The sequence below is a fragment of the Mustela nivalis genome (assembly GCF_964662115.1).
Source record: "Mustela nivalis genome assembly, chromosome: 12".
In the NCBI taxonomy this organism is placed as follows: Eukaryota; Metazoa; Chordata; class Mammalia; order Carnivora; family Mustelidae; genus Mustela; species Mustela nivalis.
The window spans coordinates 94031788-94603666 of NC_139031.1; the positions used below are offsets into that span (position 1 = coordinate 94031788).

General features: G+C 49.7%; 4 protein-coding genes and 4 long non-coding RNA genes across 60 annotated transcripts; 2 read left to right on the top strand and 6 right to left on the bottom strand.

Annotated features, from left to right (window-relative positions):
• The first annotated feature begins 3210 nt into the window (after positions 1-3210).
• On the top strand, positions 3211-98284 carry IKZF1 (IKAROS family zinc finger 1). Of its 35 annotated transcripts, none has more exons than XM_082692812.1 (8): positions 3213-3848; positions 17630-17683; positions 24517-24636; positions 69989-70249; positions 75662-75829; positions 79848-79973; positions 84246-84380; positions 93869-98284. In XM_082692812.1, exons 2-8 carry the CDS (start codon positions 17644-17646, stop codon positions 94573-94575), a joined length of 1557 nt encoding a protein of 518 aa, XP_082548938.1. In that variant the 5' UTR covers positions 3213-3848; positions 17630-17643; the 3' UTR covers positions 94576-98284. The 35 variants fall into 35 exon arrangements, with proteins under 35 accessions (XP_082548936.1, XP_082548930.1, XP_082548938.1 ...); XM_082692831.1 differs by having other exon boundaries at positions 3390-3848; positions 84246-84350; XM_082692823.1 differs by lacking the exon at positions 3213-3848 and adding an exon at positions 7209-7886.
• LOC309845182 lies at positions 36640-57513 on the bottom strand. The gene is made up of 3 exons (XR_014301093.1): positions 48112-57513; positions 47085-47895; positions 36640-46929 (listed from the first exon to the last, which is right to left on the bottom strand). It is a non-coding gene; the product is annotated as an uncharacterized lncRNA (long non-coding RNA).
• On the bottom strand, positions 88505-96101 carry LOC309845181. Its single transcript, XR_014301092.1, has 2 exons — positions 93071-96101; positions 88505-92113 (listed from the first exon to the last, which is right to left on the bottom strand). It is a non-coding gene; the product is annotated as an uncharacterized lncRNA (long non-coding RNA).
• A 29538-nt stretch (positions 98285-127822) lies between the features above and the next one.
• FIGNL1 (fidgetin like 1) lies at positions 127823-133737 on the bottom strand. Of its 4 annotated transcripts, none has more exons than XM_082692784.1 (2): positions 133645-133737; positions 127823-130001 (listed from the first exon to the last, which is right to left on the bottom strand). In XM_082692784.1, the coding sequence occupies exon 2, from the start codon at positions 129989-129991 to the stop codon at positions 127964-127966; it is 2028 nt and encodes a 675-aa protein (XP_082548910.1). In that variant the 5' UTR covers positions 129992-130001; positions 133645-133737; the 3' UTR covers positions 127823-127963. The 4 variants fall into 4 exon arrangements, with proteins under 4 accessions (XP_082548910.1, XP_082548908.1, XP_082548907.1 ...); XM_082692782.1 differs by having other exon boundaries at positions 133594-133715; XM_082692781.1 differs by lacking the exon at positions 133645-133737 and adding an exon at positions 133534-133624.
• A 7600-nt stretch (positions 133738-141337) lies between these two features.
• Positions 141338-218431, bottom strand: DDC (dopa decarboxylase). 4 transcript variants are annotated; one of them, XM_082692547.1, is made up of 17 exons: positions 218266-218430; positions 210630-210678; positions 207036-207320; positions 197187-197415; positions 194471-194584; positions 192125-192244; positions 186967-187101; positions 186094-186237; positions 176369-176435; positions 171918-172012; positions 167492-167559; positions 156409-156485; positions 152274-152293; positions 149630-149728; positions 147530-147631; positions 144049-144278; positions 141338-141738 (listed from the first exon to the last, which is right to left on the bottom strand). In XM_082692547.1, the coding sequence occupies exons 4-16, from the start codon at positions 197385-197387 to the stop codon at positions 144078-144080; spliced, it is 1443 nt and encodes a 480-aa protein (XP_082548673.1). In that variant the 5' UTR covers positions 197388-197415; positions 207036-207320; positions 210630-210678; positions 218266-218430; the 3' UTR covers positions 141338-141738; positions 144049-144077. The 4 variants fall into 4 exon arrangements, with proteins under 4 accessions (XP_082548673.1, XP_082548671.1, XP_082548674.1 ...); XM_082692545.1 differs by lacking the exon at positions 207036-207320; XM_082692548.1 differs by lacking the exons at positions 194471-194584; positions 207036-207320 and having other exon boundaries at positions 218266-218431.
• Positions 207337-218249, top strand: LOC309845089. Of its 3 annotated transcripts, none has more exons than XR_014301027.1 (3): positions 207337-207596; positions 210947-211196; positions 217351-218249. It is a non-coding gene; the product is annotated as an uncharacterized lncRNA (long non-coding RNA). The 3 variants fall into 3 exon arrangements; XR_014301028.1 differs by lacking the exon at positions 217351-218249 and adding an exon at positions 211423-213117; XR_014301029.1 differs by lacking the exons at positions 207337-207596; positions 217351-218249 and adding exons at positions 210380-210527; positions 211423-213117.
• Positions 218432-227738: 9307 nt separating the features above from the next.
• GRB10 (growth factor receptor bound protein 10) lies at positions 227739-399783 on the bottom strand. 11 transcript variants are annotated; one of them, XM_082692792.1, is made up of 20 exons: positions 398904-399103; positions 392768-392887; positions 388797-388991; positions 367485-367659; positions 345462-345551; positions 321959-322055; positions 297711-297906; positions 291982-292123; positions 261633-261789; positions 254662-254777; positions 254249-254317; positions 252764-252901; positions 251241-251351; positions 249394-249492; positions 241955-242032; positions 241170-241286; positions 240340-240406; positions 240062-240149; positions 231723-231816; positions 227739-230545 (listed from the first exon to the last, which is right to left on the bottom strand). In XM_082692792.1, the coding sequence occupies exons 5-20, from the start codon at positions 345510-345512 to the stop codon at positions 230399-230401; spliced, it is 1767 nt and encodes a 588-aa protein (XP_082548918.1). In that variant the 5' UTR covers positions 345513-345551; positions 367485-367659; positions 388797-388991; positions 392768-392887; positions 398904-399103; the 3' UTR covers positions 227739-230398. The 11 variants fall into 11 exon arrangements, with proteins under 11 accessions (XP_082548918.1, XP_082548911.1, XP_082548915.1 ...); XM_082692785.1 differs by lacking the exons at positions 388797-388991; positions 392768-392887; positions 398904-399103 and adding exons at positions 304586-304654; positions 399644-399783; XM_082692789.1 differs by lacking the exons at positions 388797-388991; positions 392768-392887; positions 398904-399103 and adding exons at positions 304586-304654; positions 399644-399783 and having other exon boundaries at positions 367404-367659.
• Positions 399784-512547: 112764 nt separating this feature from the next.
• LOC309845787 lies at positions 512548-514708 on the bottom strand. Its single transcript, XR_014301513.1, has 2 exons — positions 514614-514708; positions 512548-512976 (listed from the first exon to the last, which is right to left on the bottom strand). It is a non-coding gene; the product is annotated as an uncharacterized lncRNA (long non-coding RNA).
• Positions 514709-571879: the final 57171 nt, after the last annotated feature.

A 571879-nucleotide genomic window follows, 5' to 3' on the forward strand; every position in this document is an offset into this window, starting at 1 on the left:
GGGTGGTCAAGATGGTCAAGAACCTTGCCCCTGCCAGCAACCCTTAGTTTTCAAAACCAGAAGAAACAAAAGCTAGAGATTTTGAAAACTGGGGAAAAGAAACCAAAGAAGCAGAGTCCTTGTTGCAAAAGTTTCATCCATGTCCTAGTCTTTTCCCCCCTGTTCCTGTTCCTTTTCAGACGAAACTGCATGAGTTCTCTGTATTCCTTTAACACTGTAGAAGGACAATACAATTTTTTTTTCTTTTACACAAATCTTTTCCTGTTACTTAAAAATGATTCCTGCTGTTCCCCAACTGCTGGGGGGGGGGGGGGAGCTCATTTGTTGCCATTTAGCAGACATTTTTAAACTGAAGAAAGATACAGTTATAATCATAGGAAATTGCTTCCATTAGCTCATTTAATTTCCCCTAATCCTATCAACACCCTTGTAAAAGAAGGTGTGCTCTGCAGATGACAAGGGAGGGAAGCCCAGAGAGGTTAAGTAACATTCCAAGAGTCACACAAGGAGTAAGAAAGGAAACAATGGATCATATTCGATCACCTCAAGCATCCTTTCACTCTGTAAAACTGATTCGCCCTTAAAATCTTCTCCAGTCTTTCCCAGCATAAAAGTGCCAATAGCTGCATACCTTATTACAGTAAGCTTTGAATAAGTAGTTTGTGATTCATTATATAGGGGCTCTTTGTGATTTTGATAACATCTCAAAAGAAGAAAAACTGATAATTTAGCAGTTATTGTCTGAATAAATGAGGCCATCCTTCATTAAACAGCGCAATATTATTATGTATATATTCTAAAGAAACAAAATTACTTTACACCTATAATTTTTTTTTAAATTATCACATGTTTCAGTTTATCCTGATAGATTTTCCCCTCCAATGTGCTTTAGTTGTTGATTTAAGTATCCTCTCTAGGGCCATGGTGTTCACCCACAGACCCCAGGTAACAGTCTTGTGCTCTGCCTGTTTGGGTGTGGGAAGGGGAGAGGCCCATGCAGCCTGGTTTTCTCTGCTTGCTCCCCATCCCAAGAGGACACAGGTAGATAGCAAGTTTCATAGCAAACATTAGTTGCCACTCACAGAGTCCTCTTCTTGGTGGGCAGAGGGCAAGAGCTTTCATATGTAAAATACACAATCTGCAAACAACCTCAGGAGGTAGCTTACCTTATTACCACCAATCTCTAGATGTGAAAGTTGCCCTCTCAGAGAGGTTTAGGAACTTGGTCAGGACCACACAGCCTAAACCCTCAGGGTCCTTTACCTCCTATTCCTCCGCCTCAGGAGGAAATGCCTTGGCCTGGAGACTACATCTGGGTCCTTGAGTCCCACTCCTAGGGACCATGGCATACATTTAAATAGACACATTGGGGAGCAAAGGGTGCTGTGTGCGCCCAAGAACGAGAGATGTCCCATAACCCCTCCACTACCATATTTTTGGCCCCAAGGCCTTGAACCTTGTGTTTGTTGCTTCGTTTAGTCCTGACAAGAACTTTTAGGATGAACGAAGTAGCACTGGCTTCTTTTGCAGGTAAGGACAGTGAGGCTCAAAGAGGTTCAGTATCTTGCCTAAGGACATACAGGCAAGGGGTGGACTAAGGATTAAAGCAATGAACGTTTCACTAGTTCCTCTTCCTCTGGACTCCAAACAGGGGGAGTCAATGGGCTCAGGGCTCAGAACATCAAAATGTCTGTCAGCAGGAATTGAGTAGTAGGTGTTGCATAAGTGGTCCAGGAAGAATTCGTCCAGATGCTGTCTGTGGTTCTCAGAAGGTTGGAGAGACTTCTCCAGGATGGCACCAGGCAAAGCCAGTTCCCAAGAGTGCCTGGGTGCAGCCACCAGCAGCCTCCTGGGCCAGGCCACAGCCTTCCCCGGTGGCTGCCATTCCCTGCCACGCTCAAGGGCCTGAAATGACATTTTCCACATGTTACCTGTCTCCACCTGGAAGGCCTGTGCGAGTGTTGAAGCGGCTCACTCACCCCTGTCCCTCCCTTAACGCCCAAGGGGGATCAGGGCATATCTACGGAATTCACAGTTCTCCCACTTCTGCTCACAATGAATACTGTCGCCGGGCTCCTACTGGGGTGGGGCCTGGCTCATGAGAATGATAATGGGCTCCTCACAGAGTGTGGAGAGGTTCTCCATCTGAGCCGCAGTCTTCTTCAGCAGAGACCCACAAGGGCGCCTCAACACTCGCGCTTCAGGGTTCAGGGAGGGAGGGGTCTGCGGTGCCAAGAGCCGCGGTACCAGGCTGCAGGATTGCCTTTGGTGTCACCTCCTCCCGCAGCTGTCCCTTCACACTTGCGTGTGCACACAGGCCAGATGGAAGGCGCGATCCTAACTGCTGCCTGAGCAGGTGGGAGGGAAGAGAGACGAGAGGTATTCCATTGGTTGTCTGGGAAAATGAATTGCACCTTCCCCTCACTTGCGGAGGATCAACTTTTCCCACCCCCTCGGGTGGGCACTCATCACCCGGGGTCGCAGCCAGAACCTGGGAGCCCAGTGGCCCCAGTTCGAGGGAAGTAGAGCTGGGCGGGCAGTGGACGCCCCCAGTCACCGGGGGAAAGTGCTTCACGATGTCCCGCGTCCTGAGGGTCCCCGCGCCAGGGCGAGCGGCCCCGGCAGCTCGGCTCCCGCCTCCAGCTGCCCCGCACGCGCTGGCCGCGCCGGGCCCCCAAGGGTTAAGCGCGGGCTCCGCGGCGCCGCGGCCGATCCCGCCACCCGGTCCCGGGCGCAGAGAGCCGGCCGCCACCTGCCGCGCGGAGCCGCGGAGCGATGCGGCGTTGGAATGAGGAAGCGCGGCGGCAAGGGGAGGGCCCGGGCGCGCTGCGCGCGGGGGTGGCGGCGGCGCGCCGAGCGGGCCTGACGCGGGCGAACGGGCTGCAGCCCGCGGCGGTGCCAGCAGGTACGGCCCGCGCCGGCCGCCGTCCCGGCGGCCCTGGGGGCCGGGACCCAGCCTCGCGCCCTGGCAAAGTTTGTGCGCGCGGTCCCGGAGTTGCGGTCGGACGGCACCGCGGGAAGCCGCCATCCCGCGGCGGGGCGGGGACGGAGGCGGCGCGTCCCGTTCCGCGCCCAGCTCCGCGCCCTGGTCCCTGTCCCGTCCCGCGCCCATCTCTACGCCCCGCTCCGAGTCCCCCTCCGCGCCCGGCTGAACGCGGCCGCCCCGCGCCGCCCTCTCCGAGTTCCGCGCCGCCCTCTCCGAGTCCCGCGCCGCCCTGCGCCGCGCTCGGGTCCCGCTCCGTGTTCCCGAGCGGTGAGCCGGGCAAGGGCAGGGCCGTGCGCGCGGGGCGGGGCGGCTGCGGGCCGGTAGCGCCGCGGCAGGAGGAGTGCACCTCCCCAAAGTTTGCGGAGCGCCGGCGGCGGGCGCGCGCTCCGGCCGCCGCCAATCTGGGCGGCCGCAAGTGGCAAAGCGCCGGCCCGCGGGGCGCGGCGCGGAGGGGCCCAGGTGCGCGGCCCGTGGGCGGCGCTGTGCGCTCGGGGCGAGCCGGCCGGCAGCTAGCGCGAAAGCCGGGTCGGAGCCGGCGGGGGGTGGGGAGGGTGGCGGAGAAATGGGGAACAATGCGAGTGAGCAACTTCAGGAAGTCATTGTGAAAGAAAGCTGGGAAGAGCTCGGCGGCCAAGTTAGCAGGGCATTCTAACAAGTGCATGCGCGGCCCGCGCCCGGGGCGGCGACTGCGGCGACAGCCTCAGGGTCCCCGCGGAGCGCCGCCGAGCCCGGGCGGGACTTTGGAGGTGGCGAGGCGGCCGGCCCGGGCGAGCCCGGAAGGGCAGAGGGAGCCCCGGCCCCGAGGTTGCTCTCCGCGCCTGAAGATCAGTCTTGGCCCCCAAAGTGCGACGCACACATCCATGTGAGTGTTTTCGAATTGAATTTCAATAGGAAAACTCCGGGTAGCTGGTGGATTAGGGAGAGAGGAGGGAGAGAGAGAGAAGGAAAGAATGAGAAGACAGGGTAATCAGATTCGGAAGCCCTGGTTTCGCTCAGGTCGGCCTCTTGGTTCTGCGGACGGTGAGAGCGCCCAGGTTGTCAGAGCCTCCGCCAACTTGTGCTGCGACCGCAGGCGCAGGGCCGGGCCGGCAGTGGGGCGCTTGTGCGGCGCCCTGCTGTCACTGTGAGGGGGACGTTCTAGCCCCACTTACATTACACTGTATAGACCTGCCTCTAGCTCATGGAAGTCGGGCTTTATAAAGTCGTTCGTACAGAGCTTTCCTTTCTTATTTCTGGGGTGAGAGCGTTTTGCTTATACTGTAAAATACTTAGATCGTGCCTGAAGTCGCTTTCTGCAAGATGAAGAATTACCCCGGTTTGAAAAGTTAGTAGGACTTCGCTGACTGCGATTTTGGCTATCGGGTTTCTAAACTCCCTGGTAATGAGGCATCAGGTTACTAGCGACTGGATTTGCAATGTATGTTAAAAAAAAAAAAATCGCCAAGGGTCCTCCGTGGTTCTTAAGGAATTGTAGGGAAAAGAAGATGGTTTTTTTCCCTTCTAATTCGGAGGCACAGAGTATGGCGTGTAGAAAGCCGACAGGCACAGCTTTCCAAAGCAGTGCCCCCATCGTTGCTCTGGGCTGCAGCCGGCCCAGAGCGAGTTCAAGGCAAGCTTGCCTGCCGCTCACCCTGCTTCCGACTGTGCATCTCAGCTCCCAGGTACCTTGTTTTAAACTTGGAGACAAACTGCTGTTGAACGAATACTTGCTTGAGAGCCAAATCAACTTCTGTTAAGGGAGAAAAACGTATGGAGGTTGAAAATATTTAATCTGGACAATATTTAAAGTTTCATAGAAATTGAAATGGTTGCAAGGATTTGTTCACTTGGTTCTGAGTTGAGAGACAGGAAACTGCAGGAGATGGTGGGAGCCTTGTGAATTTGTTTCTTTGTTTGAAGATGTTTGGTGAGGCTCCTTGGACCCATCTTTTATGTGGAATTTTAAAAGTACCAGTTTTTTTTTTTATATTAAATGTCAGAATTATTTTAGTGGCAAATGAGGTTATTTGATATGTGGCAAAAAATTTAAACAGTGCCAAATATCCGTGACAGGATTACCTGCTTCCATCATAGAATATGCAGAACATGTTAAAAAAATAACTTGTATGAACAGATGTGGATAATGATGGCATATTTTAAAATCCTGTACACTCCTGGTTTCATGGAATGCATCCGATTTCAAAACTTTCCAGGAACATACGTGTTTATACCTTTTTTTACGTGGCAAAAAAAAAAAAAAAAATGTGCTTCCCGGTCTTGGAGTCCCCCAGAGCGGAGGCCAGAGCAGATGCTTGAGTTAAAGGGTCATGCTTCTTCCCCTTTTGTTTCATGGTGATAGTTGAAGGCAGGAGCTCTAAAAACTCCAGCATGCTTGCTTGTTGGTGTAATTCACCAGCGTTTTAATTGAAAGGATACATCCTTACACATCCTCCTGGGAAATCAGAAACATGGTAGCAAGAGGAGCTCATCCGCTGGGTCTCACCGGGTGAGCTTGTGGGTCCCTAAATAAAAGTGGGTTTTATCCTATTCTTGTGGGTCCCTAAAATAAAAAGCATGCTTGCGTATTCTTTTGAGAACTTGGTCCATGGTCTCTTGAGAGAGGATACACTGAGGCTGTCCTTGGCACCATTTTCTTTGTTGAAAAATTAAGATCCTAGTGAATTTCCTGGCCAGGACGTCTGAAGCCCCATGGTGCTGGGGTCCACCGAGCCTTCATCACTTGGCTAGGGACTTAAGAGTTTGAGGATGGATGATGGTTCTTTTTTTGTTGTTGTTTTTGTTTTTTTGTTTTTTCCTCCCTTCATTTGGATTGGTGTATTTCATGTTTGGGTCCAATGGCAGCATATTGTCAACATAAATGTCAAACTTTGCAAATTTGCCACAACACTGTCCTACAGAGTGCCCTGTGACGAAACGCCCCCGCCTCCCACGTGTACAGGTGTTCTGTGTATACCTCAAGAGTATGTGTGCATTGACAGATATAAGAAATAAAGGAATTCATTGAGTCTGTGCACACACACACACACACAATCACATAGCATGCACAGGGCACAGAGAGAGAGGTGTGGGGGGCAGGGCGAGAAAGAGTCTTCACATCTCACAAACCTAACCTGAGTAATAAAGTATCGCCATTTAGGTTCTGTGTGTTTGGTTGGTTTTTACCTTTCACTAAAGCAGGATGGGTTTTCCTTTTTATACTGTTGAGTGTAGATGTAAATGATATGAGTACTTTGGGTGTTTGTCTAACACTGTTAACCCAGAATCTGTCAAGGATAGCACCATTTCGTGGCATGTGTGTGTTTGTGTGTGTGTGTGTGTGTATGTGTGTGTGTGTTTTCCTGCTCCTCTAATCTTTGTAATTCTGAAACAATTTCACTATGAGATAAGTATTGGTTTTTGTTGACTTATCCTGATGGAGACCCATTCAAGGAGCCAGCTCACAGAGAGCACACAGAGCCCCTTTTATGTTCTATGGCAAGCTTTGGAACTTGTCAGCCTGACTGGCCTTTTTGGGGACTGTGACTCCTGCTTTCGGCCACGAGATGCTGTACCTCACGGCCTGGCTGTCAAGGTTTCTCCCTGCCCTGTGTCGGTAGGTTATTCTTTTGAGAACCCTCAGGTGTGGGTGCGTGCGCAATCATTCTGGGTCCTCGAAACACAATATGTAAAAGCAACAAGTGACCCATCCTCTCAGGCTTTCAGAAGAACCTTGATCTTGTTTACACCTTGAGATGGGTCATTGTTTGGCTTACACCAGGCACAGGTGCATGTGTGATCTAGACGTTAGAGAGTTTGTGTTGCAGAGTATGGGTATGGAACACATACACATGTGTGCATTTAAAGTTCAGATGGGGAGGGAGATAGGAATGGGGCCGGCGTGCGCCAGACCAGACTCCAGCAGCTTCTTCTTGGAGACCCAAGGTGTTACTGCGTTCTTGGCAGTTTAAGAATCGACTTCACAGCCGGGGGGTCTCTCTCTGCCGTTCCTGGGATACGCACTCCCATCCTTCCCCCTTCTGCGCCATTCCGAGGATGGCTTTTGTTTGATGTCGTTTTTAAACGCGCGATGCTCCTCTGACAACTCTCTCTCAGACGTGACAAAACGTGCAGCGTGAAACACAGCCAGACAAAAGACACAGTGCACACGCTCCTGAGTGGGGGTGGGGCAGGGCCCCACTCCCCGCTTCTGTGTGTGTGTGTGTGTGTGTGTGCGTCGCTGGGGGTCACTCCTGAGAGGGGCCCACAGGGCGCCCGTGGTGGCCGCGCCCCTAAAGGCCACGTCCTCCTCACTTCCATTGGCTTTGTGTCCTTCTCAGAGTAGACTGTGAGCCACAGGCGGGACCCACAGGTGTCTTCAGGGACCCGCCTGGTGACAAACTGTTAAAAGTGGTGAAAACCCAGAGTCGCAGGTGGGAGGTCCGCTGTCTTTCCCCGGTTCAGGCCTGGCCCTGTTTCCCTTCTCCCGTGGCCACGGCCACGGCCATGGCCACGTCGGTTGGCCTTTGGGGAACTCACAATTCCTGCTGACTAAAAGAGCTCCGGCCCCACCACAGGCCTGTCGAATGAGACATCCTAATAATCTCGGAACCAGTTTCGGTCGGCACAGGAAGCCCAGGCTCCCTTCCTGCCCCTGTTTTCCTGAGAGAAAACTATCTTCCCTCCTTTTTTGCATATTTGGCGAATGGTTCCACCTTTCTCTCCGCCCCAGGGGAGTGTGAAGGCGGTGGCAGAGGACAGGGCCTACCGGCCTGCCACCCAGGGCAGCAGGGTCCTTCCCAAGTGGCTGAGTGGAGGGGACTCCACGTGCGTGACCCGGGGTCCGAAGACCCCCGTCCTCCAAAAGCGGCATTGGTGTGGGAAGGCAGCACCCCCGCGGTCGCTGGGAGGCACGGGTTGACGGGTGAGTGCCACTCACACTTTCTCTGCCGCGCTTACGAGACCGGGACAGCCAGCATGGCCTCTCTTCCTGGTGGCCTGCGCCCGCCCAGCCCGGCCTGGCTCCCCTCCGCAGCCTGTCTGGGTGATGGAGAGCATCATTAGACACCATTGGCATGCGCTGCTTTCGGGTTGTCCCGTGCCCCACCTCCTGATGGCTGGTGGCACGGGGCCACGGCTTAACGGATTGCCTAAAATGGGGCCTAATTAGTGGAAAAGTGCCTTCTTCATATTTTCTCACTCAAGTGTGCAATGATTCATTTTTCTCCAGCAATCAGCTCACTGCTGAAGGCAATCTGACTCTCTTCCTGCCATTTTCGCGCCAAAAGTTAGCAGTCACAGACACGGTGCAGGGCTTCCCGGCTGGGGGGGGGGGGGTTGAGGGGGGTGCAGCGGGGTGAGGAGGGGGCACCCAGCATTGGTCCTCTGTCCCCCTTCGCAGCTCTTCCTTCTCCCTCCTGGTCTCTCTCCCTCTTCCTCCTTTCTCTGGGTGGGGTGGTGGGGGAGGGGAGGTTGCCTTGGGAGTCCATGGAAACAACTAAGAACAGCATCAAGTACATTTAAGTGCTCGTACGCATCCCGACAGAGTTTCAGGCTCCATTTTGGAGATCATCCCGATAGCAGCCCTCTAAAGCGTTTTCTGTTAGTTTGAAACTATTTAAAATGGAACACTATGGCTCAGAGTCCTTTTCTGAAGCGCAGAGTTCTGCTAGGAATATTGATTCGCCTGTTTGGGGTGAATTTCTCTTGTGGAATCCGATTTTCACTGGTCAGGCTGGAGCCCATGAAGCAGCACAAAAGACCCCTCCTTGGCCCCCGGGGTGGGGGGGATGTTTGCTTTAGAATCTTTAGGAGAAATGAAAATGAGGAATTGATCTTTTATGAGCTTGCTTCGGAGACACTCTGAAACATCCTCCCCTCCCTGTGCTTTTAAGGCAAAGAGAGAGAGCAAGCCGGTGACCCCCTGGTGCGAGCCCCACTTTCCAGCCTGAAAAAGTGACCTTTTCCTTCTCTTTTGTGGCGAGTTTTGTGGAGGGCAGAAAATTAAAATGATATTCAAAGAGATCCACAGTGAAAACATATTGATAAATTGTGTATCCCACTTCATTCAACCAAAATCACTCTGCTAATTATCTGAGGTTGTTAGAGATAAGGCCATTAATTACCATTTAAAAATGGTTTGGAAATTTCTAGTGCTTTTCTGCACGTGTGTTCCTGCTTCTGCCGAGAGTTGTCTGTATTTCCCTGCATTTAAAGAATTTCCAGCTCTGTTTAGAGCAGCCTGGGCTCTTGTGAAAGAAATGAAACTTGCTGAACAGCAACGGTGAAATACTTAAAGTGAAGCATTGAAAATAAATAATTTAGGCTCCTTTAAGGGCTGCCAGGGAATCGGATCTACCCGGTAGTGTTTAAAATGAGTTTTCCTCTCTTTTGCCCTCTGACGGACAAGAGCATTTCTCTGCCAGGTTACAAATAAACACACGCCGATTTCTGTGGCCCCTCAAATGAGGAAGTTGTAAGCTTTCTCCCCCCGCACCCCCCTCCCACCAGGTCTGCATTAGGACCTTGTAGGCTAAATGTTGGGTGGGGTGGGGCCCCCAAACCCACCAGGATGTTGCATTCATGTGGACCATGTCCTTCGTTCTGTGGTTTTGGGTGTTTTCTCTTCGGGAGCCCTCCAGGTTGGGGCTGTAGCACAGGGAGACTGAGCTCTCTCTCACATAATAAAATGGAAATCTAGAACTTGTCTTGCTAATTCGCTCCAACTTAAACAGCCAGTTGAGACTATCAAGTAGTGTTCTCTTCTATGATTATTTGGTATATTGCCAGAGGAATCATTCTTACCAGATAACTTACCGAATGCATGTCTTCTCCCTTTTACTCTTCTCAAAACAGCTTGGTTTGACTTCAGTGCGACCGTTTGAGGTGAACAAGGTGAATTCCGGAGTTCTACTAAGAGCTCGGGCTGGGATTCAGAGAACCTGATTTGCGAATCCACATTTCTGTGTTCTGGGAACCAAGTTTAAAACTGTGACCATAGGATTTTTCGTCATTTTCATGAGGTTACCTTATTTCAAGTGATTTTAGTTGATGATCTGTGAGTGTTGCTGGTAGAACTGGGGAGCTCAGAGAGCACATATTGCAGGGAGAATTTCCTGTTTGCCCCGGAAGCCGTCCGTGTGCTCATCGTTGAGGGGTTGGGGAGGGGGGCGGGCATCAGGGTGTCCGTCTGCAGCCCCCTCTCCAGAGCCGAGATGAAACCTCCCTTCTTACTGGTGCCCCCCACCCCCGCCCTTAGACTTTTCCATTGCAGGGAATAAGAAGAGGTAGATAAACAGGGTAATGATGAATCCTGGGGCATGTTTGCTCCGAAACACATTTTCTCTGTGTGTGTATCTAGATTTTGTAAATCTTGTCTCATTACCAACCAGACAACAGAAACTTATCCAAAATGGAAAAAAATAAAGGTTAATAGTAACTAGCAGATTGTTCTTGGTGGTTGGTCGAATCAGCAATGACTTTTCAGTTATTGGAAATAAACATATTTGTATGGATTTGTCGACAACTGGACGTTCCTATCAAGACTTGGAGAATTGTACTTCTCGGGTCTAAATAAATTAGATCTTTCACCAAAGAAACTCACACAAGCCCTGAAATTAAAAAAAAAAAGAAAAGAAAGAAAGAAAATATCCCAATGACCTTATAGAAGGCCCAGAATTACAAGTGTGTGTGTGTGTGTGTGTGTGTGTGTGTGTGTGTGTGTGTTTGGAATATATGTATGTATTTGGAATGTTATAAGTGGGTTTGCATGTTCGGCTTTAATTTTGAGCTTTCACATGTCCCCACTAAAAGATCTGCTAATATGTTAAGTGAAATCACTGCTGAAAAGGCAGGATAATATACTGTCTTCTTTGTGAGAAAAGCCCATTGTCTTGCTGAGTAAGACACTTTGTGAATATTGTAACTTTGTATTTATGCATTTTTTTAAAAAGTGGAAACGACACTTCACACAAATTGGAATACAAAATTATGCCTGGGCTCTGCAGTCTCCTCGCTTTATCATAATAAATGACAAAACCATCAGCACTTTTGGGACCATCATTATTTGGGGACAGTTTATATATATATACATTTTTTTTTTCAAGATGTTTAAGTCTCATGTTTGCTGCATGGCTGCTGACCATGCATGAAGGTCTCTAAAACTGGGAAGAGGGTAGAAGGAAATGATTCTAAACTTAGATTTTTACTTAAGTGATGAAACGAAGTGTAAAAAGCCATTTATATTTGAGGAAGCTGCTTAGGAAGTGGCCCATGATGACAGTCAAAATCGGGAAAAGTCCTATAAGCGTGTATGTAAATCTTTGACTCTGTATGTCTCTTCTATGGTGGCTGCATACACAGAACTTACAGGTATGTTGAGAGCCTGCAGTCTAGGAGCAAGGTGGTCTTTCCTGAGCGGTCTCTTCTCTTCATAAGAGAAATGCATGGTGCCAGGACCTTCCCAGGCCCCTGCCTTTTCTGTTAAAGAAAGAAAGAGAGAAAGAAAGAAAGAAAGAAAGAAAGAAAGAAAGAAAGAAAGAAAGAAAGGTTGGTTGAATTCAGTATCTCCCATCTTTCTTATACCTCACTCTGAGACGGGGGCTCCGTGGTACCATTTAGTGATATCCGTGTGTTCTTTCCTTTCTGTACTAAATATCTCTTGGCTCAGACCATTTTCACACAGCTTGGTTTTTAGCTGTATTTTGAAAAGTCTTCCTCAGTTCCCCGGACCCTTCCTCTTTTGCATATCAGTTTCTGCCCCTAGGGAGGAAAAAAAATTGTGAGGACAGAATTGCACATCTGAGCTAATTTGCCCTCAGAAAGCAGGTTCGCTGTAGAACAAACCACTGGAGGCGTCTTCTGTGGCTCAGTTAAATATGGGGGAGGGGAGCCATTTGAAAGCCAAATTGGATTCCCTGCTGTCCTGTTGAAATCTTGTTTTTCATTGTTATTTGCGCCAGCAATGCTCTGTGGAATAATCATGAAAATGTGTAGATTGGCAGCTAATTTTTGAAAAATGAAAAGAATCAGAAATGAAATAAGAGTGCCCAGAAGTTTCTATGTTCTCCTGACCTGTTTTGTCAAGTTGTTAGGAAAATCTATAAGGTTCCCCTCACCAGACACAAAGACCTGGCCAATTGCTTCAGCTTTCTCTTGGAACATTTTTTTTAAGATACCATGTAATTCATAGCAATATGATAGATTTGCAAAAATAAAATCTACCAATCTGCAAAATGAAAGAGCTCTCTCTGGGCAGGAATAATGGGTTTCATTAAAGAGGTCTGTGACCTAAGGCATTTTAAATAGTTTATAGGCTTGGCCTGTGTTTTCCCCCTGTGCCCAGCCCCTTCAAAACAAGCATCCTTGAGTGTATAAGGGAAAAACCCCAAAATGGAACTCTAGTGCAACCTCACTTGTTGGGGAGGGAAAAAAAAATCAATAGCATGCACCTTGTCAAATAAGGAGACTTTAAGTTTATTGGAGAAGGTTTGTGATGAAAGTTGCCTTGCTTGTGTAGGATTACGAAGGAGACACTCCTTTTCTGTTAGGACACAGGTAACTTGTTCACACTCCTTGTCCATTGCCCATCTGAAATCTGGGAGCATGGCACTGGGCTGAGGGGTTTGCACAGGCTGGAGTGGTGGAGTGAAGAGTGCGTCTCCGTGGAGCACTTGTGGGTTCAAGTTCACTCCATTGTTGTCTAGTTCGCGCCCTTGGCGGGGCTGATGTGTGGTTAGCCTACATCATTCTCATCCGTCGAATGGAAATAAAGTACAGATTATGTACAATAATCGTACTCCTATGGCTTCATCATGAAGATTAAAGGTACACACTTAGCAAATGAGTCTTGAATACTAGATCCATGCCGGGCACTGTACCAGGCCCTCACACAGAGCAGTGGGCGAGGGGGACAGCGTGGACAGTCTTGTGGTTCTCTGCAGTTTGCTTGTTAAATGCCGTGGTCGGTCATTTAAACAAAGCTAGCCAAGACCAGTATCCATTCCTTCACCATCTTTTACTGGCACATACAAAGTTCTTAAGAAATGAGATAGTGCTGGACAGAGGTGACCATGTGTCTCAGGGAAGAGGAGAGGCATTGTTTTTCGGTATTTATGTATTTGTTTTGATGGAAGCATAATTATATTAGCGTCAGGCATACGGCACGATGACGTGGTGTTTGTGTACGTTGCACGTTGATGCCCATGACAAGCCTCACCAACAGCTGTCACCAGTCAGAGTCACAAAAACCTGTGTGTGACTCGTACTTTTAAGATTGACTCTGGTAGCAGCTTTCGAACAGGCGGGACAGCATCTTACCAGCATCCCGCTGTACAAACATGGCTTTTTTTTTTTTTTTTTTTTTTTTAAATTTCGTGTGTGTTGTTTAAACCACAGAGAGCTGAGATCTGTAAATCTTATGGAGGGGCTGGGTGCTCCCAGGGAATGGCTCATGGCCAGTTAGCCTGCCGTGCACTTGGCAGTGCTGGGATAGCCATGACGTTGGGCTGCTTGGAAAGTGTGTGGTTCTTAACAGGCGCCTGGGTTTTCATTTCGACTTCATTAATTCCAACACCTTTTCAGAAGTATGGGAGAGCGCTGCTGTCTCATAGCAAGTGCTGCGAAGAGCCGTGTTCATCTCAGGGGAAAGCAGGGTCTCGTGAGGAGGGCCGAGGACCGCCGCCAGCCCCGTGCACCTGGCAGTGGCCGTCGGGGCTTCCTTTGGCTCTCGGGGCTGTTCTTGGGGCTACCTGCTTGCTTGCAGGTACAAGTGAAGACACTCCTGGAGACTTGCCCAGCCCCTGACTCGGGAACCCTGACTGCCCAGGGCGGTTCTTCCCAGGAGAGAGCCAGGTCCTAGGCCCTCATGGGTGTGGAAGAAGGAAAGAAGGACAGGGTCAGGGAGGTGGCGTTTTTCCAGAGTCTTCCCCTCCCTGAGGGAAACTCACTGGGGACGTCCCTGGCAGTAAGACCCCTTTTCTCTGGCGGGGCGGCTGGAGAAGCACAGAGGTTCTGGGCTAGCTTTGCTCCTGTCTCTCACTTCTTTTGCTCAATCTTCTGCAACCCCCACTTTCTGGAGTCACTGAGGTACCAACCCCGCTGAGGGCACACTAGGAAAGTCCTGTTGGAGCAGAAGGACCAGACAGACAACAGAGGCAGAAACAGAGAGGGAGGGAGGAGGGTTGAAGGAGACAGAAGGAAAGATGGGAAAAGATGTTCCATTCCGTGCCCGCTCCGGAGTGGGATATGAGCTGGCAGCGGCTTGTGACGGTGTGCTCCTGTCGAGGGGCGGCCAGCGACGGCTGCTGTCACGTTGGCCTTCACTTATCTCCGCATCTGTTTCCCGTGTGTGAGATGCAGAACTGCTTGCTCCAGAGAAACAATAAGAGCTTTCAGGGCTGTGGGAACTGCCCAGGTGACAGGTGTTTGCTGATGTTGTGTTTTCTGCCCTGTCGATCAGTGGAACTCTGGCCTTCAGTTGTTTGTGTCTTTCCCGTGCAGGGGAGAAAATCACAGTTCACCTCTGTGAAATATTCCTCGCCTCTGGCATCTCTGTGGTCCTGGTTTTTGTTTAAGGGCCGGTTTTCATAATGGTTATGAATCCACTTGTGGGATGAACTCATCTTTCTGATCATGGAGATTATATCCAGCCCGCACCATGTTTTCCACTCGGCCCTGGACACAACTCCATGTGGGAGACGAGAGCTCGGTAAACACTGCCTGAAAATAAGCACTGAGCCTGGTCGTGCACGCAGTGGCCAGGACGGTGTGGCGTCCTGCTGTCCCTTCCCAGATGCCCACAAATGTCTCTCTATGACCTCGGTTTCTCGGAGGAGGTGGAATTTCCTCTCCCTCAATTAGTTTCCTGTTGCCAAATTATTCCTTTGGTCTTTGCCTAAAAGCCGTCACTTTTTTCCACAAAATCATGACTGTTCCATCCCAAGAGATGAAAATTTGGGAGGTTGTCACGTCCCACACCTCCCGTGTGATGGCAGGCCAGACAGGCCGCAGCATTCTCAGGGCCCGGCGCAGCCTGGGAAGGTGGGCACTACACCCAGATTGTCAAGAGGATTAGCACAGTGGTGACAAGCAACTGTTACCCCAAGCAAGGGGACCCTCTCGGCACGGCCACACACCATAGGCAGTAGGTCGTTTGGGGGTGTGACTGGAGATCTCAGCAGTGCTGGTCACCCAGTGGAGTTCCGCATGGTGGGGGGACAGGGGGTGGACCTTCAGTGAGAATGGGAACAAGCACGTTGACACCAATTCATGGTCCTCTGCTCGGTGTGGCTGATCCCTAGCACAGTACTGTCCTGAGTGTCCAGGAGGCTGCTGGCGTGGGGGGATCTGGGGGGCCTGCCTCCAGGAAAGAACACATCGGACGCACAAGCCAGGGGACTGCCCAGGACAAGGGCTCTCCCACCCAAAAGAGCTTGGTCTGGGACTCGGACCATCTGTGTTCTGCTTTGTGGCACTTGTCACATCTCCCACGTGAACCAGCAGATGCATGATGGGGAACCTGGTGGGAATGGATTGTGCCCTGGCCTCAAACGCAGAGGGTCCCCACTGTGCCTCGACGGGGGACACCTTCTCCCTTAGAGCCAAGATGGGGGCCTGAGGAAACAGTAATTCTCTAGTTGCACTTAGCTTGGATTGACACTGGGGTACCGGATAAATCAGTCCTTCAGCTGAAAAGTGTGTAGCCACTGAACTGAGGACATTGATGTAGATTTGCAAAATAAAAGACACGTGACAGATTCAATGAAAAAACACTTTACAAGAGGACATTTGGAATATGTTTAGTGTCCTGTTTTTGTAAAAAGCACTGTGTGTGTGGAACTTATGGGCATTTTCTTGTCTTTGTTAAAAAAAAAAAAAAGTTGTAAAAAATGTGTCACTTGCATGGCGAGAAGGGTCCAAGTCAACATTCTACAGATTCTGTGTTAGTCCAGGATTTGTCACAACAAGATTTGAGTAATGCCGTCTGTCTCGCCACTCAACTCAGGGCGCTTGAAGACAGGTCAGTGACGCCGCACTGTGCCCACCTTCACTGAGTAGAACCCCACATTCATGCCACCCAAAGATGACAAAGATTTTTCTCATGGGAGCCCATCCTGTCTCTCTGTAATTGTTTGGATGGTTTCAGAAGAATCATAGATTTTCACGTAGGGGGCCATGAGACATTGGGCGCACAGGCAGTTTTGAGCTGGTTCCCAGGGCTGGTTTGTCTGGCTTCACCTGGCTTGTGGACCCTCAGTCTTGCGGCAGAACCCACGTGAGGTCAAGGGCCTTCTTCCCCCTCTGTGGCCAGCGGCCATACCCCTGTGCCCCACAGCAGCCTGGAAAAATCAGGTCACGCTTCAGACCGGTTCAGTGACTTTCAGAAATAGATGAAAACCCCTCCCCATCCAGAAAAAGTGACAGTCATTCGTGTCTTCTTCGTGACTTGTACTGATACTACAGAAATTGAAAATATGGACTCCAGGGGGACCATAAAGGCTGTTCTATACACGCACGTATCCGCCCCTGCCTGCATAGTTCAGTCCCCTGAACCCCCGACCCGTGGCCAGGTCTGCTGCAAACTGGCCTCACACTCAGATCCACACACCTGAACCAAAGAGGCAGAGGCACCCCCCCCCCAAGAAACAGAGGTGACCTGAGTTAGAGCCAACAGATGGACTCAGTGTGTTGCTTCGAGAAGGGTCTGTCCTGTCAACTGTCCAACAGAGCATAAACGAGCAGATTTGGTTGAGGTCATCCGCCGCTGGCCACAGATCTCCCTTTCCCCTGGGCTCCCAGGGGTCATCCCCTAGGGCACCTATGATCTCCGAGGGCAGTCAAGGGCCCGACTGCCCCCACCAGCATGTGCGGCAGCTCACCCCTCAAGGCAGTTACATTGGCTGTCACCACCAAGGGCGGCTCTTCCCAGTTGGTTTTCTGTTTTTTAAAACCGATGTGAGGAGCCGAGCCATGTGTCAGCAAACAGGAAGGTGTGGGTGCTCTCCCCGCTTGGCTTTGCTGCTGCGTGAGCTTCCCTTCTCCCTGCGTGAGCGCATGGGCGACGTCGGAGGCAGGGTCCCTGAGCCAGTGGCGGACAAAGACGGACGCGCCCGCGTTGCCCATCTGCCAGGCTGGAGGTGTATTCATTATTGATGGAGGGAGTGCGAGAGCTGCTCACAGATGCAGCCCTGCCTGGGTAAATGAGACATTCTTCAGCAAATTGCTTCGTTTTTTGATTGCTGATTGTACGCGTGTCACCAAGCTGACTCAAGGTTCATCGATGCATGCTCAGTAAATTAGAAAGAACATAACTATGGATCAGCCAAGAGAATGAATTCTGTGCCTACAATGACCCAGGGCCATTTAATTTTCTGCTTAATTTTGTTGCAGTCAGTTTGCATTTTGGGTTATTATGCAGTAGGAAATTAACAATAAATAACAAATTTGGTCCTCCTGTGCTTGTAATGATATTTTTATAAATCTTTGTAATGCTGTTTTTAAAAGGATCAAGGTCTGTGCCAGTCTGATACTCCAGCAAGTATGTGAGGAGGAAAATGCATTATTCTTGGTAGATAACCTTGTTGTTAAATACATAGAACGTGTCTCTCTCTCTCTCTCTATCTTATTAGTAATTTGCTTTAAGCTAAAATCCCTTCCTCTCTTTCTCAGATAACCCGAGGACAATGGACGCTGATGAGGGTCAAGACATGTCCCGAGTTTCAGGTGAGACCCTGTGGGGCATGGGGGGCCCATGAGGACCCCTCTCCAGGGTGCCGGGGCCAAGGCGCTCGCTGTCTTCCTGAGGGAGGAAGACAGGCTGTCCTGCAGAAGGGAAGACCAAGATGGAAGTTGTGTCAATGTTTTATGTCAAGTCTTAGAGTTCATCCCTATTGGAGAACCTGAATAGAAAAATCTCCAAGCATAAAATGAGTTCTGCTGGAAAATCTGAGAGCACCCTGGAAAAGGTCCAATATATGTTGATTCTCTTGTGGAGGGAGGAGTGACTGATGAGTCTGCTCTGGACCCCAAGCAGGTGCCAATTGAGGTGTTTAAGTGGGAGATGGAGGAGGGGGCGGGGGGGAGGAGGAGCTGGAGAAAGAAATTGAAAAGCATAGTTTTGAGGCACAACTTAGAATATCTGGTAAGCTTGGAAGCAGCTACATCTTCTTTCAAGCCATATTTGATGCAGCTCTTGTCATCTTGGGAGACCAGGAAGTGGAGCAGTCGGGAATGGGACATAAAGCCTAAGGGGCGGGTCACAGACTGTCCCGCTAGTCGGTGCTGAGCGGGGTGACCCACCAGCCCGTCCAGCAAAGCCCCCATGGCTCCCATGTTCCTAGGCATAAGAAGCCCCCCTGGTGTCTGGTCCTGAACCCCGAGGTGTCCACTGCAAGAGCAGCCCCTGTGGGCTGTGGGTTTTTATTATTTTACCTTTTAGGGCCGCCCAGGCTCATGGCCAGTCCTGGGTGGGCGTCTGGGGCAGGATGGCCTGGCCTTGTCATCTGGGCCCGGCTGACCTGCCCCCCCACCCGTTTGCAAGTTTGTATTGAATTCTGCCCCTCAGTCTGAGTGGCTGCTGCCCAACCTGGTGGCTGCCCGCTCACTGACGCATGTGCAGGGGAGACAGTCGAGTTCTTGCCACGGTCCCAGACATCCCCTGCCTCCTTTGGGCCAGCGATTCCGGTCATTCGACAAGTGTGGGCTTGAGCTCTTGGGGCTACGAAGGAGTTCTCCCTGGAGATGCACCCGTAAGCACAAAGAGTATTGGAGCAGCATTGGCTCTGATGTCCAAAAAACTGGGGCATCTCTTCACACTTGTTTGTCCCACTCTTCCAAACGGGGTCGGTGTGAACACCTTCATAGCGGAACACGTCTGAGACCTAGGCTGACAGGCAGGCCGCGTTCGGGATGGCACGCAAAGTGTGATCCATTCTGTAAAATAAACACGCATCTCACATGCACGCACACACTCACCATTCCTACACACTTGCATGCATGCTGGAGAAGGTTCTGGAAAGAGATTTATTAACCTAGACTTCCCCTAGGCAGCTTGGTGACGGGAGGGAGGGACGGGCTGTGGAAGAGGGGTTGCCATTTGCTTTACAGGTAGTATCTACTAGCTTTAAGTTCTACTTGCATATTTGTTTTCCTTGAACAAATTCTTTGATTTTTTTTTGTTGGTGTTGTTTGTTTGGTTTCTTTTTCTTTTTTTTTTTTTTTTTTTTTTCCCCTTTGGGTATAGGTTTTGCTTTTGGCTTAAGAGGTTTCTTTTTAAAAAAACGTTTTATTCTTTTTTAATTTTTATTATTATTTTACATTCCTCACCATTTGGTACATCATTAGTTTATGATGGAGTATTCCATGATCCATTGTTTGCCTGTAACACCCATGGCCCGAGACTGCCTGAAAAATGAAACTCTTTTGTGGTCAAGAAGGTTCAAGACGGGATCTGAAATTTAGTTTGTATGCAAGGGAGGTGGTACTTCCAAAACACTAATAGCATTCTTGGTCGATGAAATTTGAAGTGTCCTGCACAGCCCATGGGGCATCTGAAGGGTCCTGCCATTTTTCCTAAAGATCTGAAGGATTCTTCTAATTCTTGCTGCTTCTCCAACTCAAACCTAGTCACATCACTTTGTCTTTTCCATTTCTGAAAATTGAGGGTACTGTCAGTTATAGAATAAGGATGTACAGGGGTGGCTCAGTTGGTTGAGTGTTTGCCTTCAGCTTAGGGTCCTGGGATCTGGGATCGAGTCCCGCATCGGGCTTCCTGGTCAGTGGGGAGTATCTTCTCCCTCTCCCTCTGCCCCTGCCCCCTGCTTGTGCTCCCATGCTCTCCCTCTCTCTCAAATAAATAAATAAAATCTTAGAAAAAAAAAAAAAAAGAAGGAGGACATGCATTTAGTCAAACAGGAGTTGACATTCTTGATCTGTGGAGGCATATGTTACTCAGTCTCCGTCTTTCCCCCAGAAAATTCTTCATGGTCAGGTTTTGCCCCCAAGAAAGAAAACAACAAACTTTCTAAGGTGAACCAGGAAGTTGCCAGGTTCCTGGGTTCAGATGCTCCAGGATCAACAGTTCCATCAGTATCTGAGAAATATTCACCTGAAAAAGAAAGAAATACTTAATATCTGACTTCCCCCCCACCAAATCACCTGATCCTTTCTTTCTGATGGTTTTTCCTTTAGGGCATATCTTATTCATTCTTTGGGTAAAGTTTGTGTGTGTGTATGGTTGTTTTGTTTTTGTTTTGTCTCTTTCTTCTTTGTCAGTCTTTCCAAAATATTTTTATGCCTACACATTATTTTTTGTTTTGATTTCTAAGGGAAGAGACATAGTGAGGCCAGTATCTATGTCCATCTCTGTCCCCAACTATAGAACCTGAGAGAGGTCCCATTCTGCCTCCTGGACAGAGCACTGTCATGTCACTGCAAAATGAGAGATGTGAGCCAGTGGATTTTTAAGGATCCTCTGACTCCTGAAAGCAGTACAGGAAGTGTTCTCAACGGTATTTGTGATGTTTGTTGGGACACAGAAGCAAGAAGTATGCTCTGTAGGCAGCATAGTTTGCTCAGAGAAACGAAGCTCATTTCTACTAAAATAGAAGTGGAAAAGGTCATCCTAGGAAATCGCTTGATCGAATGCTTACGTTTACCAAACACTGCCCTGGGTGTTGTCTCTCCTCAACTTTACAAGCCCCCAGTGAAGAAGATACAGGTACCATTTTCCATTTTCAGGGAGCTGAGATTGGGGAAATTTCAGGAACGGACCAGAAGTCCCACAGGGAGCCAGACAGGACGCTGGGATGCAAGCGTTTCCACTGTTCTAGAGTTGGGAGTCTGTGTTCTGACTTGTTCTTTACCCCCAGGAATGATGTTCCCCTGGGTAATTGCATATAAAAGCCACTCCTGCACTTGGGAGATGGGGACTCACAGAACTTTGTTGGATGAATTATAATCTACTTGAGAAATTAACTTGCTTGCTTTTGATAAGCTCATTATACAATTTTCTCATCTAATTTGCCCCAAACACTTCTCACAGGTAATGCTTTATTTGAAGCAAAAGCAAGTAGTAAGATTAAATAATTGCTAAGAAGTTTCTTTCGTTTTTCTAAGTGAGATTACATTGCACTTCCTAAATTATTCCAGGAGGAGCACTCAATCTCTCGCTGTCTACGGCCCCACATGTTGCCTGTCTTTCTACGTGAACTTGGGAGAAGTGAGAGCACTTGGTGCACACAGACCTCATGCTTCCGTGGTGGGCTGCCATTTAGAAATGGACCCATAGGCTTCTTCAGCATATACACACTCACACACATTATTATTTTATCTTCACAGGAGCCCTGTGAGTTAGACCAAAATCATGGTTTTTAGCTTTATTTATCTGTTGAGGAAACTCTCTTAAAGAGGTGACTTCCTCCATGTTTCTGTCCGAACTGTATCCCAGGTCGACTGTGTGTTGGGATGCGTTGACTTGATCTAACAACCTTACTTTTGTATCTCTTATGATCTTTGCATGGCTTTGCCTTTTCAGTGGTTCATGAGGCGAATTTGTTTAAAATCAACACATGAACAATCTTCGCTTGACCGGAAGGTTTTCCCAAAGTGGTCCGTATTCACCGTAGAAATCTCCAAGCGTGAGCGAATCCAGGGCCATAGGGCACCAGGGCTCATGGGAGTAAGTCAGCCTCAGCACCACCCAGACTTTAGGGGTTTTAGGCAAATCAGGCCTCCTCCTAAAATCTCTCACTGAGCGAAGGTGAGCGGAGACTGTGTGACAGCAGGGCCCTTCGAGGTGGTGGACGGGTGACTGTTCCCTCACTCCCCTCTCCTCTAGGTCTATGCCGGGGACGACAGTTTACAGTCCCTTCTGCCCCTGTGTTTCTCCCACATAGGGAGCTCCCGTTGCTCTGTCTGACCCATGCATCTTGGACTCACCCTCCCTGCTGCTTTCTTCTTCCTCTTTCTCCCCGTGCAGGAAGCAGTGGGAGGACTGAGGCATGGGCTGTTGGGTGCTGGAGATCTGGCATTTCATTCAGTGCAGGAGCCCGTCCAGACCCACAGAACCCTTAGCAGGCACTTCTAAGATATAACCATCCTCAGTAAGGTGTGATTAGCCTTATCCCCTAACCCACAGAGCAGTTAAATTACGAGAAGAATAATTAGAGTTACTTGGACATGCTTTAGCTAAGTAGAGCAGAGACCCATGTACCTCCATTGGATAAGTCCTAATTCTTCAACCAGGGAGGTCATGGAGTACTCCAAAAGGAAGTGTCACAGGGCAGATAAAACATGCCCATAAAGTTTTGTTGCTCAGCGTCCCACGCCCACCCCATAATAATGATACCCGATTAGTCACCAAGACGCACGTGCACACCACCTTGCTCTATACACCTCTAATCTTGAGTCAGTTGGCTCATCCGGAGGTCTCCACTGTCTGTTTTGGGGGAGGGGGAGTCCTCAGGAGGTCTTTGAGAAGGCAGGTGGCCTGGGTCTCCAGTCTCCTCCCCTCCCCCCCCCCCGCATTAGCCCCCACTTGGCACTGAAGTCTGGTTTTATGTACTGAAGTTCTGTACAATCTGACCACCTCCCTGAAGTCCTCTAAGTCTGAAAACCATTGCTCGAGGCACAGGTAAGGAAAACCCAGTTATCAGATGGTCCATTTGCCTCCTACTTTCTCCCGTTCAGTGGTTCCACATTTGTGGAATTGAGCACGAGACTTTTAGTTACTGTTACTTCTCACCGTTTAGAGCCCTGGAAATATCACTGACCTAATGCATATCAACGAGGCTTTCCATCAGTTCCTCTCCAGCTTTTGTTTTTTTCTTGTGAAATCCTTATAATCCCGCCCTGCCTTTAATGACACGTCTCACGTTCGCTGTCCAGATAGACCCAATAATGCTCTTTCTGAAAACCTGCCACTTGTGGCAGCTGCAGCTAAGCTGAAATATTCTGCTACAGTGTCTTGTTCCCAGAGAATGCACGGCTGTCCCCCAAAACATTCCCTCCGTGCCTGCCCATGAGGTCACGTCCTCTCCCGGGGACACTTGAGCGCGTCTTGTCCGTCCCCCGGAGTGTGGGTGTTGCTCTTCCAGACAGTTATAAAAACGTGCAAGCACACTTCGATCTTCCTGGCCAGGTTTTCTAGTTTTCAGCACTATCCTCGCCAAAGTCTGGGCTCGTCTGTGTGGGGATGTCCTCTGCCTGGAAGCCGGGTCAGCAGCCCAGCCGGCAGGCGTGTGACCCCCGCCTTCCTCTTCTCTGTTGGCATCATTTAGGGCTGGCATCTCCCCTGGTCTTCTGGAGCGGCTCTGATGGGTTATTTCACATCAGCTTTGGGCCTTACCATCTGTTCCTTGCATGTGGTTTGTGTCTCCTAACCTAATTTTAAGTAATGCCTGGGTTGGGAGATACAGGTGTTTCAGTTTCAAAGGAAAAAAAGCACGTTTTCTGCCAGTTGTGGCTTCCCAGTGCTGGATTTCTGGGAGTAGGGTGGGAGTGGGGGAGAGGCGGGTTCCCCGTTGCTGGAGCCTCTGATACAGTCACAGTTGCTATGGCCGTCTGTCAGGGAAACACTTTCCTTCAGTCAATCTCATTTTGTGCAGGATAAGCCGCTTGATAGTTGTGTGGATCCTGTTTTCGTGTTTCAAAGACAAGAATTCCACAGAAGGAATGGTGGCCCCAAGAGGCCTCAGATTCCGCATTCCTGCTCTTTGCAAGCTTGCTTTTCCCACCTGGTTGGATTAAAGTGGGTCACTAGCAGAATATTCTCTGGGTCTTTAAAGGGCAGTGAGCAGACCCAGAATGTAGAGCTCTGAGCAAGATAACCGGTCAGATGACCTTGAATGACAATTAGTCTGAAGGTGGAACAAAGCCCACTTACAAGGGGGTAGATTGGACCATCTTGGAGGAAAAAATGTGGGATAACGGGTGGTAAGACTTACAAGGGCAGATGCTTGGGGCTCCTGGGTGGCTCAGTGGGTTAAAACCTCTGCCTTCAGCTCAGGTCATGGTCTCAGGGTCCTGGGATCAAGTCCCGCATCAGGCTCCTTGATCAGCAGGCAGACTGCTTGTCCCTCTGCCTGCTTCTCCCCCCGTCTTGTGTTCTCTTTCTGACAAATAAATAAATAAATAAATAAAATCTTTAAAAAAAAAATAACATAGTTGCCTTTTGACCCACTCTTGAGACTTCTGGAACACCTGACTGAGAACACGGGCAGAAGCTGGCCACTAGGATGTTTGCCACAGTATTGCTTAACAGGGAAAGAGATTGGAAACCACATAAATTCAAAAATTAAAAAAGGATTTAAATAAATCCTGGAGTAGCCATGCAACAGGTTATGACACAGACGTCATAAACAAAATTATGGGAGTTTGGTCACTTGGCATGGAAAAGTGACCATGATAATGTCCGACGACCACTGTTCATTCTGATTAAATAATCACTGTGTATTACACGTAACATACAACTAAATGCATCTGTGTGCAGGGTCCCTGCTGCCCGTGCTGTAGGCGACCACAGCCTTAGAAATTCAAGCTGTTGCTTGTTTCCTCAGGGAAGGAAAGCCCTCCAGTGAGTGACACCCCTGATGATGGGGACGAGCCCATGCCGGTCCCTGAAGACCTCTCCACCACGTCCGGCGGACAGCAGAGCTCCAAGAGTGAGAGAGGAGTGGGTGAGTCGGCCGTCCAGGTGTCCCGTTGGCGGGCTGTCACACGCTCTGTGCCCATTAACACCTCGGTCCCTTCATATCCTTCCACAGTCAGTGGTTGGGGGGTGAGATCATCGGACCTGCTGTTTCTCCTCAACCGCCATGGGAAGGAGATGCGGGATAAAGAGCAGCCGCGTGGGGTCCCGGTGTGCCAGAGGTTAGAGAGGCATCACGGAGGAGTGACACCCCCACGTGGGGACCACGTGGCGGGGGGGAAGAGCTCCCCGCTGTGGGGGCACATCCCTAGAACGTCTCCCATCCCCTCGGTGCTGCAGGAACATGTGATATTATGGATTGTAGGTAGTGAAAATGATCCATTTTATGTGCTTTGGAAAAACAAGTTTGTTTTAGAGCTTCGGTTTAGAGCAAGCCAGACCTGTCCATTTTATGTTATCCCACTCGGCCATGTTTCTCCAATGCCAAATGCAACTCCAAGTATGAAATTCAAGGCATAGAAATGGTTAAATGTCAAAATGCCTTTGTGTGCATCCCTTTTCCATCCAGAGGTAGGTACGTACATTCCTGCAGCCTCTCCCTGGGGTTAATGTGCACAGCACAGGTCATGTCTGCAAAACCTGGTCTGCTGTCTTTATCACGGAGTCCCCCAGAAGTTCAGCGAAATGTCCAAGGTCACAGAGTCAATGTGAGACTTGATTTCTAACTCCAAGACTAGTTTTCACACATTTAAACCATGTTCTCATGAGATAATGAGTCAGCAATTCCTTAGAATACCTATTTTCTCTTTCATTTTTTAAAGTAAAAAAAAAAAGAAGGTGACACTAAGAGCCACCTATGTGCACAAAAGAGTATCATGAAGGGTGAGCAGAGGTCACGAGGTGGGATGGATCCTGTGTGGGGCAGGTGTGAGCCCCCACAGCCAAGGAGGGCGATGCGTGTGACGTTCTTAAGGTTCATTATGAAGACCATCACAGCTCTGTCTCTATAGGACATCCTGATGTAGTAACTAAGAAATGCATTTTCTATGTCTTCATGTCTTAGAAACCAGTGAAACTTTGGGTATATATATATATATATATATATATATATATACACACACACACATATAAAATACACACACACACACTTCTGGATTTTTCACTCTGCTCTCCACACATCATTTCAGGGGTTCCCAGAGTTGGGACACACAAGAGCATGCTTCTTTTTCATCGATGCATTTATTTTTAAGACTGTCTTGCGTTTGTTGCAAGTGTTTCTGGTATATCATATACCATGCTACTGTTACACTGCCTCTCAAGACACATTTACATAAGGTAGAAAGTCAGATTCCAGTAAAACTATTTAGGCAGTGAGGGTGCACATATATGATAAAAGCTTGCAAAGGTGGCGCATGAATGGCTAATGTCAGGCGGCCCTGCTTTGTCTCCTTCATCCGACCTTGAAACCACCAGTGACGTGGGAACTATTCTCTGCACTTTGAGTGGCAACAAGCACAGGCTCATGACCCACCTGGGACATGGGGGGGCGCTCAGAAGAAATTAGGTGCTCACTTAAGCTCTCAAGTGATCCGAGAGCCTAGCCATCAGCATTAGGACTCTGGGTTCATTGTTGGGGAAACCAGGGAGCGCTCCCCGACATCCCCAGAGCTGCCCTGCAGCCCGTGAGCCCTGGTGTTGATGGGTGTCCTTTAGAGAACTGAAAGTCGCCTGATTCCTGGAGAGCAGAGGACAGCACGCAGGGCGCTTGGTGGCGGTCAGTACATGCTCCCTGTAGCTGCCTTCAGAATATTCTAGGTACACTGTCCCTTGTCAGCCGCCAGGGCCTGGAAGGTTCGGCTGGGGCGAGGTCACCAGGCCCCTGGTGGGCACTGCTGACTGCGTCCCGGGCTGGGTTTCTTGGCTGAGGCGTGAGCTCTAGGTGCCAGCGAGCCGGGGGCAGGTGTGGTATGGAGCTGGGGGCAGGGGTGTGCTTCTCCGTGACTCCCTGCGGCTTCCTGCCGGTGCTCCCTTGAGGCTGCCTGCGATGGGATAGGATTTGCTTCCGCTTCTTCTTGTAGGATGAAGGTTGTAACAAATTCCAGAATTACAAAATTTAAAACACCTGACAAACCTCTTTGCTGAGTTTGTAAAGCCATGGCCACGCCGTAGGGCGGGTGAGGAAAGCCATCTGCAGCGGGTGGCAAGACACTGTTTCGGGGAGGGGCCAGGGCCAGGGCCAAAGAGGCGACGGGTCTCTGCCAGGAGGTCCAGAAATGCAAAAGCACAGAAGACAGTCAAGCAGGCAAGAGGAGAAGGGTTTGAAGGAATGGGGCAGTGAGACGGAGAATCCCAGAAGCCCGTGTCCCAAGAGCCATCAAGACGTCACCTGTGCTTCCAGGAGATGAATTTTTAGAAACCATCCTTGGGATTTTCGAGGGAAACCAGCTAGCATTCGTGTGCGGTGGTTGGTGTCGATGGAAGTGGCCCATCATAGGGAACATTAAACAAATTAGGTATGCAGAGCAATGGGAGACAGTGGGGAAAGGCAGGGGAGTCGTCCCCCAGGAGGACGGGGAGGCACATTTGAAGCTATGTGTCCTCGGCTCTGTGGGAAGAAGGCAGAAGAGTAGAGGAGCGTCAGAGGACAGACAACAGGAAACCATAAGCAGCCCCTCCCTGCCCAGAAGTAGTCAAGCACGTAGACAAGTGCCTTTGTTGAGCACAGGTTCTAGAAAAGGGATGGAGAGGGCGGGTGGCGCAGGGGAGAAGGCAACGCTGAGAAGATGCAGCTCAGACTCAAAAGGGCCACGTCCCAGCCCCTCTCCCAGCCGGGTGCCTCTGGCCAGACTGTTGCTACTGAGCCCGTTTCCTCATTTTCGCAACAGCAGCGAAACTCATCTTGCAGAAGGGCTTCCAGGGTCACGTGAAAACAGAGAAACACACTTTGCTGAAGACAGAGCAGCAAAGGCAGGTGGAAAAAGGACAGTAAAAGGCAGAAAAAGAAAGCAATTTGTGCAAAATAGGGCTTTCAAAGATGCAGGAGATAAGGGGTGAGGGCACCTGTTGGGGCTTTGTTGGAGGGAAGGGAGAGAGAAAAAAAGTAATGTGCGGAGCACATTTCTTAATGTGGAAGAGCAATTTATTAATAATAATAATAAAGAAATTGATCCCAGGGATAGGCAAACCACAAGAGAGGGATCAGAATAGAGAGCTTGGGGGGCACCTGGGGTCTCAGTCATTAAGCATCTGCCTTTGGCTCAAGTCATGATCTCAGGGTCCTGGGATCGAGCCCTGCATCGGGCTCCTTGCTTAGCGGGGAGCCTGCTTCTCCCTCTTTCTCTGTCCCTGCTTGTGTCCTCTCTCACATACACTTGCTCACTCTGTCAAATAAATAAATAAAATCTTAAAAAAAAAAAAATTGAACGGAGAGCTCAGGAGTGCTGGCCATTGCCAGACCCAAGCAGAAGGACAAACAGCCAGATGCCAGACGGTGGGAAATCTTTAGCCACGCAGACCCCTTGCCTGTCTGCTTTAAGAGACAAGGGATGCTTCAGAAAAGCCATGAGCCCTTAAGACCAGGTGTAGACACGTGGAACCTCAACCCTAGTCTCCAGCATACTGGCGGGAGTGGTAGAAATGAGCCACCTGGGATGGGTGGTGGTGTTTCTAGGGACAGTGGGCTATTCCCAGGTGGCCTTCACCCCACGTTGAGGGGATACTGGAGGACTGTGTGGAAATACGGCCCCCTGGATTAAAAGAGAGAGGGAAGGAGGGATAGGGAGCAGATGCCAGAGCAACCTTGGGAGGCCTCTGGTCGATTCTGGGCCCGATTCTGGGCCCGAGCTCGGAAGTGCAGCTTGAAGCACTGAAGTTAGACTCAGAGGAGAACTTGCAGGCAGGGAGGGATTCAGTCTACTTAAGAGGATGGAAGCTTGTACTTCTGAAGTGGTCGCTGTAAAAATGAGAGAGCTCTCACCTCTCTGAAGTGGTTGTGTGTGAAACTGCTGTGCGCAGACCGTGTACTCGGTGACCTCTAAAGGCAGCCGCACACGGACGTGCCCTACCACGGCAGCCGGGCCAGGGAAGCAGAGGACGACTTAGGGTTCCTTCCGCGGGCCAGCAGCTTTGGAGGAACAACGATGCCAGGCTGGCATCCGGGGGCGCAGAGGAGCAAAACTAAAAGCTTTTTTTATTTTCTTCCTTTCTTCAGTGCCCTCCCCATCTTCCTTCTGGGCTCCCTGCGGGTGCAGGTGTCCGTGTCCTGACCTTGAGCAGAGACGTAATAGTGCTGTGGGACTGATGGGGACGCGGCTCCCCCAAGCACAGCCCAGCTGGCCCAGCAGGAGGCCGAGACTGGAGTTCCCCCCGGGGCTGTGCAGGGCATGCCACAGCGGATAATTGGATAATTGGGATGAGTTTGCATACTCATCCCTGGGTCTTCACTACTCTTCATTCACCCTGGGCTTGTGCGTGGATGAGAGCAGACTCGTCTACAGGCCCCACTCGGTTCTGGAACCACCTCCTCTTTGCCGCTGCTCTCTCGTGGGACCCGCCCCCCAAGCTGGGAGGTGATCACCGTGGTCTCGCCTGTGGGGTGTTTTAGGACTTCACTCTCAGAGGTCGCGTGTCACGGCGTGGTGTTTGCAGCAAGACGCTGTCGCCTTCTCAAAGCTAAACTGGTTTGATCTCGGGGTCTCTCTCTTCAATCCTTTGTCCAGGGTGAGGTTCACCTTGGCAGAAAAGGAAAGAAAAATAAATCTAGATTTTGTTTCTCCTTTTTTTTTTCTTTCCCTGGAATCCAGGAAAGTAATTAAGTATGTGAAAACATAAATTTTATTATTATTATTTTTTTTTTAATGTATTCCACCAAAGTAAAAATCACTTCACCGAGTCCTGCATTCGAGGACAGATGGCTCAGAAAACTAACATAGGGTCGCTCGGCTACTCCTGCACCACATGTCACCTTCATGATCAAGTTTAGGCAGAATCCCAAGACAGCGCAGTGAGGCGACTCGTGGCTGGAGCGCTTCTGGGCAGCCCGCGGTGGTGGGGGTGGGGGAGGTGCAGAGAGCTCTTCCCGATGGAAAGAGAAAGTGAGCTTGGTCTAATTGGAGATTGGGCAGCTGGCTGTGAGGACGGATGCTAAGCCTGCTTATCTAATCAGCAGTTAGAGGAAGTTGTTTTTATCTGTGAAACGCATCTCTTCTGAACTGATAAACCCCATTTTAGCTAAGGAGACATATTATCTAGCAGCATCTGAGCGTTTGCTGCCACCAGCGCAAGCGTGCCCGGATGGTAGGCGTCCTTGCGGGCACAAAGCCAAAAACTGTTTGCTGGACTTCAGCGGGCTGGCTGTCTTGGGTTTGGGGTTTTTGTATTTTCCTTGGAGCAAAAACTAAAAGCCAAGTATCTCTCAGATCCTGGCTCCCCTCGCTGCGTTGGTTTCCTTGCGCCTCTCGGTAGCTGACGTGTTGTGCAAGAGTGGAGAAATTTGTAAAATTCTGCATCACTCATCTTGTGGTTCCCCTATCTTGGAACGCCTCATGGACAGGGGACGTGTTGTCACCAGGACATTTCCAAACCAAGACGATTCCTGTTGGAAAGACTCTCATTTTCCCGCATCTCACCAAACAGGAGATGTAGCCTTAAAACAAGGATTTTCCCTGAGACTGTCAGGTTTTGGGAAGAAAGGCTGTGACATAGCAGGTGCATTGCTTCCCATCTAAAAGTTACTATTTTTTTAGCACCTCCACTCTGTTGGCCAGCCACGGCATGTGGGAGGCGTGCGCCCTGCTGCGGAGCAGTACAGTGTGTGGGTTCCCCCAGGGAAAGCAAGAGACCGTGGGCTGCTCCGGGACCATCTTGCACCAGGCATTGGTGTGGTCGGGTGGGATCGGACAGCACACCATGCAGAACATTCCTTGAAGGAAACTGAAACTGCTCTGTGTGTGTGTTGTGTGTGTGTGTGTGTGTGTGTGTGTGGTGTGTGTGTTTCTGCACGTGCTGTGTATATCTTGTCCATAGTGTGTGTCTGTGGCTGTGTGATGCGTGGTATATATGTGTGTGTTTGTGTATAGTATATGTGGCGTGTATGTGGTATGTGTTTAAGTGTGTTTATGTGGTATGTGAGTGTGTGGTGCATATGTGTGTGTTGTGTGTCTGTGTGCGTGTGTATAGTATGTGTGATGTGTGCATCTGTACAGTATATGTAGTATGTGTTTATGCATGTGGTGTGTGTATTATATGTAGTGTATGTGTAATGTGTGTCGGTATGGTGTGTGTGCCTGTTGTGTGTGCAAGTAGTGTGTGTATATTGTATGTAGTATACGTATGGTGTATATATGTGTACTGTGTGTGGTTTGTGTTTCTGCATGTGGTGTGTTTGTGTTGTGTATGGTGTGTGTTTGCATGTGGTGCATGTATATTATATGTAATATGTGCGTGCTGCATACGTGTGTATTGTGTGTGGTGTGTGTGCATGTGTGTGGTTTGTGGTATGTGGTGTGTGTGTGTGTGTCCTGGGTGGCATTGGACAAGAGATCACAGTTGTTCCCTTGGAGGCGCGTCTCTGGCCCTGGGGTTCTGTCCCTGGCTTCAGTCATATCTGGCTCATTGTCCCTGGCAGGAGGCTTCCCATCATTTCTGTCCCTGTGTGCGGACAGGGGTCACCCGCCCACCTAGAAGCACTGGGCAGAGGGGTTCCCCGAGAACAGTCCTCCATGGGGACTACTGCAGTGTAATCGCTGGGAGATGTCCTGGGGGACCCGGCAGATGTGTGCCTGGGACATGTGTTGGCAGCAGACTTCAGGGATAGGCCCTGATACGGTGACCACATGGAAAGACGGCATCCGTTAGAAATGAGGCACAGAGGAGAGCAGGACACAGTCAGTGTAGCAAAACCCTCCGAGTCTGAGGAGAGAGCAGGGGATGTGGAGGAGGCCAGCCAGACTGGACGGTGTTCTTGCGACCACCCCCCCACCCAGCATGAAGACACACCCATCAGGAGGGCGTGCATGGGGACGATGGACTCCTGCAAAGCCCGGTTCCATTCTGTCCCACGAGGGCCAGCCTGTCCTTGCCTGCTTGTGTCTGGATGCCAGTGACCATGACACCATAGAGGTTCTCAAGGTCAGACCCGGAGCAGGGCCACCATGGAGGACTTCCCAGGCTAAGCTCACGTGGGGATTCGTGCAGATACCATTTCTGATGGCGTAGTGTTTGTTTCCACCTCAGCTGCTCCGACTCTTAGGAAAGTCTATTTGAGCACATTCGTGCAGATAGAGCCCTTCTTGGTGGCAGGGTGACGCCCTCACGCCAAGGCCTGGGAGTGGGGCTCAGAAGCCCTGCAGTCATGTCCAGCAGAGCTCACTGACAGGGACGTAGCAAAGGAAGAGGTGCTCCTGGCTGAGCTGGGCAGAGGGGAGAGGAGGGCCAGGGAGGACTCCAGTGTTGACATTGGAGCAGCTGGCTGAGGGGAGCCACGTTGGACTTTAGGAACAGCGGTGGCTGGGTGAGAGGGAGGAGGGCGGGCAACGAGAGGTACAAAGCTGCTTGCTCTGGGACATGACCCTGCCAGATCTGTGTGCTCGAAGATCACAGGTGGCAGTTGGCATGGAGGCATGATTTGTGCCTGTGTGCAGGGGCTGCGGCGGGAGGAGCCAGGGCGATGGGAATGTCTGTCCTCTGTGGCCACCGTCTTTGTCCACTTACTCGCTCTGGGAACATGTGTGAGGTGGCTCAGCCTCCACTTTGGTGACGGCGGTGATTCCCCCGAATGGAATGGGAACACATGGGGAGTTGGGGCCAATTCGACATCTGTTGGCCAGCCATAGCCAAGGAGCCTTCCGGAAGGCAGGATGGGTGAGAGGTGGAGAGAGAGCTAGTTCTAGCTCTAGGATCTGCGGGAGGGACAGCGGAACACCAAGGGTCTTGGGAGATAAATGTGTGTAATGTTTTAGGAGAGAAGGCAAGGAAGGTGGCAGAGAATAAGTTCTTTGATTCAGGTAGAATTTCCGGAAAGAAATATGGCGGAGAGGCCGCTATAAGGAGAGAAGATAACCGAGAGTGGGAGTGATAAGCTGTGCTGGAGAAGGGGGCCTTTGGGAGATGAGTGGTGCAGAATCAGCTCAGCAGGGTCAGAGGCCCACATGAAAATGTCGGGGAGCACCAGGGAGTGGGTGGAGGGTAGGAGGCAGCCCCGCCCGTGGGTTGACTTGTAAGAGGAAAGTATGAAAGTGTATTTGAAGGCCAACAGGAAGGAGCAGGTGGAGAGGAAGGATTACATGATAACAGCCCGAGTGGAGGCCTGGGGAGGCAGACAGGGGCCATCCAGGAGCTGGGCTCAGGCTCCTCCTTAGCCTTGTCCAGATCTGTGGCATGTCCCCAGACATCCTCATGGCCTCTCTCCCACTGCCCTCTGGGCCATACGTGAGCCCACCCTCCATGTTCGCAGCAGGGTCTGCCACCACTCAGGGAGAAAGCGCTCCTCTGGGATTTGCTCAGTCAGCAGCCCCAGCGCCTGGGCCTTCTGTGCACTAAGTAGGCGTGCAGGGCATGTACGGAATAAGAGCCCAGAATGGGGGTGGTGTTGCTCTCTCAAGTCAGACCCCAGAGAGAGGAAGTGAAGGGGAAGGAATCGAAGGCTGGGTCTGAAATTAAGGTTCACCATGTGGATTATCTGAGGTCACTGTTTCTCTGTGGGCGTAGTTGGTATTTGGGGCAGAGAAGCCTTCCTTGGTTGACTCTGTCCCTCCCACTGGAGGATGTTAGCCGTGGGTGTCACACCTCGCCCCAAACGTCCCCACCTGTTACCCAGGCGAGCGCCTGGATTCACGCCTTGCCGTCGAGCCCAAGCACCTCATCCCCACACGGTCAGCTTTGGGCCCATTCACAGAGTCACGGTGTCCTGGAAACTGACCATGGATTTCTTTTAAAAAAAGGAGTACGTGCAGAAAAACTGGGATGCAGAAAGTTGAGAAACACTGATCCTGACCCTTCCCTCCATGTTCGTGACTCCAAAGCTGCACATTCACTTTGAAAAGTTGTTTACTTGTACACGTAGACACCAGTATTTTGTATTTTTACTGACAACTTAAACACCAGGCTCACACCGTACCTCACGGATTTAGTAAAGGAAATAAAGATGGGTTCTTCTCTACCAGAATAAATAGTTAAACAGCATTTTTGGTGCTAGGTCGCCGGTCCCGATTTCCCATTCTGCTCTGTTCCGGCTCTGCTGAAAGCATACTTAGCTCTGACTATAAAACAGCCAACCGACATTTCGTTAACTTTCCTTCTACATGGGGTTTCAGAAAAGAAATGGAAAAAAAAAAAAAAAAAAAAAGGCTTTGAGCTGTGGTTGCCAGTTGCCACCTGTCCTATCTGGTTAGGACATTTTCTGATTTGGGAAGTGTAAATATAACCCAGAAAAAAAAAAAAAAAAAACAAGCTTCCCCTCCTTTTATGCAAAAGTAGCAAGCTTTAGGCGCAGAGCAGAGCCCAAATCATTGCCCTGCAAAGTTTCCACGACCTCGATCAGTGAGATGAAAAGGCTCTCGCCTTGAGGCCGGCGGGCCCAGGAAGCCAGCTCACTGCCTGCTTCCACGGCTCGGCGGTGGTTGGGGCCGGGCCACAGGACCTGCCAGATAAGCCCGGAGTTCTTCACAGTCCAAGCGGGAACTACGTTAGCACATTACCGCAGATCTGCTCACACCCTTTGCTTGTTAGGATTTGGGCGTGCGGGGTGGGGGCCAGTGCCAGATACCTGTAGGGAACTCAGAAAGCACATTTCCATCTATGGCTGGAGCCAGCGGGAATATGCCAATGGGTCCAGACTCCGAAAAGCTCCCAGGCTCGCTGGGGACCAGCGGGGGGAACTTGAAGCCCTCCGGGCTGGAAGGACTGACGCCACAAAAATTGGCAAATGCTACAAATTAGAGCTTTTTTTTCCCTTTTTTTTTTTTTTTTCAGAGCTGGGTTACCTGCACTCCATGTCTACCATACTATTTTCCCGATGTTCACGGGGGCAGGGAACACTTGGGTGGATGGCTGTGTGGACAGGAGTGGGGGTTTGTGGAGCAGGGTAAGGAGGAGGGGGCTATGAGGGGAAACGCAGGGCATCCAACCAGAGGCTTGATTCCAGATGACTCTGCCCTTGGAGTCCCAAGCTGGAAACGTCACGCTATCTGGACTGGCTTTCTTGGTGGAGGTGTCACGCTGGTTTTGTCACTGGGGGGTGCATGACTAGAAAAGCACGCTGGGTCGGGACGCCCAGGTGGCTCAGTGGGTTAAAGCCTCTGCCTTCGGCTCAGGTCATGATCCCAGGGTCCTGGGATCAAGCCTCGAGTTGGGCTCTCTGCTCAGCGGGGAGTCTGCTTCCTCTCCTCTCTGTTTGCCTCTCTGCCTACTTGTGATCTCTCTCTCCCTGTCAAATAAATAAAGTCAAAAAAAATAAAGAAAGAAAGTAAAGCACGCTGGGTCTTCCTTTCTGGCTCAGCTGGTATTTGGGCTTGAAGAACCTGGGCACACGAAGCAACCCCCGTGTGTGTTACGTGAAAGAATCAGAGACAATGGTCTCTCTGGAAATCAGAGAGTCATGACGATGCCCTTCCCAGGATCCTCCGAAGTGTGGGAATGGACGTGGTCTTCTGGGAAGTTTCAGTGACCAAGTGTTGTCTCAGATTAAAGACAACCGTGGGGTGTGTGTACCAATCTAGGGGGTGACCCTGCCGCCTGTCCCTGCAGGCCCGGTGGCCTCCGTGGGCCTGTTTCTTAGAAAGGCAGCTGGGGACACTATCAGAAGCCACCCCAACGGGCCACAGGGGTCCTTTCCAATGTTCCTGCCTCAAAGCCTCTGACACTTGCTTTGACCCATTAACCACGGCGGCATCATGTGCCCTACTTTGGGGAGCGAGGGAGCTACAGGGACCTTTGAGCCACACGTCTTGGGTGTGTCTCTGCAAGGCTGCCTGCCAGGACTGTACTTCCCCCACAAGGGATGTGGCTGCAGGCTGTCGATTTCCACTGAAATCACCCGGGCAGGATTCCAGGGAAGTCCTGAACATCGGGTATCTTTCCCCACCGCGCGGGGGTGATGGATGGAAGGCCTCCAGCCGGCTCCTCGTGGCCCTTCGGAGCATGTGGCTGAAGCGGCCTCTCCGTCTCGCAGAACGTGGGACTGTCACAGCAGAGGTGAAACCGGGCTGAAACGGGAGAAGGTGAAGAGCTTTTAGGACAGCCCCGCAGGCAGCTGGACGATGATTTTTAGTATACTTCTTGGGACCTGGCAGCATTTTCCTGCTGTCACAGCATCCTCGCTCTCAGTGGAAGGCGGTGGTAGCAAGGTGGAGAGGACCCCACTCCAGGGCCCCCAGATCTCTCGACGGCCTCCTGTTCCTGCCATCAGGGCAAGAGAGACCATGAACAACCGGTTACCTGGGGCGGCCACCAACCCGCTCATCCTGCTGTGACATAGTTTAACCTGTCTTCGGTGCAATTCGCATTCGGAAGAGAAGGCTGTGGTTTTGAGTGAAGTGGTTTTATTCGTGAGAAGAGAACAGGGTTATTTTGTCATTATACACACTGCATTTACTCCCAGTTTCAGAGCTGTGCTATTATTACTAATAGACGGAACTTTGTTGTTGACTCTGGAGCTACGGGTGTTAAAAATTCTGTAGATGGTTTGTATGTGTCCATTTGCTATTCTTTGTTGTTGTTGTTGTTGTTGTTTTTTAAAGATTTATTTATTTATTTGACAGAGCGAGATCACAGTAGGCAGAGAGGCAGGCAGAGAGAGAGAGAGGGAAGCAGGCTCCCTGCAGAGCAGAGAGCCTGATGCGGGGACTCGATCCCAGGATCCTGAGATCATGACCTGAGCCGAAGGCAGCAGCTCAACCCACTGAGCCACCCAGGCGCCCCTTGTTTTTTTTTTTTTAGTAAGTGTTTTAAGTAGGCTTCACGCCCAGCGTGGGGCTCGAACTCACAACCCCGAGAGCCCTACCTACTGAACCAGCCAGGCGCCCCTCAGTCGCTGTTCTTTTATTATTGATGGAGTGTGTACTAGAAGCTTATCCTTGAGGTCAGGCTGCCCTGGGCACGCACACCGCACCCTCGGGCGGTCTGTAGATGTGTGTGGGGCTTTCCAGAAGGGTCCTGGACAGGCAGGCAGTGGGGGCTCTGTGCTTCACGACACATGGGGCGGGTCTTCCGTCCTTGTCTGGGGACAGAGAATTCAGAGATGAGTAATCACGGGCATCCCTGGACCCTATCCGTGAAATACAGGAAATCAAGAGCACCAGGGGGGCTCAGTCAGGTTAGCGTCTGCCTTCAGCTCAGCCCATGATCCTAGGGTCCTGGGATCCAGCCCTGGATCGGGCCCCCTGCTAAGCGGGAAGCCTGCTGCTCCCTCTCCTTCTGTTCCTCTCCCTGCTGGTGTGCACGTTTTCTCTCTCTCTGACAAGTAAATACATAAAATCTTAAAAAAAAAAAAAAAGATAAAAAGAAAGAAACGCAGGAATCCGCCTGAGACCCACAACCGTAATTCCCAGGTCTCTAGTAGACACATTCAAAAAGAGAAATGGCACAGGGGAGATTAATTTTAAGAGACTTTATTTAAGAGGGAATGCCCTAAGTACTATTTTTTGAACATGCACTCAATTTAAGCAAGCATTAGTGAGTGCGGCTTAACTCTTTACACGTAGTCCTCAAAGCCAGAACAGGTTACGTGCATGGCGCGTCTCAGTTCTGTGCGTGGCTTCACGTGTTCAAAACAGTCTTCAGCCGAGGGCCGCACGCTACATGGGGCGGACACGGAGTGCTGGAGAGGAAATGTTCCTCCTCAGTTTTCCCTTTGCTGCTTCCCCTTTCAGTTCGACCCTTGCTGAAATTTAGCCAAAAGCTGGTCACTTACCACCTCTCCAAAGCAGTGTTTAAATCAGTTTTCTCTTCAAAACCTTTTCTCGGTTGTGCTCACCAACGAAGGTGAAAATTGGTTTGTTTGTTTTATTGGTTCTTCTATTTTTAGCCACATTTGATTTAGGGAAAACATCTAGGTCCAGTCCAATTTTTACACCAGTTGGATTTATCTTATGTAGCTCTGTTTTAACTGTACGTCTTGTAAGCGTTAGGTGAAGTGCCCAAGAACGAGAAGGCAGTTACTCACAGTAAAAACTATTAATAAGGCAAAATGTAAAGCAGTTTTCCAAAGCAGAGTGACTGAGTTTGGTGCAGAAATACAGTACTTTTAGTTTTGGTTTTCAGCCACTCATTCTCTTCCCATGCACACTTTATGGTCATTTTGGGGGGTTGGTAAATCCTCTTTTTTTTTTTGAAATGAGGCAGTTTATAGACGTGAAGCCCATTTCACGAGCATGCCACCAAGGACAGGTGCTAAGTGAAGCAAGCTTCGAAGACGGATAGCATCACATCTGTGAAATGGTTTGCAAAAATTGTGTCGAATGAAGCTTCTTGGTAACTTTGTAAAGCACTCTGCCACAACCGAGGAAGCACTGTAGCAGAGATGGTCAAGGAGAGGGTTTTTGTTATTTTTTTTTTTTAAACTAAGGAAAAAAGAAAGCAGCAGCTTGCCTGCCTAGGGCAGTCCAAGAGCACAAGCCTGGCATCCCATCTGGGTCCACGTGTCCCGGGAGCCCGGGCATAGGGTGCTCTGGCTCTCAACCCCACCCAGCTGCATGCAGCCCAGACCCCAGGCTTCCTGTGCGAGGGCGCCGTCCGCTAACTGCTGCCCTTCCTGCATTTCAGGAGACAGCATGTACTCGTGTGGCTTCTGTGTTTCCTGAACACACCCCAATTCACAGACTCAGGTTTAGCTGCGTGGCTCTGATTGTGACATTCCATCTTTGGAGCACTTATCTTTCTCCTCTGCCTCCCTCTCCTTTCTTTTAACCCTGTTCTGGATACAGGTTCCTCAAAATTCTAGTACTTAGGTCCAGGGACCAGTGACGGAACCCTTTTGCCCAGGATTAAACCATCGCAAGAGGCTGGAGGCAAGACCACGCCCACACCCTCGGGTCCCGCGCATCTGTGTGGCAGGTCACCTAGAGTCTGAGCCCCACGAGGCTCAAGGTCACCAGCTCTCACTTTCTGCTGCTTGTTCCATGAGTTAGACAGGGATGACCTGGCTTGAGTTATGGACCGCGAGATCTGCTGCTTTGTCTGAAAGGGCTGAACCAGAAAAAGACCACGGTGCTGGGCGGGTTGCGGTCTGTAGGCTTGAAGGGCCCACCTCCCGTAGTGGAGCGGACGTGTGGTGTGACGCTGGGCCTCCGTGTGGAGACGGGGATCGTCCCCAGCATCCACACTGCTCCCACACCCAGGCCCCTGCTACAGCTCCGGCAGACAGAGCCCCGGGCCCACACTGTTGGATATTTGAGGCTGGGTTTCCTTTTTCTTTCAGAAATCCTCAAAAGTCTGTTTGGAATGTAGAATTTTGACTACATTGTTGAATTAACCTGGGCCATCCTGTGGTTTTGTTCAACACAAGGTTGAGCTGTAAACTCACGAAAATTGTTTTTTGGGGCTGCTGTAAATGCTCGCCCTGAAAGAATGCCTCTAGCAGATGAGTCGCGCTGGTTGTAGAAGGTTCTGAAGCCGGAGGTCTGGGTTAAGTCTTGGCTCTCAGCCTCGCTGCAAGTGTGATGTGAGGCCGACCACGGCCTTCCTGTACAGAACACACTGGATACATCGCACCTTCCTCTGAAATGCACAGTGAATAAAGTGCTACCTGAAAAGTCTGTTAACCTGCCTGACTGGGTTAGAAAGGATGGAAATTTGCCCTGTGTCTACTGTGTGCATCTCTTGGAGACAGATAGTTGGACAGGCCACACCCTTTGCCAACCTCTGTGTTCCCATCTCCGCCCTTTCCTTGATGAAGTCATGGGGCCACATGCAGAAGCTCCCTCTCTTTGCACATGACCAACCTGTAAGGACCCATCGTCCCGTTCGCCTTTACATTATTTGCCCTCTAGGAGACGTACTTCATAACTGCCCAACTGTTTACCATGTATCTGTGAGCACACCTAGAATTCTCCCACTGTGTTGACCCAAGAAGTGCAAAAAATGTAGAGACACCCATGGTGCCTAGCCTAATGTTTCGGTGTGAGCTGCCCCCTGGGGCAGGGGTGGGGGTGGGGGGTCGGGGGCACCCAGGATGCACCTGTGCCCTGTGACCCCTCGGACTGCAGGGCCCTCCCAGGCCAGTCACATTTCTCCTCTCTTTCGTTTCTCCATCACGGAACACACCGTGGGGGAAAGCAGAAACAGAAGGAACATCCCACCTTACAGAAACAGTCAATTCAGCATACGGTGAAAAGCCTCTTTACCATGTCTTTTCATGAGACTGGTTGTAGAAATCGAAAATCATCTCAGGAGGGAGCTGGAGTCAGAACCGACTTTTGAGCCCAACAAGTGAACACAGTTAATGCAGAAGGGAGAGGAGCAGGGCTTCACGGCTGAGAGAAACAGAAGATGTGTCATCTAAATATTTAAGTCACATAGAGATGGGAAAAGATAAGGGAAATGAGTATTTTCAGTTTTGCTGTGTGATGAGAATTTCCTTTGCAGTCTACAGACTGCGAGGGTCACCCCCTCTGGCCTTCTCCCGACCCTTAAGGGGACACATCATCCAAATTAGCAGCATCTCGGGATATTAGAAGTTATTACTCTGTCCTATATTGAATTATCATCATATCAAAATGTTTGTAGCTATGTACTATGAATGTAATTCATCTTACGCAGCCTTGGCAACTGAAAAGAAATCTGGACGGTGATTGACATGGTCATCAACACCATAGTGTCGTCCAAGTGTGATCCCTGAATGCATTCACAACTGCCAGGCTTGATGCCATGGGGTGCCAGGCCATAGGCGCACTGGCTCCCTCCAAGAGTGAAACACACCGTCTATCCCTACAGGGAGCCCCAGGCACTGAACACTCCGGTAGGACTGAAGCTAGGATGAGCACAGGTGTGGGTTGAGTGGTATCAGCATCCCAGAAATGCAGGGGAGCAAGCTGGAGGTGGGGTGGGGTGACTGAGTATCAGTTCACGAGACAGATGCTTCCTAAGTCCCCACTGTGTCCCAGGCACCCTGCGAGGCACAGGGGCAACCAGACAGAGAAGACTCCAGGGGGCTCAGAAAGCTTACATTCTGTTCCAAAAAGGACGCAGTTGAGCAGAGAGAAAAACAGTGAAGAAGGAGGAGGAGGAGGAGGAAGATAGAGAAGTACAAACAGAATGAACTGCCTTCATGTCTTGCAGACCGTTCTGCCTGGTTTTGAATATCTGTGAGTTTAAATGAAAATATTCAGCATGGTGGCCCCAAGTCCTTGGCCACTCTAAGCAAATGCACTTGCTGCTGTATCAGCAACCCCCCCTGGCCGAGAGAGGGCTCAGGGTTTTTGTCTGCATGTGAATGAAACCAGGAAAATGGAGGGGCGCCTGGGTGGCTCCTTCCGTTCAGCATCTGACTGTAGATCTCAGCTTGGCTGAGTTAGAGGTCAAGCCCCACGTGGGGCTACACGCTGAGTGTGGAGCCCTCTTAAAACAACAACAACAACAACAAGGAAGGCGTAGGAAAGCTGACACTAAGCCTTCCTCTGCGCACCCATGCGCTGAGCCAGCGGCAGGAGTTTGGCCACCGCCGTCCTGCGGCTGTGCAGTGAGTCTCCCTCCCACAGAGCCTCCTCCGGGAAGAGCACTGAGCTAACAGGGCCCCGCGCACAGGTCCTTCAGCACTGCAGATGGATTAGGGCCTGCTATCGGGACGTCCTCTGGGACAGCTGGGTCTAGGCTAGGCAGGCAGTGATGACCCGCAGTCTTGAACCAGATCTGCTTGTACTGAGGGCCGCGCGGGCAGCCAGCTGCGCTGTGAGTACTTTCCCTGAGCTGTGAGAATGCTTCAGGCCGCCAGGACAGCCTCGCTAAGCCGTCCGCACATCCTCTTCCGCCGGCTGACGTTTCCTGTGGCGCTCAGAGGGTGATGAAATCAACGTGAGTCTCCACCGCCTTGCTTCCTCTCACTGTCCCCACCCACCCCTGGCCATTGGCGGCGTGCCCGAGTCCCTACCCGACGCAGCGTCTGGAGGGCCCTGGGGGCCCTGGCAGGGAGCACAAATGAAAGAGAAAACCCAGTCCGTGCGCCTGGCAAGCGCTCCTTTGTCCAGATCCATGCTCGCCCCTGGGGTGCAATGGAAGCCAGCAAGCCAGGGCTGGGGTGTAACTGGGGGACCCGCCGCTGTTCGCCTCGAGAAACGTGGGTGTTAAACCCATTTTCCATGTTTGTGAGCTTGATTCTTCTTTTTCTGGAGGGCAGAGCCTTGCCCAGGATGCCAGCCCCCAGTGCACCTTGAGCACACATAGGTGGTCATGGTCGGTCCGTGACACCTTGGCCCACAGCATCTGTCCGCATGCCTCGGTTTCCCAGGAACAGCGTCTCTCACTCTGCTGTCCCAGTGCGTCGGACACTTGGGCCTCAGACGGTGGTCTGGCGTGCATCGGTGAGATCTTTCTGGAATGCCTGTGTGTCCCAGACAGAGACATTGAGTCATAGGTGACGGAGAGGACTTCTGCCCTTTGCGATGCTCATTTCCACAGCAACTCTGTGAGAAGCCCAGAGGAAACCATCACCTTTTTTCTTTTCTTTTTAATGTTTAGATAATCTTTAAAAAAAAAAAAAAGATGAAACTGGCACAGGTGGGCTGCTGATCTCTGACTCTTTTGGGACCCCGGGCCTCGCAGTCCCTGAAACACGTAAAAGGAAGCAGTTTGTGATACGTTATCAGTGATCCGGGTCAAAGGTCAAAGCTCTTTAAAACATTGACAACTAAGTTTTTGCAAGTTCCTCAAAAGGAGCAGAACTCACATCAGGCATCAAAGCAGAAAAATATGCCACAGTTCCCAATAGGGGACGCTCTTTAATCCTTTGCTCCAGGCGAGGCCAGATTGCACGTGGCTGTGTCCATCAGATTGTGAGTGGAGTTTGATTTTTATTCCTGGAAATGGAAATGTTATCTTTAAACAAATCAGTCTTTCAAGATTTTATTTATCTGTTGGTCAGAGAGAAGGAACACAAACAGGAGGAAAGGCAGGCAGTGGGAGAAGCAGACTCCCCACTGAGCAGGGAGCCTGACGTAGGGCTTGATCCCAGGACCCAGGGACCATGACCTGAGCTGAAAGCTGATGCTTAACTGACGAGGCCCCCAGGTATCCCTAAACAAACCAGTCTTTAAACAACATAAATCCTCAATCCAGAGGTTCCGTAGCTCATGTAAATGTCTGCTGCTGTGTCAGAATTTCGTGAATCTTTCAGGTGGCAGGTGGCCTCTTGTAGATATGGAAAGATTTCTTAGAAAGTTTAAGTGAAAGGGAAATTGGTAGAAAGCGGGCTTTACAATGACAGCGATGTGGATGGTTCTCCAGTGTTGCGTCCAACGACGTCATCCTGCTGCTGCAAAGCCTCTTCCTTCCCACTTTGCAAACTCTTGGGATCAGGAAGGCTCTCATTCCAAGATCCACAGAGAGACAGGAGATCCAAGAGCAAAGGGAGTGACATTTAATTGTGATCAAAGTACACAGTATGTTCCTTATTTAGGAAGGACAGAGAAAATCCCAAGATTTTCCCATGATATGCCAGGGGCATTTCAAGAGAATTCCCATTTCAGAGAGACAGTACCTGTTGATTTCCCATCGGCGGGTCACAGATCTTGAATCAGACAGTAGGGAAAGAAATTCATTATCTTAGTTTGTCAAGAAAATGAAATCTCTGAAGTTTTCAATGGCTGTTACTGGAGACGGCATGGCCGACCAGAATCCATGAGAACGGGCCTGTGATCCCAACCACCAAAGAGAAAAAAGTGCTGAAGAGGGATTTCATGAGATTCTCTGCAGATGGCTGTTAGCAAAATTCTCACCTCAAAAGGAAAAATGAGAGTGGGCTATCTACATTGAGAAACAGTTATTTTTGGCACATTCTTTGAGGTAAAACACCTCTGTAAGGTGCTGCTTCCTCATGATCATGGCGCCAAGATCAGAACAAGAATCTGGTGGGGTCGAAACCGTGGGCGTCCAATGTACCAACTACAGAGGCTCACCCCACTCGAAAACCGAGCCTGGCCACCATTTTGTTTCGGGAATGAGCAAATGGAATGAACCACAGATGTGGTGTAAAGCCCGCAACTCTTCCAAACACAGACACGGGAAGAAGTATACAAAACAATCCCAACAAGGGAATGGCTCTTTTGTGGTGGTACGCCCCATAGACCCAGGTACCCCCGTAGACCCAAGTACACCAGACACACGTGCTACAGATGCTGACAGCCTCTGCTCTTAGAACTGATCGGTGGGAGATCGAATACGCTGGTTTGGGGACGTGGTTTAACTTAGTCCTCACACTGCCCTCCCTCTCTCTCTCTCGGCTTTACAGATGAGAAGGGTCCCTGGGCCCAGACCGCCCAGGGTGGCAGTCAGTACTGGGAGTTGTTGGGCCTCCATCCACGGTCCGTGGTTGTTTATAAACATAATGAGGTCAGTTAACCAACTCCAGATCACACAACTCATATGAATCCAAGTTTTCCGATTCTAAATCTTGTGTTCTTCCAGCTCTCTCTTGCTGCCATTTTTACTTTTCATAGTAAGCCTGTGTGTTCAGGATCTTTGTTACCATCCCAAAAGTAAATATTAGTGGAATGACATATTGAAAAATACTGGTATTCTAAATGGCATTGGGAAACTGGTAGGAAAATTCGGTTGTGGTATCCACAGGCCAGTCTAGCTCATTCATGCCATACTTTGTTGGGCAAATAGTGAGGAGCACAGAGCTTGAGTGACCCACCCACTGGGCTTTCCTCGGGGAGCAGGATACACGAAATGCTACAGTAGAGGTATCAACACCCACAAACAGGCAAGGAGCAAAATCAGTTTGGTGGAATGTGTACAGGATTTCAGAAGACATGACATGTATTCTGTCCTTTCAAGAATGGGTAGAGTTTTTAGAGATGAGTAGGAGAAAGGAGCAGGTTGGGTGGGATTCAACCGAGGGCCCAGAAAACACAGTGGGATCTTTTGTTTCTGTGTGGGCCTCAGGGGATTCTGGGAGGCGAGCTGACCTCAGAGAAGGCCTTCAATAGATCTGTTCCCGGGGCAGTCATGGTCGTGGTGCTGATGGGGAGTAGGGGAGTCACTGGCATAACTTTCCCCCCAAACGAATGCATCTTGGACCATCACTTGCCTTTCATCAAGAAGTCTTACAGCACCTATCACCCAAACTGAAACCTTGTCACATTTAGGGCATTCATGCTTCTATTTTAAGTCACATTACAGGATCAGTAAGAGAAAAATTGGGGGAAGATAGGGACCCTCCATACAAAGGTTGAGTCAAGGCTTTGGAACCAAGGCAGTGTATCTTAGTTATTTTACACATTCATTTAGAAATCTGCAGACTTGAAAACACCAAAGTTAGGTACAAGAAACCATGTGAGAAACAAATGAAGTGACCCCCAGTTCAGCTGAGGTGTCTGAGCAGAGGTATGCAAAGCAGTGGCAGTGCATGGGGTGCCCTGGGGGGACAAGCAGGCCTGGGTTTAAATCACCGTCGGAGACCATGAGGTCACACACCAATGCCGTCTACTCAGAGGAGGGAAATCCCAGGGTGCTGGGGGGTCAGACCTTCCTGATGCGGGGTGTGGTCACAAAGGCCAGTCTGTGTGTCTCAAGAAGCAGCGAAACCCGTCCCTCCGCACCCCTGTTGGCTTGCACGCTGCAGGTGCCGTGTTTGGGAATGAGTGGCTCCAGCAGCAATCCACTCCATGGTCCTTACCCCCACCGCCGATCCCCAGACAGAGTTGGCCTGAGGTGGATCGGCAGCTGGATAGAGAACCCTCCAGCAGGACTTGGAGGTGGGCAGATGGGAGGATACGTTGGGCTGTGCAAGCAGGCTACACCAGCAGACTCTGACGAGGGCCTTACATCACACACGGAGAACTGCCTTGCTCCTAACCGTTAGAAATGTGTCACTGAAGTGTGAAAATATTTATGCTGTTAGATTTCCCATCATTTTCTGGTCTTTCATTCCCTCTCATTTGCATTGGTTACTCATACATGTAGATCTTCAGTGTGATGGGTACAACTGCTGTGTGTGTTGTTCTGTGAAAAGAGATCTGGGGGCACGCTGAGCCGGGGGTAGCGCTTCCTCCCTGCGTGCTGGGTTGTGACAGTTAGTGCCAATGGGGCATCACCGTGGGTCCTGCCTGTGCCACCAGGGATCAGTGAGCAGACAACAGACTGGATTTCTGGTTGACCTGCTCACAGCTGAAGACATGCTCTTAAAAGTGCTAGTTGTGCTTCTCGGCACGAGGGGTTGGCATTTTGACACAAGGACCCTTGTTTAATTCACGTCACGTAGCCCATCTCCGAACAGAAACAACCAGTGACCAACCTGATCACAAGCTCTGATTTGAGATCGTGAAAATAGTCACATCACAATTGTTCATGAGGTGTTTCCTCTCTTATGGTCTATTGATAGAAAATACTCAAACATCTGACACTTTGTAGTTTTATGGTATGGGAAGGGGGCTGGATTGAACCCTTACATTCGCTGGGTTTTTAAAATTTAAAAACTCATTATCTTGATGAGAAATCGTAGGTCTTAACAACCTTGATAAACTAAGTTTTGCATGATTACACCTTAAGGGTGAAACACATTTCATTTCATCATTTCCCAGAAGGGGCAATGAATTCACCCATTTCCTGTTTTTAATCTCAGAATGTTCTGTATTTCCTCCATATCTACTTTCCCGGCAGTGAAACCCTGGAAGCGATGGACGCCGAACTCTTTTACCCCTACCTAAGATTTATGCACCTGGCACTTGGTTGCAATTAAAATCTGCAGTTTCCCTGCTCAGAAATGGCCATGGGAGGCAGAGTTCACCGTCCCAGTCCACGGGACATCATTCAGCAGGCGGGTCGGTGAACGCCCGATCTCCACGGATCTGGGCTCGATACTGGGTCTGCCACACATGCTCCCTGTTCGCGTTCAGAGGCCTCTCCACCAACTTCTCATTCATCTGACATTTGCAAGAAGGGAACATTGCTTCTCGGCTAAAATTTCCAAAGTACTCAAACCTACCCTGTTTTATTTTCGGTGTATTTTAACTTTTCTGGATGAGGGACTTTTCTAGAACCCCCTTGACCCTCCTGTGATTCCTTCAAGTACATCTTGAAATTACTTGAACCTCTTCGTCTGTGCTCAGGTTTCCTAGTGTAAATGCGAGCCCTAGCACGGCGGAGAGGTCTTTTGTGGGCACATGTTTGGCTGGGTGTAAGCGCCGCGCGAAGGCAGGACCGCACCGTCAGCGGGTGTAAGCGCCGCGCGAAGGCAGGACCGCACCGTCAGCGGGTGTAAGCGCCGCGCGAAGGCAGGACCGCACCGTCAGCGGGTGTAAGCGCCGCGCGAAGGCAGGACCGCACCGTCAGCGGGTGTAAGCGCCGCGCGAAGGCAGGACCGCACCGTCAGCGCCTTCCCTGGCCCGCGCATGCGTCCCATTCTTCAGCAGCAGCGTCTCATGCCTCGGCTAGAGCGGGTCCTGACTTCTAGATTGTCCAAAGCAGTCCTGATCGCAAAGAGGGAGTCCTCTTGAGGACCGAAAGAACAGCGGCATTTGTCGGCCTTTAGAGGTCCTGAACTTCATATCCCAAAAAGTCATGTGCATGTGCATCACGGTTCCCTAAACGACCCTGGCTTTGAACACTCTTATCTGTTTGGACGTTTTGAGTGTCTTCCTCGGCTTTCTAAACTGCAACTTCTAATCTTCTCGGTGTTAAGAAAGAACTATTTAATCATCTTCGATGCATGTTTCAATCATTTAACTATTTAATCATCTTCAACACGGTGCCTAAGGTGAGGGCACCAATGCTTTACTGAGCACCGGAGGGACTCGCCCGTGGGTAAACTGCGGGAATTCGGTTGAGAGACTTCTTACTTCTCTTTTTGATGGTGGGCTCAGAGACAGGTTTTACTTTCTCATTGTGGGCCTGTTGTCACCAGTTGGTGCAGACAGAGATGTCCAGATTCTGAGTAAGTGTAATGTCAACGGGATGAGGTCAGCTCGTGATGCTTTTGACTTCCCCCAGTCCATATTTTTCAGTGTAGCAGCTCAGAACGAAGCAAAAGCATTGCACGTGTAATGTCTTTGATCCTGGTTCAGCTCCTTCCGATTTAAGTTTTTGTGGTACTTCCTTCTGTCCCTGAAACCCAAAGCCTCAAATCAGGATGGAAACTCTGATGACAATTCTTTTTTTTTTTTAAAGATTTTATTTATTTATTTGTAAGAGACAGAGGGAGAGAGAGCAAGCGAGCACAGGCAGACAGAATGACAGGCAGAGGCAGAGGGAGAAGCAGGCTCCCCGCCGAGCAAGGAGCCCGATGTGGGACTCGATCCCAGGACCCTGGGATCATGACCTGAGCCGAAGGCAGCTGCTCAACCAACTGAGCCACCCAGGTGTCCTTGATGACAATTCTTGATCTATGGTGCAAATAATGTCTTCTTGTCACTTTATTAGACATTTTTAAAAAGATTTTGTTTGTTTGTGATAGGGCATGTTTGTTAAAGGTAGGGCATGAACAGGGGAAGGGCAGAGGGAGAGGGAGAAAGAGAGACCCCCAGACGCAATGCTAAGTGTGGAGCCCTGAGCGGGGCTTGATCCCAGGACCCTGAGATCATGACCTGAGCTGAAACCAGCAGTTAGGACACGTAACAGACTGAGCAGCCCAGGCACTCCGACTAGACATTTCGTTTCACTTGTCCCACTGCTGCAATAGGCCTTGGAATAATTGCTGAAATATGAATATTTTGTCATGGCAGAGGGTAAAAATTCTGGGAGTTCCTCATGCTGTATGTTTTTCCCTCATGTAATTTTAGAATTTTTTAATACTCAGTGTTCTGAAAATAATCATTGCTCTTAAATAAGCAAGATTACAGTTTCCCAAATCTCTCTCCCTTGACTGGATCCCGAGCCCTGGCGCATTACCGTGCCTCCCCAGAGTGGGCCTGGTGTCCGCTTCCCTCCCGGCACACGTCTCCTGCTCTTTTCCTGTTCCTTGGTGGTGAACTTGAAGTTTCATTTCTCCAGTGTTTGCGCTAAGGCTTATAAGGGACAAGAGGAGAGAAGTTTTCCCCCTGCCAACACGTGTCGACCCAGACATGGCATTAGGGGCTCTCCAGAGTCGCCACACGGAGGGACTGGCCGTGAGACAGTCGTGGGGAGGCTGAGGCTGGGGTTGGGAGAGCTGAGAATGCGAAGGGCCCAGTAGGTGCAGCCTTGGCTCCACGGTGGGTCTTCCACGGCGACATCTTTATCAAAGGGCATCTCTTGTTGGTGAATCTTGAAGTCTACTAGCAAGTCACTAAAGTTTTCCTCTATTAACTGCTGCCAACCATCCTTTCCGCTTCTCCCAGCATCTCTGTTACGGGGTAGGAGACCCATTTGCATGGGGACCAGACTGTCCCAGGGCCAGAATGCAGGAATCACATTAAAGCACGATGACAGGGTCCAGAGAAGGCAGCATCCCCGGCACCTGCCTTGGGTGGCACTGGTTCATGGGTTCTGCCCATCTTGACCCATAACTCGAGGTTAAAAACCCCAGGTTCGCCTTCTGTGCTTGTGAGATGCCTCTTGGCCAGTTCTCCATCACTTGGAAGAGCTGGGTGGTTCTCCCAGCCTGATGGGAGGCCGGGCCGAGGGATAGGGGAGAGAGAAAAGAGGAAAAGCAATGCAGACATGTCCCTTCCCCAACGCTGTGGGAGACCAGGCTTCCATCCCAACCCAGCCCCAGGCACGATGCAGGAGGAGGCAAGCATGGCAGCCCCCCCCACCGGCCAATGGCTGCCCCATGGAGAGTCAGGTCCTGCTTTGGGGCTTTTTCGGAGCAACACAGATGTCCCTGAACCCTCTGATACCCTGGGCAGAAAGAACAGTCGACACGAGGTGTGGGGGTGTAGCTGCCCATGGTGGCGTGAAGGAGAAGCTGACAGGCTGCAGGTAAGACCACGAGGCAGGATGGAGCTCGCTGAGGTCTCTGCCACCATGACTTTTTTTTTTTTTTTTAAAGATAGAAACAGTATAAAACAAAACAAAACATCAATTAAAAAAACCAGGATCAGAGATGGGAAACCAAGTTGCCAAAGCCGAAGGGAAAAAAGAACTCGGGCATTTGGGGATCACAGGCTGTGTGGCCCTGCGAGCAGCAGTGGTCTTCATTTTTGTAATATTGGGAAGGGTCTCACAATTCAACAGTTAGTGCCCCTGGTTGCAGGCTTGTGGTCACAGGGCAGATGTCACAGCCTTGGTGACACCAGTGTCAGTTAAGGGCTTGTGGAGTTGACCCAGGCTTACCTGTGAAGGAAGACGTCAGGCGTCTTGGTTTTATGTGGCATGCCTGGGTGTCACACTACAGGGTCCAGGACGTCATGCGGGGTTAGGAACAATGTGTGACGCATGGAAGGTCCTCTAGAACATTCCCCCGGAAGCCTGGGGGTGGGCACGGGGCAGTCCTGAGAGCCATCCCGCACATCCGAACTCTGCCCACAGGCTGAAGGTTTGCCTCAAGTCTTCCTGGGAGGCAGGTTGTCCTGTCTTAAATTCATGGCAACTTTCTCACGCTCGCAAAGAGTGAATCAGAAGGACCACTCCTGGGAGGGTCCCACACACATGCAAAGTTCCAAGAGGTCTGTCAGGAGTTCTCTCCTGAAACAGTAACAGCACCTGGGGTAACCGTGGTTCTCTTGGAAAATAAGAGGAGAGGAAAGGTGCATTCATTCGGAAGCCCCCACCGGGAGGGAGGTTCCCCTGTGAGTTCATTAGTCTCACGAGGCAGGACAGGCAGCGAGGCCCCCTTGGCTAGGCCCTCCGCCCTCCGCCACACGCCTGTGAAAATGGTAGATAAGGATTTTTCTAGGCAACCTCCTCACCCCTCCAGTGGGAATGCCTTTGACTAAGAGCTCTGCTGCCGGTTATCTCCACGTACAGAAAATGCCACAAACGGGTTAATTCACAACTTCTTTCTCATTTTTCCCTAAATTTCAGGCTTTTTCCTCTTGGCCTGTTCTCATTTCTTAAAACGGTATTTTTTTGTCCCAAAGGGGATCTGCCTGAATGTACTTATGCTTTCTGTTCATTATTCCATTTTTTTTTTTGTCTCTGCTCCAAAATTAAATTTTTGATGATGAGGTAAGGACATTTTACCCTGTTTTACTCTGACTGTTTAAATGGAAGAGGAAAATGACAGAACAGCCTCCTACAATTGTTAGGAATTTCTGCATCTCGTACCATTTAGGACAGTCGCACAGAGGAAGCTTGGACTGGGCGTCCTCAGACAGCAGGACCGCAGGCCTGACTGGTCCCTGCCTCTGGGGCTAAGAACTGGGAGAGCCTTGTCTCGTAGAAGTCCAGTTTAGATGCAAGAAAGGCTTGTGAGTGTGTGTGAGTGTGCATGCGTGTATGAGAGTGCGACTGTGTATATGTGAACCAGTGTGTGTCTGTGTGGGTGCGTAAGTGTATATGTGCATGTGAGTGTGTATATCTGAGTGTGTGCATAAGTATGTGTTGTGTGTGTCTGTGTATGTGAGACTATGAGTGTGGGTATCTGTGTGTATGTGTGATGTGTTTGTGTCTGTATAGTGAGTGGCTGTGTGTGTGAGAGCTTATATCTGTGCATAGGTGTGTATGTATATGTCTGTGTGTATGTGCGTATGTGTATGAGTGTCTATCTCTGTGGGTGTATATGAGTATGTATGTACATGTGACTGTGTCTGTGTGAGAGTCTGTGTGTGTGTGTGTCTGTGCTTGTGTATAAGTGTGTGTGGTGGGGGTCTGTGTGTGTGAGTGTGTGCATGTGTGAGTGTGTGCATGTGACCATCTATGTGTGAGGGTCTGTCTCCATGTAAAGGTGTGTGTGTGAGGATGTGTCTTTGTGTGAATCTGCGAGTGTGTGTGTATGTGTATGTGTGTGTGTGAGAGCATGTGTTTGTATGTGTGAGAGTGTGAGTGTGTGTGTATGTCTGTGTATAATATGTGTCTGTGAGCATGTGTCTGTGCGTATAAAAGTGTGTCTTTGTGTGTCAGTGTTTAAGTAAGTGTACGTGTCCGTGTGTCTGAAGGCATGGATCTGTGCGTCTGAGACTGTGTGTGAGTGTGCGTGTGAGTGTATGTGTGAGCATGTATCAGAGTGTGGGGGAGTATGTGTGAGTGTGTGAGTCTGTGTCTGTGTGTGTCTGGGCCTGCGTGTGCATGTATCAGAGTGTGGGGGAGTATGTGTGAGTGTGTGTCTGTGCCTGCGTGTGCACTGAGCCAAGCCACCGAATGCAATTCCCTACTCTTGCTTCCCTTTCTATCACTTCTCCATAATTCTCCGCATTTCGGTTGGGCTGGCGTCTGGCGGCAGCTTCCTCTTTCCCTGCATTCCTGTATTTCACTCCAGGCCCTGGTTCCTCTTCTAGGCTGTTACAATTCGGGCAGGAGGATGTGGACACCCAGTTACAATATGACACATGCCACCGTGTCACAATCGTGCTCTGGGCCCTGCCTGCTGGCGGCATCTGGATGGGGCCACGGGAGGAGGAGGTTAGGTGGTGTGGCGCGGGGCTGGAATGCAGAAGTTGGGGTCTCTGGAAACCCAAGGGCTGGCAAGAGCTGGGATGCTTTTTCTTAGAACCTGGAGTTTCCCATCTGTGGCCTAATTCCAGAAGGGCCCGAGCCTCACAGGGCGGCAGGGGCCACAAGAGGCTGTGGGGAGGGGCGTGGGGGGTGCAGGGGCACGGGAGCCGGCGGTCTGTCCCAGCCCAAGTCCAGGCCCATGAGACTGCTCTCCCCCAGACCACCCTGCTGGCCCCCAGCTTTCCCGTTTCTGTCTGTTGGGTGTGGGGTATGGGGATAGCGTCCTCCGCGTCTTCTCGACCACCCCCATTTCGACACATGACCCCTCTTCCCACCACGGACCCTCTGAGCAGGGGCCTCGGACGTCATTCCGGCTTCCAGAGACCTCGGCCCCCGCGGCAGCCCCAGGGTCCGAGCGGTGGGGATGGTCACCCACCACCCATACCGCCTCGTCTGCAGTGATCGTCCCAGAGATCTCCCCCGGCCCCGCTGCTCACTGCGAATGCTGCCCTTTGAGGAAGCCGGGCCCTGTGGCACCGGCCCACCACGCTGCCCCCGGGAATGAGGACTTCCTCTCCCCCCGCGCTTCCCGGAGGCAGGGCTGGGTTTCGTGTGCGGTGCCTGGAACGTAAACCACTCCTGGGTAAACCACTCCTGGGAGGCTGTGCGGTGTGACTCAATCAAGGGGCCTCATCTCACTAACTCACAAGCGACTAGAATGGGGGTGCTGGCAGAGGTCGGCTTTGCCCGACCGAGACATCCAGAGGAATTCCGGGCCGCCCACCTGCGGCAAAATTCTCTTCCCGTCACCTCTGTGTTGTTTGTCTTTCCAACTGGATGGGCGTATGGGGCAGGCCTGAACGGACAAAGATGAGCTAAGGGGTGAAGAGCACGGGTTCAAGTCCCTGTTTCACTCCGTCCCAGCAGGTGGCCTGGGGCAGCCGCTGACCTCTCCAGCCGTCTTTGCCTCCTTTGTAAGCTGGGGTCAGAGTGGCCTCACGGGGCTCCTTCAAGAATGGGGCGCTGGTGTATGGAAAGCATTTCCCGTGGTGGCCGGCGCCCAGTAGCCCCTCACAGGCCACGTGTGGCGGCTGCTGCTGGGGCCGGGCGACCTTGACGCTGACCTTGCTGGTTTGGCGTCACCTGGATTCTGGATGGAAGGAGGCGCGGCCTGCCCTGGTCCTTCTCCTGTGCTTCCCAGTAAACAGAGTTGAATCATACAGCGACAGAGACTGGGAAAAAGGAAGAAAAGAACCTCCCTCATTTCAAAGAAACGGTGCTGAAGAGAAGGACAGGACTTTCTGAGCTTCTCGAGTCCTGAGAAGCTGCTGACATCTACCAGGAAAAAAAAGCGTGATATTTGAAGGTTCTTCCTGAAAGATGTGCAGTCTTGACAGAGGTGCTGGGAAGCGGAGGATGTTGAGTCATGAGTGAGTCCCAGTCGGAAGCTGTGGGGCCCGCAGCAGAGGCTCTGGTCCAGCGGGCGGGCCGCTCTGCTTGGGGGGCTTCCTACCCATCCCACATGTGTGGGGACAGGACAGCCATTGGATCCCAGTGTCACCTGGGAGAGGAGGGAGATTTGCTGAGGTTCTGAGGGGCTCTCAAGCCCCAGAGCCTCCAGGAGGGGGAAGGAGGCGGGGGGCAGGTCCTTCCCGAAGCCCCTTCCTTCCATCACCCCGTTCGGTGGTCCGAACCCCAGCCCTGGAGCCAGCACTCGTAATGAGATCCCGGAGCTTCCTCATGAGTGTTGACAAAGCACTATATGCTTAGCAGTTGGGAGGCCTAGAGCTAAGTTTACAAATCACGAGAGAGAACAAGAAGGGGAAGGAGGGAGGGGCGGTTAAGGAATCCCTTAGGAGCATTTCGAGGTGAGCAGTTCGTTAACGCTAGTTCCGAAGAGTTTGATGTAGCCAGGTGTCCCCGCAGCCTCCGTGTCAGCTGGGGACAGGGCGGTCCTGCCATCAGGTCCTTGCCAGTTGAGAAGGGGAGGGAGCAGGAGATGTGTGACTTCCCAGCAGTGGGGGCCGGAGTCTGGCGCCTGGGCTCCTGTCCGGGCTGGCTCCCTGGGCTGGGGAGGGAAGGTGCCCCCAGGAATGCGGGGCTCATCTGGTGCTCAGAGCGAGGGGCTCCCGCCTCCCTGTCCCGGTCATCACGTTGCTGTCTCCAACCGTGAAAGGCACTGAGAGCGGCAGGTTCTCTAGCTTCGAGCCTCTTTTCCTGAGCTGCCCTCGGGAGACACCTGCACGGGAAGAGTGATCTCTGTGCCGTTTACACGTGGGTGCGCGTGCACCCACACTCACATGCTCCCTGGGACGCGGGCCAGATGCATCCACCGCACCCGCAGGCCTCAGCCCCGTCTTCCTCCGGGCAAGAGGAAGGGGTCTTGCGCTTCCTGCTCTTTCCTGCCCACACCCCGAACCCCAGCTCCCAGCTGAGCTCCTGCCTGCCGCATGTGCTTGTGGGGCAGAAGCAGGAAGAATTGGGAAAGGCAGGAGTGAGGGCCTTGTGGCCCCTGCAGCCTGGGAAGGCAGCTGCGGCCTCAGAGGACGGACGAATTCAGTGAACACTTCCCTCAAGGATCAGTGCCCACCCAAAGCCAGAGCCCCTGCTCCGGCCCCTCTGGGCTCAAGGACCCAGGTGGGCACCCGGCTGTTCTTCCTGACCCTGCTCGGCCTTTGCTGAGTCATGTTTTGCTTGGAATTCTGGCAGGGACTCCTCAGAGCTTCTGGAAGGGAGGGACAGCCGGGGAGCCACCCTCTGCCTGTCCTGGGGGAGATTACTTTATCTGTGGACTCCCTGAAGCAGGGCCTGGGCTCCTGGAATCTTTGGGGCTTGACACGGTGCCAGCCGTGGGGAAGGGAGCGAATGGCCCAGAGCGTTTGCCCAGCCTGGACAGGAGCCGTGTCTGCTCCGCCCCTGTCCCCAGAGGCTGGTGACAGAGCTGGTTTTGTCATTCTCAGCCCTTCCCCATTTTCCAGGAGCACCGTCTCCCGGGCCTCCCCATGCGTCGCAGGCCGGCGCACCCCCACTCTGGAGAACCGGCAGGTGTAACAACAGGTTGCAATACTTCCTTTCCTCTTCCGTGCCGCATTTTGCCACACTCCCTTGCCCCTGGCAGCAAGGGCTTGGCCGGTTGTTTCAGCACGAATGTGCCTGTGGGAAAACCACATCTGAGGCAGGAGTGCAGCACCAACGGCCGCCAGTGCCTGGCTTCGCGGCTGCCCAAGTTGCCGACGCCCGGGATGCTGGCGAGCAGTGGGTCCCACATCCCTCCTCTGGGTGTTGGAAGTGAGCCCTGCCCTGTGCACAGGCAGAGCACGGCACTGCCCTTGCAGGGTCTGATGGCAAGGTGGCCCTGCACTCACAGCCACGGGCCACGGACACACCTGGGCAGCCACCCCTGCCCGTAGCCACCGTCACTTTGTAGAATGTCCCTCCTTGGCTGTTGGCGCCTGTGTGCCCCGGTACGAGTGCCCCTCCCTGGGATGAGATGTGGAAAGGAAGAGGACACGCACGCTGTCCCTTCTGCCCAGGGCTTCACCCCGCTCGTCCGCCCCCTACCCCCTGCCCCCCGCCGCCCGGGACCTCACCCTGTCTTGTGCGTTTCTCCCGCCAACTTCATTTCCTCCAGGCCTGATTCTGTGTCTGCAAACGTCTCTTCTCTCTTTTTAAAGCTTGAATTACTCTCTGTTCCTCTGTTTTTATTATTGATTTTAGTATCATTCCCCGTGTTCTCCCTCGCATGACTTCTTTAGATTTACAGGGGTTGGGAGGTGCATTTCCAAAAATCTCGACTTGCTACTTCCGTATGCTTGTCATCTGTAGTGCAGGCAAATCTTACTTTTACGCCCCGCCAAAAAAGGGTAACTTTTCATTAATTAAAAAAAAAAAAAAAAGAAGAAGAAGAAGAGTAGGACTAAGAGTCAGAAACTGTTCCTCACCCTGTTCTTTAATCTGCAGGGTGTCTCAGCCCAAGTTGTGATGAACTGCGGGGGGGGGGGGGGTACAAGTGGCCACAAATGACACCAAAGTGTTGTCTTCCAAGGATAATTCCGTAAATGGAATCCTCATTTTTCAGCCTGCTGTTTTCTTACTTGTACCCTTCAGAAGGAAACCCTTCACTTGCTGCCCTTCCCTTTCTAAATCCCCTCTCTAAATTTCCCTTTCTAAATAAAGTTCTGTACCTCAGAACTTTTGCTCTGCCCCTTAGTTCACTGTAAGACGTGACAAGGGGACTAATAAAACAGACAAAAATAGAGTAGGTGCCCAGCTGCTGCCTCAAGAGACAGAAGGTCGGAACCAGGTTTTCGTCTGTTCCCGGGGCTCTCGCTGAGCCCTGTGCCCTGTCTGCTCTGGAAGGCAGATCTGACAGCTGGAGTTTGAAGTAAAGCCAAGTTGACTTTAGCCATCTTTGTCAAAGCCCAGTTCAAGCAACCAAAATTGTCGCACATCCTTGGCGGGTTGCCTGAAACCCCATCAGCGTAATTCCCAAATGGAGGGGAGAGCCAAGCAGGAATATTCGGGGCCAAAGGGAAGCCTGCGTGGACGCAGGGGTCACGGTGCCAACAGCAGTTTCCCCGAGGACGTGTTTTGGCTTGTCACAGCCCGTGATCCCACAAAGCATTCTCCTTAGGTTTTTTCCCCCCATTTAGAAAATTCAGTTACTGTTAGTGGGCTGCAGCTGAGCCCATAGGCCCGGAGGTCTTTGCTGACAGGGCGGGTGTTTATCTGTCTGTGCTTTTCCATTAAGGAAAAAAAAGTTTCAGCACACCAAGGGCCTGAGTCTTCTGTAAACCTGACGACTGTTCTCACGTGGCGGAGCAGGAAACAGGCTCAGAGTGGGTGGCCCCGGGCCGCTCAGTCCACACAGCTGAGGGGGTGTGGAGCCGATGCCAACCACGCCTCGACCCAAAATCCGCCGCACCCCACTCTTCAGAAGCTGCCCTGTCTTCCCGTAAGGGGACGAGACACAGGCCAGGGGACCCATTCAGACGGAAAGGCAGTCCCTGTGTGCTCAGTGTAGACGGACTACAGTCAGGTCTTGCCCCGAGTGGAAACCGGCAAGAGCGATTCTCCCCGTTCCTAACTGGTTCCACAAGCCCCCCGTTTCTCGGGAGCCTCAGTCTCTGCCAACAGAGGAAATTCAAGTTCTTTCTGCTGCGTATTTGGCAACTCTGTGTTGGATGTGAATGAGCTTCTGAAAATGTTCAGACCCGACAGCTGTCTTCAGAAAGTAGTAGGAAAGGCTGAGGACCCAGCCGTTCCCTCCTGAGCACCTCACATGTTCTGGGCAATGCGCAGGAGGAGGGGAAGGGGGAAGAGGGAAGCCAGCACATGCAGCCTCTTCTGCGGAGCGTGGCATTGGGCTCTGGTCCACATCCAGTCCAGAACAGGGCACGTGCCACAACCATTCTGGGCTGGAGATGGCCCGAGAGAGAGCCGGCTTTGGGGTGTGCATCACAAGGATGGGAGAGGGGAGGAGGGATATCCAGCCCTGCAGAACGTGGGGATGGCCAGGGCTCCAAGAGGCGACCATGTTCCTATGGGGGCGGAGGCTTCGTTAGGAAATAATGATCTGCACAGCTGAATGAAAGCTGGAGGGTATAAGGTGCACTTGGTGAGTTTGCTTTTTCTTACATTCTTCTGTAAAGCTCATGCACTTTATTATCTGAGCCAGATGACCTGTTGAGAAGGTCACTGTCCTCGCAGACCAGTCCTGGAAGGACTCAAACCCAGGCCTTGTGGTCTGGGGCTCCCAGTAACAGTGCCGGCCAGTGGGAACTTTGGGAGTGGACATGAACTGAGGAAGGCAGCCTTTGGCATGACCATCTTAGAGCAGGGGGCAAGACCAATGAAAGGTAGCCCGAAGGCAAGGTCCACAGGATGTGTCCTCACCAGTGTGCCAGGGGGCGGGGGCGGCCAGGAAGCCCTGGCAGGATGTGGCGCGGGCCAAGGCAGCTTCGGCTGGGTGGCGGTGTTGGAGAGCGATGTGACTGGAAAGCAGGAAGCTTGAGAAGGTCTGTCGGATCAGAAGTCGGCTGTGGGAAAGTCCAGGGTGGAGGGGGGGCCTGTACGGGTTCGAGCTCCGGGGCTCCAGACACAAGTGCCATTGGTGCCGGTGGGATGGAGGAAGGACGGGTGGCTCTGCAGAAAGTCCTGGAGCTCAGATCTGGGGGATTCGGGTGGTGACAGTGCCCAGGTGAGCTCCCACAGCCAGAGGCCCTGGCACACATCTGCTGCCTGTTTCTACAAACATTTTGTGTGCCCCTCCGTGCGTGGCATTCGGCTGGGGCCATGCAGAGTACTGGGCTGAGGGAGACACCGTAACCTGCACACTAGGGCCCCCGGAGCCTGGAAAGGAGCTGGGGTGAGAAGCTCAGTGTGTCCTGGAAGGAGCAGCTTAGCACTGACTCAGTCCAGGTACAAGAGCTGACCCCAGCGCTCCCCGGCTCTGTGTTTGGGGGTCAGTCTCTAAATTTGCCTCTCCGAGGAGCCTGGAGCAACAACGCCTTCCAGGAAGGAGCCATCAGGAGACATTTGCTGGCACTGTCTTTCCTGGGCAATGTCGAGGATGGGTTAAGAGCAAATAGCCACCCCAGGAATGTGTAGGTTTGGGAGAATTCCATGAGAAGCTGGATTTGCAGATGAACCATGCAGCTTAATGCATTCCCTAGCAGGAGTGCATGCGTGGGGTTTGTGCTCTGGTGACGGTCACTCGTCCTGTCCTTGGCCTTTCTTTACTGTCCCAATCAGGGGACCTTGTCGCTGGCCTCTGGACAGGGTTCGGGTGCCAGTCATGAAATGCCAAATCTGTAAGCCTTGAATGCTCCCTGCAGACCATCCTTACAGGAGTTAACCGGACACTAATGATCTGACCAGGCCCAACAGGCTAATGTGATCTGAAGACTGTGTATAAAAATCAGACCCCAGCATATTTCTAACTTCTCCTAACCACGAATCTATACACGTTGACTCTCCCCAGAAAACCGTCAGTATCCTTCTTTGACTTGAAAGTGGAGCAGACTTCCTCCTCCTGTTTGGAGAGTCTCCGGTCTGTTTTCATGTCTCCCTAAGGGGACGACAGCGTGAGAGACTCACGTGCACGACTGAATGCAAACGGACAAGTGCGGTTCGTGGGCATGTCATCCTTTTTCCAGAATGTTCTTCAAGGGGGCGGTCTGAATAGAACTCAGAATCTGAGCCACTGACAGCATTTTCTTTGATGATGTTTGTGGCCATTTGGCCCACAAAAATTCCTACCCAATGAGCTCAATTTGTCCTTGAGAAGAAGAACGCATTTCATGGTGTTCGGGAAACGTAAGAGACATCTAATCCTTTTCTATCTGTGCCCTTTCGTAAAACCATGGCCTAAAGTTTGGGGTAGGGTGGACTAAAGGACGGAACACAAGCCTGAAAGCCCCTCAGGGAAGCATCACTTCTCTGTTCCCATGGGGTGGCGTCTAGCCCCAGCAAGAGGGGATGTTTCGCCTCGAGTCTCGGGCTTCCAGGCAGGATTGTGCTAAGGGATGGGGCGGGTCTGCACCTGCAAACCTCTCCTCACACGAGCACGAGGAAGGGTTCTGTGGCCCACCGGAGGGTTCACCAGAAGCACGTGAGCTGCGTCAGATGGCGCGAGCCCTGGAGCAGCGGGCTCACTGCGAGACGGGGACTCGTGAGACACTGTGGGGGGGGGTCACCCAGTGTCCCAGGGGACCCACATAAGCTGGGGCAGGGATAGCCACACGGAGGGCAGAGCCAGCAGCCACGCTTTCTAACTCGCTGGCAGCTAAGTCCTCCCCTCTTGCGGGGCATCGCATCTCATCGAATCTGTTGGGAAACACGTTGTGGGCCCCATGCGGGAGGGAGCGTGCGCGCAGTGCCACTAACACCCTCCCGATGCCTCTGAAGCACCATGCCAGGGAACACCCGCTCCTCAGAGGTCCTTCCTGCACGGGGAGAGTGTGTGTTTGGAACACTGACCGTCAGGTTGAACCTGCCCATGCTAACCACCAGGAGGACAAATTCCAGAACTTTCTGGGAGCCCCAGTCTCCTCCTTGGTAAACTGGTGGTCGTTCCTGCCTCTGGGACCATGGAGAAGACTGAAGGCAGCTTATGGAAAGTTCTTTGCAGAGACCTGGCTTATGGAAAGTTCTTTGCAGATACCTGGCATTTACAGACTCCCCGTGAATGCCTTCCATGAGACGAAAGTAGACAAAAGGAGGACCAGACAGGAAGGACTGTACAGGGCCAGACAGAACTGGATTGGACAGGACCTGACCAGAGAGAACCAGTCAGGACAGGACCAGATAGAATAGGATAAAATAGAACCAGACCGGATAGGATAAGACAGAACCGGACGGAGCTGGACAGGACAGGACCACAGAACTGGACAGGACAGAAGCAGACTGAACTGGACAGGATAGGACCAGACAGGACCAGACGAGATAGGACAGGACCAGACCAGATAAGACAGGACAGAAATAGACAGAACTGGACAGGACAGGACCAGATAGGTTGGGATGGCACAGGACTGGACAGAACTGGACAGCACCTGACAGGATAGGGCAGGACCAGAAGGAACCAGACAGGACAGAAGTAGATGAAACTGGACAGAACAGAATAGGGTGAGTTTCACGTTTTTCTGTTGGCTGTAATTACCATCCGTAAGAATGCCCTGTTGTTCTTCCAGTCTGAGAATCTGGTTGTGCATGAACGTGTGTGGGGCAGGACCAAGACTGAATTCCCAGCAGCGCTGCTTTCTTAAGGGAAAGTAGAACAGCTCTGTAACTACAGCCGAGTTTGGTTTTTTAAGCTTTTTGTCCATTCTAGGGAATCAAAGATGAAGGACAAAACTCAAAAAGTTTGAATTATATTAGGCATGGAGCGGGTCCTCTTGAGAACGATGAACACTGAATGTCTAATGAGGTACTGTGAGGGAGTTCTGTATTTCAGGGCTTGGAGGACCCAAAGCCCTATATAAGTCTCTTTTCCACCATCAGACAGTCTGTACATAGTGTATCTTTTAAGTCCCTTTGCTCCTATACCCGTAAGTTACTGGTGACTGCGAACACCTCTGACCACCACCACGGGACGCACAAGCTGTGGCCTGTGGAGCTGAGGGGACAGCCAGGAAAACTGACCTTCCTATTCCATCTGAGCAGCATCTCGGGGCATGTGGTGGTATCTGATTAAAAATTTAATCAGAGTCTTAGATTGCCTATTGGAATGCCCCCATTTTTAAAAGGCGAGACTTTGCCTTTTCTCCCATCATCTGAGATGGACCCATCCCTGTGCACAGAGAGACTGGGGTTGGAAAAATTGACCTGAAGGGTCAGAGCTCAGTGCCAAGGTCACCTGTAAAACTGGCATCATTTCACGGGGCGGCTGCAGACACTGAGCACAGGTGCCCCTGGGCAAGCCGCTGTGGACCTGCCTGTTGGATGGGGCACAGGATAGTGACGGTCTCTGTTAGATTCGGACTGTCAAGGGACAGCATCAGTAAGGAAGACTGAGGGTTTGCCAGGAAATAATTAAGGTGGTCACTTCAAGGAAAAGCTTGGCCCAGTATCCCATTATTTTAATAAATGTTTCCTGGGACAATAGGGAGGGTCCGTAGTCAGGTAAGTCTGTCCCCTGCATGACACCATGCAGTCTTTCCTCTGTAAACCAGCGGGTGACCCAGCAAGTTTAATCTAGCAGCCTCGCTGGTCTCACAACTCCCGATAGACGTTGGGATGCCGCCATTGGAGAGCAAACTGCGTGTATGTGTCCACACGTGTCTGCACGTGGGTGGCCTCGGCTAACCCTTCAGACACAGACACACGGTGGGAAGTTCTGACCTAGAAAAACAGAACAAGAACTTGAAGATTTGAGGCACTGATAACATTTATGAAAGCAGCTGATAAGGAATACCCACAGAAATTGATAGCTCTTTTTGAGGTAGGGGAAAACACTAATTTTCCCCCACCTGATGTGTCGTGTGACGTTTCTCATTTTCTATGAACACTTTCTAAGAAACGTTGAAAAGATGAATGAAGGGCCTTTGCTATGCATTCAGCCCAGCAAGAAACACACAGCGTTTGTGAAGATATGTGCTCTCCCGGATGTGATGCTCAGGTCTGGGGTCCGTGTGTACTGATTCTGCTGAAAAGTTCCTCATGGTTCTAGGATGTGTTCTTGGTTGCAGCCCCCAAGATGTGTAGCCTAGCGGGTGTTGTAGATAATGTGCATAAGCTCAGAAATCTGGAGTCACAGCCCTGTTTCTGAGCATCTCCTGGTTACCTTTCAGGCGCCTGTACAAAGGCTGACCATAGCAGATTAGTAGTTAACTAATGGTTTTGAGCAATAACACCTCCTTTATTAAAAAAGAATAACCTTTCTTTTAAATGCTTACTGTGTCTCATGAACATTATCAAAAGCCAGCTTTCTTTTCTCCTTCTTTATTGCAGTTGTATATGGGGCCGATGGCTTTAGGGATTTTCATGCACTAATTCCCAAATCTTTCTCTCGTAAGTATATGCCTTGCTTCCAGAAACAGAAACATGTATTCATTTCATACTCAGTTTCCATCGTGAAAATATCATATAAATGCATGATTCTTCATCACCCACCTTCATACTTGAAAAAAATGAGGTAAATAACCCCCATCCCGTTCATTACACATCTGTCATCTGGGGCATCACTGATACGAGAAGGTGCACATGTAACATTTCAGACCATTGGAAGATTAGACCATGGACCACGCCTTCTGGAGGAGTAATAGGGGCAGAAGGAATACTAGAATTGTTACTCCGCAAATGCTAGTCAACTGTTCTGCCATTAACGTGAGGAGTATCTCCTTTCGAGTGAGTATGATGATAAAATGGCCAGACTTCCTGTCGCCACGAAACAGCCCAACGTGTGTGCACAATGACTTCTACAAGTCTGTGGGAGGAAGAGACAGCCTCTCCCTCCGTTGCTCTAAACTGTTAATTTCAGAACCGAGAAGAGAAACATCCCAGGGCTTCGGGGCCGTTAGCCTGCGGTGCGGCGCCTCGCTGCCCAAGCAGACACACTTAGTATTCTGTGTCCTCAGGACAGTCCTGCTCTGAGCTGTTAAACCAAAAGCAGATGTTAATTTCATTTTTAGGTATTGAGAGATGATAAACCATAGATAGAACAGAGCAGCAACTTTGAGAGAGTATTTTAAGGAATGGAGTGTGCTTTTTAAAAAATGCTTTAAAAATATTTAAAGTAGTCCAGGTTGGACCCCTGACCCCTTAGGAGCAAAGCCTTTGAAGCCTGCATTAGTAAATTCTCTCCTATGGCAAAGCAACTTCAACAAACAGGGTGGGCTTGTTAATCCTGGAACTGTTACAGATCTAGGTGCAATCCGAAAGGTGTCAGTAATGCTAAAGGTAAGTTCCTGACATCCTGGTCATCAAAACTCTTTGCTATCTAAAGGATTTGGGAACAGCCCAGACTGGAAATGGACTGCTTTCCCAGAATATTAAAGTTATCGAGATTTTTCTCTTACTAATCCTCCTGCAATTCAACTTGAAAACAATAGCTTGGGGTTTATTTTCGGGAGATACGGATGTATGTATATGTGTTTCTGCGTGCGTATAGAGAGGTGGGTGCACTCCTATGATGATAGCGGACACGGAGGCATTAGGACAGAGAAGTCACGTTAATGTTGAGACGAACAGTCACATAGCTCAAATGTCGAGACGTCAAATGCACTTAAGAATAAGAAAATACTTCCTGAGAGGGTATCACTAAATCTGAGGGAGGTTCGGGGGCAAGCATGCTGGGAAGTACTCGTGGAAAGATCCATGCCGCTTGGAGATTTCATAAGGTAGATGATGCACGTTTTGATATATGCTTGTCTATATACTATGCAAATGAATCACAAGGTACTCGTAGCTCTCTCTTTCCTCGCCGCCCCATATCATGTCCTCAGACTGTAAACTTCCTCCCCCTCCCCCGCACAGGAGGTGGAGGACCTTAGGACTTCCCCCACCGGGATGCAACCCAGCTGTCCTGGGCCAACATCGCCACCTGGTGGGCAAGGTGGAGAATGCCTCTGCTTGCTCTGCCTCTCCTCTTTGTTTTCCTTCTCGAAAAATAAAACTATAACCCGTTGGACCCCCCACTACCTTCTCTATCCCAGTTTGTGTTCCCAGTTACCTGAGGAAGATGTAGATGTGCTTGTAAATCATTTCACTGTCAGACTCCTCTTTTCTGTCCCTGACTTCATTTCATTTAAAGGCCTAAAGTATCAAATAAGGATAAATTGTGCATCTTGACAAGAAAAACACTACATTTTAATGGGGTTTGGGGGGAGGTGGTGTTGTTGTTGGCTGTGGAGCCCAACATGGGTCTTGAACTCGTGACCTTGAGACCATGGTATGAAGTGAAACCAAGAGTCGGACACCTAATGGACTGAGTCGCCCAAGCGCTCCAAAACCCCTATATTTTAAATGATAAAAGTTATAAGTGGTTTTCTTAGCTTAAAAAATCCTTAAACTTTCTCCTAAATCTGTTTTAGAGGCCACACACACACACACAGACACAAAATACGTATGTCCTCTTCGTCTCAAATTTTAATTACACTCATTCAAGATCTCTGGTAAATATTTTTACTCCCTTTGCATTTGGCTTGCTAGTCGCAGGTGGCAGGAATATTTCTGTCTCTCATTTGGTTGTTATTGTTGTTGTTAGTTTAAAATATGGAGTGCTTGAGGCTCACATGGCCAAAATTTGGACCACGGGACAATTTTGGAATCTCTTCTCCATGGAAAAGCCCAGTCTGCGGACCACACGTTTACCTGACCAGTAAATAGAAAGACACATTCCAGAAGGGCAAGGAAAACAGGGAAGAATCACAACCCATTTGTCAGGTGGGGGCTGGCAGGGCACATTTTATCTGTGCATTTAAATGTTTTAATCATTCATGAGTCTGTGCAAGCTTGGCAGGAGCGGAGCCCTCCTGGCCCCGTTGATTCAGGTCCCTGGATTCTGCAGACTGTCGAGTGCTCAACTGTGTACGAGCTGACGTCCACCCAGCCTTCAGGGTCTGGGGTCTGCCTTCCGTCTGCTGCATGACTAATAACATAGAAGGTCTCTAAGTTACGGAACGATATTTCAATTTTTCCTAATGTAAGACAGCATCTGAGAAGGAAAGTAGCTTTGGACTCAAGATTTGAAGATATCTGCTCTTAATAGAGGCCACATTTATTGAATACTAAAATCGGGCCCCTGTCCACACGCTCTCGGGGACCAGCTGAGGAGCCACAGGGGTAGGCCTGAGCCGGCGCGCTCTGGGGTAGAGATGTGCGTGAGTCTCACCTCGCGTTCTGCATTTAATTCGTTCAATCCAGGGCGGCGCTGAGTTGGACATTTTACTAAGTGGTGGGGGTACAGAGTTGCAAAATACTGATGAGTGTAATCCCCACGTGGAGGGAGAGCCTAGCATTGCACAGACAGCATCGTGCGCCTGAGCCGTTCTGGCTCAGAGGGGCGGGTGAGGGGTTCGGGAGTCCAGGGAAAGGAGAGCACGTCAGCACGAACCCGGTTAGCTCAGAGACAGTGTCCAAGGGGCGGACCAAACAACCATAAACACAAACACGGGGAGACCGTCTGTCTCATGGAAGGGACTGGAAGGAGACCAAATTTGAAGGACAGCGGGACTCGTCCTGTTCCATTTGACTCTTCTCAAGGGACCAGGGTAGGAGTCTTGCCTCCTCCTTGGCTGGGCTCCTGGCCAGCAGGCAGACGGCTTAAGTCAACGCCGGTCATCTGTCCTGAACTCTTCATTTATTGAAGCAACTGCCGGTGCCTTTGACTTCCACGGGATGTGGAATTCAAACATAACCCAGTGGTCGGACGGGTCTCCCAAGTCCTCCGTCACACTTGTACACGGACATGCGGGGGGTGAACCTCCCAGGTGCCCACTCTGCTCCACGAGTGAGAGGCCGCCTGCCCGGCCACCGAAGGAGCCCCCCACCCAGGCACCCCCAGACCCCCCTCTGCTGGGCCCACACCACCCAGACCGCCCGCTTTCCTGTTCAGCCTTGGTCTCCCTGCCTGCGAGTTGTTTGTCCGAGCTGGTCCTGCCCCATGGAAGCCCCCAGTGTGCTCAGCCCCCACTGACTTCCTTCCTTCTGAACCTTTCAGGCTGGGCTCGTCCTTTTAAAGGAGGCGTACACAGGGCCGGGCCCCAGGGCCAGCAGCTCAGATCCCCTCCCCGTGCCGGATCCTAAGATTGCATCATCTTCTGCATCTTCTGCCTCTCTTTTTTGCAGGCACATCACTAATTGAGCCGTGACACCCCAAACCTTGTTCACACATAGATAAGCGGGGCCGACACCTCCCCTGTCCTGAGTTTGTGGTTTTTTTTTTTTTTTTTTAAAGGTGTGTTTTAATTTAAGGGGACTGGACATTTGTGTCCACTAGATCACAATTTGGAGACCAGCGTTCGTGACTTATGACGATAGGTTTGTGCCCTGAAACCTTGTTGCCTGTGTTCTCCTCTCAGCCGGGGGGATGCCCCGTTTTCAGGGACACCCTCCTCGGATGGCGTCTTCCGTGTGGCCAGCACCCCTCTGCATTCATCCGCAGAGACAGGAATGCTGGGGACTCTCCCTCTCCCTCTGCCCCTCACCCCACTCTCTCTCAAATAAATAAATCTTTAAAAAAAAAAAAAAAAAAGCTAAGCTGAGAATGCTTTCTGCCCATATTGAGAGAGCTGTCGCCGGTGCTTGACTCTGGCGTGCCCATGGGGACGGTGTTGCCCACTGGGATCCCGGGCCCTTCCCTGTCATCCTTTTCCCCTCGGTCCCTACAGACCTTCCCTGCCCTAATGCGGCCTGGAATCTGTCCCCAAAGTGCAAGCAAGCTCCCAGCCCTCAGTCTCTAGGGGTCTGGTCCTGGCTCCGACCTGGAGCCGTGAGTGGAGGCTGCTTCCAGGGGCCCCGTCACGCTCCTGCCAGTCGTGGTCCCCCAACCCCCCCGCCGTGACCTGGGGTGTTCTCTGCGCTCTCTCCTTCAGAGACCCGCCGCGTCACAGCTCCCTGAAATCCAGCCTGTGAGCCTTGCCTCCTTCGGCACTGAGCAGATTGACCTCAGCCTGCACCTGGGCCCTGCAGAGTCTCGGGTCCCTTCTCCTAGGCTCTCGTGCCTTTGGAACCTCCTGTTTTTGTTCTGTGAACAGTTCTCGACTATCCCCTGGCATCATCGCAATGAGAAAGTCGGACTATATGGGAATCAGGTCTGGTTTGAGGGCTTCTGTCGTACATAAGGGGACACTGTGCTGTGCCCCCACAGGCCACCCTCGCTTCTTTTCTTCCTGATGCAGCGTGTCGCCCTGCAGGTGGCCTGCTGTGGCTCCCATCACCCTTAAAGTCGTCCCACTGCTTTCCCACCCTCCTGCCCGTCACCAGGCAGGGCCCACACTGTCACCAGCAGCGCACAGCCACACAGCACACGGCAGGATCACAGCCCTACCCACCTGCCTTACCGCTGTGGTGGTTTCAGGCAAGGTTGTTTCTCTCCATGTCCCCACACCTCTCCAGCCGCAGGTGTGCGGACCTACACCCGTGTCTCGGCGCCACTAGCTGAAGAACCTCCCACACCCACGATCACGGGCCCCCCCCCGCCCTCCTATCCCCCAGTCTCATTTGATAAAAGAAACAAGCCACCAACCAGATGATTACAAATAATCCCAGCTGAAGGCATTCAGAAGCCTTTGCAACTGGACGGTCCTATTTCCAGAGCATTCTAGTGCAGAGCCCGGTGCTAAATAAGGAGACCCTGGAGAATGAGCTTGCCCCTGGAGAGGAACAGGGAGCGTGCCTAGGAATACGGACTCCAGAGAGCTCCGAGGTCAGAAAGCCTGATGTCACGCCCACCGCCTGGCCTGCCTCGTGTCCTGTACTCCCCGTGTCAGTGGGACCTGCTCCCTCTCTCTGGCGGCCGGGAGAGATTGGGCCCCTCTGGGGTGCTCCGGGGGGTCCGATCTTCAGGACCTACCAGGAAAGTACAGGTGGGGACTCCCTTTTTCTGGATGTAACCCTGGGATCTGATGAGGGGAGACAGTCCGTCCTGGGCTCTGGCCCGTGGGCCAGCTCACTGTCCCATTTACTGATTTATTTGTTTCCCTGGAGAGCAAAAGGAAAATCTTGGCCATCCAGCAGCTAGGAATGTGGGCATCAGGGCCAGGCTGCCCGCGCGGCCTCCCCTGTCTGCCCTTGCTGCGTGACCTTCTCGTGTGGCTCAACCTCTCTGTGCCCGAGCTTCCACCCCGACGCAAGATGACAGCGTGACCCCCCTCAGGGGGGCCCCATGAGAGCTAAGTGCCCCAGGGCAAGTAAAGGGCCGTGTGTCTGGCACAGACTTCGTGTTTCAGATGTCACTGGAGTGGCGGCCCCCTCCCCACATGGCCCACCTAGTGCCTGTCCTAAGCTGACTCCTCATCGACCTTTCACTGTGTCCCCACAGCGCCCCTGGTCGGCCACAGCTGCTCCCTCCGGCCTTGACAAGTGTGAAAACCAAAACCAGGGAAGGTGTGTGACTTGCCCCCGAGATCTCAGTCCGAGCGGAGCGGACATTCCCAGGCACAAATGTCACCTTCAGAGTCTGGACTCTTGACTTATGATCGAAGCGTTGCGTAAAGGAGGGTTACTAACTAGGTTGATTATTTAAAACCCTGGTCTCAGACATGCCCCCACGTCAGAATCCCCGGGAGGGGGGCTTGTGACAACACAGGGCGCTGGGCCCACCCCTAGAGCTTCTGCTCCGCGCATCTGGGGCTGCCCGGAGAATTTGCTCCTCTGTCAAGTTCTCGGTTGATGCTGACGCTGCTGGTCCACGGACCAAGCCTGGAGACTCACAGATTCCGAATGTCGATCAGAGATCTCGTAGTCCCAATTTCTGTCTAGGTCACTGTGTCTTGTACTCGACAAAATCTATCTCCCTGTTCTCCTTCATCTAGAGAGGCCATGTGAGAAGAGCTAGCGTTCAGGGTCATCGTCTTCTCTCCTGTGGCTATGGGGTGGGACTCATCAGTTCATCACCAGGCTGTGCGTCAGAAGGATGCGCGTGAAATGTCTCTGATTTTCCTTACCAACAAAGCTCTGCAAACAGCACCTGTCCCTGCCCTCGATGTGACTTTAACGGAATCAGGAATGCAGACCCAGCAGGATAATTTAAGGATAATGCCAGCCCTTGGCCCTCACGCATGGGGCTGGCCACTTGAGATGCTAACGAGATCTGTCACCTCCACAGACGCTGCTATCCACCCTTCAGCAGCTCGAAATCCCGTAGGAAATCGTGGCTTCACCCCGGGGCACGCTCCGTTATCATGGGTGCTAAAAAAAGGTGATAGGAGGTTCGTGTACCAAAGAAACAAACCATCAGAATTCCTGCGGAAACCCTTCGGGAGTCCGTGGCCAGAAACGGGACCGTGAGCTCTTGCTGAGTTTGTCCCAGAGTGTATTAACCCATGAAACAAGGAAAGGTCGCCTGACGAGGAGGAGAAGCTTTTCAGTTAGGAGGGAGGTGGCCCCAGGCAGGGGCACCTTGCGCGGTCGATACCCACCTGCCCGAGAGCCCAGCTCGGGGCCGCCATCCCGGTCGACAAGCCGCTGAGAACCTTCTCCGCTTCGATGTGCTGTCTTTTTGCTGCTGTGTTCTGTTTTCTTGCGATGACACTGAGTGGCCTCTGTGTTGTGTCTTTCAGCCGGTAATGTTAAAGTAGAGGCTCAGAGTGATGAAGAGAATGGGCGTGCCTGTGAGCTGAATGGGGAAGAATGTGCGGAGGACTTACGCGTGCTTGATGCCGCGGGAGAGAAAATGAATGGCTCCCACGGTGGCCAAGGCAGCAGAGCTTTGTCGGGAGCTGGAGGCATTCGACTTCCTAACGGCAAACTAAAGTGTGATGTCTGTGGGATAATTTGCATCGGCCCCAATGTGCTCATGGTCCACAAGCGAAGCCACACTGGTAAGGCCTGGCGCAGTTCCTCCTTTGGTGGCCTGGAAAGGTCCTCGGGGGTAGCAGAAAGAGAGCGATGCTCTGTCTCTCATCACCGGTTCTAAGTCATATCATGGGTAGCCTTGTTCTTAAGGAGCAGCAGCGAGAGGGACTTTAAACACGCACCTCTTCAAACCTAGACTTAAAGCTATTGGATGGGAAACGTTCCCAGCCTCCCCAGGGCTGTCAAGGGTCCAGGATCTCGCCTCCCACTAACGAGCGGCAGCTGTGCGGTTAGTGCCCCTGTAACCCTGTAACCTCCCCCTCCCCCCAAAAAACAACAAGACGAAACCAAACAAAAAAGAGGGGGAGCCGCTCACATGAGCTCCTCCAGGTTTCCCCCAAGAAACTGGGAGTGAAATGTGCCTTTTTGAAATCCAGGCTCCCAGAGCTCGGTTTTTAGAAACGTGAGTGAGCCGTGGAAAAGTCCCACATGTCCTCAAATCCAGCTCATTTTCCCGGCGGTGTCCCTGACAACAGGTGAGCCTGAGGACAAGACTGCTGATTGCTGCTGAGTGTCCACCTCCCGCAGGGACAGAATCTCCCATCCGAGCCTCTGTCTGTTGGAGGGTCTGGAAGCCTCAGAGAAGGAGTTTTCCTGTGTCCAAACAGGAAGGGACAAGGACAGTGTAGCGTCCCACGGCTGTGCCCAAGCTCATGGGGGGTGGGGGGTGAGATAGTTCTGCCCCTTCTTGTGCTTAGCCGTGGCAGACGATTGGTCCCATACCTTCCCACCAGGACTGTGGAGTCACCTCGAATGGCCTCAGACAGTCTTCAGGACATGAATGGGGCCACGTGCTACCTTTAGCTGTGTGCAGGAGGTGTCCCCCGCATTGAAGAGAACTTCACTCTTTTCCCCTGAAGGTGTGCAAAACGCAATTAAGTCACCACCTCTAGTGGTCACTGAAAGTGTAAACATAAAACGGACGAACCCGGAGTCTTGGCTGCCTAGGGGCTGCCTTTGGTGGGTCACCACGACATCTGCTGCTGTCACCACTGTCTGCAAGGGGATTAAAAAAAAAAAAAAAAGGCTGAAATCCTTACTCTGGGGGCACAGCAGATTTTAAAGATAACTTAAGGAAGTAGGAAGAAGACTTGAAAATCACAGCCTTGTGAGTGTCTTCCCCAGGGCTAGATAAATCCATGACTATCAGAAATTAAGCAGGAATGCAGGAAAATCTTTGAGCAGAACAGCTGTCTTGTCAGGACACACAGGCCTCGGTGGAGCTGTGACTTTCCCATCTGAATCGCGACAGTCTCCAAAATGATGTCTTCCACTTGTAAGACATCTGGAGAATCCTAAAACCCGTTGACTTTCGGAAAACGTGCATTTTCAGTAAAAACGTAACTTCTAAAATTAAGCAAACTTTGCTTTTCCTAATGCGTCCCTTCATCTTCCAATTATCCCGTGAAACAGACCCTTCATAGGGAGGCCTGAGTCAAGCTTGTGTGAGAGTAGTCAGGCCCTCCCCTTTTGTAATGACTTGGAAATTAAAGCGAAGGTAAGTTACTTCGTGATAGACACCTAACAGAATACGGCGGGACCCGTGTTAATACATTCCTGATGGAGGAAGAGACCTCACAAATGAATGACTTTCCTTGCTAATTCATGTAAAGCCCGACTGTACTGTGAAAATTCGCTTAAATAAATATTTGATAAATGAATCAAATCCTGGCATACTAAATCGCCAAAACATAATGACTGCCTGCCCCGATAAAAAGAATAATTGCATTTAATGAATAAACCTGCCAAGTGCAGATATGCAGAGTAGCCCCGGCGGCGTGCTGCCCACTTGTCCCCACAAACAGCAGCTTAGTGCCAAGCACGGAACGGATTCCTTCCCTTGTAGGACAGGTACATTCCAGAAATAGGAACAGGCAGACGGTCAATGTTACCGTTCCTGGTCTGGCTTTTATGAAAACAAACCAACAAACCCTGAAACAATGAACTCATGGATGGTCTTCATGACATGTCCCCACTGGCATAAATGCGGACGGCGGCAGGCGGATCCAAGCGAGGTTGCATAAGTAGATGACACCAGGGAGTTTCTGTTCCATCTCTCTGAGATCTGAAGCGGAGCATGTTAGAAAAGGCATGCTTTGCTACCCACCCCGAATGCTCCGAGTTTCCAGTGTTTCTAGAGCAGTTTCCTCTCACGCTCGAAGGCCATATAAATCATGCCAGGCTTCCCTCCCTGGTACCCGACGGCTTCCAGGGGCAGGCTCCCCTCTTCCCTCTGCCCAGAGCCCGCCTGGGGAAGGTGCGCTGGGCTCCACCCGCTAACCTGTGTTCGGATCCCACTACTTCCATCCCAAGTTTTGCCGCTCAGTTTCATTTTTTTTTTTTTTTAAACTCAAGTGTAATAGCACTGCCTTCCCCACCAACACCTCAGGGCTGATGTGAAAATCACAGGGGAGAGTGGTATGAAAGAGCCACACAGTGCAGGGGAAACCCCGCCACGCAAATATGCAGCAGTGTCGTCCTTAATGATGGTACTGTAAATGATCAAGATCAAGAAACGTGTCTGAATTATGGTGACTCTGGACAGTCTCAGGCTTTCCCCTGTTCCCACCATCACCAGCATCAGAGAGCAATCAGCTCCGAGGTGTGGCTGGCATGGGCTCCAGTTCATTCTGCCAGCTCAGGTATATATTCTGTAATCTACCTTCTTCTGATATCCCCCCTTCAGTTTTATGATGGAGACATCCAAGGGGCTCAGACCTTCTTACAGAGGGTCCCTGGCATGGGCACCTGTAGACCCTGAGAGAAAAACCTAATGTTGAGTTAATGAGGATGATAAAGCCTTTATCCCACCAAGGAAAAGAAATCCAGCCTTGGGGAGCTCGCTGTCACTTAGCTGCAAGAAGCAAGCTAGGGACCTGAGGAGGGAAGCAGTTGATGCTGGAGTCTCAGCTCCAGGGGAGCAAAGGTAACAGGGGCTGTGTTCTGTCCCCCACAGCGGGGCCATGCCCCCTGTCCTGCTAACAACACCTCCAGACAGAAACTACCTCGAGCTGAGCCCTGGGTTGTCACTTCGGAGAACGCCGTCTTCGGGAGTCTCCATGTTACATATTCATGCCAGCACAGGCAATCAGAAACAAATAGATTTCCAGGAAAGCTTGCCAGCAGGATTAAGACACGAGGTGCAGAAAGATACACGAGAACTGTTGACTCAAATTAGAAGACAGATTTCACTCTCAAAGCCACGGCCGCCTGGCTTTCCTCCTCGCCCTCTCTCGCGGGCGGGGGGCATGGCTTGACTGTGCCGTCCCTCCTGGGTCCACGGCTGCAGCTCCTACACAGACAAGCACTCCCCGGCAGGGTCCGACTTGGGTTCCCCCCTCTGCCTCCAGCCCTTCAGATCTCCAGCGCCTCGTCAGCCTGGAAGGGCTCCATCACACAGCTAGCTAGCTTTGGGTCTCGCCACACACACCTGTTTCCCACGTATGGCCTCTGCCCTCCCTGTATGCATTTTGGGTGGTGTGAGCTCTCCCGACTGATGGCCTTTCCGGAACATTCAGCCAGAGGTCCACACTGCCAGGATCCATTGCACCCTGCTGGTCTCACCTGGCCCCTGACGACCAGTGATTTCTCTTCTCCTGTGCATCTACTTGGAGTTAAAATATGCACCTTCACGCCCGTGTGTGTGTGTGTGTGATGGAGGCTCAGAAGTGTTTCTAATAGGTAATGATCTCTCCCTAGTGGAGGCTCCTGGGGACCACTCAGCCACCAACTCTGAGATTTCAGCCCAAGCTAATCAGGATCACTATCACCTCCCACCTGCCTGACTTTTTGCCCAACCAAGTCCACCTCAGATGCTGACTGGGGAAAATGCCCAATACGTCCCAGTGGGTATAGGGATCCCTCCAACAGGCCTATAATTCAATATCATTGCTAGTTTCCATCATTACCATAGCAGCTTTGTCCGGCCCACTGAAAAATACAAGCAACCATAGTCATGACATCCCAGGACCAATCTGAACTTTTCCACTGAGGCCGGTGTAGGTTTGAATAGACCCAGACGGGCTTCTGCTAGTTGCTTTTGGTAAGTGCCTCCTTGTGCACCAAAACCACATTAAGCAATTGAGAACACTGTTAAGTATATATTTCCACACATTCTTTTTTCCTAAGAAAAACCCGTTACCAGGAAGTGTGTGTGTTTTGGGTTGTTTTTTGTTTTTGTTTTTATTTTTGTTTTCATGCTATCTCAACACCAGATATTGTGGGCACAGAGAGCTCTTCTTAAAAAAAAAAAAAAAAAAAAAGGAAGGGGAAAAAAAGCAGTTGTTTTCAAAAGGGCTTTAGTGTTCACGTAAACCTGACCAGCGTGTCATCCTTTCTACACAAGAGCTAAGGAAAATGGTCACCGATTTGGAGTCCAAGACCCAGGACTGCCCAGTGGCGTGTTTCTTTCTCACAGATGCCTGTACATCCCTTTGTCGGATCCCGAACCCATGGGGACAGGCGCTGCCACACACAGTCGGGGCTCCCCTAAAAGAATTCCCAATCACAGCGGAACTGCATCTCTTAGACAACTCGTACTGAAATTACCCCCTGATTTTCTGCAGAGATAGGCCAGTGATAGTTTAGTGGTTTTAGGATTTGGGAGAAGGAAAAAGCCAGAAGTCTCCGAGCGTGTCTGGCTCGGACAGCCTGCCACGGGGGGCCCTGGGACTTCTCTTTGGACCATGTGGAGTATCCTTCACAGTTCCTTAACTTCTCATTTTATTCAATCTTTCTCCTTCTCTCTCTCTCTCTCTCTGAGCCTCACACTCTGTCTGTCTCCTTCCTGATTTGCCTGCGTAGGGACAGACAGGTAATGGAGAAGAAATTGAAAGGCAAAATACAGGAAAAATGTAAATGAAAAGAAGTTATTATAACTGTTATAATGAAGTGCCTTTCATTTAAATATAAGAATGTAACGCTGAAATGAACTTGTGATCCTGAAATGCATTTTTAATGAGTTTCCTTTTTATTTTGCTGCTTCAGTGGCATATTTTAAAGACCCTTTGAAAAAAGCCACATTAAAAACCCCACCAAATGCCACAACACGCAAAATTGGATATTGGTTTATTCCAAAACTGCTGATCAGGAAGAGTGGCTCTTCATCACAAAATGTTGCAGTCACTTTATTTAAATGAGTTTGAATTTGCATTGTGATGTGCCATTCTGATTTAGGGAAAAAAAATTAGATTTTCAGATCAAATTGACCCAACCAGTGAAGCGTTAAGGAGCTGGCAGGTTTAGTCTGAAAGCCTCGTGTTCTATCAAACCTGCAGCCGGTGGAAGTCACCGGCCCCGTGGGAACCAAGTTCCTCGCCGGGTGCTCCTCGCGTCCCCGCGCCGAGCTCTGCTCTCACCCGTCCCTCTCGCCCTCCCAGGGGAACGGCCTTTCCAGTGCAACCAGTGCGGGGCCTCGTTCACGCAGAAGGGCAACCTGCTTCGACACATCAAGCTGCACTCCGGGGAGAAGCCCTTCAAGTGCCACCTCTGCAACTACGCGTGCCGCCGGCGGGACGCCCTCACGGGCCACCTGAGGACGCACTCCGGTAGGTCCTCCGGGCGCAGGCGCCAGGCGTCCAGGCCGGGCTTGCGTGTGTGTGCGCGCGCGCGCGCGCGTGTGCGCATGCGCGGGGCTCCCTCACCCCGCCCCCCAACTGTGGGCTGGGCCTGGGCCCAGGCACTGTGCCCCCACTGGGCCCCCATACCCCCTAGGGACTGTGGCAGCATTGCCCCCGTGCCCTAAGTTTGGACTCCCCCATGGGGTAGAGGGCGCGGGTGGGATCTCTCTCTCTCTCTCTCTCACACACACACACACACACACACACACACACACAGTCCTGCTTTGCAGACACTCTCCAGAAAGACCTCCTCTTCCCGGGGTGCTCAGTCAGTGGGGCTCTTCTGGAACTCCGCCAGCTCTCCTTTTACCCAGTGTTCGGCTAAGGCCCAGGAAGTTCCCAGGGACACTTCTTGATGATACTGGCCAGGCCACACCTGTTTCTGCTTTATGCAGAGGACTCCGCTAGTGGTCACTGTCACTGGCGTAGATTCTTTTCAAAGCTAAGAGAGAAGGTGAGTAGGGTCTGCGGCCACGCGTCCTGACTGGGGACCAGGCTGTCCCCACCCCCAGGCAGGCCTCCCTGTCTGGGCCTGACCCTAACTCATGCCAGAAGCCAGGCAGGCCTCAGCAGACAGGCCACTCTGGGGGTCTTACCAGAATTTTAGCAAACGCATGTCGAGTAATCCAGAGTCTGGATCGTGATTACCACAAACGTTGGATGGTTCCCCAATTCTCCCAGCCTGCGAAGCGCACATCCACCTTTGGGATCCGTCTTCTGCCTCCTGAGGAATCCTCTATTCTATCAAGGGGCCCTGTGGTCTAGCAGGACAGAGGAACAGAGAGGAGCCCTCCGTCCAGCCGGGACACTTAACCCCTGCACGCCCAGAGCTCATCATCTGGACCACCGGCTGGTCCGCGACTTCTCTGGAGCGTGGCGCTGCTGGGGAGGAAGCTCCCTGCCAACACCCCCAGAGCCTTGCTGTCCCCCGGGGGCAGGGATGCTGCGTCCCTGGGAAAGCCTGCCTAGAATCAGGCTGTCTCCTGTAGTTCGTGACGAGGTTCTAGTGGCCTCTTCCTGTGCCTCTTCCTTTGTTACTGAGCAATTACGGAGCACCCCAGAGCCTCTCTCTCTGTGGAGGGGCCTGGTGGGAAGTAGTGAAGTGCGTGTTGCCCGTGTGTCAACACAAGTGTTTGAGGGGCTAGTGGGAGCGCAGGGAGGGGACCGTCAGTCTCCGGAGGGGGCAATGAGGTGGGAGGCTTCAAGAGAGACTTCCAACAGACGAGGGGCTTGAGTCCCCGCTGGAAGGTGAGTCTCTGAGGTTTACCTTCAGAGAAGTTCCATGGGAATGTGTAATTCTCTGAGCGACCCCAGAAGGGGGCATGGTACGCATTTTAGCCAGTGTTGCAGGCACACATCTTTCTCCTGGAGCCCTGCCAGCACGAGCTCACAGGGAGGCTAGGGGGGTGGTCGCAGGCGCCCTGGGAGTGCTGGCTCCCCGTCGCGGCCCAGCCACGCCATCTCCTCCCCATGCCGATCTCCTTAGTAGTCACCATGGAGGAGGTTCCCAAATGCCAGCCCTTCGCCCCCAGGGGTCCGTGCCGAGGACTGGGGCAGGCTTTGCTGCAGGGGAGAGTTCACACCGCTGGCTCCCCCAAAGTGGGAGGACAACAGTGAGCATCTCTCAGGGTTTACAGTGTGTCAGTAATGAGGAGCATGCATGTTGCCCCCTAGAAGTGAACTAAATGCAAGTCTTCAGATGCGACCATTATACTAGCAGTGGGCAGAGCCTGACAGGTGATCTAGGACAAAGGAACTTCACGCATATCATTCATGCAGGTCAAGTGGACATCAGCACAGTTGACAACAGGACTGTGTCAGGGTTGGTAGGAAGCACAGCACCATGGAGGTGGAAAACACAAAGACCATCCCTAGGTGACACCAACCACGTCATTGTCATCCCCAGTGACTCTGATTTGCCACAGAAATCTCTCCTGCATATCAGCCCTCAAAACTCGAAGGGATGTCTCTCTCTGCTCTCCTACCCACTGTGAAGTCTGGAACATCTAATAACAGTATTTTCAGTTACTCTGGCTCCATGCCTGCTTATTTCCTTCAAGGCATGTTGGTGGTGTCCTGCTCTAAGCATGGCCAGTGACTTGAGTAATTTCATACAAGAGTGGTGGACTTGGGCAGCTTATCTCTGCTATGGATGCAGTGCTGAGCGAGCAGCTAACACTGTACCACTGACCCAGGGCTGCTGGTGATAATGACATCTAAGAGAGCCGTTGACACACAACTCTTAGAGAAGAGCCAAATAGGCCAATTCTCCATTCCACTAAAGCCATGATCAACCTCATAACTTTCTCTGGCCACTGGTGGTAGCCTGAGGTACCAAAGACCAACACATTAGTGGTGATGATGTAGGTATAAAATGTGTCCCATACTGATAAGAGGAGGACTCAAGTATCTGGCAAGGTAGGGAAGACATTCCCCACTGCTTTCTTTGGGAGTTGAGAGCTGAGCTAGAGACATTCTTTGCTTCAGAATATTGGGTTCTGCTGCAAGGTGTACTTCAGTTTAGTTTCTTACCATGAACATATTTCTTATGTTCCAGAGTTAAAAGTAATCCTATATTTAGAAAAAATGGATGTTCAGACACTGGGTCGTATATACATGAATTTGCTTAAGTGGTAGCTTTTCTAGGAAAGGACATTGAGGGGTTGTCTATATTCTACTAATTTCTAAAGCTAGTATTCCATAAAGTGTGCCATTTTAGGCAACATATATTTCAGTGTTACTTCCCTGATCTTAGTGATACAATGTTTCCCACAGATAAAGACCCACCCCCTTCCTCCTCTGTTCAATGTTCCTCTTCTTAAACCATTGCTTCTATTCATCTGGGGAAGAGACTGAAGTAGTATAAGCTTTGGTTAAACTATTTTATCAAACATTCCTATTTGGATGGTATGGATTTTTATACAATACATTCAAATTTGTGAAATCTAACAACTTAAGAAAGTCAGAGGAGATTCTGGTCTGAGGATGGAAATTTATATTCCTCATATAAATAAGGATCCTTTACCTTTTTTTCATCTCTGAAGGTACTGTGTATTAAAGTCTTTAAGCTTAAGCATGATATGAATTTGCATTAGTGTTCTTTCCCTAAAATACCCCTTAATAATAAAGTTCGGGAAGAACCAAACCCATTGTGTAGAATTGCAATGCTTAATATGGTAGCCACTAGGTGCATATGGTACTTAAATTGTTAAGTTTAATCGACTGAACTTAAACAAAATCAAAACTTCATTCTGTGGTGACTCTAGCCATATTTTGAATGCTCAGTAGTCTTGTGGGGCTGATGGCCACCATATTGAACAGCACAGTGGCTGTCGCCCTGGACAGTGCAGAGGGTGAACACTTCCATCTTCATAGGAAGTTCTGTTGGACAGGGCTGATCTCGAAACTATACCATCCGCAAGTTTTGGGGGAGATGCAGAGCTTTCTCTAAACTAGAACAAGGAAATACATTTTGGAAATGAATGCTCTTTCATTAGTGTATACTTATCCACTGTGGTTTCTTAGAGACCTCAAGTTACCCAGCTGAGCAACCTGGAATTTAATCCACTTTGGCTGCGTTTGGATCTGGCCCACAGTAAAGATGCTGTCCTTACGTCTCCATCTCCCCGACCCCACTGCCGTGGCCCATTTCCTCCAGTTAAAGAAGTGATTGAAGAAGAGAATTGGGTCGCTAGGACAATGGGCAAATCAAGATGAAGCAAGACTCACAGGAGCTCTTGGTTCAATCAAAGAAACTCTGGGGCATTAACATTGTTAAGTTTAGCAAGATTGAGCCCATAAGGCTTTTAGCTCTCAAGAGTAGAGGGGTCCTTTTTTTTTATTTTTCTTTTTTTGCCTTTTTGATAATAATTGTATTGCATGCATTCCCCTTACCCGTAAGGCCAGCACTTAATTGGGGTCTCGAACTCAATTGTGTTTTCCGCAGTTGGTAAACCTCACAAATGTGGATATTGTGGCCGAAGCTATAAACAGCGCAGCTCTTTAGAGGAACATAAGGAGCGTTGCCACAACTACTTGCAAAGCATGGGTCTTCCAGGCACCCTGTACCCAGGTAAGCCCGCCCTCCCTCCCAGCTCGCGGTGAAGAGGGGCCCCGGGCACAGAGCTCCCGGTGTGCATGCTGCCACCACCGGGACAGACGGACTCTTTGGGCCACTAACACGGCGTGATCTCACCCAGAGCTCACTGTGCTTCCCAACTTTCGAAGCCCCCATCTCACCAGAGAGAGCCTGACTTTGAGCCCTTCCCTCTTGGAAGCTGGGGAAGCATCTAAGATAATAGTCACCCCTGAAACTTTGGGGTTTTTTCCTTGGATTTGGTGATTTTTTTTTTAAACTTTGGAGTATCGGTTACTTCTTTGTGCTTAATAATCAAAATAAGATATGAAGTCTTGTTCAAAAAACTATTTTTTTCATGAGGTTGATTGAATAAAATCTTTCAGGCTGGGTTTTCAGTCATCGCCTGCCTGGAGCAGGTGAGCTCCTTGGAAAACCCTGACAGTCCAGAGGATTGCGGCTGTCAGAATGTTCGAGGAAAGGCTGCTTTCTTCTTATGAGCCTTGATGCTTTCGGCATCCCGTCAGGAGATAGCATTTGACTCTGATCTTAGATAATGTGAAGTGAAGGGTGGGAACAGACGGCTGAATTTGCAGGAGGCTGCATTCACTCAGAGGGACGGCGGTGCTCTAGAAGGCACCCTTTCTAACTTTTTATGAATAGATCAACTGAAGTTAACCTCTTTCAAAACACCGTTTGCTCGGCTCCGCCAAGGGAAGGATCGTCGCTGGACTCAGGAGTGGAAGTTAAATTAAGAGTTGAAAATTTTGTAAAACCTCCGTAAGCTCCCTGACTTGAATGAATGGCTCATAAAGGAAACTGACCAGGGAACACGCAGATCACTTGTATCATTTTAAATTTTTGTGACTACTCACTGGATTTTTCTTAGGGTGAAATACACGTAGCACATACACATAGGGTCCTAACCATTTTTGAGTGTATGGTTGAGAGGGACCAAGTAGGTACAAGAACACTCAGATTAAGGACCAGCGAGAGCAGGAGAGACGAACAGTTCTAAGAACCAAATCTATTTGGCACCAGGGCTATGTGTTACATGGCCAGAGCTCTGTGGTTCTAAGGCTGCCTTCCCCAGCCATCAGCTGTGGATCTGGGGACTGACCATTGATCTTTCTGGGCCTTACTCTTCTTGCCTGTAAAATGGGGAGATCCCATTAAATTCTCAGTTAGCCTTCTTCAAAGTCTGAGGTCTGTTTCTAGGATGGAAGGGTATCGAGGGTTACTAGAAGAGAAGAAATCAGGTAGTAAAACAGTAATGATAATGTAATAGTCATCCATTTGTGGCCAGACACCAAGGATGAGAGGATGATGATGATCCTTCAGAATAAAATCTGAACATTCAGACATTTTGTTTTCCTGCCACAAGTAGACTAGTGGATCCTGGAAGGATCCTGGAAGTACGTGCCACCGTGCCCCACTTTGCTGAGAAGGAGAGACGTTGAAGGAAGCATGTAGGCTCGACAGGTCAAGCGTACGACCTATAGGATTGGTTTTTTTTTAATGGATTTTGTGTATATCCTTCATATAAATCAGGGGGTGCTTTTATGTCTCCCCATTTAATGAAAAACACACATTTCCAATATTGAAAAATTTCAGAGAAAAGTGGTAATAGCCTATTTGAAATATATGTTTCCAAAATGGACTGACCCATGTTTCAATAAGGCATTTATCTACCCAAGATATTCGCTGCCATTTATTATTTACCATACCAAGCCCTCTAGCACAGTGATCTGAATTTCCCCTAAAACTGTACACATGGAATTTCAAAGACACACATTGGCTTTCTCTGCCATCTTATTACTGAAGGAACACTCTAGGACAGCAGCCCGGGCTCATCCACGGGAGGGCAGGCTTTGTGTCCCTGAGACCTGGGGTCAAGTTGTGTCTCCGAATCCGTGTGTGCACGTGACCTTGGGCTCTCAAGTAGGAGTGGTAATTCCTGCCTGGCCAACCTCGCAGAAAGGCTCTGGGCAAAAGAGGAGACAGCAGGGAAGGTAGACACGTATCATGTCCTCACGTGAACATACACATGTCAGATACCGAAGCCTTGACACCCGGCGGGTGTCCTTGGTTGGCTGTCTGGGTCAGTGAGCGCATATGTCAGCGACACATGTATTACCCCCTCGCCAGCCAGGATTATTTCTGTCTTGAAATGCTCATTTGTTCCCTTGATCTCTGGGAATGCCACAATGGTTTGTCCTTCTGTCCCTGTGCTTGGGAGATGAAGAAGCTTCCTGTGTGCAGTGAAGGCACTGGGGGTGTGGAGGGAGTCCATAAAAGCACTTCAGGGCCGGTCCTACAAGCTGACATCTGGGATTCAGAGAGCAGGCAGTGGGCTGCTGGGGTGTGGACGGCGGGGGGTGGGGGTCCTTGCTCACTTACCTGTGCTGTGCCAGGTCTGGCTGAACCTGTGCCTTCTCACGCCCTGTCCTTCCCACGCTGCCCGGGACCAGCCCCTTGGCACTCAGGACCCCTGGACAACCTCTCCCTGCCTCAGTCCTTAGGGTGGGGCTGTTCTTTGGGATTTGGTAAAAACCAAAGCCTGGCTTAGCTAGGATGTAGGAATGTTTAATTTTTCTGAATATAACTTTACCTAGTTAAAGGCTTGTTGGTCCTCTGTTGTAATTCCCTTTATGGAAAAAAAAATGAGTTTCTTTTGAGCATTTGGAAGGTGATCCGTCAGGGGCACAAATCGTGTTACGGCTCTTAGGGGGAAGAGCATGAAACACGGGGTCAGCACCAACCTGCGATCTTTGGACTGTTTTGTCCCTCACTGTGATGACGCTGAGCATCTCTGCTCCCAGGAGTCCCTGTGGCTGGGTGGGGACGTAAGTGCTACAGGTGCCCCGGGGCAGGGAAGGGGTGCTTAACAGAGAATGAAGAACATGTGAGGATGCCTATGTGCTCAATAGGTCACATGTACTTGTCTGGAATTGGGCCACGTGGGTTTCGTGTGTAGCTTTCATGTACATCGGGTGTAGACGATTATGTTTGCCCATCGAATAGCAAACATGCATTTCCAATGTTAAAAAATGTCCTATGTCAGAAATAATAACCAATTTGAAATGTATGTTTCCAAAATGGCCTTCTAAGGCCGTCTGAAGACCGGAAACACTGAGGAGTCATCTTGGCAGGCAATGCCGGGGACATGATGAGCTACCTCACCGTGCCGGGGCCAGAAGCAAAGGTGGGAGGGATGGGGGCAGGGCCAGACAGGGCAGGCTCCTGGCTTCCTGAATCCAGGCCTGGTTTTCACGTAAAATGTGTCTGTCCGTGGTAGGGGAGTACCGTGAGGGTGCCTAGAAGAACAGAGGAGAGGACTGGCATTTTCAAAAAGGAGGAGTCATGTCTGGTGCCGTGTTGGCATGCAGCTAAGTTCTGCTTAGAATAGGAGCGCATCTGCGCTAAATCAGCATGTTGGAGCTGAGCAAGGAGGGTGCGGATGCGAACGGCCGTGGGATTGAGGTGGAGGCTTCAGACATGGTGCTGGAAAGACCGGGTAGCTTTTTGGACTGGAACTGACACTTTCAGCTCCTTGTCCATTAGGATAAATTGCAGGCAGGAGAGAGATCTACTCCAGACACCCAGCCATAGAGTCTGGGATGCAGACGGACTCCTCAGGACACAGCGTTATCTCTTCAGTCATGGGAAGAAGGATCGCATTGGGAAATAAAGACGGGCTGGACATGCTCCCCATGTCAGCACTTACCGCGGCATCTCGGTGTTCTGCAGTTAGAGAGCACTGATCCCCCGAGTTTGCTGTGTGTTCAGGGGTCGGGGGTTCTGGCTTGTCCCCTGTGCTGCCGGGATTCACTGTAGTCCTCCTGCCTCTCACTTTGCGGTGCCAGCCGACGGCGTCGGACTGCGATCATTTCCAGCTCAGACAGGCCTGGGACTCTCAGCAGGCTGATGTCAGGACTGACGGAGGTAGTGGATTTGGGAGCCCTTGAAAAGTTAAGAGGACTTGTCAGAGGGACACAAGGGCTTCACCACATCCAGCTTCTGGTGACAGGGGTGGTGCTCGTTCGCTTTGGTCGTGGGAGATAATGTGCCGTCCCCAGGCGTCATTAGCAGGTGGCCGTAGGCAGCCCCTGTCTGCTAGGAGAGCTGCCGGGGAGATTAGGAGTAATCCCTGAGAAGGGCCCGGTTCTGGTTGGCACGTAACAAATGTCAGATTTAACGCTGGACGCGACCCAATCCTTTCACTGTAAGCGTTTCTAAACTGGCCTCTCTAACTGTCTTTGACTTTAGTCATTAAAGAAGAAGCTAATCACAGTGAGATGGCAGAAGATCTGTGCAAGATAGGATCAGAGAGATCCCTCGTGCTGGACAGACTAGCAAGTAACGTCGCCAAACGTAAGAGCTCTATGCCTCAGAAATTTGTTGGTAAGAGTCAAACGTTTGCTGTCTCTTAAAAAACAACTGTGTGGGTGTTTTAGACTCAGCTGGTCCTTAGTTGAGAGTAGGAGAGAGAAAAAGAATCTCATTTTGTTTTTGTTTTTGTTTTTTTAAAGCAAAAATTGGTAGGCTTTACGTTTCTTAAATATTTTGGATTTTTTTTCTGATAGACTTCTTACACAGAAGAAGTCTTCTCCGGGCAGTTTTTCCTCCGTATGGTCTTACAGCATCCCAGGCACCCAGGAGATATGCCTGTGGACACCATGCACTTCCGGATCGGTGCGCTGTGTTGGCCTAGCGTGGCTGGGGGCTCCCCGCACAGCCCATTCACCTGCTGCCTGAGCAGCCCCCCTGAGCCATAGAAGCTCAGAAGTTCATAATACCCCCTGCGTGGGCTACCTTGGATGGCAGAGCAACTGGCCAATGAGAAGGCCCAGGGAGGAGGGGGCACAGCCACGATGGCTGTGCTCACCGTGGGATCTCTGCCCATGCCAGTGTTTTGAGGGATGAAGGGAAGAGCAAGGTGGCCCTTTCCTCTAGGAGCTCGCTGTCCAGTGTAGACGGTACACAGAAGCACAGGCAGCCCTCATCAGGCCACACACTGCAAATGCAGGAAGAATGATTAGCTTGGTGTAGAGTTAGCTCGGTGTAAGAGTGGAAATGCCCTCGACTTGGGGCCCAACCTGAGGGTGTCAGCACACAGCCGTGTGTTAATGCTGTCACCTGGGTGACATTACTTGACCTCTCCTAGCCTTGATTCCATGCTTTATGTCCCTCACGTGGCTTTGTGAACATAAATTAACACCAAGGATGTGAAAACATTTAGAAACCCTCAGTGTAAAGGTCAACTATTATCAGTAGGATAATGTGGAAAGAGAATGCCAGGGGAAAGGTCATGTGCATGAAAAAGGACCTTGGGGGAGGGTCATTATCGGGAAAGAGGACCTTGGGGGAGGGTCATGGTCAGGAGAGAGGACCATGGGGGAAGGTCATGGTCAGGAAAGACGATGATTAGTAAAATTTCATGAAGCTGATAGTGACCTTGATGGGGAACTAGAATTTCAGCACATTATTAATAGTGGAAGACAGGGACAGGATTCTGCACAGACATGAAAGTACAGGGACATGGTGACACCAGTTGTATGGGTTGGAGCCGGGGTGGGGGTGGGTCACGTGGGACCGGACTGGGGAGCAGGGTGTGTTCCGAGCTAATTCATGTGCCCTCGGGGAAGCAAGAATATTAAGTCCCAGTAAGCTCTGGCCGCAGAATCAGTGGCCTTTGAATGCTGAGGTGGGAAATGTCTCCTTAACTCAAGAGGCAGGAAAAAGCACTGGCATAATTTTAATGGGAGCCACATCTTAGCAAACAAGACCACGAGTGCCAGAAGGTGACTGGGAAAGGAGAGAGTCAGTGGTGGCAGGGAAGGAGGAGGAAGCAGAGCAGAGGAGTTTGGTGACAGGCGCTGGGGGTCAGGGCAGGGATTGGGGGGTGGAAGCCGTGAGTCACTGCAGTTCTAGTAGAGGAGGGTGCCATTTACAGAAATGATAAAGCCACTTTCTGGAAAAAAAGTTCTGGTTTTGATCTGCTCATCTTCAAGGGCTTTCTGAGGTCAAGGCCACATGGGAGCATGGAAAACGTGTGTTGGGAGAGGATGGGTCTATAATGGGGTTAATGGTTAATGAGGCGTGGGGTTCCAGAGGGCAGATGGGACAGCAGGAAGCAGGGAGGACAAGGAGAGGCCACGTTCTTGGGGCTCCAGCCTCCCTTTTGCACTGAAGCCTCCGTCTGGATCAGATTTTAGAGGCTCGTCACAGGTTGGGGGGTGAGAGAGTTGGGGGAAAGAAGGATCCAGTTTCAAAAACTTTTGCAAGCCACTGGCTGGAGACACCATGTGGGGAGTCACCCACATAAATATGCAGGCTTAGACTGTGGGAATGAGGGAGGCCCTGCGTTTCCTGAACAGAGCAGAAGCAAGGTCCTGAGCACAGAACAGGCTGCTGTGCTGGGATTTCAAGTCGCACTGGTCTAGGTGAGAACTCAGCACTCACAGGTGCTGAGCAGTGGGCAGGGCGCAGTGCACACAGTGGGCGGGGTGCCAAGGTCAGCAGGCGGCAGGTGAGGCAGAAGGCCAGGTAACCAGGGGCGGAGATGGAGCAAAGACCCGGTAACAAATGTGCCCGAGGGTTGTTCGTGGTCACTGACGTTGAGAAGCTGGGCACGCCTTCTCCTTCACGTTGGGAAATTGGACAAGTCCTGCTGAGGATTTATCAATGAATCTTTGCAACTCATATTAGCTTTTGGAGGCTTCCAACCAAATGAGACTACCTGTGAACCTCTCCTGTAGCCACCTGGGAGGAGGTCCCGAGTTGGGTATTATCTTCAGATTCAGATGCTTCTGTGTTCAAAACAAACAACAACAACAACAACAAAACAAAAGTTCTAACCAAGCCAAACCAAGGTTAGAAAGAAGTCTGCGGGGGGAGGGGGACACAGGAGAAGATGTGATGTGAACAGTAGGACAAGGAGAGAAGTATGGAGACTGGAACAAAGGGCTCAGGAATGGCTGTATATTCTGTTAGGTGTTTTCCCAAGAATTTGGTGATTGATAAGTTCTTTATAAAATAATACCTCTTTCTATACCCAAATGCCTAGCTTGTCCTCACTTCATTGTGATGGGATTTCAGTCAACCGCTTCTGACTTGTCACAGCGTCTCCATCGCTAAAATAAAAAATAAATAAATAAATAAGAAAAGAAAAGAAGGGAGGGTAGGAGAGGGAGAGAGAGAGAGAAGGGAAGGAAGGAGGGAGTGAAAGAAAAGGAAAGAAAGATCTCTTAGGGTCCTTCTGAACTTCGACATGCTGATTTTATCCTTTCTATAAATTTAGAAAATGTGTAGGAGTGCACCTGTTTTCATACATGATCATACACATGGGCCAGGGGTGGTGCTCTTGAAAGGCTCCAGGTCTGCATTCAAGAGACCTGAGTTCAAGTCCAGATCCAGCTATGATTGGCTGGTGACCTTGAGCATGTCACTGGACTCTGTCCCCATCTGTGAAATGGGTGTGATGCCTCCTGTTCTGCATCCTTCCCAGTGCTATTCTGAAGATCAAAAGGGACAATGGGTGTGGCACTGCTCTCAACTCGAGAAGGCACTTAAAAAATGTAAGGTGACATTATTTTCCTGTGGTACATTGCTCAGAATGGTCTATAATTTTGTTGAATCGATACGAGATCTATGATTAAAATTTTTACCTAGCATGTTGGCATGACTATAAGTAGGTATTGATTCTGCTGACAACATTCCTCACCAATTGTGTCATCAAAGATCTCATCCTCTGAGATCACTGGATCAACGAAGCCCATCACAAAGGAGATAATAATGTTACATAAGGACGCTACTCATTGTTCTTAGTCTGTTGGGTGATTACAGGGAGAAAGTGTTGTTTCTTGTTGTTGTTAGAAAGGAGAGGTGGGGCAGAGGGAGATGGGGAGAGAGAATCTCAAGCAGATTCCATGATGAACACAGAGCCCAATGTGGGGCTTGACCTCACGACACTAAGATCATGACCTGCACTGAAATTAAGAGTTGGGTGCTTAACTGACTGAGCTACCCAAGCACCCTGAGAAAGATTTTTAAATACAGAAGAGGAGATAATGGAGAATAACAATGATCAATATTCCTGCTATCCATTATAATTATCTTGGTATAGTTCCTTTTTTTTTTGAGATAAAAACACAACCCTGTTGCATTATTAAAATGACCCATGGTGAATATAAGGAATTTTAATAGAAAGATGAATGTTTTAGAATCACCCCAAACCCCAACATCCAGAAATTGCCAATATTAAGAGTAGCTGGACATTATTCTAAATATCTTTCTATCAATATATAGGTATGTGAGGGGCTAGATGATGAACAGGTGGATTGATAGACAGGTGTGAAATAAATGTAAAGATTCTATCGTATTACAAATGCTCTTTCAAATTGAAAGTATTACTTCTGTAGCTGTCTTAAATTTAAGAGGTAAACAACAAAACTGGAGGCATGGCTGATCTTCAAATAAATGTTTTCTCACAAAAGATATTATTTAAAGGATTTTTCCAAGATTAAAAATATATACTACTTTACTTAAAATGTGAAGACCTTCAAATCAGTATTTTAATCCATTTGTTTCATTTAGGCAGTATGTACTGACCTGTAGCTTTGGGGAATAAGGACATGATTTTATTCCCTGGTGTTCAGTTACATTATTTTTACATGGTCTTGCTTCCTAATATTCACATTCTATTCCATAATCCTAATTCTTCCAGAAGTCTAGCTACTTATTGTTAATCCTATATTTAAATAGATTCAAGGCTCAGACTCAGTCCTTTTACTGCCATTTCTATTTATTTTGATTAATCTCATAACTGAATGGATTTAGCATGAAAGGTGTTATAAGGAGCCCCTGGGTGGCTCAGTCAGTTAAGCATCGGCCTTTGGCCCAGGTCATGATCTCAGGGTCCTGGGATGGAGCCCCATGTTGGACTCTGCACTCAGTGGGGAGACTGAGTGGGGAGACTGCTCCCTCTGGCACTCCCCGTGCTTATGCACTCTCATTCACTCTGACAAATAAATTTTTTAAAAATCTTTAAAAAAAAGAAAAAGGAAGGTGCTATAGGTGTTCTGTTTCCATGATTGTTTTGTGTTCAAGGTTGTCTACCTGCTGCCATTCTATCTTGACAGAGTGTGTGGTGACATAATGGCATTGCTTTTTGAATGTTGCTGTGAAGATCTCTAAGACCAATCTGATATTTTTTTTCTGAAAGGTGATTTCCATTTTCTTTCTGAATGCTTGAAGAGTTCTTTCTGTAACCTTAGAGTTAAATAGCCTCACTAGGATGTGTCTTGGTATTTTGTATTCTGAATAAAAATTTCCTGCCATTTTAATCTGGGGAATCCCTTTTTCTCTCTCTATTTCTGAAAAATTATTTTCCTTATAAAGAATTTTTTGTTCCATATGTTGTAATCTCTGTCAGGCATACCAGTTGTCCTGTGTTGGATAATTTGTCTTCCATATCTGTTAGCATTTCCTTAAGTTTTTTTTTTTTTTTTTGGTCTTTTTTCACATTCATTCACACTTATTTTTTCCTCTATGTCAGTCATTCCACTTTTAGTAGCTTATGTTCTGCTACTCACTGCTTTTAAATCTATGGATTCATTCTGTAATAAAACTTTTGGGGACCTCATTATGTTTCCCAAGATCTGACATCTTCTTTTTTCATCTCATTCTATTGTTTTAGCATGCTGTCTTTCAGTACTTGTTTTTCTGGAGTCCATGTCACAAAGTAATTATGAGATAACCTCTCTTCCTTGAGTTAAGCTTTTTTCCTAGGATGGGTTTATTGGTCTGTTTTACTTCCTTTCCTCCCTTGTATTGCTAGAAAATATTTTCACTGTAACCATGGCATTTCTTTTCATCTTGCTATTCTGCTTGGGCTGATATAACCTGATTGACATTTCGACATTCTTCCCACTGTATGTGAGACTTTTTTTTTTCTTTTCCTGTGAGAGCTATCGAATTTTCTAAATCCTGAAAGAATGCCAAGGATGGGTTGAGAGGGGAGTTCAGGTGAGGCAAAGTGCAGTCTTTGTTAAAAAAAACTTTCTCTCTGCTCTCTCTCCCTCGTTCTGAGATTTGGTTAAATGTCCTGAACTGGTTTTCATTGCACTTGGATAGAGAGTGGTTCCCAGCCCCACAAGGGGACACCAGAAGCTTCGGGCCATTTCCCCTCATATAGGACACGACTCCTATCAAAAGAGCTAACTTCACTGCTCAGCTGTCCTGTCCCACCTGGCTCTTGCTAGCAAGAGGTTTTTCACTGGTTGTTTGTTTGGTTTTTTTTTTTTTTTTTTTTTTTTTTGGTCAGAAGTGGAAGAAGATGTTTATTTGAATTGGTTCTCTACAAATATGAGGAGATTAGGGAGAATGCTGAGGATTTTGTTGACTCATACTTAAGGTTTTTAGAGGTCAGACCTGCAGCAATCCTTTACCATATGTCTCAGGACAGAATTGCCTTTCCTTGGTCCTTGATTTTTTTTTTTTTTTTTTTTTTTTAGTTATTTTATTAGAACCCATTCTCTTATTTAGTTGATTGCCAAGGTGAACTGTGTGGGTTTTTATATTTCTCACTTTGTGGAATATTGGGGAGGAGAAATTCTGTGGGTTTCAATATGCCACAGTAATCTGCAATATATGGATTTTTTTCTCCATTTGTTGTTGAGAACAAGTTTTTAAAACAATGGATTTTAATGGTTACTTGGGAAACCAGGGAATCACGACTTTGAGGAGAAGCAGGATGACTAGGTGGGAAACCACCATTTTTGGTGGGGCTATAAACACTTTGATATGTACCTAAATCAACCTCAAAGTCTGTGCCTCATCTTGTCCTTACCTGGGTCCCTACAAACCATCTGTTCTGGGGTTAGAGCAACAAGATATTTACCACCTTAACACCAGCATGAGGAGAACTCTGTGATGTTAGTAATGCTATCGAATTACTACTTTGAACTCTCAATGAGAGAAAGACCACCTCTGTGCTCCCTGCCATCCACCTCCTGGAGAGATTCCATCCATTCTGTTCCATTTCTGCAGCTGTGTGACTGGCCAGCAGCAAGTTTTCCTCTCTGTAATCTGAGGATCACACTGTTCCACTATCAGGGCATGTGCCCCTCCTGACCACCAGCAGATTAGAATGAATGCAGGCTGAGCCGTTTCATGATATATCTCCTCTGCAAGCAAGAAATGAGACCAAAAGATACTTCGTAGCATGATGGGACCAAAGCCTGGACAATTATCAGTAGTCAGAAACATTTTTCTAAAAGGGTTAGTTCATAAGTTTTGAACTACCAGGGAGTTTGTTCTCCTGCTGCTAAGAGCTAGCAAGAGACATTGAAGTCAGGTGTCGGTGTGGGTGGTGTGGGGACCCTCCAGTGCCACACCCTCACCAGAGGTCATTACCTGGAGTCCTGGGAGAGTCTCTAAGTTCACTTACCTCTGCGTCTCTCAACCTGTTTTTCTGCCCGTTACCCAGAAGGGCACTTTCTTCAGATTCTTCAGGAGCTCCCCATTTTCCCCTGGACAGAAGCTTCCTCTTGGTCTAGTCCCATCGTCTGACTAGATGCCATTTCCACCTGGCCCTGCACCCAGGCTCTGGCCTCACCACCTTTACTCTGTCCCTCCGAAGCTCCAGGCTCCTTCTTCCCTTGCTTTTCCCTTGCTCCTCCTAGTGTGGGACACAAGGCCCACTCACCTGGCTGACTCTTCCTAGGTCAGAAGCCCTTGTGACACAAGCCTTCTGTTTTCTTCATCAAACTTCACAGCCTGGGCCACGCTGTTTGTGCAGCCCTGTCTTAATATCAGTCCACTGTTAGCTAGCTTTTTACCAGCTCATCTGTCTGTCCCTCCTCTCTGGTCCAGGAGATACTCAGTGCTCAATGAAGATGTGTTAGAGGAAGAAAAGAAACAGAGTAAGGGGTAAAATGTAAACAATTCGTGAGTGCCTCGGGGGCTTTGTTTTTTCATAAACCAGCCCTGAAAGGAAAGCAAAACAGTAGTCCTGACAGTAAAGTGCAAACAGTTAGGGAATTTGCTAATTAAGCCCTGGTTTCATACTGAACCTATAACCAATATTCTGAGAAGGTGCATCTTTTTTTTTAAGATTTTATTTATTGGGACACCTGGGTGGCTCAGTGGGTTAAAGCCTCTCCCTTCAGCTCAGGTCATGACCCCAGGGTTCTGGGATGGAGCCCCGCATCAGGCTCTCTGCTCAGCAGGGAGCCCTGCTTCCCTCTCTCTCTCTGCCTGCCTCTCTGCCTACTTGTGATCTCTGTCAAATAAATTTTTAAAAAATTAAAAATTAAAATTAAAAAAAGATCTTATTTACTTGACAGAGAGAGAGAGACAAAGAAGGAACATAAGCAGGGGGAGTGGGAGAGGGAGAAGCAGACTCCCCAGTGAGCAGGACGCCCCATGTGGGGATCAGTCCCAGGACCCTGAGATCATGACCTGAGCCAAAGGCAGATCCTTAATGACTGAGCCACCCAGGTGCCACAAGAAGGTACATCTTGGTGAAAATATTTACTCAGCAGCCAGAGCTGGTCTCAGGGCTCACCATTCCCAGGCAGCAAGCTTGCCCACAGCTGCAAACCTTGCTGCTGGACCAGAAATTTCTTGAGGTGAAGCTCGCATGCCGAGAGTCCTCGGCAGTGGTCCCTTGAGCACTGTTTGTGCCTCGTAGTTTTTGGAAGGATCAGATGAACGGCACCTTCTCCCCTGAGCTTCCTTGGTTTGCGACCAGCCTCCCCAAACATACCTCTGTGGCACGTGGCTCCGGGGCTGCCATGATGTAAAGGTCAGTGGAGCAGAAAGTGAGGATGGTGTGGGCAGTGGACCCTGAGCATCTTTTTACTCGCAGAGCCCAAACTCAGCTTTCAGTAAACTTTAATGTCAATCATATCTTTTGACTAAATTTTATTCTGAGTATTAAAGTTATGAATTTAAAATTCTTTTTTTAAAAGATTTTATTTATTTGACAGAGAGAGATCACAAGTAGGCAGAGAGGCAGGCAGAGAGAGAGAGAGAGAAGCAGGCTCCCCGCTGAGCAGGGAGCCCGATGTGGGGCTCGATCCCAGGACCCTGGGATCATGACCTGAGCCGAAGGCAGAGGCTTAACCCAGGCACCCCTGAATTTAAATTTCTATCATGTAATACTATTTTATCTATCTATCTATTTATTTATTTATTTGGGAGGGGGAGATTGTAAGCAGGGGTGGAGGGGGCAGAGGAAAAGGGAGAGAGAGAATCCCAAGCAGGCTGCACATCCACCGTGGAGCCCAACGTGGGACTCCGTCCCACAACCCTGGGCTCGTGACCTGAGTGGAAATAAAGAGCCAGACGCTTAATCTACTGATCACCCAGGTGCCCCCGTCTAGTGCTGTTTTAAATAACTACATTGCATTCTGTCGTGAATAATTACACAATAATGTATTTTGATTAAATTTACGAGAGATTCACTAGTTACAGCAAATCACTTGGAATGCTCTATTGAAAATACATCATTTAAATATTAAGTTAAATATAGTAACATCCGATTATACCCTCCAGAGGAAGAGACGCAGGGGGTGGGTGAGCATTCGGTTGGAAGGTGTGCTGTTTATACTGACCCCAGTTCACTCTGGTTCAGGGATTCATTTGTCGGGTCAGTTCTGTTTAAGTGCAGACCCTGGGCAGGTCCCTCTGCTGCATGACCACAGGCAGGGATGTCGCCACCTTCCCCATCTGGGAGGTGACTGTGTGGCTTGTCCTCTGTGGGAGGACTGGGATGCCCTGAGTTGGGGTGTCCCCCGCCCCTCCCCCGACCCGTGTCGATTTCAGCTGTCGCTATCATGCACAGAGCTAATCTGGCCTCACTGACCGTCACCTGCCTCCCACAGGGGACAAGTGCCTGTCGGACATGCCCTATGACAGCAGCGCCAGCTACGAGAAAGAGAACGAGATGATGCAGACCCACGTGATGGACCAAGCCATCAACAACGCCATCAGCTACCTGGGGGCAGAGTCCCTGCGCCCGCTGGTGCAGACGCCCCCGGGCAGCTCCGAGGTGGTGCCGGTCATCAACCCCATTTACCAGCTCCACAAGCCCCACGCAGAGGGCCCCCCGAGGTCTAACCACTCGGCCCAGGACAGCGCCGTGGAGAACCTGCTGCTGCTCTCCAAGGCCAAGTCGGTGTCCTCCGAGCGGGAGGCGTCCCCGAGCAACAGCTGCCAAGACTCGACGGACACGGAGAGCAATAACGAGGAGCAGCGGGGCCTCATCTACCTGACCAACCACATCAACCCGCACGCCCGCAATGGCCTGTCCATCAAGGAGGAGCACCCAGCCTACGACGTGCTGCGGGCGGCCTCCGAGAGCTCCCAGGACGCCTTCCGCGTGATCGGCACGAGTGGGGAGCCCATGAAGGTGTACAAGTGCGAACCCTGCCGGGTGCTCTTCCTGGACCACGTCATGTACACCATCCACATGGGCTGCCACGGCTTCCGCGACCCTTTTGAGTGCAACATGTGCGGCTACCACAGCCAGGACCGGTACGAGTTCTCGTCCCACATCACGCGGGGCGAGCACCGCTTCCACATGAGCTAAGCCAGGCTGAGAGAGGCACGTGGGGCCCAGGCCCTCCCCTCCTGCCAGCAGCCGGGACTGGACCAGAACCTTGTGCTTTGATTTCTAGGTGGTTTTTCGTTTCGTTTTGTATTTTTTTTTTTTTTTAAGTCGGTTGGTTGGCTGGGGTTTGATTTGCCGAGATTTTTACTGTTAGAGACAAGGTTACATGTGGACACCCCACCCCCACCCCCCAAATTGCTATGTTACTAGATGTGCTCATAGACTGTTAGCCGAAATCCCCTTCCCCGCTTCCTAGAATTCCCCTCCTCCAAAGAGTTGCTCATTTTTAGAGAATGTTTGGTAAAAATAGGTCAGGGCATGGGAAGGAATGAGCTGTGCTGAGCGTCCCTGCACCCCATGTGGCTGCCAAGGCTCCAGATGCAATGAGCACAGCCCTTGGTCCTCAGCCTGGCAGGTGATTCTGCCCCCCACAACACAGCAGGGCCAAGAAACCCAAGCTGGAGCGTCTGATCACGTGCATCTAGGTCTGGAAGCCTGCAATTTGTAAAAGATGTGATTGTAAGTCACAGCCTGAACAAAAAGTACACTGTTGGAGCAACGCTGGACTCCCCGGGCAAAGGGCACAAGGAGGGGTCGGAGGACCTGGTGGTCTCCGTCTCAGTTTCCAAACTGCTGTAGCATTGCTCAGCCTTCTCCGGCTTCCAGCAGGTGGAAGGCGCCCCCAACTCCACACTCCCGGAGGTCCATCTGGAGACCTCGGCCCTCTGCCTCCTCACATCTGTGCCTCTCATACCCAGAGTCTGACACTGCACTTTCAACATCCATCATGAAGTGCTGACCTTAATTCCTTTGAACCTCTCAAATGGTAACATTCCTCAGAAACCAAGGCTTTATCCAAATTCCACACTCTTCACTCCCTGGCTGGTTCCATTGACAGCCAGAAGTCTGTTTCCCCTCCGAGGCCCAACCTAGACCCCATTTCAATGATGTCACTGGTTTGTTTGTTGGTACATTTCTTTCCCTGTCCTCACGCTACATTATTCTTGTCCTAAAATCCATAAAAGGAGCATGCAGTATGATCAGTCATTTTCAGAGCAAGGAACTGTGATGAGCAAAGCCCAGGAGATGTGGCTAACAGGCTGAACCTACTTGTTAGAAACTAAACTTTGCAACAGTCTAAAACTCTCCTGTAAAGACAGAACAGCCTCTATGTGCCCACCCAAAAATAGGAATGCCCTTTCTCACCCGGGGCTTAGAAGGTGCAGAGCAACCATGAAACCCGTCAGCGAGGTCTGACGGGAAAGAGGCAGGTGGTTCTGGAGTTAGAACCTTCCTGAGCCGTGTAGCCTGGAGCCCCGCTGAGGTGTTTGGCCATTCTTGTCCCCACTGGAAGGGGTAGCCCTCAAGGTTAATCCTATCATTAAAGATAATAATCCCAACCACCTAGGCAAGTAAAAACTGTACAGTTTCCAATGTTTACATGTCTTTGCCAAAACGGAACCAAGGTGAACATGAAAAAAAAAAAAAAAGAAGAAGAAAAAAAAAAATTGTCTATAAGCACCCCTGCATGTAATCTAAATCTGAGTTTCTTAGTCACAGTGCCCTTGACATTTGGGGCTGGATCATTGTTTGGGATGGGGGAGCCCCCTGTGCCTTGCACAATATTTAGCATCAATCCAGGTCACTACCCAACAGATACCAGTAGCAACCAAAAATCTCTCCAGATGTTGACAAATGTCTCCTGGGGAAGCAAGTTGAGAACTGAGTTGAGAACCCCTGCTCCACTTAAACCAGTCGAGGGTCTGGGAACCCTTCCCAAGAGCAAGGGTACTGGAAGAATTGTCCCCTCTGGGGGTCTAGCTCCTGACCTGTGTTCCTTCGTACTCACTGAAAATCCTATAAATGAAATAGTCTCTCTCATTCTTCAGAAGCAAATCTTCTTGTGTGCGTTTGAGTTCTGTTGAAAGGACGGAGCCCACACATGTCGTTCTTGAGGTGCGGGTGTCTTTGCTTATGAAACGGTGTGGTGTTTTGAAATGGGAAACAGAGTCACAGGGATTGAGACTCGGGTGCCTGGATGCGCTGAGGCAGGTAGCAACAGGGCTGCTGACGGCTGTGATTCCACACTCTGTCACAGAGAAAGCTATATTTCATCCAAACGAACATGGTCAAGGTGAGAGACTTCAGAGATTTCCGGTTTGCTGGCAGTGAACCTGCCTAGCTCTTTTCCACCCATCCCACACAGCCAGTTGGTGGAAAGGAGTTAAGTTTTCCCCACCACGTGGCTTCAGACAAAGCTGAACCCCAAACTGTAAATAGTGGCCACAGATGTTCTTTCCTAAAATGCTCCCCATCCTCTCCCCCCACCACTGCCTTTTCCAGCTAATGTAACCGTCTATTTACACACTTTTTCTTGTGGTTTTATATTGTAACACCATTTTTCTTTGAGATTATTGTGTTTAAGGTAAGGTCCCATAGAATGGCAACAAGTAATTAAATTATGTTACAAAGATGGTCCTATTCTGTAACGAAAGCTGTTGACGTTTTCTCTTCTAGCTGGTTAAAGTAGGGTTTTGCATGACTTCACCTCTTTATGTGCTGTGGTCTGTTCTGTTGTTGGATAGTGTGAGTGTGTGTCTTGGGAACTGCTGTGTCCTGAAGGGTGCCTAGGCTTTATACGCCGATCTTTAAAATAAACACTGGAGACAGGAGGGTCACTAGTTTGGGGTCAATGTGTCGATTACAGTAAGAAATCACTGCCCTTCGCCTCCGGTCCCCATCACTGAGCTTCCCCCAACAGAAAGCCTGGACGCCTATTCCTCAACAAGGTCCCTTCTGTGACAAGGACCTCAGAGCACAGGCTGTCCTATTGGAAGGATCACTAAAAAGATTTGAGGTGCCATTGTTTTGCCACCAAAGGTCATATCCCCACACCAGTCACTTCAGAGACCGGCATGTTCCACTTCCAATTGAGAAGCATTCACAAAAAGAAATCCTAGAATCTTCATTGACAAAGGAAGCTACTGTTAATGGAGATGTGAGTTTGGGGTTTTTTTTTTGGGGGGGGGGGTTCTTGATTTGTTTTGATTACCATGTAGCTCTCATAGTGTGGTATTTTTGCCAAAGCAGAAGCGGAATCAGATGGACTTGCAGAGACAAATCACGAAGCAGATGTATTTTTTGAGTTTACCTGCACTTTTTGAGTTTCAGCAATAAGGAAGGTTCAACTTACAATCCAGTCAGCTTTCATTCAGCTCAGTGTGTGTGTGTGTGTGTGTGTGTGTGTGTGTGTTTAACTTTAAAATGAACCACAGTCAGATCTATTTAAGATGGACAGGTCTCAGAAGAAAGAAGTACATCCACACATGGGTATGGTCGCCTTCACTGTGAACAGATGTAACCAGGTATTAATATGCAATATTGTTTCAAATACTTTCTAATACACTTTTTTACAATGTTGTCTGTGGGGGATCCTCAAGGTCCAATTTGCTTGCATCCCGGTGCAGCTTTAAGTCTCCGAACGCCATTCTGGAAAATATGTGTACAGGATTGTAAATGAGAAAATGCTCTTTTATTTCCCATCCGCCTTCTCTGGTGATGTTAAATTATTTCTGTTTAGCTGTGAACAAGGGGTAGCATACCCCCTGGAGGAATAGAGGATCCTTTTGTACACATTTTGAAAATGCTTCTTCTGTAGTGATAGAACAAATAAATGCAACAAATACTTTGTTCCTTTCCCGTGAAGTCCGGGGGCCCAGAGGGGAGGCCACCTGCCGCAGACTCCTCCCCACCAGAGGAGGGGGAGGGCCTTGGGGCGGCTGAGCCCGGCGGGGGGAGGGGAGGCACATGACCGTGGGCATGGGTGGTGTTCACAACACAGCAGTGTGGCTCGGCGGCACACTGACCTCTCCGCGGCTGCGCTGGGCTTGGGGGGCGAGGTCTCAGTCTTTGGCTTCAAAATGTGGATTTGAGACAGGTGGCGGTGGCGAACAATAATCGGTGTGCCCCACGCTTTTCACAGTCTGAGGCATAATACCGCGGGAGGCGGGTCCGCAGCTGTGGTGGCGCGGGAGACAGGGGCTGATCACAGTGGCCACGTGTCATGACCCTACAAAGCTGTGCTCTTAGACCAGGGCCAACCAGTGCCAGAAGGCTCGTGTCCCTTTTGGAGAGAGAACCAGACTTCAGGTTCCCACCTAGTGAACAAGATGGGGCAGGCCAGGTCTGCATGGTGCAACCTGGAGCAAGGTGAAACGCTAGTGAAATAGACCGCGCTCTTCCCTGTCAGCCCTGGCCGGTCAATTCCCAAAGGAGACTTTCAAAACCAGCCCCTGACAAGGCAGCATCTTTTGAGGAAATGCTCAGCCTCCTCCAGTAAGCTCACTTCTGGAGTGTGTTGTCGGACTGATGTGATGGGATGCACTAGAAATTGGTTGCACCATGTTATAGCTGTGCCTTGTTATTTCTCCGTGATCACAGATCCGGAGAATCAAGAGTATCTGCACTTACTTACAGATAAACCGAGCTCAGCCAAAGGGAGGAAAGTCACTCAAAAGGATGAGTTTGATGTGAGAGTGACAAACGTGTCTGTGTGCATCCGTGCAGCTCACATCCTTACAAAGCTTAATAAATGAAACCTGGAGGAATTGAGAGGCAAATCATCGCTGGCACTAATTCCTCCCAGATGTCCAGTCTCTCAGTTGCACATTGGACTCTCATCCTGGAGCCCCAAATGTGGCCAGTGGGTGAGAGTGAGGTTTCCAATTTCAGTTCCAAGAGCCATCGGTAGGACAATAAACTCCATTTCTTAGTTTTCACCAAGAATCCTAAGAATGATTATCTCAGCTCATCCTTCTGACCCTGAACCTATAGTGTTCCTGTGCCGTCCCTGGTCCCTACACCCTGCAAGTCCATGGTGCATCTACCTGATGGGCCCGAATGATGAGTCCCACTCTGGGTAAGGCTGCCCCGGAGGGGGTCCACTTTTGTGGACTGACAGTGGAGGTGTGCCTGGCAAGCCCCAGGAGGACAGCGCTAGATTTTAGGTGGGATGCGGTAAGGTGAGAAAAGCTGGCGGCAGGAGCAGAGGACCGGAGGCCGAGTAGACGTGATGTGTTCTTGGTGCCCTGCCACTGTTCCCAGCACCCCCGGAGCAGCTGTGAGCACCTCCACCCTCTCTGTATTCCACGGGGAGCCCCGGGGCTGCTGCTGAGTTTCCCTGCATGATTTTATCATTCCTGCTGGAAACCGCTGCTCTTGTACACTTTGCTTCTGCTCCCAATGAGGGCCATAAATATACAAGTCCATACACATACACACACACACACATGATTCTATTATTCTATTTATTTAAGAAAGAGAGCAAACGAGCATGAATGGCGGGGAGGGGCATAGGAACAAGCAGACTCCCACTGAGCTGAGTGAGGATCCTGATGTGGGGCTCGATCCCAGCACCCTGAGATCATGACCTGAGCCAAAGGCAGGGACTTAACCCACTGAGTCACCCAGACACACCAAAGTCACACTTAAATGTGAGGGTGAAACACTAACATTGGGGGAGCTAAAGACCAGGATTGCGGATCCAGAGGCCAAAGATCCCTGATCCCATTGCTAATTAATTAGCCATATTTTTTTTATCAAAATTAAACATCTTGGAGGTTTTGTGACTCCTTGGTGAAAGCACGCATTTTCATCAAAACACATGGACTCTCAAGGAACAGAATCCCCATGGCAGTTTCTGAAAGTCCTGTGCTTTTTTTTTTTTTTTTTTTTTGGTATGGCTTCTCAACTCCAAACACAGAGCAAGGCACAAGAGGAAATTCAAGGGACCCAGTGATTGGCACAAGACTGGGGGTTGGCGGGGGACAAGTTCCTCTGCAGGCCAGGATCTGCTTGATGCCTCTGGGTTTTCTCTGCACCAGAGTCTTGAGTGGCATCAGGAGGCACAGACCCCGCCTGCTCAGAGATCCTGCCAAAGCATCACTGTTCCTTGCTCTGCCTGCTTCATGGCAGTCTTACCTGCCTATCTCCAAATGCCCTGGCCCTCAAGCCATCTAACAGGAGAAAGTGGAGTCCCTTGGCTCTGAGGATGACAGTGCTGCCTCACAGCCAGGCTCCTGTCCTCTCACAGGCCTTTCCTGCCCTGAACCCAAATTCCCAATCCCCAGCTGCCTCAAGGCTTCTTTGTCCTCCACCCCCTGCCCTGGCACCAGTGTTTCCAGAGATCTCCTCTGACCCTGGTTTTCAAATGCAGCTCAGAATCACCTGGGGGGGTCATTAAAAAAGCAGTTTCCAGAGCTCTGCTCCTGATCTTTCTGGAACTGGAGGTCTGCATGGAGTCCACACACCAGGCATGGGACCAGCTCCCCCAGACCAACGAAGCTGAGTCCCCATCCTGTTTCTCCCCCAGCACAGTTCACAGCTTAGCCCTCTTCCTGTCCAAACTTTTTTTTTTTTTTTAAGAGAGGAAGAACAATTATGATTCTCTCTTCCCCTGGAGTCTGAAGCAACTCAGAGACAAGAGGATCAGAGAGTGGAAAACCAAAATAAATCTCTATGTTACCCATACAACCTAGATTAGAGGACACACTTCAGTGTATGACCACAGCAGTCTTGCTAAACCCTTTGCCCTGAATTAGACCAGTGTATTCCCCTGGACACAGGCAGCATTTAAGTTCACGCACTCCCAGGAAGACTGAACTTTGGCCCTGTGGGAACGGGGGACAGGAGACTCAGCAGGCAGCACAGCCCAGCAGAGCTAAAGTGTGCTCAGTTCTTGCCCCCAGAAGAGGGTGAAGAGGTGACCAAACATTGGACGGCACGGAGGGGAGATGCAGTGTCCCTGGCGGCACGGAGGGGAGATTCAGTGGGAACAAGAGAGGACAGGAGGACCTAGGCATGTCCTGGCAGAGGTCAAGCTACTAACCTTGGAGGGGGTCCAGATAAGAGGGAAGCAAAGAGGAGAGGGATTGGATTCTTGCCACTAGGATGTGATTTCCATGAACAGAGTGGTCTGGGATTTTTTTTTTTTTTTTAAGATTTATTTATTTATTTATTTATTTATTTTAAGAGAGAAGGAGAGAAGATGAGTTAGTTGGGGGAGAGGCAGAGGGAAGGAAAAGAGCGTCTCAAGTCAACTTCCCACTGAATGTGGAGCCCAACGTGGGGCTCGGCCCCACCACCTCAAGATCATGACCTGAGCTGAAATCGAGAGTAGGGCATTAACTGACTGAGCCACCCAGGCGCCCCTGGGATTTTTCTTTTTTTTTTTTTTTAATGTACCAAGTGCCACATCCTTGGTGTCAACAGGAAGGCCCGGAATAGGCTGGGGGCCTGCTCTGGTCTGAACAGTCGTGTCCTCGCGCTGAAATCCCAGCCGAGCCTTCAGAAGTGGGATTAGGGCCCTCATAAAAGGGGCCCAGAAATATTCCTGTGCCCACGTGAGGACACGGCGTGAAGGTACAACCCAAAAGAGGGCCCTCAGTCCGACTCTGATCTCACAGGTGCAGCTTCCAGAACTCTGGGAAGTAGTTTCTGTTGTTTCCAAGCTCCTGGAGTCTGTGCCTTGTTGTTACGGCAGCCCCATGGGTGAAGGTGGAGCTCCATGGACATAGGCTACATTATCCTCTAAGGCGATTTAATCCACTGCTCATTGCAGGAATAACCATCTCCGATCCTAGAGGAGCCATTAAGACCACAGAAGGCTCGAAGGGGGAGTGTGGTTTTGGTCTTATCTAAGCGACCAGATGGTGAGAAGAGGTGAGCTGTAAGGAGAGGTCCAAGACCTGAGCGTCACCAACACATGGATGGCTGATGGTAATAAGGAAAGTGACGGATGTGCCATGTGTCTGAGGAGGGAGAGGGGGAGGCTGGGCAGCGGCTTTGAAGAGCCCACCAGAGGAAAGCCAGCTGTGTGCAGCACCCCACATTTTTTCGGTGCAGAAAGACAGGCCACAACTGGGTCAAAGGAAGCAGTGGAAATGAGAAGGGGCAGAGAACAAGCTTCTGGCTGAGGGTCCAAGACATCCACAGGGACATTCCTGAAGCACCCCCATGGGGGTCTGGCAGAGGAGAAGCCAGGAACCCTGGACACTACAGACCTCGGGCCTTGGCTATGACTTGCTGCTTTAAAAATGCCAAATGCCGGGCAGTATTTCCTAGGGACACAGGTACAGACCTTGTGGTGAAGTCCCCTTGCTTGTCCCTCCCTGCTCGAGACCCTTCCCAAATGTCCCTCCTCCCCGGCAGCAGGGTGCTGGCCCGCGGAGCAGATGGGCTGTGGCTACCCGGTGAATCGGCACGACGGGAAGCAGATGCAACCACCAAGGTCCCTGCGCACAACTGGGAACCAGCCAGTTGGGGAGGAAATTTGCATAACAAGGATAATTTGGTACCAAAACTGTCCCTTGAAGTGAACGACATGGATCTCGGTACAGCTAACAAATTTCACTTCTTCTTTCCCATGTTTTGTCAGACCAACTAGATGTGACATTGAGCGTGTGAATTGTCCCAAAATGTTCTGCCTGTCCCTCCGTGGGTCAGCTCCAGGACTCCCTTCCGCGCTGCTCATCCCTGGGCCTCCCATGCAGCAGCCCCTCCCCACCTGTCCCCCAGCACATGCACCCTCACCTACACATAGCAGGGTGGGCCCAGGCTCTCCAGAGTGCTGCTGGCCGCTACGCTGGGCTGGCCTCACCTCTGGGGCATCTCAGCCCACCCGGCACCTGTGGCAGCTTCCTCATCACATCTCCCTCCTGCTTCCTGTGGGTGAGGGCAGGCCAGGCCCCACAGCAAGGAGGGTCTGTGGTTTTGGGGCCCTCATCTGATTCCCCTTTCAGGGCCTCCTCCCTCTGGGCGCTGCCACTCACAAGACCGGCTGGGGGTCCCCCCCTGCCTACACCCAGATCCTATCCCTGAAAGCAGGAGGATGCCATTTCAAAACTGCGGGTGTGCCGCCCAGCGGGAAATCAGTTGCATGTTTATATCCAGTGTGAGTTTGGGAGTTCTGCCACCACCACGGCAACCCTGAGAGGTCAGGGGGCCTGGTCTAGGCTTCAAGTCCACTTCCTCCAGAATGGCATCCAGGCCGACCACCACGTGACTCCATGGGGTTCCCTCCAGCCTCACTGCTGCTGAACTAGTCATTCAATAAGCCTGAGCTCATTGTACTGAGCTGGTTTGTGGAACTCTCTCAAGACCAGGTCTCTGTGCTCCTGGAGTCCTTGGCTAAGTCCATGCCGGGGGCTCTTGGGATGCTGTATGTCAAGTGTCCACCTCCTCCATCAGATTGTGAGCTTCTGGAGGGCAGACATGCTGCCGCCATCATCCCAAACCTCTAACAGCAAACAAAGTCAGGCACTCACAGTTCTAAGAATGCCATGTGATATGTGGAATGGGCCTTCAGTTCTGCTTCCTGGGCCCGTTGAGGTCTTATCTTGCCCTAGATGGTGACCTGAATCCTCACCCCATGACTCCTCTTTCTGAAGCCCCTTCTCATCTTTCCTCTTGCTTCAGGGCCAGTGTCATTCTCCCTGGAGACAGGCACAAGGCAATGGGACCCAGGGCCCAGGCTCCTAGGGTCCCCGAGTCTTTCCAGGAGGGTCCTGTCTTACATCCTAGCATTTGGGCCCTTGTAAAGGGGTCCTGTCTGGGGGACAGACTGAACGGTCCTGAGCAGAAGCTGCTGAGGAGCAAGAGGGGCTGAGAAGCAGGGAAGGCAGCCTGCCAGGATCCTCTGGAACAGTGCATCTCAGTCAAACCTTGAGAGACAAAGGCAGAGAAGAGAAGCAGAGTCATGCAAAGTATCCAGTCAAAACCAGAGAAGACAGAAAGAGTGGAAGACAAAAAGGAAGTGACGGATGGACAGATGGAAGGAAGGAAGGAGCAAATAAATGGAAAGAGTAAGAATGTAATGGACACTAATCCAATTGTATCAATACTTTAAGTGTCATTTGTCTAAATGCAACAATTAAAGGGGCACCTGGGGTGGTGCTGTCAGCTAAGCATCTGACTCTTGATTTTGGCTCTCGTCACGACCTCAGGGTCCTAGGATCAAGCCCTGCCATGGGCTCTGTGTTCAGCAGGGAGTCTGCTTGAGAGTCTCCCACTCTGCCCCTCTCCCCATGTGCGAGTTCTCTGGCTCTCTCCCAAAATAAATAAATAAAATCTTTTAAAAAAAATAAACACAGGCACCAATTAAAGCACAGGGATTATCAGAGCGGACCTACACACAAGCCCCAACTATATACTGTCCGCAAGAATTCCCATTCAGACATAAAGACATGTACGCTGAAGAAACACCGTGTTAGCACTGATCCAAAGAAAGCAGGAGTAACTATATTAAGCTTTCAGACAGAACTGACTTCAGAACAAGGACAGTTATCAAGGACAAAGGGGGGCCTTACCTAATGATAAAGGGGTCTATTCTTCAAGAAGATATAGCAAGCCTGTATATGTGTGGTCTTAACAGAGCACCACAGTATCAGCCGAACTGATAGATATGCAAGGGAGAAGAGACGAAGCCATCCTTGCAGTCAGAGGCTCTCAGAACCAGACAGATTCAGCAAGCAGAAAATCAACAAGGACACAAGGAGCCTGCAACACAAGGAGCCCAGCCGCTCAAAAAGCCCAGCTTTTTTTTTTTTTTTTTAAGAATTTTACAAGTTTAATGTGAAAATTAAAAAAAGAAAAAAAATACAAATAGAAAGAAGTTCATATTCTTTAATGTTGTACAAAAAAGTATGAGTAGAACCAAAATTAAACATTATCACATTTGTTTACACCACCATCTAGTTCTTCATATTAACTTTACTATTCAAACAACAGATAGTAGGCAGCAATTTAGGGATTGGGAAAGAGAGAAAACCCAAAAAAAACTTTTCTACCATATTTATTCTACACTGTGTATAGTTATTGGAGTGAAGAAAGGCAGCAAAAAAATTCAAGGCAAAAGGACAGCATGCAGACAGGTACAAAAGGCTCGAGTGTGGAAGTGGTGTTTGAGGAAAGCCTGGGTCCAGAGTTTGGCTAGAGTGTCCTGGGGTGGGTTTCTGGGCCTGCGGCCTCCAGGTAGCCCCGCCGTGGGGTGGGGGATAAGCAGGAGGGGGAACCACGTTTAGCTCCAGAAGCATCCTCTCAGCACCAAAGCTGAACAGGGCCCAGAGTGGAGTGGAAAATGAGCCCTGTTGTGATTCCGGAACTGCCAGGCTGCTGGGGAGGAAGGGCAGAGGTGGGTGTGTGCACCAGTTTCAGGTAGTGAAACTAAGGCCAGGGAAGCAAAGTGACTTTTTCAAGGTCACAGAGAGTCACCCTTGAGCATACTTCCTAAAGCCCATTATGCATAATACAAAATGAAGAATGGAACAGAGTGTCCTGGGAAAAGCCATACACCTCTGCCCCCTCTCAGAGAGTTATGCTGTATGGTAGCATTTGAAAGGTTCCAAGAAGGACATCTAGGTGGCATAGTCAGTGAAGGATCTGCCTTCAGCTCAGGTCATGATCCCAGGATCCTGGGATCAAGTCCTGCATCGGGCTCCCTGCTCATATGGAGTCTGCTTCTCCTTTTCACTCTGCCTGCCGCTCTCCGTGCTTGTGCTTTCTCTCTTTCTCTCTCTCAAATTAATAAATAAAATCTTAAAAACAAAAGCTCCAAGAAGAATGGAATACAGTTCTTTAATCCAGATTCCCACAAATGGATTTAATGCCCCCAAATCCCCACCACCCCTTTTTTATTGTCAACATATAACTTGCTATAGGAGGATGTGGTGAACAACTCGTAGCCTGTCCCTGCTCCAGGAACAGCCCTCCAGCCATGCCCCAGTACTGAGGTCTGGACCACTGCTCAACAACACTATTCCTGTGGTGCCAGGCCCTGCTTCTCCTACTCTTCCTGTCACCCTGCTTGGTGGTCTTTAGCATCTGGGGTCATGGGTGAAGACCTAGGTGTGGTTCCATCACTTGGTCAATGTCCTCATCCAAAAGTGAAGCCAGGGTAGGAACAAACACAGGCCCAGGCCCCAGAGGGTGTCCCCCACAAGTCCTCTGTGAAACTGAGGGCGCTTGTATGAGTTGTCTCCTGCCTTCTGGAAGTTGGTCTTTCTGTGAGAGTGGAATTGCTTCAGGGAAATGTCTTCTGCTGCCAGCAGGGGTGTAGCTAGAGCATTTCAGAGGTGAGATTGGGGATGTCTCATTCTCTTTATGGCAGGAAAAAAAGAGGCATGACACTCGCCTTCTCAGCCTATGGTTCCACTCGACACTGAGACGTAGGACCTGATGTTGGGCCTGGACGATTCCAAACACGTTGAGGTCCTGCGTGCCTGTGTTGACATTTGAAAAGGAGCAACATACCATTTCAATATTTATTTCCTGGCTCAGGCCTTGGTGAAAAACACCACTAGACCAACCATAAAACACTTGAGGGAAACAAAAGTAAGAGAGAAATGTGCGGAGCTGGTCCCAGATACCAGACACAGTGCTGTTGCGATCTTTGCAAGCTCTGTCACACCTACCTTACAGCTCAGACAGGATGCGTCATTTCCCCAAGTCACGCAACATTTGCAGACCCCAGATACCCAGGATAACACAGTTTGCAAGAGCGAAATAGAAGCAATACACCAGTGTGGAGGGAACACAACTTCTTAATAATATATCTACTCTGTTATGTTGCATGTAAGAGAAAAGGGAAGATACCAGTTACGCCGATAAATTATTCTTTGTTTTCCAAGCATTTTCCTGTGATGGCTGCCGTTAGGTATCATTCACATTTCTGTTTTTCAGTACCCAGACCTTTCACTTCAGACTCAGTCATATTTTGTATACATCGCCACACACAGAGTTTCTTTTCTTGTGGTGAGAACGTTTAGACCTACCCTCTTGGAAACTCTCGGCTATGTGGTATAGTGTTAACTATGGTCGCTGGGCTGCATATGACCCCCATGCGGCTTATTTACTTTATAACTGGAAGTTTGTACCTTTGGACCCCCTCGCCCATTTTTCCTATGCCAGGCCCTCACCTCTGCCAACCAGCAATTATGAGGAAGAGCCCTCGAAACGGTTTCACTTGGGTGATGTAAATCTTGCTTACAACACTTTATGTTTGGAGCTCGGGGTGGGAGGCAGGCAGACAGAACAGTTTTGGGGAAAAAACACAATAAAGAAACTCAAAAATTCTCATCCATGGGGCGTGCCTGAATTTGAATGATGGGATGAAGACATGTGTTGAGAAAGACGAATGATTCAGAAAGAGAATCAGAAGTAGTAGAAAGCTGAGTGGGAAAAAATTTACCAAGGGAAAAAAAAAAAAAGGTGTTGCCTTCCACTCTGCCCTGCTATCCGAGGGGGAGGAAACCACCATGCCGGAGCCCACAGGCTCCTCCAGCGCCGCCTGTGGGGCTCAATGCCGGGTCTTCCTCACGAAGAAGGACATCCACCATCCCCCTGGGTGGCTAAATGCAGCCCTCCCCCAGCAGGCCCACAGACACCATCACTGAATACTCACTGAATGAATATTCGGTGGGTCGGGCACAGAGCAAGGAATACGGAAGGGGCAACGTGCATAGCAAGCCTGGGATGGAGGTGCCGCCACCTCCTGTCTTAGAGCTCACGTGCAAGAGAGTCCTGGACCTCGCTCACCTGAGGTGCCCCAGCGGGTGAGAGCCACAACTGTCACCACACCATGGTCAGTGGGGCTGGGCCTCGTGTACAGAATCACCTGAAGCAAACAGAAGGAGCATAGTTCCTCACCCTTAGGATGACTTGGTCCCCGGCAGGCACTCCGGGAGCACGCATACCCCCATGTAGGCGGGGTTGAGAATGTGAACATAGAGCAGCTGAAAAGACATCTCCCTCAGAAGCAAAAAGCAGAGCTGATTTCTTGACTGTTTGCGTGGAGGACCAGAGCTTCCCTGCGGAGATGCCGCCGCGTACATCATGGCCTACCTGTGTTGGACCAAAACAGAGGCTCAACGTAGAACATCGCTGTTCCATACAGTAGTAGCTTAGTGGCCCACATGGCTACTTACACTTAAATTCACTGAAATGTAAAAAACTAGAAAATTCAGTGGCGTCAGCCACATTCCATGTGTTCAGGAGGCCACGCAATGCCCACAGCTACCATACTGGACCGCGCAGATACCGGCAGCTCTCCACATCGCGGAAAGCTCTGGGGCATAGCTCTGAGAAGACTCCCAGCGTCCAGCCCGGAAAAGGTGGTACCTGCCAAGCATTGATTCCCTCCCCAAGTAAACCACGCACTCCCAGCTGGCTCCGCATGAAGCCTGCCCTGGGGTACTGGATCCCTAAGGCTCCCTTCAATATTCAAATTATGCAGAAACTTTCATTTCCCTTTTGACGACCAGGGCTTTCACTCTGCCAGGCAGGGACACGACATTTGCCTGAGGACATGTGCTTTGTATAAAGCAGGCTCACTGGGGCCTTCAAGGTGTTGGCTAAGTGGGGACTGCTTTTCCCCCACCAGTGCCTTGGAAATCTGGGACCTGCCTGACTTCCTCCCTGTTCCCGGTGCTGTGTTGGAGCCCTGGCTGGCTGCTTCTGTGACCTCCAGTCCCCTTCCCGAAGCCACAAGCTGCAAAACAGAAACTGAGGAGCCATGACGGGAGGGTGGGATTTCCAGCAAAATAGGGAAGGGCTCGTTACAGGCCGCTGGTACGTTCTTGCAGGATCATTCTCCTCCCAGGAGAAAAAGAGGAAAAGAAGGCAAATCACTTTCCACTTGCTTCTGCTTCTCCTAAATAAACTGCTTGCCTAATTTCCTTTGCACTTAGAGAAATGTTCCTTGTGAAAGTGGCTGTTTCCACACATTCACACAGCAGGGCTCTGGGAGGCACTTGCATTTCGGGACCCTCCCCTTGCCTGGTTACATCCTCGCTCCTTGCACCTGGGCTTGAAGACAGGTGCTCACTCAGATCAGCGGCTCCTTCCTTCAGTAGAGTGTGCGGGTCCCTGCTGGACCTCAGGGCCAGGACACAGCTCTGGAAGGTTCTCGTCGATATCAGGCTGCAAAATACAGGGCTGTGTACACCAGATTGTCACACACTCAAGGCCACGAGAAGGAAGTCAAGACCATTCCTAATCCCAGTCTCTGAGTACTGGGCTGGAGTTGGACCTGCTGGTTAATAACTCAATCTGACCGGCCTCTTCTTCAAATCAGAGCTGAAAAACGCTCACTGGAAGCAGACGGACTCGGTGAGATCATGTCTGGTTGACCCAGAAAAGAACAGCTTACTTAAAGGGATTCAGCCACTTCCAATTTATATAGAAACAAGCACAGGGAAGGTTCTGCCGGAAACCTCCTTGTGAAAAATACAGACCAAAGCATGTTCAAAGTCCAATTAATTAAGCATTCTTTAAAATGTTAAGTACAGTACATTAAACAAGACAAGTGAAGAAACCCAAAATTTGAGGTTTTAGCACATTAACTAGGAGAACATTTTCTGACATCTGATTTGGAATTCCTTTAATGGTATCAGCATTGGAAGGGATGCACACTGCTGCCTCCAGGGCCTTCCTGGAGCCCTGAGGGAAAGGTTGGAGAAGCTCTCCATCTAGTGGCGAACCGATGTGGGCTTGGACAGGATCTGGGCTGCTGACGACCAACTTCCTGGTTTCAGGAGGTGCTGCACCGGCTGGGGGTAGGGGTGAGCCACTCCCACCCAGCCCAGCTCCCCCATTGCAGGAGGGAGAAGCTGAGCCCTGGGACAGTAAAAACATACCCTACTCTCTCAGCCAGGTAAAGGTGAAAACCATCTTGCAGCCAGGTAAATATCAGAATCGTTTGCTTATGGGTTGATCTCAAATGACCCCTTTGCATCTCATTCAGCCATGATGCCTCCTGAAATCAAGCTTTGCATAAACTCTGTTACACCAAAAATAGGGATCTCCCTCACCCTTGCTGTGGTCCAGAACCCTGCTAACCTTGATGGATACTCTTAATCTGTGTCTACCTGGGGAGCCACCCTGGCCTCTGTTGGACTTTGCCCTGAGCCAGGCAAGGAGCTTAAGAAGATCACTGGCAATAAGAATGTAACTCAGACGATGATTGTTCTCGCCGCTGGCCCTCCACTCCTTGGCCCCCAGGTTCCTGGAGCCAAGATCTCCGATGTCTGGCAGGGGAGGAAACATTTCTTCCTGCCCTCTGAGGTTCAATGTCTGAGTCTGAGGAATGAAGAGGCAATAGGCATATCAACAGGAGAGAAGATGTGTGATTGTTATCTGATGTTAAAAGTTTTGCATGATATGGAAGAAATAAAGAAATGCCTAGGCTTGAAGGCTTTTGTGCTCCTCGGACAAAGGAAGACATATCTAGAGAGAAGTGAAAGACAAAGAGAAGAGACTGAACTTGCAAGGGCTGTGATTTATTAAGACGAAAAACATTATGGGAAGCTTGTGGCAGATGAGGATTCTCTTCTTGGGCCCGGGAAAGACGCCTTCACAGGGAGAATTTATGCTCTGCTTAAACTGGTTGGGGGAGGATGGGGGAGGGCAGAGAACTCATCCTATCACTACTTTTTCTCAGTAGCTTTTGGCTCAAAATAATCCTTACCTGAGAGTGGCATATTAGATGGTGTTGCACTCTGGTCTTGGGTATCCTGGTTCTGCCTGCCACTGCTCCAGTGCCCACTGACCCCAGACAGAGAGGACTCTGTTTAGTGTAGGTGAGTGAGTGCCCACTGAGGTTAGCCCCTCTGGGCTCTTGTTCTGGACTTAGGGTAGCTCAGGCGTGTTATCTGCTCTCTGTAGGCCCCCCTGTATTCATCTGTGAGGACAGGATGGGAACAGTCCCTGCCTTAAAAGGTTGTCACAAAGATGGCATGGGAAAGGCACGGTGCCCAGGACACAGGAGATGTTCCAAAAGGGTGGGCTCCTTTCCAACAATTTTTCAAACCCTATTCTGTCTCACACTCTCCAAACTAGGATTAAGGGAGATTACACATTGCCTGAGAAAGGATTAGCAGACTTCAAAGTATAACAATAGAAACTATACAAAATAAAATACAAATTAAGTCCAAACTTCACCATATTCGAGTGAAGTCCTAGAAGAGGGGGATAGGGGAGCCAGCATTTTAGACAGTAGGAAATAATTCATCAGCTGTTATGATTGCTGGTGTTCATGTAGTGGGGTGACTACATGGGTGTAGAGTTTCTACACTGACATGGGTGAGGCAGGAACACACTCCTCAGTCTTCAGCACAGTCTGGCCAGGGGCCTGGCGGGGAGAATTGCCCTGAAGGGAGCTACAGTGCCCTCCGTAGCCACCTCATGCTGGGCAGGAAGAACTCCTACAGCACAGGGAACAGCTCTCAGGGGCCAGGAGCAGCTGGACCAGGGACCAGGAGAAAGCATCCTATGTTTGGAGGTCAGCAGTGTCTGCACCATGGAGACAGGCGGGATGTGAGGAAAGAGGCCATCAAAGAGCCCCGTGGAGCCCATGGTCAGTGAGCTCCAGGAGCAGTCATATTGCATATACAGGAGCAGTCATATTGCATATACCGCTCTACTTCATTACTTCCTCTCTTGGCCCCACATTTTACACAAAGTCCAGTCAAACTCCGCAGCTGGGTCTTCATGTGCCATGAGGTCCTGTGGGAGAGATCTGAGCCCACATAGTAGATGGGGACTGAGGGCACTACCACTTTCTCAAATTGACGACCCCCTGTCTTCAGGGAAAGGGGCTCCAGGGATCCGGCACACCTCCATGCTAACCTGGTCATGTGAGCTGCCTTCCCTCTGGAGAGAGGCCAGCATCATTTTTCACTGTATTTAACAGATGATTCCAAAGACTGATGTGAATGAATGCCTCTAGGCATGCGTTACACTAGGCCAAATCCTAGGGAATTTCCAACATTGGACCATCTTCTCAGGGACATCGTGAGGTGGGAGCAAGCACAGTCTTCTGTTCTTGGAGAACAGGTTGGAAAAGCTAAGATCATCTCATGCTTTGTCTTAATTTTTTTTTTTTTTAGCTTATCTTATCTTTGCTACACAACATGCTTCTTGTGCAGAGGAGCACCCAACCTTGCAGGGCCACGCTTCCCTGGGGCAGCATTTCAGGTCCAACTGGTCTTCAAGAAAGAAAAACACCCCCAGGGTGAGTAGCCAGGAGTTCAGGTGCCAGAAGGTCGGGATTGCCCAAAGTCCCCCAAGACAAATAAAGAAAGAATTAGAAATATCAGTGGCATGGAGTGTTCAAAAAATTTTGCTGAGAGAATTGGTGAGTTATTTGAAAAAATCCATTTAAATACCATTGTCACCTTTAACAACATTGAGAGGAAGGACCCTGCTGCGTTTGCCACACCATGTGATATCTCATTTCACATACGTGTTACGGCCCCTCCTCCTTTGCCCCTCTCTGATTCTGGCATTCTCTAGACCAGCACGGTCCCATAGAACTTTCTGTGATGATGAAAATGTTCTGCTTCTTCCCTGTCCAGAGTAGTGGACCAAACATGGTGCTATTCAGCGCCTGACTAGCACAACCAAAGAAGTGAATGTCTTATTTCGTTGCTTCTTGTAAGCTGATTCATCCCATGTGGATGGCGGCTGTCTACTGGAGAAAGAGCCCGGTATTCTCCCCGTAGGCAGAATTCCTACATGGTACCTACCATTCTTGCTTGACCACGTTAACACGGTCTACGTTTTTGCCGAAAGCTGGTCTGCACTTGTTTGACTGCAAGCTTCATCTTAAATGAAACATCGCTGCGGAATTTTAAACTTGGGAATCACAGACAAGCGCTCTTGCCCATTCTGAGAGGTGTGAATTGAGAGAGCGAATCTGTAATTTAGTGGAAAGAACTTCACCCATACTCCCAGGAAGTCACACGCCTGGGATGTCCTTGGGTACATTGAGATGACACTTGTGCATCTTGACCTGAAGTAGTGTCGCCCTTCTTCCCTCTACTCTCCATTTGCTGCTTCTGCTGCTGTTTTTAGTGTGGTAGCTTCCATTTCCCCAAAGGGCCTTGGTCCTCTGTGAAATGTCATTTTACTCTCCTTCTTGGCTATCTATTGCTGCATACAACGGATCCCCCGACCTAACGGCCTCCCACAGGAAACACGTGTTATCCAACAGTTTCTGAGGGTTAGGAATCCAGCTGCAACTCAGCTGGGTTTTCTGGCTCAAGGTGTCCCACAAGAATACATTCAATTTGTTGAGCCAGGGTCTTATGTGACGTCTCAGCTGGAGGAGCCGGCGCTTCCAAGCACATTCACATGACCGCCAAGATCTTGTTACTCTCAGGAAGTTGGGTGGGAGACGCCAGTTCCATACTGACCAGACACCTCCTTCTGCCCTTCCCCTCTGGCTTCTCCATAGGGCAGCTCACAACACAGCAGCTGGACATCATCCGAGTGAGCAAGTGAGAGAAAAAGGAAAGGAGAGGAAGCTGGAAGCTGTGATCTTTCCCTTGAACAACTGTGGACATGACATCCCATCCCTTCTATATTTGGCTCATTAGAAGAAAGCCACACTCTAGGAAACCAGGACAAAACAAATCAGGATCCTGGTGTCTGTCCACCAGCATCTGCCCTCTGGCCCCAGTGGTTTTATCCTGACACCTGTAAGAAACATTCACCTCCCATGTGCCTCACCCCATTCCTGCCACCACTCAAGTCCCAAATCTTATCTTCTACATCAAGCCCAGGTCCAGAAAAGGCCCTTGGGGATGGTTCATTAAGTGCAGTTCCAGGGGCACATCTTCTCTTGATGTGTGGACCAGCGAGGGATCCGCCCCCATCACCTCCCACAGAAAGGGCAGGATAGACACAGGACGGCAGCTGCGCACATTCTCATTCAAATCAGGGAGACAGGGGAGGCAGGCAAGGTCGCTGGTCCAGAGTGGCTCTGAGATTCTGTCAGACAAATATTGGGAACGTCTGAAATTTCAAAGCCTGAGAATAAGGTCCTCTGACTCTTGGCTTTGCCTTCTGAGTTTGGAGCTCTGCCCTTGAGCTCACGCCCTCATGCCCTCACGCCTTTCTTTTCCATGAATGGTGACGGCGGGTGAGTCATTTGTTCTTCCCAGAAGGACTTTGGGAGTCTGATACCCACCTCTCCATTTTACTCTCTTTGCCCCCTTTAGTTTGAGCTGATAGTTTCTGCTAAAACGGTTTTCTCCAATGTCTATGGGCCTTCTGTGGGTTTCATGACTTCGCTCCTGTTGCATGAAAGGCGTCCCCACAGATCACCTATGGCCACCATAGAATGGCTGAAGATCCACACCCCGAAACCTCCCAGAGGCCCTTGTGCTCAACCAAGAGGGTCTGTTCCGTGAGACACCAAAGGGTCTTCTGCGTGAGTGAATATTCTTAGCTTTCCATCCTCCTGAGGTTTTGCCAAAATGTTGTGTGGTCAACCCTCTTCTTTGTCCCAAGACACGTTCTCCGGACAATAAATCTCTTCCTTGTAACACCTTTGCTGTCTGGAGAGGCTGCAGATTTCCCAAATCATGAAGTCCTGGTTCTCTCAATCCACTTGCCTTGTGTTTATTCCACTGGGAGCAGCAGTAAGAACCCAGAAGGCCCCTTCCACACTTGACTGGGAAATCTCTTGAGCTACACGGGCAGTCAGTCGCTCACAGGCCCTGCCTTCTGTAGAACTTTAGGAGACAATTTCACTATGCTTTCTGAGTGCCACTACATAACACCCCTCTTCTGGTTCATAATAACATACCCTTCACCTCTGTGGGAGTCCCAGTAGCGTTGTCTGGGGCATAAATCCTACAATAGTCTGTTCAAGGTGATTTAGGCATTATTGTAAAATTCCGTCAGCACGTCCACCACGGTCTGCTTCCAAAGCCATTCCCCCCTTTTCAGGTGTCTGTGACAGCAACCATTCACTTCCAGATGCTACACTCTGTATTACTATTTGCTGCTGCTTAGCAAATTACCAGAAACCTAGCAGCTCAAAACAACACAGAGTCTATGGATCCAGAGTGTGGACACAGGTCTACTGGGTCCCCGGACCCAGAACTTAAATGTAAGTACAGGAGACATGGAAGGCATCTCATCTCTGTTTGGAAAGAAGCTTCTAAATAGAAACCAATGGTAGGGGTGCCTGGGTGGTTCAGTGGGTTAAAGCCTCTGCCTATGGCTCAGGTCATGCTCTCAGGGTCCCGGGATTGAGCCCCACATCAGGCTCTCTGCTTGGCAAGGAGCCTGCTTCCCCCTCTCTCTCTGCCTGCCTCTCTGCCTACTTGTGATCTCTGTGTGTCAAATAAATAAATAAAATCTAGTAGAAATCACAAAACACAGAATTTAAAGATTTGATGGATAAAAAGTCCACTTCCAGGCCAGTTGCCGTCCATCACAATCCACCTTTTGTTTAAATGCCGTGGCTCAATTTGGTGTTCTAGAGTGGGACCCAGGTGACCCACATTCTCTAACTCGGGTGACAAAGGGGAGACATTTCAGGGTTCTCTTAAGGCATTTCTCCGAAGTCTGTGTAGTTCTTTGCTGTTCTTTTTTTTAAAGATTGATTTTATTTATGTATGTAACAGAGAGAGAGAGAGAGCACAAGCAGAGGGAGAGGGAGATGCAGCCTCCCCACTGAGCAGGAAGCCCAAAGCAGGACTCGATCCCAGGACCCTGAGATCGTGACCCGAGCCAAAGACATGTACTTAACTGACTGAGCCAGGCATGCCTCTCTGCTGTTCTTTTAAGAGTTTTCTCAGCACTCAACAACCTTGTTGCCCACATCGGGCCAGCATAAGGGGACTGGCACGTCCTCTTAGTGGAATTGTAGGCAACCCTGAAGCATGTGGACGTGTGTGGCATCCACGTATGGTACATTGTTAAATTTTAATGACAGTTGAGTCTGCAGTATAATTTGAGTTATAGAAAACTGTACTCTGTGTGTCATGGAGGGAATAAGCTGAACAGAAGTCTGTCAGCCATTCCAGATTGTACAGTCGAGTGTGTAACCTTCCCCCGACATTCTGTACTTCTTGAATTTTCTTCAGTGAGCATATATTCCAATAAATTCCTTATATGCATTAAAATATTTTATTTTTAATTTAAGATTGCCCTAATGGTTGGAAGTGGGAGAATTGTGATAGGAATTCCAGCTGGGAATTTATCACAGGTGTCCTTAAGGAAAATCAACTCTAGTCTCAAGATGTTTGCAAAGCTAAAATTTCTGAGTTTATAAACTTTATTTCTGGGGCCCCTGGCTAGCTCAGGCCATAGAGCACAGGACTCTTGATCTCAAGGCTGGGAGTTTGAGTCCTTTGAGTCCCACGTTAGGTATAGAGATTACTTAAAAATAAAATCTGTTTAAAACAAAACACTTTATTTCTCCATTTTTCCAAATACTAATCAGGAAGTTTCCTATAATACTTGAAGAAAAATACAGAGAATACAGGGGAAAAGGAAGGGAGTGTGGAAGGAAGAAAAGAAACAATGCTTTGACATGTCCTTGATAGTTCCAAATACATATTTTTCATTTACTCCTTATCATGATCCATAATGTGGAAACCATTATCCTCACGAGATAAAACCCAGAGAACATTAAGAGATGGGGAACACAAAGATTCTTAAATTCTGGCACCTACAATTTTAATTTCTGGAGTTTTATGTCCAAGAGAGTCAGTTTCATTTATTTCACTTTTTGGCCCTGCACTTGTACCTACTTTTATAGTTACGTTAGAAAGTGTGTCAGTGTATTTTCTCATGCAAAATTCAGTTTGTCTGTTTCTTATATAGTTTCTCCTGTTTCAAGTTGATAGCTAATCTTAGAGCTTGTTTATCTTAAGATGATAGCATCATGTATCAAGTTACCAGGAACCTGTTTCCCTGGTATTTTTAAATGTTGTATTTTCTCTAATATATTATAAAGTGTGTACTATGTTTTATCTAAATTAGCAATTGAATCTAATAAAGGAAATTCTATATTGAATTTCCTATTCTTAGAGTATGTGTCTATACTCTGTAGACTTGATTCCTGCACTGGAGTAGAATTTTAGGAGCGTCTCAAGTAGCAAAACTTTTAGTTCCCCTTCTTAATCTATCTGCTGTGTAGATAGCAAGAAAAGTGAGCCTTGCTCATTACTTAATAACACTGCTCAATAAACCAAGAGTAACCAAGTTGGAGGGGACACAGCCTCTGGGGGTTCTTGGGTTGGGTCCACCACCAACCTCCCTTTTGTCTGGCAGTGATGCCAGCAGAGGGCTCTTGCCCAATCTTACTAACCTATTTTTTGCTGAATGGAAATACTGTCCTTTAGAGTCCAAAGATGCCCACTTGATTTACCCCAAAGATACAGATGTAGGGAAAAGAAGAGCCATATGTTCCCCAATGTTCATAGCAGCAATGTCCACAGTCACCAAACTGTGGAAAGAGCCGAGATGTCCTTCAACAGAGAATGGATAAAGAAGATGTGGTTCATATATACAATGGAATATTACTCAGCCACCAGAAAGGATGAATACACAACTTTTGCATCAACATGGATGGGACTGGAGGAGATTATGCTGAGTGAAATAAGTCAAGCAGAGAGAGTCAATTATCATATGGTTTCACTTACTTGTGGAACATAAGGAATAGCACGGAGGACATTAGGAGAATGAAGGGAAAAATGAAGGCAAAGGAATTGGAGGGGGAGGTGAACCATGAGAGACTGTGGACTCCTAGAAACAGACTGAGGGTTTTAGAGTAGAGGGAGTGGAGGGATGGGTGAGCCCAGTGATGGGTATTAAGGAGGGGGCAGGGATTGCATGGAGCACTGGGTGTTATATGTAAACAATGAATTTTGGAACACTACATCAAAAACTAATGACTAACATAACATTAAAAGGAAAAGAGAGAGAGAATTTGTGAACTCCATTCAGTGGTGAGCACCTTGATGGCCTAGGTAATGGGTGACACCCAAGGAGTGCATGGTAGGCCGTGCAGTGGAATTGAAAGAGTCAGAAAGAGTCTTTGAAATTAATTATGCGTGGGAAGAAGTTTCTCCAAACTACTTACGTGGCTTAGGAGAAACAAATTTTTTTTTCATTTTCATATATACAATTGCAGATATATACAATTGGATATCATGTGCATTTTCCACTCTAATTTAAACCAGTTGAAAGGAATAAATAATGAAGTACTGACATATTTATTTTGCATCTACTAAGCTTATCCATTAAAATAGATTTATCTGCACCATTTCCCTTAAATTGCAATCATGCCCTAGTTCCACAGCAATTTTCTGCATTTTGTGAAATGATGTCTCCAGAAGCCTATCACACCTTGGGGGTTGTGGTGGTGCACTGGGTCAGAAGCATGCGTGTGGCCACACCATTTCTTCCAGATGTGAGATCTCAACATTATCTGCGCCCCAAACTCTGATAAATAGAATTTATCCACTTCTGTGGGCACAGGTATAATGTTATTCATACACGTTGCTTTCTCCCAGACTTCTGTATAAAATGGGTTTCTGAACATTCAGTTTCTTAAAATGCAGATGAAATCTCCTTTGGCCTCTTAGCTACTTTGGAAGCAATTTTGACAGCTTTGCTCAATTTGGATTTGAATGAATGGCTATTTTCTATGGATTCTGATCCTGAGAGGTTTACTTCTAAATACCATCTTATCTATGTGCAAAACATCGATGCTCTCAAATTATTTTTAAAGACTTATTTTCCATCCATTCAATATTTTTCAGCCCTGTTTTCCACATGCAATGTGAAACATTTTCTAAGAGTAATTAACAATCAGGGGTCCCAGGACTCTTCCCTTGTCTCTCTAGTACTTACGAACAAACCTGATGGCTGCTGGGAAAAAAATTTTTAAAGCTTTAGTTATTCGACAAAGCTATGTTTGGTACTTTAAAAATAAGATTTCACTGAGTTTTTAAAAATATGGAAAGAGTAAAACAATTAGAACAGCTGTGTTGTGTGTGTCAAGTGAGACCTGGAGACCCCTCACCCCCCAACTCCCACGCCCAGAGGGTGAGCCTTTTTTTTTTTTTAAGATTCCATTTATTTATTTGACAGAGAGAGATAATGAAGTACTGACATATTTATTTTGCATCTACTAAGCTTATCCATTAAAATAGATTTATAATGAAAATAATGAAGATCACAAGCAGGCAGAGAGGCAGGCAGAGAGAAAGAGAGGAAGCAGGCTCCCTGCTGAGCAGAGAGCCCAATGTGGGGTCGATCCCAGGACTCACTCTGAGACCATGACCTGAGCCGAAGGCAGAGGCTTAACCCACTGAGCCACCCAGACACCCTGAGGATGAGCCCTCTTAATTGCTACCAACTCTCCTAGCCTTTTCTCATTCCTGTACTTACACACTGTATGTATGAATTATCGGGCAGTTCACATGTCAGTGACCAGCGGTGCCTGGAGCTGTCCCCCCAATCAGTATATAAACAAACAGCCAACCGGCTCGTTCAGACCCCAGCATACAACCCCACAGGCAGACTGAAAATTCTCCATGGATGAATGTTTAGACTGGCCATCTGTCACGGGATGTCTCAGCCTCCCCGACCAGGAGCCAGTTCCCATAATAATCTCCCCTAGTGCACTCGGACTGTGTATGCTCTTGGCCTGTTTCTCTGGAGAGCCTTAACACACCAGGAGGTTTCTCAGTATTTCCTCCCCATCCTCAATTCCTGCTGGGCGCTCAATGGACTTTTTGTTTTTTTGTGAATTCTCAGCTATTTACTCAGGAAATCATCCGCTCTTATTAATGTGGCTATTGTCTCCTCTCTCCTGTTCCTTTTCTGTAGACTCCCGTCACACCAATAAAGTTCCTGGAATCTATCCTTCCTACCACTGAACGTGCCCCTTCCTTCTTTTCGTCCTTCTGCTTCGTGGTCTAAAATCAACCTGCAAGTCATTCTTCCATATCAACAGTTGGTTTCGACCATTTCCAGTTATATTTTAGTCCCTCCACTGAGATTTTTAATTTGACAGTTAGGACCCTTTCCTGCTCCCTGAGTCTGAATTTCATAGCCGTGGTGCTTGTTACCCAACAGGATACAGGGGGGTTCCTGTGTCACCATGCAGTGGACACTTCTGATACCTGTCTTGCTGGCAGATTCTCCCTTGTTGGCTTTCGGGGAGCAAGAGGCTGCTCAGGAAGGCCTTCCATGACAAGCAGTGGTGGACAGCAGACACTGCGGTCTGAGGTCCTGCCTGCTGCGAGCAGCCCTGTGAGCCTGGAGGTGGCCCCTTCCCCGGTCAAACCTCAGCTGAGACTCGTCTCCAGCCGACACCCCCAGGGCAGGTGTGGAAGCCCCTGACACAGAAGCCTGGTCACGCCTGGCCCACAGACACTGGGAGACCATTCACGTAGACTGTTTTATGCCACTGTGTTTATGCCGAGATTGCTGCCACAGTGTAATAACTCCTACAATCGCTGCTGATTTTTATTTCGTGGCCGCTGTGTCTTCTAGGATCAGGAGTTTTCAGGATTGTGCTCAGAAGCTGGGACTTACAGGTTTCTCTGAGATGAGTTGTTCTTCTCTGGGCAGCTCTCCAGCCATTGAGTTTTCAGCCTGGTGAATCTTGTGTGGTTCCGATGTGAATGAGAGAAAGTGCCTGGCTGTGAGGAACTCGCTCGTGGGCGTGACAGGAAGGCAGGGAGGTGTCAGGGACAAAAGGGCAGTAAGCATAAACACTCCAGTTAGCAATAGTCACCAATTAAAACCAGGGTGGTGGGACAAAGATGGGTGGACGCATCCTACTCAGTGGTCAGGGAGGGCCTTGGACATGAGGCAGCTCATGGGAGGAGATGGGGAACCGATCTCGAGACTCAGGGAACAGAGAGTAGAAAGGCCCTCCGTCCCTGCCCGTGTGTCCAATGGCAGCCATAGCACAGCCCTAGCACCACAAACTCAGAAACACTCACACTTACTGGCTGTTTGGTGGGTGCCTGTCTGGTGGGTCCTGATAGGTTTTCTGCCCGAACCCCTTGAGGCCGAAATCAAGATGTCAGCTTATCTGGGCTCTCCCTGGGGCTCTCTGTGGAGAAACTAGGGTCCAGCCTCAGGCCATTGGCAGAATTCAGCTCCTTGTGGTTCTAAGGCCAGGCTCTCTGCTTCTCTGCTGGCTCTTGGACCCTGCCTCTGAGCACGGTGACCCCTGTCAAGTCCTTGCCATGCCTGGCATTCCCGACGTCCATGTCCACTACAGTGAACTTCTGCTGCTTCTTCTCTAACCATGCAGAGAACCTTCTCCACTCTTACTGTCTGATGCTCATGTCCTAATCCAGGATAACCTCACCATCTCGGTCCACAGCTATCCTGAAGCTATCAAGTCCCTTCCAGAAGCACCTAGATTCATGTTTGATTGAAAACTGGAGGACAGGAAGCTTGTGGGGACGTCATCAGAATTCTGCCCACCACACGTCCTGTACAGGGAAAAAGTTTGCTGCATCTTCAAGAACTAGTGCAATGAAGCAAAGTAAGAGTAAAAATGGAGGCCGTTTAGCTCTAACCAGGAATTTGGATCTTTGATTTCAGTGGGAATCTGCTGTAGGATTTTTTTTACAGGGGAGTGAAGCAGAAACTAACTCATACTTGAAATTTGCCCAGCATGGTGAGTGGGGGACGCTTCTCTAGCAATCCCGGGCCACTGCGCAGGGGGGCCCGTCGGGAAGGGATGTGGCAGCCTGGTGTGTGTGTGGTCTCCTGCGTGAACCTGCAGTGTGTGTGTATGTGTGTGTTACTGTGTGCGCGGGTCAGCGGGGGGGAGGGGCATTGCTTCCGGGTCTGTAGGGAGGAAGCCCGACACCCACAGACTGATCAAGAGGCAACAAGTCTCACAGTGGGATGGGGTGAGTAGGCTGGGAGTTCTCACCCGTGCTTTCGCCTAACATGGCCACTGGAAATGACCTGCCACTCTGCCCCACGACTCAGGCCACAGAGCCCACAGAGGCAAGCCACAGATCACTCTCTGATTCAGGGAACTTGTCTTGCCCACGGCTCCATGTGAACACAGTATAGCTCTGCACTGGTCTCCACATCCTTGCCCTGTCCAGCAACCCCCAGCCCGGCCCACAGCTGGCTTTGCCATCTGAGCTCCGGAACCACCTGCACACGAGGAAACCAGCCTCCGCTGGCCTCCCATGCCCTTGTTGGATTGCTGGTCTCAGCTCAGGGGTCCTGCAACCCAACGCCACTTGTCCTATAACTTCTAGAAACACCAATGTCTTGTTTGAAAATCGTGTTTCCCCTCCCCTGTACCACTGCAATGGAGTCAGTATTTTTATTTCTTCCTTTAAGTGAAGATTCAGCACATGTGGAAAAGGTGAATGCATGGCTTAGCCCACTATTGTAAATGGGAAGTTCCATGTTAGACCTTTCTTTTTTAAGCTCTGGGAGAAAAAGAAGCTGGTATAGTTTTTTGTTTTTCCCCTAGGAGCAAGTGGGTAGCACATCTTAAGATACATAAGCAGCAACTCTCATCCCAAAGGATGGGACCCCAGGAGAATGAGTCCCTCTCTGGGGCTGCACACTTGTCACCTGTCCAAAGCTGTGGGTGGAGGGGAGCTTCTGCTGTATGGGGCGGCTGCTCTGACCATGTCCCAGGAAGAGGAGACTCCCAATTTTTAGCCCGAGTCTCTAACTTTCTGGGAAGAATGAATGAGGAGAGCTCTAGGACCTTCTTGAGCTGTACAGGCCCCCTCAGTCACAGGTTCCCTGTTGTGGCTGAGATTCCCAAGCTCCCAGGGTCCGGGGGAGTTCAAATGCCACCCTACGTGGAATTCCTAATTTTTAAAATTTCCCCCCATTTTTTACATGATTCATATATTCAGTGGTACCTTATGCTGACTTAACTTCTCACCAAAGCTCTCCCTTCATATCTTCCTAGTGTCTGTTTCTTTTCTTTTTTTTTTCTTTCCTTTCCTTTCCCTTTCTTTCTTTTTAAAGATTTATTTTGAGAGGAAGAGCGCAAGCGGGAGGGACAGAGGGAGAGGGAAAGAGCTGACTGTGAGCTGAACGCAGAGCCCAAAACGAGGCTCAACCTCACAGTCCTGAAATCACGTCCTGAGCCAGAACCAAGAGTTGGACACTTGACTGATGGTGCCACCCAGGCGCTCCTTCCCCGTTTCTATCATGTGCCAAATTAGTAACACCGAGACAGGTAACATATACAGAACTACATATTATTTTGTATCTAGCACAGTGCCAGCACCTGGTACCCTGTAAGACCTTGTCAAATCGATGACTACTTGGTAACTGATAACAGAATAGCAAATCAAGGTGTGTCTTCAGGATTATCTAATACAACATCCTGACTTTTAGAGCTAAGAAAGCGGTCACCTGAGGTGGTACTACAAACTGTCCACTCATCAGTGCTGGTTTATAAAGCCCCCTGGTAAGTTTTATTTAAGGACAAGAGTTGTACGTGGTGATTCATCTATTCACGTAAGATACCCTCCTTCGGCCAGGTGGCTGCAGCAAACTTTAAACAGCTGTCCCCCTGGCCTGCTCACCACCAATCCGGATTTGAGATCAAGAGCCAGGAATCCGTGGAGCTAAAAAATGTATCTTCAAGAGAAATAAGTCACAAAACAGACTCTGAACTCTAGAGAACACACTGCTGGTCACCAGATGGGAGGGGGCTGGGGGGTGGGGGAAGGTGATGGGGTTGAAGGAGGGCACCTGCTGTGATGTAGTAAAGTGCTGAATCACTGTACTGTACACCTGAGACTAATACTACCCTGTATGGTAACTGACTAGAAGTTTAAAACTTAAATAAAAACTTCAAAAAAAAAAAAAGTATCCTTATCTGACCTGCCCTTTTACCATGGACCCGAACAGAATCCTTCTTCCAATCAGATCTCTAGAGATGGGTTTTAAAATGTCCCTTAAAAAACACTGAGGACCAACAAATGTCCCTTAAAAATTCTGGAGCAAATATATAAGACTTAAAGAGGAGTAAGTGGAAAATCGTAATCTGGGATCTATCAAAAACTTCTTACGTCTTGAAGGGAAACAAAACTAAAAAATATTTCTTTCTTTTTTTTTATTAATTTTTTATTTTTTATAAACATATATTTTTATCCCCAGGGGTACAGGTCTGTGAATCACCAGGTTTATACACTTCACAGCACTCACCAAAGCACATACCCTCCCCAATGTTATTTCTTTAATTAGATTTACTGCCTAAGTTTAGATGACAAGATCTATAATCAAAGACAAATATCACGACTATTAAGCAGAAAATACAGTTGACAGCCACCTAAAGCAGCTGGAAAAAAACGATCCTTCCAAGCAATGAAAGCAGTCACGGCAGACAGACAGACAGAAGGATGCACCATGTCTGAGCCATCACAAAACAGGCTTTTTACAGCTGCATCTCACCTGCCCTCCCAAGCAAGGTAGGCACATTCTCATGTTGGAAGTGAGGCTGAACCCATCTGCAACCTGCGGAGCCGGGTCCTAGAGTCCAGGCGCTTCACCGGGACGGCCAGCCATCAGGGGTCAGTGTGGAGGACTTTCCAAAGTTTAGAATTGAGAACATGAATTAGAATTTCAAAATGTGGGAACCCCTGCGGGGCTCAGTTGGTTAAGCCACTGCCTTCAGCTCAGGTCATGATCCCAGTGTCTTGGGATCGAGTCCCACATCTGGCTCCTTGCTCAGCAGGAGCCTGCTTCTCCATCTGCCTCTGCCTGCACTCTGTCTGCCTGTGCTCACTCTGACAAATAAATAAATAAAATCTTTAAAAAAAAAAAAAAAAAGAATTTCAAAATGGGAGACCACAGGCTGGAACATCAGATCAAATTATCTGTATGATACAAACATTTTAAAAGGACTGATTAATTAAAGGCTCTACTGTATCCCTACCAATACTTCTAGGCATGGATACACAAGCGAGTCCATGCGTTGGTACAAGCTGCGTGTCCATGAAGTAAAGAGATCCCCTGAAGATACGACCAAGCAGATCAGAGCCCACTTCTCTAGAAACACGATGGTGGGGACAGTGCAGCCCCAAGAACACCCTCAGGAGGAAGGACTTTAATGCCAGATTCTTATCTAATCAGAATGTGGAGACAGAAAGAGATCTCAGATATCTAAGTTTCTGGACGTTTCCCACCCGCACGCCATGGAAACATACTCCGAGTCACAGAAGGCTGAGGGGAAGAATGCTTCCATGTGGCAAAAGGCAGGAACAACCACAAAGTGACTCCCCAGCTCAAGCTTTCTTTCCAGGTTCAAAATACCTGCCACATCCTACCTTTCAAGACCAGATTCCCGCATGAGCCATGCAGACCGTAACTCCAGAGAAGCCAGTCCACAGCCTGAGAGACACAGGCCCTGCCTGATGCATGGGGAGCAGAGCCACCAGGTGTTTCCTCTCGGACATACGAGAAGCTAAATCCCACAAGGGGGATGTGGCCCCGTGGCCCGTGACCAACAGAGCTGAGGGTCAGGAGTGGCAGGAGCGGCTGCCGAGAGAAACACTGATGGCGAATGCCGAGAGCAAGCTACAGAGTGAAGTAAGACACGAACAGTTCCTGGAGAACTGCTGCCTGTCCGTAACTGTAACACCCAAGGTGGGGAGAGGTGACCCGAAAGACAACCAGCAACTATCACGGAAGAGAACCGTAGAATTACTCAAGAATCCAAGGTTACTTGTAGTGCTGTTTATGCAGAAATGAAACAGGACAATGTAATGTATGAAATGCTTCATGATTTTGAAAGATTTAATTAAAAACTAGAAACAAGGGGCACCTGGGTGGCTCAATGGGTTAAGCCTCTGCCTTCAGCTCAGGTCATGATCCCAGGGTCCTGGGATAGAGCCCGGCATAGGGCTCCTGCTCAGCGGGGAGCCTGCTTCCCCTCCTCTCTCTGCCTACTTGTGATCTCTGTCTGTCAGATAAATAAATAAAATCTTTAAAAAAAAAAAAAAAACTAGAAACAAGTTCACATCCAAATTCTAATAAAAAACAATGACATGTTTCCAAGGGAAGAACTAACAGTCTCAAAACATAGAGGTTCAAGGAGCACAAAAGTAGAAGGTGGGCCAAGAATAAAAGTTAAAACGGTCTCAACTCACCTACTAAAAGTGTCACATGCCCTCTCTTCAATAGCGCTGTCAAGAGAAAACCTGAGAACCCGAATGTCGCCTACGTAAGACCCAGGATTTCTGTCTGTTCTGTGCTCAGCACCTGGAACCACCCAGCATCCAAGACTGTCTGAATGAATGAACGGAAGAGGAATGCTAACCAAACTGCGTGACGACCCCAGGGACACGGGAAACAGGGACCGTGGCTCAGCGCAGCTGGGAACTCTATAAACGCACGGCTTTTCCAGCAGACAGTTCAGAACACATGCCAAAGGTGTGTTAAAATTAGGCATCATCTCTAATACGAGAAGCTTAAGAAACGTTAAGATGACGAAGGCAATCAACGTTTTTGTGTATGGCGAACGAAAGGGAAACCACTGAATGTGCTTTCCTAAATGCCCCCAACAGAGGACTAGCTAAATTACAGTCCATCCACACGATGGGACCCTGAGGGAAGATGTTGTGACACTGCATGTTTCCATAGGAAGTGACAGTGACACAGAGAAAAAAGCAGGCTACAAGGGAGAACACAGTACAATCCCTCTGCTGTGTGAAAGGCCTGGAAGAAATGACAGGTTCCCCAAACTGCTGGGGCGACAGCAGTTTTTACTCTCTTCTTGCTGTTCATCTCTCTTCCCCAATACTTCTACAGTGAACACCTGTTACTTTAGAAAACAAAACTGTCCATTATAAAAGTCAGGAAACATTATTTTTGAGAGACCAATACTACAGGCTATAAAGTACTGTCAAATCAAGTATTAATTTTAAACATTATCTACCCCTTGGAAAAACGCAGCATTCTTCATCTTTCAATTCTGTGGATGTGTGTCTGGTATCAGACTACACCGGGCTACTTCTGAACATAGAAGTAATAGAAGAGAGCTGGAGGCAGTTACAAACCAGCACCAACCACTGGACTTGCATTCGGGCATATGGGGAGATCATAAATCCATTCAACAGCAGTAAGTGAAGCTGATTCCAACGCAAACCACAATATGAGCCAATGCAAAGAGTTACACGGTCTTCAGAAGAAGATGCATACCGATCAGATGCCACCTCAGACAAAAATGAGACTTTCTGGTTTCAATTTGAGCTATCACATTATGCCTTCCAAAAATACCACTTTGAGACCAAAGAAGAACATTGATTTGCCTTTTGTGCAAACAGGTTCACAATGAGGTAATACCTGGAAGAAAACTCAAGCTTCTATTAACATAGCCTAAGTCAATCACTTGTAAAATCTCAGCTACTGTTACTCTATTTTATTTGAGGTTCAGAATTCAGAATATACACCAAAGTACAATGAATAAATTCCCAGTTTCTCATGCTAACAAGTGGGAAAGGTTGTGTTACAAAGATGCCAACGTCAAGTGCCCCATTTGTCCCCTTTACTTCCCACAACCAAAAGTTCTGTTCCAGTTCTCATAAAGCTCTAAATCTTTAGGAGACACGCTAGGCCGCACGGTTCTGAGGGCGTTCTCAAAATCAACGTAAGCTATTGGTCGGACCTGATCGGGTGTTATTGTGGCAATGTCAACAGTCTGTAAACTGCGAATAGGCCCGAGGGATGCCTCTCTGCAAAGCTGGGTCATGTCAGCTCCTGAGAACCCATCTGTCTGCCTTACAACCAGGGCGATTTCCTCCTCGCTGAGGCAGCACTGCTCCTTGGACATGAGGTTAATCATGATCTGTTTCCTAGCCGCAGCTTCTGGGAGTGGAATATAAAGCCTTTTCACCAACCTTCTCCGGGCAGCCTCATCAATTTCTTGTGGCCGATTGGTTGCTCCCACCACCAGGATGCGGTCTTCAGAAGAAGTGGTTGCCCCATCTAACTGCACAAGAAATTCCGTTTTTATCCTTCTGGAAGATTCATGCTCACCATCTCCTCGTTGAGATAACAGGGAATCAATCTCATCAATGAATATCACAGCTGGCTGCTGACACCTTGCCACGGCAAACAACGCACGGACCATTTTCTCCCCCTCACCTACCCACTTAGAAGTCAAAGAAGAAGCAGAGATACTGAAGAACGTTGCCCCGGACTGACTAGCAATGCACTTGCCGATTAGAGTTTTACCAGTCCCGGGTGGCCCGAAGAGCAGAATTCCTTTAGGGGGTCCTCGCAAACCCTTAAAAATGTCCGGCCTCATCATGGGCCACACAACGATCTCCTTTATTGTGGCTTTGGCAAATTCTACTCCGGCAATATCTTCCCAGCTTACAGGTGGTCCGTGATCCATGATCTCATTCATGATAAGCTCAATCATCTTTGGCTCCAAGTTCTTCAGACGCTCATCGATTGGATTTGCCGGCTCTGCAGGTCCTGCACCATAAGCCTTATACTGCATCCCCCCATTCTGATCTCCCCCATCTTGCTTAGGTATAGGAGGAACAAACTTCCCAAATATTCCTCGGGACCTGCTAGCTCCCAGAGACTTCTTTATACCACTGTATGAAGACCCAGGTGCACGCTGGGGTTGGTACTTCTTTTGCTGATCTACCCATAATTGTTCTTTTGCAGTTTTAAAAGTAGGCAGGCTACTCTCTTCTCTTCGGGCATTATCTTCTGTTTTACTAACAGCCTTATTCACTATGGGAGTGGAAAGGGCATCAATGGTGCCAGGACCATACAAAGCTTTTCTCTCTCGTGGATTTTCACAGCCAGAAGGCAAACAAGACTGATTAGATGAAAACATATTTAGTCCTACATTGGCTTTTGGAGAGTTCTTATTTTCCTTGTTGACATTTCCAAATAATGGTGTGGCATGGATTTTTGCAGTGGCTAAGTCACCAAACGGTGTTAAGGATGTAGGACAGGCCTTACTGCTGTTCGTTAGCACAGGTGGCTGGGCATTCTGAGGGCACGTCGAAGAACTGCTATCTGGGATGCCTTGGGTCCCACTTGTATCAGGAGCTGCGTTAGTTAACGGGCCACTCTCCCCAGAAGCGCCACAGTCAGTCAGTTGAGGAGGACCGAGGACAATGCCCTCATTACGCATGACTCCGGACGCACCGGCCGTGGCCGACAGAGAGTCTCTGGATTTTCTGCCAGCACGCAGCATCTCCTGTACGTCACTCAACTGGAAAACACTATTTACTGACAGCCCCGACTGCCATTTGTCACTGTCGGTCTGGGGGGATCTTGCTAAAGCTAAAATGTGTTCTGCATAGTTATTCAAGCCAGTCTCAACATTGTCACAATCGATAACTGCAGAATATTTCTCTGCATATTTTCTGAACAGTTTGGTGGCGCAGACCTGGGAGAGCTCGGCGTTTGCCCATGCATACTGAATGCGTAATATCTGCGCTCGGTACGCATCTGCCTTCTGTTCTGGGGTACATGTGCCAGATGTAATTGCAAAGTAATTCTTCTGCCACTCACTCAGGTGCACAGACCTGGAGCTGGAGGCCTGCATGCTGGAGGTTCTTTTAACAAATGACAGAAATAAAAAACAGTCAGTACGAAGAAGAAGGAAACAAAGACATAATATTGTAAGCATATTTCTTAAATCCCTGCTCATCTGAAGGAAGGTATGCTGGACCTCTCACGTGTAAGGATAGAACACTTATAAGAGAAATAGCTAGGTAAACATGTGTTTCAGGCATTCAAGATAGAGACTTAATAACGCTTTGTTATGGGTTAAATGTTATATCACTTTCCCTGCAAATGGGGAAAATATTCCTAAGGCTTAGAGGGAAAGGGCTTCAAATTAATCAACAAAACAAAGGCAACACTTGAGAGTAATGGAACTAGACAATGCAGGACACACCAAGCCTGGGGGTTTAGCTCTGTCTCTAAGATAAACCAGATAAATGATCTCTGTCAAGCCTCTTTCACAGTACCTTCAGTTTGATCTGTAAAGTGAGAGAAATCATCCCAAGAATTGAGTCAAATAATGAGTATGCAAATATTGTGAAAGGTACCATTCTCATGCCTGTTACACAAATGTACAAATTAAGGCTGGGAGCTCACTGGAGATCACAGAGCTGGCAGGCAGCAGGGCTGGGGTGCACACTCGGGCACATTCACCCAGGGAGTGTGCAAGTCACAGCACACGAGCCGCTCCGCGATGCTGCCACCAAAGGGAACAGCAGCCTGGTTCATAACCATCAACCACCACCACCTACCAAATGTTTTTAAGGACTTCATCAATGAACACCAAAAACAGGATGCCCCAGAATCTCTCACAATTTTCCAGTTTCACCTTAAGTATTAAAAAGTGAAACTGGGGCGCCTGGGTGGCTCAGTGGATTAAGACTCTGCCTTCAGATTAGGTCATGATCTCAGGGTCTTGGAATTGAGTCCCACATCAGGCTCCCCACTCAGTGGGGAGTCTCTTTCTCCCTCTCCCCATCCCCCACTCATGCTCTCTTTTGCTATCTCTCTCTCAAACAAATAAATAAAAATTTTTAAAAAAGAATTTAGGGGGCGCCTGGGTGGCTCAGTGGGTTAAGCGTCTGCCTTTGGCTCAGGTCATGATCCCAGGGTCCTGAAATCGAGCCCTGCATCGGGCTCCTTGCTTGAGCAGGAGCTTCTCCCTCTCTCACTCCCCCTGCTTGTGCAGTCTCTCAGTGTCTCTTTCTGTCAAATATATAAATACATCTTAAAATTAAAAAAAAAAAAAAAACCACTGTACTATCAATAAAATAAAAAGCACTATACTCAATAGAAGATACTTGAAAAGCATCTATCTGATAAGGGGTTAATATCCAACATATAGAAAGAACTCATACAACTCCATGGCAAATAAACAATTCAATTCAGGGTGCCCAGCTGGCTCATTTGGAAGAGGATGTGACTCTTGATCTCAGGGCTGTGAGTTCAAGCCCCATGATGGGTGTAAAGACGACTTAAAATCTTTTTTTAAAAATGGGCCCAAAAAAATGGGCGAAGGACTTGAATACACATTTTCCCAAAGATATACACATGGCCTGCAGGTCCAGAAGAAGGATCACTCATCAGAGGGAAACACAGAGCAAAACCTCAAGGAACCATGTCCTGCCTATCAGAAGGGCGAGTGCCAGCATCACAAGAGACAAAGGTGCTGGCATGATGTGGGGAAAGGAACCCTCATGCGGTGTTGCTGGGGGCGCAAACTGCTGCAACCACCCTGAGGGACAGGATGGGGTGGCCTCAGAGAATTAAAAAAGAATTCCCGGGGCGCCTGGGTGGCTCAGTGGGTTAGGCCTCTGCCTTCGGCTCAGGTCATGATCTCAGGGTCCTGGGATGGAGCCCCATATCAGGCTCTCTGCTCGGCGGGGAGCCTGCTTCTCCCTCTCTCTCTGCCTGCCTCTCTGCCTACTTGTGATCTGTCAAATAAATAAATAAAATCTTTAAAAAAAAAAGTGAAACTGACCTTGTAAATGAAATATGAGAAAAAGTCTGCTCAAGTACAAACACTTTAGGTCTCAATGGTGTAACAGTAAAGTGCTTTTACTTTAGGGTTCTTCTCTCAAGTTATTTTTGTAAGCCTCCTTACATTCAGTTGAATTATTTTACCAGAATTATTGGTGACTATAATCATATTGCTAGATGTGTGGAAGTTACCTGTCCAGCCACAAGAAAAATGTGTAAGAAAACTTTTAAGTTTCCTAGGAGTGCTGCCATAAAGGAGTGCTGTAAAATCCAAGAACTCATTCATTTTAAAATCTACCTCCCGAATTGCCTGTAAATATGGCCTAAAAATCCACAGGTTCTTCCAGCACACAAGTAATACAGCTGTGTCTCCCATAAGGCTCTACAAAAATGAAAGGCCCAATGAGATTCTTGGGCTTATTCTTAATTCAAATTAAATTCTTAATTTGCTTCAGGGCATAAAGCTACATTAAACTAGTCAAAAGTAGAACCATTTTAGCTTTTAAGACTCTTTTAGACAGTGCTGGAAGGGAGGAACCGGGAGGTGACTTGGAAAACATTCATCACTTTTCTCATCAGGAGGAACACCCTCTTCCCCTGCCTGGCTTCCTCTCCCTGCCTCACCTGCAATCCCGGGATTCCTCCAGCAGCACACTGCCCTATCCCTGTTCCCAGGACGCCGTCCTCTCCTTTCCACCTTCACCCTTTTCTTGGAAATTCACCTCCTGCCGACTCCATCATTTACCCCCTATGTGGACAGGGACAGCCAAACACCTGTGTGGCCAGCCCTGGCCAAGGACACAGCCACTGTCTCCATCACCATCAGTCACTTTCTCACGGCATTGCTTCCACTTCCACCAAAAACTTGCGGCTCATTAACACACACGAACTGCGCTCCAATCTTTTTTATGATTCTGGTAAATTTCTGCTTATAGTGAGAATGTGGGATTCTCAGCTAGCCAGCGGGCTGCTGCCAGCAGGACCTGTTTTCTATAACATCTGTACTCTCCCGGTATCCAGAACAGGGTATGCCCTGGAATAAAAACTACTCAAATCCTGCCAGACCCCGGGGCCGGCCCTTTGTAGAGGCTGCTAACTCCCAGAAGCAGGACCCGTCCTCTGGCTCCGCCGCCCACCAGCCAGGACCCCGAGCACAACTCAAGTCCTGTCAGGAGCAGTTAGCACAAGCCAGCTCCCGGGGGGCTGCCGGTTCTGCGAGGCCCTCAGCACAGCTCTCGGCACTTAGAAAATACTAGAATAACTGTTCGGCGTCTCCGGTCCTTGCAAGGACCCCCCCCCACCCCCCAAGGAAGCAGGCGCCCCCGCAGCGCCCGCCACGGTGGCAGCGCGCCCACGGTCGAGGCGGGGCGGCCCCGCCTCCTGTCTTCCCAAGCCGCCACCCGGAGATCCCTGACCGGCCCTCTGGACCCCGCGCAGCCTCCGCCCGGGCCCGGGCCCGGCCCCTGCCCGCCCCCGGTCCGCCCCTTACCCCTCGGCCCTCCGCGACCCCCGCTCCCGCCCGGGGCCAGGCTCCTCCACACGCCCCGCCCCCCCTCGCCCCTCATCCCTCGCCCGGCCCCTGGCCCCTGCCCCTATACCGACCCGGACCCCTACTCCGCCACGGCCCCGACCCCGGCGGGACTTCCGAGCCTCCTAGCCCACCTGGAGCCTCCGAAAAGCGCGGGGCCCGGTGTGCGCCTGCGCGCTGCTTACGTGCTCGTGCCCGCGCCGCGCGTGTGTGCGTGGGGCGGTGACTAGGAGCGTCTGGGATGCGGCCGGCCGCGCGGGGATCTGGCTGGGGCTGGCAACGTTGTTGGAGAAGGGGGTCACGGCAAGAGCGCGCGGGAGTGTTGGTGAGGGTGGGGGCGTGCGCGGGAGGATGCGGGGGCGTGGGGTGGGGGACGGGGGCGCGGAGCGGTGGGCGTGGCGGGGGGCGACGAGGGCGCGAGCGGTGGGCGGGGCGGAGGGAACGGGGGCGGGTAGCGGTGGGCGGGGCGGGGGGGCACGGGGGCTGGCGCGGAGGCGGAGGCGGGGCGGGGCGGGGCGGGGCCGGGCGCTCCCGGCGGGCGCTGCCAGGTGAGGTACCTAAGTGGGCTGGCAGCCGCCGGTTCGCAGAAAGGGATGCGCATCGTTTCGTTGCACCTGCGCCTCCTGTTCTCCGGCCTCTGACCTGCAGACTCGGAGGCGCGGTGGGTGGAGCGCAGTGCGCAGGAGCCCCGCAGAAGGCGCCTGGTCCGCGCTCCGCCGGGCAGCTCGGGGACCGCCGTGCAGCCACAGGCCGGGCCCAGGCCGGTGAGGCGCGGTCAGGTCTCGTTGACCCGGGAGGGGGTGGGGGGGCAGTAGCCCTCCTCGGAGCAAGTGGAGGCCGGGTCCCCGCGGGCCCGTGGCCGTTGCCCTCTCCATGTTAGCAGGTCGTTCTGGGCGAAGGTTACCCACTGGCTGAGAGGACCCAGTAGAGGCAGGTGCAAATCGACATGCGTTTTTCAGACGGAATAAGGGAATCAGGCTCTCCCTGAGTCTGGCAACTCTGACCTGTCCCTCAGCCAGCATCCCCCCCCTCCCCGCCCTGCACTCTTTAGGGACACTTTCCTGGAAGGAAGCCTTTGGAAAACGCTTCATCATTGCCTTGGACTTTGTTTTGGAGCGAGACTTCAGAGGGCAGTAGCATGCTCAGATGAGTTTAGCGAATTGCGTTTCAGACCGAGCAACAGAATAGCCACTGGCAGCCACCTGCCCTGTCACTAGTGTCATCGTGTCACCTCATAACTCTGGAGACAGTTCCGGGTTTGATCACAGCCCTAAGGATGTCCCGAGGGTACGTATTTCCATTTTGCCATCTTTCTCCCACTCCACCACCTACAGTGACTTCCCCCTCCAGGCTTGTCACCTCACTGTTCTGAGAAGACCCCCACAGTCAAGGAACCCAGCTTCACACAGCCCCATTTATAGTGGGGAAAAGGGGCCAAACTAGGAAAGACCTTTCACCCCTGAATACTTCTCTTTCCCAAAAAAGGAAGAAACCTTTTCCCAGGAAACCCCAGGAGCCTTCCTCTTCCTCTCCTTGTCTCCCCGATCTTGAGTTATCCCACCCTGAGAATATGGGCACAGGGAAGGGAGAAAATGATGGCACATGACATTTAAATGCAAGAAATGAAGAAAATTGAGACCCCCCCCAAAAAAAAAAAATTCCAAAGACCTTTCTTCTTTAAATGGGCACAAAACAAAAGGGATTGGACAATATATTTTTTAAAATAGACAATCACAAGGGAAAACACTCACAATTCATTTCTTAGCTGAAGTAAGAATAACAGACTTTTTATTCTAAAGGTTCGTAATTTATTAGCTCATTTTCTAATTATCATAATTACTCAAAATATAGAGAATAAAAATAAAAGAAAATGAAAATGAAAACTGTTATCTCCGGGCTGACTTAGTTGCATGTTTACTAGCTGTTTTTCTGCTTGCATATTTAGACTTCAGCGTATGCTCTTAGGGTAATTGGCAGTAAGTTTAAATAAATATTATTAGGGTAACTGGCAATTTTTGGTGACTTTCATCACTAATATTTTAATGATAGCATTTGGAGAACTCACAGAAACCGCTGTCTTACCCACCTAAGAGTTTTTTGTTCAAATAATGAACTACATGTACAGTGTCCGCAGCTGTTTTTCAGTAGGTGACATGGGCATTGCCATTTCACTTTTGTGCCTTTGATACGAAAGCATTTCCCAATCCTGCAGTCTCCATCTTCCTGCATAGCTGGCAGAAGTATAAGTCACTTCCATGCTCTCCCGAAGTGAACTCCTCATCTGTGAAAGGGGAATAAACTTCTCTAACTCAGAAGCTATGCTAAGGATTAAATTAACACGCGACACCATAAATCATCAGAGCAGCAGCTGGCACAATGCAGACGTTCAACAGAATCTGTGATGCTGTCCCGTACTTACTGCTCCGTGAACACAATTATTGGAATTGGAAGAGTTTGTTACCTGAGCTAGGCAGCTAAACTTTCCTTCCAAGACCATAGACCATGTTCTTTCTTCTGGGTAGAATTTTTTTGAACCTGCAAGAGAAGCATTTTTCACCTATAGCAAACAGAGTGCCGGTTCTTCGTGCAAGGGATTCTGGGAGATGGCTGCATATTTCCATATTCATGAATATTATAAACATGGTCTCAAGGAAATGCCGGCGCACACTTCAGTGATCTCATTTATTTTTGAGCACAGAGAGACTATGGCCCCAAATAATGTGCATTCCTGCGTGCCAGGAAAATTACTCTCTTGAAGTTTAAAAGAGATGCGTTTGTCAATGTGTGGGATTGCTGGTAGGGAGGTGGATGGTTTGAGGACATAGACAGGACAGGAGTCAGGTGAAACAGCCATACCTGAGCCCAGTTCCTTCATGGCCGGGTTCCTGTGTGTGGCTGGATTCTCACAGACTTCAATACTCGCGGTTCCATAGCTCGGGGACAAGGCAGTGACCCTTGACAAGGGTGACCCTTCCTTCTATGGGGCAGGAAGACCTGCATAGATCTGGACAGATTGCAGACACAATCCCAGAAAAGGCTTTCACTGGCTGCACTGAAGGAATCACAAGAGCCCTGGGGAGGAGCCTGACGTGGCCTCCCCGCGGTTAACGGAAATGGGGTAGGCAGAGCACTGAGGACAATGAGCTTTGGTCCTTTTCTCTGGAACATCACAGCCAACCTGAGTCAGCACGTCTAGCTGCTTCCTGTCTGATCCCATATAGGCTGTGGGTTGGATTGTGTTCCCAAAAAATACACCGAAGTCCTAACCTCCGGTATCCGGGAATGTGATGGTTTTTGGATGCAGGGTCTTTGCCGACGCACTCGAGTTAAGAGGTCATTCTGGCCCAGGCTGGGCCTTAATCCAGTGCGCCTGATGATTTATAACGAAGAGAGAAGTACAGAGGGGAGGTGGAGATTGGAGTAACATGCACTCCTAAACCAGGGAGCATCTACGGCCTCCAGAGCTGGAGCGGGGAGGAGGGACCCTCCTCGGAGGCTGCGGAAGCAGCGTGGCCCTGCGGACACCCTCATTTCAGGATTCTGGTCTCCATCACTTTGAGAGAATTATTTTCTGTTGTTTTAAGTCTCCTAGTTTATGATGCTTTGTTCCCACAACCCTAGGAAAGCAATAGACTGCCTTCTGATGGTCTAGGGGCGGGCTGGGGGAGTAATCAGGAGCATGGCCCAGGGAGTCAGCTTTACAGGGTTCAAATCTCAGCCCCACGGCACAAGAGCTACATCCGGGGATCTCGAGGGGCCAAACCGAGTCGATCGCTGAAGAGCCTTTGGATGAGAACCGCGCCAGTAAGCTCCGCCCAAGTCCCGCGCGTTATTACGGTCAGGTAAGCCTTGTGCTCAGCACGAGTTGCTTGTCACTGAAGAAGAAACTGTCCTGGGGCGGTGGTTCCAGTTTCTGTGCTCCTTACCCTTGCTATTTGATCCATCAGCCCAACTTCTCTGGTCTTCATAGACCCTTGAATCGCAGATGCAGGAGAGGGCTCAAAGGTGGCAGGTTTTCCATTCCCTCGGGGAGTTTCCTTTACCACTTGAACACCCGCAGGGGTGGAGAACTTACTCCCTCTGAAAAAGCAGATCTTGTGCACTCACAGCCATCCTTTGAGTTCTCTGTGTTGAAACATAACCTGCCTCCATGTCACTTTCTGGAGGCACAAAACCTCTTCATTGCAAAAGGGGTGTACATTTGAACGCACCTCGTCCTCTCTCTGAGTCTTTCCCCCTGGATAGCCTTCCTTTTATAAACCTCCTCACATGACTCAGTTTCCCTCTGATGGCGCGGGGGCGGGGGGTATCACCATAAATGGTGAGGTTTGGGGTCTGCATTTGGACGCCCTTGGACCCCCATGGTCTCCTATAAGTAACCCCACTCTGTTTCCTCCTCTTCTCTCTTCCCTCGACCATCTGTGTCACCTCTCTGCTTAGAGAAGAAACACACAAGTTTCTCTAAAATAGAAGTTCCAGACTGACCCAGCTGAGGCAAGCGACCTGTTCTCACAGTACTTTCTTAGTAATTTGTTTCTATTATTTATGACAAGTAGAGGTAATAGGAGGCAGCACAGAGGTGCTGAGGGAAAAGTTTCTGGTATTGAGTGCAGTAAAAAAGAAAAAGTAAAACAGTTGCTAGTATTTGATCCTTGGGGATTTACACAATTCAGAAAAGCAATAATCATTAGAGCAAAAGGTTGCCAGGCAATTTTCATGCCTACTCTCAAACACAGACTTTCTGGATAAAATATCAGCAGTTTCTAATGTACAGAGCCTAAGGGCCTTGCAAGTTAGGGGCACAGGGACGAAGTCGGTGGACACGTTAAACCTGCCTTCCCTCTGGGTCTTCTCCCCTTATTATGAGCAAGGGATGCTCAGTGACCTCCCACTTCTCTGTTCTGTCTTGGGCATTTCCACATACTCCTTTCAACATGGGCATGAAGCCACCCTATGTGAACGTCTTCAGTCCCAGAAAGTTTTGCTGTTTGTCACATTTTGGAGAAGAGACAGGATTCCAGGAGATTTTCTTAGTGTGATGCAATAAGAACAACACATTCTTGAGTTTTGTCTCTGATACCTGAAACGGAACTCCGAAACCCCTGGAAATGTGTGGGTGACAGGAGGCGCTTTTGCTCAAAATGGGGTGACTCTTGGTTGGCCCCTAGATAGAATCAGATGGGGGCTGGACACTGAGGAGACCCAGGCGTGATTAGAGGTTTGTAATGTCCAGCCCTGCCTCCAGACTTCTGGGAGAGATTGAGTTCATCACCCCTGGTCAGTGAATTAATCAACCATGCCCATGTCATGGATCCACCATAAAAACCCCCAAATGACAGAGCTGGGAGGGTTTCCAAGCTGGGGAACACATGCAGGTTCTAGGAGAGGTAGCAGTGCTCTCAGAGGGTGTGGAAGCTCCATCCACCTTCCCCATACCTTGCCCTGTGCAGGTCTTCTGGTTGGCTTTCCCTGAGCCTTATCCTTTATAATAAAGGGGTAAACATGACTGAAACGGCGTCTTGAGTCTGTGAGCTGTTCTAGCAAGGCACTGAACCTAAGGAGGGGGCCATGGGAACCCCTGCTTTACAGTCAACCCGTCAGAAGTACAGGAGGCCCGGGATTGGGACTGGCATCAGGTGGAGGGTGACTTATGGTTCTGAGCCCTTAACTATGGGCTCAGACTGTAACTTTAGTTAGATGGTGTCAGAGAGTTGGAGAAGTAGCGTTGGCAGAGATACCGCTATTTGGTGCCAGGAGGAAAAAATCTCATTTGGTGTCAGAAGTGTTATGACTAAATACAGTTTGGGTATGAGGATCTGGTTGTGTCGTGCCATCAGGGATTTTTCCAACACTAAGCAAGAGGCGCCATTATCGAAGGCAACAAGCTTTGCATCGACTTCCGGTGCCAGCAGCGGTCTATGACATGTCGTGACCCCAAACCAGATGTATATTTACATCCAGATGCTATGCAGATCAGAGATTAGGCTGAGTAACCCAGACCTTTATCAACTAGGGGCTCTTTGGGGATTGTCAGGTTGGGGTCAGGCAGGAGCCAAGACTCAACCTGGGAGGTGAAAATGGACTCTTCCCAGAAGAAAATAAACGGCTTCGCAGCCACTTCCTCCGAGAAATGGTTCACCCTGAAGACCAGACAGGAGATTTGGCCGCTCAGTTGAGTGGGCAGGAGTGTGGATCCTAGAACCAGGCTGGCTGAGTTCTAGTCCTAGCTTGGCCACCAATTAGCAGCGAGAAACTGGGGCAAGCCACTAAACCTCTTGAAAAACCTTGACAAGCCCCATTTTCTCATCTGTAACATGGAAGTGATAACTGAGAATTTAAAAATAGGAATAAAGTTAATATTTCAAAAATATTGAGAAAGGTGCCTGGCATGGATCACGTGCTCTGAGTGTGTGTGTTTAATACACAGGGAGACAGTGCTTCTTGCTGTATCCACGCTCAGCAGTTTGGCCTGATGGCTCCGTCCCCTAGATATCTGGAGAGGTCAGGAGGTGGGGTGAACTGTGATGATTTGCCGAGAAATGAGCCAGAAGTCAGACAAGCTTTCATCTCTGTTGGGTCTACATTGATGTGGATGTCTGAGAATCTCCACCAGAAAGACCCAGCCGAGCTCTGAGAGAGGAGCCTCGGCCACTCGACTGGCTTCCTGCCTCCTATCTGTGTATGGCTCCCTGCACCGCTCCTGTTGTTGCCTGCCACCCAAGCTCTTGCCTGGGACTCAAGCCTCTGCCATCTTCTCAGTGTAGGTTTCCACAGAAGCCGGGAGCTGCATCGGTGACTTTTGTGGCTCATTCTGGAGACCCTGCAACAATCTTGCTCAAGAGCATACTCAGGTGCAAACCATCTCATTGCAGAAAAGAATCACTTCCACCTCAACTCAGTGATCTAGTGCTCAACACCCTATAGCTCTTAACGTGAGGTCCCAGTGGCCCTAGTGGCCCATCCCATGTCCTCACACCTCGATGGATGGCAGGTCTGGTTCACCAATGGGTACAGAATGAATGACCTTGTGTGTAATTTGGGGAACTACATAGCCTCTGACAGATTTCCAGATTCCTGAAAAGCAGATCATTTCATAAAATTTAGGTATCAGAGACTTTTGAAATGCAAATAGACTTATCAATAGTGACAGGGCCTTTTCTGAGAGTGCTTTGCTTTCAATAGTTAAATCATCTCTAAAGGACAAGAACTCATCATGGGATTAAAATTCAAGTGTTTGTACCAGCAAAAATGGTTTCAAACAAAGATAGGCTATTCAAGTAAATACTGCATCTTATGGGTGTTTACGTTTACAAGGGCATTCTGGTTGTTTATCGTTTATGAGACCATGGGGCAGACGGACTGATCATTTGTCCTTGGACAAAGAAATCAAGGCCCTAGAAAGTAACCTTTCCCCACACGCCAGTAGAATTTGGTCTGCGGTTGTGAGTCCTAGCTCTGAATTTATTTCTTCAAGAGTTGGAATCATCTCTAAGTAAAACCTGTATGTTCCTAATGCATCGAAAACAGCCCCTGACATATAATAGATACTCCATTAACATTTTTTTGGTGCAAAGAATGCCATTTAAAAATACCCAAGAATGGGTGGCTAAGTCGATGAAGCGTCTGCCATGAGCTCAGGTCATGATCTCAGGGTCCCAGATAGAGTCCCACATCGGACTCTGTGCTCTTCTCCCTCTGCTGCTCCCCTGACTTGTTCTCCCTTTCTTGCTCTCTCAAATAAATAAATAAAAATATTTTTTAAAATATCCAAGGATGCCATCCATATCTTCAGCCATTTTGAAAGGTTAAGTGCACATTACCACAATGAATTGGGTACAACGCAGAGTCAAAAAATGCTTACCCGGCACAGTCACCACGTCACTGCAAATAGTTTATTAAGCATTGAGCCACATGCCAGAACAATTTAAAGACCACGGGTATAATCTCAAGTCCCACGATCCTAGATCCCATAATACACTTAGGAAAATATCTCAGTAAAATATCTCCCACCACTGACGACTTCAAGAGTGTGAAAACCTATGATTTCTTAATCAACAAAAGTCACAGTTGAATAATGAATAAAAGCTACATGCACCGGGATTGTAGTGAGTCACGTTTTTTCATTGGTAAGAGAGTGAACAGATAGAATCACGAGCTTCTGGAGAACTTCACAGAAAGAAGGGTGAGGTCACATGCAGGCTTGGGTCCTCGGAGCCTGAATAATGTCTATTGCCTCCTCTTTCCAGTGTTCAGATAGACTTCTTTTCAACTTCTGATCTCTACAGGGAAAACATATATGTCAACATATGGCTACATTCAAAAAAATTAAAGAATCGGTATTTTGTATACTTCTCATTAGAATGCAGAAGAAGAATATGTTATTTCTCCAGTGAGCTGGGGGGAACTGTGCATCATAGATGGATATGAACTGTGAGCCACGAGATTGAGAGGCTGGCCTGGCTTCTCTTGGACACGTGTTCCCAATGCCAGCCAGCATCTGTGCCAGATTCTACCCTCCATGAAATGGGGGTAGTTCCTTCTCTCTCTTGGAGTTATGACCATGTGGATTTGGTAGGATAATCTCAAGCAAGCACAAATAAAGCCCTTGTACTCAGGTTTTCATTGCAAATTAACCTGGCCCCCCAAAGTACATGTGTTATGATTCATTGTTATATTTTTTAAAAATTTAATCCCATTTACAGTTTGTTTTGTTTCTTTTTTAAGAGAGAGAGGGGGCAGGAGCGGTAGGGGTGGGACACAGGGAAAGGGAGAGAGAGAATCTTAAGCAGGCTCCACGTCCAGCACAGAGCCTAAAAACATATATATGAACATATAGCTGTATTAAAAAAAAAAATTAAAGACTCAGTATTTTATATACCTGTCATTAGAACACAGAGAAGGACTATGCACAATGCTGAGATCAGGACCTGCCCCCAAATCCAGAGTCAGACACTTAACCAACTGAGCCACTAAGGCGCCCCCCATTTGTATCTTTTGAATTGATAACATGTATGACTTCACAGTCATTGTGACCTTTAAAAAAAAAAAAAAGATTTTATTTATGTATATGAGAGTGAGAGAACACGAGCAGGGGGAGAGGCAGAGGGAGAGGAAGAAGCAGACTCCCCAGCTAAGCAGGGAGCCAAAAACGGGGTTTTATCCCAGGACAAGATCATGACCTAAGCCTCCCAGGTGCCCTCTGTCAGGAATGAGACTTTGTTTCCACTCACCTTTCAGAACTACAGATACTCTGTTGTTAGGGACACAGGGGAATAAAGATCCTGATATGATACATTGTGGTGAGCTTTGTGGAAACATAGGGCCATAAAAATATTAACCAGGAGTGTTTGCCTGAGATGGTTTTGTTTTGTATAAATCTTTTTTTTTTAAAAAGATTTTGTTTATTTATTTGACAGAGAGATAGATCCCAAGTAGGCAAAGAGGCAGGCAGAGAGAGAGGGAAGCAGGTTCCCTGCTGAGCAGAGAGCCCAATGCGGGGCTTGATCCTAGGACCCAGGATCACGACCTGAGCCGAAGGCAGAGGCTTAACCCACTGAGCCACCCAGGTGCCCCTGTTTTGTATAAATCTTACAGCACTTATGCAAACCCCCTGCCCCACACACAGGTGTAGACATTCTTATCTTAGAGCAAAGGAAATATGTGAAACTATGCTCTCTCTCCAGCACCTTTCAGAGATGCTCAAGCTAGACGTCTGGAGTGGCTCTGGGCAGGCTGGGCCCCTTTAAGAGAGCTCCTTGTCATACCAGGAAAAGGATCTGGTATTTCTGCACAGGCTTTGACAGAGAAGTTGCATCTTGGACCTCACAGCTGGGAGCCATATATGAAATGTGATCTTTAACTCTTGATTTTTTTAGCATTACTTCCTATATTCAGAGTGAAAATTTAGAGCAAACAAGATAAAAATTTATGCAATCAATAAAATAAATTACATAATACACTTAGGTTCCACATCCGCCATGGGTCATAGTAAATGGGTAACAGGGAAGCGAGGGGAGAGAGAAAAAGAGAAGCATAAATCATCAGTCACGTCAAATTCCCTTTGTAATGTTTAATGTTCATTTATCTGCCATTGTCCAGTTTAATATAAAGGTTTGTGATACTAGTAAGCAGTGTCCATCAACATGGAAGAAATCTGACGGGAAATTGGAAAGAGGATTGATAGTCTCATATAAAAGCAAACAAAGTGGGGCGCCTGGGTGGCTCAGTTGGTTGAGCTTCTGCTTTCGGTTCAGGTCATGATGGCATCGGGGGGAGTCCTGGGATCCCGTCCTGAGTCAGGATCAGGACTCTGATTCCATCTGAACCAGACTGAACCAGGACTCTGATTCTCAATCGCCCTCTGCCCCCTGCTCCTGATCTCTCTCTCGCTCTCTCAAATGAGTAAATGAAATCTTGGAAGGAAGGAGGGAAGGAAGGAAGAAAGAAAGAAAGAGAAAGAAAATATTCAGAGCAGAAACACATCTCAGTTCCTAAAGGATCATAGCAGGGTGTGGATCCTTCCTCTGGAAAAGGAGGTAGAGGAAATCCGGGCCAGCAGCGTGGAGTGGCAGAGCTGGGGGACGGCTTACCGGCAGCACCTTCCCTGCGGCTCGGGCTTCTAGTCCCTCTGGGCTCTCAGCAGGTCGGTGGTCAGCTGTCTGATGTGCTCCCAGCTCTGCTGCACGTGGGTGAGCTCCACAAAGCGGGAGCAGATGGCAAATCGCAGCACGAACTTGTCTCTGAGGTGACAGGGGACCAGGTGGATTTTCTTGGCACTGTTGATCCTTTCCAGAAGGTCCTCGTTCAGTTTGTTGGACCCCTGCAGAGATGGACAGAGGGGCCATGCTGAGGTCCCTGAGGACTTGGACTTCAGTGGGTCACCAAGGAAGGCCAGCCTTTGGCAATACCGCTCTGCATCCGTGAGAGAGGCCACTGCACCCTTGGCCCTTCTTTTACCAGGGTAAGGAATTCAGCTCAAGGGGACTGACGTGGCCGTGAAAGACTCTAGCCTCCGCTATAAGACAGGTTCTTCAGGGTTGAATTACTATCCAAAGGGGACTGTTTCACGGACCAGCCTTTTCAAGAAAAATGGAGTTTCCTAGGCATGTGATGAGCTTCAACTACATCCACATGTTGATGAGCTTAAACGGTAGAACTAAGGCTTCAAGCGGCACCAGTGAGGGGTCCCACCGAAACATATAGAAGAAATCTCAGCAACACAGAACCGGAGCACAGTCAACGTAGACTCTGGGAAAACTGCCCAGGAACTAGAGGGCTAAGGGGATATTGGTGGGCTGGGGTGGTCCCCATCTAGGAAGGAGCAGCCGCTGCTTCCTGGGCCAGGCAGCGGACACTGAGGCCATGAGGGGGGGGTCCCTTCCCCTGCTGGGTGCCACTGCCCCCGCAGCCCCTCCCCCATTCCTGCGTCCTCCCCGAGGGCTCCTGTCAACTTTCTTCTCTTCCCAGGCAGCACCTGCGGGGCCCTAAGCCCCATCATCAAATGTAAAAGGGGGGAGGGGAGGGGGCCTCTTATCCCCGGTCTGTGGCCCTCCCAGGGCTCTCTCATTTGCCTTCTCACTCTGTCTTGAGAACTGAGAAGCAGGAAGGACAGTGGGAGGAGGAGTCCAGTCCCGCTCCAACACCCGCCAGACACTGGGGACTGGCCTGTGGACCCGTGCAGACCCTCCCAGCTGCTGGCTGCGGGCCTCGGTGGGGCTCCTGCTGGCGTCCCGTGGAGAGGCACTGGGACAACTGGCAGTTCAGAAGCCCTTGATGTGCCCGGGTCTAGACAAAGCCTGTCCTATTGGAGGATGAGGCTAGAGACGGAAGGACATATGAGACAAAGCAGCAGGATTTTTACCAGGAAGACTCAGCAGAAATTAAAGACTCAGAAGAAATTAAAACAGAAATTAACAGAAGAAATTTAACAGAAATGAAAAACACATTATTTAGGAAAATGTGCTTCCCATTTTCAAATGGATTAGGCAAGGTATGTCTTCTCTTAAATACGGTAAGACGCCAAGCATGGAGAAGACCTAAGAGAAGAAGGAGTGGGGAGGGTCAGGAGGGGCCGGAGGAAGAGAGGAAGGAGGGGCAGGGGAGGGGCTGACCAGCAGAAGGAGGGGGAGGGGAGGAAGAGGAAGTGGGGAGAAGAAGGGGGGAGGGAAAGAAAGAGGAGGAGGGGGAGGGGAAGAAGGGGGAGTGGAGGGGGAGGACAGGAAGGAGAGAAGAGGGAGGTCGGGAGGGGGAGGGGAATCACACTATGTATCTGAATCTTCGGATGCGGTAGAGGACTTGAAATCCACACCGGGGCAGCACAGCACAGGCAGGTAAGGAGGAGCCCGTAGATGTGAGGATGGAAACATGAACCATGTGCCCAAACAACAAGCTTCCTGGAGAAGAAACCGGATCAGTGGAATGGAAGGAACACACAGATGCACAGAGGGACACTTCTGCTGGCTGCGAAGCGTCCGGGGCTTCTGGAATGGGGCGACGCGCTGTGCCGCCCGGGAGAAAAGGGGTGGGACCACACGCAGGTGGGTTTGGGGGTCATAGAGCCCGACAGCAGATTGGGGGCACCCAAGGATGGCATTGGGGGCTCTGCTCTGGGGGAGGTGACGGCTGCCCGACCCCACACTTAGGCTAAACTCACCACGTGTGCCGCTGACCCTTGCAGACACCGGTAGGAACTGCACAGGTCCACTTACACGTGGATTTTTTTCAATAAATCCAGCGCAAATACAAAATAGGGGACCCCCTCCCTGTGCTTCAGGCAAGGCTGCTGGTCAGCCGTAGGCTGTTGGAGGTTCAGTCTGACGGGAGTCGAAATTATACACAGATTTCCGGCTTTGTGGGGGTAGTCAGCGCCTCTCATCTCCTAACTGTTCTTTGAATGGACAAGGTGTGTGGTGTGTGGATTACATCCCAATAAAACTGTGAAAAATAAAAAACAGAAGTCCGTCCAGAACACTGGCAGTCAAAACAAAACAAAACGTCTTCTCCATGGCAAAGGCATCAAAGCATGCCCCCTAAACACTGACGTCAGCTGACCTACAGCCAGTGGCCACTCTGGGGACGCAGCCGCTGGGGCGCCAATGCTCTGAGGCTTCCCCCATGCCCTACCACGACAGAAGGGTCCCGTGTCCCCTGCACATGGGCAGGCCCCACCACTGTGCACTCTGCACAGAGCTCACAACCCCCTCACCGAGCCCTGCACAGGAACATGAGCTTCCCACTCTCTCTGTAGAGCCCAGGCTTTCTCACGACTGGTTCTCATTACCACCTTGAAGCTCCAAAGACCAGCAAGGGGGAGGATATGGTAAGCGATGACAGCACCTTGACCATGCAGCAGGGGTCCCTTCCCTCCTCCTGATGGCCTCCATGCACGTGAACAAGGAAGCCAATGGAACGGAAGGCACGGCCAGCTTGAGAGCCTGGGCAGGTGAGGCTCCCAGCCAGTCTCCCTTGTACAAAATAGAATAATATGGCACCTGTGGGTTCAGCGCCTTTCCGAGACGTCTCAGAAATGTAGTTGTGATTCCCAGCAGAGATGGCCTGTGCCCTCCGCCCTCTGGGCCAGCTTCCCCCAATGCAGTAAGCACCCTCTTCATCAGGCAGCAGGACTGCAGAGTGCCACAGACCAGCATTTCTCAAATCCCTGCGTGCACCTGGCAACCTGGAGGGGCTCCATAAGATACCAGATTGGCAGGTCTGGGCTGGGGCCTGGAGCTGAGCTGGGACAGAGCCCGCACACAGGTTAGTGCTCAGAGCTTTCCAGGGACAGAGATGCGTGCGTGGAGGAAGTGGAGAGCATTCGAGGGCCAAGGGTCTACACGAGCGAGAAGTCTCAGTCTGATTGAGGAGGGGCGGACAGCTCCTGGAGGAAGGTGCCCAGGGCTCTGCAGGCACTCAGGCTGGGTCAGGGCCAGGAGGGTGAACCCCAGATGGGAAAACGCATGCTGACGTCTCTGGTTGCTGGGGACCTAGCATGCCAGTTTGGAGATGGAGGTGATGAGTGATCTCTCCTCCGTCACCATCAAAGAGAATGAAGACTGAAGTAGACACACATACCTTTAGCCGAAAACAGACCAGCCCCAGAGTGACTTCTGCACAGATTTCAAAGCGGGGATCCTGGCGCACCAAACACTCAAACTCGCGAGCCAGCCGGACGTGCTGGAAAGGGAAGAGCATCTGTCTCAGTTTCTGGACAGTACTCGGCTCCGGACTCAGCCACCTGAAAACCTTCCTAGACGACATGCCACTGACTCACGTACACTCACTTAGCCATTTTTCTCAATTGTGAAAGTGACCCAGCAGCCAGCCGTCCCCACGCAGGCTGGGAAGAAGCTCGCTACCCTGACAGAAGGACTAGTGTCTTCAGAGAAACACCTACTGGGCGCCTGGGGGGCTCAGTTGGAGAAGTGTCTGCCTTTGACTCGGGTCATGATCCCAGCGCCCTGGGATGGAGTCCCGAGTCGCGTTCCCTGCTCTGCAGGCAGCCTGCTTCTCTCTCTGTCCCTCCCTTCATCATTCTCTCAATCAAATAAATAAATAATCTTTACCAAAAAAGGGAAGGAAAGAGAAACACCAACTAATACGTTCTTCTGTTTGGGGGACTTTTAATCCCACCAAACAATTGGTTAGAATTTCAGAAGGAACATCGTGATGGGTATTTAAACATGTGAGTTAAGAGACAGTGACCCCAGCACTGTCACCATGCTGTCCCCACACAGCCCACGGCAAGTGACACCACGGTTGTACCCACTCTGCAGATAAGGAAACTAAGGGGGTGATTCTAACACCGAATCTCTGGCTTCTGTGGGGCTCTGGCTGGTTGTCACCAAGGGATGAGAGTGACAGTCCCCGCCACATTCAACTAATGCCTTCCTCTCACTGAATTCACCACCTTATTTGACAACTAGGTGTTCACGGAGCCCCAAAGGGGTTTCGAACAGTCTGTGCACAGAGAACAAGCCTGCCACGGTCTGTGCACCTGTTGCTCATACCCGCCCCCCCCTCCCGGGACCGGCTTGGTGCTCTCATGACAGTGCTCAGGGACTCGAGAGCAGCAGCAAGTGTCCAGTGTCCTTGGGACTGAAGCCTCCCGCACTTGTGCTGCTCCCAGGCACAGTATAAATCTATGACCACTAGAGGGCACCAAAGACTAGCATTGGCAGGTGTCGCCCCACTTCCACACCTGGGACACCTGCCTAGGGACAGGCTTTGACCATCCCTCCCTCTCTGTAAGCCAGATGGGAGTCTGCTCAGAGCAGGCATGGAGTGTTTTTACAGGACGCAGCCGAATCACACCCAGTGGCCCCGGAGCTTAAAGCTGGAGTCATCTGGAGAGAGAAACCGTTTCTCTTCCTTCCCCACAGAAGCGGAATCCTCATCATATTTGAGAACATGTTCTCATAATCTCCATTCACTTTCCCCGAAGATACCACAGGTTCCCTGCCCCCATGAAGCCCAAGGACCTCTGTCCATCAGGACAGCACCATGGCTGAGGAAGGAGGCCAGCACGGAGGAAATCAGCTGAAATCAGTAGCCGTCTGTAGCTGGCTAAATGGGTGGTCCTTGGCAGGGGGGGAGGGTGTCCCCAGATCATCCTCTGGCCTCGGTTTCCTCGATTGCTAAAGAAATAAAAGGCAGGGTGATGGGGCTTGAAGTCGACCAGCGGTTCTCACTTTGTAGTGCTCATCACAGCCGTGTGGTTCATTTATTCAGACAGAGGTTGCTGGGACACCACTCTCCCCAGGAAGGTCCAAGGTCATGCGTGCGCTGCTGCTGGGGGGGGGGGTGCATAGAGCGCCCCCAGGCTAGAGGCCATCCATCCCCAGCAGCTCCAAGACTCCTGTGCTAGCTGTCTGGGAACCAGACATCCTGAGCTCTCGCCACTGCCCAGCCACCATTGCCTGGCCCTGCTGGGGGACCGGCCGTGGGGACCGGCCGTGGGGAGCATTCCCTTTGCAATCCCCTGGACCTGACAGCCATCATCTTCATGAAAGCGTCCAGAAGGTCCGTAATCATGCACTGACTGTCTTCTAAAGATCCTAACCTCAGCAGGCCAAACTAACTATCAGATATTTGCTTCTTCAGACATCTTCCTTTGTTTCTGCAGTCTCCAAAGCTTCCCAATATGACCCAGATACATAAAGAAAGCACCGTCACCTTGCGGATATAGGCCTGCAGTCCCTTGACTCCGTACATCCTAAAAACAAACCACATCTTCAGAGAGCGAAACCTCCGGCCCAGAGGCAACTGCCAGTGCTGAAAGAGAACAGAAAACATTGCATCAGGGAGCAAAGTGCCGAGAGCGTTCCTCGGGCCCAGGAGGCACCTGCTTCTCTCGAGGCAGCTCACTCCCTGGAGGTGCCCTGGCCAGCCGCCACGTGCCACTGTGGATGGGAAAGCTGACGATGGGGTGAGCAGAGTCTGCAGCTAGAGTCTTTGCAAGGCAACAAGACAGATGAGGATGGAAGACTCTGCTACTGGGGAGGCGCCGTGTTCACGGAGCAAATGTTTGTGGGGTGCGCGCTGGATGGAGCTCACTACCTAGCAGGGCCACGAGAGGGTTCCTTGCTGGCCACTCCATCTGCGGGAAGGAGGAAGGTAGGAAGCCAAAACCCACACCTCCTGCCCAGTGTGGTCCCTGTGATGTCCCGGCACCCCTTCCCAGAGCAACAGAGATTCTCTGCCTGCCTGCCAGCTGCCACAGAATGACCTGCAAGACAGTCACTAGAAAGTGCAGCCCCAATGTGCTGGTCCTCAAACGAGGTCTCCTTAGTTTGTCCTCAGTTCGCAGCAGGTCAGCACTCCTCCGGCTGTGGGGCTCTCCGATGGTTATAAATGTACTAAGGCCAGCAAGAAGGGACCCAGAAGGGAGGCAGGGTGATGGGGCCGTCTGGGACCACAGAGCAGGGACACTTCATTGTGACTCTCCAAATAGTCACATTCTGGCATTTACAAGGAAGATGCCAAAGGCAGCTCAGGCTCCCTCTCTGTTCCCCGGACCTTCCCTTGTGGGGTGGAGCTTCCAGATGGGCCTGGGGGATGCGGGGCTCCAGGGGGGAGGGAGGCACAGACTGGACCTTCCCGTAGTGCACGCGTATCTGTGAAATGGGTTTAATGATGCTCACTTTGTCCAAGACCAGGTACGTTGAAGGCAAATGGCATTACCTTTTTATCTTCGGCCTGCATTCGTGAGCAGACAGGATGTAAAACCCCTTGGCAAGGTGTTCCCAGCTCCCTCCTCTTGGTGCTGACTGTCCTCATGTCCCTCTCCTTTGACTGTCCCTTTGACTGTCCACAGCCCTGCCAAGGGGCTGCTTACCCTTTGCATCCTACACTTTCCGAACTATCCTGGTAGACGGCCCAGAATCCCAGGGTCTCCTCCATAGCCTGGAGGCTGTGACCCCCTCAGACTGGGGCTTCCAATGTCTTTGACCAAAATGATGATGTTCTATGATATTCTCTCTCTTCGTCTGCTGAGCCCAACACTCCCTTGTCAAGGAAGCGCCTGGGTTCCATGGCATTTGTCCAGAATTCATTCTAAAGGAAGAAACCTGAAAAGAGCTCCAGAGCATGTCGAAAAGGAAAGACGTCCCTACATTCCAGCTAAGATAGTAGTAAGCCTGGTCAGGGGCCCTGTAGGGCTGTGGCACAGGGAGAGGGTCAGGTGGGAGGGAGGTGACACTTGGGCCTGTGATAAGGGGATGAAAGGAACAACACTCATAGTGTGAGACTGGTGCCCCAGGCCCTTTGCATGGCCAGGGCCCAGACACAGGCTCCCACACTCCGGCTCTGTGTGTTCTTTCCCGGCGGGAATGCCCTGCATTTGTCCCATGGGGACCTCTCCTACTTCGTGGAGATGCTATTCTAAGGACTAACTTAAGTGCATCAGTTTTTAGAAGACTCTAGGCTCCAAAATAATCCCCCCGTCCTTCTAATCTGACCCTCTGTAAATTTCATCTGTTTATTCATTACGCGTGAAACATCTGCTGAGAATGCCCCTGTGCCTTCCCCTGCCTCCTGCTGGGGGTTGCAGTAGCACAGGATGCACATTTATCCAGGAGGACCTCCTGTGCCTGGCAAACGTCAGTGAGGGTCGGCTGCTGCCCGGACGCAGGTCCTTCAGGATCAGCAGGTGGACCCACTGAAAACTGTCCACACATGACATATAATTCGTGAGATGGCAGCTCACGACGCCTGGGACTTTGTTATCACAGGGCATTAGAAATGGCATAAGGAAAAGCTGGACTACCAAGGGCTAGCTGAGGACTTGGGACATTTTCCCTCAGGTCAGAAAGAGCCACTAGAAAGGAAGCAACACAATGGAGATCTGTCCCAGAACAGCAGCTCCCAGTGGTGTGCAGAACGGTTGTCCTGGTGTGTGTGGCCATCTGTGCCCTGTCTCCCCGCTAGCCTTGGGGTCTGGGAGGGAGGCAGGTGGCCTTGCTCATCTGTGAGAAGCTCAGTGCAGCACATAGCTCCTGGCTGAGAAAGGAGGCTGGCCGTCAGGATGGTGCCGTCCTCATGGGGAGACTGAATGCAGAGTTTCCTACCTCTTGCTGGAGGGGCAGGCAAGATCATTTCCTCCTAACCCAAGACCTGGAGCCGGTGGGCTGAGCAGAGCTGTCCACCTCCTGGCTTGTTTTGCTAGTTAGGACCCAGGGAGAGGGTGTCCTCTAGCATGACTCTGATCCTGAGCACAACTGGGGACAGCAGAAGTGACAGCCCATGACAACACCCAACACTGGGTTCACGTTTTCCATTACCTGAGACCTGGACTCAGCAAGAGATATCTTCCACTTACCCTATAGTCGGTGATAAGCCCTGGAAAAGAGAAACAAACAAACAAAAAAAGCCATTAGACACTTTGGTTGATTACATGCCCCATCCTTCTCATTTTCAAGATACATTTCTTGTGTCTCATCCGTCATCTCTTGCACCAGACGTGAGACCACGGAGGGCTGGGCTGGGTGTGCTCTGTGGCACTTTCCATGGTGACAGATCCAAGGGGCTTTCCAGAGGGCAGGGTGCCCAGAACAAATTGGAAATGCTGGGGTACGAGTGGATTCCCATTCCTTCACTCTCTCTGCTTCTGTCAGCACAACACCCAAGCTTTCTTCTCTTGCCCAGTAGTACTTTGGCTCTCAGATCTGTAGAGCCTTCATCGCGCGCTAGTTCATGCACAGGGAGGTGGGTTCGTGGTCTACAGAATGATTAGATCATAAGGCACGAATCAGACCTGTGATGCGTGTTCATGTCCGCATGCCTGGACCTCAGTCCAGAGTTTGGCACAGAGCAGACGCTGGTGAGTCACCACTGGATTCATGCCTTCATCCTGGATTCAAATGGCTTCAGATGTCTGGCTTGTCATCAGTCTCCCCTTGTGCGTAAAGCTCCAGAGCCAAGGACCTAGTCAGGGGCAGGACTCCAGCAAAGAGTCTCGGATGGGCGTTGCTGCTCGGTGGTCTTAGGTCAGCGATCAGCTGGGAATTATGAACCTGAGCGGCGGTCCTGTGTTTTGCACATCCGATCCCCCAGTGCAGGTCCAGACGAGGCATGCTGGGGCTCATCGGTGTCTCCCTTTCCCCAAGGAAGAGCCATGGTGGCTGGCTATCGCAGGGCTGCCGCCGCCCCAGAGGGCAGGTGGGACAGCCATCCTCCGAATGCCGTCACCGTGCCCTCGCACACGCCTCCTCCCCGCTCCGCGGAGCGGTGTACCTTACATTTCCAAGGGATCTAAAGTTGTCAAACAAACATCCACAGCAGGGGCACCCGGCAGGGGCGCGTAGATGCACAGAATAGCAAACACCTATGTGGCATGTATGAGCACTTGGCAACAGCCTGTTAGAAACGCAGATGACCTCGTGGGTGAAGACGTCCTGGGTGAAGGCAAACCTGTGACCCTCCTGTCTAGTTCACGTCCCTGCGCCATCGCCACAGCCACGAGCCATGCGGGGCCGTTTACACCGAATCAAAACGAAATAAACTCAAACGCAGAGTTCTTCGGTCAGCCTAGCCACGTTTTGAGGGCTGACGAACCACGTGAGGCTAGTGGCCGCCACACAGACAGAGCAGGACAGAGGACATTTCCTTCTTCAGGGACGACTCCACCCGACGCAGCACTAGAGCGCGAAGTGGGTTTCCGATGCAGAAGCTTCTGTGGCTAAACACCAAGGTGAGTGAGAGAAGGAGCCTCTTCTCGGTGGCCCTGTGTCCTTAAGGACCCGCTGAAGACCGGGTCCGGCTAGGAGCTGCCCTGACACGGGTCTGCTGTGAACATGAGGAATGCAAGACCCTGTGCCAACAGTGTCCTACGACCGCAGCTGTCCTCACGGAGCGGACTTCTTAATAAGCATCACGTGCCTAGTCAGTCTTTGCAACGACATAGGAGGGATGGGGTGTGAGCAGCTCCTCCCTGTGTCAATGGCGGGCGGTAAACGCAGCAGAAACAAACCACGCGTCCACGGGACTGGCAAGAGACGCCGCCGCGGGATGTCAGCCCCTGCACTTGGGCAGTGGGCTTCTGGGGACTTCTGGGCTCACCCTTCATGCTTCTTGTTTCCAAAGGTACAGCTTTTTTAGTGAAAGAGTTTATCTGGAAAAGTCTATGCAACAGGTGCATGGCCACCTGTGTGACAGAATTTTCTATCGCATAAAAAAACACAAATCCCGCTTATTTGGGTCCCGGTTCCATGTCCCATGCCCGGCTGCCCCAGCTGACAAGTGTCCAAGGAGATGAATGTATAAAGACCAAGGCAGAAGCAGGGACGCATTGGGACGGCGACCGCTCCCACTGCTGCTGCCGACCACCATCCCCAGGGTCCAGTGGAGTTCCAGCCGCAGGACGACTGGGTCTGAGGCTCCAGGGACACAGTGGGACAACAGACATGAAGCCAGTGAGTGAGAGGGCCGCGTGATGAGACTCATGGGCCATGAAGGGACGGGAGGGCTCGGCTCCAGTGGAGAGATCTGGGAAGACCTCACCAAGCGGGAGGCTTTTGTGTAGGGCCCCCTGATGAGCAGGGGGCGTCCTAATGACCTCCAAGCGGGGCAGCAGGCTGCGGCAGCCTAGCGAGCCGAGTGCCACAACCTGAGAGGGTTGAGGAGTCTTCTTTATTACATAGGACGGATCTTTTTTAAATGCCCTGTAGAATATTCTAAACATGGTTCATTTCAGGGAATGGGAGGCCGAGCGGCACTAGGGCTGAATCTGTGTGGATAAAAATGCCTTTACATCCGCTGGCCATAAAACCGTAAAGCTGATCTTGGTGATCTAATTGTGAAACGCAAAATGGGCCACCATCATTGTTGACTTAGAGAGCTTTGTGGGTTTTGGGGTTTTTTTGTTTTTGTTTTTGTTTTTGTTTTAGGGGAAAAACACAAGTAACTAATATTTTTCATCTCTAACAGCCACAGCAAATACTCCAGTAAGAAACAGGCTTCCTAAAATAAAGAAGAAGAAGAAACAGGCTTCCTATAGAAGCAACATAAAATATGTGTCCGTACGCCTTGAGCTGTCCTCGGATGTCCTTCGTTCAACCTCATTCCAAGAGTCACTTCATTGTTTAAGGGCAACATTTTGCATTTTAACTGTTGCGATCGCAAAGATTTTTATTATCTGAACATGAGATACTTTTTTTTTTTTTTTTTTTTTTGTCATATGGGAGCCTGGCAATCACTTCAGAATTTCAGTGTTTCATGCCAGTTCCATTTCTACAATCTAGACTTGTATTTTTTAGGGCAGTTTTAGGTCCTCAGCAAGTCTGAGCAGAGTGTGGGGTCTGCAAGCATCAACGGGGATACATGTCTGCACTCCACCTGAGAACAATTCCTAAACAGTTCTAAGTATGTTCTTAAAACTGTAAAAATATAGAGCAAATTAAGAAAATTCACATGTAATCACAACTGTAAGTACTATTCACATTTGGAAAATTTTCATTGCATGCTTTTCAAAAGGAAAAAAAATTTTTTTCTATTGCTGTCTGGGATCATTCTCCTAAATATTTGGTTCTTATTTCTTTGGTAAGAATCTCAGGGGCACCTGGGTGGCTCCGTGGGTTATGTGTCTGCCTTGGGCTCAGGTCATGATCCCAGGGTCCTGGGATCAAGTCCCAGCTCTGGCTCCCTGCTCAGTGGGGAACCTGCTTCTCCCTCTGCCTCTGCCCCTCCTCCATGCTCGTGCTTTCTCTCTTTCTCAAATAAATAAATAAAACCTTTTAAAATGGAAAAGAACATCTCAGAGGAATCCATATTTCCACTCCCTCACCACCCCTCGTGGCTCGATCTGTACTAACTGACGATGTGACGTTTGGCTGTGACCTAGGACAGCAGCCGGACAGAAGGAGCTATTCTGTGTTTTCTAGGAATTGCTCTGCCTGTGCTGGGGAATGTTCTGCTCCTCACCATGACGCAAGCACCTGGCCATGTCCCTTCTCGGCCCCAGTCTTTGGGAAGCCCAGAGCCAGGATGCAGGCCTGGAGATGGCTTGGGTCCCACCAGGGGTGATGGGCACAAAGGGCAGGTCTACAGACCCAACGGGTGAGAGACACATGGACGCGCTGATCCTGCCCGGGCATCATCAGGGTTTCACTTCACGCCCCGAGCCCCCAGTGCACCCCGTGTCCCCCTGGTGGTGTTGGTGTGAGTGGACACACCCTCAGAGAGACAGGAGGGCAGTCATGCTCTCAAAGGTCCTACACAGGAGGGGTCCACACCCGTAGAGACAGCGATGCGGTGCCCACCCCCAGCCCCATGGGCTCCTCCCCGGCTCCTGCATTGAGGCGGCCAGAGGTCCCTTCAGTAACCCCCAACCCCAGGAAGCAGCGGCTCCCAGAGGTTGGTCCCCAAAGACGCGAGCCTTCCTCTCTGGCTTCCAGGAGAAACGCGGCTCTGTTGAAAACCAACCCAGAAAGTCGCAGAAAACCAGGCTCCTGGCCTACCTGAGTCCTGATGGCTGTGCTTCAGGTAGAGGGGGTCCAGCTTAAAGGCCCCTATCAGGTCTGTCCTCTTCTTCACCCTGGTTCAAGAGGACAAAGGACGGTGCTTAATGAGGAGGACCCTTGAATGGGCCCCCATGGACCTTCCCTCCTGGTCCCTGTTCCAGTGGGCTCAGCGCAGACACACCTGCTTCGAGACCCTTCCTGAGGCCCGGCCCGTCAGCATGTCCCTCACCTGTGTGCTCACCATCCCCAACTCCATTACAATAAAACATTAATCTCCAGGACTCCAAGCACCTGAGGGGGCCAGCTAATAAAAAAACAAATACTTGTTTTTCATCGTGGGTTCCTGACACCCAGCCGCTAAAACCCTTGGAAGCTCTGAGGGGTAAGAAAGGCTCCCCTAGGCCAATGAGAGGCTCGGTGACTAGGGCCCCCTGGGGAGCTGCAGGACGGGGCTGGGTGCCCGGAAAACCAAGTCGATTTGAGGGTGAGACGCTGAGCCCTACCCCCAACCTCTGGGGAACCATGGGGACAGGGAAGGACTGAGACCGAGTTCATGATCAATAGCCAGCAATTCAATCTATCCTAAGTATGCAGTGAGGAACGGCGTTGCTGAAATCATCAATGTGCAGGGACTGAGCCATTCCCTGGGGGAGGACAGGAAAGCTCCGTGTCCTCCACACACACTTGTTTTCTTTATAATAAATCAGTAAATGAGGCGCCTGGGTGGCTCAGTCGGTTAAGTGTCTGACTCTTGGTTTCGGCTCAGGTCATGATCTCAAGGTCGTGAGAGCTGGCTGGTCATCAGGCTTCCTGCTCAGCGACGGTCTGCTTGTCCCCTCACTCTGTTCCTCCCGTTCATGTTCTCTCTTTCTCTCAAATAAATAAATAAATAAATAAATAAAATTTTCTTAAAAAAATAAATCGGTAGACCTAAGAGAGGTGCCTTCCTGAGTCCTATGAGCTATTCTAGCAGATTATCAAGTCTGAAGGAGCAGGGGATTCCTGGGAGGCCCCAGCTTTACAAGAAGTTGGATAGAAATACGGGCCCCCTCGGACCCACGACTTGTGAAATGGAGCCCATCTACCTGTGGGGTCTGCGATAACTCCAGATACTGAGCGTTGGAATGGAATCCCGGTATGGGACACCCAACTGGTGTCTGCAGAGCCGGGGAACGGATGTCAGGAGAGGAAAGCTAGGAGGGGCGCACGCATCCCTGCTCTCGGTCCAGACCTAGCACCGGCCTCACAAGTGTGTGGGGGATACACAGAAGCTAAAGGTGAGAAGGTCGTCCCCCATGAGACGCCCTCAGACTCCGGACACAGTGACGGTCCCAGAGAGCTCGGGTTGGATCTCGTATCTGGGCTGGCGCGGGAGGTCTGAGCTTTACGATAATGGCCTCTCTGCCTGGTCTGGCCGGCGCGGACACCATCTCGCAGCAGTGTGATGGCAAACAGGCTGTCCGAAGGGCAAACTGGAGAAGACATATCAGTCTGATGGTCACGTACGCTTGAAAGCAAATACGACATGATGAGAGTCTACAAGATAAAACCGGGCGACGAAAGACTGAGGCAAGATGTGGCTCACCAGCGAGGAGGGAGGGAAAAGGCCAGATTTATGCAGGAGAGTCATTCAAGTGCTGTTTCTACAAAAGGTCAAAGACAGACTCTGTCAGTAAGCAACAGTGAGCCGTCCGGGGCATGAGTGACTTTGACCCTGGACAAGAAATTGGATCGCACCTGACCTCAGGCACGTGTACGCAGGAATTCGAGGCAACTTCCCCCCCAGCAGCCTATGAGGATGTCCCCTAAGAGCTTTCTCGGGTCTCCCTGAACTGGCGAAAGCTCTGCACTCAGCCTTAGCGAGGGACAGCACGATGCACAGGGTAGAACTCCGACCTCCACACAAGAAGAGCGTATCGCCCTTTCCACCCAGGCCCACCACGACCTTGGAGCGCTGCCTTCGTAATGCAAACGTGTTCGGGGTTCAAGCCCCACAAGAGGGTGGACATCATGATATGATGAACCTCACAGTTCAGTGGGAGGCTCTATCCCCTCCCGGTGCTTGGAGGAGGCCACGTGGCGCACGAGGTTCTACCCCTGCAGAGTTCTACCACACATAATCTTCCATACAAAGTCCCACGTAATCTGTGATATCATTTTGCTTTTCTTTCTTTCTTCCTTCCTTTCTCTTTCTTCCTGTCTTTTCTTTTCTTTTCTTCTCTTTTTTTGAGATTTATTTCTTTATTTTAGAGACACAGAGAGAGTGCCCCTGTGGGTGGGTGGAGGGGCAGAGGGAGACACTAGATCTTCAAGCAGACTCCATGCTGGGCGCAGACCCCCCCCCCCCACAGGACTCCATCTGATGTCCCTGAGGTGGTGATCTGAGCCGAAATCAAGCCTCCGCGGCCTCACCCAGGGAGCCACTCAGGCATCCCCTACACGTTTCTAAACATGAACAGAAGCTGTTTCGAGATGAACGGCGTCATTGTCTGTGTATTTTCCACGGACCTGCTTTTTGTCTCCCAACTGTCCTCCTGCGCTTCTGACCCAGGCTTCCGTGTAGATCTGGTTCACTTGGCCACCTCGCTGGACGGCCCCACCCGCAGACCACAGGCTGTCCACTCTCCTCTTGCTTGTCCCTCGTCGTGAGTCAGACCGCACTGCCCGCCCCCAACCCCCCCGGTGCCCTGGAGGACAGCGCCTGGGACTCATGTCCGGTCACAGAACGGGGATGGGGAGGCCGTGTCCAAGGCAGCGCGGCCTCGAGCTCCTCTGGTTCCGCGTCCGGGACACCAGCCAGTGCAGGGGACATCATCGGACCAGACCGACAATGTCCCCGGCGGGATTTTAATGCGTATTTCTGACTTCTAAGGATGCGCAGTCACCTTGCATTTGTGACGCTCCCCTGCTGTTTCCTTCGGGTGAAAAACCATTTTTGTTCCTTTCCCTACCAGGTCACCTGCGTTAGATCAGAGAAGCTGCAGAAGGAGCAGGGAAGACAATCCCAGTCCCCGCGGGCTGGTTCTGAGCGGTCCCCTCTGGTCTGTGCTCCGCCGTGTCCGGCTTGAGCTATGCTGGCTGCTCCTGGACACAATGCTGGAGGTTGGATGGGGCACGACCCCGCCACGCTGTTCTCAGACTTTTTCCCTTGGCTCTTCTGGGCCCCTGTAAATCTTAGGCTCAGCTTCACTGAGTGCCAAAAACACACCCAGCCAGATGTTTACTCGGGTGTTACTGGGCTCTGACGCTCAGCCTCCCTCTCCAGAGCACAAGCACACCCCTCATTCAGCGAGGACGTCGGATGGGCTTCCAAATCCTGTGTATTTCCTCCCCAAGAATCTGCACAACTTATGGTCTTTTGGTACCTTCCTTTGTCCTAACCTTATGTCTTATCCTGCTATTATAAAGGGTATTTCTTTATTTACAATTTACAGTACTGCAAAATTGTGCAAATATTATAAATTTTACAAAATTACAATACTGTAAAGACACAGTATTTACCATACTACATACAATTTTAAAAAACTACCCGTGCTGACATGCCTGGGTGGCTGTCAGTTACGTGTCCCTCTTGGTTTTGGCTTAGGTCATGATCTGGCATTGGGTTTCACCCCAGCACGGAGTCCGCTAGGGGATTCTCTCTCTCTTTCCTTCTGCCCCTCCCTCCCCATTATACATGCTGTTTATTGTATATGTAAAGCCTTCATGATGTATGTCTAGAAATTTTGATGTGTTTTTCTAATACTTTGATTAATTTTTTTTTTTCTGCAGGCAGTCATCATCTGAGAATAATGGGAGTTTTGTGGCTTCTGTTGTAATCCTTATAATTTTACTTCCTTATGTCTCTTTCTACGCAGGCTGGGAGAGCAGGTATTGAACTGAACATGAATTAGAGGAGCCTTATTCTTCCCTAATCTTAAAGGGCATCCTTCAATATGTCACCATTAAGAATGGGCTTACTATAGTTTTTTTTGGTAGATAGCTTTCATCAGAATAAAAAGTTCGCTTCCGTTCCTATTTTACTAAAATTTTTGTTTGCTGAAATTGAATTGAATCAAGAACTGCACTTGAAGCTTTTTCTGCACCTACTATGATGACTCTCTTCCCCTTGGCTTTTTACACAGCATATGACATTTTAAAACCTTCTAATATTTTTAAACCACCCCACATCCCTGGAATAAATACATTTGGGTCACGATATACAATCTTGTTTCCTTTAAACACCATGGAATTTTATATGCTAATATTTGATGTCAAGATTCTCATATTTAAATCTGTGAGCAAATAAACTTTGTGCTTTTTTCTCGCTTTTCTTTTCTTTCTCCGTAGCTTTTTTTCCCAGCTTCTCATCCAGTTTTGGAATCCAATAAACCTGAACTTCATGGCATGAGAGCGAGCGTGCGTGATCCTTGCTGCCCTCTGTGAAGTCCGCTCATGATTAAATTGACATGCTTAACAGCTTGGTAGCGTTTGATGCTGGGAGAATTTGGAAGCTCTTGTTGAGTGAGAAAATTAACTTTTGATGGATAATAATTTTGTTAATAACTATATCAAATATAGCCATATTAAGAAGAGCTGTATATAATCATCTTTAATAGCTGTAAGATTTCGGGCACCTGGGTGGCTCAGTTGGTTAAGTGGCTGCCTTTTGCTCAGGTCATGATCCCAGGGTCCTGGGCTCAAACCCCGATATTGTGCTCCCAGCTCAATGGGAGTCTGCTTCTCCCTCTACCCCTCCCCACTGCTTGTGTTCCCTCTCTCACTGTGTCTTTTTCTGTCAAATAAATGGATAAAATCCTTAAAAAAAAAAAAAAGATGTATGATTTTTTGGTTTATTTATCCATTCTCTTTCTTCTGGGGTCAGTTTTGTTCACATGTGTTTGTGGTTGTTGCATGTGGACAATGTCGGGCATGATGTTGACAGGGTCGTAGAAGGAAGGCTGTTGAAACAGATGTGTGCAGGCATACACGTGCTCACAGGCAAACAGGGAAGTGGCCTGTGGAGGCCGCAGAGCCCTCTCACTCGGAATGGGCCTCATGGTGAGGACAGTGTCTCCCTGACTTCAGACACATTCCTGAGAGACAGTTCTAAGAGGAGAGGACTCCTGCCTTGTACGAAAATCTGCATTGTCTTTCTCTAACCCTACAACACTGTGTGAGTGTGTGAGTCTCACGGAATGAGGGCTCCTGTTATGTCCTGGTGCCAGCAAAGGAGAAAAGCCTTCAGGATGGGAAAGGGCCCTGGGGCTGAAGTGTAAAGAAACCAAAAAGATCCACAGAAAACTGTGCATTAATGCTTATAAAACAAGGTCAAGGGATGCCTGGGTGGCTCAGTTGTTTAGGCGGCTGCTTTCGGCTTGGGTCATGATCTCAGGGTCCTACGATCAAGTCCTGCATCAGACTCCTTGCTCAGTGGGGAGCCTGCTTCTCCCTCTATTTCTGCCTTCCACTCTACCTGCCTATGTTCTCTCTCTCTCTCTGACAAATAAATAAATAAAATCTTAAAAACAAAGCAAAAAAACAAGTTCTAGCATCCAACCTTGCCTTAACAGAGTGATGGACCATCTTCCCAAGAAACTAAACTTCGGAAGAAATCCAGTGTAACAGAAGAGTGCAAAATCTATAAAACTACTTGTGATATAAAACTCAAATTTTATTTGGAAAAAGACACCAAGCCTCTTTCTAAAGGGAGAGGAATACATGCCCTTGGCATATGTGCACTCTGAGGCTTTCTTTGGAGAAAATCTGATGTTAAGCAGATACTAAGGTCTGGGCAGAATGGCTCATATTTACAAGATTCAAATGAATAATAAAAAACTTATGAACAGAATAATGAAATCATTATGAAATGTATTTACTATGCTTATAATGATTGCAAGTTTTTGAGACTCCAATTATCTTGTCCATTTCAATATTTAGAGAAAATAACCAATATGTTTACTTTAAATTATAGACTAACCATTGGTAAAATTGCATTACACAAAAGAGAGACTCTTCTGATTTTAAAGAATACAAACAGCCAGAGAGAGCACTAAAACACATGCACACACACACACACACACACACACACACACATTTATATCATACTTGTTGTACTAGCAAAAGTTTAGATATATCTATAAAAAATTTGGAATTTAGGATTGTTTGTTCTCAGCTCTTAGGGATCTAATGGGATGCCTATCCTTTCTGAAACCTGGTTCTTAGAAATGTTTTATTACCTGTTTCCTATTGTGACGACACTGCATTTTACCGCAATAAGCTCTTAGAATAGCAAAACCTTCATACTGGAGTCCGTAGATATTTGGGACAATACAAAGGAGCCTCAGGGTAGACTCTCAACTTTCATTCTCTACGCACTGCCTGGCACCATATTGCAAGGTATTGCCTTCTCTTATGTTACCCACAAATATACAGGGCCCCTCCCCTGGTAGCTGGGGCAAGCGTGCTCCGCGGACCCACAGCTCAGGCAGGCAAACGGGAGGGAGGCAGCAGTCCCTCTCTTCCCCTGTGGCCTGCTGCTGTCGGTGCCTGGGCTCAAATCCAGGACTATTTTCAGTAGAGAGAAAGTGGAACCAGTTCACAGCTGGAACAAAAGTGGAAACACAACGGGACCTGATTTTGCCTCATTCCCACCCAAAACCAGCTCTCATTCTCTAATTCCTTCTCCTTCCATGCAGAACAATTCTAATGTGCTTCATGCTCTTTCTTGCGTGTTTATAAAATGCATATAGATCTTCACGTGTGTATTCTTTTTTGTTTTTTTGGGTAAGAGTTTATTTATTTATTTGATAGAGAGCACAAGCAGTGGGGAGTGGCAGGCAGAGGGAGAAGCTGAGGAGGGAGCCCGATGCGGAGCTTGATCCCAGGACCCTGGAATTATGACTTGGGCTGAAGATAGACGCTTAAGCCACTGAGCCACCCAGATGCCCTAGTGCATGGATCCTTAATTTGCATCCTGTGAGATTCATAATTCTCTATCTGATTCTTTTTGCTCAGGACTATGGTTTTGTTTTGTTTTGTTCTGTTTTTTTTGTTTTGTTTTGTTTTTTAGAGAGAGAGACAGAGAACACAATTCGGGGGGAGGGGCAGAGAGAGGAGGAGAAGGAGAATCTTAAGCAGGCTCCGTGTCCAGCACAGAGCCCAATGCAGGGCTTGATCCCCCAACCGTGAGGTCAGGACAGCCAAAATCACCAGTCAGACGCTCAACCGACTGAGCCATCCAGGTGTCCCTACTCAGCATTAGTTTTTATAACTTGACCGCATTGCCATTAAACATTTGTGGCTCTCGCCTGGAGAACTGTGAACCCATAAGCAGAACCGGTTGTCTCATCTGTAAAATAGGGATGACAATTCCCATACCAGCTCAGCTGCCGTACGCTATAATCCTTAAAGTGTGTGTGCTCCAAGAGCCTGGCGTTCATCTGTGCACAAGGCCAGGCTGGTGGCAGGACTGAGTGTGGAGGCCAGCGGGGCTGAGTCTGGCAGGAAGGCATGTGTCCCACCCAGGACTGTTCAGTCCCGCACCTTTGACCTACACAAACGATGCTGTAAGGGCTCACATTAATTAGTGAGTCATGAAAAAGTTGTAATTTTAAATGTGGAGAGCTGATTTAAAACAAATTTAAATCCACATGGACCACGTAAATGGTCTTTGGCGGCTTGCACCTGAGTTCACTGTTGTGCACACAGCTGTCACAGGGCCTTTGCATGGATGGTCCCCTCACGCCACCCCCCAACAATCCCAGCCTGGGTACTTTGACTGCTTGGTCAGTCACCTCACATGGCCTTTTGTCAAAGGCGATGTCACCAAAAAGACTTTCTGTGACCTTTCTCTCTGCAATAACCTGGTGATGAATGAATGGGACCATGGAGGCATCTCCCTCATACATTTCCCCCTACCTTCCAGCTCCCAGGCCCCCCAAACTTCTTACCTGAGCCTCTGCCCTCTCTCTTCCCAAACCCTTCCCCCAGTGGACCTCAATCTACAATGGCCTGTACTTGATTTTGTGTAGTTTCTTGTTTTACTTTGGCTCCACGTCATTTACTGGAAACTCTGTCCCAAGGCTGAGACCCCTAGGACACAGAGACAACACCGCTCTGGTCCCAGCTCCAGGGTGCTCAACACCAAATGCTTTCCAATGAAGTCACGACCTTTCCTCCTCCTCGTTGCTCTTGATTTGGACGGGGCTGACCCCCAACTCGGACACTGTTCTGCCAGCATCTCCACTGTGCAGCCCCCGTGGTGGGGACGGCTGTGGGAAGAGCCATCTGCAAGCAAGGCGATTCTAATTATCATCCCTGCCGAAAGGAGAAAGCAACTTCTCTGTAGGAAACAAAACCACAACAAAACACAACAACAACAACAGAAACCAAAAAAACAAAAAGCACACAATAAACAACAACAACAACAACACACACACACACACACACACAAGGAGTGCTTGGGTATAGTGAGATCAGAATAAAACCCAAGTTTGATAAGAATCAGATAAGCCGACCAGGACGTACCTGGCATAATTAAGGTTCCTATGTAGGGTTTAAAATAACTGGTTGAAATCCCTGAATGTCAGCCTTACGGTTTTATCTCATAATTTCTCGCGAGCACCACTATGCACTGAGCCGTGTCCCCCTCCCCAAAATTCAGAGGCTGGAGCCCTAACTCCCTGAATGTGGCCGCATGTGAACACGGGGTCTTTAAAGAGCCAAAATGAGTCAAAATGAGGTCACATGCCCAGGTCCTAATCCAACGTGACTGATGTGTCACCAGTGTCCTTACAAGAGGACCCAGAAGGGACACTGCCATCGGCACACCACAAAGAGGCATCCGCAGAAACCAGCACTGGCTGCCCCTTGGTCTCTGGCGTCCAGCCTCCAGAGTCATGAGGAAATAAGTCTCTGTGTCACAGAGTTCCTAGCGCGGTGGCTGACATAACGGACAGCAGCCGTCTTTATGCTGAAATGCAAATCCTTCAACATCAGATCCTGTCCCGTGTTTATGAAATTGTGGGATGAACCCTGGGGTCTCCGGAGAGGACAGATTTCCCCACATGCGTGAAATCACCTTGAAATCCTTGACAACTGTTCTGTCCAGGACCCCAGCCGCTCAGGACCCAGAAAGCACATCCTCTCTCACAATTCGAACCGTGAGGCATGCCTTCAGGCTCTCAGATCCGCAGGGGGGAGGCAGAGAGTTTCTCAAGCACTGACTCCTGTCTTCTCCTTGGACCACCTACTGACTGCCCTTCTCTGGGGCAAAATTGCAAATACCAGAGTTCACCCTGACATTTAATGTGTAATTTTATTTGACAGACAATAAGCCTCGCCTCTGTCCTTCTTCTGGTGACATGGCCTCACCCCTGCGCTCCCTGCGGGTCTCTCCCACAGGTCACCTCACAGCAGCTTTGGTCACACCACCCCGTGACGGGCTCAGACCCTTCTCCCCCACGCCATGGACACAACCGTCCTCTCTCGTTCTTAATTGATATACTAGCTTTTTGGACCCAAGGACGGGAGGCCACATTTTTGTATTTATCCTTATCACAGATCAACGTCTGATCACAGATCATGTCCCCAAATGCTTGACCCTGAGATCAAGGCCTGTGATAAGATCAAGAGTCAAGACGCTTAACCGACTGAGCCCCCCAGACCTCCCTTAAACATCTACACCTGAAATGATTATTTTGCCCAGGTAAGGAGTGAAATGTCTGGGTGAACCACAAGCCCCTCTGGCCAGCACCACCCAGCAGCCCTCCTGGTCCCCATCGCTTCACCCCCGACAACCCTCCAGGCTGTTTGTGTGACTTTCTTGGTCTGACACCTTGCTGGCCGCTAAGGACACCACACCGGTCTGCTCATGCTGAGGCCACCACCCCTCCCCAAAACAGAGGCAGCACGGCCCCTTCTGGCTCTGTGCCAGCTCCGTGTCCAGGACCCACAATCTGACCAAATATACCAGCAGATCAGAATTACATTTCAGTCCCAATTAAAGCTCAAAAAAAGGGGCTTCTGACACACTGCACATGCTATTCTTCAACTGTTCCACATTCAATAAAATAGACCAACGCAGCCCTGAGAATACAAAGGAACACGGACGTGCACAGACTGTATAGCTTGTAGAGATCCTTACTCGTGTTTTATACAGAGCTACGTCTGCAATGCTCATACCCACACGGGCTTTAAAAGCACATATCAAAGTTTGGGTCAAAGGCTGACCAAAAAAAAAAAAAAAAAAAGGAATGGATTTGAACTTTTTTTTTTAGTAAAGCACTGAAAATGTGATTTTATCTTTGGGTGAAATAGTCAAAAAAAAAGCCCGATCACTCAGTAAACAGGAAGAACAGACCTTGGGTGGGGTGGGTGAGAACTGCTTTCTTCATCCCGCCAAAGTGAAAACCATTCACTCAATTACACGTGAATGATTTTACACAAAATTCGTGCAAAGCACCCCGTCTGCAATCTAAAGGTTGATGAACCTTCTTCCTCCCATAATGAACGTAGCCGAACCCGCTTCCACTCTCCCCACACCACTCCCAGTGACCTCTGTTTCTTTGAACATCATCTACACGATGGAAATATCATCCACTGAAGTTTCTGAATTCTTTTTCTGGCTCTATATACAACCAACATGGTTACAGATCTGCTATTAACAATTTTCAGGAACTTCATGGGAAACAGGAATACTCTTAATCTGCCTGGGCAAAGGCTATTAAGCCCCGAGGCTTAGAGTCGTTCAGCATCTAAGAATGAAAACACAGAAGCCACCGACTTAGAAATATGCCCTGCGATTTCCTTGCGTTCTTTTTGTTAACGCTAGCTAGAACCAGCTACCGAGCTTCCTTGAGGGGCCTTTGTTACATGGCTGCCGTGTTGCAATCCTGTGATCTGGTCAACAGCTTTCCAACAGGGCAAGATTTAGCAAGAATCACGGCCATGGATCAGAAGGGAGGCAAGCAGGGCACAAGGGAGGTACGCCTTCCTCCAGTGATGTCATCCCCACTCCCGGGCTCCTCCCCCAAAAAGCCACTCTTGTCAAGCGCAGGGGGCACAAGGTCATGGGCATCTAGCCAACGGGGAGACTCACCACATTGCAGAGCAGTCGAAATTCACCAACAGCCATTTGTGAGGATTGAAGTTAAATGAATCTGCAAACTGCCAAGGAATAGTAATGACAAGAAGACGTTTTGGTTATGAATGTCTAGTTACAAAACAAGACTCCACACCCAGTGATTGACCATTTTGTTTCACGAGTGTAAGGCCATGCGGAGGGGAAGTCACTGAGGCCGTGGGGCTTGCGGACGCAAGGGCAGCTGGGAAGGTCTGGGCTCCAGAACTGGCCTGGGTGGCCACCTGGCCTCTCTGCACCGCTCTGTACTCATTTTTAAGAGGAAAAACACATCACAGCTCATGAATGCACGGAGCTGAAAACAGAATGATTCTGGGCTGAAGCACAAAGCAAGGAGGGTTTGATCTCAACTCAACAGCTTACTCCGTGTGGGCCAGAATGGGAATGGCTGCTTTATGGAGAAATCGTGGTATCATCACAGCCACGAACCCCTCGGCCCAGGTCCTGACAAGGAATACACACTCTGGTTCGAAGGCTGTGCCGGGACTGTTGCTGATGTGTGGTTATTAAGATTTATAGGTGGTAAGCCAGTCGGGTGGTGGTCCCGGGACCACAGTGATGGCTCCTGACTCCCAGCAACTCGTGGTGAAGGGGGGATCATCTGCCAGAGAGCAGTCGTCAGGATGCAATGTGAAAACGAGCATGGGGTAGCGGTGACCAGGCTCGCTGCTTTGGGGAGGAGTGGGACCTGCTAACTTGGGCTGGAGGAGCCTACAGAGGGTCACCCCACAGATGTTGAGCACGAAGGCCATCTGGCCCACTGGCCGTCCTTGGGATGCAACGCCAGGCACCCAGGAGACGTCCAGAAAGTTCATCTGAAGAGGAAACTGAAGAATTTCATTCTTTTTACTATGAAAAGAGCACAGGCTGTGGACTTAGAGTCCCAGATTCTGGCCTTAGTGTCCCCACTGTCTGGCTGAGGGCCCTCAGTGGGATGAGTCTATGAGAATTTATAAATGAGGGACTGGAATGCGCTAATCTCGAACCTTCCCGTTATCACTCCCTTTTGATTCTGTGTTAATCCTGACTTGGTATAGGGCTATCACGTTTGAAGCAAGAGGATGTATTTTGAGGACCTTGGATAATTCAAAACAGACAGAGCCCCAACACCCAACCCAAGGGCGACCCCAAGAGAAAACAAGGAGGGCTGCTGTTCTCCCCATGAGGAGACACCCGTTCCCAGCAGCAAGAGTGACACAGCTCATGGGGCTGGGGGTGCTCTGAAGCCACATGAGTCCCTACTCATTTTTAATTGGGAAAATTCCCAGTTCTACCTTGCCTCGTGAAATGAGAGGTCATCCATATTTCAGGTCGTACACTCTCAAGTTTGCAGAGTCTGAGTCATATAACATGTATCTACCTTTCAAACTACTAGACTCTTTGGAATAATCCTAATTTGAATCCATAGGTATCATGTAGGAAATTGATCTGGCCTACAAAATACTTTCTGCCTGCCCCTTCCTCGAAACTCACGAACTGGCAAAGTTCTCAGAACACACGTTTCATCCTAAGCCAAGGGAGGGTGAAAATGTCATACCTAAAACTGGGATCTCCCCAATTTTTATTTAATTGGCTGGTTCTTTTACTAATGCTAATGCTGTCATCAACACATCTTCCCACATACCTAAATATTTCCTTCTTTATTTTTAAAGATAATATCCAAGTTCATTGCACGCCTATCAGTAATGGAAGATAATTCCTGGAAGACAATGTGTAGCAACTGCCAACAACAGGCATTGGCTCATTGATTTTCGGGGCTGCCCTATTTCCAAGCAGAAAATCAGATTTCAACAACAGAGACCATCTGAGGAGGGCACTGGGCATTTTCACGGCGCTATCCTAAATCGTGCTATCTCGCATTCTTCAAAATGCATGCCCAGCTTTATCCTTGGGATGCTGAGCTGGGGCGGAGGCTAGCTGGAGGCCCACGGGTGCAGCCCAGGATGGGAGCCCCCCGCCACCAGGGAGACATCTGCTCGGCTGACCGCGACCTCGCGCGTCAACCCGTTCTCGGGGAGCAGATTCATTTCCTTCCATGTTTCAATAAAAGCGACATTGAGAAGGAGACGGGAAATGACAATGCGTTTCATTTGTCGATAAACGGAGACAAAATGTGAAAGAAGAGCTTTGTTTGCCGAGAATTTTATTAGCTCCCTGGGACGGGGCGGGGGGCTGGTCTGTTTAATCCTCCTTCATGACCCAAGCGCTGTGTGCCCATCCTGCTGGCAGAGAGAGGCGTTCTTATCTCCGGGCTGGGGACGCGGCAGGAAATTGCAGCCGCCTTATCTTCCCCACTGAGCAGCGAGGCCCTCGCCCCACAAGGAACAATGCGGGAGGCACGGAAATGACTCAGCGCCGGGCATGAAAATCCCGTCTGCTGCTGATATCATCGTGCTCCAGTGCCCGGCGCTGCGGTGGGCATGACGGTTCGTCACCCCACCCCTCGTGAAAGCTGATCCCAGGTCCTGGGATCACAGGAAGGAGGAGAGCAGTGGTGGGAAAAGATTGCACAATCCTTAACCTGATGCTTGGACAGACCAGATGCTGGGGGCAGGCTCACAGATCCCTGCTGAAGGCTTTGCCCTCCGTCCCTGAGGTGCTGGGACAAACCTTCCCAGTCAGGAGCATCCCTTCGGTAATAGGACTTATTCAGATGGTATAGAGATTAACGTTTCATAACACCCACAAACCCAGCTCCCGGCAATGAGCTGCAGGGCGCAGGGTGTCCGTGAGTGAGTGAGTGAGTGATGAGTGAGAAGCTCAGCTGAACTTCTCACACGCCACCACAGCCCCCTGCCTCCTGCTGACTGGCGCCTTTGGAAGCCGCACTTAGCAGCCTCTCCCCAGCCTTGAGCTGAGGTCTGGAGCATGTTTGGGGATCCATAAGTAATCAGCGAGTGAGGGAGGATTCAGACATCCAGGGACACGGACAGAATGCTGTTTCATTCATCAGCAACGGGGGAGGGCGGGTGTTCTTCCCCGAGAGGCGAATATTCGTGTTCTGTACACTACACTCACTTGTCTGGTGTTGAGACATGATGAGGATCCACATGAGCAATTAGAAAATTAATTGGCAGCAAGACAGGAGAGCGAAGAGAGGTTCTCAGGGACAGGCTCGGCAGCCGTGGTGAAAGATAATAAAAGGATCCAACTCAGGCAGGGGGCCTGACGTTGTTTTTAAGCACTTTAAGCATGATTAACTCTGGGTACTTACGGCAACCCCTCCAAGGAAAGATCATTACTAAATCCACTTTCCAAAATGTACAGACGCCACTAACCTCCCCACAGGGACACGGCTAGTCCCCGGGTAAAGCTGGCGTCCAAACAGTCGCTTCATGCCAAGGATCGCGCCCTTAGTCCCTGCATGGGGTGTGGCCGGGGTCTCATGAAACCCTTGCCTATGAGCATAAAGCCAGAACCGAGGCTCCTCTCACTGTCTTCTTGCCTTGGTCTCCCCGCAAATCTGTCTCTCTGGACCCTTTATTGTGTCTGCAGTGGAGTTCCTGGCTGGAGGAACAACCTGCTTGAGCCTGAACTGGCACGTCAGGGCCCCCCCATAATGTCATCTCTCTGCATCTACCCTGGCAGCCCCATGGAGAAGCAGAGTATTGGGTCAATAGTTTCGATGACTATTTCTCAAAAGCAGCAGGTGTTTCCGTGGGCATCACAGGCCACGGTTTCCAAATTCTGAAAGCGGTGTAGGGCGTTTAAATGCATCTCTGGCTGCTCATTCAATATCTGTTAAACTAATAAACCATGCTCAGGGGCCTGGTCAGACCACACTGTCATCCTGAACGAGATCGAAGAAAATTGCAGGTTGCTTTTATCCCTGACCTCTTGAGCTGAAAGGCATTAAGATTTTATTTTCTTCCTAAATATTTCCCCACAGTTGCAGAAGCTAAAATGTATCCTACTGTGAGACGCCTGTCCAGAATTTGTGCAGAGGGAGAAAGAGTGCCCAATGTCAGGTATAATTTCCAGAAGGTCAGTCGTCTGGCTCGGCAGATTCTCAACCCCCCTTATAAGGAAATCTGATTTCTGATAATCACAGAATGTGATTGGAAGTAAGTTGCTAAAACGAATGGTGTGTCACAGCCTTGTAAGGAGAAGTCACTGATAACGTGACACTTTCAAAGAGGGACCCTAGTAAAGAGAGGGGTGCCTGGGTGACTCAGGGGGTTATGCGGCTGAATCTTGGTTTTGGGCTCGGATCATGATCCCAGGGCAGTGAGATCCAGCCCCATCAGACCCCACATTCAGCACAGAGTCTGCTTGTGGATTCTCTCTCCCTCTGCCTCTGCCCTTCCCCACTACAATAAATAAATAAATACATCTTAAAAATAATTTTTTAAATGATCTTATTAAAGATAAAGAGCACACCCACCTCTACTCCATTCAGAAGATGCCGGAACTCAGGGCAGATGAAGGAGCTGCCCGCGTAGGCAGCATCGATGTGCAGCCACATGTTCTCCTCATTACCTGAAAGCCAGAGGTGACTGGTGAGCTCCCCAGGGGATGCCCTGCCCACGGGGGCCTGAGGACCACCCCAGCCCAGCCAGGGCTCTTACTGTATACAGTCCATCAATGCATTTGCTGGCCCGGTTCTGGGCCCTAACAGGCTCCCCGGGGTCTAAGACAAGGAAGCTGAGGACAGAGGTCCCCAGACGGCACTAGCAGAGAGCAGGTGCTCAGGGATGGCGTAGAAAATGAGGAAACTGGGATCAGCCTTCCTGCTTGACGTGAAGGTTGATGCTCATGGCGATCCCTCGGGGCCCCTCACACAAACTCACTCCAGTTACACCCCTTTCTCGGCCTTCTCCCATCTCACCCACCTGGAATTTCCTCCAATCTTCCTGGCTAACCCATCCCACAAGCTCCTTGGGGAATGGCGGGGTGCACAGCCCCAGCGACCTCTATCCGCACCCCGCACACTGTGTCCATCTCGACACAAAGCATATTTCTTGGTTCTCTGCTACCTGCAATCATCCCAGGCTCCTTCGTGAACATGATTTGTGTTTTCCAGCCTTGCCAGAATCCTCTAGCAGGAAGGGACCACGTCTTCCTCGCAGGCAAGAGGGTCTGATTAAATGAGCTCCCTCGACTGAGACTCTCTGGGTTCGACCCCTGCCTCCAGCCATCCTGCAGCTGTACGGCCGTATGCCCCTTCAAGCTCATTCTCCCTCGCAGGCAAGCGGACACAAACATAGCACCTGGGACCTCGGGGAGAGACCAGATGACACCTGCAGCCTCCTCTCATGATGCCAGCCCCGAGGCTGGTGACACATACACGCGAGCGCTGTGTTGGGTCCCTGCTGTGTGCTGGGCACTTAAAGCCCGTCATGAAATCCATAACTGTGGAATGTTGGGGGCCTTCTGATGGGGAGCAGGTGTCCTGTCCTGCCCGAACAGGGCCAGGGCAGCGCCTGGAGGGTTCACTCAGCCCTCAGAATGTGCATGTGTGACGGCGGACGGATGCAAGGTTCACCATTCCGTGGGTGACGCTCGCTAACCCTGCACGATGCCGTGAGGAGTGGAGAGTCGTTCTGAGCCCTGCTGATGAAAGCTCTAAGAGGCGTTTTGAAGCTTGGATTCTCTTTGAGCTTCTGATGGGAGAGATCCAGACCAGATGCCTTTCCCACACACTCGATATGGCCTCGGAAGGTCACGATGTGGTTGACGTGTGAGCACCCCGAAGCCTGTTTTGTGGGCAGAGGCGTGTAGGGTGTGTGTGGGCATCTCAGGGCGGAGGTGGCCAAGGGCCAGGCAGAGCACGGAGCCTCCTGATGATGTGGGATTTCTGCTTAGAGACAGCAGCTCACCCACACTGGCCACAGCCCGTGTTCCTCCTGCTGGAGGGCTCTCCTGCTCAGGGCCAAGGGTTCTGTGCATCACAGAAACCTCAGGGGCTCTCCAAGGACAGGCAGCAGCAGCAGATCCAGGCTGTGCTCTCCATGGGGCCATGGGGCCACCCTCGGACCGCCGGTCAGGGCACTTCCTTTTCTGTTCAAGGCACATGCGTGGAGTTTGACACTCTGATGTCTCTGTCCGGTTTAGAACTGTCTAGGGCAGGGGTGAGGCAGTGCAGGACCCTGGGGCCTGAACAGGCAGACGAGTCAGGAAGGACATGGGCCATGAAGGCAGGAGGAAGGGAAACAGGTTCCAGAAGCAGCAGACAGGGCTCTCTTTTCCTCCCTCAGCCATCATCCTTGTGAGAGGAATGCTTGCTAAGAGCAAAAACCACAACCCACCCTGGAACGTGTGGGAAACCCGGAGAGGGGCAACGGGAAGGAAAGACAGGGATGGGGTTGCTCAGGAGGGAAGGGAATGAGATGCACCAGGGGAAGGTGAGCTGTGGGTTCATAACTTCACTCCAGAAGAGCTCTGACCTTTGCCCTTGGCTCCAGGGAGGTGACCTCAAGTCCTTGGAGTGCTCTGTCTCATAGGAATCCTTTTCTGTCTGGATCTTTGGCCCCCAGAAGGTACATTAACAGGATATATGATGGTAGTTTTGGGCCATATTTGCTTGGACTTCTGCAGGAGGTAGGGATGGAAGGTATTAGCTGCACCTCCCCTGAGGAGCTGGAGACTACAGGTCAGCCAGGTGAGGAGCATGTGACAACTCCAGTTGAACTCTGGGCTACAGGCTTGGTGAGCTTCTGTAGCAGGGGACGGGAGGCTCCCACTCTCTGTGTGTTGTCACCATAATTGGGAGGGGACCTAGCTGTGCACAACCTCAAGGGAGAAGACGAGAGTTTGGTGCCTTCCTGCATTCTGCCCCATGACTCTGCTCCCTACAATACACCACACCTAGGTGATTTCAAGGAGCTCTGTAAGTCTTTCTGGAAGATTATTGAACCTGAGGGTGGTTTGGGAAGGTGTTGGAAGTAAGGGCAGTCTTTGAGGGACTGGGGTCCCTCTATTCTTCTGCGTCGTGAGGGACAACCCCCCACCACCCCAGTGCCCCTGGGTGGGGCTTTGGCTGCCCTGTGCACCCTGCTCCCCTTCTGCAATCCCCGGGACCCCGTCCTCCACTCCCCACTGTCGCGCCTCCCTCCTGTTGCCTTCAGCTACCTGCTTTCTGCATTTCATCCTCTCTCCAAGAAAACCGGCTGGAAGCCTCCACTGATTCAGCCAAGTGGACCAAGTGAGACCAAGTCTCTCTCTGGCAAGTCATTTTAAAAAGATCCAAGAAAAAAAGTGTCTTTCCTGAAGCAGCAGTCTGGAGAAAACGGTCTTCTGGCATATACCGTCTTTGTCAAATCATGGTGGATGAAAAACTGACCGTATCGTTTTAACAGTTTATTCCAACCATAACGGAGAACAGAGTCCTCTCGGAATCCCAGAGCAGCCCTGTGTGAATGTTGTGTATTTGGTGACCATCACGGAGCTCACTATTCCCACGGCTCCGGGATCTGGGGAGCAGAGGGAGCTCCAGGACGCGGGACAGCCTGGGCTGGCTCACCCACTCCCTGGAGCTCTGGGAACACCGACTGCCTCCCCTGGCCCATCCGCTGGCTGGACAACCTGGGCTCTGCCCTGCCGATGAGCTGCGCCCTGTAAATCTGAGAGCCCGGGACGTGACATCAGCCAGTCCCCGTCAAGGACTTCCAGTTCCCAGCCTGACATCGGAGTCAAAGGGGCGCCCAGCAGCTTGGCTGGGCACACCAGTGTTTGCGGTGGGCAAACCGCCGGCCTGAGCTGCCCGCTGTGTCCCTCATCCCAGCCTCGGGCTCTGTATCACTGCCCTCAGCCAGCTCCTCTCACCGCCATCAGTCGCCGGCCACACGTGCTGCAGGGAAACCGGTGTGAATAGGCACATCCACACCCACAGCCCCTGGGCATGGCACGGCCGGACCCTGGCACGCCTGCCTCCACCCTGGGACTCCACGATTTCTGTGCCTGAACTCACCTTCTTAAGAGCCCTGCGAGGAAAGGACTGAAATCCAACTATTTTGCCTTAAGGTAGGGACGCGAAGCTTAGAACAGGAGGGCCCGCAGCTTGAAGGGGCCGGGCTGGACCGCTGCGGGGTGTGCTGTGACCAAGCTGAGCCCCACCCTGCTGCCCGAGCATGGGCACAGGTGGATCCCCATTAGGAGAGATGGGGGTGACGCACACGGGGCTGGGGGGCGCCGCTGCCCATGGGTGGTGTGCTGTCTAGCACAAGCCACAGGGATGCGGTCTGGGGCCTGAACAACCTCCATGGGACCCCAGAGCACCCTGATGACCAGCCCTGTGGTCCTGGGGCAGCGGGTGCCCTATGCCCCAAGGACAGGGGCAGGGGGTCATGAAGCCATGTCCCTGCCCAAGAGAAGGTCTCTGTCATAGAAACCCTTCCCGGACCCAGTGGGTATCAGAGCTGTGGGCTGAGGTGGCAACTTCAGAAGCACAGTCCTTACTCACGTTCCCCTTGGGGATTCTCTGACTTTGCATCCCCCCAGAAGGCTACCCTACCCGTGTGCCGTGAGGGAGGGAGGGGAGTGTGGCCACGCTGCATGGCACGCAAGAGCTGCTTCTTACCGATAGCGTGTTGGCTCGGGCAAGCTCAGCGGTGGTGCAATTAGGCCGCATTTCTGGGTTTGTGGATTTCAAGCTAATGAGACTTATGCCATTGCAAATAGAGGACGCATCTAGCAAAGCAGTGGAATGTGAAGTTACTATTATATGAACATCCCATTACATTATGCTTTATCCTATCTAAGTCTATTATGATATTATAATATGACCCTGAATCCTGTTGTTAGTAGTGTGAAGAAGGGGAGCCCAAGGAAGAAGGTCCACTAAAGTCTTCATATATCAAGAACATTTTCCAGAAGAACATCCGATCAGATACTTACAGATAGGACCCACTTCTAGGAGATTGTCAAATGAGCAGCAGGACGTGGTCCCCAACGTAGCCACCAGCTGGGGAGTAAAAAGCAGACCCCTGTTAGGCCACCATGTTTTGGTCACTGTTGTAACGTAAGCAAGCATTACAGCTGCCCCCGGATGGGCCCAGAGCCTTGGAGCTGGTGCTTGATCAGCGTCCACTGGCCGGAGACCTGAACCTGGCCGTCTCTGCATGGCAGCTTTACGACAGGTCGGGAGAACCATCTGCCCACAGGGCACCAGGCTGTGAGGTTGGAAATAGCCCATGTGCAAGACTGACTCCCCATGTGCCGACGGGGCAGGGAGGATGCCCTTGACCCCTGGATGGCATCTCCCAGCTGGGATTTACTGACAGATGCATATATGCTAACTACAGTCACACCATATCCTTGCTTCTGTGCAAAGGAGGTGTGGAGCTCTCCTTTGTGTGTGCATCCATAGTTCACAGCAGAATCCCCCGCCCCCCGCTAGGACATGTCACTCCTGGAAAGCCTTGGGGGCAGCTCCGAGCCCCCAGGACTTTGACCAGGAGTCCTGCTCCCCAGCTCTCATCTACTGCCCTTCCCTGCCCTCAGCACAGCTCCCCAGGGAACTTCAGTCCTCCGGAGATGGAGATCTGCTCCAAGTAGACTCATGAGAAAGTCCTAGGGACACGGGAAACAGTGTTTAAAAGGCACGTTTCCAGACAGCGTTGAGCACACTTGGTCACACAACCAGGCCTGCTGGTGCTCGAAGCGCAGTGATAACACAGGCACCCACACACGAGGCTGCCCCCTCCCTGGACCCGCGAAGCTGCTGAAACCAAGCTGCACGTCGTGTCGCTAGGAATGTGCACTTGGGTGCTGAGACCCATTTGCTGAATTCAGACTCTCTCCAGGTGACCCGAAAGCGTGTTATGTTTATAAACTGAGGAGCCCAACTGAGTTATGACGCCACTGCCCTTGGGTGATGATATTTCTCCCTCAACGTGACAAGAGCGTGACAAGAGCGTGACAAGAACTTTCCTCCTCCACGAGGACCCCAGCAGTGCTCAGAGCCCTGAGAATAAAGATGAAGAGGAAGAGGTCAGGGACCCATGCGGTCTAGAGCCTGGAGGGAGGACCACCTGCGTTTTCCCTGAGACCCCAGGGTGCCTCTCAGACAAAGTCAGAGCTCTCACCAGGGCGACATCGTGCCTGCCCTGTGGAGGGCTCAGCTGACAAGCCTGGCTCTCTGCTCACACGGTCACCCGGGCCGGAAAGCAGCTGCCTAGAGACCAGAGCTGTCCCCTGCCCCGTGTCAGGGAGTCATTCTAAAGCAGATCCTGGCCAGACTCTGGCAGGAACCCTTGCAGCAATGGGGTGTGACCAGGGAAGTTGGGTCCCCAGGGAACAGAAGCAGAGTACTTGAAATTACTTTTTTAGGGGTTTTTTTACTATTTTTTTTTTTACTTTTTAGTTTTTTCTATTTTATTGTTTACTATTTTTATTATCTTTTACTATTTTGTTGACATTTTATTCGGTTACTATTTTTTTACTATATTTTGCCATTATTTTTACCATTTTTAATTTTTTTACATTTTTATTTATTTAGTTAGTTGTGTGTTTTTTTTTTTTTTTCCGGTTATTCAGGTACAGCAAAGTCACCAGATTGGGTACTTGCTGCCATTACAAAGACAGCTTGATTTATGGCCCCTGGGAGAGGAGGGGACCTGCTGTGTCACACGGGGGCCACACGAGGAAGCATCAGGATGAGTCAGGAGGTGGAGGGAGAGGGGGCAGCCAGGCCCAGAGGCTTTCTTGGGGCTTCCAGGGGAAGCAGCAGGTGAGGCAGGGCGAGCAGGATGAAGGTTCGCTGGTTGGAATAATTGCAATGGGCTTTGGGATGCACGGGGACTGTCCCTAGTGCCCCTGGCTCTGGGTGAGGAAGGCAGGAGCCATTTGCTTGGAGTGTAGGAGCCCCATGGTGGAGGAGGTTTGGGGTGTGGACACTGGATTGGCTGGTTTGGGGAAAGACGGTCCTTTATCATCTCTAGGAATTGTCTGGTCCTGGGAGGAGCGGTCCCTCCAGGGTCAGTGAGGCCGCCAAGATGTCACCCATACAGAAAACAGAGATTCAGGAAACAGAAATGGTGATGAATACACACACACTGCCGTCACACAGCGCTTAAACCCCTGGGCTGCAGCCTGTCACGCCAGCAGCTAGCTGGGCTCCCGTTTTCCCACGTACAGCACAAATGCCCAGCCTGCAAGGTCCCACCGGGTCCAGATGCTCCAGACCTCGGCGTCCCCGACGCTCTCCGCCCCGGCCCCCACCGCTGCACGCCTCCCCATCGTCAGCCTCAGCAACCTCCACGTTGCTTCACTCCGACAAGATGACTCACTTAGTAGGACTCCAAGAGAGTATGCGATTTCTCTCTGGTATTTGCAATTTCTTCCTGATGCTTTGCCTATTTCATTAGAAGAATAGCATAAAAAGGATATAAATAAAAAAACCTACAGAATAACTCAACCATCTTAATATTGGCTTTTAATTTATTATGTCCATTTTAAGAACTTCTTGGGAATGACCTTTTATTCAGCAATTTCTTCAAATCCCTCTGATTTTCCTCCAGTTCTCATAGAAATAAAGGCAATAACTTATGTTTTAAAGACGACACATATATTAAATATCCCTTGTTAAAATTATCTTCTACCTATGGATGTGTGCACGGGAGAGTGTCTACAATGATGTTTGCCAAATATTAAAAGGCTTGTCTCTTAGGATGAGCTTTTTGGAGCTCATAACATAAAAATACACTCTCAATGTTTGCCTACCGAGCATGGAGCATTTCTGTAAAAACAAAAGTCCTGCCTGTGTCATCCTGGGCGCAGCTCAGTGGAGATGTGTTCTGAGCACCGGCCGTGCCTAGCCTGGGGCTTCGCAGACTCTGTTCAGCCACCCCAACAGCCCTTGGAGATACGTTTATGATCCAGACTTTGCAGCTGACCTGGGTGAGACCCTGCAGATGGGTCAAGGAGACACGAGAGGCGGGGGCAGGGGGCAGACCATCATGTGAACCCCAGTGTGATGAACTCTTGTCTTGCCAGTTGAAGAAAGAACCCAGGGCCCTGGGCCGGGCTGGCGGCCCTGCTGGTTGACCCAGTGCATGGGCAGGCGGTGGGACCGGACTGGCAGCAAGGACGTGCCCGGCTGGTGGGGCAGCGGGCCCTGTAAGCTGCATTCTAGATGGCTGCAACCAGCTTGTTCTAATTCTCACAAGCCGCTTTCAAGTCCAGCACCTGCTCGCTGCAGGGTCTGATCACCCCGGCTCCGCTTGCCGACACTAACCTGATTTGGGCGGCGCTGCAGGGCCCTAATCACATTTGTGCAGGGAGAGGGAGCGGGGGAAGGTGCCAGTGACCTGTCCCTGAGAGCCTGTGGCGCATCTGCTGTCCAGACTCACGTCCCCTTCCTCCCCTTCTGGAGGCAGAGCTGCCCCTCCTGCCTTCCTTGCCACAGCTCTGATGAGCACCTCTCAGGCACTGCCCTCTGTCTGTGGCCTGAGCTTATTAGGTTGGCTCTCGGGCCAGCAAGCCACCGCAGGGAAGAGAGGGGGACTGTTACAACCCCATGCAAGTCTGGGGAGGGGCCGAGATTCATGTTTCCTGGTTCCAACTTGTGGCAAAGGGGTCCTTTACTTTCTGCAGAGGGTCTGGAGTTTTGAGATGCCTGCAACTCCTTTATGAGGATAATGGAGGCTATGGGTTCACATCTCAGAATTAGGCATGTAGGTGTTATGCAGAACTATAACCACTAGATACATAGTTTCAACTGAGCAGGTAGAAAGTATGTCCAAGTTCAAGCTGCTGCCCTCCTAGGTATGGCCTGGCTTCTCTCTCTGGCTTCAGAGGACTCTGGCTGAGGGACCCATGTAAGGTAAAAAAAAAAAAAAAAAAAACAACCATTGCATGTCCTTGAACCTCCTGTGACCTCTCCTGTCTCTGTACCTCTGTCGTACTCTGTTCTTCAACCAGAAAGTCTCTGAGCCCATGAGCGCTGCCTGTGTCTCCTCTGGGACACAGCTTACGCATTATCCCTTAGCCAAAGCCTTCACGGATCCTGCAGAATGCTAATCACACCCTCTGCCCCATGTGTGTGCACAGTGCTCACCGAATAGTGCAAAGACCGGGAAACCCATGTCTTCCCACCAGGAACCAACCCATGAAGAAAGAGACCACGTCCTCACAGGTTCAAGGGCCAGTGCACACATGTGCATGAACTCTCAGCCTTCCCTGGGCTCTGACACACGGGACTGGCCCATGCCTGTGGGCTTCTGTCAGAACGCTGCACGTGCCCTCAAACATTTGTTGCAATCTTGGCCTCTAGGGCAACATTCCAATAGCGGCATGTCCATTGGGTGCCGTCTTCCCAGACCAAACTGTGGTTTGTTCCCCCTGATGGTGAGGGGGTCTTCTCTGCAGCACTTGCACCTGTGCGTCTTTACTGAGCCCGTGGACACACTTCGGCTCATTTCTTCACAGCCAGCATGACTGCCCTCTCCTCCCCTATCCCACCTACAGATGAATCCATGCCCACCTTCCTCATTGCAACGGGAGCCCAGTGGAATCCGAATTCCACCCACCCCTGGCCACTCCAGAAAATCTTACGGAAGTCTCAAATTGCCTCCCCTTAGCAAAACACACAAGGCATCCAGCCTTCAGGACACGTCCCTACTGGCTGCGTGGCCCCAGCTTTCTGGTGTGGCTCCTATACCACCCCTCCGCTTCCTCTCTCCCCACACACTTCATCTGTTGGTGTTCTCTCCTGGGGTCTCTTCCCCAGACTCCCAACCAGTCCATGGGGGGCTGCCTGTGCCTTCCTAGCGATATCAGGACCACCCAAACTCAGATGGGACCCACACCTGTGTCTGGATCAGACCTCCCCTCCCAGTGAACTCAGCTGTCCTGGGGCATCCCTATTGAGACATGCAAACCTTCATCTCCTGCAAGAATGAGCTCAGCACTGTCTCTCTCCCAGGCCTTGCTGCTCCTGTTTCTGGGCTTTCTGGATCTCCGAGCTCAGGGCGGGGGGGGGCGGGGAACGGGGGACCATCAGAGTTCAGGAAGTGCTCCTGAGCTCCGCCCTCACTGCCTGGTTTGTTGGCCATCAGTTCTGTCGTGAATGCCTCTTAACTCAGTCCCTTCTTTCCATACCCATTGCCATCATCATCCTCCACCAATCGCCAGACTGTTTCACTTCCTGCTTCTTGTCTTGCCTCCCGCGCTCCCGTCGGCCACACTCACCATCTGCCAGTGATTATTAACATTAATCGTGATTTTCTGCCACATGCAACGAATAGCTTTTACCTCCCAAAGACGCTCCTGTGGGTCAAGCCTGATTTCAATGGAACTCCATTTTTTCAGGTAAGGAATGTTCTACGGTAAGTCACGATCCCTGCCAATGTTGGTGGTTAATTGCTAACGACCACTGGTCACGGCTGAAGGATCAACAAGAAAGCGGTGAGAAGGACATCCACAAACCACTCCGCCCCCCCAGTGATGGCACTCAAGTGTGCCCTGTTATTTTCATAGGGTAACGCTGAACTGGTGCACGAAGAAGACTGTCACTCGGTTTTTGGCCTGTGTTATAGTGGACAGACCCCCAGAGTCATGCTTAACCACTGAGCTCTGTGCGCCAGGCTTCACAGCCCCACCCGGGCCCCTTGGTTGCCAGCAGGGTGTTGGAAAATGCAAACCAGATTGTGTCCCTCTTCCATTTAAAACTCCCTTCCTGACCACAAATTACCCTCAGGAAAAAGCCATCTTCCTCGTGCTGGTCCCATTGTGACCTCCTCCTCATGACCTCCACCTCCTACATCCCTCCATTCACCAAAGTGGGGCACCTGGGGGGCTCAGTCAGTTACGTGTCTGACTCTTGATTTCGGCTCAGGTCACGACATGGAGGCCGTCATCAGGCGCCACACTTAGTGGGAGTCTGCTTGAGATTCTCTCTCCCGCTGCCCCTCCCCTTGCTTGCATGTGTGCACACACATGGCCTCTTTCAAATAAATAAATATATCTTTAAAAAAAGGAACGTCCCCAAACTGAGGATTTCCCCAAAGAGATGACAAATCATAGATTCTGGAAGTTCTGTGATGGAATTTCTGTGAAACCCAGTGAGAATCAGCACAAAGAAACAGTCGATTTGCCTCCAAGTAAAACTGCCTAGACAAAAAGACTAAAAGCAAATGGTACAAGCAGCCAGAGGGAAAAAGCTACATTGCCACACTATGTGCCTAAAAGCCACTGTGACGCTGACAACCCATGTTCCATGGGCTTATGTATTTCCTCTGCCAAAAGAAAAAACCCACCCACCCTGAAACTCTAGACCCAGCAAAAATGCCATTCGAAAGCAAAGGCAAAGTAAAGACATTTTCAGAAAAACAAAAACAGAAACAACTTACCAAAGTGTGAACTGCTCACGATAGTTTTTCAGACAGAAAAAGAAATGATCCCAGATGAAAATAAGAAAATGCAGGAAAGAAAGATCAATGGAAAAAGAAATATGAGATTTATGAAAGTAAATATAAGTTGTATAGAATAATGACGTCTCACAGGATTTAAATATATGTAGAATTAAAATGTATGACAATAACCGCATAAATGGTGAGGGGAGGCATAATAATAAGATAAAGCTAGTAAGCTACAATGAAGAAAACAGAATAATATAAAACATATAAACATATAAAACAATAATATAAAACATTTGGTAGTCTAAGAAACCCTAGAAAAACCATCATATGAGAGGCCGGCGAGATGGAAAACAAATAGTAAGATTGCAAATGCTCATTGAAATGTATCAAAATTTCCCTTAGGTAAATGAAGAAAAATCAAGAAAAATGTCATGTTGGATTTAGAAACAAATGAAAAAACAACAGCCACCCAGCAAAAATGACTGGCTGCCCCCAAGAGACATGAGTATGAGAAGTATGAGAAATATGAGTATGAGAAGAGACCTGTAGATAGGAAAGGAAACAATGTATCCCTGCACCACTGACTACTAAAACCTCAAAGTATGTGAAATAAACCCCGCCAGACACAAAAGAAGCCCGTGGGCATGTCGACACCCATAGCTGAGATGATCCTTTGCCTCTCTCAAGAGCTGATCCTCACAGCTTTGGTTATTAGAAGATGGAAATTGATTTTGCGTTCTCGCTTTCTTGGGATGGAATGGGGAACTAACAGTTTTTGTATTTTGTCTGTTTTCCCACTGGGATGTCGCCTTTTTGCTTATTGAAATGTGAGCCTTTTTTTGAGATTTACTTTATATTATATATTCTGTTTCCTGCCAGCATTTTCCTTTTTTATTTTGTTTATGAGTTTTGTGGGGGTTTTTAAGAGATTTTATTTATTTATTTGACACACAGAGAGGGCGAGAGCACAAGCAGGGGAGCAGTAGGCAGAGGGAGTAGCAGACTCCGTGCTGAGCAAGGAGACGGATGTGGGACTCAACCCCAAGACCCTGAGATCACAACCTGAGCCGAAGGCAGGCACATAACCGACACAGCCACCCAGGTGTCCCATGAATTTTGAAGTTTTTATGAAATGAAATCCTTCCATCATTTCATATGATCTTCAAATCTGCAAGAGCGGGTTTTAATATATTTCTTTTTCCCTAGGCGGGGTAGTCTAATGAGTCTTAGAAGATTGACAGTACGGGTTTAAAAATATTTATCTCGTTTAAACAGAACCCTTTCAACCCTCCTGAAATTGTACATGGGAATTTTAAAGGTAGCCTTTCTTTCTAACTAGAACGGTCTTCCTTCCAAATCTTTATTTATTTGACAAATACTTATTGAGCATCTGCTAAGTGTTGGGCAGGTTCCAGGAGCTGGGATAACGAGCTGATTACACATCGCTCCCTTCACATAGCTTGCAGTCTGGTGGGAAGAAGGAGGCAAGAAACAAACGCACCAATAAACATGGCTGTCCTGCAGCACAGGGAAAAGAAGCAGGACAGGGTGACTAAGGTGACTCTGGCCCAGCCTTGATCACAACCGGACACCTGCCTTGGCCATCAGCTTCTCCCATGAGCTACATCTGAATCTTCTTGATCCTTCTACAGGGTGATTATTTGGCGATGCTCCTGCTTCCCCTGGCAACTCCATAAATCAGGATCAAATTTTGTATCAAATTATACCCTCCATGCCCTCCCCAGTCACAAGTTAGATTTTCAATGAGGTCTAGTTCATCTGAACTGAAGGAAACCATTTTTTTTGGAGGGAAAAAAGTTTGTCTCAAAGATTAAACCTTAAATTAAAAAAAAAAAAAAAAAACAGTGGACAGGAGTAATATAAAAGTCTATAAAAGTCTGTAAGTAGACGTAAAAGTCTACCAAACCTAGATTGCTCTAACAGCTGGGAAACACTTGGATACCGAGAAGGGTTCAGGAGGAATATGAGCGTCTTGAAGTTGCCATGTAGAGCTCCCATGTAGAGCTCCCATTTCTTTTTAAGGTTTATTTTTTATTTTAGAAGGGGGCTGGGCAGAGGGAGAGAGAATCTGAAGCAGACCCCTCATCCAGTGCGAAGCCCAACCCAGGCTCGATCCCAGGACCCTGAGATCATGACCTTAGCCAAAATCAAGAGTCAGACGCTCATGGGGCACCTGAGTGGCTCAGATGGTTGAGCGTCTGCCTTCAGCTCAGGTCATGATCTCAGGGTCCTAGGATGGAGCCCCACAGGGAGCCCCACAGCAGGCTCTTTGCTCGGTGGGAAGACTGCTTCTCCCTCTCCCTTTTCCTCTCCTTCTGCTGTTCCCCCTGCTTGTGCTCTCTCTCTCAAATAAATAAATAAAATATTTAAAAAAAAAAAAAAAGAGTCAGGCAGGTAACCAACAGAGCCACCTAGGCACTCTTGCTGTGAAAAGCTTCTAACGCCTGGCTCCCTCCCCAGAAATTCTGGTGAAAGTTGTGAAAGTTGCTGGGGCAGGGCCTGGGCATCGACGTATTTTCAGCACCGCTGGGTACGTCTGGCGTGTGGCTCAGCCAGGCTAAACACCATGAGGCTAGTGCCAAGGTCATTCTTACTTGTCATGAATGTGACACATCAGCCCCAGGCCATGGCCACATCCAGGATGACAACTCCCATGTCCAGCTGCTCTAAGTTGTAATACCAAGTATCTCTTCCCTCCCTGGAAGAGACCTGTCTGTGCACAGATGGGCAGAAACCTGGTGCTGTTTGGCTAATTCGATATTTTACCGATAGCGAGTCGCTGCTTGTTTGCAACACATCCCTTACTGACGACGCGTCTTAGTGTCTGCTCAGAATCCTGATCTAGGCGGCAAGGCCTTCTGGGTTTTATTTTTAATTTGGTGCACGGGTGCATCCTCCACTCCTCAGGACAGAGCATCCTACCATGGCATGGGGAGCGGGGAGGTGGGTGGGCGGGCAGCGTGTCAAGGGGCGATCACAGGATGTCACTTTTGACAGGAGCAGAAACAAGACCTCTTGGCTTATTAGGATGCTCCGGGCTGAGCCCTCCGCTTCCCTCTCTCTGGGATTAGGTGGAGGGAGAAATGAATGGAGTGTTGCTCCAGCCTCCCTCAAGGAGCAGGCAGCTGGCCACACAAGTACCACACAGCCTGGGACAAGCACTCAGTGCCCTGTCCGAGAGGCCCAGGCGGGGCTTGGAGACTCCCAGGGGGCCATACCCGACATGCCTGGTTAACTTACAAAGAAAGGGATCAGGCCCTCGGCCTTGTCTCTCTCCAGGACCTCCCGCAGGGCGGAAGCGCGCATGGCAAACTGGCCATCCGAAGGGATCAGTTTTAGTTTCACGCCTCCAATTAATCCGGCTCTTTCCACCGACGAGTGCGCCTGGAAAGAAGGCAGCGCAGTTAGAGTCTTGCATGCGTGCACGCCATACACGGGGCCGTGAGCCCCCCGCTTTGCAGAGAGCTCCCTGTGCGGCAGGCCCCCGCCACTCCCCTGCACCTCACTCCTGCTGTTGTCTTGGGTCCTGTGGAATCTGGCTTTTCAGTTTAGTGAGCAAACAGTGAGAGCTTGCAAAGCCCACCCTGAAAAAGAGTGCGCAAACCTGGTTCCTATCTGGGGGGCTCCTCTCACCACGAGGCCTGGGTTGCTTCGGGGCCACACTCAGTGCCTGGTGTCTGGAGAAAGGAAGCCAATGACAGGCACCATTGTGGGATGGTGGATCCACTGTGTCTCGAGGACTCCAGGAAGGCCAGTTCTTACCTTCTTACGAGGGCGCCCCTCTCTGCCTTGGGGCTCCCACCACTGCTGTCTCCTACCTGGCTCTGTCCTGGGGCCTGGATCTCACTGTGGCTCCCAATGGCCGACAGGAGGCTCAGGATCCCAAGCCCTCCGGGCGCTCCCCCGTGACCCTGGTGCGTTAACCCCCTTTGGACCTGCATGACCTCCTGTCCACACTGACAGAACACCAAACACCCATGTCAAACACGGCTGCTGTGGAAATGTTGGGAAGGTCGCATGGTTTTGTTTGGATCGGATTGGACACAAAACAAAGATTCTGATCATAGAGGCTCAATGGACTTTGGGACCGACATGCTCAACTGACCCCCTCACCTGATCCGATGAGTAGGCCACTAGCTTCTCCATGATGGCGCCCTGCGTCAGCTCCGGGGAGGCGGCCTGGAGACGGCGCACCACCTTGGTCCGAGCGGCCAGCAAGGCCATCAGCGTGGCCTCACTGGCGCTTCCCTGGATCGAAGAAAAGGTCAAAATGAGCTTCGAGGGACAGCGAAGGAATCAATATCAGAACTGTGGGGAGTCTTTAGCATCCCTCTTTTTCTTTCTTTCCTTTCTTTTTTTTTTTTTAAGATTTTTATTTATTTATTTGAGAGAGAATGAGAGAGAGAAAGAGAGGACCATAGGGGTGGGGAGCGTCAGAAGGAGAAGCAGACACCCCACTGAGTAGGGAGTCCGATGTGGGACTTGATCCCAGGACCCAGGGATCCTGACATGAGTCGAAGACAGACGCTTAACCAACTGAGACATGCAGGCATCCCTAGTGTCCCTCTTTTTCTTAAAAGATGAATGTGAAGCCACAGAGCTGATTCCCCTTCACATAGGAAAAATCGGAACCCCTGGGACTGCCATTTTAGTGTTAGGATTCCTTCTAAGAGAATCGCTCTAAAAAGAGAGAGGGAGCACAGGCAGGGGAGCAGCAGGCAGAGGGAGAGGGAGAAGCAGGCTCCCCGCTGAGCAGGGAGCAGGACATGGGGCTTGATCCCAGGACCCTGGCATCATGACCTGAGCCATAGGCAGAGGCCTTTGGCATTGCTTTGTCTGTTTTGCTTAACCCCTCAGCCAGCACCTCTGGGCACTTAGCTTGGAGCACGTGTTGCCCTTCTAGGCAGGGGGCAGGGTTCACCACATGTACAGCCTTGTCCCCCTTTCCCATGGCTTACGATCACCACATCTTAAGTAAATCCTAGGAGAAACCCAGGAGCTGAACAGTTTAACATTAGAAAGAAAAAAAAAAATAAAAGAATGTAGATTTTTGTCGAGTATGAGAGATTTGTAAGCTTTCGAGGTTTTGCAGAGAAATATACAAAGGCACCAGGCACGCCTTTTCCAGGGGAGTCCTCCCAGTGTAGGCTGGAGGAGGAGAGCAGAACCAGCACCGCTGCCCAGCTCTGTGCTCATCACCACTTGGACAGAAACATCTGCATTTGTTTGTAAAATGAGGTGCATTTGCCGGGAGACTCAGAAGCTTGACGTCAGCAGACTCACACAACTAATGTCAACACCTTAACTCTAGCAAAGCTCTAGGGAGTGCTACAGTCTTCAGGGCACTTGGAGGCTCATGTCTGCCTTTGGCTCAGGTCATGATCCCAGGGTCCTGGGATCGAGCCCCACCTCAGGCTCCTTGCTCGGCAGGAGGTCTGCTTCTCCCTCTCCCACTGCCCCTGCTTGTTCCCTCTCTCGCTGTCTATCTATGTCAAACAAATAAATTTTTTTAATAAATAAAATTTTTATAACTTTTTTTTTTTTATTTGTCAGAGAGAGAGCGAGCAAGAGCGAGCACAGGCAGACAGAGTGGAAGGCAGAGTCAGAGAGAGAAGCAGGCTCCCTGCGGAGCAAGGAGCCCGATGCGGGACTCGATCCCAAGATGCTGGGATCATGACCCGAGCCGAAGGCAGCTGCTTAACCAACTGAGCCACCCAGGCGTCCCAATAAATAAAATTTTTAAAAACAACCACAACAACAACAAAAAAGAACGCTGCAACCTTCGCACATGTGCGGCTGGGAGTGGGTAAAGAGGACTTGGCTTCTGCACCCGCCGTGCTCTCCCATGTCATTTGCACAATAACTGTCTTTAAAGTCTGTCATCATCAGGTGGGAAATGGATGCTCAGCAAGAAGGGAACTAACCTGGTCCAGGTGAGCAGCTAGCAAGTGGCAGGGGTAGAAGTCAGCCCCAGCTGCCCTTCCAGGTGAGGGGAGGGCGTCCCCACATGTATAGCCTTGCCCCTCTTTCCCACTGGTGATGACCACCACATCTTAAGTAAATCCTAGAAGAAACCCAGGAGCTGAACAGTATTAACATTAGAAAGGAAGAAATAAAAGAAGGTAGATTTTTGCCGTGTATGACAGATTTGTACGATTTTACGGTTTTTGCAGAGAAATATACGAGAAAATCATTAGGTCACCCTCCCCCGTTAACGTTTTCTCTTCCTTGCCCTTCACGGATCCTGATTTCCTCTTCCATTTTATCATTTCGGTGCTTTCACTCATTCTTTTAAGTCGACGCATATCCTTCGGGAGACGGGTGAAGTGTGAACATAATTTAGGTTTACTCAGAGTTTTGAAGCTCCAACGCATGGGCTCGAGTCTACAGGATATCCTCCTAGATGGGAGGCTAGATGGGCCTCACAGGGAATCTGAGTTCCCCGAGAGCAGGCACTGGGCCTCCCGCTCCAGGGCTCTGGGCTTCCTCCTGAGCCCGGCAGTGTGTGCGTCCTGGATCCGCTGGCTCATTCCTTCTCATCGGAAGTGAAGCATGAGAAGCTTCCTGAAAGACACAGCTTCTCCATGCTGTGCTGAATTATCTATCTGCCTTGTTCTGCCCCCAACACCCACGTAGGACTGAATCCCCCCCCCACCTTCCACCCTCTGCCTGAGGTCTTGACCCCCAAAGGTCTGCTCTCCCCTGATCCACTTGCTAATGAAAGGCTTTGAATGGCTGTGCTGATTCACTCTGGGGTTTGTCTCTGGGCTCTGTCCAGGTGCTGAAACATAAGTTCCCTCCTTCACGCAGCCAAAAGTGATTGAACACATACAATGGCCCAAGGAAGGAATGAAATTCCTGGGCTCTAGAGACTCCCAAGCAGCCCACAGGCTCAGCCCTAGAACAGGACCCAGGCAGTTTTTCGGCCCTTTGTGGGAAGACCAGCTTTGCCAGGGAGGGGGGAGCAGGCGTCTGTTCCAGGCTGAGCCTGCATAATGACATCTTAGCTTTCACTGCAGCAGACAAAGGTTGCCACGCAAGCAGGAGGAAATGCTGGTGACAAGTGACTCAGGGGCCAGAGCCGCCCTTTCCGCCTCTGACTGTTTTAAGTGTCACCCCACACGCAGCGAGCAATTGGCTTTTCTTCCACAAGAGCTTTCAAACCCAATTAAGAGACCATTTTCTGGGCAGGTTCGTCCAGCTCAGAGGATGATTTGCCATTTGACTCTGTTGCCTGTCACTGTGCTGACGTCTAGAAGCTATGACAACAGCCCGGAGGGGCACGGCGTCCCCCACAGCTCCGGCCCCATGGCTGTCGCCAAGCCGTGCTGTCTGGGGCCTCACGGACTGCAGACGATCAGCCTGGTCAGCTGGGAAGGTGGGCTTCTGGCTGCAAACAGGCATGGTCGCCTGTGTTCTTCAGCAAAACTGGGGGAATTGGGATTTGACGCCAGGGGCTGAAAGATGCCAGGACCCCCAATGATGCTGGGGCTACAGGTCTCTCTGCAAAATGGAATTGTCTTTAAAGTAAAGAAAATTGCAAGATAGAACCTCTGGACACGAACTCAAGCAAGAAGTCAGGACTGAGCTGGTGGAATTTGTGGTCACCTGCCTCTAGTTAGCTCGCGCTCTGGGCATGATATGCCCCTTTCTTGGCTCTAGGTCCTTCAGCTATGAGAAAACTTCTTGATAATGCAGTCAACCCTCATAAGTATTTGCAGGTTGAATAAGGATCACATAAAGCAGCAGGAATAAGCCTAGCCCAGAGAAGACATTCAGTAAAAAGTCACTGTCGGTATAAAGGACACACCTGAGATTACAGGGTATTTGTAAGATTTTTGAGAAGCATCAAATTAAAAGAATCATCCTGGACTTGCAAGTGGAGAACCTTCCTCATCTGTGGTCAGAGGGAGACGTGACTATGAAAGAGGGGCCGGAGATACAGAATGCTGCGGGCTTTGGAGATGGAAGAGGGGCCATGGTCCAGCACTGTGGGAAGCTTCCAGAAACTAAAAAAGATAAGGAACAATTCTCGCCTGGAGCTCCCAGGTGTCAGACACCTGGCCTACAATGTTATAAAATGATAGTTTTGTGTTGTTTCTTTTTTTTTTTTTTAAGACTCTATTCATTTGTTAGAGAGATAGAGGGAGAGCACAAGCAAGGCAGCAGCAGAGGGAGAAGCAGACTCCTCACTGAGCAGGGAGCACAAGGCAGGTCTCAATCCCAAGACCCTAAGATCATGACCTGAACGGAAGGCAGAGGCTTAACCGACTGAGCCACCCAAGTGTCCCAGGTCTGTGCCGTTTTAAGCCACCAAAATCTGTGACAGCAGTAACAGAAAACAGACACATGGAGGTCAGAAGCCCTGGTCTGGACCTGCTCCCTACTTGACCAGGCAGGTGATTGCACACAAAGGCACCCAGGCTTCAGAGTTTTCATTGGCCAGTGGACAGAGGTACAGCTGCCTTAACTGATTCTCCGAGCCTTTAAACTCAACAGTGTTCACCCAATTTCATTATCATATACTTGATCCCAGAAAAATGATGCCAAGCAAGATGGTGGGTTCATCAGAGCCCATCGTCCATGCTGGGAAGTGAAAAGAGCACAAAGCCCACGTCTCCTTGGTGGCATTTGTCCTGAGCCTCCCAGTGGCAAAGACGTGGACCGTCCCTGGTGCCTGACTTATCCCTGACACACCCTGGGACGTCGTCGCTGTCACCAGCACATGACCAGTGAAGAGAATGACACGGGGTGTAGAGAAGGTGGCCACGTCAGATGACCTTGGTTCTCATTGATACAGCACTTTCTAGAAGCCTTGGAATGACTCAGTCACAGCTGCACTCACCGCTCAGAGGAAGGTGATCTGGGTGGTGGCGGTCACAGCCCTGTGGTGAGACAGATGTGGGCTCAGAGCCCAGTTCTAGAACTTACCAGCAGGTGGTGGCTGGTGGGCTGGGCCCTTCACAGCTCTGAGCCTCAGGCCCCTTGCCTGTCAAGTGGGGTTAAAAAGGCCCCTAATTCCTAGCCTTTTATAGAATTAAATGAATTAAAGCTTGGAAATCACTCAGGAGCGACTTTGATCTGCGGAGCCTGGGGGAGGGAGAGGTGGATAGCGCCAGGACCCTACCCAGGTCGAGAGGCTTCCGAACTGCTTGTTTTCCAGAAGGTCCCATGAAAGCTCAAGTGTCTCTTTTTCCCCAATTGCCCCCGTGGCCCTGGTGTGGAGCCCCAGTGTCCCAGGAAGCTGGGCACCCCTCCCCTGTTGTGTTACCTGGATCACTCCACCCCCTTCTCCCACTTGTCCGGCCAAAAATGCCTCTGGCAGCTTCAGCATCTTCCCCAGCCAGTCCATCATCACCGTCTCCAGCTCTGTGCACGCCGGACTTGCGGCCTAGCAGGGCAGGGAGACAGGGATCAGCCGCCTGTCAACTTGTCATAAACAGGTACCCTCTTCACTTAGAATCTCAGCGTCAGTTTCCCAAAAGGCCCTCCCCGGGAGGGTTTAATGTGATGGCATGTTCTCCCATCTGGGGGTCCCAGGGAGAAACTTCAACAGAGACTGCTCCCCCCAACTGGGCACAGCAACAGGACCCCTCCCTCTGGCAGCTCTGAAAGCAATACGGGGGCCCCTTCTGGGCACGTGTTCTGCAGAGAGCTTAGCACATGTGACATCTCTCACCCTCAGAGAACTGAGGGACCCACAGTGCCTAGATCCCAGATCTGCCCCAGAAGGGACAGTGACCTCCCTGTCCCCCACCCACAGACTTGGGTCCCAGGGAGACCCTCCTCTCCCCCCTCTTCTCTGCCACACATCTCTAGACACTGGTGTCAGAACAACGGGCCAGGTCTTGCAGAATTTGGGGAGCAACAGGAGGGTTTACTCTTCCACTGAACCCCAGATTAAAATCTCCCAGCCCCAGATGCTGTTCAAATGTCTGAAATGAGCTGAAAGGACTTTCAGATAGGTGTTCTTCGACTAGGACTCGTGGGGGAATGGCCAGGAAGGAAGGTTCAGGCCAGAATAACCCCTATGGACTGGGCTGTTCTCCACCAGCACCACGTGCAACCCCATCTAGGCATCCATGTATACACAGAAAGATCTAGAAAGACGCACTGGTGGATTCTCCTCTGGTCACAAGGGAGTGCAGTGAGACTGGATGCAGTCCGGGAGGTGGGTTCCAGGTGGCCCGAATCTCCTGGGAGCCCTCCAGGTCAGGCCACTGACCTCACCTTTTATGAGCTGGAGATGGTGTTCTGCCATTTTGGGCACTCCTCTGTCATTGCACAGGGGAGAGGGCAGGTTGGCCTTTGTCCCCAACCCAAGGGTGCACACCAGCTTGTGACACGTGGCTGGGAAGTGGAGCAGAATGTTCTGCCTGCTAGTGTGCCCCAGGGGAGGGTCCTACCCCATCCCAGTCAAGATCAGCTCCAGGCGTGGGAAGTACACCCGCGGTTAGGAACTCATGTCTTGGCCAGGGGAGCCAAGGAGCAGCCCGCCGAGGCTCCAGAGGAATCAGATTGTCCTCAGAAAGCACATGTACCATGGGATAGACACCAAGTCACCCAGGAGGGACAGGATGGCTCTGGACTAGCAGGGCTAATGAAATCTGCTGTAGTAGCTTATGAAAAAAAGTGTCCTTTAGAAGGGGGTGATCATCAGAGACACAGGGAGGTGACCGAGGCCACCCGGTCCACGCTCATGCTGCTTTGGGCACCTGGCAGAGAGCAATTCAGAGACCCACGGTAGGGAACCAAGGATTACCCTCCCCCAACCCTTCCTGGGCAGCTGACTTGGTCCCCTAGGAAGTCTCATCTGAAGAGCCAGCAAGTCAGGTGGGGCGGGGGGGGGGGCGCGGGCAAGGAGATGCTAACATGTCCTTCCCCTGCCCTGGGTCCTGGGTCAGCACGAGTCATCACGCACGAGTACGCTCAGCTCAGAGGCACCAGCCACTCTGGTGGCACTCTGGACGCAAGAGGCCTGGGATCCCTGATGCTGTTGGCCTGCTGCTTGGCTTCTGAGCTCTGCATTTAGGGAGGAGGGAATCCTTCCTGCAGCACTGGACCTGGGAGCAGGGAGCTGGAAGGAGGAGCTGAACCCACCCGCTCCTCTGGCATTTTATCTCCAGATAAGGTGGTGCTGGGACTGCTGGCATGGGGGCGGGAGCTGGCCCCATTTCCAGAGCCACCTGCCCCGCATGGCTCCACACGGCCGATGGGCAGGGGCCTCTCCAGGCTGCCAACAGATGGAATGAGCCCCAGGCAGCTGCAGGGTATGCACAGATCCTCTGGAATGCTTGGCAGGAATGCAGATTCCCAGGCACGGGCTGCAGAAAGTCTAAGGCCTCGGTTGTGATTTCAATTCATACCAAGTACCTCTAAAAAAAAAGTGCTGCATGCAGACTTGGGCTTTCTTTTCCTAGAAAGGAGACTTTATCTCATTCTATGTCCCTGAATTCTAAATTCCCTCATGAGACACTCACTCCGAGGCTGAGACCCTCTCCGTCCGCGCAGGTGCCACAGCTACCTGCTCAGGTCCTGTGGGCCCAGGAGCCCTGTCCCCACAGCAGCATGTTCCACCCTTGCCAGAATCCCCCAGGATCCCCCCTGCCGAGCTCACCCAGGAGAAGCCGATGCAGCCGATGGCCCCACACAGTATGTCGGCAAGCAGGGCTGGGTACGAGTTGGCCGAGGGGAAGTAGGCGAAGAAGTAGGGGCTGTGCCAGTGGGTCACCTGTGTGCAGACATCAAGGTGTGAGGGAGCCCCGCCCTGTGTGAGGAGGACCCAGGGGCCCTCCGTTGGCCCTCATGGCAGGGGAGGTCCCAGAAGCTGCCCTGTATTTTAAATTCTGGTTAGGTGCCCCCATCAGAGAGCGAACAGAAGTGGAAACACCATCTCTCCGGGTAGAAGCATGGCTTTCCTAAAACTGCTCTAAAAAAGTAAAATCTGTATTAGAGAAAAAACCAAGTCTGATTTCACAATTGTTCAGCTGGTCTTCCTGCCGCCGACTCACTCTCCTATGCAAGGCATCCCCTCGAGCAACTGCAACTCCATCATCCCCCATATCCCTCCTCTCCTCTGTCTCCACCTGGCTGGAGGGTCCCAGGCTACGGCAGCAGTGGGGCCACACCGGGGTGTTGGGGGAAGTGGGGGTGTCAGGAGCCCAGCCAGCCCACTGGGGGGGGTGGGAGGATCTAGGACTGGGAACATGGGGCTGCCTGGGAAGATCTCAGAGTCTGGGAGGAAGGTGGAGAAGGGGAGAAGGTAGGGAGAGGAGGGGCAGTGTCTGCTTGTTCTATTTGTTCTTGCTGTTGACCAGCCTGTCAGGTGGGGAACAGAATAAATAAAGCCTTTAAGACATCTTCCGCCCCTAGGGATGGAGGGTTTCTGCCAACGCTCCTCGTTTTCTTAGTCTGGAGAAAAATGCAAATACTTCTTCTGTCATAAACTAGTTACTGATTGTCCATTGGACCCCATGTGGCCCAAAAGACCACTCTGGTTGTGAAGGCAACTCACTGGGAGCTCTCCGAGAACTGGGAGTGGTCCTGGAGACTTAAGACCAGTCCTGCTGCCACCACGGTCATCCGCACCCCAGGCTAAGGTCAGGGACCCTCCTTGGGAGGACCAGGCGCTAGCATGTGCTCCCGGAGCACAGAGTGGGTGGAGGGATGGACACATATTGCAGAAAACCGGGGAGGACCAGGGCATTCAGCCTGGGGGGGGTTCAGGTATGGCCAACAGCTTGTGGGGACTGAGAAGGAGGGAGGAATGGTCTGGAGAGAGCTAGAAGCTCAGCACAGTCCCAGCGTGGGCAGCTCAGGCAAGAGAGGCTGCCAGTGGACCTGAGGGGGCATAGGGAATGCCAGGCCCAGTGACCAGGGCTGGTGAGATGCTTTCGGGGGCCCAGAAAATACTTTAATTTCTTTGAAGAATCAGGAGAAAGAAGTAAACATTCAGGTCCAGCAGACAAAATGAATCTAATGCAAATGTTTTCATGTTCATGACAATGCCTTCGCGAATTACAAATTCCCGTATTTCTATGGAGGAAGTGGTCCCCTCACCCTGTCCTCTCCCTGCTTGCCCTGACACCGGGCAAAGGACAACTGGGGGTCCCTGTGTCTTTGCTTTCACTCTGACCTGAAGCTCACACCACGCTCCAGATGGATAGTGACTCTGCACACCTGCAGACAGGAGCCCCGAGAGGTCACCTACTGTCCCCGCAGCCCACCCAGGGACCCCAGGACTCAGGACAGTGCACGCACCAGTGCAGCTGGGACACTGCTAAATGCCCCCTTCTCACTCCACCAGAAATCTTCAAATTCCGTCGTCTCCCACATTCCCCATCATGGAACATGCTTGTGCTGCCCAAATTCCTGTGTGGAAGCCCTAACACACACTGTAATCACATTAGGAGTGGGACCTCTGGGGGCCTTGGCAAGGAGGAGAGGGATGCCCACAGGTGGCCGTCGGCAAGCCAGGCTAAGAATCCTCACCAGGAACCAAATCCACAGGCACATTGATCTCGCATTCCTAATCTCGGGATTATGAGAAGCAAATAAATGTCAGTGGTCCAAGCCACCCAGCCCGGAGTGTTTTGCCACACCCACTACCTGACATTTAACCACACCTCCCCTGGAGGGGCTTAGGGCCTTAGTGCAGAGCAGCTCAGGGTGTTTGCACAACCTCAAAGGCGAGAACAGGAAACCCTTACTTTGCTCCAAGCACAAATGTCAAGGAAAACCCATGGGAGGTGGAAAGTGAGCAGCTGGTCTGAAAGAGGCACTCTGGTCAGGAGGAACAGCCCTGCCCCGGGTCAGTGGCCCTGTGACTCATGACTTCAGATAAAGAGGTCTGCCTCCAAGGACAGAATTTGCAGAGAAGCAGGGTAACGCCCCGCCCCCTCCCTTTCTCAAGTAAAATAAATAATGTCTTCCGGGCAAGCAATTTGCCTTGCTGAACACAAGAATGTTAGGAAGGTGCTTGCTCTATTTTGAGCACGGAACTTACTTGAAACAAGCCACTAGGGGTGGAAACGAAGTTCCTATGAGGGCTCACGCAAGTACCCCGGGCTCAGAGCGGGACCCGACCTGGGGATCTATGGGGAGAAGCATACTCACTGCCCTGGAAGCCCGCACAATCCGGGGCACAGTCCTGGCTCCGTCACTTACTAGCTGTGTGACCTCAGTCTGATTACCTAGCCTCTCTGGGCTTCAGCTGGCTCACCAGCAAGGTGGCTGTGAGGACAGGTAGCATGACATGTATGACGTGCCTGATACCCAGTAGGTGCCACCGTAACACTAGCCCTTCTGTTTCGCAGCCTGGGGTCCAGACTTACCCCCGGCATGATTATCTTCTCAACATCATTGAGGATGTCCTCAAATGTGTCAGGCTCCTCGGGGGCAGAGGTGGGGATCAGGGGCCGCAAGTAGCCGGGCTCCACGTCGGGGTAGACCTGGCGCCCCTCAATGCCTTCCAAGTAGTCAGCCACGAAATCCACCATCTCCTTCCCTCTCCTTCGGAATTCACCTGAGTTCATGGTGGCCAGTCTTATTCAGAGGCAGAACCTTCACAGCAAGAGAAAATACATCGGTTAGCAACTATGACAACCTTGCAACTGGACCGGGGCAGTTCCCGGCAAGCTGACTGCTCAGACAGCCTGGTCGGTGATGGAAACACCCAGAACCCAGGTGGGAGCACCTCCTTCCGCGTCTGGATGGGTGGAAACACCACTGGTTTTGGACACACAAACCAAATGCTCATCCTACCATTGGCCGGCTATGCTCATCTTATCCTCTGCATCAGTGAACGGGGCCCCAAGCACTCACTTCTCGTCCTGGTCCATCCCAACCGGCATGACAAGCACCAACCAAGTCCCGCCCTGTTCCTCCATAGCCGCCAGACAGAAACAGGTAAGTGTAACCCTCTGAGCCCCTGTGCCCACGTGAGAACTGAAGGTGACAAAGCCGATTCCTCAGGAAGGTGTGGAGGTGAACTCACATGGTGCGTGTCATGCACTCAAGCCAGAGCCCTGGGTATGTAACCTCCTATCAGCTTGTGTCTGCTTCCATTTGATCCAATCCCACCTGGGACCACAGTCCTGCATGCAACCTGCTTCCCAGACCCAGCCTTTCCCTTTCTTAGGACATCAGGAAGAAACAGGTGGTGCCCTGAATACACGGGGCAGTTAGGTTCCATAAAGTCTCCATGGACACCACACTGCCCCCAGGGTAAAGGCAGGGTGAGGATCCTGAATCTCTGGTCACAAATAGGTCAACCAATCAGTACATAATATTGTTGTATTTTTTCAAAGATGCTTTATTTGATATTTATTGATGAAGACTGGACTCATGACCAACTGCACTCTAACTCATGCCAGGGGGCTTCTCTAACACATGTGTTTTCTCCCTAAGGCACAAAATGCCTTGTACATGCAGGACCCCTATAGTGCGCTTCAGATTTTATTTATTTATATAGAGCAGGGGGAGGGACAGAGGGAGAGGAAGAGAGAAGATCTCAAGCAGATTCCCTGCTGTGCGCAGAGCCTGATGTAGGGGTTAGATCCCATGACAATGAGATCACGACTTGAGCCAAAATCAAGAGTCAGATGCTTAAGGGACTGAGTCACCCAGGCACCCCTCTGTGAACCATTTTAAACAGTGAAACTATCAAGACTAACCCGACCATTTGAACACTATGACACTACATAGAGTACTTGTTGACACAGGAAGGTGGGCTATTGCCTTGCTCCACCTCAGATGGAAAGAAGCACAATGAGCCGCTCAAATGTGTTATCGAGTTATACTGTGCACATTGTGAAATGTCAGGAAAGCACCATGAGGATGGATTTTCGGATTACAATTTGAGCACGTAGGTAAATTTGCAGGGAGGAGGTCTGTGAATAATAAGAACTGGCAGTATTTTCAAAACAGGGATCTGAGACAACACAAAGAAACATATTCACCTGGAATCCCACCACTCAGAATTCTGATACAGAATTCTGTCCCTCTAGAATGCTTCCTGGATTTCTAAGGGACCACTGGGTGCTGAGCAAGGGGCACATTTTTTAATTCCTCCCACAGTTCAAAGCATCATAATTCAGGATTGACTTTTCCATGGCACACGTGCTGGGTGGGGGGTGATTCCACACCTTCTGTACATAGCACAGGTGATGAAGTTGGTATCAGAATGCCAGCACATCTTCTATCAATTCCCACTGTCCATGCAGGGTGTCTATGGATTTTCCTTGTCCTTATTTATGAGATATAAGTTGTTAAAGAGAAATAATTCACCAGACACTTATTATGCACAAGAAGATTTTATTCAAGACTACTGCCATGGGGAAGGGACTGAATTTAGCTCCCAGTGCAACAGGGAAAGGTGGTGGATTTATAGCCAACAGGTAGGGTAAGGAGTAGATGAACATGACTCAGAGTAATTTGGTTTGGGGTCCGGGGTGGGGAAAGAAGACCTCGATTGGATATCAAGGGCAGAGCTTTCCTTGAAGAGCTGGCTGGCGGGATTCTTTGCTAAACTTGGGCTCAGCATGCTGAAGTAAGCATGAATGAAGATGGCTCATGAAAGCAGGACTGAAGTTTGCTCAAGGAGGGCTTCTTGGAGGAGGTGAGCCAGTCTGAGGATGCCTTTCCATGCCTCAGTGTTCTCTCCAGTCTCCAGGATGCTTTCCTCAGAGCACTCCCTGGTACATGAGTTAGACTTTCCTAGGTTGCTTCAAGATCAGCTGTTACCAAACCCTTATCTTTGTGTTATTGTTTGGGGATACATTTTGCATCTAGTGAATGAATGAGTCACAGTGACTGGGACATAAAGTATGGTTCTAAGTTGTAGCAACAGTGAACGCTAAAAACCCATGATCACCTGGAGCCCCTGTTCGCGTTTATAAGCTCAGAGCCAAGGAGAGCTCTGTTTCTCCTCTGGGATATCACAGCCAGACTTTCCAAAGGCTCTTAGAGCCACAAAGCTTTATCTGCATAGCTTCTGGTAAATAATTCCCTGGCTCTGCAGGCTTCAAAACTGATTTTTCATTCAGAGTGACTGATTATTTCCAATTTTGCACAGAGAGTAAATACTTGCTTTTTAAAAACCCCAAGGTATTTCAAGTTGACATGATTCCAATTCAACTAAAACTGCATAGATTTGCAGGTCTTTTTGCTACCTTGCTTTTCACGAAGCAATTTTGCATGCGTGTCCCATGTTAATAAATACTTTTCCAGCATGTGGTTTCTCATTCTTGCTTGTATTTCACAGGTTCCGTGTGCTATAGTCACAATACACTTCAATTGTTGAACATTTGGGTCGGTCCCTGCAGCCTTTGGAGAAAGTGCTGGGGGAGCCCAGTGGCCAACATGTCGGGATTGAAAGCCAAAAGCCTCTGACTCAGATGTTTACTGCTTATACCATCTGACGTCAATCGCCACCATGGCAAACCTGATCTGAAAACAAAATTCGTGGTAGTAATAGCATGATCTCAAAGGACTTTTTGGTGACGATTGAATAGTACCTGGCAACAGCTTTGAACAGTGACATTCAATAAATGTCAGTTATTGGCATTTCTGTAAAACACCGGCAGGTACAATGTACATTTCTGCACACTTTGTTTGGAATTACGGTTTTCTGAAAGGAAGAGCGTTGACCTGTAGTTTCTACGGAACAAAGTCTTATAGAAATACACATTTTTGGTGTTTCAAAGGTGTTTTGGCGGGACATCTGGGGGGCTCAGTAGGCTCAATATCTGCCTTCAGCTCAGGTCCTGATCTCAGAGTCCTGGGATCCATTTCCGCATCAGGCTCTCTGCTCAGTGGGGTCTGCTTCTTCCTCTCCCTCTGCTTGCCACCCTCCCTGCTTGTGCATTCTCTCTCCCTTTCTTGTCTGCCAAATAAATAAATAAAATCTTAAAAAAAAAAACTGTCATCATCAAGCAAACAAATAAGTAAAGCCCAAGGCCACATCTCTCCCCAGAATTCTAGCTCCCCAGAATGGTCTCCCAGTAGAAATGTATGGCAGTGCTTGGTCTGCTGTGCTGTGGCCAACACTGGGTTTGGGAAACTTCATTTTAAGCTTTACTGGCCTCATAGGTATCTATGACTCTGTTTTACCTTGGATTAATAGGTTTTAACAGGTTTCTCTATTTCTTTGCCATGTGGATTTCTTTTATGAATTGCTTGTCTCCTGCTTTTATTTAATTGTGAAAACTCTCCTGTAACAGCCGTTATGTCTGTGATGTATTCTGCAGACATTTTCTTCGTTTTTTTTGTTGTTGTTGTTGTTGTTGTTGTTGTTGTTTAACCCGATTTTGTTGACAATTTTCTTCAGATCTGTAAGAATTTCAGCTTTTATGTAGTCGGATATCATGAGCTTTTCCTTTATGAGTCGTACCACGGGAACAACTGTAAAAATGCCCTGTGGAGGGGGCACTGGGGTGGTACAGTCCGTTGAGCATCTGACTCTTGGTTTTGGCTCAGGTCGTGATCTTGGGGTTCTGAGATCAAGCCCTGTGCCGGGCTCCATTTTCAGCCCAGAGTCTGCTGTGTTTCTCTCTCCCTCTGTTCCCTCCCACTGTGCTCTCCTTCTAAAATAAATAAAATAAGTCTTTAAAAAACTGCCCTATGGAGTAAATATTCAGATGAGCTCTATGTGTCCTGCTGTGGGTTAGCCCGGAAACTAGCAGAAGACCCAGCCGGGCAGGAAACAGCTCTGGCCCACAATCTCAGACAGGTCTGAACGCCCCTGCACCCCCTCGTTCCTCCTGCCTGGCCCAGGGCTTGTTTGGTTTTGTGACGTTCTCTGCTAACTGGGCAGAGAAAGAAAGTTGGGCAGAATTAAGAAGGACACTTTGCTTCCCGGAGAATCGGCGGCCCCCTTCTACCAGGAACAACCTAGCATGGATGGCCACACGGGGGGCCCCAGGGAAAATGGACAGACACATCAACTCACCCTCTGAAGAAATATTCCCCAATTGTAAGATGACACCAGCTCGTTATGTTCCCGTCACTCTTCCCTCGTTCTGCCTTTAATTTGCCTATTGTTTCCTATAAAGACCTTTGCAGAAGGCTCTTAGGGCGAAGCCCCAGAGAATCTCGTGCTCATTTTGTAGCTGGTTGATATCTCATGCCCCCAAGCTGGGCAAATATTGGCTGGAATATGCAGACAGTGATAAAGTCTGTGATTGATGTCCCCCCACGCCCCCCCACCCCAAGCTTCTGAAGACATGATCTGATCACTGGGCAGGCCAGTCCCTGTGATCTACTTGCCACGGCTGTCATGACTCGTGGGTGCCGGGACCCCAGCTCGACCCGGACCTCTGCACCCCAAGCAATCCACCTGCTTCTCAGTCAGTGCCGGGCAGGAAACAGCTCTGGCCCACAATCTCAGACAGGTCTGAACGCCCCTGCACCCCCTCGTTCCTCCTGCCTGGCCCAGGGCTTGTTTGGTTTTGTGACGTTCTCTGCTAACTGGGCCTTCTCCACGCTGAGTCCTCAACTGTTGATTTTTGCTTCACAGCGTCAAGCACTGACCCAGGACCACACTGAGCACCTCAAATATTTGCTCACTGAGAGAGATGAATGAGTGGGTGTATGAATGAATGAACAGAACATCAGATCCTGTAAACATTTCGTTTCTGAAATATGCTCTATTATACCTGTTTCTTTACTTTTAAGACAGTTGTAACTACAAGACCATCCCATATCTGCCACAGGAAAAGCCACAAGAGACATGGGTCCTGGGGCAACTGGGTGGCTCAGTCCGTGAAGCATCTGCCTTCAGCTCACGTCATGATCCCAGGGTCCTGGGATCGAGCTCTGCATCCAGCTCCCTGCTCAGTGGGGAACTGCTTCTCCCTCTGCCTGCCACTCCCCCTGCTTGTGCTCTCTCTTCTTCTCAAATAAATAAAGAAAAAAATTTTTTTAAAAAGAGAGAAAATGGTCCCCTCGGAACTCTGACCCACCCCCACCGGGGCCCCACCTGTTTAGTTCATGCTGAGTCTTTGGTCCTCCAGCCTCACTAACGACTCAGGGCCCCCAGCCTAGACCCTCAGTGTTCACCTTGGACTTGAACTTCCCTCTCCTCTGGCTCCAGCGGTACCCCCAGAGCCTGAACCAAACTAGCCACAGTGGTTTGGCCAGAACCCAAGCCAGGCCCTAGATCGTGTCTCATAGATTGTGAATGTCAGGGGGCTGAGCTTCGATGGGACCTCAGTGATGACACAGCTGAACTGGCAGGACCAACAAAGACCACAAATTGGGTGTCAGGGAATGGGGGTGGGAAGTCAGTCCCTCTGGGAAGGTCGGGGACCCACTGCAAGGTTCTTCTCTAAACCTGTCTGTGGTCCTGCTTGCCAGGGCTCAGCAGCCAAGGTCTTGCTCAAACCCTGGGGCCCTGAACACTGCAGCCTTTCCTGGCCTTCCTCTTCTAACTTGATAAAAAGAAAAGTGCTTACATTTTTTATACACTATCCCAGGAAAAACGAAGCATAATTAGAATTCAAAACACGCTTCTCCCCTGAGGATGGAGACCTGTCTCTTTTCCTCCAGCATATCAGTCTCAATCTAGGCATAAAAGTAACTGTACAGATTTCCCCCCGGATCACCTGGTTTCTTGATGAACATTTCCTCTGTGGGTGAAAAGCATAAATAACCCCAACATGAGAAATGCTTCTAATCCAGACCATGAGGAAGCTTCTAGCAATGGGATCCTTCTGACAGCAAGAGTGGCTCGCTCTCAGCTTACCTTGAAGGAAAGCCCTGTGCTGTTCCATAACTCGAAAGACCCCAGTTAACGAGTCATTCAGGAGCTTTACGTCATTTAAATTAATGTTTTCCTCAGTGACTGTGTAGTGTGTAAAGGATCCCAACAAGGCCCCGAGAGGCCATACAGGCAGGGGCATGGCCATCTCTTTAGTGGGGATGGGCCTGAGGCCCATCCTTGCCTTTTCTGACGCTCCCTCTCAGCCCCGTGCCAAGGTGCCTTGTGAAAATGCCCACCTCTAAACACTCTGGGGAGATTAAATGGGATAAGGATGTAAGTGCCCCTCAGAGTTGACATTCAGGTAAAAGTTTTTATTAAAACTAGGGGAAATGGTGTGTGTGGAGGGGTGGGGGGCAGCGGCAGAGAGGGCAGAAGGAATATACGGAAACTCCCTGAACTTCCTCCTCAATTCTCCTGCAACCCTAAAATTGCCCTAAAAACAGTCTATTTTTTCTAAATAAAAATAAATATATTAACTGAGCAAAAGTACTTCATTTTGTGGGGTAGGAGAGCCAGCAGCGACGGCTCCCCCCTCTCTTTTGATGAAACATGATTTCACCTTTTTCTCCAACTACGGTTCTCAAAATCATCTAGAGAACATTCCATTACAAAATGGAAATCCCACTGGATGGCAAACACAGCTTCTTTTCTTTTCATTTTTTTAAAATTTAATTTAACTAACATACAGTGTATTGTTAGTTTCAGAGATAGAGTTTAGTAATTCATCAGTTGCCTATAACATCCAGTGCTCATTCCATCACGTGCCATCCTTCATGCCCACAAGAGGAAATTTGGAAGGACCACAAATACGTGGAGGTTAAAGAGCAATGTACTAAAGAATGAATGGGACAACCAGTAAAGAAGAATTAAAAAAAAAAAATCATGGAGGCAAATGAAAATGAAAACACAACAGATCAGAACCTTTGGGGTACAGCAGAGGCAGCCCTAAGAGGGAAGTACATGGCAATACAAACCTTTCTCAAGAAACAAGAGAGATCTCAAATATGCAACCTAACCGCACACCTAAAGGAGCAGAGAAAGAACAGCAAATAAAGCCCACATCCAGCAGGGGAAGAGAAATAATAAAGATCAGAGCAGAAATCAATGAAACAGAAACCTAAAGAACAGTAGAACAGATCAATGAAACTAGGAGTTGGCTCTTTAAAATAATTAATAAGATCAATAAGCCTTGGGCCAGAGTTATCAAAAAGGATAAAGAGAAGGAGGGAGAGAGAGAGAGAAGGCACCCAAATAAGTAAAAGCACAAATGAAAGAGGAGAGATCACAACCAACGCCAAAGAAACAAAAACAATTACAAGAATATATTATAAGCAAATATAAGCCAACAAATTCAGCAATCTGGAAGAAATGGGTGCATTCCTAGATACATTCCTAAACTACGAAAACTGAATAGGAAGAAATAGAAAGAAGAAATAGAAATAGAAAATCTGAACAGACCCAGAACCAGCAAAGAAATTGAAGCAGTCATCAAAAATCTTGCAGCTTCTTTTTGATCCCTGGCACTCTGGGCTGTGCTCAAGGATGCATCAGATTGTGCAGTGAGAGGTGGGTATAGGACTGGGGCAGGGCTTAGGGCTCAGACCGACTTTCCTACAACTGCTCCTTTTGGAGTCCCCAATTCGGAGCTTTTGCTCTACATGCTTAGCCCCACACTCCTCCAGAAAGCTGTCTTAACAAGTCAGGTCTTGCATGAAGACATCATGTCATCATGGCCCTCCACACGCAAGCTCTACAAGCTACCAAGAAACTCCATAGACTCACTCGGGTAGGAGGAGAAGCCACCAGAGTGGGTGTTCCCAGGAGGCGGTGCACACACAGGAGGGAGTGTAGACTCTAAATTCAGAGTCCTGGATTTGCACCTTATCTTCACTGCTGATTAACTGGGTAATTTATGGTAAGACAGGAAGGCCAGTTAACCCCTCAGAGCCTCCATGCCCATTCCCACCCAGACAAGAGGGACATGGGGAGCAGACTGTGCTCCACGAGACAGGACCCACATCATTTGCGCAAAGCAGAGACCTGGTTAGGCTTGCCCAGACAGAGCTGGCACAGGGAGGAGCCTCAGCCAGTGTCACAACAGAGGTGGATACCTCTGACCTCCAACCTCCCACCAGTGCCTCTCACTGGCCAAACTTACAGGATCCAGGTGCCTGGGAGCGGGGGTCAGGAGGGAAGGGGCAAGACTAGAAATACAAGATGGGCTTTCCAATGCATTTAAAGCTTTGTTATGCCCGAGCAATCACCACCCTAATTTAACAGGTGGGAAATCTAAAATGTTAGGGCCCAGGGATGTCAGGGCCCTTCCCAAATGTGAAGCGAGTGGTGACAAAGCTTCGGGGCACCGTGTCCTTCACGCCAAAGCACCCTCCCCTGTAGCTCCAATAATTACGGCAGGTGCCTCATTTTACCCACATACCACTGTCTTCCACTCAGTTAATTTCACGTATACTGGGGTGTCCTTGTTGAAATAGGGACTCTCTTCGGTCAGCACAGATGTTAGCTCACAGTACCATGTGAACCTCGTGGCATGTACTGTTATTGTTGTTGTTTTAAGATTATATTTATTTATTTATGACAGAGAAGAAGAGAGAGAGAGATTGAACAAGCAGTGGGAGTGGTAGGAAGAAGGAGAGGGAGAAGTAGGCTCCCCGCTGAGCAGGGAGCCTAATGCAGGACTCGATCCCAGGACCCTGGGATCATGGCCTGGGCCGAAGGCAGATGCTCCACCGACTGGGCCCCCCAAGCACCCCTCATGGTATATATTCTTATTAATCTTTGTAATAACCTTGTTAGGACCATTACCATCCCCTCGAACCAAAGGAAAGCCTTGGCACCGAGAGGCTAGGGACACAGCTGGACCCTGCCCCCTGGCCTCGCCCCTCCTGAGTGTAATGGACTCAAGCACAGGTTTGGCACATCCCCGACAACTGTGGCCTGGGTATGGGTTGACAAACCCTGAGAAAGAACTAAATTCAGGAAACCGGTCTCCCCCTGAGTGGCCAGTGAAGAGCTCCCGGATGCCCCCTAGAGGCGGTATAGGTCCAGGCAGCTTCCACAGGGCCTCTGGGGGCTCAGCCAGGGGTCACCACCTAAGGGAACACAAGGGGCTGGCTCCAGCTATTTGCTGCAGGCGTGCCTGTGGCCAAGCCACCTGACCTCTCCATACCCCCACCCCCGGCCTGGAAGATGGACATTATACTGAGGATTCTAAACAAGATGCATAACCATTAACCTGTAAGCATATGAGCTGATGGGCCTGGGGGTTCTACCCGGTCAGTGCTGGACACCCAGGAAGCCTCCTCCCATCTGGCCAGCTTGGCCGGCCTCCGAGGGCTATCTGGCCCTGCTACACTGCACAGAATCAGATCTGAGCCTGTAGTTGCCCAGGACTATGCTCTACCTCTTGGCCGCCACCGGGAGTAGAAAAAACGTGCCTCTGGGATCAGAGTAGGCAGAAGGGCTTGAATCCTGGCTCTGCTCCAGGAGGCTGTCTGCTTCCTCCCCAGTACACCGGGCAGAGAGATGCTGCAGGCAGAAAGCCCCCCAGACTCTAAGGCTGTGTGCAGCTGCCCTTCGTTGCTACTGATGTTGGGAAATCATCACGTTATAACTCAGTCCTGTTCCAGCTGGGTCATCTGGCGACGACAGAACCCCAGGGCAGTGCAAGGCAAACAGGAGGATATCCCTGCCAGGGACAAAGATCGAGCCTCAGTGTTTTCCTGGTTGACCGTTCTCATGGGCAGAACCCACAGAGAAATCTATGTCACAATTTCTCTTTTACTCCCATGGGGACAGACTGCTGCTTCTGCCCGCCTCCCTGCAAAACGTATCCTGACATGTGAAGCTGCCTGGGAAGTTGATACCTGCAGCAATTTCAGAAGAAAAATACGGGGGCAGCAAACTTGTTGATATTATTCCGATTTACACCTGGCCTTGGACAATTTGGACGGTGGTTACCAAGGTATGTGTATTATTTGGTTCCTCTTTTTTTCACTTATGCTTCACATGGCCCAATTACAGCAAGCAACATTGTATTCACAGAGCATACACATGTACCCTTACTAACACCTGCTGGGCAAACTTCCCGGGTCACCTGTCCTTCATCGGCTGCGGCCATCGTGAGCCACGTTGCTTGGTTTTCCTATTGAATTTGTCCCTCAGACATGTCAATTCCCCAATGGGATTAAGAGGTGTAAGGTTTGCTGTTCTTTTGCACGCTGTCTGTTTCTTTCCAGAAGAACAGGGATGATACAAACATGTCACCCACCCCTCGGCACAGCAAGCATGAACACCCCATCTCTGCTGGCTTTTATCATTGGCTCACACTTTACATTTAAACTTCTTTTCAATCAAAATTGAAAATTTAAAAAATTTTATCACTTTCCTTTGTCTTTGCTATTCTGAAAAGTTTGTACGAGAACCATCCAACCATTCTGATTTTTAATGTCGCCCCTCCCATTTCCAATTAATTCTATTCTCTTCCAGAAGACAGTTTCCTGGCATGGAAAGCCTCTCTCCTCGCCCTTAAAATGCTCACCCCCTTTCTCTTGATCTCTCATAGTCACATTAATAGGTCACAAAAGGCCACCACCATCTGCCTTTTCCATAGACTCGAGATATTAAATTATGTTCTAGTTGGTTGCTTTCTTCTTAATAGCAGTCACGCCTGTGGCTAACTCACATATTGATTTATCATCTTTCCCAAATATACAACACCTGCCATCAGGAGTCTGGTTAGTTGGCTTTGGCCCAGTCTTCGGGGAGTCTCCGTTTTTTTTTGTTTTTTGTTTTTTTGTTTTCACAAATCAGGTCAGTGGTAAATATTGACTGCGGACTCCCTCTTGCTCCTTGGAGGGTGTTGCTGGTCTGTCCCCAGTGTCGTTAAAAAAAAAAAAAAATCTGTGTTTGAGGCTTCCCCAAGTCAGACCTCAAGCACACGCTGACCCAGGATTGTCATATTCTATTGTCAGAAAAAGCAGATGAGTCACTGCTGCCTAATTTCTGCGAGGCTTGTTCTGTGCCCTATCTCATTTACTGTCTCAACAACCCAGCCCGTGAGTATGATTATCGTTGTCTGACCAAGCTTCAGAGGCGCTGGTGCCCTGACCCAGGCTATACAACCAGGAACGGGAGCACTGGGGGCTGGTGCTACGTTGTGGAGGCTGAAGTCAGCCTTCTCTCCTGACAGCTGTGGCCAGTGGCCATGGGCTCCTGAGCCACCTGCTGCCAGAGGAGGCTCTGGTCTGGGCTGGAGAGGCAGCGCGTGCCACCCAGAGTGTGGTCTGGGCACTGCCCTTTTACCACACCCTGGAGCAAGTACACCGGGGACAGCTCTGATCTGAGCCCCAACCTGGGCAGAGACGGGCAGAGGCTGGACCAACTTCACGGTCCTCTGTGGCCCAGGAGAAGTGCTTCCACCACCTCCTCCAAACCCAGGCAAATGCTGAAATCGTTACCCTACACAGGGCAGTGGTGCCCTCCCCATCTTCACGCCAGCCTTGCAAAGTAGCAATACTATCCCCACCCTAGAAATGAGGCAATGGGCTCAGGGAAGCAGGTGGCTGGTCTCAGCCCATATGGCTACAGGCAGTTTCTCTGGTGGGTTTGTGCCCTCGGAACACCAGACCCGGTCTGCTGAGGTCCAGTGCCTGTACTCTGCCCCCTGATGCCCTGAGCATCGCCTCCCAGAAATGCTAATGAGCAACTCGAGACACTTCACAACCTCTTTAATGTACAAAGTCTAATTTTCCTGGAGTCTTTCCCCAAACTTGCCACCAGACTCAGTTTCTAAGGTTACAGGGTAAAACCTTCAGAATGATGCACATCCTTGAGAGGAGAAAACAGATGTAAATAAATTCTCCAGCTATTTATCTGATTTGTAAGGGTTTGGAAGGGGTATTTTTTAAAATTATTTTCATCAAATTGGCTGTGCACAGATGCACCCCCAGCTCATGTCCAGAAGAGAGAAAGAGGCTGCGGTAAAGGACACAAACTTGCTCCTTTACAGAACCATCCCGACACTCATCCTGTCAGAACTGTTCCAGGATGTCTGCTGTATCTGCTGGGGAACTGCACCCCCCCCACACCTCAGGCAGAGAGGATCTGTTTGTCTCTCCAGCAGCGTGGAAAACCCAAAGAGGCCAGCTTTGATGCTGTAACTGGCACCTTTGCTATGGGTTCTGTTTCAGAACAAAAAATGCTGCCCATTTGGAGGAGAAACCAAGGGGAAGAACCCAGCTCTCAGAGCTTTTGACAGAGAAATAGGATTAGGGAAGAAAACCTGGATCACTTTCTTGAACTTCCCTTGGAAACTGGAGAAAACAATATTTCCCGGGACAGGGAAGCACTGGGCAGCATTTCACCCCCCTCTGACAATCCCACCTGCTGGTGACTGGCTTGTTAATACCATAGCTCTCATTATTAACCACCTACTGTGTGCCCCGCCCCTTACAAACATCAGAACAGGTGTTTATAACCATCTTGCAGGAGAACTGTTGGCTCTCCTGCACACGGAGGGCAGGAGCCCTGGCAGGGGACATGCAGTGCTCTCCAAGCAGCCTGGGTCCACCTGGTTCCTAGCCACCTCCTTTCCCACCCCATCTCCTGGCCTCCCTGGGCTCCGGATGCACCAGGCACCAGCCTGGAAGCTCCTTTCCACTCGCTTTGTTATGTTGCTATTGTGGCTCAGAGAACACAGGCTAAAAAAAAAAAAAAAACGTCAGAAGTTTCCGCTTCTTTCCCTGACTTGTTGCTTAGAGACACACAAAAAGACAGGTGACTTGGGTTGGCACCTACGTTTGCAAAAAGTTCCTATCGTGTGCCCACCAGCCCGCAGCAGGATGCTGAGCCATCCTAAACCAGCTGGAGGAAAACCGCTGGCTGAAAGCAACAGGTAAACCTCTGGTCCCCAGACCCCAGGGCCACAGCCATCCAGGAGCTGGACTGTCCAGTGGGGCTGGTCCCCCAGGCTACAAGGACAAGGAGCAGTACTCACAGGCAGCCCCGCGGTGCTTGCTCGCTCCTCTCTCTTCTCTCTCCTCTCCCTGTGACAGTTAAAGACACAGAGGATGTGATTGCCATTTATATAGACAGTGTCCGCCTCCCCAAAGCCAATCAGAGCGGTTTGTTCTGCTCATTTCCCCGGCAGCAGCATCTCCCACCTCCCGCCCTCCTGCTCCTCACCCCGGACTCAAGGGCCGGGTGGGGGCAGAGCAGGACCACGGAGACAGTGGAGACTGCAGGTGGGGGGGGGCGGGCAGGGAATGGGGGGCAGAGGGAAAAGGCCACAGAGAAAGGGCTGTGTTTCTCCAGAGCTCTGCGCAGGACCCAGATGCGCGGAGACCTTCAGGGCAAACTCGGAGCAGCAGCAGAGCGTCCTGGCTTGTCAAGGAGGAAGGACCAGCGTGGCGAAGCAAGCAAGGAGGACTCACTCGGCCAGCCCCGGCCATCAGAGCCCGCTGCCTGGGGGTGGTGGGTGGCTCCGGGGCCCCTCTGTGCACGGGCCACCCAGAACGAATCGCTGCCAAGCCCATTAGTCCAGATCAGAGAGCGGCAGACGCAGGTGAGGGTTTCATCCGATTCATGTGATTCAAAATCCTGTTCTTTGGTTAAAAGAAGCCTATAGCGTTCAAAACACAAATGTCTTTTTTTTTTTTAAAGGAGAACATTTTTAAAAACACCTATTTAAGATAGATTTTTCTAATGGTTTGTAACCGGTGTGCAATAATGCACTTGGCTTTCTTTTTTAATTGAGGCATGATTGACATACTATATTGTGTTACGTTTAGGCATACGGCGTAGTGATCGGATGTTTGATCCCCAGCCTGAGTCTAGGCACCTGTGTCACCTCTCCAAGTTGATACCATAGGATCAGATCTCCAAGCTGCCCATTATGTCCCCAGGGATCTTTCTTTAATAGCTCGAAGTGTGCACTTCCTGACCCCTTCATCCATCCCCCACCCCCACACACCCGTCCCTTCAGTTCCCTCTGGCAGCTGCCAATCTGTTCTCTGTATCTAGGACTTTGGGTTTGGTTTTGTTTGATCTGTGTTTGAGATTCCACATATGAGTGAGATCATATGGTATTTGCTTTCTCTGACTTATTTCACTTAGCACAATGCCTCAAGGCCCATTGCAAATGGCAAGATTTCTTGGGCTTCCTTCTCCATCCCCTGCGGCAGACTGATCAGGGCAGTACACTGGGCAGGGTTCATTTCTCTTTGAAGGTGTGCATAGAGCCCTGGGAAAGGGGGACTGGCAGAGCCCACCCAGGTCAGGAGGGGCGTGCATTTCCTCTGCTCCCACCGCACGCGCGCACACACGTGCAGTACACGCCGGCTAACCGGTGGGGGGCAGAAGCCTTGGAGAGGAGGGGCTGGGCCTGCGGCAGGTGTGGGGTGGATGGGGGGCTGGTGAGGAGCCTCGCACCCGGTGCACAGCTTCATCCCTCCTTCCGTGGCTGGGTGAGGGCAGGAGGCTGGGATGCTTCTCATCCCCCAGCCCTGGGAGGGGCTACTACAGACAAGGGGCAGGTAGGACCAGGCACTCTGTGGGAAGAGAGACCACCCTGGCTGGGTCAGCGGCAGCTGAGCCCTGGGAAGGGCTCTGGGGTCTCAGCACACTGCTTGGTAAACCCTGCATGAAGACAGGGAGGCTCTGCAGAGAGGTATGGTGAGGGGCTGAGCCCAGCACAGACCTCTGGACAAGGGGGTTTGAGAATCAAGAGATATCCTCCATTCCATAAAGAGTCACTATTGTAACACCTAGCATTTGGGGTGCATGGGGGGCTCCGTGGGTTAAGCATCTGCCTTCAACTCAGGTCATGAACTCCAGGTCCTGGGATTGAGCCCCGAGTCAAGCTCCCTGCTCAGCAGGGGAGTCTGCTTCTCCCTCCGCCTCTGCCCCTCTTCCCAGCTCGAGCCCTTTCTTGCCTCTCTTTCACATAAATAAATAAAATCCTTTAAAAAATACATTTGTAAAGGTTTCATTACAGGCATTTCTACATAAAATCATTCAGTCCCTCATAACTGCCTCACAAGGTAGATATTCTCATCCCCATTGTACAGACAAGGAAGCTGAGGCCCAAAGAGGTTAGGAAATGTGGCAAGGTCCCACACAAGCATACTCCTTGCCAGCAGGCCAGCCTGTGCTCATGCTGGACACAGCAAATCTGCTTGCTGGGTGGCATGCCAGGCAGGGAGGCAGACCAGGAAAGAAAGAGCAGAAAGAGAAATCCACAGTTGTCCACCAGGACCAGTACTGCAAAGCTGGTGAAGGGGGCACAGCCCAGGCAGGAGCCCTGAAGCTGGAGACCCAGCCTGCGTTTACAGAGAAAGCGAAGTCACTGAAAGGTTTCAGGCAGCATACCACCCTGCCTAATGCAAGTGTTTAAAGAGAAGGCACAGGGGACGCCGGGGTGCAGTGGTCAGTTAGGCATCCGGTTCTCGGTTTCCGCTGGGGTCATCATCTTGGGGTTGTGAGATGGAAACCATGTCAGGCTTAGTGGGGAGTCTGCTTGAGATTGTCTTTCTCTCTCTGCCCCTCCCCCCTCCCCCACCACTTTCTCTCTAAAATAAATACATTCTTGAAAAAAAAAAATAAAAGAAGATTCAGCTCAGGGTTAAGACCTCGGGCTCTGGAGGCTGGGCTTGCTGCACTGCCCACCCACTGCAATCATGGCAAGGCAGGACTTCATGAGAAACAAGAAAATAAAAAAAAAAATAAAAATAAACATTAAAAAAAAGAGAACAAGACAATAGGAGTGAATCTAACAAAACCTTAACAAAAGACTTGTAAGACCTGGATGAAGAAATTTGTAACAACTGATGGGACCCATTCAAGTAGATCTAAAAATGGGAATAAATGCCTGCTCCATGTTGTAAGCATTTCCATTTCTCTCCATGTGATTCGCAGACTCAATACCATTTCAATCTAAATCCCAACACAGATATTTGACTCTAAAATGTAAATGCCAAAGCAGAGGTCTATGAAGAGCCAGCATACTCTGCAGAAAGAAGGATGTTCCTGTCTGTTCTACTTATCAAGACAGACAGATGAAACTGTAAAAAAAAGAAAAGAAAAGTCATGATTTTGATGTAAGGATAGACACCTGACCAATCAAACAGAATAGAAAGCTGGGAAAAATCCCCACCAATACATGGACAATTGACAGATATGGAATTGCAGATCAATAGAGAAAGAACAGAGTCTTAAGCGGTTCTGGGCAACTGGTCACCTACTTGGGAAAAGAATGAAGTTAAACCTGTTTCTCAATCCATATACAAAAACAGATTTCTGATAGATTAAATCCTTCACTGTGAAAGGCAAAATTTTTAGGACAACAGAAATGCATTTTTAGGATGTTGAGTAGGAAGGATTTCTTAAATGATGCACTCAATCAGTTAACCATAAAAGATTGACAATTGTTGCTACAGTACTAGTAAGAATAATTGTTCTAGGGCACTTGGATGGATTAGTTTGTTGAGTGTTCAACCCTTGGTTTTAGCTCAGGTCGCGATCTCAGGGTCGTGAGATGGAGCCCCATGTCTACTCCATGCTTAGCACAGATTCTGCTTGGGATTCTCTTCTTCTTCCTCTGCCCCCCTGCCCCAGCAGCTCTCTCTCTTTCAAACAAATACATCTTTAAAAAAAAAATTTCATTTGCCTGGCCCTGTTCTAGGGCCTCTGTGATATTGTTGAACAGAAGCAGTTGTGAACATTCTCATCTTGTTGATTTTATAAAGAATGCTTCTAGGGGCACCTGGGTGGCTCAGTTGGTTAAGCCACTGCCTTCGGCTCAGGTCATGATCCCAGGGTCCTGGGATCGAGTCCCGCATTGGACTACTTGCTCAGCAGGAAGCCTGCTTCCCTTTCTCCCACTGCTTGTGTTCTCTCTCTCACTGTGTCTCTCTCTGTCAAATAAATAAATAAAATCTTTAAAAAAAAAAAGAATGTTTCTAGCATTTCACTATTAATAACAGGGTTTTGTTGGAAAACCTTTAGAAGGTTTTCCATTAGAAGGTTTCTTCTATTCCTACTTTTATAGTAAATTGAAGTTTAATTTTATCAAAGTATTTTCTGCATCAAATGAGAAGAGAATCATATAGTTTTCTTAATCTAAATTGTTAATATGATGAATGTCATTAATACATTTTTTAATTTTCAAATATCCTTTTACTCCTCAGATAAAACTACGGTGTGTTAGCCACGTGCATAGAATTTTTACTTCCTTCCCATGAATAAAATTGTTATTTTTCTTACTTTTATGGATTTTCTCTAGTTTTAGTGTCAATTCTGTGATCTCATGGATGAAGGATAACCCCTTTTTTAATTCTCTGAAGCAATTTATATAATTTTGAAATTTGGAATTACCCAATCACTGACAGAGTGACAAATCATATATAGAAATCATTGTCTGAGGAAATAGTTTTCATAAATCAATTTATTTATTATTCAGGACCGTTCAATAGGATTTCTGTTTCTCCGTGGTGTTGTTCCAAATGTAAACAAAATGTAATTTTAAATTTTTACATTTAATGACAAGGGTTTGTCTGTTTTAATAATATACTCATTATCATTCTGCTTGATTGAATTTATAATGATGTCTCTTTTCTTTTTTTCTTAAGCTTTATTTTTAAATTTTATTTGAGAGAAAGAGAGATCATGAGCAGGGGGAGGGGCAGAGGAGAGCTAGAGAGAGAATCCCAAGCAGACACCCCACTGAGCATGGACCCTGATGTAGGGTCTAATCTCACAACCCCGAGAGCATGACCTGAGCCGAAACCCAGAGTGTGGACACCTAACCGACTGAGTCACCCAGGTGTCCCGATAATGATACCCCCTTTTCTTATGATATTATTTATTTCCCTATTTTCCTCTCTTCTTGTCTTTACTTAGTCTTGGGATCAAGACCTGAGCTGAGGTCTAGAAAGAGATGCTCAAACAAGCGAGCCACCCAGATGCCCCAGGACTATCTCTGTTTTAGATTTAAAAAAGAAGAATTTGTGGCTTTGTTGGTCTGCCTTCATCTACCTTTATCTCCTTCCACATTCATGTTTCCTCTTAATCTTTATTATTGCCTATGTTTAATTATCTTCATTCTGTTATTTTTCTGGAGCCTTTAGTTGCTTGCTTATCTCAACTTCTATCCTTTTTCAATTTCTAATATTAGCTTTTTTAAAAAAAAGATTTTATTTATTCATTTATTTGTCAGTGAGAGAGAGAGAGAGAGAGGAAGCACACGCAGGCAGAGAGGCAGGCAGAGGCACGGAGAGAGGCAGGCTCCTCGCCAAGCAGAGAGCCCGATGCGGGACTCAATCCCAGGACCCTGGGACCATGACCCGACCTGAAGGCAGCGGCCCAACTGACTGAGCCACCCAGGCATCCCTCTAATATTAGCTTTTAAAACTACCTGCTTTCTTCTATGTTCAGCTTCCAATACATATCTCAATCCTAAAACAAACATTTATTTCTGAGTATTATTTCATTTCCATTCTGTTTTTTTCCTTGATGTGTCAGTTACATGGTATATCTCTTCAAAACAACTCCAGACAAATGGAACAATTTTTGCTTTAAAAAAAATGGAACGGAAGTGAACTGAATGGAGTTGAATTGAATTGAACTGAACTGAACAGAAGTGGATTGACCTGAGGTGAACCGGAGCAAGAGAACTCGCTGGTCTGATAGCGATTCTCTGACAGGTGTTGAGATTTAGGCGATGGCTGGTTACATCCTCAATTTTTGTCACATTTCACGGACACTTGAGAAGAAAGCGTGTTTTCTAGCTCTCTGCCAAAGGCTTCTATCTGTGTCCCCCATACCAAGACGGTTACTTACCGAAGTTTTCCAAATCTAATATTTTTGCTCCCTGGATCAGTCATCCTGTTTACTACCATCGCTAACGATGCATTGAACATTTCCATTATGAGGGTGAGTTTGTCGATTTCTCCCCAGTTGTGCCAAGATTTGCTTAATATACTTAAGATCTCTTTATGTTCATACACTAGGGTTATATTGTCTAGAGCTGTATCTTCTTCTCGGTGGACTGAGCATTTTATCATCGTCGGTGCCATGGGCTCCTTGAATCGATTCCTGTGAACGACCTTGTTCAATGGGAACACACTGATCCTCTTCCTCAGTCCCAGCTGCGGTCGGCCTCCTTGAGCCTCTCTCGTGCCACTGGAGCCAGGGGTGTCGTGAAGTTCAGGGACGACCCCCCGAGCAGATGGCCGTGTTTCTTCCCATGTTATTTAGTGATTTTTGAAAGTCTGGAAATCACGATTTAAATTTTGGGCAGCACTGACACATTCCTGGTTTCAAAATGTCATCTTTCCACTCTGGAGAGTCCTAGGGTGCCCCTCTATCCCACACGCATATGCAGCCACAGGGCAAGGGCTGAACCCTGGGATGACTTACTCCAGCAGTAGGAGCACCGTTTGTCACCTCCTGGACCCAACATACTGGGTCACTAGGCTGACTGAGAGCAGGACAGGCTGCTTCTGGGGGTCAGCGTGCTCTGGTAAGGGACCCTCAGACCCGGGAGCTTCAGGCCCCAAGGCTGTGCACAGGGAAACGTGTCTAGATAATGTCTGCTGTGCCCTCAGGCCACCTTGGGAGATCAGAGCCTTCGACCCTGTGTCCAGTCCTGCGCTTGTCACTTTCCAGCTGTGCCTTGACGTTCCTCACGTCCACCCTTTCTGTCCCCCTCCTGCCCACAGTCCTGCACCTCTGGTCCCGTCCCTCCAGCGTCCACTGCCTGCTCTCCGAGGGACTCCTGTGCCTGGGACATAGTAAGTGTCTTAAATATCCAACGCTTTCCCAGGGGCCACCCTATGCCGCAGCGACATCCAAGCGCCAGTTTCGCGGTCGCAAGAGGGGAGGCCTTGCACGACTATCCTCCTCAGCTCTCCTGACTCAGTGTCTTGTGTATCCGATGAGGATATGTTAAAGAAGAAGGAGGCGAGTCCTAGCACAGGCTGAACACTCAGAAGCATTGTTTTAACTCCGACCTGATGGAGAAGCAATGATAGTCGCAAAAATGGTACCTTCTGAAGAGACTGTAACCAGCAGGGCAAGTTGGCAGGGAAGACCCTTCAGTTCTCCTCAGATCACCCTGGACAGGGAGCCTCTGAGGTTACCTTTGATGCTCCAGATCTCACAGGGAAGGGAAGAGTCACCATTTCTCTATCACCTTCCAAGCGCCGGATATTTTCCGGACAATATGAGATCGACTCCTCACAATCAGCTGACAAGGTGGGTGCTAGAAAAATCCCCATTGTTGAGAGGAAGAAATAGAGACCCAGACGAACAAAGGACCCAAGACCGCGGTGGAAGCAAGTGGTGAGGACAAGATATGCCCATGTCTGTCCTGTCCTTGCTCTCGAGTGACAGGCAGGAAATCCTCCCCAGCCCTCGCCTGGCCACACAGGAGATGCGTGCAGGACTGTGTGCGTGCAAGCACCTAGGGTCAGTCCCCTTGGTCCCGACAGCCTTGCCTAACAGCACTTGACCAATAGTGACGTCCAGTCCTCAGGTGAGTTAACGTTAAGTGAACGTTCAGTACCCTGGGACCGGGAATCAAGGTTGCGGTTTCCGACAATAACCATCGATTAAGTATGAAGCCTGGGACTTACTTGCTGGGAATACTACCTCCTTCTGAGTCTGTTCTCCGTCAGGAGACTCTCTCGTTCTGGGGGCTGAGGAAAGCGTGGCCAGGCAGTCTTCCGACAGGTCACTCTTCGTAGCTTGAGATCCAGATGGCTCCCTGTCCTTGCTTTCCCAGCCTCCGGGGCTGGTTAAACATTAATTTCTCTTGGTGATAAAGGTCAAGAAAATCTGGAGGAACCTACCGGGAAAGCTCATTCTTCAAAGCTCGTTCGTTCCATCTACACTCCCAGACGCGTGGATCCCTCTGACCACGGGCCCATCACCAAATTCCCACGTTTCCCCCCCAACACCCCGGCTTTGATTTTTCAAGCCCATTAGGTCATCCCACAAATTCCCACCTTGGCCCACGGGAAGCCTTCCCCACAGCCCCAGAACTGAGTCTGCGCGCTCTACTCTTCCTCCCCCCACGGCTGAACCGCTGCGTAAGAGAACAATACCGTGGACGAGATTTTGACAGACCTACAGAAAAAAAAAAAAACAAAACAAAACACACAGTCGAGAGAATTTTATTGGGACACAGAGCACCGCTGAGAGGGGTCACCGAGAGCAGGCAGAGGGGTTTGCAGGGAGCATGGGGGCTGGGCGCTTTGGTGCACCTGCAGCTGCCCTGAGCTTGGGGCTTGATGGGTACAAAGGGCGGAGGGGGTGTGAGGCCATGTTCAGGCCATTCATGGAAGGACTGGGAGGACAGAATGGCCATGGCCTGAGGCACTTGTCACAGGCTGCAGGACAGAAGAGCTCTCTGTGTTCTGCCTCCGGGGCCCAGGATATGCCACGGAGGCGGGGGGGGGGGGGGCGGGAAGGGGGGACTCAGGATTCATGGTTAAGACTGGGGTCCTGGACAAGTAGAGTAGCAGTGAGGAGACTATAAACCTCTACAAAAGCCATTGGAGGAAAGAAAGGAGAAGGAAGACAAGTCGGCCCTACAGACACGCATACTAATGCTCCCTGTGCTGCCCGACATCAGCAGAGCCCAGAGAAGTAATTGTCCTCACAGAGGAGGGGCAAGGGAAGGGCACCCTGTGGGGAACAGCATCTGTGAAGGCAGTGAGGCTAGACAGACCAATGCAAACCCTGAAAGAAGTCTACACCCCCCACCCGCAAGGTCTGTACGAAGCAAGGGGGTCCTTTGAGCCATGGTTCCTAATTTGTACTTCCTCCAACTGCAGTGGAAGGCACTGAAATGTTTTTAGGAAGCCTGACCCAAGCTTCTGTATGTCTTCATTACAATCACTGGTGCTTGGAAAATGGGTCAGTGGGTGACAAGACTACACTTGCCTCTGCTCTCCTGATTTGCGGGAAAGAGCAGAAATCCAAGGAACATGGTGGGGGTTTTGGATGCGCTGGGGGAGAGAAGAGAGTTGTGTGTGTGTCAGCGTGCCTGTGTGCATGCTCCTGTGTGGGTGTCAGGAGGTTGCTGGAAGGGGATGAGCAGGGAATCGTGAAGGCTTAGGGGACATGAGGCCACTGGGGGGATGGTGACCATCATGGACCGAGAAGAAAAGCTCAGGGAGGGCTACTGTGGGCCAGGGCATGAAGGAGACTAAGAGTCGGGGAACTAAATGGTAGGTATCGCACACATATTATTCAATGGAGATGTCCAGTGGACTTTTCCACATAGGAGTCTGCGGCTCACAGAAGAGAAGTCTGGATAGGAAATGAAGTTATGAATGTCAAGTTTTAGATGGTGTGTGAACAGTAAGACAAAATCACCCAGAGAGAGTGTGCCAGAGAATGGAGTGCACAAGTGTACAATTTACAGAAAAGAGAGAGACCTGGTGATGTCATTGTGACCAACAATTTCCCTGTCAGTAGACAAAGGCACAGAGGAATTTAAGTGATTTATGGAAAGTTGTTGTTGAGGAGGGGTAAGCTCAGGGTTTTGGTTGGATGACTTCAGGGTACCCCCTTTCCCTGCAGGTGTGTGCCAGCCAACACACACCCCCGGAGTGTGTATTTTGTGCCTCCCTGCTGGCGACTGGGCCAACTGGCCTGATACCAACTTGGACAGAAAAGCCGTGGTGACCCATCTGTTTCCTGAGGTCTCCTTGGCCATAGACTCGACTCTATTCTTCCTTTTTACTTAACCACAGAAGTGATATCACTTAAGAACAGCCTTGAGACATAACATCCGTGATCAGCTCTGGAGATACGACCAGCACTCACACCATCCTCCATCATCTCCTCCTGGGGGTCCCCCAGCAGAAGCCCAGCCTCTAGGGCTATAAAAGTCCATCTTACAGGAAGTGGGCTGTGGAGATCCGTCTTGCAGCCGGCTGCCCAAGAAGTGCTTCTGTCTGGAAGTCTTCTTAGACCATCCCTTGTCAGCCTGGACTGGACAGCTTTTTCCTTTGGTCTCATGGCTCCTTTGGCTTTGGGAGGTCGTCTTGCATACACTTCCCTTTCATGGAGCACTGTTCTTTCCCTTGATGGATACTTTCTTCAGGGTATGTTTCAGTTGAACCAGTCCACAGAACATTCTGTGTTCTAAGGACATTCTACCGATCTCCACGTATGCACGCACACACGTGTCCGTCTCTGGACACAAAAGGCACATGAGCCCATCTAAGAGTACTCCCCAGACCGACAGACGTTCCTTTAGGAGACATGATAAAGCTTCTGAAGAGCCACAGTTAAAGCATTCCTCCATAATTCTCTCTGGGAGAAAGTGCGCTGTCGACATGGACTGTCAATATTGACCTTCCACAGGATTTCCAGTGCCTGAAACCGTGTTAACCATCTGGCAACAAAACCGTCGACCCTATGCCATCTGCTTTCCCCCACTGGACAACACACCATAATCACACTTCGTCACAACCAATGTCCTTCCCTTAGCTTGACTGGGATTTCTGTTTCTGGATGTTTGGAATCTTCATCCAGGGGGTGTTCAAATCTGGTGACCCCGGCTCTGCTCTTCTGGGCTCTTCACTGTCAGGCTTGGCGTCTCGTCCACTCAAAACTGTAGACACACGGACCCCTATTTCTCTGTAGTATTTTTATGCATTCAGAGTTTTTACTCTTAGATCTTCACTCCCCCTGGAATTTACATGGGAGTGACGCAGATAGCAGGGTTCTAACATATCCCCCCAACTGGTAAACCAATTCTCCCAACATTATTTTGGAGCAAAAGTCCTCCTCTCGTCTTGCTGATTCTTGAGCTTGTGGTTCTTCTACTGAGTCATCTGTCCAGTTCTCTGCCCATGGTTCCTTATGTCAACATTATCACATTAAAAGGAACTAGGATACTTGGAAAGGCAAGAATTCCCATACAAGTTTTCTTTAAAAAAAAAAAAAATCCTTGGGGTGTCTGGGTGGCTCAGTGGGTTAAAGCCTCCGCCTTCAGCCCAGGTCATGATCCCAGGGTCCTGGGATGGAGCCCTGCATCGGGCTCTCTGCTCAGCAGGGAGCCTGCTTCCTCCTCTCTCTCTGCCTGCCTCTCTGCCTGCTTGTGATCTCTCTCCCTGTCAAATAAATAAATAAAATCTTTCAAAAAAAATCCTTGCTACTTTCACATATTTCTGTTTCAAGAGGAACATTCAAATCGTTTGTTGGTACCTTGAAAAATTACAGTGAGAGGAACATTAATGCATAATGTTAAATAAAGTCTTCCTGTACAGAATGTTGTTGCCTAACTCCAGTCCCATCTCCGTCTTTGTCTGGGTTCCCTCCAGAGCTAATCCTAAGACAAAGATGAAAGGCAAGTTGTTTATTTTGTTTGTGACTACAGAAAATCCGGGGAGGGTGGGGAAGTAAGAGATGGGAGGAAGCCAGCACAGGGCACAATTTTAATGCCTGGCCACATTGTGGACACCTGGCAGAGCATGGCTTCAGGATGCTGGGAGATGGGACAGGATGTTCCCCTGGGGGGTAGTATTCACTTTCCTAAATGAACATAGGCAGAGCCTGTGCAGATGACCAGGGACAGCCCATGGCCAAGTCACAGGAGCTGGCTGCTCTTTGCTCAAGAAGTGACAAATAATGGACAGCATTAATCTGTGTCAGCAAAGTACTGTGTTTACATGTCAACTTTGGAGGTCTGTTGATAAAAGGATGTAAACATTCGGTACTTTTCACTCTATCATGTGAACTCGTGCTTCCCAAGAGAAGACATTTTCAACCTATTGCAGCTTAGAGTTGAAGAACCTGTTCGGGTGTTGTGATTTGTAGACACCCGGACCTCACTGGGGGAGTGGGGTTCTGGGTGTATCCCATAAGTCCCCCCAGGTGAGTCGCAAGTCCCATCTACACTGCACTGTTCCCTACTGAGTTTCAAAGCCACAGCCTCTGGTCTGGATTCAAGTGTATGGACTTCCGTATCTGCCGGGACTTGACACTTTCCGTAGTCCCAGCTGAGGCCCCAGTAAGAACTCTTGGGGAGGCTACATAGGCCCTGCCTTCTAAACTGTTCTGAGTCCATGAAGGTTCACAGAACCTGAGTGCTTTGAGACTGTGCAGCAGAAACACAGAATGTTTCCCGGACTTGTTAAAAGAAAGCACACACCCCAAGAAAGGTGTCTGTCAAAGGAAGGGCCGCCTGACAAGGGGGCATAAACTAGCCAGCCAAAGCACATGCCCGACTGCAGCTGGAGAGTCCGGTCCGGTGGCTGACATGGCACCGTCGTCACCATCGTCATCAAGAGCTGCATATGGTGGGGACCCTGGCCAACCCTGAGGTTGCCCAGCCAACACCAGGGACCTATTCCACCCCAACAGGAACCTTCTCATACTCAGTTAAATTCATCCACATTTCTTTACAGCAGCCACGATGCTCATGAGGTATTTTTCCAGCTCTGGCTTCCAGATGGCACCAAGCATGGACGTCCATTTGGACAACTCTACGATGTTCCTTCGACGCACGGCCTCTCCCTCATCAGTGGTGGGAGGCGTGACCATAGGGCTCCGAGCCCCGGAGAGCTGGAGCCACCAAGACCACATAGCCCTGGCCGCTTCCTGATGAGACAGAGCAGCAGGCCCACGTAGGTTCCCAGTGGACCATCTCTGGGGCTGATGCCATTTCTCATCCCTAATATTTGGCCTTTTCATTTAGGGTTATAGTTGCCTGGGTCACAGGTGATGCCCTAATAGGAGGAGTCATACCGTCGGGACCAGAGTTGGATTTTTCTGGAAAAGCCACGTAGGTTAGGGCAGGGTGAGAAGATCCCGTGTTTTCGGCAGAGCTGAAGTTTGTGGTTTTTGTTTTTTTTTAATTTTGGTGAAGTCCGGCATATCAGCCTTACTTTCAGGGAACGGACCGTGCCTTTGCTTTTGTGGCTTGGAAGTCACCACCAAATGCTATATTATTCTTCTAGATTTTCTTCTCTGTTAGCTTCCAGGGGTTTTATAATCTTGCATTTCACATTCAGGTCTGTGGCCCACCTGAACTGGTGTTTGTGAAGGGCGTGAATTCTCCGTCCAGGTTCGCTGTTCAGCATGGACCTTCGGTGTTTCCACCATGCACCGCTGAAGAGACCGTCTTTGTTCCACTGTGTTGCTGTTGCTCCTTTGCCAACGAGAAGCTGCTTCTCCTGATGGGGGTCTACTTCTAGCTCTCTGTTGTGTTCCGTGGGTCTGTTCTTTCACCAGTAATGCACAGTCTTTTGTGGGGAAGGGTGGAGAGCGCGAGCGAGAGTGCATGAGCAGGGGGAGAGAGAGAATCTCAAGCAGGTTCCCTGCTGATCGTGGAGCTCAGGACCCTGAGATTATGACCTGAGCTGAAATCAAGAGTCGGACGCTTAACTGAGTCACTCAGGTGACTTCAGTCTTGGGGCACCTGGATGGCTCAGTCGGTGATGCCTCTGCTTTTGGCTCAGGTCATGATCTCAGGGTCCTGGGATAGAGCCCCATGTCAGGCTCACATTCAGCGGGGAGCCTGCTTCTCCTTCTGCCCTTCCCCCCACTCATTCTCTAATAAATAAAATCTTTAAAAAACGCTTGCTGTAGCTTTAAAGTAGGCCGTGGAGTTGCGAGCTGTGTATCTTCCAACATCGGGCTTCTCCTACTCAGTCTCTCAAAGCCCTGTTGGATCGTGAAATCAGTTTTGAAGGTGTTGTGATCAGCATTTTAGAAAACGATGCAGAATCAGAGGAAAAGGGGGGCATTGTACCTGGTAAAGGAAATACTAACGTCCAAGGCTCTGTTTGCATCCTGCGTGTGTATAACGCGCACAGCGTCACAGAAGAAACACGTTTCTTACCGCAGGTTGTCATCCAAGCCTCAAAGCAACTACAGATACTCTCTTCTCAGCAAAATAAAATTGGTAAAGATTCATAAAATCTAAAACTGAGGATGAAACGGTGGGGAAAAACTTGAGAAGGCAACTCCGACAGATCACCAGTCACTCCTATAGTTCTTTTGTACTGAACTAAAAAGCAAGAGTCACAGGTTCCCCAGTTCTTTGTGGTTCTTCTTGTATGAGTTTCTTGCTTTCGTTTCCAATATTATTTCCAGCTCGGGTTCTGAGGGCAGCGCTGGAGCCCTGCCCGGGGACTGGTGGCCCAGTGCTGTTCAATCCTCTCATTGCAAACAGAGGACGGTCAAGCTACAGCATTACAGGCAGCTGTTTCTGTTGGCGCTGTAGCCTCCCCTGGGACGTGGACAGAGTCGGTGTGGGTGGCTCGTCTTCCAGAGGAGAGGGATGGCGGAGGCTAGCAGAGGGCAGGATGGGGGGGTGGGGGTGGGAATCCCCTGGGGGTGTTCAAGTTGGCGTGGTGGGGGCAGATGGCCACCCACCGCCTTGGCGGGAAGCTCTGTCTTTGCCAAGTGAGCCCCCTGCTAGGCTCTGGCAGGGGAATGTGGATGACAACCCGGCAGAGTGGACAGAGCCCCGTCACAGACCCGGGAGATGGGGTCCAGGTCTGACTCCCATGACCCAGCTGTGCACCCTGGAGCCCGCCCCATCCAGTGGGGAGAGTGAGTGGCCTGGTGTGCCCAGGAGGGGTGACATTAGTGTGGGGACCTCATGCCTCTGGCACTGCACCGTAGGGCTGAACGGGGCCCACAGGTGGCAGCACGGGCAGCTGCCTGGGTCTTGCCAGAGCCAGAGCCCACCGGTGGCCTTTCCAGTTATGCTGGTCCTGTGCTCCCAAGGGTGCCCCTGGGGGGTGCTCCCAGGGGCAGCTGCAAGGACTTCTAAGTTAGCCTCAACATTTCCCAACAGCCCACCAATAACTCTCCAGGTAGGAGCTCAACAAGGCTCCGATGGGTCCAGGAAGGATAAAAATAAAGCAGAGGCATGCCCCATACATCCCGGGAGCCACAGTGAGCTGGAGAGGATCTCGCCTACCTGTAGTGGCCTGGGAGCAAGCATTTTATTGCCACGTCCAAGCAAGACCTTAATTCCAGAAACTTCAGAAGGGCCTGGAGACATGGAGCCTCAAAGCTCCGAAGATTGAGTCTGACGAAAGGGTAGGTTGAATTCCCTAGTGTCCCTTTACAGGAGTGTTATATAGTTCCCCCCAAAATGTGGCCTGTTCTCATGACAGCCTGCGAAATCGTCTTGCTGGTGGGAGCCACTCTGAGTCACGTGGGGCCTGGCCCCATGGTGCCCTCTGTCTTCACTGAACCGGACACTCTGGGAGCGAGGCCAGGAACGCCTCTGTACTGGGTCATCCCGAGGCCTGTTTGGGAGAGAAGGTCATGGAGGACTTACAGCAGGACTCAGATGGCACTGAGGAAGGTCATCCACGTCCAAATCACCCCAGGAAAAAACCTTAACCGGCTCGGAGATAGAGCACGGTCAGATCGGATGCAGAATTGAAAGTAGTGCGGTAACAGAATGTTAAGGCCGCTTCACTTTTTACACCAAATAAAAAATAATGTGCGTCTCCTCCCTCTAATTAAAAAAGAGGCCAAGAGGTGCATACCTGTGGAACCGGTGGTCTGGGAAAAGCCCCCAGTACTTTCCTCAGGACGCCTGTCTTTACTCAGGAACAGAACTCCGTCGGGAGTGGGTGGGAATTCTAGAACAGCACCAGGAGTGCTCCCCCGTTTGTCGTGTGATGGCTCGTGCAGAACCATCTCTCAAGAAGCAAGTCATGGTCCATTCTTACTCCCGCAGGGAAAGAGGAGGCTGTGTCCTCAGAGGAGGACCTATGTGGTGTGTCCTTACGTTCAGGGTCCTCATGTGCAAATACGGACACGAAAGCTACCCTCTGTCTGGAGAGAGCATCACCAATAGGTCTAATCTGGGCCATAGAAAATGGACCTTCCCACCTCTGGCTCAGGCCGGGAAATCTGCTCCTGGAGCCGGCAGCTATCAGACTGGGAAACATCCTCCACACAAGGGGGCATTTGGAGGTTGGGCTACGCAGACACGGTTGAGTTTTATACACAATATATATTTCTGATGTGAAACCACTGTCATTCCATTATAACCATTTGGCCAAAGCCAAATGAAGGCAGTGGACAGTCCTTCTCTCATGGCAAAGGGGAAGCTAGTATGTATGTGTGTGGTGGGTGCGCAGGTGTGACTTTGGGGAGCTTAGTTGTGGGTCTGAGGTTGAGCTTTGCTGACTCAAAGCATCAACCAGACACAAGAGACGGATCCTCCTCGATCTCGTCACCCACTTCTGTAATGTAGGCGTGCCCTGTCAGTCCCTGGGACCAGCACTGACCCACAGAAGTTTCCGCCATGACGGCACGTTCTAGATGCGCATCGTCCATCATGGCGGCCACCAGCCAATTGTGGCTGTGCTGGACTTGAAAATGTGGCTCATGGAACTGGAACTGAATGTTTCATTTTCTTTTTAAAAGAAAATTTAAATTTAAGTTTAAGCAGGGGTGTGTGTGCCTGTAGTATGGTATCGGACAGCTATATTCCTAAAATACAACGGGGTTTGTACTTTCTGAGAGAATTTGTCACCCCTCTTAACATCAAAGAACAAAAGTCCGGGAACAGCCCAGAACGACACTGCTGTAACCTGCAAGAGAGGCACCAAAGGAAAAATGTCCTATCGCCAATTCATGTGCCCTTTTGGGAGATCTGTCAGGAAAGCGTGTGTGACCAGAGGCAGGGAGACAAGTCAGTCCCTCGGGGAGGCCCTGGGGAAGCCGTGATGGGGGCATCCATTGTCTCCATCCTCCTGCCTGTTTATTTGGCTAGAAAACCTGGATCCAGCCCACAGTCATGGTCCCACTGCAGCACCAAGCACGCCCCTGGATTTCTCAAATGCAAACTGGTTGTGAGTTCCTTAAAGTGTTTGAAAATCCTGAGTGGGGCTCGGACCACCTCTGCATCACTTTGCAATGGAGATGCGAGGAGAAGAGGTGGCTGAGGTCACCGCAGCAGGGATGCGGAGCCGTGTGACCCGCGTGTCACTTACCAACTCCTCTCTGACTAGCGACTAACCAGCACAAAGATCCATGTTACCTCCAAAGGTTTTCAGGTGCGGGCCCGCTGGAGTGTTCCCAAACACAGACACAGACACAGGGGCAGCGGAAAACCAAGAACACCATAGTCATGTTTATTTCTAATTACAAGAAACAGAACATCAGTCCCTCATTTGTACAAAAATACCTGAAAGTTTACAATTAGGTTCACAAGCCGCAGAGCTATGTCCAGAAAGGGGCAAAGCATGTGGAATAAAGGTTTTGTCTCGTGATACCTTCAGCATTCCCTAATACCGTCCACATGTCCGCTGCGTCACCGGCACCGAGAACTCGCCCGGGGACTTCATGAACCCCCCACCCCGGACAGCTGCCTCAGTTGGTCAGACTGTCAGGCATTAAGTGCACAAAAGAGAAGACAAAGCAGCTAGACTGAGGCACGCATTTCTTCAAGGTTTAGTGAACAAAACAATGTTCCGGAGCTCGAAGACCTAAGCTACCAGAGATCACCCATTTCAACTCCAGTACCCAAAGGGCTGGGTATTTCCAACCAAGTCCAGGCTGCTATGTGGGGTTTTCCTTTGAGAAAAGAAAATCACAGGCGAGAGAGAGAGAAAGAGAGAGAGAGAGAAAGTCAACAGGCTCCAAAATGACCCTGAGCTGTTCCGTTTACATTCATGTCATTTTAAATACAAAAATAAAAGCCAACCATCCTTCCGCCCCTGGTTGGTCAGGCCAGGCGCCCATATCCTCGAGCGACAGGCTGCTTCTGGTGGAATCCCAGCCACCAGGCCCAGGGGCTCCCACCCTGGACCCAGCATCTCACCGCGGCCAGGAAGGTACCGAAGACGTCGTCAACCCAGCGACACAATGGCCGTGAGTCAGGGTCCGGCTTTCCCGCTCCTCTTAAATAAAATGCATGTTTACAAGCACGAGATGCCGTGGAGGCTGGCCATCCAGCGGAGAGGGGCGTGAGAGCCTCATCCTCCAGGTCTACACACAGGGAAAGAGAAATCGCCGCATTGCTCTCTGCTTCTACTTCCTATCAGTGGAGAGAAAAATGTGTAACGGGAACCGAAGACCGGCTCCAAGGGGCAGCGCCCTTGCGGCCGGCAGCCAGGCAGGACCTGGGGGTTGACTGACCTGCAAGGGCCTGAGATAACCGGCAACAAAACCAAGAAAACGCGATGGAACATCTACGGCTAAAAACGTTTTACTAAAACTTCTGCATTTGCATTAAGTAGACATTTCGTGGAGAACGAGCAGAGTGAGGCCTGTAAACTATAATACAGCATTTCTACACCCTGGAGGTCCCGGAGCACAGCAGTGCCACCGGCGAAGGTCAGGGTACACGCTCACTGGGGGCACGGCAGTGGGGCAGAGGCAGGCACCTGGGGGGCCAGTCCCACATGGTGACTCAACTCTCAGGCCCGTCAGGGGAGACCTTTCTGCTTTGCAGAGACCGCAGGTAAAGCCGCAGACCCTGTCACACCTGGTGACTCAGCTACAGGGATGGGGTTGGGGGGGCAGACCAGTCACTGTGTGACTCAGTCCCCCATGGGGGAAGCAGGGCTGTGTTGACCCGACTCTTCTGAGCTCCAGCCCGCCAAGGGGGGCCTCCGCCTGGGCCGGCTCATGGGGCTTTTCAGCAGGACAGAGGTCATCGAGTGAGGACCTGTCCATGCCAGGCAGCAGACGTGCCCTTTTCTATGTTCACGTCTTTGTCACCATGGAAACCCTCGAGCCTCCTCTGGCAGTCAAGCAGGTGCCATTTTTCTTTTTGATCCTTTAACCCGTGGAGGGAAGATGGCCAGGAAAGAGCCTGAGCCGCTGTGGGGGGTGGGGAGTAAGGCAGAGATCATTCTAGAACAAGCTGAGAGGGGGCGGTGGACACTGGGTGTTGGGGCGGGGGGCGTCCCAGGGACGCTCCCCATGTCCACTAGAGGCGAGGCCACTCAGCCAGGCCGTGCGATGGGCCGGCGAGCTTTCCAGAGCACCCAGGCCTCCTGAACTGTGAAGGACACACATGTAACAGGTGTAGGGGGCATCTGTGCACACGGGAGTGACGAACAGATGGGGGTGCCCGACTGCGTCCACACCAGGGGCCCAATACCTACTACGGGTAACACCTGTGTCTTTAAAACAAAACAAAACAAAACAAAAAACTCTTCAAGTATTCTGGGGAGAGCTGGGGTGGTTTGTTACCTGGGAGCGGATCCGCCTCCGGTCACCTGCACAGGGTGGGGACCTGGAAACACCTGGGGGCCTGGATTCGGTCTCTGGAGACTGTTCCTCCCCACGGCCCCCGCGTCCCGCGTGCACGGAGGAGCCATACCCCCTCCTACCGGGGCCGAGGGCAATATCGAAAACAAAGAAGGAGTGCAAAAAGTGATCGATACAAAAAAGTAAACATATCAGTTTTAATTGTCAAGATTATTCCAGGGCAAGAGTTCATTTCCAATTACGTGTCTCTGGTTCTCGCTCCTACGTGGCCCAGCCAAGACGATCCGTCCAGATGTCTGCCTCCCGTTCGCAGTTGCGTTCTCCTGCCTCCCCGACCTGTTCGGCATTTGGGGCGGGGGGAAGGCAGCCCCGTCAGATCCACAGCAGCTAACTGTTGCGGGAGTACAACCCCGAGTCCCTCCTGGCGGGTGGGCCCCGACGGACCCCGCTCCCCGGGGTGCAGAACAGACGGGTGCTCTCGGCGATGCGCGAACCCCCGGCCCTGTTCCAGTGTCAGCTTGCTCCCGTCCTCAGCCAAGAGTGAGTGTGAGGTCATAAGGCCACTCGGATGCAGTGGTGCTTGAGTTTGCAAGGTAGGACGCCTTTGTTGAGCTGGTAAAAGTCCACGAGCTGGATCAGGTCAGAGAATCTGGTGTTCCCGTCGTCGAGGCTGAAGAACATCTGCCCGTCATCCTCGCACTAGAAGGACACAAGGACATGTGCCGAGTTAGGGGTCTCACACTTGGGGACGAAGAGTGCGACTATGGGGTCACTGCAAGGGATCGGTGAGGGCAGGAACCAGCAGTGCTTTCCCAGGTCCTGCCATGGTGGGTGTCAGGTAGCCATTTCCATCAACATGGAGGGACCGCATGGTACCTTCCAGAAGCAGCAACCTTCCTAAGGCTGGTCTGACCAGAGAGAGTTAAGGACTGCACTGTGGTGGGAACGTGTATGTACAGAGAGGCAGTCTGAAACCTCTCCTGATTAATAACTCAGAACTGCTTCTAGACTCCAAAACACAGCTGAAGGCACGAGTGCACCCCGTTTTCAAGATTTTTGGCTTTCAAGTCTGTAGCGACTATCCCTAGGAGGCTTCCAGAATCTGGGGTTATCGGGGAGAATGGCATTACCCACTCCGCCCGCCATATAACAGGTTTTCTTTGATTTGAGGCTAAGACAATGAGTGATAACGTCAGGCGGGGCCAGACAGAGCCAACAGGGAAGGAAGCGCTGCTCCTCGGGCGACGAGTCCCAGGCTGGCTCCGAAGGTTCTGTGCAATGAGGGCAGCCTGGCCCCCGGCACACCACCAAATGCCTTTGCCCTTCCGCTGTCTCATGGCAGAGCGAGAGCATCATCGGGACGCGGCAGGAAGGCTCCCGGAAAGCTAACAGGACTCCCCTGTGATCCTCCCACTCCCATCCCTGAGGGACTCCCGAGACGCTGAAGTCCTGGGCTCAAGCAAGCTTCAGACCCGCCAGGTGTGGGCCTCCCAGAGCTTTCTTTGCTATTGGACAGAGTGGATCTCTGAGCGGAAAAGACCTCACCATCCTCTTTGGGCAGAACATGGCCTGGGCTGGGGCCCCACAGGAAAGAGTTTAGGAACGTTATGACCTGTAGACTTCATCACTTGAGAATGTGAAACATCTGATGTCAATTCCGTATACCGTATACGTTACTCCCCAGCTGATGACTTCTGGGAGGCGTGTTCCCAATTTCAAAACACAAACCTATCGGGGGACTCAGAGAAGCAGCTCTCTGGTCAGCTTGGACCTGATATTTAACGACCTGCAGGTCTGGTTAGTTTGGCGTTTGAAAATTGCCTTTGGAACCAACCCAGGAAACAACAAGGCTCAGTGAGAAGTTTTCCATACTTACAGGTAAGATCTGGAAATTTTTAATTTTCTGATGATGACAGAGCGTGAGCACAAAAGCCTTTGGATTGCTCTGGCTGTCTCGGAGGAGAAAAAGCCTGGGGATGGAAAAAATCAGCTGATTGTACACTTTCAAAAATCCAGACCTGGGATGTGGTCTTGTATCTTTGCACATGGGCACGCGCACACACACACGCACACGTTGCCCCACTCCTGAGGGTAAGAGAGCCTTGCAGACGGTACAGTTCAGGATGCCTGAGGACGGGCTTTTGAATATCATCCTCCACTGAAAGCATGCTAGCACCATGGCTGGGCAGGTGTACCACTGCAGCTAGAACGACATGCGCCGGAAAGTCATGAAGTTCAAAGTTCAAAGGGCCACGAGCCAGGATACAGCATCGTAGTAATATCAGACCCTACAGATTATAACCTAGAGAATAAAACAGGAATCCGAGAGTACCTTTCGATACTGTAATAAATGAGCAAGTAAATTAAGAGAGGAGGAGAAGGAGCTCTTCCTTAAAATGGAAGGGAAGCTAAATAAGCAGGAAGAAATGATGAGCCCGACACTATGTGGCCATAGCCACAGGTTCCCACTGATGAAGGACAAGGTCGTCAACAGGTGCAAACATCAGCAGATGGAATTTGATGAGAAACAGAATTTTCGTTATCCAACCACCAACCCCCAGCACTTGCTGATACAAAGGGAAACACAGCGACCGTCCATTAGAGGAACCCGCTGGTACCATCACCACTGAGTATCCAAGGCAACACCACCAGCAACGAGACACCGACTCTGCCCAGCCAGCGGGGACTCTGTGTCCCCTCCTGCAAAGTGGTGACCCGGCTGAGCCCCAGAGCACCCGGAGGCACCCAAGCCGAGACGCACTCTGTAAGAACCGGCTTCTTCCTGTGACACGTGTCCAGGAAGGACAGAGGCTAACGAGATGCGCCCCCAAAGGAGCATTTAGAATTACGATGTTTTTGTTCCCTGTGAAGGATGTGAGAGGAACCACTGGCAAAACCGGACCAAGTGTGTAGGAGCTACGTGGATGTTTACTTCCCAATATTCAAAACAAGGTTTTATCTTTCTATTTTATCTATTTGATAAAGAGAGAAGGAGACAGAGAACACAAGCAGGGCGAGTGGCAGGCAGAGGGAGAAGCAGCCACCCCACTGAGCAGGGAGGCAGATGCAGGCTTCAATCCTGGGACCCCAGGATCAGGACCAAGCTGAAGGCAGATGCTTACCTAAGTAAGTCAGTACCCAGGTGCCCCTACTTCCCAATTTTTACAAGAGTACTGTGGTTAAATAGAAGATAAGTGCTTGTTCTTACAAATTTTCTACCAAAATAAGCAGGATCCAAGAAACATCATGCTATCTGGAACTTACCTTCCAAAGGGTTCGGACAGAAAGGGCAGGGAGGGAGGCTATGATAAAGCAGACGGGCCACGGGATTGGCAGCTGGTGTATCGGAGAAAACGCACACAGGAGGTCACTGTAAGACGCTGGCAACTTTCCCATGACACCAATTTATTTTAGGATAAAAAATACATAAAAATCCCAGTAGCACAAAGAAGTAGAAATCTTTTGCTTTTCCACAAGCACACCTGGTGTTCGTTCCTGTACCCTAGGAAGGAGGAAAGAAGAGCCCTAATGCCAGAATCCAGGTGACAAAGAGCCTGCACTCTACTATTAGGACGGAAACTAGATAAATGGGACGGCAAAGTCCTGTGTTAAAAAGGCAGAAAGGTATTCTATTTTACTACAGGACTTCTCAGAGCCTTTAAATGGGACTATCCACCATGGGCCCCGTGAGACTGGAGCACTGGGTTTTGCACTCTTGTGTGACCACACACCCCTTATTCCAGTGTTCCCAGGAGACATATTCTTCCAAATTTCTTCTGGGAGACCAGCGTCCCATGACTCATGGGGTGGGCAGTCAGTGCTAAGAATTGCTGGCCCTGCGTGGAGGGTTAGGTGGGGGGGCGTCTGCCATGCAGAACCCTGAGAGGCCGGGGGGTCTTCCCCCTCTCCTGGAGGAACACGCCTCAGTTGTCCACCTCAAAGATCTGCCTTATGGGCTATTTCATTCCAAAGAAGCCACCATCCCAGCAAAAAACCCGGGAACTTCCTGGATGCCGGGCTGTCCGACAGGAAAAGCTGGTCTGTCCCTCGCTCTCCTGTCAGCTTAGTTAGCTCCCAGGCACTTCCTGCTGCAGACAGGTGCACCGTGGCGGAACGTGGCCCTGGAGCGGCCTGGGAAGCAGGCAGGCACTGCCCCACACCTTCCACCTGGGGCAGGACCCTGGAAAGTGCTGAGGCTTCTCCAAATGCTTGGGATTTATAGCTTGTGCCCAGTGGCTGTGTGTCTGCAACCATTATTAACTCAGAGGAACCTGTGGTCTGAAAAGCATGTGGCTCTGGAGTCTGTGGGATTCCCAGGCCTGTCACGGATCAGCTCCATGACTGGCCTGTTCTGCCTCGGGCTGCATGGGCTGCTCGACCTACAGGAGCCCAGGAAGCCAGTGATTGCCAACCACAAACCGCAGAGCCCTGCTGGTAGCCCAAGGGACCTCTGCAGGGACAGGTCCCAGGACTACGTGGCAGGCAACGCAGCCAGGTCAAGAAATCTGGAACAGAGGGATGCCTGGCAGTTCAGTTGGTTAAGCAGCTGCCTTTAGCTCAGGTCATGATCCCAGGATGCTGGGATTGAGCCCCCCGTTGGGCTCCCTGCTCCGTGGGAAGCCTGCTTCTCCCTCTGCCCCTCACCCAGCTCTTCTGCTCTCTCTGACAAATAAATAAATAAAAATCTTTGGGGAAAAAAAATGGAAAAAAAAAAAAAAGAAATCTGGAACCCAGCACAGGACGGAAAGCGGTGAGGACCACATAGCAGGGGGATCTTGCAAATGTGCCCCCTGGCGGGCTCCTGAAGCAGAGCGAGGCCTGTGCTGGGGGCTGGGGTGTGGGGGGTGGGGGGTGGGGGGGTGGGGGTGGCGGTTGCTGACAGCAGTCCTCGGGACAACCCAGCTCAGGGTCATAAGTGAAGCTCTGAGCGCTTGGCAACTCCTTTAGTCTCCACCATGACCTTGTCATGGTTCTCGTTTCAAGATGAGGGCAGTGGGCACGGAGAAGTTAAGCCAGGTCCCCAGAGGCTAGCAGCCAGCCTTAGGCACAGAGGAATCCCGGCTTCTAGGATCAACAGGGCCACGGGTAAGATCGGAGGAGGCATGTATAGACGGTTCCTTCATGGCTGCTGAGCGCTGTTATGGTGCTGATGGGGGCACTGTGTCAGCCCTGGGACAGGACCCCTGCCCCCTAACATGGGGGTCCGTGGGGAGCTGCAAACAACTCAAATCTGGACAGAGAAGTTCCCTCCCCCACAGGGGAGGACTGGCGTGCTCCTCGGGGCTCACCAACAGCACAGAGCTGGAGACTGGGGGCCCAGGAGGGGTGGGCGGGGGCGGGGCCGGGCCCAGTGTGAGCAGGGCCAGGGTAGAGAGGGCGGGGGACAGAGCCGAAGTGCTGCAGGAGAAGAAGGGAGCCACCAGTGGGCACTCAGCAGAGGCCACGGCGCTAGATCTGCCCTTGCAAGAATCCTTCTCCAGGCTGTGGGCTGGCTGTGGGCGGCAGGAGGGAAAGGAGGAGGGCGCCTGGACCCCGGGGGTTTCAAAGACCCCTCCCCACCGTGTGGGTGCCAGGCTCCCTTGTCTCCTTCCAGCCCCTCTTCCTAACTCCCTGTGTCTTCTGAGGTTACGGCTGACTTTCAGTCATTTTCTCCACGTTGCTGGACTCTCTAAATCGTCTTCCTTTCATTACCTCTGCAGGGATCAGTCAAGATTAGGAATTGATTATTGCATTTACCTTGTTTTCCCAACACATTTCCTGCCTAAGCGCCCAGCAATTAATGGAAGTCTAGCCTCACGGTGATGACATCTGAATGGGTCCCATTATCCTGACCTTTGTTTTGACCAGCCTGACACCAGAGCTGAAGATTACACTGGAGAGAAAGCCTGGCTTATTAATGGGGCAGATGCCAGGGGGCCGGCCGGTCTGTGGGAGGAAATTTGACAGGGATGCTCATCCTTGTCTGTGGGCCTGAACGGACAGAGACCTCGCTTACAAGGACTCTAGGAAATGGTGAAAAGACCAACACGTTTTATTTTTTTAAACAGGCATTAACATGGGGCACCTCGGGGCTCCGTCGGAGAAGCACCTGCCTTCGGCTCAGGTCCTGATCTCGGGTCCTGGGATCAAGCCCCACATCGGGCTCCCTGCTCTACTCCATTGGGAGTTGGCTTCTCCTTCTCCCTCTCCCCCTACACCCTGGCTCGTGCTTGCTCTGTCTCTCAAATAAACAAAATCTTAAAAAGCAAAACAGAACAGGTACAGACGCACAATGTCATGGCCCGAGTGTGAAAGGACCATAAGGCTCCCACACACAGGGGCAGCCCCTTAAAGGCAGAGTGGGCCTGGCTGGGAATCACAGGGGAGTGTCCTCAGATCACACATGTCCCCACATGGCCTCTGAGGTTCCATCCACCGTGATCCAGAGGGACACAGGTGCCACGTTGCCTGGGGTCCCGGGAGGGGCACGAGTGGTCATGACGCCAGCCCATCCCCTCTGGAACCTTCACTTTTATGGCATCTGATGCCCCCTGGCAAGTGAACCACTGGGCTTCCTTGGAATGAATCCCACAGCCAGTGTGGTGACCTCATCAGAGGAAAGCCCGGGAACCTACATAACCCTGCACGCAAACGCTGTCACTGTTTGGTTTCCCTCTCCTTAGACGGGCCAGACCCTTCAGAGGTGCATAGGGGAGGAGGACTCACTTCTAATGCTTTAAACAGGGGGCTGTTGCTGGATAAGGGTGACTTTTCAAATCAGTAGTTTTGGAACAATGTGACAGCCGCACAGGGAAAACAAATAGGACTGGTTCTTTACACAGCATCTCAGCATAAATACATTCTGAATGTATCTGGGATCTAGACAAACAAAAAGGAACACTGGGAGCGAAAAGTTGGGAGAAAAAGACTGAAGGGAAGTACAGAAACAACAGGGATCCCTGAGAACAGGAGCAAACTCCTTTACGGAGCAGCCAAAACCAACACGGCAAGGGCCCGAAAATACAGGCGGAAAAGGGACACAAATGATAAAGACAACTACATAAAATTGGCATCAAAAAGCCTGTACGGGGCGCCTGGGTGGCTCAGTGGGTTAAGCCGCTGCCTTTGGCTCAGGTCATGATCTCAGGGTCCTGGGATCGAGCCCCGCATCAGGCTCTCTGCTCAGCAGGGAGCCTGCTTCCTCCTCTCTCTCTGCCTGCCTCTCTGCCTACTTGTGATCTCTGTCTGTCAAATAAATAAATAAAATCTTAAAAAAAAAAAAAAGAAGCCTGCACAACCCAAACCAAATAGAAAACAGACACGAGCCACATGCGAAGTCCAAAGCGGCACAACGATGTGAGAGAGAACATTTGCAGAAAACAGACGGAGAACGCTGAGCAGAAGATACAAACGGTTTCCAGACGGGAAAAGAGAAGAAATGCCCGAGGAGGGTGCAATATCTAGAAAGAGACTCGGCCTGGCAACAGAGGAGACAGGTGGACACCCCCTCGCAGCCTGAGGGGCCGTGGCATGCCATCGCCCACACGAGTCTGGGCACCACCAGCAGAGACATCAGCTGAACTGAACTATGAGGGGACAGCTCCCCAATGTCCTACCATCAGCCTGGAAACACCAAGCCCGAGACAGGGCAGACCCTCGCCATGTGGGTGCACCTGCCACAGCGAGAGGACGCGCAGACCCCATAAAATGGGCCCCCATAGTGGAGGAGGTGCGGGGGGCAGGGGAGAGTCTACAGGGAGCCCGCCCGGTTTCACCCTTCTGATTCTGGAACTGCGGTTGTGTTTTGTAGAACTTAACGAGAAGCATTAAGCCGAAACCCAAGCAGATCCACTGACAAAAATCAAAAGCAAACAGAGACAAATGAACCTCACTGACCACTGAGAGGTTTGCTGCTAGAACCCTGGAGAGGAGCCAGTTTAAACGTGGCTCTTGGACGTGACCTGCCTGGAACACGCCTTCAGGATTACGAGGGCCACAGGACTACTTCCCAGACGTGATGAGACATAGGGAAAGTCAGTTTTTACAAATAATTATGTCCTAGTAAGATTTTTGGAGTAAGAGAAGAGAAATACAGTAAAATCAAGGGGAAAAAACCTGTCCTCTTCCGGCCAAGTTTGCAGTATCAGTGTGAACCCTGAAAGAGAGGGTTTCAAATTTTTATTTTTCACTGTAGGGAAAAAGAGCCTATGTCCTAGCTCTGTCCCTGGAAAGGGCCCACAGGCTGTGACATCCAGAAGCCACTTTCCACTAGAAAGAGCGAGTTTCCAAAGAGCAACATTCAGGGGAGCCGAATGCTCTCGGGTCACTCTGGGATCCAGCACTGTCCGTGGTGCGTCAGAAGAGCTCAGGAACCGACTTGACCAAGTCCCGTCGGCCAAAGTGAGCATCAAAAACCTGGGTGGCTCAGTGGTTAAGCCGCTGCCTTTGGCTTGGGTCATGATCCCAGGATCCTGGGATCGAGCCCTGCATCGGGCGCTCTGCTCAGTGCTCTCTGCCTGCTTCTTCCTCTCTCTCTGCCTGCCTCTCTGCCTACTTGTGATCTCTGTCTGTCAAATAAATAAAATCTTTAAAACAAACAAACAAACAAACAAAAAACAGCAAGTTTTGACTGAAAGAAATCCAGTGTTTAGGAATCTAAACAGCAGCTCCTCTGTCACCGCGGGAAGGTGGCGGGGCCGAACCATCTTCTCCAAACTGACCCCCTCACTTGAGGGAAAAGTCACGAGCTCAGCCACCTTTGCAGCCAGCGACTCACCCACTGCTTCAGCAACAGACAAGCCAACGAGAGGAAGAGAAGGAAGCAGAGGGACACCGTCCTATCTGAGGAGGCGTGAGACCCACCAGCCAAATGCCATTCGTCAGCCCCTATTTGAACCAACTCAGTTTCAAGGATTTTTTTTTTTCTTTTCGCAGCAATTAGGGAAATTTGAACCCAGACTGGATTTTAGAGGACATTAAGGAATCATGTCAAAATACAAGGCTCTTTACGTTTTAGAGACACACTACGTTTACTGGTAAAATATAGAATGTCTGCAATTTATTTTAAAATATCCAAGAGGGCAGGGTACCTGGGGGGCTCTGTCGTTTAAGTGCCTGCCTTCAGCTCAGGTCATGGTCCCAGGGTCCCAGAATCGAGCCCGGCATCGGGCTCCCTGCTCAGCGGGCGGTCTGCTCTCCGTCTCCCTCTGCCTGCCCCTCCCCCTGCTTGAGTGTATGTACTCACTCTCTCCCTTTCTCTCTCTCTCAAATAAATAAATAAAATCTTTAAAAAAATAAAAAAATAAACTCCTCCAGGAGAGGGAAGGTGGAGCGGGGAGGAGCCAATCGTGCAGGAAGGGACACAGACATACTAAAATGAGCAAACCATCCAAACCAGACAAGGACCACATGGGGACTCACTATCTTCTTCTCTCCTGCGTAAGTTTTAAAAATGTCTATAGGAAAACTTCTAACATATGAAGGGAGGCGGGGAGGCAGAGGGTACCTCCTGCTGGGAGTCGGAGGGAGGACACAGGTGCACGTCCAGGGCCCCGGGCAGCTCCTCCACTGGCCAGGAGAGCAAGGCTGTAGGGCTCTGCATCGGCCAGTGGGATAGTAGCCCTGAGAAGGGCCTGTGCTTCGGGCTTTGACCTCTGTCACTCCTGGGACCCATGATGGCCACAGAGCGAGTGTCCCCAGGCTAGCCTGCTGGCACACACACCCAGTCGCCCCAGCTCCACAGCCAACACCAACATCAGCTGTCAGACCCGGAAGGCCGACCCGCCCCCAGGACAGCTGGCCCAGGTGAGGAGGACCCCCGCCCCCACCAGATCTGACTGTGAGAAATGATCCAGCTCTGTGGCGTGAAGCCTTGAAGGCTTTGGGGTTGTTTGTTCTCAGCAAAAGCCACCTGATCAAATGTAAATAAAAACATTGTTCTTTCGTTTGCCCCTGCCCTGCGAATGAAAAACCGAATGAAAAACTGGCTTGTGCTCTTGGTCCGTCCGTCTGATGTGCACCAAAGAGGCAGAAGTTGGGAACAGGCGGGTTACAATCTTCCTATGGCTGCCGGCCAGCAGAGCCCGCCCTGCCCCCCGCTGACCCTGAGCCACATTCTCCCCTCTTCCAACTGAGGCTGGAGCGACTGCCGCCACCCAGGATCTCAGAAACCAGACAGAGGGTGCAGCCGGCACAGCAGGGGTTAGGAGCCCGCTCCCCAGGCCACCACCTCCTTACCCGTCCACCAGCCCCTGCTGCTTGATGATCCGGTGGGACTCCTCCCTGGAGATCCTGCCGTGGAACCAGTGCTGCGTCCTGTGAATCACTGCGGGAGGGAAGAGGGAAGGAGGGGACTGGCTTCCCTGAAGGCACAGCGAACCGGCCATCAGCACCAGCCCTGGCTCCCACGGCTACACCTCTCCTAGCGAACGCTGGGCCTGGGGGCCAGGGGAAGCTCCGGGAGGGATGGGGGCCACCCTTTGGACCCAAGGATCAGGCCGCCAAGAGGCGCTTACCTGTACTTAGGGTGGAAGGGTGGAGGGGGCTCTGGCTGCCTGGGATGTTCATCCGTGTGCTTCGCTTCTGCGGAAGGAACGCCCGCGTCAGCGCCGACAGAGCAGACCGGCGCGGACCGCCACTGCCGGGGACGCACCCGTGCGGGGAGGCCCGGCCCGGATGTGGGGCCCTCGACTGTGGAGATACCGCCTCCCCAGCCCGCCACATCTGGCCACGGGCGTGAAAACAGAAGCATCCTGAGGAATCCCCACAGCCCCAGGACTGAAGCACACAGTGAAACTCCGGGACGTTCTGGGAGAAAAGCACGAGCTTCTGCACGGGAAACACTGGCCTACAGAGACCCCGGGCCGTGGGGACGTTCTTTTCCAACACGCTCTGAGGCGGAGGTTCAGGGAACTCTCTGAGCCAGCGGGCTCACGTTTTGTACATTGTCTGTAAATCTCAGAGAATTTGAAATCGGGGGACACTCTCCCCACGGGGAGGTCAGGAGGAGGAGCCTCCAAGGGAAGAGACTGTCCGAGGCCCCGAAGCTGATCGAGCCATGGTGTGAGCGCCGCCCAGCCGTGTCAGGGTGGGAGGGCTCCGGGCTGTCCACACACGGCCGCTGACCACCCGTAGCAGGGGCAGCTCTGTGCTGGAGCCACGAGGTCAGAGGGCTCTGCTCCTCCCCCTGGGAACATGGAGGAACCCCAGCTGAGACTGTGATGCCACCTCTCCTCCCGGCACCTTGTCCCCGCAACGGCACCCACAGGGCCGTTCTTCCGGGAGGCCAGCAGGGGGCAGGGGCACTATCCATGAGGGGCCTGTCCACGGGACGGCCTGGCCTTACCCTCCAGGCATGGCCTTCCTCCAGGGCCGCGCTCTGGGCTTCAGCCGGGTTCTCGATCACTCTTCCTGTTTGCCCAGAAAAATCCATTGCCACGAGGGAGTTCTCAGAGACGCTGCGCTGGAAGGAAAGGCCACAAGTTCTTAAAACGCAGGGAACCAGGCCAGCGATGGCTGGGGAAGGGTGACGGAACATCCTGACCCACACTCTAAAGCTCAGGTGGAAATTCTGTGGCAGGAGGGCCCTTGACCTAGAGGTGGCTTTGGTTTCTCTGGAGGGGAATAAGAAACGCTCCAGTCCCCTCACTGCACCCAAACCCCACTGAAGGCCATGGGGTGCCGTAGGGCTGGGGTGGTGGGCAGCCACCAAGTCCCTTCCCCAGGGGCTCAGTTCTGGGCAACACATGGACCCTCCCTGTGCACACCCGGCCCCTCCCAGAAATGGGCCTGGGGGAGCCAAAGGGTCAAGGTTTGGAGAGGACGAAGTGTTCCTCCACCTTTGGGAAGTAGAGGACATCCTGAGGACAAGGACACTCCCAGCTCTAATTCCCACGAGGGGAAGCTTCAGGGTCACCCATGGCCATAGTGCCACGGCTGCCCCCGGTAAGAGCAAGACATGGCTGGTGACAGTCCCCAAGTTCCTAAACAGAGCCACCACCCTGACCAGTACAGGACCTGACCCCAGCAGTCACACCGCCGGCCAGACAAACCCATCTCCTCGGAAACAACCTGTGCTCAGCCGCGATGCTGGGAAGGGGCCCGCCTTCTGGACGCCGCAGACGCACTCACCACCGGCGTGCAGAAGGAGGGGAGCAAGGCCTTCCGCGAGGGCGGGATCCTGAAGTTCTGGTACAGCAGCATTCCGTACTGCAGGGGGAAGGCCAGAGTCAGCCACCGGGGCCCCTGGAGCCCCACAAGCCCTAGAAGGTGGCAGACCCGTGCAGGGAAGGACCACACAAAGTACGGAACAGGGAGCGACCCCAGCCACCGCTGTGGGCGCACAGCCAGGCCCCTGCACGCCTGTCCCCTGTGGACAGGAGCGGCTTACTGGCTCTCTCATGCTGGCAGGGGGCAAGGGAGAAGCAGGCAGTGACGATGTAATAATAAGATTGAGGGGCGCCTGGGGGTTCGGTTGGTTAAGCATCTGCCTTCAGCTGGGGCATGATCCCAGGGTCCTGGGATGGTGTTTTCCATCCTCGGGCTCTTTGCTCAGTGGGGAGCCTGCTTCTCCCTCTGCTTCTGCTCCTCCCCCTGCTCATGCTTTCTCTCTCTCTCAAATAAATTTAAAAAATCTTAAAAAAAAATTTAAAAAGTCTAGCTCCACAGTTAACCTTAGTGAATGCTGCTATGGGCCAGGTACACTTCCAAGAGCTTCATTTCATTTTACTCCTCTCCACGTCAGGAAACGCGTCCTTTATCCCCAAGTACAAATAATAGATGCAGCAGGGAAGTGAGGCTGGTCGCTCAGGATCATGGTAAAGTAAGGGCTCTGGGTTCGAACACACACAGCCTGCCCCTCCCCACCCCCTACGGTCCATGCTTCCTGGGGCCAGGCAATAAGCAGAGTCCCGCTGGCCTGTAACCGCCCGCCTGCACCCCGGTCCCCGCTTGCCTACACGGGAAAGGAAGACGGTGGGGCAAGGAGACGCAGTTATCAAGAGGTAGCTCATCTCCAGCTTCAACCCCACAGGATGTCCTCTGGTGTCTGGAACAGTACCAGAAGGTCCACCACGCAGGTGCTGGTGCTCCGAGAACATGGGGGACGGGCCGCGAGAAGTACCCAAGGGCTGCCGGCCAAGCATGTTCCAGAACGGACAGAAAGACGAAAGGCTGTAGGATCTCGGGGCAGGCTACCAGGGAGAAACCCACGTCCCCGCCCATCCCAGCACGACCGCGGAGACAGAGCGACAAACCCAAGCGGCGAAGAGCGTGTGTCACGGTCACCGGAGCCACAAGCGGAAGGCGGCTGAGTTCCACGGACGCGCAGAGAGAAGGCAGTGGAACGGGGTGCGGAGGGCGGCGGCGGGCGGAAGGCACCCCCCGGGCTGTGGACAGTTCCCTCGACAGTGGAGGTGAGACAGCATGACGGCAAACGAACCCATCTCGGGCGACGGCGGCCGCGCCAGCAGACCCACGCTGGAAGAACTGGGCACGCCTCTGGTCCCCGAAAGGGGCGCAAACCCAGGAAAGGGTGGGTGTAGATGAGCAGGAGTCCCAATTAACGACACGGCCTCTTCTAAGTCTTAAGAGGCTTAAGACAGGGGAAGAACTGAAATCTAGGATGAGATACCGAGAAGAGCCTCACCCCTGCGCAGCCACGGTGGGGACAGCCGGGCACGCTGGGGTCCAGCGAGGGGAAGATCGTGCCAAGACAGCCAGGAAAGAGAGAAGGAGAAAAACAATGTGGACAGAGGTTAAAAATAGAAATAAAACTAACGGATGGGTCTCCCCTGCCCCCACCCCCCAAAAACAATTTAAATGGGGAAAGAGATGAACACAGGCTGATGGCGCAAACGGAAAAGAAACAGCAAATGGCAGACGTAAGCACCGACGTTCCTGAGAAGCGGCGGAAGGACACCTTTCCCAACAAACCCGCCAACGAGAACGTCAAGATGACCAGAGGAGAAAGTCTGATCGCACGGTGTTGGTCAGAGACGAGGACCCGCAAAGGCAGAAACGCAGCAGGGAGGAGAAAAATCGTGCAGACGAGGCGCCTGGTTGGCTCAGTGGGTTAAGCCGCTGCCTTGGGCTCAGGTCAAGATCTCAGGGTCCTGGGATCCTGCTCTGCGGGGAGCCTGCTTCCTCCTCTCTGCCTGCCTCTCTGCCTACTTTTGATCTCTGTCAAATAAATAAATAAAATCTTTAAAAAAAAAATCGTGCAGACACAGACATACCCACAGTAACGTCGGGGGAGGGGGGTGAGGCGTCGGGGCGGGTGTCCCTGATGCAGGTAACAGCAGATTTCAGAAGGACCAAAGAATCGATGTCAAACAGACATATGTGTTCTTTTTGATTTTATTTATTTACTTGACAGAGAGAGAGAGCGCACACGCAGGGGCCCAGAGACGTAAGTATTCCAAACTTGTGTGACCTAACAACACACACCCATACATGCGTGTGTGCATGTGTGGTCTTCTAAGCAGAAGTGTGTGCGGCATGCGTGCACACAGGTGTTTGTACCAACGCTCCGAATCGAATACTTATACAAACATGACAAACAGTTGAAAATGTAAGGCTCAAAATCAATGGCCTAAGGATCCCTTTCAAAGCATTAAAGAAAATCATCAAATTCAGGCCAAAGAAAGAATAAGAAGGGAAACACACACACCCTCCCTTCAGGACGGCCCAAGACGGCTCCCGGTTCCAATAACTCACTCGGAGGACTCGTCCTTGACCCACGAGCCATCTAACTAGTTTGTTTTTAGGCAAGTATCGAACTGTGTTTTATTTGCACTGTAGTCTTGAAATATTATGTCTGCCTTAAGTATTAAAGAAGCTGTCTACTTCCTACAGTTATTTTTTGAAGTTCCATGACTAAGAATTCTCGTTTTCCCCACTTACAAATAAATACTCCAGCCTTCGGAGAGGTAGTTTTATTGGCATAAAATGACAGTTTTCAGATTATTAACCCTCTGGACACGACATACAGTACCAATTCCTTAACAGTATTCTCTTTTTATTTTAGATGAGTGGGTTTTAGAGAAACACGGTCCAATCATTCTTCTTCCTTTACACTTCCTTCCATTGCTTGGGGGAAAAACAAAACAAAACAAAACATGTGACCATAGAATTATTCGCCCCCATTTTGGGCAAAACGTTTCTTATTTCCTAGTCACATCTGCTTGAATGCAACACTCCTGGGCACTTTCACAAAGAAGACAGATGAGTGACAGCTGATGTCCTGCTCCGGGGTGTAAAGGAACTGCAGAGACGTCCCCACATAAGGGGCATGGCCACGGCTGCAGGTTCAAGAGTCAACGTGTGCCACGCGAGCGAACAGCCTCCCCACACGCAACAGTGTTTGAGGGGTTAACACCGTCTCGTGAATGACACGCCGTCCCTTTCTCTTGGAATGGAATTAAACATTCAACACTGACGTTCTTAAGCGAGATGGAAGTTTATTTCCCTGTGCAAAGACTGCACAAGGGTTTAGGGTCACCATCCATTACGGGAAGGCTCAGCTCCAGGAATACAAAGCAAGTACAAGATGCGCTTTCAACCTTGAGGTAGCTACGGTCTTGTAGGAGACGTACAAATAAGCAGCCGTGTTCCTCGGTTATTCACGGAGAGGAAATCTGAGCGGGTTCTGGAGGGACAGTGTAGCCCCAGAAGCAGGATGGGACGCTGACCGACATGTCCACGTGCCTCACAGGTATCACGGTCTGTTACCGTTCGCACCACACAGAACTTAAAACGTTCCTGGAAACTTAGAGAAACTAAAAATGTGGTTGATTTTCTCCTTCTGGATTTTGCAGTCAATTTTAGGGCCTCCTTTGTTTTTGCACACATTTCCTTCTTAAAAGACAACAGTAGGTAGAGAAGTCCAGTGGGCGTTTCCTCTCCCCATTTCAAGTTCCCTGTTTTTACACACCTTGGTTTCTACCTTCTGTCCATTTCACTTGCTCTCCTGTTTCGTCCTGCTCCCGTTGTTCAGGCTGCTGCGGCCTGGAAGCCTGGCACACAGCACTGGGAACAGGGGCAGAGGTGGGGAGGGAAGGATAGGGCAGGGCGGGGCATGCAGGCCGCCTCTGAGCAGAGGTGCTTCGGGAATCCTGCAGGGGACGACGGTCTCTGACGGACATCTGAACTGCCCGCATGGGCTGGGGTGTCTCTACAGCAAGCCTTCCTTACTGAAACCTGCGCTTGGGAAGCCACACCTCCCCTCCTGGGGAGGAATTTCTAGGGCAGTTTCAGAAACTTCTAGAAGGATGGGGGAGATAATAGAGCACAGCAACAAAGGTTAATGTTCCCTCCACGCCCCCCGGCCCCCCGCATGGCTACGAAATCATTTAGCTGCGCAATAGGAAAGAAGGAGGAACGGCAGCCGATACTACCTGCCAGCTTTGTCCCGCAAGCGTCTCTGGGGACAGCAGGGCCCATGCTCTCCTACACAGGCTCAAGCTATTCTGTAAAGAGGACCTGTGATGGTATTCAGAGGCACCAAAGGTCCTTGGCTCACTGAAAATAAGGTGTTGCTCTCCAACAAGCCCCAGGATTTTAATACAACGCGGACAGCTGTTGCAGTCTTAGCCATCACTCACGAGTGACTCCTGGATACACCGGGGACAGCAAAAGGGTGACGCTTCCTCCAGGGAGGACATGCACGTCTGACCGCCTTCTGGGAACAGGACAGTCTGAACACTAGCGCTCTGGGGACCTGCCATCACTCACTACCGACAAGAACCCTGGTGAACTGTGGAAAGGCACAGCCCAGTGTCTCCTTAGTCTGCGCCACTGAGACCCCTGGACTCCAGCCCCAGACCCAGACTCTCTGAGGTCCAAGCCCCCGCCTGCTGCCCCTGCCGACCCCGGGTCGATGCCGGCCTTGCCTAGGACACCAGGAGGAAGAGCTTCAAAAAGAAACAGTCACAGGCAGACACAGGAGACTGGGTGGTGCCCGCTGTCATCCAGCTCAGTTTTCCAAGCATCTGTTATGTTCTGAGTGCCGGGCAATCCTGGCTGTCCGAGAGGGCCTGGGGGCGGGGGCTCCAGGGAAGATGACCTCTGGACCGAGACCTGGCTCTGAGCAAGCCCAGGGAGGGTGGATGGATGGGTCGGGTCCCCTGTCAGGGAGACAGACAGTGAGGGCCCTGAGTCCACGCTCACATCCGGGCGGCTGGTACAGGAGCTGGGCAGAGGGAACAGACGCACTTTATAAGGCTTCCTATGGCTTCAAACAGCCTCGACTCCCGGGAGAAAACACACCCCATTCTGAAGGTAACGTCGGGGTACGAGGCGAGGGTCTAGAGTCTTCTGATTTCGCTTCCTGCTCTGAGATAGAGACAGTTCGAGATGGGACGGGGAGGGGGGTGGCGAAGTAAGGCGCTCTCATGTGGGTGGAGGTCCATCAGCCTGCTCGGTGGCGGTAAGACGCCGCGGCGCATAACCAGCTGGAACTGAAGGTGCCCTTCAGCTTCTGTGTCACCGGAGTGGCCCAAGCTTGTCAACCACACTAGTAGCTGTTCAGTCCAGACCCTCACTTCCTTCAGGAACAGCCTTTGGGATGTGGAGTCTGGGGCTGACTGGAGGCAACAAGGCCACGTGCAGACGTGGACGGGGCTCCCCTTCCTGCTGGCTCTCACGGAGGGCAGCGGATTGCTGTGGCGAGCTCTGGAGCCCAATGTGGGGCCCCAGAGCCGATGGTGCGCACACCAGTAGGCCCCTGGCCCCCGCTCCCAGGCAGAACGCGATGGGCTTCAGCACTGTCCTCAGTCCAGGGAGGATCACGACGGGCACGCGTGCCACCGAGCTACGGCGAGGTTAGACGTGAGGCAGAGTCTGGCCCAAAGCAAACACTTGTCAACGTTTCTGATCCTGCGTTAACCTCCGACGGGACGCATTTCTGTTGGCGCTAACGGTAACACTGGATATGACCGTCACCGCTCGTTCTGCGTGTTTCCCTCCCCGTGCCCGGTTCCATTCCGCTGGCCCTGCCATCCCACACACGATGCCTGGCGGAGACCTCGCTCCCTGGATTGGCTGTGCACGACCCCAAAGCACCAATCCCACAGCGTTACTGTGCTCCCGCTTCCTTTCTTGCTTTTTCCAAGACTATATATCGCAGATCCAAAAAAACCACGCGCATACAGAACTACGGAAGGTGTCCCCCCCGCCTGCCCCACCCGCGTCTCACCGAGACCCCCGTGCACACCAGCAGATCCACAGGTGCATTTTAGCTTCTCCTCTCCTTGCTCCTACAACCGAGGGAGCATTTCGCTTTTTAATTCTTAATAATATGTCCCGGGAATTTTCCCACAACACACTCCATTGGGGACCCCATTCTTCATGTCACCGAGGAGTATCCTCCAAATGGAAATCCCATAACCTGTACATTTGGCTTGTCAAGGAGTCACCTCCAATCTCCGGTGTCCCGTACCCACATTAACGTCCCCTCCCTGAAATGTTAATGTTACAAAATAGTAACATTTTGCACTTAACCCCTCTCTGTTTAAAAGGCAGCAAAAATAAAACAATACGCAGTTCTGGGGAAGGGAGGCTTCCAGGACGCCCTTGCTTGGAGCAGGTGGCCCCCGGCATCTCCAAGTGGTCACGAGCTATGCCTCCTTCAGCAGGTCTGTTTCTCTAGGTGGCTCTGCCCTGACTCTCTGCCTGGCTGGAAGCTTTGGTGAAGGTTGGCATTTTCATAAATTTCATAAATTCTAGGAATCTAGACCCCTGGCACGGGTCAGCCACTGCTGACCGCGCCTTCTCCTCCAGACACCCAGACGTTCACCTTGCACAACCACTGCACACAACGCTGCGATGCCCATGCACTTTATGTACATAAGGAACGGCAGCCATGTGGGGCATGGGTTTGCGCAAAGGGGCTTTTCCAAGGATCGCAGAAGTGAGGTGTCCTCTGCCATTACATGCCTAGCCTTCACCGCGGGGTCACACGGAATCACCACGGGGTCACACGCAATCACCGTGGAGGTTACTGGGAGTGGCTGCCGAGGGCACCGTGGTTCTACGCAGCAGACTCCCTTAAGAACGTGTAGGCAGGAGACGCTACGTCCGTCGGGCGCTGTGGGGAGCTGCATGGTGGGCCACGTTTCCCTCGTGGCCCCTGCTTTTTGGGAAGCGAGAGTGTGATGCTCCGTCTCTGAAGTCATTAACCCTCCTGATGAGCGACGTGCTCTCTCTCTCCCTGGTGCCTGCTCTGGTCTTTCTATTCCTATTTCCCTAGACCCCAGGCTCTCAGCTGGTGCAGTCCCCCGCCCCCACGCCCCACCCAGGGACATCCGGTCACATCTGGAGACGTTTCTGGTTGTCTCACTGGTTGAGGTGCTCCTGGCATCTGGTGGGAGAAACCAGGGGCGCCGCTCTGAGTCCCACCACATCCCCGAACGGCAGGGACCGCAGTCGGATGTCAGCTCTGACCTAACGGGAAGCCTCTGGGAGCAGCTTCTGAGACCCTGTTTGGAAGGACGTGCGGGCACACAGGGCTGGCAGGCCACAGGGAGGGCTGTCCACGATGCGACGCAGGGCGCACACGGGACGCTGCGTACCTTGAGGAGCCTGCACGCCGTCATCCAGCACATTCTGCCTTGCTCGTCTTCGGCACACAGCAACCGCAGCTCCTTCGTCTCGTTCCTGACTTTGTTGGGCTGCAGGAGGTGAGAGGGGACCCCGTGAGTGTGACATGGTGAATGCAGAACACGCCCGTGCCGGGCAGGCCTGGGCCCGGCGCGCACCAGCCAGCCCACAGGAGGAGACCAGAGAGGCTGCGTTCTCCGCCTGGCATGGACCAGCCTAGGTTGGGTTTAGTCACGAGGGCTCGGCCAGCTCCAAAGAGAGGGATTTCAGAGGACACAAATTCTCACAAGGGAAAGTGGTGGGTGCCATGGGGCAAGGGGGTGCCCAGCTCTATGAGGGGAAAGTTGGATTCAACTGGAGAACAGGGCCCAGAGCTATGGAAGAAGAGGTGTGTGGTTGCCTCCCAGCAGGACCGAGGTGGCAGCTGAGAAAGGGCTCCTGTGGGGCTTGGCCAGTGAGGGGAGAAGCCCCTGATGGGGTCAGGACCTGTGGCATATCTGAGTGGCCCCAAGGTGGGACCCATGAACGGTCCAGAGACTGTGGACAGCGTCAGCCCGGAGAAGGGAATTTGGGGGGCAAGTAGACTGGGGCGGGTGGAGGGTCACTGTCACACATGCCGCTGTGGAGGGCTGGCAGGGGCCCAAGCACAGGCAGGGTCTACCTGGCGACGGGGGGGACCCGGTGCAAGTGTGCACTGGTGGGAATGGAGGGGATGCTGGTCACCCGGGCTTCAGTGGCCCCAGCCCCTGCAGAGGCCGCCCCTGTGTTGCTTTCCCGGGGACCTCGGGCGCTGGGCTCCTGCTCCTCACAAGCCCAGGAAGCTTTGCCAGGTGAAACACAAGCTGGGATTTGTGGGAACAGTGTGCTCCCGCTCCCTGGCCTCTCCTCAGGTTGGGTAGGGTCCAGGCTCGCAGGTCAGCCGGGCTGGGGAGTCCGCACACACGCTCTCTGGAGTGGGTGTGAGCTATGGGGCCGCTTCAGCTCCCACACGAGCAGCTGGGAAGACGCAGTGAGACGGGGCGGGAGGGCCCTTAGCGGAGCAGCCCACGAACCCTGCGTACACAGGAAGCAGCCTCTACTGTGACCGTCCCTGACATCGGCTCGGCCTCCACAGGGGAGAGTGGGCCCTGCACATGGGTATGTGCACACGGACATACGTGTGCGTCTCCATTCCCGTAGCTCTGCACATGTGTGCAAGTGTGCGTATGGGAGCACATGTCCGCATCTGTGTGTACATGTGTGTGAGCACAGGACGGATCCATGTCTGCGTGTGCACGTGTTTGAGCACAGGATAGATCCACGTCTGCATGTGCATGTGTACGCATGTGTGTGTATGTGAGCATATGTATGTGTCCCCATCTATGTGTGCACGTGTACACACATGTGCATGTACGTGAGCAAATCTGTGTATTCATATGTGTACACATGTGGAAATATGCATGAGCCCATGCTCTCACACACGTGAGCACAGAGGCAGGGCGGGGGCACACCCATTGTCCCGGGGAACATAAGCCCGTATGGGAAGTGTTGGCTCTCAGTACCCCGGAGACCATCCAAGTGACAGGCCGGGGTCGCTGAGCCACGGAGCCACTGATCCACTGCCCACCACGTTCTCTGCCTCTCCCCAAGGTGCTAGCTACTCAGAGAGCGACACAGAGTGGGAAGTGGGAATGAATCAGTGCACCGGGAACTTGTGTTTCTGTAACAAAATAACCTAAACAACCCCAGCGCCAAGACAGGAGTCTCGGGTTCCATCTCGAAGCCCCTGGTGGGATGCCACGGGGAGACACAGACTCCAAACAGGGCAGGAGGGCGGTACCTTTATGCAGAAGCCGTAGTCGGTAGGCGCACCGTACTGCTTCTTGCCGGCGATCAGTGAGAAGACGCTGCTCTCCTCCAAGCCCCCAAGCAGCTGCAGGTGTCGGGGCTCCTGCGGGAGAGGGGGGGTCAGCCACGCGGCAGACGGCAGGCACTCCTGCGTGCTCGTCAAAGGAGCGGTCTGTGCACACTGTGTGTGCATCCCTCTCTCAGAGCCCACCAGTTATTTAGAGTAAGTGCTGAGGAGGACCAAGGGCACCCAGCCCTCGCCAAGAGAACCCATCGCCCAGACTGCAACAGTGGGGCTCCTGGGCGGCTCAGTTGCATGAGCGTCTGCCTCAGGTCATAATCCCATGGTCCTGGGATGGAGCCTCGTGTTGTCAGGCTCCCTGCTCCCGGCTCAGCCCCCTCTGCCGGCTGCTCCCACCCCTGCCTGTGCTCCCTCATGCTCGCCGTCTCTCTCTCAAAGCAATAAACGAAATCTTTAAAAAAGCCAAAAACCCCACGAGACAGCATATTTATTTGAGACTCTGCCATATGCTGTATCAAAGCTCCTGAACCAAACATTCAAAGTGAAGACCAGAGAACCTCTAGAGCCTAAGGTTCAAAGTGGAGAGCATGCTGCCTCGTCTGGCCCGGGCCACCTCTGCAGCCGTGGTGTGTAAGGTCCAGACATCCCACAGTCTTCCCTCGACAGCTTGTCCCATCCTCGTCCCTGCCCTTCCATCATCCTAGTTCTCCTTCCTGCTCTGGGGTCAGCTTTCACGAGGGAGGGCCCTGGGAAGTCAGGAAATCAAGTTGCCTTCCCAGCCCCGTAGGAGATGGAAACGGCTCCACCTGCCCCTGCCCCCGCCCCTCGTCCCCAGCTCACGCGGGGCAGCCACTAACTGCCCAGAGTGGCTTGAAGGTGGCCTGGCCCCCAGCGCCCTCGCCTGGGGTCCCCCCAGACCCTCCCTCCTCTCTCCTGGAATGACGCACACTTGGCCACAGTCTGTGGGGCCCTCTCCCACTGCAGGGTGTGTTCACACACACAAGGACAGTGTGCAAGCGGGAGTGTGCAAGGACACCAGCCAGCAGGGCGAGCCCCCAGCACCCCAGCTGTGGACGCCTGCCGCTGTAGCTTCCATCTCTCACCTGCCCTTCCTGGACATACATGCCCAGCTCCAATCCCTTCCTGGAAATATCTACGGTAATGCGTACTAGCATGGCGACCATCTACCAGCCACCCCATGGCCAGCCCGGGTGCCCAGTTCCATACCCTGGAAACTGAGTCAGCATCCTCCAGGGACTCAGGCCGCCAAGGAGACTCTGCTCCCAAGACCGGGGCTGGCCGGCCCGGGGGCCCGCAGGTCTGGGCAGTCGCCCGGCTTCCGAGGGAGACCAGTGGGCCGGGAACTGGGAGACAGCTTCTCCAGTTATCACAAGCGCGGGGGACCCAGATGTGCTTTTCCAAGGAAGCCGCGTCCCCTCTGACTGCCCCCAGCCTGGGGTGACGGTGGTGGCAGCAGCGGCTTTAAAACCCACCTTGGACGCCCCCTTGGTGGAGCAATAAAGGCCTGATCTCCGCAAACACACGTACAGCTTTCTCCACGACTTCCTCCCCAGCTCCTTCACGTGCAAGAACCCCTGGATTTCAGGGCAGCTACTGGAGTTCAGGAAGTTCTGTTGGAGAGACGCATCAGAGTCAGAAGCTGCTGCCGCTGGCCAGGAGCAGGTGCGTCTCACTGCCGTCGTGGACACTCTGACATCTTCTGAATTACAAAAACACTCATTTTTGGTCAAACCAAGCATTTTCAAACGATGGTTTTCCTTTCAAAAATCTTAAAACCCCACGTAAATCGGTGTGCAGGACATTCATGCCCACGCGAGCCAATGGACCTTCCCATCATTGACGAAAACACAGGACGTCGCAGATTCCCTATTAGACAGGAGAGTTAAGGGCCCTCCCTTTCTCCTGGGTTCCCATAAAACACGCAGCCTCATTAAAAATTAGGGTGACAGGAAGCACTGGGAGCTGTGTGGAAGGAGACCGAGCACGTCACATCCACCGTGTCGCCCTCCACGGAAAGGTGAGCTGATGCATCTCTCCAGGAACACCTGGGTGACACTGACGTCCCAGCTGACCCCTCATGCAGCATGCCTGCCTTGGGAAACCGAGGTCAAGAGACAGGTCCAGGAGCAAGGCCAGAGCAGTGACAGGGTTGGGTCTTCTTTAAGGGACTGCGAGGGACACGGCTCCTCCCGCAGGTGGACAGGCCAGTGGACACAGCACAAATGCTGTGGTCAGGGTCAGGGCGTAGGGATCAAGGGGGCTTTGGGAAACCCCAGAACGGAGCTCTGAAGCCCTCACCGTTCAGGAGGTGAAAACAGGCCTGGTAATCCGGAGAGCAGACAAAGCAGGACAGCAGGCAGAATTCTGCAGGAGCTAAATTTTCGTGGTTTCTCTTAACCTGAGGCCGCCTGGAGAATGCTGGCTGTGTTCGTGAAAGGTCTGTTCTCTCACGCGACATGCCGTACACAGACACGTTTTCTCGGGGCACAGCCTAACTGTCCCCATTCCCGTCTTCCCTGGGAGAGCATGGGCAACTCAGCCAGGGCCACGGGGAGGGGCTGGGGAAAGGCCACGATTTCTCAAACAGACTTCAGAAGGCAGAGGGAGACATGATATGAAACTCATTTTAACGTACACTCTGCTACCTTCTCAAGGGTTTTATGTCAGCCCTCTTCCCGGTAAGGGGGCTCAGGGTCTGTGTGGAGATCCCCAGAGCTCTGTCCTGCCCTTCTGCTCACGCTGCTTCTAGCCGGGAGGAAGCTCATCCTGCTGGTCAGTGTTTCGCCATGAAGGAGCCTGGCTACACCCCCATTTTCCAACCAACCATTACTTCTGGTTACTCTAAACCCCGATAGGAGCCAGGGCTGGTACGAAGGTGGCAACCCCGTCTAGCTTCTGGGGAGCCGCCACGGCCACTGGAGAGGACGTCCACCCAGAAGCGCGTCCCTGCCCAGTACCTGCAGAAGCTGGTTGTGACCGCCGTTGGACTGCTGACACCAAGTGACCATCTGCTCTGGGAAGAAATTCTAAGGAAATGGGAAAACAAATACATTAGGTTGGTTTAAAAGTGGGGAAAAGCAGCCTTACAGGGCCCCTAGCGTTCAAAACGTTCCTACAAACCCCCTTTTTCCCTCTGTGACCACGTAAAACGCCCTCGTCACGTCTGGCCACCACAAGGGCATTTAGTTAAGCATCGGAGACCGAGTTCCGAGTGAGGACATCTCGTGAGACAGCAGACCGGGTTCTCAAACCCTCTGCCACCCCCGTATCCGTCTCACTTCCATTATCCACGGCTGCTACGGATCCCAAACATCAACCCCAAGAGTTTGAGAGTCCGAAACCCTGAACCTAAAGAGGTTAAGACTCTCACCGTAGGATTTTTGAAAAACTCGTATTTTGCATAATTCTTCCTAAATAAAAACTTGCTCTCGCTTGCCATGGTGCTCTCCACCTGGACCACCAGCTCGTGGTCTTCCAGGCACCTCTCTGTGGAGGAAAAACACACATGTGAGAAGACAGAGGCAGAGCCGGCCAGGTGCCATCGCCCCAGCGATGACCTCCAGCTACCGTTCCGCTCCTGTGCACCCGCTGTGAGCGCAGACGTGGACCAGGACAGACGGCACGGACACCTCTCTGCCTTGCGGTCCCGAATGCTCAAGGGGTACTGCGGCAGGTCGGGGGAGGGATTCACGTCAATCCCGGCTTCTGCACCAGGGAACGTGTTCATAAAGACTTAAGTCAATAAAGACTCGCGGCAAATGATGCTGCCCTTGAACCAGGGGAATTCCTGCTCTCATGAAGAACAGGGGCTACAGCAACCGGGAAGACGTCCACAGACAAGGAGCGTCTGGAGGGAGCCCTGGAAGGCGGGTGGGCGAGAGGAGATGAGTGCAAAGCCAGTGAGTCAGGAAGCTCCACGGACAGACAGGCAGTCTGGTCAGAGGACGGGAAGGGACGCGCCGCGGTCTGTCCCAACGCCCGGCCTCGAGGGCTGAGGCCCATGCCACCCACACGCGGGGCTGCTCTCCTAGCCTGGATTACACTGCTGGAGCAGGAGGAAAACACGCCATGCACGGCACGCACAGGTGGGCACACACTCAGGGCACCTGCTCTGATGGTGCCACGCCCCCTCCCGGAAGTCCGCTCAGCAGGAAACCGACCACCAGGGATAACGGAGTGTTCGGTAGGACAAAGGCACGGCAGCCTTGCCACGTGAACTGATGGCAAGATGGCAGAGAAGGAGATGCCACAAACCTGGCTCGGACCAGGGGGCGGGTCCTCCAAAGCCCCCTCCTCCTTTCCCACGGCCAGAGCCTTGGTGCCACATAGAGGATTCTTTGGTAAAAACATCTTTGAAGCCCAAATTTGCCAAGGCCCAGAATATCCTTCCCACAACTGCCGGGAAGTCCGGGGCCACGCCTGGCGCCAGCCATGAGCCACGGAAAGCCCTGCCTGCTCCTGGCTGCGAGGGAATCCACCGGCAACAAGAGACCCTGCCCCGCCCCGCGCGTCCCCACGAGAGAAGGGAGGAGCCGTGCCCGGCTTGAGCGCGCGATCATGACCCCTGCCTTTACTTTCCTGAAAAGGAACTCCTTCAGGTTGGCATTCATTAAAACGGCGTTTCCGGTGCAAAACAAATCAGTGACCTCTGTTCCAAAGTTTAGTCAGGAAAAAACCATTTCTGTAGGAATAGGGACAAAGTCAAGCACCCAGAACCTGCGGATGGTTGGTTTACAAACCTGAAATTTTTCACCCAGCAAAATAAGGAAAAACAGACCTGCGGGGCTATAAGGACCTTAGCAAGGACGGGACGATGCCACGGTCCGAAGCAGAGCGTTCTGTGTGCACAGGGTCATGAGGAAGCCCCACCGCGGCGGGGGGAGGGCAGCAGCTCGGAGGGGCACATGCGTACACGGGCACGGGCCCTAGCACTCCTGGACAGCCGCTTCTTCCCTCCCCAGGTCCCCCCGACCCTGACAATATCCCGGGACGGCTGCGCACACGCTGGGCACAGGGCAGGCAGCATAGCGGAGCAGGGACCCCATGCGCCCTGAAAGATGTGTCCTCCTCTGCTCTGGGTCCCTCAGGGGTCTCCTGCGGGGGCTCAGGTACCCACAGGAGGCTCCCCTTCTCTAGCCCGCAGGGGGCCAGGAGCCTAGGACAAGCCGTGGGCCCAGGAAGTCTGTGTGTGACCCATTTCCCAGAGACCCCTGTCTGCCACGGATGCCAGGCACCAGCTTTCCCAGCCATCGAAAAGCCACTCCAACAAATCAGCTCAAAGCCCTTTTCTCCAGTTCTCACTTTCTCTCTGATTCTAAAAACAGGTTTGCTTTCTTTCTTTCTTTTTTTTTAAAGCTTTTATTTTATTTATTTAACAGAGACAGAGAGCGCACCAGCAGGGGGAGCAGCAGGCAGAGGGAGAGGGAGAAGCAGGCTCTCTGCGGAGCAGGGAGCCCGACACGGGGCGGATGCCAGGACCCTGGGACAGAATCGTGACCTAAGCCAAAGGCAGATGCTTCACCGACTAAGCCCCCCAGGTACCCCTAAAAGCAGGTATTTTCAAACGACCTCAGGTGAGTCTATTAAATAATCCCATCACTGTCCATAAACTTCCTATAATCACAACGGAAAGCTACATTTCATCAGGGTGTTCCGGAGGACTTCTTGTACAGATTGAAGAGTCAGACACTACTCAAAGGGGACTCTCTTTTCTCAAATTTCTGACACTAAAACCAGCATCTACGCCACCACCCTACTAAACACACAAAAAGGTTACAGATCACACAACTCAAGAAGGCAGATCTTTGCCTTAAACTGTGCTGCAGGCACGTGAGTCCTGGCAGAAGCCAGAGCTGCCGGTCAGGCTAGCGTCGGCCTCCCACCCTGCCGCCCCGCCCCCGTGCCCCCCTCCACCCCCCTCCATCGCAGGGAGCAGCTCCGGCTGTCAGCAGGCTCCTAACAGCTGCTCTGGGCTCCGCAGGACTGGGGACTGTGAACACACAGGGAGATGCCACAGAAAACAACCTCGACATCTGGACACACCCAATAAGCAGCGTTCCTTCTAAATACCTCTTTTCAAACGACCCACGCTGTGGGTCAAACGCTGTGGGGAAAGGACAGCGTTCTGGTGCCTGCTGCACAGAGCGACAAGGAGACAGAGATGGGGAAGGTCAGCATTCGGAGGCCCTTCTGAGCACTGAGGGCTGAACATGGACGCCATCTCTCCTTTGACACCTGTCCGCATGTCCAGATGGCAGTGTCCCTGCAGCCAAGCCCTCCAGGGGGTGACGGCCACACCTTTCTCGCCGGTCCAGGTACACATGCAAAGCTGTTAACAGCTAGACTTTTTCCTAGAGGGAGCAACTTAATTCTCACAACTACAGAATTCACCAAATCCCTTGGACTTTCTGGGAGCTGCCTTCCCGTCACTGCTCCATGCACAGTGGACTCCGCTGCTCATGCATCCTGGGGTTCGTGGTCACCCAGGGCCTGGGAGGGGGTGCCCCATGCCCTCCTGGGGATGCAGCTTACCCGCAGTGACACCTGCAATGCCACAGGGGCTCCAGGATGTCGTCTGCATGCCCCTGGTTCCAGTTGCACAAAATCCCATAAAATGATCATTTGTCCGCTCGACACAGCGGCAGGCTGTTAGCTCTCCCGACATGTCCTCCACACGCAGGCCTCCCGGCAGAAGTGGGCCCTCAGGAGTCTTGCCATGCATGGGCTCGGGCCAGATGGCAGAACCAAGCCCTCCTTGTTCTGGTCCCTCTGGCTGTACTTGGTGGCTACTGAGTGGCCTCGGTCGGGGACAGTGTTCTCAAGGCTGTGATGTCTACATTAAAGGCCGAGGCCAAGGACCCCCCACCCCCCACCCCCTACCGATAGGCAGGATGTGAACAGATCACAACCAGGGAGCAGCTCGCCACGGCTGGAAGTTACAAGGCACAGACCAGCCTCCTTAAGACCGTCCATCAGTAAGGACTCTGCCCCAACTTGTCAAACGGCCCTGAAGGGTAAGGGACTTCAGGAGGTGCTGCTGGGGCTGAGGAAAGGCACTGACCCAGCTATGGCTGCAGCACAGTTCAGAGGGAGGAGGAACATTCCCACCAGCCGGAGGCGCTGCCCACCGAGCACCAGTGGGCACCTCTGCATCTGCTCCCTTCCCCCACCCCCACCAACGGGGCCACTGAGGGCTGCGGCCACACACATGCATGCTTGGTCTTCTGCTAGTGCAAACAGAACATTACTCCTGCCTGGGAGAAAGTTTAATATCGCTAAGGATCCAATATTTTACCTGTGAAGATCTGGGTAGTAATTGTGCCTTGAAATCCTCAAATCTGAGGCCATACATAGGCTCAAAGTGTCACTGGAATTAGCTCACTTATGCCCCAATTATAAGGGGTAATGGTCCGCCTCATACCAGCCTTCCAGATCTGAGGCGCTGTGGGCCTGGCACCAGAATCTCAGGCCTCATGGACACACACGTCCCCAGAGCATCCCCAACGCACAACCGAGAAAGCGACTGTCCACATGGTGCTATCAGTAACTGAGGACACGGGGCTGGACGGCTCTGCCCGAGAGCGGGGGTCCCCTGACTGTGTGCCAGGACCCAGGGACACCCTCCAGAACATCCTCCATTAAAGAACTCTGCACCAGACGAGCACACTCACGCCCGATGGTGGGGATTCAGTGCGGACACATCCTGTGGCTCTCTGATGGGCACGGCTACAGGGCCTGCCAGAGCCTGCCTGTGCAGCGGGCTCCTGGATGTCCGCTATCCCCACTGTCCCCACTGCTGACCCTCAGGTGCTACTGAACACGGGTAAGAGCAGGATTTTCGCCTCAACAGCAACGTGGCTGAATTTTTAAAAAGGACAGCTTGCATCACAAACCAAAGGGCACACAGAGGAGATACAGGAGCATGAAGGCCGGAGGCTCTGTGGACCTGCGGACGGCAGGACTGATCAGCTCTAGAAGCTCCCATGTCCTGCACTACCCAGGCCTTAGGAGCTGCTGCTCCCCTGCTGCCAACCCCGCTGGAGCTGCTGGCAGAGAGGCTGCTGAGGCGGAGCCCCGTGAGGGCTCGTCACGCACCTGCAATTAATGTCATGGACTTCCTTTGGTCAAACAGAATCCGTGTTCTTCTGCACCCCCCCCCCCCATCATTTTCCTTTCTCCCTTCCTTTTTTGTCACTTTAACTTGGTTTTATAAGATTAGGGATGCCTGGGTTAAGCCTCTGCCTTCAGCTCAGGTCATGATTTCAGGGTCCTGGGATCCAGCCCCACACAGGGCTCCTTGCTCAGCGGGGAGCCTGCTTCTCCTTCTCCCTCTGCCCCTCCCCCCCTTGCTCAAGTTCTCTTGCTCTCTCTCAAATAAATAAAATCTCAGAAAAAAAAAAATTACCTTCTTTAGAGTATGTTAAGTAAGTATGTTAAGTCCATCCGTGAATAAGACAAGGAAAAAACAGAAAGCGATCGCACCCTGAGAATACTGTGTGTGCACTCGCAGGTCTTTACTGAGTTTTGCAGAATAAATTCCTTTTCACGTGGACGATGACTGCTGAAGTTTTACCATACCTAAATTCTCCATCTCTGGCATGATGGTTGTGAGATCAAGGGCTACCACAAAAAAATACGTGAATCAAAATTTCTCACAGTCTTTGTGTTTGATTTTTTTGTGTGTATCTGTCTCCATTTTATACGTGCGACTTTATATGTGTGGACAAACATATTCATGTATTGCGATACCTGCAGAACGCCTTTCTACAATTCCTTTCAAATTAACTGTTTTCTGAGTTTTGAGTGGGTTTCGGGAATAATCATATTGGGGTCCAAGTCCACAGCTGTGTTTTTAAAGTTCCTTCTGTGTGTGTGTGTGTGTGTGTGTGTGTGTGTGTGCGCGCGTGCATGGACACACGTTGGTATACATGTGTATACACCCAAGCGTGGCCTGTGTACGTGTCCATACCACGCTACAGGGCTCCAACTGTTGTTTAATTTCCAGTTCCCTGGCAGCAGAAGATGCTGCTGGCGGCCCCAACAGACCAATGCAGGGCGCATTCATGGCTGCTCCAAACTGGAGCTGGACAATGGGGCTTGAGCATTGTTCCTGCAGGTGGCACCAGTGAATGCACCTGGTGCAAGAAGGCTGCTAGATGATGGAGGAACTTTCCTCGGGCCTGGAGATGGAGGTGCACTGGAGATGGGCCAAAACAGGAAAGGGAGAAAGTGTTCTTGCTAATCGTGAGCTGCGCGCTGCGTCTGACTGCACAGGGGAGCTAGAAAACAGGGACTTGAAACAACGCCAACGCAGGGGGCCCCTGGGGCTCAGTCAGTGAAGCGTTTGCCTTCAGCTCAGGTCATGATCCCGGGATCCTGGGATCGAGTCCTGACTCGGGCTCCCTGCTCAGCCGGGAGCCTGCTTGTGCACGCTTGCTCGCTCTCTCTCTCTCTGACAAAGAAATAAATAAAATCTTTTAAGAAAAAAAAAACAACAAACAACGTCAACTCAAATTTAGTATCACCGTTCAGGCTTAGACTGTATAACAACATCCTAAAGAACACTATTTCGTTACATGAATATTCCAGCCCTAGAAGTTTAAATTTGATCTATTCACCTTCCCGAAAGGTTCAGGAGGAAAGTTCGGAACCACGGAAAGAACTCTGTGACCTGCGCAGTCTCTCCTGCAGCACACGGGACAGGCACAGTTGCTGATTTGGAGAAAATTCTGGTTTTAGGTGTATGCCTATGATTTCCTAAGCACCAGCCATTATCTGGTAAGAATTTAAACAGAAGTCTGAAAAGCTTCCTAACCTGAAAAAGACCACCTGAGCAAGAAACCCCACCAAACCTCAGTAAGCTCTACAAACAGCACCTATTTCAAAATAATCTCTTGCTCTCTAAACATGAGACACACACATGTGCGCAACCTGTGCGAACACTGTGAACCCTGCAACTTCTGCAGGCCGTCTCCACGGCACTCCACTCCCACTCCCAGGAGAGGGACGAGCTGCCGTGGGTACGGGGACGCGGGGACGGTGCTCCCCCCAGCCCAGACCTGTGCAGCAAGTTCTGAGCACCTACCACAGCCAGTCCTCCAGCCAAGTCACAGAAGGAACCTTCCTGCTGTGTGCGTGACCTCGGGAACGGCCGCTGCCACCCTCCCAGAAGCAAGATTCTGGGAGCAGTAGGTGGGGGAGGGACGCAGGAGAAGTGTCAGGAGAAACTGGTGTGCAGTGAAATGGGGACAGCAAACAGACGTCTCGCTGTCCGGGCAGGGACACCGTGGGGACACAGCTGCCTGCTTGGCCACGTGCCAGGTCCCCCAGCAGGCTCCCTACCTAGTCCCAGGTGCGGGTGGTGCTCCACGAGCGTCCAGCTGTTGTCGTCCACACAGTGACTTCTGTAAACCAGCAGCTGGCACAGGTCCCTGGCCGTCATGTCTGCTGGGATCTCTACCACTCTGCTCGTCCCGTCTTCACTGAAGATCCTCACATCCTGCAACACACAAAGGGCCCGCGGACAGATGAGTACCTGGGGTTTTTGAGGAGTAAACCCCGAATCGAGATCGAACAGGAAAGGTAAGCACCGTGGCGTTCCGACCCAGTCCAACGTCCTTGCAAACAGCAAGGCCACCTGCCACCCGTGCCCCCTGCCGCCCAGCTGCAGTGGGGCACGCAGGGTTACAGCAGGAAGTTCTTGAAATGCCAGGACACCTCGGGGCAGACAGGCACACGGCCAGGCCGGAGCGTACGAGCTGCTTCCCAGCCACCTGTCTCGGGAAGCGCCAGGACGCGTGTCTGATACTGCCGGGGGTCTCCGGGCCAAACGGTTCACAGCGGAACCAACTGCACAGACAAGCGGAGCAGCCCAAATCCTAACTTCTGACGAGTCCACCTGCTGCCCATTCCCAGGTCTGCCTGCATACAGCTGGCGCCCAATCAGCCTGCATGCAGTTTGGCTCCCCAAGGCCCAGGGAGAGTCACACGAAGAAGTAAGAATCTGCTGAACTTTAAAATACTGAGAAGACGGGGCAGAGTAAGAGCACAGTCACAAAATTCTTTGGCTCCATTCCCCCTACAACATGACACAGCTTCAGCTCCCCGCGCTCCCAGGGAAAGGGACGGTCAAGCAGAAATCCCCGGGACCAGCAATGTCCTCTGCCCCAGCAACCAAGTGACAGGAACAGGGTGCAGCCTCTGGGGGGACACAGGGTGCTTTCAACCAAACCAAACCAAACCAAACCAAACCAAACCATCTTACCTCAACAGCATGGAAAAAGCAGTCAGAGGAACAAGATGGCATTTTCAATGGAGACTGTGTCCAGAAAGGGAGTTTGTTGCGGGCTTTTCCACTGTCCCCCGTGGGCGGGGCCCCACCAGCAGTGGATTGTGCAGAGGTGCGGGGAGCCGGGCGGGCAGGGTGGGCAGTCTCTGGGCAGGCGGGGAAGCTGCCGGAGGTGGGGGGCTGCTTCTGCCTCCCCTAGGTCTACTAGGTAGTGAGTCAAGCCACGCTGGTGAGTCAAGACCAATCAGCGCCTTCCCTGGGCCTGATGCAAGCGGCCCCCACGGGGTCCCCACTCCTCCAGTATGGCTGAGGTGGGGGATGGACCCTCAGGCCGACAGGCCAGAAAGAGCCCCGATCCTGTGCTCCCGCGACAGCGAAATGGAAATGCAGGGCGCCCAGAGTCCGAGTATTCTCTGAATCCAGGCCTGTCTGCCAAGTCCCTCAGGAGTCTGTGTCCTCGGCGGAGTGGGAGCTCCGTGGCCTCTAAATGTCACCTGGTCCTGACCAAGTGGCCTCAGCTCTCTTGCTCCCTCTCTGTCCCTTTTCCCAGGTGTAAACTTTGGCTGGCAGGAGAGGGCAAGCCGTGGGGTCAAGTCCCTGTTGCAAAGTAGTGAACGCAGGAGCAGGAATGGGGATCGTCCAGTCCTACAAGGACTGTCCTCGCTGGAGGGGAGGCAGGGTCAGCCTGGAGGCACAGCGCGCCGGGGGCAGGTCACCACGTCTGCCGGGCCACACCGTGACAATCCCCTGGGAGCCAATCAGGACCGACGGACGAGCTTGCAGCTCGCATGGGTTTTTATAGAAACCTACTCATCTCTTTCCGGTAGTGCACATTTCACTGGACGGAAGTTACACTTCCACGAAACAAATCAAATATTCAAATACAGCTGATGCGCGGCAGTCTGTAAAAGTGACCTTTAAACAACGAAGAAAGGTCTTTTGCCTGAAGGTTGAAATTTAAACGAATGCACGCAGTAACACGAACGAGAAACGGATTTAGAAACTACAAATGGGTCCAGATAATTCCTTAGAATGCTGTCTGCCCTGTCCTCTGCCAAGCCCGGCGAGCTCCTGGCATTCTCTACGCTCAGTGTCGGGGAGCCTCTCTGGGACGACGACCACTGTCAGCTTCTCCAGAACAGTTTGATCACGCTGAAGTCTGTTTATCAATTCCCTGCCCCAAATCAGGTCTGGCCCCCGTACTGAACCTCCTGACCGGCCCGAATGCATTTTTCTTTAAACCGGCCCTTCCCCTCCCTGCCGCTCGCAGCCATCACCCCCTCCCCCCGGAGGTCTATATATAGTCTTCAGTATTAAAAGCTAAGATGTACTTTGTCACCAGGCCAAGCCCATGGCTTCTGAATTCCCAGAGCAGGCCGGGCTGCCGGGCCCGGGGCAGGGGCAGACACAGACGGTGCCCCAGGGGCAGGACTTCGCAGCGCACACTGGCTGCTCTGCCCTAGCCCCCTCCCACACACAGCAGAGCTGCTGGCCAGTGATGGGACAAACCCCCCACGACAGAAAGGCAAGAAGCCACTATACGCAGCAGCAGTTGGGGGTGGAAGTGGGACGTGTCCAGTGCTACACAGGAGAGGACGTCAGCGATTACTGAGACACCAAGAGAAATGCTTGGTAACGGGTGGCCACCTTCTACCGTGCCTCCCAAAGCCAGCCGCTGAAGGGACATCCAGCACCATGAGGTGCCTGGTCAGTCACCACCTGGGCAGTGCTGGGGCTCATTCTGCAAACAAATAAGGACGTGAGATCTCAGCCCAGGGCACCTGCCTGGGTCTCTGCCCTGCGCAGCTCACAGCTCAGCCAGGGGAGATTCCTCCCGTGGGCCTGTGGTCTCCCGGGCAGGCTTGGGACTGTCAAGGGTACGTATGGGTGTGAGTCACACCCGGATGGGGGTGAACTAGCAGCGCAGCCCCGCAGTGCCAGCCTCTACTGCCTCAAGCAGGCTCCATACTAGCGGAGACTCACTTCCCCCTCTGGGCTGTGAGCACTGCTCGGGGAGTCGACCACAGGTTCAAAGCAGAGTGTTTGCCCTGAGGATGTTTAAGGACCACTGAGGCCTCCCTCGGCAAAGCGGGGGTGGGGAGGCTCTAGAATCAGACTGGGCCGCAGTCCAGCTTCAATGAGAACCAGCTGCAGGAACCTGGCACCGTGGGCCTGTGCTTCAGTCTCCTCATCTGTGAAATGGGGAGTCTGTGAGTAGCGCTGACCTCACAGGGCAGGCCCAACTCAGGCTAAGAAGAGCCCCCTTTGGAAAGGTCTTGGCCCCCTGTGCCTTCCCCCTTGAGGCGTGTTTTCAAGGAATGAAGCACCCCATGTCTGTGGGCTGCAGACGGCAGGGAAGGGCCCCCACCCGGACCCTGAATCAGGCCTGCAAATTTGGGAACAGAAGCCTCCTGACAGGACAATTCAGTGGGAAAAACAAACCCCTGATTCCTCACTTTCCTCTTTTCTGTTGCAAAAAAAAAAAAAAAAAAAATCTAAGTAAATCATTGCTTTCAAACATAAAATGGTACTATTGCAGGGAACGTAATCCCATCAATAGGGTAAGATGCTTCTCTGCAGAGGTGAGGGGGGCAGGGATGCTCCGTCAGGCCGCTCAGCCCCTGCCAGCAGGGCCCTGTGGCCTATGATAAAACACCTGGAGTGGTAATAAAACCTTGTGGCACTCCTGGAGCCCTGCTGTCACTTTTTATGCACTCCCTGCACAGAGAAAGCAGCAGACCAAATGGGAGGAGTTTGAGAACCATCAGGATAGAAGTGACGTCATCCCAGTGGCCCCGATCTGCACTCTGGGGAGCATGGCTTCTGGTCCTGGGTCCCCAGCAGGTCAACCGTGGGGGTTACCTCTCTGCTGTCCAGCTTGCTCCCATGTCATGCACCAGGCACATGTTGCTGGCTGACTCACAGGCTCAGAACCTCCTACTGGGTTGAGAAGCCCTTTACTCTGGCCCAGACCACCATGCAAAGATAGAAAGTGGGGTACTTCCAGTTCTTTGCACCCAGTGCTGTCCGCAGTGCAACATGACCCTGAAGGTCAGCCCCCCACCCCAGGATGCATGGATTGAGCAGGGCTGGGGGAGGGGCCCAAACACTGGCCTAGAAGCCAAGAGAGTAGGGAGCGGAGGGCTTGAGCCAGGAGCTCCCTGGCCAGCTTGGTCTTCCTTCCTTACCTTCAATCAACCGTTCTGAGCTGGGAGATCTCCCAGGTCCAGCTTTCAGCACATTTTCCAAGGTTAAGGATGTAAACTGAGGTTTTCAGAAACTTTCTTATGAACACTGGCGGGGCGGAGGGGTGTCAACACTTATGGAGAAGTCAGGCTGTAATCCACCAACTGGCAGGGACAGGAAGTGGGATGTGCTGATGGTACCCATCCTGGCTGGGGCCACGAGGAGGAAAGTGGGAAAGTCAGCCGTGTCCAGGCAGGTGGACGGTGCCGGGGCCACACCTCTGCCTGGGCAGGTGGGGAGCTCCACCTCTGAAAACTGCAGCAGCCATGCCAGGGCCCAACGTGAATGCCCTTCAAGGCCTTGTCACTGTCCCCCAACAAGATGAGAGACGTGAGTCTCAATATTGCGGAAGGGCTGGCCCAGCATTCAGCAGATGGAAACTGCTGGAGCCTGGACCTGACCCCAGGGCGTCTGCTCTGGTTTGCTGCTTTGCAGGCATGACGCTTCCCAGCACCAGACGATCCTCTGAGCCACAAGGGATCTGTGGCTTCCTAGGAGCGACCCAAGAAGGTTTCTGATTCCGGTGTGCTCAAAGCCCCTTGATCAGGCATTTGTAATAAGTCTGGGGGAAATTAAATTCAGTTCAGACTGGGGCAGAACCAGGATTAGACTAGATAAATTTTAGTGAAAAATAATGGAAATCTAACATCTTTTTCCAGTTCTGTTCTAAATTAATGGTTCTACTTTGAGAGGATAACTGAAACTGCCCCCATGTTATTACATGGCTGGGTTCAAGGAAATAGGAATGTACGTGACGGTCTTGTTCAAGTCTGCTGAGGCAAACTCACTTTAAAAGAAATCTGCGTTATAAACTGCTGACATCCAAGTTTCAATGAAAACATATTTTCAGTCCTTGCAAATCCTTTCTAAAGGAGTTAAAATCCAAAAAACAGGAACAAAAAAAAAAATAAAAACAAAACAAAAAAACACCACCTCACTGAGGGAGGGGCTCCTAGGGGGCTCGGTTGGTGAAGCGTCTGCCTTCGGCTCAGGTCCTGATCCCAGGATTGCAGGATGAAACCCCACATCGGGTTCCCTGCTCAGCAGTGAGTCTGTTCTCTTTCTCTCAAATAAATGAATAAATAAAATTTAAAAATATATATAATGCATTGAATAGTTCTTGAAAGTCAACCACCACATTTCAGGGTCCCCCAGCAGACTCCCCTCCTTGAACGGCTCTCAGCCCAAGAGGCGGGTGACAAGACTGAAAGCAAGGGTGGCCTACCTTCGTGGCTCCCTTTCAAACCAGACAGACCGTTTGGAAGACTCGATTTTGACTTGCTCCTCTGTACTTAAATTTTTCCTCAAAGGGGTATGTGTAGCTTGTGACTTTGACAAAGGCAGTATCGATAAAGTGGTATCATTTTGTCAAAAACTTAAATAAAAGCTATTTTAGAAAAGATGCAATCCTCCTTCGGTGGACTGTAGACAGCAAAGGGATTCCAAGTGTTTGGAGCCAAACGAAGCTGGGCCTCAGTTTCCCTGCGTGTACGGCGGTGCCACCAACTGGTCTGCCGGCTTCACCCAAGGGCTCCTACCTGGGCCCTCACCAGTCATGAGGGCCCACTGCTGTTGTCATGGACACGTCCGCTTCCTGGAGCTCCTGGGGGAGCAGGGCCACAGCTCCCTCCTCATTCTTGCTCTGCTCTGCAGCTCCCTGAGGGTCCTGGGGAAGTGTCGCTTGTAGCACGCTTGTAGTCGCTTCTCCCACACTTGGTTTTCTTCGTGCTCAGGAAAAAATCCAGCAAGGCCCCCGCTGGAAAGCGCGGCCCCTTCCACTCTGCCACGATGATTTGCTGGCAACTCTTCACACCTTCCCTCCGCCCTACACCAGGCCTCTTTGTCCAGTGGGCTCCCCCTGGGTTTCCAGGACCAGGAATCAGGGGCTCAGGTGAGTGGAAGCACCGGGGGGGGGCACCCAAGTCCTGACAGAGGGCCCCATAGCGGTGGCAGGTGCCGCCTGTGTCCAGCACTGCGAGGACGAGCAAGCACGGGTCCAGGCGCTGTGAGCGGCGGTTCCCTTAGCTCTCAAATGGAGGAGGACTCCGTTCAGGGTGGAGCCGACCTGGGGAAGCGCACTTTCCTGTGCGTAAGGACAACGCCAGCCGCTCCTGGGACATGTGTGTGGGGGGCACATAAAGTAGAAATTCCTGACACGTACACACACACCCAGAGATACTAGTTTTTTTAATTATAAAAATAAGTTTTCATAGTAACATTTGACAACAGTAAGGGACAAAGGGGAAGAAACCGAGATTCACTGACAATTCCCCTCTTGGTTAAAACTCTGAGTGTGCCCTTCTAGTATTCTTCTGCACAGGTATTTATAAATAGACACACTGACATAGTTAGGATCACAGGACAGACGGTTTTGCAATCAGGCTGGTGCAGACTCCGGTTACATTGTAAATATCTCCCAGGCACGATGCTTCTTTCATGTCTCTGCGCCTGCGAGGGGTCTGCCCATGTGGCCATGTGGACCACGGTGCTGTCTATGTGGACGGTTTCCAGTCTTTCCTGCTCACCGACAGAACTGCATAGCTCATTTTCGTACCAGAGTCTCAGTGTGCGTGTGTGTGTCTATTTTCCCAGGATACACCGCTAGATGTCAAGCTTTATTTTTTTTTAAAGATTTATTTATTTTTATTTTAGAGAGAGAGAGAGTGCAAGCATGCGCAGGGGAGGGGCAGAGTGAGAGAGAGTCTCAAGGAGACTTTGTGCTGAGTGCAAAGCCCGACGCGGGGCTCCATCTTGCAACCCTGGGATCCAAGACTCAGATGCTTAATCACCCAGGTGCCTGGACATCAAGGTTTCTTAAAATCCATCTCTAGTAACAGAAACGTGCGCAACAGCAAAGACGACTGACTGTGTTTGGTACAATGCTATTTCCTAAAACCGGATTTGTTAAAGAACAGGATGGAACCATGAGTAAGTCCTCAGCCTTCCACTTAAGAAACAGGTTCTCCCCAGGAATCCCAGCTTCCCCCAGGGCCCACCCCCCACGCAGTCTAGAAGCATCAATCAGGTAGAGAATTTCTGGCTCCACAGTGAGAGCACGGACTTTAGAACCTGCCAGTCCTGGATTCAGACTCCCCCTTCCCACTGCTCCATGAGCCTCCCGACTTCTAACCCACAGCACCCTCAATGCCACAGTGGGGGGACTATCACACAGGCTTACACCAGCTGTCACATGGGGGGCTGCATATAATCCCCTCATGTATGGGGCACAGACTCAATTATTTATTGATCCCGTCTGACCTATCTTCTTCTGGGGGGCACCTCAGGCCTGGCTCACCATACTGGACCAAGCCACAGCACCCCCCCCCCCCACAAAGAGAGAGCATTTGCACAGAAAGAACTCATCTGGAACTTCGGCCCCAAAGACTTCATCTCAAGTTTAAGTGCTTGGGATCCCAGTAATTAGGAATTTGTTTGCATTCAAAGAAGCTGGAGCCCTCGGGGAGGAAGGCAGTGATGGTGTCTAAGAACAGAACCCCCCCCCCCCCCCCCCCGCCCAGGTCTACCTGTCCATCTTGAAGTGGGTGGGGACGCAGGGTGACCTCTAGGAGGCCTGGTGACCAGCTCAGGGTGGGCAGGCACCCGTGCAGTGTGAGCACAGAGCTGGGGCCTGTGGTGTGGCCGGGCCTGGGCGCACCCTTCTGGATCAAAGCCTCCGTGGGAACCAGATCCTTGAGCCGAGCCCTTCCTGGGGCAGCGCCATCTTTCAGGGGCACCGGGACCGTGCACACATGGTGTAGATACAACTCTACATGGTGTAGATTTGAATACTGAACTTTTTTATGATATTAAGGAATTAGGAATGATGACTGTTCCGATTTAAAAAAAATAGTGATCTTTTATAGAACAAGAAATACTGTAAAATAATTACAAATAAGTGATGTTTTGACATGAGATTCTCATCAAAAGAGATCGGGGGGAGGTCAATGGAGTGCGGCTGCAGCAGGCTAAGGGGTACATGGGGGTTCACCTCACTGTTCTGTCTACTTCTGGGGAGGTTCCAAATTCTTCATAGACAAGAGCCTAAACACTCTTTCAGCCTTGAGTTGCTAGAAGAAATAAAGAAAATAAGGCTTTTTCTGCCTAATCTACTGGAAGGTTTGAATTAGCATCTCTCTGACACTAACATTCAACAAAGGAAGCGATATCCTTTTCCTCAGTGCTTCCGGGCTGGGACCCGCAAGGCTGGACTCTGCCACCCGAGGGATGTGTGACAATGTCGGAGACATTCTGGTTGTCACAACAGCTGTGTATGTGCGGGTATCGGGGGCATCCAGTGGGGAGGGGCCAGATAGGCCACTAAACATCCCGCAAGGCCCAGGACAAGCCCTGAGACAGTGAACCAGCCGGTCCCAAACATCCCTGTCCACAGAGCACGGGACATCTTGTCCTCGGAAGCGAGCGAGTACATAGATGGGGACACGTCCAAGCCCCAGTGGGGCAGCGTGAGTCTCTAAATGAACACTGGTAGTAATGGCTGTGAGCCACGGAACAGAATAATGTGTCCTCACGGACAAACACACGTAAGTAAGGGGAAGGGAAAGGAACAAACGTTCCCACAGCAGACTGAGGCCTAGTAAATGCAGAATGATCCAAGAATCGGCTGTGGATATCAATGCACAGTAAAACCAGTGAGGGGAAGCCTGGGGGACAAGAGCAAGTGAACCTCGTCTCGAATTGCCTTCCTTCAAGAAGTACTTCCTCATGACAAAGGGGAAAAGCCTACAGAAGACCCCTCCGCCCTGAGCCCTCAACCCCAGTGCTGATCTCACAAGTCAGGAGCCATGTGAGCTGAACCCGGTGGAGGACGCAGACTCCCTCTCTGTGCCCCCGGGGCCTCCCTACCAGCCAGGCGTCTTTCAGTCACTGTATGGAGCACAGGGAAGACCAGGGATAGGCAAGGCACAGAGGTGTGTTCTGGGGACATGACAGAGACACAGCCCAGTGCCAACAGTGGTCCTGTACCGGTCATGGACCAGGAAGGAGGAAGGCCATTGAGAACATCAGTAGGACATCCGGGAAAGGTGATATGGTCTGCAGAGCAGACACGTGCGCGTGGCTGATGTTAAGGATTCCGTGCTGCGCTCCCTGTTTTCAGGTAACAGACATGGAGGTCTTTCTGGTAAAGGAAGCACTTGATGTCTACAAATCAGACTCGCAAGCAGTGGGATCAGAGAAGTAACTCGCCCAACATCGATCAGCTGGAAAAATCTGGGGGGCACCTGGGGGGCTCATTTCGTTAAGCGTCTGACTCTTGGTTTTGGCTCAGGTCATGATCTCACATGTCATGGGATCGAGCCCCATGCCGGGCTCCATGCTTAGCGGAAAGTCTGCTTGAGATTCTCTCCCTCCCTCTCCCTCTGCCCCTACCTCCCCCTAAAATAAGTAAATAAAGCTTTAAAATGTGTTAAATATTACTAATTAGCAATCAGGGAACACGATCGACCAGAGTTCTTTGTATTATTACTACAACTTCTCTATAGGTTTTAACTTATTCCAAAACAAAATTTAGGGTAACCCTATTCCTTTTCCATTCAGTTTCTGTCCTGAGGGGTATTTCGGCTACAGGGTGTTTAAGTGATTATTGCTGGGTTTGGTTGAGTAAAATGTCCCCTGTGGGGAAGGTGGTGTTGTTAGGTCCGCCTGTGGAGATGGTCCCCTGGTGGGTGCACCTGGCCAGGGAGACCCACAGAGCAGACCATCAGGGGGCCATGCCCATGCTCTCTGCTGGTGGCCACATGGTTCCCGAGCTCAGGGCAGTGACACGACCCCTCCCCAATAATCCCCGTCCCCGTGCTGTATCTGTAGGTCAGGGCTGCCCATCCAAAGCAGCTCCCCAAAACCACCACAACCTCTTCCAGTGGGAGCAGTCTACTTTTAGGCCAACATGTGATCTTTATTAGCATCTGATGTCAACTTGTCTAACTTATTGTGCTCTGGTTTCAGAAAAAGTCTTGCCTGAGCCTAAGGGCAAGCAGGGCTGGCGTTCCTGTAATTTGGGACTGGGGAGCCGCCAACAGCCTCTCTGGGGCAGCAGCACCGTTGTCAGCAAGGGCGCAGCGTCCCCTCCACGACAGCTGGGCGGGCACCTTGGTGGAGTAGGAGGGCAAGGACACGAGGGCAGGGACAGGGCAGGGGAACCTGGGGGAAAGGCTGACTGGGGTCTGGGCAGACTGCGTGGGAGGGAAGATGTGCAGATTGACCGAAGCTCAGAGAACAGGGAGTTCCGGGAAGCAGAGTGTAAGTCCTGAATGGCAGAAAAATCACAAAGGACCACAGTGTCCAGGCAGGCCCCAACAACCCAGAAGGCAAGAGCCTGAAGATTCAGAGGGGGGCTGCCACCAGGGGCTTCATTTTTGGTCAATTACAACCGTCAAGAAAATGTATTCGTAGATACAATGTCCCCCTCAAAATCCCAGCTCATCTGCAAGGCACATCTGCTTTGTGCACAGTTTCTATCACCTGGAATGCCTTATTTGGGGGAAAGGGTGCTTACGTACCATGAGGGTAGGATTACAGGATTACAAAAATACTGATGATTACCAAGAGTTAGCAACGAATTCTCTTTGAAAGCAGAACATTCACTGGCACTGCTTAGCTTCCCAGGTTGATGATTGTTTAGAACTAAAAATCCGACATCCCAAGCAAAAATCCCTAGCAGAGGATGACAGATGACCTCCAGCCTGCTGTACCTCCATGCCCGTCGGACAAAGTGGGGCTTTCTAGTTCTGCTCATGTTCGACCATGGATCCCCAAGAATGACAGGTAAGCCAGAACACCACAGGCAGCCACAGCCCTCCTAAACCCGGAAAAACAAAAGGTTCCACCAAACACCAAAAAGAGTAAGCATCAGAACGTGGCAGGTGCAAACCTTACTCCACCCTCGACTGTCAAGGTCTCAGACAGGGCGGGTAGAAGAGCAAATGACCTCTTTCTTCAGGTCTGTCCCTTTGCCCCCAGATGTCTTCGAGAGTTCCTGGAAGCTAAAGAAACAGCCAGCCAAAATGATGGACTACCTGAGAGTCTGCCTTCATCACTGGGGACAGTGACTTGGCAAGGGGGACCAGTGGTACAGGACGCCTGACCCAGATGACTCTGCACCTGAACCAGGCCCTGGTGCCCTCACATATTATTCTAAGGGACAGTTCGCCCTTTAATGATGGTTATTAAAACAAATTTTATATGCACGCACGTACAGTCATGAACACATAAATCTTTCGATATGGCAATTACATTTCTGGGAATCTACCATCTACCGGCTTCTCTCCCAGCTCTCAATCATTTATCTATCATTGATCCAACGCTGTGTCATTGATTGACCCTTCCAAGTACACAGCCATTCACTGACCAATGATCTATGGACGGGAATGTTCATTTCAGCTCTGTTTACACGAAGAGTGAGTTGCAAACCAATACAAGGGCCCTGGTTACATAAATGATGGTGTCTTCGTGTAACAGAGCCACAAGAGGCTTTGGGGGAGGGTGTGATGATGCCCGTAGGTCCTGAGCCGAGAAGACACATAAATGCCCATCTGTGCAGAACGAGGTCGGGAACCGAGAAAGCGATCCTACCTTTTCTCCTATGTGACCTTGTACCGTGTGAGTTTCACTTTTTGCTTTTATTGTGACCATGAATTATTTGCAATTTAAAGAAGTTAGAGCTTCTTGGCTTGTTTTGTTTTTGTTCCCTGGCTGGGCACAGATCATGTGGTGATAAGTTATAGCTAACGGAATCCCAACCTTTAATTCTGCTTTCTGGGTGGAGTCTGCCCGAGCTCACGCACCCACGGAACGAATCGGTTTCCTAGGAAAGGGAGGACCATGGCGGAGGGGGGCTTCCTCGTGAGCACCTGCTGGGGGGAGGTGAGCCTCAAATGCACTCAGTTCATAGGGAGGCTGGGGACAGGACGGCTCTTGGATCAACAAGGCTAAAGATCCAAAGACCAATACTGGGAACATGGCGGGGGGGGGGGTGCCATGGGCATGGCTCCCACCCGGCCAGGCAGGTTCCATGGCTCCTATGTCCATCTTGGCCATAAGTCAGCAACTCCTGGCACCATAAACACATCTTAATAAAGTGCCATGAATTTAAAGGATGTGGAATGGGGCACCTGGATGGCTCAGTCATTAAGCATCTGCCTTTGGCTTAGATCATGATCCCAGGGTACTGGGACTGAGTCCCACATCAGGCTCCCTGCTCAGTGGGAAGTCTGCTTCTCCCTCTCCCTCTACCCCTGCCTGCTTGTGTTCCCTCTCTGTCTCTCTCTGTCAAATAAATAAATAAAATCTGAAAAATAAATAAATAAATAAGTGATGTGGGATGCAAAGAGCAGAAGAACTACGCCTTTTAATACACGGGAGCTCATTCAGGCTCATTTAGAATAAGGCTCTCTCTCCTGGTGGCAGGATTCATCCCAGGAGCTTCAGGAAAACAACATCAACAAAAACCTGCTGAGGATCCATCAGCCTCGAGATGGAAATCTTTGTTACGGAGGTGGGGCACAATCCAATCACATTTTGTAACAGGCAACACAGATACAAATGATCGATGCTACAGAAAGTGGGATTTCCAGCAGTAACAACAGCGAGAAGGTTTGTTTTCTAGGGGCAATTAAACTTAGTAGGCAGCACAGGTACCCTAACAGGTACCCTGCAGTCTAAAACCTATTTTAAGGTCTGCCTTCGATGGGTAGAAACCTCCAACACTTCAGGTCTGCTGGATAAGGGTGGCTTTCTGTCCTCGCCATCCACGGTGGTGGTCCCTGAGAAACTTCTTTTCGCCAGGCATCTGGGTGCTGGGGACACGTTGCTTAGACTGAGCTCCCGACCTCATGATCCCACACTCAAGTGGGGAGACAGACAACAAACGAGAAGCAAAACCCAGGGTGTCCCCTGTGGGAATGAGAGCGAGACAGCCCAGTGGGGATACTGGAAGGGCGTCCCTGCAGCTAGCGGGGAGGACTGTACCCTTTACCCTGAAATACAAAGTCACTGCACCGAAGGTGTCACATGGGACCATTTTAAAAGGGTCATTCCAGTGCTGCATGGGTAAGGGCGCCGGGTGAGGACAGAAACCGGGAGGCCCGCTGAGCAACAGTGCAGGGCAGGAAGGTACGTCAGACCTGGGTTCCAGCAAAGGAGCCACGAGAGGCCGTCTAGCTGTGGTTGGTGGCAGGTGACAGGGTGGGGGGAAGGAATTCGTGGAATCGCACGGGGCAGCTGGGGCAGGAGCTTGTGGAAAGAGAAGGTTTTGAGTGGGGATCAGAGGCTCTGTTTGGACACACTGAGTATGAAGAGCCTCACAGGCATTCACATAGAGAAACCACTTCGGTGCTGAACACAGAAGTCTGGGGTATTCACGTGCAGATGGCTGGGAAACTCCAACAGGGACCGTGGCCACCAGGGTGCAGTGCGGGGAGAGGGCTTGGATGCAGAGCAGCGGGCAGGCTCCACTCACAGGTGGGTGCTGGGAGCACCCAGATGGCCCCTAGCACTGAAGTGACATCCCTTAGGGCAAGTGTGCTGCTGGAGAGCACGAGGGGCAGAGACAGCTGAGGGTCCTCCAAACAGCGGTATAGAGAGAGGGAATAACGGGGTAGAGAGGGGAGGCGATGAGAAGGCGGGGCTCACAGGAGCTGGAGAATCAAGCAGTTTGGGAAGTGAGCCCATGCCATGTGCCATAGAGACACTCTCACAGATGTTACCCAAACCTGACTGCAGGCTGTGACCAGGGGTAGGTCTCACGTCCTTGATAAGATTCATTTCAGGGAAACCGGCGGAACTGGAAGTCTGATGAGGAGTGCTGAGGGGAGAGAGCAAGGACACTCAGTCCACGGCTTGGCCATGGATGGACAGCAATGCAAGCAGAGGGGGTGTCCCCCTGGGAGGTCTGGGGTTAGGGCTTATCTAGATGCCAATGGAGTGATCCAGGGACAAAGGAGAGTCTCACGATGGAGGACAAGAGAAGGGGTGATAGCAGGAACGAATGCAAGAGAGGGGTGCTGGCCACGAGCAGGGGCTGGTGTGAACGCAGGATTATTAGCCATGAAGTTGGGTCAAGTCCACATGGCCAGGAAGGCAGGCAGGTGGGTCCAGAAGCAGGTGGACAGAAGAGTTCTCTTTGGTAACAGCTCCTCATTCTTAAACCGGAGGCAAGGTTACCAGGTGTGATGTCAGAAGAGGGAAGCAAAGCTGTGAAAAACTGTTTTTTGCTCCAGAGCAGTGAGTGAATTGGAAGTCGGGAAAATCCTTGAAAGAAAAGAGACTGAGAAAGAGAGAAAGATGATGTACCTTTTTCTTTTTGATTCTTAGCAGCTCTTTATTTAGGGTAATGCAAAAGTAAGGATTCCAGATATTCTTCTGCAGCTTGTCCACAGCTTAATATTTAACTTATGACCTTACTTTCCTTGTTGAAAAAAAAAAAAAAAAGATTCACTCATTTTAGAGAGAGCAAGTGTGCACAAGCAGGCGGGGGAGGGGCAGAGGGCAGGCGAGAGAGCCTCCAGCAGATTCCCCACTTGGCGCCGAGCCTGACACGGGGCTTGAGCCTACAACCTTGAGACCACAACCTGAGTCGAAACCGAGAGTCTGAGCTCAGCCAACAGCCACCCAGGCAGCCCCCAATTCTCCCTCTCTATAAGGACACCGGTCATCCTGGATTGACCCCGCTCCCCCAGCGTGACCTCCTCTGAAGTAATGAGGGCTGCAACAACTCTATTTCTGCACATAACACGGAGAGGCAGTGAGCAGGCTTCGGGACTGGACTTCCACCAGTGAGCGGGGGTTGGGGGGGACACACACTTTGGTCCACTGTGGCATGCAATGAAGTGGAGACCCCAACGGCACTCTTCCTCCAAACAGCTGTTAACTGTCCCAGCACAAGGCACTTGCCACGCGCACCCTACGCTAACCCACGCTAGCTTGGGCTCTGCGCCGGGGTATGCGCTCCAGAGTACAGACCATCTCTCCTTTCTGAAACCAGAACCATGTGGCTTTCGTGACAACAAAACATGTTGTTTTCTAACATCCAAACACCCTCCCGAGGGAGGGAAGCAGTCACCACTCTGAGCCCGAATCCGGACGGCCTCTTCTGTGTTTCCACTAAACTCACACCGACGGCAGGGCTGGACCCCTTTGCGGCCTGTGCACCCGCTCCTCTGACCACGTCACCCCGACACCTGCGTGCCGTCTCCTCTTGGAAATCTCCCGTCCTGAGAACACTAGATGGTTTGGATTCCAAGGTCTGAAAAGGCCAAGTGAGCAATATGCGCTCCTAGTGGCCGATCAGGCTTCTGGCTGATTCAGTGGCCAAGATGCTAGAACCCCAACTGCTAAAACACATGTGCCACCCGTAAGAGGAAGCAGAAGGGCATCCAGGACACAGAGGAAAGCAGTGCATACACATGGCGGGTCTTGTGCATACACATGGCGGGTCTTGTGCATACACATGGCAAGCCCTTGTTCGGATGTGGATTTCCCGCTCAACAAGTTCTTCCTTACCCACCCGCTCTGTCTGCACGTCCTGTTCTGGCTTTCCCGCCAGAGGGAGCATCCCACCCACAGGAATCAGCAATGAGATCTCCCCTTGATTCTCCCAGGACCCAAACACGCATTCTGCCTTCAGCAACATCAGTCGGGGGAGTTCCATGACCTCATGCACCCAGAGCTGCTCACCCGTTACTCTCTCGGTACGAACTGCAGTCTGGATGGAATAAGGTTCTTCTCGCTCTCCAGTAACAGGTGACAGAGATCAGCTACTACTGTGTACCTTATCCCAGCGCCTATTTCAAACTCTGCTGCAGCAGCTCCGGGCAGCTCCCCCCAGGGTCCCCTCTTCAGCGGCATCTTCTGGGGCCCTGGCGGCCCCATGGCAGCCCTCCATGGGACACCAGTGTGGAGAGGGAGGGAGAGGCGGCCACGGCAGGAGGACAGCCCCCACACTGCCCGGCGGCCAACAGAGCTCCCCTCACCTGCCCCTGGGATCAGTGTGCAGGGGCCAGAGCAGCGCCAAGAGCTTCCTCCAGCCTCCAGACGCGGACGCACTAGCTCACTGCTGGCTGCAGCCCCCTTCCGGGATGGCCAACAAGCAGCCCCACAAGAGGTCAGACGTGATTGTTTTCATTGAATGGAAAGAAACATCAAGGGGCACAGACCTTGGGCTCCAGGTACGTGTCCAGTCTGAGGGAGGAGGGCAGAACCTCTAGGAGGAGGTCCCCAGGAGGAGGGCAGGGAAAGGCAGGGCCCAGGAGGAGAGGGGTCCTAGGAAGGCAGCACTCCAAGGAGGAGGGCAGGGACCTCAGGCAGAGGGGCAGGAGGAGGGCGCAGTCCCCAAGAGGAGGGAGGCGGCCAGGAGAAGTCAGGGGAGGGGCCCCCAGGAGGAGGGCAGGGAGGGACAGGGCCAGCTCTCGCGTCCATGGCTCCTCCCCTCCCTGGACCACACAGCAGTCCGCCTGCCCCGTGGAACACACGTTTTGTCCCGCACACTTGACAGAGCCCACCTATCAAACCCCCATGTGACCGCCCTCAAAATCTGCCCAAACAAATTTTAAAAGATCACATGGGGGCTTCACCACGTTCAGGCTCACAGGGTGCCGACGTGATTACAGCAAGACTGTGCCCCTGCGGGTCCTGGAGCCCCGAGCAGTGGGGACCGGATACAAACCCAAGCAGCAGCACAGTCAAGGTGCTGGGAGGCCTCCGAGGAAACACGGTCTATCTATGCCTTCACATTCATCTGCCTGGGAACTGTCCACAGCTTGAGGCCCCAGGACTGAAGCTCTGGGAACCACCTTCCCTTGGACAAGCTTATGCAGCTTGAAGCGGTCCGCACAGACACACACACGAGGCACATTATGCCCACACAATTACGGATATTCCCTCTATTTCTTTTGAAAAGAACGGGAAAAGAGAAGCAGTGTGTTGTCGATCAACTTCCCCTCCTGGACGCGTGGCTCCTGGGGGCAGGCGGTCCAGGGCCTCCCACAGACCCTCCGAGACCGCCAGGCAGCAGACGGACCAACCAGGTGCACCTGTATTGTTGCCCAGGCCGTGCACTGAAGCTGAGGCTGTGTAAACTACGGCTGTGTGGCGTGAGCATGTGTCATGTGTTCTAGGCTGCTTGTCCGGTTGGGGGAAGTACACTGAAAAAAAATCTGTCCACACAGAAGGCATATTTTGGGTTTTAAACAGGATTTCTCTTCATCATTTTATCTTGAGAAAACTGTAAGCTTACAGAAAATCCATAAAACCTGGTATCACAATTCCCCAAATATTCTTCATGTAGGATCCCCAATACTAATGTTTGCTCTGTCTGCTCTGCTCTGTCATAGCCCCTTTCCGTATCTGTCCGTCAGGGTGAGCTGCAGACGGCCAGCCTCTCTACTCCCACACAGCTCAGCGTGTGCTCCCTAAAAACAACACTCACTCAGTATAACCACAGCACCACGATCAAAATCAGGAACTTTCATCAATCTGCTACCTGTAGTGGATTAACAGACCTCCGTCCAGTGCAGCCGACGTCCCACCAATGTCCTTTACAGAAAAGACCACAGTATTTTGGGGCTCGAGATGCCATCATCCAGGACCACAAGCTACATTGCGGTTGGCATAGCTCTTCAGTCTGTCGTCTGGACAGTTAGTTTTCTGGGATCTCATGCTTCCTCTTTCTTTAAGTGCTCCCTCGGCATCCTCTCCGTGGGGAATGACATTTAGAAGCGAGATCGGAGCTCTAGGTGGACTTACTTTTAAAGGAGGAAACTCAGAACTGCAAGTTGCCACAAGGACCGGGACAACGAAGGGAGAGCAAGAAAGCCTGAGCACTAAAGCCTGGGGATTTGGCTCAAACCCAGACTGTTCTCCCCAGCCTCAGCACCTTGGCTGTCTCATCCAGAAGGCCGTGAGCTCCCAAGGCTGCGTGAGCAGTCCCCGAGCCCCTGCCACCCCCGCTGTGGCCCAGCCTGAGCACCGCAAACCAGAGGGAACCTCCTCAGAATGCAAACCTGCCCTGCAGCCCCGTCGGGACACCTGGCAGGGTCTCCTCTGCACTTGGGATGGAATTCTTAGCAGAGGTTAGGTACTCATGTCCAGGACCTCTGTGAACGGCCCTCCCTCCTTCCCTCTGGAACATTCACTGCCCTCCAAGCCAAAAACTGGCTCCTCCTCCTTCAATTCTGACGGTACGCTAGCTCGTGGCTTCCCTGCACAGAGCCATTTCCAAGTCTCACATCTGACCCGCTGGCAATCACACGCCCCTGAGGACCAGACAGTGACTATCTCACACGCCAGGCTGCAGGCTCCTGGGGGGCAGGGCTGTGTCAGCTCGGCTGGCCCCAGGCCCAGCACCCACTGCCCAGATGCACAAGCTGCCGAAAACATGCTGGGTGGGCCCATGAAAGGGACAGAGGATGGTAGTGACTTTATTTCCTTGCTGGGACTGGGAAGAAGGCTGGACAGAGGCGGGCAGGGACAGGGGCAGGTGGCACAGAGCATCCCCGTACCTGTAGGTATGAGATTTGGGGAAGCGGTCTGGGGGCCCTGCCAGCCCACTCAAGCAATCCTCCCAGACCAGACACCATGCCAGAGAGGCTGGTGGGGGGTGGGCAGGACTGCACAGCTGTTCAGACGGGGTGAGGAAGGGAAACCTGAGCCCCAAGTCCAAGGCTGCCTGTGGTGGTCCAAGCAGGGCAGCGTGGCCAGGTTAGGAGGCGTCGGACTGGAGCCCACTCTCCAGCTCTCCCTTGTTCACCATTCGTGCAGCAATCCACTCCGGGACCCCCGAGATCTACGTGGAACAGTGCGGGCAACCTCATGGTGCCCCCTGCACTCCGCGGTCACCGCAGGGCATCACCATATATCCTGAGACCGCAGGGAGCAGCCAGAGGGAGGGCTAAGCTGGCTGCAGGATTCTGGAGAGCAAGAGGATGAGTGCTCAAGGCCACTAAGGCAGGAGAAGGCCAAGGGGCGTCCTTTCTTGTGGTCACTACAGATTTCCGGCCAAGGGAAGGTCACCATTTGGGGCCTGGAGGGCCACCCCAACTGGGGGACAGGTTTCCAGGGTCACCATGTGCTGTCCTGGGGTGCCCGAGCCCTTTACTCAGCAGAGAGCACATGGGGCGGCCTGGTGGGGTGATGGCTCTGGTGCAGGTCCGGGCTCAGAACTCTTGAAACCCACTCTTACCTACTCCTGAATACAATAATCAAAATAAACAAGACCTCACAAATTAGTATCACAGCACATATCCAGAGCCAGAAAACACTCATGATCTAGGACTAGGAACCCAGCTTCTGGAAACTTCCCTGAGGGGAAGAATTCAAAATGTGACAAAGACCACGGCACGGTTGCTCAAGAGAGTGTTGTCTAGGGCACAGACCATGGGGAAGTCATGCAGACGTCCCGGCACGGTCAGGACAGCCAGGGAAGTGTGGCCAGAGGAAAACCAGCTTCAAAGGGTACTGCTGACAAGAACTAGAAGGGTACAGAAAACATGTCATATTTAACAAAGAAAATCACATATAAAATTATATCTACCTTGGCCGAAACCACATAAAACAGAGAGAATGGGACTCCTGGGTGGCTCAGTCGGTTAAGCATCTGCCTTCGGCTCAGGTCATGATGTTGGGGTCCTGGGATCGAGCCCCACGTCGGGCTCTCTGCTCAGCGGGTAGCCTGCTTCTCTCTCTGCTCCTCACCCTGCCTCTGCTTGCTCTCTCTCTCTCACTCCCTCTCTCAAATAAATAATTAAAATCTTAAACAAGACACACACATGCAGCAGGGTGGGAACGGAACCACACTGCAGACAGATGGGAACAGATGGCTTTGTGTTCTCGGACGGCAAGGCAGGCGCGGAAGGTCACGGGTCAGAAAGTGTTTACAGCAGCACGGGAATGGGACAGCCTCTCCTGAGACCCACAGGTCTGACACACACTCTCACCTTCATAAGGTCATAACACACTTTATCTCGACTTGGAAGTTAAGGACGCACTTGGAGAGTGCCCAAGGGAACACACGTCCCCGTGACTGGCCACGGGCATTCCTGAGGCACAGATGCCCACAGGTGCCAGGCTTTATCCCGCTGGACGAGCCGAGCCATCTGAAACACGAACAGAAGCGAGGATGAGGAGGGCACTCCCAGGCATTTACGACAGAGCTGCCAGGGAGGGGAAAATCTTGGGGCCAAAAGGCCATTTCCTAATTTCCCCTGCTCCTCATGAAACTTCTGGCCAAAGCAGCAGCAGCAGCAAGAACTGCCCGGTTCGCTGGCGGAGGAATTCCACCTCTCGCTCTCGGGTTCGGAGGAAACACACACGGAGTCTTCCTGGGAAAGGCAGTGGGTTTCAGCACTCACTCTGCAGTGCTTCCCACAGTTGGAGAGATCTCAGGAGGGTCGATGATGTGATCAAGGACCTACGTGAGCCCTCACAAGTTTAGGGAATTTGTATTTTCAGCGATATTTTTAGTCCGAGAAACCCTGGTGATGGGGATTTCAGTTTCCTGACAGGACTGCCCTGCTCGGGTCCCCTGCGTGGTTGCAGACGTGTGAAGACGGGTCCCATCGAACACTGGGGCCGTTCCCAGGCTGCCACCCAGAGGGCTCTGAGACACCTCGATTTTAGCGCTATTCCCAGAGAACTCCGAAAAATGCTTTGGACAATCTGGAACCCTATCCCAATGTGGGTTCCATGGGAAGCGTGTTGTGGAGAAAGCAGACTGCGATGGGAAGGGTCTGGAGAGCTCTGGGCTGGCTTTCTTCCCGGTAGGAATTTTCAGATCCTCAGGACCCAGCATGAAATGCACATTTCCGAGAAGGTGATGGGATGCAAGCCTCCCCACCCTTCACAGACCTGCATGCATTCTTCTCAGGACTCAGGTCACGGGGATTTCAGAAAGCCCAGGTGAGAAGAGCGGGTACGAGGCTTGCCATCGGCTCGGAAATGTGCAAGGGGCGGGGCAGGACACCAGGAAGGCCAGCCGCTGCCCGGGATGAAGGGCTCCATTCCAGAAGGACTGACTGGGGGCCCATCCCCCAAGAAGGCACACTCCGCAGCCTCCGTGTTACGGAGACCCGGGCTCGTGCACGGAGTCACGGTCACAGCAGCCATGGAAACTGGCGAACAAGACGCAGGGCTGCCAGCGTGTCTGTTTCTGACACAGGTTCCCGAGGCTGAGCCAATCTGCGGTGCCGTAACATGCCGCTTATTAACGCAGCTCTGTCCCGCGACCCCGACTCCCCGGGGAGCACCCTGTCTCAGAGCCTGCTGACGCCGCCCCCCACCAGGACCACAGGGACAGGTGCCACACGGAGCATCGTAGCTCCCGGGGCCTTCCGTGGCGGCAGCGCACAAGGGCAGAAGGAACAGGAGGCGATGGGATATACGTCGCCTGCGGGCCCCACTTGGTTGGTTTGGCTGAGTTCACACGTCTGCTCAGAAGGAAGAAAATGTCACATGATTATGGCTCCACGAGGTGCATTCCTGTTTGCACGCGGCGTTGCTGTGGCGTGCCAGGAACACCGCGGACTTGAACTCGGGCCCACTCTGTGGACAGGACCGGTCACTGTCACTCTGCGACAAGATGACGAGGAACGCAAGCCCCCTGTGGCAGTGGAAGACCAGGCTCTCCCAGAGGCACCAGGTGTGGTGCTGGGCCTCTGAGGCCTCTTGGCAAAAGGGGAGAGACGGGGTGACCCTGGGCGGCCCCCAGAGACCACCAAGAAACACCAAAAATCTCTTTGGTGACAGAACCGCTCCAGGGATGGCGAGTGAAGGTTCACGGGCAGACTGAGGTTTTAAGAGACCACCAAAGTCAGTTTATATTCCTTCTCTAGGAAATCTTTCAGGGAAGCCACAGGACTGACTGGAGGTAGACAGGCAAAGGAAGGAGTCAGAGGGGGGGTGATGTCCCCCCATGCAAGGGGGGCAGGGCACAGGTGGAGAGACGGGGCTCCTGCAGGGGGCAGGGGTGGAGCTCGGCTCTTGTAGGAGCCACCTGGGCCTTATTCACGAGAAAACGGGGAGCTAAGGCAGGACAGAAAGGAAAACCAGGTTTTTTCTTTAAAAATTTTATTTGAGAGAGAGAGCAAGCACAAGCGTGGGGAGCGGGAGCAGGAGAGGGAGAAGCAGATGCCCCCACTGAGCAGGGAGCCCCACCCAGGACTGAATCCCAGGATCCTGGGATCAAGGCCTGAGCCAAAGGCAGCTGCTTAACTAACAGCAACCCAGGTGCCCTGGGAAACCAGTTTGAGGGACACTGAGTAAAGACAGCTTCCCATTCGAGAACGGAGTTGAGTGATGTGTACAGACAGACCCTCGCCCTGGTGAAGGGATTGTCATCGAACAATAGCATCTTCTCTGTCCCACTGGGGGCCTGAGCATAGCTCTCCCAGATTCTGGTCCCAGGACAACCCTACAGCTGTCCTGAGTATCCAAAGTACAGTGGGCGGCCACCACTCACCCCACTCAGCACCCCATGGGAACCCCAGCCCTTTGGTGTTGCATCACTGTGACCGTGGTTCCAATGGTTCTGTTCCTGGGCAGCACCAGAAAGGTGACGTGGGCACGTTTTGGAGATGCTAAAAGAGAAGGCTTGCACAGTATGGAGGAGATCTTCGCGGTGGAGGCTGACGAGAAGGCGCCTGGCCCAGGTGGGAGAAGGAGGAGGCATGGCGTGTCCACACAGGCACATTCCTCGAAGTTAACTGCACTTGGCCACAGGGGTGTGTTTTCCCTGCCAAAGACGGTCTAATGCAGCAGCGTGTTCATTAAATGGAAGTTAGAGCCTCGGGAGGCCCACTTTTGATCATTAGTAACGTGCAGAACCCGATGCAGGGCAATTAATTCAGTTCCAGAAAATTAATTCTTAAATGTAAGCAAAGGGAGAAGAGGGGATTGGAGCAGAGACAATATTCATGCCCTGTTAGAAATGGGGTTAAACGTGCAATTAATTGTGTTTGAATAACAAATAGAGAAACCTGCTGGAACAAGTCACCAGGCAGCTCCATGGAAACCTTCACTGGCTGCGAAAAAGGCCATCCTTGACAAGGCCTTCCAGAAGCTTCCATCCAACTACAGGGGCTCGCATTAGATTCGGAAACAGAGAGGTTTCCAGGAGCATCCGTGTTCTGGCCTTCACCAGCACTCCCCTGCGCTGCTCTCCTGCCCTCTTCTCTCGGCCCCCATCCTCCGCCCGTCCCTCTCAACCTCTCCACACCTCTGCTTCCCCAGCCGGCTTTCTCTGTGCACTCCCTGTTCCTGCTTCCTGCCCCACAGTGCCTCGGTTTCCCCCTCCACCTCTTAACAGCAGCAGGACCCTAGCTCAGGGACCAGCGTGTGCGAGGTGCCTTCTGGGTGTGCGCAAGAGCCTAGCCTCGCTGGCCGTGACACACAATGAGGTTGCATGTGGCAGTTGTCTCTCCCTGTCTCTAGACCCGCTATGATGACAGAGGAAATGTCCTCATAACAGAAGCCACTTGGACCCCAGTTTCTTGCAGTCAAAAGCATCTGCATGGGAAGGACAAAGCCCCTGACCTGCAGGGAGGGGCCCTGCAGATGCCAGCCATGGTGGGCGGTTGCTGTGGGATCGGGGCCAAGCCGCAGGGTCCAGCCCGCCTCCTGGGGCATCCCAGGCCCAGGTGGCCTCTCCAGTGGCCTTCTCTGCCCCGGGCACCTGACAGCTCCCACCCCAAAGCTGGCACACCACCTTCCTAGAGATGTTGTCTTCTGCAACGGCTATTACTGGGGAGCAGTGACAGCCCCTCCTGTCTTGCTCCGACTTCGGCGGAATGAGGGCTACTCAGAAACACGCACCAAACGCCAGCACGTCTGACTCAAAAGCATCCTTTCCAGCAGCCAACGCCACTGTGTGCCATTCTGGAGAGGCGCTCCAGCCCACACAGGAGGCCTGACCGCGGGAGAGGGTCTCCCGGAAACCAAGCAGGGCCCGGACACTGGGGCACCAGGAGGGTGGGGAGCACGTGGGCTCCGGACTCACCCAGGCCGAGCTCACTTCCCCCCTCCACCTCCAGCCAAAGTAACTGCAGTAGCTGGGCCTCAGTTCCCCCCATGGAAAGTCTCTTCTGCGGCATGTGGGCCAGTGGCATGAAAATGCATTGTGCGCTAAGCCCCTCAGAAGGACGTCAACCGACACAGCCGGGGCTTCCTGGTAGCGTGTCTTGGGACCCACGTGAGACCGCTGTCCAGTGTCGTCCTTCCACAGCGGGGACGAGTTACTTCTTGTGCCTTCTAGGAAATCTCGTCTGGACAAATGCGTTGGACCCTATGGGAATGTGACCCAGCTGGGACCACTTCACGGGGTCGCCGCGTGATCCGCGTGCACTTCCGACTGCATGGATGTTCCGTGGTGGTTCCCACAGAGCACTCCCGCGAAGGCTCCTTGCTCCCGGCCTCCGGCAGTGAGCGTCAGAAAGAAGGGCTGCGGTCCGTCCTGGGGCTAGAGGGAGGTCATCCAAGCGCAGCTTTCTGGGAGGGGCTACAGCACCACGGGGAGCCCTGCAGGGGTGCCTGGGGCAGCCCACTCTCCTGAGGGGAGAGATACCCTGCTTGACCTCACTTCCGCGCCCAGAGAGACGGCTCGGGAGATGCGGCTTGGGAGATGCGGCAGCATGGCTTGGGCGGGGCAGAAACCAGGCCTCCCCCTTCAGAGACGTCTCCTGCCTGCTTCTGAGACCCCTGAGAGGGGTCATGGCTAAAATGGGAGGGCGAAGCTTAGCGCACTGGGCCTGGGCACCTCTGGGAGGAGCCTGCGTGATCTGCTGTCCCCAGGCACACAGGCTTTCCTGAGAGCCGAAGGCTTGTCACCCGGGACCCCAAGTGGACAGCAGTGCCTGCACTAACCTCCTCTCTCCTCCGGCGTTCTAGGTCAGCAGCAGGGTCCAAGGCTGTGACTCGGAGCCTCAACACGCCTACCAGGGTCCCTTGAAGGGAAGAGCTTCAGGCATTCGCTTCTGATCCCCTGGGCCAGGCCCCAAACTCTCCCAGCCTCTCCTCTTCCCCACTCCCCATGCTGTCCCCCCAGGCTGTCCCCAGGACCACTGAAGGCTCATATCCTCAATTCCATGGCCTGGCCAGAAAGACAAGCCAGCACCCACTGGGCCTCTCTGCAGTTCCTCGGCTCTGGCTTAAGCTCAAGGGGACACCCTGGCCCCTGTGGGTCAGAGGGCAGGTGCCGCCCCCCCTCTGTTGGACCCTCATTATCAGCAATGGGCCAGGTACACAGCAGGCACTCATAGTTGCTGTCAGATAAACGCATGCTGCACCAAACTGTGGCAGACACACAGCAGCCGTGACCTGAAGAGAATATTCCAGAGGGTCTGAAACACTTAGTTCAGCAAGACACAAAGAACAACTAAGGTTCTTTGGGTCCACACGGCACCAAGGGCAAAGGGAACGTCACTGGAAACACGCAAAGACTCGGTCTAGACCACAGGATGGGGCCGCGGCCTGAGCGGGGTCACGGCTCATGATCCAGGCTTAACAATTACTCTGACCATGGGACAGCCTGTCTTTTCCAAATGAGTCACAGAGCAGTTAAACATGCCTTGTTGATTTTCACCACGAAAATTCACTTTCTGATATTAATTGAATTTCATGACCCTCCAGGGGACAGAATGGTATCGCTCGGAGCGGTTCTCGGGCATCTGTGTTTCTGAGACGACGAGATGACGCGTCATTACACGACTTCATCAGTCGTTCGGGTACGTTTCGTGTCATTTGGCAAACAAGGGAACGACATCCTTCACCGGGGCTGTAAGTTCAGATACAAATCACTCGTCAATGTGTGATCCGCCGGGAAGACTCCAGGCACGGGGCAGCCACGGGTTCGAGACTCTCACGGGGCAAAGTGGGTGCTTCTCCCAACACGAACCACGCTTCACGACCGTCTTCTGTCCGTGGATGAAGAGGCCCACATGTGCTCTCATTACAGGCGAAGACATAAAGCTACATGCCCATCAGGAGACTCTGGTTTAAAATATTAACAAGCGGGGTCGCCTGGGGGGCTCAGGCAGGTAAGCGACTGCCTTCGGCTCAGGTCATGCTCCCAGAATCCTGCTGCTCCCTCTCTCTCTGTGATCTTATGCTTTCTCTTTCTCTCTCCTTCCTCTATCTCAAATAAATAAAACCTAAAAAAATATTAACACACCAAAGGCGGCTGCTTTCAAATCCACGTAACACAACAGAACAGGCAGAACGCCTGAGAAACTTGAGTCTAACGCGACCCCGGGAACTGCTCACGAGACTGAAGCCCCACAGGCCCGGGAGGACCCCGCGGGAGGCACAGAGGCCGCCGTGGCTGGGCTTCCGAGGGGCACTGGGTTCAGGGGCTGCAGGTGATTCCCGATTAGAATCCAGCTGCCGGGCTGTGGACTCAGCAGGTCCCCCCATCCCGACCCTGGTTCATGCTGATCCGGTATGGGAGCAGATGCGAGGCAGGTGCTACCCGACCACGCTGTTATGGGACCGGGGTGGGACCGGAGTGTGAGGGAGCAGCGTGGGGGCGGGGTCAGCGGTGCGGGGAGCAGATCCTTTACCAGCAGAGCCAGGGGACTGATGTGGGGACAGCAGAGCCAGGAACCCAGGTCTGGGGGGTGGGGTCGCGGAGCTGGGCAGAAAGGACAGCTGGGCTGTCAGCAGCCCTTGTCCTCGCAGTGATTTCGAATCCAGGCATGGCCGGGCACTCTCTCCCGATTAGGGCTTCCGTTGGGGGGAGCCAAGCACTAGTGTCCGTTCTCCATGAGCTCAGGCCACCATAACACAGCACCACAGGTGGGGAGCTCAAAGAGCAAGTGGCACCCCCAGCTCCAGAGGCTGAGAGCCCACCATCAGGGTGCGGGCAGGTCAGGTTCTGCCAAGAGCCCCTTCCTGGCTCCTGGGAGGCCACCTCCAGCCTGCTGCAGACCATAGCCCTGCTCCTTCCCACCAGGGCAGGGATCTCACATGGGCACCCCACCTCCCACACCATCCCCGTGGGGGTGGAGCTGCCACATGACCTCTCGTGGCGGGGGGTGCACACACACAGTCCACAACATCACTCCCGCTGTGCAGACCCCAGTTGGCTCAGGCAAGAACGGGCCACAGTGAGGTCACCATGGGAGGATTTCCACAGCCTGACCCGGGCATCTACCCCATGGATGCCCCAGGGGAGGTTGTGGGGCGGCCACTGAGGGTTTCCAATCCTTCCCAGCAGCTAGCCTCCAGATCACACGTGCACAGAGGAGCCGCGCCGGACGGATGACAACAACATGTCTGGGAGCCCGCAGCCTCATCAGCGCGCCTGCCACCCTCGGCTGGCTGTCCCGCCAGGTGGGCGTCCCCTGTGTGGGAGGCGGGCGGTGCCCCATGCACAGCAGATGCCCGCGACACGGCAGCGGCTCCCTGGAGCTGGGGTGCCCAGAGATCATGGTGGGCAGCCAGCAAGCTTCCCTGCAGAAGACACCCAGGGAGGGGAAGGAAGGCTGCTGGCCCGTTTGCAAGAGGGTCTGGGAAGAATGTGGTAGGGCAGGCAGTGGCCCAGGCAGGAACGGGTCCATGCACTTGCTCCTGCCTCCCCTTTGGACTCGAGGACAGAAAGAGGCTGCTTCTGATGGCCTCACTGTCTTGAGCCAGCTTCCTACCAAAGAGGTAAGAGGCTTTCTTCTTCGCCCACACTGGCCACATGCTGCCCAGTGAACGAGGAAGCATGAGGGGCCTCCACGAGCATGGTTTACTGCCTCCAGGGAACCTGCCTGGAGGCGCGTCCAGCTGCTCCCTTGGACTTGGTGCAAAGGGAGAGAGAACAGCATGCAGGTGCGGAGAAAGGGCCCTCACTCCTGCGACCATAATGGCCACGCCATCGCAGGCTGGGGCGCAGCCACCGGCTGCTGCGCCAGTGACACACGGCTCCTAAGATCAAAGGTCAGAGCCTGGCGTGGATGAGTGGCATCCGTCCGAGCTAAGACCCAACGAGGACCACGGACTCTCCACCAGCTCGGCCACCTGTCCTGCGCCCGCCGGGTCCAGCGGGCGGGGAAAAAGGGGACACAGGGAAGACAGACACCAGGGCAGACATTCTGATCCCAAGAAAAACAGCAGGCAGAATTCCTGAGTTTCCGGATTCTGCTTACAGACTTGGACAGTCCGTGGGGGTGGAGGCCCGCTTTCCTGCCAACCGTGGCGAGAGCCAGATAAAATTTTCCTGGTCTTATTTTAGGATGGGTAAGGCTGTAAACAAGCTCAGTGAGCAGTCCACAGACGGCCTGTCTAGACCCTTCCTTGAAACAGAAGGTCACCAGGGAGGCAGACATCCCAGATGTCCTGAAGGCATGTGACAAAGAGCTGTAGCCCAGCCAGCACTGGCTTCCGGACAGGGACAGTTACCTCACCTTCCCAGTGTCAATGGCGGAACCGTGCAGCCTGCCCGGGGAGGCACGAGGTCAGAAAGGGAGGCATGCTGCTCAGGAGCCCAGAAGGAGAGAGGACATGCCTCCCTCCACAAGCATTGCCAGGCACGGCACAGGGTGGGGGGGTCTGCAGAGGGCAGGGAACGCTGGCGCATCAGGCTTGGGGATGGCAAAGTGCAGAGGAAATTAAGAGGGGGTTCCAGTAGAAAAGCCAGAGAGTTCTGAAATACACTTACTAAAAATAAAGACCATCCGGATCCCAGGAAACACTAGTTTATTGGCTAAAATCAGAGGCTCTGGATCCTACCATCATCAGGTACGACAGACTTGTTGCTCACTCTGGGGTCCTGCTGCTGGCTCTAGGGTCCTGCTGCTAGTTCTGGGGTCCTGCCCACTCTGCCGCCCACTGCTAGTTCTGGGGTCCCGACAGCCCTGCCACTCGCTCTCTGGTCCCTCCTAGCACCACTGCTCACTCTGGAATCCCACCAGCCCTCCCAGTTACACTGGGGTCCTGCCCCCCACCCCCGCTCGCTCTGGGGTCCCGCCTACCTCCTGCCCATTCTGGGGTCCCACTGCTCCCTCGGGAGTCCCTCCTAGCCCCACCACTCAATCTGGGGGCCCGTCCACACCTCCCCACTCACTTTAGGGTCCTGGCCACCCCTCTGCTTGCTCTTGAGTTGTGTGCATCCCCCCACTCACTCTGGGGTCCTGTCCCCCCTCCCCCCACCCCCCGGCTATGCCGCTTGCTCTGGAGTCCCGCCTACCTCCTGCTCACTCTGGGGTCCCACTGCTCCCTCTGGAGTCCCTCCTAGCCCCACCACTCACTCTGGGGTCCTGCCCATCCCCCGCTTGCTCTGGGGTCCCACCCACCCCCATCACTCACAGATGGGCTTCTGTTTCCCAACTGGGAAATAGAGATAACATTTGTACCTAACTCTTAGGAGTGTTTTGGGTAATAAATGAACAAATAAGTAAATAAAATATGGAAACTTCATTGAACAGTGCCTGGCCTCTAGGGGTCACCCCGTGAATGTCAGACGTTCCCGTCATTATCATATTTATGCCACCACCACCCACACCGCAGTTTAAGACTGGGTTTCCCTCCCCAGCCTGCAACCCACCAAGGCCCAGGCCACGGCAGCCTGGAGGGACAGACCTGCCGGCCGATTTCTCTGGCAAGCTAACTACTGACGATTTGACCCTGGGTAGGTCCCCGCACTCTCTGCGTCCTGGTTTCCTCCGGGAGGAAACGGCTGATACGTGCAATCCCACTTGTAAGGCAGAAACTCTTAGCGTAAGGAGGTGGCTGCTGTCTTCCGAGTCAGGTTTTTCTGCCTTGCTCAGACCCTATTCCAGACCAGGAGTACCACATGGAAACTCTTCCACTTGTGGAAGTCCAGGTGCCTAAGAAACCCCTCATTTATCCAGAGATCCCAGCCAGTGAAGACGATGTGGCGATGTGGTAGGGGGGAATTCTGTCAGAGAACCAACATTCATCTCTAGGTAACAAATTGTTACTTTTTAACCTTCTCATGAGACTCTTTCTGAAACACACAGATACGTCCCTGACTTAACGAATGGAATTCTGGCCAACAGATCAAAAGTTTCCTAAGGCCAAAGGAACAGCAGCAAGAGGAAAAGAAGCAAAATATCCCACACATTCCCTTCCTTCTTCCTGAAGGAAGAGCTGGCACATCGTCCTGACCCCACAGCCAGGCGGCCTGGCGTTGGAAGGGGGGCATGTGCTCACCTGCTTTGCAGCAGCCTGGCTTGGAGGTAGGGAGCCCCGCGTCAGCACCGGCGGGCTCCCGGGGCCACAGAGCTCAGGGAAAGGGTTGGGGATGGCCGGCAGAGATGAGGTTCGGAGCTCCTGGTCTTCTTCCTGCAGGCGTCTAGGAGGAGAGACACACCCGCTCGTTAAAGGTTTGCTGTCGTCCCGACGCAATCCAACAATCCCACATCTGGAGATGTGTCCCCCAAAAAACTAAAAAGGGGCTCAAACAGACACCTGGATCCCAGGGTCACAGCAAGACATGTCACAAAAGTCAAACCTGAGTGTGCATGGAGGCATGAACAGACACACAAACGTGGTCCATCCACACAAGAGAACACAAATCAGCCCGCCCAAGGAAGGAACTCTGAGACACGTTACAGCAGGGATGAGCCTCAAGGACATGGTGCTGGGTGACAGAAGCCAGTCACAGAAGGACAGATCTTAGGACAGTCCACCTCTGTGAGGCACGTGGGGTCGCTAAGCCCCTGGCTAGCACAATGGTCACTGTGAGGGACTGGGGCAGGAGGGGGGCTTCTGGGTCACGGACAGAGTGTCACTGCTGCTGATGAGCAGGTCCTAGAGCTATGTACACAACACCGTCAGTACACACAACACTAGGCACCTGTTCATTTCAACACAGCTGGGATGCTACATGTATGGTACCAGGAGGGGAAGTCTTGTTTTTTTGTTTTTGTTTTGTTTTTAAAGCTGTCCTTCTCAGACTCAAAGGGTCCAGATTCCCTCCCTCATTAAACATCTGGGGGCGGGAAGTACCATGAACACGCTTCTATCCCAAACGATGCCCCCCACAGGGCCTGTACCAGGCGTTCTCTCCAAAAAACTCATGGGTTTTATTCCCTGAAAACCGATGTATGAAGAGGTGTAGGAGCATTTCCAGGAGAACCCCTCTTCCCGATGCCTTTCAAGGGGTCACTTCTCCAAACACACAAAGGCACCAGAAGCGGCTCCGTGTGTCCTCATTGGTGTCCTGGAACAACTGCTTGTTTATACAACAAGGTGGCTGATCGTGACTGGGCTGGGATTCAGTGTTCCGTGTCGCTACCTCCCCAGAGCACGAAGGCCTGGGTTTGCGTCTGCTCAGAAACACCCACAACACCCCACTTCACAGTGCCAGGCACCACCACATAGCATAGCATGTCACGCTGCCAGTGCTCGGGCATTTCCTCCCGAAAACGCAAAACTCACCTCTCCTATAACTATGCCAAACACCTACATGGAGATGAATCAGATACAAGTATGAAAACAGCAGAAGAATCAAGTTCAGAGTCAAAGCAGAGACAATAGCAAAGCGCCAGTCTGCTTCCTGTCCCTCAGGTTCTACCCTGCAGGCGGAGGACACCACTGCCCAGTGTCCAGGCGTCCACCTGCAGAAAGGGAGCACAGCCCAAGATACCACTCAGCATCCCCGGTCCTTGCCAAAACTATGTCTCAGGAAGCCCTGGCGCTGGCCGTGTCTTCCAGGAATTGGTGCAGTCCTTTGACAGTTCAACTAAGTTAATGATGCATTCACTTCCTCGGAGTTTGCCACAGGAGCAATGCACCGTGATCGCTTTACAGGTTCTCTGTTTACCACCTGATCCTGATGCTGGAAGGGCCTGCCAGGCCATTCCCAGGGACCAGGAAGCACCCACTTACAGCATGACCGCGCCCACAGCCGGAAGGTGGTCTGAGCTGCAGGATGGCCCTTCTCTAGGGGCTCGACAAACATACCAGAAAGCGGATGTGCGTGGTTAAGAGAGTCCTTTCTTCCCGTACCAGCCTCTGTCCTGGCAAAGTGTCTGGCTGACACGTGGCCCTTGTTTCCTAGAGCCGGAGCAGGGGACATGAAGTTGGGCCCCTTGTCCATATATTCCAGCCCAAGGATGACCTCTAGCTGGTGACAAACCCAAAGCATGAGAGTTTTCTTATATACAAGATCCAACGTTCTGATCTAACCCCTAGGGGTTAGCAAAAGCTGTGGTGAGAAATGTTAAAAGCCATGTTTAGGGCAGTGAGACTATCCTACACAGTAGTGTAGAGATGGATTCGTGTCATTCCACATCTGTCCACACCCCCAGGACAGATGACACCGACAGTGGCCTTTTGGGGCTGACACTCCTGGGGCTCATCGACTGTACCAAAGTTACCACCCAGGGGGATGTGGATAGTGCAGGAGGCCGTGCGTGTGTGGTTCACATGGGACATACTTCTGGATTTCTCTCCAGTGTGCTACAAACCCAAACCCATCTTTCAAAAATAAGTCCTTATTTGGAAAAACCAGATGTTATGCTAAGTGAACGAGGATGCCCTTCCGCTGAAATGCGAGACCAGGTAAATCCACAGCATTGGAAATGCAGGTGGGTGGCCGCGGGGCCCTGGGAAGGGGCAGTGTGGAGACACTGAGCATTGAGCTGGGGGTTTCTGCTGGAGGGGTGGGGGCCTTCTGGAACTAGGGAGAAGTGGTGGGAATACAACCCTGGGAGAGTATTAAAAATGCCTGAATTGTGTGCTGTATGTAAGTGGCTCGTTTCCTGTTATTTGAGCTTCAGGTCAATAAATTCTTCTTAAAAATTAAAAGGAGAACAAGAGTCCCATGCTGCCTTTATGGCAGTTCACAAGTACTGTGTGAAGCAAAACTAAGAGACATTACACGAAGCTGGAGAGAGTTCTGGAGGCTGAGTCCCCCCACAGTTGAAAACCGAGACGTAGAAAGGGGGCAAAGATGCAGGGATGTCAGGGGTCAGGGACGGGGAGGAGAATGGCAGGCCTGTGCTCCGTCATCTGCCCGGCTGGAACACGTCTGTGCCTGCTGCTGTCCCTGTAGTACACTCCTTCAGGATCGGAGGCCCCAGTGGTAACCTCTTCCAGGAAGCCCTCACTGCCTTCCCCAGGTTCTGCTCTGCACCTGTCCCCGTTGGCTCTGCACACGCGACTCCGTGGGCCTCCCACACAGCATCAGGCCCAGTAGATCTTGAAGCTCCTCAGGGCCCCTCAGGCTGGGTTTGCACCCGGACTCCCCCCTCACTAGGTGGGGGCCAGTCACTACGCCTAGGGCCTCAGTTTTGTCACCTGGGCATGAAGGGCCACCATACCACCCACCTTGACAGATATGCTGGCCATCGTACCTGCTAACAAGTGAGGATTCAACAGGAACTATACAGAGAAAGTGCTCAGCACACACAGGAAGTGCTCCATAAAAAGCCTCACTTACAAAAAAAAAACCAACTTTGGGTATCCCATATTGGTCACCCCATTTTTAAAACAAAATTGAAGGTAAGAAAGAATGCTACTTATTTGAGAGAAGTGAGAAGAGGTAAGGCCTGAGGCCAGGTGTCCACTCCGCTGCAGGGAGAGTGTCTGCTGCCCTGTGCTGCATTCCTGCCCAGACACCTCCCGTGGGACTTCGTACAGGCAGCCCCAGGGCAGAATGTGGCCCAAACTTTAGGCTCAAGGGCTCCAGGCCACTCAGGGGTCTGGGCCTCCTTGTCCATCCTTTGCCCTGACTGCTCCAGGTGCAACCGCTGTGCGGGCTGTGACTGTCCTTCCCAGGGGCTCCCTACTCCAGGCTTCTCTGGACACGTGACTGACAGACCCACACCCAGAGAAGTGCACAGGGGGAAAGTGTGTCTCTTTGCAGACTGACTGCACAGGGGCCAAGAACACGGGGTGATGCCCCAGAAAGCAGAGTGGGATGAAAACACCAGGAGCGAGAGGCAGGGAAAGGCCAAGGGCCGAGGGGCAGGCGACCACCCCTACAGACAGCTCTGTGCTGACTCTGCTGGCCCGAGACAGAGCAGACCGCCTTGGGCGGGAGGGTAGCCTGTCCGCAGAACCCTAGGGATGTCAGACCAGAAAGAGCCTTATATAAGGTGCCTGGATGGTTCAGTGAGCTAAGCCTCTGTCTTTGACTCGGGTCGTGATCCTGGGGTCCTGGGATCGAGCCCCGCATTGGGCTCCCTCAGCAGGGAGCCTGCTTCCTCCCTCTCTCTCTGCCTGCCTCTCTGCCTGCTTGTGATCTCTCTCTCTGTTAAATAAAATCTTAAAAAAAAAAAAAAAAAAGAGCCTTATGCAAGTTTCTCAAAGCAGAGAGGACCCCACTCCTTCACCCCCAAGCACAGGAAGCGAGATCCCTGGAAGATGCAGTGCCGAGGAAGGTAGCAGCCACGAGTGCCCCAGCCTGACCAAGGCCCAAGACAGAGGGCAACACCAGCCTTGCACTAGAAAGCCCAGGGAGGCCTCGCTCTGTCGCCCATTCCCATCCCTCCATCCTCTCCTGAAAACCTCCAGGGCCCACAGGGACCGGGCAGCAGCCCCAGAGAGCTTCTCTGCTCGGTTTCACAATCTCTCCCCCCAGAAGGCCCGTGATGCCTTCGGCACCCCGTTCCCAGCAGCTGTGGCGCTGGCTGCTCGGGCCACACCCTTGAGACAGGGCAGGGGCACGCTCACCGCTCAGGCGGTCCCCCACCGCCCCCCGAAGTTAGGTGCTGACACCTCCTGTCTGTCCCCCTCTGTATCCGCTTTGGGACACCAGCATCTCTAGGCTGGTCCCTGAAACAGTCTCCAAGTCATCTGTGCCCTAAATGGCCAACACCCGCACCCCCATCCCGCCCCCGCGAACCAGGCTGCCAGGACGATCTGCCGAAGCACTAACCCAACCTCCTGACTTGGCCTCTTCAAATCTTTCCCCATCTTGCCCCTCAAACCTCTCATGGAGGCCTTCAGAAGGCGGCCCCACCTGTCAGGGTCATCTTTTGTCTACCCCCCTGCGTGGAGGTGTGATCGGCAGTTGGACTGTGTGTGTGATAGGAGCACTCCAAGCGACCCATCAGCAGGGTTGCCTGCCGGACACACCCACAGCCTGCGGACAGGACGCGCCCTCCCTGCTCTCTGCTGTGATCCTGGAAGCCCCTCCCTTTCAGACAGGTTCTCAGTCTACACCACACCAGGGTACTGGGACGTGTGGGCTCAGTGCTGTAGGAGATCCCCTGGACCCGCTCCCCTTGTAGAAAAGGCACTTGGGACGCTCTGTCCCCTCTCTCCCAACACCCTCCCCTCTGGATCTGGCCTCCACCACTCCCACTCTCTGCTTCTCAAAGTCTGACTACCTTAGATGCGTCCCCTACGTGCAATCCCGTGGCATCTGTCCTCCTGTGGCAGGCTTGGTTACTTAGCATGCTGCCTGCGTCGCCCGTCAGCGCACGAATTGATAAACACGGTACGTACAAGAGAGTATCAGTCTGCCAAGGAAGGGGAGCAAATCAGCCACCTGAGACAACAGGGATCATCCCTTTCACTCACAAAATATCCTCCCCCATACCCACCCCAGCTCCTATTCACCCGCCAATACCCAAATCAGAGATGTGCCACCTGGAAGGAACACCCCTCTGCTTCCCAGAAGCCCTGCCTGCCAGCCCTGAATTTCCAGAGGCTGTGTCTCCTGCAGTGAACCCCCCGCGGGATGCCCCTCCTCCAGGCTCCCAGACCCCACTATGGGCAGTAAGGCCCTCCTTATTTCCAAAGCATTCTCTTGCGAGGATTTCCCTCCCCCAGCACAGAGCAGGTGCTCCATGGATGTTATCCAAACCAAAGCAGGGACCTGGTACCTGGGGCCGAGCTGGATAAAGAAAATGCATGTAGGGACCGTGCAGAGAGTTGTGTCGCATCCCCGTCCCCAGAGACAAGCCCCTCCAAGCCCCGGGTCCCACCTGACGGCGAGGATGTGCATAGGCTGGGAACGTGGCGTCTGCAGGGACCTTGTTCCTGAGGGCGGCGGCTGGCTGCGGGAGTGCTGGCCGTTCTGGAGCAGAGGCGCTGTCTCCGACTGCATGCTACAGGATGGGTACAAACTCTCCAGTGACGCGTTCACATCGTTCACCAGGGCTTCCAGGTCTACGTCATCCTCTGGGCGTACGGGCCAACCGCGAGAAAACAGACAGAGCAGGATGTTAGCGGGTTTTGGTCAAGTATGATTCTAGATGTTTCTGTGAAGGTTTTTTGTTTTTGTTTTTTTGTTTTTTGTTTTTAAAGATTTTATTTATTTATTTGAGAGACAGAAATCACAACGAGGCAGAGAGGCAGGCAGAGAGAGAGAGGACGAAGCAGGCTCCCCGCTGAGCAGAGAGCCTGATGCGGGGCTTGATCCTAGGACCCTGGGATCATGACCTGAGCCAAAGGCAGATGCTTAACCCACTGAGCCACCCAGGTGCCCCTGTTTTTGTTTTTTAAAGATCTATTCATTTTGAGAGAGAGAGCACACAGTGGAGAGGGGCAGAGAAAGTTTTAAGCAGACTCCCTGGGGCGCCTGCGTGGCTCAGTTGGTTAAGCAGCTGCCTTCAGCTCAGGCCATGGTTCCAGGGTCTTGGGATCGAGCCCCGCATTGGGCTTCCTGCTTAGCAGAGAGGCTGCTTCTCTCTCTTCCTCTGCCTGCTGCTCTGTTTACTTGTGCTCTCTATCTCTCTGTCAAATAAATAAATAAAATCTAAAAAAAAAAAAAAAGGCAGACTCCCCACTGAGCAAAGAGCAGAATGTAGGGCTTGATCTCAAGACCTTGAGACCATGAGCTGAGGGGAAAACAAAATTAGATGCTTAACTGACTGTACCACCCCAGTGCCCCTCTATGAAATATTTTTTAGATGAGAGTAACATTTTAATCAGTAAGCTTTGAGTAAGACTGCTCTCTGTAACGTGGGTGGGCCTCATCTGATCAGTTGAAGAGAAGAAAAGTTTAAGAGAAAAAGACTACAGTCCCTGAGGACAGAAGAATTCTACCCCCAGACTTGAACTACAACTCTTCCCTGGGTCCCCAGCCTGCTGGCTGCCCCAACGACCTTGGACATGCATCTCCACAATCACGTGAGCTGGTTCCTTAAATCCCCTGGCCCATACACCCTGGAACATCCCATCGATTCTGTTTTTCTGGAGAGTCCTCACTATATACCATGGAGGGGGAGTGAATAAGCCAGCAAACTCGGAGATGTGGGAGGAGCTGGGGCAGGGGGCAGAGCCAGAGCCTGGGGAGGGGACCCAGGCTCCAAGCAGCCTGGCGTGGCAAGGAGCTCTGGAAAGCACAGTCCCTACAATCGCGAGCTGAAGCTGCTCTGAGGTAGGTTCTCTTTATATGTAACCCACTGCAACCTAACAGCACTGCCCCCTTCAGTGTGTTTTCAGCTCTGCCACTTTGCCCAACATGGCCAACATGAACAAGACCCGCCTTACCCTACCACGGCGCTTTGCAAGCCGGGTCAGCCACAGGCCCACCTGCTCCTGTAAGTGACGCCCACTGAGCACCACGGGCTCAGGGCCCAAGACAGTGTGACCCCCCCCCAAGCCAGGGCCCAAGCCCCCACGGGCAGGAAGGCAGAGCAGAGAGGTCACCCACCGGGAACATGTCCATCCCGGCCCCACTCCTGGAACCCTATGGGCTCCACACCCAGGACACAAGGTTCAGTTTTCTACCTCTCACCCCACAAGCCCGACACGGGGTTCGCAGTGGAGCTGCATGCGGGGGGTGGGGGTGACAGGAAGAAGCTGGTTGTCACCTTGCACCATAACAGAGCCCCACGTGTGGTAAGCACAGGTAGCTGTAACTCGGTAACACCTGTCCGTGTAACACCTGTTTCATGGATGCCTTTCGACACAATATACATGGGGGGCCACGAGCTGGTGTACCAGCCGAGGAACAGACCCATAGGGTCGAGCACTTTGCCTATGATCACACACATGTGCAAAAGAGCAAACCCTGAATCTGAAAACAATCTTTGCAGCCACCAGGTGTGTGCTCTATGCATGAGCTCACAGACCTTTCCGGAACCTGCCCCATGCCTCCCCCCTCCCCGCACCTGCCGCAGGACCCCTTGTGCATTACAGAGATGTCAGTTTCATCCAGTCCTGGAATTCGCCTTTCTTTCTTTAAAAATTTACGCCTTTGCTTCGGCTTTCCCACTCATTAGGGAAAAGGGCCCAAGAAGACAGAGCAGAGCTGAACAGCGAAAAAACTTCCTGAGGGAGGATGTCTGGCACAGATGCCAAAGGGGCACGGGGTCTGGGGGTGCAGGGCGCCCCAAGGCTATAGCCAGGGAGGGCGTGCAGCCGGCTGGAGTTGGGCTGGGGTGGAGAACACAGCTATGGGAAGACCAGGCAGAAGCTGAAAAGCCACAGACCCTCGGCTTCTTACCTTCCAACTGTGCTAGGGCAGGGATCTGAGGAAGGCCTGGACACGGGTGCTACACACAGTAAGCACATCCCGACCTGAAACCTGTGAGCAGGGCCCCGCACGTCTAGGGGTGTGTATTAGAGGGGGAAAGGTGCTGCCTTAGCTTGGGTTATGGAGCGTCAAAGATTAATCCAGTGGCCAGACAGTAAAAGGACAAAGGTGCTAAATTAATAATTCATCGTTACCGTGTGATCAATATTTCATCGATCACAAAGGAGAACTCCAGAGTCAGCAGGCAGCAGTTTTGCTCAGAGTGCGGGGGCAGGGAGGTGAGTGGGACAAGTGGGGCTCACGGAAAATCTGGACCCCTGGAGGGTCCTTGTCCTCCTGTCTCCTGTCCTCATCTGTAAGCCGAGGAGCGGAGGCCAGGAGAAGAGAACGGCCACCACATGGGGGACACCCCTCAGCTGTGTGTTCACTGACAGCTCAGGGTACTCACCTTCGAGAACAAGTACAAGTCACACTGCAGCTCACAAGTCTGGGGCTTCCAGAAAGTTCTAGAATGTGTCCTACACTCTTATTTAGCTGCCACATAATAGCTGCCTGATTTGAGCTCCGTAACACAAACAAGCCTAACTCATCCCGTGAACAACCCAAGCATTTCTCCCTTAATGGACCCTTTAAGATGCTGGTGAGGGGTGAAGCCCGAGTCGGCCTCGGGTCAGGCCCCTGGATGCCATGGGCAGGGTGGCTGAGGGGCAGTTCACACGTCCTCAAAACCCAGAGAAAATCCAGCAGAACACACTGACCACTGCTTCCACTTCCGTGCCCCCAAGATACAGGCTCACTATCTGACATGTTTCTTCTGAGAAAATGCGATGTGCTGACCGCCCCCCACCCAGGTGGGTTTTCACTGGAGTTATTTTTCCCCTATGGAAGCCCCTGGCAGTGCTGTCTTCCGTCCTGCCCTTCTGCTCCTTTTTGGGGCTGGCCAGGGTCACCGCTGGGTCACCGCTCTGGGTCACCGCTCTCTGCAGTCAGGGCCACTATGCTTTCGGGAACATAACGTCATTCTGACACTCCTCAGAGTCAGTGTGATGGCGAAGTATAAAAACCCCAGAGGGTCGAAGCAAGGTGTGTCCCCAACGTGCTTTCCCTCTTCTGAGGTGCGTTACTGACAGACAACCCGGCACATTTAGAAGCGTGGGCGTTAGACAAAGCCAGGTGACTCTGGTCACACACGGGGAGCAGGCTGTAATTTTCCTGAATCAAATCCAACCGTCATACCGCCATGTCACCAACTTTGTGCATTTTTCACAGTTCTCAGAGCAAAATCGAAACCTTTTCAAGAATCTAAAATATCCTACTCAGGAGAAAAAAAAAATCCCATTTTTTGACAAACTTTCAAATTTCTGTGGCTCAATTAGGATTTCATCTGTTTAGATTATAGAATCACCAGGGGAGGGGGCACCTGGGTGACTCAGTGGGTTAAGCCTCTGCCTTCAGCTCAGGTTGTGATCTCAGGGTCCTGGGATAAAGCCCCGCAAGTCCTTGCTCAGTGAGGAGACTGCTTCGCCCCTCTCTCTGCCTGTCTCTCAAAAAAAATAAAATCTTAAAAAAGAAAAAAAAGTGCTATACTACGATTATTACGGAAGTCACCAAGACCTTACTGAGGTGACGGTCAGTTCTTGCAGAAACACTTGGAGTGGCTCGCATTCTGCACAACCCGTGGTGTGGCCAGCCCTAAGCCTTCCCTGTGGGGATCACCACCCGCCCGTGAGGGCCCCTCCGCGGAGAAGCAAACACTGGGAACAAACGAGGCAGATGCTTCTGGAAATGGGTGCTAAGATAAAGTGTCTAATCAGTGCAGTCCTCACGCCAAAATACCTCCCCGCGACGGCAGCCCTGGCAGGCACGCAGAAGGGAAGGGAAAACAACTCCACGTACACAATTTCACGTCACACGGGCTCCTGAGGACGTACGTGCAGCAGATATAGGTCAAACAACACGGTTGTAAATCAAGTTATTAATAGTTATGTTGCCTCCTCAAATAACCAAGTCCCACACTGGATGCTGACTTTTGTCCCAAATATTTGGGGACTCATCTGATCTCCAGCTCCCACGTGCCTCTGGCCTCAGTGCCACAAGCGAACGGAGGCTGCTTCACTTCTAAAATAGATCTAAACTTGGTGAAACAAGCTGGCGTCTGGTTCCCCGAGGATGACTTGGGGCACGCATCTTCCATAAACCAAGCCAGGACCAGGCCAGGGGCTCACCGGCTGACTGCAGGCGCAGAGGCCAACGTGAGTTGGAGACGAGGCTCCCCCTTCTCACCCCCCCCCCCCCCGAACCCCCTCACTGCACCCTGCTGGGCCCAAGTCACCACACAGTGTCCTCTGGAACCTCTGGAATAGCAAAAAGGACGCTGAACTGCGTGGCTCCTCACAGAAACGCTACTTGCCTGACGTGCTCAGGACATGCGTATGGCCTGTCTGTGCTCCGCAGACCCATGTGAGCACCTGCTACTGCGCACCGTCTCCCGGCCTCCTCCCATCTTCATACAGAAGGGACGCTCCTAAGCATAATGGAGCCCAGCACCCTTGCTTAGATGCGAAAACCCCAGATGGCGACAGATTATTAAGAGCAAGAAAAAAAAGAAAAACATCGATGGCCCTGGTGAGGTTGGACAGAACAGAAAACAGAGATCTTGGTCTCCTTCATGATGCGGCACAGGGCTCCTAAGAGCCTATGACTTCCTAAGCCGTAACAGCAATGGGAGCATTTTTTGTTCTAATATTTGGTCTTTCATGGCTCCTGAAATAGCTCCCGAGCCTTCACAAAGGCGAGAGGATCATCTTTTGTGATAGAACATTCTCTTATTCATTACACGCCCCTTTCCTTCTTCTTTTTTTTTTTTTTTAAGATTTTATTTATTTGACAGAGAAAGAGAGAGTGAGCACAAGCAGGGGGAGTGGGGGAGGGAGAGGGAGAAGCAGAATGCCTGCTGAGCCCGGAGCCTGAGGCAGGACTCGATCCCAGGACCCTGGGATCATGACCTGAGCCGAAGGCAGCCGCTAACCGGGCCATCCAGGTGTCCCTTGAAGCCCCTTTCAACCACACCTGAGTTGATTTCAATCAGGTGCTTTAGGGGAAACCATCAGATAACCACAGGATGGGCGCTGTTTGCCGAGGGGACGGGGTGGGGGGGTTTTGGGAGGATCAGCCCCACTCCCTGACCTCAGGGAACAAGAGACAGGGGCTGGACATCAAGTTCATCAGATTTAAGCCATCATGCCTACGGGGTTAAGCACCCACATAGAAAATGCAAACCCACAAGGTTTGCAGAGCCTCTAGGTAGGCAGACACAGAGAGGTGCTGGGAAGGTGGTGTGCCCCCCACAGAAGTCCTGAACACCTTCCCATGCCTTGCTCAATGCCTCTTTGCCACCTGACTGTCTCCAAGCTGCATCATTTATAACAAACTAGTACTGTAACTAGTTCCACAGGCTGCTCTAGTCAATGACTGAACCAAGCAGGTCCCGTCAGGATGGAACCACACGCCATAGGGCACATCTGCGGGATGTCAGAGAATGCCTGATGGGGGAAGAAAGCCCTCGCATCTGGGGTATGGAGGTGTGGAGTCAGCACAGAGAAGACAAGAACTTTCTTTACACACAGCGCTAGGGCTGAGAAGTCCCCAACACCCACCTAAAGGCCAATGTTCTTTTTGGTTTTTTGGTTTTTTTTTTTAAGATTTTATTTATTTATTTGACAGATAGACATCACAAGTATGCAAAGCAGCAGGCAGAGAGAGAGAAGGAAGCAGGCTCCCTGCTGAGCAGAGAGCCTGATGCAGGGCTTGAACCCCAGACCCTGAGATCATGACCTGAGCCGAAGGCAGAGGCCCAACCCACTCAGCCAACCAGGTGGCCCAAGGCCCATGTTCTGATATGTTTCTACCTGTATAGGAATGAGAGGTCCAACCTGCAATGGCGTTTTCAACCTAAACCATGCTCCCTTGACAAGTTATGTCGGATGACCTCTGAACCATTCAAACCTTGTGCAGACAGAACTCAACATTCTACTGACATACCTTTTGCACACCAATTAATCTTCTACTTGCACAGATTCCTGCCACAAGTATTTAATCTTTAATTGGCACCGCTGGGCTTAAGTAAGCAGCAGAAGGAAATCAGGTGTTACCCTGGAGAGAAAGTGGGCCTCTGCTATATTCATGATAGTTAGAAATATTCAGGAAACCTAACAGCAGAGATTGCCTGACCACAGCTCCAAATACAAGGGCAACCTTCAATTCCTGTCATCTAAAAAAATAAAACACATCCCACAAAGCTTTATCTCAGTGGTTACTAAAGGCAGGTAGGATTTGAAACAAGAAATAGACAAGAGAAGAGAAACTTCACTTTCCTACCTTTGTGGGAGATGGGGATCTCCTCTCCACCCACCTCCCCCAGACAATGGCAAGTGACGTGGTCAGTGTCTGTGAATTGAGAATATGCATATCACACAAGCTGGCTGTGTGTGTGTGTGTGTGTGTGTGTGTGTGTGTGTTGCATTACAACCAAACATGCACATCTGAAAAGGAGCCCTGCCTATGCTTTTTGTGGCCTCTGGGCTCTGGTCATCACTGGGCCGATCTACGCAGACTCCCCACACCACGCCCAAAGCACGTTCCCTGAATGCACCCACGTTAGCCACGGATGGAGAAGGATCAGTAACTCAGGATGGAGTGGCTGACATCCTAAGTCCCTCACGGACAAGTCCCACAATCCCAAAACCCTGACACCAGGAAGTAGTCCGTGACTGAAAGTCTCCCACACTTATTAGCCCCCGGCTGTGTGCACACACTGCTGCCCAGGAGGGACTCGAAAGACTGGCTGGTGGCTACCATATTCAAGTTCACGGGCTCCTTTGAACCTTGAAGGCAAACACTGTTAATACGTTATGCCCTCGCAGCCCATGGCAGCTCACCCCGCTCCCTGTCCTTCCCAGTACACCCGCTGCAGCTTCGAGCCCAGGAATCACTGAGCACTGGTCTTCCTGCTCCCATGCTGGGTGCAATGGAGCACGATCCTGGGTCCCCACAAGCACTGTGGGGTCGGGGACGATCCTGAACAATCTACAGATGCGGCAGCCTGCGTCGCAGAGCTCGAGCGCGTACGCACAACTTCTCCTTGCCATCCCACAGAAAGCTGAAGACCTCCAGAGGGCTTCAGGAGTTAAGAGCCGCCCATTTCACACCTCACGGCTAGGCAAAGCGAGGCCCAAAGAAGTGGCAATTCAGTGTGTCACATGGTGACCCAGCGGCCTCGCCGGGGGCCTGACTTCTAAGCTTGTGTCCACGTGCAGATTAGTGGTTGTCACCACTAATGCCCCAATTACCAAGGGCTTATCACGTGCCCCTCCATGTCACATCGCTGACAATGTTAATCTGCAAAGTAATGACAGGTACCACAACCCTTACATTTAACATTTAGCAGTGAGACACTCTGACGGTCGGTGAGGTCAAGGTCCCACAGCTGCTGGCAGAAACGCCCCAGTGGGAACCACTGACACTCTTTCCTTCAGGAGGGTCAAAGTGCTTGCTCTCACGAGGGCGCCCTCGGCCATGCCACCCTGCCATGATGGTCACGTGTCTGGCAGTCCTCCAGCCCGGGCCACCCCCCATGGTGCCAGCGTGCCTGCTCCCATGCAGCTTCCTCCACAACTGGGGCCAAGGAGACAGTGTGGACAGCACTCCTGGTGACCAGCACAGGGGTGGGCCGCTGGGGGCTGAGGTAGAATGGGGCGCAAGGCCACCAGTGGGGATAGGGGTCTAGCTATGGAGAGGAGTCAAGGGTATCTTCCAGAAGAGAAATATTCCATCTGAGAAATGGGTGCCAGGACTGAGTCAGGAGGCAAAACAAGAACTGGGACATCTCCAGGCCATGGAGGCTAGGAGGCGGAGGAGGGGTGACACAGGGACCCCTGGGGCTGACTTCCTAGGGGACTCATCTGGTAACCTCAGGAAGACCGGCTTGGGAAGGTCCAGGACCAGGCTGCTCATTTCCTAAGTTGCACTAAACGTGGACCCCACTTCCTAATAAGCGTTAGGTTTTGGTACAAATATGTACACTTCTCCACCAATCCTATGGATTATGGGACAAGGAGGTGTCCCAACCCACCAGTATTCATGTGTGCATTTTAGGATGGCTTGTGCAAAGCTGAACCATAAGTGGACAGAACCTACAGAAACACAGAGAGCCCAAGATGCCTTCCAACTGTGCCAAGAGCTCTTCCCAAATCTCCCCAGAGCAGCTCCCAACCAGGGCTAGAACGGGCCCAGGATGCTGCCCGCAGGGGCTTTCAGGGAGGGAGGCTGGGCCCTGTGTCTCCGTCCTGACAGATTCCCCCTTCTCACCACTGGGGCCGTGGAATACCCGAAACACTGCAATCCTCAGGGGGAAGGGTGAGCCACAAAGTCTGGGGCAGATCCCCCAACCGAAGGCAGATATCCCCGTGGCCAGGCAACATTCACCTCTACCACCAAAGCAAACAAGCAAAAAAAGTTAAGATAATGATTAATCACTATGAGCGGACTTTGATTTCAGTGAGATTCACGAGTTGAATCCATGCTTTAGAGAAGTGTCAAAGCATTCCATTCCTCTCCCCGCCCCCCAACCCTGGCAACACCACCTGTGAAAAGGGGAAGCCACTCGTTTCGCTCAGTGACTCTGTTCGCTGAAACTCAAGAGCCGGAATCCCATGTTCGGGGAGGACCGCCCAGCCAGAGTGCGAACTTGCCTTCTATCTTGGCCTGTGTCCTGCCTCACGGGTGCACGAAGCACCCCCCTGCGCTGTAGGCCTGTTAGGACTGAGGTGTTCTGAGCGTGGGAACATACAGCACAGGAGAAGAGTTCCCCACTCCGCAGAAGTTACATCCCACCCTGCAAGGACCAAGGACCTCAGCGACACATTATGGAAAAAAGCAGAGACTTAGGAGTGCAATTTGTACTATTAGAAGACAACTGGGTGGGGGGGGGGGGGACAGAACCAGGGCCACAAAATATCACTCAAAAAAGAATTAATTGTGTCTTTCTCTTTCAGTTTACTGTGTTTCTTCTCCAGACCTCTAGTCCGGACCCCTCATTCTTCCATTACATCATGAAGCAGGCAGATACTGGGCACACGTAACTATGTAAACAGCTGGTCATTCTGGAAGGTTCTCACTTGCCACCAATCCTAAAAACATTTGTCCAAAAACACTGGACTTGAAGAGGAAGAATCCAGGTCACAGTCCAAAAGTCCACCCATCACTAGCACTGCCCTCTCAAAAAAGGCAAATTTTTAAAGGTAAATTAGACACTGGGGAGTCCTTATTACCTCGTTCAACATGAATGCTCGATTTCCGTGAATTTAACTCCAAAAGCGTAAAATTCACTCATTTCACAAACATTTACTGGGTACCAACTACATACCTGCCATCATTCCAGGTACTGGAAACGCAGATGTTAACAAAACAGGGTGCTCGTCACCTGAACGTAACCATGTCCCTCCAAGCTGCTTTGAGAAAGGATTCCCCCAGGGAAACAAAAATAGCAAGGGAGGCGAGGACATCTGACTACCTCCACTGGGGACCCTGAACCTGCTCCCAGGCAGTGGCCAGTGAGGGAAAGACCAGCAGAGGAGACATCGTGGAGCAAGTGCCAGACCTCCAGCTAGCGGGAGGGAATCCCGCCCAGGACTGAGCATCTTGCAAGAGAGGACAGGGACAGGCAAGAAGTGACAGCAGCACGGGGCACAGTCTGTGCTGTCAGAAGAGAACAGCTGATGGAGGGGCCACAGCAGAAGAGTGTCCCAGAGGCCAGACACGCTCCTCGAATGGTTATGCTTACTCCTGGCAGAAGAGGAGAGGTTTTTTGTTTTCTTTGGTTTAAGGATTTTATTTACTTATTTGAGAGAGAGACAGAGAGAGAGCATGAGAGAGAAGGTCAGAGGGAGAAACAGACTCCCCGTGGAGCTGGAGCCTGATGTGGGTCTCGATTCTGGGATGACGGGATCGTGACCTGAGCTGAAGGCTGTGGCTTAACCCACTGAGCCACCCAGGCGCCCCAGAAGAGGAGAGTTTTAAACCGAGATCTCTGCTTACAGGCAAGACTGTCAACTACAAGGCATTCAGCTCTAAGAAGAACCTGATTTCCAAGGCCTTAGGATGGGGAAAGTCGTTCCAGGGGAACATACCAGGCGACTCCAAGAAATGGCACAGCTCCCAGAACTGAAATGCCCAGGAGAGAGGAGCTGCCTTTCTAGGATGTTGGGGGAAACAGGGTTTCACAGGAAAGACAGGACACTCTGGATGGGGTCCGTGGGGTCTGGGAATCTGGATCCCATGTCCCTCTTCAACTCGATGAATAAGGAATGGGAGTGACAGGGCAGCTTTGGTTTGTGAAACCAGCTGCTGGAGACCCACCCAGATTCATTCTGCAACTAACTCCTTGGAGCTGGGTCAGGGAAGGAAGGGAGGGCAATCCTAACCAAATGCTTATTATTCCTACGGTAATTATTTTTAATTAAGAGAAATGAAGTGGTCTGTTCTGATGAATGCCGCAGGAGAAGCAGCGATCTCCCAGGCTGGGTGCGCACAGGAGGGGGAGGCCACGGGTCTGATCTCTACTCTCTCCACTGATGATGCTGGTAAGCATAAGCTCACATTTCCTGAGCTCCTAGAAAGCACCAGGTCCTGGGCCAGGTACCTCACAGCCCAGGCTGTTCCTCACCCTCTTACCAAACCAGTCGAGTAGGTATTTTCCAGATTTCAGCTGAAGATACCGAGGCAGAGCCACTCAGCTCCCTAGACATGGGGGTGCAGAGTCCAATCCAGATCTGTCTGCCTCCGGAGTTGGACATGTTGCCTCCTTCTTACATTTAACTTTCTTTCTTTTTTTTCCCCCCCCTCGCTAAACTTGAGTTTCTGGAAGACTAGGACCTTCATGTTCTTTCTCTTTTGCTTCACTGTCTAACGTCACACCTGGCACACAACAGGTGCTCAGTAAGAGTTGAAGACCTAAACAACAGAGTCAGCAACCTCCATCAATCCAGCTGCTGAGTTTTCTAGAAAGCCAGCCAGGCAGCATTCCAAAACCCTCTGGTGCCCGCCGAGCCCCCGATCCTGTAGTTCCTTGGAAAAAGGCCCGCCAGGCAGGTGACACGATAGCCACTAGGTGGATAAGTGCCGGACTAATTCCAACAAGGGAGGACACGTGTCCAGGCATGGGGACGGTGCAGGAAGCGTTACCCAGCTGTGCCCGCATGAGCATCCCTGACCCCGTCGCACCTACCGGGTCATCCCTGAGGTCACAGAGAGGACAGAAGAATGAGATTCTGTCCGCATCCTGGAAGAATGGCCAACAAACCGCTCCCTTTGGGGCATCCCCACCATGAGAAATCTCTCTCCCTCTGAAAGCACCTCTTCCTCCGGGCCACAGTCTCTCTGGCTTCCCCCCCCCCACCCCCACTGTGGATGCAGCTGCACCTCCTAGGAGAAGACACGGCTTCATAGATCCTAAGTCCGCCTCGCTCCGCATGGCATCGCCCAGAGACACTGAACAGAAGACTGGGGCTTGGTGGGAAGCCAGGCTCCGCACCGGGAAGAGCTCCATTTGCAGATGGAAGTTGAGAAGTAGGGTACACTTCTCCAGCCATGGACACCCTGCTCGCATCTCCAAGGAGAGGACACTTAGCCCTCGGCAGAGTCTGATTCCGTATCCCACAGGACACACCTTCGTTGTCTGCTATGTCCACTGCCCTGCCCTGGTGCTGGTCAAGGAGGAATTCAGAGAGACCGCGTGGGTGGGGGTGCGTGGGGGGAGCCCAGGAACATTCGCTGGGATCGCTCTACAATGCTCACACCACGCCTATGAGCTACGTGCTATCACGCACATGTCAGATTAGAAAACTGGGGCTCAGAGAGGTGAAAACACAGGCGTCACAGAGCTCCTGATGGACCCTCAGTTCCTTCCCCGGTGAGCCTTAAAAGCCAACGTTCTTTTTGGTTTGTTTGTTTTTCCCTGAAGATTAAAAATGAAAACGTGATCCCTGGTCTCATCTCAAGGAGCCTAGAAAGAAATGGGACAGACAGACATGCACTCAGCAAACTGTAAGACAGAACAAGGTGTAAGAAGTTTTTAGAAAAAACTTCTGGGTGGCTTAGTCGGTTAAGCGTCTGCCTTTGGCTCAGAACCAAGGATACTCTTTCATCACTGATCTTAATACTGAATTATACCTAAATCACACCCACTGCTTCCAAAAAGGGACTGATACTTCTTCAGATGGATGCAAAGGTCCACGTGTTCTATGGCTAATAAATTAAAACCTTGCTGCTCACTGCTGTGTCCCCGAGCCTGCCGTGGCCCAGACAAGCAACAAATGTGTGTCAAGGGAAGGTAAGAAACAGGAAAGCTGAGGAGCCAGAGGAAGAAAAGCCAACATGCAGAAGAGCACAGGACTTGCGGGGGTAAAGCCCTCTATGAACAGTGAGTACCCCAACAGCAAAGGAAGCACGAAACATTAACGGGCTCCAACGAGCTGCTGGAAGGAAACAGGGAGGTGTGAGTTGTCAGAGCATCAGGGAAGCAAGGAAGAGTGGAGACCCAGGGATCACAGACGGTGACATGCACTGTTTCAGTGCCAAAGGGGAACTGGGAACGGGGAGGTCCTCGGCTCACTTGCTGCTGGGAAACACAGAGTGAGCAGGTGCCTCCGTGGCTTTTTGTTCTGTCTTCCTCACAGAGACAGAAACTCTTCCGAGTACAAAGGATGCTGCTAGCACAAGTCCAGGATAGGGGAGGGGGCTGCAGGGTCCAACCTTTCTGGCTGTTTCTGAGCACAAGGAAAACTCAGCCCCTTCCTCTAAAATCTCATTTTGACGCATTAAAAACCCCGAGGAGTAGGAGGAACCTGAAGGCATGAGCAGACCCTGAAGGACGGAGGGTGAACTCCAGAGGCAGAGTGGCTGGGGGTGGGGGGATTGGGAGCCCACCGGCCAGGGCCAAACTCAGCTCTGCTACTCCACAGGGCATGATCTGGGTGACTCTTCTGACCTCTGGGCCTCAGTCTCCTCCCCTGCAAATAGAGGAAAACGAGTGCCCATTGCACAGCGCAGTTGAACTTACTGGTTAGCAGGGGAAGAACCTGTTTTTTAACAGGGAAGTCACCTGAACAGGTAAGAAACAGAGGACAGAGAAACACAGCCCACCTTTCGGAATGTCTACAATATCGTCACTTAAATGGATACTGCAGAAGCATTAAGCGCCGTTTGTGGGCAAACGCGATCATTAGATGTGGCCTGAATGCGTTTCTTTTTCCAAAAGGCAGAAAGCTGTCACTCTGTGGGTGAAGGATTATATGTGGTTTTCCTCCCAGCTTTGTGCCATCTCAGCCCTCAGGAAAGGTGTGTAGGCACGGCAGGAGGGTGAAGGCATCAAAATCATGATCAACTTTGGCTTCAATATCCAACACGAGGCCAATATTCGTTACTGTTCAGGATTCCGCGGAACACGTCAGACAAAGAACTTTGAGGGGAAAGCATCGTTTCCCTGTGAGGGCAAGAAACTAAGAAAACCAGAGTTACTTTTACATGCGTGCACGTGTGCACATGTGCGTGCGTAAAGTGGGCGAAATGACGACGTCCTCATGAGTAACAGAGTAAAATAGGGACATCCAATGAACCATGACACAAGCCGGGTCCCAAAGCTACAATCGAGCCACAGTCTAGTTAGCTGACCTTCTGACTTCACCCTCCATCACCTCACCTCCAACGCTCCTAACACCACCGTGAGGAGGGAAGGCCTTTGGTCGCCCGGAAGTACCGGAGCCTCCCACTTGGGAGGGTCGGGGTGGGAACTGGGGGCCTTTCCGGAACCCACAAGTACATCTACGCCACATGCTTTCAGCAATTCCTTAAATAACGATCCATAAGATACAAGTAGGAACAAGGCATTAGAGCAGAACCTTCATGGTAAGACATGGTTCCTCTGCTCGAGAAATGCACGATGTCAGAAGAACGGGAAAATATGGTTCCTCAGGGAACACTTACATGGAACAGCCCGTACGATCAGGGGCAGGCCACAAGCTTCCCCTAAATTACCTCCAAAGGTGAAGATGCATGGACGTGGCTTTGATTCCACTTCTACCCTGAGTGACCTCTGGGTCACTCCTGGGCAAGTGACCAAACATCTCTGGCTCAGTTTCCCGATCCACGGCTCTAACAGCTCCGCGGAAACACAGGAGACACACAGGAGGTCTTAGCACTGGACTCCAGGTTACCATTGTCCTCTTAGTCTATTTCATGGCGATTTTGTGAGACCGTTATTTGCTACTAAAGATTCTAAACCACGACGTGATTCCTCAGTCGCCCACAGTCCTGGGGCGCTGCCACTGGAAGAAACAAGAGCCAAGGAATATCAGGCCCCGAGCCTGGCCATCCCCTACATCAGTGACATTGGCCAAGGCTCCCTGCAGGGGAGACACAAAACAAAACCACCTTTCCCAATCCACTTCACCTCTATGGGCATTCTTTTCTAATTCTGGTCTCTTCCACTTGGCAGATAATCTAAGCCAAGTGCTGGACTCTGGTGTCTCCACGGGAGCCCTGGGGTCATTGGGTGTCTGACTCTGGGCACCGTGGACAATGTCTGCAAAACGTGGGGCTCGATCCCAGGACCCTGGGATCACGACCTGAGCAGAAGGCAGCTGCGTCACCGACTGAGCCGCCCAGGCACCCCTGGTCTTTTCTCATTTTAAACAAGCTGCTTCTGGAGCATATCTTCAAAAGACTGTCAAGAGCAATTCTAGCTATTACAAAACCTCCGTCTTTTAAAGGAAAATGCAATCCTTCCTGCAGGGCGGGGCAGGGAGACGTGTGAAGCGTGTGCAGCTACTGACACACAAAAATAAGCTGCTTACGTCGGAACGAGCTAATAAATGCTCGAGCACTAAATCCTCTCCACCAGAGAGAAAGAACAGGTCAAGGAAAGTCACTGGGAGTCTTTTGTTTTAAACCCCGGGTCCCTTGCAAAGAGCCAGCCACATCGCCATCAGACACGTGGTGCAACCTTCAGGCTTCTCGACAGAGCGCCTGAGGGGGCCTTGCAGATCACAGGAGGCAAATGACAGCACTGGGACCTCCTTCACATTTGGGCCTGTGGTCCCAGGGCACCTTGTTAGGAGAAACCCAAGCACTGAACCTGGTGTCAGGTGTAGAAGTGGGTGAGGGGCGCGGCTCAGAGAGGCAGGGAGGAGCCCCCCCCCCCCAAGCCCACTCAGTCCAGACCTGGGGCTGGAGGCACCACAGGCAGAGAAGAGCAGGGGGGATTTGGACACACCTGACAGAGGGAGCTGTGCCTTCCTATCCCAACCCCAGACCTGGAGCCTCGGCCACGGCCTGGTCCGGCTCTAGCGCCACATCTCCCACCTGCCACAAGTGTCCGGGGTCCAAACGCACAGCACGCTTTCCTGTGCGTGCCTTTTGCCAGGTTTCCTATTCGATCGTCTCTCTTATTCAGAGGGTTTTAAAAATAAACTGAGGCTACTAACAGTCCACGTGTTAATTGCACTGCAGTGAATTTTTTTTTCCAGGCTGGAGTGGGCCAGTCCGTGTTTGAAATGCTGTTCCCTGCGCAGATGTCTATCTGTCGTATCCTCAAACAGCGTTGTTCCTTTACAGCGGTGCTGAGTCTTACTAGGAAATGCTTTCTTGGCCTGAGGGTATGAAGATTCTCACGACTCATTCTTACAAGACTATGTTTTTTAAAAAAATGCTCCTTTCTACTTGTAGTGATTGAATTGGCCTGAAATCGGTGATGAAGGACAGGATGGGGGCACGGATCCACCTCCCCCTCCACCCGGGCCCATAGGTTTTTCCTGCTCTGCTGGGACTTCCCCGAGCTGAACCGAGTTTCCAAAAATGCACAGTGCTCTTTATGACACATCTACTCTGGTCCTTAGGTCTATGCGTCCTTGAATCACTAACACGCTTTCCCAAATGCGATGGGTCCTAAAGAAGCTTTGTTATCACTCGTCCACATTTAAGTTACGAGCTATCTGGGGCACCAGGCTGGCTCAGTCCGTGGAGCACGAAACTCTTGATCTCAGGGTTGTGGGTTCCAGCCCCACACTGGGTGAAGAGAGGTCTTAGAAATAAATCAAGTTTTGGGGCGCCTGGGTGGCTCAGTGGATTAAGCCGCTGCCTTCGGCTCGGGTCATGATCTCAGGGTCCTGGGATCGAGTCCCGCATCGGGCTCTCTGCTCAGCGGGGAGCCTGCTTCCCTCTCTCTCTCTCTCTCTGGCTGCCTCTCTGTCTACTTGTGATTTCTCTCTGTCAAATAAATAAATCTTTAAAAAAAAAAAGAAATAAATCAAGTTTGAAGCCATCTGACAAGTCATACCAAAACTGCAAAACATGGCCCCACGTGCGCTAAATTTAAAGACACATTTGATAACATGCAGCATCTTCTCTAGTTAAGGCTTCGGATCCGTGATCACGGGAAAGTGATCACGGATCACGGATGACTGTTTACATCTTGTCTATGTCCTTCAGCAGCAACTTACAAGGTCATCAAGGTTCATGTCCTCCTAGCTCCCTTCTGGTTCTGTGACTGCTGTCAGTGGAATTTCTTTTTACATTCCTCTTCCTGATTATCTCCAATTGTTACATTTTATCTGTCGATATTATATTGTATCTGCCAGCTTAAAGAACTCACTCAGTTTAAAAGTCTGTAAGTCAGTGCTGACTTTCTATCTGGGTGCTTTGCAAACAGGCACAGATTTCATTGCTCTACTTCAGTGTCTGCATTTCTATTTCTCTGTTTAACCATTTTGTTGCACTGGCTAAGACCTCTAGTGACAGCAGGCACTTGGGTGTGATTCCGTGATTTTCACAGACACGACTAATATTACTCCTGTGTGTACGATGGATGCTATAAGCTTGGGACAGGTTGCAGAGGTTCCCTAAAGTACTGGCTTAGTCAGGGTTTTGCTCTCATCACTTGTTCTGTATTATAGAAGTTCAGGATTGTATATATTCTTAGGATCACTGGTAAGATACCACTTTTCCCCCTTAAATCTTTGAATGTGTCAAGGTCTTCTCCATCTAACGTTGGTAAAGCATCCTTCCATGATTATAATAAACGCAACCTGGTAATAACATTTGTTTGATGTTTAAGGCAAACGGGTAAATCTGACTAATGTTTTCAGGGTTGTATGATAATGTAAAATATGCCCAGCCTGTATGTGGACTTCTTGTGCTGTCCGTCTCCAGCAGAGCTACAGAGCACTGTAAGACAATTGGAGGGTCTGCTCCCTATCTCTCCAACAACTCATGGAAAGAGAGCAATGATTTGCTCCTTCAAGGTTTTGTGACATTCAATACAAAACCCAAAACACCCTTGAGGCAACGGTACTGAATACAGACTCCGTTCTGCAGGAGTTAATTCTTTATTAAGATTTTGTATTTTGCCAAGAGTCAAATTATGGTTCATTTTGCTTTCCTCTTTCTTCTTATTTCTTCCAAATTCTGTACCTGAAACTTCTGAGTGCTGTCCACACCACTCACAGAGCTATCCATTCTGTCATGTCACAGAACATTACAGAAGCACTATACAGGCAAAACAGTCTTGGTTTCCCTAGATAATCTCCATGATAGCTTTTATTTCTAATGAGATCAGGGTCTTTTGTTGTTGTTTGTTTTAAGAATTTGTTTGGAGCAATCTTAGGTTTATGACAAAATTCAGAGGAGGGTAAGGGGATGTCCCACAAACCCACTGCCCTCCTACAAGCATGGCCTCACCCATGATCAACTTCACTTACCAGAACGGTTGTTTGTTTGTTTGTTTTTTACCACAGAGGACCCTCTGCTGACACATCATAACCAGCCAAAGTCCACAGCTGACCTCAGGGTTAACACTGTTGGTGTTGAACGTTCCATGGGTTTGGACAAATACATCCATCCTCATGACATCACACACACTACCGCCACTGCTCTAACTCCTCTCAGCTCTGCCTGGCCGTGTTTTCCCACCGCCACCCTGGCAACCACTGGTTTCCCGACTGTCTCCACAGCTTTTCCTTTTCCAGAACGTCACAGACTTGGAATCTTACCGCTTGTTGACTGGCCACACCGGCTCCTTCCACACAGGAATACACACCCCAGCTTCCTCCCTGCCTTTCTGTGACTGATAGCTCCTTTCTTCGTAGCGCTGAGTAATACTGCACTGTCTCGACGGACCAACTTGTTCATCCATTCATCTAATGAAGGACATTATGGTGCCTTCCAAGCTTTCCGGCAATTATGAGTAAATCCATGCACACTCCTGTATAGGCTTTTGTGTGGACATACGTTTTCAACTCTTTCAGGTAAATACCAAGGTGCGCAACTGTTTGGACCGTATGGTAAGAGTAAGCTTAGTTTTCTAAGAAACTGCCAAACCACCCTCCTAAGCCTCTGTGCCATTCTGCATTCCCACGGACGGCGAATGAGTTTCTGTGGCTCCAACATGCTTGTCAGTGTTGGGTGTGCCATTTTGGATTTTTGCTGTTGTTTTTTTGTTTTTAAGATTTTATTTACTTATTGTGTTATGTTTGTCACCATAAAGTACAACATTAGTTTTTGATGCAGTGTTCGCAGATTCATCGTTTACGCACCACACCCAGTGCTCCGTGCAATCCGTGCCCTCCTTAATCCCCACCACCAGGCTCACCCATCCCCCCACCCCCCTCCCCTCCAAAACCCTCAGTTGGTTTCTCAGAGTCCACGGTCTCTCATGGTTTTATTTATTTGACAAAGAGAAAGAGAGGACAAGGATGCAGAGCGGAAGGCAGAGGGAGAGGGAGAAGCTGGTTTCACACCGAGCAGGGAGCCCGACATGAGGCTTGATCCCAGGACCCCGGGATCATGACCTGAGCCGACGGCAGACGTTTAACTGAAGGAGCCACCCAGGCACCCTGGTCATTTTGTTTTTATGCTTTTGCAGTCAGTTATCCATTTCCTTCCTATTTTCACATTCACAAGGATGCTCATGGTTTTCTTGTGTTGTTGTTTGAACTCCCTAACGTGTTCTCCACATGGTTTCCCTGTGTGCCCATCTTCCTCCTGAGTGTCTGTGACAGCGGCTTGCGGTTTTGGTAGATTTTACAAAAGACTGGCTTTTGGTTTTGCTCCCCCTTTTGATGTTTCCTCATCATTCCCATAATTTCAGATCTCCGCTTTTGTAAATACTTCCTCTACATTCCTTAGCACTCTTGATTTGTCATGCTCCTAATTTCCATTTTTCTGCCAAGATGAGAAATGGAGTTCCAAACACCTTAATACCATTTTATACCTGCAGTACACACATATTTCTAATGTACACTCAATTCTAATACACTCAATTCTAGTACTAATTCTAGCACTCAGTTTCTAGTACACTCAATTCTAAATGACTGGTACTTTCATTGACCTCCTCTGTAATCCACGAGTGGGGAAACGGTGTGTTTTTAAAGTTTCCACACACGTTTACATGTTTACCTTTTGAACTTTTTCTCTTGATTTCTGATTTAATCACACTGGGCCAAAGAACGTGGCCTGCATGAAATAGATTGCTTGAAATTTAGTGCAAAAAAAATAAATTAAGATATAAAATAAAATTTAGTGCAGTTTCCCATATGTGGTCACCTTTTTAAAAAGCTACACAGATTTTAGAAAAGAATCAACAGTCTGTTGGGAGCACAGTTCTGTTTATTTCTATGAATCTGGGGCTGTTAATACTGTTATAGAAATGCTTAGAATTACTCCGACAATCATATCCTGTACTTCTGCTTGCCATCCTTTTTATTTTTCACATCTCGCTTTTCTTCCTTTTCTATTGATGTTGGTTGTTTTTGTTAAATATAGATCCCCTCATATCTTTTTTTGCTAGATTAGAAACTATATACACATATAACTACAGTCGATACTTGAGTTGCAACTAAGATTTTAAAATACATAACTGAGGGGTTAACTAAGGGGGCACCTGGGTGGTCCCGATGGTTGAGAACAGGACTCTTGGGTTCGACTCATGTCATGATCTCAGGGTAGGGAGATCGAGACCCATGTCGGGCTCCACACTTCAGATTCTCTCTCCCTCTACACCCCCCCCACTCTCTCTCAAATAAATAGTCTTTATATACTTTTTCTAACACAATCTCAAATCGTTCTATGTTCTACTTCCCCAACGGGAGTCTTATTATATAACTGCTCACGGAGCAAACCCTCAAATGATACTATGATATAACACACAGAGAGCAAACCTCAAAAGACACACATGCACACTTGGGGCGTCTAATTACTGAAGTTCAGCTTAACCTTAGTTGAACAGTTCGTATGGAACTGACCCTGTGACATGGCGTCCCTTTCTCCGCACATTGCTGTGTCCCATACCCTGCTCCTTGCAAGGCGTTCACGATCTTCTTTCTAAAGGATAGCTCTGAATGAATCAGAGAAGACTGCCAGTCACAAATCTTCTCAATCTTCACCTGAAAAAGCTTTCCTTTGCTTTCAGTACGTATTGGTGTGAACTCCCAGACGGATGGTCCCTTTCACCTCACGGCTCTGAAAACACCCAGGCTCTCCTTTGGCACTTGTTGGGTCTGTGCAGGCTGCCAATCCGATGGCCGTCCAGGCGCTGGGAAGTCTGCGTTCTCCCCAAAGACCTTTTCTTTGCCTTCTGCTTTCTGGAACCTTGCCAGATGCTTCCCAATGTGGATCAGTCTTCCCTTTTCCTCTTGGTTCTTTGAGCCTGCTCTGGGGACTGCCTGCCCGTTCTGGCCAATTCCCACCAGCCTTTCTTCAGATCCCCCTCTCCCTGCCACCTGCACACTCCAGGACATGGAAGTGTGTGTGTCCAAGGGCCCGCTCATGTTTTCCCAGGTCCATCTGTGCCGGAGGGAGGTGAACCCTGAAATGAATTCTCCTTGGACTGAATCCAGCACTTTGAAAATGTGAGGAACTCTACCGTTCACTTCTAACACACGGACTCTCCCCTCTAGCTGTTCCCATCACCCCACTGTGCTTCAGGGTGTCCGTTATGACATGACACGTTCGATCACCTCCCCGCGCAGCACACACATGCTTCCTTCAAAGCCATGGTCAGACCCACCTTCACTGCATCTGGAAAGCGGCAGTCTGCTGATTGTGGTGGTTGTGCTTAAGGAATTCAGTCTGCAGACTCGTTGGGGGTGGCTTGTGCTCTGTTTTCCTCCCACCCCACCCTGTGTGGGGACGGAGCGGGGCGCTCGGCACCGCTGCTGCCTCTCGGAACGCTGCCCGGGCCCCGGTCTGAACTGCCCTCCGCTGCTGGAGGCTTCTACAGCCCAGCAGAAATAAGCATGGGCACTACTCACTCTGGCCTGTGGTCCAGCCTGAGTGAGTCCTTCTGATTTCCCTGTTTTACGTGCAGTGGGGGCAGAGTTACTGAGGATTGGAGGGAAGGCATCCAAGGTCAGGGGTGGAGGCACATTCGTTGGTTCCCTTTGGCCCTGCTTCAAGTGCTGGGATGTGTCTGACCCTCGGTTTCAGAGGCCGGAGTGTAACTCTGGAGCAAGGAAGGGAACCCGCCCTGTTCTGCATGAAGCTCACTCCATCTTCTGTGCTCAACCCTCAAGGCCACTAACCAAGCAGCTGTGACATCCATGGTATGCTTAGTTTTAAACCTTAGAAAAGGTTTATGCTTTATTTTATTTTTTTCAAGATTTTATTTATTTACTTGACACACACAGAGAGAGAGCATGAGTGGGGGGAGCCGCAGAAGGAGAGAGAGAAGTTAACTCCCTGCTGAGCAAGGAGGCCGACTCGGGGCTCGATCCCAGGACCCTGAGACTATGACCCAGGCCAAAGGCAGATGCTTAACCCGCTGAGCCACCCAGCCACCCCAAGCTCTAAGCTTTAAAAAACTCTTTCATTATAATTTTTTCCTAACTTTTTGATTAAGGCATCAACACAGATTTTTACACGAATATTACTACCTAGATTTTGATTATTTCAGTCTAAATGAGACCAACAGTAAGCAGTGAAATGCCATCAATTAAAACGTCCCTAAGTATCGAAATCTGTATTAACGAATCAGTGTTCTTTCTTGTTGCCAAGTGTCCTCAAAGATGACTCCAACATTATGCTCAACACAGAAAATCCCGACCGCTTGACATAGCATCTCACACTTGAGAAAACAGCTTTTAGACGTCATGGGAAGCTCCCAGCTCTTATTTTTGCTAAATTTCAACCTCTTTTAGATTAAGCCATTTCAAGAATCTGATTATTCTAATGCCTCCCAGCTCTAAAGCCTACCCCGTATTGTACTTAAACTTTCCCGTAATCCACACCATGGGCTGTGGGCATTTTTCCGGAGCCCTCCCCCAGTCATACCATTTCCTTTCCCGGGGTGCCCCTTTTCCCCCGTATCAAAGCGTGCACCTTTAGACCTCATTTGCTTTTGTTTTTTGTTTTGTTAAGATTTTATTTATTCAAGAGAGAGTACACACAGAGGGAGAAGCAGGCTCCCCCATGAGCAGGGAGCCTCAAACAGGGCTTGATCCCAGGATGCTGGGATCATGACCTGAGCCAAAGGCAGATGCTTAAATGACGGAGTCCCCCAGACACCCCAGACCTAATTTGCTTTTAACCTCCATCCTTGCTTTCCTGTGCTGCTCCCATCAGTAGTGAACAGAATGGGATTAAAAGTTATCACAGCAAGCTGGAGGATCAGCAAGTGTGCAGACACACAACACCAGCCGGAGAGCAACACCCAGAAGTCCAGCGGAGGGACTGCCCCGTGCAGGGGCCCTGAGAGGTGATGTCGGGTTCCCTCCGTGCTGCATCCTGAGACAACGTGTGGAACCGACCTCGGGGTTCTGCTTACTGCATTTGACTGACTCCTCGTCACTATTCAGAGCTCAGTGTTCCTATGAAACTTTTCCTAAGCCGAAATGATGGAAGACGAAGAAGCGATTACCCTTCATGCATAAGACAAATTGGGTGAGCGTGCCAAGAGCTGAAACCACCTGTCTCCACTTCCTCCGATGCCAATAAAGACAGATCTGGCTCGCGGATGAACAAAATACACAGAGATAAAGCGCAGGTGCTCCAAGCTCAAAGCCGTGACAGCTGGATGCTGAGCGCGGCTGCGGGGAAGGCTCTGGGCAGGGCCGTCCTCCTCAGTGCCGGCTGCCTTTAGAATGGCCCCCGTGAGAGCAATGCAGGGTCTTCCTGTCTTTCTTGTTTTTAATATTTTAATTATTTATTTGTCAGAGAGAGAGAGACAGCACAAGGAGGAGGGACAGCAGACAGAGGGAGAAGCAGACTCCCTGCCAAGCAGGGAGTCCGATGCGGGCCTCGATCCCGGGACCCTGGGATCATGACCTGAGCCGAAGGCAGACACTTAACCGACTAAGCCACCCTGGTGTCCCGAAAGCAGTGCCGAATCTTTGTTTCTAAAAGCAGAAATCCTCTTTGGATTTCTCTAAGTGAGCAAACACAGGTACTGAGGTAGGTCTTGCGTGAAACAAACTTTCGAAAAGCCGGGGATACCTGTATATCAGGACATCGCAGCCAAGTTTTGTCTTTTTTTTTTTTTTTCCTGTTCTAGAATTTGTTTCCTTTAAAGCAGAAAAGAGCCAAGATCAGAATTTTTCTCATGTGAGTGCCCAGCACAATTTCACAGAATACGAAGTCCTAGCACAGGGGCAAAGCTGCTGCTGGGGCTGATGGCATCCGTGGCATCCTGTTTTTGTCATTCCTTACCCTGGTGATTTGTGAGCCGATCCCGATCCGATGGTGCTGGGAAGCCCGGTCCCGCCAGATCTTGTGGACTGAGAGGGGGCGTCTGCTCCACCTGGTCCTGGGGAAGACGGGAACACAAAGGCTTTGGTCAAAAGGAGCATTTCACACTTGTCCACACCCGCCCTTCCCTGCAGTCCTTCTTCCTCAGTTTCTTACTTCAACGCATTCACGTTCTTGGTGTTTAAAGGTTGGTTGTTTAAAACACACCGTAAAAGGGAAGCTAATGGTGGAAAGGTGCCACGGTTGAGCAAAGGCGTCAGCAGACAAGTCACCCTAGGTCTCAGGCTTAAATGGCTTTGCCTGAATAGCAATTCAAAAAGAATTATTGTCAGCTGCTGGATTCGAGCACCGAATAGAAATCATTAGCATTCCACGGAGCACAGGCATTTTCTGCAACAATTACTGGTAATCAAGCCCTAGGCGGTCTGTTATCTGGAACGGAAACATCCAGGGACTGCTTATAATTGGCCGGCTCTACAAAGAAGGGCTCCGTGGTTTTTTTTTTTCCCCCAGACGTCAGGATGAGGACAAAAAATTTAGGCAAAAGTTAAAACAGCAATGTTACAATTAACCTCACAACTCTAGGAAAAAGCGTCTTTGTGAGATTATAATCAACCCAATGAAAAACAGGTTAAACGTGGGTAAAGAAAATGGGCCTTTTCATAGGGACACCCGGAACACTAGCAGGGATTAACATGGGGCAGAAAGAGGTTCAAGTCCTCTTTCAGATTTAAGAAATTCTGAGATTTTTACACTGCACCTGGATTACCTCCATAATTAGGTTTTACAACTGTGTCTGCAGGGGAAGATTACCATCGGCACAAAGAGCAGCCAACTCGGCAACTTCACCCCTACCTATGCCAACAGCAGCAAATGTGTGTGCAGAGTTTACTGGGCAGGGCTGGACTCCCACTTCACAGCTGGGGACACTCCGGGACAGGAAAGTTATGTCCACCTGACTGCCCCCTGCCGGCATTAGAACCCAGGTGGTGGGGTTCTTCCCACTCATGTGCCTTCCCACTCATGCTGCCCACGAAACTCAAAAAAGTTCGTTCATTTTGACAAGCCGCTTTAGCACCTGAATGCTCCCCAGTGAACAGTTCTCCGTCCAGAGACTTAACCTGGGGGTACAGAAACAGGAGGATGATACTCTATCCCTCCGCACCCATGTGCACACACACGCAGTGTGGTCTGCTTGCTAGAGCTGGGGAGGCAGAGTGGGGAGCACTGGGGAGATAGACCAGAAGGGTCAGCTCACCAGTATCTATCTACCACTCAGAAGTGGGGAGCTCGGTGCCTGGGAAGGCCCAACCACAGCCATATCTTCCCCCAGAAAATCTGGGGGAAATGATCCAAGCCTGAGAGCATGTCTTCACTGCTGGTCTTTCCAAAAAACAAATAGCTTTCTTTTTGTTTTTTAATCATAAACGCGATACGTGCTAACTAAGAGAATCTAGATACTAAAGAAAAGCTTAAAGAAAAAAAGTTCAAGTGAACCCCTCTACTTTCACCCGCAGATGATACCCTGTTGGTTTTTGGTTTTTCCAGAGACAAGAAAAAAGCACAAACGTGGTTCGTCTACGTGCACTGTTTGAATTACTTATGGAAAATGTATATGTTACATTTGGATCGCACGGGCGTTACAAGCAATCTTTATTTAAAAAAAAGATTCATAATGAAATGGCACACATTACGGAATTTTAGTCCATCTTTCTGAAATTTCCCATGGCAACAAAGCACCTCCATCCGCACTTCCAAGCCCTGGACCACTCCACTGGGTGGCCGGGCAGCACGACTTCCTGAGCCCGCACCCTCCCGATGAGCAGGTGGTTTGTGAAGAAAGGAAGGTTCTGGTTGGGAAAGAGGAGAGGAGCTCTCGGTTTGCAAGACGGAGTCCAGAGGCAAGAGCAAACCCAGCAGGAGCCCTGCCAGGGTGTGGAGGACGGAGCTGGGCAGTCAGGGTCAGGGCACAACGGGGTACCTCCCAGACCCTCAAATGCAGTCCAGCCCCCCCACTGAGGTCATCCCACCTGGTTTCTGCGATTCCACAGCCTACATTTCTCCACCCAACTGGCTCTTTACCATCTGGGATAAGTATCTTTCTTCTTTCTTTTCCAGATTTTCAAACAAGCAGGTCAATTTTTGGAACAGAGCAGAAATATAATTAAAATGCGCCTGAATCCCAACAGCAAGGCAGACCCTGTGGAAATCACAGGGTGTGAAGGATCCTGTGTCCTGCCTCTCTCCCTCCCCCACAAACATGACAAGATACTATGTTAAAATCTTGGTAAATATTCTCTCCAGATTCTAAACTACTCTGGTACACACTTGCAGCCACTTGCAAGTTTCGGACGTTGTACATAACAATCCCATCAACACCTCTGTGCACAAAATCCTGCCCTCATTTCCGATTATTTCCACTGGATCCCTGGAAATTAAGCCACTAGTCAGTCCAAAGGTTTCACCCGTATTTTGGGGTTTTTTTTTTTGAGTCGAGATACATACTGTCAAAATCTTATTCATGCAGTTTACCCTTCCACCCAAAACAGAGGAGAACTGTCCATTTCATAATCTCTGCAACAGACCGAGACTGGTGATCTTTCTGGAATTTCTTCTTGTCAATCCCAGAGGTAAACCATGGCCTCAGCCTGTGGTTTTCAGTACAGGTCTTAAATACTGAAATTGACCATTTTCCAGAGCTTCTCAGCCCTTTGTCCTTCTTCTGGACTCCCCCTCTGACGGGTCCGCTGGACTAGGGCCTGAGGGCAGCCAGCCTTTCCAATCAGCCAAGCCCACCCACTCCTCTGGAGCTGAGCCCCTGGAGGCCAGTTCTCTGGAGTTTGACTCAACCAGCTCATCTGTAAAATGGGTTCAGTGACAACCATCTTCCCCCAACCCCGCCCATCACCCAGAACTGCTGGAGCCTTTATTTACAGCACCAGGTACAAACCCAGGGCCCAGGGCTGGGCAAGGACCCAGCTTAGGGACGTGCACGTCCCCTGTCCACTGGCAACCCTGGTTTGCGCCTCATTATTCCTCCAGGATGAGCTCCCCACGTGTAAGAAACCGCTGCTCCTGTCTGTTGCAAATGCTTTCCCAGCCTGTCTGTCTGCGGTCTTAACTGAATTTTTTATTCTCCGAAGTGTAATTCAACATAGGCAAGTCCACTGAAGTCTTCTTCTCGGTTCGTCGAGGCAAGCTGGTGACTGCCTCCTTACTCTCTCAAGGGAACCAGAGGCTACAGCCTCACCACCCTGAACAAGCGTGACCTTCGTCAAGGACACTGGAGAGCATCTGTATAAGTTTTATTCTGGTCTCTCTTCCGACGTGACGTATTCCTCGCTCATCTCGCTGACATTGCTACCCGTGGACGGGAAGAGCTGACACCAGAGACCGGCCCCCAGTTCACTCCACCCTTTCTGCCTGAGCCAGAAGGTCACCTCCTTCCCACCTCATTATCTCCATGCACACATGTGTCTGAGTCGTGGCCACACTCACGCGTGGGTCCCACGGACCTGCTCATCCTGGAGCCACGGCCATGCTCTCCATCCTCATGGCCTGGGACACGTTTTCGTTGGCACACACTTCCCCTCTCGCTTCGTTTACTTGGATCTTCTTCTCGAATTGTTTCAAGGTTTGCTTTAATGATTAAAGCTTCTCTTCTGGTGTATTTGCTTACATATAAATGAGCAATGACTACCCATTACGAATCTGTACGTTGCTTGTGGACCATCTGACTGAAATCAGACGTCATGGAGCTCAGAAGAATATAAACCAGGGGTCCAGCTCCCTGCGACCCAGGCCTCACCCCTAGTCTGTCCCTCTGGGGACACACAAGACCCCGGGTGTCCCTTGCTTGGACTCAAGTCCAGGCCGGAGTCCCTGTCTTCTCCCCACACGCCACGGCCCCTAAGCACTCCTCTCATCAGTGGCAAGCAGACCTACCCCACGGAGACATCGATTTAGAAGAGAAGGACCTTCCAAACCTGATTTAGGCAACCCTGTCGCCAGATTTAGCCAATGCAAACGCAGGCTGTCAAGCAACACGGGAGTTTCAGGTAGACGAGGTGTCAGTCAGTCCTGGGCCCTGCATGAGGCTTGTCCTAACAAACATTCCTGCGAGTTGTCTGAGTTTAACTGGGGACCCTATACTTTATCTGTCAGCTCTGTACCGAAAAGACCATTCAAATCGGACAGGTTTGCACAACAAATAGCAGCGGCAGGAACAAAATCCCGACGCGGGGCTCATGTGTTTGTATATAAGACTCCCAAGTCAAAGAGAAAACACACACACACACACATAATTCAACAGACAGATGCTTCAGACAAGAATCCTATTATCCTGGTAAGCGAAAAAAGACGCCATAGTAGGAAAGTGCTAGTTTGTAAAATAAAGCCAGCCCAGGAGAAGCGAACCATGGCTGCAGGGGAAGGTCAGGCACCAACTCTTCAAAGGCAAACACTGGCACCTGGCCAGGCTCAGGGTCACGGAAACTGGGACAGGAGCAACAAGCCTGTCCCTGTGCCGGCCTCGTCTCCCGGGGCTCATTTTTGCTTGTCGTGGTGGGTTTCCTGTTGCAGGTTAGTGAGCCTCCCCTTAGGGCCAGGAACCAGCACTTCCAGTGTCCTTCTGCAGGAGGCCCGGGGTGCCATGCGGGGCCTGGGGGAAGACCCTGCAGGGCACCGGGCTGGTCCTAAAGCTCCCATAGGACTTGGCGGTGGGGCACAGGAAGGGGAATGGGATGGAGCCTCTAGCTGGGCAGTGCTGTCCTCTAGAAACTTCTTTCTTGTCATACTTCTGGGGCTTACACGAGTGCCCCCTCCCAACTCGCTCCCTCTGGCCTCTTGCTGGCCCCAGGCTGGGGTACCAACCCAACCGCTTCTCTGGACCCCTCCAGCCCCTCCCTGAAGCACTCGTCCTCCCCTGGCAGGAGCGCGCCCACTGGACATGCTGAGCGAGACCCCTGCCCACCCACGGAGGCAGGTGCCCGGCTAATGAAGACCCCCCGAGGGCTCAAGGATCACCAAGGACAAGGTGTCTCGAGCAGGCTGGGAACCGGCAGGGCAGCGGGTGTGGACGCAGGGTCAGACCCAGCAGGCCTCTCCAGGAGGAACTGCGGAGGAATGCAGATTCCCAGGCCTACGCGGCTTGTCTGTGCACCTCGCCCCAGGGACTCACTTCACAGGCTAATCCAGGAGGCGCCTGCCCAGCCTGGCGACCTTGGGACATGGCAAGCAGGCAGCCCCGTCCCGCTCTGCCCCGGCGATTCTTCGCCATCCAGAATGTTCTCTGCCTTGCCCTCCACACCCACTGTGGCCTCATCCTCAAGGCCTTGCCAGGAAGCCGCCTCCTTTCAGAGGCTTCTCTGATGGCCCAGAGGAATATGGCCTCTTACCCCTCCCCCTGCGGTGCTCTTTTACTCAGTGTGTGCCCCAGACGCGGGGCAGGGATGCCTCTGCCCCCTACAGTGAGGGGAGGAAGGCCAGCTGGAAACAAGGCCATGTGGCCCAGCACAAAGAACAAGGGGGCAGAGAACACCTCACTGCCCAGGCTGCCTGTCAGACAGCACGAGACGCCCACTCTCGTGGGAGTGGGAACCTCGCTCTCGAGACAGAGATGCTCGCGAGGCGGCTTGAGCCATTTCCTGGCTAAAAACCCACGCCATCTGGATGTCTTCTTTGCAGAAAGATCTATTCATATACAATGGAATACTATGCAGCCAGCAAACCCCCCTGAAACCTTGCCATTTGCAGTGACGTGGATGGAACTAGAGGGCATTATGCTGAGTGAAGTAAGTCAGAGAAAGACAATGATCTCTCTGATATGAGGAGTTTGAGAGGCAGGGCAGGGGATCGTGAGGGGTACGGAGCGAAAAAAATGAAACAAGATGGGATCGGGAGGGAGACAAACCATAAGAGACTCTTAATCTCAGGAAACAAACTGAGAGTTACTGGGAGTGGAAGGGTAGGGATGGGGGGGCTAGGGGATGGACACTGGGGAGGGAATTGCTATGGTGAGAGCTGTGAAACGGGTCAGCCTGATGATTCACAGACCTGTACGCTACCCCTGGGGCAAACAATACATTATATGTTAATAAAACAAAACAAAAAAACCCCACAGGCTGACATGAGCCTCAGGGAGCAGGTGGGGAACTTCAAGGAGAGAGAGCGGGACAGTCAGCACTGTGCCTGCCGGGAATAAAGCGGAGCGTAGGGCAGAAGGCCAGGCTCTGGGTCCAGTCCCAGGCTTACACCTGTCCGTGAGTCGTGTGACTGCTGCATCGGCTGTGTCCTGGGGCCGACGGGCAGCTTCATGCGTTGGCCAGGAGGACTAAATTAAAATGGCATAAACAAAGCGCTTGTCCAGCAGGTATAATGTTCCAGGCTGTGAATGGCAGGGACAAGGGGTCTCTAAGAGACATGTCTCTCTGGCGGGTGTCGGGGCTATGTCCTCGCTCCCATTCGGCGCACAAGGTGTTCAGGGGACTAAAAGCACAGCCCTTTGTTACTCTGCTGAGAAAACCAAAGAGGAACACCAGGGAGAACAGAATGAGGGGCTTCCACAAGTCTCCAACAAAATGTTCCATCAAAACCTCCAAGCTGGGGGCGCCTGGGTGGCTCAGTGGGTTAAGCCGCTGCCTTCGGCTCAGGTCGTGATCTCAGGGTCCTGGGATCAAGTCCCGCATCAGGCTCTCTGCTCAGCAGGGAGCCTGCTTCCCTCTCTCTCTCTCTGCCTGCCTCTCCATCTACTTGTGATTTCTCTCTGTCAAATAAATAAATAAAATCTTTAAAAAAAAAAAAAAAAAACCTCCAAGCTGAACTCTTCATGCAGATAAGCCCCCCCACCGCACACACGAACAACAATGCGTGACAATACTGTGGGCGGGGGGGGGGGGGCAGGGACAGTCCAGGGACGCCCACCTCAGGCTGTAAACTAAGCCTGAGTTGTGTGCCCAGCGCCCCCACGCCCTCTCCCGCAGCGGCGCTGGCTAACCCCACTTTCAGGGAGGGAAAGAACAGAAATGACATGGGTCCCACGGTCCAGGGTCCAGCATCTCACTTTCCCTCCAGACCCCTCTCCGGCACCCTGCAGCCAGTCACCCGGTGGGAAAGGGGTCCCGCTCTGACATACAATGAGCTGACGCTTGTAAAGTACGATCAGCATAGCCTTTGTCGGCTGATGCAAAACACAGCTGACGTCATGGAACAAGTCAGAATCAAAATCTACTAAGAGATGAGCCTCCTGCCCTAGTGAAGAAGGCGTGACCCCAGCACCTGTCCCTGGTTCTAACAGGGAAAGCATCGCCTTCCAGTCTCTATCACAAATTCCCTGCCGTCCAAAGCCCAGTGGGTCAACTGTGTGTGTGTGTCTTCGTCCACGACTTCCAAACACACACAGCTGTGTGTGGGAAACATCTCCTGGGCAGCCTCCTCCCAGCTACAGTTACTCATTTTTATTAGAACTTACTAGGTTTGGGGACACTTGGGTAGCTTAGTCATTAAGCGTCCGCCTTTGGCTCAGGTCCTGGGATCAAGCCCCGCATCGGGCTCTCTGTTTGGTGGGACGCCTGCTTCTCTCTCTTCCACTCCCCTTGCATGTGTTCCCTCTCTCACTGTCTTACTCTCTGTCAAATAAATAAATAAAATCTTAAAAAAAAACAAAAAACAAAAAAAACCTCCTAGGATTTTAGTAACTACTCACCACGCCAGCCGCCCTCTCCAGGAGTGAGGGTACTGCCTCCCACTTGGATGGCAATGATCCAAGCTGCTGAATCACACAGAACACCTGGACCGCCACTCCTCAGAGCAACCAAAACTCTTCTCCAAAACGGTAAGACACCAAGCGCGGCAGGGACAATGCCACTGTTTAGAAAACCACCAGACTTTAGCAAAAACCTCACTGCACCCAAGTGCCGTAGCCCTAAACCCACACCGTCCTGTGTATGCCATCTTCAGACACGTCTTTCTTTGCAACGACCTCTGAGTGTCCGGATTCTTGACATTAGGAGCAGAGGTAGTGTACGAACCACCTAGCTTTAAATTCGCTCACCCACTCTACAACACCAGGCACCAACACATCCATTTCAGTAATGCGAGGGGGAAGGAAGGGCAGTCTATCAATCCTTTATTTCTTTTTAAGCAGTTCCATTAAGATCTATCAGCTACCTAACATGAATTTCACCTGCCCTAAATGTACCATCCAACGAATGTTAATATAATTTACAGTATTTGTAGAGCTATCACCACAATCTAAATTTAGAACATTTCCATCGCCCTACAGAGAAACCTCGTGCCCAGAGCTGGCTCAGCTTGACAAATGGTTTTCCCAAAATAAAGTGCCTTAGCCACGTCAATTTTCTCCCCATCTTCTGATCTGGCATTCCCCAGTAGGCAGGGCAGCTCACCTCCCGGGTAAGAGCACTGGCTCTAGGATTTCTAGAAATCAGTAGCTGAGGAGCCTGGGAGAGGCACTAGCCCTCCTTGGGTAAGGGTCACCTCACGGGGGACAATGTGGAAGATTTCGTGTCATTGTGTGTGTGACACATGTGTACGTAATTAACAAGCTGCAATTTTCATGCGCATTCCTACTAATCCGCTGTTACCACCACCTCCCCACACCTGTGTCTCCCCAACTCCTTCCACCTGCTCCCTCCCCCGCCTCCACCTCTACTGAGACTCCACCACCAACTTTTAGCAGGAGGACAAGGACAGGACAAAGCACAGCAGACCGGATGTACGTGAATGACTACAGAACGGAACTGCAGTTAACATCGTGCCTGACTTCCTGTCCGTTTTCTGTTCTTGTTCCCTCCAGAGGAGAAGCTGGCAGAGCCATCTGTGACATCAGCTCCCAGGCGGGCACGGCAGAACACAGGGAGGGTAGACCCCAGGTACACACGAAGGAACCTGGGGACTGTGGACTCACTCCCTAGCTGTTTAGGCAGAGAACAGAAGTAGCTTACGGAAAAAATGAGCTCCATCAAACCCAACGGCACAACCTTCTTGGCCCTGCCCCCACTCAGTGCCCAAGTGGAAATACTCCCACAAAAGCTTTCACCAGTCTGAGAACTGGGAGACGGGTTCACAGCAGGATTTTCCAGTCTGCCCCAGAGGACACACAAACCCCAAAACACGGCTGCGTGTCCTCACCGGCCTGCTGCATGGGGTGGGCGGGCATGGCAATGGAAAGAGAAGACGGTCTGCCCTTCCTTTCCCTGCTTCTCCCCTGCTCTGCCTGTGCCGGCCTGGGGATCCTACGTGACTTCGGCCCCCCAGCCGACCCAAATCCGGCATCTCTTGCAGGCCTTCTGCCCAGACTGGCCTTGATCAGAACCCTGCCCTCCTCCCCTGCAGCCCCTGAAGGGAAAATCCACTCTCGGCACATGCAAGGCCCTCTAGCTTCCTCCAGGACTTTGATTCTGGACCTGCATATGGGGAAACCAGCTATAAATGGCTAGTACCAAAGCCCAGGCTTTGCTCTGGGGAAGGAGACCACAGAGAGTCTGGCCCAGGGACGGAGTGGGCAGCAATCACTCCGGGGGGGGGGGGGAACCCCCGAAGGTCAGGGGTTGGGACATCCACACTTTCACAAGGGATCTGTGTCTCGGAGCTCTAGCAATACAATGACTGTGGCTCAGAAAGGGGAGCCAGAAACTTCACGTCCATGAAATGTTAACCAATAAGGAACATGATAGCCAATGCTCCATAGAGCGGCGACGGCCTCACACGTTGGCACTAATTCTACCGTCCACATTGGCTCTTCATACGAAGCTGACAGTTTCCTAAGTCACTAACTTACAGATTTTAAGTATAAGCTACAGCCTCTGTCAAAACTAAAATGCTGCTATAATTTTTTTTTTTTAAGTAGGCTCTATACTGGGCATGGAGCCCAACGTGGGGCTTGAACTCATGACCCTGAGATTGAGACCTGAGCAGAGATCAAGAGTCAGACATTTTACCAACTGAACCACCCAGATGCCCCGACCCCTACATTTTTTTCACAGCTATTCGGGTCATCCTCTGGGATGTCCGTAACTCTAGAGAACGGTCAAGATGCGGAAGCCAAAGGCCACTGTGGATTTCCCCAGGCTTTCTGGGATGGAGGCCCCCGGGACAGGGGTTGGTGGTTCTCACCTGCACACACTGTTGGCCCAGGTTGGGGAGTCGGGCATCTCATCAATGTCAACGAGACTGGGTCACTCAGCCCTACACTATTACCCCCAAGTTCTCGAATGCAGAAGAGCAGGACAGGTCTGGGTGGGGCACTGAGGGCCCCCCTTCATGAAATCATGTCTCCACCAGGCCCACAGCTTGCCCTTTTGTCCTTCAACAGCCAACCACTCCCTGCAGGGAGGCAGGACCCCTCTGGCCCATTTACACGGTGACTAAGGGAGGCCCGACAGCTGGGCCCCCTTCCAGGGGACAGAAACGGCACAGCGAGAACATCATATCGCTGGGCGCCCAGCCCCAACTTCCGCTGCCCATTCGCTTTGTTCTCTGGGACCACTACCCTCATGGAAAGGGAAATGAACAGAGACCAAGACATCCACAAGTGCGCATCTAACGTGAATTTGTTACAACAGTCAGCGAGTAGCACCCACACCAAGATTAAGGTCTACCCCGGCCAAGGAGACAGGACGGAAATCTCTATGCTGCTCAGTGATGAATAAAGCCGACAATCAGAGCCCTCAACGCGCCTCCCCAGTCAAAATGCAACCGGGACAATGAGAACAATCTAAGAAACCACAAACTTCCAAATGGAATGAAATGCGTCCTGATCCCACCTGGGGCACCTCTGGCCAGCCACAACCCGAAGCTCTGGAAGACGGGCCTGGTGCTCAGCGTTCCTCCTGCTGCCCCCGCATCCCCGGGGTCACAGTACCGAGCTCCCCATAGACTCAAAGATCAGGCCCCCAGCTGAGGCCCTCCCGAAGGCAGAGGGAATGGAGTCCCCTGGCTACACAGAGACCCAAACAGAAAGGACAGAGCAGAGGGCATTCATTAACAAAATGCAAGCACAGCCAAGACGCTGGGGCCATCAGGCTCCACGTTCTGGTGACCTCACCATGGCGACATCCCTCAGCATCTCAGCGCCTGAGCTCCCTTCTCTGAAATGCGGGTCACAATCTTGTGCGCGCCCCAATGGGGACCATAAAGCCTCCGCATACATGCAAACCCGAGTTCCTTGGCTTGAAGCTTCCGGCATTGTCCTGGCAACATGACCCGTGCAACATCCACACTCAAACCCCGGCAGGAAAGCAAGCGGGTGGCGCGCGGTCCTCAGGGTGCACCGAGATGGGGCTGTGTTCCCAGCAGAGCTCCCACACCCGCCCAGCACACGGCACACCCCCACCGCGTGCCCGTGGTTAGCAGAACAACAAGAGGCACCTCTTCTGCGAACTTTTCAAAACTCCCATTTCAAAATCTGGAAAGGGCTCTCATTGGTCCTGGCTGACCAGGAAAAAGCCCCAGGGTTTACTGTGATGTAATTCTTGGAGGTGGCTCTCCCTCATTTCTCAGTCCCTCCGGCAAGTGGAGGCCAGAAGGCCAGGGGTGAACGGCAGCCCATGGCCAAGAATCTGGAGGTGGAATGAGGAAGCTGGGTCTGGCCCCGAGCTCCAGCCCGGGCCCCTCCTGCCTCCCATCCAGGTTCCCACACCACACCTGAGCCGGGTGTGATTATCTTCAGAGGGAAGTTAGGAGAGCAGGGAGGGGCGGGAAGAAGCTTCCAGAAGCATGATGAAGGACCTGGCCGAGGAGTCAGGCTGATGCTCCCTGGAGGTTTATCTTTCACGGAGCTCTGAGCAAAGCAAGTGTCCGAGACCAACCGAAGAAGCAGCAGAGACGCCAGAGCACAAGGAACTGGGTCCTCTGGCCCCAGAGGGGCCGGTCCTGCCGGACTTGGTCAGTGCCTCCCCGCACAGGACCCCTGGGTCCCGACCCCCAAGTGGGTCACCAGAAGGTCATCACATCCTTCATGAATGAAAACCGTTACTGTGATGTGAGCCAAATGTTTACAAATCACCACCGTGTCAACTCCGTGATTCGGAAACAAACTCCCTACCCGTGCCTTCTCCCTGCTCTATAAGGGGAGGTCTCGGGGGACCCGTGGGCTCCGTCCATCACGCATCTGCCTTCGACTCAGGTCATGATCTCCAAGTCCTGGGATTGAGCCCCGTGCTCAGCAGGGAACCTGCTTTTCACTCTGCCTGCGTTCCCCCGCTCTTGCTTGCTCTCTTTCCCTCTAACACATAAAACATACAAAATCTTTAAAAAAAAAAAAATACTATAAAGGGAGGCCTCTGGACCACATGGTCTCTGTATTTCTTTTGGGCTCCAAAGTGAATTCTGGACACCACATGCCACCAAGATGGAGTATGAAGGTTCGAACAGACCTTCTCTCCTTAAACGAGCAGAACACTGAAATGGTTTTTGTGCATGGACAGCAGGCGGCTCAGGACGGTTATCTCTGAGAGAGACAAACCCACTGCCCAGAGTGCCCGCGATCTGCAGCATGAGGAAGGGGGTCCTTTCGGGGAGACCTGTGTGGGGTGCCGGGCAGGCTGTCAGCCGAGTACTGGCTACACATGCATGGAAACCATTGAGGTCAGGGCAAGAGCCACCGGGAAGAAGCAGGCAGAAGGACCCCCAGAATTCACATAGGGCAGAACGAAGGTTGTGTCCCCTAAGCCACAGCGGAAAAGCTCCTACACGGAGCTCTTGCAAAGTCTTGCCTCAGATGTGAGAGCAAACAGGCCCAGAACGCCGGGTAAAGAAGGCAAGCTCCAGAAGGACTCAGGGCCTCAAAGAAGCCCAACTGTTCGCATTAGAAATCCCCTGGGAGTCAAAGCAGCACAGAAAAAGGAGAAACAAAATCACAGCACCCAGCTGCCTCTGACACCCAACCCCAAAGCAGCAGGCGTGAAGAAGCCAGGTCCGTCAGGGGAGGAGACGTCAGCCCTCAAATGTTGAAGATGACCCAGGGAAGGCCAGAACGTTCCAGCAGCCAGGAGAGCCAGGCCGCACCTGTCCAGGAGGGGGAAAGCCAACACAATCCTGACGGGCACCAAGCGCAAGCCCAGGACGGGCCTGGCCGCAGATGAGACGCCACACCCCTCTCTGCTCTCCCTCGCCCGGGACGCACCCCGTCACTGAAGCCTGACCACAGGGGTCTAGGAGGCTGGGGGTAGAACCCACACGAAGACACAGAAACTCTCCAAAATGAAGCACCCCGAGGAAAGCAAGGGGAGAGTGCCCCCAAACCGTACCCCAACGTGGGGAGGAGACTCAGGTTTGGGACCAGGTGGAGCAAAGCTGAACCCAGCATCTCCCATCCCTACCTTCTGGCCTGAACAAGTCCCTGGGCCCCAGCCCTCACAGGAAAACCAGGGAACAGCACCCACTTCAAAGGGTTTGCAGGGGAGACAGTGTAAGGTTGAAGAACACCAGCCGCAGACCCGAGTTGCCTCCCCATCCCCGAGACAGACAGCGCCGGCTCCCTTACAGCTCGGGGGGCTGGAAGGAGGCAGGGGAGCAAGGAGGGTCTCCAGGGCGCCTTCTGAGTTGCACTCACCCTCACACCCCTGGAAAGCAGTTACAAGTGACAATGCCTGACAAGTGACAGGCCACTCCAGCTTCTACCACCAGCAGGGACGCGGGGCCAGCCTCTGGCACAGGTTGGCTGCCTGCGACCAACGGCGTCGCGCTCAAGAGAAGACAGGAGTGTGTGTGTGCATGTGTACGTCCATGCGAGTGTGTGGAAATACAAGGGCCACTAATTTAAACGGTACACGGACACAGATAATCTACAGATACAGGGGCAGCCCCGCCTTTTCCACAAGAACTCCCCGCTAGGTCATGCTCCTTGCTTCTTATCAGCAGATCAGAGAGACTCCCTTCCTGGACCAGCAAACGGGTCTGATGGAGCTTGCACCTCTACCCAAGGCCTCCTTGTCTAAAAAGCAGGTCTTGGCCTAACAGGATCCCTGGATCCACTGAAAACACTGATCCATGAACTCGCTAACCCCGCCCCTGGCACCAGTCCTGGAGCCATGAAGGGCAATAACAAGGTCCCAGACAGAGCCATAATGTGACTCTGTTCCAAACCAGTCCAGAAGGGAGTTGCTGGGAACAAAACAGGCCCCTCCCACTCCAGGGAAGCCCCAGGCCCTAGGAAGCTCAGCAAGACAGGGACCTACGCTCAGGGTGCAGACTGCACAAATGTCATAGCCCAGCAAAGCAAGAACCAGGCTGGCAGATGGGGCAGGTTCGTGCAATGGTGTTGCATGAAACGGCAACTTAAACATCGGGAAAAGGACTCTCCAGGCCTACTCTAAGGCTGGACACCTGGCTGACCCAGAGGGCAATGAATGGACAGAGGAGAGGCTAGTTTTGGGTGATGAAAAGACAGGTTAACTGCATCTGAAATTTCCGTCATCTGAAAAGCTGGCATTACACCGGTCCCCAGAAATACTTCAGCGACCACCAGCCTGCCAGCCGCTGCCCCTCAGGCAGGTGCTCAAGCCAGACTGAAGAGTCAGCCTCAAACTCTTCTGCTCCCCATTCCAGCTCTGTCCCTACATCCTGATGACTCGGCTTTCTAAATATACTTCGACACACTTCTCTCACGGCCGCTGCGGTGTCCTGGGCTCAGGCAGCCAAGTCTCGCCCTGGAGCACGGACTCAGAGCAGCTGAGAAGAGAACGTGGCATCCTTATCACACAGCAAGCAGGGCAGGTAGGGGATGGGGTACAGCCCCGTGCCACACACACAGGAGAGGGTCAAGCCTGGGACTCACAAGACCGCGCCCTCAATCCACACTCTACCCCTGATCTCCCGTCCTTAGAAGACTGCAGACGGGATGGGGCTGCAAACACATCTACTCAGTAAGAAGCAGGTTGCGTGTGCACGTGAACACCCAGTCCACCGGCAGCCTAAGATCTACACACCCCTGCCGGGACTTAGCCGGGGAAGGTAGGGAGGCAGACACCACTTTACACTGATCTCGGGTCCAAGAAAGCTTCTTGGACGAAGATGTCTGTGGTCACGGAGCGGTGTCCTCAAACTCATCGAGGACGGACCTCTTTACCAGCCTAGTCATAGGGCAACTGACCAGCCTCAGAGACTAGCGTGTGACGGCTCGGTCACTAAGAACGGAGAAAGCCTTCCAAGAGACTCACTTGCTCCGCAATCGTCCGCCGAGCACCCACGGCACGTTAGCCCTTAAAGTCCAGATCCTGCCCTCTTGGCTTATCTGGACCAAACAGGTAGTAAAGCCATAATCACACTATGCAACTGACACGCTCATAATGGGAGGGGCTGAGGCTCTGGATCAGCAAGGGAAAGCACAGAGCGGCTAAGTGGCAGAGGAAGCTGCACTTTAAATGGAACAGGAGGGAAGGTTCCCTGAAAAGGAAGGGTAAGGAGTGGGTGCGGCTCGGCGGGGATGCTGGCCATGGGGGGGTCCTCGGTGCTGGGGGAGGCGGCCGCCCCACCTTCAGCATCTTCATCTACATTGTGACAAATCTGGATAATGAGACCAGACGGCAGCCCGTTCCCTGGGAAACAAACATCCTACCTAGCTTCCTGCACTTTCATCCCACTCTGGAATGTTCTACCAATGACGAAAAGTCTTGTTTTTCCTATGAGAAAAACCTTTGATGATTAACCTTCTGTTTTTTTTTTTAAGCGATCTGGTTCCAGCCCATCTGTCAGAAGCAGGCTCCCAGGCACGCAGAGACAGCTGGCGGAGACCCCGCTGCCCCTCCTGTCCTCCGCTGCTGGGACGGGGCTGGAAAGACAGTCCCTGCAACCCCTCCGGGAGCTGCCCGCTGAGGTGGGGAATCCACCTGCTGGAGACGGAAGGCCAGGTTTCCCGTCACTCTCCCGGAAAAACTCACTGACCACGCCCAGAGGGACAGAAAGCTCAGTAAGAGGAGACACTGAAAATCTGCCGAGTATTTATTCTTTAAAGATCAATTATAGGAAAAGTTCACAGAGGCTGAGGATATCACTCATCTTCAATTACCAGCAACTTCATACACCCCCCCAGGTTTTGGGTTTGTTTTTGTTTTTGTTGTCCTCCTAGTTAATACAGTAATAATCTTTGAAAGGTCCCAGGAGCCACATCCGCAGGGTCTCCCTCAGACACGCAGGAACATGGCACGTGCTGGGGACCGCCCAGCTGACGATGACAAAGACACAGCTGTGGAGAGTCAGGGGCCCCGGCTGCTGGGCCGGTAACCGGGCAGCGAGAGCAGGTGTGCCAGCCGCCGGACGGGGCGCAGGGAGCAGAGGGAGGGAAATGCCACCAGCCAGCGATCAAGGGATCTGTGCACGGTGCTGTGCAGTTCGGGAGGTGCGAAGCACCATCCGGGAACACCAGAACAGAATTTAAACCTTCCCTGGTCGCCAAGAGCAAACATTCCAATGGGAAATCAAACAGAGCTGAAAAGCTCATGCTTCCACTACTCCACAGGCTTTATTAAAAGCAATAATTTTAAGGTCTCTCTCTCCCCTCCGCCAAAATGCACCATTAAAACAAAACCAAAGAATAAAAAACCTGTTGCAACTGCTTGTGCTCCTGTCAAGCCATTACACTGGGGAGCAGTGCTCCCCAGCTGGCGGGCTGACCTGACCCCTTCCCCCGAGGACCCTAAGCCAGCACTTCCCAAGCCCCCTGTGGGAGACGGCGCGGTTCGCAGATGGTACGGACACCAGGAAGTCTAGTACAAGTATTTTATATAAAACATAATAAAAAGGAAGTACTAAAACATGACATAAAACAAAAACAACACATGCCCACATTTTTATCACTAATTCAACATTCAGATTACTGTACAATTTCTAAATGTGTTCTCTCAATTTCTCTACTGCTCCTGGGCTGGTCAGGACCACAGCCCCCCGAGGTCGCCCAGAACACAGGGAGGCCTGCCTGAAGAGACCCTTTCCCCACACAAAAGCCCATCTTGCCCCCAATGACAGATGAGACTCTCACGCGCTGAGAGGGGGCAGTCCCCCTCAGCCCCCCAGCTCCCAACTGGCCGGACCCACCTAGAGTGCTGAGGACTTCGTCTAAGAAGGAAAGACAAGCCACAAGGTTGGAAACAAGGAAACGTGCCAGAAACCAGGGCAACGGAAGGCCCCTCAAGGACCAAAGGCCTGTGGGCCATGGCAAGTGGGCAACATAGAACACACGGGCTCTGTTACTGACGGGGCCTGAGGAGGGAAAGACGGGGGACTCCAGGGCTCTTGTGTCACCCTGCTGCACTGCAAGCATCCTCCCAGGAGGTCCTGCCTGCCTCCTCCCTGCGCCCCGCCGGCCTCCGGCTCACACCTCCTCACGACACCAACACACCAGCCGGGCACGCTATGGTCTTTCCGGAGATGAGATGACCTCTGAGACTTCACAACGGGCAGGAAGCACTCTGCAAACACAGCTGTTTTTTTAGAATGATTTTAGAATTGTTATTTCTTGGAACCACCAGAAGCAGTCGACGACGTGAAGCACAGGCCTGAGACGGTGACATCCTCTGAGCGGAGGCGGCGAAAACAGCATTTGGACCAGAACACGCCCATCTCCCTTTCCAGTCGAAAACCAGATATATCCTTGAACATTTTTAATTTCTATTTATTTACTTATTTGCAGCATTTCATGGGTTTTCAGACTGCCTACTTATGACATTTTGAAATACAATCATCTTATGGACTTGAGGACGAGAGCCGGTCATTTCTCTTTAACTGGAGAGTCGTCATGACACTGAGGCTCAGAGGGTACCAACGAAATACCGCATCACAGGAGCTCTGAGAACTGAACCCCGCTCCCCCTGACGATACCTTCCCGCCTCAGTCTCAGGGACACACACGCGCCACGCGTAGCCATGAACATCAGGAAGAACACGGCTGCTCCTCAGTAGGGAGCAATAGCTTCTCTGCTCTGTCCTTAGTGTCATCTGCAAAGGGGACAGCATGGTGGCCCCATGTCCCAGGGCTGGCAGGAGGGTCCAAGACTTGGAGCACAGAAGCGCTGAGTGTTGTCTCCACAACCTGCCACACACCACACAATGCACCACACACAGAGTCACAAGCTCTGGGCTGAACACCCACACATGTCAGGGGATGACTCGGGGTCCCCGCTGCTCCCCACAAGGCACAGCGCTGACACAGACCCTCCCAGCTGGTCTTGCACCTGTCCGTCTGTCACACCACGGCCGGAAGTCCTCGACAGCAGGGTGGGCATCTGGGTCCCGAGATCTAGCCACAGTTTGCCTGTCACTCCCGACACGTAAGTCCATGAACAAAGGACGCGCACTACTCCCAGCAGTTAAAGAAAAAGGTTTTCGGGGCGTCTGGGTGGCTCTAACAGTTAAGCCTTTGCCTTCGGCTCAGGTCATGATCACAGGGTCCTGGGATTGAGCCCCGTATCAGGCTCTCTGCTCAGCAGGGAGCCTGCTCTCCTTCCTCTCTCTCTGCCTGCCTCTCTGCCTACTTGTGATCTCTCTCTCTTTCTGTCAAATAAATAAATAAATAAATCTTAAAAAAAAAAAAAAAAAAAGAAAGAAAAGAAAAAAGAAAAAGGTTTTCAGTGGCTTCCATAAGTTACAGAAAGTATAAGCACACACGCTGCTTACCGACAGGCCGCTCACTACCTCAGGTTCCCGGAGCGAGAACCAGATCATGGAGAAAATGGTTTTCCAAACCAAATGCCATCTATTTTTACGTGACGGTCCTGCAGTGTGGTTTCAAAGACTGGGGAAGACTGCAGTCTCCAACTGACCTAGGTATCCCAAAACCACCTAAAAACTCTACATCTAGAGACGAGATCTACATGCAAAGAAATCAGAGAGCAGCTCACATAGTCACATCAAAGCGATGGCTCCTCTCCTGCCCATCTTGGATGCGCAGAACACAGCGCCGGGGACCCTAATTCTCACAGTGACATTGTAAAGAGAAGACACGGACATGGAATTTATTTAGTCTAGGGTACGTTCTACATGTACAAATGCCCTCTTCTCCCTCACAAGACTCCTGTAAAATAGTGGTTATTAGGAAATTCAGCATCAAAACTTGAAATGATTTGCAAAACCACTTCTAGGTAGACGTCCTATCAGCAGGGATGCCTCGTGAAGCAAATACAAGGGATGGGATGAATGCTCTCTGCATCCTTCCAGCCCACCTGTGAGAGCCACAATGAGCCAAAGTCACCAGCCACAAAGTGCTGGAAGAAAATGAGTCCAATATAAATGACCTTTTGCCAAGACACAGGGCCATAAGAATAAAAACAAAGAGGCTACAGGATCCCTCTCTGGTTAAAAAGATAAAGAACAGGGATGGGCTTTGGGAATGGGATTCATTTCTGGGGACGGATCCCAAATCAAGACTACAGGACTGATGTCATCTCCCAGCTCCTCCACACCACCAGAAGGTGCAGGAATCGGGTTGTCCCCAGAGGTCCGCAGGCCCAGCAAAAACCCCCAGCTGATCAGGCTCTGATCTTGTGCCCATGGCCTTGACCACGAGTAGGCGACAAGGAGGCCTCCGTCCGCCCACAGCACTCACTGGAGCAGTCAGTGTCCTAACACAGCAGTTGGCAAACGGCTTCTTTGCTAAGGGCCAGACGCTGCTCTACTGGGCTGCTGAGCCCAAAAGCAGCCACTGCAGAGATGTAAACAAATGAGCATGGCCCTGGTTCCATAAGCCTCCATTTATAAAAGCAGGCAGGGGGCCGGACGGCCCATGGCTGTTGTCTGCCAGCCCTCAAGCTGGAGAGGAAGGTTCCTGGCCTAAAGGCTTGGGACTATGGGACTGAAATGGAACCAGAGAAGCAGCAAGGGGGGCTGAGACAGAACTGAGGAATTCCCTCGGGGGCAGAGGAGCCAGGGACAGCTCCCTGGCGGAGTGTGGGGGGCCTTTTTATATAGGCAAAAAAGAAGGGAAACTCTCACTCTTCTCAGATGACATCATACTTTATGTAAAAAACAGGGGTGGTCACAGGGACCCTCTCTCAGATGCTGACTTCTAAGACAAGCGTACGTGCGTTTTTTTGTTTTGGAAGATTTTATTTATTTATTTATTGGACAGAGAGACAGCAGGAGAGCACACAAGCAGGGCGATGAGCAGAGGCAGAGGGAGAAGCTGGCCCCCCCACTGAGCCAGGAGCCCAAAGCAAGACTGGAGCTCAGGACCCTGGGATCATGCCCTGAACCTCGGAGGGCTGAGGTTTCACGAACTGAGCCACCCAAGCGCCCCATAAACATACGTGTTTTTGATTCAGAAAGCAAGAATAAAAATCAGAAAAGTAAAGCTCGATACTCAGTGTTTGGAAATTCAACAGTAAGCTTGATAACCTGTATCACGTCTACATTAGAGCATTTCACTGCCAAAGCACCATTCAACGTTCCGTTCGCATGTGTTCCCTGAACTCGTCTCGCTTCCTACTTTTTTGCATTCCTTTCTTAAGGATAATAAATGCCGCTTTCATTTTTAGTCAATAAATAAAATGTACCTCTTCACAGGTGTGTAACCCCTTCCTCTAAACCCCAGAGGCCAGAGGGAGGTGGGAATTAAGGACTTTTCGGAGTGAACAGAGAGAACGCAGGGCCCAGGGAGGCCCCCGTAGGGCACAGTTCCAGATGAGTCAAGTCAAGGTCTGCTGTGATGTGAGAAATGAGAGCTCTTCCCGGTTTGGACCTTCTGGGGTTTTAAAATTGCAGACGATGGCCTGCAGGTCTCTATTTATAGCCACTCCCATTCCCACTTGACTAAAGTCTCACCTCTCCCCCAGCCTCCCCAGGCCAGGCTTTTCCTCCTCTGTTTGCAGAGAGAGCCCTGCCCACTCCTGCCTGGGTGCCACCTAGGCTCTGAATGCCTCCTCTGGGGAGGCCTCTCTGACCTCCTCTCTCTCCTGCTGGCCTGTTTTATTTGCCTCCGAATTATTATCCTCATTCACAATCATCTTATTTGCCAGCTGTCCCACGTCCACAAGGACTCATGAGCCCCAGGAATCTGCCTGCCTCTTGCAAAGCTGTCGCCCTAGCTCTGACGCTGTGTCTGGTCCAGTTGATGACCAAGGAATGAAACCTAATGAAACCTAATGAAACCCGAGACACGGCCACCCGCATGCCGGGCGATTTCTGTGCATTTGCTCCGATCCCCACACAACTTGGACACCATTAACCCTTTCTTACCAGAAGAGAAACTGAGGCACAGGACTGTTACAAGACCCCCCCCCAAGGCCACAGAACTATGATAATAATCATATTTTAAAGGAAAAGCGAAGTCTTCAGAGGGAAGCTGCTTGCCGCATCGCACCAGCCCTGGGGCCCGTCATGCCCGTGCCACATAGTCCCTTACCACGGAGAGCAGGATAACTTAATGCACTTGCTAATGTGGGTGCTTCTGTGTCCATAAAAAGGTCTGTATCTCAGCAATCTATTGACCAAACCCTGTCATGAATCCACACCCCAGTTCTAAGTGAACAGCTAGAATCAGAAAACCATTCGTCGCTGACGATCTTAAGAATTCTTCTCTCTAACTTAGGAGATTTCTCTAATTGCTAAAACTGCAGATTGCTCAAGACTGGAACTCCCTGTAAATCATCCCATTTTCTGAGAAATTCTGGAACTGTCATCCGATTTCCCAGGAATGGTGGATGTGAGCTGCCAAGTCTGGCTGCTGGGTTTTTATGGGAGGAGGACCATGCCATCCAAAGTCACCAAACGGCATGACTGAGCATTTCCTCCAGGGGCAACAGAGGCTCGCTGGGCTGACTACCACGCACCCATGGCTTCCTGGCTCCTTCAGAGCAGCCTCCGGCAACTGAGTCAGCCAAGACAAACAGCTCTCTGGGGACTGAGGCGTGACCTTCGCCTGGCGCTTCTGCCATCTCTGTGTGGCCCTGCGGGAAACTGAAGATGGGGGACGGGGAGGTTGCAAGAGGGACTCGGTGGTGCCCATCAGGTCTGGCCCTGCAGGTCTGCTCCATAACCAGCTGGCGAAGACACTTCTCCACCAACTTTCAGACAGACTGCCCTGGGGACAGTATCCCTTGTGGTGCACTGATCCATCCCCTCCATCTGGGAGTGACAGTAGGGCAGCAGGACAGACGATGGGCACAGTCTGGGCCCAGACACCTGGGCAAAGCTAAGTGACCATGGGAGAACGAGCCACGGGTGCAGCACAGAGCTTTCATCAACAGGGTGAGGCCCTCTAAGAACAAGAGATCAGCCCGGCAGAAGGCAGAGGGCCTTGCACAAAATCACCCACGGAACAGACCCACTGTCCCCAGCACGCTCCACATTTCGGCTAGGGTGCCAGTGCTCTTTTCTGGTTGGTGACCGGCTTCGGTCTCGTCTCAAATTCAGCAGCTACAATGAATAATTCCTAACCTTCAGCCTCTCGTTGAAGGTCCACATCATGTTGATGCCAAAAAAAATTAAAAAGGAAATCTCTCCGCAGCCGTGGCACACAAGGAAATTCTCATCGCTATTACCAAAGAGAGACTTTACAGATGAAGGAAGGAGACAACAGTATCAGATCAAGGGTAGAGCATACGGAAGGACTTTCAAAGCTTGGGAGCCCTGCCGGGGAGACACTGAGGGCGAGAGAAAGATGGTACAAGTGCGTGAAGTGTCCGAAGCCTCATAAAGATGGACAAGCTTGGGGCATCCGGGGGGCTCAGCTGGTGAAGCCTTTGGCTCAGGTCATGATGGGGGGTGGGGGGTGTCCCTGCTCAGCAGGGAGTCTGCTTCTCCCTTTCCCTCTGACCCTCCCCCTGCTCCCTTTCAAATAAATTTTTAAAAAAAAGATAAAGAAAAAGACAGACCAAGTCTGGCTAGTGCATTCCTTCAGATGTGTCCCTGCACATGGTCAAGTAGAAGTTCAAACACAAAAGTGGTTCGGAAGATGAAGGAAGCGTCCAGGGGAGACCCACCGGGCAGCCTGAGAACCTGGAGGGCCGGGTCTGAATGTGCTGTGCCCTGCACCAAACCCCATCGCAGACTACTGGGTGATGGGGCGGGAAGGAGCCAGTCTCGGCGGGGGGCCGGCCTCCATCTCTGAAAGACAGGCCGCGCCTGGGCCCAGAGCCCACCCTCTCCCCACTCCTCGCCCAGGATGCAGTGCCCCCACATGAACGTCCCCGAAGGGGCCACGGCCCCTGCCACCTGGGCTCTGGGGCCCAGCAGATGACCACACCTGAACACCCCATCCCGCAGGTCACAGGCAAAGCTGCACAACAATGACAAGCTCCTCGAGGAGAGGGTGCCACGGACAGAGAGGACAGGTGATAAGCCTCGCAGCAACAAGTGAAGACAACCCGGCAGACATGTGATCCTCTGTGGGACGTGCCAGCAGCCCCGGTGCAGCCACGGCCAGCGACGGAGTGGGTCGCGGTCACTAACTCCATCTGCGCCGTGGCCCTGAGCCACTGCCTGTGCAGGCGGCAGCCGCCCACGCTCCCCCTTACCTGGTAGTACGGACGGTGCAAGAAGGAATCCGGGCAGCCGGCTAAAGCCATCGGCTCCTCCTTCCCGTTACACTGACCGCTCTGCAGCACCTGCAATGGAGACAGATGGTGAGAAGCCCGAGCAGAGAAGAAATTCATTCCTCCCAACTTGGCTATGAACGACATGACTAAGGGGACTGCCGCTGGGACACCCCTCGGGCAGTCAGGTGCTTGGTCGGGATCTCTACCCCCGGGGGTACCAGCCGGCCTTCTGAGACAGGAGCCAGCTACAGAGCCCCCAGACCGCCGAAGGGGACCTGGCCCACGGCACTGACTGCATGCCTTCTCAGGAGCTCCCAGGGACCCCTGGGTTCCTTTCCTTGTTACAAATATTTACACCCTGACCATTTATCATACTTGGGCCATGATGGATTTAGCCCAATTTGGATGAGGCAAGGAGGCGGGTATGTGCTGCTGGGGTCCTCGGGGGGCTGCCTGTGTGCACACTGGGTCCCCTGGCCACAGTCAAGATCGACCACTGTCAGGGGCATCTAAGGGCCCCCCGCCAGCTCTACCCTCTTCCTGAAGGCCCCAGGTCTGTGAGTACAACCCCTGAGAAGAACATTCCCAGAAATGGACTTGCGAAGACCCGGGAGACTTTCCCGCCCTCTACATGAACTGCAAATAACAGCAGCTATGTGAAAAGGCATACTGGCTCTTCCAGGGAGCTCCTAATAAGCAGGAAACAGAGATCCTGACTTTTGCTGTTTTACTCTACTGTGGAGCAAACCACCAGCTCGCCATGTACGAAGCAGACGAGTTTCCCAGCTGAGTCTGACACAGGCCCCTCCCTTCTGATGCAGCAGGCTGGGGCTGGGGTGAGGGACGAGGGGCGGGGGGCGACCAGTGCCTTGGCCTGGACTCGGGATGGGCCTTCCCTGTGCCTCTGATCACACAAACAAAAAAAGGAACGCTCCGCCAAACTTCCGTGAAGCGAGCTTCTCTGAGACCCATCTTTCCTTCGAAATCTCAGCAGCAGGCAGAGAGCGGGGTGTGGATTCCAGAGTCATCAGTCGTGAAAACATTTTCAGGAACGGCAGCAACGAACGCTCCCCATCATAATCACTCCCAGAGGTGCACGTCCTGCACCCTTCCTTCCTCCATGGTACAGACACCCTGAATAATTCATAACTCTGGGCCACGAGAGGCTTTCTTGAGCCTCTGTCCTTGCAACTGTCGGCCCCAGCTCCACCACCAGCAAACACACTATACCCTGTAGGACTGAGTTCAGCAATCACCTCCTCCAGGAAGTCCCCACAGACTGCCTCTCACCAATCATTGCTGCTCCAAGATGGCTCTGTCTGTGTCCCTTCTGGGCTCCTGGCCCCACGCTAGGCTTATATTCATCTTTTCATTGGCTACACAGAATTGTAAATGTTCCTTCCCAGTCTTGCTCCCCACAAGGTAAACTGTGCGTTCACTGTGCCCAACACCCACGCCAAGAGTGGACGCTGCCCCCACTTCACCAGGCACTCAGCATCTGGATCTAAGCAGGGCAGCATTCACAAAGGGGACTCTGGGGGGTCATCCATGCCAGCCCGTTACAGCAAGAAGAAAACAAAAGAACTCCACGACGGCCACCCCACCACGTCCAGGGGCCACAGCCAGCAGGACGGACCCCCTGAGCAAACACTTTCTGCTCCTATGCTCAGGGCGTGGAAGGGCCCATCTCCCAGGAGTCGCTTTACTATGAAAAACATAAGGACAACTTAGAAAGGGGCTCATTTCATTCCACAAAATTGAAAAGGAGAATGGAAGAAACAGTACAGGCAGGAAGGGGCCTAGGACACCATAAACTGGATACTGGGGGCGGTCACATCGAATGAATACAGCAGAAAACTCAACCTGCACGAAGGAAATCCCAGAAACATGGACAACAGCCCCCAGAAAGAACGAGCCTAACACGGAGGCAGAACGGCAGCTTCCAGATCAGTGCGGAGAGCAGCACCCAGCTGTGAAGGGAACAGCACCTGCCCATCGGGGGCCCCATGCCCCACCCCCCCCACAGAAATGCTCCCTCCAGATAGTTTGAAGTCTTCAGAATTCAGAAATCAGAGACTCACAGAAGCTTCCCAGGCGATACCTAAAATCAGATGGGGCACAAAAGTCAGGATACTGATTTCATCTGCTGAAACAGCACAGAAATCAAGGTAAGACCCAGTAATGGGCTGACCTGGGTCCTCCCCCAAAATCAGAAGTTGAAGCCCTAACACCCAGGACGCAGAATGTGGCTGAATTTGAAGGTGGGAGGTCTTTAAGGGGTGACTGGGATCCAGTGAGGCATTAGTGTGGGCCTTGATCTGGTGTAAGAGGAAATCAGAACACAGACACGCAGACGGATGACCATGGGAACATACGGGGAGCAGACAGACGTCTGAACACCAAGGACAGAGGTCTCAGTGGGGGGAACAGCCCTGCCCACAGCTCAGTCTCAGACTCCAGCCTCCAGAGCCATGAGAAAATGTATTTCTGTTGTTTGAGCCACCCAGTCCATACTATTTGGTTCTGGTGGTCCTAGAAAACAAATTCAGATGCAAGGTATTAGAACACTACTAAATTGTCATTTTAGCTAAAGGGAACAGAAGCACCCTAAACATGTAACATTTACTGCCGACCACTCATGTTTCCTGCAAGTGTGTAGGATCCTTTAAGCCACCTGGATGGAAACTGAAGAACATACCCTAAGAGGCCGCTGGGCTGGAAAGAACAGGGCAGGAGACATGGAAGCACAAACAAGCTGGCGGGAGCACTCCACTCCCCGCCTGGGCGCAGTTGTGGCGGGTCACCTCCCTCCAGCCTCCGGCAGGGCCAGCAGCTCCCAGCCCTGCACAGCTGCACGCCCCCATGGTGGCGAGCTCCATGTGTCCAGGTTCCAGGCCCAGCCATTTAATCCAACACCAACCTAGAGGCTGTTCTGAAAGTACGCTGCGGGGCACCTGGGAGGCACAGTCAGTTAAGCATCCGACTCGTGGTTTCAGCTCCGGGCGCAATCTCAGGGTGGTGCGATTGAACCCCTCATCGGGTTCCACATTGAGCACGGAGTCTGCTTGAGACTCTCTCTCTCCCTCTGCCCCTCCCCGCTATGCATGCACACGCGTACATTCTCTCTCTCCCTCTAAAATCAATTTAAAAAAATAAATAGATAAATAAATTAATAAAAGTGCTCTGTAGGTACGGTTAACATCTGAAATCACAGACTTGAGTAAAGGGAAACCTTCCATAATGGGCGCGGGCCTTGTGCAATGTGTTGAAGCCATAAGAGCAAAGTCTGAGGTCACCCCGAGAAGGGATCTGACCTCAAGACTGTAGCATACTCCTGCCTGAGTTCCTGAACTGCCAGCCAGCCCCACAGACTCCAGATCTGTCAGCCTCTACAGTCACACGAGCCAATTCCTTAAGGTAAGTCTCCATACAGACCCATATATGTTCGGTTTCTCTGGAGAACTCTGCCATAAACACACCAACCGATCCCAGCCGGCTGCCAGGACGATTCTGTGCTGTCTCCTCTGGGCCTCCCAACCCCCCGAGGGTCTGATGGCTCTGCATGGACAGCTTCCCAGCTCTGGGCCCTTCTGTAAATACATCTTCCCACCTCTTCAGTCTGAAGTCTCACTTTCCTGGGATGCTGTTTCCCCCCTTCGCCCACATCCTGGCAGGCCTGGGGGAGGGACTCCCGTCCTCCTGGCTCCCCCTTCTTGCCACATAGCCTGGGCCTTCCTGGCCGATTAAGGACGCTCTCTGCACCCATATTAACACGTTGCCCCACACCTCCTTCTGCCACTGCTTCCCACACTCCTTCCAGCTCACTCTGTGCCTGCTGCTTGCCCTGCCTCGTATGCCTCTGGAACTCTGGGATGTGTTCAACACAGGGAAACATGCTACTTTCCCCCTGAAGGTTCAGATTTAATGGCTGTTGGAGTGCCAAAAATATCACAGAAACATGGCCATTTTATCACCTTAATATGACCTTTGAAAGTATTTACCAAGTGAGATTGCTTCTCAGCCAGAAAAATACATATCCCATAAGCCTGTTGAGTAGTCCCTTTGGAACAGGAAAACTATAGTTAGATATACTAAGAAGATCAGGGTAACTCTGGTCTCTCCTAAAATGTCTCAAAACTAAAGCTAACATCATATTTAATGGTGAAAGATCGAAGGCTCTTCCCTAAGACCAGAAACAAGGCAAGGACGCCAGCTTTTACCTCTTCTACTCAACATTGCATTTGAAGTTCTAGCTAAAGTAATAGAGCAAGAAAAATAAATAAAAGACACCCAAACTGGAAAGCAACTAACATGATCTCTGTTCACAGATGACATGATCTTATCTACAGAAAACTCTAAAGATTACTAAGATACACACTCAATCTCAAGCTAATAAATGCATTAAAGTTGCAGGATGGAAGGTCAACACACTAAAATCCCTTGAATTTCCATACTCTAACAAAAAGTCTGAAAAGGAGATTAAGAAAACTCCAAGGGGTGTCTGGGTGGCTCAGTGGGTTAAGCATCTGCCTTCGGCTCATGTTATGATCTCAGGGTCCTGGGATCGAGCCCCGCAACAGGCTCTCTGCTCAACAGGGAGCCTGCTTCCTCCTCTTGCTCTCTGCCTGCCTCTCTGCCTACTTGTGATCTCTGTCAAATAAATAAAAAAATCTTAAAAAAATAAAAAAGAAAACTCCATTCAAAACAGCATCAAGAATCACAACGAGGAATATATTCAACTAAGGAAGCAAAAGATACACAAAAAACTATAGATGTTGCTGTAGGAATAGAAAGAAGATATAAATAAGATAAGCATCCTGTGTTTTGGATTTGGAACATTTAATATTGTTCAGATGATGATAATACTCAAAGCAATCTAGAGATTTAGCGCAGTCCCTCACAAATTCCCTCCAGCTTTGTTGAAGAAATCTGTAAAACCTACTAAAATCTATAGAGATTCTCACAGAACTCCAAATGGCAAAAAAAGCCCTTGAAAAAGAACAAGATTGGAGGACTCACATTTTCTGATTTCAAAACCTACTATGAAGCTACAGTGATAAGGACAGCAGGAAATGGAAGAAGGACAGTCATACAGACTAATGGACTTGAATAGAGGGCACAGAAACAAACCGTCATATATAATGGCTGGCTGATTTTCAACAAAGGTGCTGAGACCATCCAATGGGGAAAGGACAGTCTTTTCAATAAATGGTTTTGGGAAAATTGGATAGCCTCGTCCAAAATGATGAGGTTGAACTTTTGACTCACACTAATCAACTAATTAGGCTCCTTAATGAACCTATGGAAAAGTTTCCATGATGTTGGATTTGACAATGACTTCCAGAATAAGACACCAAAAGGCACAGACAACAACAAGAGACAAACTGGGCTTCATCCAAATTAAAAACATTTGTGCAGAGGACATGATCGAGGGAGTGAAAAAACCCACCAAGAAGGACAAAAGGGTTGCAAATCATTTATTTGATAAGGGATTAATATCCAGAATATATGAAGAACACCTACAAGTCAACAATAAGAAAACAAACCACCTATTGCATAAATGGCCAAAAGACTAGAACTAGACATTTCTCCAAGGTAAACAAATAAACAACCAATAAACCCATAAAAAGATGCTCCACATCACTAGTAATTAGGGAAACACAAATCAAACCACCATGAGATGCCACACAAAATCACAAGTGTTGGTGGGGATGTGGAGAAACTGAAACCCTTCTGCCTCACTGATGAGAATATAAAATGTTGTGTCCTCTATGGAAAATGGAACAAAAACTCCTCAAAAAATCAAACAGAATGAACATAAGTTCCCAAAATTCTATTTCCAAGCATATACCCCAAAAGAAGTGGGAGCAAGGACTCAAACAAATATTTGTACACCCATGTTCACAGTGGCACTGTGTTCAATAGCCAAAGTGCATAAACGACCTAAGTGTCCGTCAACAGATGAATGAACATGCAATATGTAGCCTATCCATGAGAAGGAATATTATTCAGCCTTGACAAAGGATGTCATTTTGATACATGCTACAAAATGGATGAACCTGGAAGACATTATGCCAAATGAAGTAAATTGGTCACCAAAGCACAAACATTGTAGGACCTCCCTCATATGAGGCACCTAGTACAGAAACAAGAGGTAGAAGTTAGCAGGGGCTGGGGAGAAGGGAAGTGTGTTCAATGGATACAGAGCTTCTGTTTGGGATGAGGACAAAGTTCTGGAAATAGATAGCCATGATGGTTATACAACATTGTGAATGTACTTAAGTCAACTGAATTACACACTTAACAAATGGCTAAAGTAGTAAATTTTAGGTTTCATATATTTTACCCCCAGTTTTTAAATATCAGAAAAGTTGGCAATTCGATAAGCTTCCTTTAATAAAATTAACATTCTCCGCTCAATTTTTTAAAAGATTTTATTTATTCATGGGGGAGGAGGCAAAGGGAGAGAGAGGATCTCAAGCAGACTCCCCACTGAGCACAGAGACCACTGAGGGCTGGATCTTACAACACAGATCCTGACCTGAGCTGAAATCAAGAGTCAGACATTCAACCGACAGGGCCACCAGGCACACCCCCACCCCCACCCCCCAGCCCTGCTAAATATTTTTTAATACAACCATGAGATTCAGCAGAATTTCTTAGGATGCTAAAACAAAGATGGATAAAACAATGACTACAAACTGACTTTTATACAAACTTTTTTTTTTTCTTCTTTAAATGCCACCACGTTCCCAGTCACACTAGTTCTACCACTTGGAGACTGCTGACAGTTTATCCATTTTGGTTTCTCTTGAACAATCATGCCCTCTCTCAGTTGTGTGACTCTGTGAACCCAAGTGTCCAGCTGGTGAAACAGAACCCCCATGGCAAGGGCAAGCCCTCCGTAAATCCGCCCTGCCATCTACACCCAACAAAGACAAAGACCATGGTCATGATCTGTGCTCTGGTGGAAACTCAAACCCCCATCCTACTCCTGAACAACGACAACAACAAAAAACAACAACAAAAAAAACCACACTTTGAAATGTCCTACAGCAGTGCAGGGGTAACATCCTATGCCCCTTTAAAAGAGTCCCATATTCAAATCATCAGCTGATTTACCAAAATAATGTGCTCTACAGCGGGAGAAGGGCCTGACAGGCAGGCAGATACTGCAACTTTATACCTTCAACAATAAAAGGCGTCCTCATGAACAGTTGTAGACAGACTCAGAAATTGTACCAATGACTGTTGTCTTCTCTCTTCCTTTCATGAAAGGGGCTTATGGAGAAGGTCATCACACTGTGTTGGTTTCATGTGTCTTTTGATTATGAATTTTGTCCGCTGCTGTTAAAAATAATGTATTGGCATCTGTACCCCCCCCTCTTTTTTTAAAGCTTTTACTTATTCATTTTTAGAGGGTGAGCAGGAGTAGGAGCAGAAGTAGAGGGAGAGAAGAAAAGAGAGAAAGAGAGGGAGGGAATGGAATCCCCGCTGAGCGTGGAGCCCAATGCGGGGCTCGATCTCATGACCCTGAGATCATGAACTGAGCTGAAATCAAGAGTCGGTCACCCAGCCGACTGAGCCACCCAAGGATCCAGGGGTCTGTCCCTTTTTGAACTTATGATGAAAATTTAAATAATCTTCACCATTAAGCTTGAACTTTCTTCCTTATTAGACTACAGTTCAGACAAATAGTTCAGGCAAAGCCAAAAGTTAGCTGATTCTCGAGTCAACATTTTTCTCAACAACGTCAATATTTACACTTGTGGGTCCAGCAGCCAAACCTCAACAATGCCTTTGTTCTTTCTGTTTCATGTTTGTTTTTCCATTTTAAGGGCAATTTCTACTTCATTAAATGATATAACTGTCTTAAAATTTGAAAACACTGCACCAAATAAAGCTTTTTCAGGCGTTCCTGAGACCCGGAAGGCTGGCACGCATAGGCCTTTCACATCACAACCAACCACAGAGTCAGCTCGCAATGGATTTCAATGGCCCGGTGCCCTCCCACCAGGAGGACCCCCTATGCCAAGAAAATTGACTAGGACTCCGGCAGGTCTGCTGAAGGACCCTCACATCTCATGACCCGCCTGAGGCGCACACTTGGCCCCGTGCTCAGGATCCGGGCCATCCACACCGACGCTTCCCCCTTCTGATCTGTCCTCCTTCCCAAACACGCTGTGCGTGACCCACGAAGCTGATGCTTGGCGCGAGGATGGACGCAATCCACCATCTAAAAATAGAGTCAGGCTCGGGTTGGTAATGGGGACCTGCGAGCACACGGGCTTCCCCTGCATACCCACCCTCCAGGATGGAGAGTGCTGCCCACTGGACCTGCCACCCTGCCCCCACCTCCCTGCACCCACACCCCTTTCCTGCCTGGCTTAGGGCAGCAGTCTGTGACAACCACTCCCCAGCAAACACCCGAGCTCCCTCACGTGTCACCTCCTCTGACCCACTCTGAGAAAAACACAACTCCTCTGCTTACCTAGCCACCCCTGAAGTCACCAACCATGCAAGAAGGGCTCTCTCCATTTTGACTCGGGCACAAATCCAAAATATGCATTTAGTACTGCTGGGAAAACCGGTTACGTCTCCTTAGGGAATTTACTATGTCCTCTCTGGCATGTCTGTTTCCCACTTTCTGCTCACAGCCACCTCTCAGGACACTCAGAAGACACCCAGCACAGGCAGTGAAGGGCTCATTGTCCCACCACCCGGCTCCACGATCACGACCGGCACCTGAACTCAATCCTACCCCACTTGTTAATTGGTAAATGCCCTCTTGTTCAAGGATGTGGTCTTGCTCCCTGCCGCACCCAGGATGGCACACAGTGGGGGACTCCAGAAGGTCTGCACGCTGGCGGGACTAACCACCATCACTGTGTGTGCAGAGCTTAAACAATAACATTTAATTTAAAAATAAAATCGCAAAGAGAAGCTGCCAGTCTTAAGTCACTGTAGGAATTTTTACGAAGAAAGTGCTCCCTTCCATAAAAGCCAGAGGCCCTGCTGTTTACCAGGAACAATGTAATGGACCAATGTTCATGACATATTAAGACAGTTACTTGTGGGGCTGAAAACATAATATTCGCATTCTAAATCATAACAAACACATAAAAAGAAACTCACAATACTTCAAACATCAAAGGGAAAACAGAAACCAGGCAATGAAAACAGCATTCAAAAAAGAAACAATGTATTCTTGAAGATGATGATGTGTAGCAATAAACGTCAACTGATTCCCTTCTTTTCAAAGTAATAATCAGAACTATTCCACTATTTAAAAAACAACAACAACAACAACAACAAAAAAAAAACACTCAAAGCACCTGAAATAGAAATGGTTTCAAAAAAGAGCCAGGAAGGGATGGACAGAGACAGAGCAGGCAGAGACCCAAGAACAGGACAAAAGTCTAGCATGGTGACAAGCACAGGGACAGGCCCAGCAAAGCGCAGGGCCAGCGAGATGCTCACGCCCCCGAGAACAGCAGAGCACGCGGCCCCCAGTTTGGTTAACAATCAACCACAGGGCTTGGGCTTCACCCTCCACAGAACATGACGTCTGCATACAGAGGTCTTGTAGCAAATGAAGGGACCTTACATGTCGACAAGAAACTCACACTGAAAATTAAAAAAAGGGATGCAGTAGTTTTTAATCATATGGTAACTTTACAGATGAAATAAATTTGGAGACTTCAATAGAATTAGAACTTTTATTATAAATATATACCAAAATCAAAATAATATTCAAAAAACACCCTTATAGGGACACCTGGGTGGTTCAGTCAGCTAAGCATCTGACCCATGACCCGGAGGTCCTGGGATCAAATTCCCCACTGGGCTCCCTGCTCCTGCTCTCTTCCTCTCTCAAAGAAATAAATAAATTCCTTTAGAAGAAATAAAATAAGAAACACTCTTTTTTTTTTTTTTTTTAAGAAACACTCTTCTGATAGAAGACACTACAGATAAAACAGACTGAAACCCACACTCCTTTCACCTTCGTCTGTACAGGTAAAGAAAGCCATGGACTTGGACGTTCTTACTATCGATTATTTCAATTTGTCAAGACCAGAAAAAAAAAAGATGGTTCCAAGTGCTTCTGTAGACCAGGCAGAAGGCTATATAGAGATGTGTGAGTACATGTGCAAACACACGCACATGCCCTCACACTAGAATCATTCCTGCTGTTGACAAGAGCCAAATGAAGTGCAGGGATCAAGGTCCTGGGGCCAGTGACGGGAAGGAGACCGAAGTGACCGAGGATGTGATGGAGCTCAGTCCAGAAGTCCACACTCTTAACTAGAGCCCCACAGTCCCGTGGTTTTCCAATTAGGGTCCTTGGACAGACGGACAGACAGCACAGGCGCCACCTGGGAACCCACACACAGGCACATGCTCTGGCCCGGATGTGGACCTGTTGAATCAGAAAGTGGGGCCCTTGTGTCCCTGGCCTAGCACCAACCACGGGGGCATCCCGGGGAACTGAGCTGCACCCCAGAGCAGCGCAAGTAAAATCTTGGGGAAGCGGGCATGGTTTACAGCTCTACGGTGTTCCCAACGTTGAGAAGAACCACAGCTCTCGTCTCTTTTCTTACTTGAGTAATCCTTTTTTAAGATGTTTGCAAGGGGGGGCAATAGGGAGAAAATTGCAATAAAGCTTTGAAGAGTCACATCTCACTTTCTAGAAGTGGGGTGGGGAGCCCACCCCAACGGGATGAAGCAAGCAACATAATCAGCTCCTCCAAATGCCACCAGAATCCTAAGGACCAGATTCCCCAGAGAGAAGCCATACCTGGTCCACTTCTGGCCTTCCAAAAATCGATTACGTTTTCTGGCACAATAGAAAGAATCCTTTCTAGAACATGGGCAGGTGGAGGGGGAAGGGAGGCAGGCCAAAGGGCCACCCTCACCCAGCTACAGCAGAGACTGACCTCGGCACGTCAAACTTCAGGGCTTCAGGGACAAGAATCTGCATTTGACCCTAGGAAGGAGCATCGCCTTTGACTTTATACTCTGTGTCTCTTTTAAGAGACCTCTTTGGGATATTCTATTCACATATCCACAGTTCCTCACCCCTAAGTGCTTTGGTCAGCCTCCAGACAGAAAACCAGCAAAATTCTTTAAATGAAAACTTGGTGATGGCCACACTCCTCACTTACATTATTGGTGGGGGGCATCGGGCCCTCACATGATCCACGGGGAGACTCAATTGGGAGTCCCACCAGACAGGCCAGGAGGCTGAGCAGAAGCAGCTTGCCTTGGGTCACCCACACCGGCCAACTGTGTGGTCAGGGTCAGTCCTGGGGCAGTGCTCTGCCCACATCCAGGACCTGAGTTCTGAGCTCGGATGCGAGGCCCTGGGAACAGGATCTGTGTGAGCCAGGAGAGGCCAAGGCTGGACGCTGGTCTTCAATTTCCAGCTGCCTCCACCCGCGGGCAGTGGGGTCTGTTAACATGCACATGTGCAGTCCCATGCTAAGAGCAAGACAAGGTTGCTAAGCCAGCCCCCAAAGGCTCCTGGAAGGAATGACCCAAAGGACTCGAGGTGCCCAGCACTGGAGGTAGTTGAGAAACAACCAAGCGAGAGAAGAGCAAGGGTTCCCACAGAGAACAGCTGAGAATGCGCACAGGCAGAGCGGCCTCCCGACCTCCACCACGAATGCACTGCCAGGGACAACCACACCGGCCTCGGGTCATGCAAAAAGAGGCAATGGGGGTCCATGAGAATGGCTCGCCCCACCTTCCCCAGCCCGCCTTCTCAGAAGGATGGAGGGGATCGTCCCCACTTCCCAGATGAGGACACAGCCTTTACGATGAGGAAGGACCTGGCCAGGGCCACCCAGGGAATGCAGGACCTCGCAAACAGGGAACACCCAGAGAATCAGCATAGGTAGCGGGCCTAGGAGTCGAAGAAAAAGAAGGATCGGGAGCACTCGCAGAGGACAGCATCCCACCTTGTGTGACCGGGGACCCCAGGGGGAGAAGGAAAACCACTGTAATCTTAAACGTAAAATGCGGATTTACACACAGGCCTAAAATTGGGGTCCTTTTTAAAGAGCTTCCTTTTCCTGATATATACATATATATACACACACACGTGTGCATGCGTGTGTATTCTTTAACTCATTAACGTTTTGTTTTCACTACTGGTGCTGTTACTTAGAATAATCCTTGACGGTTGAGATGTATGAATTATCACCAATTACCGAATGCTTGCGGGTGCCTTCTAAGGGACTGCTCTCTGCACATCCAAACGTAACAGGAGAACAAAAATGAGAGACTGAATCACTTAAGTGAAAAAGGGAGAGATCGCTGTGACGGCGCCCACATCGCCCACTACGTCCCTGACCTACCGCCCAGCAACCCGTCCTTCACGGGCACACGGGGCCATTAACACCACTGAAAGCCCTTGGGGTTGACTTCGCTGCCTGCACACCCGGTCCTCTAATCTTTGGGAAAGGAATTCAAACTTTATCAGAAAAATGAGGGAAGGTCTATAAAACCGTGCTTAGATTTAAACACCTTGTACAATAGATACAAATCCAAGTTCTACAGATCAGCACCTCAAAGTACAGCGCTTGTCCGTATGCGGAAACCCATATCACAGACGAGGGACGTTCAGCTAAAGAAAGCTTGAGAATTTGCAGCCTCCCAAAGGCCTGCTGCTTCTTCCCTTCCCAATCGGCCCTCAAGTCCAGATTTGGAGCTGCCAGAACCCCGGTCTCTGGGGCTTTGGAGAAGGGAGTGTGGGGTCCCCGGCCCCCAGGCTCCCCCTCAAGAGCCCCCCCAAGCAGCGGTAGTAACCCAGCTAGACTGCACACTGGCTGCTTCCCTGTGGAGTCCCTCTTGACCGCAAACCACTGGTGAGTGATGACCAGGACACTTGGGGGCCCTCTGGAGCTCGCAGAAGGCCCTCTGGAGCAGTTATGTTTTGTGCCAAGTGCAGGAATTACATATCCAAAAAACAAGTGATTAGGATCACTGGGTTTCACATCTTGAAAGCATTAAGGCTGCACTGCCTTCCAGAGCTTTCCCAGGGTTGCTGGTGAATTCAGCAAAGTAAACCCGTTTCTTGGGCTCCTATGACACCAGACGCATAGGGACTACAGGTCAGCAGAGCGAGACTTGCTTCTGCTCGCTCTACGAGACATAGCTCAAATCCTGCAAAGCATGTGTTAAAGGAGGGTCCTGAATCTTGCTTGGAACGGCATCCCTCACACGGCTGGGAAAGTGAGCCTTGCGTCCTGGTTTAGAGATTTCTGGCAGCTCCAGGCAGCGTAAATGTCAGCTTTGTTCTGAAACTTCACAGCCACGGCAAGTGTGGGACCCCATGCACACCCACTCCCTCACTCTCTCTCTGTCCACCACCTGGATGATCGGGGACAGATAACCACTCTTACTTCTGACTGTGTTCATTGAGCGTGTCACCCATTCACACCTCGCAGAGAGACCTGACCCATGAAGCCCTTCTCGGCTTGTGCTCCGGAGAGGTCGTCGTGGCCAGAGATCAGTCTAGTCGCAGCTCTTCCCTGGTGACCCGAAGATGAAACACCCATTTCTGAGCTGTGTTAGCCCCCGGAGTGCACCACACGCCAACCCGCCAGACCCAGGACAAGTCGTCTGGGAAGCCTGCCCCCCACACATGAAGCTGTACCCTCCCGGAGGGAATGGCTCAGCATCCGTTTGCCAGAGAAGACGGTCCGTAATTACTGGTTTCACTACCAGTGATTATCAGACAGGGGGCTGGCAAGAAGAGACGATCCCAGGGCCACTGCGTGTCCCTCTGCCAAGGCCAGGGTTCAGTCAGTGAGTAGGTTTGCACAAGCCTCAGATTTGGATCTCTTATTTTTTAATTTTTTAAATTAATCATTTATTTTTTACCATGCTCCACATCCAGCGTGGAGCCCAACGTGGGGCTGGATCCCACGACCCCGAGATCGAGACCTGAGCTGAATAATGAGATCCAAAGTCAGATGCTCAACTGACTGAGCCCCCCGGGCTCCGGGTCTGGATCTCTGAGATAGAGTTTAGCTACAGGGAGTTCTGATAATGTTTTAAAACAACCCAAATACGTTCACTTTCAATCCATTGGCTTTAACCAGAAAACTGTCTTTCCTGACGAATAACCCCAACATTCTGTCCTTGGCAGGACTTGAACCGCCACCGAGGGACACACACTGGACCCTCTGCGGAAGCAACAAACCACATCGTGAAGCCGCGTCTCTTCTCTTCTTCTTTTAGGGAGAGAAGCAGCAGGAGAGCAGAGGGGAAAAGACAATCTCCAGCAGACGCCACGCCCAGCACAAAGCCCCATGCGGGGCTCGATCCCACCACCCTGAGATCATGACCTGAGCCAAAGCCAAGAGTCGGAAGCACAACCGACTGACCCTCCAGGTGCCCCAAGGCAGTTGTCTCTTCTCATATTCTACGACCTGGGCTCCCAAGAAGAGAGGCACATGCACACGGTCGGTCACACGAACACCACGACCAAGGCGCAGGAACTGCGGACACCCGGCGGCCTTCCCTTAGACGCTGACGGAGGCAGACTGCGGGCACCAAACATGGTGCTTCATCCCGCGTCTGCTCCAGAGAGCCGCGCTGCTAGATCAAAGCATCGGAGGGGCACGGGAGGAAAGTAAGACCATGGGGCTTCCCATAAAACCCCCATTTTACTATGAGTCCTTCCTGCTTCTGTAATCGGAAAGGAAGGTGGGACCAGGTACCAGTCTTCTGCTCTGCCTCTCGCGTCCTCGTTAAGAGCAGGAGCCACGTGGAGCAGAGCCCAGGCCACGTGTGAGCCAGCGCCCACCACTGTGTGGCCTGGAGAAGGTCCAGGGTCCCTCATCACCCGTTAGCTGGGGGTGAGATGAGGCCACCTAAGTAAAGGGCACAGCCGGCCCGACACGGGGTGAGGTTAGGACCCTCACCGGCCTATGCACTCTGACCTTCGACATTCTGGCTTTAGGCAACATGCACACTGACCGTCATGGCCGGACAGGGGCCGGCCCAGGTGAAAACAGAAGGATGTCTGTCCTGGCCCCACAGACTCTGAGCGAGAACAGCTCTGGTCTCATGGACAAGGCGAGACCCACCCCCAGCCCCCAAAAAGGAAAAAGCCATGAAGGCGCCTCTTTCAAAACCATCACGGGAAGTCCTAAACTCCGACTACAGGAAGATGCGCCACATCGAAACACCTATTTTTTTTTTTTACAAACTCTTGCTTTCTTACATAAAAAAGGTCTAAACGGTTCTCTGCCACCTAGGTGACGCTAAAAATTCTCCCAACTCCGACGTCCTAGAGGTCTCCACACGTAATAACCTCCTTCACGTGAGACTCGGCTTTTCGTTCGTCATGACCGTCACAAATGGTCGACATTCTTGAATGTCTAATGGTAAAATGGAATTTTACAACTGTTTTGCTGGAAAAAGAAAGAGGTTTGTGTCTACACAGGCCACATGAGTGCCACACTACCAGGGTCAGGATAAATAACCACCAAGAGTTTCTCCTCCGAAGTTTGCAATCGGCAGGATGTGCCACTCTGAGAGCAGCGCCTCCCCGCACTGGTCCTACACATGGCAGCAGCCGCGGCAGCAAGGACGTCCCAAGGAGCCATCTGTGGGCATCAGGTCACCCGTAGACGCAGCAGGACCAAGAAGGCGCAGCTCTGGAACGCCACCCGCGTCTCTGTCCGCTGCCCCGTCCCCGGGACCGAGGCTGCTGCTGCTGCCCACGCGGAAGCCTGGAGCGCGGACACGGAGCCGCCCAGTCCCCCTGGGCTCGCCGTCACCGTCTCGCCACACGTCATTACCGTCATTACAGGCCTCCACCCTCTCTAACTGCGACTGTGACTCAGAGAAAAATGAATCCTCCTTTACCTCGGAGTGCTCTGTTGCCGCCGGCCGGCAACCCCCTCAGGAACTGCGTCACCAGGCTCCCCCGCCCCAAGAAAGAACGGGAAATCTCTCTTGAAGATAGGTGACAGGTGTGGCCCTCAGATGGCACCCAGGAACCCCACAGGAGCTCTGCCCAGTGCAGAGAAGAGGGCCGTTGCCTGGGGGCCACGGGACGGCCTCCAGAGGAAGAAAACCGCGGTGAGTTCCCGGTTCCTTTCACTTCACACAGATTCCCGGACAGAGCACAGCACAAGTCTCCAACCGGAAACCACCAGCAGACCTGCACAAGACACGCTTCCGGAAAGCCTGCCCCCCACATACATACACCCCATACAAAGGATGGGGGAAGAAAACGGTTCTAACAAAACCAAAAGCCTTGTCCACAACAGCCACCCTACTCTACCCAACAGCACTGGAAGAACCTGCCCCCCTACCCCAGTCTCAGCAGGGCACACGGGGGCTCATTTTTCACACCGCCCCCATCCAGCCCTTGACTTGGCAGTGGCGGGGTGGGGTCCTACTTGGATCCCCCGGAACAGTGTCTGCTGGCCAAACAGGAAGTGATCTTCTGTGTCCCACCCAGCGGAAACAGGACAACTGACCCCTCGCCGGAGTATGGCCTGGGGGAGCCCCGGGGGAGCTCTGCCTCCACTTGCCCCCAGCATCATAAAGGGAACAAGGAGGGAAAGGTGGGCTGCGTCGGCATCTCTGCCCCTCACCCCCGCCTCCCGTGCCAACAGGGTCTGGTGGGAGCAGAGTGACCCCCGACAAGGAACGAGGCATGCGTGTACACCCTCCACTCCCCGACCCTGTTCCCAGGGGGCCCAAAGGCGAGTGGAATTTCCTCTGCACTCGGCTGCGGGGAGGCAGTGCTCTGAGAAGGTGTGGATGTCCCCCTGAACTGAGACAAGGCTGTCCTCAGGTGACAGTGGCCAGGCCCAGCAGGCAGGGGCCACACAGCCCCACACAGACCAGGAGCAACGCCTCCACGGGGAAGACCCACCATGGAGATGAAGCAGGATCGTGACGCTCACCCTAAACCCCAGATGCCCAGAGTACCACCGAAGTTCACCCGTCACTGCAAGAACAAGATCCCTCGTGACCAGAACAGGAGAAGACAGCCACAGATGCCCACGGTGACAGGAGTCGGTTGGAACCAGCATGGGTTTCTGAGCAGCCGTCATAAGAAAGCCTCTCAAACGAGGACGGACTCTCCTGCTACAGAAGAGAGCTGGAGAGCTCCATCTCCCGGGGACCCGCAAGCCGGGAGCACCGGGCTCTCTTTCTTGCTTCCAGCTGAGGCCACGAGCTGTCAGTTCCTTCCATCAAGAAGCCAGGTGCCGAGACCCAGCACTGCCCTCAAGGCCATCCATGGTGACCAGAAGCCAGGACTACCAGCAGCCGATGGGGGCAAAGGTCCAGGGCCGTGCGACGTGTGCATGGCAAGGGAGAGGGAGTCGCGCTCCTTATGAGGCAGAAATGAAACAACACAGGCACTCCATGGGACGACACAAAAAAAGTCTGCCAAAAGAACTTTAAGGATGGTTCCAGCTCGGAGCGGGCGGCAGAAGCACAGTGAACAAGGGAAAAGAACAAGAGCGTGCAGGAAGAGAGCAGCATGCGCAGACGCGTGTGGTTCTAGAAGCCAGGAGGAGGGAGCAGGCCAGAGAGGAAGATGCCACAGCGTGCGTGCCAGTCCCCTCAAGTCTCTCTGCACGAACGCTGGCCTCAAGCGACAGCAGGACTGGGACTCTCTGCCCTCAAAAAGAGGAAGACAGAAGTCGCTCCATTTGTAGCTCGGCCCTGAGAAGGTCTGGCAGTCAGTCATACTGTAGATGGGGAGGAAGCACCCGTCAGCACCGCTGGGCAGAGGAATGGCTCCCGCCTCCGCAGGGCCCGGTCTTGCTAAACAGGTCACACCAGCCAGCAGTAACTAGCCCTCCTCTCGCTGAGTCCCCAGGGTTGGAGGCCCAGAGACGTGTCCCCTGCGGTGCACAGGGGACCAAGTGGGAGCCCCAAGGCTGGGGCAGGCCCACCTCTGCTGCCAGGCGAGAGCAGACTCCAGGAGGAGCCCCACAGACAGGGCAAGACCGTAGACATGGGGCCTGGGGATGCGACGCCCTGACCCAAGTCAACCACCCCTACAAACTCTCCAATGAGAGCAACAAAAGCAACAAAAACTGGGGCCAGGGGGCGGCCAAGCTGTAGGCCCACCGGAGCCTCCGAGGGATCAGGAGTGGGAGCACAGACATCGGGCAACATAAGCCCCTCTGTACCTTTCCCTGTCTCTCATGACGACCCCAAAACAAACAGGGTTCTTGGGACGCAGCGACAGTGAAGAACAGAGGGAGGGCGGCCCTAATGCCCAACAGATCTCCCCGCACTGTCGCTCACAGCCCCCTCCGGGATCACGATCCCCACGGCAGGCTCACCCATACCCAGACGCTGGGTGCCCTGGTCAGAGTCACCACCCACACTGAAGCCTGTAATTTACTAATCTCCCTGTTGGCCACTAAATGGTCCCTCTCAGACCATCTTATGTGGTGTTTCAGCATCTTCCTAAACCCCCCCGGGGACAGGGCTCCAACTCACAGATCAAAGACAAATGAGTTCTTAAGGGATTATCTTGCTTCTAGGACATGTTCCACATGTGCCAGGGCTGTGGCCAGCCCGAGGGCCCAGAGCCCCCAGCACCTCACCTAGCACAGCCTCTGGTACCAAACATGGGCTCTCTGCAACTTACCAAATGAGCAGAAAACGTCAGGAAATGAGAACTGATCCAATGGTTTCCATCAAACGTGTTACACGCCACATTCAAGTTAGCAGAGCCTAACTCGGGTCAGATTGGTTCTCTTTGATGCCGGGGACGGTGGAGGACGCCACGGAGCCATCCGTGCACGTGGTGAGGTGGGCACTGCCTTGCAGAGGACGCACACTAGACCTCCCAGCAGAATGGCCTCTTGCGCAGCCGGCAGACCTGCACCTCCCCCGCTCCCCTGCTACCTCTGTGTCACAGGTAAGTGCAGTTTTTAAATCGTCTGTCTGGGACTAAGGATGCAGAGTGAGGCCAGGGATAATACAAACTGGCTTTTAGGGGTGTCTGGAGGGCTCAGTCGGTGAAGCGTCTGCCTTCGGCTCAGGTCATGATCTCAGGGTCCTGGGATCGAGTCCCGCATCGGGCTCTCTGCTCAATGGGGAGTCTGCCCCTTGCTTGTGCTCACCTGCTCTTTCTCTCTCAAATAAGTAAATAAAATCTTAAAATCAAAAACAAAAACTGGCTTTAAAAAAAATCTAAGAATTTCTTCCTTGGCCTCATCCCTGGAGAAGCCCATTATGGGAGCTGTCAGTACCACGGGGAGACACGAAGGCACCCATCCACCATCCAGCCATCCCCCCAGGCCCAAGAGGCTCTGAGGCCCCACAAGCATCAGTGGGACCGACACCTGCTGCGGGAGAGGAGATCACATGATGGTTCAGGCTAAGGAAGGGTTTTGCAGCTCAAGTGTTTTTGGAAACACCCTCCCGGGAGCAACCTTCAGGGAGCCACCCCTTAGTCACGACACCCACTGACCTCTGTAGGCAGTCTGTCACCCACCCGGGGATGGATGGCCCCAGACCCAGCTCCCCACTCCCGGAGGACAGACGCGGCATACCCTACACCGTGCTTTCCACGCCGGAGGACCCCAAGCCTAAGCGCCATAGAGAATTGGATTTCAAGCCCCCGACAGGAGGATCAGCTGTGAAACAAGACTTGGTTTCATTGTGTGCCTGAGCCAAGAGGTCCTGGGGAGGCTCTCGGCACCAGGGGCTCACGGCTTTGAAGAAGAGCCATGTTTGGGGTGCCTGGGTGGTTCAGTGGGTTAAAGCCTCTGCCTTTGGCTCGGGTCATGATCCCAGGGTCCTGGCATTGAGCCCCGCATTGGGCTCTCTGCTCCTCAGAGAGCCTGCTTCCAGCCCCGCTGCTTGCCTCTCTGCCTACTTGTGATCTCTGTCTGTCAGATAAATAAATAAAATGTATTAAAAAAAAAAAAGAAGAAGAAGAAGAGCCGTGCTCAAATGCTAACAGGGAAAGGCAAGGACCTGAGGTGAAGGCTGGACTGACAATTGAGGGAGTGGGGACAGGAGAGACCAGGGACGCTTCCTGGGTTTTCCTGGATGTGCATCTCGGGCACTGTGATGACCCGCCAGAGACCCCCAGGGAAGCTCAGCACCGCACGTAAGAACCCCCAGGTCCCGGCTAAAGGACAGAGGCAGCGGGAGGGCGCACAGGGGTCCAGCGGATGGCCGCCTCCAGGTGGGAGCATCGGCCGGCCCCCTCTCCCCCGCCCCGCCACCCTCCTTCTGCACCCCAGCCCCGGAGCTTCAGGAACTACTTGGCCCCCCAGGAGAGCGAAAACAGGGCCAAGACAAGCAGCAGCTGTCCAGCACCTGTGCCCCAGGTCTGCGAGACCAAAGGGACAGAGCCGTAATCAGCCACGACCCGCTTCCTCTCCATCTCATTCACTGAAGACTGAGGGCACTGGTCCTGCAGGAAGGCAGGAGAAGCTCCAGGAGGTCACGGGTTCACGGGAGCGGGACAGGGGGCAGGAGCAGGAGAAGCTACAGCTGTTCCCAACCGTGTGGGGGATGTCTTGTCTGCGAGGGCTCACAGGGGACAAAAAAAACCTCACACCCCAGAATAAAAAGTCAGTTGCCATGCTAGCTATCCAGAGAAAAAGAAATGCAAGCCTGTACCCTCGCAGCCCGGAACAGGACATATAAATGTCGTTTACCACCTCACATGAGGCGGATGCTCCAGGGAGGTGTGAATAACAATCCCGATTAGGGCACCTGGGTGGCTCAGTGGGTTAAAGCCTCTGCCTTCTGCTCAGGTCATGGTCTCAGGGTACTGGGATCGAGCCCCGCATCGGGCTCTCTGCTCAGCAGGGAGCCTGCTTCCTCCTCTCTCTCTCTCTCTGCCTACCGGTGATCTCTGTCTGTCAAATAAATAAAATCTTAAAAAAAAAAAAAAAAAAAAAACAATCCCGATTAACCGAAGAATTGAAGCCCTTCTGTTCTGCACCGTACAATTCAGGAGTCCATGGTCAAGGAAAGAGACCACCTGAAGTAGGCAAGCTGGACAGAAAGGCCAGCACCCCTGTCCCAAGGGCTGTGGAGCCCAGTTCCTCGGCCCGGGGTCCCCTCGGTTAGGGGCCAAATCCACATGCGCCCACGCGGAAGCCCTAAGCTCGAGCTGCAGAACGTTCTGTCTTCAGAGAAGGGTCTTCAAAGGGGTGATTAAGGTCAAATGAGGTGACAGGTGGGCTGTCATCCAGGAGGACTCCTGTCCTTCTAAGAAAAAGCGATGAGGACACAGGCGCACACAGAAGGCAGGCCACGCTCAGAGCAGGGAGAAGGCAGCCGCCCCCGTGCCAAGGAGAAAGGCCAAAGCCACCTTCCATAGAGGAACCATCTCTGCTCACCCTTGATGTCGGCCTCCCGACCTCCAGTGCTGAGCCAAAACACACGTCTGCTGTTCACACCGCCCAGGCTGTGCTATTACCTACAGCAGCCCGAGCTGAAGGACACTCTCTCCCTCACCCACCGTCCTCCCTGGGAGTAGAGGCTCGAGCAGGAGCGTTTGCTGGAAGACTGCTCTGGCCTCGGTTCCCCCACTAAGACACCCACAGGGGGCATGAGTAGATCCCCACACCCCCGCCGACTGGGACTGGAGGAAGGGTCCGTGCCAGTCTCTGAGGGCTCACATGCATGTCTCAGGACAACCCAGGTGGTACCCCCACCCCTCCTGATGGAACACGAAGAGGGGCCTGGAGAGGGGGAGGCACGCGCACCAGACACAAAGGGTGGCCCGCAAAGCCCGACGAGGCCCAGCGAGGACGGGTCTCGGGCCACCCACCTCGGCCCAGTGAGTGAAGGCGGGGAGAGGGGCCAGGGAGAGGCAAGTACAGAGACTCCCTGCAGAAACCCAGAATAAAGGAGCCACTGTTACGCCCCGGCCTGCGATGGCAAGTGCTTACTGACCTCGCCTTATCAATATTTAACAGTCGATCCTCCTCCTAAGACGGATCTGTGCGTACCGGTGAAACACCCAACGGACCTCACCTGTCAGGGGCTTGCCCAGGCTTGGGTGGTTTGGCAGCTGCTGCAGCTCGACAGAGAGGACCCAGGTGAGACCCCGCTGCCGGTCACGGTCACGGCCACGGTCACAGCCACGGTCACGGCACCCACGCTCCCCAGGGCACCCTGCTCCGGCTCAGCATGATGCTCCACTCCGAAGCTGAAAGTCAAAGAGGCCGTCACTGAGCGCATGGAACTTGGGGGGACGTGCATCTTATGCTCTGCACCCAAGACTAAAATCTTTTAAAACAGACACACAGGATATTTTTTTCAAGAAGATTTAATTTAAAAAATTCTTCAAAGAGCAGAACGAGAAAGAAGTCCAGGAGGAGTAGGCTTCTAGTTGCCATGTCAACGGACTGCAGAGACAGATGCCTGCGGAGACCAGAGCCGGGAGAAGGGAGAGGGGCAGCTCTGGGTCCCAGGCCTCCGTCTGCACATCCTCCCCCTCCAGCCCAGGAAAAGCTTGTGCCCCCAAGGCGGGCGGGGCAGGGAATGCACGGACCTTTGCCCTCCCGCAAGATCAAGTTCACCCATAATTCATGCTTTGAGCCCCGATCAAAGCCCACATCCTTCCCAGGCTCCTCTCCCAGGTGACAACCCTCAGCCCATGCTACAGAGACCCTCCTCCATCTCAGCCCAGGCACCACCCCACGGGGCAGACAGGCTCCACTGGGCACCATGCATGTGCCTTGCACAGGAGGAGCAGAAGCAGGTGCGTCTGCCCTTTGAATCCTGGTTACTGGCTTTGATTCCCTCCACAAGTCATCTTTCCTGAGGGATGAGCAGGAGGACTGTTCTAGGATCCCGGGACAGTGTCAGGACCAAGACTAACCCCAGCCCGGATGGGGGGCAGTGTTCAGCCACTGGGGCGCTCCCGGACCCTGGCTCCTATGCAGGTAGTGCGCGGAGGGCCCACGTCCCCGAGGACGGTGATCCATCACTCAGAACGCCACTGACTCTTCACGGGTCACATGCAACACACTCCCCTGGGGACTCCGTGGGGCGATCGGCACAGAGCAAACCTGAGGCCACTTCATCACCGCCACTGCCTCTGTGCTTGGTCCAGGGTCTGGGACGTGGGTGCCCTTGGCAGGGATGAGATCCCTAAAGTAACCCTCCCTGATCACTCCAAGTGCAGACAAATCCTGCATCTCTGACCTGCTATGGAAGAAGTCAGAGATCTAGAACACAGTGGGGAAGGATCCAGCACGGGGGCCGGAGAGCCCTGTAGCTCCTGACACTCCCCCGTCTCAGCAGGTGACATCTGGGTGAGATACTGAGTGAGCCTCTGAGTCCCAAAAATCAGCACCACAACAGTACTCCACCTAGAGCTTTTATGAGGGAGAAATGAGCCAGGCTGTAAAGATACTGACCCAACGTTCAGTAAACGTTAAAGGAATAAGAGATATCATGAACCAGGACGCGTCCCACAGTTGCCCCACGATGAGGGGTCAAATACGCTGGCCACCTGCACACTAGGAAGCCTGCCGGTGTTCAGACGGGACGCTGATCTTCTGAGGAGGGAAAGGGGGACACAGGATACACGATTACGTGCATGATAAACACTGAAGGTCACCTGTCGATGCGAAGGCGTTGTATAGTAAAGGGCCCCTTGCTCTCACCCTCAAAGAATCCACAAGTCTGAATGGGTTAGAGCAATTACACCCACTGCAACGTCTCTTAGCTCTAGTAGCTAAGTGACCACAAATTTCAAAAAAAAAGTGTGTGATCAAACATAGGCTTGGGAGATTTGCCTTACTTTGTAACAAGACAACATAAATTCATCTGTCACTGGAGAAAAAGGACAGGCAGCTGCTTGTCGAGCACATCGCCATTAACCATTTAAGCTCATGACTCATTGACGCCATGAACCATGAACTCGTCAAGCTCACTAACCATTTCTGTCTATTTTTAAGAAAGTGAATGTTGAACGTCCCGGCAGAGGGCCCAAAGACAGGCTGAGTTCTGACCGCGGTGAACCGGCAGAGCTGAGATGGTCCTCCTCAAGGTCAGGACCAAGCAAGGGCCACAGAGCACATGCCACCAGCAAACCTCCAGGCACCATGAGCCACGGCCCGTCCGCACCCAACACCAGGGGAGCCACTGCCGGGTCCGTGACATTAAGCACAGTTACCGACACTCTGCACCTTTTGCCCATGGGTCAAACAGCGCGTCTCCTGCCCGCTCCCCACCAGACACAATGTGAACCTGAAATCCTACGTCTGTGAACTTGGGTGAAAAACCAACATCCTAACCGACTCCCAATGCATATCAGAAACAAAGGACCCCCAATCCCTGTGTAGTATCTGTGGTATCTTCCAAAACATCCAGACACCCAACAAATCCCACCTTTCGTGATGAGGACATTCAGTGGGAGCAGCCACACGGCTCTGGGAGAGTCTAGGCCTTGGTAAAAGGGGACAGAACGCTCTTCATTTAAAAAAAACTTAAATTCAATACCTTCCAGATAGCAGAGTCCGTTTGTGACAGCAAACGGAGAACGACAGATTGAGAAATGGATCAATGGAATGGAACCTAAGGAAAAGTCATTATATAATGTCAGAAGGCAAGTGCCAGAACCTGAAGGCAGCCTAAAAGAGAAGCAAAATTACACGGAAATGCCAGAGCTCACACGGCTTTAAGTGGGTCTGCCTGCAGGCGGGACGCGCCATTCCAGAAATGTCACAATGACCTCGGCCGCACCCAGATGCCAACACCGTCCTTTGGAACCCTCCAGCACACCGGAAGCATTCAGCAACAATGCAGGAGGGCGGTCATGGCCAGCGTCCAGAAGGGCCCTCCCTCCATGGCCCGTCCACCAGCGACCCTCAGGGGCTCCCACAGGGATGGCAAGTTGGCCCAGGTCAGGGAATCCCACCCAACTGGCCACCATCCCAGAAGTCACCCTGACTTAATAAAAACGTACGCCTGGGCCCAGACGGGGATCTCAACTCCACGGTCAAGCAGAACCAAGGATCCTCCAGTCCTCACCGTGGGGCTTCCAGGAGCGGGCCATCGAGCAAGCTCGAAGACCAGCTATCCGAGGCCTCCCCGACTGGACCTGCAGCAAGACAGGCTACCGACTCCAAAGAGGCAGGAAACCTCCCCCTAAAGTCAGTCAGAGGAACAGCAAGGGACAGGGTAAATGCACGTGCCCACAGATGCAGTGACTGCACGGAGAAGGGTACGTGCGCACACACACATGTTTTAGCTCCATCCCAACAGCAGAAGCACAGCCCTACGTAAGCCAGAGAAGTTGCAGCCTGCCCCAGACATGGAAGAGCCCCGGATTCAGGGAAACAGGCAAAGTTCCCAACGGGAAGAGGACACCTCGCAGAGATCCGATGCCCTTCAAAGCAATCAATTGAGAAATGAAAGTTCGTTTTGTAAATGAGATGCGGCTATCAACCTAAATGCATGAAAACGAGCGCAATCAGTCACAAGTCTGCGGTTGGTGCACACTAAGGGAGAGCTGCCCTCCTCTCACAGTAAATTATAAAGCAAAAATGGTCAAAATAGTGTGGTACCAGCACAGAGCTACAAGCAAGAGCGTTCATCCGAAAGGGGCTGGCCAACAGGAATGTTTGGGTTTGCAGCATGTGCTCTAGGAAGACCGTGTCCTAATCATCAGGCTTCCACACGCTGGCACACAGGATCCATGGGGCTGACACTCTGGGGTCGACCAGCTTTCCCTGACTGTCCTGCTGATGCCACCAGGGATGAAGGGGACGGCCGTGTTGCCCACAAATAGCAATGACCACCACCCTGATTGACAACCTGCCTAGGTCACACGCCTCGCCAGATGCTCCACCACCCACCACAGAAGAGGTTTTTGAGGATTAAACTGAAACAAGTAAATGCAGAGAAGACACATAACGGAATGTAAAAATGAATGGTTCTTGCTTACGGACAAGGAAACGCCGTCAATCCTTCAAAGCAGAACTGTTTCTCAGGATGAAGAAACCAAGGCTGAGGTACAGTGAGTACCTCCCAAGGTCCCAGAGCAAAGAGAGGAGAGAGCCAGGACTGAATCATCAGGCATTTGAATCTGCCCCACGTGTTTTATTATTTCGTTGATGAGCAGAACTTGTAGGATAAGAAGAGAATAGAAAAATCATGCACTCATTTGTCTTCATTTTTGTTCTTTCCGATCACATTGTTTGAAGCATATTTTATCATTTTCTTTCAGAGGAGGAAAAAAAAAAGATTTAAAAGAAGAGCCTGAAATTCGAAGCACAGAGGATAACGGGGGGAACCTCCCCTGCTTGTCAGGGGTCTGCAGGTCAGAGACGGGGAGTAAAAGAGGGAATGCTCTTGAGCTCATGAAAGCATCTACCAGAAACGTCCAACCACCAAAAGGCTGACATAACGAGGAGGAACCAGTAACCTTGCCCTTACAGTGAGGGACAGCAAGCCCAGATGACAGCAGGGGCCACCCCATGTGATACACCCCTAGATGACACCGCAAGGTACGAAACAGAAACCAAGCGTGAAAGTTGTCTAGAAAAAGCTAAGAAGCCGGCGTTATTTCCAGAGGAAATACAGGACCACCAGCTAAGGCCAAGCTCCTGTCAGCATCTGATAAATCAGATCCCAGCGCAACCCACACGCCCTCCGTCTTTCTGGGAAACAACACCCAGACAGTGACAAAAAAATAAAGCAGTCTTATTCTTAGAAGCAACAGAAATAATGACTTAAGAAGTATATATGTATCTGAGGAAAACCCAGAAACTTTGGCGAAGAACCCACCAGAAATCCGAAAGAAGGTGCCTGGCGCAAACGCGGCTGTTCCTGGGAAGGGCAGCCCTCCCCTCGCTACTGGCTCAGGTAATGGGGGAGCGAGTGCACTCCTGGCCGACACCCCAGGTCTGTCTGCCAGGACCCGGCTTCCCTGCAGACGGGTGGACAGGCCGGGACAGACACGGAAGTCGGCAGAACGGAACAGGATCTGGGTGAGCCGAGCCACCAAGGAAGAACGAAAAGAAAGATCCGGGGTTAGGGGCCAGCGGCGCTCAGAAAAACACAGGCGGATCCTCACCCCCCACCATCCCCACAGACGAACGACTCAATCATCATGAAACACGGTTAAGAGAAGGCACGGAAGAAGACACGACAAACTCTGGGCAAGGAACACCTTCCGAAGATTCTCGCCCGGAAGCCAGGAAGGAAAATCCACCTCCTTCCCAGCCCCAGGCCCTCTCTACAAAACCAAAGGACCAGCAAAAAACCTGGGGAGAAAAAAATAACTGGAAGCAGTGAAAATGCACTTGTCCCTCTCCCCGTCCCTGTCCCCGTCCCTGGCTTGGCACGACCCACCTCCACCAGCAGCGCAGCTGCTCGGCTACGGGAGCAGGAGAAACCCACCCACCACCTTCCTCCCCCTCAGCCACCCCTCTCCTCCCTCACACCAGCCTCAACCCCCGCTGCACTGGCGTCCCCTCTCAAGCAGGCTGCAGATCCTTGGGGACGCCCAACAGCCACCAGGCCTGACCCTGGGGCCCCGCCTCCCCTCCGACCCACAGCTCCCCTCACCCACCAGCCTCCTCCAGGTGCTCAGGCACGGCCCTCCCCAGGGATGTCCTCCCCTGCCTTCCACACAGACACCCAGACCCTGCTCCAGCCCTGCTCCTCTCGCCTGGGCCCGCTGGCCCACAGACATCCTGCAGTGCTGTGGACAAAATGATATCAATCCCGAAAGACGCTTCTCACAGCACTGGCCAAAGGCGGAGATCAAGAAGGAAAAGGAGCCGAGGAGGAGGGGGAGGGGCTACTTGCACGAGGAGGAAAGTGACAAACGTGCAGGTCCATGAATTCACCTGAGTTCGTGGCAGAAAAGGACCCAGGAGGACACAGACCAACCAGGACCTGAAAGAAGGCCAATCGGACAGCTTGGGGGGCACAGCTGAGACCTTCACCCTATTCCACAGACTCTCGTCTGAATGTTCGCAAGAGGGAACAGGAATCACATAATCTTAGAGCTGATCTTCCTAGTAAAAAGTGCTTTTGTCAAGTTTCAGACCAGCGTTCCAGCTGCTTCTCCCCCCACCAGCCCTCACCCCCAAAACCCCACCTGAGTCCCTCGTGACGCTCAAGCATGGTCTCCTTCCCTCGCCCGTGGCTTGCTCTGCCCGCTCCCCTTTCTAGGGATTCCAGAGAAATCACAGCTCTCCACGGAAAACAATGAGGCTATTAAGTGCTGCAGAGAAGTCACAAGAACGGGAGAACAGCCCAGAAGCTTCTAGAAATACAGCCCAGAAGCTTCTAGAAATGCAAAGAACTCTGCCCCTCGATTTTGTTTTGTTCTCCTTCTCTCCTTTCTCCCCATTTTCTTTCGTCCCTCAGGAAGTCAGGGGAAAACAATGACAAAAACAACAAGATAAAGAGGAAAGTACAGTGAAGACCACGTTCAGGTGGAGAAACTTGGCTACAGGATTTTAAGCAATGATGAGTGAGGGAGGCACCACCAACCACAGGACAATGTCGAGTGAGGGAGGCACCGGCGACCACAGGGGAAGATTTTGTCCCTCGTCACAGAGGAAACTGGTGGGAAACAGAGTCAGTCTCGTGTCGATGCCCATCTGCCCGGAGAATAGCCCTATTAACAGGGCACAGCCCAAGGTCCCATGCCCCCCACCTGCAGGACGGTAGTTACATAGGAAAGACAGTCGCCTCTTCCTCTGCATCACTCCACACACCCGTAAGGAACGACTGCGGGCTCCAGGTACGGGGGATAGAGTACTACAAACACGTGTGAGGAGACGTGCTCCTTTTGTGAGGGGAACTGAGATTCTGGTATGGACAAGGGAGATGCGGCAGTTCTTACCAGCCGAGACACTGGCCCAGCAGCCGGGCCTAGTGAACACGACCCAGGGGCGCCTGGGTGGCTCAGTGGGTTAAGCCACTGCCTTCGGCTCAGGTCATGATCTCACGGTCCTGGGATTGAGCCCCGCATCGGGCTCTGTGCTCAGCAGGGAGCCTGCTTCCTCCTCTCTCTCTCTCTCTCTCCCTTGCCTCTCTGCCTACTTGTGATCTCTCTCTGTCGAATAAATAAATAAAATCTTTAAAAAAAAAAATCTAATCACCTTCCAGTGCTTCTATCAAATCTAGCAGTACGGCTCTGCCACGAGTTTTCGTGACCTCCTTGTACTTAGCCCTTCTCAAGCCCTGCTTAGCCCTTCCAGCAGCTACTCCCCCCACCCCTCCCCCTCCTCCCTTTCCCCTCCATCCTGCCCTCCCTCCCCCTTCTCTTCTTCTCCCTCCCCCTCCCCCTCCCTGTCCACTCTCCCCTCCCCTCTTCCTCCCACCTCCTGCCCTCCCTCTCCCTCCCCTTCTTACCTCCTCTTCCCCCCTCCTTGTAAACCCAGTGAGGAGGTGCCCCCTGCAAACCAGTTAGGGAACCCTCACAGCACAGGCACAGGGAATCCACCAGCGCCAGGTCTTGGCCCCATCTTCCAGAAGGGTGAGAAGCATGCCCAAGCTCATGAAGCCCCCAGGCTGTGCTATTCCAGGAGGGCAGACCCGAGCAGACTAGGACAAGGGGGGGACACACCCACTGTCCAGCCCTTCTCCCTGATGAGCATGGGCAACTACAGAGCCATCTGGAAGAAGGTCCCTAACCTTGTTTCTTGGGGCCATCGAGGCAGGACACAGGCACGTGGCCAAGGCTTGGTCCACACCCCACAAGGAAAACATGGGAAGAAAAGCAGCCTGTGGCCTGCGGGGCCAAGCACGGCTTTTATCCGCCCTGCAAAAACAGCAGGAGCATGTTGAAACACGTCCCAAGTGAACTTGGATGTTCACTAGAACGTGAACGTTCTACTAGACACCCAGGGGCCCAGCTGGGGACAATCCCCGAGGGGCACAGCCCCTACAGCTGACTTCCCTAAGGAATCCCAGCTATTCACTCACTGACCCAAGAGCAGGTCCTCCCTCTGTCTAGGCAAGTTGGCTCCCTGGACAGAGGCAAAGGGAAAGAGACAAAGCAGAGCCCTACCCACGTCAGAGGAGCAGAAACCCACCCCAGGGGCCACTGTGGCAGCTGCTGTCCCCAGCAAACCGTGCTGAACAGAGTCTGCCGCTGAGAGGGAGAGTGCACCTCGAGACATCCAGTGTTCTTCAAGCAAATGGAGTCTCAGGGACAAGGCGGGGTATTCCCCTGGAAGGCCAATCAAGAGCTCAGCACCCCCCCCCCCCCGCCACCGAACTCCACACTGCATGCGCCAGTATTCAATGTTCCTCTCCCTGATGATCTGAGCTATTAAAACAGTCACCACAGAGGAACTTCAAAAGGTGTCCTATAGGGGCTCCTGGATGGCTCAGTCAGTTAAGCATCTGACTCTTGGTTTTGGCTCAGGTCCTGATCTCAGGGTCGTGGGATCGAGCCCTGTGACAGGCTCCATGGTCAGTGGCGAGTCTGCTCCAGATCCTCTTTCTCCCCCGCCCCTCCCCCTTCTTGTACTCTCTCTCTAAAGTAAATCTTCAGGGGCGCCTGGGTGGCTCAGTGGGTTAAAGCCTCTGCCTTAGGCTCCGGTCATGATCTCAGGGTCCTGGGATCGAGCCCCGAATCAGGCTCTCTGCTCAGCAGGGAGCCTGCTTCCTCCTCTCTCTCTGCCTACCTCTCTGCCAATTTGTGATCTCTGTCAAATAAATAAATAAAATCTTTAAAATAAATCTTCAAAAAGAAAAAAGGAGAAGGGGGGGTCTCCTCTAAGAATTACTGATGTTTATCTAAATCGTTTGAGAATTCCATTACCTTCCACAACTGTGATGCATGCTAAATGCCCAGAGAGGAGGGAGCTATGGGACCCCACAGGAGGAAAGTGGCCATCAAGACTTGCAGAGCAATCTACCCTTCAGTTTGACCAATGCCACCTGCGTCAGCCACTGAAACACTTTCCCTTCGCCAAGAGATCTCGGATTCCTCACATCCCTAGCCTCCCGTTCACACTTTCCAGGCTGACCAGTGCTCAACACCCCAGATACTCTCTATGGCTTGTCATGCGTCACCTGCGTGGTGTAATCAACAAATATTTGGTCCTTGTCCCAGTTCCTGGCTCACGGCTCCCATAACTCCCAGAACCTCCGGAGTGATGAGTGTCTCGTAGGCCAATGAACCAGGTGGCTGGGACCCCTCGGTACCTTTGGGATGGGAGCCAGATGGTCACCAGAAAGACCAGGCATGTTAGGATGTGGAAATGTCCCCGCCTTCATGACCTCCAGGGAAGGGACGGGGGCTGGAGACTGAGGGGACCTCCAGAGAAGGGATGGGGGCGAGAGACTGAGCTAACCACAAATGGCCAGCAAGCTGATGAACCACGTCCACCTAATGAAACCCCCACAAAACCCCTAAAGTAAAGGGTTCAGGGAGCTTCCAGGTGGGGGAGCGCTTTGGGGTGCTGGGAGCCCCTGGGGAGAACATGGAAGCTCCATGTTCCCCCTTCCCCTGTACCTTGCTCTCTGCATTTCCCCCATCTGGCCATTCCTGAGTTGCAGCCTTTATAACAAACCTACAAACATAAATAAACTGCCTTCCTGAATTCCATGGGCCAGTCGAGCAAACTCCCCAAGGGGGGCACCCCCGGTTCATACTCATCTGGTTGAAGTCCTGGGGCCTGGGACGTCAGCAGGCATCTGAAGTGGGGGCCCCTTTCTGGTGCAGTCTCGAGCCCTAAAGCCCATCGTGGTTGGGGGATTAGCGTCAGAACCGCACAGAATTACAGGACCCCTCCCCCCACTACTGCCGTCTGGAGATCTGGGGAGCATCAGAAGCGTGGTGAGTAAAGTGTATGCTGACACAGAAAGACAGGTCCCAGAGCCAAGACCACTTCACCCTCTGCTCATAGTCTGTCTGTCTGTCCGTACACCAAGCTCCAGGCCAGCTTTCCCCGCCCCAACCCCGAGGATCCGATTCTGAGCACTGGCTGAGGCTTCGGGGCCCCAGGCCTTCTGTGGGCAGCTCGGCCAGGCCAGAGGAGGGACGGGGCCGGGTCGTGGGGCCCCTCTCCCCTCTCAGCTTACCTTCTGTGCCTCAGGTACAAAGGGCCGGTCTCACTCCTGTCCCAAAGCACTCTGGGGGGCGTTCAGCCTGACGCCTGTCTCAGATGCCTCTGCAGACACTGGAGTTGCCAGTGGGGAAACAGGACAGTGGCCGGGAACTCGACCCTGCAATCTGGGTGGCCAGCAGGAGCAGATGCACGGCACAGGCTCAGCAAACAGCAGTCACCCAACTGCCCCACGTCTCACAGTCCCGGAATCGAGCTAGGCAGAGCATCTATCCACGTCCCATCCCAAGCTGACCCCTCAGTGAATGCAGCTCAAGGGGGCACCAGCATCTCCCACGGTATGTGTACTGCAGCTCCAGAATGGACACGAATATGCTGGAAGACTGAAGACCCGGGTTCCCCCCTCATCTGGTGCTCAACAACCCTGGGCCAGGGTCTTCAGGGCATCCCTGAGCTAGAGAGGACACAAGAGACACAGAGGGGAGTCCACAGGGCCCTCGCCAAGGACAGGGTGCTGCAGGGCCAGCTCAGGACAGACCCCAGTATCCCAGCAGCCCGGCCGTGCCCACACCCACACCCACACCTCCACCCGCAGCCTCTCCCGGGAGCCCCAGCCTTGACCGACTTCACGTGCCAAGGACAACATCAAAATCACCTTCAGACTAACTAACACAGGGGGCCTCTCCCCAACCCCAAGAGCATGCTGGGGTGTCCCAGAGGCCACAGGACATGTGACGGGATGCAGAAGCAAGTTTGAGAACCCATCCGCCTTCTATTAAGCCGGATCTTACAGGATTTACAAAATGGACAATGACCACACTCTCATTACTTCTTGTTTTTTTTAAAGATTTTTATTTATTTATTTGATAGAGAGAGATCACAAGTAGGCAGAGAGGCAGGCAGAGAGAGAGGGGGGAAGCAGGCTCCCCGCTGAGCAGAGAGCCTGATGCAGGGCTCGATCCCAGGACCCCGAGATCATGACCCGAGCTGAAGGCAGAGGCTTAAACCACTGAGCCACCCAGGCGCCCCTCTCATTACAATTTTATTTGAAAACACAGCTCCACGTTTTTAAGACAGAGTCCTTATGTTTACATATAACAGACTTCTTTTTATGCAGGAATAAATATTTTGGAAATGTGTCTTTGTTTCTGCAACAGCAAAAATCAATAGGCATGGTCACAAAAACACAAGCTCTGGAGGGTTGCCACCTTTTTTTTTTTTTAAGATTTTATTTATTTATTTGACATATCACAAGTAGGCACAGAGGCAGGCAGAAAGGGGGGGTTTGCAGGCTCCCTACTGAGCAGAGAGCCCGATGTGGGGCTCGATCCCAGGACCCTGAGATCATGACCTGAGCTGAAGGCAGAGGCTTAACCCACTGAGCCACACAGGTGCCCCAGGGTTGCCACTTTTAAGGGTGTGAAGTGGTCCCGGGAGCAAACCTGTGAGGCCTGCAGTGTCCACAGACTGAGCAGCCCCGAGGCTTGGGGCAGGGTCCCCGGAACAGTGACCTCTCCCAGCACTCAGGACTTGGATGGCCCCCAGGACAGGCTGCACCACCACCAGCCACGTTCACGCAGAAAACCAAGGCCCTTAGAGACTCGGTGAATCAGGAGAGATTTCAGGAACAAGGATACTGGGTTTCAGAACGGTTCACCTGAGATAGGGCCACGAAAATAAACGGGGGCACTGCACTCCATTCCAGGGCTGGGCGGATCCGCGGGGGGCGCCCGAGGAGGGCCATCACCGCTGAAGAGTAACTGCCCAACTGTGCTCCCTGTCCTTCGGGATTCCTGCAAGACGCAGAGCTGGAAGCATTCAGAACATCCTTTCCTACCTCCGGTACAAGCCACCAAATAGGGACAGTCAGCAAATGTCACACATCCAGTATTTCCAGTTTTCTAGCAGAGTTCTGCAGGAAGGCCAGCCTTCCCGTGGACGGTGCACTGTGGACACCAGAGTGTGACCCTCTGTCCTCCACCTCTCCTGGGAGAAACTTGGGTCTGAGCTTGATGGGGCACCCAGGGCACCTGCTCATATCTCCACCCAGACATGTTCTCTGTAATGCTGGTCCCAGATGCTCCCCTTCTTAGGTTTAAACGGTCCGACATGGAAGACCAGAGCTTGCAGCCGGAGGGGACACGCTGTGGGGGACAGGGAGGGACACAGTGTCTCCCAGGGCAGACAGCACCGCCCTACTCTTGCCCGCTGCAGGATTACCTCCCAGGACTGAGCTCAAGCTTAAGAGGAGAGAGGATCTATTTCTGACCTGAGCACTTGAGACTGGCTTGGCTAAATGGGGCGAGGATCTTCAGAATGCCTGTTATTTCTATCCCTAAGGACGCACTCCTGTGCAAGACCACCGCGCTCACCAGCGCAGGCCCAAATGGACCCTGAGAGGCACCTAAGAAGTCAAATGAATTCAAGTGGCACGTGTGTGCCCAAATTTGGCACCAGAAGGAACAGAGGCTAAGTGAGACCTCCACGCAGACATACATCCATTCAGGTGACCACCTCCACCTTCTTAAGCGTCCAAGGACCTCGAACATCATGAGAAATAAAAAAGGAGTACGACTGTGCGAGGCCTGGTACCAGACCAGTTCCCTGCCTCCAGAAGGCCGCTCCAAACCCAAGGCCTTGGCGAGGAAGGGGCCAGCACACCTGAGAGCAAAGACGAACAGTTATGATGTGACAGCACAGGGCTAAATAGTATCACCTGTGTTCCCAAACCCCCCACAGCTTCCAGACCCTGGGACTGACAAGAACCCAGGATCTTTCCTGAAAACTCCCCCAGGGAAAGGAAATTAAATGTTTGCTGAAGACCAAATATGGGCCAGAACTGTGAAATGAATTTGCCTTTGATATGTAAAATGCGGAGAGTGGGAAGCCTGTTCCTTACTGGTCTGCCTTTGGGGCGCCTCCTGTGGGGCTCCCTGCTCAGCAGGGAGCCTGCTTCTCCCTCTCCCTCTGCTCATGTGCTCACAGCAAAAAAAAAAAAAAAAGGCCAAAATCATAAAAAATAAATAAAATGCTAAGAGCACAGAAGCAACATACATGAATGAAGTCCTTCCTCTCACCAGCACACCCCCAATCATTCAAGCAGGTGGGCCTTCGTGGGAACACACTACCCCTCACTTCTCCATTCTCAGGGAATTAAAGAACCTGGGACATGGGATCCAACGCTCTGTGAGGACAAGCCTAACCCTTCCACCCGCTCATGCCCCCCTGACCCTGAATGAGGCCTGGGACCAGAAGGGCTCCCCTCTCCCCACCCATTCTCCCTGCTTGCAAGGGTGGTCCTGAGAGTCAAAGACAGGGTCAGAGGCAAGTCCCATAAGCTCGGTGCCAGGCCAAGGAAGGAATCCACACCCCCTACCCTTCTCAAACAGCAGCAGGACACCTTATGCCAGGGGTTTCTGGAGTCAGCTAGGAAATGCAGGCACCTCTCCACTATCCAGCACGGCAACCCCAAGATATACTATCAAGGGAACCGTAACGACCAATGCAAGTTTCAGTGTTTCGTAAAGGTTCTCCTAAACATAACTTATTCCACAAATGTCCACACCGAAGCAGCCTTCCTTAAAACCTTAGTTACAAGAAAGGATTCTAGAGACACAAAGGACAGCAAGCTGTAAGATGCACCCTCCCTGCCCACGCACAGGAATACTGGCAAAGTGGCCACGATCAGTAATTACATGCAAATAAATGGAACCCTCAAGAGGCAGAGACTGGCAGGATGGAAAAAAATAAAGACACAAAACCCAACAATATGCGGTTTCCAGGAGACTCCCTTTAGAACAAAAGACACAATCCGGTTCCAAGTGAAGAGATGGGAGAAGATTATTTCGTGTCACCGGTGACCAAAAGAGAGCTGGGAGGGCGATACCTCTGTCGGCCAAAACACACCTTAAGTGAAAATTCCTAGAAAGACGAAGAAGGACATTCTATACTGAGAATAGGGTCAATTCATCAAAAAGATTTAACTGGGGCTCCTGGGTGGCTCGGTCGGTTAAGTGTCTGCCTTCAAATCAGGTCAGGAGCTCAGGGTCCTGGGATCGAGGCCTGTGTTGGGCTCCCTACTCGGTATGGAACCTGCCTCTCCCTCTCCTGCTCCCCCTGCCTGCTGCTCCCCCTGCCTGTGTGCTCTCCTGCTCTCTGTCAAATGAGTCAATAAAATCTAAAAAAAAAAAAAAAAAAAAAAAAGATTTAACAATTAAAAACATATATACACCAAAATCAGAGCCCCCAAGTTTATGCGGTAACTGGCATCAGAACTGAAGGGAAACAGACAGTCCTTCTACAGTAACGGTCGGAGACGTGAATATTCCACTTTTGGTCATGGACAGAACAGCCAGGCAGAAGCTCAAGAAGGAAAAAGAGGACACCGCGGGGTCACCCCACCCGACATCACAGATGCTGCCCACGCTCTACCCGACCACAGCAGCACGCACACTGCTCTCAAGGGCACACATGCACAACGGCCCCGACTGTAGACCTCACCTGTTGGGCCACGAAAGGTGTCCAACCAAATGTAAACGGACTGAAATCATAGAAGTTTCTTTTCTCCTCACAACAGAATGAAACAAGAGAGCCACAGAAGTCAAAAAAATTCAAAAACACGTGGAAATTAGCACATCCTCTAACCACCAGTGGATCAAAGATGAAGTCATGACAGAAGTTCTAAAACATCGTGAGGCAAAGGCAAACAACAACACAACATACAAAAACTCAAAAGATGCTCAAAAGCGCTAAGAAGGCGCTTAGAAGCACTAAGGCGGCACATAGCTGCTCATGGTTCCATTACAGAGGAAAGATCTCAAATCCCACACCCAAGTTCATGCCTTACAAAACTAGAACGGGGTGCCTGGACGGCTCAGTCAGTTGGGCATCTGACTCGTGATCTCAGCTCAGGTGTTGATCTCAGGGTCCTGAGTTCAAGCCCCTCACTGGGCTCCACGGTGGGCACATGGCCTACTTAACAACAACAGAAACAAAGCTGGAACAAACTGAACGGAACGCTGACGAAGGAAAGAAAAGCATAAAGGTTGGAGCAACGATGAATACAACCCAGAACAGAAAAGCAACAGAGAAAAATCAGTAAAAGCAAAAGCTGTTTCTCTGAAAAGCTCAATTGAATGGACAGACCACTAGTGAGACTGACTAAGGAAAAAAGAGCGCACTCAAGATTATTATGATCAGAAACGAAGGCGGGCACACTACGGTTTTACAGAAATAAAAAGGACGAGAGAGAACTATCAACAACTCTGTGCCAACGGATGGGTAAGACAGGTGCAACGGACAGATTCCTAGAAAACCACCATCTACCCCAAACAGCGCCATGAAAAACGAGAAAGTCTACACAGATCTGGAACAAGCAAGGAGATTGTCAGTAACCAAAGAAAAGCCCTGGATTGGACAGCTTCACTGGAGACCAGCATGGCTGATGAACACGGATGCAAAGTCCTCAACAAAACACAAACAGGAGTAAACCGACTTCAGTGGTAGATGGAAGGATGACCCACCTGACCTGTGCGATTTATGCAAGGAATACAGAGAAAGTTCAACCTACAAAAACCACTCGAGAGAACACACCATGTTCATGGAATAAAGGGAAAAAACTGACATGATCATCTCACTTGATGAAGGAAAAGCACTTGACAAAATTCACCAGCCTGTCATGATACAAGCACTCGATGAACTAGGAAGAGATGTCTTGGTCCGTTCAGGCTACTAGGACGAACTGCACAGTTTATAACCAACGGAAATAAACGGCTCACTGTTCCAAAAGCTGGAAATTCAGCTTTTGAGGGAGGGCTCTGTTCCAGGTCACAGACTTTTCCTGTACCTTCACAGGCCAGGAGTTAGAGAGCTCTGTAGGATCTCCTTTACAAAAGCACTAATCCCGTTCCTGAGGGCTCCACTCTCATGCCCTAATCACTTCCCAAAGGCCCCCACCTACTAGGATTTCAACATATAAATTTGGGGAGGACACCAAACATCCAGACAGAGTAGAAGGGAACTCTAACCACAATACAGTTTATCACATAAGAAAAAATCCCCAATTACCAGCATCCTCAAAGGCATAAGAGTGAAAGCTTTCCCTCTAAGATCAAGTCAAGGAAGGGGCACCTGGATGGCCCAGTCAGTTAGGCATCTGCCTTGCACTCAGGTCATCATCTCAGGGTCCTGGGATCCAGCCCCTGGTCGGGCACCTTGCTCAGGAGGGAGCCTGCTTCTCCCTCCCCCGTCTGCCCCTCCCTACTTGCGCTCTCTCTCTCTAATAAATAAAATCTTAAAAAAAGGGCTGCTTTTGTCATCTCTACTCAACATAGTACTGAAAGCTCTAGCCAGAGCAATTAGGCAAGAAAAATAAATACATGGTATCCAAACTGAAAAGAAAAACTAAAGTTATCTCTATTCCCAGATGATGTGACTTTACATGCAAAAAAACGCTAAAGACTGCACATACATAAAACTACTAGATTGAAATAACAAATTCATCAGGATATTAAAATAAACAATTATATTTCTATATAAAATGAGCGATCTGAAATGAAATTTAAGAAAATAACTCCATTTACAGAACAATAATTAGGAATAAATTTAACCAAAGGTGAAAATCTTATAATACTCAAGTCTATAAAATGTTGTTGTAAGAATACAAAGAAGACCCAGGGGCTCCTGGGTGGCTCAGTCATTTAAGCACCTGCCCTCTGCTCAGGTCATGATCCCAGGTCCTGGGATTGAGCCCCCCATCGGGCTCCTTGCTCAGTGAGGAGTCTCCTTTTCCCTCTCTCTCTGCCCTCGCCCCCCGTACTCATGCTCTCTCTCTCTCTCACTCACTCTCTTTCAAATAATTAAATAAAAATCTTAAAAAACAAACAAACAACAACAACAACAACAAGACGTAAATAAGATAATATACCTCGTGTTCATGGACTGGAAGACTTGACAGTACTAAGTCAAAACAGCCCACAGACACAACGCTGTCCCCATGGAAGCCCCACCAGCACTTCTGCAGAATCAGAAAATACCAAGTATCAACGAGGATACGGAGAAACTAGAACGCTGGTCCACTGCTGATGTGGACACGAAGTGATGCAGCCACTACGGAAAACTGCACAGCAATTCCTCAGAAACACTACAAACAGGATCATCATAATATCCCACAATTCTACATCTAGGCATGCACCCCCCCCCCCAAAAAAAAAAAAAATTGAAAGCAGGGACTCCGACAGGTACTTTTTACTGCTGCTTGTAAAAGCATGATTCACCATAATCAAAAGGTTAAGAAGAGCCCGAATTTCCCACCCGCAGCTGAACTAAAAAACAGAAGATGGAGGCTACCCTAGGAAAGGATATTGTTCAGCCATAAAAAGAAATGAAGTGCCAACAGCTCCCACCACATGGGCCAGTCTCGATGAAAGCAGCTAGGCCGAAAACCACAGGCCAGAGGATCCCACTCCTAGAAATGTCCCCAACAGTGAAACCCACAGAGACCGGAAAGAGGCCAGTGGGTGCCGAGTGGTGGCGGGGGCGATGGAATGAGAGGAGTAACCAGGGATTGGAGGCTTCCCTGTGAGGTCTCGCTCAGGTCTAGAATTGACTGGTGGCTCGGGGCACCTAGGGGGCTCGGTGGGCTGAGCGATCAAGTGTTGATTTTGGCTCGGGTCAGGATCTCAGGGTCACAGGATCGAGCCCCACAACGGGCTCCACACTCCATGTAGAGCCTGCTTGGGGTTCTCTCTCCCACACTCCCTGCTCACGTTCTAAATTTAAAAGTAAAATAAAATAAAACCTTAATAAAATAAAATAAAATCTTAAAAAAATAATAAAATGAAATGAAATAAAATAGGTGCTGGTTGGACATACCTGTGAGTTTGTAACTGGGTACGATGTATAGTACATGTGTCTACACACACACACACACACACACACACACGAACAGCACAAATCTGTGAATATACTCATTGTGACCAACTCGTACACTTCAAATTTAATTGGGTGAACTGTGTGGTACGTGAATGACATCTCTATTGCCCTGGGACGCCATCAGCCCAAAAAGGTCCCGTGCCCCCACATGTGGAACCAGCATAATCTATCCTCCCCTTATAGAGATACACTGAATTTTCTGCAAGTTCTGCCACAGGAAAATAGCTTTATCCACCCTGACATCTCCAAGCACATCTGGCCAAGGAATTATTAGCTCTGCGGCATCTCCCAGCCCTCGGGAAAACATGAAGCCGCCCTAAGTCGCCACAAGCACCAGGAGTCGCTTGATAAAAGCTGAAAGACCACCAAAGCCCGTTGGGGTCCGTCAACGCCTGTCCTGAGCAATGAGGGGAGGCAAGAAGACAAACATTCTACGGGGTCCACGGTCCCAGGAAGGCTTCCGGTGGTAGAATGGGTGCCCGGAGTGCCGCCCGCCACACAGGACAGACTCCTAGGGGAGAAAGGGAAGCGGCTCTCAGGTCGCCACCCCAACCGGGACTGACAACTCCCCCCTTCCCTCCAACAAGGCAGAGCGCAGACTGGCAGGAGGCTGGGGGCGGGGGTCTCCTGGGGACACCGGCCAGGGGTCGCTCCCCAGGGCTTGGGGCCCCCAGGTTTACAAGCTCAGTGGGATGCAAATCCCGCACTCCTGCGACGAAGACAGGAAGGCTTCCAGAGCCTGCAAGATTCCGAAGGCTTCAAACTCTGAAGTTTTCTTCATCAGAAGCAAAAGAGACACCACCTAATATAACCCACGGACTCCACGTGAATGCCAAAGGGGGACTCCGGGCAAGTATCTAAAGTCCGGACGCATTGACAAGCACCATTTACAATCATGGAGGGCTAAGGGCTGAAAACTGTCTGGCAGAATAACTAGATTAAGTAACAGCATGAGGAGTAAGAGCTCTCGCAGGGTCAAGCAGCCTTCTTGGAGATGTTCAGAGAGGAAACCACAGACAGAATGGAACACACGCATGAAGACCTCAGCACACAACGCATGGCTGCAGCCAGAGCACGCACAGGCCGGGGAGCCGGGCGGACACGCAGGACCTTGGCTGCACCCTGGACTTACTGAGCTGGTAGTGGCCTGTTCATGGGATCCCAGGGCTGCTCACGTGCCCATTCCAGTTTAAGGACTGTTTTTAGCCCCTGTTAACCCCGAAGCTGTGTCAGTACAGACTGCTGCCAGCTCCCTCCAGGAAAACAAGTGAAAACTCCACTGGGATGGCTCCTTCAGCACTGAGCCAGCCCTCAGCCATGCCACGCCACCCCTCTGCTCAGTGTCCCTTCCTCCAAGGACGTCACAGTGCTCAGCGGGAGCGTGGTGGCAGCAGGCAGAGGGGACACACTGGTTCCTCCAACACCTGACCAGTGAGTGACTCCCAGGGTCCGTGTGAAAACCCACCCGCGCACTCCTGAAGCCCATGTCCCAGCTGAGTGCTGAGCAGGTGCTGAGAGCATCCGGTCCTCGGCAGCGAAAGAAGGCAAACAGCCGAGGCACCAGCACCATCCTGCAAAGAAGTCAACCACGATGACAACAAAGGGGAACAGTGGAGACCTCGAGGTCCCATCCATGCACTCAGGGCTGCCTTCCCTCCTTGACGTCAGACTAGAGCCAGGAGCACCTGGAGCCCAGCGTCCCACAGACCCGGAAAGTTCGGCAGAGCCATGAACTCCCTGCCCAAGGAGACAGAGGACAAAAAGCAAGGGGGAAGCAAACAGGTTCAGTGCACACCTGCTATCCCCATAACTGGAGTTCCTGCTCCCCGTGTCCCTCTAATCCAGCCCCTACCAGCCTAGGGAGGAACAAAGCCCACGTCACCCAGGAGGAAGGAAGAGGAATAGTTCTCCTGAACCCGTCTGAGTAAGGCTTCATGGAAAGGGTTCAGGTACTTGGAAGGTTCCGGATGGGCTAGGGCTTTGTGAGTCATTTCCACCCCTGTGAATTGGATGAACAGGAGTAAATACGGTGCATCATGTTGATTTTGGATGTAACGTGTGGCCATGTCAACTGCCGGGCGTGCTTCCGCGGCCCGTGTGCGTGGGGCTGGGTGAGCCCTGGAACGAGCCGTTTTTTGTTAAGTCTGATGTAAAACAAAGAAACAAAAAGAGCCTCATCACAGCCTCCTGTCCCATGTTCTCCCAGAGCCCCCCAGGTTCCACAGGGCTCAGACTGCCCTACCACCGCCCCTCACTCTGCCCTTGACCTTCTGATTAGGCAATAATGCTGGCAGGTGGGAGCTGCCAAGTTTCTGACCCAACTGGTGGTTCCAAGCCCAGAACACAGAGCTCCTGAGCTGGGGTGACTTCTGAACCCAGCATCCCTGCCGGAGCTGCAGGCTGCTTTACAGAGACGTGGGATTCCAGATCCCAGCCCTGGAGGTCGGCCTCATGGATCCAGGCAAGGCCTGGAGAGGTTCAGAGGTCACCGCTTGAAAAACCCTGCTCTCTCCTAGCCACCCCTCCACCCAGGCATTATCAGGGCGTCACCTCCCGTCTGAAAGGAAGGTACGCCCGTTCTGGTCTGTCTGGACTTTCCTAAGACACTCTTACTGCGTCACGAGGCCACACCCCAAGAGGCTGCCTGGCTCTTGTGGGACCACGAGGGTAGAACATCAGTGGATTTAGACTGCAGCAAAAGTTCAAAAGAGCCCATGTTTTCTGAAAAGCTCAGAAACCCCGGTCTGGGTGGCGCTGATGTAATGGCTCCAGGAGTGACCGACAGTCAAGAAAACGCTTCGACCTAACTCACACTTGCCTGCCACCCTTCTGGAATCCGGCTAACCTCCCACCAAAGCAAGAGTGAAATCACCGCGCATCCTGTGCACTGTGTGCCATGGCAGTCACCACACACCCCCTCCATCCTACAAGGCGCTGAGTCCCATCCCTGTTTCAGGGACACGGGGCACAGCGGCGAGCCCTCCGGAGTCTGACGCGCACAAACACCTCCCACAACCCGACTTCCCCGTGTGGCTGCCTGGCACCCCAAGTCCAGAGTAAGTCTTCTCCTGTGGGTCTTTACCAGTTTTACGCTCTCGAGTGCCAGAGGAGAGGAAAACCAACAAGTCCTCACACACCCACCCCCGGCCCCAACCAACATTGAGAGCTGGTGGGTGCCAGGCAGGCGTGTGACACCAGCTCCCCGTGCACATAGGGACAGTCTCAGCACAGGAGCTGAGACATGCATGAGACTAATGGCACTGCCTGGTCCCACGGTGACTTCAAAACAGACCCTGAGGCTCAGCACTCTGGGGCCACCACTCACCCAATCCCGGCTGTCCCTTGCCCCTTTCACACTTACAGAGAACCGGGAGGGAAGGCGCCCGCTTCTTCTTCCTCGCCTGCAGGGGTGGGTAGGAGACGGCAGCCTCCCCAGACAACAGCTGCCCTGTGCGGGCACCTCCAACAAAACCTCTGTCAATAGCCTGAGCAGGGCAGGACTCCCGCCGGCAGGTGATCAAAGCGTCAATCACGGCGTGGAACAGATCTGACCGTCCTAAGAACAAGGGCATGGTGGTCCCACCTGTGTTTGGAGCGATCTGCTAAGCGAATTCAAGCGTGAGAAACTTCCCCAACATCTCACACCCCACCCTACGCACTGGACAGGTTCGCTCCACGGAGGAGGCGGACTTGGAGGGGTAAATGCAGTGTCACAAGCTGTGTCCGTCCTGGGCTTTTCTACGCGCCTACGTATGTCAACGAGGCATGAACGAGGTCCAGACCGGCCTGGGTATTCAACCTTAGCAGAGAAAAAGGTCCAGTTTCCCCCTAGAAACCCTTATCTGTTCATTTCTGCAGCTGGCTCCGACACCCACTGCCCACCACTGGGCTCAGAGATAGTGGACAGCTTTATCTGGGTACAGTTATTACTTGTTACATATTAAACAACTAAGTTAGAAACGGTTATATAACACCTTGTCTGACAGCTGACACCCAGAGGCTCCAGGATCCTGGACCCGGGGCAGCAGGAGATAGGGCAGGGGGCAGTGCTTCTGAGAACACGCAGCGCCTCCAAGCCACTAGGCCACCAAGCGCACGGCGAGAACAGGGAGCAGCTGACCACTGTTGCCTTTACCGGTCACCCAGGGCTGGCCCTGCCTGGAGAGCATGCAGATGAGGACCAGGGGTCACACTGCAGGGGTGGCCCCAGTGCATCCACATACGCTGTGTAGCACTGGGTGTGCCAGACCCACCACACAGGCCACTGCGTGCGGCATGGGAAACCCAGCAGGGGCACCGGCCACTTGGTGCACAGCGTTGGGGAGCCAGCTGAGGCGTAGGCTGCTCAGTGCACAGCATGGGACACCAGGCTAGGGTGCAGAATGCACAGTGCACACACAGCTTGGGAAACAGCTCAGGGCAGAATGCACAGCGCACAGAGTGGGAGACCAGCTGGGACACAGGCCACATAGCTACGTCCCCACTGGGGAACTTCTGTGCAGAACATCAGACCCTGTGTCCTGAGCACCCCCCAGACACAGCCTGAGGAGTTCCAACACCAAGAAGTAGGGAAGCCATCCTGCCAAGGGCGAGATGCTACCCTGCCTCCAAAATACAATGAGACCCACCCCTACCAGTTCTCTATGCACAGAGGACCCTACAGCACAGGTCTGGCCCCACACTGCTTGCTTACAGGGGATGGCATTCTGAGGAAGGGGGAAGAAGCGTGGCCTGGGCCAGGTACCTGGGACTCCAGGCCCAAAGCCCATGTGACCGGGTCACGCCCTAAGGCTTCAGGGAGCACTTCCATTGCCCCGGCCCTGGTTCTCATGGCAATCCAAAAGAAATCCCCTGTTCCCTCCACTGCCCCGTGACCTCCCCCACGGGCCACCTCCACTGTGATGGGCAAGGACACACCCTGCTCACAGAAACACAACATTCTCCTTCTCTGCCTGTGAGAGGATGCAGAGCACTGCGCCGGGGGACTCCCAGGCCCACCACCAGTCAGACCCACGACAGCACACCCTCTTTCCGCCTGCCCAGGAGCCTGGGTGAGCACCAGGGGCGGCCAGTTCGGGTTTTCCAAGATCACTCCCAGCCCTCCCCAGAGTGTGTGAGCACAAACAGCAGGAAGGGAGAAGCTACCTCTTGAAGCCAGAGTCACAAGGCTAACAGACAGTACATGGAGCGTGGGCTGTGCGCTGGGCACAGAACAGGGATGCGCACGTGCATAGACAGCCCTGAACCGGCCTCACAGCGGGCCACACGGCCAGGGAGCACACCAGCCTCTGGGGCACGGCAGGAAGAGCTGCAAGCTGCAGAGGGCAGTGAGAACCACCTGGAAGCAGACTCTGACGGACGCGCCGCCGCACGCACACTTGGGAAAGGGAGCAGAGAGCTGGGGAGCCCAAGGGGCGCTGTGCTCAGAGGGGCGGAGAAGCACCAAGTGCAGCTCCCGAGAAGCAGGCAGGGCCAGCCACGGGCCCTCTAACTCCCAGAGGGCTTGGGGAAGACACCGCAGATGTTCACCCGACTGGGAAGTCCTCCAAGGCAACCAGGGCCAGGTGCTCTCAGGATTCCGACGTCGACCCTGTGAACGCCAACCCAAAGCAGAGTGTTCAACCCAAAAGGAGCAGCAGCGAGTCTCTCTCAAGGTTCTGGCAGATCCGGAATGGCCTGGCCTCCACGCCAGGAGGCAAAGCACACTCCACAGGAGAGTTAGCCATACACGGCACCCCTCCAGTGGAGATGCTGCAGGGTAAACTGAGGCAAAGTCCAGCCCTGACATTCTAGAAGTCAAGACCCCAACAGGTGAATTTGCCCCAGGTCACAGAGCAAGTCACTGGCACAGGTGAGCCCCACTTTCCTCCCAGACGTGAGGCTCCCCCGCTGCTCTCCATGGTGACTCCCCACCCCACCTGTGCAGTCAACCACCGGAAGGAGGAGCAGGGGTCCCATCTACCCCCTGGCCTCTGCTCTCAACCCTGGCGGTGACTCCTCTGCCTGATCTCGCAGGCCCTGCAGCCTGCTGGGGAAGAGGAGGGATTGACATGACAGAAGGGCCCTCCTCCACCCCCCCCCAAAAAAATACCAGTGCTCCCAGCTAGAAGCAGGCACCAGAGGGCAAGAGGTAAAACCACGCCGTGACAGATCCAGAAAACCTGGGCCTGCACCAAATGACCCACTGACCACACACTCGGCTGTGCTAGGACCACAGGAAGGGGATCTTCCAAAAGGCATAAAAGCCAGAAAGCCAGTGGACCAGACGAAGCTGATCAAGGATCCAAAAGAGCCAGAGGCCCAGCCAGAAAGTGGAGACACAGCCAGACCAGGCCCGCAGGCGTCGGGAAGGAGAACCGCAGGGAGGCGGGGTCTGAACAAGGGCACTGACTCCAGCGTAAGGACCAGCTGCACCCCCGTCCTCCCCCAAAGCCATGAGCCGGCACCTCTGGAACACGGAGCTGCTTTCCAGAAGCACTGCAGGGTCTCTGGGCCTCTGCGACCACACTGGGTGCCAGCGGGCCAGGGGCAGATGACACAGGGCTGCCGAGGTGCCCAAGGCCTGCCACAGCCCCGTCAGCAGGAAAGAGGCTTCTGCACACAGTCTAGCCAGGGGAGGAAAAGTCCCTAGCCATGGGCACCAGGGGCTCCCCACACAATGGGGCAGCCAAACAGCCCTCCCTGGAGGCCTGCCGTCAGCTCCTCAGGGAGGCCTCTGAAAGCAAGCAGGCAGAGAAGGGCCCAGACGTCTGAGCAAAGCCTTGAACCTGAATGATAGGTGCTGCGTGGAGTGGGTCGGACACCACCCTGTCAGCCTCGGCTGTCTAGGCCTCTCCACTGGCCACCTGGGGCAACCACTCGGACAACTGCTGGGGCACAGACCCGACGGCCTCGTGAATGAGGAAGGCCTGCCCACGTGGCCTGCACCAGCAGCCACAGGCCCACACACCTGACCACGGAATGGCAGATGAATCCGTCTCCAGCCAGCCCCAGCCCCAGGACTGTGTGGGGACAGGGACGATCTGGAGTCACCCATCACACACAGCCCCGTTCCTGCCCTCCCTACCACCACCCCTGCTTCCCCAGGCTTGGACATCCAAATAAAACACACCGGAAGCTCTCGCCTGCCACAAGCTCTCCTTTCTGTTAAGTCAGGCACAAGTGTGTAGAAAATTTTTAAACAATAATGTATTGTTTGAAGAAAAAAACTATCCAGGAAAAAGAAAAAAAAAAAAAAACAGAAATGAATATACCGCTTCCCCCCCACAAAAATTTAACAAATACTGTATCTACAATACAACGATATTATGGGATTAAAATTAAAATAATCACTTTTAGTGATGATGGACGTGTCGCTGTAGGTTCACTGACAAATGCCCCCTCTGCTGGGAATGCTGGGGGTCTGGGAAGCACATGGGAAATCTCTGTTTTCTTCTCAATTTCACAGTCAATCTAAAAAACACAAAGTCTGCTGAAAGAAAAGAATCAGAGAAGAGGTCCTCGGGGATTAAAAATTAAAACAGAAATTTAAAATCCAATAGAAAGGATTAGACATCAGCCTGACGTACCACCCAACCTCAAACAGAACAGACAGAAAACAGGAGATAGAAGTAATTGGAGAACCAGTCCCAGAACCTAACAAACAAAAGCCACTCTAGAAAGAAAGAAAGGGAAAGGTGGAAGAAACGAAATTAAAGAATTAATTTAAAAACATGTCCCATGCCTGAAGGACCTGGGTTTCCAGCTTGAAGGGACCCTCGCTATACCTCTCACAATAGATGGGAGCCCTCCCCCCCAGGCACTTCTTCAAGGGACTTCCAAACAAAGATACAAAGAGAAAATCCCAGAAGCTTCTAGACATGAAAAGAAAGAAAACAGAAAAAAAAAAAAAAAAAGAAGAAGAAGAAGAAGAAGAAAAAACAAAACACTCAGTTTCATACCCAGAACCAAGAATCAGATTAGGTTCACTCTCAACCCCTTTCTGCCTAAAGACAGTGACATCCTTTGAATTGTTGAGGGAAAACAGCCTCTAGTCCAGGAGTCTACACTTGGACACACGTATCCGTGAGAGGATAATAAGGATGTTTTCACACAAGCAGTATCCCAAGAACTGGCAGACCGGTTTTTTGGAGGCCAGCATGGAATGTTCCTCATCCCACTGTGGGAAAGCATGAGGAAAGAGATCCAGAACCCTAGAGGAAGGCAAAGGGCATTCCCAGGCTGATGGGGAAGGAAGAGCCCGGGGGGAGGGGGGAGGGGGGGACCAGGGAGAGCTAAGCGCATGAACCACCAAGGAAATACAAAAGTGCTCCCAGAGACCGACCATGTCGGGCCAGACGGGGAAGGTGAGCGTGGGGTGCCTCACCGCTCACCCCCAAAACATCAGCAGTGTGTCACGGCCCAGCCCACCTTGCCAGAAGACTCGGTGGGGAGACCACTGAGGGAGCCGGGGCTGGGACTCCGCACCTTCCAAGAAGAGAACTCAAAGCATCACGTGAGAAATGAGAGACAAGCGCTTAGAAATATAGATAAACATGAACACAAAAAACGAAGCCTGGTCACTTCTGGGAAGCCTACTGTTTACACACGTAGATCATTCCGATTACAAGATCAAACTAAAGGTAACAAAGGTCTGCCCTGGGTGCCTAGGGATTAGGAAGCTGGGGGATGCCTCGAATGGAGGGACCTTGCATGAGGGTGGGCTGGAGAGCAGGGGACGGGGCCCTACTTGCGAAGGCTGCCTGGGCCCACCGCAGCCCTGTAGCCTGCAGGGTGGGGAGAAGGGCCAGGCCTGCGGTGTGGACACAGTCCAAGAGTGGGGCACGGATCCCCATCCTGCCTTATCCTTCCTCCAAAGCTCTCACACCACAGGGGAGACGGAGGCCATGGTCTCATCTTCCTATTTCTCTAGAAATATCCTAGCCTGGTTTCCATGAGATCCACAGAATTCTGGGGAAAAGAGGACAGTATCCTAGGAAGAGCAGCCTGAAAGCTCTTGGGCAGCACACCATGGTCTTCTCTGAGCCACCGGGAACGCTGCTCAGACCCTCCACATCCCTCAGCTCAGCCTCCCACCTGGTGACAAGATGTCCAAGCAGGAGCCCAGATTCAGAGCAAGCTGTCGTCCCCACACCAAAGAAGCCCTCCTGTCTGCGTGAGGCCAGTGTACAAACTTCTGAACTTAGAAGTTCCTCGGTTCATAGTCACTTTCCGGTCACTATGAGCTTTCTGACACAGGGGCTCCTAAAATGACCACTACTAGAACGGGACCTGAGAGAAGTTTTTAGGTCAAGGGGAGTTCTCAACTCGCAAACATGGGGAGAAGACACTCCTAGGGATGACAGGTAAGAAAATAACAAAGCAAACCAAAGGCCTAGCTATCCCATCAGAGAAGGGAGCGCCTGCATGGTCCCTGCACCGAGAAGCATCTCAAGGGAGATCCAGGCAACTTGTGGTCAGCAGCCCAGGTGGTCCTCATGGGTGGCTCCCATGGGACAGGACAAGAGAAAAGGGATGTCCACAGGGGGTCTCCAGGCATCCCTCACCATTCTGTATTTTCAGAGGCCCTGGGATGGTGCACCTGTTAGCTCCAGACAGGGACAGATGTTCTGAAGAACGGTCACCTTGCAGTTCTACTTTTGGTGACAGCTCCCAGCCCTGCTTCCAAAGGACAATAACGATGCAACGCCAAGGACCAGCATACGTCAAGCTCTTTGCATGCCAAGTGCCTTCAGAGCCCACGTTACTAGGCAAGACGGCAGCGACTGGTGCCTGGGCCCGTTGACCCGGTTGGAAAACCTAGTCAGGACTCAGGGAGATGCAGGGCGGCCCGCCGGCACAGCCCTCGATGGTGTGCAGTCGTTTCCCAGGATCACAGTCAGCCCGGCAGGACCCGGGCCCACGTTCACTTCCGTCCCAGCCAGGCCAAGAGATTCTGTAGACGCCAGACACCAACCAACCTCGGGGTCCTAAAACTAGATGCCGCCTGGCCTCGCACTGCCTGAGCCCAGGGGTCTCCCACATTCGAGGCTGCAGCCCACCCGAGCCTGCACGTCTTCTGGGCGTCCACCGCACTCGCTCCTGGTCCAGGGCAACCAGCTGCCAGCAACTGCTCTTCGCTATCATCTGGTTCAAACGCTTTGCCCGCAGATAACATGTGCGTTCCACCACCCATCTCACTCCTGGAACCTCCGCTGCGGGGAGCTCCAGCCGCCGTGCTACAGGCAGGCCAGAAAAGGATCCTTACAAGGACTGGTGCTCAAGCAGGTTATGGTCGCTCCCCCAGGGTCTGGGGGGTAGCGAACACGAGCCCAGCACCAGCAGGCAAAGGCGTGAGAAGTGAGACCTTGCAGATTAACAGGAAGTAGGATAATCAAGCTCACAAGCTGCTCCAAGTCAAGGCTGAGTGTGCCCTGACGGCGTGTCCAGGCTCTCGCAAAGTGCCACCCTCCACGCAAAGTGCCACCCTCCACACGGAGGGTCACGTGACTCCAACAGCCCTTGCCCTAACTCCAAACGCGCCTTTGACTCTCGTTTTACCGATGAGCTTAGTTAACCTGCTCAGGCTCTCCACCCCAGGGAACAGCAGACCCGGGGGTCACACTGCAGCAGCAGGCCTCGTGCAGTGGTCAGCATGGGCCACGACCCCCGTGCAGAGCAGAAAGGGAGCGCGATTTGTCCCCGGCACCTGCTCCCAAGGAAGGTGCCCAAACACATCGTCCCCTCTGGCAGCTCCGGCCAGGATCAATCCTTGATCTCAATAGTCAAGGAAGGTCTCTGTCAAGTCCATTTATGAATTTGATGGTCAAAAATAATATTCTAGTTTCCCTAGTGGCGTCCAGAGGTGATGAACCAACCTGAGTTCCCGGCAGGCATCTATTTCCACCTGGACACAGAAGCAAAAAGAGAGATCCCCTCAGTCGGCACACCCCAAAAGCAGAAAGTTAGAACCATACAGGTTTCTGCCGCTGCAACAACCTTCCATCACGCCGGGACAGGGCTCTTTGTGTAGCCATCTCAAGGGAGAGTCACACCATATCTCTTCCCATCAATAAAGAAGAGCCATCAGCCCTTCCCGGTGCTGGCAGTTTTATGCTCTCCCTGCTTTCATCTCCTTCTGGAAAACGGGCCCTGTGACCCCCAGGAGCAGGGACAAAAGCCCATCCCAAGGAGAGGAGTTCAGAAGCTCCTGAAGCCAGGGAGGGCAGCAGAGGCAAGGCTGTCCCCACCAGAAGTAGAAGGCGGGGGAGGACATGGCTAAAATACGAACATAGATCAGTGTCTGAACAGATGAACCATGTTCCACACCCATCAGCATGCAGACCTCACAGGTTACCAGATCCCCAACGTGCCCTGTCTGCCAAGCTTCGCCCACCAAGTCGCTCAACTGTCTTAGTTCCTTCTGTAATTTCCCATAATTCGACAGTTGAGCAAAAAATAAAGACAGGTTAAAGGAAGAAAAAAATCTTCACTAGCAGAAAAAGTTTGATTTAAATTTTGAACATGACTGGTTACTTAAATGCAAAGACGAGGCAAGTATTTCTCCCCACAAGCTCACGCAATTTTACGTTAGCTTAACAGTCTGAGAAACAGAGGGGGATTTTGCACACGCGGCAAATGCAACGGCTTCCTCCCTGCTGCACGGAACAGACCCCTCGGCTCTGAGTTCTGACCCTGGCTCAAAAAAGTCCTACCACCGTGTGGGTTTTTCCTCCCCTGCAGAGACGGACAGAATTCCAAGAAAATATGTTCCTTAAATTAGGCCACCTTCAAAGCATTAGGTTTTATCAGATACACCAACCCAGAATTTCTACAGCTCTGAGACGAAGCGGAAGGCACAAAAGCTGCCTCTGTTCAAGCACGAGTTTGCTTTCTGTACCTTGTAAGGTCTCAGACCAGCCACCCCATCAAAATTAACATTCTGTGCCAGCTCTTAGATCCTGACTTCAGCTGTCTCCACTTGGCCAGTCACTGTGGGTGCCCTGGGTTCCTATCCTGACGGCCACCACCAATAAACGCCTAGACAAATGGCTGGCAGGAACCTGCCCTGCTCTGGATTCCCGACTCACAAAGGAAAGGTACTCCGCCCAGCCGACACTGCCCCAGAAGTGGTACACACCACAAGCAATAGGGCCACTGATGACTTTTTTAGGGATGCAGAGCTTCTATTAAATAAAACACTGCTTTAATTACCATCAAACAACTTGCCATATCGAGCTCATGACATCAAAGTTTCCTCCCAAATGAAGTGTGTATTGAAGTACAAAAAGTGAGTGGAGAAATCGACGAGGGCCTCGCAACAGGACAAATCTGGAAGGTGGGGAGCCCCCAGAGTGGCAACAGAGCTTCCTACTTCTCCAGCTGTGTGGCTGGAAGGAGGAACCTCCTCTGCGCCACTTCTCGCTTTCAGAGGCAGATGGGCTTAGGCAGAAACATGAAACACACAGGGCTTAAAAAAAAGAAAAAAAAATCCCAAACTACCTCCTGGTGACAGTGCCGTCACCTGCTGGCCAGGTTACCATGACATGTCAGCTAACCTGCTGAGCCTCAGTTTCCATACCTGTAAAACACGGATCAGTGAGCTGTGGAGGCTGAAAGCAAGGAGCTTTCTAAGGAGTCTTTTACAAGGTGAAATGTTACAGAAGTATCAGGAGCCAGGCTTCTCAGTTACAGGAGCTGCTCTCGGCTGTGTAACTCGGTCTGTCCTCACATTCCCTCCCTGTAATCTGGGGATTGGCCTGTGTGGCCCTTTTCTTTCAAGTGTTCCCAATAAAACTCAAGTATTATGTGCAGGAATCCTAGAGTTCAGATTTTTCACAGAAAAGACAAAAAGAAAAACCTCAGTCATTTAGAATCATTCCTGGAAACACATTTGGCTTCAGGGTTTCTCCTTAATAAAACACCCCCCAAGAGACACCTCACGGTCACCATAAGTCACAGCTTCTTCCCACGTCTCCTCTTGGAAAGAGAAAGGGGGACACTAGGTCAACTCTGGGGAAGAATCACCAGCTTTGTGCCATAAACCCCCAGTCGACGCCTGTTGCTGCGCTAACATGTGTTCTTAGTAAAACTGAGCAAAACGTTAAATAGAACACCATTTCTGAACCTCGGGGGCTGCAAATGGCTGAATCAGCATTTTCGGAAACAAAGTGTTCTGGGCCTGGCCTTGTAAACAGCAGCACAGAGAAAGTTGTGCAATAATGCATATTTACTCAGGAGCGCTACTTGTTTGGGCTTTTTCTTTGCATCTCTTGAATGAAAGTGGCTAAGATCTTTGCAAGAAAGCCTCCTTTCCAAAGCGTCGCGACGATCCAGATCCAGGACCGGGTCAAAGTCACCTGTGGCTCCCCTACGCTACCCACCCTTTTGGTCGGAGCAAAGGACACAAAGTCTGCGTTTCTTCCAATCCCAAGAAAAGACGAACACAATCAAAAGTCGAGAATACTCCTCATTTCCATAACGCACATACTCGAGGACAGAGGCAAGGCAGGCGTTTGGAGAGGCGAGCAGCGAAGGCGGGGAGTTGCATCAGAAATTTCCTTCTGCGAACGGTCTGGCTCTTATCACATTTCCACGGCTGGCGGGCGGCTGATCCGCGAGCCCACAACTTGGTGTTAGGCCCCGGGCGGCGGGTAACGGGGCCACGAAGAGAACCAAAAAAAAAAAAAAAAAAATTCCGCGGCGCAGCCGCTCGGGCCGAGGGAGAGGAGCCCGGCCCCACCGCCCCCGCCGCGGGCGCACCCCGGGCTGCAGAGGCGCGTGCAGCCCGCCCCCCGGGCGTCTCCGGGAGCTCGGCCTCGGCCCTCAGGGCCCGGCGCACCCAGCACCCCCCTGCCCGGCCCAGCCCAAGCCCGCGGACGGCCGGCGTCGGACCGGAGGGCTCGGGAAGGCGCCGCCCGGCCCCTCGGTTCGCCGGCCGGGAGCGCCGCGCGCACAGCCGCCCCCCGCCGGCTCCCGGCTCCCAGCTGCCCGCCGCCGGCTCCCGACTCCCCGCTGCCCGCCGCCGGCTCCCCGCTGCCCGCCGCGCCCGCAGCCCCCGGCCCGGAGGCGACGCCCTTCCGCCCGCCGCGCCCCCGCGGCGCCCGGCGTCCCCGGCCGGCCGGCCCGCGCGCAGACAATGACGGCGCGGGGACCGCCCGCCCGCCCGCCGGGCCCGGCAGCGCCGACCACAAAGTAACTTGCCGCCGCGCTCCACGCCCAACTCCGTACCTGCCGCGGCGCCGCTCCCGGCCGCCTCCGCGTGGCCGCCGGCGACCCTCGGCGCGGCCGGGGCGGGCGAGGGCGGCGCGCAGGGCGGTCCCGGCCCCCGCGCGCCGCCGCCCAGGGGCTGCGCGCAAACTTTGGGCTCCGTGCGGGTCTCCGCGGCCTCCCAGCCAAGCCCGCCACCGGCGCGCCGCTCGAGTCCCTTCCTGCCTCCTCCCGGCTTCCCCACCCCCTCGCCGGGCTTTAAACCCGCCCGGCCCCGCCCGCCTCCGCCTCCACCGCCTCCGCCGCCTCCGCCTCCTCCCCCGGCCGCTTTTCCTGCTCCTCCTCCCGCCGCTGCCGCCGCCGCTGCCGCCACAGCCCGGACCGCTCCGCTGCCGCCAGCGCGGGCGGAGCCGCGGCCGGGGCGCAGGGCGGGGCGCGGGGGGCGCCGGGGGCCGAACCTGCCGGGAGGGGCCGCTGCGCTACTGCGGGACGGGGGGGGGGGGGGGAATCCCGCGTCCTGCCCCACCCCACCCCGCTACCCCAGGACGCGGGACCCAGGCCGCCCAAGCCAGGCGCCGGCGAAGGACACGTCGGACCTGTCCCGAAAGGCAATTTGGGAACGAATTCTCTGAAACTCTAAGTATGAACCGTGTGGTCCAAATCCTCGACCCCGGGCGCCGCGGAAGGACCGACCGGACGACGACGAGCTGCGACTGCCTGACTCCGCGGTGGGCTGGCGGTCCGGTCCGGGAACGGAGAACCGGCGTTTGCATTGTCCGCCCACAGCCAGCCAGGTGTGGGGCCTCGCCTCTCTTGAGCCTCTGTTTACCCGTCTGCGGGTGAGCACCCAAGTGCCGGTGGAGTGGGGAAGCCCTGCATGTTTTCTTACTGCCTCCAAACCTCAGTGTCCTTATCTTTGAAATGGGCTAATGCGCCTGCCCGAGGGTGATATCCTGGGGATTCAATGAGGTCATGGCTGTTACATAGAGTTACTGGCACGAAGGAACCCCTGAATTAATGGAAACCGTTGTCATTGATATGGTTATTAACGTCTCCTCCCAATCAAAATTGATGTACAAATACAACAGTAACAATAATCACGTCTTTTTCTGGGTCTTGAGGTTGTGGGAACAGCTACCGTATAATTTACCTTTACTGAGCACACATTTTGTGCCAAACATTCGCTAATCGTCTCATTGAGCCCCCACTCTGGGCCCCTTGGGGATGCCAGTCTTCCCCAGGTTGAATAACTTGCTGAAGGTCAAGTAGCTGGTCAGTGCAGAATAAGCATTAAAACCCTTTATGGCACTTTTTATGGCTCCCGCTTTTCCCACCTTGGGACAGAATGTATCAATGAAAGGTCATCCATTCCAGTTACTGAAATAAGCCTCCTGAAAGCATCTACGGTTTGCTCTAAGCTCAGAAAACCATTAAGATGAACATCTAGAGAAAATGATATGAAGGAGACTTAGATTCCCGAAAGAACAAAACACAAGGACTCCTGCTGCAGACAAAGGATGGAGAGAAAATTAAAGAGAAAACTTAAATTGGGGCATCTTCTCAAAAGGATATCAGCTTTGAATCTTACAGCTTTGCCAAAGGACCCGATCAGCAAGGAATGCCTACACCACTCGGAAAGGCTGATAGGCAGGGGGCTTTTATAGATGTTCAAAAAGCACCTTATGTATAGGCATTTTTTTTTCCCTGCGTAATTTGTAAGCAAAGCTCTGTACACTGTAGTCCTTTCCTCCTATGTATTTTTTTTTAAGATTTTATTTATTTATTTGACAGAGATCACAAGCAGGCAGAGAGGCAGGCAAAGAGAGAGGGGGAAGCAGGCTCCGTGCTGAGCAGAGAGCCCGATGCAGGGCTCGATCCCAGGACCCTGAGATCATGACCTGAGCCGAAGGCAGAGGCTTTAACCCACTGAGCCACCCAGGTGCCCCATCCTCCTATGTATTTTAATATGTCTTTCCTAAAGTAGGAATATTATCTTACACCACTATAGCACAGGTACCAAATTCATAAATGTACACTGTAAAATCCTTGTGTGTAATCTAGGTCCATATCCCAGTATCGCCGGTAGATCTGAAAATGTCTTTTATGGTGTTTCATTCCCAGACAAACTTTAGTCTAGGGTCAGGTATCACATTTAGCTGCCTCAACATGGATGGGCTTTCAAACATTACTATTCACTGAGGAGGGATCAAAATAAATGTCCTCAAGTGTTTTTGTGCTGACATCGATCCCCAGAATTCCTGAGACAGGCCCTCATTCCCTACATTTCCCAGCTCTGCACAGACATCCACGCGTGCCTCTCCCTTCTGGGCAGGGCCCATTCAGCATCACTTCATGCTACAAGTTCATGAACTTGTCACTCTTGTTGTGGCTCTAGAAGCTAACAGCTGTCCCCTGTGCCGAGCCAATTCTGTGGGCAGATTGTACCTTAGTGCCTTCTCCTGCTGCAAATTCCAAATGTTCCCTAGCCACATGCTCCCTTTCAAAAGCATAGAAATCCCAGCGGAGTACAGCCCTGTAGTGGATAAATTACCCTAGAGAACCCGACCCACCAGGGGCCAGGCTGTGTGGCTTTGTGTTCAAGAGCTGCACCGAGGGGAGATGCACCGACACAGTGAGGTATCGAGACAAGAAAGAGGATTTCTTGATAGTGAGGAATTCCGTTATGCGACTGTGAGCTAGAATCCTCCTTCAGCTGAAGGCAGAGAATCTGGCAGACTCCTACTGTAATTAGAAAGGAATTGGTTACTATCCGTCTCGGTCTTCTCCGTTGACTGTAAGCCTGGGACAAGGCTAACCCCGTGCTGTTGACTAGTGTCATCCCAGCAGGGGGAGTGCCGGGCCCTCCTTGAAATAAGTCATCACTGCAGAATTGCACCTCATGAATGAATGCATCAATAGAGCAAATGAATGGAGGAAAGGAATGATAAGCCCTGGGACCTGGGCACCGTCTCCAACACTGCCAGCAGCCTGGGCAAAGGAAAAGAGAAAAGGTGAGCGGCACCTTGATGGTGAAATGCTCTGGCCAGAAGTGGCCCTCACCCATCACATGGGTGAGGTGTGGCTGCAAGGCCCTGCTGTGTGCAGAGGTAGGATGGGTGGCTGCTTGGGGGCATGCCCCTAATAGAGCTGGAAATCAGAGGTCAACAGCATTATGGACTCCCTGCCCACTCCCTCACTGCAGGGTAGGGACTGATCTGTATAATCACAGTGCAATCACCGTGCCCACCACAGAACCAGCGAGGCACCTATTTGCACAGACGACCCCCTTGGCCAGTCCCCCCCCCTATGGAGTTTGACTCCCTCATGACCCGCTTACACACCAGTATTTCAAACACGGCAATTCTTTGAGTCCTCTAAACCTGAAGAATGAAGACAGGCTGCCCCTTCTCCCTGCATACAGAGGTGGGGAGCCTAGTGGCATTCAGGGAAAGCTTCCCAGTATTGGTGATGTCCCAGTGGAGCCTTGGAGGACCCAAGATGGTAAGTTCTGCAAAGTGGGAACTAAGTGGAAGGCAAAACTTGTGCCTCATCAAAATCAAGAAAGAATCTACCAGGCAGTTAAATTTGGTTATACGATATGGGGGACGGGGCTGGAGGACATGGGTGGGGGTGCGTCAGGAGACGTGACAAGAGACCAGACTGAGAAGGTAAGAAGGGCCTTTTGCAACTGATTTGGGGAGGAAGGATGACACCTGGCCCAGGGATTCCCATTCATGGGTTTGTCAGTCGGTGGAAGGATGGGGCCAATCAGTGCCAGAAGTACCCGCATGGGTCTGGGACAACCAGACCAGGTGGGGAATAGCTGGCCTGGGCTGTTTGTCCCAGGAGGTGCTGGTAGTGACTCCAGATAGATGCTCTCTCTCTCCCATCTCTCTGGGCCCCGGTGACTTGCAGCTCTTATTTTAGATTTCCATGGAAATCCATTTTTCTTAGAAACCCTCCTTTGCACAAGATAGCTTGAACCAAAATGACTTTACACCTTGAGCAGCGGCTCGCCGAAGGACATTTCTTAAGACTGGTTTATTGGGATTTATTTTACCTTCAGGAAAAATCACATGGGGTTTTTGGAAAAGTAGACAGTTGGGTAACCACGATGTCAATGAAGATACAGACCTATTTCATCACTGCAAAGCTTCCCTCTTGGCCCTTTGTCATCACTCCTCTGCCCCACTCCAGCAGCCTCTCACCTACCCCTAGCTCCTAGTTTTGCCTTCTCAAGACTGTCCTATGAATGCAATCATGCAGTGTGGAGCCTTTTCTGTCTGGCTCTTCTCCCTTAGCATAATGCATTGCAGATTCACCTATATGGGCTCAGGAATCAATAACCCATTCCTTTTTAATGCCGAATACCATCCATGGATACAATCCACTCACTGGTTGATGGAAATGTGGACAAGCCCCAGTTTGCGGCAACTAAAATAAAACTGTTACCCAGGTTCTTCTGGGAACATGAGTTTTCATTTTCTCTCAGGTACATAATTAGAAGTGAGATTGCTCGGTCCTATGAGATGTGTTTGACTTTTAAGAAACCACCCAACTGTTTTCAAAATGACCTGTCTCAATTGTACCCACACCACAAATGTCTGAGTGTTCCAGTTGTTCCAAATCTTGATCACTACGTGGTACTCTCAGTCTTTCTAGTTTTAGCCATTTCCATTTGTGCCATGGTATCTCATTCTGATTTTAGTTTGGGTTTTCCTCATGGCAAATACTGTGGGACACTTTTGCATGAGGTTACTTGCTATACATCTACATTATTTTCAGAAGAATATCTTTGGCCCATTTTTTTTTTTTAATCACACTGGTTGCTTTCTTATTCAGTTCTGAGAGCTCTTTATATATTACGGATACCAGTACATTAGCAGATACGGGTTTTTCAAGTACATTCTCCCACCCATTCTTCTTTTTTCATAGTGTCTTTTGAAGTGCAGGAGTTTTTAATTCTGTAGGTCAAAAATTATCAAATGATCCTTTTATGGTTTTTTGCACTCCATCTCAGAAACTCTTGCCTAACCCAAGGCCTGCAACAGTTTTCTTCTAGAAGTTTTATAGCTTTAAGCTCCTACCTTTAGATCTATAATTCAAGTTGAGTTAATTTTGTAGGGGTCATGAGAGGAAGGTCAGAGTTTTTGCTTTGTTTTGCCTGTTCTGCTGGTGTTCTAGAGGAGCTGGGCAATCGCTGTTGTGTAATAGAAGCTCCATCTGGCTCCATGGTGGACTTTTGCTAGTGTGGACAATGTGGGTCGTGACAATAGATAGAGAAGGTTCTAAACACAGGAGGTGAGCAGTGGCAGGTCACAGGTGGGCTCAGAGATCCCTGGCAGAGCGATTAGGGCAGGTGGTGTCCATGTGTTGGTTATGACCTACCCACTTTCCACTGTGATATTTGGGAGGGGGGGCAGGGAGAGGGCTGTCTATACCGTGATTAAAGTTTTGTTAAAGTTTCCCCATAAAATCAATCTTTGCTCCCCTTGAAACATCAGCACATCTGGCCACATGCCCCCCCACCCCTTCTCACAGGGCAGTGGCCCTCTAGGGCCACGGAGAGGAGGAGGCCCCTCCGTGGGTGCACATGGTTTAATGCCAGGTTGCTGGGTATATGGGCAGGACCCTGTCACCCACCAAGGTCGGTGCCCTGCCATTGGATCACGTGGAGAGCCTCAAGGTCAGCTGAGCTGCAGTGGAGTCTTGCTTGGGTGTCTTAGGGCTGTGAGGAGACCAAGTAGGCCCTGGCCAAGAGGGAGGAAGCACTCAGGCAGAGCTCATGGCTGCAGTGGGAAGACCCCATCATGGAGCAGCAGAAAGCTGAGGAAGCCTTTGCAGGTGCCTCCTGGGTCTCCTTCTGAGACCTGTCCCTCTTCACTGAAAGAATGCTGTCCTCCTTCTGGTGGTTTGAGCCATGGGGAACAGAGCAGGGCTGACCACCATTAGCCAGGACCTAGGTGCTTTCTACCTGCCCTAGGTCACTCCCACTGCTGTCTTTGGCTGACACTTATCCTCATTGCCACAAAGGTCACGGTGCAGATGGAGCTCCAGGAATTGGGTCCTCTTACAGCCGCATCCAAAGGCAGAAAGGGGACATTTCTCCTCTCTTGTCTCATTCTAAAAGCCTCCAGGAGATTTCTTTGCACATCTCAGTGGCCAAAATATGGTCATCGGCCCAAGTCCCAGCAGCACCTGGTACTTCTAACCTGTCTCTTGGGGGCCCAGGCTCTACCAGCAGGAAAGGAATGGCTGGTTAGTGGATGATTAGCAGCCTCTGGCCCCAAGCACATGGCCCTTATGGCAGTGAACAGCTCAGACCCCCACCTCCTCTGGCAGGACTAGGAATTAGAGTCCAACAGGTAGCATGAGGTTCTGAATCCTAAGATACACAAACCCAGTTATGCCTCCAAAGCATGAACTCGTCCTCAGCCACTTAAAAAAAAAAAAATGTCAAGTCAACCCTTAAACTCAATTAGAAGTTAATTAACCACTAATATCATACCAACTTTACTCAATGAAATATATTTCCAGCCCAACACACTGGATGGTTTTAATAACCAACATTCTGGAGCTAATAGGAGAATCCAAAATAAGAACAAAAGTCGTTCCTCAGTAAAACATATTTAGAGCTACCGAAGATTTAGTATGAGCTCAACATCCATGGTGGGCAAGAAGGGTAGCGATGATTTGTTTGCAAGACGGCATCGTGAAGTTAATGTTTGAATCGTGGCACGCGGAAGCTGCCACCGTTGGCATACCTTGTTTAATGTTTAAGAGGATTAATCTGCCTGGAGTCGTCCTGCCAGGCTGTGCAGAGAAAGAGCAGCTAATCCCGGAGCTATGCTGGAGGGATGGGGTTGCCTGTGCTGGAGGTGGGGAGAAGCCCCATTCCGGGAAGGCTGGGGCAGCAAGTGTTCCATCCACCCCCAGGCCCAGCCCTCCTGCTCCAGGCATCTGTATCACAAAGATAGGCAGAGTCTTTCTTACTTAGCCATTTTATTTTACTTTATTTTATTTTTTTATTTCTGAGAGAGAACGTGTGGGGAAGGGCAGATCTAGAGGGAGGGAGGCTCTTAATCCGGTTCCATGCCCAGCATGGAACCTGATACAGGGCTCGATCTCATAACCCTGAGATCATGACCTGAGCCGAAATCAAGAGTCAGATGTTTGGGGCGCCTGGGTGGCTCAGTGGGTTAAGCCGCTGCCTTCGGCTCAGGTCATGATCTCAGGGTCCTGGGATCGAGTCCCACATCGGGCTCTCTGCTCAGCAGGGGGCCTGCTTCCTCCTCTCTCTCTGCCTGCCTCTCTGCCTACTTGTGATCTCTGTCTGTCAAATAAATAAATAAAATCTTAAAAAAAAAAAAAAGAGTCAGATGCTTAACCGGCTGAGCCACCCAAGCCCCTTCGCTTATTCAGATGCAAGCATAACCCAGAGACACTGTTACTTGGTGTTCATCCGATTAAAGATGGAATGACTATCTAGGAAAGTTTTCTCCAGGAGAATTTTATTGTCTTTTCTTCCCCTTACCTTTTATTTTTATCTTTTCTTCCTCTTTTTCGCCTCAGCCCTCAAAACAAACCACACTTCTTGGGTACGGGCCTCACCATTGGCTGATGATGAGCTGCCTGATACATAGCTCATCAAACATACCATCCAGGCATTTTGTGTACACACCGCAATTAATCCTAGCAATCTGTTTTGAGACCAATGTTACTGTCCCAGCCTCACAGTCAAGGAAGCTGACTCAGGAGAGGTACGTGACTTCCCAAGGTCACCTAACCGTAGCGCTGGTATTTGAAGGCACATCCTCTGACCCCAGTTCCTCCATCTCCAGCCGTTCCTCTTGTCTGCACGGTCATTTCCTATCACTGCAATTTTCTACATACGCAGTCATTTCAGTGTATGACCTAATAGGATCTCTTTGGTGCAAAATCTTGCAATTTACACGTCAACATTGTGAACTTCTTGCTCTTTGGGAAAGGGGCTTTCATTGGTGTTAGGATCATAAAATGTGATGTCATTTCTACTTGTCTCTGAATCCAATTTTGAAAAAGGTGTTAAATACTCTTTCCAAGTTGGGGACTTTTAACCTGCCCTCCCTCCCCACCCCACCCACCTTTAGGGAGTTTGGGGAGCTGGTTGGGATGTAAGCTTGGGAATTCTGGCCATCTGGAGATCAGAGAGACCCACAGGATGGGCAAGACCCAGAAATGGGCAAGGGGAGGGGCCTCGCTAGAGATGGTGGGCCTGGGTCAGAGCAGAGATGAGTAGGCAGTATATCTAGGAGTCTTGCAAGCAGATAACCCTCCTGGCAATGAAACACCAGGTGATCGTGGGACGTCTGTCATAAGGCAAATGGATGGAGGTAGCTGCCAGGTGCAGGCATGGAGAGAAGTCCAGAGCAGATATTCAAGGCTCAGGCAAGGATAAGAAAGGGCTTCGGTCCAGAAGGAAGTGGCCAAGAGGTAAAGATTTGTGTGCTATAAAGGTGGACACCGACACTGCAGCTGGAACTGAGGCACAAGTCTAAGGAGAACATCCTTCCAGAGCACCTCCATGAGACACCCCCTCAGGTTTCCCTTAGGACAAGACCCACGAGGCCCAGCTTCTGCAGGGGTCTGCACAGGGAGGGGGAGGAATAGGGCAGGAAGCAACACAATTCTGAAAGCACTGGGAACACCAGCCCACCGTGGCTCTGGAGTGTTCTGAGCCTGCAAACACCACATTCACTTAACAAAGACTGATTAGATGCTGACCATGTGCCAGCACCAGAACTAGCCGGAAGGTTAGTTCCGATGATGGCAGTGACACTCTTATAAAGGCTTCCTTACCAGGACTCTGGGGGGCACAACAGAGCTTTTGAAGGCGTATGCATGTTCAGAGCAGAGGCACCCCCAGAAACATCCCCAACAGGCATGGCTGCCCAGACTCTGCCTACAGACCACCAAGTGACCCAAGAGTCCAGGGAGACTGCGGCTTCAAGAATGATATTGGCAAGGGGTGCCCCTGGGAGCCACTCCCCAAGAGTGTGCACCTCTCTGCACCAGCTGCTGGAGGGCTCTCCCAGAAGTGGCCATCAGGAGCCTAGGAAGCCAGATCATCACCCACTGAGCCAGCTGTCCTAGTGCCATGCAAGGTGCAGCAGAAGGAGAACTGGGTGGGGGCTCTGTATATGGTTCTGGCCAAGAACCTGTGCTCTGGAATCAGACAGACCAGTTCCAATTCTAATGTCGCTCCTTACTAGTTGTGTGGCTTGGGACAAAAAAAAAAAAAAAAAAAAAAAAATTGGGTACAAGAACCTCAGCTTGGAAGTCGGGATAACAGTTCTTACCTGACATGGCCGTTTCCATAAATTTTTATATTTTACTGAATTTTGTGCATAATGCTTCCGTATACTACAGCAACATAATAAACCACCCTCAGTTTGGCGATGTAGTACAAACGCCATTTTATTATGTTTGCAGAAATTCAGACATGGCACAGTGCAGGGGCAGGGGTGTGCTGACCTGCCTCTTCTCCGCCGGGTCTGGTCATCAGAGTAATCCCAGTCCCAGCAATGAATGATGCTGGAGTTGGTTTAGCAGTGGGCATGGGAACCAAAGATGAGTAAAGGAAGGACTTTCGCTGGGGGGTCCAGGTAAGGAGTCTGCTTCCTCTTAGACACAGATTGTGAAAGAGGGTTGGTGTTCCCAGTGCACGGACAGCCTTCCTAGCTTCCCAGGGTGGTCGGGTGAAGGGGAAGCTGCCCCATGGGCCTCCAGGTGGAGAAGCAGAGGGAACCAGGCCTGTGGCATCTTCAGTCCCCAAAGCCAATACCCATCCTCGGTGTTTAGTTTTCTTGACTCTCATTCTCCTTTCCCAACCGATAGAGTTGTTTGCTAACCTGGTGCATGGAAAGGACTCATAGAGAAGAACAGCATCAAGGAGCCACCTTACTGCACAACTCTAGATGTCCGTGACTGAGGGAGAGCTTTGTGATCATGTGCTCTGCTCTCTTCTCCTGTGGAGTAAGCTTCCTGACCAACGGGAAAGGAGCAGAGGGAAGCCTGAACACATTGGGCGAAACTGGAAAGGCACATCAGTCCTCAGCCAAGACTTGGAGCTGTCCCCCTTCCTTCCAGTGCCCACAGACAGCTCTGGCCTACAACAGAGCCTGGGTGTTTTGGAGATGCCCTTGGCATCAGTTTTGCTCTATTTTAGGTGCACACAATAATAATATGGCATTGGGGGACTTTTTAGAGAATGCAGTTATCCATGCATCAAAGGTCTCAAAAGAATCTCTTTGACACTAGATGCTGAAATGCCCACACTAACTGCAAAAAAACACCTATTCAGGCCTCCCCTTCATCCAAGAGTTGGGCTGTCACCGAACAGCCCAGTTAGGGTCTTTCCAGATTGATGTGTCCACTCCTCTTGTAACACAGAGGGCACTTAGTCTTCCTGAAGAGCACCTGAGAATATCTATCACGGTCTTGGGCAAGTTGCCGACCACACTGAGCCTCAGTGCCCTCAGGCATAAGTCACGGGCCGCCTACAGCAGGTGAAATTGATTACATAACTGATTATTACAGTGTCTAAAGTGTCCGGCAAGGGGCCGACCCAGGGCATGTTGAGCCAGTGTGTTTGTCATGACCGCTACTCACGGGCAGCTCAGCCATGTGTAGACCAGCCATACCTGCAGGGAGCACCAGAGGATTATCATCAACCAGTGTGGGCATGGCCCCTCCAAGAGAGGCACCAGTCCATGGGGTGCATCCTCACAGCCCCCAAGGACCATTATTCTCTGTGCTTCTCCTGCTGGAAGATGGCTTGAGCTGCTATGGCCCTGACTGCTCTCCTTCTAGGGCAAGAAGATGCTCAGAACAGTAACCCAGTAAGGCCAGTGACAATGTACAAGGAATGGACTTCTCCACCTCCAGCATGGAACAGAACAGGCTGTCCCCACCCTATTAGGTCGATAGGTCAGTAAAAGGGCCAAGCAGGGCTGCCTGCAAGGGTAAGTTTGAGCTGAGCTCCCTCTTTCCTTCCTCTCTGAGTGGGTGCTCCCTTGTGACACCTCCAGCTCAGAGGCAGACAGAGAGGGAAGGGATGTCACATTGGTGGTCAGAAGCAGTCATGGTCCTCAACCACAGTCTCGAAGTCAATGGTCCTCCTCTGACGAATCCTCAGAAAGTCAGGAGACGCCTCACACTACATGACAATGCCTACATCACTGGTCTCCCTTCATCGCATCCCACAAGCATTTCATCATCCCAGTCATCACAGGAAGGGTGAGTGCCAGACGACAAGATGTGTTAAGAGAGATCACATTCACCTAACTTTTATTGTGGAGTCTTGCCATTGTTCTATTTTATTACTAGTTTTTATTGTTCATCTCTTGCTGTGCCTGATTAATAAATTAAACATTTTATCATAGGTGCATATGTACAGGAACTAACATAGTAGAGGTGGGGGGGTACTATCTTTGGTTTCAGACACCCTCTGGGGGTCTCAGAACACATTCCCCATGGAGAAGGGGGGGACAACTGTATACCAAAGAAAAGGAGGGAAAACAATTCTGGGGGACACCGGGAATCTCTTTTTATAGCCAGTTATGGAAAAATGTTTTTCATCTCGTTTAAATTTCCTTTGTACTCCCAAGCTTACAAGAAGACTTAAAAGTGCTTAAAATTCAAACTACTTCTATAACCTTTTGCCTTTTCTCAACACTTACGATGTGCACGTGTCCATCACACATGCTAGGAGGGAGTTCAAGTTCTGTCTCCATCCAGCTGCTTGCCTGCAGTCATCTTCTCTACAGATCACCCCTCCACAGTCACGTCTTGGGTATCTGAGGTCTTTCCAATTTTTTGCTGCTATGAATAGCATCACAATAAACACCCCTGGACAAGCTGCTTTAAAAATATATATATATTCCTTCCCATATCTCATTAGAATGTTGCTGTTTTCCTTCCCCGGGTTTTACTGGGGTCAGGGAAAAAAGATTCACTCAGGTTCCAGTACACAAAGCTGTTCCATGGGAATATGCCTGGTAGCAGGGTCAGGGACAGCTGGCTGATCCCAGAGGGTGTGGCCCTGCTCTCGACCTCCTGGCTTCTCCTTCGCCCTCCTTCCCGCTGGCTGGCACCTGCCCACTGGTGTCTGCCCCTCACAGCTGGCATTCTCCAGGATTCCGTGACTCCTTCAACAGTTACCCAATGGTTTCCATTTGCACTGCCAGCAGGCTCGGTCTGAGGCTATCCCATTAGTCCCAGGCGAATTCACAAAGGTCGGGGGTTGTAGGTAGGGCAAATAATGGGGCAGGGAATCAGGAAGGGAGCCAAAGTCATCGGAACTTCATCTCCCGAAGGAGTGTCACAGCCCACTCCCGAAACACAGCAACCATCACCGTCTAAAAGGCTCATGGTTTTCTTGGCCACTGATTAGGACTGGCCCTGGGGGAGTTTCCTGTCAGCCTTGCCCAGGGTTGCTGCTGAGGCTGCGATCAGGGTGGGGGGGGCGGGCTGTGGGGGCTTTGCGGTCTGGGGGGACAGCCTGCCTGTGCTGCCCTGTGGGCTCCCCAGCCTTCTTCACACGTTGTCTTGGGTGGAAGGGGCTTTGAATTCCCATATTTTTGTTAAACTTTATCATCATTCCACGGATAGCATGATGATATTGCATTTTTTTTTTGCTACTTTTGCTAAGGGTATTAATGCATGGAATGCAAACATCGAAAATACACCACAAAGTTTGCAACTGTGCGTCAGGCCTTAGGTTTTCTTTTGCATTTACCAGGAAGTGGTTCCCGAACTCCGAAGCCTTGGCCAGCCTGTTGGGGGGGGGGGGCTGCTCTGGGTAAGGTGAGGCAGGCTCTGATGTGGAACTTTAGTGCACAGGACTGATCGGAGGTGTCCTTGGGGGCACCTGTGGAGGGGGAGGGATGCAGCAAGACTGGGTGGATGGCTCAGGGGCCCCCATGGGAACTCGGAGCGGGAGCAGCCCAAATGACGACCACTCTGTGTCCTTCAGCCACGGGATACAGCTGCCACAGCAAGGGGACCTGCGCTCGGGCAAGGGGGCTCTTGTCAGCCTGGCCAGGAGGGGGATTGGACCAGGTGCCCTGGCATGCTCAAGGTGCCAGATCGAATCAGCTGGAGCTCAGCATGCAGGAGGGACAGGGCCCTGAGGCACCCCACAACCACACCCGCACTGGCTACTCAGCATCGGGTCTGAACTCAGCAGCTCCTAGAGAGAATGCAGTTCTGCCCAGGACCCAGGCTCAGCTGGTCTGACTAGTGTTCTAGCACTGGTGCTGTTAATCCAGACAAGCCTGTGAACCCAGCACTCTTACATATACACTGCGTTTACCTGGAGCAGACATTTGTCTGGGGGCTTTAAATGCTGCTCCGGGATCAGCTGCTTCTCATAATCAGGTGGCCTCTTCTTACAGCTGATCCTGGGGGAAGCCAACCCATCTTGATGATTCATAGCCAGGATCATGGTCCAGGCCTCAGGTCTCCAACACTCATGGGCTGTTCAAAAGCCTCGAGGTGTGCAGGAAACGGGGATTCCTACACCAGTACTGGCAGCGAAGGTGGTTTCCACCGACACCATCCAGAGTCTCCCCCTCTCCCTCCATCTGCCTGCTGTCCCCTCCACCTACCCACTGTCACCCCCCACGTGCCTACTATCTCCCCCCACCTGCCCACTGTCTCCCCAACTTTCTCACTGTTTTCCCCCCAGCCCACTGCCTCCCCATACCTGCCCTCTAGAGAGGGTGCCAGGACTGGCCCAGGACCTAGAGAACCTCCAGGAGGGTCCTCTGTGGGGCCAGAGGAGGCCAGGAGCTCACCAACAGCAGGTGCCTGACAAATGCACATGTCCCAGTGCTGTCAAGCAAGGCCCAGGGGACACAATTAAGGCAAAGCACTGATAGGTGTGTCTGTGATGGGAGGGGGTGGGGGGTGGAGATAATGTGGGTAAGGGGTTCTGATGCTCTCTCCACCCCCCTCTCTGTCTCCATTACAGACAAACAACTGCCAGTATTCCAGGCTGTCTGCCCTTATTGCAACCCCTAGACCTTTCCCCAAAGTCCTCCATACCCACTCCTCCCCTGCTCCCCCACGGGCTGATGGCTGCAGTCAGCAGAGCGTCTGGGCTCGACGGCCTTCCAGACATTTCTGTTTGCATGCTCGTGCTCTGCGCATGCTTCGAGCTCCGTGTGGCCAGCATGGAACTCATCAATGCGGCTTGGGGGACCCAGCTGCTCCCCTCTTTTCTCTTGCAGTCAGACCGCCAAGGCTATGCTGCCCATTGTCGAAGCAGGTCCCCAGATAAGTAGCATCTACACCACCTGAGAATGTGTTACCAAAGCAGATTCTGGGCCCCATGAGGGCCGGCTGAACCCGACGCTCCGAGTGGGATAGCGGTGGGTCCCCTGTCCACATGGGGTGATCCAGCCGGGAGAATCACCAGCTTAGAGACGGAGGTACAGCACTGGGTGAGGACATACCCCATCCTCACTGTGCCCTCCATGTCTGTCCTGTGATCAGTGAATCTGTGCTTCATGTCCTCTTCCTGCACTCGTCAGTCAGAGTCCTTGGGGCCCAGAACCAGCCCCGCCCTCGTCCAAGACCTCCGGTGTCTGGGCTGGATTCGGGTCTCAAGCACTTTGTGCTGAGATGAGCTGCAGCCCTGTGATGATTAAAATGGTGAACTCTGTGTCACAGATGTCCTTACGTGCGGGAAATGGGTCCATTTTTGGCCCCTCGTCTTACTGGGCTCCGCAGCTGTTGGCCAGGGAAGGTGACCACAGCTGGCCGCGTCTGGGACTTTCAGGACAGCATAACCGCAGGTGCACCCTCGAACGCTACGCCTTTCCTGGCACAGATTCGGCGTTATTGAAGCCACGTTTACACCCACTGAGACACGTCGGGTGCAAGGGTGCCATTCCCCGCCCTGGAGGAAGGGGCCCCTGTGGTCACGGCACTGGGCATGCGGGTCACAGGTGCCTGTGACCTCTGTCCCTCAACCTGCACGTGGGGCGCCCGCGCGACTGCACCGCGCCCTCCGCAGTCATGCACCCTCCGGGCGCAAACAGAAAGCGGCTGAGGGACCCGGGAGTGAATTCGCTGAAATAATGCTTGAAATCTCTCAGCGTGTTTTTGCGGCGCGGCCACGCTGATTCACTTACCGGACGGACTCACCGCACGCCGACTCGGACCGACTCTGACTGACTCCGAGACCAGACCCCTCTCTCCCCCGCCACAGCGTTGGCGCCAAGGGCAGTCACCTGACCCACGGCAACCAATCGGGGGGCTAGGGCGCGGGCGATGACGTCATCGCGTCCCGGGCGTGGGCAGTGACGCAGGCTGGCTACCAGCGCCGCATCCTCCAGTTGTCGCCTAATAGCAAGTGTCTGGAAATGAGGAGCGGCTGCCCTGGCCGGCGGTGAGTGTGGCAGCACGTGGTGTCCCAGGACCATAGGTGAGAATATGGTGGAAACCCAGTGAAAGAAGACGAGGAACCTGCTGGGATGCAAACACACCCCCTCCTGCGCCCCACAAGGCAGAGCGTGCAGGACCCAAGAGAGGGAGGGAGGGGAAGGCCCCCCTTTCCCGCGGCGTCCCAGTCCCGCCCCAGGCTGGCGGCGTGTGTGGACGGAGCTGGACGGAGCCTCTCCTCTCGGCACCTAGAGGAAGCTGGGCTCACCCAGGGTCTGGAACTTGGGCTTTGTGGAACAAGTACTTTGAATAACATACGTTTCATGGCCGTTCGTCGGAAGGACGGCACCGCTATCTGGGTTGGGTTCAAATCTTGTTCTTTTCTTTTTTCCCCCTCAAAGATTTTATTTATTTATTGCGGCGGGAGTGGGGGGAGACGGCAGAGGCAGAGAGAGGGAAGCAGACTGCTTGCTGAGCAGGGAGCCTGATGCAGGGCTCCATCCCAGGACCCCGGATCATGACGCGAGCCCAAACCAAGAGTCCCTCGGCGGATGAGCCACCCCCGCGCCCCCTCAGATGTTCTTTCCCCGCTGCAGGATGTTGGGCAGGTGAGTTCTCTGAACCCAGTGCTTACCAAGTGCCGGGAACAAAGAGGTGCTCAGTAAGCAGTAGCGGTTCCAAGCCCTGGCTCTTCCTGCTCTATCACAGTGTCCCGGTGGTGTTCCTGGGCCAACTGAAATCCACCCGAGTTTCACTGAACCATTCTGTAGGTGCCCGGATTCAATAAGGAAGAGTGCGTGGGAGGGCTGTAAAGCAGGCTTGAATCAGTTGTTTTCCAGGTGAGTTTCTGAAGCTGCAGGATCAACATTACTGGGGAACGCAGGCCGACTGGGAACTACGGTGAGGGGGTGCACAGCCCAGATTCTGATGAAAGCGCTCCCGTGATCTTAAAAGGAACGGTGTTTCCTTTTGTGGGAACTGATTTTCTACACCCCATTTTACCAACTTGCTTGACCTGGGGCAATTATTATAAATAGATTCTTGACCCTCACCCCAAATTGCAGAACGGGGCTCCCCATGGGAGGGCCAAGCGAATCATAGCCCAGAGCCAGACATCCCATCAAGAATAAAAATGCAGGGGCATCTAGGAGCCTCAGTCCGTTAGGCATCTGACTCTTGATTTCAGCTCAGGTCATGATTTCAGGATTATGGGATTAAGCCCTTTTTGGGGGCTCACACTCCGTGGGGAGTCTGCTTAAGACTCTCTCTCCCTCTGTCTGCCCCTCCCCCTGCATACACATGGGACACTCTGTCTTTCTCAAATAAATATATTTTTTTTAAAGAGTAAAAATTCAGGGGCACCTGGGAGGCTCTGTCAGTTAAGCATTTGCTGTTCAGCTCAGGTCATGATTCCAGGGTCCTGGAACTGAGCCCCACAGAGCAGGGACCCTGCTTCTTCCTTTCCCTCTGCTCATGCTCTCTCTCAAATAAATAAATAAAATCTTAAAAAATAAAAATAAACCAAAAAAATAAATAATTTTTTTAAAAAATTAAAAAATAATACAGAGACAGCCTTAAAGAGCCGACTTCCAGCTAGCCACCAGAGCCCGCTGACCTGTCCCTGCATTGAGGATGCAGGAAAGGGAACCCCAAGAACAGGGTCCCCTATGTTCCAGGAAACTCACAACCCTTGGTCCTAAGCACAGACCATCAGGTGACCAGAGATGGGAAAGGAAGAGCCCCACTGGAGCAGAGGGCTGCCCTCTGCCTTGTGCTATAGAAGGAACTTGGTACCGTTAAGTCCTCACCTACAGCTCGGAGCACCTCCCTGCTGAGTCCCACGCCCTTTGGGGTGAAACTCGGCACCCCCAAACAAGAGAAGCAACTGATAACCTCCTGAATAAGTGGGTACCTGCTCTGGTCCCCTGTCCACTGGGGAACGTCTCTTTCCACAGTTAGTCCTCTGCTATGGAGGAAAAAGATAGTTGCCTAAGTTCATAGAGAGTTGCTGGACACAGTTTTTTTTTTTTTTTTTAAGATTTTATTTATTTATTTGACAGAGATCACAAGCAGGCAGAGAGGCAGGCAGAGAGAGAGGAGGAAGCAGGCCCCCTGCTGAGCAGAGAGTCCAACGAGGGGCTCTATCCCAGGACTCTGAGATCATGACCTGAGTCGAAAGCAGCGGCTCAACCCAGTGAGCCACCCAGGCGCCCCCTGGACACAGTTTTGTAGTAAGATGGGCCAGTGTCCACCAGAGAGCCTCGGACGCCCACGGTGCCAAGCACCCCTCAAAACCTTGTGTGTCATGCCTGGGACCTGGCAGGACACAGGTAGGCGGGCTGGCCATGAGCCCCGCCACACACCCCCTCCCGCGGGTCACTGCCCACAGTGTGTGCTGTAATTGTACGGTATAAGAAGGCCTCCCCTCTCCCCTACAAGGCCTGTTAGCAAAGTCTAAAAATTGCTCTGATGTCATCGGCTAGTCTGGAAATCAGGCTGGCCCTTACTATAAAGTGCTCGCCGAGGGAACTGAGTTCTGAGAGCAAGAACACTGTGTTGTTTACACAGCGCTGGCTTCTGTCCTCTCTCAGAGAGTTACCAGGTTGGGATCCAATCTTCATGGTGTGGGAGTCCCATGAGAAGCTAGTTGGAGTGAAAAGTCCGATTCAGGGTGCCTTGTGGACCAGCATGGAGTAGCAGTGTTAAAAAATGCCACCCCTGATTCACAAGAGAAAAAAAATTTCAAAATAACCGCGTTCAGAAATATATATTGACCTTCCCATAGACTCTCAGAGCTCACCAGGAAACCAGTATTTCCAATGAATTCCTCAAGTCTAAGTGCAGAGTTTTCCCTGGACCAGAAGAGGAGGATAGCGAGGTAAGGCTGGGGCCCTTCACCTTTATTAGAACCTTCCAGAAGTGGGTTCTGTGGTTGGGACTTTAACTTCTTTTTTTTTTTTTTTTTAAAGATTTTATTTATTTATTTGACAGAGAGAAATCACAAGTAGACGGAGAGGCAGGCAGAGAGAGAGAGAGAGAGAAGCAGGCTCCCTGCTGAGCAGAGAGCCTGATGCGGGACTTGATCCCAGGACCCTGAGATCATGACCTGAGCCGAAGGCAGCGGCTTAACCCACTGAGCCACGCAGGCACCCCGGGACTTTAACTTCTGTGTATGGTAGAAACACAGTAAGAAATTTGCATTTGTTGGAGTGCCTGGTTGGTTTAGTGGGTTCAGCGTTTGTCTTCGCCTCAGGTCATGATCCCAGGGTCCTGAGATCGAGTCCTACATCTGGCTTCCTGCTCAGCGGGGGGTCTGCCTCTCCTTCTCCTTCTGCCTGGCCCTCCCCCGTCAAATAAATAAATAAAATCTTAAAGAAGAGAGAAATCTGTATTTGTTTTGAATCAGTCAAGTAACTTCTAAGGACTTTTTAAAAACCAGAAAAAAAAATCTTTTCTACTTACCCACATATTTATTTCTGACACTTTCCATCCCTTTATGTAGACACACATTTCCATTTGCTGTCATTTTGCTTTTGCCTAAAGGAAGGACTTGTGTGTGTGTGTGTGTGTGTGTGTGTGTGTGTGTGTGTACTGTGACTCTGTTGGGATGAGTGCTTTGAAAACCTTTCCATGGCTGGGAGTTTTTATTTGCCCTCATTTTTGAGAGATGTATTCACTGGACATAGAATTCCACAGAGAGTTTTTGTTGTTTTTCATTTTTTAGTATTTTGAAGATGTTCCAATGGTTCCAGACTGTGTGTTTTTTTTCTTTCTTTCTTGTTTGAAAGACATATTTGATTTATGACATTGCGTAAATGTAAGGTGTATGACTTGATTTGATGCATTTATATACTGTAATACAATTGTCTTTGTAGTGATAGCACCTGTAGTCGCATCATGTAGTTATTTCTGCTGCGGTGAGAATAATTAAGATTTAGTCTCTCAACGTGGTCGAGGATTATGATATGATGCTATTGTTTATACTCACTATACTGTGCATTGGATTTTTAGGATTTGTTATTCCTAGTTGCACGTTTTTCCCCTTAAACCACATTCTCCTATTCCCCCACCCCAGCCCCTGGCAACCACCACCTTATTCTGTTTTTAGGACTTTGGCTTTTTTTTAGGGTCCACACCAAAGTGACAGTATTTGACTTTCTCTCATTTATCTCTGTTTTTCTTTTCTTTCCCCTCCCTTTCTCCTTCCCTCTCTCTTTTCTTTCTTTCTTTCTTTCTTAGATCCATTTATTTATTTTCGAGAAAGAGAGGTAGAGAGAGAGATGCGTGCTGAGGGGGAACAGAGGGAGAGAGCATCTCTAGCAGAGTCCGCACTGAACACAAAGCCTGATTTGGGACTCAATCCCAGGATCCTGAGATCACGACCTGAGCTGCAGTCAGGAGCTGGAAACTCCACTGACTGGGACTCCCAGGTGCCCCCATCTATGCATTTCTTTTCTTTTCTTTTTTTTTTTTTTAAAGATTTTATTTATTTATTTATTTGACAGAGAGAAATGACAAGTAGGCAGAGAGGCAGGCAGAGAGAGAGAGAGAGAGGAGGAAGCAGCCTCCCTGCTGAGCAGAGAGCCCGATGCGGGACTCGATCCCAGGACCCTGAGATCATGACCTGAGCCGAAGGCAGCGGCTTAACCACTGAGCCACCCAGGCGCCCCCATCTATGCATTTCTGACAAGGAGTCTAGAGTCTGCGTCTCTGTGTGTGATGTGTCCTTTCTTCGTTCCTGCTTTTTAAGTCTTTCTTATTGCTAACTTTTAGTAATTCAATTATGATGTGCCTTTGTGTGATGTTCTTCATGTTTCTTGTGCTTGAGGCTCTTTGAGATTCTTGAGTCTGTGATTTTATAGTTCTCAGCATGTTTGAAATATTTTTCAGCTGTTTTTTTCTTCAAATATTTTTCCCCCTCCCCCACGAGTCCTTGCTTTCCCTGACTCCCTTTACACATGTTAGACCTCTGCCCTCTTATAGCTCACGTTTGCCTGCGCTTTCCCTTTGCCTCAGTCTCTGGGTTTCATTTTGGGTAAATTCTTTTGCTGTGTTTTCAGATTTATTCATTTTCTTATTTGCAAAAGAATCTACTCTGCTGTCGTCCTATCTCGAGTTTTCTCATCTCTAGAATTTGATTTGGGCTTTTTAAAATATCTTCTGTGCCCTCCACAGCATGCTTGATCTTTTTACTCCCTTCAACATATGGGATATAGGTTTCATAACCTGTTAATGTTCATGTTAATGTCTTTTAATGTTTTATTTCCTACTAATTCTATCATCTTGTTATTATGGGTCTGTTTCCACTGATTCATTTTTGTCATTCATGGGATATATTTTTCTAATTCTTCACACGAGCGATACTTTTAGATTGGATGAAGACTTTGTAAATTGTATATAGGTTTTACACATTAGATATATTTAAAGATTTTATTTATTTATTTGAGGGAGAGTGAATGAGTGGGAGGGAGAGGGAGAGAAGATCTGAAGCCAACTCTGTACCGAGCAGAGACCCCGATGTGGGGCACAACCCATGACCTTGAGATCATGACCTGAGCCGAAATCAAGAGTCAGATGCTTAACCAACTAAGCCACCCATGTACCCCACATGCTAGATTTTTTTTTCATTCCTATGACTGTGTTTGATCTGTGTTTGGTGATGCCAGTAAGTTACTTAGAAACAGTCTGATAATTCTGAGGCTTGTTGGAAAGCTTAAGTCCAGAGCACCTTTTTATCTAGACCTCTTTCTCTCTCTCTCTAGCTCTCTCTTTCTGTCTCTTTTTTTTTTAGGCAACAACCATTCTGGAATAAACCTGTTCTGCTCTGGCTTGGGAGAGCATGGACTATTCCTGCCTCTTTATCAACCGCTGGTATTATCTCTTCTGTACCTTTCAGGTAGGTTCTTTTACTGGCTTCAGTTCATTTCCTACACTCATGTGTGTTCTGATCAGTCTTCACCTGGATGCTAGGGAAGCCCTCTGCGAGTTTGGAAGCTGTCCCTCTGTCTGCAGCACTGTTCTTTGCACTCGTCTCCATGCCTCCTCTTGGGGAGACCACTGGGCTTGGCCTGAGATTTCCCTCTCTGCCCTGATACCCAGAAGCTCTCCAGGCAGTGTCCTCTGTCATCAGTGGGGCCCCCCTCATTTGCTCCTGTTCTCAGAGATTTCTGTCCTGTGTTGCCTCGTCTCCAACCTTGTTTCACGTCTTGTCCAGTTTCTTCACTGTTTCAGTGGGTGTGTAAATCTTGTCCCTGTTCTTCCAGTCTTGCCTAGAAGCTCAAAGCCTTGGCTCGGTTTTGCATAGCTGTCAGCAGTGACTTTTGCATGACCCTTGGCCCCTATTGGCCTATCGATGCTTCAGCATTGTGCCTCTCACTCAGGTTCTCGGGCCCTTCTGGCTGCTGTGGGCACCCCACAAGCCACAGGCAGCTGGGAGAAACACTGTGAGCTCAGCCATCTGTACTCCTGCCATGGTTCTGGTCATGCTGCCCATAGGCATGGCTTCCACCAGAGACCCCCTGCCCTCCCTGGACGTCCTCCCCCACTGGCACGCTCTCTGAAGCTTGCCAGTAGCACCAGTTTGGGGTTCAAGCATGCCGAGTGGCTGCTTATCATAGCTGCCTTGTCACCTTTGAGGTTCATTCTGGACAGAGCCAAGGAAAGGAGCCTTGTGATCAGAGCCACCCAACCAGCAAGATACAGCCATCTTGCTGGGGTAGTCATCCCTCCCCTTTCTCTCCTCCTTCTGCTCTTCTGGTTTGTACCTTTTGACCAATTTCAACTTATTTTGAAATAAACCCTCACTTAGGCTAAAGTTACCCAAATCACATACAGAATTCCCATATACTTTTCACTCAGCTTCCCTAAATCTTACATAAGCACAGGCCATTTATAAAAATCACAGAGTGATCATTGATTGACTACTACTAACTAATCCACAGCCATATTTGAATTGCAAAACATCTCCCCCAGTCTCCTTTGTCTGGGGCAGGATACATCCCCAGGACTGTACACTACACTCACTTGTCCTGTGCCCTAGGGCCTTCATCTTGCTGTGTCACTCTGGACCTTGATCCTTTCTGCAGAGCACCGGTGGGTTCATTCACAGAATGCCCTTCACTTTGGGTTTGTCTGTTGTTTCCTCCTGATGGTTTTCCTGTTGTGTTTCAGCAAGAATGGCACAGAAAAATGATGTTTGCTCTTCTCCGTGGCCCGTGTCTGGAGGCACATGTTGTCTTTACACGTCATCACTAGTGATGGTGACTTGGACCTCTTGATGAAGAGGACGTCAATCATCTCTCTCCACCGCGAAGAAATCAGTAAATCGTTTGTAGGAAGAGTGTTCGAGGGTGTATAATATTCTGCTTCGCACCATCACTGTTTCTCTTCCCTGCTTGTGCTCTCGCTCTGGCTTTTGCCTTTTCCTTTGGAAGAGCCTGGCTTCCGAGTGAAAGTCTTTTCGCAAGAGGAACCCGGTGGGGGTGGGCTTCATCATGGCTCTTTTCCCACTGCATGCCCCCTCTGGAAGCCGAGATCCCTGTGCTCTGTTTGCTCCTGGGCCACGCTATCCATGCTGCTGTCCCACATGGTCCCCAAGGATAACCTGTGTCCCATCTCCCTGGTGCCCCAGGATTCATCCCGTCCCTACCTTTCTCAAAGTCCATGCTCCGCCCTCCTTCTTGAATTTTCCTACGAGTAGAGGCCTGTTCCTGAGCAGGGCACCGAGTCTTCTTCTCTCTCCTTCTTTCCTCCTTCTTGATCTCTTCCTTTCTTATTTTGATTTGGTGGATGGTTGTACTGTGTGTGGCCCCCCCATCCACCTGTCCTGTATGTGGGTCCTACATCTTCCTGTGTTAGGAGTCCTGTCCCAGGACAGGAGCTAGGACTCCCTCTCCCAGACTCCCTCACAGCTCCAGGGCAGAGCTGGGCTCTGGGCTCTCCCAATCACGTGCATTCACAGGGAACTGTAGCTTGAAGGAGAATGAGAAAATTCTTCGAATCCTCTGCAGACCCCAAGATGGGGTTGCTTCTAGCTGCAGCTAGCAGAGCTTCTGCCATCTGAGGCTGGTGTCCATGTGGCAGCGGCAGGGTAGGGGTGGGGGTGTCCCTGCCCACAGAAGAGCAGGAATGGCTGCTGTCCCTGTAGTCTCTGAGCTTCCAGTACCAGCTCTCAGCCTCCCAGAGAATCCATGAGCTACTCTATATATGGCAGAGTGCCCAAGCTGGTGGCCGTGGGCTCTGTTGGTCACATATGCCTGACTTCCTTTAAGCCGCCCCCTTGGGTCTCCAATCCTTGTTACCAAAGTAACAGACACAGACACACCAGTATTGGATTTCCCTCAATCCTTCGCTCTCTCCCCTTATTCCCTCCTTTCTCAGCTGTTCTCAAATGATTCTATTCCTCCTAGAAGGACTCTGGATGTTCCTAATGACCAGAAAAAGGATGTAGGAAAAAGTGAAGCACAGAGATAAGTATCTCAAAGAAGGGTCTCCAGTACTGTCCGGCACGTTCCCGTGGCACTGTGTGTCCTCTCCTTCTGTGGACTGTGGGGACCGACTCCAGTACACTGTTCCCCGGACAGACAACGGCTCAAGTCCACATGAAGCAAAGAAACACAGCATGAATTTGTGAGGCTTACAGAAGACCACAGGCACAAAAGCCTTTGGAACTCAGAAAATCATAAAATCCATTGAACTGGAAAATACTATTTTGCATTGAGATTTGCTTTGAATGTGTCTGATAGGCATAGGTGATGCTCTAGAACCTTGAAATAAAACCCTGCCTCAGGATTAGGAAACCCAGCCGAGAGTGGCCACTGCCAGACCCTCACCCTGCTGAGTTCAGACTGTGACACCTGTGCCCCTTGCAGAGTACTCCCCCTTCAGTGGGGACAGCCTCCAGCAGCTGCAGGAAAATACCCTCAGATGGTCCCCTTCTTGGGCCTTGGGCCAGGGGAGGGAAGTAGGAAATCAGGTAAAAATCTGAAGACAAGAACAGGTGTTCTCAGAGGAGAATGTGCCTGTGGGATCTTTACTGTGTGTAACAAATGCCCTAAGATCATTAGGCCGAGCTCCAGTCCAGTGACAGGTGGCTCACTGGCCCCTGGGCCCTCTGCACACTGCTGAAGTCTGAGGACATGGCACCCCGGCCACTGCAGCAGAGGCTTCTTTGCTAGGGGTTCCCATAGGAGGAAATGCCCTTGAAGGCAGTCTGCTCACTTCCCTAGTCAAGCAGAAAGAGGAGGGACTCTGGTCCCCCCGTGTCTTCAGGTCCTGTGGTTTTCCTGTTACCACGTCTCAGTTTGGGTTAGAGGCCACCCCTGAGCGGGTAGGGACAGTCACAGAGGCATCTCTACTTGGAAGGTTCCCTGCTGCCCTGGCTGGTTGACATGTGCTCATCTTCCCAAGCTTACTGGTCAAGGCATTTCTGCCCTGCCACTCTGGATTAGGTCTCTCCTTTAAAAAAAAAAAAAAAAAAAAAAAAAAAAAAACTTACTATTTACTTGAGAGGGAGAGCCTGCACATGCAGAGAGAGTAACAAAGGGAGAGGGAGAAGCATGCTGTCTACTGAGCAGAGAGCCCAATGCAGGGCTCAAACCCAGGACCCTGGGATCATGACCTGAGCCAAAGGCAGACATTTAGCTGACTGAGCCACCCAGGCTCCCTTAGGCCTCTCCTTATCATTTTCAAGCAGAGATACCAGTTCAGTGCTGTAATAGATGGAGAGATGTTTACTTGTACGTTTACCCTGACTTATGAAGACCAGTGAGAGATGGTCTTAATCACAGTGCATTCCAGATTTCAATGACTTTACATAAAAGATGAAGAAAGAATGCCATCTTCACATCTGACATTTCTGGAAGGGACCAACTGTTCCTCAAAGTCTAGCCTAACAACCTAAATCAAAACAGCAACAGCAAAAACAAACAAACAAAAAAACCCCAAAACCCCACATGCACAAAAAGGTAACCATCTGAGGTGGCATATGTTTACAGCCTTGTTGCTGATTATTCCATGGTATTTGCTATGTTATGCCATTGCCTTGCCTATCTTATACTTACACAACGGTGATTGTCAATTACATCTCAGTCAGTTGGGGGGGCACCAAGAAATACAAGAAAATGACTTCTCCATGCATCGGGTTCCTTTGGGCTGCAGTAGTGTCCTCGTGAAGTACAGGAATTGTGTGGTAAGTGGCACCCCACTTCTGCCCCCTGTGGGGGAGGAGTTAAGGGTGGTCAGCGTATGGCCAGAAATGTAGGTGCATGCGCACTTACAGACCGCTGCGTGTCCCACCTAAGCCACAGGGGCCAGGGAAGAGGGTTGGCAGGGAGAGTTTACCTGGAGCACCAGTACAGGGACACAGCCATCATGTCACGTCTGGTTAGGGGACAAAACCTCTCTTGGGCCGTTCCCAGCCTGGAGTTTTAAATGGTGCCAAACCATTTGAGCAATAAACACCAAAAACAAAAACAAACAAACAAAAAAAAACGATTTTGAACTTCTGGGAAGTTTTCTAACAAAGATAATGTCTTTAGTGAGAGTCACACAAGTGACTGGTGTCATCTACTATCTTTACCGGCTTGTACCCCAGTCTGCTGGGTCTCTGATGTCCAAAGTCAGCATTTGGGATCAGCTTTAGAAAAAGGTGGACCTTCAGGGCGCCTGGGTGGCCCAGTCAGTTAAGCATCTGACTCTCGATTATGGATCGTGATCTCAGGATCATGGGATCGTGCCCTGCGTCAGATTCCATGCCAGGCTTGCCCATGCAAGATTCTCTCTCTCCTCCTTCTGCCTTTCCCCAACAGCCCCCCAAAAGAAAAAAAGAAGAAAGAAAAAAAAACTGGACAAAGGAGAAAATTCTTTTGTCAAAACCATTGAAAAGAAGCCTTCGGCTCAGGTCATGATCTCAGGGTGCTGCGATCGAGTCCCGCATCGGGCTCTCTGCTCAGCGGGGAGCCTGCTTCCCTCTCTCTCTCTCTCTCTCTGCCAGTCTCTCTGCCTACTTGTGATTTCTCTCTGTCAAATAAATAAATAAAATCTTTAAAAAAAAAAAAAAAGAAGCAAAAAGATTCAGGAGTCTGTAATTCCCACCCATATTAAGTTATTTGGGTAAAATTCTGCTGCCATGATCTGACTGACTTCGTTGGAGATAAAGTGCCCCTGAAAACACCTCACAGGTTTGACCACTGGTTTTCTAAGGAAAAAAGCAGGGATGTCTGGGACCCTCTGCAGAGCCCAGGCCAGAATCAGAAGCTGTTGGCCTTTGTGGAAATTTATTGCAGGACATTTATTGACTTGTGAGATAAATATTGACCAAGTCAAAGTCAAGGTTATTACTTATCTTCAGGAATATAAATCTTGGTCTTCTCAGTGACACTAAGTCAATATGTGACTTGCTGCATAAATTCCAAAGGAAAAGTTTCACAGGAACATCAGTAAATTTTGTCATCATGACCAGGAGAGTAGCTTTTTAAAAGCACCTACCGAAGAAAGATGGATATCCAGATCTGCTGGGAATACGGGGTAGCCCAGTTTCCACTGTGACGGAATCCCTGATCCGTTCACTGGACACGTAGTCCAGAGGGCCATGTTGACCTCTATTGTCAATGATTCCAGGTATGAAGAATCAAAATGTTCTCTTCCGAAGCAAGAAGCAAAATGAGCCCATGTATTCCTGACAAATGGTGTCTTTCGGGACAACAGATCTACGCAACATATCTTTTTTATATATATGCATCTTTATATATGCAGTAGAAGAATTCTAGCAAAGTTGAAGTGGTGAAAGAAAAAGGAAGAAAAGGAAGGAAGGAAGGAAAAGAAGGGAGGGAGGAAAGGAAAGGAGGAGAAAGAGAAAAAGAAAGAAAAGGAAGGGAGTGAGGGAAAGAGAGAAGAGCACAGGGTCTTAGTGGCACATGGAGGAGGAGCAACAAGGGACTCAATCCTAGGATTTGGTCCTCCTCTGCCTTTTCAGTTGCAACCCTCAAATAAGCATTCATCATTGGGTGTGCAGAAGTAACGGTCTGCAGCAGGACAACTAGTAACTACAGTATGCACCCAACTCTCTACAAACTGGTGAGATGCAGACACATGGAAAACCATGCTACCTACCCCCAAGAAGCTCTTGCCCAGAGAGCCCCACAAGTGTGCAGGCTGCAAGGATATCTCTTAGGTCAAGACCAGCAATTGCCATCTTCTCCCTTCATCTGGGTCTCTATCATTTTCGATCCCCCTGGGGGACAAATCTGCAAGGGCTGTTGGGTGGCCTCCTGCTGGGCACCCATTCCATGTCTCCACCATGGCACCTGCAGCACCTTTTAGAGTGTGAGGCAGGGCACACACTCTTCAGGGAGTGCTGGTCAGGAATTTTGTATCATGTCCATCATGCTGCATGTCTGATGTTTCTCATGACGATGTTGGGCTGTGTTTGTCTGGAATGAATCCCACAGAGGTGAAGTGTCCTCATTGTGTCCCATCTGGGGTCTGTGATCTTGACATGACTTGTCCTTGCTAGGAGACTTGTTAATGTCATCTCAAAGTCTGTCCTCTGTAGAGTGGCTTTGCTTCCCTGGCTGTGCCCTGTCACAGAAGATAAGTCCCTGAGCCCACCCCCACTCCAGGGGAAGGGAATGAAACTCCCCTTCCTGGAGGGAGAAGCACCTACAAAGACACTCCCCTCCATCATTTGGAGTTCTTTAAGGGAGACTTGTCTATTCTCTCCTGTTTGTTTACTATTTCAGGCATTTGATGCTGTCCATCCTTTAATCTTTGAAGCGTGCCTACTTTTGGTACAAGAAGATGCTCTGTGTTAATCTTGAATTTTTCCCTGATGTCAGTTATTAACAGTTTCTTAGGGCTGCTGGGAGGATTCATGACATGAAGGATTTTTGTTGTCTTGGCCTGTCCAGCACCCCTGTTCTGTTGAGGAACTTGCTCTCCCGTTCCCGTCATGTCAGCCAGCATCCTGCCTCCTGCGGGCCTCAGAAGAAGTTGCTGGGGAGGAGTGTGTGGCCCAGTGAAGTCAGTAACATCTCTCTTTAGATTGCTCCATTGATGTGGAGCAACTTTCCGCTTTCCCTGCATTGCTCAAGTAGAAGTCTGCTGGTGGCCATATTCCCACCTTGTGGGAGAACCTGCTGCAGAAGAAGCCAGTACCATGGCAGGGAGAGGTGACCTAGTGGGACAGAGTGCCTGGACTGCATCATCTGAGTCTTCTACCCCATTCTCCCTGATGCTCTTTTATATGCCCCTGACCCAAGCCAGGATAGTCCCTCTGCTTTTTAAGCGAGTCATGTGTTTGATTGCTATGAAGTGTGCAGCAGAACTGCTCCCCTCTACCAGTCCCTCCCTTCCTGGAATGTATGCCCTGTCTGCCTCGACTGACATCAAAATGCAATTCTACTCCTCAACACAATCATTATACTGATAGAGTCAAATCAAACTTTTTTTTTTTTTTTTTTTTAGGAGAGAGAGAGAGAGCACATGAGCAGAAGTGGGGACAGAGGGAGAGGGAGAGGAAGAATCTTAAGCAGACTCCGTAGTCAGTGCAGAGCCTGACACAGCGCTCGGTCTCATGATCCTGCGATCACGACCTGAGCTGAAATTGAGAGTCAGACACTTCAACAACACTCCTTAGGACACGTCACAGACAGTCACACAGATGCACCGTAATTTAAATGCACTAAAGAAGAATGTTTCTAGGGGCGCCTGGGTGGCTCAGTGGTTTGGGCTGCTGCCTTTGGCTCAGGTCATGATCTCAGGGTCCTGGGATCGAGCCCCGCATCGGGCTCTCTGCTCCGCAGGAAACCTGCTTCCCTCTCTCTCTCTCTCTCTCTCTGCCTGCCTCTCTGCGTACTTGTGATCTCTGTCTGTCAAATAAATAAATAAAATCTTTAAAAAAAAAAAAAAAGAAGAATGTTTCTAGTAATTGCCCTTGACTTACTCTTTTCTTTTTAGATTATTTATTTAAGAGAGAAAGAGCAGGCAAGAGAGAGAGAGTACAGGGGGTCAGGTGAGAGGCAGGGTGAGAGGAAGAAGCAGACCTTCAGCTGAACAGAAAACCTGATGCAGGGCTTGATCCCAGGACTCCAGGATCATAACCTGAGACAAAGCCAGCTTCAAAGACTGAGCCACCCACATGCCCCTTGACTTACTCTTTATGCACATATGTATTTAGTGTATCAGTGTTGTTTAAATGAGCAAGACTGTAAAATCCACCATTTTAGAATGTACAAGTCAGTGATTTTTTTTTCGTTTTTTAGGGGTTTTTTTGGTATATTCACAAAGTTGTGTGGTCCTCAGCACTATCTAGTTCCATAGCATTTTCAACACCCTCAAAAGAAACCCCATAACCATTGGGCAACCACTCCCCATATCCCTCTTTTCCCAGTTTGTGGCAACTAGTCTACTTTCTATCTCTGTGGTTTTTCCTATTCGGGATATTTCATATAAATAGAATCGTACAGTACGTGGCCTTCTGTGTTTGGCTTCTTTCATCTTGCATGATGAATCCAAGATCATCTGTGCTGGTGCATAGGTCAGGACATTCCTTTTGTGGCCAAAGGATCCCATTGTATGGACATACCACAGTTGGTTTATCTGTCATCAGTCAAAGGACATCACCCCCAAATCCCCCTCCCCCCAACTTTTGGTTATTGTGAATAATGCTGCTATAAACATTTATGTGCAAGTTTTTGTATGAATATGTGTTTTCGTTTCTTTGGGGTTTATACTTAGTGGCATTACTGAATCATTTGTAATCTCTATGTTTGACTTTTTGAGGAATAGCCAAACTGTTTTTGCAAAGCAGTCACACCATTTTACATTCCCATCAGCAATGCATGAAGGTTCCAATTTCTCCATATCCTTGCCAACACTGGTTGTTTTCCATTTGCTCAATGAAGGTCATCCTAATGGGTATGAACTAGTATCTCGTTGTAGTTTTGATTTCCATTTCTCTAATGAAGAATGATGCTGAGAATCTTTTCCTGTGCAGATTGGCCATTTGTATAGCTTCTTTGGAGAAAAGTCTATCCACGTCCTTGCCCCATTTTAAAATTGGCTTTGTTGTTATTGTTTTTAAGAGTTCTTTGTATATTCTGAGACATCGTTCTCTAGTTTTGGTATCAGGATAATATTTGTCTCATGGAATGGCTTGGGAAGTGTTCCCTCTTCTACATTTTTGTAAGGACTTGTGAAATATTACTGCTATTTCTTTTTTTTTTTTTAATTTTATTTATTTGACAGAGATCACAAGTGGGCAGAGAGGCAAGCAGAGAGAGAGAGAAGAGGAAGCAGGCTCCCCGCGGAGCAGAGAGCCCGATGCGGGACTTGATCCCAGGACCCTGAGATCATGACCTGAGCTGAAGGCAGAGGCCCAACCCACCTGATCCATGCAGGTACCCCGCTAATTCTTTTAATGTTTAGTAGAATTCATCACTGAATCCATCTGGACTTTACTTTGTGGGAATTTTTCTGACTACTAATTCAATCTGTTTGTTTGTAATAAGCTTATTGGATTTTTTACTTTTGGAGTCAGTCCTGGTAGTGTGTCTTTCTAGGAATTTGTCCATTTCATCTAGAATGTCTAATTTGTTGTCATACAGTTGTTCACAGAATTTCCTTATAATTGTTTTTAGTTCTCCAAGGTCAGTAGTAGTATCCTCTACATTGTAGAAATTCTGGTCTCCTCTCTTTTTTCTTGATCAGTCTAGCTAGAAGTTTGTCAGTTCTGTTGATTTACTAAAAGAAGCAAATTTTGGTTTTGTTGGTTTCTCGATTGTTTCCTACCCTCTCTTTCAGTTATTTCTGTTCCAATTTTCATTCTTTCCTTCCTTCTACTTGCTTTGGGTTTAGTTTGCTCTTAATTTTTGCATGTGTTTACGTGAAAAGTTTGCTTGTCTCCCTCAAAACCCTGACATAGCTGGCTCACATAGATTTGATGTATTGTGTTTTCATTTTCTTTCCTCTCAAAGTGTTTTCTAATTTCCCTTGTGACTTCTTCTCTGACCCATTAATTATTTAGGGATGTGTTATCTATTTTCCAAATATTTGTGAATTTCTCAAATTTCCATCTGTTATTCATTTCTAATGGCATTCTATTTTGGTCAGAGGACACATTCCACATCATTTCAGTCCTTTAATTCTATTTAGATCTATCTTATGGCCTAATGTAAGGTCTACCCTGGAGGATTTTTGATGGGTACTTGGGTGGAATGTGTATACTGTGGTGGTGGGGTGGGGGCACTCAGCAGATGTCTGTTGGGTCTGGTTGCTCTAAAGTATGGCTCATGTTCTCTGTGTTCTTGATCTTTGGTCAGGTGTCTGATCTATTATTGAAAGTGGGGCAGTGACATCCCCAATTATTATTATTGAGTTGTCCATTTCTTCCTTGGATTCTTTTAATCTTGGCTTCATGTGTTAGGGGACTTTTTGTTATACTTATATGTGTTGATATTTGCTATGGATCTCTCTGTCATAAAATGTCTTTTTGTCTCTACTGACAATTTTTGTCTTAAATTCTGTTTTTCTGATATTATCATTACTGGTCTTAGCTCTTCAAGCTGTCCTTGCCATGCATTTACTTCTATAGAGGTCATAACACCACATTATTATTTTAGCATCCATAGATATCTTTTAGAGACATTTAAAAATTAAGGGAAAAGTCATTATTTAATTTACCCACATGTTTATTATTTCTGGTGATGTTTATTATTATGTGTAGATATATATTTCCACCTAGCATCATTTTTTTGCAGGTCTTTATAATTGAAAAGTTTTTAATTTTGTTTCTTTTCAGTAATTATCTTTTTGGGGGATAGATTTCTCTGTCGACAGGTATTTTCCCCATACTTAAAAAACATCATTCCATTGTCCAGCCATTTACATTCTTCTGAAAAGAATTATGCTGTCATCCTTATCTCTGTTTCTCTTTGTGTAATGTTCTTTCTCCCTGCTGCCTGAAGACTTTTTTTCTATATCATTTATGTTAAGCAATCTGAGAATGATGTACCTTGGCTTAGTTATCTTTCTTGTACTTGAAGTTCATCAAGCTTCTTGGGTCTGTGGCTGTATAGATAGGTCAAATTTAGAAATCTTCTGGGATGTCTATAGGGTTCAGTTGGTTAAGTGTTGGACTTTTGATTTTGGGTCAGGTTATGATCTCAGGGTTGTGAGATCAAGCCCCACGTTGCCCTCTGTGCTGGGAATGGAGCCTGCTTGAGAGTCTCTCCCTCTCTGTCCACCCCCTCCCTAAAAAATTTGGGAAATCTTCAGCCACTCCATCCCCTGTCTTTGGAGGACTTCAAGAGTGCCTGTATTGGCTGCTTGGAATTGTCTCACAGTGCACTGATACTCCATCTATTTTTAAGATTTATTTATTTTAGAGAGGGAAAGAAAGAGAGCGAGCATGGGAAATGGGAGAGGGAAGAAGAAACTGAAGCAGACTCCACACTCAGCACTCTGAGCACAGAGCCAGAAGAAGGGCTTCGTCTCATGACCGAAAGATCACAATTTGAGCCGAAACCAGGAGTCAGATGCTCAACCACCTGTGTCACCCAAGCACCCTTCCATTCATCTTTTTAAATTATTATTCTTTTTTCTCTCTGTGTTTTATTTTGGAAATTTTCTACTCACTAATATTTTCTTCTGTAATGTCTCATATGCCATTAATTTCATCAGCGTATCATTTATCTCAGATATTATAGTTCACTTGGGTCTTTAAATATCTCTCCCATGTCTCTAGTCCACTTTTTGAATATACAGAATACAGTTACTATAACTTTCAGCTCCTCGGTCTGCTGATTCTTGTGTGTATGTATTCCAGTTCAGTTGCCCTTGGTTGAATTTTCTCCTCATCATGAGTTGTATTTTCTGGCATCTTTGCATACCTGGAAATCTTGTTTAGAATGCAGACACTGTGAATTTCACCTTGTGGAGGACTGGCTATTTTTACATTGTCATAAATATTCTTCAACTTCATCCTGGGAAGAAGTAGCTTAATGCTACTGAAAACTCAAATTATTAAAAATATTTGGTTCTTTTAGTCTCTGAATGGAGGTCTGTGAACTTATGGCCTCAGGCATGGTCTTATTTGGCAAAGTGGGTGCTAAAGGGAGGGTGGCGAGGAAAAGCCTGCCGGGTTCCATTTCCCACTGGCCATCTCCTACATCCACCCCCACTTGAAGCCTGCCTACGTGCCTTTCTTTGCATTTGGTGATATAAACCAGTATTATACAAAATGTTCATTTTTCTTGGCAAAAGTCATTGACGGTGAGGTTCTCTTTTGCAGCAGGAAGTCCCAAGTCAGTGGGTCCGAGCTGTCCTGATCAGTGAGCACCTACTCAGAGGCGGGGAATCTGTTTCAATGGAGAGAATTGCTCCTTCTGCTACCGAAGCCTCAAGAAGTGGCAGATGCCTGTCTAGAGAACAGGTTTGCTCTCTGGTTTCCACAGATGAGTTCCAGTGAGTAAGATGAAGCTTTGTGTACTGTCACATCCCCACCCCAGCCATACTCAAACAAGCAGCAAAAACCCCTAGACCTTCGTCATCAGTCGAGGCAAATTATAAACTTCTAAGCGTGTGGCTTCTCAGAGATGCCACATTTCCCTTGTATAACGAGCCTGCAGTTTGTGGCAAAGAATGACTTAAGAACAAGTGAACTCACTGTCTAAAAGGAGAATTTTTATCACTATCAATTGCTCTCTGACTGACAGGGCTGTTATTTTGTTCAGGGGGAGAAAGGACTAAAGTACAGAGGGCAAACCGAGAAATAAACACAGCCCGCCCGATGGCAAGGTTTTGTGTAGCCAAAGTCAAAGAGCAAGCTCCTGCGTAAGAAACCTCATTTATTCCTGCCCCTCCCACAGGGAGTCTTATCATCCAGGTCAACATGAAGGACAGCCATTGTGCTGTTGCGGCTGGGGTCGACTGGGCAGGGCTGCGCAGAGGCGGCCACCGTAATGCAATGCTGTCCGTGCAATAGGAGCTCAGAGTTGAACAGAAGATGCTGGTAACAAAGCATTGGGATCCCACGTGATGAGCCGTCCCGTAGAGGTGATACATATTTCTTCCTGCACACACACAGAAGGCCAATTGAGTCTGTGGGCAGGTATCACAGAGCAGGTGACGTTCGAGGTTAATGTTGTAGGACACAAGGGAGTTGCCACACAGAATAGGGGAGAAAAGCATGGCCTTTCAGAGACAACATGGAGTGTGGGGAGAGGTATGGTGACTTCACTCAGTAACCAGTGACCTAGCCTGCTTAGAATGAGGCCGGTGGGTGCTGGAGGACAGCCTGGAGCAGGAGGCTGGGTCACAGAACATTCCAGCTGGCAGTGGTGAGAAGAGGGAATGCCGCATAAGGCTTTTAGGTAGTGGCTCATATAACCAGGCCTAAGATTTAGCAAATAATTCTGGCAGCAATGTGGGAGACGTATTGGGAAGACACAAAATGTCAAGAGATCCGCTGGCAGGCTGTAGAAATCCAGGTGAGGTGTGCGGCCATGACTTTGGGGGGTGGTCTGTGCTGCTTTGAGGGGTGGTTTCGTAAAAGCAAGAGGAAGCCGAACAAGTTTTCATTTTTTAAATATGTGCTCTACTGTGAATTTCATATTGTTACCAGTTAAATTCATAGAGGCAGCAGCAGAAGGCACATTGCAGATGGCGGAGATATTTTTCACAGCTTTTATGGTGGATAACAATATGCTTGACATTTTTCTCATTAGATGTGAGCTTTGCTGTATGATTACACATGCTAGGCATCTGTGGTCTAAAATTACAAATGTGCAGAGCAACAGCTCAAATGTTTCAGTCAATAAATATCCAGGAGACCGTCAACATGAAGCAACTCCTTCATATGCTGTCTTCGAGGAACACATGAGTTGACATCAACAACATGTTTGGCAATGGCTTTGCCTTCCTACTAAGGCGAGTCCCAGACTCTTAATTACCCCTGAGATTCCAATAGAAGTGAGTGGTTTCCATTAGGGAATCTCAAGGCTGAGGGTTGGCGGGGCTGGGAAGGGAATGCAGGTTTTTATTGTGGCGATTAGGGAATTTCCAAAGGGACTTAGAGAGGGGTAGAATTTCGCTTGGCAGTCCAGACATCACGGAGACATGTGTAAGGTCAGCGGACAAGAGCAGTGACACCAGCCAACAAAGATGCTTGCCTTCTGGCTGGAGGCCAGTCTCATCAGTGTGCATGCATGTGGGCGTGCACACGTGTGCACGTGTAAGTGCAAAGTGCTCTCTCTGCTGAAAGAGAAGATAAGGATTCTCTTCTCGCAGATGGACCATGGAAGATGGAGAACTTTTCCTTTTCTAAAACTGTTCTACTCTGTGGGCCACTAAGGCCGGGAGGGACAGCTCAGTTAGGGATGTCTGCCACAGGTACAGAACACTGGTGTGTCAGGACCCAGCGCTGCCCCGTGCCAGTTAACCCAGGTACCCACATAGTAACTGTGAAGGTGCAGATTCTAACATATTGAAGAAGATTCGAACACGAGAAATGAGAATGAGTGAAAGAGTAAGTCCCCGATGAGGAGATTTTCTGACGTCACAAATTATTTTGTGAGGCTTTCTATCATACTGGGTGTGTCCACGTGTCTCAGAAAAGAAATAACATGCCATGTCCCAGTAGTGTCTGGGTGGTAGAAGCAGGGGTCTCATGACCATGTGGGGGAGGCAGTTCTGGATGGATGAGATTCAGCAATAGATATGGCGACCGCAAGGCCAGACTGGCAGCAAGGACATTCACAACCCTGTGCACAAACACAACCCTGTTTCTGAGTCGTGCTGATATGGATTTCATCTCTTTTTGGGCATGAGAGCCACCAGGCTGCTTAGAAACCCAAATCACCCAGCATCATTGTCACTCGGGGCTGTGTTAGTCTCCTGGGACTGCCCCAATGATGTTCCACAGACCAGGCGACCTTATAAAACATCTATTGTCTCACACTTGTGGAGGCCAGAAGTTTGAGATCCAGCGCTTGGCACAGCTGGCTCCTCCTAAGGCCTCTCCTGGGGGCATAGATGGCCATCCTCGCCCCGTGTCCTCCTGTGGTCATCCCTCTGTGTGTGTCTGTATCCCAATCACCTCTTCGTCAGATTGGAGTAGAATTTAATCTAAGGACCTCATTTTAACTACTTATTTCTTAAGATAATCACATTCTGAGGTATTGAGAGTTGGCCCTTTAAAACATGGATTTGGGGGGAACACAATGAAGCCCATAGCAGTGACCTGGGACCCTCACAAGAGGCCCAATGTTTCATCTTCCAGAGCTTATTTAGGATGTCCACATCACTGTGACCCTGGTTATGCTTCCCCATCCGGGGGTCCACACTCTAGACCTGAGATCTCTGATAGCGACCCCATAGCTTGAAGAATGCAATGGCCTGACATTGGCTCTCACAACCTTTGGCAATCAGCCAGTAACTGAGACACATGTTGTCCTGACCTGCAGTTAATGCTGTGTCTAGGGTAGCAGGCGGGGATGACAGAACCCCTCTTCTTCTCCTGGGGACATCACATGAAATTTCCAGCAACTCAAAGAGAAGGGGCGGGTCTCCAAGTCTGGTTAAAAGCAGCACAGGCATGTCCCCCCCGCCTGACCTCATTCATTTGCGTCTCTCATCCCATCTGGCCCAGCAAGAGGAGTCTCGCTCCTCCTCGTTGCCTTTGCATTCCTCCTAAGTCAGAGAACAGCAGTGGTGAGATCCCAACAGCCTTTACAGCACTTTTTTAATGGCTTCAAGTTTCGGCTTATGAGTGGCTCCCCCTTTGGCTTGTGATTGGCTCTCTGATGCAGGGCTTAATTTAGCTTGTGACCAAACCGGTAATCTTCTGTTTGTCAGCTCCTGAGGTCTCAACTGGAGACTGAATTGTGAAGCCCAATTCTGTCCCCTAATCTACCTCTCAAGGGAGCCCCATACTTTCAATTAGCAAGTTAATAACATGCCACGCTCTTACTCGGATCAGTGAGACCCCAAGAGGGTAAGAAAGGGAAAGGGTGGCATTTGCTCACCAGTGTCTTCATTGAATCTCCAGCCATTCCGTATTTTAGAAGTTGTTGTGAGAATTAATTAAATAACAAATGGGAAGTGCCTAGAACTTGTCAACATTCTAGGTGGTGTCAACCTGGCATAAGGTCGATGTTGAGATGTCAGTCCTTCCCTCTGTCCCATCCAAGAAGACCTCTTTGGCACTCTTTAGTCCCTGCTAACAGCTTTGTTCAGGTACAGCCTAGCATGAGAAAGTGCTGGCTCAGAGGAAGAAAAGAGTCTTGGCTTGAAACCCCTGGGTCTAGCATGGGGGCCATGCCCAAAATGCATGTCACAGAAAACATGGAGGATGGAGCTAAGAGATTGGGTAGGAGGGGCGCCTGGGTGGCTCAGTGGGTTAAGCCGCTGCCTTCGGCTCAGGTCATGATCCCAGGGTCCTGGGATCGAGCCCCGCATCGGGCTCTCTGCTCAGCAGGGAGCCTGCTTCCTCCTCTCTCTCTGCCTGCCTCTCTGCCTGCTTGTGATCTCTCTCTGTCAAATAAATAAATAAAATCTAAAAAAAAAAAAAAAAAAAGAGATTGGGTAGGAATAAATGCTCTCTCACTTCCATGCATGCTCACCTGTTTTCTCTTCTCTACACTGCAGGAGAGTGGCCCCATTACATTGCCAGGAAAACCATCTGGTGGTGTGGCTTTATATTGAGGTGAAGTGAAAGTCTTCACAATGTCCCATAAATCCCTTCCTGAGCTCATAGCCTTTGACTTCTCTGACCTTGCGTCGCACATTGCTATGCCCTGGAGTGCCCAGCAAACCCCCCTGCTTAGCCTCCACCCTTCTTTTGTTCTGCCTTCATCTTTTGATTTCCCACATCAGCAATGGCGCCTTTCCTCACTTACTACCTCTGGGCTTTTGCTTCAAATGTCATCTGCTCGGTAACCTTCCCTGTCCCCATTTCCTGTTTTATTTTTCACCATGGTACTTATCACCAACTAACATACCCTGTATTTTATTTCTATAGCTTTTTCATTTTGTTTTTATAATTTCTTCACTGTGAAAATAAATTCCTGAGATTAGGGATTTTTTTAACCTTTTTATCCATTTTTATTGCTCTATCCCTAGTATTCCTGGAATATAGTCAGCAACCAAAATTTTAGAATTAGTTGAATGAGTCCATGTTCTGAGAGGGAAAAAGCTGTTAGTCCTGACCTGGTCTACTCTATCCAGCTGCTGATAGGAAAGACCTTCTTCAGTCTAATTGCAGCTAATCTAATTGCAATCAAGGCTATGAAGTTTCTTTAAGCCCCACACTCACGTTAAATTGTCTCTATTATAGCGCGAAGTGGTTTCCAGGCAAATGCCATTTGCTAGGAAACTGTAATGGTAATCATTCTATTAATAAGGTGTCAGGAAACTAACAATTCAATGTGTACTCATGGGCCAGGTTTGGGAATAAATGGAAGGGATATAAAGCCTGTCAAAGGATTCCCAAGTACACATATACGAAAAAGAAAACTTGCCAAATGAAAGATGGCAATCTTGCTGCTGGACAAAATGTTCTTGGACATCATTAAAAAGAACAATGGAAAACCAAATGATTTCAACTCATATGTAGAATTTAGGAAACAAAACAGATGAACATAGGGGAAGTGAAGGAAAAATAAAAGAAGATAAAAACAGAGAGGAAGGCAAACCATAAGAGACTCTTAACTCTAGGAAACAAACTGAAGGTTACTGGAGGGGAGGTGGGTGGGAAGATGGGGTAACTGGGTGATGGGCATTAGGGAGGGCACATGATGTGATGAGCAATGGGTGTTATATGCAACTGATGAATCACTAAATTCTACCTCTGAAACTAATAATACACTATATGTTAACTAAATTGAATTTAAATAAAAAATAATTTTAAAAAAGAACTATGAAAATGGAGCTACTTGATAGGAAAAGAATGGAATTAGCATTAAAACAGGTACTCCCTTGGATGGAGCATGTGTAGCATATGTATGTGATATGTGTGAAGGAAACTTCACAATGACTTAACTAGTGTGTGGGGAAAATAAGGAATGAGTCAGTCTTTCGACCAGTACATTCCCATTGTCACCGCAAACCGTGGCATGTCATAGATAATCAGTATTTATCAGAAGAGTACATGTTAAAAACCAGCATCTACAACTCATGTAAAAAATTTCAATAAGCTAGCAATAGAGGGTAACTTCACAACTTGATAAAGAATTTCTATAAAAAAAACCTAGAACCAAAAACAATAACAACCACAACAAAACCTACAGCTAGCTTCATGCTTAATGATAAGAAACTCCAAGTTTTCTCACAAAGATGAGGTACAAAACAAGTGTTTCCCTTTTCCCAATCCTTTTCAACATTGTACTAGAAATCCTAGCTAATGAAGTAAGACAAGAAAAGGAAATAAAAGATACACAGATTGGGAAGGAAAACATAAAACTGTCTTTGTTCACAGATGATACGATCATCTATGTAGAAAATCTGGAAGAATCAGCAACAACAACAAAAATTTGGAACTAAAAAGTGATTTAGTGAGGTTGTAGTATGCAAGATTAATATACAAAAGTCAATTACTTTCCTACATACAACAATAAACAAATAGAATTTGACATTAAGAACATAATGGCATTCATATTAACACCCCCAAATGAAATGCTTAGGTATGGAACTAAGAAAATATATATAAGATCTATATGATTAAAAGTATAAAATTATGATAAATAAAATTTAAAAAATTAAATAGAGAGATATTCATGTTTATGAATAGAGAGACTCAATAGTATTAAGATACCACCCCTTCCCAACTTGGTCATAGATTAAATGCAATCCCAATCAAAGTCCCAGCAAGTTATTTTGTAGAGATCAACAAACTGATTCTACAGTTTTTATGGAGAGGTATATACCATGTGGTAAGTTTTATACAAATGGTAAAAGACCCAGAATTGCCAGCACAATATTGAGGAAGAATAAAGATGGAGGACTGATATTATCTGATATCAGGACTTACTATAAAGCTACAGTGTGGTACTGGCAAGAGTAGACAAATACAACAATGAAACAGAACAGAAAACCAAAAAATAGACCCCTAGAAATATCATCATGTTGTCCTTGACAAAGGGTCAATGGCAACACAACGGAACCAAGATAGTCTTATCAACAAACAGCATCAGAAGAACTGAACAACTTTATGCAAAAAAAAAAAAAAAAAAAAAAGAATCTAGACATAGACTTTATACCTTTCACATAAAATAACTCAAAATGTAAAATGTAAAACCATCAAATACTGGAGATAACCTAGAGGAAAGTCTAAATGACCTTGGATCTGGCAGAGACACTTAGACGCAGTGCCAAAGGCATGATCCATGAGAGAAATAATTGATAAACTAGATTTTGTGAAAATTAAAACTCTGCTTGTGAAATGCAGGGTCAAGAGAAAGAGAAGTTGAACCACAGACTGGGAAAGAGTATTTGTGAAAGACAATCACCTGATAAAGAACAAAGTATACAAGGAACTCTTAAAAATCAACAATAAGAAAACAACTTGATTTTAAAAATAAGCCAAAGACCCTAACAGACACCTCACCAAAGGAGATATGCAGGTGGCAAAAAAGAAAAGGAAAAGATGCTCCAAGTCATACATTACCAGGAAATGGCAAATTAAAACAATGATGAATTGTCATACGTTACCAGGAAAAGGCATATTAAAACAATGATGAGTTGTCATACGTTACCAGGAAAAGGCAAATTAAAACAACAATGAGTTGTATCACACATCTGTTAGGAAGGCCCAAATCCAGCACAGCGACAGCACCAAGTGCTGGCGGGGATGTGGAGCGACTGGAACTCTCATCCATTGCTGGTGGGAATGCAAAATGGTGCAGCCATTTTGGAAGACAGTTTGGCAGTTTCTCACAAAACTAAACATATTATATGACCAAGTGATTGGTTCTGTATTTACCAAAAAAAGTTAAAAACTTATGTCCACACAGAAACCTGCATATGGATGTTCCCAGCAGCTCTATTCATAACTACTAATCCTTAGAAGCAACCAAGATGTCCTTCGGCAGATGAATGAGTAATAAACTGTGCAATATCCAAACAAGGAAATACTATTCATCTCTGAAAAGAAATAAGCTGTCAAACCATGAGAAGACACAAAGGAATTTTTTTTTTTTTTTTTTACACAAAGGAACTTTAAATGATTACTGCTCAGGGAAAGAAGCCATTCTGGAAGGGCTATGTGCTATATGATTCCAACTGTATTCTGGAAAAGGCAGAGGTATGGAGCAGTAAAAAAATCAAGGGTTGTGGAGATTCAGTGGTGGGGGGTGATGAGTAGGGGATACACAGAGGATTTCTAGGTCAGTGAAGCTGGTCTGTGTGATACTATAATGTTGGATACATGTCATCATACCTTTGTCCAAACCCATAGGACGCACACCACCAACAGCGAACCGTATTGTGAACCATGGACTTTGCTCAATGGGTGTCCATTCTAACTGTGCCCTTTAAAGAAAATAAAGGGCAGATATGTAATATGAGTCCTTCATTTCCTCCTTTCAGGCAAGACAGGGAAGAAAGAGATGGGGTCTTCTTGCCGGGCGGAAGCTGGGAATAGGTCAGGGCTTGATTTCTTCTGGAGGCAGGAAGGGGTTATGGAGTTCTTCCAAGGATACCCAGCACTAAGGAAATGAGCCAAGATGGAGCCTACCGAAGAGAGCCACATTCAAAACATGGGTGGGCACAACCAGGTTTGTGCTTGATGCCCGCGGGCCAGGCACACATTGAAATTTAATGAGGGGAGAGCTGAAGCAGAAAGAGTGGCAGAGAGAACCCAGTTTAGGGACAGAAAGAACACGGGTGGGGGAGATGGTCCTGGCATTTGACCTGCAATGCCCTCTCCTCCTGGCCCCTCACTGGTTTGGGCGTGAGTCCCACTCGCTCAACCCCAGGGAGGACCCTGCAGGACATGATGCTGAGTGAGGTAAGCCTGTCACACAAGCAGAAATGGCACACGAGCCCACTTACATGAGGAATCTAAAATAGTTAAACTCATAGAAACAGAAAGTGAAAGAGTGCTCATCGGGGGCTGTGGAAGGGGCTGCTGGAAGTTTCAGTTATGCAAGATGAGTCGATGTCATGTTAAGTGCTCTCAGTGCAATCTGAAAAAAAAGTAATAAAGAATCACTTAAAAGGTCAGGGACAGGGCTCGCAAGTAACGAGAATGGCAAGGCAGCCCAAGGAATTCCAGTGAGCTCAGATTTAAATAGCTCATGAATAAAAGATAGAAAAATGGCATCATGTTCCACGGGGAATAAAAGAGAAGCGTGAGTTTGTAAGAATAGCGTCTGGGAGACGAAGGCCTAATGCGGGTTGCACCTTTCAGAAATTCAGGGTCAAGAACGCGGAGGAAGTAGGCCTGGGCCTGGGGCCCGGGGCTCTGCTGTGACGGGTGGCAAAGGCTGGCAAAGGATGACAGTGACCAAACACCTCTTGGGCCCTACATCAAGGACATACTAGTGCTAGCGGGAAGCCGAATAGAAGTGAGGCGGGACCAGGAGTGCCTGCCACCGCAGAAGCTACCATTAGGAATAGTCTATCGATGGTGTGTGTGTGTGTGTGTGTGTGTGTTTAATGCATTTTTAAAAACAAGTTTTATGTATTTGACACAGAGGAAGCAAGTGAGAGAGAGAGAGAGACAGAGAGCAAGCACAAGCAGGGGGAGCGGCAGGCAGAGGCAGGGGAGAAGCAGAATCCCCACTGAGCAGGAAGCCCAGTGCAGGACTCGATCCCAAGACCCCGGGATCATGACCTGAGCTGAAGGCAGACGCTTCACTGCCTGAGCCATCCAGGTGCCCCTCGATTTGGCCTGAATGGAACCACCAATTAAAAGCAGGAACCAAGAATTTAAAAAGCTGCATATCTTTCCTGCTTGATTAAAGTCATAATATCTAGCATGAGGAAGAAAAGTCCCGGTCTGCTGGGGACCTCTGCCAACCGCAGCAGATGCTTTCCTTTCAGAGATTTTTATTCCGCTTTTCATCCCAACATTTTTTATTATGGAAAAGATCAAGCATACAGAGAAGTTGAAGTTTACGGTAATGAACGCATGTGTATTCACTACTCGGATTCAACAGTTTATAAGAACTTGGCACATATGCTTTATTCATTTATATACGTGTGTGTGTGTGTTTGCACATCTTTTTCTGAACCATTTGAAAGTACATTTGCAGGCATCAAAGCACTTTGTCCTGGAATGCTTCAGCCTGCCTCTTCTGAGGACAAGGACCATCACCTGTGTGACCACCATACTACCAACATGACACAGGAAAATCGACAATAATTCTTAAATGTAATCTAACATCCGGTCCCCAGGAAAATTTCCACAATACTCTAAAATGTCTTTTTTTCTTTCAAGACTTTTATTTACTTTAGAGAGAGAAAGAAAGAGCAGGGAGAGCAAGAGAGGGGATCTCAAGCTGACTCCATGCGGAACAGGGAGCCCAGGGTGGCGCTCAATCCCACGACCCTGAGATCATCACCTGAACTGAAACCAGGTGCTTAACCCATTGTGCCACCCAGGCGTCCAGCCTCTAAAATGTCTTTTATAGCTATTTTGATCATTTCTTCAATAAGTGAAATAAATCTGCTAATTGTTTTCTTACTACCTGGTCTGGCCACGGCTTGGATGGATCGGTCCCATTCACTGTGAAAGACCTCGTAGGAGGAAGAACGATGTTGGGGATGAAAGTGATCAGCTCTGTTTTGTAAACTTTGGCTCCAGACCTGGCGCTCAGAGGAGCAGTCTGTGCCAAGGATATATGTTTGGGAGTTCTCCAACCACAGGTAGAAGCTGAGATGTTGGGGCTGTATGAGGTCATTGAGGGACACTAAAGTCTTTGTCACCATCATCCCTATCTATGGAGACACCACAATCTGCTTGGCTTTGCACTATGCACTTTTTACCATTACTTCATTTTCTTACTGCAATCTTATATTCTGAACTCAGAGTGGCCCCATCACTGCTTGGGCCCGTGGGGGCTGAGGTTGGAGCTCTGACTCTCAGGCACTTGTCATGGCCTCTGTGTCATACTGCCTCCGACACCCAAAGGGCATGGAGGCTGTGAATGCCGAGTGCAGACAGGGGAGGATCCACTCAGGGAGCCTGAGAAGGATTGAGCAGAGAAAATGCAGAAGGAAATGTTATCAGGGAAACGAGCTCAAGAAAGAGGCCATGGCACCTTCCCCCTCACATTCCCACATTCTCTCAGTGGAGACTCAGGACCTGAGCTTCTCACACGCTGGGAGTGGCCTCCAGGTAGGCTGGTGGATGGAACAGACATGCTCAGTTGCAGTGAGGAGGCACCATCAGTTAAAACTCAGAGTGTGGACCCATGCAGGACACATTCCAAGCTGTGTGTGTGAGGGGAGGCCCTAGTGGTCCCTAATGGAGGGGTTCTAGAGCGGCGCAAACAAGGGCAGGTGCAGGCTGCCCAGAATCCAGTCTTGCTGGATGCTTGCGAAGAAAAGAGATGGAGGGGAGGGGTGGGATGCTGGGGGCCGAGGCAGGTTTGTTTGCTAATTGAAGAATGGGAGAGATGTCAGAGTGTTTCTAGTTGGGTAAAGAAAAGACTGTAGGCAAGAAGAGCTCAAATGTAAATGCTAATCAGAAGAAAGTGAGAGAGAAAGGCATCCCTGGGAAGGCAGGGGTCCTGGCTGAGCAGGGGAGATGTGCCTGTTTCTCTGAGATGGAAGCAGGGGCAGACAAGAGGAGAGGCTCGAGGCTCCTTGACATGGAGCAGGAGCCCTGGGTCTGCCTTCCCACCCGGTGGTCTTTACTGTCTTTTCAAGTACGAGGGGAGCCCCCAGCTGACAGTGGGGACAGTGGAGGTTGGCAGGTTTTTTAAAACATGGTGCAGTCTGGGAGAAATGAGGTCCCATTCTTTGTCTCCCAGCCGGGACAAAGAATGGGACCAGGGCTGTGATGGAAGGGCCACCAGAGGCTGGGGCTGGGGCCCACAATGCAGTCCGTGGGACATGTCCACGCCAGGTCCTGCTCCTTAGGATCAGGAGCGGGGACAGCAGGAGACATGGATGTCACTCGTGTCCAGATGTGGGCACACACCACGGGTTGTGGGTTCCAGGGAGTTCAGGATTTGGTCGGGGGAGAAGGTCAAGGCACCAATCAGTGAGAGATGACAGAACTGGGGGTTGGGCAAAAGCAGAGGACAGAGGATGTGAGACAACGATGGGGCCTGAAGACCCCCTGAGTGGAGACAGGAGCCTAGGACTAGGGAGGCATTAAGGGACTTCATCTCATTGGTAGAAATACAATGGTTTCAGGTTTCTGAGGTACAGTAGTTGAGGCCATGACAAGGTAAAAGGGGTGTCCATGGGTGTGGGTTGTTAAGTTGGGGGGAAATGCAGGTCTGTGAGTGGGTAAGGTCGAGCTCTGGGATGCCAGTTCCTCCCTCTTTCCATCCCTCTTTCAGGGTGTGGACATTTGAAAAATATACATGGGGAGCCAGCAGGTGTTCCCTTTATTATTGGCTGGCTGGTTGGCTGGCTGGCTGGCTGGGAGAAAGCAGGAGTGGCTCCTACCTCCCTTTGTGAACCTTAACCTTGGCATTGGCACAGCTCTGACTTCCGCTCCCAGGTTTGGGCAGAGAAGCGGGTCAGCAGGACACAGTGGACAGGTCGGCTACACCCCAAAGCCCAGGTGCAGGTCACTCCAGAGGGAAAGCAAAAGGGGTTCCTATTGCCGCCAGGTGGGAAGGAGGGAGGGAGAGAGCCTGCAGGTTGCCTGTCAGGTGGGAGGGGTGCAGTGTGGGTGCTACTGACCCTCTCTGACACGTGGTTCTGGATGCCACAGAGGTCAGGTTTCCCAGTGGGGCTGGGGCTGGCCCAGCAGAGACTCTGGGCCACGCACGGGGACAAAGCCCTCAGTGGGGGCCAGCTGGCTGACAGGTGTCTGCAGCCCCTGGGAAGCTTCTAGAGACCAACTCTCACGCTGAGGTCTTCAGAGCAGTGATGTGATGGTCAGGAGAGAGTCGGGGTCTGGGATGAGGACAGGAGCCCCACACTGGCCTGCTGAATTCCTGTTATCAATTCCTCTGTGGTAGAAATGTTCTTCTTGGACCTGTTTGGCCGCAATTATTTTGCTTTGAAAATATTACACTAAATACCTTTTTCTAAATTTGAGAGAAAAATAAGAAATGGACCATAAAATAATCCCACAGTTTTGATTTATTTTGGTGTATTTACCCTCAAATTGTCAACTTTTTAAAAACCTGAGCTTTATTTTATGTCGCTTAAGAAGGATGCTTTCAATTTCCCCATCCAAGGAACTGATGAATGTTTTGCATGTTTTTGGTTAGAGAGAAAGTCCCCGCAATGCCTCCTTGGACCCACTGCTTCCCTTCCCGGATGGGCGTCCCTAGTGGCTGTGGACCGGCGTCAGCAGGATGGACAGGCCACATAGCTCCCGGGTTCCGATGAGGCGAGTGGTGCAGGGGCCACACCCACAGACCGTCACCCCACCACTTCCTGTACTTCCACCCAGAAGTCACCTTAGCAGAGGAGGAGGTAGACACAGAGGTACCCGTCCTTCGGCTTTGCTCGCAACAGCACCTGATGGCCCTCGGGGGGCCCTTGCACGCTAGACCTGGTGTCTTATTGGACACCACATCCAAGAATGAGTGGAAAGTGTAGGTACTGCTCACACTTCTGGACAGGCGTCTCATGCATTGAGCTGTACAATTTTCAGAGACCATTGTCAGGTCTTTCCACCTTTGCCACAAACTATTCCTTCTTACTCTCTTCTTTCCGTTGTTTTGTCCCACATACTCTCTAATGTGAAAATTTCAGGATTTCTCAACTCCTTTCTCCTACTTGAGGAAGATCACCCTGGGTTGGCAGAGGGGGTGGTCACCAGCTTCCAGTAGTGTCCCGCAGGACACATCTGTTCTGTCACCAGCTTCGGGCTGCAGAGGGTCTGCACACCCTCCAACAATCCACATGCACATTTATTCATCTACGACGTGGGTAAACACACAGGGAGCCTGAAATGAAATCGTGGCGAAGTGTCATTTCCACGTGAGGCTGAATGCCAGCAATGTACCTTTTATATTTTGTATTATTGTCATCATAAATGAACTGAAATGGATTTAATGATCAAAAGTGAGATAATTAAAAACCCTTACGGTTCAACTCTATTCTACTGACATTAAGATATGACGGGAAATGTGACATGGTCTGTTTTATGAAACGGTACACTGAGTCCCAAACAGATCTGAATTCTTTTTTTTTTTTTTAAGATTTTTTAATATATTTATTTGACAGAGAGAAATCACAAGTAGATGGAGAGGCAGGAGAGAGTGAGAGGGAAGCAGGCTCCCTGCTGAGCAGAGAGCCTGGTGCAGGACTCGATCCCAGGACCCTGAGATCATGACCTGAGCCGAAGGCAGCGGCTCAACCCACTGAGCCACCCAGGCGCCCCCAGATCTGAATTCTGAAGGTAGAACGAAGGGTGAAGCTCAGAAAGAATGGAGAGAAGACCAATGACCTTGTTAAAAATAGCAAGGAGAGAGGAAATTTATGAAGAAAAGAGAGAAGCATTTGTAATCGGCATGAAAATGATCTAGAATCACAGTGAATGCATTTCTTCCTCGCTGATGCCTGTGATTCCCTCTAGCTGACTTGCATTCACTTAGATTCACTCTTGCATCTGGAGAAAAAGGCTGCAAAGATGCTTACCTTCCCCTGTGGCTTTGACGTGGGCTGCTGCAAGCATCCGGGAGACAGGGTGAGTGCAGGAAGGCTCGGGAAGCCAGCAGGACTGCCGGGCACTGAAGAGGACGTGGGTGAGGTCAGACCTGTGCTGCTCCCATCTGCTGCACATGGGGGTCACCGTGCACCATCCCACCCACCACGATCGCCATTTCTGGAGTCTGAGGGGGAATTCAGGCCCAGATGTTTAGAAACCTCTCTTCAGGCACTTGGAATGTGCAGCCTGCATTGAACACTACTCCAGTGCACAGACTGGGTGAGCTGCTGTGAGCCTCTCTAGGACCTTGCATCAGTTACTGACCAACCACCTGCTGCATCAGTTTTCTCAACTGTGAGATGGGTTAATAGTAGCACTTAATCTGACTACATGATGTGACAACAGACGGCATAACTGGGTGAAGTGCTTGAACGCATTGTTACCACATCTGTGGTTAACAGCGCTGTAGGCTTGGGGCACCTGCATGGGTGGAAGGTTAACACACCCGGGGTTGAGGGGATACCGTGTCTCCTGAGCGAATGGGGCACAGTCCTAAGTGTTGACAGTCCTAAGGGCTGATAGCTGGAAGGTGGGTGGGGCGCAGTGTGGGTGTGGACGACACAGGTAGCATCTCCAGAAGGATCTGTGCAGGATCTATGCATGTCCCACAAGGTCCCAGGAGAATCAACCCAAATGTCATCGGAACCTCTGGGACCAGCCCTGCTCAGGCTGTATCTCAAGGGCTTCTTTCAAATCCAAGTAAAAGAAGTCAAAATGGGTGGCTGGAAAATGCCTGACCCATGCTTCACTAACGACTTCATGATGCCAGCTGCTGGCTGCTTGCCCTCCTGCACTAACCTGGCAAGCTGGGCAGAGGGGAGTGCAGGCTTGGCTCTGGCTGTGCATCCTACTGGTGTCACCCAGACCCTGAGTGGTCCTTGCATCGATGTCGGGGCACCCACGGGAGCCACTGCCCTTCTATGTTGGTTCAAGGGTCAGTCCCCCAGGGCTACAGTCCCAGGTCTGCACGGAGTGTCCGTGAGTCTCCCGTCATTGCCATCCCCACCAGGTCCATGGGGAAGCAGCACTGGATTCCTCTCTGGCTCAGGGCGCAGGGTGGGGGGGAGCTGTTCTTAGTGAACTCTACAAAAATCCTCCCTAAATGTTTCTTCCACACAGGAAACAGTCCTGGAGCTGCCACAGCAGCAGAAGAGACGGGCCCTTTTTGCTTGGTTGTTGTGGAAATGTCTTATCACTCAGCATCCCTGCACCACCAGAGGCTTCCTTCTGCGGCCACGGTCAGGTGGAAGGGCTCCCAGGGAGAAAATCTCCTTGCAAGGATTTTTGATGATGCCCTGAATTAGCCAAGCCGGAGGCCCTGCTGGCACCACACCCCTTGTCATACGAAACAATAGAGTCCTTATTGTCCAAACACAGTGAGTTGAGTTTTTCTGTGGCATAAGCTGAAAGAATCTTACTTTCTTTGGGACAGAAAAAAATAAACACAAACATCAAATTCTCTGAGAAATACACAGGGACTTATTTCTGTGTAACCTTTCCAGGAGCACAAGGATTTCAGCACCAATACAGGCAACATCTTTCCCTCCAACCAGGAAGGGTCTCTCCGCAAAGTCAAACCAGAAAGTCATGGCAGGGGTGCCTTGGGCGAGAGGCTTTAGAAGCCGGGCTTGGAAGCGATAAATAAACATTAGGGCAAGAGGACACGCTTCTCAGATCATCTTCCTTTTCCCTAGCAATGGAATATGGCTGAGGTGGTTTCATGAGATGCTGAGAACATCTCCTTCGCTGCAGAATGGTCATCCATGGGCCTGGGACGAGAGGCTCACCAAGAATGATAATTCACAGGCACCACCGTCCGGCCGGGCCTGCCATGCACAGTACACTCATCATCTCCTCTGGCCCTTGTAACAGGCACGCGCAGTGGGTCCTGAGATTTCCTTCATGTTACTGTTAAGAAAACTGAGACTCATTCAGTCACTTGGCTGACGACACACAGTGGGTAGAGTTGTTGGAACAGCGCACTACCTGGGAAACTAAGAACTATCTACTGCGTCAGCAACGCTAAGAGCATCAGCAAATTCTCAAGCCCGTTCCGACATCACATATTCCAGTCTAGGCCTCCAGGGAGGACCCAGGAAGCTGGATTCAGTAATTCTGATTCATAACTTAGCAAACTATGAACACTTTGAGGCAAGATCGTGTACACAGGTAAGAACGTCTCTTACCTGCATCAGAGCAAAGCTAGAGGCAGATATCTCATTGAAATTCCTGGGCCTGGGTCGGCAGCATCACTGGCAAGGAAGAAATAGTGACAGGGTGAGTTTACGGAATTGTTTGTTCCTTGTTTAAGGTGGGAAATGCCATTGTCATCCTTTTCAGCTTCCTTTTTAGTGAAGCTAATTCATATTTATGGGCTCTCTAACGTTTTCCTCTGGTTTTTAAGAATGTCTGCTACAAATTCCCTCCCCATTAGATTTGCATTAATTCACTGTTGCTGTTGGGGACCCATTATTGTGCACAAGAGAAAAACAAAATAAACAGAAGCCAGGTCTCTAGGAGTGTGATACAGGGACCGGGATGCAGGAATCACGGATTAACCGAGCAGGAGACCTGGGGGAGTTGTTTTGGTAAGGACGCCTGTTGCAGGTGAAGTGAAGGACAACAGCATAAGGAATTGTCTGAAACAGGTGAGAACATCACTCGCCAAGAGAATTACACACAATCCTAGACCTGTCGCATCATTGTGTAGGTCTCCATTCCCACAGGGTTTGGGGTGGGGGGTGGCCTGCCCTTATCTGGGGATGCCACACTCCTGATCCGGAGATGAGGCTGTGAACACTTGCCTTGGCCTTTCTCTCTGAAAACAAAAAAACAGATCCTTTTAAATGTCATGGATAGGGGACCTGCGATGTGATTGAGTATACTGTTATTTCACAATAAATCACATGACCTGAACATGAACTCTGTATTTGCTAATTTCCAGCTCACTTTGTCAAAGGGGCAAAATGGAGCAAATACACCACGAAGGTATACTTACCTATTTTTCCTCACGTCACATTTTCCAGTGATTTAGTTCCATTCCCGTGACACTGTGTCTTTGAGATCATCCCCCACGAAGCGCAGAATCGATGGAGCACAGCCCCTGCGCCGAGCCCAGAGTGCCGACGGAGAAACCTGCCTTCCCTGGTCTTCAAGACAGAGGAGTCCAAGAGCAGAACATCACCCTGTAATTCGATTCAGACTTATTTGTTTATCAGACGAGCTGCTGTGAATGTCAATTTCTAAGCTCTAAAGCTTAAATAATGGGAAGAATTTTATTAGAATAACAGGTAACATTTTAGTGATCCTTCCCCTTTTTCAAAGGTCATTTTAATTAACATTTGTGATTTGACCCCCCGAGCGAAGACCATCAGGTTGCTTGCTTAATTATGATGATCCTCGTGTTACAAAGGATGAACCTGAGGGTCACAGTAATTTTTTAAATTCAAATTTTTCAAGTGATTTTTCTAATAAATGGCATTGCCAAGAACAGAACCCACATCTCTATTTCGGGGCAGCTTCTCCTTTAAAGGGCAAAGGATGGAAAATGTTATCAGCAATTCTACAGCCAAAGATGAACTGATGCTTGCAAATATATTTGGGATACTTGGGTCAGGGATGCTTTCAGTGTTGTTTGAAACAAGGAGGGCCCCTGGGTGGCTCAGTCAGCTGGGTGTCTGCCTTCGGCTCAGGTCATGATCCCAGAGTCCTGGGACCAAGCCCCACATCAGGCTCCCTGCTCAGTTGGGAGCCTGCTTTTCTCTCTCGCTTTGCTGCTCCCCCTGCTTGTGCTCTCTCTCTCTCTCTCTGACAAAAAAATAAATAAATAAATAAATTTTTTAAAAAACAAGGAAAATGAAGGATGGAGAAGTTGAGGTTGTTAATAGTGATTGAGAAAAATGCTTCTGCCTCTCTTCTGCATCCCCCTTCTCAAGTAAGGACTCAGAGCTTCACACTGGGTGGAAAGAAAATGCGTAAGAGGAAATCTAAATGAAACTAGAAGATAAAAAAACAGAAAGTGGCAGGTCGTGGGATCAAGGACTGGTAGAGCAGGTCCCAAAGATCCGTGAGTCTCTTGGCGTGGTCTGAGGAACCTGGGATACAAGGCGACATGCAGAGTGTGGACAGTTTTCACACACACACACACCCACATACACATGCACAAACCCAAAGGACAGTAGACAGAACTCTCAAATGCTCGTAGGTGACTCTGCAGTACATCCTATTCAGATGACAAAGTTAATTACACACGATGGTTTATGTACTCACTACAGTAGGGATCCCCTGAAGATAGGGATTATGCTGTCTTCCCAGCAGCAACCACAATGACTTACACATCACAGGCACTTGGTAACTGTTTGTGACCACACTTGGGCATAGCAAACAAAGTGGCTGCCCTTAGCTGCCCGGAGGGATTCACGCAGAAGAACAGGGAGACCACGTGACTTTTTGGATGTAGTCCCCAGGCTGGTAGATAAGTCTGTGCATCTGGATTGCAGTGAGATGTTGGGACAGGGGCCTCCTATCTCTGCAGACAAGATGGAGAAGGATGGCTGGGAAGATGGCCCAGTTCTGTGGATTAGTAACTGCTTGAATATGCGCTCAGAGGGCGAAAAATCAATGAACATAAACATGAGATGATGTCTCCAGAGGCCTGTGTCCAGCCCCACTCGTTTTTGTAACATTTTATCCTGCACACTGATGAGAACATCATCGGTGACTTCTGCTGTAGATAGCACAGTAAATCCTGTTTCAAGTTTAATAGCATTTTTAATGTGACTGTGTTACCTTGCTTAATTTAACTCCAGAACTCTTTTTGAAACATGTTCCATTTTTGAAATGGAACACTGAATGGTCAGGTCATGATCAAATTGAACACTTTTTTTTTTGAAGTAAGCTCCAAACCCAGCGCAGAGCCCAGTGTGGGGCTCAAACTCACAACTGTGAGATCGAGACCTGAGCTGAGATCAGGAGTCAGGCTCTCAACCAACTGAGCCCCCCAGGTGCCCCTCCATTTTTTAATTGGGTTAAATATACATGACCTGTAATTGATCCCTTTAACCACTGATAAATGGACAGCTCTGTGGCATTAAGTACGCTCACTCTGTTGTGCATCCGTCACCAACATCTACCTCCAGAACTTTCCTCATTTTCCCAACCTTGAAAGTCCATACCCTTTAAACATGAACTTCTCCTTCCCTCTCGCCTCAAACCCTAATAATTGCCATAGTGCAATAAACTTAAACAGCAGATGTACCACTCCTGTATGGTAAATGACATATAGAAAGACACAGTTTTGAAATCATAGCAACAAACATCACTATGGAGCAGAAGCAGAACTGTGATGCAGGAGAGAGCATGCAGCCCATTGGTCTGATGACCTGTGAGCCTACTAACAAGGCACCTAGACTGAGAATGTGATGCCTATGGAGTGACAAAGAAGGAAAGTCCCCCACTGGAAAGAGACACCAGAGCCAGGCTCAGGACTTGAACCCACAGCCTAGGATGGCAAACGGAGGTCCTGGAGAGCAGCTCGACACAGACACCACACCAGAACCCCAAACAAACTGACACGTATGGGCTAGACACCATACCATGGACATGCCACTCCAAAGCTTCAGAAGACCTGGTTTTGACCAGGGGCATATGAATGGCAGATAAAAGCAACCACAGAATATTAGAAAAGGAAGTAGACATGAAAGAAGAGAGAAAAGAAGGAAAAAAAAATATCTCCTACTCAAATGAGCTTCTAAACCAAATTTCCAAAATTAAGTTAAGAAATATACTGCTGAAAATAAAGGCCAAAAGCAACAAAATAAAAGGTGAATTCACCTCATACGGCATTAATTTTTAAGTGGTACAGTAAAGAATTTGTTGTGGGTATGCACACGAGCCTCTAAGAGTTAAGGAAACACAAACTTGAAATGAACACAAATCATGACATAAAGACAGAGAGAGCTTCCACTGCCTGCCGTAGCTGCAGACGGGACAACCCCAATATCAGCGCTGAAGACAGGATGATCCCATGACCATAGCGGACGACAATCCCATTACCGCAGCTGAAGACAAGACAATCCCATTACCGTAGCTGAGCATGATCCCAGGGGACCAATCTTCCCACAGACCACAATGGTCAACTAGGAGACGGAGATGGAACAGAAACATCAGGGTCTGGTGGGGGGGTCCATGCTCACGAGGGAAAGCTGCACAGAGTGTCCCCTGTATTCACCACTTGTAGTTTGTGGGGAAGTGCAGCTGGGATAGTGTGGGGCACTGGAGGGGTACGGGTAAAGAGAACCAGAGGATAGAATGTGGACCCTGCGCCTGATCGAGGCAGGAGATGGGTCAAGGACTCCTGGAAGGAAAACAGGTGGAAAGGGAGTCTCTAACTTCTCCCAGCTCTGGTTTACCTCTACAGACACAGGCATGGAGCCCATTAAAGGTAGCTGAGCCACACACAAAACTACTGGATGGAAGTTGGGCTACCGTACAAGAAACAGAGTGCAGCCGAGTGGACGGCTGCTCCAGCAATACCAGGAACGCTTATGGCTTCTTTTGTTTAGTAACATGCATTTAAGATCCTGCCCCATCTTTCCATAAATTTGATCACTCATTAATATTTTCCACTAATATTCCATTTATTAGCCATCCCCTGTCTGGATGTACCTCGATTTGATTAGTCCTTCATCTACTAAAAGATAATCTTGGTTGCTTCCAAGTTTTAGCAGTGGTGAGTAAAATTGCTCTAAACATTTGTGGGCAGATTTGGGTGTAGAATGTGTGTTTTAGCTTTTGGGGGTTAATACAGAAGAGTGTGACTGCTGGATCATATGGTTTGAATATGTACAGTCTTATTAAAAACTGCCACACGGTGTTCCAAAGTGGCTGCACCATTTTGCATTCCCACCAGCAGCGAGCGAGAGGTCCTGTCACCCCAGATCCCTGCCAGCATTTGATATCATCTGTGTTCCAGATTTGGGCCATTGTAACAGATGAGTCCTAGGATTTCATTGCTGTTTAAATCTGCAATTCCCCTAATGACATATGATATGGCTCATCTTTTCATATACCTATTAATTTTAAAAGAAAAAAAAGAAAAAGATGGAGGACTGATCCTATTTAAGTTCAAGGCTTTCTACAGAATTCGAGGCAGCGTGGAATCAATGAATTAACATACATGCATCTAGGTGAGAAGGACAAAATAGAGAGTGTCTGGAAATCCAGTCTCACCTATTAGGCCAACCGATTTGTGACCAAAGAGAATATTCTTTAAAAAAAAAAAAAAAAGGATTTGATTTATTCATTTGAGAGATAGAGAGAACAAACACAAGCAGGGGGAGCTGCAGAAGGAGAGGGAAGAGCAGGCTCCCCGCTGAGCAGAGAGCCTGACATGGGGCTCCATCCCAGGACCCTGGCATCATGACCTGAGCCAAAGGCAGACATTTAACCCACTGAGCTACCCGGGCACCTCACAATTTGTTTTTTAAACAAAAACAAACAAACCAAAAAAAAGATTTTATTTATTTATTTAAGTAATCTCTACATCCAATGTAGAGCTTGAACTTAACAGCCCCAAGATCAAGAGTTCCATGCTCATCCAGGCACTCTCATAATTTGCTTTTTATTTTTTGAAGATTTGTTTATTCATTTTAGAGAGAGAGAAAGAGAGCATGAATGGAGGCAGATGGAGAGGGAGCGAGAGAGTCCTCAAGCAGACTCCACACCCAGCACAGAGCCCAATGTGGGGCTTGATCTCACAACCTGAGACTGTGATCTGAGCTCAAATCCAGAGTTGGATGCTTAGTCAGCTGAGTCCCCCAGGACTCCCATAATTTGCTTTTTGAAAGGCAGTTAAGAAAATGAAAAGGCAAGCTACAGAGTCGGTGGGGGGAACATTTGAAAAGCATATATCTGACCAAGGATTTTTCTCCAGAATATATATAACCAATAAATACATTAAGACACATACACCATCATTAAGTGTCAGGAAATACATAAATTAAAACTGAGAGGAGACGCACATGCACTGGAGTGGCTAAAATTTGGAAGGCTGACAATATCAAATGTTGACAAGGATGTGGGGCAAATAGAAATCTCAGGGGCACCTGAGTGGCTCAGTGGGTTAAGCCGCTGCCTTCGGCTCAGGTCATGATCTCGGGGTCCTGGGATCGAGCCCCGCATCGGGCTCTCTCCTCAGCAGGGAGCCTGCTTCCCTTCCTTTCTCTGCCTGCCTTTCTGCCTACTTGTGATCTCTGTCTGTCAAATAAATAAAAATTCTTTAAAAAAAAAAAAAAGAAATCTCATACATCATGATTAGACTGTAAAATGGGGCAGCCACTTTGGGAAACAGTTTCACAGCATTTTGTAGACTAAATATACACTTTCCACATGGACCAACAAAGCCAATTCTAGGTACTTATCCAAGAGAAATGAAATATGTCCACACAAAGACACAAATGAATGTTCATACCAGTATTGTTTGTAATAGCCCCAAACTGGGATCATCCCAAGAACCTATTCAATAAATGAATGAATGAGCAAGTTATAGCCATACTATAAAATATCACTTAGCATCAAAAAGGAACAAATCATTGATACATGCAACAACATGAATACCCCATAAAAATGTTATGATAAATGCAGGAAATTAGAAGACTATGTAATGCATGATTTCTTCTCTCTGAAGTTCTAGAAAAGGCAAACGTTACTAACAGAAAACAGAGTAATTGTTGCCCGAGGCTGAGGCTGGCATAGATTGGCTGCAAAGGGGCATCAGGGAATTTGGGGTGGGGAGTTATTAGAAAGGCATGTCTTACATGTGGTGATGGTCACAAGACATTACAATCTCCAGAAACTGCCAATCTAAAATGCATGCTGTAAATTATACCATAGTAAACTGGGGGGAAAATAGAGTGAGAAAAAGTACAGTGGATATAAAATTGCTGCAACTGTTAAGAAATAAAAAATAGAGACTTTTAAGTAAAAATATCAAATAAAAAATTACAACAAATTGCAAAATGGATGCCAAAAGAAAGTTAGTCAGCTGGACAACAGTAATGAAGAATTTACCCAGACCTCAAAGTAGTGAAATAAAGGAGTTTTTTGTTTATTTGTTTGTTTGTTTCTTTTTTTTTTTTTTTTAAGGAAAGAAGAGTTAAGAGACATAAAGGACAGACTCAGAAACTATCTGTTTTAGAAATTTCATAAAAAGAGCAGAAAAGGAATAAGAGGACATAAATATTTCATTAGATAATCTCTGAGAAATTTCTAGATTTGTAGAAAGACATGATCTTTTAAGCAGTTCACTCCAAGCTCTAACCAGGGCAAATAAAAATAAAACCTCACCCACACACATGGTTGTGAAATGGCAGAACACCAAAAATAAAAAGAACATCTTTGAGCTAACACATTAAAAAAAAAAAAAAGATTATCCCAAAGCTCTACCTCTGTGCCAGCAGACTTCTAATCAGCAGTAATGAAGTGTCATCTTCAAAGGGACCAAGGCAAAATAATTGCCCACCTCGAACTTTGAACATGGTCATTCCTCAAATGAGAATGCAAACCCAGGATGTTTTCTACTTTTCAAAGACTAAGAGTTTACCAACTACAGGTCTAAAGGAGTAAATTAAGAATGTTTTTCAAAAAAAAAAAAAAAAAAAGAGAGAGAGAGAGAATGTTCTCTTTGGCAAGAAAAGGAACACTAGAGAAGACGGGATGGGGAAACAGTGGTGAGTACAGAAACAAGTTGCTGGATCGGAGTAGCTCTTGACTGGGAAAAAATGACCGTTCAGTATTTTAAAATAAAAGTTTCCATAACAATTGGGTGTAGGAGCATCTTTCCGTTCCACAGGAGAAGAACACCACCAAACAGAAAAGTGTCAGGCGCTAGAAAAATTTAGACTGATGCATGTCACAAAATGCAAGGCTAACCACAGACACACAAAAATTCCTTATGTGATAAATCGTGGCTGACTAAGCCTATGGGAATGTGGTGGTTCTCTGGCTAGACCTCCATCCTGGGGAGGGATCTCTGTACAATCCACACGTGGGGCTTTGCTCCACTCACCCCAGCAAGTGTCATTATTAATGTGCTATTTTTCCTTGGTGCTTACATTGTCCCCTAAGCTTAGTGAAGCCTTTGGACACTAGACCCGATACTAAATGGTGGAAATCGTGTTTAGTACATCTGCAGTGTGAATTTAGGTATTGATGCTTTAAGAGAAGAGAAGAATGAGTGTCACTGCTTTTTACCTACATAATCTTCTGTCTCCTGCCTGTGGCAGAATGCCTTCTTAAAAGTTATTTTTGCTCTCCTTGTTATTATTGTGTTTCATGAATTTCCCTGATTCTTAATTTTTTACTGAATATCGCACATACAGAAGAGGGGGTAGAACACAAAATTTTCAGCTCAACCCATTACCACTTACTGAGCAAAATCATGTAACCACCTCCCACTTCTAGAAATAGAACATCAGCCGCACCCAAGAAACCGCCGAGTGGCTCCTCCTTCCTCCCAAAGGGCTTCAAACCCTTAGTTCTATCACATTTATTTTCACCCATTCTCATACTTTTACGTATATGCAGTCCTGTACTAGGTGTTCTTCTGTGTCTGGCTTTTTTCCCACTTACTCATGTGTTTGTGAGAACTCTCTCTCTTTCCCGTGTGTGTGTTTGTATCGCTAAATAGTACTATGTGGCATGAACATTCCATAAAGTATCCGGTCTTCCTTGATAAATTGTACACATCTTTGGTCAACATGTGACTGCATTTCTACAGACTTGCAACTCAGGGAGATTTTCTGGATCCTCAGATACCCATCAGGTGAGCTTTAGTTGGCAGCGTCTGTTTTCCAAATGTAATTTTGCCAGTATTTGCACCCACCGACGATGTCTGAAGGTTCCATGTACTCTGCCTTCTCGGTGAGATTGGTTGTGCCAGGATTCCTTAAAATGGACCCATTTCAGTGGGTGTATAGTGGCAATTTTAATTTGATTTCTTTCATCACTAACAAGGCTGAATCCTTTTTCACGTAATCATTGTCATTTGAGCATCTCCTCTTTGAATGATACTTCACGTTTCTTTCGCACTTTTCTTTCACCTTGTCTATCATCTCACTGCTTTGAAAGAGCTCTTTATAACATTCTGGACACAGGCCCTCTGCCCGTTAATGTGTGTTGTAAATATCTTCTCCCGTCGTGTTATTTTAATGATACTTTCCAATCACTTTTGATCGTTTTTCAAAACTTTTCCATGTAAAAATGTAAAAATTGCCATTCTACAAAGAATTCTCATATACCCTTTACTTAGATTGGACAAATGTTAATATTTTACCATATTTTTTTACTATCATTTCTGTCTCTTTTCTGAACCATTTAAAAATAAGCATTTAGTTGTCCCCTATATTTTAATGTGATTTCCTGAAACACAAAGACATTCTCTTACATAACTACAGTACTATGATAAACATTGGGAAATTTACACAAATTCTTTACTATTATCTATGGATCTTATTCAAATCTCCTCATTTGTTGTAAGAATATTGTTTATAGCAAGAGAAAAAAAATGTTTTTGGTACAGGTTCTAATCCAGGATCTTTATGCTTCATATTCTAGTAACCATGTCTTCTTAGAGTCCCTTAATCTGTACTTCTCATGCTTTGTATTTTATGATATTAACATTTTTAGTATCTTATTTTAATTTCAATATAGTTAACATATACAGTATAATATTAGTCTCATTCAACACTTCCATATATCACAAGTGCCCTCCTTAATCTCTATCCCTGTATCCCCCACCCTCCCCCCCTTCACCTCCCCTCTGGTAACCAGCCGGCTGAGTTCTACAGTCGTAATCACACGACTGGGTATTTACTCACCAAATGCAAAACGCTATTCAAAAGGATACATGCACCCCTATGTTTGCAACAGCTGATCTATGGGTGGCCCAAGTGCCATTAATAGACACATGGATAAAGAAGATGAGGTATGTGTATACGCTGGAATATTACTCGGCCATAAAAAAGAGTGAAATCTTGCCCTTTGCAATCAACGTGGATGGATCTAGAGAGTATTATGCTAAGTGAAATAGGTCAGTCAGAGAAAGACAATCATCATATGATTTCACACATGCATGGAATTTGAGAAACAAAACAAACAAAGAAAAAAGAGAGAGATAAACCAAGAAACAAACTCATGATATCAACATTTTAAAAGAAATTAAAACTGCTATTTGATAGAATATCCCTTGAGTGGTTTTATCTGATGTTTCCTTATAGTTTGACCCAAACCATCCATTTTTTGGCAGTAATTACACAAAACTGTTTATATCCTTCTCATATATTGCAATATACTGCATATACTTATTGTAATTATTTATTATGTCGCATATTATCAGGAACACATGAAAACAGGTTGTCCCAAGACTGGTGAAGTTGACTTTGATCACACTAAGGAACATGGTGACAATTTTCCCTAGTGTAAAGTTACAAGACTTTTCCCTTTGCAGTTGAAATTATTCTGTGGAAAGACACTTTCAGACTATGTAAATATTCTGTTTCTCAAAAAACTTCTACCCACTAGTTTCAGCCACTCCTGATTCTTGCTTAAATCAATTATTATGATAACAATTGTTATTGTAATATTGTTATTCTATTTATGAAATACTTTTCCATCCTCCGGTCCATCCATTCATCCATTTATCCATTCATCCATAACAATTTATGGATTCTTACTTCCTTCAGTAGGTTATAACCCTTTACTAACATTGACTCTGAATCCTCAATTGTTCCTACTTTTCAGTAGAGTCTCTTAAAGCTGGTGTGTACCCTTTTGAAATTTCTCCAACACTTTTTGAGCAATTTCTTACTTTTCTGAATAATAAGAAGTTCTGTGTTTGCCTTCCATTTTCCCAATTTCTAATCTGGAATTACCTTATTTATCCAAGGAAACTTTTTCTTTTTCTTTTTTGTTTTTAAAGATTTGTGTATTTGAGAGAAAGAGAAAGCAGGGGCAGGGGCAACAGGAGAGGAAAGAGAGAATCTCAAGCAGACTCCCCACCGAGAGCCCTGTAGGGCTCTGTGTGGGGCTCAATCCCATGACCCTGAGATCATGACCTGAACCAAACTCAAGAGTTGGTTGCTTAACTGACTGAGCCACCCAGGCACCCTGAGACTTTTTTCTTTTTAAAGACATATATTTAGAAATCAAAGTCTTTGTACTAAGTGTGATTATTGTTGCTGGACTGTCATTGTTTTTCTCTCTTAGTGGACAGAGTTAGGGAAGATAGATGGTAGACTGAAAGATAGTAGATTGATAGTAAATCAATAGATTGATAGATCAATAGATAGATGGATAGATGATACAGGCAGATAATATATACCACACATTCTGATTCCTCCAAACCCATGCTAATATAATACACAATTGCACTGCAGTGAATACCAACTCTCCCTCCATTCACTCTTGTAATTTGTTTCTTGAACAGTAAGAAACCTAGTTCTTACTCTCCACTACATATTTACTGACTGCTTGATCTCAGAATATACCGGAAAATACAAAAGAATTGTTTCAGTTAGTTGCAGAGCCAAACCAAACTTCCCATCAAAGTTCAATCTTTCTTTGCAATTTTTTCTGTTCAGTCTGAGGATATATAATGCTTTATTTAAAAATTATTTGGTTTAGGGACACCTGGGTGGCTCAGTGGGTGAGGCTGCTGCCTTCAGCTCGGGTCGTGATCCCGGGATCCTGGGATCGAGTCCCGCACTGGGCTCCTTGCTTGGCAGAGAGCCTGCTTCTCTCTCTGCCTCTGCCTGCCTCTCTGCTTTCTTGTGTGCTAGCTCTCTCTTTCTCTGAGAAATAAATAAATAAATAAAAATTTTTAAAGGATTATTTGGTTTATTTTTCTCAGTGTGGTTCTGTTATTACTTTGAAATACCAATACGTTGATTTGTGTCGCTCTGTATACCTTTTAGGGCTTTGTAACATCTTTATTGATCTTTAAATTTACTGTATATGTGAGACATTAACATAGTTGCAAAAGTCCAAATTACAGAAAAATCAACGCTCTGTCCCATTCCTCCTGTGCTGTGCCCAGCACCCTGTCCTTTCCCGTCGGTTCCGCCCCATCTCCCATCAGTATCCCGGCTCATCACATTCTCGTTTATCCCTCCCATGGTTCTTCAAGCACAGATAAGTACATTTGTGTGTATCCCTGGTTCTCCTTTATTTCTACACGACAGGAAACATACTCCAGCTACTCTTTTTCCATTTACTTTTTTGTTTTAACAAACGGTCTTGGGATTCACTTCGTTTCAGCTGACAGTGTTCTTCTTTTTTCTTTTATTTCTTTACAGATGCCGGGTACTCCACTGTGACTACAGACTGAAGAGTCTCCATGTGCGAACCTACATTGTCTCAAATACGTTGCAGTTACAAACCACAGTTCATGAGTCCCCTAGTGCATGTATACTTTCTGCATCCTTGGGGCTATATTTGGCAGGTGAATTCTTACAGGTGAGACTGCTGGCTGGGTCATGAAGGAAATGCACACATCTTTTTTTTTTTTTTTTTTTTTTAGCATCTTAGTAGACTGTTTATTATGTCATTTGCTCATTGACAGGATTTATGAGCATAGATCTAGAAACAAATGATGGTTATGCATTTTGTTATTTTTTCACCCAAATTATCACAAGCGCCATGGCTTCTGACCTGCCAGAATCATTCTAAATACTATTTTACATTTTCTACATTATTTCTGAAATTGATGACATGTAATATTTTTTCGTGGTTATTTTCCATTATAAACAGGTTTAGACATATAAGGATATATATCATGAACTTTAGTTTTTCTGTTGATCTTCAATGATCAGTAATGATTTTAAAAATGCTCTAGAAAATAAAATGTTAGATTTCTAAATATATCCTTTTTATTTATTCATTTATTTGTTTGTTTTGTTTTCTATTTTTTTCATTTTATTTTATTTTATTTCTTTTCAGTGTTCCAAAATTCATTGTTTATGACTGCACCCTGTGCTCCATGCAATACATGCCCTCCATAATAGCCACACATCATTTTTGTAGATACTGCCAAATCTCATAGAATGGTTGTACCAATGGCGTTCTTGGAGGCAAAATACGAGAGCACCCATTTGCACAACTGCATGCACACAATATGTTGTCTTGATTTCATTTTGTCCACCTAATAAGTGAGAAATGACATATCAATGTGGTTTTACTTTACAATTCTCTTATTAGGAGTAAGGTGGAATGTGTTCCCTACATTTGGTGGAACTCACAAGTGAAAACATCTGGGTTTGTTGCTTTTTAAATTTACTCTTTAGTTCCTTTAAACTTTCTTTATTTCTTTTTCAGAAATTCATATATTTAACCTTTTTATTTCCAATGGAAACCCTTTTGGCAAACTATTCTTTTTTTTTTTTTTTTTAAAGATTTTATTTATTTATTTGACAGAGAGAAATCACAAGTAGATGGAGAGGCAGGCAGAGAGAGAGAGAGGGAAACAGGCTCCCTGCTGAGCAGAGAGCCCGATGCGGGACTCGATCCCAGGACCCTGAGATCATGACCTGAGCCGAAGGCAGCGGCTTAACCCACTGAGCCACCCAGGCGCCCCATGGCAAACTATTCTTAAAGAATTATCAATTCCATCTAGGTTTTCATTTTCTTTTATAGAGGTTTATAAAATATCTTGTATTTTTTAAAACGTCTTTTGTTTCCATGTCGTTTTCCCTCTTATCATTTCATATTTTATACGCCGTTTTGTATTTTTTCCTTCCTCTCCTTTTTTTTGGATTAGGCTGGTTAATGCCTTGACTGTTTTGTTCATTTCTTTAAAAATAAAGATTTTTTAAAATTTTATTTATGTATTTGAGAGAGAGAGAGAGAGAGAGAGAGAGAATGAGAGAGAGCATGAAGGGGAGAAGGGCAGAGGGAGAAGCAGACTCCTTGCAGAGCTGGGAGCCTGATGTGGGACTCGATCCCGAGACTCCAGGATCATGACCTGAGCTAAAGACAGTGGCTTAACCAACTGAGCAACCCAGGTGCCCCTAAAAATAAAGATTTTGATATAGCAATGAATTTACTGGTTTTCTAGTCTCTCGTTCACATTTATCTTTGTTTTACCCCTCTTTGTCCTCTCATTTAGTTCCGTTTATTATTCTTTTTCTAAATTTTGGAGTCGAAAATGTAATAAACTCATTTTCATTCTTTCTTCTTCATTGTTGCGTTTAAGGCCATGATTTCTTTGGTAAGGGACTTGCACGTATCTTCTAGATTCTCCTGTGGGGTGTTTTTATCATCATGACTTTTTAGAAGTTGTATACTTTCTGTTTGCATTCTCCCTTTCACCCAATAGTTGTCTAATAGGATTTTTTATTTTTGTAATTTCCAGGTAGATGAGGGAAGAGCCTTTTGTTTATTTTGTGATAAATTTCTAATCTTATGACCTTGAGATCCGAGAGTATTGTAATATGTCTAGCTTATGGACTTTTATGGTGTTTTCTTTATAGCTTAATATATGATTATTTTGGTCAATGTTGCCTGTGTGCTCAAGAAGGGGTTTATTCTCCATCACAAGCGTGTGAAAAATGACATGTAAGTAAAATCTACCTATTGATTATGTCATTTAGATATTTTATATCCTTACTTATTTTTCGTTTGCTTGATCTGCCTTTTATTAAAATTGAGTGCTGGGTTCTCCCACATTAGAGAACTCCTGCCTCCTTGGACCTCCTATGGTTTCCACTTTATAAAGGTGTCCGCTGTATTACTTGGCCTATAGATGTTCATAACTGCTACATCTGCTTTGTGAATAGTGGTATCCTTAGTCAAGGTCCTGGACACTAGAAAGTGTCATTAGTCAAGTTTAACATTTCTTGGCTTGACTTATACTTTGCTGACATCATGACGGCAACCTCCACACTCCTGTTAACATTTTCTTGATAGAAAAAAAAAAATCCTTTTATATTTATAGTCTTTCTGAGTCACTCACTTTTTTTGGTGGTAAGGGAAGGGTTCTTGTGTACCAGAGCTGTATCTTGTTTTGTAAGCCTCATTTAAAATGTTTTTTAATGAGTCAATTAAGCCCATTCACAGTTAATAAGACAATTACGTTTGGTCTCAACTCTGTCATATTATTTTGGTTGTAATTACATTGTATATTACATTTGTTATTTCTTTGCATGGTATTTTGTATGCATGCTTTTATTTTTATGTAGTTTTACTATTTAAGAACATTTGTTTTGTGCTGAAACTTTTATTAACTGGCTAATTCCATTTTTAATCCCCTCGTTGAACTCCCATCTATTTAGCTAATGATCAGTGAGACTATTGTATTTTCCTCTTTCCTTCTCAGCCTCTTTGATTAAGACTTGGGTCTACAATTAAAACGTATTAAATGCTCACTACCTGACAGCTTACAAAGTCTGCCTTGGTTATTTCTTGGTTAGAGGAAGCTTACCTTATAGAAGATCGGCCAAGGAAGGCTTCATGGGAATAGCATTTCCTGATTTCTGCACGCTTCAATCTTTCTCTACAATTCTGCTCTTTGAGGAATAGCTTGGTTGAATACAAACTACGTGGTCTGCATGTTCCTGGGGTTCCACTGTTGCTTGATTTGGATTTTTCCTTTAAGCTGCATGATACTACTCTAATTATATTGTACTTGAAGTTACTTGATCTTTTGGCCTGGAGGCCTTGAGCTTTCTTCTTTATGTTTTAAGTCAATAATTTCATTAGAATATGTGTCAGAGCTGATGATTTTGGATCGATTTTCACAAGTACCTGTTGGGTCTTTTTAGTACAAAGGTTCAGGTTTTCCTTCATTTCTTAAAAGTTTATTGAGTTATGGTTTTAATAGTAATTCTTTCCCACTGGTTTTTTGTTGTTGTTGTTGTTCTTCTTCTTCTTCAGGGACTTAAATTGCATATAGAAGTTGAATCTTCCTTGTATCTTCCATTTCAACGACTTTCTGACCCATTCTCTACCTTCTTTGTCTCATTTTCATTATCTTTACTATTGTCTTTTTTCTTCTTTCTCCTTGTTTAATTTTTTTTTTAAAGATTTTATTTATTTATTTGACAGATAGAGATCACAAGCAGGCAGACAGGCAGGCAGAGAGAGAGGAGGAAGCAGGCTCCCTGCTGAGCAGAGAACCTGATGCGGGACTCGATCCCAGGACCCTGAGATCATGATCTGAGCCAAAGGCAGAGGCTTAACCCACTGAGCCACCCAGGTGCCCCCCCTTGTTTAATTTTTACATGAATCTCTTCTTCCTTGGGAACTTTAATTTAGCCTATATCACCGATGTGATTTTATCTTTTGTTTTTTCTATTCTCTTCCTGAAACTCTTGTTTTATTTCTTTCAAGGTTCTGTCCATTTGTGTTCTTAGTTTCTAAATTTCTGGTTCAAGGTGAATTTATTTGCATACCTTAAATGCTTCTTTGGGGATACTTGATTCAGTTTGGAGTTCTGAAATACCTTTTCTTTTGTTTCAGGGTTAATTGCTGGGGGAGGAGTATATTTACATGAACTTAAGTATTTCTTCCTTCTGCTGTTTTTGACAGTGACGTTGTAACACTGAAGACAGCTTGCACCTCTGCAGTCAGGGGACAGGGCTGGTGGGCTGGGGTATGTGTGACAACCCTCACTCAAGACATGTCCAAGGGTTCTTTTCTGGAAACCCATGGTGGCATTTGTTATGTATACTTGGACTTGTTTGTTTGCTTTTGTCTTATAGGATCCAAACTTCCTGCCTATTTCTTATTTTATCTTTCAACACTCAGTTGACTCTCCCTTTTTTGTACTATCTTATCTCTAGGAAGTGTTGCCTTTCCAAGACTGTCTCTTTAGGTCTCCAATACCCCCCTTGTGTCCCTTTCCCGAGGCCAGCACCCTGAAGTATTGGTGCTCCTGTTCTGGTTAGGGGAGGGTTTTATTTTGTACTTACAGTTGACTCTTTGAGGGTAGCTTTGCTGTAGTCCTGCTTTCCCTCTTCTTCCTTCTGTGCCTCCTTTTGAGCTCCTGCCTTGTTCTCTGCAAAGTCTCGGTTCACATGCTGAGGAATTAGCTCCACTGAAAGTGGTGGTTATGTTTCTACTTAGGTAGTAATGAAGTTGTAGTGTTTTTTCCTCTTTTCTACTTATGTCACTAAAAGTTGTGAGGTTTTATCTGCTTTTCTTGTTGACTTGTATTGTTTTTGGAAGATGTATGCAACATTAGAATATAGGCAGCCACTTTTGCCTTGGCTTCCCCAATTGTTCCAGCTACACAATTGTCAGAGATGACAGGCTAATGTCCAGCCCCTTAGTGCTCCAGATGGCAGACAGGGTCTGATAATCCCATCTTTCTGTGATTTTCTGAGGCATTGGGACATGCTCTCTGAGACCACTAATACTGTGATTATTCATCTCTAGACCAGACAAGAAATAAACACAAATTTTTAGGGATCTCCATGCTGTCTGAACTATACCACCACTGTTATTTCTCATTTCTTATTAGAGACTCTACTCATTCTTAGAGAGATGGGAGGAGGCAAAGTAAGCTCCTTACTTTTATTTCACACATCCCTACGATTCTGTGTTCTTTGCAAAAAACACTACCCTCAGAAGCTCGGCCTTTGGACTACGAAGTCAGTTCTAAACTAGACCAGTACACCGATTTGCCATTTCTATTATGAAAAGATTTTATGTCAATAAATGAAGCAAGGATTCCCTTGACTTGAAAAATGATAAAAACCATTCCCATTATGGGTTCCAGAATGTTAGAAACTTTTTTTTTTTTTTTTTGCTACGGTCCTATGATAAATAAGTCAGTAGAGCTTCCACTCCGGCACAGAGTCACCTGAGAAGAGCTCTCTGCTGTTCAACTTGTGAACATCTGAATGGTGTCTCCTGTCTTATCCCAGCCGGAGCACACACCTTCCACGCTGTGCCCTGATTGCTTACAAATCCAGATGACCTTTACCCCCGAAGTCAGCTCAGAACAGCTTACTCAGAAGGGCCTGCCCTTCTCTTGAATCCCAGGTAAATCCCTGAGCCTTTTCATAGTCGACTGTAACCTAACACCACACACTAAATCCAGCATTTCTCTAGAGAAAAATGTTGATGGTGGATGATTTTATGCAAATATTTTTATAATTTGGCAAAAAATTTACCCACGTCCCTTCCATTCTATTCATCCTTTCCTGCAGTTTGTAGAATTGATATCTTGTGTTTATAACTTCAGACCAACAGACAGAACATTCTTTCTGAAAGTTAGAATTCACATAACCAAATCCCTAAAGGGGGAAAAAATCACTCTAAGTAAATTGTGCTCAATTGTCTCTCTTGTACTTTTGCTCTCCTATCTGGGCCATTACAGATCCATCTGAGGTACTTTAAAAGCCAGTGCTGATGGATAGAGCTCACTGATGATGAATATTCATCCCAGCAACAACACCAGTAATCCAGGCGCTGTGGATCCAACTCTACAAGCACCACCTGTCACATGGGGCAGCTCAGGGATTTGATTTTTCTAAGGAAATGCTTGTTTTCTTAGAACTGCTCTCTCTCCGTCTGTATGAGTGTCTTTCTGTCTTTGTTTCTCTCTGTCTCTCTCATATCCTCATTCTCTGTGTGTTTTAATTTAATTTTAACCATTCAAACATTGGGCAAAAGAATTAATAAAATTGTGTAAAGCAGGGGATTTTTATAAGGATGGTAAAGCATTTTTCAGACATTAGCTGGTGAATTCTAACTTCCTGATGAGCTTCCTTCACAATGAAAACAAAATGCAAAGAGAGGGAGAAATACTTAGAACTTGACATGTCACCCGGTACCAAGATTAAAATGAATCCAACCTCAGCAATCTTATTTTCTACAGCAGCATCTATGACAACAGTCTTATTTTCTTAATCTAGTCAATTTGGAGTTCAAAAAAGCAAAAAGTTGGAATCATATTTTATATTAAATAAATTGCCTTTATTGTAAAAAATGGAATTACAAAGGAAATGCAGATGTCCAAAATGAAGGTTCAGCCACTTTGGTAATTAGAAAATCATTTAAAAAGTTACAAACTATTATTTGTTCCTCACAATGACAAACACTAGTCCTGTTGCCAACAGATGAAGGCCCTCTCACACGTGGCCCGTGGCAGAGCTGATGTTCCAGGACATTCTGGTGGGTGACTAACAATGTACAAATGCACATGTACAGCCTTACCGTATTTCATATGGCTGGACCAAGCAATTTCATTTCTAGGCTCTTATTTTAAAGAAACAATCATGAACATGAACAAAGATTAGGTAATTTCATATGCATTGCATATTTATTGATAGCAAGAAATGAGTAAGTTAGCAAATAAGTAAAGGCAATCTAAAGGCCTCACCTCTCCCCAAAGGGAGAGTAGTTAAATATTAATGCACATTGTGTGCTGTGGTTGGTTGGGTTTTTTTTTTTTTTTTTTTTTTTTGGCACGTTGCCTGCTCAGTTCCTCCAAGGACCTGGACTGTTTCCCTCTGTTCCTGCACCGACACCAGCACCACCTCTTAGAGGTTTCCACCCGTCAACCTGCCGGCAACTCCACCATGAACGTCGCACCACTCATGCCCACTGTTTCAGAGGAGACGGCCTCTGCTCCCACCACAGGGAAGTGAACCAGCAGGATGGCGCCCTTCTGCCTTCCCCACGCACTTTACCCCTGACCCCCTCCGTGGACTGCCTTTAGACTCCTCTATGCCACCTGAAATTGTCAATGTTCCACTGGTGTTTGTTTGTTTGTTGTTGTTTACCCAGAAAAACAGCAATTTCATGAGGCTCAACCTGACAGGAAACGCTTCCTCATTTCTTCCCCAGTTCCTGTCGGACACTCCTTGTTGGGTTGTCCATCTGACTTGCGCTAACATTTGCACTTTGCTGTGAGATTTTCGCTGTGCTGATAACTCCTCAACACCCGGCATAAGACAGAAAAAGAGGAGGGAACCGACACCAGGTCAGACATTCACGGGAAGCAGTTCCGAGGACCCCGGGAGCACACGTGAAGGGCAGGAAGTATGGGCGTGCGACACGATGACCAGGGAAGGCCGGTCTCTGAGGACACAGGCCGGGAACCGTAAGGTCAGTGATGATGGAGGGATGAAGATGCTGGGGTAAGGCACTCAGACTTAGTCGATCTGTCAACACAGAAGAGAAATGCAGGGAAAGGTGTTTCATTACATTTTCAGTACAGAACTAATGAGACCAGAGCAGACTCCAGGGAGGAGGACATGACAGAGCTGTGGTGTTAGGGTTCCAGGGTCTGTGTGAGGCTCGAGTATGGGACTGGAGAAAAAGGGAAGGACGAATGATAATTCTCAGAAAAATCCACAGGAATTGTTGGCTACTTGAAAATCATAACTTAGCAACCAGGAAGAGAAAAGACCCTATAAAACTGGAAGTTTGGTGGTGCCCCACTGATGTAAGTGGGCAGTTGGGAGTAGGAATGTTATTTTTCTAGGATTCAATGAACTTTCTTGCTAAACTCAGTGTGATATATGATGATCAGTGTTCTATCAGTCCATTAATGTGTGGGATCAAAAAACCAAACAACAAAACAGGAGAAGATTCCTAAAAACAGAGAACAAACGGGTGGTTATGAGAGTGCAGAGGAGTTGGGGGTGACGGGTGAGGTAGGTTAACGGGATTAAGAGGAGCAAACTTTTAGTTATTCCAGAAAGAAGGCATGGAGATGTAACGCAGACCAGAAGAGATGTACTCGATAATGAAGTCGTGGCTTCGTATGGTGTCAGATGGCAACTAGCCTTTAGGTGGGGATCATTTGGTAATGCAGAAAAACATGCAGGCACTGTCAGGTCCTTGAGACCAATAAAACACAGTATGTCGATTATCTCCAAAGCAGATAGCTTCCTGTCTATCTCTATTTGAATCTATTTGTATCTATCTATATCTGTCATCTATCTTAACTATCTCTTTCTCTATGATCTATCCTACCAGTTTTTGTTCTCAGATAGAAAAAAGTTTCCTATCTATGTCTAGTTGAATCTATTTATATCTATCTATATTTATCTCAAGCATCTATCTTATCTGTATATCCATCTACCTATCTTCTATCTCTCTATCATCTATAATCTATCCTACCAGTTTTCCTTCTGGATAAGACCTTCACTGACAAAACAAGTTCAATTATTCCAAGCAAATTCGGGTCCTATCGCTCATTCACAGAGAAGACATCGTGTTGCTCCCGTCCCTCCCCGGATTCACCGCTGGTTCTCTGTGTGACGGTCAGCGAAGCCCCGTCCCACAGTCACTGCATTCCAACTGGAAGAGGGTGTGACAAGCCTCTCTAAGCAGGGGGGAAGTGATGGAAAGCCTGGAAGCTGCCACTCATGCTCTCTGCTCCCTGTGGGTCAGGGTCACCTTAAGTCCATCACCACACCCAGCCTAGACCCTCCTGATGGATCTCATACTGTGCCCAGCCAAGGACGGTTCCGTTCATTTTAGGCAAAGCCCAAGTGACACTGCACTTTGTCTCCATTCCCCTGTTAGCAACGCGGGACGACTTGGAAGAATAACATTTTAATGGCTCAGAAACTGTTCCCAACAGAAAGATCTGAGAGAGGATTTTTCAAGGGTTACATCACTAAATGACCAAACAAAGACACAGTGTCTGGCTACCACCCACATGACTCCACTGTGAGCCGTGTTTTCATAATGATGTAGCAGGATTTAGACACACCTCTTTTATAAGTGGTAGAAAGAATATTAGCCTAGAAATGGAAGGCGGAACCTCAGAACCAGGAAGCGAGCAAAGAACCTTAAAACAGAGCCAATTTCCTTCATAACAGTAGTTGAGACATCCTGGGCCATTAGGCACGGAGAGTACATTGCCTCACATGACCCTCATGGGATCCCTACGGATGAGTCCCCTATTGTCCTCCTCTTACACAAGGGGACACTAGAAGCTGCGAGAGGCTGGTGAATCTGACCAGCTCCCGGAGCGAGACGTGGGGACGAAACACAGGTACTTGTGATCCCAGAGTCCCTGCTCTAGAACGTCCCTTCGGATTAAGCACAACTGAACTGAAAGCAAAAGTATAGAAAGGAGTCTGCAATGAGGTACTGTTGCATTTCCCCACGGAGAGTACGTCGATCAGAGACTTGAAAAGTATAATCTTGAAATTCTTAAAAAGCCCCATTGAGTAGATAAAGAGACTTGATTTTAAGGAAGCATAACTCTGTTACCTTTAAGGGTATTTACAAGGACGTTTGTTTCTTCAATGCATTACATGCTCTGCACCCCAGCTGCCTCCAGTCAGCGGGATTCCGTGATGAGTTCCTCTTTTTGGTTTAAAGGACCCGGACAACTTGATGCGGAGCTTGTCTCTGGCCCTCTCTGCTCCTCCATGGGAAATCGTGCTTTCCGCCCTTGTCCTTGCATGTCACACAGCGTCCTTCCTGCCCATCCTCATGCAGGTGTGAAACAATTCACACCAGGGCGCTGATGGGGCTGAGCAGTCCATCCTCTGGGTTGCGGGAGCCCTGCAGAACCGACTCTCACTCTCAGGGACTGGGCTCTCGCGTTAATACTCTAGGGACGTACAAAAGCACAGTCCCTTCCAGGAACAATCTGTGGCTCGGCCCAATGTCTTCACTCACATCGTTTATGGCCTGATTCTGCGTCTGGTTTTGGATGCGTCTTCGAGGCTCACCCTGTCTCCTCGCTTACTCCAGTCTCCAGTCACACCCAACTTCTGCTCGCAGAGGCCACAGCACTGCTGATGCCCGTGGGCCTTTGCCATCTCCTCTGCCTGGCTTTCCCCCTTCACCTCTCATTCCCTCCTCAGGTCCTGGGGAAATGGTAGATCCGGCAGATTCTGGCAGAAATTGACTGACAGAGGTCCAGAGTATCCACAGGGACTCCATAATATATTTACTGTTAATTTCTGAATGGGTTGGGACCAAGAGGCCATGTAGGATATTTTTGCCCACATCAGAGGAAGCCGTGGATTTAGACCCACATGTGGAATCCTGTGTCTTCCGGATCAGGAATGAAGCCCCTGCATGGACAGCTGTCTTGCCCCAGAATAGTCAAGCTTCTCTGGTTGCAGACTCAGCCTGCTTTTATTCGTACCTCTGGATCCCTCTCCCCATCATATCAAGGCCTCCTGCCTAGTAAACACCACACCCTGCCAAACCACACACAGACGTACTCGGAGATCAGGCGCCCCTGCCCCAATCATGCTTTTAGAGACTAACACTCAGCTCAGAAACTCTTCACCCAAATGGCCTCATCTTGCCAATGGGGTTGTCAGTGCTGGGCCAGCCTCTCTGTCCCCAAATCCGTGTCACTGTACTCATTCTCATTTGTGCTGTCTGCCCCCACCCTCAAGTCTCTTGACACGGAATATACAAAGGGACAATGGGCACAAGGTGTACAAAACCAGGACCCAAACCCACACCCGGAGCAACCAGCCCAGAAAGCCCAACAAACCCCCTGAGACCATGAGCCCCACGGCTAGGACTTGTCCATGACTCTCAGGCTCTCCGATGCTTGCCACACTTCAACTGAGGCCCAGCCAGAGAAAGTCAAATATCCTAAAGATGGATCCACGGGTTTGGTCTGGAGCACGCACATCCCGTTTGTTGTGATAGGAAGTCAGTGGAAGGACTTCTGCTCCAGGCTTCTCAGAACATGGGCACCCATGCTGGTCCAGGACAGTCTATTTCCAAGCCGCAGAGAGAAATACTGTGAGGGCTCAGAGACTTTTAGAGCGATTACGTCATGTGGTTCAAATAATAGCTGTATGGAATGTCTGTGGGATCTAATGGGAAGTCAGGGTGTATCGTTTGAAGGTCTTTATTTTATTCATTTCTATTGCACTTTATAATTCTATTATACTTCATAAAAATATTGGTCTGCAATGCATCAAGAATTAAAATTAATCTGTCTCTATACAGAATTGAGCATCACTACCCTACTTCCCTTCAGCAGTGAGTAGTGGCAAAGACAGTGAGTCACGGTGGGTTGTCAATAGATGCAAATGAAAAAAAAAAGGGAATCCAGTGAGAACTACATCATCATTTATTCAAGACACATGAGGTCAGTGTGCTCTTGAGAAGGGAAGATTCCCGTTGCAAGTTTCCCAGTGGGGATACAAGCCCTTTGTGTTACAGGTTTTTTTTGCCCTAAGAGTGATGTTCTTAAGAGCTAGAAAGTTAGTCACCTAAAACCTTAACAAAAAGCCATTTGGCCAGCAAGCAATAGCAATATATTGCCGTAAATGACCTACTACACGAGCAAAGTTTGAATTCTGTTTCCAGAAAGAAATTAAAATAACAGCAATGCAGAGAAAACAAATGTATTAATATTGTTCTGGCACGCTGGGCCATTTGTAACCGACTGTCCAAAGGGTCACGGCTCGTTCTCAGGTGCTTGAATCTACCACGGCCTCGCCCTGAGGATCTCAGACATGTGTCCTCAGAATCGTCTTCATCAAAGGGCTGATCTGGCAAGTAAATAGGGACAGAAACAGCCTCTGGAAAATCCCAGGTGAGCACTTGCCAAAGTGCACGGTGCTTGTACCAACCCCGAGTCCAGTTTCCGCATTTTCTTCCTTGTTCTTACAGCCAAGAGAGCGTTGACAAAAGTGGTGACAGGTCTCGTAATCGTGAGACCAACAGTGTCCACATTGCCTCTACATGAACCCAGTGGGCGCTTATTCTTGTGTCTTTCTTCCACTCGGTCCACACCTGTCTCAGTGGCGAAGAACACGGCCATCACGGCTCCCAAACCCATGGCTCTCCGCCTTTTACCACCCCAGCAAGTTGACCGATGGCGTCTACTTATGAAACACACTCCCCTGCCCGAAAGCTGTGTGCATTCCAGAGGGGGCAGCCGTCACTCAGGAGAGCGCAGTGGGGTGCCTGTGAGTAGGATCACAGCAGAGGGTGAACTGTAAATCCATTCTGGTTTTTAGTAAATCATCCTGCGAACTTTGATCACCTTGACACACCTGACATGTGGGTATGACCCACCAGCGTGGTTATGACTCTGGGGTTAGAGGCTGTTCCCTCCTACCTTATCTAGAAGCACAGTGACTCTTGTCTTCAGGATTTGGGGGAGGAACTGTGGTCACTCAGGCATTCAATTCACAAGCACGTATCCTGGATGTAGGGAGTGCTGGGCTCCGAACCAGCCATTAGGAAGGCACAAGTTGAATAAACCTCACCACTCGGTCCTGAAGAAGCTCACAGCCAGGGGGAGAGCCAGCTCAGGGACCAACAAGACGCCTTACTGCAGAAAGGATGATGGCTGGTGACAAGGGACGCGGCGGCCTCCCCAGCCCCGAGCTCAATGGTGATATTTGGCACGTGGAAGCAGGACGGAATTGAAAAGTCTAGCTACTCCCACACTGCAGTTTTCTTAGATTCATTCTAATTACGTATGTGCCTTCTGTCTCTAAAGAGCAGAGAGTCTAATTAAGGTATGTTCAGGGTATCTGGGATCTGTTTTAATCAGATATGGGCAGACACGGACATGACCATCAGCAAGGAAGAAGTTTAGTACTCATGCTTCCCAAGAAGCAGGAGGCACCACCATGCAGGGGCATACAGGGAGGGACCAGGGTCAGCTGGGAGGCAGAGGGAGCCCAGGGGAATGTACTGTTCCCCAGATAGGAATGGGCGAGGCAGCATGGGCAGGTTTAGAATTGGCTAGTCTGAATCATTTCAGTGGGGCCCTGGGGCAGAGTGGCTGTCCCACTGTCGGGCACAGAGATCCAGGGTGATTACTGGAATACGGGCTCGGCATTGATTGGTTTCCATCAGGAAAGAGTGTTCGCAGACAAGTCATTTGCTGCCTCTAGGAATTGGCTCACCATGTGCGGGGTGGGTTCGGGGAGTCTCTGGGGTCAGCAGGGCCCCCAGATTTATAAAGGAAACCCATGAATCACAAAACTCCCAAAAGTCTTGTGTCATCTTGGAGGATGCACAGTGCCTTGGAAATCTGATCATAAATAAGAGACCTAAATAAGAGATATGGGACCATATTACTTCAGCTAAGCTCTGTAGGAACTAGAGAGTGATTTTGGAAGTGCAAAGCTCCCAACCACTCATTCTGAAATTTTTGAGGAGATTCAGGAGGGATCTTCATTTCCTTGTGCTAGGTTTTACAAAACCTCATACACGACTCATTTTCCCCATCTGCTAGCAGAACCACACCACTGTCTTTGTGAGAGGCGGCCTATGCATTCCATACCACCAGAGACTTGGCCTGTCCTGTTCTGGTGTCTAATTTTCACTGTCCTTCTTGAGGTAGAAATTAGTATGGCTTTTTGCAGGTGAGGATATTAGGATAAAAGGATGATATAAGTTTCCTAAGGTCATACAGCTAGTAGTCTGCAGAGCCAGGATGGATCCCACATTGTCCGACTCTTAATTTCATCCTTCCTGGGCCGCTGACCACTGTCCTGTTCCAGAGGCTAAGAGGACTTTCCCCAAACCTTTTCCCAATGGCTCCTTGTGATATCTCATGACCCTAATAGCAGAAGAGAAGCAAAATCTGTCCCTCTGGGAACTCAGCCAGCTCAGCCAGCCATAAGGCTCCCCATTCTTTCTGAGCTACTTTTATGCAGGGGCATTGAGAGAACGCTTCACTGGCCAACAGCAAATGAACATCTACTTAGAAGGTACGGGCAACACACTTGAATGTACCATGCTCGCCTTCATGATGATGCTGGAAGGCAGACACCCTCCAGTCGAACATAAGGGGATTCACACCACTTCTGGGCGCACTCTACCTGCAATTGAAGATTGCTCCCTGATATTTTTGCTTCAGTCCTGCTTGAGCAGGGACGTTAATATTTATGAAGTTACTTAGGTGTGCTGGCTGTTTGCACATCATCTTCTTGAGGCTTAGATCAGCTCTGTGAAGTCTGTCCAGAGAAGGGTGGCTCAGAAGCTTGTCTGGAGTCACTCGGCTCAGAAGGGTTGGCTGCTGGACTCCAACCCAAGAGGTCAGAAGAGAAAACCATTTCTTTCCATGGACGAGATCTTTGGCTTTGACGAGTTGCCTGAGCTCATGGTCCTACAACTTGTATTGGAATTTTGGCTGGCAACTGCACTGTGGGCCCTGGCTGGCAAGACCCTGGCTGCCTCTCCCCTCCCCAGTGACCGAGAGATGGCATCATTTCTCACCAGCAGCCTTGCCTCCTGCCTTGCAGGAGGATTATATCAACTTCCAGACAAGGAGGGTCTTGGTGTCCCCAGTGTTTGGGCTGGAAATAGTATCCTGGAAGCCCACGTGGGGACAAGGGAGAGAACAGTGACCAAGGTATAGGGGAACATAGATGAAGAAGCCAATGATGTCCCCTTGAAATGTGACACCTGAGATATCAGCCCAATAAGGAGGTGAAGAAAACATGATTTTATATGAAGAAAAATCACTGACCTCCTCACTACACAGAATGATTAACTTGTATGTGCTTCTCTCCCCAGACTGGCCTGTTCCAGTCACCATTTCAGTGCCATGGCTTGGTCCCTGAGAAAGCTAATGAGTATGACTTTTAGTAATTGATTAGATATGGCCAGTCCAGGAAGCAGGAGGGAGGCTGGCTGGGGAGGGAGGTGGGAAAGAGGGATGTGGAGAAGCATACCCAAACTAGCCATGACTCTGTATTAAGGGCAACTGCTCCTTCAGTCTCCAGACCATCTTTGGTGAGGCTCTTAGTACCAACAGGTCTCAGGAGAGTCCATCCAGGGAGAGGATGGGAGAAGCATTTGCCTACCAACTCCCATCCCCCAGCCAAAGGCTCCCATAATGGGAACTGCTATTCCAGTCACTTACCAGACTGCAACATGGTGGGGCAGCAGCCTTGGGTTCCCACAGCAATCCATGCAAACTACTCCAGAGGGAAGGTAAGTTCAGGCTTTCCTTGCAACTCCACTGGAGCCCCAAATGGCCAAGTGATGGTTGCTCTCTCCAGTCCTGTGGACTCCTTACTGTGTCCCGTCCCCTTGCAGAACATTCCACACTTGGAACCAGGATCTCTAACCCAACAGAGCTTTAGTTTACCAGGGCAAGAAGGACCAATTCCAAATCAGTGGTCCTGGAAGACATGGTGAAGGCGTCCATCCTGTCTCCATCCCTTACTTTCCTGGTGCGTGCCTTCCATCTATTACAGCCCCATATATTGGCCATTGATCAACACATAGATCAGCCTTGTAAAAAAGTGATCCATTCACACAGGACTTTGTCCCTTGGCTGGATTTTTCACAGGCCACGGCTTTGTTCTGCCAGGCCATTGCTTCTGGGTAGAAGGTATGTGGTCAGGTCGGTGGATCCTGTGGCCACAGGCTTATTCTACTTATTTTGCTGTTAAATGGGTTCCTTGGTGTGTTGATCTCTTAGAGTTGCTATAAAAAAGTAACCAGATGGTTGAAAACAACATAAAATTTCCCTCACAGTCTGAAATTCAGATGTCAAGAGGATTGGTTTCTTTTGGAGGTTCTGAGGGAGAATTGTTCCAAGCCTTTCTTCCAACTGACAATGGTTGGTGGTCAACAGTTCCTGATGTTTGTTGGCACAGAAATGCATCCCTTTCACCTCTGCCATTGTCTTCACATGGGCTATTCCCTGTGTGTGTGCCTGCTTCTCATAAGGACACCTGCCATATTGGATTAAGATCCACCCTCCTCAAGTAGGCCCTCCTCCTAACTTGACTACATTAGCAAAGACCCTATTTCCAAATAAGGTCACTTTCAGATAGTGGGGATTAACATTACATCTTTCACTACCTGACAACCTGGTGTCCTCAAAGAATGGCGCCTTTGAGAGCCAACAGTGAGCATGGCTGCTAATGGGGCATTTGGCCTTAGCTGTAGCTAGTTAAGACTTTATGAGAATTTAGGAGGGAGCTCATGCTTTTGAGCTCATGCAGAGCTGCTAACTTGGTTCTCATGATGACCCATTCAGGGGGAACCACGATGTAGTGATGGGTGGCCAAGGGGAGAGCCTGACTGGTAGCCCCCGTGTTATTGAGCACTTCCTCTGGGACACGTGATCCCTGGTGGGCGTGAGCAGGATGCATGGAGATATGCATGCACTTCAATGTTCCTTAACCCCAGTCTTGCCCCTTTCCAGGCCTGGTCGTGGTCTAACTAGCTAGTTTATGAGCCAGGGTCCTGGGGTCCATGTACATCTGCAACCCAGAATTGTATTTTGCTACATGAAGTGAACAGCCACATTCTTCCCATAGCTCTGCCCTTGAGGAGACTTTTCCTTCTCCCGCTCTTAGGTCCTGCCTAAGAGGGGGCTGCAGGGCAGCTGTAGTCTCTTTTCAGGTAGTGCCAAAAGGGTGGAAGCCACGGAGAAGTATCTGGCTTCATACTCCTTCCTTCTCTGATCTCAGGCAGGTGTGTGCCAGACAGGAATCCTGGTTGCAGGAAGGTCTGCTGAGGTGGCCCATTCTCTGCAGCTTCCTGGAGCTGGGAAGGGAGCAGCAGGGAGGGGAGGAGAGTGGATCCGGAGAGTCAAATGGAAGAAATCCAGCACAAAGAGGAAACATGCATATCTCCCCTGAAGCTGACATTTCCAGGAGGGGAGTGTCCAATTCTGGACCCACATCCAATGCCTTGTTGTCTTCTTCCAGAGCCGGTGAGTCCAAACACACACAGCCAGTCATGGCTCCCCAGAGCCTCTCACAGGAGGCACACTAGACCCCCAGGAGCCTCAGGTCACAAGTGTTAAAGCTCTAATAGGGATTGTTGCCAGAGGGGAAGGTGCAGTCCTGACATTTTAGTCTCAGGGCTGAACCCCACTTCTTCGATCACCTTACCCACTAACCAAGCCCCTGACACACCCATCTCCTGGCCACGCTGGGGGTACAGAGATGTAGGGGACTCTGATCTAACTACCGAGGGAAATGAATTCAGTACTCTGAGTAATGAGCCACACCACCAACCACCCCCTGCCAACACACACACAAACTCTACTCTTTAAAGCTCTAGAACCTTCTGTGTCTCCCTAGCAAGATGACACAGGAGGTTTGCAGACCTTTATGGTTGGAGCCATCAAGAGGGGGACTTCAGGGAAAGAAGCTGACCCATCCTTGGTGCTTATGAAGACATCTATGTGTCAGTGTCCTTCACTCACAGCTTGGGAAGGCTCTGCCCTGGGTCCAGATCCTTCCTGGGCGGCACTCAAGAGACACTGTTAGATCTAGGGTATGGGAGATTATATGTTTCCCAAACAGTTTAACAATGTTTGTCATCCCATACGCTGTCCTCTATTGTGACTTGAGCAACATAGGGCCTTTGTGCTGCTCCTCAGGTGGGGACGGAGCGCTGCGCCTGACCCATTCCGTATCCCTCCAGCTGGGATACACCACACAAAATGGCGCCACATGGAAACGGGTGCTTCAGTGGAAGGAGAGGGAGGTGAGCAAGATGTTCTAGCTCCGCCTCTAAGGCCATACCTGCGGTGGCTCACCTGGACAGCGCCTGCCCTCCAAGGGACCTGGCCCACTGGGTCAGTGCCACCCCAGGCCTCTGCCACAGGCTTGGAGCTGGAGCCCAGTGGGCTGCTGTAGCAGGTTCCTTCTCCATAGGACATTTGCCCTGACGAACAGGGAGGCCTGGCTCGGTCTCTGTTGCTTGAAGGGCTGGAAACGCCCCAGCACTTGTGCTGCGAGCTCTCAGGAGGAAGGACAGAGCTGCCCTGTGGTATGGCTGGTGGATGCCTTCCCCCCATCCCTGCCACAGGGACACCCAGGGAACCCTCAGCCCCGGCCCTGTCAGCCACTGCGTCACGTCATCATCGAGCTGTCCCTCTCCCTCCCACTGCACAGACTGCCCAGAAACTCCTGTGCCCATGTGCTTACGGATGTCTCCTGAGAGACATTCCAGCCTTATCTGCCTGGGAGAATCAGGCACCTGGGGGTGAGGGCCAGGGGACAGGGGTGGTGTCTGCCCGAGGACACAGGACAGCTCTTCAGGCCCTGCCGGAGTGATCACAGCCTTCGAGAAAGGTCCAGGCTCAGAAATCAGAAATCCTTAAATTCCCACTCGAATGTTTGAGTAATGCCGGTCACGGGGTTCTCCCCATGGGTCCATGAGCCAGCACCGCTTGTCTGGGATCTGCCTTTAGCCCCAAGTTAATGGACTTTTACCTGCCACATGCCAGGCGTGGCGTGTGGAGCTCTGTCACCCTTGCCGAGTCCTCACAGCACCTGTGGGGGGCGGGGGGAGGTACCTCATCAGACATACCGCAATCCGGTTCTCTGGCTTGTCTAAGATGAGTGGTGTGGAGTGGTGTGTCTGTCTGCCCCAGGGTCTTTGTCCCCCTGGGCCACTCCATCAGCCAGATAGGGGTACACCCAGGCCCCAGCCAGCTGTCCTGCTGTTTGGAGCTCCAGGGCTTGGGCAGGACATGTGCACCCCCAAGAGCCCTCCTTCTCCACACGTAAAGTCAGGCCCCCTGGACTGTGGATGGAGAAGTGGATGTGACTTGCTTGCCCCTGATACTGGACGTGGACAGATGTCCCAGCACCACAAATGCCCTCCCTTCCCCCCAGCCCCCACCCTCTCCCTGCGGGGCATACACAGAGCTGGACGCCCTCCCTGGGACTGACCCAAGTTCCTTCGTGGTCTGCAACCCTCCAACCTTCTTCATCCTCTCGTGTATTTTGCAAGAGCTGCACACCCCAGGGGCCTCCTGAGGATGCAGAAGTGAAGGGTCTAGTTAACATTTGGATGGGATGCCGACAAGGAACAGAGGAGCACAGCCAGAAGCAGACATAAGAACGAGGTGATAGGGTGCGGCATCCTTAGATAGGTGATGCAAAGCAGGGAGCCGGGGTCTATGGACCAATCCGGAGCACCTGTGTATTCCTGCAGAATCATTAGGTGTGGGGGGTGGGGGGCAGGGCAGGGAGAGGCTGGTGAAATAAACTCAGGCTCCCCGACCTTGCCCACGCCCTCTGCCTCAGCACCTCTGGAGGAAGACCTGCGTATCTGGGCGGACTGGCTGCCAGGTACGGGGACCACACTAGATATTGGGGTTGAACCGGGACCAGCAGTCAAAGGTGTAAGGTGCCAGTTCTTGTGGTACAGCCCCTGTGTCCATCTGGGCAGGCCAGGGAAGCAGAGCTGCTCTGAGCATTATGGAAATAGGCATTTTTTTTTCCTGGAATTAGGCCCACGCTAGATACCCAGAAAGCTGGAGAAGTGAAGGTTTGGAAGTCCTGCATTAGCCACACAGCAGACTGTTGGAGCCTGTAGGGGAATCCAAGAGGCCATTAGCATGCCCGGCCCACAGAGGGGGCCACAAGGGGCTCGGGGACAGGTGCAGGGTGCTGATGCTCCTGAGAGTCTCCCCCACCCCCCCAGTCTGTATGAGCTTCTGCTGCTGAGCCTGGGGTCACCCTTGGCTGGCAGGGCCAGCAGGCAGGGAGGAAGGCCAGGTGTGGAGCCTGGAGAGGGGGTCCTGGGTGTCTCTGCACCTGCCCGATCCCACTACCAAACATGATGACCTTCTCAAAGGAATGGCACTGTTGCAGTCCTGCCTTTCAAATCTCTCGCAAGTTCCCCTTTCGGCCAGACCTAACCCAACACTGGCCTGGAAGGAGACACGCTGTCCTGGCTTGACCAGGTGCCCAGGGTCACTGCAGGTGGGCCGAGGGGCTCCGGTATTCATGGAAGAATGGGCTTATGAAGCTGGAGTCTGTAAGTCTGAGTCTCCGCCTCTCGCAATGAGTCAGATTCTTGCTGCGTGTGCGGAAGAGGAGAGCCCTCAGCGGCCAGGGGAGGACACGTTTGAAGTTCAGTGTCTAGACTCTATTCTCACGCAGGCACACACACAACCGGGCACTCCCTTTCTTGCCTTCCTCATCTTGGGTCGCTGCCACCCTGCCCTCCTGACTTCAGAGGCCTGCTCCTTCGTTCTCCTGTCCTCAGACTTCAGCAACTCTGTCCAGAATTCTGTCCCCACATGCCTCCTGGAAAACGACACTCTCCAACTTCAATATCATCTCTTTCCTGGGGCTTCCCTGACCACAGCTAGCAAAGGGACCATTCCCTAGGTGACAGCTGCACGTGTCACACGTACCGACACGATTCACTAATTCAGCAGGCGTCTGCAGCCGCCCCCTCTGTAAGGAGAGACCTTGCCCTTGTCTGGGTTTGTGCATTCAGCACTCAGGGTGTTTAAATGGAGATGAATGGATGTTTCCTGAGATGCCTCTCCGGGTCCTGCGCTGCTTTCGTTACTGTTGTTGTTTCGTTTTCCAGTAATCTATACCCAGCACGGAGCCCAGCGAGGGGCTTGAACTCACAGCCCTGAGTTCAAGACCTGAGCTGAGATCAAGAGTCCGACACTTAACGGACTGAGCCACCCAGGTTCCTCCAGGGTCATGTACAGCTGAACTGCACCAAATACTTGGGGTTGTTGAACTCACACCCTTGGAAGAGGCTGTGGGGGAGAATTCCAGGGGCCATGAATTTTTCAGATTTGTCCCACATGACTTACTATCTGGGCTGAGGAATTGGGGGTGGATGGAAGCAGATAGACCCATACATGTGGACCGGGAAGAGGTAAGCGCATGATTAAAATCAGCTTCTGCTTGGCTCCCCATCACCCATCTCCAAGGGAAGCAGCTCCCTTCCCTTGCATCGTCTGTGCTTGGTCACCAGACAGCTCCCCCGGTCATTGAGGGACACGCAGGCGTCGGCAGGGAAACTCCACCGTGAGACTTCCTACCTCCACAGGCACGTGCCTCCTGTCGCAACAGGGGATCCAGCTTGGAGCTGGACACAGGGGAGGCCATGTCTGCAGAGTGAAACAGAACAGTTGCAGTAAAATGGAAACTGCTAGCAAAGGCTAACAATTGCTAGCTTGCCATGGGCCAGACCCTGGGCATCCGAGAACTGTTATATAAGTTTTTCTTTAAAAGGACCTCATGAGGAGCACCTGGGTGACTCTGTCAAAGGTCTGACTCTTGGTTTCACCTCCGGTCATGATCTCAGGGTCATGAGATTGAGCCCTGTGTGAGGCTCTGTGCTTCACATGGAGTCTGTTAGAGATTGTCTCCCTCTCCCTCTGCTCCTCCCCTGCTGCCCTCTCTAAAATAAATAAAATATTTTTTAAAAAACCCATAACAATAATAACCAAAAAAAAAATAAATAACAACAAAAAAAAAAAACCTCACGAAAACCCACACTTGAGAAAACCAAAGGCCAGAAAGTTTCATACTTTCCTCGTGTCACGGAGGACGCTTTCTCCGATACATGGCTTCCCGTTCCATCCCCAAAGAGATACAGACCACAAGATACGCTCCTGTGGCTTAAGACCACGATCGTGAGCTTTCCTTTGGTACAGAATTAGACTTAGCTTGCTGGACAGGACACATAGGAAGCTTTTGAAATGATTTTGAGAGTCAAAATTCAGATGTGGCATCATCTTTCAGGGTGGCTGGGGCTGGATCCCTGGGCCGCAGCAGTAGTCAGAGACCACGGAGGAGGAGAGGGGCCACGGAAGAGGCCAGAAGGAGAGGCTGGGAAGCACATCATAGGGGGCATGGGAGAGAGCTCTCCCGGCAGGAGGGGGAGCTCCCCAAAGCTGCTGAGGACCAGGTAAGTGTAAGCACTAAGACGGGGCCATATGGCTTTGGAAAAGTAGAGTGCACTGGTGACCCCATGGAGGGGGCGTGGAAGTTCGTTCTGCAGTACGTTCATGGGAATGTCAGATTAGGATGTAGAGACCACATGTGTAGACACTTCTTTCCAGAAGAGTCGCGGTAAGTGGGAGTGGGTGGGGGAGGGAAGAAGCATGGGATTGAGGGAGGAATTGTCTAGATGTTGTGTATGATCCAGGAGACAGAGGTGTCCATGATCCAGGAGCGAGAGGGAATTACTGAAGAAGTCAAGTCCTAGAGAGCCTGGGAGCAGTCGGGGTGGGCGAGCAGCAAGGCTGCAGCTTCAGCAGCCACATAAGCTCCAGGAGGGGCAGGCAAAGTGTGGGCCCCCAGGCGAGCAGGGCAACCAAGTCACAGGGGAAGCATCCGCCTCGCCTCACCCCTCAAAGAGGGTCACCAGGTGAGAGTGGGAGGTCGGGGAGACCAGCCGTAGGGGCTATGCAGGTAAACTGAGGGTGCTGGGGAGCCATGCTTGTGCTTCTGGACATGGAGAAAATGTGAGTGTCCATTGACGTCAATGCCGCAAAAACAGACAAAGCATCTTCCACGAGTGAGGGATCGTCCAAGTGCAGGGATCAGTGAAAAATGCCCTGCCCTCATCGAGTTTCTGTCGGAGGTAAGATACTCAAGCAATGCTCTGCCAGCTGCTAAGACATGCGTGAAGACACACAGACCAGGGTAGGCAGGCAAGGGAGAGCCTGGGTGGAGCCTATGACGCGGGACATCAGGGAACACCTCTTCTGGGCGTCGTGACATTGGGTCCGTGGACCCGAGGAAATGAGAGGGAGACTGAAGGTCCCAGGGGAAGCTCGTCATTATCAGAGAAATGTGCAAAGCCCCGACATGGGCATGTGGCTGCTGTTTCTTCGGCTTACGCGGGAAAGCAATGGCTGGGACGAGAAGCCAAGGCAGGTGGTACGAGCAAGGAGAGCTGGGAGGGGCCGGACCCACACCTGCGGGAGGAGTGCGGACCTGGGCTTCCCCGCTGCACGTGAGGGGCTCGACTGGAATGTCTCCGTTTGGCCGCAGATCCTCAAGGACCCAGCGGAGTTGTTGCAGGTGTGGTGGGTCAAATGGGGCCCCTCCCCGCAAAAACATACATCCACATCCTAATCCCTGGAATTTATAAATGTGATTTCATTTTGGAAAGGATCCTTGCAAAAGGATCTCAGGATGAGCTTATCTAGGATTATCCAGGTGGGGCTCGAATCCAATGACCAGAGTCCCTGGAAGAGTTGCCAAGAGGAGAAACACAGGTCGAGAGAAGAGGGGGCCACGCGAAGACACGTGTATGGACTGGAGGGAAGGAGACGCAAGCCAAGGAATGCAAAGAGCCACTGGAAGCCAGAAGAAGTGTGGAAGACTCTACCCTAGAGCTCTGGAGGGAGGAGGGTCCGGGGGTGGGGGCTGGGTCAGTTAAGTATCTGCCTTCAGCTTGGGTCATGACCCCAGCATCCTGGGGTCCCACAGTGGACTCCCTGCTCGGTGGGGAGCCTGCTTCTCCTTCTCCCACTCCCCTTGCTTGGGCATGCTCTCTCTCTCTCTTTGTGTCAAATAAATGCATAATTTCTTTTTTTTTTTTACGCTTCCTATTAGAATCTCCAGAGGGAGCACAGCCCTGCCCGCACTCTGATTTCAGATTTCTGGCCTTGAGAATAGTGAAAAATATGTTTCTCTTGTTCTAAGCGTCCAGATGTGTGCTGATTTTTTTTTTAATTTTATTTATTTATTTGAAAGAGAGAGAGAGATCAAGATCACAAGTAGACAGAGAGGTAGGCAGAGAGAGGGGGAAGCAGGTTCCCCGCTAAGCAGGGAGCCCAATGTGGGGCTCCATCCCAGGACTCTGAGATCATGACCTGAGCCGAAGGTCACTGAGCCACCCAGGTGCCCTTGAGTGCTGATTTCTTGAAGCAGCCCCTGGAAACTCCCAGGGCAAGGGTCTGAGAGACATCACAGTAGAAATAATCATGGATTTATTTATATGCCCTCTAGGTGCCAGACACCTCTCTAAGCAGTGCCCGAATATTAATTAGTTACAGCCTCAAAACCACCCCGCAAGGAAGGCGCCAGCGTGACCCTCCTCCCACGCAAGGCTGAAGACTCCGCTCCCTCCAGCTCTCCAGAAAGGTGTCCAAGGGCTCGCAGCCAGCTTACTTTCCGGAGAGCCAGAATCAAACCCAGGCCACCTGTGGGCTTTACCCTCCCTCCCACACTGCTTCTCTGCCTCCCAGGTTTTAGGATTGAGAAATTAGGATAATCAGCTTGTCACTTAACATGAGGAGGGGGTGACTCTAGAGAGAGTTGGGAGGCGCGTCAGTTAGGTTGGTTTTTATCTTGAGGGTAGAAATTGACTAGATGCTGGGATCTCGTGGAGGAGATTTCTGGGCTGGAGCTGTTAGGTTAGTTCGTACATGAAATGATGAATCTATGTGAGAGGCCCACGGGCGTACAGGAAGATGGAAAAGGACACAGAGGATGGAGCCCTGGGGCAGTGTAGTGAGAGGAAGTCCAAGACAGAGTGTGATCCCAGAGCCCAGTAGGAGCTGAATCCTGGAGTACTGGGTAGGGGTTGGGGATCATGGAGACCCCCTCAGCTAGTGGCCAGCACAGCAGGGGCCCTGCAGGAGCCCACACCCAGGGGAGGATGTCCTCCAGGGAAGGCTTTCCAGGTAAGGTGTTACCTGGGTGCAGTTTCAAGTACCAGAAGGTATTAACCCAGCACCAAGTGTCGCTGGCAAAGCAAAGAACGTGTGAAGACCCCAATTCCTGAAATGCCGAGGGGTGCACTGAACCACAGTCACCAGACATCTCCAGCACATATGCTGAGATGTGGGTCCAGGGTGCTGAGGAGGGTGGCGGTCACCCAATAACATACGATTCAGAGAGCCCCTCAGATAGTCAGGAGCAAGACCAGCACACCATACTACAGCCCCTGCCCCCATCCCCGTCTCCTCATAATGGTATCACTTCAGGTCTGAGGCCAGGAGCGGACATTGCTCACCCCTGACCTACACATGACAGGGGCCTAGGGAGGGTCAGGGCACAGCGCTATTGCTATGGACCGAATCTCGTGTCACCCTGAAGCTCCTATGTTGAAGGTCCTACCCCTCAGTGTTTGGAGGTGGGGTCTTTGGAAGCTAATTAGGGTTCAGTGAGGTCATGAGGGTGGAGCCCACGGTGGGATTCATGCCCTTATCAGAGTCTCTCTCAATCTCTCTCTGCCAGTTGAGGAGACAATCAGAAGGCTGCCATCAGCAAACCAGGAAGCAGGACCCCTTCCTATGTCACGTCCACCAGCACCCCGATCGTGGACCTCCCGGCCTCTGGGACTGTGAGAAGTAGACGTTGGTTGCGTTAGCCACTCAGTCTGTGGTGTTTCACCAGAGCAGCCTGAAGAAATTAAGGCATGTGTGAATGCATTTTGTCAACTAGAAAATGCTGTGCCCGTGCTCATTACTCATTGCTGTGTGTGGGTCGGTCCCAGCTTGTAAATCGTCTCTGGTAAACATCCCCGTGCAGATAGATTTGGGGTCATTTCTGAGGCCTGTTCCCCATAGCACCATCGCCAGGACAGGGAGTGTGATCTCTCCTAGGGCTTTTGTGTTGGCTCATACTTTACGGCTCTGTCTGCCTGGGTTATCTCAACAGATGTCAAGTTGAAGGCTTGCAAAGTGGTTTGTCTTGTTTTCATTAGAAAAGTTATCCAAGGAAAAAGAAGAAAAGGTTGTGTGTGGCTCTTTTTTTTTTTTTAATTCTTATCTTTCTTTCTCCTTTTTTTTTCCCTTTCTTTCTTCCCCTATAATGTAAGTTCGTAGAATGAGAGCTGAATGTTCTGATTTGAGTGAGCCTCCTTTAGTAACATGAGGTACAAATGTGCTTGGGTGAGGATACGGGATGCTTGCAATGCTTTTCTACTCATTTGGACCTAGGCCTCCCTGGCTTTGTCATATGCAGCAAATTCCTCAGCTTTGCAAGGCTTGCCTCCTGGCCTGGAAAATGGAAGGAAATACCTACTTCTTGCCATCGGTGTTTTGAGGAGCTCTTAAATGGGGTATTTTATAAAGTTCTTAGCCTATTATTTGGCCCATGGTAAGATTACCATAATTATTCGTTGAACTTTTAGACTGAACTCTGTGAAATCGGGATTTTTTTAGAGCAGACATCATCAAACAGCAAATAGCTCAGCTTAGTCTTTTTTTTTTTTTTTTAAGATTTATTTATTTATTTGAGAGAGAGGGAGAGAGCATGTAAGACTCACGGAGGAAGGGCACCGGTAGAGGGAGGGGGGAGAAGCAGACTCCGTGCTGAGCTCCATCTCCCAACCAGGAGATCATGAACTAAGCCAAACCAAGAGCCGAACACTTAACAAACTGAGCTACCCAGGCACCCCTTGTTACGTGTCTTATAATCACATCATTGCCGCATTCATCCACACTCCATCTGGCCTTTCTCTCTGGCTAGGTGTTTCCTTGGGTCTACATGAAGCCTTTCCAAGGATCCTGGGACCATCAGTCGAAGGTAGGCAGTTTCCACCTCCTGACATCCCACTACACGCCTTCCTAACACCTTCCCAGCACCTGGCTTCCTGAGGACAGGCCCGTGCAGTTTTACAGGTGCCATTCATATTATAAAAAGAACCCTGAGTTTTCATGGGTCAAAATAGAACAACTAGGGGTACCTGGGAGCTCAGTGGGTTAAGCGTCTGACTCTTGGTTTCAGCTCAGGTCATAATCTTGAGGTTGTGAGATTGAGCCCCGAGTTGGGCTCTGCACTGGGCTTAAAATCTGCTTAAGATTCTCTCTCTCCCTCTCCCTTCGTCCCTCCCCTTCCATCCATGGGCCTGCATGCACTCTCTCTCTCTTTAAAAAAAAAAAAAAAAGAAACTGGGTCACTAAGTAGACAGCAACCTAAAGATCTTACTAACAAATGATATCAAACCCGACCCACCACCCAATGTAACAGTCAGACTCAGGAAGACAGGTGGCTTGGGTGGCCCATTATAGTCAACGGAATGCACAGAAGGAGAGGTCAAGACAATACATAGCTTAAAAATGCTTTAAAATACTATAGGGGCTCCTTGGTGGCTCAGTCAGTTAAGTGTCCAACTCTTGGTTTTGGCTCAGGTCAGGATCTCAGGGTCGTGAGATCGAGCCCTGTGTGAGGCTCTGTGCTCAGTGTGGAGTCCTCTCTCTCTTCCTCCCGGTGCTTCTCCCCTCCATGCATGCACACTCTCTTTCCCTATCTTAAATAGATTAAATTAACCTTAAAAAAATTATAAATAACCAATGAGATTCAAATGATAGGCATTCTAGTTGCTCCCAGGTATTTTCTTTGGATACAACACTTCAAGCTCCTTCAAAACTGGGTGCTTCTCTGGGTGTTAGTCTGGGAGACGATGAAGGAAAAGACAAGGTAGCATTGGATTGACAATTGTGGCCAGATTTTAACCTGAATAAAGCTCACCTGTCAAAGGATACGGAGGGAGGACAGAAAATAGAGAGAAGACATTTTTATTAAGTTTTAAACTTTAATTCGGGTATAGTTAACAGACAGTGTAATATTAGTCTCAGATATACAAGACAGTGATCAATACTTCCCTACAACGCCCTGTGCTCATCACAACAAATGCAGTCCTTAATCCTCAGCTCCTATGAAACCCATGTCCCCACCAACCCCATCCCTGGTAACCACTAGTGTGTTCTCTATAGCTACGAGTCTGTTTCTTTGATTTGTTTCCTTTTTTTCTTTTCTTAAATTCTACATAGAAGTGAAATCATCTGGTATTGTTTCTCTGACTTATTTCACTTAGCATTATATGCTCTAGCTCCATCCATGTCATTGCCAATGGCGATGGTTTTTATGGTTGAATAATATCCCATTGTATATATATGCCACATCTTCTTTATCTATTCATCTATTTGGAGAGGAGACATTTTTAAAGGATGAATCACCATGGATTTAAAATTCATCCTGTAAATAGATGTCAACTTTTTTTTTTTTTTAATTTATTTGACAGACAGAGATTACAAGAAGGCAGAGAAGCAGGCAGAGAGTGAGAGGGAAGCAGGCTCCCCACTGAGCAGAGAGCCCGATGCGGGGCTCGATCCCAGGACCCTGAGATCATGACCTGAGCTGAAGGCAGAGGCTTTAACCCACTAAGCCACCCAGGCGCCCCAATAGATGTCAACTTTTTAACCGCCTTCCCTCCCTTTCTCTTTCCTTCCTTCCTTCTTCTGTTCCTTCCCTTCCCTTCTGGAAATACTGAGTGCCAGCTATGTTTTAGGCACCACACAAGACAATGAGGAGAAGAAGCAGTGTTTGATAAACATGGTGCCTATTTCATGCCACTCATATTAGAGAGGTGGAAATAGCCCAAAATCCAGAATGGAGAAGACCTTTTATTTTAACTTAGGCCATTATGTGTTTGATATTAGCCAAGTTTCTTAATCAAACTGGGCTTAGTTTAAACTTTGTAATGGATAAAATAGCAATAGATTTCCCAATCCATTGCAGGAAGTTGTCTGGTTGAACAACCATAAAATGATCTGAAATACAAGACATCATAAGTGTCTGTGTCTTGTCTTACCAACTACCTTGACTTACCAAGACTTGCTTTCACTCCTCTGGGTTTCCTAACAGTAGAGCAATCCCTAGAATTGAGGGAAGAGCCAAGATGCCCTACAGGGCATGGCTGGGAACTTTGGAACTATGTGAGGTAGGAGGAATGAAGACAGGGTACTGAAGGAAACCAAGATGCCCACTTGGAAAAACTGACTCAAATTTGTGCAATATTTCCTTAAATCCATACTCCCCAGCCCCTTTCAAAATCTAGGGTTAAACTCTTCTAAATTATAATGTTCCTGAACAGACAGTTGACATTGTGCTACTGTTTGGTTATTTTCAGGCTATGAGGATCTTGATGGGACAGGAGCTCCTCCTCATGTCCTCCTCATCAGTGGAGGAGAAAAGCCTGTGAACAGGAGCTGGCTGGGCTGCCTGGAATGCAGAAGTGTGTCCTGTGTGGGGTTTTCTGTTGGTGTCCACACATGGCTACTTACATTTGGCCTGACTCCGTGGACACTGCCATTCCCGATGGTGGTGGTATGGGTGCGCTGGCTCCGGCCGAGTGGCTGGTGGTCAGCAGCCCAATGGAGCCTTTCTTGCTGAAGACACTGGATTGTCTTTCCCTGCTTTACCTTCGGCCTTCAGCAAGCTCCTTCAGACTCCTGGCTTCATCTGGGTCACACTGTGCGGACTTGGGAAGGGTCTTTCTCCACCTCAGGAGGAGACAACATGTTCCCTGGTCAGGTCCAGAGTAGGAGGCTTCAGTACAGTGGCCGGGAGAGGACAGCTGTGCCTGGAGTGCTGCTGCCTCATAGTGGTCTTTGGAACAGAGCAGTAGGGATGCGGCTTCTGGGCAGGAGGAGCACAGAGCTCTTTCTATCCTTAACACAGTGGGAATTTCTCTTGTCTGTCTGTATGTTTCCTTTCCATTGGCCTAGAATGTCAGTCAGAGCAAGCTGGGACCTCTTCATACACACTGCTGAATCCACAGTGCACCGACTAGCATACGCACGATAAATATTTGTTGAATAAATGAAGAGCCAAGAAAGAGGGAGGGAGGGAGGATAATTACTTTTCTTTCCCTTCAGTCTAATTTTCCTGGAGTTACCAATTTTCTTGCCTTGTTTGCTTCCAGCCCGCTCCAACATGCATTGGTTGATGGCTGCGTTTATTACATAGGTTCTGTATAGGGATTTCTCTTTGCTGTCATCTGGATATTCCCATTTCTTGTCTCTTGCCCTCTTCTTTCTTGATTGAATCGAAGGGTCAGAGAAATGTGGCCCCCCGCTTGTTTTTGTCAATAAAGTTTGTTTGGGGCACAGCCACCCCCGTGCACTTGTGCGTTGTCTGTGAATGCTTTCAGGCCACAACAGTCGAGTTGAGCCTTGAGTGAGAGGCAATAGGGTCTCAAAGCCCAAGATATTTACTGCCTGGTCCTTAACAGACAAGCTTGCCAGACCTTCATTTACTCTGTCACTTTGTCAAACACATCTTCTCATGGCTTTCCAGAGTTTCCAGGGAGGAACAGAAAGACGTTTGAGACCCTGCAAGCTTAGGTTATTATTATTACCTTATTTTTTACTTTTAACTAGAATTTCTGCATTGGCTAGAGAGAAAATAATGGGCTGAAAATGAATTGCTCTCAAAAACTTGTAACAAACATTCTATTGAAGAAATTGTATAGCAAGTTTAGCAAATCCTAAGTGTAGGACTTGCTGTTTATTCACAAAATACTGACATACATGTGGCCCTCTCCACACCAAGATCTAGAACCTTACCAGGGACTCAGAAGTCATATTCTATCCCCTCCAAGTCATCTCTTCCCTCAAAGGTTACCTCTGTTCTGACCATATCACCATGTCCTCTTGCCTCTTATAGAGAGAAGTACTAATGGGATCATACAGTAAGTACATAATTCTTGGTCTTCATTCTCTCAATAAAACGTTTATTGTTTCCGTCCAGGTTTTTGTGTTGGGTTGATTCTTTCCACTGTAGGAATTCAGCAGACTGTATTTTGCCATTCTAGTTTTGATGAACATTTGGGTTGTCTCCAGTTTGGGGCTATAATGAACAGAGCTTTTATAAGCATCCTTGTACACATCTGTTAGTGTGTGATTTTTTTGCATTTTGGCTGGATATATAACTAACACAGGAATTTCTGAGTGATAGGGCTGTGCTCTTACAAAGTCTTGGTTGCTGCTAAGTTGTTTTCCAAAAGGATTATTCTGATTTATATTTTCATCAGCAGTTAATGAGTGGTTTATTTACATTCTTCTAACACTAGGCATTGTCCTGGTTTAAAATTTTTTTTTAATTCATTCTGATGCATAGTTTTTTGGTGGGAAATTCTTTTTTTTTTTTAATTTTTTTTTATTGTGTTATGTAGTCACCAAACAGTCCATCTTTAGTTTTTGACGAAGTGTTGAATGATTCATTATTTGCGTGGAACACCCAGTGTTCATCACAACACAGGCCCTCCTTAACAGCTCATGGTTTTATTTTGCATTTTCCCGCTAATCAAGAACGTGGCATCTCTTAACAAATGCTATTAATCATTTGGATACCTTTTTTTGATGAAGAATTTGGATAAAACTTTGCCCATTTTTAATTGGGTTATTTATCTTTTTTTTTTTTTTTTTTTTTTTTTTTTTTCCTGATTTGTGGCCGTGCGTCTCAATGACATGTTTGTGGTAAACTAGTAGTCAAATATGTGTCCATCAGTTTCTGGACTCTATTTGTACACTTTTCTGTCTTTGCCTCCATATCATAATATTTGAATTAATGCAGCTTTATGAAGGTCTCGCTATCTGGTGGTATAAGTGCCACAGATTTATTTTTCTTCTTCAAAACATGCCTTTCTTATTTACACCCTTTCACATTCCCACATGAATTTGGGAAACAGTTTATCGATTTTCACCAAAAAAGTTCGCTGGGGTGTCAATAGAGATTTTATTGAATATATAGAACAATTTGAGGAGATCTGACTTCTGTTAGAATCTGCCTGTTTTCAAAGTGGTGCAGTCCATCTCCTTATTTGCAAAATCTGTATTTCCGAATTAGCCTACTTGCTAAAATGTATTGGTGGCCCCAAACAGATATGTATGGCACCTTCAAGGTCATTGCAAATGAGAGCATGGGGTGGAAAACTTGAGTTGTCTGATGAGCAAGTTCTCAGTGGGGATAGAGCAAGGGGACATTCCCTTCTTGTCTCAGCTCTCATAGTAAGGAAGCAGTCTTTTGGGTAGTTAACTTAGTACCACATTGTTTACATTTTTGTACTTTTTTTTTTTTGGTGATTTTTCTTCTTAGAATGGCCCCATATGTAGTGCTAAGGTAATGCCTACTTTCCTAGGTGCAAAAGTCTTTGATGTGAGTTATGGAGAAACTATGTGTGTTAGAGAATCTCTGTTTAGGCATGTTTTAGTGCTGTTGGATGTGAGTGTGATGTTAGTGAATCAACAATATGTATTAAATCGGTTGTCTTTAAACAGAAACACACATAAACCAGGCTTTGTATTGATCAGTTGACCATAATGTTGTGACCAGAAGCTTGCAGGAGCCTAACCTTTTATGTCTCCTGGGAGCAATGGTCAGTATTCACTAATGCAGTACCTGCAAACTTTGTAGAACACACCTACTGTGTCAAACAAGAAACTACTACGTTTCCCCCTAAACTTGGTCTTCAGTTTTTCTTAGTACTCTTTAGTCTTTTCTGTGTAGAGATTTGCATGTGTCTTGTTAGATTGGTTCCCACGTGGTTGATTTTTTTTTTTTTAAAGTGGGCTCCATGCCCAAAATCGGGCTTGAAGTCATGACCCTGAGGTTGACAGTCACATGCTTTCCCAACTGAGCCAGCCAGACTCCTCCCACCCCCAGGGTGGTTGACTTTTTGATGCAACTTAAAATTTCACTCTCTATTTCTTTGTTGCTAATATATAGGAAAACAATTCATTTTTGTGTATTGACATGATGTGCAGTGAACTTAATAATTTACTTACTAGTCCTAATAGTTTTTAGATAACTTTGGATTTCCCCCCATGTACTATTTTACTATTATATCGTTTTATTATTTGTGAATAATTTCAGTGTTGCTTTTTTTTCCAATTCATATAACTTTTTATTTTCCTTGCCTTTATCATACTGCCTAAGGCCTCTATAGAATATTAAATGTAAATGGAGGTAGCAGATATGATGCTTAATTTAAGTGCCCACCTTGATAGGTACCATACCCAGGTTTTGGTCAAATGCACTCAAGATGTTGCTGTCAAGGGCACTTTTTTTTGTTCCAAGGGAATTTTTAAAGGTGTGATTAACCCTTTAAACCAGTAGACTTTGAGTAAAGTAGATCACCATCCGGAATGTGAGTGGTCCTCATCTAATCTGTTGGAAGACTTAAGGAGAAAAAAAACTGATGTCCCCTGAAGAAACAGAAATTCTGCCTTCAGAATCAGCTGCAACATCGTCTCTTCTCTGGGCCTCTGCTGGCCTTCGCTGCAGATCTCAGGCTTGCAAGCCCCACAGATCTTCTGAGCCAATTCTTTCATATAAATCTCTTTCTCTCAATTTTTCTCTCTCCATATATGTATTTGTAATTGAATATGATATTTAAATATGATGTCTTCTGTACGGTTTTTGTACATACTGTGTATCAGATTTGTTTTTGTAAAAATTATGTTGCTTTTTTTTTTAAGATTTTATTTATTTATTTGACAGAGAGAAATCACAAGTAGACGGAGAGGCAGGCAGAGAGAGAGAGAGGGAAGCAGGCTCCCTGCTGAGCAGAGAGCCCGATGCGGGGCTCGATCCCACGACCCTGAGATCATGACCTGAGCAGCGGCTTAACCCACTGAGCCACCCAGGCGCCCCAATTACGTTGCTTTTATAAAAATGATGGATGGTATTGAATATTAGCCAACACGTCTGTTTATCAGCTGTGATCCCACATGATCTTTCTCCTCTATCCTATTAAGGTGGTAAATTATAATGATTGATTTTCAAACCTGAAAGCTAGTTTGCATTCCTGGAAACTTACTCAAGATCTATTACTCTTTTAAATAAATTGGCAGTTTTCATATTTTACATCTTTGTTCAGGAGAAGGCTTGACCATGTTGGTAATGTTGTTGTCTGGATTCATTATCAAAATGATCCTGTACTCAGAAAATGAGTTATTTATTCATTCCTTTTCTATTCTTTGTGAAAATCGCTGTTCATGTTGCATCTTATTATTTTAAAGCTTGCAAAATCTTTGTTTTAGTATCCCTCTTAAATGGAGATACTAATAATTTGTACTTTCATTTTTCCCCAACAGTCTTGCTGGGAGTTATCAGTTATATTACACTTTGTTTTCGAGCTTTGGACTGCTATAACAAAATGCCACAGACTGGAAAGCTTATAAATAACAGAAAATTATTTATCATAGTTCTGGAGGTTGGACGTCTAATAGCAAGGTACCAGGAGATTTGGTGTGGGGCAAAGGCCAGCTATCTTCTCACTGTGTTCTCAGAATGTCAGGAAGGATAAGCATATCTTTGAGTTTAATGTGCTCTTCTTTTTCTAACATCTTTAGATAGTGTCAGATTATTGATTTTCAGTGGGACTACTTTTAGCTCTCCCTGCTTTTATTAGCCCTTTAAGATGATCAATTTCCCTTTAAAACTACACTAGCAGTATCCCACACATTTTAATATGTTATGTTTTATTACTGTTTACCTCCATATATTTTCTCATTTTCATTTTGATTTTTTCTTTGATCCATGGGATATGAAGAAGTATATTGCTGAATTGTGAAATGTTTGGGGATTTATCTGGTTCTTTTTCTATTTTTTTTATTTCTAGGGGAATTTGATTGCTCCGAGAATCTATGCTGTATGGCTTTAGTCTTCTAGGGCCTGGTGTATGGTTTATTTTATTTAACGTTTTATGTGTACTTGGAAAGAACATGTAATTTGCAATTCTGGACTCTAATGCTTCATATATGTCAACAAATTAAGTTTGCCATAGAGATCCAGTCTAAGAGCTTCTGTGCCCTATTGATTTTTGTGTTTGCTTTTTCTATCAGTTACTGAGATGTTTTTACAATCTCCAATTATAGTTTTGAATTTGTTGATTTCTTCCTTCAGTCCTGTTAATTTTTGCCTTGTATATTTTGATGCTATTTTATGAGGTGCCTAAGGATTTAGGATGGTTCTACATTTTTATTTTTATTTTTATTTTAAGATTTTATTTATTTATTTGCCAGAGAGAGAAAGAGAGCGAGCACAGGCAGAGAGTGGCAGCAGAGGCAGAGAGAGAAGCAGGCTCCCTGCCGAGCAAGGAGCCCGATGTGGGACTCGATCTCAGGACGCTGGGATCATGACCTGAACCGAAGGCAGCTGCTTCACCAACTGAGCCACCCAGGCGTCCTGGTTCTACATTTTTAAAATCCTTTTTCATGTCTTAATACTTATGTATTTAAGGCTATAGGTGTGAAATTAATATCGATACATCATATTTCTTTAACCAGCATTTGTACCACATATTTTTTCTTTCTTTTTAAAATTTATTTAATTTAATTTTTTAAAATTCCAGTATAGACAATGTTATGTAGTAGTTTTAGGTGTACAGCATAGTGATTCAACACTTCCACACATGTTCCAGTATAGACAACACATAGTGTTGTATAAGTTTTAGGTGTACAAGATGTGATTCAACATGCCCATACATTACTCAGTGCTTATCACGACGAGAGCACTACCATTGTCTTTTGCTTGTAACCTCTCTGTATCCTTATAATGTAAGGTGTGTCTCCTGATACTTTCATACTTTTTTAAAAAAAATCCAGTCTGACAAACTTATTATTTTATTTGTAGCAAGTATTCTACTTATTTTAAATGTAATCTCTAATTTGGATTTTAATCTGGATTTGGATTTTTGGATTTGGAATTTAATCTGTTATCTTACTATTTTTGTCTTATTCATAATTGCCTTCTTTTGAATTAATCATGTCTGTTTAGTTTATTTCTTCTCTCTTGTATTATTGAATTCTATTACTCTACTTTTAGATGTTTTCATGGCTATTACAACATTGCATACTTACAGTCCACATTAATTTAGTACATTTAGGATTTTTTTAAAGATTTTATTTATTTATTTGTCAGAGAGAGAGAGAGCGAGCACATGCAGACAGAATGGCAGGAAGAGACAGAGAGAAGCAGGCTCCCCGCTGAGCAGGGAGCCCGATGTGGGACTCGATCCCAGGACGCTGAGATCATGACCTGAGCTGAAAGCAGCCACTTAACCAACTGAGCCACCCAGGCGTCCCCATTTAGGATTTTTTGTACAAGAATCTTACAACATTTTAATCTACTTACTCCTTCTCCCTTTTTGTTTTACTATTGTTACCAGATATTTTATTTCTACTTAATAAATTATTGGTAGCACTTGATAATAGAATATTCATTTACATCACCATCTCTAGTGGTGATGGGTTTTTTTTCTTTCTGTATCATCATGATTCCACAGAGATTATTTCCTTCTGAATGAAAAATTCCTTTTAGTATTTCCTTTATTATGCATGGTTTTATGAGGTTTAAAATTGCTGGTAGAAAGTTATTTTCTTTCAGTACTTTTATAGATCTTATTATCTTCCAGTTTCCATAGAAACCATTGAAAATTCAGCTTTGGTTTTTTTTTCCCCCCTTTGAAGGTAATACGTCTATTTTTTTTCCTGGCTAGCTGAAAGATTTGGGGTGTTGTGGGTTGGTTTTGTTGTTGTTGTTGTTATCTTTTTTTTTTGTCTAAGAGTTTGACCTTTACAATTTTTTTTTTTTTTTAGATTTTTTATTTATTTATTTGACAGAGAGAAATCACAAGTAGATGGAGAGGCAGGCAGAGAGAGAGAGAAGGAAGCAGGCTCCCTGCCGAGCAGAGAGCCCGATGCGGGACTCGATCCCAGGACCCTGAGATCATGACCCGAGCCGAAGGCAGCGGCTCAACCCACTGAGCCACCCAGGCGCCCTACAATTTTTTTTTTTTTTAACTCTGGTACACTTATATATAATTTTCTTTGTTTATCTTTATTTGGGAGTTTTAGAAATTCTTATTTCTGTGGCTTGATGTCTTCTATCAGTTTGGGAAATTTATTGACCAATATCTCTTTAAACATGTCTGACACAATCTTCCTATTCTTTCCTCATGAGATTTCAATTATATATAAAATATATATTATGTATATTAATATATATCAATATATCATATAATCATATTATATAATATATATATCAGATATATATGATATATATACACATCACCAATTTATTATGTATAAATCATATATATATATATATATATATATATATTCTATCTTTTATTTTTTTTATGTCCCAAACTAGGCTTTTCTACTAACCTATCTTCATTTCAGTGGCATTCTTTTCTGGGTTGAATTTTTATTTTTTTTATTTTTTTTTGTATTTTTCAGTTTTAAAATTTTTATTTCATTCATTTTAGTATAGTTCTGTGAAAACCTTCGTATTTCCTCTATTTTAGTAAACACAATCATAATTACTTTAAATTCCATGAGTTAGCTCAAATATTGGGATCACCTTGTTCCTAGTAATATTTAAATGACTAATAGATATTGTTTTTAAAAATTTGCTGAGGCTCTGGAAGCTGTTAACTTTTTCTAGGCACATTTTAATCTTTTTCTGGCTGGCAGATCATATATGAGCAAGTCACCTTGTAATAGGCTGGCCTATTTCCAGATTGCCCTTACTCTTAGGGTAGAACTCTTCTCGGGTCTTGTTTGAAATTCTTAAAAGCTGACCAGTGTTTTTTATCCTTGGCAGGCCCTAAAATCTGTTTTTGGCTCCTTGGCACCAGGAGACCTTCAAATATTTTGATTTAGAAGCCATTGCTCTGATTTGATCTGTTTTGTTCTGGGATGCATGCACAGCTTTGTAGTTATTAAATGCTTTTAGAGGAAATTGCATGTGGAATGTCAAACTCTTCTTTTTTATTTTCTTTTGCTTAGAAACTCACTTCCCTAAAGTCCAGGCTTCTTAATAGCCTTGAACATCAGTTCTCTTCTTCCCTGAAAAATGTGTCTGCGATAGGACATATTTTTGGTTTGGACTCTGCCTCTGTTCCCAAGCTATGAGGGAAAAGCTGTAGCAAATGAGGGCTCACCTTAATCTTTGTCCCCTCTTACAAAGATCCTGTGTTTGCAAATGATTCTGTTAAGGATTCTGTTGTTATTCTTCAGCTCATTCAAAAGTTGCTTTTGTATTTTAAAAATTGTTCTTTATGGGATAGCCTAATCCAGGTATTTTATTATAGATCGAAGTGAATTCTAATGAATTCTAAGAAATTTGTTATTTTAGTCTCTGATGTTGCTGTTAAGAATCCAACGTCATTTTGATTCTTTACCCTTTGTAAAAAACATATGTCGTTTATAGTGTTTTTCATCTTTTCTATATTCTAATGATATTATGTCTACCAATTCTTTTAATTTTTGAGAGAAGAATGATGAAACCTCTAGCTATGATCATGAATTTGTCTATTCCCCCCATCTGTTATGTAATTTTTTTCTTTATGAATTTTAAAACTCTCTTATCAGGTGCAACTATATTTATGATTTCTATGTCTCCTTGATGACTTGATCCCCTATCACTATGAACTGACCCACTATCAAATAATGATGTTCCTTGGCTCTCATATTATTCCTAGTTCTAAAATATATCTTGTTGGATATAGTTTTCCTGTGATCAGTATTTGCATGGTATATCATTTTCCATCCCTTTTCTTTTAATAAATCCACGTCTTTGTATTTAAACTATGTTTCTTATAAATAACATCTAATTAGCTCTTAATTTTTAATGCAATCTGACAATCTCTGATTTTTCTTGAACACAAAATTTGGGGTCATACCCTAGATTTACTGAATAGAAACTTTACATGATCCTGGGTTATGCTAAAGATCCAGAACCATTGCTATAGATTTAGCAATATGTTTTTTTTTTTTTTTTTTTTTTTTTTAGCATGGTCTACCTATAAGTAATATGTGAGGTAAGACTTATGGCAGTATAGTCTATTACCCTTCTCCTATTCTTTATGCTAAATTATTAGAAATTTTACTCCATATATGTTAAAAATCTCAAGAGACTTTGCTATAATTTTTCCTTTAAACAGTCAATTGACTTTTAAATAAATTTTCCAAATTAGGGGAAAAAAGTGCTGATATGAGAAAAAGAAATTTCTAGCAGTCTTTCTTTGTTAGAGCTACTGTCCCATACAGTATCATTTTCTTTCTGCCTGGGGAAGCCCTTTAAAAGCAGGGTAAGTCTGCTGGTGAACAAATTTTCTCAGATGTTATTTGTCTGCAAAAGTCTAAATTTCACCTTTAATTTGTAACTATATTTTCACGAAGCGTTCTAGTGTTCTAGAACAATGGGACTGATTTTCCTTGAAGCATTTTAAGGATGCTATTACATCATCTGACTTGCATAATTTCTGACAAGAAGTTTGTAATAATTCTTCTTTTTTCTCTATATGTTTCCTTTTATTTCCCTGGATGCTTTTAAGATTTTTATGTCAATGGTTTTATCAATTTAACCATAGTGTACTTTGTGTGAGTGAGAGTGTGTGTATGTGTGTGTGTGTGTGCACGCATATAAGTATATGTCTATCCAGTTTTGGGTTGGTTGAATTTTTTGGATCTACAGTATATAGTTTTCATCAAATTTGAAAAAGCTTGGGCATTATTTCTTCAAATATGTTTATGCTCCTTTCTTTCTCCTCTCTCTTTCTGAAACTCCAGTGACACAAATGTTAGGTCATTGGCCATTGTTCTACAGGTCACTGAAGCTTTTTTTGCCCCTTCTTCTCTTCTGTCCTCTTTTCTTAGTTTCAATAGTTTCCATCGTTATTCAAGTTCACTGATATTTATTTCTTATGTCTTTGGTGTTTGATTTACTTTTAATCTCACCTAGTGATTTATTTTTACTCTATTTTTTTTCTACAGACGTTCCATTTGGTTCTTTCTTATGTCTTTTTTTTCTTTCTTAATTATGTTCATGTTTTCCTTTATATCTTTGAGAGTATTTTTAAAGTTTACAATAGCTATTTCAAGGTTCTTATCTACTAATTTCACAAATTTTTGGTAATTTCTGGTTCTGTTTCTACTAGCTGTTATATTCCATGTTTTTCCGCTCTTCATGTATCTAGTAATTTTTTTCATTAGATTCTGGACATCTGAATATTTGTACCACTTCTAAGTCCTGAAACTTTCAGAATCACTGCTAAATGTTCCATGTATTCATCAAGATTTTTCTATTCTGGCTGATGAAAACAGAACACTGTGTGAATTCTGGGGATTATTTGGTTTATATTTACCTAGTTCTTTTTTCAGTAGTTGTTCAATGCCTAGCCTCCTGAAGTTTATGCATACTTTAATTTGTATTAAGTCAAACACTTAAAGGGAGTACTTAACTCTGAGTTACTGAAATTTTCCTCCGTTTAACTTATTTCTTTCTTATACTCTGCCTGCAAATTGTAGCTGCTTTGGCCTGCCTGAACTTGGATTTGTTTCTGCTACTCAGTTAGACTACCAGGCACTGTTTCATGTCTGTCTCTGTGAGCTATTGTTAAATATTTCCACCACAGTGAAAAACAAGATTATGAGAAGATTAACCTTCTTCTCCACTGCTCAGGAAAGACAGTTCTGTGCTTTTTGCTATCCAATATCCAGAAAACAATCTAATACATTTTACCTGGTTTTCTAGTTGTGTATAACAGGAGAGTAATCAGGTACTCCTTTATGTGATGAAGTAGAAACCATAATATATCTTTGCTGCTGTTAATGAATGGATACTATCTGTTAATATGACTTAAAGCCCTTTAAAAACCTACCACCAATGTATTCCCAGTTCATTGTTCTAGGGCAATATCATTCTAGGCTTAAATTTGCTGTGAGAATTAGAATACATCTTTGACCTAGGATTTCTGGGAAGCAGTTCTGAGATTCACTCTGAGTCTGTGGGGTTATGACATGCAATTATTTCTAAAGCAATTACTGTAGCTAATACCTTGTGTGATTCAGGCTGGTTACATGCTCTACTCCTTGTGAGGATTCAGCCTTTTCTAGAGCACAAGAATGGAAGTTCTGCTGAGGAGGCAAAGAACAACTATCCATCGCCCATAGTGAAGGGCCATCAAGGCACCTCTAGCAGCTCAACGAGAATTAATGTAGTGAGTCTCTTGTCTTCTATACATCTGTTTTCTCATCTACAAAATAATGGCAACAACCTGTTGATTCCTAGAGTTTCAAACTCTCAATTTTCACAGTTAAAATCCTTGGTCAGAACCCTCTGCGACTTTCTCCTGTGTTCTTGAAATTCCAATACAGCCATGAAGTCCTGCATGTGTGAATTCTACTTTTCTACTTCCAGTAACAGCCCTCTCAACCTTTTTTTTTTTTTTTTTTTAAATCAGGACAGCTTTTTCCCTGTTCACTGAATATCTCTGTTCACTGGTATCTCATGGGAATTTCCAAGACATAATTAGCCTCTCACTTCAGGGTCCTATGTATACTTCCCCTATGTCCTCTGAAGACCCTTCTTCCTTCACCTCTTTACCTGTCTCAGTAGGGTCAGATTTCAGGTGAAGTGTCATTTGTTCCAAAAACCTTACTGAAACCCCAATCCTGGCTATGGGTTCCTCTGAAGACCTATAATTGCCTCCTAAACTTGAAGTTAATATTTTTTTGCGGCTTTCAGGTTTAAATGAAAATTTAATTTTCAGGTGCAAGACTGTAAGCTTCATGAAGGAATGAATCTGTGTGTTTTGCTCACTACAGTATAACGAGGACCTGACAGAGCTTACTGTGCGTCCTGGATGTTTGATGGATATTTAACTCCTGAATGGATTACTGAAGCAGCAGATGTGTAGTACAGGCAGCTTGTCCCCTTCACCACACAGATACTGCTGGTCCCAGTTCCAGTGGTATTTAATAACTGTGTGACTTGGGTGAATTACTTAGCTCCTCTGTGCCTCTGTTTCCTTGCCTGAGTGGGAATAATAAGCAGACTTACTCACATGGTTGCTGTGGGTATTAAGTGTCTAAAGGCTGAGAACAGTGTCTAAAGGCTGCATGTCATCTACTGTAACCAGTTGGCTTAGGCCCCTACACACAGTGGCCCAATTGGGGACTGAGAAGCCAGAAAGAACCCTGCTGGCCTCTGTTGTCTCATGGCTCTAGCTCCATGTTTCATACAATGACACATGACATGTGAAGGTCCTTCAGTTCAGTGGTGGTCTGAGTGGGTCTAGACCCTCAAACCTGACTTTTGTTTTACCCTCAAGCTTATCACGGAGCTGGGGCTACGAACTAGAATGCACTGCCTCTAGGCTGAGATAGTGGACAGATAGGTGAATGGGCCCCTCCTCTCCACTCACTCTTGTTCCTGGACTAGTGGTTGAACCCTTGTGTCCTCAGGGATGCTGGAGGCCTGCCCCAGTGGCTACATCACTTTACTTGGCAAAAGGCCCTCTCCAACATTTTTTAAGTGTTAAAGATACTTGAATTTCCACCTCTTCCTAATGTGCTAAATAGCAAGGATATAATTAGTAATTTCCCAACTCCATATGGCCCCTTTAATTTTGACAATGCATTCATCCTTTCACACATGCTCAGTAACCTCATCGTTTCAGCCTTTCTCATCCACTTCCTAATTATTAAGGAGGATCGTCATGATTTGACGGGAATATCTGACTTTATCTGTCTTGTTGCTAACCACTGCCAGAAGTTTCTAGTTCTCACTGAATTGCATGACTCAAAGGTGGATATTTGATAATACAATCATTTAATTACATTCACCTTAAAATATTCACCTCAAAATATTGCTCAGGCCACGTTTTGGTAGCAATTGTTAATACAAATCCACTTTGGAGAAAGATGCAAGTACAAATTACAGAACGTCAGATGCAATTTGATTTTGAAAGGCTTTTATTTATTTATTTATTTTTTTTAGCATTATAAATAATGGAGGTGCTAAGGATGGCTCAGCATATTCAATGGGTTATCATTAGATTCCAAAGTTTGTGGTTTTTAAAAGCAGCATCTGCCTGCTGTCTGCCGGGATTTCAAGGGGACTGAAGCACTTAAAAGCGGTGCTTTCTTGCATTCTCTCTCCTTCTGTCTGCCTCCTTCCCACCCTCTCTTTCTGCCTACTTTGGACTGAGTTTCTCCGTCCATACAGTTGACGTCAGAACTCAAGTTGCTGGGATGGTTCAGTTCTTAACGATCTGTCAAGGGAGAGGGGACACATGAGAAAATAGACCCAAGAAAATACGATGAGTGACAGAGGCCAGTATAGGGTGCTGTAGAGCAGAAGAGGGCACTCGCGTCTGTGGGGAGAGTCGGAAAGGCTTCCTCAGTTTGGGGGGATTCGCCTGAGCCACAGGCAAGGGTCAAGTCTGCATGTTCAGGTGAGAGGCACTTCACCCACTCATACCAAATTTCCAGGACCTCAAAACATCTGCAGATAGTCATAGCCATGCAGGACTCATGGGATTGAAAGAAAACCAAGTATTAGAGATACCACCTGGTTCCCCCTCCCCCATCTGTCTCTAATTTGCAAAGTAATATACAAAGTTTGGTCTGTGATTCCAGCAAGACCCCTCCATATCCTCTTTCCTCCTTAAGTGTCTTCCTGCTTTTTTTCTCTTTACACCCCCCAAATCCACTTGCACTGTCCCTGGACCTCTATCGAACCAGCTCTTAAGAACAGCTCAGGCCAAGGGCTTCTTACTCATGTGTAAATGACAGGTAAGAATCAGTCCCTTTCAGGTGTATTGTCAGGGGGTAGCCAGACAAAAGCATCTCTGTTTATGTGAGCAACATAGCAAAAGTCTGGCGAGATCTTCGTGATCAAGGGGGAAAGAGCTCACGGATACTGCCACCATGCTGAGGCCTTGAAATCCCCTGCACGGATAGCAGAAGACCCCAGAGGAGCAGTGGCAGTAAAACGTAATGAAATCCCAAGTCTAGAACAAATGATATCAGAGCAATTATTTATATTTTGGGGTGGGAGCAGTGGATTGTGCAAAGTTGGGGTCTATCTGAATCATGGGGAAATCTATTGGGCAGGATAATGAGGAATGTTTCATTCCTACAAGGCGGAGCACAGAAGTCAGCCCACAAGAGGCCCAAGAACTGAACCCCTGTTTCTGGGAGCTTTTATTCCAGTGTTCATCACCGTGATTTGTATCTTTTTTGTTTGTCTGATTCCAGCAACATGGTCCAAGCCATTGCTTGATTACAGATAGTGTCGACAATTTCAGTATCATCTTTTTTTTTGTTTTTCTTGTTGGCAGATAATTTCTTTTTAAAGCAAAAATAAGGGGCACCTGGGTGGCTCAGTGGGCTAAAGCCTCTCCCTTCGGCTCAGGTCATGATCCCAAGGTCCTGGGATTGAGCCCTGCATTGGGCTATCAAGCCCCGCATCGGGCTCTCTGCTCAGCAGGGAGCCTGCTTCCTCCTCTCTCTGCCTGCCTCTCTGCCTACTTGTGATCTCTGCCTGTCAAATAAATAAAATCTTTAAAAAAATAAATAAATAAAAGCAAAAACAAAAAAGGGATAACATGCACCTGGGGATGGGTGTCCAGAAGCAAAGTTTCATTCTAAGTTTTGGGATTTGATTGAACTTCCCTTTTACCTTGATTTCTTTTTTATCATGTTGTATGTTACTACCCCAGTGTTTATCTCATAACTGGAAGTTTGCGCTCTTTGATTCATGCGATTCCCTGTCCCCATCCTCCACCTCTGATAATCACAAATCTACTCTGTCTTTCTGTTTTTGTTTTTTTTCTTTTTTTACGATTCCACCTTTATATTGTGAGATCATACAGCATATATGAGATCATATGGCGTCTGTCTTTCCCTGCCTGACTTATTTCAGCTAACATATTGTCTCTAAGGTCCATCCATGTTGTCACAAACAGCAGGATTTCCTTCTTTTTTATGACTGAATAATGTTATTTTTAAATACTATCTTAAATCTATTTCTATATCTATTCATGTATAGAGATATCCCACGTCTCTTTATCCATTCACCTCCTGATGCACACTTAGGGTGTTCCCATATCTTGACTCTTACCAACAATGTTGCAATGAATATGGGAGTGCAAATATGTCCTTGACATAGTGATTTCATTTCCTTTGGATAAAAACCCAAAAATAGGACGACTGAATTATATGGTAGTTTTACTGTTAACTTTTTGAGGACCTCCGTAGTTTTCCAGAGTGGCTGCAGCAGTTTGCATTCCCACCAACAGCGCAGGAGGACTCCCCTTTCTCTGCATCTTCACCAACACCTGTTGTTTCTTGTGTTGATTTTGTCCATTCAGACAGGTGTCAGGTGGTATCTCACTGTGTTGTTCTTGTTTTTAAGATTTTATTTACTTGACAGAGAGAGAGCACAAGTAAGCAGAGAAGCAGGCAGAGAGAGAGGAGGAAGCTGGCTCCCTGCAGAGCAGAGAGCCCAACGTGGGGCTCCATCCCAGGACCCTGGGATCATGACCTGAGCCGCAGGCAGATGCTTAACCCACTGAGCCACCCAGGTGCCCCCTCACTGTGGTTGTGATGATGAGTGAGGTTGAGTGTCTTTTCATATGTCTTGGCCATTTGGATGTTTTCTTTGGAGAAATGTCTGTTCATGTCGTCTACCTATTTTTTAAATTGGATTATTTGCTTTTTGTGTGTGCTATTCAGTTATATGAGTTCTTTTTGTCTTTTGAACAGTAACCCAAGTTGGGTTCTCATTTTTAAAGAAATGATTGCCCACCCCATTTCAGAAAACAAATAAATGAATCTCTGTTTCTCACTTAGAAAGAAAAAAATGTGAAGCCTGAGAGAAATAAGGTTGCCCCGCAGATACTTGTCCCCCAGAAACTAGGAGGAAGGAAGTCTACCACAGAATCTGCATGATGCATTTTAGAATAAAACACAAAGCCATTTTTTATTTATTTATTTATTTTAAGATTTTATTTATTTATTTGACACAGAGAGATCACAAGTAGGCAGAGAGGCAGGCAGAGAGAGAGAGAGGAGGAAGCAGGCTCCCTGCTGAGCAGAGAGCCCGATGCGGGACTCGATCCCAGGACCCTGAGATCATGACCTGAGCTGAAGGCAGCGGCTTAACCCACTGAGCCACCCAGGCGCCCCCAAAACCATTTTTTAGAAGATAACCTTTTAATTAAAAACAAAAACAATCTTTAGAGCTTCATTTATGAAAATGGGTCCCTTCGCAGCAAGGACAGCCACGACTGAAGCTCTGTTCTTCCAGCACGCGCCCATGTCGGTGCCTGGGGAAGCACCCCTGCCCAGCCCGGGTGGCTGGGTTCTGTCCCCGGATGGGCTGAGATCAAATCCCATCACTTGGAATGCTCATTTGTTCATGTTATAAGCATTAGGTGCTGTAAGCGTCAGTGCTCGTGTACAACTGAAAATAGTTTTCCCAGCTGCCTGTCCCCGGAGTCCTGCAGAGCAGCTGCTGTCCACGACCACAGAAATGAAATACGACTGTGTGGGGACATGTCAGCCGGAGGCTAACAGCTGTGGGCCCCATGAGTGTCTCGACCCAGGATGTGGTCAAGGCCAAGGGGAGGCCTTGTCTAGAAGCCCTGGAGCAAGGCCAGCTGGCCTGGGGGTCTGCATGTGGGCCTTTTCCCTGACACCCACTACGGATGTGTCTCTGATGGACAAGACATGGAGACCCGGGGGGTCCACAGGGCCTCACCACTAAGCATGTCTTGGGTGTGCCCACTACGCACCACGTCTCCAAACCACTGTGTGGGAATCACACCATTATAGAGGAAAGGGGGTCTAATAATTGTTGATGAACTTACCGTTTATAAAGAAAACATTTTTTTTTAATCACCCTGAACATGCCTTCCATCAATCTGATCTGTGGGTTTGGTCACAGGGAACGGGTATAAGGGTGGCTGGTAGAAGACTCAAAATCTCCTGTCTGTCTGTCACTCCCGTCTCACCTGTCTGTCTGTCACTCCCGTCTCACCTGTCTGTCACTCCTGTCTCACCCGCGCTGTTTGGAGAGGGAGCAGGGCTGGGCCTTCGGGGCTCCGTCTGTGCAGGTGTGAGGCACAGCCCTGGTAAGGGAGGCCTTGTGGGACCGCAGTGATCAAAGGGCCCTTTCTTGGGGGCAGGAGCTGGAAGGGCCTGTCAGGGCTCTCCCGCCCTTGTGAGCTTCAGCTGGGAATCATGTGAGAGAATTTTGTACATGGAAAACCTGCTGATCCCCGACTCCCCACGCCGCCCGATTTCAGGATTCTTGGGCCTCTTTCCCCTTGTTATTTTATGAACAGCACACCTCCAGATTAGACACTAAATAGCAAAGACACGAAATGTTTGGCTGCTATTTTATTTTCGAGCAAGTCACAGCTACATGCTCAGCCACTGTGGGCTCGGGTGCACACAAGGAGAAGGTCGGAACTTCGGAAGTCCCAGCTCCCCACCTCCACGCAGAGGGACCCATGCACGTCTGCCCCTTCCAGCTCTGTTGTGCTCGGACTCTTGGATTCTTCAACACTTCTGCTTCGGTGACAGGCCCCCACACCCTCTTCCCAGGTGCCACAAGAGCATGGCGGGATGGTCCTGGGCCACAGGGAGATGCACAGGGCACGGTGCTGGGGAGACTGAATCTCAGCCCTAGTCCTTCCCTGCACTCACGGACTTTGAAGCATGGATCTAAGCACTGGAAACTTCTCTGCGGTCAGAGAAGGAGAAATGAACTACAACACCTTGGTCCACAGTGGCTTAGTGTTGTGCAAAGGTGTTGGGGGGGAGGGTTGAGCCCCTGCCCTGGGTTTGCCACACGCAGCTTCTCCTTCAGGTGGGCAGGATTTTGTGATGTTTAAATGAGAGGATATGAGCATGTGCGGACTTTTGGCCAAAGAACTGGCAAGTGAAAGTGTTAGCTTGCTGTTGGCTCCTATACATTCATTCATTCAGTAAATTCAGGGGCTCATTCTGTGTCAGGCACCGGCAGTGCAGTGAATGAACAGGATAGTTTCCCAGCTGTCATGGGGGACCAAGTGGGCCCGTGAAACATTTTGGTTAGTGCGTAGAACCATGGGGGCACAATGCAGGTTGATAGAACAGAGTGGCTGGATTGGGGCGGGTGTCCATCTGCATAGTGGGGAGAGGCCTGGGGAGTGGCCCCGTGCCCACCCGCATCTGGCTTCCAGAAAGGGGCGGGAGAACTTCTGAGGGGCCCTCGGGCTGAGCAGTGAGCACAGCCCCGCAGACATTCCAGCATTTTCCCAAGGCTTCCAGGACGTGGAGCCCTCGAGCACACTCGGTATTCCTGATGGGAATTTCACTACTGAGGGCGAACCACAAAGACCTGGAAGTGACTAGGAAATGGTGTTTAGAAGTGGCCTCAAGCCCATTCTCCTCCTCCTGAATATCAAAGGAGCTGCCTCGGAGCTTCAGCTCAAACTAGCCAGAGCTCTTGTTTTCTTCCCCCCTTTAAAAAAAAATTTGGTGACACAGAGTATTGATACAGAATTACTAAAATAAATATATTCTTAGAGGAAAAAAAGGTATAATGTAGAAAAATGTGGGCACTAAAATTTCAGTTTCAAAAAGACTTGAGGGCCCAGGAGAGAGGGAACAAGGAAAACATGATAAGGTCCTTACGTTGCTTATAGGGCCAAGAAGCAATGAATGCTGACTGATTCTCAGTGTTGATCAAAGAGTATAATCAATACGTTGGTTAAAAATGTGAGACATAAGCATGGAACAGGAGACAAAACTCTCACGTTTGGTTAGAAATCACGTCGATGAGGTGCTCTTCATGGGACACCAGAATTCCATCACGCGGAGAAGATGGTAATCGGGGGTGGGCGAAGATATAAGAGCCAACATCAAAAATTCAAGCATGAAGAGTCACACAACCCTGAAAAATAGGATTCAAGCCAAAAAACATCATGTGGGACAAAGTGGCATTTTTTTGGTATTGTTGAAATAGCTATCTCCCCAAATTATAGAAGTTCAGGCTCCAAGACAATGGCATTGAAATCTAGGTAGTAAAGAAATCACGAGACATAAAATTAAGTGCGGTGATAGACTCTTCAATATTATATCCACACCGCACATAGCTCCAGAATGTGATACGACAATGTACCCATGAAAAATCTATGGAAACGTACCATGTCCTGGGCCAAGAAAATCTCAAAGGTTTCCGAAGACAGAAATCAAAACAGCCGCATTCTCCAACGACGGAGCCATAAAGCTAGAAATTAAGACATAAAAGGAAAGCAAATAAACAAAATCTATGCACTTGCCATTTTAAGAGCAGCATTCTGAAAATTTCATATAATAAAGAGCAAATAAAGTGGCATCGTGAACCATGTAGAAGCAACAGCGAAGCATTATGTGTATAAATGTGAAAATACAAGCGATGGGCCCAGGTTGGGCAGGAAAATTTGTATAGTCGTATTTATCCTAAAGTATAGAAGACTGAGGACAAGTTAGCTAATTATTACAGGAAGCCGTAAAAGGAACAAAGAAGAGCAAAGTCAAAAGAAGTACATATGTAATGAAATTGAACTGTAAAAACAGAGCAGACTTGATGGAGAGAATCGTAAGCATGTTCCTGGAAAGCACGATAAGATAGAAAAGTGCTTGGCAAGTCTCCCAGTAACACTGAAGGAAGGAAGGAAGGAAAGAGAAGGAGGAAGTGGAAGGGAGACAGAGAGGGAGGGAAGGAAGGAAAGAGGCGCACACGGGCAGAGGGAGAGGGGTAGAGGGAGGGGCAGAACCACGGGTGAGAAAGGTGTAAGAATGGAGTTTTAGTTCCAACAGCCTGTGCAGATGCAGACCGTCCTCAGGACTGGTTGTGTGGACTGGATACTGGGAGGATCCTTGTCTGGCAGGGAGAAAGGGAAGAGGGGACGTGTGTTCATGATAACGCACTAAAAGACACAGCCCATTCCGTGGCAAACACAGATGAAATGTACAAAAAGGAACCTCAGACGCTCCTTTCCATGAACCTGAGAAAGAGAAAAAGACTGAGCTCTGCAAAGCTGTGCAGTGTGGAGCAGGGCTGAAGGGGATGGAGGGCGTGCTGCTCCCTAAGTTTGCAAGACGACATCAGCCCAGGCTCCTACCGGGACTCGGGATCGCTCCACCAGAGCTGTCTAAAGTGAGTTCCTCTTTTATCAAAGGAGCACGAAAACCCTGTTACATGCTACCTTATTATTGCTTCTCCAGAGGCCCTTGAAAAAGGTACCAGGGTACCTTCTGGCCTGGTAGTGATTCTAGACCTCCAGGCACTCAGGAATCAGCTGTGCGCAATGTAAAATTGGCCTGCTTTGAATTTCCCACTGGGTTCTCTCCTTTATAGCCATACATCCAAGGTACTTCAGCATTTATTAGTACTGGAAGCATTCTACAAAGTATGCAAAATGTTGCAGTTTTGAAGATAATTGTTATGGAAAGAAGCACGTAAGTGCAACAAAAATATTGTGAATTCTGGTGTGTGTTTTCTTAAGGGACTTAAAATGCACATCTAGTGTCTACGAGTTTCCATGGGTCAGGAGTCCAGGCTGGGCGTGGAAGGGTCTTCTGCTTCGTGTCTCCCTGAGCAGCCATCTGTCTAGATGCTGGCTGGGTCTCCTTCCTTCCTGGAGCCAAGGGGCCTCTCCCCAACTCCCTTGGCTGGTGGCAAAATTCACATTTCATTTCCTGTGGTTGTGGAGCTGAGGCTTCCTTGCTGGCTCTCAGCCAGGGGCTTTTCTCAACTTGCTGCTCTTCCTTGCTGGCTCTCGGCTTGACTGCTGAGTTCTTCAAGAGCAATGAGAGAATTTCTCCATGAATTACTTAAAAAATTAAAAAATTAAAAAAAAATAACCCATTCTCTTGGGGTGCCTGGGTGGCTCAATCAGTTAAGCGTCTGCCTTCAGCTCAGATCGTGATCTCAGGGTCCTGGGACGGAGCCCCGCATCTGGCTCCTTGCTCGGTGGGGACTCTGCTTCTGCCTCTCCCTCTGAACCTCGTCCCTGCATGTGCTCTCTCTCTCTCTATGTCTCAAATAAACAAATGAAATCTTTAAAAAGAAAAAAAAAAAAAAACCACTCTAGGGGCACCTGGGTGGCTCAGTGGTTAAGGTCTCTGCCTTCGGCTCGGGTCGTGATCTCAGGGTCCTGGGATCGAGCCTCACATCGGGCTCTCTGCTCAGCGGGGATCCTGCCTCCTCCTCCTCTCTCTCTCTGCCTGTCTCTCTGCCTACTTGTGATCTGTCTGTCAGATAAATAAAAATCTTTAAGAACCTTGAATTTAAAAAAAAAAAATAAACAATCTATTTCCTTATACCTATGGAAGCATGGGCTCTCTGAGGCAGCATACATGCTCAAATCAGCATATGAGACTGATACATTGATTCTCTTGAACTTCATTTCTGTGTACATGGGTCATCACCCAGAGAATGATCTTGACATTCTTGTTATAATAAAGCCCAGCTCATTGGTGAGAAGATCACCGTGTTTCCCATGAAAACAAAATGGCCTGAGCCATTTTGCACTGTGACCATCTGAGATTATGTTCCCTGGTGTGTTTTTGCTCCTACAGTTCAAGTCATTATCCCTTGTTAAATCCTATCCAACCCATGGGGATTATTATTATTTATCTGTTCAATAATTTTTGGTCTATATCCATCCTATCTCCATGCTTTTGGAGGGGAAAGTTGGTCTAGAGGGGAATTAAAATAATGGGATAGTCTGACTGATTAAAAGGACTTTTTTGGAATTGCTCAGACTATCCCATTAGACTTAATAAATGTATCCCAGACTTAATAAATGTAATCATCACATCCATAGGGACCCAAAGTCTGAATAAAACCGGGTAGAAGTGTGCATGCCAAAAACCTTTAACTTCATTCCCTTGTAAGCAAAAGATCCGGTCACTGGAATGTCCATACTGAGACACACACATCCCACACACATTTTCCGAGCTGCTCCTACAGCTTCGGTCCCTTTATCGAGTTCTATGTCATCATAAGGGTAGATGTGGCAGCCGGAGAGGGGCAACATCCTGGTCAAAGACTCTCATGCTTGATTTTCCCAGAAAATCTACTAAAAAGAGAGTCTGTGAACTTACTCCTTCATGGGACTACTTGGCATATGTTTTCCAGTTAGGAAGTCAGCTTGGACGGCCAGCAGACCTTTGCCGTAGGTCAGAAGCTCACTCCTGCGGCAGGAACACGACCTTCCAACCCAGCAGGCCTTTGGGCTTGGGAAGCCTGGGCGTGGGGGCAGGCAGCATTTACGCTCCTTGGGGACATGGCACCTATCACTTCTCTCTTGGAGAGCTGACATGCTAACAAGCAAGGCGTGAAACCCTCTCCCACCAAGCTGCTCTCAGTACAGCAGTCACCCTGCCCTTCCAGGGTAGAGATGGGGGGTGGGAGGCCTGGCCATCTTTACCTGTCCGAGCCTTCACTCAAGTCAGCACTGTTGTTTGTCTCTTTCGCTTCCTACTGAATCCAGTCCTGCCAAGGACTCTCCCAGTCCACGTGGCCAAGCCCGCCTGAGACCGTACCAGCTGGCTACCCTCCCAGCCCGTCCGCAGTTTCCTACTGTTTGCACTTTGATAATCCCTGAAGCTCAGTGCAGACTTTCACTGTTTAAAAAGTGCTCTGTTAAGCAATAAGAAGTCACATGCACCTGAGAGGGCTCAGTTTTGAAACTGGGAGCTGGCCGCGTCCTCAGGCAGAGGCAGCTACCTGGCTGGTGGAAGCAGGGCTGGCACCTGCCTCCTGTTGCGAAACCTCGTGCGTTCTTGACCAAGTGTTGGAGGAGCTTTTTGTGATAGCTGCCACCACGTTTTAATTACCACTAAGCCCGTTTGGCAACACATCCTTTCTTGGCAGCACACGATTTTTTTTTTTTTTTTTTTTTTTTGCAGGGGCGGGCTGGAAAGGAGACGGGTGGTTTGATTCTTGTAAAAAGAAAACACTGTGGGGCTGGAGGTGAAGGAGCAGGAGGCTGGCTGAGGACAAAGCAAAAGCTGGCGCCCCCTTCACCTGCTCCCCTCCATAGGTGTAGCATTCCTCAGGCACCCCTGACTGCCATAAAACGATAAATAGTTAACTTGCAGAGATCACAATCCTGCAAGGTAGGAGTCTCCCTTGGTTTGCAAATGTCCTTGAGATTTACAACAAAGAAGTTACCTTATCAATAGCCCTAATGTCACCCTCCCCACCATGAAAAACGGAAGGAGGCGCAGGTAGAAGGAAAAGTAAATAAAGTTAAATTTCTTCTAAACCTAATTCTCACTAACAAGGATGCTTGATAGCAGGAATGTAACATTCCACCAGGAGACTCCCAATTGTCTTTACTTGATAGTAACCAGGCCTTCAATATCCTGATAGTTCGAACCTGCAATAAACGACCCTTGCTGATTGGCTTTGACTCACGTCTCTGGTGGTCTTTTAAGGTGGGGGTAATATTCAATTGGCATTTCAGAGGAAAATGAAATTGTAAGCTTTTCTCGATGCACCATGTTGCATTGAGATAGGCACATGAGCCACGGGCCCTGGGAAATTCAAGGCACTCGGGGAGAACAGAGGGCTGACTTCAAGTAGCGGGGAAATCGCAGAGAGGGAGTAGCCCGAGGTTCGGTCCTTGGGCAGGAAGGAAACCCCTGGTTTCCGCCGAATCCCTTTTCCCAGGTCACCGGCTGGCAACAGGAACCTAGTCTCTTCGCTCTTCCCTGCCCCCCTCTGCCAGGCAAACGTGGGGCTGTCTGGACTCCCAGAGAGTGTGAGAGCTTTGCCACTTGCCTTCACAGATAACATAAATAAAGAGTTGTCCAAAGCAGACAGTCATTTGGGCAATTCTTTTGGAACATTTAGTCCCTGATGTTCCTGTAAATTGTTGCATCAGGGGAGATGAACATACAGGGCATTAAGAAGAACATAATGAAAAACTGAGCTGCAGTGCATCGGGGCAGATTAGCGAACGGCAGAGCAGCTTCGCCCAGAGTGAGACACACGTGCGGTTGGCAGCAGCACGTCCCTCGGGCTGGGGCGCGCTCTATGCGAGTGTCTGTGCTGCTCTCGTGCCCTCTGGTGACCTGGGGGAGGACTACTGGGGGGCAGCTGTGCCCCTTTACTGGGCCTCTCAAAGGGATTCAGAGGCCACTACTTGGACAACCCGACTTCCTGCTCTCCGTCCCCTAACCAGTGGTCCAGGTGATGCAAAGTGGTGTTGGCAGACGGTGCCATGAGGATTGCTATGCCACCGCGGGTCGCAAAGTCAGACTAAAGGAACCCACAGAAAGTGCCAGACTTGAGTGCTATAGGTGAGGGACCCAGCTTTGGGGGCTGTCACGCTCCTCCAGGGCCCCATCATTATTAAGTGATGGAGGCCACTGGCCCTCTGGGGGTTGGGGGATGGAGCAGGTAACTTCAGGCTGCAGGGTGTGGGCATAGTGAAACGCCGGGTCTGGGGTCAGCCCTTCCACCTCTGGGCATCAGCTGCCTCCCGAGGAGCTGAGCGGTCTGGGGGTGAGTCTCCCTTTCTGCATTCAAACAAAGTAAATCGTAATAAGAGCACCTGTTCTGAAAGCCATGATGGCTGTGGGCCCTCAGCCCGGGCCCAAGCATTCACTCTTTTATTACTGTTTTATTACTCTTTAATTACTGTTGGTAATCCTAGCAGTGTTTTATAGCGGTGAATCCCCCCTTCTGAGAAGGCCAGCCAGGAGCGTTTTGTGGGTATCTGTCTAAAGACCATAGCAGAACAGAGGTCTGGCTTGGGGGCAGGAGAAAGTTGTAATAAGGAATGGCCAAATGCCCAGTCTTGCCCGAGCCAGCTCCAGGGGACCAGGCACGTCTCTGAGTCTGCTGTCCTACTTGACGCTCCCGTACCTGTAAGACCCTATTGGGACCGTCTCCATCTGATAAAGCCCGCACCTGCCATCTTGGCGGGCATGTTCCTGTAGACACTTGTGTTCCCTTGTTCTCACTCATAGAACTCATAGACTCTGGTCTCCATGCTTACTGGGCTAGGTCTGTGGGCCGGTCATTGTGCTTTCAACTTGATTTGCTGAGTAATGAGAGGTTTAGGATGAAAGCAGTTTCCGCGGAAAGCAACGGCACGTGAGGACGCTTGGCGACACCATGACACCATGACCCAAAGGCCTCACTGCACCAAGTCCAAAGCTCTGAGTGAACCGGATCCACCGAGTGATCCAAACCTGGATTCTGCTTCCCTCGGGGCATGCCTCCTCTGGCTCACCACGGCTCCCGGGGGTAGCCCTGAGGGGTCCCAGCTGATTGTGAGCACCTCCATTGAGACCTCCATTGAGGCCTGGGACTTTGATTTCTCTCCCCATGCTCCACGGGACCCTCAAGCACTGAAGTTCGTCCTCTTGTCCAGTAAATGCCTTCCGGCTGAGAACAGCTTCCGAGCGCTGGTCTCCAAGGCTCCCTGCTTTCTCTCCCTTTTAGGCTCCTTACCATCAACCAGAGCTTCAGCTTTTAAGAATAACTCTTCTGAGCTGTGTCCCAAGATTTCTTATTATTTTGAGCCGTCAGGAGTGTCCAAATACCCCCGGGGCAGCTGTTATGGAGGATGGAAGAACGCTTCAAGTCTGCAGAGCTTACCATTCCTCCTTAAGCCTCAGTTTCCTCAGCTGTAAAATCGGAACAACAAATCCTACTCCCATTACAGGTAAAGTGTTCAGCGCAGCTCCGGGCCTATAGTAATTACTCACAGGAATCTTTCAGATTGAAAAAAAAAAAAAGAAAATTCAGCAAGCGTTGGGAGAGATCATTGCCTCCTTCCCCGAGACACACAGAGGAGCCCTGGCAGTAGCAGACCCATTTCTGCAAGGCTCCCTTCCTGGAAACACGTCCCCAGCATCTTGCCGATGTAAACACAGATCAGAAACCACACAAGTATGTGCAGGATGGACGCACCTGTTCAGCTGTTCACAGCCTCCTCACCGCGAACGGTGTCGTTCGTGTGCACTCAATCCAGCCCAGACACAGGCACCACATGCACCCCACCCCCATTATACACAGGGCATCCAGAAGACAACTGTCACCTACTAAAATCTAACTCATTCTCCAAGTGCAGTTTCTGTGTGAAAAGTCTCGCTTCACAAGAACTCGGAACACCTTGAAACTCACTTGACTTTTGCAGTTTCTGTGTGAATTTATCCCCCACATGGCACCCCCTTTAAAGTCACCCAACGGTCCGTCTCCACAGCTGCCCCTAGCAATCAGGCGGGAGCTCGGAACCGTGGAAGAGACATTCCACGGGACAGCAAGGTGTGGGCTGAACAAGAATATGCAGAAGGACTTTGACCCACAGAAAGCGGAGCAGCGCTTCCTGCTACTATTCTAAGAATAGCAGGTGGGTAAGTTTTACACTTGCATAAATTAGAAAGTCAGCCCTTAACTGCATAGGTCCGTGTTACCCAGACTCTAACCGAAGACAAAGTCAATTCTATTGGTCTCTCATCTCACATTTAAAAATGGCCAAATCCAGCCAGAAATACTAAAAATTATAGCAACAAAAAACAATGAGCCCAAACCAAGATTCCACCAACATGATATACGTGGGAGTTGAAGGTGCTGCTCTGAATGGGAGTCCTTTCTGCAAGCTGGAAGGCTTGGGCTTCAGCCTCTTCCGTGAGTGAGCAAAGGGCTTCTGGTGTCCCTGCTATCCTCAGGCCATCACAAGTGGCGGCCTTGTGTGCACACCCCCTGCCAGAAAGTGTAATTCAGTAGCCAATGAGGAAGGACTTTAGGAAAAAGGGATGGGTTGTGGCTGGAGGCTTGGATTTCTTTTTTTTTTTTTTCTTTCTTTCTTTTTTTTTTTTTTTTAATGATTTTATTTATTTGACAGAAATCACAAGTAGAGAGAGAGGAAGGAACAGGCTCCCTGCCTAGCAGAGAGCCCGATGTGGGACTCGATCCCAGGACCCTGAGATCATGACCTGAGCCAAAGGCAGAGGCTTAACCCACTGAGCCACCTAGGCAGCCCCATTTTTAAAATTTTTTAAAAAGATTTTATTTATTTATTTGACAGAGATCACAAGTAGGCAGAGAGAGAGAGAGAAGAGGAAGCAGGCTCCCTGCGGAGCAGACAGCCCCATGTGGGGCTAGATCCCAGGACCCTGGGATCATGACCCAAGCCAAAGGGCAGAGGTTTTAACCCACTGAGCCACCCAGGTGCCCCAGGAGGCTTGAATTTCAAACCTAAAAGACAGTTGCAAAAAAATGACACAGAGAACACTTGGACAATTTCACCCAGATTGACCTACTCTTGCATTCCCCTCCTTTGCTTTTATTGCTTGTGATCTCCTTTTTCTGAACCAGTTGAGAATAAATTATGCGCATCGCAGCCCTGAAGAAGGCAGTGCACATGTCCCCGCAGGAGGGCTGTTGCTCTCAGAGCCACAGAGAGCACCACCCACCTCCTTTATGTGGATCAACACAATACTTAGCTACCCTGTGTTCCTGCCATTTCTGGAACCTAACCCAACGACAGCCTTTTCAGCAGGTCCCCTCCAGGAAAGCGCCAGGTCAGGGACTACATTTTCTGGTCATGGCTCTTTTTCTTCCTGTCTTTCCTTGTGTTTTATAACTTTGACACTTCCAAAGAACTGAGTCCCAACCCCCACCCATCTTCCAGCTTTCGTTTTGGCTTCCCCTGGTGAGTCTTTGCAATTAGATTCAGATTATGTGTCTGTACACTTACTTCTGGCCTTCGGCATTAGGCAAGACCCCTCTCTCCTCCTTCATTAAGTGATTAATCAGTATACTTATTATTGGCATAGACTCCTTTGACTCCTATTTTGCCCAGTGGTTTATCATTTATTGCCGCATCTGCTTGTTTAGGGGCTCCTTGGTGACCAAGGTCTGGCCAGTGGGTACCTTTGGGCTAGCTCCCCTTTCCTGGTGACATGCCCCATCCTTGGTTGGAGCTCTTCCTCTCTTTCCAGCAGAATAGGCTGCTCCAGGCTCCACCTACTTTGCTCCAACCTGGAATCTGCCATTTCTCCTAGCAGCCCTGGTTGCCTTGGAGACCAGGATTGAGCACTTGTGATTGGATCATGTTCTCAACACTTGTAGGATGCCTTTCCTTCTTGACCTCTTTGTGTGGACAGAGCCAGACCCCCCCCCCCAGTTCCAGTCCATCCCTTCAAGGGTCTTTCTCTTCTTCCCCGAGGTCATGTTCGCGTGTCCTTCCTTCCACAGGGGAACCCTAGGTCCCGTTGGTCCTGCACATTCATTCCTTTGCTTAATCCAATAACACATGTAATATAGTTTCAGGATAGCTTGACCCACACCACAGCAATAGCTCATAAGATTTCAGGATTTCCTGGCAATCTTTCATTTGCCTTCCCACCTTCCCAACCCCCATTAAACAGGGAGAAATTTAACAACAAATTATAGTAAGAAATATGATACAAGTGAGGTATGATCATTATTCCAAATTATTTCTAGTTTGATACTACTTTGCAAAGGAATTAAGCAACCAAAGTGGACAACAGTGTGTGTGTGTGTGTGTGTGTGTGTGTGTGTGTGTGTGTGTGAGTGTTGGCAGGAGGCAGGAATGGAAATACATCGTAATAACCTGCCAGCTCCCTCACAGTAACGGAGAGCTAACTTCACTATGGAGATAGCAGTAATGTTTTTCTCCACCAGAAGAACAACTGGGATTTGCTATGTAATAAAAAAAAAAAAAAAAAAACCTTGGTGCTCAAATATATACAGAATATGTACAATAAAATTCACAGTGGGGACAAAGGCGCAGAGTCTAGCTGTTGAAGCCCTATGCTGTGCACGCCGACACAGTGTTCTCTTTTTCTCCCCACCTGTGCACCGTCCTCAAGGCGGGGGTGCCTTGATGCTTGCTGTTTCATGTCACCTGACTCTCTCTCCGAGTCCATCAAGTGTGCTAACTAGTGGTGAGACCCAGGCCTAACCGCAACAACAGAGCAGCTTCTAGAACCATCAGACTCACTGGATATGCAGCCATTTCATGCAGAGGGTAAAGCTTGCTTTGCACGTGTTCATGAACCTGACTTGTGTCACACGGGCCTGCTTTCCACCTAGAGGCCGTGACTGTTAGTTAAAAGGTGGTCTCTTCTCTTCACGTAATAAGCACTAGCATGAAATTCCACTTCAAACCCACACAAAGATTTGAAGCCAGAAATAGCTTGAACGTATTTTTCTAACAGAAAGATGTGAGGGAACCCAATACCTTTGTCCCACTCTGCTGTCTGTCTTTCCACCTATTCATTCAAGAATGTTTATTTAGAGTCTGTGAAGGACCAGGCAGACAGGGATCAGGTGCAGTGAGGGCTCCCCCTACCCTGACGCAGGACAGGGGGCTGGGAAGGTGGAATACTCTTCAAGGAAGTGATGTGTAAGCCAAGTTTCCAAGGTTGAGTGGAAGACATCTGGCCCACAAGAAGTGTGGGCTCAGGAAGTGTGTTCTGCAGAGGGAATCGCCAAAGTACTTGTCCGAAGTCCTAACTGGGACGGAAGAGCAGTGAAGGTGCAGGGGGAGGCCGAGTGAACCAGGAGCCTTGGCTTCTCTCCCCAAATCCTCACTGGGGCTTTAGTCCAGAGTGCCCACACCATGTTTCTTCACAGTGGTGGTCTCGGGTGGTTGAACTTCTGACACAGTGGCTGCCTTTCTCCACAGTCGGGGCCCTGCAGAAATCAGGCAGAAGCTTCACAAGGTTTTGTGACTCAGACTTGGAAACCACTAGCCTCACTCTCCCCCAGCTCACTTGCCAGGACAGCCACAAGCCCACCCCAGTTCAAGGGGAGAGACACAGGTCCTACCTGTGCCCATGGGAGTGTGAAACTGCCGGAGCCTGTCTTCTCGTCTCCCGTGCCTCTGATCACAAATCATTTATATTGCCCCTACGAGAGAATCCACACTCCCTTCCCTGGAGCCCCTCAAAGTTATTCCATTACAGCATCAGGCTGCAGCCCAGGGGCCGGACTCTCATCTCCTAAGTGATGCTCAGGTGTGAGTGAGGTCCTTGGATACAGCTCCTTGGGGTTCTTCCTGACCTGGACACCCTTGAAGTCTAAGTGATCTATGCCTCATTTAACCCACTTGTAATCATGGGCCCAGAATAAGATACCTGCTTGCAGTGGGTGGTGAACGTTGGACCCCCACAACTGCCCCCAAAGATATGTCCCGCTCCTAACCCCTGGAACCTGAGATTGTAATCTTCTTTGGAAAAAATTTCTGGAGGTATAACTAAGTTAGGGATCTTAAGATGATATCATCCCGGATTTAGAAATGTTCCTAAATCCAGTGACAGACGTCCTCATCTAAGAAAGGCAGGGGGACATTCGAGATGCAGAGACACAAAAAAGACCGTGTGAAGACAGAAGTGAGATTGGAGTCCTGCAGCCCTAAACAGAGGAGCCCTTAGGGCCACCACAAGCCAGACAAGACCCGGAAGTGCCTGCCTCTAGATCTCTGCAGGCATTCCTGCCATCACCTTGATTTTGGACTTCTGGCCTCCAGAAGTCTCTGTTGATTTGAGCCCTCCTTGTTTGTGATATTTCGTCATGGCAGCCACAGGACACTATACCCTGCTGCTGACACTCCACTCAGAGGGCTGAAGATACCGGGGCTTGCTTCCCAGCAGTGATTCTCTGGGGCTCTGGAGTCCACCTTCTGGGACCTCAGCTTGGGCCAAGTTCATCCTTCCCTTTCTGGCCTTCTTTTTGGTGGATGCATCTTTCAGACAGCTCCTCCCCATCAGAGCTGGGGATTCCAAGCCTCCTTCATTTTCTACCATCCCTGGCCCTCCCAGTCTAAGATGATACAATTCCTTTCTCTAGTTATTCCAATCATGCCAACTGCAAAGTAAGAAAATTAAGATCCCGAGAAAGGGCTCCCAGCTAGGAGCTCAGAAGGTAAAATGGAGTTGAGCACCGGTGTCACTATAAGCTACTTCATTTAATTATACTTAGAAAAATTTTCATTGAAATTATGTCATGTTTTTGTTTTTGCTTTTAATTGTGGTAAAACATAGATAACATGACATTTACCATTTTAACCATGTTTACATGTACATTTCAGTGGCATTAAGTATCTTCACCTTGTTGTACAACCATCCCCACCATAAAAACTCCAGAATGTTTTCTTCTTCTCAGTTAAAATCTGCACGCATTAAATAATAACTCCCCATCACCTGCCCCTGGTTCCTGGCAAGCACCATTCTATTTCCTATCTCGCAGATGTGGAATGATACAGTATTTGTCTTTCTGTGACTGGCCTGTTTCACTATCATGATGTTTTCAAAGTTCACCCATGTTGCAACATGTGTCAGAATTTGTTTCCTTTTTAAGGTGAATCCTACTCCATTGTATGTACCTGCCATACTCTGCTTATCCCTTCATTCATCAACCGACACTGGGGTGGCTTATACATCTGGCTATTGTGAATATTGCTGTTCTGAATATGGATATACAAATATCTCTTAAGACCCTGATTTCATTTATTTCGGATACATATGCAGAAGTGGGATGAGTGAATACTATGGTTATTTTATTCCTAATATTTTTGAGGAACCACCATACTATTTTCCATAGTAGCCACACCAAGTAACAATTCCACCAGCAGTGTGCAAAGGTTCTGATCCATGCACGTGAAAGACTGTTCACAACACAAGTAATTGTCTCCATTTCTCCCATAAGATAATCTTCTTTTCTTTTCTTCTTCGACAATAGGGATATTAAGAAGCACATATATTTATATTTGTTCTGCTTGGTTACCCTAGCTTATCACTTACTCTACAATATTCAGTAAAGACTAACTAAAAATTTCAAAGTATGCCTTTGGACCATGATAATAAGGGTTGACACAAAGCTGACAGTAGGGACATGTCACGATGTGATGCAATTCTCTGAGGAATACACGAGATGTTGTATGTGACCCAAAATGGTGCCTGACTTGAGGAGGCTTCAAATGTGACTCTTTCCCTCTCAGATTAGACTTAAAGTTAAATCATTAATAATTCACACCATTTATTACCTTATCACTGATTTTTAAAAATGTTATCACCTGGGGGCACCTGGGTGGCTCAGTGGGTTAAGCCTCTGCCTTCAGCTCAGGTCATGATCCCAGGGTCCTGGGATCCAGCCCCACATCGAGCTCTCTGCTCTGCAAGCAAGGAGGTTGCTTCTCCATTTCTCTCTGCCTGCCTCTCTGCCTACTGATCTCTCTCTATCAAATAAATAAATAAAATCTTTTAAAAATTTTATCAACTGAAGAAGGTCAATTTCACATAAAGTTCTAAATGGATCCTCAATATTTAAACAGAGTAAAAGGATTTTTCTGATTCCCTAAGAAGTGAGGTGGGTAGGAAATACTACCTCTCACTCTTTCTCCTAACTAAGGAATTTCTTCAGAACATACTTTGAAAGTAAATACCTTAAAACCAGAATTGGCAAACTATAGGCATGAGCCAAACCCACCCCACCACCTGCTTTTATAAAGAAAGTTTTATTGGAACACAGCAATGTCCATTGGCTTATGAATTGCCTATGACTTTCCTGACACAGGACAGTATTGAGTCATCACAACAGATCCCATAAAGCCCTTTACAGAAAATGTTTGCCAATCTCCTTCCTAAAATTGAACTCAATTGGCAGAGAGACTTATGAATAACCATGGTCGCAAGGGCTTAAGCCACAGCTGGTCCAGGGACCAGGCTCTCTGATGGGCCAGGTAGGGCATATATAGCCTTCTGTGGTGAGGAGACAGTTCAGGGCTCACCACCTGGCCAGGAGCACTTCAGGTAGAAAACTGGTGGTGTCTTGAAGGGGAAAAGGGTGTTAGTGGTAGAAAGAGGACAACATACAAGCCAAGGAGAACAAAATAGGGACACTGCAATGGATGTTTTTAAAACAACAAATTAAATAAAGAAAAATTAAATAAAGAAATGATCGAACAAATTTTTAAAAATAGGACACAAGTGTTTTCTTCACAGGGATGTGTATTGTCAGTTCAACCCTGTCTTTAGAATGGAAGCAAGCAGGACGGTCTTTTGCCCAGACATCAGCAAACACACAGACCACTTTCCCATGTCCAGCTACCAGGGCTTTCAGCCTTCTTCGCTGACTCTAAGAGAAACACCACAGTCCACAACATGACTTAATCTATCCGAGAGCAGGTGGAAAACCAGGGGACTCTGCTACTCAATCTTAGCAATTCAACAAGCCACAGCGAAGGATGCCAAAATTTAGAGATGTAATTAGAAATCTGAAATTCATTTCCACCTGGTCTTGAAGCCAACGACATTGACAAGTATTTGATTAATGCGAGTTGGCTAAGATTTCTACATACTTCGAGGTAAGGAAATATCAAGTGTGTCTCCCCCTCCACCACAGCTCCCTGTGCTTGCTGACAAGTCTTCCTAAAGCTTCAGGCTCTGAACCCTGCTGAGATCAAAGAGTTTTTGAAAGCAATCCAGACATGCTAGTGACATGAATATACCCAGCCTTGCTTTTTGCATATTATAATAATCGAGGCACTCTATACTTTATTCCAGTGTCCCACACGGTAATAAACATGTTCTTTGGAGACAAAGAGAAAATTTGAAGAGTAATCAATTGTGATATCACTCCTTGATTATGTTCATATTTTCTTTAGTACTATGTAATTAGTAGCTGCAATTGTTCAGCCAAGTGGGGATTAGGAGGAGGGACTTAAATGTTACCCAGCTGACAGAATGAATTACTCATTCCTCCCAGTGCACATGTGTTCAGATATTTATGGGATTTTACCTCCAGCCTTTTATGGCTGCCCAATGTCATGATAAAATATGGTACTCCGTCTACTGACACCGTAGCCACATTGTAAAGAAAATCCAGGCGAGCTGAATCCATCAAGAGTAGATTATTTCACTGGGTTGGTTGGTGACTATAATCTATTTCATGGCCACGCTTGACAAGACTGGAACTTTCCGTTCACATGGGTCTCTCTGGGCTGGCCTTCAACTCACCCATTGTCAGAGCGGAATGTGAGGTGAAAGCAAAGAAAGAAGAGCAGGAAAGACTGGTGGGTATGGCGGAGTCTGGATCTAGAATCAGATCCTGAATGGTATCCTGGAACCCGGCCACCAGGGAAGGTTTCCCTTTGTCCTGTGAGTGACTAGGAAGGACCTTCTGCAGGGACGTTGTCAGCAAATAGGACCTAACGCTCTCGCCGATGTGATCGTCTTGCTTAGCTATTGTCAAGTGGTTTCAACAAATTTACTGAGGACAATATTTTGCTTGGGATTGGATTGTAAAATAATATATGGTTGCTGATTTTCTTTTTCACTTCATATTTTTAATGTCTTTTCATCTAAATAAACATATTTCAATAACACCACTAACGATGGCTGCAAATGTTGCTTCTGTTGAGCTAAGCCATAATTTATTTGACCAATTCCCTTCACTGAACATTTTTTCATACGTGCTTTTATTTCTTTACCGATACTGAATTCTGAGAATAAGAAATACTACAGTTTAAGTATGCCCATTTTTAGAGTTGAAATATATTCTCAAATTGTCTGGTAGGAGCACTATAATCATTCCTACTTTCACCAGTAGCTACATGAGAGGGTGACCACAACCCAACACTTCCTTCAGTGTAATTATTAATTTTTTTGTTGTCTGAGATAATTTTAAAGATGACAATATTACCTCACTGGTGTTTTGCTTTGCATTTTCCTTGATGATGAGGGAGCAGGAAGATGGCTGAGGACAAAGCAAAAGCTGGCACCTTACACCCCCTCTCCACCCACTCCCCTCGGTAATGTGTGTGACATTTCTCAGGCATCCCTGACTGCCTTAAGCAAGAAATAAATAGTTAACTAGCAGAAATCACAATCCTACAAGACAGGAGTCTCCCTTGGTTTACAAGTGTCCTAGAGATCTACAAACAAAGAAGTTCCCTTATCAATAGCACAATTTCCAGAGGCAAATAACTCAGTTCCTCAAGCCCTAATGTCACCCTCCCTCCCCTCCAGAAACAAAACTGCAGGAGGCTGAGGTAGAAGGAAATGTAAATATAGTTAAATTTCTCCTGCACCTAAATCTCACTAACAAAGAGGATTGATAGCAGGATTGAGGCATCCCACCAATCTCCCAACCATCTTGATGTTAATGGCTTGCCAAAAGACAACAGTGATCAAGCCTCAAGTCCTCTGGTATCCCAGCACCTTGTGGGCCCTCTTTAGCATATGAAAGCTCTGTTGAAACTTCCCTTCCCCTCACCTTCCCCCAACCGCAGGGTACATAACCTGCCATCCCTCACAACCTGGGGCAGCAGCTCTTCCTGCCCATGGGTCCTGTCCCCGTGCTTTAATAAACCACCATTTTGCACCAAAGATGTCTCAAGATTTCTTTCTTGGCCATAGGCTCCGGACCTCAGTCCAACGAACCCACCTAGGTTCTAGCACTTCATCATTGAGATCCAGAAAACCAACTGTTCATGATGACAGCCCACAGTCTGCAGCTGGTGGGCTATTTCCTGCCCCCTAGGGTCTTCTGGTCCTCATTACCACAAGGGACCTACAGTGCCCATGCCTGGTGTGTGGTCTGGCCATGGCCAGCACTGGGACCCCAGCATCCCCAGCGAACTGCTGGGACCCTCAGCACTGGTGGTGGTGAAGCTCCACATGTGGCTGGAGGATCACCAGCGAGCAGAGCTTCCCACCTGAGCATCACAGTGCCGTCATCCCCAAACCACCTCATTTCCAACACTGGCTAAGTTCAGGCTTCATTCTCTGCCTGTTGAGCAGTATTACCTCAAGATCAAACCCACAGTTCCCATTGTCGTGTGGATTGCTCATGCAGTTCAATCCAGAGTTGCTGAGTCCTGAGAAATACATCTCCCTGGTCCATCCCTACCTTGGGAACACTGTCCTGCAGTGAGTCATGGGCTCTGCAGAAGGGTCCAGGATGTGAGGTGTGGAAGACCCAAATCCATGTTTGATTTTTATTGTTGGCTGGCTCTTTCAGTTATTCTCCTTCTGCTCACTTTCTCCGTCTGCAAAAGGTAGTCCATAAGGCGCACTGCATTAATTTTTGTGAGCATCAGATATGGCAGCCACATGCAAATATCCTGTACACCTGTAATCTTATCAGCAGTGGTAGCGTGAACCTTAGCGGTCACCTGCTTCCTTCTTTGTCTCCTGTTCACACAGCGTATCATTCTGAGAGCAGTCCCGGGATCTCTTCCCTTCCTGAGGAGCAGGGGGTACGGACTGAGATCTGAATGTATAGTTCCTGCCCTTCCCCCAAGCTGCTGGACCTCTGCCAGGGGATCTGGCCTCTGGAGTTACCAGGGCAACACGTGAAGACAAAGGCATGTCTGCACTACAAAACACGAGGGGGTGGCAAGAAGGGCTCCATGGTGGTGAGAATGAGAGTCTAGCCCCTGCACAATTCTCGTCCCCTCCATCTCTGTCTCCTCCAGCGTGAGCCCAATCCACAAGCAGCAGAGATCCATGGAGACAGGGAAAGAAGCAGCTTGTAAAATGACGCTGGGGCCCTCAGTTAGGAGTTGCTGAACAATGAGGATTCTATGCAGCAACAGTGACGGCTAGTTTTATGTCAACTTGACTGGGTTATGGGGTGCCCAGATAGTCCATGAAACATCATTCTGAGTGCATCTGTGAGGGTGTTCCTGGATGAGATAAACACTGGGATTGGTAGACTGAGTAAGGCAGAGTGCCCTCCTCACTGAGGCAGGGACTGTCTGAAATAAAAGAGACCCTTCTTTCTGCCTCACCGTCTTCAAGCTGGGACACAGGGTGTTCTCCTGCCTCTGGACTCGGACTCTGCATAGAATTTATCTCACTAGCTCTCCTGCTTCTCAGGCCTTTGTACTTGGACTGGAAACACATCGCTCCACCTACTGAATCTAAACTTCTCGGCCTCTGTAACCACGTGAGTTGATTTCTTAAAATAAATAAACACACAGACACACCCTGCTGGTTCTGTTTCTCTGGAGACCCCGATGGCTACAGTGACTTACCTCCCTAGCAACAGACCAGCAAGGTCGCCATGAGAGACTATGTATCCTCTGTAAGCCTCGCCTTCTGTGCCACAGGGTGGTGACACTGACCTCACGTGTAAAGATGTTGGTAGGATGAAGGGGGCACTTAGCAGTTGGTGTTGCGTTCACAGAAAGGCTCCATCAAGCGTGGCTTTGGTAGGGAGTTAACAAAGTGCATTAGGAAGCATACGGCACTTTTAAGCCACTGACTCCTTGGGTCCTTCTCCCCTCCGACAGGCTTGCCTAAGGCCTCTGACAGGGAGCTGCCCAGTCCACTTCCACCCCACCCATCTCATCTGCCCTCAAATCCTGCTTGTTTGGATTAGACAAGTGTTTCTCAATGTGCTTACACAGGTATATGCACTAGAATTACCTGTAGATTTACATGTGGAACAAATATACAATTCTTGAATCCCACCCAGACCCACAATTAGGACACCCTGGCAAGGAGCCATGGAATTTGCATTTTTAACAAGCTCTCTTGGGTGATTCTCTGCCTTGGGCCCTGCTGAGGCCCCTTACTCCACGCAGATGTAAGTAAGCCTCTTAATTACAGTCTGTGCCAAAAATTAACAGTCTTAATGATCTGAGAACACGAATTGACAATAAAAAGGCATGAGGAAGCTTGGGTTTTATTCACAATGAAGGTAGGATTTGAGCATCGTTGAGAATAGCCATCCCCTGTTGTCACTAACCAGGGGTTCCATGTGAAAACACGGTGTTGGTTCGAACAACTCCCTCCACTCCGCGGTGGAGAACAGTTAGTGAAATAGGACTCACACTGATGATCCTGCAGACCTCAGGCTCTAGTGACATCAGGGCAGATGCCTGTTAAACTTCTGGTCGAAAGGAGACATGTCCCTCACATGGTGTCCATTCGGATATCCACAGATGCAGCCTCAGAAGATGTGGTTATCATGCAACCGCCCTATGCAGAGGTCAGTCTGACCACGAAGCACATAAAAGTACCCCATGAGTAAGGCCAACATCACCTGCTGTTGATCTCCACGTACCTGCTTTACTGCAACAGGAATGGAAGCGCAGAGAGTCTGAGTTGACTTTTTAACAGTATCATGAGTGAAGTCCAGGTTTTCGATTCCGACAGCAGGACCAACAGGGCTATTTCTCCTCTTCCTTAATCTTCATTAACCTCAAGAGTCTGTTCCTATTCAGACCAGGCTTGATTGAGCAAGAGACTTGAAGGCAGAAAAGTGGGTTCTTGGGTCCTGCCATAGAAAGGTCCCAGTTCAGGGAGCTGGTCTCACACAAGTGAAATAACCAGTTATGGATGCAGACTGGCCAGCCCCAGCCGGGCCTGACTCCATGCTCCCATTATCACCGTCTGTCATGAGTGGGAGGCCTTGCACCTGGCCAAGGCTGCTGAGTTTCCTGGGAGGCAGGACACCATGAGCTCTTCTGTCCCACCACTTGCCTTGTACATCATCAGGTCATCATCTTTTCTGAATGAACAAATCACTGGGAAAGCCCCTTAAACTCTGGGACAGAGCGAGAGTCATTTAGATGAGAGCTGGGGAAAGAGAGGCTTTCTAAGGTTCCATTACAGACTATTCATAGGCTGGCACTGGGACAAGTGGTTGAGGCAGGGCCGGGAAAGGAAGTACAAAGATAAAGGAAGGCACAGGCTATAAACCTCCTGATTCTCTGACAGCTGCCTCTGCTTTTGCAGCTTCCTCTGATTCTCTTTGCTGCGGCTGAAGACCAGGTCAGGAGTCGCTGAGCTCCGGAACCTCTCAGTCCTGGGATTTTGGAGTGTTCGTTCAGGTTTCAGTTGTTCAGTTTTCCCCTCAAACCCTTGCTTACGTTGCTGTTGTTTGTCACAATATATCTGGGACCTGCATTTCCTTCCAAGACGGAGAAACAGAGATTGGATTTGCCCTCCTGCTCGGAACGACCAAAACCAAGGCAAAATAGATGAAACATTCATTTCCAAGACGTTGGCAATGAGGCAATGACAGATAGTGATCCCTGAAAGAAGGGTGATGGGCCAAGTGGGTCTTACACTCTCGGTAGGCAGGTTCTTACTGCCCTGGGAACATTTCCAGGCCCCATGCATGGAAAAGGACTTGGGTAGAGCCCAGAGGACACCTGAGGAAAGGAAACGGAGGGAGAATAAGGGAAGACCAAAGATCAGAGTTGCTGATTTCTGGCTGCCAAAGAATGGAAAGCTCCAGAGAGAGAGAGAATTCCAAATGTGCAAAGGGTCCCACTGGAGTACTCAGCTGAGAGCTGAAGTGGGGAAACTACCTGAGTCTGGGGAAAGGACTGTGTAGGCGGTGGGAGAGAGCAGCACCCAAGCACTCACACAGGCCAGGGAACCGCACCGGTTCTCTCAGACTGGGAACCTCAGCATCCACGGGGAATTAGATAAATCAAGCCAAGCAGCTTGCCTAGGCCACAGAAAATAATTCCTGCTAGCCCGAGTGCTATTCTAATTCCATCTGACCAATCTGAAAGGAAAGATCTAAAGAAAAACAACAATTTTCAAGTAACTTAATGGTATTTCATGATAAGGATATAAATCAACAAATCAAAACTAACCCAGAAAGGGGTGCCTGGGTGGCTCAGTGGGTTAAGCATCTGACTCTTGATTTCAGCTCAGGTCATGCTCTCAGGTCCTGCGATTGAACCCCACATCAGGCTCTACTCCGGGTGTGGAGTCTGCCTGGAATTCTCTCTCTCCCTTTCCCCCCTCCCCTTCCCCCTCTCTCTCTCCCTCTCTAAAAACAAACCCAAACCAAAACTAACCTATAATGGACACAGATGCTAGAATCAACAGACAGGGATGTTAAATATTCTGTTTTCTTTTTTTAAAAGATTTTATTTTATTTATTTGACACAGAGAGAGAGAGATCATAAGTAGGCAAAGAGGTAGGCAGAGAGAGAGGGGGAAGCAGGCTCCCTGCTGAGCAGAGAGCCCGATGTGGGACTCGATCCTAGGATCCTGAGATCATGAGATCATGACCTGAGTTGAAGGCAGATGCTTAACCCACTGAGCCACCCAGGCGCCCCAATATTCTGTATTCTGTATGTTGGAACGTTAAGTGGGAACAAAGAAAATACAAAAAATGCTCAAAAATTAAAGAGATAGCAATATAGCACTTAAGATCAATGGCAGAGCAAACACTGCAGAGGACAATTTTAGTGAATTGAAAGACAGAATGATAGCAACTATTCAAAATGAAACACAGAAAGAAATATCAAAAGAGAGTGAAGAAAGTAAATGCAGTGAGTTGTGGGAACCCTTAGGGAGCATAACATATGATATGTGTCGCTGGAGTCCTGAGAAAGAGGCAAGGAAGCTGAGACAGAAAAAACTATCTGAAGATATAATACCTGAAGTTTTTCCAATTATGATGAACACAATAAATCCACAGATCCAAGAAGTCCAAGGAAAGCCAAGCCCCAGAAACATGAAGAAAGCCAAATCAAGACATATTAAAACCAATATTAAAAAGAAAAATAAAAACTCTCGAGAGGAAAAAAGACATTTGTTTGGAGTAACACATAGTCTATATATAGACACATAACAAATTATAACAAATTCTCATCAGAAACTGTGGAAAAAAGAAGACAATGTATGGACATATGGAAAGAAAAAAATGTCGATGAACCCAGACTTCTTTCCCAAATGAAAATATCTATGATAAACTAAGTCAAAGTAATATCTTTTCCAAACATGAAAGCTAAAATGCACTATGAGAAATGTTAAGGGAAGTTCTTCAGGTGCAAGGAAGTTTATGCCGTAAGGAATACAGATCTGCACAAATGGATGAAAAGTGATGAAAATGGAAACTAAATACATAAGATTTTTTTGTATATGGATATCAAATCAGCATGGTGCACATTTTAGATATCTTAGAATTTTGTCAGTTATACCTAAAAATATTTTTTCTTATCATTCATTACCTTGAAAAGATAGTTGACTGTTTAAGCAAAAATAGTAACAGTGTAGTGCAAGGTTAACTGAATGTGTAAAACTAATACACGATAAGAATTGGGAAAATGATGGGAGGGAAGATGGAAGTGTACTAACAGAACTTTAGACTATGTGGAGAGGGGCAGGATATCCCTGAAAGGCAGATAGTGATCAACACATGTATTTTTTTTTTAAAGATTTATTTATTTATTTGACAGAGAGAGATTACAAGTAGGCAGAGAGAGGCAGGCAGAGAGAGAGAGAGGAGGAAGCACGCTCCCTGCTGAGCAGAGAGCCCGATGCGGGACTCGATCCCAGGACCCTGAGATCATGACCTGAGCCGAAGGTAGCGGCTTAACCCACTGAGCCACCCAGGCGCCCTCAACACATGTATTTTAAACCCCAAAGGAAACACTAAAACTTGTTATAGCTAACAAGTGAAAAAAAGAGATAACAAATCATAAAAATATTATATAATATTATCATTAATGCTGAAGAAGTCAAGAAAAAAAAAAGAAGATACTACAGATCAGATAAGAAAGCAAAATCTGACTATTTGTTTCTATGTTAAACAGGAAATATATATTTGGTTTCTGTCTCAGATACTAGCACAGATCTCCTTAAAACCCTGGGGGGGAAAACCCCCCCAAAAAAACATGGAATTTCCTGAGTAACAAGAATGGTGGGAACATCTACTGTTACTCATAACAATCCTTACACCCACACCCGAGTTTCTCTAAAACAGAGACATCTCTTGGCTGGCTCCTAGATAGCTTCGAGATGGGAACTGATGATCAGCAAGACTGAGCCATGATTTGAGGGTTGGAACTTTCAGCCCCAGACCCTGTCCTCTGGGGAGAGAAGGGGGCTGCAGATTGAGTTCAATAACCAATGACCAATGATTTAAGAAATCATGCATATGTAATGAAACCTCCATAAAAACCCCTAAACAATAAGGTTTAGAAGCTTCTTAGTTGGAGGACACAACCATGTGCCAGGAGGGTGGCGCATTCAAACTCTATAAGAAAACAGACATCAAGGCACCTTGGGATCTTGCCTTATGTACCTCTTCATCTGGCTGCTCATTTGCATCCTTTATAACAAATTGTAATAATAAGTGTTGCATTTTCCTGAGTTCTGTGAGTCTACCAAATTTTCAAACCTTGAGCGAGAAGAAGTTTGTGGGAACCCCTAAACTTGCAGCCACATTGGACAGAAGGATGGGTCACCTAGGGACCTGGTACTTGTGACTAACATCACAAATGAGGCAGTATTATAGAATAAATCTTTACCTAGGGGGTCTGATGCTAACTCGGGTAGTTAGTGTCAGAGTAGAAGTGAATTATGACACTAATTGATATTTGAAAATCAGAGTTGGAGAATTGATGTTGGAAAATAAACCACCTATTGTGGCTCAGAAGTATCTTGCTACAAGAACTCCACTTCAAATGTAGATAAAGAGACCAGTTAAAGATGGGAAAAGTAATATGATGCTAACACTAAAAGAAGGAAGGAAGGTAGGAAGGAATTACATGACTATATCAACATTGGACAAAGTAAACTTCCAAGCAAAAATACTTACAGAGATAAAAACAGGTCATTACAAGAGGTCAGTAAAAGGCTCAGTTAATCAAGAGAACATAACAGTCTTAAAAAGTCCATGGACCTTATAACAGAGTATCTAAATATATTAAGCAAACACCGATATAACTACATGGAGATATAAACAAATACACAATGACAGAAAGAAATTTTGATGTTCCTCTCAAAAATTGGTACAACAAATGGAAAATAATTTGAAAGGACTTAGAATATTAAATGGTCGAACTGATCTTTTTTTTTTTTTTTTAAAGATTTTATTTATTTATTTGACAGACAAGAGATCACAAGTAGGCAGAGAGGCAGGCAGGAGAGACAGAGAAGCAGGCTCCCTGCTGAGCAGAGAGCCCGATGTGGGGCTCGATCCCAGGACCCTGGGACCATGACCTGAGCCGAAGGCAGAGGCTTTAACCCACTGAGCCACCCAGGTGCCCCGGTCGAACTGATCTTTATAGAACATTCTATATAATGACAGCAGGGTACATGTATTTTTCAAATGAACATAAAATATTTACCAAGATAGACAATATTCTGGATCAGAAAAACTAGTTTTGATAAGTTCAAGAGGATTTAAGTCACAGAACTTATGTCCTCTGACCATAAGGAAATTAACTTGGAAATTAATGAGAGGAAAACCAGTAAATACTTGCAAATGATGTAACACATTTCTAAATAAAACCTGGGGCAAAAAAGAAATCAAAAGTAAAATTAGAAAGTATTTTAAACTGAGACAAACAAAAAAATACAGCAACAAAATTTAGATGCTCTAAGTGGGAAATTTATAGCACTAAAGAACTATATTAAAAGTAAAAATAGGGGTGCCTGGGTGGCTCAGTGGGTTGAAGCCTCTGCCTTCGGCTCAGGTCATGATCCCAGGGTCCTGGGAATCTCTGCTCGGCAGGGAGCCTGCTTCCTTTCCTCTCCCTCTGCCTGCCTCTCTGCCTGCTTGTGATCTCTGTCTGTTAAATAAATAATTAAAAAAAAAAAAGTAAAAATAAATGACCTCAGCTTCCACCTTAGGAAGTAGTAAAATAAACCCAAAGTAAAAGGAAGAGGGGCCACAATAAGTATCTGAATGGAAAAAATGAAATAGAAAAACATTAGAGAAAATCAGTGAATACAAGGATGGCTTTAGAGAGCAACAAAATTGCTAAACTTGTTGCTGGACAGAAGAGAGAGATGACACAAACTATAAATTTGAGAAATGAGTTATGTGGCATCACTATAGATTCTACAGATATTAAAAGAATATTGACTATGTCAGTATCTTTGGGGTAAATACCCAGTGATGCAATGGCAGGGTCATAGGGAAGCTCTATTTTTAATTTCTTAGGGAATCTCCACACTGGTTTCCAAGTGGCTGCTCCAGCTTGCATTCCTACCAGCAGTGTAAGAGGGTTCCCCTTTCTCCGCATCCTCTCCAACCTTTGTTGTTTACTGTCTTATTAATTCTGGCCATTCTAACTGGTGTTAAGTTGGTATCTCTATGTGGTTTTAATTTGAATCTCTCTGATGGCTAATGATGATGAACATTTTTTCATGTATCTGTTAGTCATTTATGTGTCTTCTTTGGAGAAGTGTCTGTTCATGTCTTCTGCCCACCCCCCCCCCTTTTTATGTGATTATCTGTTTTTTGAGTGTTGAGTTTGAGAAGTTCTTTATAGATCTTGGATATCAGCCCTTTGTCTGTAGTGTCATTTGTGAATATCTTCTCCCATTCTGTGAGTTGTCTCTTTGTTTTGTTGACTGTTTCCTTTGCTGTACAAAAGCTTTTTATCTTGATGAAGTCCCAAAAGTTCATTTTCGCTTTTGTTTCCTTTGCCTTTGGAGACCTGTCTTGAAAGAAGTTGCTGTGGACAATGAAGAGGTTACTGCCTATGTTCTTCTCTAGGATTTTGATAGAATACCCAGCTTTTGTTTTGTTTTGTATTTTGTGTGTGTGTGTGTGTGTGTTTAAAACTTTTAAAATATTTTATTCATTTATTTGACAGACAGAGATCACAAGTAGGCAGAGAGGCAGGCAGAGAGAGAAGGAGAAGCAGGCCCCTGCTGAGCAGAGAGACCGATGCAGGGCTTGATCCCTGGACCCTGAGATCATGACCTGAGCTGAAGGCAGAGGCTTTAACCCACTGAGCCACCCAGGTGCCCCAAGAATACCTAACTTTTGTATCAACATGGACAGGACTGGAAGAGATTATGCTGAGTGAAGTAAGTCAAGCAGAGAGAGTCAATTATCGTATGGTTTCACTTACTTGTGAAGCATGAGGAATAACATGGAGGATATTAGGAGAAAGAAAGGAAAAATGAATTGGGGGCAATCAGAGGGGGAGATGAACCATGAGAGACTGTGGAATATGAGAAACACACTGAGGGTTTTGGAAGGGAGAGGGGTGGAGGGTTGGGTGAGCCTGGTGGTGGGTATTAAGGAGGGCACAGACTGCATGGAGCACTGGATGTGGTGCATAAACAATGAATCTTGGAACACTGAAAAAATAAAATTAAATTTAAAAAAAGGAATATTGGGGAGTGTTGTGAACAACCTTATGTTAGCAAATTTGACAATTTAGATGAAATTCACTAATCCTTGAAACATACACAGTTAACAGAGTTTATGCCAAGAGAAAATATCTAATCTAAATAGTCTTGTATCTATTTCAAAAACTAAATTTATAGATAAAAACCTCCCCCAGAAAACAGTATAGGCCCAGCTGGCTTCACTGGTAAAATCTATCAATCATTTAAGGAAGAGATAATACCAATACCACAATTAACTCTTCAACCAAATTTTAAAAGAAGGAATACTTTTCAACTAACTCATTCGTTACTATTGCCTTTTTACAAAAACCAGAGATATTAGAAAAAAAAAAAACTATAGGCCAATATCAGTCATAAACATAGACATAACAGTCCTAAAGCTAGTTTTAATAAATCAACTGCAGCAATATATGAAAAGGATAATACACTATAATCAAGTGGGTTTTATCTTAGGAATACAAGATTGCTTTAACATTTGCTAAGTGATCAATATAACTCATCATATTGACAAATTAAGAAAGAAAAACCATATGTCATCTCAGTAGATACAGATATCCATTCCTGATAAATTCTCTTTGCAATGTGAGAATAGAGAGAACTAGCCTCAGTTTGATAAAGGACATTTATGAAAAAACTACAGATAACATATCTATTTTTGAAAGACTGAATGTTATTTACTGGCGTAAGGAATAAGTATGACCATTCATACTACTTCTATTAAAGTTTTAATTAAAGGAATAGTCAGTAAAATAAGATGTAAAAATTAAAAGTATTCTGGTTGGAATGAGAGAAAGGAAACTTTTTAATTCATCAATGACATGGTCATGTATGGAAAAATAGGAGAATATACAAAAAAATCCACCAGAACCAAATGAGTTAAGCAATGTTATAGGAAACAAGAGTGATGTAGAACAACCAACTGTATTTCTGTACAATAGCAATGGAGAATTAGAAACGTTTTTAGAAAACTTATAATAGTATCTAAAATATGAAATATTTAGGGACAAATGCCACAAGAAATATAAGACTCATACATTGACACCCAAAAAAATTACTTAAATACACAAAAATTGAAGAACACTATATAAATGGAGAACTATACTGTGCTCATAATTTTGGGTACTCAGTATTGGTAAGATTGATTAATAGCTTCAAAATATAACCAGTCAAAATCCCAGCAGGTAATTTTGTAGAAATCAATTCTAAATTTTATATAAATTCTAGAATTTATATATCAAATCAATGGACTTAAAATAACCACAACAAAAAACAAAGTCCTTTGGAAGAGAACAAAATTGGAAAAATAAAACTATCTGAACTCCAGTTATGTTATCAAGACAGAATGATATTAGCACTAAGAAAGACAAATAGAACAATGTAACAGACAAAGAGAACACTGTAACAAATAGAACACTATAACAGACAAATAGAACATTGTAACAGACAGACAAATAGAACAATGTAACAGACAAATAGAACAAAGTAACAGAAGGGAAAAGTCCAGGAATAGATACACATATATACAACAACTGACTTTTGGTGAAGCTGCAAAGGCAATACAGTGAAGAAGGGACAGTCTTCTTAATGAATGGTACTGGAATAACTGGATAACCATATGTAAAAAAGGGGAAAAAAGAACTTTACGCCATATTTTTAATTACATACAGCAATTAACATGAAATAGGTCATAGACATAAAAGTACAGCCTAAAGCTATGGAATTTCTAGATGAAAACGAGGATCAAACTTCTGTGACATGGATCAGGGAAAGATCTCTTCAATGCAACACTAAATGCATATACTAAATAATAAAAAACCAATAAATTAGATTTTATCAAATTAAAATTTCTGTTCTTTAAAAGGAATGGTTCAGAAAATGAAGAGACAAGACACAGACTGGGAGAAATATTTGCAAATCATCTATATGATAAAAGACACATCCAGAACATCTAAATAATTTTCCAACTTATTAACAAGAAAAAACAGTTAAAAATAGGCAAAAAATTTGAACACATGCTACATCAAAGAACATGTATAGGTGAAAGTGAGCACTTATAAAGTACTCATTAATTATTATGAAAAGTCCAATTAAAACCAAAGTGAGATACTGCTACATACCTATTTTAATGGCTAAAATATAAACAAACTAATTGAGATGGTTGATTTTTACATGTCCCCTTTCTGGGCTATGGTATCCAGATAAGTAATCAAACGTTGTTCTGGACATTTTTGTGAGAGTGTTTTTGGATAAAATTACCATTTATTTATTTTTTTAAGATTTTATTTATTTTTTTGAGAGAGAGAAAGATGGGAGGGGAGGGCAGCGAGAGAGGGAGGGCAGAGGAACAGAGACAGGGAGAAAGAAGGCAGAGGGAAAGGGAGAAGCAGACTCCCTGCTGAGTAGAGAGCATGGCATGGACCTCGATTCCAGGATCCAGAGATCGTGACATGAACTGAAGGCAGACACTTAACAGACTGAGCCACCCAGGTGCCCCTGAAATTACCATTTAAATTGGTGGGCTTTGAGCAGAGCAAATTGCCTTCCATAATGTAGGTGGGCCTCATCCAATCAGTTGAAGGTCTGGATGGAACTGACCTCTCCTGAGCAGGAGAGAATTCTGCAGCAGAAAGCTTCTGGACTTGAATTTCAACATAAGCTCTTCCTAATACTCCAGTCTGAGGGCCCACCCTACAGATTTTGCATTTGCCATCTTCCATAAACACATCGAGCCGATTCCTTATAACAAATCTCCTTTTACATATATATGCCCATCCTACTGGTCCTGTTTCTCTGAAGAATCCTGACTAATGCATTAACCATACCATGTGTTGGCAAGGATGTGGAGAAGCTGAGACACTCATGCACTGTTCATGGAAATGTAAAACAGTACAAGTAATGTGGAGAACAGTTTGTCAGTTTCTTCAAAAGCTAAATCAACATGTGCTATATGCTGCAGTCTTTCTATTCCTAGCTAGTTATCCAAGAGGAAAGCAAGCACACATTCATTCAAAGAATTGTAGGCAAATGTTCATAGCCATATTATTTGTAACCCTCCAATACTGGAAAGAACCCAAATGCCTAACAACGGGTAACTGCATAAAGTAACTAGTATACCCACACAATGGATTATTATGTGACAATACAAGGAATGAACTATTGAGGTATAATTCAGTATGGATGAACCTCAATAATGAGTGAAAGAAGACAGACAAAAAAAAAAAAATACTATTTGATCAATTATACCTAATACTCCAGAAATTGCAAGCTTATTATATAAGTGATGGAAATGTTGGGGAGAGGTGGTGGGGCAGGACAGAGAGGAGGAAGGGACTAGAAAGGGACAAGGAGAGATGCTAGGACAGAGTTAAGGAATCACAGAGAGAGTACTTGGCAAGGACTCGCCCCCCCCCCCTGCAGGCCCCACCCACCCATCCATGCTTCTCTTGACTTCCACCTTCCACCTCCGCAGGACACCTAACATATGACGAGCATTCTTGGTGAGGCTTTCCCAGTCCCGCTGCTTGTGGTCAGCAGAGATCACCCCTTCCCCTGTGCTCCTGAAACCTCTCTTCAGGGCTAATACTGAATACAAACTTACATGCTGTGTGTTCGTCTTTCCTCTTCCTACTTTCCTCTTCTCCTAGATACAAATGCCTCAACAGAAGGGAACAACCCAATATTTGACAAAGAGAAGGCATTTGATACATGTTGATAGAATGAATTAATAGATGAAACTTGATTTGCTCTGGGGTTTCTGCATTTCTACAGATTCATTCTCTCTAGTAGCAGAGAATTATTTGGGGCTTGAAATCAGCACACCGCTATTATGGTCCCCGTGGAGAAGGGCTTATGGATGCTCTTCTGAGATCACCTGACTCTCTGCCAGACTTCCTTCCGTAGGTCCCTCCCTCCTTTCAGTAGGATATGTAAATTAACTCCCCTCCTATTCTTTTCAGAGTTCAGCTTCTCTTATAAATCAATACAGGCTCCTTTTCTCCCAGCACCACTGACAGCCCCTTCAGTTACATTGGCTTCTGCCTGTGGACAGTATTCAGCTGGGGATGGGAAGTGAGCCCCACCAAGAAGACTTTGTTCTTTAGAATCTCTTGGTTTGTTGTGAGGAAGCTTGCTCTCAGTTGGGTAGAATCAGAACAAAGGGGATCCTGTCTAGGGAAAAGGAGTTTCACCTGATGTCTGCACTCCTGGGGGCAAAATCAGTGCTCAGTCTGTGTTTGTTGAGCGAATAATTGACAGAAAAATGGACACAGTATGGAAAGCACTCACTGTTTGGTTTCAACAGTCCTTGAGGATTTATTTGTGTTTCACAGATTTACGATATTTATAAATATTATGAATAATATGTGACATATTGTGTATTTTTATCATTACAGTTAGTGAGCATGAGAAAGAGTTGACCTTGTCGTATTCCCTGGGGCTGATTAGCAGTCTCTTTCCTGATAAGATTTTAATAAGGTTCTTTCTACCAACTCTTCCTAAAACAAAAGTCTTTCATTTATAGAGCAACGGAGGTGATGGGCAGAGAATGAGGTTCCCTGCAACCTCAGGGCACAGCCAATCAGCATGCTCCTTTCTAAAAACCAGGGTCCTGGTTTCATCTATTTATTTCAAAGTCTCCTCTTGATTTTCAGCAGCTGCCATCCCACAGTGTTTACTTTAAAATGCTGGGTGACAAGGAAGAAAATTTGCCAGAAAGAACAAGAAAAAAATCTAATAATTTCCCTCTGAGGGCCAAAGGGAAAACACTGGTACAATATTTGAAGAGATCTTATTTAATAAATGATTCTATTTCCATTCAAGCCATCCTCCTTGTGCTTTCTCGATATATATACCATCTATGAAAGCTTCTTGACGGCAGTCAACCGAGTGGCATTTTCAATACGGCAACGTTTAGGTAATAAATATGGCCTGCTGCATGTGCTCGGAAGAGTAACACAAACAATGAGACCACTATCAATTTCCACCAGTATCAATCCCTTAATTTTCACATTCGGAAAAAATTGCTAGCATTAGGCTTTCAGTGCTATTATTTTTAGCTGAGGCAAAGGTATCTATAGCTCTATGAAGGAAAGGGGTATTTTTCTTGTATTCTTTTATTGGGAACTCATAGAGGTAATCAGAAGTTTCAAATATGATATTGTAAACACTATAACAATTGTTGACATGAAACTCACAGGAAATGGTTCTGGGTAAAATTATCATTTTCAAGCCTCATTTTGGTAGCAAATATGTACTGAGCAGTCTTCCCTGGGAATTCAAATGCATGCTTGTAAGGACCTATTTAGAAACTGTCCCTGCTCCCCTTCCCCAGGGGATTTACTGGTAACAAAGCCCAGATACAAAGGTGGGTCAGGTCCGGTGGAGACCTCCGATCAGTGAGGGGCATGCATACTGTCTCCCTGGTTACCAAGGAGTATGGTCCCGCCCTTTGGGAGCCTTTTGGGCGCCAATCCCTATCAAGGTGTAATAGGCTGGTTCAAATGTCTACTAGGGTAAATTGTAACTCAATTGGTCACCTAGCATCACTGTGGAGTTTCCTGTGTGTATTACAATCTCATTGACCACCTGTGCATAGCCAGGCCTGACCGCATGGCCTTTGCCCTTAAAAGCTAGTCTGTGAAGCAGAGAAGGGTCGCCCTCTCTTGGAAGAGGTGCGGCCCAGAATGTTTGGTTAGATTCTTGATGCTTGGCGCTAAATAAAGCTTTGCTTGACCTTCTCTTTGTATCAGTCTCGCTCCTTTAATCACGGACCCATTATTGGGGCATAACAATGCTCTCATTTTTTTCCCCTTCTTCTAATCAGTTTATGGAATTTGTATGTCTCTGTCCACTGTTCTTGGCACATGGCTCCTAAAGCCATTATAGTATCTGTCGGAAGCACTTAAGGACAACTTTTACTGTAATATTTAGTTTTGTTCTGTTAAGAAACAAAATTCAACAGCAAATCTGAAGATCTAATTGGCATTATTGAGTGATTCATGAATCAGACGGCATCCCATCTAGCCAGCAGTGAGGAGGAGTTCCAAGGCGGCTTACAAAACGGAGGTTTTTCAAGGAAGGAGGGTGGGGCCAGCAAGTTACCAGCAAAAGAAAGGAAAGGATTGTTTCAGGCAAGATTGGTCTCCCTTAGGGGGAAGGGAAGTGGGTCTTATTATGCAGATGACCTCATCCCCCTTTGGGCATGGAGAGGGCCTTGTGACAGATTACCTCACTGATGTGGATGATCAGAAAATCCCTGACTGACCGGTTGGGTTAAGACCACATTTCTGGAGAAGGTTGAAACTGCAGTAAGGTTAGGTATTAAACCGTGGTTTGATGACCTGGCCTGGCCTATGACTCCATCTTGGGCATGTGGATTTCTTTTTAGCAAATCAACCGCTTCAGGGTGAGTGTGAAATGAGTATCTTTTGTTATTCACACAATTAGTGCCTTTCAGCTACACCTGGGGTTATGTTAATGAGTGACTTTGGGGAAAGCCCAAAAAGCTGGGGGGCTGGTTGCCTGGATTAGAGGGTTGGGAGGTTCAACACTAACTCCACCTCCGGGGAGGGGAGAAGGAACAGAGATGGAGTTCAATCACAGATGGCCAGTGATCTAATCAAGCCTACCTGTGTAATGAAGCCTCATAAAAATCCAACAAGGGTGAGTATCAAAAAGGTGGATCAGTGAACACGCAGAGATGTTGGGAGAGCGGTGCACCCAGAGGGCACGGAAGCCAAAAAGATCTTTAAAATGAGTTGAATTTCATTTTTTAATAGATGGGGTGGCAGCCATGACAGCATCCAAAGGAGACTTCTGGTGGCTTTGCAGACCATGAGAAACACAGTGTGGTAGCTCAGGCTCTTTGAATGCTCTTGTGTTTCTCAGTTTCCAAAGGCCATGGGTCAGTTACCCTCAATTCTGAGCTCTGATCCCTTGCCTCAAGCTCTGGATCTCACAGGGCTTGGAGGGTCAGCTGGAGCTGATCGATGGTTCCACCTGGAACCTGAGTCCCCAGCCCTCAGCTGTTCCACGGTCCCTAATTTTTGGGGTCTGCTGGTTCAGTCTGTTGTTCCAGGTGGGGAACTGCTGGGGGAGGCACCAAAGGACTCTTTCTGTTCAAGAACAGTTCACCATCTCTTTGGTTACTGCTGGTGCCCACAGCCCCCTTTCTTCAATTACTCTTGTTTTCTCTTTCTCTTAATGTGCCCATGAGGTAAAGGCTATTGCCTAATAGGAATCTTGAAAGCCAAAGAGCTAAAAAATTTGTGAGCACAGGTTGAGCACTTGAAACCTGTTAGAACACTCACCACTTCTCTGAATCTCCCTTGTGAGCAGAAGTTCATCTCAGAATGAGAGACTGACACTAGGTCACCTGTCAACCTCAAGAAAATTTCTGTGCCACATAGCGTTAAGACTCCGCCCCATCCTTACCCCCATGACACCCCCCTCCCCCCGCCCTAGGTGTTAGTTTAGCTCTGGGAGATCTAAGACTTAGCTAAAGAAATAAGATCTTTTTAATCCCAAAGAGTTGAATGCATTGTGTTCTGGTGTGCCAGCTTATTTTGTGACTAAGAACTATAGTCCCAGAAGATATAGACATCTAAAAAATGGTGAAATAGCCCTAAAAACAACCTAGAATCACAGTAGTCATTATGAGGACTGTTCTAATTAGGCAGGATGCTTCATTTAAGAAGTGTGTTTAAAAACAAGTTTTCCCAGTCTGTTAAGCATCCAGCTCTTGGTCTTGGCTCAGGTCTTAATGTTGTGGTTGTGGGATGGAGCCCTGACCCTTGGCTCTGTGCTCCACACAGAGTGTGCTTGAAACACTCTCTCCTCCCTCACCCACTGCCATGCTCTCTCTCTCTAGAATATATATATATATATATATATATATATTTTTTTTTTTTTTTTTAAACAAGGTTTCCCAAATCAGGGGAAAAAAAAAAATAGAATACCTATATTAATTAGTATGCAGAAGCTTCCAAAACCTTCAAGATTCCAAAATAGCTTCATTGAAAAATTCATTACAAAAGGCTCATGAAAAATTAAAGACCTAAGAGGCATTCAAAACAAAAGACAGTAAGACTGACAAGCCTTCATCCGTTCTTCTCTATCCTTCTGTACCTGAGCACTCATGTTTTACTAGTTCTCTGTCCAACCTTTCTACTCTGAAGAGACTATTAACTCCCCGGGGGCCCTGGGGACCCTCCTCAGGTATCTTGTACTACATAGTCAAATGCCAAACTGGGATCCACAGCTCAAGAATTCCCTAGACCCAGGGAGGCTCACCGGAAGTAGTTTGAAGAATTTAGAATTTAGAGTTCTTCTTGGGACCTTTGACCCTAGGCTGCCAGATCTTTCATAGCTTGGGCACCTGTGTGAGAGAAGGACCTGGGAAGCCCCTAAAATGGATGTGGGGGCAGATCAAGATTTTTTTTTATCTTCCACGGGCTCCCCTCATGGTGCAGAAAAAGCCCACAAAATAGCAACCAAGTTTTTAAAAGCCATTCCTCGAGTCTTCCCTACCCACACTGATTGGTCCATTATTCCAACATGCAGACTAAAGAAAAACGAATATGTGACCGACTTTAAAGCCCTTCTGGATGCTGTGGATGCACTCTTCGCATGGCATTCTGGGTTCCACGCGATAAATGGTATAACCCAACCTGCCCTAGTGGCCCTGTTTGTAAATGGCTAATCTCCCAAGATTAGTGGATCAATAAAAAGGAAGAAAACAGGATCAGAGGCTACTGGTTTGACTGAACATGTGACCATAGCTGAGCACTTTGGAGGGACCTTGGAACAAGGCGATAAACAGAAGTCTGCCAAGTTCGTAGTCTTACAACTGCATCAGTTCCAAGGCCAGGAGCCTAAAATGATACAGGGGCCTCCCACATTGTACCCTCCTAGGGTACCTAGGAACCCTGGAGAAAAGAATGTCCTCAAAGGTACTATGCAAGTCCTCCACATCAACTCAAATCTCCTGTATCTGCTCCCAAAAGAGATCCCCCCATGGGCCCCTCCCAGAGCTGACAAGACTCTGAGGGGTTCTCCTGTAAATAGCTACCCAATAATTCCCTTAAATGGCCAAAGAGAAACTAAAGTCAAAATCAATGGAAAACCTTACCAAATTCTATTAGATGCTGAGGCTATACTTTCTACTTTAAACCCCACTACCATAGGATAACAAATCCCTTGGAGTCAAAGAGAAATTTCCATAATGGAGGTATCTAAAAAAATTCAGAGAGTTTCTATCACACCCTTTTTCTGAAAAACATCTCTTTTTGCTATGTGATACAACTCTACTCAATCTGTTTGGCACAGACCTTTCTAAATTAAAGTACTAACCTGTTTTGCTTCCAATGGAGACTTCAACACAGAATTTTTTTTTAAGATTTTTATTTATTTATTTGACAGAGAGAGATCACAAGTAGGCAGAGAGGCAGGCAGAGAGAGAGAGGAGGAAGCAGGCTCCCTGCTGAGCAGAGAGCCCGATACGGGACTCGATCCCAGGACCCTGAGATCATGACCTGAGCCAAAGGCAGTGGCTTAACCCACTGAGCCACCCAGACACCCAACACAGAATTTTCTAACCAACCTGAACCTGACCTTTTATGTTCCTTATAATCTGTCCTAGACATAGAACAGGAAGAAGTTAAACAAAAGTCCCCTAATCTAATCAAGGTACCCACTACTGATACTGGGAGAATAAAGAGTTCAGAGCCTATAAAAATTCAAGTGGACATAATAATATACCTCGATACACATTAAGTCTAAAGCCATACCAGCCCTCATCCCCACAGTGAAAGGTCTCATCAGACCAGGGGCTACCTGCTGCCAGTACCAGCCTCTGAAACAGGCCAGTCTTGCAGGTCTGGAAAGCTAATGGGCAGGGTGGAGATTTGTCCAGGACCTGAGAAACACCAACAAGACTTATTATTCCCTGTTTCCCAGTTGTTCCAAACCAGGACACCCTCTTGTCACAAGTTCCCCAGACTCCTGGTCACTGTTAGGGACCTGTGCACAGCTGCCTCCAGCATCCCTGTGGATCTCAACAGCCAATCTCTGTTTGTTTGACTTGAAACAACAACAGTGTCCCAGATTGTCATGCCTCAGGAGTTTACTGGTACCCCTTCTTATTTTTCCCAAATGCTCCACCACGAGTGATACACCTCCAGTTCGGAGGTGTATAGATGATCTCTCGCTGTGATCACTTACTCTAGAGGCATCATAAAATAGTCTGTTCACTCACTGCAGTAGTTTGCTGAAGAAGAACATGAAGTCTCTAAGGAAAAATCATAGTGACTCCTGACATTGTTCAATGTATGGGTTATAGGTTAAGCATGGAAGGAATCCAGCTATCTCCAAAAAGAATTATGCTAATCCAAGAATTCCTTGGGCCCACAGCTAAGCAACAGGCTCATTCCCAGGCCTGGCTGGATATGGTAGACTGTGGGTTCCTAATTTTCCTCTATGAACTTACTGAAATTTCAGTTACCAAGCCCTTTTCTTGGGAAGACAAACATGAATAAACAAGAGTAAAACAAGCGCTACAAGAGCCACCTGCTTCAGGTCCATCTAACTATTCAAAATCTTTGACCTTGTTTGTGTGTGAAAGAGATAACAGGAGTGCTCACTCAGTCAGGAACATGGCAGTGGACATTGGCCGATTGCCTGTTCCTGCACACAGCCTGGCTCTGTTTTTCCTATCTACCCCAACTACCTTAAGGCCATGGCCACAGCTGCAGAGTTGGTGGAAGCCTCAGCAGATTCAACCCTAGAAAATGATATTTATTCATAAACTTTACACTCTGCCTGAAGCTGTAACTCTGAATGAATTCAACATTTCTCTGCAAGCAGACTAGCCTCCTATGAGATCCTTCTGCTTCCCCCGCCCCCCCCAAATCTGCATTTTAAATGTTGTGATGTTCTCAATCCTGCTACATTACTACCCCCACCTGAGGAAGGTGAGCCCCACGGCTGTGAGGTAATAATGCCCCATTTCATGACACTGTGTCCTGATTTAGGAGATGCCCCTTTGACTAATCCTGATCTAATTCTGTTTGTCAATGGTTCATACTGTAGAAATGCAGAGGGGAATTTCCAAGCTGGTAATGCTGTTGTTATAACCAATATGAACTACTTCAGAAGGGAAATTTCCCATAAGCTAACTCTGCCCTACAAGAGGAGCTTCAGACCCTTCCAGGACATTCCAGTTATCAGAACAAACTATCAACATTCATCTGACAGCCAGCACACCTTTGGGATCATCCGTGATTTGGGGGTTATGGAAACAAGAGGTTTTCTTGCATCCTCTCTGACCCCAATCAAAAATGTACTAAAGTAAACAATCTTCTTACTGCTATTCCCTCACCTTCTGAAGTCTCATTCATCAAAACTGAGGCTCACACTAAAAAGACAACCTGAGCATCGGGGAACCACCCCAGCTGACCTTCACGCAAAGGCAGCAGTGAGGGAATCTATAAAGCTGTGGCAGCTGTGGAGGAAGTCCATTCAGTTCTGGCCCCTCAAGGCCAGACGTTTGCCATTCTGATGTCCCTGCAATATGGCAAAAGTCTGTTGCTGAATCAGAGCAATTAAGGGTGGGGGGGAGACAATGGCTGTAAATTAAGTGAATAATTGAACTCTGGAAAACCCAAGATGGTCACTTATTTCTTTCCAGCTCTCCGGCAAGCCTGACTTTGTGTTTTACATTCCCTCACCCATCATGGTACAACTAAGACGTCTCAAATGATGAACAGGCATTGGTGGGGAGGATTTTACAAAATTGCAAAAACAGTCTACTAGCAATGTCTGACTTGTCAGGTCTGTAAGTCTGAGAAAATTATTTTTGGCCCCACAGCCCTCAGACCTCTGGACAATTTACCTGCACCTGGACTTCATTTAAATACACTTCTCATGGGTTATCGATATGTTCTTATTATTAAAGGTGTGTCTTCCGGGTGGTTTGAAACTTTCTGTGTTGCAAGGCTGATGCCCTCATGGTGGCAAATAAATTGTTGGAGAACATATTTCTCACTTGGGGTTAACCTTCCACAATCTCTAGTGACTGGGACCCCACTTCACTGGGCAAATCAAAAAAGCCTTAACAAAAGCTTTGTAAACTTCCTGGAATTATCTCTGTTCCTGTCACCCTCAATCATGAGATGAGGTTGAGAAAACTAATGGGATTCTCAAACTTATAACTTCTTTCTTTCTTTTCATTTTAATTTTTTTAATTTTTATTTAGAGAGGAGAAAGAAAAGAGGAGGGGGCAGAGGGAGAAAGAGAGAGAGACTCTTAAGCGGGCTACATGCCCAGCACAGAGCCCAAAGTGCCGCTCGATCTCACAACCCTGAGATCATGACCTGAGCTGAAATCAAGAGTTGAATCCTTGGGGTGCCTGGGTGGCTCAGTGGGTTAAAGCCTCTGCCTTCAGCTCAGGTCATGATCCCAGGGTCTTGGGATCGAGTTCCACGTCGGGCTCTCTGTCAGTGCAGAGCCTGCTTCCTCCTCCTCTCTCTCTGCCTGCCTCTCTGCCTACTTGTAATCTCTGTCTGTCAAATAAATAAATAAAATATTAAAAAAAAAAGTTGAATCCTTAACTGACTGTGTCACCCAGGTGCTCCTCAAACTTACAATTTCTTTATTTTTTTTTTAAAGATTTATTTATTTATTTGACAGAGAGAAATCACAAGTAGATGGAGAGGCAGGCAGAGAGAGAGAGGGAAGCAGGCTCCCTGCTGAGCAGAGAGCCGGATGCAGGACTCGATCCCAGGACCCTGAGATCATGACCTGAGCCGAAGGCAGCGGCCTAACCCACTGAGCCACCCAGGCGCCCCAAACTTACAATTTCTGAACTTGCTTAAACCACTGGACTCCCTTGGCCTAATATATTGACCTTGGTCTTGTTGACTGTTCACAATATCCTCTTCGGGAAACATAAACTCACTCCACTTGAGAAATTCACCAGCAGACCAATGTCTCTTGGTATACAACCTTATGCTGATCCCTTGTCTCATGCCAGTATGACCAGTTACTAGAAGTCCTTAATGTCTTATGCTCAGGCCTATCATCAACAGGTTAAAGAAGCTTCCCCAGATCCCAGTTCAAAGGATCCTATTGTTCACAGTCTGGAACCTGGTGGCTAGGTGTCTTGGGAGTGTCATTAGAGGAAGACAGTCTTGAACCCCTTTGAGAGGGACCTTCCAAGTGCTTCTGACACTGACTCTGTTGTGAAACTAAAAGGTGTTGAGTCTTGGGTGCACATGGCACAGCTAAAGAAGGCCCCACCTGACACCTGGTCCTGTGCAGGTTCTGGAGACCTCCAAACCCATGTAGCTGACAGGGAGGGAAACTGCTTCTGCCCAAGACAGGGCTCAAGACTTCATACTTCGCCTAATGTGAAATGCCTTTTGCTTCTCTTTCTTTCCTTTGTTTTGACTTCGATCTGAAAAGGTAACCTTTTTTCTGTATCTTCCAGACCACTGCTAGGAGGGGCAAACTCTCAGACTGCCTAAATTGTCATCAAAAACCCCAATCCATGGTGCTACAGAACCTCTCAATATCCGTGGACCAGTATTTTTTTTTAAATTTTATTTATTTGACAGAGAGAAATCACAAGTAGATAGAGAGGCAGGCAGAGAGAGAGGAGGAAGCAGGCTCCCTGCTGAACAGAGAGCCCGATGCGGGACTCGATCCCAGGACCCTGAGATCATGACCTGAGCCGAAGGCAGCGGCTTAACCCACTGAGCCACCCAGGCGTCCCATGTGGACCAGTATTTTGTTTACACCCAATATCACCATAAACTACAATCAACCCTCCTTAGAAGTTGCTTATGGAGTCAGACATTTATGGATAGAACATCCAGTGCTTTGTTTTTACCTTTCTCTCTTTGTAACTGTACTTGAATACCTACACCCGCACTGCCACGTGCCCACGATCACCTAGATCATGGGACGATCTCACCAGTAGCACCCATCTTTGGAAGGAGTTTAGCACCATATTTTATTTCAAGCTAAGAGATTTCCCTCCCCATGCACTGAAAATCTAACTTACCCTGACTTGGGTGAGGAAATGCAATTGTCCCTGTGAACGAACCCAGGAACAGTGCTACCTTAGCAGGAGTGGCATGTACCCTGACAGGATTTATCTTTGTCTGTGGTTGCTTTCATTCTCTTTGGGTCTGTGAATGCCTACATGGCTGCCATTGGGTGGACATATAACCAGGAAATGCCTTTGAGGTTATCAAAGTAACTGTGCTCCTTACTGCCTACAAACTGAGACATCTCATTAGCGACCTCCCCTGAATTTACATCATCAAATTGGAAAGGACCTAGTAGGAGTCATTCCTGATTCAGGATTCACTTCCTTTGGCAGATCCTTACTTCCCTGTCCATGCGTGAGTACAAATGAGGCTACAATCTGGAAACTATTCTTCGCTCTTGGAAGTGTTGAGAAATCTACTGCAAAATCAATAGCAGCCCGACAGAAATCCCTATTCTCTCTGGCCAGTGTTTGTCATAAAAGTAGAGCCCTTGGTTATTTTTATGCAGAGCAAGGAGGTATCTGTGCTGCGGCCAGCACCACTTGCTGCACCCAGATCAACACTTCCGGGGAAGGTGACACTCAGCTGTATAAGATCACGGAGCAGGTCACTTGGCCTGGGAAAGTGATTCTTTCAATGAAATCACTTTTTTTTTTTTTTGACTTATTGGATTTTAATTATTGGGGTCTTGGAGATGAAGGCTGCAAAGTGCTCTCCAGACATTGGGAATGATCCTGCTTATACAATCACGGATATCGCCCTGGTACACCGTATTCTCTGCAGCTTCAAATGTGGGTTCATAGCTGATAACCACCAAGCAGAGGATCTTCCTAAGATCGGAACATCAGAAGAGGAATAAACAGAATGACCGACTTCAACAAATGTGAACCTAAGGTCATGACCTTTGAATATCACAGAGATTCAGCAGAGAACACCATGAGACGTGATTACCACACAGGATTAGCAGAAATGCCTAGAAGCTCAGAGTGGTCTCTGGGGGGTGCTGCTAAGACCTTAAATTTTGGTCACAGCTTTCTGTTTAGCTGAGAGTCTGATCAAAAGGGGTGACATTGTTGAAAGGACATCAAGACTGAAATAGAGTCACCTGTGCTAAAGCCACATCACCAAGCAGAGGCTTCATACCGACCTTAATTACCGTTCAACCACTCCAGGGGTGGAATCCTAAACCAGTCAGTCTGGAATGACCCTGCTAGCCCTAGAGAGGCAATCTGCCTGCCATCTCCCAGAGGAACGTGACTTTGCCACGGAAAATCCACTCATTGCTAGTGACCTTGTCCCATCCCCTGCCTTTTGTGAAGGTTAAAGAATCATTCACTTTACACAGTTTTTTGGAGCCCCTTTCTATCTGCTACATGAGATGTTGCCTGGTTCACGAGGAGTTGAATAAAGCCAATAAAATCTTTAAAACCTACTCAGTTGAATTCTTTTTTTTTTTTTAAACCAGTATCAAAGTCATTTGCTAAGTCAAATTTTCTGGAAGAATGTTCCATTTAGGTTGATGATTCACTTCTAGTTGATGTTTCACCATAGATAAGTTTGAAATTTATAGACTAATTCCACACAAGCAAAGCAGAACCATTCTAGATGTGCCACTCAGGGCTTGCAAGACACAAGATTCTGCAGCCCGTCTGAGGGGACAAATACCATTCTCAGCCTTGGGTGAGTCCATCTAGTCCTTTAGGATGGTTCTAGCTCCTGCCTCTGTTGGCTTCCTCACATGCATTCACCCATTTTTGGGGGAGAAGGGGACCCTCTGCAGGCAATGGAGTTCCCTCTGTGCAGCAGTGTTTCCAAGACTCCTTCTGTGAGCCTGAGATGCTGTGCTGTCCTCGGACTCTCCGGTCCATATACTCAAGGAGTTCACCAGTCTCTGCCTGGCTTTCTGCTCCCTACCCCTCTCCCTGGAAATGCTCCCAAAGCAAGACACTGGGAAGTGTAGGGCTCATCTATTTGTCTTCTCTCTTTTAGGGATTACTTAATTCCCAGACATTCACTCTCTGTCCCTGTTGGTTATTGATTGTTTCAGGCAACCTACTTCGATAGGGCAAATCTACTTCCGTAACTCTATGTTGACCAGATGGAAAATACCTATTAAAATATTGTACAAAGGGGTGCCTGGGTGGCTCAGTGGGTTAAGCCTCTGCCTTCGGCTCGGGTCATAATCTCAGGGTCCTGGGATCGAGCCCCGCATCGGGCTCTCTGCTCGGCGGGGAGCCTGCTTCCCTCTCTCTCTCTCTCTGCCTGCCTCTCTGCCTACTTATGATCTCTCTGTCAAAGAAATTAATAAAATCTTTTAAAAATATACAAAAAATGTTATAATCCAGATACACTGGTCAAATTAATAAATGTAAATTGGCTTAACTTAAACAGTAAATTAAAAGATTACTGGGATGAACTAAGAAAGCAAAATCCAAGTCCCAGATCTTTCCAAGACATGGCTAAAATAAAGACATTCAGGAAGTTCAAAAGAAAAGTTAGAGGCAAAGATATGCCAGGCACATACGCATAGCAAGGAAGCCAGAGTTATGGTCTTGGTGGTGGAAGCTGACCCACGAGGGCCATGCTCACCTCTCCCGTTCTGTCTTCCGAAACGCCTTCCTGCACCAGAAGGTCTTCCTCTCCAGTCCTTGCTTCTTTGCATGATGTCTTTGTTGGGCATGTGGTGTCTGCGAGCCACGTGCCAGGCCAGAGTGCCAAATGATTCACATCCTCTGGAAGCATCTTTAGTCAGCCAATGACAGCAGTTGTATGCCCTGGCACCCTCTTGTCTTGGATGGAATAACTCTGAGGCACTGACACTGAGGTTGCCACGTGGGATAAAGTTGGGCGTTATTGTTCATGGTTTCATAATATGCCATTTATTGGCTGTCCACCCTTCCCTGACACCCCCTCCAACCTTCTGCCCATGTTTCTTCAATTCCCCAATAAACCACTTGTATTTGAATCCTTGTCTCAGGGTCTAGGTCAAGGTGACCCACATGAAGAGGGTATCAGAAAAGGCAGAATGCAGGTCCCAAAACAAACCTGAATAGAGCAAATACAAATACTAATAGTGCTATAGATGGAATTTTGTAGAGAAGATAAAAGGGTTATGAATGCCTGTGTTTTCCAAATTGGAGAGGTATATTTACGAAGCAGAAACTAGAGAAGATGTGAGAGGAACTCACCCAAACATTGAGGAGGGGAAACTTCTCAGTCTAAGATAGGTTGTTACTTCATTGGGAAATTATGGGGTCATTTCCACAAAAAACTGGGGAGCATGGATGCGTCCTGTCTCTACCACTTACTCTACCACTTATAGGTAAGTGGTAATACTTAACCACTGTATTGCAGACATCAAGTGATATAATTTCAAGGAAGGGGATTAGATCTCTATTTACAAGTGGCATCATTGGATACCTGCTAAACCAAAAGAATTGATGGCAAATACAACTAAATACAAAAAAGGATGAAATGATTTTTAAGTTAGCACCAATAATTTTCATCTATATAAACAAATCTCTTAGTGGATATGATGACATAGCAAATATCTATAATTACAACAGCAAAAGTTTAATAAAATACCTAGGAATAAATCTAGCAAAAATAGGCAAAACCCATATGAAGAAAACTATACAGTGGAAAATAGATTTGACAAATGGATATATGGGTGTGTATATGTGTCTATTTTCTCAAATTTAATTTTTAATTCATTGATATCTCAATAAAATACTTTTTTTTTTTTTTTTTTTTTTTGCCCGGAAGGTAAGCAAGTTGGTTTTAAAATTGATCTAGGGGCACCTGAATGGTTCAGTGGGGTAAACATCTGACTCTTGAGTTCAGCTCAGGTCATGATGTCAGGGTCTTAAGATGGAGCCCTGTGCCAGACTCCACATTCAGGGTGGGGTCTGCTTGAAATTCTTTCTCTCCCTCTACCTCTCCCCCTGCTCACACTTTCTAGCTCTTCCTAAAACAAACAAACAAACAAATAAATCTTTAAAAATAAAATTGATTTGGAAGAATAAATGATCTAGACTTTCAGGAAATCATGAAAATGACCAATTTTGGAGGGAGGGCTAGCCCTTGCAGACATTCAAACACACTAGTAATTAGTAAGACTGTGACTATACCAATGTGCTTTTAAAGTGCATGGGTAGAGATAGTAAAACAGAAGAGGAAACCGAGAAATGCGCCCAACTGCAAATGGATAGAGTCAGCAGTGGAGGAGAAAAACAGAATGAAGTTCTTCTTCTTTTTTTTTTCTTTCAATTAACATATAATGTACTATTTGCTTCAGAGGTACAGGTCTGTGAATCGCTAGTCTTACACAATTCACAGCACTCACCATAGCACATACCCCCCCGCCCAGTGTCTATCACCCAGCCAACCTACCCCATCCCCAGCAACTCTCAATTTGTTTCCTGAGATTAAGAACCTCTTATACTTTTTTCTCTTTCCCCGGTCCCACCTTGTTTCATTTTTTTCCCTCCCTTCCTGCCACGACCCCTGCCCTGCCTCTCAAATTTCTCATATCAGAGAAATCATATGATAATATGATAATTATCTCTCTGGTTTATTTCACTCACTGCAATACCCTCTAGTTCCATCTATGTCATTGCAAATGGCAAGATTTTGGGTATTTCTGATGGCTGCATAGTATTCCACTGTATGTATGTGTGTGTGTGTGTGTGTGTGTGTGTGTGTGTATCTCACATCTTTATCCATTCATCTGTTGATGGACATCTAGGTTCTTTCCATAGTTTGGCTAATATGAACATTGCTGCTAGAAACATTCGGGTGTACGTGCCCCTTCAGATCACTACATTTGTATCATTAGGGTAAATATCCAACAGTGAGATTGCTGGGTCATAGCACAGCAATATTTACAACTTTTTGAGGAACCTCCATACAGTTTCCCAGAGTGGTACACCAGCTTGCATTCCCACCAACAGTGTAGGAGGGTTCCCCTTTCTTCGCATCCTCACCAACATATGTCATTTCTTGACTGTTTAAGTTTAGCCATTCTGACTAGTGTGAGGTAATATCTCACTGTGGTTTTGATTTGTATTTCCCTGATGCCAAATGATGTTATGCACTTTTTCATGTGTCTGTTGACCATTTCGATGTCTTCTTTGCAGATATGTCTGTTCCCGTCTTCTGCCCATTTCTTGATTGGATTTTTTGTTCTTTGGGTGTTGAGTCTGATAAGTTCTTTATAGATTTTGGAGACTAGCCCTTTATCTGATATGTTGTTTGCAAATATATTCTCCCATTCTGTCAGTTGTCTTTTGGTTTTGTTGACTGTTTCCTTTGCTGTGCAAAAGCTTTTGATCTTGATGAAGTCCTAATAGTTCATTTTTGCCCTTGCTTCCCTTGCCTTTGGTGTTGTTCCTAGGAAGAAGTTGCTATGGCTGAGGTTGAAGAGGTTGCTGCCTGTGTTCTCAAGGATTTTGATGGATTCCTTTCGCACATTGAGGTCTTTATCCATTTTGAGTCTATTTTTGTGTGTGGTGTAAGGAAATGGTCCAGCTTCATTCTTCTGCATATGGCTGTCCAATTTTCCCAACACCATTTGTCGAAGAGACTGTCTTTTTTCCATTGGACATTCTTTCCTGCTTTGTCGAAGATTAGTTGACCATAGAATTGAGGGTCCCTTTCTGGGCTCTCTATTCTGTTCCATTGATCTATGTGTCTGTTTTTGAGCCAGTACATACTGTCTTGATGATGACACCTTTGTAATAGAGCTTGAAGTCTGGAATTGTGATGTCGCCAACTTTGGCTTTCTTTTTTAACATTCCTCTGGCTATTCGGGGTCTTTTCTGGTTCCATATAAATTTTAGGATTATTTGTTCCATTTCTTTGAAAAAAAAAAAAGATGGTATTTTGATAGGGCTTGCATTGAATCTGTGGATTGTTCTGAGTAGCATAGACATTTTCACAATATTTGTTCTTCCAATCCATTTGTTCTTCCAATCCATTAGCATGTAATGTTTCTCCATTTCTTTTTTTTTTTTTTTAAGATTTTATTTATTAATCAGAGAGAGAGAGAGAGCGAGCGAGCACAGGCAGACAGAATGGCAGGCAGAGGCAGAGGGAGAAGCAGGCTCCCTGACGAGCAAGGAGCCCGATGTGGGACTTGATCCCAGGACGCTGGGATCATGACCTGAGCCTAAGGCAGCTGCTTAACCAACTGAGCCACCCAGGCGTCCCACGTTTCTCCATTTCTTTGTGTCTTCTTCAGTTTCTTTCATGAGAACTTTGCAGTTTTCTGAGTATGGATTCTTTGCCTCTTTGGCTAGGTTTATTCCTAGGTATCTTATGGTTTTGGGTGCAATTGTAAATGGGATTGATTCCCTAAATACTCTTTCTTCTGTCTTGCTGTTGGTGTAGAGAAATGCAACTGATTTCTGTGCATTGATTTTATATCCTGACACTTAACTGAATTCCTGTATGACTTCTAGCAGTTTCAGAGTGGTGTCTTTTGGGTTTTCCACATAAAATACCATCTCGTCTGCAAAGAGTGAGAGTTTGACTTCTTCTTTGTTGATTTGTATGACTTTTATTTCTCTTTTTGTTTGATTGTGGAGGCTAAGACTTCTAGTACTATGTTGTATAGCAGTGGTGATAATGGACAAGCCTTACTGTGATCCTGACTTTAGGGGAAAAGCTCTCCATTTTTCCCCATTGAGAATGAGATTTGCTGTGGGTTTCTCATAGATGGCTTTTATGATATTGAGGTATGTGCCCTCTATCCCTACACGTTGAAGAGTTTTGATCAAGAAAGGATGCTGTACTTTGTCAAATGCTTTTTCAGCATCTATTGAGAGTAGCATATGGTTCTTGTTCTTTCTTTCATTAATGTATTGTATCGCATTGATTTATTTTGTGGATGTTGAACCAACCTTGTAGCCCAGGAATAAATCCCACTTGGTCATGGTGAATAATCTTTTTAATGTGCTGTTGGTTCCTATTGATAGTATTTTGGTGAGAATTTCTGCATCTGTGTTCATCAAGGATATTGGTCTTTAATGCTCCCTTTTGGTGGGGTCTTTGTCTGGTTTTGATATCAAGGTAATGCTGGCCTCATTAAATGAGTTTGGAAGTTTTCTTTCCATTTCTAGTTCTTGGAACAGTTTCAGGAGAATAGGAAATCAATTCTTGTTTAAATGGTTGGTATAATTCCCCTAGGAAGCCATCTGGCCCTGGGCTCTTGTTTGTTGGGAGATTTTTGATGACTACTTCAATTGCCTTACTGGTTATGGGTCTGTTCAGGTTTTCTATTTCATCCTGGTTCAGTTTTGGTAATTTATACGTCACCAGGAATGCATCCATTTCTTCAGATTGTCAAATTTGCTAGCATATAGTTGTTCATAATATGTTCTTATAATTGTTTGTATTTCTTTGGTGTTGGTTGTGATCTCTCCTCTTTCATTCATGATTTTATTAATTTGGGTCCTTTCTCTTTGCTTTTTGATAAATCTGGCAAGGGGTTTATCAATCTTATTAATTCTTTCAGAGAACCAGCTCCTAGTTTAGTTGATTTGTTCTACTGTTTTTTGTTTGTTTATGTTTTGGTTTTGTTTTTTGTTTTTGTTTTTGTTTCTATTTCATTGATTTCTGCTCTGATCTTTATTATTTCTTTTCTCCTGCTGGGTTTTGGCTTTCTTTGCTGTTCTTTCTCCAGCTCATTTAGGTGTAAGGTTAGGTTGTGAACTTGAGATCTTTCTTGTTTCTTGAGAAAGGCTTGTATTGCTATATATTTTCCTCTTAGGGCCATCTTGTTGTGTCCCAAAGAATTTGAATTGTTGTTTTTATTTTCATTTGTTTCCATGAATTTTTCTAATTCTTCTTTAATTTCCTGGCTGACCCATTCATTCTTTAGGAGGATGCTTTTTAGCCTACATTTATTTGCCTTCTTTCCGACTTTCCTCTTGTAGCTGAATTCTAGTTTCAAAGTATTGTGGTCTCATAATATGCAGGGAATGATTCCAATCTTTTGGTACCATTTGAGACCTGATTTGTGACCCAGGATATGATCTATTTTAGAGAATGTTCCTTGTGCACTAGAGACAAATGTGTATTCTGTTGCTTTGGTATGGAATGTTCTGAATATATCTGTCGTGTCTATCTTGTCCAGTGTGTCATTTAAAACCTTTATTTCCTTTTTAATCTTTTGCCTAAACTGTCCATTTCAGTGAGGGGCATGTTAACGTTCCTTAGTATTATTGTATTATTGTTGATGTGTTTCTTTGGTTTTGTTATGAATTGGTTTATATAATTGGCTGATCCCATGTTGGGGGCACAGGTACATAAAATTGTTAGACCTTCGTGTTGGACAGACACTTTAAGTATGAAATAGTGTCCTTCCTCATCTCCTATTATAGTCCCTGTCTTAAAATCTAATTTATCTGATACAAAGATTGGCCACCCAGCTTTCTTTCAATGTTCAATAGCATGGTAAATTGTTTTCCACCCCCTACTTTAAATCTGGATGTATCTTTGGGTTGAAAAGGAGTTTCTTACAGACAGCATATTGATGGGTCTTTTTTTTTTTTTTTTTAATTCATTCTGGTACCCTGTGTGCTTTGATTGGGACATTTAGCCCATTTACATTCAGGATAACTTTTGAAAGATATGAATTTAATGCCATTGTATTGCCTGTAAGGTGACTGTTACTGTACATTGTCTCTGTTTCTTTCTGGTCTGTTACTTTTAGGTTCTCTCTTTGCTTAGAGGACCCCTTTCAGTATTTCCTGTAGGGCTGGTTTGGTGGTTGCAAATTCTTTTAGTTTTTGTTTGTCCTGGAAGCTTCTTATCTCTCCTTTTATTATCAATGACAGCCAACTGGATATAATATTCTTGGCTACATTTTTTTTCTCATTTATTGCTCTGAATATATCATGCCAGTCCTTTCTGGCCTGTCTGGTCTCTGTGGATAGGTCTGCTGCCAAGCTAATATTGCTACCATTGTATCTTACAGGACTTTTTTCCTGAGCTGGTTTCAGGATTTTCTCTTTGTCACTGAGACTTTTAAGTTTTACTCTTAGATGATGGGGTATTGACCTATTTTTACTGATTTTGAGGGGGTTCTCTGTGCCTCCTGGATTTTGATGCTTGTTCCCTTTGCCAAATTAGGGATATCCTCTGCTATAATTTGCTCCAGTATACCTTCTGCACTTCTCTCTCTTTCTCTTCTTCTGGGATCCCAATTATTCAAATATTGTTTCATCTTAAGGTATTACTTATCTCTCAAATTCTCTCCTCGTGGCCCAGTAGTTGTTTGTCTCTCTTTTTCTCTGCCTTTTTACTCTCTACCATTTGGTCTTTTATATCATTAATTCTCTCTTCTGCCTCATTTATCCCAGCAGTAAGAACCTCTATTTTTTATTTCACCTCATTAATAGCTTTTTTAATTTCAACTTGTTTAGATTTTAGTTCTTTTATTTTTCCAGAAAGGGCTTTTATTTCTCCAGAAAGGGATTATTTAGAATCTTCCACGTTTTTTCCAAGCCCACCTAGCACCTTGATAATCGTCATTCTGAACTCTAATTCTGACATCTTACTAATGTCCATATTGATTAGGTCCCTAACAATCGATATTGCCTCTTGTTCTTTTTTTTTGAGGAGAGTTTTTCCACCTTGTCATTTTTTCTAGATAAGAATAGATGAATGAGAGAACAAAATACTAAAAGTGTAGCAACGACCTCAGGGAAATATACACTAACCAAATTGGAAGAGACCTGAAACCAGCAGGGGAAGAAAAGAAAAAAAAAGTTATCTATACCTATTTCTGTATTTTATATATATATATATGTATATATATATATACATATATATATATAGTCCTTCCTAATCTTCTATTATATATATATATATATATATATATATATATATATTAGACTAATATATATATATATTAGACTGATGAATCGAACAGAGCCACACACTTGATTTGGGTGTATTTTCCTCTGTTAGAAGAAACTGCTTCCCCAAATTTTAAAGAAAGAAAAAAAAATATATATATATAGACACACAAAAATAAGGGTAAACACAATGAAGGGATTGAATATGACTGTAATGATGAAAACTTTAAAAGATTCTACAAAAAGAATTGATAAGGTGGTTAAAAAATGGGAGGAAAAGGAAAGAATGTAATCAGGCTGGAGACTAGAACAAAGCCCTGCACAAAATTAGAATATATTTTGGTCTATTAGAAGAAACTGTATCCCAAATTTTTAAAGAAGGAAAAACGTATATTTATACAAAAAATAAGGTTAAATTTAAGGAAGGGATAGAATATGACTATAAAAATGAAAATTAAAAAAGATTTTTTAAAAAGGTATTAATAAGATAAAATAGTTAAAAAGGTTAAAATAGGAAAGAGGAATAATTTTAAAAATAGAATAATAAAAAAAATTTTTTTTTTAATTTAACTTTGAAAGACTAAAGAATCATGGGAAAGGAGCCATGAATTCTATGTGTTGCTTTCCCTAGCTCTGGAGTTTCACAGTTCTCATTAGTGAACTGGGTCTTGGCTGGATGTTTTTGTTAATATTCTGGGGAAAGGGCCCTGTTGCAGTGATTCTCAAATGTCTTTGCCCAAGGTGGAATTGCACCGCTCTTGCCAGGGGCCAGGCTAAGTAGTCTGCTCTGGTTCCTGCTTTGTAGCTTTTGTTCTCTGAATGCTTTCCATAGAACTTTGGAGGACAGGAATGAAGATGGCGGCCTCCAATCTTGGCTGGTGGAGCTGAGAGCTTGGGGCCCCACTCTCAGTGCACCCTCAGAAAAAAGCGGTCAATCCCTCCTCTCTCCCTGGTCTCTGGCCGCACTCTGAGCTCACCCGGCCTGTGACTGAGCATTTCTATCTCTGGCGCACGGCCCCATTTGTAGTCTCCAAACCCAGCAGATTCCTGCTGCGTGCTCCCAGTGGAGGAAGTAAGTCTTCCTAGATCTTCTGCCTGTGGAGTCCCTGCTTGAAGAGCAGTGGCCTGACTATGCCTCAGATCATGGTTTAAGTTAACCCTGACCTGAGAGTTCCCTTCTCAGCTCCATCTCTGCAGCTGGCCTCCCCCACAGTCTATCTTCCCGTATAGCTTCTCAGATTCACTTCTCCACATGTCCTACCTTCCAGAAAGGGGTCAATTTTGTGTTCCTAGAATTGCCGCTCTTCTTCTCTCTAATTTCCTGTTGAGTTTGTAGGTGTTCAGAATGGTTTGATAACTGTCTAGCTGAACTCCTGGGACCCAATGATATTTGGTCTCCTACTCCTCTGCCATCCGGCTCCTCCCATATTCTTGGTTTTTATGAAAAGAAAATGGAGGTTTTTTCATCATGGGTGGGTTATGGGGATGAGAGAGAGAATTCCTTTTGATTTTCTGGCGCATGTGATGGGTGGCATGACAGAAGGTAATGTTGGTAGTTGACCTATCTAATGCTTATTCTTAGTTATCTCTGGAATATTGGGAATGCAGGAATTATCATAGTTACAATACCAAAAAACCCTGGAATAATAGAAAACAGAACATAATCTATAATTGTGTGAATTGTGTCAATCTCACATGAATGATGGGGAGCTTTGTGGGTCCTCAGTTTGACACATTTTATCTACCAGGTCCGTGGTTACTAATGCCTGATTCCTTTTTTGGTCATGTTTGGGTTGTCTTGGTGAGCCTGTGCCTGTTTTCAGCTTCTGACACGTTCTGGGACCTGTATGGACTCAGTCTTGCAGGTAGCCAGGATAAACCTCTCTGCGTTCCACGTTCTGGGCTAACTGCCAACTCCTGACCCTCTCCTCCCAGGTGGGTTTGCCTGTGCTCCCCTCCTGATGGTTTTATTTCTTCAATGTATCTTCCTCTCCCATCCATCAGCCACTCTGTAGTCAGAGAGGTCTATAAGTTACCCTGTCACTCCTTGCATAAACACGCTGCTGGATGCCGTCCACGCTTGTGCCTTGGGGAGTTCTAGGGCATTCAGGTGTCTTCCTGTGAAGCCCCGTGATTTGAAATTTCTCCTTTGCTCTGTTTTGCTCAGGCTTGACTGCAAGCTCTGTCTCAAACAGCTACAAAACTCCGCATTCTCTTGTCATCGACTCAGATGTCACCTCTTCCAGGTAGCTTTCTGGCACCGCTAGAAGGAGTTTGGGGCCTACGTTCTCCATGTCTATAGCATGTTCTTGCTAGGCTCTTCCCCTCTCCTGCAAAGCTCAGCACCTTGTGAGGAAAAACTGGGCTCTGACATTTTGGTTTTCTGTCATGCAGACTGGTGCCTGGCACATAATGGCCTTCAGTAGTTGTTGAATTGAAGGAGAAGGAAGACTACAGCCCCATTCATGCCCATTCGTGTCTGATTTTGCTCAAGACTCAGAATCCCTTAAGAGCTCCAAAGTGGAGTTATTTGTCTCATGGGCATGCAATTACTAATTGGAAAATTGTTGGTGCCTAATTCAGACTGCTGGCATCTCCCTGCTGGTCCTGTGGGGCCCCTGGAAATTCCACATTACTAGTGAATCATGACCCTTCGTAATAAATCTGTAACTCGTCAATATTGTCTAACTTCTTACACATTTTTACCCCTTGGAGTTGGCTCATTTCCGGCCTTTAAGGGACAGGAATAAAGCAGCTTGCCGAAATATAATGATGAAAATATGAAGGACTCTACATTTTTATCTCCACAGTCAGACAAGCTTACTAATTGCAAGGTAAACTGGTAGCAGCTTTGGACTTCTTGGCCACATGCATTATGTAGGATGGGAAATGAATGGGTGGTTACTTTAACTTTTGGTAAATGAGAGAGGCAGAAGCACATTTCCTCTGTCATAATAATGTCAGAGGAAAAAGGAATCCGCAATCCTCCAATTGGTACAGATAAAGATCCAACCCTGTTTCACTTGGAAGAATTGACAAATTCAAACTGAACTCAGATATTCACTGTTGTTCATCGAAAGCCATCTTCTGCACTTGAAACATCCCTGTTGTGATGATGTATTGACTTTTTGTTTTCTTTGCCTTTTCCTCATTAGGCGCCAGGATGGATATTCTGTTTCCTCTTCGAGAACGGCTTTCAATCTTTCCTTACCTTGGTTGGAATTAAGGGGAAGGAGGGGTACAGTCCCATTCATGACCACAGCCTGGGGGGTGACCATTATTGATAGCTCCGAGTCCCCTTGCCCCTTGAGTTCTGGTTGGATTTGGGTAAAGGAAAGTACTGGAAGAAGCAAGAGGACAGAAAACAGAGTCTGGGGAGTTTATGGTCTCTGTAGCTGCTTTCTCTCTCCAAAGCCATATATCTCTCATCTCCCTGCCACACCTAGAACCTTCGCCAGCTTGTGGTAACTGCTTCCTTGCCTGCCTTTCCAGACTCAGGAGTGATAAAGACTCACCCCAAACCTGCCTTGCATGTCCCCTCAGAGCACTGTTCAAGTGGGCCCTTTGTGTCCTGGGAATGTAGCTGACGTAAGGGTCACCAATCTTTCTTCCTGAAAGCCACAATTCTAGAACAGCCAGGTCTAGAGATCACTCGTTCCACATGCTTCATTTTACCAATAAAAAGATAGAGGCTCTCGGAGAAGGGGTGGCCTGTCAGGCAGCCATCTGGGGCAAGGCTGCTGTGGAGCCCAGGGCTCTTGTCTCTTCAGATGCCACGTTACTGGTGATGACCCCCCACCACTACCCTACCAGCTAGTTATACTGAGGGCTTTCATTGTGCTGGGCTCTGGACCAAGCATGCATATTTATTGTCTACTTCTCACCACCTTGTGACATCCTTACTATGATGTGGCCTGTGTTGCAGATGAGAAAACCCAGATGTTATGTCATCTGTCTCTGTCATGTGGCTCTGGGGGGTGATGGGGAGGCCTTGTGGCCAGGATTCACATCTGGGTCTTTCTCACCGCAAAGTCCCCTGTAAAGCACCCCGCAATGTGCCCCTTTCTGGGACCTGTCGTGGGGGCCTGAATCTGCAAGCTTAGCAGGGTCTAAGAGGCCAGGCCGCATGTCTGATATTGGACCCAGATAGCTTCTGGAAGAGGGGCAAGAGGGCATCCACAGGTGGGCAGGGGAGGGAGGAGGGGAAGTCCCCACTGGTCAAACCATTCAGCAGTTTCCTGAAGTTGAAGCAGCCATTCTGATGGGACAGACCATGGCAGCGCAGTGACTGTCCTCAGGGAGGGGCCATGGAGGACAGGCTTTGGGCAGACTGCTGCGGCCGCCATCAGAAAGTCTCAGGGGGCGGAACTCAAGTCCAGAGTCGGTGATGGGAAACACAAGAGCCAGGGAGCCGGGGATGAGGGAAACCAGAGAGCTTGGACACCATTCAACCAGCAGCCGTGCTCCTCCCCAGGCAGGTGAGGAGTCACACACAGGGATGGGCCATGTTTTAAATGATCACATCAGTACATGAAATCTGGAAGACCTGGAGAAAAAAATTAAACCCTCCCTGCTGAATGTGTACTACATTCGTCCCAGAGCCCAGGATGTAGGGAAACTAAGTCAGGGGAGATGGTCCAGATGCGGTGGATGTGGTAACCCACTGACATGTCCCCTTGGGACCCCACACCTGGTCGTGATGCCTGTTAGCCTCCAGGCACCCCGAGAACAGTAGCCCTCATGGCCCTCACCAGCCATGTCCATGACATCTCAGAAAGTCACATTTTCCTGAGCTTTACTTACCTCCTCTATAAAAGCAGCATAAGAAAGGCTGCCCGAGCAGGTCTGAGCATCTCAGTTGTGCTGTCTTACAGCTGGATTTCTCTGGGGAGCAAGCAGGCTGTAGTGGGTGGATTTCTCTCCTGCCCCCTCTTCTCATCCTTTCTAAGAGGGCTCCGGGAGCAGATGACTCAGAGCCCCATCTGCAGGGCCCGCAGGGCCAGAGTCCCCACATGGGAAGCCTCACCTCCCAGAGCCCCTGGTGTTCCCCTACCTGAGTCGGGTTCCAGCCTGCCTTAACCATGAGGCTCTCTGTGCTCATCACTGGTGCCCCAGAATGCTCGATCAGGACGTCTGTGATTGCTCACCAGGGAACTAACTGCATTGTTCTTTCTGGTTCTCGAAGTCCTACTGCTTAGCACTGAGGCCATCACTGCTCGTTAAGGCTGCCCAGAGAGTCAGGAGCACTGAGATCACGCACAGGTTCTGAGCTCTCCTGCACACGCTGATGAGACACCAGGGCACAGGACGGGGGCTGCCACTGCCATGGTCTTTGAGCAAAATCCCTGGTTCTAGATTTGGAGCACAGCCCATGCTTCCCAGACCCAGACCGGTCTTGACACAGAGGCTGACCTCAGACTTGTGAAGGTCACATGTGGGATGCCTTTCAGCAGACAGGTCCTGGGAGTGAGAAGGAACAAACGCGTCCTTTCCATGACATGAGAGAATATGCTCCATGCCTCAGTCTCCTTAACCGGACTGTATCGTCTGCTGGGGGACAATGAGGAGGGGGCCAGATGTAGGAGTTCACCACAGTGAGGATGACCCCAGCTGTGCCCACAATAGCCTCATGAGTCTCGAGGAGTTGCTAGACGTCCCTGAGGCTACTCTTTGGCTGTCAAATGGGTAAAGCAGATTATTTATTTATTTATTTTTAGGATTTTATTTATTTGACAGAGAGAGAGACAGGAAGAGAGGGAGCACAAGCAGGGGGAGTGGGAGAGGGAGAAGCTTGTGGGAGAGGGCTTCCTGCTGAGCAGAGAGCCCGATGCGGGGCTCCATCCCAGGACCCTGGGATCATGACCTGAGCTGAAGGCAGGTGCTTAACTGACTGAGACACCCAGGTGCCCTGGTAAAGCAGATTTTTTTTTTTAAAGATTTTATTTATTTATTTGACAGAGAGCACAAATAGGCAGAGAGAGAGAGGGAGGAGGAAGCAGGCTCCCCGCGGAGCTGAGAGCCAGATGCGGGGCTTGATCCCAGGACCCTGGGATCATGACCTGAGCTGAAGGCAGAGGCTTTAGCCTACGGAGCCACCCAGGTGCCCCGGTAAAGCAGATTTTCACGAGAGTCTGGTGCTGGGGTGGGAGTTGTCTGGGAACTCTGCTGGGCTAAATTCTGCGAGCTTTTGGGAAGCCCCGGGGGCCTTGGGCTGCTGATGTGGCTCTGTTTTGCAGAAGGGAAGAGAGGAATCGTAGTGCAAGAGCATCAGAGGAGGAAGGAGGCAGCTCCTGCCCTGTGTGGACGAGGATGCTGCCTGGCCCCCGAGGAATCTTATCCCACTTTTAAAACAAGTGCTCCCAGCACAGACACTGAGCTTTGGACCGTTCTGCTGGCTCTGATACATGATACATGACCTCAGGCAGCCTCGTGGAGGTTTTGGGTGGTCAGTGCAACTGTGTCCCTACTGCAGAGCGGCAGGTGGAGGTAGGCCCAAGTGCTAAAGGACACTCGCCCTCTGGGATGAGAACTCTGGCCTTTCCTGGTCACCTGCGATTGTCCTCCATGGTGTGTCCCTGCGCTTGTGGCAAGAGGCAATGTGGGGACCACCCCAGCAGCCCTACGGCTTACACAGGCTGTGAGCTGCTTGTCCCCTGCTCACTCCCAGTCGGTTCTGAGCCCACCTTGGCTGAGTCCCGAGTCTCCCAGATTCTGTCTCCATGCTGGCCTGCTCCTCTCCCCCAGCTCTGGGCCTGGCCTGCTGTGCGGTTTGCCTGTAGACCTGCCGGTAATTCTGTTCTCCCTCCCCAGCTGCTCCTTCACTGCAGCCAGGAGACAACCTGAGCTCTGAGCTGTCTCCTGAGAAAGCTTGCCTCCTCCCCACAATTGGGCATTGGCTCAGGAGCCATTCACTAAGCAAGTCCTGGAACTGCTTACCTGGCATGCTCGGCTTTACCACATCAGGACTGAGCTGGGCAGAGGGAGGGCTACAGGAGCAGATCAGGTCCAGAAATGCAGCCTCCACCCGGACATGGGTCAGAAGGGCATGCTGACGTGCTGGCTCCCTGCTTACCCTGGTCTCCCACGTGGAGGCAGATCTGCAGCAGTTCGATGCCCGTGGCAACAGCATCCCGTTCCCAGGCCTACAGACCCTAAGCGAGTTCGATTTGGCTCCTGTCCGCCACAGAGGCCCGTGGATTCGTGTGTGGATACCACAGCAGCAAGAGGCACTGCTGCAAGATGTGGGCAGTGTTTGCCTCTCTCTGCAGGACTGTGTGGTGGTTGGGGAAGGTTTCCTGTGGGAGGCGGCTGGGTTTTGCAGGATGAATAGAAGTTTTAGTGCCCAGCACGGAAGCATGAACTCATGTAGTGTGTTTGGGGATGTACGAGACAAGCCAGTGTCTGGAGGGTGGGGAAAGCGGGGGCCAGGCAGGTGACCAGGTGGAGCAGTAGCAGCAGCCACACCATAGCAGGTTCTGAGAAGGCATCAGTCAGAGCTGTGGTTTCACCTTGGCCTCTCTGAGTGGGTCTCCATCAGGGCCGGACTGCAACACAGTATTTGGAGTGGCCTGATGGAGGGTGTGTGGCACGTGGACATTGGGGGAGGAGTCCCCAGGGTCTATGCAGGCAGGAGGGACCTGACACTCTGGCCCCATCTCGGGAGCCTACGCTGAGGAGGAGGGTGCGAAGAATCACGTGTGGATGCCTACATTCGTACCTTGCCTCCTGCTCCTCGGAGTCCACACCCACCTGAAGGCCCAGCGTCTGGGAGCCCAGCAACTTCTAATGCATTTACTTCCATTTACACAGGGACTGGCTCCAGTGGGCTGTGGGCGAGCTATGGCCACCTGCCCTTACCTAGCCTCTACCTGATCAGGAACTTGACTAAACCCCTCATGAGCAGGTGCCAACCTAATTGCATCTTGATCCTTCAGCTTTGAGCACCTTGGCATCTCCGAGGAAATCACAGGGATGGGAGGCAATGGTCTCAATCGTAGGGATGTCTCGGGTGTGGAAATAACCCAGTGAAAATTCACTGGGGCTCCCTCTGACCATGCCTCTCAGTGGCCCTGCCAGGTGCTCACGCTTCTGGACACTTCCAGTGTTGCTCCCTTCCCAGATCCCCTCACCCCTCCTGCTCCCTGCCCTCCACACCTCCACCCCATGAGGAATGGTGGTGAATTTGGTCAGCTTTCTGAACTCTACTGGGCCACTTTTTATATGAGCTGGTGTGTCTGTGTGCTTGGGGTAGGCTCCTGGCCATTGCCTCTGGTAAGGGTGGAGTTGATGTGGGACCCCCCCCCCCCAGGAGACTTGGGCATCATGCCCTACTGTCTTCCCTCCCTGGAGCCCCTGGTCCATGAAGCCTCCTGTTTATCTAACTCTGCTCACTGTAAGAAAGAGGTTAAAATGTGCTAAGGACCGAACGTTTGTGTTGCCTTGAATTTAAATGTTGAAGCCCTAATCACCCATGTCATGGTATTGGGAGGTGGGCTTTGGCAGGTAGTTCTGGTGTTGGGCAGTTGGATAATCAGGTCATGGATGCAGAGTCCCATAATGGGATGAGTGACCTTATAAGGGAGGTGATCTCTCTCTCTGCCACGTGAGGACACAGCAAGAAGCCACCCCTTACCATGTGATCTGCGAGCACCTTGATCTTGGACTTCAAGTCTCTAGAACTCTGAGAAGTCAGTGCTGTTCAATGCCCAGCCTAGGTATTCTGTTATAGCAGCTCGAACCAAGACAACACATAAGAAACCCGCACCCAACGTGGAGCCCAACACGGGGTCAATCTCACGACTCAGATCATGACTGACGCCGAAATCAAGAGTTGGACACTTAACGGACTCAGCCCTCCAGGTGCCCCAAGAAGCTAAACTTTTAAGAAGCTGGAATTCTTAAGTTTTTTTTTTTTTTTTTTAAGATTTTATTTATTTGTCAGAGAGAGAGCGCGAGCGAAAGTGAGCACAGGCAGACAGAGTGGAAGGCAGAGTCAGAGGGAGAAGCAGGCTCCCTGTGGAGCAAGGAGCCTGATGTGGGACTCGATCCCAGGACGCTGGGATCATGACCTGAGCCGAAGGCAGCTGCTTAACCAACTGAGCCACCCAGGCGTCCCAAGAAGCTGGAATTCTTGAAAGCGGATAAGAGATGCCATGAAGTAGGTGCCACAGGCTTAAAGACAGGCAGCAGGAAGTGGGGAAAACCCAAATCTGGAGGTGGGGCAGCTCTGATGTTTCTGTGTGGCTGGAGGCCCGAGGAGCGTCATGCTGGAAAATGTGGGCAGCAGACACCCACCTGTGGCAGGCCCAGAAGGATCCATATAGGCTCATTTGGGGGTACACTTTATGACAGAGGCAGAAAGGAATGGTGAAAAATTCTGATGGAACAAAGTTGGGGCTCCAATCCCACTCCTGGTGACACTCGTTCTGTCATTGAGCACGACTCACTACCTAGTCGGGACCGGACAACAGAAGACCACGGAATCTAGCACCTAAATGGAGACATTAGGACTGTATTGATGCAGGGCTAACAGGTATAAATCAGGTGTTCTCCTTGGCCACATGGGCAATTCCTGTGGACCTGGGAAGACTTTTTAGACCTGCTGCCTGCTCTCCTTGCTGTGGTCAGAAAGGCAGGGATGAGGCAGTGGTGAGCAGCACCAAGTAGGAAGGGCAGAGCTAACAGGCAGAAGAGCTTGCAGGGGAGCAGGGAGGAGGGCTTGACGGTAGCAAACACACGTCAGGAGCAGGGTCTTGAGGGCAAGGCTGGGTTGCCCGCTGACGGGTCGTGGATGGTGAGTGCTATTTCTTGCAGGGGGATCGCAGGAGGGATGAGCGAGTGCCACACGCTTTCACCCCGCAACCTGATGCTGGTTCCATAGTGATGGGGAACAGGTGGAGGGAGGGGACATGGGCCACGGGGAGCCTTCCAGCCTGAGGAGTTTAGTGCAGGTGGAATAGGAGCCTAGAATGAGAGGCGCGTCACTGAGCTGTTCCGCTCGCTGCTCTGTCTTATTGGATCTGTTTCCTCCTCTGGAAAATGGCATCTCACCACCACTCAGGTTTAGTGGGAACAACCAAGAAACAGCTGTGAAAACACTGCAAAAAGATTATATCATGACCCAAAAGATTGTATCGGTCCCTGTTTCATAGCTCAAAACACAAGGAAGGCTTGAGCAACAGCTGGAGAGGCAGGACATAACACAGTGGCAACTTATACTAAATTTATACTATGTATGTATACTAAATTTAAATTTAGTATAAAGTTGATCCCTTCCCTCAGGAGCAAAAGGAATCAGGGATGGTGTGCACTCAACTGGACAACCTTTCTCATCCTGGAGGCCCACTTCTGGGCCCACCATGTGTGCTCCTCTCTTGCTCTGGCTGGGGAGCAAGGTAGCGCTGGGAAATGAGGCACTGAGCTTTATGCAAAGACCAAGGGGTCAGAAGCTGGGAAACTCCATATTTTTGTGTGACCACCCATGCTTCACACTGACCTCCTAGGTCCTCCAACACACTGAGCAGATCCTGCCACAGGGCCTTTGCACTTGCTCTTTCCCTAGCCAGTTACACATCCATTCATGGTCTGCTCTCTTTTTTCTTCAGTTTTACTCAAACATCACTATATCACTGAGGACTTTCTTCATCACCTTATTTCACATTACAT

Excerpts from the sequence above, each read along its gene's own strand:
- IKZF1 (XM_082692801.1), top strand. Across the intron at positions 17,684-24,516 it reads AGACATGTCCCGAGTTTCAG|GGAAGGAAAGCCCTCCAGTG; the intron begins GTGAGACCCTGT and ends TTGTTTCCTCAG. Across the intron at positions 84,381-93,868 it reads TATGCCTCAGAAATTTGTTG|GGGACAAGTGCCTGTCGGAC; the intron begins GTAAGAGTCAAA and ends TGCCTCCCACAG.
- FIGNL1 (XM_082692784.1), bottom strand. The coding sequence starts at position 129,991 with ATGCAGGCCTCCAGCTCCAGGTCTGTGCACCTGAGTGAGTGGCAGAAG.
- DDC (XM_082692546.1), bottom strand. The coding sequence starts at position 197,387 with ATGAACTCAGGTGAATTCCGAAGGAGAGGGAAGGAGATGGTGGATTTC. Across the intron at positions 172,013-176,368 it reads CCTAGAAGTGGGTCCTATCT|GTAATGAGGAGAACATGTGG; the intron begins GTAAGTATCTGA and ends TCTGGCTTTCAG. Across the intron at positions 144,279-147,529 it reads TGGTCTGTTTTCGGCTAAAG|GGGTCCAACAAACTGAACGA; the intron begins GTATGTGTGTCT and ends CCATCTCTGCAG.
- GRB10 (XM_082692785.1), bottom strand. The coding sequence starts at position 345,512 with ATGGCTTTAGCCGGCTGCCCGGATTCCTTCTTGCACCGTCCGTACTAC. Across the intron at positions 252,902-254,248 it reads GTCACAACCAGCTTCTGCAG|AACTTCCTGAACTCCAGTAG; the intron begins GTACTGGGCAGG and ends TCTCTCCAACAG. Across the intron at positions 251,352-252,763 it reads CCACCAAGGGGGCGTCCAAG|GAGCCCCGACACCTGCAGCT; the intron begins GTGGGTTTTAAA and ends CCTCTCCCGCAG.